Genomic DNA, 576,716 nt, shown 5'->3' with positions numbered 1-576,716 from the left:
TGAAAGAAATTGGAGATGATGCAAACAAGTGGAAAGATATTCCATACTTATGAATTGGAAGAATATTATTAACATGTCCATACTACCCAAAGCAATCAAAGATTTAATGTAATTTCTATCAAAATGCCAACATTTTGACTAGAACTAAAGCAAACAATATTAAAATTTGTATGGAGCCACAAAAGATCCACAATAGCCAACACAATCTTGAGAAAGAACAAGGCTGGAGGAAACACTATCCCAGATTTCAAGATATACCACAAAGCTGAGTAATCAAAATGGTATGATATTGGCACAAAAATAGACACATAGATCAATAGAACAGAATAGAGACCCCAGAAATAAACCCATGATTTTATGTGTAATCTGTGATGAAGGGGACAAAAATATACAATGGGGATGGGGTGCCTGGGTGGCTCAGTCAGTTAAGCATCCGACTTAGGCTCAGGTCATGATCTCCCAGATCGTGAGCTCAAGCCCCATGTCGGGCTCTGTGCTGATAGCTCAGAGCCTGAAACCTGCTTCAGATTCTATGTCTCCCTCTCTCTCTCTGCCCCTCCCTGGTTCACACTCTGACTCTCTCTCTCTCTCTCTCTCTCTCAAAAATAAATAAATATTTAAAAATTTTTTTAATTAAAAAAATATATACAATGGGGAAAAGACAGTCTATTCAACAAATGGTGCTGGGAAAACTGGACAGCTACATATAAAAAATGAAACTATGGGAATGCAAGCTGGTGCAGCCACTCTGGAAAACAGTATGGAGGTCCCTCATTCCTGACTATCCTATGACCCTCCAATTGCACTACTAGGCATTTATCCACGGGATACAGGTGTGCTGTTTCGAAGGGACACATGCACCCCAATGTTTATAGCAGCACTATCAACAATAGCCAAAGTATGGAAAGAGCCCAAATGTCCATTGATGGATGAATGGATAAAGAAGATGTGGTATATATATACAATGGAGTATTACTCGGCAATCAAAAAAAAAAATGAAATCTTGCTATTTGCGACTATGTAGATGGAACTAGAGGGTATTATGCTGAGTGAAATTAGTCAGTCAGAGAAAGACAAAAATCATATGACTTCACTCATATGAGGACTTTAAGAGACAAAACAGATGAACATAAAGGAAGGGAAACAAAAATAATATAAAACCAGGGAGGGAGACAAAACAGAAGAGACTCATAAATATGGAGAACTGAGGGTTAATGGAGGGGTTGTGGGAGGGGGGATGGGCTAAATGGGTAAGGGGCACTAAGGAATCTACTCCTGAAATCATTGTTGCACTATATGCTAACTAATTTTGATGTAAATTTTAAAAAATAAAAAAGAAAATTAAAAAAAAAAAGAAACTAGACCACTTTATAACACCACACACAAAAATAAACTAAAAATGGATTAAAGATCTAAATGTGAAACCTGAAACTATAAAAATCCAGAAAAAAAACACAGGCAATAATTTATCTGACATCAGCCTTAGCAACATTTTTCTAGATATGTCTCCTAAGGCAAAGGAAACAAAATCAAAAATAAACTATGGGAAAGAAAACCATCAACAAAACAAAAGGACAACCTACTGAATGGGGAAAGATATTTGTAAATGATTATGCAACAAGGGGTTAATATCCAAAATATATAAAGAACTTATATACGTCAAGGTGCCTGGATGGCTCAGTCAGTTGAGCATAGGACTCTTGATTTCGGCTCAGGTCGTTACCTCATGGTTTGTGAGTTTGGGCCCTGTGTTGGGCTCTGAGTTGACAGTGGGGAGCCTGCTTGGGATTTTCTCTCTCTTCCCCTCCCTGCTTACGCTTGCTCATGCTCTCTCCCTCTCTCTCTCAAAATAAATAAATAAACTTAAAAAAAAAAAGAATTTATACAGCTCAACACCAAAACTAAACCAAAAAAAACCCCACAAAACCACCCAATTAAAAAATGGGCAGAGGACCTGAATAGACATTTTTCCTTTTTTTTCCCCAAATTTTTATTTAAATTTTAGTTAGTTAACATATAGTGTAATGTTGGTTTCAGGAGTAGAATTTAGTGGTTCATCACTTATGTATAACACCCAGTGCTCAACACAACAAGTGCCCTCCTTGGCCATCACCCATTTAACTCATCCCCCACCCCTCTCCCTCCACCAACCCTCAGTTTGTTCTCTTATGGTTTGAGAGTCTCTTATGGTTTGCTTCCCTCTCTTTCTTTTTTCCCCTTCCCTTATGTTCATCTGTTTTGTTTCTTAAATTCCATGTATGAGTGAAGTCATATGGTATTTGTCTTTCTCTGACTGACTTATTTTGCTTAGCATAATATCCTCTAGCTCCATCCATGTCATTGCAAATGGCAAGATTTCATTTGTTCTTATGGCTGAGTAATATGCCATTATCTATATCTATATATCTGTATCTGTATCTATATCTATCTAGTTATCTAGATAGGGGTGCATGTACCCCTTTGAAATAGTGTTTTTGTACTAATTGGGTAAATACTTATGAATGCAATTGCTGGATGGTAGGGTACTTCTATTTTTAACTTTTTGAGGAACTATCATACTGTTTTCTAGAGTGACGGCACCAGTTTGCATTCCCACCAATACTGCAGGAGGGTTCCCTTTCCCCACATCCTTGCCAATACTTGGTGTTTCCTGTGTTGGTAATTTTAGCCATCCTGACAAAGTGTGAGGTAGTTATCTCATTATGGTTTTGATTTGTATTTCTCTGATAATGAGTGATGTTGAGCATCTTTTCATGTGTCTGTTGGCCATCTGGATACATTCTTTGGAAAAATGTCTATTCATGTCTTCAGCCCATTCCTTAACTGGATTATTTGTTTTGGGGATATTGAGTTTTATAAGTTCCTTATATATTTTGGATACTAATACTTTATCAGATATGTCATTTGTAAATATCTTCTCCCACTCTGTAGGCTGCTTTTCGTTTTGGTGATTGTTTCCTTCACTATACAGAAGTTTTTATCTTGATGAAGTCCCAATACTTGATTTTTGCTTCTGCTTCCCTTACCTCTGGAGATGTGTCTAGTAAGAAGTTGCTACAGCTGAGGGTCAAAGAGGTTGCTGCCTGTGTTCTCCTGTAGGATTTTGATGGTTTCCTGTCTCACATTTAGGTCTTTTCATTCATTAAAAAAATTTTTTTTAATGTTTATTTTTGAGAGACAGAGAGAGACAGAGACAGAGCATGAGTGGGGGAGGGGCAGAAAGAGAGGGACACAGATTCAGAAGCAGGCTTCAGGCTCTGAACTGTCAGCACAGAATCCAATGGGGGGCGGAAGGGGGGGGCTCAAACTCGAACCATGAGATCACGACCTGAACTGAAGTTGGACGCTTAACTGACTGAGCCACCCAGGTGCCCCAGGTCTTTCATCCATTTTGAATTTATTTTTGTGTATGGTGTAAGAAAGTGGTCCAGTTTCATTCTTTTGCATGTTGCCACTTGGTTTTCCCAACACCATTTGTTGAAGAAACTTTTTCCCATTGCATATTCTTTCCTGCTTTGTCAAAGATTAATTGACCATATAGTTGTGGGTTTATTTTGTTTCACTGATTTATGTGTCTATTTTTATGCCAGTACCATACAGTTTTGATCAATACAGCTTTAAAAAAAAAATTCAAAGTTTGTTTTTGAGAGAGAGAGAGAGAGAGAGAGGGAGTGGGGCAGAGAGGGAGACACAGAATCCAAAGCAAGCTCCAGGCTCCGAGCTGTCAGCATAGCACCTGACGCGAGGCTCAAACTCATGAACCATGAGATCATGACCTGAGCAGAAGTCAGATAGACACTTAACAAATTGAGCCACCCAGGCACCCTGATCACTACAGCTTTGTAACATAACTTGAAGTCTGGAATCATGATGCCTCCAGCTTTGCTTTGTTTTTCAAGGTTGCTTTGGCTATTTACGGCCTTTTGTGGTTCCATACAAATTTTAGGATTGTTTCTTTCAGCTCTGTGATAAATGCTGTTGGTATTTTGATAGGGATTGCATTAAATACGTAGATTGCTTTGGGTAGTATAGACATTTTAACAATATTTGTTCTTCTGATCCATGAGCATGGAATGCCTTTCCATTTTTCTGTGTCCTCTTGAATTTCTTTCATCGGTGTTTTATAGTTTTCAGAGTACAGATCTTTTACCTATTTGGTTAGGTGTATTCCTAGGTATCTTGTGCTTTTTGGTGCAATTGTAAATGAGGTTGATTCCTTGATTTCTCTTTCTGCTGCTTCATTATTGGTGTATAGAAATGCAACAAATTTCTGTATGTTAATTTCATATCCTGTGACTTTGTTGAATTCCTGTATCAGTTCTAGCAACTTTTTTGAGTCTTTGAGTTTTCTATATAGAGTATCATGTCATCTGCAAATAGTGAAATTTTCACTACTTCCTTGCCAATTTGGATGCCTCTTATTTCTTTTTGTTGTCTGATTGTTGAGGGTGGACATTCCTGTCTTGTTCCTGACCATAGAGGAAAAAGCACTCAGTTTTTCCCCATTGAGGATGATATTAGCTGTGGGTTTTGTATATGGCCTTTATTATTTTGAGGTATGTTCCCTCTAAACCTACTTTGTTGAGTTTTTTTTTTTATTTTTTATCATGGATGGATGTTGTACTTTGTCAAATGCTTTTTCTGCATCTATTGACATGATCATATGGTTCTCGTCCTTTCTTTTATTAATGTGGTATATCACTTTGATTGATTTGCAAATATTAAATCACCCTTGCAACTCAGGAATAAATCCAATTTTTTTTTAATTTTTTTTAACATTTATTTATTTTTAAGAGACAGAGAGAGACAGAGCATGAGCAGGGTAGGGGCAGAAAGAGAGGGAGACACAGAATCCAAAGCAGGCTCCAGGCACAAGCTATCAGCGCACAGCCTGATGTGGGGCTCGAACTCACAAACTGTGAGATCATGACCTGAGCCGAAGTCGGACGCTTTAACCGACTGAGCCACCCAGGTGCCCCATGGAATAAATTCCATTTGATTATGGTCAATGATTCTTTTAACGTATTGTTGGATTCAGTTCACTATTATTTTATTGACAATTTTTGCATCCATGTTCATCAAGGATTTGGCCTGTAGTTCTCTTTTTTAGTGGAGTTTTTATCTGATTTAGGTATCAGGGTAATGCTGGCCTGAATTTTAGAATGAATTTGGAAGTTTTCCTTCCTTTTCTATTTTTTGGAATAGTTTGAGAAGAATAGATATTAACTCTTCTTTAAATGTTTGGTAGAATTTGCCCGTGAAGCCATCTGGCCCTAGATGTTTATTTTTCATCTGTATATCTTCTTCAGTATAGTGTCTGTTCAACTTTTCTGCCTATCTTTAAATTGGATTATTTGTTTTTCTAATTGTTAAGTTTTAAGAGACCTCTATGTATTTAGGGTACAAGTCCTTTATCAGATATGTGTTTTGCAAATATTTTCTCCAAATTTATGGCCTGTCTTTTCATTCTTAAACAGTGTGTTTTGCAGAGCAGAATTTTTCAATCTGAATAAAATCCAATTTAACAATTTTTTCTTTCTTGGATCATGGTTTTGGTGTTTTATCTAAAGATACATTGCCAAACCCAAGGTCACCTAGAAAACAGGAGTGTTTTCTTCTAGGAGTTTTATATTTTTCATTTTACATCTGGTTCTATGATTCATTTTGAAATAATTTTTATGAAAAATGTAAGGTATGTGTCTATATTCATTTTTTAATTTTATTTTAGGTGTATTTATTTATTTTGAGAGAGAGAGAGAGGGAGAGAGAGCAAGTGGGGAAGAGGCAAAGAGAGAGAAAATCCCAAGCAGGCTCCACACTCAGCATGGAGCCCAATGCAGGGCTCAATCTCATGACTATGAGATCACGATCCTGAGCTGAAATCAAGAGTTAGACACTTAACTGACTTAGCCACCCAGGCAATCCACATTAATTTTTTAAGTATATGAACACGTAATTGTTGTAACACAATTTGTTGAAAAGACTTTTCTTTCTCTATCAAATTGCTTTTACTCCTTTGCCAATGATCAATTGTCTATATTTTTGTAAACCTATTTCTTTGCTCTGTATTCTGTTCTATTGATCTATGTGTCTATTCTTGCACCAATACCATACTGTCTTGACTACTATAGCTTTATAGTAGATCTTGATAATTTTTTATAGTTGATCTTAATAATAATCATTGTTAGATGATGTGAGTCGTCCAATTTTTTTTTTCTTCTTCAGCAGTATGTTGGCTATTTTAGGTCTTTTGCCTTTCTTTTCTAATTTTTATTTATTTTTCATTTTTTAGTAATTTCTACATCCAACATGGGTCTCGAACTCACAACCTCAAGATCAAGAGTCATATACTCTACCAACTGAGCCAACCAGGTGCCCCTCTTTTGCCTTTCCATATAAACTTTAGAATCACTTTGTCAATATCTACAAAATAGCTTATTGGGATTTTGATTGGGATAATTTTGAATCTATGGATCCGGTTAGGAAGAATTGAACCTTAACAATATTACATCTTCCAATCCCAAACAGAATATCTCTCCACATGTTTTAGGTCATTTTTATTTCTTTCCTTAGAGTTTTATAGTTTTTTGATATAGATATATCAAACTATTTGTAGTTTTTGATATAGATACTGCATATATTTTGTTAGATTTATACTTAAGTATTTCAATTTTCATGTTATTTTCAGTGATACTGTTGTTTTGAATTGCAAATACCCATGTGCATTGTTTGTATATAGGAAAACAATTGACTTTTTATGTTAACTTCCCATCCTTTGAACTTGATGTGGTACTTGCTTCCAGCACTTTTTGGGTTGATTCTTTGGGATAGTCTATACAGATGATACTGTCATCTGTGAACAAAGACTCTTTTATTTCTCTTTTCCCAATCTGTATCCCTTTTATTTTGTTTCCTTGTCTTAATGTACTAGCTAGTGTTTCCAATACAATGTTAACTATATCTCCATTTACTTTTTCAGTTTAGTCTCTTCAAAAGCCAGATATATTCTGGAGAACACTAGACTACCACAAATGCAAACAAATAGTGGTCTCAACTGGAATTGTGCAAGATATGGTATCTTTGCTAGAGCAAATTAAATGATTTCAGATATATGATACAGCCATTGCTCTGAAGAATAATTTGTTTTCCAAGCCTATCAAGATAAGCTTGCATATATTTTTGGACTTGCCCCAGGGTTGTGTTAACTCTTCCCATCTTCTATCACAGTGTATTCTGAAGGGGTCATTAAAGTATCACATTAGTCCATTTTACTGATGACATCATGTTAATTCAACTGGAAGAGGAAGAAGTGGCAAGGACATTGGGGGTTTTGGCAAGACACATGCCTTCCAGAGTGTGGGAAATTGACCCTACAAAGATTCAAGGTCTGGCCATATAAAGTATTCTGGGTCCAAGTAGCCTAGCTACTTGGTTATGCTGAAACCATCCCTCTAGCATAAAAGACAGGACTCCATTTGAGAATCTGATTTCAAGTTACCTGACAAATGATATGGAGCCTCCCTCTTGTTGTAGCAGGTCCGTCAACCCTAACTAATACCGTAGTAATGTCCATTGAATGCTTACTTTTTTATAATTCTTTTCCTCTAATACTGCAAAGGAGGACACTAAGGTACACAACAGTTGATAACTTTTCTGAGGTTCTCCAGCAAGTGACAGAGCTGGGTTTTAAACCCTCACATTCTGCTTCCCAGAACTCACGCTCTTTTTTTTTTTTTTTTTTTTTTTTAGTTGTTTATTTTTGAGAGAGAGAGGAAGGGGCAGAGAGGGAGACACAGAACCCAAAGCAGGCTCCAGGCTCTGAGCTGTCAGCACAGATCTCAATGCGCGACTGTGAGATCATGACCTGAGCTGAAGTCAGACGCTCAACCAACTGAGCCACCCAGATGCCCCAGAACTCACACTCTTAAATCATTATGTGATATTGCCTCTCCAAATCCAAGGTCAAGTCAGTGGCAAAAACAGCCTGAGTCTTGGGTTTCCTGAATGCCAAGTTAGTGCTCTTTTCATTCATCCTCTCTCCATTTCTCTAGTGATGGGTAAGTTTTTCCTATTCTCCAGTTAAGGTTGTGTTCTCTATCTGACGTAGTGGTTAAGAGCTTGGGCTATGGTGTCAGACAGACCTGAGTCTCTGCCACTTCTCAGCAGTGTGTCATTGAGCATATTACATTCTTTGAGTTTTGGTTTCTACACATGTAATAGGAATAATAACAGTAGTATCCATGTCAGCTGATGTAAAGATTAAATAATAAAATATGTATTATGGAAGACAAAACTCTAGGACATAAGCTTTAATAATGTTAACTGGCATCATTATTTCTGCCTGGCTTCTGGAGATCTAAGGAGTTTCCCTCTTTCTTTGCCTCACTTTATGCTCTGTTTTGGTTTCCCATTCAGAGTGGGGAAATTTGATTCCTGAGAAGTTCATTTTAACCTGATTACTCAAGCTCAAAACATTGACTAGCAAATTGAAAGAGCACTGTGATTTGCCTTGGTATTGATACCACCTAGGGATTTCCTTGAGTCTCATAGTTGTTCAATATGTATAGACAGCAGTTGTATACATGATTACATAAAATGGAGGACCATTCATTTGTGCCTCAAGTATCATTTTCACCACGCAATCAGGAAGAAAACAGTTTTTCTTTGAAGGTAGTGGGTCTAATAGGGTTATCCTTCTGTTACAGAAACAAATCCTTTATAACACCTCCTTTATTATCCTGAAATAAAATTCATTAATATAATAAATATTTACACATATAATAAACAATGAAGGTGCTAACTTTAATATAAAAGAGAAATGAAGGGAATGCATTTTATAATAAAATATGTATTTCAATATATCAGTGCTCAGGCTTGACTACATTATGGGATGTGGAGGCAGTTGGATGTTTGCACCCGTGCCCAGAATCTTGCAAGTAATTAATAGCTATAAATGCAGACTTCTAGAGTTGCGTTGAACCAGTGACTTGAATATTGAGAGAACTGTGGCTATCAGTGGTTCTTTTCTGAAATGATGAAAAATACTCTGCAAAATTCCAAACAAACCAAAATACAGCTTTCCTTCATTCTAGAAATACAACATGTATTTCTAGAAAATTCAGTATGTTGGAATTTGGGGGAAATGGTATTTATATGAAAAAAATGAAGGTAGGTTGTAGGCTCAGGTAATTATGAACAGGTTTTTCACTGATATATCTGGAGAGACATCACAGTTGTGAGGGACCCAGAATAATTCTTTGGAGTGGATAGCATCCCTGACAACTGTCCATTAAATCCCAGCAGTGCTTCTAATCAGTATGGTATCTGAAGATTCTCCCTCAGAAGCCAAAATGCTCCTGGAGAAGTTTCACCTGCTTTGAGAACCAGAGCTTTAAAGAAAATGTCATTATTATGTATGTATGTATGTATTTTAAAAATATTTATTTATTTTGAGAGAGAGAGAATGAGCACAAGTGGGGAGGGGCAGAGAGAGAGAGAATCCCAAGCAGGCTCCACACTCAGTGGAGAGCCCAATGGGGTCTCAATCTCACTGTGAGATCATGGCCTGAGCTGAAATCAAGAGTCAGAAGGTTAATTGATTGAGCCACCCAGGTGCCCCTTATGTATGGTTTTATTATATCAAGGCAGTGGCACTCAAAACTTCCCATAAATTTTTTCTTCAATATAATAATTATTTTACAAAATCTATCACTATTTTACAAATAAGGAAACAAGCTCATAGAGATTAAGCCACTTGTCCCTGGTCATGCAGCCATCAAGTGGCAGATGTAAACAGTTCCAACGCTTGGTCTTACCCCTCCCTGTTCACTACACCCCCCCCCCCCCCATTGGGAATGCATTGGAAAACTATGGCTCCTGGCTTGGGGCTCAACAATGATATGCTAGAACTTCAGCCCCTACCCTTACCTCCATCCCCTGGAAATCCCCTAAATTCTGGTTCCAGGAACTCTACTGAGCTGCCTTGCTGGTGGTATTTGCCTTTCCTCAACCTCTCTCTGAAAGTATCTTCCCCTGCCACCTTCCATGCCTCATTTCCATGGCCTCTGGCTTTCCCAGGGTAGCCTGGCTGAGGTGGCACAAGTGTGTACCCCTTCCCCACCCTCTGTTACTAGGTCATAAAGCAGGATGGACTCTAGTTCCAGTTTCCTGGAGAGTTTCAAGGGGGCAGCAACTGTTTTGTTTGATTGGGTCTTTATTCCAGGTCACTCTCCCTGGGAGTCTGATGTGGGTGGTTGAGACTGGCCTGGAAGTCTCTCTGTCAACCCTCAATAGTGTCCTTCCCTTCCATGTTCCAGTCATGCTAGTATACTCTGTTTCTCTTTCCCCTCCAGGTGAGCCTTTGTTCCAATTGTTTGTATGGGAACTTAAAAAGGGGGCCGTTATTCAGCAGCTCCTTGAGGGGACCTCATATTAGCCTCATGTGGAATAGAGTACAAAACACTCATGAATGTTTGGGATAAAGCTTGTGACTTAGGACGACTCTTAGCTCCTAGATATTCTTTATGTTCTCTACCCTTTCCCCTTCCCCTTCCCTTCTCCATCCCACCCTCAGACTATCAGAACTATATATTCACTTCCCTGTTATAGGGATAAAAGGTAGAGCAGCATATCTTCTGTTTGTTAATTAGGTGTTTATGGTAACGACTCCCTGATCTCCCCCAACACCTTCATTCCCACCCCAGACATGTATTCTCAGATGAGGCCTTGCTTTGCCATTCATTCTAGGGTGACTTGCTATGAACCCCAGGGCAGGGTCTGACCTTATTTCATATTTGTATCATGCTGGAACCAAATACAGTACTGGCATTTAGTAAGTGTTCAATAAGCACTAGTTAAACAAATGCATGAATAAATGAATAAATAAAATTCTCACTCTTTTGAGGTCTGGAATGAAAAGCTCTACCTCACCATTAATTAAACACAAATTAAAATAAGGGATGCCTATTACCACCATTTGGATTGGCAAATAATTTGGAGAGGGTAAAATACAGTGTTAGTATAGTAGAGGCAGCTCTGCCAGAAGAAGTACTCTGTAGGCACTCTACAGCACTCAGCAGCCCTGGATGGGGGAGAAGGAACAGCTGGCTGACATTCACAGTAAGACCATGCATTGGTACTGCCCTGCTGAGGAGTGATTTGGCAACATGTGCCAATAATGTTTTCATGTTCTTGACTCAACAATTTATCCTAGGGAAACGATGATCGCTTCTTGGCCTTTTGGCTAAGATCAAGTGTAGTGTCCTAGGGAAATGATGAGGTATATATTTCCAAAAAATTGTTGATGGAAACATTATTTATAATCAGAAAACTTGGAAACGAGCATACAAAATATGGTACTGATTAAATTAACTATAGCACATCCACACAAAGAATATTTAATGACATAGGAAAAGATTCCATAATGTGTGAAAAAAATATAGTAGCTATAAAACATTGTTGAAAACATTTTTTTAAAAATATTTATTTTGGGGGCGCCTGGATGGCTCAGTCGGTTGAGCGTCCGACTTCGGCTCAGGTCACAATCTCGCGGTCTGTGAGTTTGAGCCCCGCGTCAGGCTCTGGGCTGATGGCTCAGAGCCTGGAGCCTGCTTCCAATTCTGTGTCTCCCTCTCTCTCTGCCCCTCCCCCGTTCATGCTCTGTCTCTCTCTGTCTCAAAAATAAATAAATGTTAAAAAAAAATTTTTTTTTTTTTAAATATATTTATTTTGGAGAGAGTGGAAGCAGGTGAGGGGCAGAGAGAAAGAGACGGTGGGGGGCGGGGGGGGGGGCGGGAACAGAGGATCCAAAGTGGGTTCTGCACTGAGAGACTGACAGCAGTTAGCTGGAGTCCAGCGTGGGGCTCAAACTCATGAACCATGAGATCATGACCTGAGCCGAAATCCGACACTCAACCGACTGAGTCACCCAGGTGGCCCTGCTGAAAGAAATTTCAAAAGACACAAATAAACAGAAAAACATCTTGTGTTCAGGATTGGAAGATGTAATATTGTTGAAATGTCAATATTATCAAAATTGATAGAGATATGATACAATCCTTATGAAAATGTCAGGGGCATTTTTTTGCAGAAATAGAAAAATCGCCATAAAATTCAAACAAAATCTTAAGGGACACCAAATAGCTAACACAATTTGAACAAAGAACAAAGCTGGAGGTTTCACACTTCCTGATTTCAAAACTTATTACAAATCTACATTAATCAAAACAGGGTGGTACTGGCATAAAGGCAGACATGTAGACCAATGGAATAGTATAGAGAACCTATAAATAAACCCTATGATATATGGTCATATGATTTTCAACAAGGGTGCCAACACTATTAAATGAGGAAAAGACAATCTTTTCAACAAATGGTGATGGGAAAACTGAATATTCACAGGCAAAGGAATGAAGTTGGATCCATACCCTGCAACATATTAAAAAAATCAACTCGAAATAGACCAAAGACCTGAATGAAGAGCCAAAACGAATAAACTTTTATGAGAAAATGTAGAGGGAAAGCTTCATGATATTGGAACTGGCAGATAATGGAACCAAAAGCAAAGGCAACAAAAGTAAAAATGGATAAGTTGGCCTAAATCAAAATTTAAAACATCCATGCATCATAGGGCACGATCAACAGAGTATCCGGTATGTATATCTATATCTATATCTATATCTATATCTATATCTATATCTATATCTATATCTATATATCATTTATCTATATCTGTCTATATATATCTATATATCTGTATCCGTATATCTACATCCATCTATATCTATATCTGTATCACCTATATCTCCTAAAATGCAACAACTAGACAGATAACCCAATTTAAAAATGGACAAAAGACTTCAATAGACATTTCTCCAAAGAAGATATACAGACAGCCAACAAGTACATGAAAAGCACAAGTGAATGTCACTGGTCTTTAGGGAAATGCAGATCAATGCCCCAATGAGATAGTACCTCACACCTACTGGGATGGGAGAAAGAGAGAAAGAAAGAAAGAAAGAAGAAAAAAGGAAGAAATAAAGGGAAAGAAAAATCACAAGTGCTCGTAGGATGTGGAAAAATTGGAACCCTTATGCATTGTTGGTGGGAATGTAATATGGTGCAGCTGCTATAAAAAACAAAATGATGAATCCTCGAAAAATTAAAAATGGAATTACTATCTGATCCAGCAATTCCACTTCTGGATATATACACAAGAGAATTGAAAGCAGGATCTTGAAGAGATATTATGCTCCTGTCCATGGAAGCATTATTCACAATAGCCAAAAGATGGAAGCAATCCAAATGTCTATCAATGGATGATGGATAAAGTAAATGTGGTATATACATACAATGAAATATTGTTCAGTCTTAAAAGGAAGACAATTCTGACACATGCTGCAACACGGATGAATCTTGAAGACATTATAATAAGTGAGATATGCCAGTCACAAAAAGGACAAATACTGTATGATTCCACATACAAATGCACCCAGAGTACTCAAATTCATAGAGTAGAATGGTGGTTTCCAGGGCCCGAGGAGAGAAGAGTATGGGAAATTATTGTTCAATTAATCAGATTTGCAATTTGAAAAGAGTTCTGGAGGTTGGTTGCACAGCAATGTGAGTATGTTTATCATTACTGAACTATACATCTAAAAATAATTAAGATGGTAAATTCTATGAATATGTATTTTGACACAATTAAGATACATTTTTATGAAAATTTAAACATAAAAATAAAAAGATAAATTGTATATATATGGAATTATTTCATTTTTTATTAAAATTTTTTTTTAATGTTTATTTATTTTTGAGAGAGAGATAAAGCACCAGCAGGGGAGGGGCAGAGAGAGAGGGAGACACAGAATCTGAAGCAGTCTCCAGGCTCTGAGCTGTCAGCACAGAGCCCAACATGGGGCTCGAACTCAGGGACTGCGAGATCATGACCTGAACCGAAGTCGGACACTTAACTAAGCCACCCAGGCGCCCCTGTATGGAATAATTTCAATTTAAAAATAGGTTAAAATATAGGTGAACATATATATGAATATAGAGAGAGAACTTATATGTTACTGTATAGAGAGATGCAGAGGAAAAAAACTGGAAAGAAATACACCAAATGTTAGCAATGATTCTCTGTGGGTCAGTTGAATTAAGAATGATTTCTATTTTCCTCATTATACTTGCTCTGTATTTTTCAATGTCTAACAATGAATATATCCAATATATCTTTTAAATCAGAAAATTTTTTAAAAATAGAAGTAGTACTCTTAAAAATTAAACACTTGTTTGGTAAAACTCATGATAAATTTTTTAAACAGATGAGACTAGTAAAGATCAGGAAAAAATATTAGAAACATTCATAATAGGATTAATCTCCACAAAACATAAAAAGTTACTACAAATCAATAAAAAAAAATCAACTTCTCCGAACAAATACAGGCCTCTTACCTACAAATAATCACTTCACAGAGGAAAATAAATAAAAATAGCCAATAAATAGAGGTTTATTGTCATTAGCAACCGAGGAGATATAAACTGTAGCAATAAAATATCTTAAACAATCTAATCAACAGAAATTAAAATAATGGATAACATCAACTCTTAATGAATATTCAGAGATAAGGACACTGTTCTACTCTATTGGTGGGTCTTCACAATGGCCAAGCATTTTGGAAATCAAAGAGGCATTTATGTATTAAATTTTAAAATTCACATCTACTTTGACCAAATAGTTTTATTTCTAAGAATCCATTCTAAAGAAATACTCTTACATTCACAAAGAAGTGTGTGTACTTATTACTTTACCATTTTGAAATAACAAAAAAACTAGAAATAATCTAAATGTCTACCAATGGGTAAATAAATTATGATAATTTGTACTATGTAATAGTATCTTGTAGTTCAAAAGAATCTATGAGGCCTCTATGTATTAACTTGCAAAGAATTTTGAAGACATAGAAAAGAAGACAAGGAAAATTATTATGAAAGAAAAAAACGTTTTAATGTGTATGTGTGTACAAGTACATATATAGCATTCAAACCAAACTGTTGAAAGAGGTTTTCTCTGGACAGAAAATTTGAAGGTAGATGAAGAGTGATTTTTATATTTTGTTCTGTATATTTCTCTAATGTTTGCATTTATAATGAGAATGTGTTCATGTAATACTTATGAAAAGGTATTTTTATCAATAAATAAAAACAAAAATATTTTAGGTAATAAAGATTTTTTAAATTTAAATTTTAGTTAACATAGAGTGCAATATTGGTTTCAGTAATAAAAGATATTTTTAAAACCAAAGACATCAATTGATTGGTTTTAGGAGGGAAGATTGGATTTTTTAAAGCAATAATCTTTTTTTTTAACGTTTATTTATTTATTTAAGTAATCTACACACTCAATGTGGGGCTGGAACTCACAACCCCAAGATCAAGAGCTGCATGCATTTCCAACTGAGCCAGCCAGGTGCCCCTAGAGCAATAATCTTTTGAAAGTCAGAGTTGTGAGGATGATAACGTCTGATAATATGGTAATTTACTTATTATAATTTTCTAAAAAAAATTTTTTTTAATGTTTATTTATTTTTGAGAGAGGGAGAGACAGAGTGTAAGCTGGGGAGGGGCAGAGAGAGAGAGGGAGACACAGAATCCGAAGCAGGCTCCAGGCTCCAGGCTCTGAGCTGTCTGCACAGAGCCTGACACAGGGATCAAACTCACGAACCATGAGATCATGACCTGAGCCAAAGTCGGACACTCAACCGACAGAGCCACCCAGGTGCCCCACTTATTATAATTTTCATCCGTCCATACTGTTTTCTTGGTCATCTCAACATAGGAAACTTTTTAGTGATCATGGAGTTGATGACACTAAATACCAGCCACCTAATATTTAGTACTCAAAATACATGTTGTTTTATAAAAATATGCTAAAGTTTTAATGGTAGCATCCATGGGAGGATGTTTAGCATCCTTTATTTCCAGGCACCAAATGCTACTACCTCCACCCAGTCATTGAATAAATCAAAATTGCCCACGCTCCTCAGCCCCACGTTTCCAAATAGTTGTGCAGTACGGTTTCTGATTTAGGACTACGAGCTTCAGTAGTGAGGACATTTACTATTGTTGTTAAACAAGAAGCTTGAGACCTGGTAGTTCCACGGTTGATGCAGTAGCTTACAAATGTTATGAAGAACCCAGGATCTTTCCATCTGTTTGAATTCTACTATCTGTAATATGTTGTTTTCTCACCCTCAGTCTAGCTGCTGATGGTAACAAGATGGTTGCCTCAGCTCCAGGACTAATGCTCTCAAACAACTGTGTCCACAGGCAAGAAAAGGGCAATTTTTCTTCATGGGTCCCATTTAATTTAATTTGTTTAATTTAATTTAATTTTAATTTAATTTTTACTTTTTAAATGTTTATTTATTTTGAGAGAGAGAGCACATGCACCTGTGAGCAGGGGAGAGGCAGAGAGAGAGAGAGAGAGAGAGAATCCCAAGCAGGCTCCCACTTGGGGCTTGATCTCACTCGCCTTGAGATCATGATCTGAGCTGAAATCAAGAGTTGGATGCTTAACCGACTGAGCCACTCAGGCACCCCCTAGGGTACCATTTTATTTTATTTTATTATTATTTTTTCATTGTTGTTTTAATTTGTTATTTCTTTTTTTTAATATATGAAATTTATTGTCAAATTGGTTTCCATACAACACCCAGTGCTCATCCCAAAATGTGCCCTCCTCAATACCCATCACCCACCCTCCCCTCCCTCCCACCCCCCATCAACCCTCAGTTTGTTCTCAGTTTTTAACAGTCTCTTATGCTTTGGCTCTCTCCCACTCTAACCTCTTTTTTTTTTTTTTTCCTTCCCCTCCCCCATGGGTTTCTGTTAAGTTTCTCAGGATCCACGTAAGAGTGAAACCATATGGAATCTGTCTTTCTCTGTATGGCTTATTTCACTTAGCATCACACTCTCCAGTTCCATCCACGTTGCTACAAAAGGCCATATTTCATTCTTTCTCATTGCCACGTAGTATTCCATTGTGTATATAAACCACAATTTCTTTATCCATTCATCAGTTGATGGACATTTAGGCTCTTTCCATAATTTGGCTATTGTTGAGAGTGCTGCTATAAACATTGGGGTACAAGTGCCCCTATGCATCAGTACTCCTGTATCCCTTGGATAAATTCCTAGCAGTGCTATTGCTGGGTCATAGGGTAGGTCTATTTTTAATTTTCTGAGGAACCTCCACACTGCTTTCCAGAGTGGCTGCACCAATTTGCATTCCCACAAACAGTGCAAGAGGGTTCCCTAGGGTACCATTTTAAAAGGAGAATAAATTTTTTTTAGAGATCCCTCAATAGACTTTCCAGTCAGTCTCCTAACAAGGATTGGGTACTTGGCTTTGCTCTTCCTACCTAGAGAGGAGATGAAGAGAGTAATATCTGGTACCTGCAGCTTTTATAAGGGGGGGGGGGCAAGCTTGGTGGTCTTAGTGAATGGCTGTTGATATTCTAATGTCTTCAGATTTGACTGAAGTGAGAGATTGTCTTCCAGTCAAGAAAAGACTTAATGTTCCAATGAATACATAGTACCACTTTTTGTTCTGGAAAAGACAAAAGTTCCAATGACTTAGTGCTTTTTATACTCTTACTTCATCATGCTCCACTTTCATTTTTTGTGGTTTTTATAATCAACTAGATTCAAAAAGAACTTCAGAAGGAGACAGCATGGGAACTAAATCACTTGGGCTCTAGGAGGCAAGAAGTTTTAATGTCTGCAGTTCATGCTTATTGTATCTACCCTAGCTTCACTTTTTCCTCTCAGGGGGCTGAACTGGAGTAGGTGTTGTAGGATAGCACAGTAGTTCTGGATTATGCCTTCTGGTATATTCCTAGCTCTGCCAAATGGCAGCAATATGATTAAGTTTCTTCATCTATAGGCACTGAAAAAAAATCTCGGCCCTCATAGAGTTTACATTTTAACACAGGGACACAAATAACACTATATAACAGATTTAAAGTATGTAGGATGTTAGGCAATGATTGCTATAGAAAAAAATCGAGTAAGGGACACCTGGTATATTGGGATGATGAGGGCAGGCTGCAGTATTGCAGGATGGTCAGGGGTAGTCTTATTGAGAAAATGATCTGTGAGAAAAGACTTGAAGAAAGTGAAAGAATGAGCCATGTGGTTGTATGGGTGAAGAGTATGGGTGAACAGAGGAAGAGCTAGGTCCTAAGGTGAAAGTACTAGGATAAGAGAATGACCAGTATTATATGACATCAGGGATGTTAATGGTGGCTGGGTGAAGTGATTGAAAGAGGGAATAGTAGGAGATAGGGTCATGGAAGCAAGGAGAGCACAGACGACATAGAGCCTTGTTGGTTGTTGTTAGGACCTTATTCTGAGTATAATGGGGAGACATGGAGGGTTTTGAGTAGAAGTGGGACATTCTCTGACAGATTTTTAAAAGACCCCCTTGATTGTTTTTCATGTTCTGAGAATGGAGGAGGGGGAAGGGTGGAAGTAGGCAGGTCAGTTAGGTATAGCTACTGTAGGCACCTGGGCATCACAAGGGGGTTTGGACTCGTGTGCTAGCAGTGAAGGAAGTAAGAAGTGGCAAAACTCTGGACATATTTTGAAGGTAGAATTGGCAGAGTGTAATGATAGACGGGATATATGACTGGTTTGGAGTTGCCATCAACTGAGTGAGACTGTGGGTAAAGCAGGTTTGGGAAAGAATGTCAGAAGTTTTATTTTGGATATGTCAAGTTTGAAATGCTTATAAGACATTTAAGAAGAGATATCAACTAGATCTTTGCTATATTGTCTTATAGTTTTACGTTTTAATTTTTTAAAGTGTTTATGTATTTATTTTGAGGGGACAAAGAAAGAGAGTCTCCCAAGCAGGCTCTGCACTGTCAGCAGAGAGCCCATCTCAGGGCTTGATCCCATGAACCGTGAGACCATGACCTGAGCTTGGATCATGAGTTGATCAAGAGTCGGATGTTCAACCGACTAAGCCACCCAGACACCCTGATCATTGCATGTCAAAGCCTTTAATTCAATGCCTATAAAGTGATAAATGTTCAATAATGTTAACTACAAAGATGATGATAATTTTCATCACTCATCTCTGAGGGCTCTCTGACTCCCAATTTAGCCATCCTATCCCTTTAATTCAGCGAAAATAAAGTTGGGTTTTCCACTGCTCCATCTTGATTTCTATTTATAGCACAAACAATATAGTCCAACATTAGAGCAAAATTTAAAAAGAATATCTCATAATCTTACTAACTATACTGTTTTTATTTTTCTACATGTTTCTCATTTGTCTCATTTTGAAAACAATTTAAAATAGTTGAATCATAGTGTATATGTACATACATATCCTGGTTAGTTCCAGTAATATTATCCCATAAGTTATTTTTCAAGTTGCTACATAGTTTCAATATTTACAATCTTTAGTGGTTGCAAAATAATCCATATTTACTTGTGCTTTTGCTGTTGTTGTTCATTAGACTATTTGTCAATCTAGCAGTCTTATAACTAGGACTGAAATCTCATGCATTTACAATTTTTTTCCTCCTAGGATATATTGCCAAGAGCAGAATTACTGGGTCAAAGGGTATGAACATTTTTATAACTCTCAATATACAATGCCAAATTGTGAAAGGGTTGTACCAATTTACAATGGCAAAGGTTGGAGTTTTTTCATAAGAAAAAAAAAAACAAACCCTAAAATCAAACACATGAAACCAGAGACATTTATAAAACAGATTTCCTAATTCCATTTTAATGAAAATCTACCCATACATGTTTTCAGGTAAGCCACACAGCCTCGGCTCATTTTTCTAGTCTACTTGATCTCTATGTTACACTTAGATTGTAGCCTGAGTTCGGACTTGCTTGTTGCTAGATATGGGGAATGATCTGATACAGTCTTTTTGTTACTTATACTGAGAATTGACTTTAAAAATCATTTAATTAAAGACTCATACATTCCCTTTTATATCCTTACTGTCTTATTCAGATGTTCTAGTTTTATGTCTGACTCCAGCTCTTTTAATGCACCAGGGGATAATCAATGATTTAATCTGGCCCCACCCCCACTGCCCTGGCTTAGGTTAGCTATTCAAAGACATTTAAGAGGCAGAATTAACTGGCCTTGGTGATTAGCTGAATAGCTAATGCCCTTCCTCTTAAAGGGTAAAGGGAAGCAGGTGGGGGACACTGAAGTAAAAACCAGGCAAGCTGGTTCAGACTGGGTTGGTTATGCCTTCAAGGTAACACTATAAGGGCAGGAGCAGTAAAAGCTAGTATATCACTTTTTTCAGGCCACAATAATGTTGCTCAACAAACTACCCCAAAACTCAGTGGTTAAATCTCCAATCATTGTTATTCCTCTTCCTTTCTCTTATTTTCCCTTTCTTCCTTCCCTGAACAATTTGGTCCTGAAGCTATTAGGTATGGCCGAACAAGCTATCATCTACGCCTGGTTGAGTAGGGGGGAAACTATGGTGGCCAAAGCAGGCTCTGAACACAGTGAGTGCTGGAGCCTGAATAGGCTAAAGAAGGTGTCTGCTTGGGGTATGGCCTTATTGAGGAGCCAAAGCCTGCTTAGGGTAAGAGAACATCTGGATGGGGGAGGTGGGGTGGCAGAGATGGGGATTGGCTACATGTAGAGGGGTTCATAAAATAATTATATGGAGGAGAATGGGAGAATGGTTTGTTGCTATTGGAAATAAAGGACACAAAATATAAAAAGGAAAAAAAAACTAGAATTATTCCTGTGCTACTGGGTTGTAGTAGGAAGTACCAAGTGGAACTCATGGCTTCCAGTATATTGTATATATTATATATTGAAATGAATCATATTCAGTTACATATGTTATATGTATTATATTGAATAATGCTATTATATACACATATATTCTAGAATTAGATTAGATAGTAGTAATGGTTGCACGACATACGAATATACTAAAAGTCACTGAATTGTATACTTCAAAATGGTGAATTTCATGTTATATGTATTATATCTCAATAAAAAATGTATGTGTATAGATTATTAGATAAATGAGGGAGAGAAATATAGTTGTATGCCCATTTCCCAGCTCTGTCCACTGAAGGAAACTAAGCCGTGACACCCCAATACCAATGAGCATGCCCAGTGACAAGATTTTGATTTTTAAATATCATTCTCTATTAAAAAGAATCAGGACTGTTTAGGGGTGCCTGGGGGACTCAGTTGGTTAACTATCTGACTCTTGATTTCAGCTCAGGTCATGATCTCATGGTTCAGGAAATGGAGCCCCACATTGGGCTCCTGTGCTGATGGTGTGGAGCCTGCTTAAGATTCTCTCTCCCTGTCTCTCTGCCCCTCCTTCACTCATATGTGGGTGCACACACACTCTCTCTCTCAAAATAAATACATAATTTTTAAAAGAATAAATCTTAAAAAAATAAGAATCAGGACTATTTAAAAGAATGGTAGTTTCTAGGTCTGACACAGGAAAAGGACAAGATGATCTTGGGATATCTTATTGTGTCAGAAAGTAAGGAAGTAGTCAAAGAATGCTGGGGACATGTCAGAAGATGCAGACACCAGCTTGAAGGGGCCCCCATTGGCCAACTCTGAAGGAATCTGAGCATCAGTATAAATGATGAAAGTAACAATGTAAAATGTAAAAAAAGTAAATGATGAAAGATTACAATCTTTTGAATAAAATACAAAACCATAAGTCTACACTGCTATAAATCATTGGTTAAACTAAAAGTTTGATGAGGAATAGGCCATTTACATAGCATCCACAAAATATTTACTGATTATTTGGGAAAATGGAAACATTTATAGTGGAGAAGACTCGCAGACACCACTTTAATCAAGTATTAAGTGAACATCATCGGTAATTGAAATCAGGTGCCACTGGACAAGGTGAGGTAGGAAAAAAACAGCATCACTTCTGTGATTCCTTCCAGAAGGGGAGGAAGGCATACATAAGCAAGCGAGCCTAGTAGGGAGTATGAAAACCCAAGTGTGGTGAAGAATGAATCTCCACAGAGGAAGGCCTGATGCCCTAACTAGGCAAGGAGAGCATCCACTTATGGGGGTGGTCTGGTTTGGGGCACCAGAGCCCAAGAAAGGTACAGAGAAGTGGCCTGAAAGGGGATGTTGGAGCCCAAGTGGGCTAAAGTGATTGTTCATGCAGGGAAACGGGATCCAGATGGGTGAGGAGGACTTCTCTGTTTAGGAGTGGCCTTGACCAAGGTGTCAGAACCCACGCAAAGTGTCTACATGGACAGGAGGCCCCGTGTGGGGAATCAGAACTAAACAGGAGGAGCATCAATTATGCCTAAGCATTTTATATTCAAACTACAGAAACCCAAAGACAAAGAGAAAATCTGGAAGAAGCCAGAGGGCAAAAAAATCACCTTACCTATCATATTACAGAAATAAAATTCATCAGAAACCATTTAAGCAAGATTAGAGTGGAGTGAAATATTTATATGTTAAGAAAAAAACCCCACCAACCTAGTGAATAGAGTGAATAATATAGTGATAGTTTCCAGTGAGATTATCCTTGAAAAGTGATGGAGACATGAAGATTTCCACAAACAAACAAAAACTCAGGGAATTTACTGCAAGCACAACTACCCTACAAGAAATGTTAAAAGAAAAATTTCAGGCAAAAGGAAAATTATATAGATCAAAAATTTAGATTTCTATAAAGAAGAGAAGAGCATTGGAGAAGGAATAAATGACAGTAAAATAAAATGTTTTATTTTTCTTAGTCTTAATTGATTTTAAAAGATAACTACTCATTTAATACAATGATAGTAACCATGTACAGAGTGGTTAGAACACATGGACAAGTGAAATGAATGACAGAAATTTCACAAGGGACAAGAAAGGAAGATTTGGGAATATTCTGTTGTAAGACATCTGTACTATATGTGAAAACAAGTAGTGTAATTTGGAAGTGTACTTATATTAGTTAAAAATGTACATTGTAAACTTTAGGGCAACCACTAACTTTTTTTTTTTTTCTGAAGAGTAAATTGATATACCGTGACAGAAGATAAAATGAAATCATATAAAATGTTCCATTAGAACCACAGAAAGCAGAAAAAGAAAAAACAAATACAACAAATAGAAAATGATAACATAAGAGGAACAGGACATCTGACGAGGTGTCAGAGATTAAGCCAAGTGAAGAGGGCATCCATGCATGAGGGTGACTCAGAACAGGGTTTTGGAGGTAAAGCAGGGTGTGGAAGGTATCCACACAGGGAGAGGATCAGCAGCAGTGATGGAAGGTTAACTGTGTAAAGAGAAACTTCATTAAGTTTTTATTAAGTAAATATATTAAGGATATAATTATATAAATATAATTAAGGATAATATGAGCCAGGTTTCTCAGTGTCAGAAAGGAAATTACAAATATGGAAAGGGAGAAAACTAAGATGAAAGTTCTAGAATTGTCAGATATTGGGTTCTAAATACTATTCTCCACTAAAAGAACCAGAGAGTTCCTTAAAGAAATGGTTGATTGCATGGTTGGTGCAAAGGAAATAAAAGATGAGCCTGGACTGTACTATATTAGAATGTAAGGAAGTGTTCAAAGAATGGAGTCATGTCAAAAAAGATACAGAAGCCAGCATGAATGGGCTCCCATAGGCCAAATGGGAAAAGTTAAACATTCATGCAAAATAATAATAGCAGCAGGTTAGAAACCCTTGAATAAAATGGGAACCATGAGTTTGTATTATAAATAAATGAAGAAATTGAGAATTTGATAAGGAATGGGAAATGTAGATAGTTTTTAAAAACTCCTACAAAGTGATTATTACAAAGGAGGGAAAGAGAAACTTCACAGTGGAAAAATCTAGTGGACCCCTCTTTTTGTCAAGTGACCAAAGCAAATATCATCAATAATGAGAAAATTGTGTGCCACCTAATAGGTTGCAATAAGAATACAGCATTACGTCAGACATATTCCTGCCAAAGATGTATAATTTGAACCTACTCATGAGGAAACATCAGAAAAACATAGTACGAGGGACATTCTACAAAATGACTCTCTCGGGAGGGCCTGGGTGGTGCAGTCAGTTACCTGTCCAACTCTTGATTTGGGCTCAGGTAATGATCTCACAGTTCGTGGGATCCAGCCCCACGTCAGGCTCTGTGATAACAGAGACTCCCTCTCTCTGCCCCTCCTCTGTGCGCATGCTCTCTCGCTCTCTCTCTTCCTCTCAAGATAAATAAATAGACTTAAAAAAATAACTGTCCTGTGATTTTCAAAAGTGTCACAATTATGAAAATCCAAGAAAGACTAAGGAACTGTTTGGGGCTAAAGGAGACTAAAGTGACATAACAACTAAATGAAAACACTGTGGAATGGATCCTTTGACAATAAAAACCATTATTAGGACAACTGATGAACTTGAATGGTGTCTAAGGATTAGATGGTAGTAACGTATCAATGTAATTTCCTCATCTTGATAGCTGTGTTGTGATTATGTAGAATATTCTTCTCTGTAAGAAATACACACTTAAGTATTAAGGGGCCAATGATGGGACATTACGTTAGCATCTGACTCTAATGATTCAGGGGGTAATTCTTTGTACTGTACTTGCAAGTTCAAGTTTCAAACTATTTAAAAATAAAATAATCTATGGGAAGAAAAAAAGTAAGTAAACTTTTATATTTATCCATATGTATATGTAGAGAAAGAACTAAAAGATACACATTAACCTATTAACTGTTGTTAATTTGGGGAGGGAATTATGAGCTGGAATAGGAGTGAAAAGAGACTGTAAGATGTTACTCTCTAATTTTCTGTATTTGAAACTCTCAACAACAACAAAAAGTCAAGCTGTACTTCTAAAGAAAAAGGACCTCACTTGAAATGACTAAACTTTGAAGAGTTACTAGTCATAAACAATACTTCTGGTACTCCGAGGTATCCAGACTGATGGTTTTAAAAGATTTTATACTAGCTCCCACTGTAGAACTAGATACATTTGACCCTCAAACACCACGGGTTTGAACTGCATGGGTCCACTTAAAAAAAAAATTTTTTTTTTAATGTTTATTTATTATTAAGAGAGCGTGAGCAAGGGAGGGGCAGAGAGAGAGGGAGACACAGAATCGGAAGCAGGCTCCAGGCTCTGAGCTGTCAGCACAGAGCCCAACGGGGGTGGGGGGTGGGGGGGCTGGAACTCACAAACCACAAGATCATGACCTGAGCCAAAGTCAGACGCTTAACCAACTGAGCCACCCAGGCGCCCCTGCATGGGTCCACTTAAACACGGATTTTTTTTCAATAAATACAGTATGGTACTGTAAATCTATTTTCTCCTTTCTAAAAAATTAAAAAAATTGTTTTAATGTTTATTCATTGTTGAGAGAGAGAGAGAGAGAAAGACAGAGCATGAGTGGGGGAGGGGCAGAGGGAGAGGAAACACAGAATCCGAAGCAGGCTCCAGGCTCTGAGCAGTCAGCGCAGAGCCTGACACGGGGCTTGAACTCACGGACTGTGAGATCATGACCTGAGCCGAGTTGGATGCTTAGTCAACTTGAGCTACCCAGGTGCTCCTCTATTTTCTCCTTCTTATGATTTTCTTAATGACATTTTCTTTTCTCTAGTTTACTTTATTGGGAGAATACAGTATGTAATACATGTAACAGACAAAAGTATGTGTTAATCTACTGTTTATGTTATTGGTAAGGATATTGGTCAACAGTGGGCTATAAGTAGTCAAGTTTGGGGGGATTGTATTGTATGTAGATTTTTGACTGCATGGCGGGTGTAACCCCTGCATTGTTCAAAGGTCAACTATATTGCAATATTGCTTCTATCTATAGAGTCTGTTTTGAAAGAGTCAGCCAGCCTTATCGTAGCTAAATGTAGCCACCAATTTGCTTTTTGTTTACTTTCTCTAACCGGTCCTTCATAGATGTTTGGGAAATTTTAAGTACTTGATTCAACAGAACTTGCTTGTATTGTGTTCATATAACCAGAGGCGTAAAGCGATCAGTACACATTTAACAAAGAAACAAAAATGAATGAGTACAGTGTTGTGAGGGGCGTATACACTAAGTTTAAATAAAAGCCTGAACTCGTTTCTTAACTCCTGATGAGTTCACAAGAATTTAATAACTGTTTGAGGTAAGGGTTCTACACTGAACTTTACATTAACACTAGACTAGAATTTAAGTTGCCCTGTGTTTTACTATAAATGTAAAGGAAGAAAAAAAGGAAGAGAAGAGGAAGAGAGAATTTTAAAGCCATAGTGCAGTGTTTTCTATCAAACCACAAAGTTGTGCAATTACCATTTGTTCTGTTTTTGTTTTTGCTTTTTTTTAAGAAGTGTTGAGAACTCAAAGATAAGTGTGCAGGCAGGGTCAGTTAAAGTTCTTGGATAACATATGTAGAGAAATTTGTTCTCAGAAGCGTTTTATTTGTCTTATTTTTTAATTTTTAAAAATTTTTTTAAGTTTATTTATTTTTGAGAGAGAGAGACAGACAGAGCGTGAGTAGGGGAGGGGCAGAGAGACAGGGAGACACAGAATCCGAAGCAGGCTCCAGGCTCTGAGCTATCAGCACAGAGCCCCACGTGGGGCTTGAACTCACAAGCCGTGAGATCATGACCTGAGCTGAAGTCAGCCACTTAACCCACTGAGTCACCCAGGTGCCCCTCAGAAGTGTTTTAAAGTTATATGCTGCATATATGTGAATTTCTGATGACTCACCATACTAGTTAGAATATAGCACTCGAAACCATCTCAGGACCTCATTCCTAGCCCTGTTTTTTCACTAGCCTGCAGGGACTGCCATATAACATTTAACATTAATAAACACAGCAACAAATATATATGTTTAGGGAAACTCCACAACATGGGAGGTACCTGAGGACAAAGGGAATTTGGGTTTTGGGAACCATTAAGTTTCAGAGTTTTGTTTTGTTTTGTTTTGTTTTTAAACACAAAATTAGGTTTTAGGCTTCTTTTGCAATGCCCAGAGTACCTAGTACTGCGTTTGGCTCACAAAAGTACTTGTTGACTTTAGAAAAACTTACTCTGACATGTGTCCTTAGAGACTTATTTCCCTGTCTTGATTCCCTGAGGCCGGTGTAAAAATAGAACATGACCAAAATGCGTTGCAGAAACAAACTTCTGGAAATATGCAATACTGGGTCATGCTTTTTTACCCTTTCTACCAGTAACAACAGTACAACTATGCACATGGAATTGCAATTTTACCTCATTTAAGTTTTACTAACATCCTGGAAACAAAGATCAGTGTATGCACTTGGTTTTACAGCATTCGAATGTAAGAGTTACTTTTCTTTCAGTTAGTAGTGCTTTCTCATGCAAAAAAAAAAAAAAAAAAATACTCTACAGGGTCCATGATTTGATTTTAACGTCTACTAATATTAATAAATACAAGTTTTCAAAAAAACTTTAAAGCATAGTTTTCTACATTCTCTCCAATAAAATCCTATGTAATAGTCATGCACTGATTTAGAGACTGTATTTATTACTCAAAACTCTGATTCTTTAAAGGTTTGAGTTGAACATCATTTTCTTCAGAATGGAGCAAAGCACCATTTATTATTATTATTTTTTGTTTCTAAGCCACCAGTGTTTTTATTTCCATAGCAAGTTGGTTGAGACTGGGCTTTGCCTTCTGACTGCCTTGAGGGCCTCGCCTCACTACTCATTCACTTGTGAATTCAGCCTCCTCAGCTGTGCCTCAGATTCCTTATTTCTAGAAAAACGATAGTTAAATCTATCCTTATGAAGGGATTGTGCAGATCCTATTTATACAATGCTTAGCACAGCGTCTCGGACACAAATTAATCCTATGAAAATATTCTCAACATTGTAGTAAGCTTTTACTAACGATGCAAGGAAAAATGGATCCAGATTTCTAAGAGTTTGAAATCTTAAACCAACTTGCACTAGGATAAGTGCTAAGCTAAGAGCTAACATCTCTATGGCCAGAATGAATTCACAGTAGGAGGAGATTTTTGTGACTGAAGTCCTTGGAGGGGATTTTATGGGGGAGTAGAATCTGCACTGAGCTTTGAAGAATGAGAAATAATAAGAACTTAGAACCTTTTGTAAAATAGAAGCAACTTTGGCCAAACATTTTTTATTTGAAGATTTATTGGGAATCATTCATATATAACCATTTTGATTATTTTGTTGTTATGAAATATTTATATTTGTTTAAAAGGCTTAATTTCTATATAAATGATAACACTCATAATCTAATTAGAGAAAATCCAATTAAATAGTAAGTACTTAATTACGGTTCATTCAGATCTAAAGAACAAACTAATTTACTAACTACTACTAAGTTCCCAGTATGGATATGCCTTTCTTCATTCCTCCTTATGGAAAACTTGTATCTGTTATACACCCTAAGAAAGTGTAATTGATCTGCTGGTACCAGGCTTCACATTGGAATTAGAGGTGTTCACAGCCCATGAAGATATTGTTAGAGAGTTCTGTTTAGTGTTCAGTAGGTAGTAACATATTATGAACATACCATGAACCTTCATCATACACTGTAATTTAAAAAAGAGACGTAGGAACCCAAATCTGAAAAAGACCCTGTACAACCACTTAGGCTGACTTCAGCCTTCTGTGTGTGTGTGTGTGTGTGTGTGTGTGTGTGTGTGTGTGTTTTAAGGTTAAAAAAAAATTTTTTTTAAGTAATCATGGGGCTCGAACTCACAACTGTGAGATCAAGAGTCATGTGCTCCACTGACTGAGCCAACTAGGCCTCCCTTTTCTGTATTTACATTAGGAAACTAAGTCAGATTCTCCCAAGGATGTAAGTAAACAAGGAGGTGCATTAATTTTTCCAGGCACCTCTGGGATACCACTCTATGCTGTTGCCTTCTTAATCACCAAATTGCCTAAAAAGTGGGAAAATAACATATGTCCCCAAATGTGATTCTTAGGATTAGGCTTATGAAAGTTGAGAAACAGGGAAAGCATATTGCCACAACCTCTGTCAAAAAGCTCTAACTTTTAAAGAACACATTTTGCCCTGTTTAAGGTCCTCAGTGAGTTCATACAGGTTCCAGAACCATCCCGTTACTAAGCCTTTCTACCAATGTGGGTGGTACTCACTCTTCTGACTCCAGGCCTCTCCAAACAGTGCTCCATGTTTCACACTTTTAGCTGATCAAAAACCCTGGTGCCCTTCTTTTAGGGGCTTGCTATACAACAGTCACTTCAATAAAATTATTCTACTAGGGAAACTTGCCTCCCTGCCTCCCTTCAGTATTTTACTGAAAAGACTGTCTATGGCTTGGAGTATTCAGAACATTGAACACCAAGAACACTGTGTTATTCTTGAGAAATTCTCTTCCAAATGTCGACTCTGATAAAGTATTTCACCTCCAGTGAATCATGGGAGTAACAGTCTCTTACAAACCACATATAATGAGATGGAAAAAAGAACAGCCTTGGCAAAATTTAGATCTGTTCAAATGTATTTGTGGCTTAGAAATCTATTGTTAATTTGCACAACATGTTCTGATGGCAGAATGACTTCCTAAATTTGAACTTGAAGTTGACATAAAGAGAAGCAATCTGACACCCCTGTTGCAATCAGCCTATTTTCAACAGTCAGGAAAACAAACTCAAATAAAACTTATCTCTGAATTTTTGGTAGGGTAAAACGGAAGGGATGGTGTCACTTTCCCTTTCTTGGGTTTTTAAAGCTCTAGGAGGACATTTTTTGGGAGTTACGTCCTTTGGTTATAATGAACGTGACAGGCAGATAGATCTCACAGAGATGCTTCAATGTCTGAAAATCTGCAGTTTCCGAGAAGAGCTGGAAATTTCTATTCTAAATGGAGGCTTGGTAAGCAGTCCTGATACATGTTTATTAAATTGGTTTAATTGCTGCTGATTTTCACATTTTGCTTTTGAGTTGAATCTCCAATACTTGACAGTTTTAGCACATGGGTTTCACAAGCAACAAATAAAAAAAGGTAGCTTTGCAAATTTCCTCACCATTTAAAAAAACAGTAAGGAATATTTTGAACTTACAGAAAGCACTTGTTTCAACAAATTGGGCTGTTGTCTCAAATAGGAAGAAGCTTTTTGCTAATTGGATGTCTTGGCTTTGAAAAATGGTGAAACGATTTTCAAGCCCCTAAAACGATGAAAAATGGTATAGCGTTTTAGGTATCCTTTGCCAAGAAAACAACTACAGAGTAATGCTAAGATTGGAATGGGCTATTTGGGAAATGATTCTTCAAACTGCAAGTGCTTACAGGTAGCATCTGTTAAATAAATTAAGCTGCCAAAGGAGAACAAATGTGTCACCATGGCCGTATAAGTTGCATTTTTACAAGGGCCAAACAAGAAAATGAAAGAGAGATGAATGGTGATTGCGTGTCTGCTATTGGTGAATTAAAGTGTATTGTAAAGATGGTGAATATATTTTTAATATACACATGTCACTTCATGTCCTCTGGGAAACAGACATCAAGACGGAATTAGAAGTGTAAGAGATGTATTAGGGATAAGGAAGGCCTGTGAGAGATAAAGGGGGGAGAGCAGAAGTCAGTCTGTGAGGAAAGTCTGGCACCTGTGGGAGGAGCAAGGGAAGAACTGAGAATTGAACAGGAAGAGCTCTGGGTTATGTTGTGACGTTGAGAAAGTCTTGGCCCTTCCTACAGAGAGCTGCAGCACAGATTGCCAATAGAAGAGTTCTCTGTTGGCAGGAATGTCCAGACCATAGGCCCCAAACACCACTCACTCATTGGCTTAGAGCTGCCTAGGGAGACTGCCCTGGGTTTGGATGCTGAGACAAATCCTAAGTGAACTGCAGCTGAAGACTACTGACTGATCCCATTCTTCAGCAATTTCTCTCTTCAAAGGGTCTCTGAGCAGAGCAACTCCATCAGTGATGACAGTATGCATTATATCTTGTATATCTTCATCATTATGATGAAGAAAATAGAATTCCATCTGAGTCAAATTTTTTCTGCCTTGATTTGTAAGACACCAATATTATTTTGATAAATTTGCAATTTTTCTTTGCCAAGAGATGCATGGCTTATAATCCAATACACTACCCTTGGATTCAGATGTCTTGCTTCATGCTTTCTGAAGTCAATTTTGGGTTTTCGTTTGCTTTGGGTAAAAATTAATTGGTAATGCAGAGTATGATTTGTCATTTCATAATAATATCTTACTATAGATAGATTCCATGATTATTGTTGGGCAATTGTTAGGTGTTCTTAGTGATGCAATTTTTTAAGTTTATTTATTTTGAGACACACACACACACACACACACACACATACACACACACACACACACACAGAGTAGCAGGGGAGAGTCAGAGACAGAATCCCAAGCAGGCTCTGTGCTGTCATCACAAAGCCTGACACGGGGCTTGAACTCACAAACCGTGAGATCATGACCTGAGCTGAGATCAAGAGTTAGACACTTAACTGACTGAGCCGCCCAGATGCCCCTAGTGATGAATTCTGAAACAAATATCTTACTACAAATCTTTGCATTTCTGAATGAGTTTAATTCGACAGCAACTCGAAGTTCCAAGGCACAATGTTTAAAAAAATAAAAAACAACTATTACTCCTTATAACTATATATTTGTGTGATGAAGAGTGTTAATGATACTATACAACCAAAACAAAATATAAAAGTGAATTGGAGGCAGAGGTAGATACAAGACAAATGATTTTACCTAATTTCTGATTTCCATTTTTAACAGTCATCAAATGTTAACAACTTCGTTGTTCTTTTGATTGACTTGATAAAAGTAAATATAAATGAGAAGAACTTATAAAATAGATGTATGTCAAAATTAAATGTATTCTGCATACAATGTTGACTTAAAATGGATTTTACAATTTTTAAATTTGGAGAACCCCTCTTTTACACTATAGATTAAAGGAATTCATTTCTTGGGATGTGATAGAAGGTAGGAGCTTCTTTAGGAAATAAAAAATACTGAAAAATAAAATTCCACAACTGTGAAATGTAAACTGACCGGTTTCTTGAAGACTTACCTGGTTATGTTCAAGCCGTCAGCTGCTGCCACACTCCATCTTTGTAACTCAGTGGAATTGGAATGTTCATGTGAGTGAGAACTGTGGCTGGCAGTCCCACAATCCTCAAATCAATGCCACCAAACCTTTGGGAAATCAAAAACATATCCTTCTTAGCAATTGCTTCAGAAGATGGAAAAGAATATACAGTGAAAAGTAGGTTTCCCTTCTTCCCCTAGTCCCTACTTACCCAGGTTGTTTCCTAGAGACAGCACAGTTATTAGTTGCTTGTTTATTCTTTCAGAGATATTCTATGTATTTGCATATATGCATTTATCCATAAAGCTTTATGTGCCACACTAATGGGAGCATGTTTTCCACAGTGTTCTAGGCCTTGCTTTTATCACAATATAGCTTAGTGGTTGTTCCATATCAGCACATAGAAATCTGCTTCATTTTAATTTTTATTTATTTTTAAGTTTATTTATTTATTTTTGAGGGAGAGAGAGAGAGAGCACAAGCAGGGGAGAGGCAGGGAAGGAGAGGAAGAGAATCCCCAGCAGGCTCCTTGCTGTCATCGCAGAGCCAGACACAGGGCTCTATCTCAGGAATCCTGAGATCATGACCTGAGCTGAAACCAAGAGTCAAGCTTAACTGGCTGAGCGTCCCTGCTTCATTTTAATTTTAATAGCTGCACAGTATTCCATTGTATGGATATGCCATAATTTACCTAACTGGGTTCCTATTTTTTTTTTAATTTTTTTTATGTTTACTTATTTCTGAGACAGAGAGAGACAGAGCATGAGTGGGGGAAGGGCAGAGAGAGAGGGAGACACAGAATCAGAAGCAGGCTCCAGGCTCTGAGCTGTCAGCACAGAGCCTGACACGGGGCTCGAACTCACAAACCGTGAGATCGTGACCTGAGCCAAAGTCGGTTGCTCAACCGACTGAGCCACCCAGGCGCCCCATAACTGGGTTCCTATTGATGAGCATTTGGATTGTTCCTAATCTTTTGCTACTATAAACAATGGTGCAAATAATATATTTATATATACAGCATTTCACAAATGTATGACCATATCTATAGGATAAATACCATTGTCTTTTTTGTACCAAATTGGTCTTTTTCTTAATGATTTTTAGAGCTGTATATTCATATAAAGGGAAGTTAACCTTTGATATATAAGTCCCTAATTTTTAAAATTTCATGTTAAACGTGGGTTAGAATCTTTCTATATTAAGTTTTCAATTTCTTAGGAATGTACATAACACAAGGGACAGAGGGATCGTGGAGATCTCAGGTGAGGATTGTCCATCGAAGTTTCCTTATTTAATAGGATATTTTACTTCACACAAATGTAAATTATAATCTGTAAGGACATGTTACATTTTTTATGGTAATTATCCTATGAAATAATTAGTCCATCACACCAGCAAACTTATTTTCTACTTGTTACTTTGTCATTTTTTCTGAATGCCAGTCTTAACAGCCTGTTACGGTATGAACTTGAAGACCTATCAAGAAAGTGAAACCTAAGCAAAGTTGGGCTTTTTGTAACATAATTCCTAGAGACAGATGCAAAGCTGTAATACAACCTAGTATTGCAGGAGTAAATAGAACTATTCTGTAACATTTGATAAGAAGTTCAGGCTTACTGTGCTGTAGATACTTTTGTTGGCATTCAGTGGTTGTGATCTGCAAAATCTTGCAGCCAACTTTTGTTGTGCCCAACTAGTTTTGTTGTATCAAACTAAATAACATCTAAGGAGTGCATTTATTTTTAGTTTTAGTTTTTGAGTTCATTTATTTTTGATCTTGTGACTCAGGATTGAAAAAAAAATTAAACCCTTCTACACTCAGTGTTCACAAATGAATTTCTTTTTCTTTTCAGAATATTTTTCATTTTGACAAGAAAGGAATGGCATATTAAATGGTCCTATCTTCCTATGATGCCAGTTTGGGAGAATTCTTTAAAGAACCTTTAGAAAGACGTGTATCTACTTGCAAGGAACATAACCCCCAAGAGATTTTCTGGACTCTTCCCTAATTTTTGGGATGTTTGTCAAATTGCCTGCTTATGCTCATGCACTCACACTTAATTAGACATAATTCTTCTTTAGAAGAGTTTCATTTTAAAGAGAATCACAACTGTGATATCTTTGGAACTTATAAATATCTAGTCAAGGATTTCCTTGAGCTTGTCATCTGTTTCCTTACTTCAAAAGTTAAAACAGTGTTAGGCTTCATTTTTAAAATGTTGGGTTTGTTTTGCCAATACAGGAAAAGCAACACTTCCTAATTTCCTTAGATTGGCGCCCACATAATTTGAAATTATCTCAGCTCCAGATAAGTACTATTGTAATAAGAGGAATTAACAGGTTGAATGTGTGTATACACGTGGATGTCTATGTGTGTCTGTGGTGTGAATGTATATAAGTAATGTGATAGAAGATTTTAGGAACTCAGTAGGAAAATCAATAAATTTTTTAAAAGATTTTTTTATTATTTTTAAAAGTAATCTCTACATCCAACATGGGGCTCAAATATACAATATGCTTTACTGACTAAGCCAGCCAGGTGCCCCTGAATGTCAATTCATTTTTTTAAACATTTGTTACCAACAAGAAGACTGAACTGAAGTGAACACCCTTGGTTCTACTAAGACATTTCCTCTCTTTCATTAATTATTTCCCTGCATAAGTATTTTTCTAACCTTTAAATCCTTGAGTTAGAATTCATTAGTAAGTATATTTTTTATAGGAGCATAGTATTTCCTAAAATGGGTTTAAAAAAAATTTTTTTTTTTTGCTGTTTATTTATGTTTGAGAGGGAGAGACAGAGTGTGAGCAGGGGAGGGGCAAAGAGAGAGGGAGACAGAATCTGAAGCAGGCTCCTGGCTCTGAGCTGTCAGCACAGAGCCTGACGTGGGGCTTGAACTCATGGACCATGAGATCATGACCTGAGCTGAAGTCGGATACTTAACCAACTGAGACACCCAGGTGCCCCTCCTAAAGTGGTGTTTTAAGAAGAGTTAGACATTAGTACAGTCTTTTAGACACTAATAGTTGCCTATCAACATTTATATAACTGTACTAAAAATAATTGTACAGATCTAGTTCAAAATTCTATTCTGTGTGGAAATTTCCCTTATAATATCTGTGATAAATGGTTAATCAGCTTTTTTTGTTGTTGTTTTTGGTTAAAAGAATGTATGGGAAGCATCTAGAATTGTTCCTGGTACAATTCACTTTTGTGCTCACAAACATTTTTTATTAATTTTTTTATTTTTATTTTTAATTTTATTTTTCTAATGTTTTATTTATTTTTGACAGAGAGAGAGACAGAGCATGAGTGGGGGAGGAACAGAGAGAGAGGGAGACAAAGAATCAGAAGCAGGCTCCAGGCTCTGAGCTGTCAGCACAGAGCCCCACACGGGGCTCGAACTCACAGACCGCGAGATCGTGACCTGAGCCAAAGTCGGACGTTCAACCGACTGAGCCACCCAGGTGCCCCACAAACATTTTTTAAATGGAGAAATTTTGCCAGTTGGTAATCATTAACTTCATTCAAAGATTTACCATAAGGTTCTTTTTCTCCTGGTTGTTCATATATTTTACTGATTATGTGAATAAAACATGTTCCTTTTTATGTATCCAAACAAAACAAAGTTAAAGTGAACTATAATCTTACCTCTCAGAAATGGTCACTATTAACACTTAGGTGTGTGTGGGTGTATATATATTATAATTAATTATATATGTATATTTGAACATATATAAACATTAATATATTTTTATTCCACAGAAATACATCATGTAACTTAAATTTTTAAACAATGTATCTTAGATATCTTTGTAAATAAAAATAGACTTGGGGTGAAATAGGTAAAGGGGATTAAGAATATACTTATTATGATGCACACTGAATAATATACTTACGATGCACACTGAGAACTGTTGAATCACTGCATTGTGCTCCTGAAACTAAAGTAACACTGTATGTTAACTACACTCGAATTTAAAAAAAAAAAAGGTTTCAGGCTTTTTTTTTTTTTTTTTTAGATTGTATACTTTTTAATCCTGCAGTGTACTCCAATGTATGGCTGTACCCATGGTGACTTATCCAAACTCCCTGTGAGAGTTGTGATAGAGTATGTCAAGCTGTAATTTTGTTGCCAATGTGTTCAAGGAAAACACTCCTTTCATCCATTCAACAAAGTTTTATGAGAGTACTGCTTCAGTGGAGTTTACACTCTAATAGGAAGAGACAAAATAAACAAGCATGTAAACAAATGAACAAGATTTTTTTAGGGGATGATAAATGCTAGCCAAAGGCCGGTGTAATTGATGGAAGTCAGGTATGCCTGGTGGTCCAGGCGAAGAGTCATGAGCGTCATTTACATTTCAATGGTTGGCTTTGGGATGGTTCAGGCAGGGAAAGCTTCAGGGTATCCCTGGTTTCTCATCTGCCTTCTCATCCCACTCTTTCCCTGGTCCCTCCTCCCCAGTCACACTGGACTTCTGACTCTTCCTGGAATATGCCAGGCTCTTTTCTGCTTTTGGGTCTTTACATTTCTTATTTGATCAGCCTAGAAAAACAACAACAACAACAACAACAACAAACCAAACTGCTATTCCTTCACATAATGAAGGAATTCATACCACTTAGGTCTCTGCTTAAAGCTATCTCCTTGTACATCCTATCTAAGATTGCTTCACCCCCACCCTCACTCCCACCATGATGTCTCCATTCAAATCCCTGGGCACTCTCTATATCTTTCTCTTGCTTAATTTTTCTTTGGTGCATTTACTGCTACCTGACCTTAATTCTTTACTTGTTTAAATTCTGTCAGCTCTACTAAAGTGTAAAAGCCACATAAGGGCATGGATTCTGTCTGCTCTGCATATCGTTGTGTCCCCAGTGTCTGGAACATTGTCTGGCACATAGTGGGTGATATTATTAGTTATCTATTCTGTGGAACATATTACACAAAACTTAGTGGTTTAAAACAATAAGCAGTTATCTCACAGTTTCTATGGATCAGGAGCTGGGCTAAGCTGGGTGGTTGTGACTCAGGGTCTTAAGGGGTTGTGTCAGTGTTGGCCCAGGCTGTAGTCATCTAAAAGCTGACTGAGGCTGGAGGGTCTGCTTCTAAGGTCCTTCATATGGTTGTTGGCCAGAGGCCTCAGTTCCTTGGTTTTTCCACGGGGCTGCTCTCAACATAGCCAGTTAGAAAGTAACGACAGAGGGGCACCTGGGTGGCTCAGTCGGTTGAGCATCCGACTTCGGCTCAGGTCACGATCTCGCGGTCCGTGAGTTCGAGCCCCGCGTCGGGCTCTGGGCTGATGGCTCAGAGCCTGGAGCCTGCTTCCGATTCTGTGTTTCCCTCTCTCTCTGCCCCTCCCCCGTTCATGCTCTGTCTCTGTCTCAAAAATAAATAAACGTTAAAAAAAAAAAATTAAAAAAAAAAAGAAAGTAACGACAGAGAGAGAGAGAGAAAGAGCGTGCAATTGATCAAGGTGAAAGCCACAGTCCATTATTATGACCTAGTGTCTGAAGTTGTACACTATCCTTTCATTCTATTTGCTATATCCTCATCATTCTATTTGCTAAAACCAAGTCCCTAAGCAGCCCACACTCAAAGGGAGGGGAACTAAAGCCCATTTCTTAATGAAATGACTATTACGGAATTTGTGGACATATTTTAAAAACTATCACAGGGATGTGTAAGTTGGGTTATATCTTTAAACAATCACGTTGGCTGCTATGTGGAGAAAGGCTTACGGGTGAAGGGGGGTTGCGAAACAGAAACAATGAGACTGACGAGGAAGAGGATGATGGCAGCCAACACATTTATTAATTCATTTTCTGTGCCAGGAACTGGTCAATGCACCTGATGGCTATTAACTCACTTAATCCTCAGAACAACCTTACGAAGTATGCATCATTTTACTGTCTGCATTTTGTAGACAAGGAAATTGAGGCACAGAGACATTAAAAAACCAGCAGTATAGGTGAAAGATGATCTGATACAACTCCAACTGGGAATATTTCAAATGCCTTTATGTTCTTTAATTTATAATCCCAATTCATCAAACCCCTTAGCACAAAGTATTACAGGAATCTCTAAATTAATTGAAGATAATACTAAAACTATGCAAGATAATATACTCATAAATATGTACCATAGATTTTAAATTTCTGCCAGTGATTCCAGGGTAGTCCATGGTCTCTTTTTTTCAGTAATAGAAGTGCATAATTAAAGATAAGAGTAAAACTGTGGGGTTTAAAATTTTTATTTTATATGTTTCTGGGGCAATAAATAACAAATTTACAAACACAATGACGGTCATGAGTTTATTTATCCTTTTGCAGATTTTATAAAACAAATTTATTTTGTGTTTTCAAATATTTGAATAAGTATATCTTCAGCCTCAGAACTTAATCTGTAATTGTCACACAACAGAATTGTTTTTTCTGAATCTAGATGGTGTACATAAGAAATACTATTATATCAATTATATAATACCCACATTAATATACCATTATTTTAGCTCATTGTATAATTTATATTTTAAATAAAATAAGTGGAGTGCCTGGGTCGCTCCGTCAGATAAGTGTCCAACTTCGGCTCAGGTCATGATCTCACAGTTTGTGGGTTCAAGCCCTGTGTTGGGCTCTGTGCTGACAGCTCAGTGCCTGGAGCCTGCTTCAGATTCAGTGTCTCCTTCTCTCTCTCTGTCCCTCCCCCACTTCTGCTCCCTCTCTCTCAAAAATAAATAAATAAACATAAAAAAATTAAAAAATCTATATATAAACAAATTAGATTTACCTTACACAGTTTTTAAATATTCTATTGCTTGTCATGCAGAGAATGAATGGTCTTCCTCATTTAAAAAAATTTTTTTTTTTCAACGTTTTTTATTTATTTTTGGGACAGAGAGAGACAGAGCATGAACGGGGGAGGGGCAGAGAGAGAGGGAGACACAGAATCGGAAACAGGCTCCAGGCTCCGAGCCATCAGCCCAGAGCCTGACGCGGGGCTCGAACTCACGGACCGCGAGATCGTGACCTGGCTGAAGTCCGACGCTTAACCGACTGCGCCACCCAGGCGCCCCTGGTCTTCCTCATTTTAAATGAAATTCTGTAGTCTGCAGATCAGACATGACCTTTACATTGCAATCCTCAGTGTGTTGATTAAAGAAAATGTTTAGATTTTGTCACACATTTCGGGGCATCATGTATCTTAGTCAGTCAAGCGACTTCTGCTCAGGCCATGATGTATGGTTCGTGAGTTCAAGTATCACATGGGCTCTGTGCTGGTGGTGTGGAGCCTGCTTGGGACTCTCTTTCTCTCCCTCTCTCTGCCCCTTCCCCAGGTGTGCTTTCTCTCTCTCAAAATAAATAAATCAACTTAAAGAAAAAAGATTTTGTTGCACATTTCATTAAAAAAATTTTTTTTAATCTTTTTATTTATTTTTGAGAGAAAGAGAGAGAGCATGAGTGGGGGAGGGACAGAGAGAGAGGGAGACACACAGTCCAAAGCAGGCTCTGAGCACAGAACCCGATGCGGGGCTCGAACCCACGAATTGTGAGATAGGACGTAAGTTGAAGTGCGACGCTTATCTGACTAAGGCACCCAGCAGACCTTGCACATTTCATTTTATTTTACTGCAATGTGAACTAATTATACTGTACACAGGAAAATATGTCACTTTTATTTTTGCTTTCATATTTGATTACTTCTCCCATAATCTCATAGGCTCTTTAATGATACCCCTTCATTCTTTTTTTCGTTTGCATTTTTTCCTGAAAATATGCTTTCTCCCTACTAGAAAAGAAAATGTATTGCTGCATTAATCCCAATAGCAATTTGATGAATAATGTTTCCCCTGTTATTTCAAAGGTGTGAGCAGGTTTCCATGCTCTCCAAAAAATAAACTGTGAAGACTGACAATGCTTGAACAGGGTTCAGTGTTTTAAGAAACAAACAAGATACACCACAGCATTAATCTCACGCATATCTAATAACATACATAATTATCGTGCTCCATAGTAATTTAGATGTATGGGTAACAAGCAGGTGACTCAGATAGCTATACTTCTATTTATTGAAGGCAAATCAGGAATTTTGGGGGGTCAGTTGGGGATAGGGGAAATAGTCTGAGAAGAAATTTCAGTAGATAATTGGTTATTAACTGAGAGGACTCCAGACAGTTGGGACTCTAAATTTTCTGGTTGGGGCAAAGCCACAGGATAGACATTGGAATTTATGGCAAGACGATTAATTCTCTTCTCTCGAGGGAAATTGCCCCTTTCAAAGTGCAACAAAAGCTAAAAAGGTGGTCCAGACACAAAGCTGAATGTAGTAAAGGTAAGAAGAGAGGTTTAAGCTTGAGAGTGACTGATTCTTCCTTTAAGGGGAAGAGAAGAGAAGGAAGAACAGAGAGGGAAATCATGAGGAAAGTCAAATGTTTCCTTTTGTAGCTTCAACTTTCTTCTCTGACTTCTGGGGCTGATCTCAAAAGGGACACGGACCCCTCAAAGGGGTGACCCTGAATATCTTCTCCAATTAGCCTGAAATTTTACTAATTAGACTTATTAAACATTTCGATTCAGTTAACCTTTACAGTGAGCCTACATATATCAGGTTGGCATAAGTGGTCTCACTTAATCCTCAGCTTCTTTGCAAGATAGGCATTCAAGGAATTCAAAGATAAGAAAAACGACTAAGGAAGGTATGAAATGTCCTCGAAGTCACACATTGACTGAAGAGTCTCCTGATTCCTCTTTGTCCAGTCTCCTTCCACCACTTCCTGGCAGGGTCAAAGGACAAAAAAGGAAGTTTGTATCAGCAGGGCTGTTGTGATGTGCGGGGGATGGGAGGGTGAGATTCACACTGCAGACATCACAGATTTGTGTTTTTATTATGACACTTTTCGGACATATGGCAGGAAAGTGTGTTGCCTTCACAAAATTGATACATTAGGACAATTTTATGACAGATGGAAGCAAAACATCATGTAAAGCGCCTTTTCCAATCCCAACGAAGTGTTTGGGCTATTGGCTGCTTTGGCTATTTTTAAACGTAAAATTTTTAAAGTATGTTTTGAATAGCACACAATAGTCCTCCCTTATCCGCAAGGCTACATTCCAAGACTCCCGGTGGATGCCTGAAATGGCAGATAGTACTGAACCCTATATGCATTATGTTTTTTCTTTAAAAAAAAAATGTTTTTAACGTTTATTTATTTTTGAGAGACAGAGCACAAGCAAAGGAGGGGCAGAGAGAGACACAGAATTTGAAGCAGGCTCCAGGCTCTGAGCTGTCAGCACAGACCCTGATGCGGGGCTTGAACCCACGAACTGAGAGATCATGACTTGAGCGGAAGTCGGCCGCTTAACCAAATGAGCCACCCGGGTGCCCCCATTATGTTTTTTTCCTATATACACACACCCCTTGATAAAGTTTAATTTATAAGTTAAGCACAGTAAAAAGATTAATGACAATAACTATTAATAAAGTAAAAAAATTATAACAACACACTATAATAAAAGTTATATGAATATGGTCTCTCAAAATATTTTAGTGCACTGTACTCACCCTTCTTCTTCCTGTGATGATGTGAGATGGTAAAAATACTTAACCTGAAGGGATGAAGTGAGATGAGTGATGTAAGCATGATGTAAGTGTGATGTGGCACCGGGCTACCCCTGACCTTCTGAGGATACCTCAGAAGGAAGACCATCTCCTTCCAGATCACAGTTGACTGGGTAACAGAAACCATGGAAAGCAAGATGGTGGATGAGGGGGGATTACTCCACCTTTCCTAATATTAAAGTTGAATTTACTTGAGGAATCGTATTTTGATCAAAGAAAGAAGTAATTTTGGTGCTAAGGATATCTGGATGCAAGGTGGGGATAGGAGTGTCGCAGGGGGGGCACTTTGGGCTTCCAGAACATAATCTGAAGCAGTTGGAAGAGAGTGTCTTTGATCAGAGGAGGGAGAAAACCATGTATGTAGGGGGAATGTAATATAAGGAGCATCAGAAGCAAATAGGACAAAAGCACCAGGAAAGAGCAAGGAGATTACCAATCTAAATCTCACAACTTTACCTAGGCCCACTCATCGTGTGTTCTGAAAGTCTTAAAGACATACTTAGCCTCAGGTTGTTCCCCCGCCTCATCCACACTAGCAAATCTGGGAGCAGCTCCCTATGTCCTGTCCCCCAGAAGAGCAGGTGTGACACAGATGCAGAGTAGGTTGTGGTGATATGAGGACAGACCCTCATATCACAGAGAATTTCTCCTTAAATGCCTGAAGTTTCACTAACCCAAGGGGACTGTATTAGTAGGCAGAATTTTTGTTGTAGTTATAACTGGTCATAGTTCTTGCAATGCATGGCTGAACATCCCACTTTTGTTAGGCGGGCACAGTTTTTTCTGGATGATCCTTGCATACTTCCTCATATATTCCACTATTGGTACATGACCTCAGAAAATAGGGAAGGGCAATATACTGCCTGGAGTCAAGCAGTCAATATTGAACATGGAAGGGACTGGCTGTTTCCCTAGTTCAGGTATAAAGTGAGGGAGGAAGGAATCTGGGGACAAATCAGGGAGTTCCAATTTTGGGACGTTCTGATGAATCAGGTGGGATGACTGAGGCAGGAGGACTGGGTGTGTATGGTCTTGGGTAAAGAATGAGACCTGCCTGAGTCTCTGTTCTCACTTACTGGAATTTCTGTTTCCTCATCTGTAAAAGGAGAAGGTGGGACCGGATGAGCTTGGTTGACTTTTCTCCATGTACCATTTTAGACGACTGTAAACATCTACTTTCCTTTTAGAGCCTAATGTTTGTTATATCCATGATTTTATGGTAAGAACTGTCAGGAACACGATATATATATATATATACATATATATATATATATACATATATATATATATATGTATATATATATATATATATATATTTAAGTAGGCTCCCTGTACAACACGAGGCTTGAACTCAATTGAACTCAAGACCCCAAGATCAAGAGTCACATGGTCTACTGACTGAGCCAGCCAGGAGCTATAGGAACGCATTCTTTTTTTTTTTTTTTAATGTTTATTTATTTTGAGAGAGAAAAGAGAGACCACGCATGCATGTGAGTAGATGAGGGGTAGAGAGAGGGAAGGAGAGAATCCCAAGCAGGCTCTGAGCTTTCAGCATGGAGCCTGACTCAGGGCTCGATCTCACAAATCATGAGATCATGACCTGAGCGGAAACCAAGTCTGACGCTTAACCAACTGAGCTACCCGGGTGCCCCAGGAATACATTCTTTAATTTAAACTCTTCTCAAGGGGAATTATAATCTCTTTTATGACTACATGTTTTACAAAAACATTTTGAAGGATGCTTTTAGTGAATATCTTTGATTTGGGGTACATGCTTAAGGCCACACAACTTGGGCACAAATCCAGTTCCATCATTTACTGCGCAAACTTGGACAAGTTTCTTAATCTCTGTGCTTCAATTCCCTCATCTATAAAATGAAAATAGTAATAGTTACCCTTGAGTTACTCAGCAAAAACTTTCATAACGGTGCCTGGCATATGGTAGGACCTACAAAGTATCTGTGCGATGCAAGAATATCACTTAGGAGTGGTCTGCTCACTCAAAGCTTTTTAGAGGAGGGGCGCCTGGGTGGCTTGGTCAGTTAAGCATCCGACTTCGGCTCAGGTCATGATCTCACGGTCCGTGAGTTCGAGCCCTGCGTCGGGCTCTGTGCTGACAGTGCAGAGCCTGGAGCCTGTTTCAGATTCTGTGTCTCCCTCTCTCTCTGATCCTCCCCCGTTCATGCTCTGTCTCTCTCTGTCTCAAAAATAAATAAACGTTAAAAAAAAATTAAAAAAAAAAAGCTTTTTAGAGGAGTGAACATTTGACTTGACTTTGAAAGACAGGTGGATTTCAATGACAGAGGGCAATATTGATGACAGAAATGTCATGTGCATGGAGAAATAAAAAGTGTCATTGGGAAGAGAGAAAAGCAAACTTCTGTGCAGTCATAGAGCCTATAGGAAAATGGCTATAAAGGTTTTATAGAGTCCAACTGTAATGTGCCTCAATAGCCAAACTAAGAAATATGAACATTTTTAGTAGCTGAAACAGTCTGAATGTTTGTGAGCAGGGAAATGTAAAGATCAAAACAACATGGATGGACTAAGACACCAGGATACAATGTGTAGCACAGGGAATATAGTTAATAATGGAGTAACAACTTTATATGGTGACAGATGGTAGCTAGATTTATCACTTAGCAATGTCTATAAATGTTGAATCATTACATGTTACACCTGACACTAATATAATACTGTATATCAACTACACTTCAATTTAAAAAAAGTTAAGGAAAAGAGAAGAGAAAAACAAGGTGTATGATTTATTTTATTTGCCCATTTTCAATTTCCTTGGTTGTAACATTTTTTTTCTAATATAGAACCTATACTAGTCTATTATATTGCATTATAAGTACATTTAACTTCCAAGAATGAAAGTCCAGAAGCTCTGGAGAGAGAGAACAAGGTAAACAGTGTGGTGTGGGGAGACCTTTTCACTCCATGAGCTGGTGTCTGTTAGACAATGGATTCAATCAGTCCTGAAAAAAAGTCTTACATTTGGGTAAACCCTATAGAAATAATGTGCCAAGAATTAGAAGGATTCTCCAACCATGGAGACATCATTTAGGTTGCAGACGAGTGGGTGTGTTAGTGTTTTCACTCTTGGAGAAAGAAATTAAAGATTCAACTGAAGGCTTTAGAAAAACTTTACTAAAGGGAGTGATTGGTAGATTCTATTTTTTTTAATGTTTATATTTTTATTTTTGAGGGAGAGAAAGAATACAAGTGGGGAAGGGGCAGAGAGAGAGAGTGAGAAAGAGAATTCAAAGCAGGGTCTGTGCTGTCAGCAGAGAACCTGACTCAAGGCTTGAAACCACGAACTGTGAGATTATGACCTGAGCCAAAGTCAGACGCTTAACTGACAGAGCCACCCAGGCACCCCTATAGATTCTATCTTAAGACGAGGGTGAAACTGGAAAAGCCAACAAGTTACAATCTTCATAAAATTTTTGAAGTGCTCTAAGAAGTGGAACCTGTGGAAAATAGACTTTGTAACTAATTACAAGTAGCAGACCATTTAGAGGTACATAATATTTGTACAAGGTTATGTACACGAAACAATGTATACTGCACTTTATGGGCAATTTGGATACTTTACAAGGATGAATTTTACTATATGAGATTTTTACTTTCTGCTGACTGTAACACGGAACCCTCAGATTCAGATAAGATTTGTGAGCTTCCAGATTAAGATGAGATTATTCTTTCTTCCTTTCTTTCTTTCTCTCTTTCTTTCTTCCTTTCTTTCTCTCTTTCTTTCTTTCTCTCTTTCTTTCTCTCTTTTCCTTTCTCTTCTTCTTCTTCTTCTTCTTCTTCTTCTTCTTCTTGGAAGAGAAACAGGTCTTTGGGCTGCAAAGAGTTACCTGTGTGGGCCAGTCAGCTATGCAAATGTAGGTAGGAGTGAGACACTCCTGAATGTTTTTTCCATTCCAGCTGCCCCTCCCTGAGGCCCAGGTATACAAAACTGATCTCTAGCAGGAGGTAAATTATTTGCATAAGGAGGCCAGGACCTTTGGGAGAGAGGAAACCCTAGAAGCCCCCTGCTGAAACTCTCCTGCCTCAGACCTGTAGTTAGGGAGCTCTTTTTGGTTGACTAGGTCCTCCTCACAGCTTCCCAAACCCCCAGTGGCAGGAAAGGATACCTAGGGTCTGGAGAAAAACAAACAAACCAATAAACCCCTAACTTCCTGAGGAAGGAGAGTGCATGTGGATGACCCAGGCTCTGTGACAAATCCCAAGATTTTTCTTTGCAGAAGTATCCCCATCCTCTGCTTAGGCTGTGGAAGGGCCATTTCTCTATAGTGACATCTACATGTGGTACAGTGAGGAACAAGGGCAGTGATGAACACAAAGTAAGTGGAAGGAGGACTGGTCTTCTTTGGAGGGAGTAATTGTTGGGTTTGGGGGTTGGGGAAAGACCTAAAAGAGAGAGAAAGAGGTCTTAGCTTTCATGTCCAGATGATCTCAAGCGATTGTGACTGCACTATGAGTTTGCAGAGTTTCATACTGCTTACACAGAAAATTTGTTTTTTTATTTTACAAATACAAGTTGATCCTTGAAGAACATGGGTTTCAACTGCACAAGTCTATTTATATGTAGATTTTTTCCCCAGTAAATACAGTGCAGTACTGTAAATGTGTTTCTCTTGTTTGGATTTTCTATTTATTTATTTTAAAATTTTTTAAAAATTCTATTTATTTAAAGTAATCTCTACACCCAATGTGGGGTTTGAACTCATGACCCTGAGATCAAGAGCCACATGCTTTACTGATTGAGCCGGTCAAGCACCCCTGTGATTTTCTTTTGTTCTTTTTTTTTAATTAAAAAAAATTTTTTTTTAATATTTATTTTTGAGAGAGAGAAAGAGACAGAACGTGAGCAGGGGAGGGGCAGAGAGAGAGGGAGACGCAGAATCTGAAACAGGCTCCAGGCTCTGAGCTGTCAGCACAGACCCCAACGTGGTGCTCCAACCCATGGACTGGGAGGTCATGACCTGAACTGAAGTCAGACACTTAACCAACTGAGCTACCCAGGCACCCCAAGCACTTCTGTGATTTTCTTAATAGCATTTTCTTTTTTTTTTTTTTTTTAATGTTTTTATTTATTTTTGAGACAGAGCACTAGCGGGGGAGGGGCAGAGAGAGAGGGAGACACAGAATCTGAAGGCTCCAGGCTCCAGGCTCTGAGCTGTCAGCACAGAGCCCGACACGGGGCTCCAACTCATGGAGTGTGAGATCATGACCTGAGCTGAAGTCGGCCGCTCAACCTACTGAGCCACCCGGGCGCCCCATCTTAATAGCATTTTCTTTTCTCTAGCTTACTTTATTGTAGAAACATACTATGCAATACGTATAACATACAAAATATGTGTTAATTGAGGGTGTTATCAGTAAGGCTTCTGGTCAACAGTAGGCTGTTAGTAATTAAGTTTTGGGTGAGTCAAAAATTATATGCAGATTTTTGATTGCACGGATTGGGGGGTCAGCACCCCTAACCTCTGAGTTGTTCAAAGTATTTATTGAGTTCCTTTGTACACCAGGCAATGAGTGATCCACCCTCTGGGTATGGAGCAGCCAACAAAATAGACCAAAAATTCTGCTGCCAGGGAGCTTACCTTTGAGGAAGAAATGGTGAGAAGGGGACAGAAAAATCTACACCATGGATGGTGGTAAGTCCTAAGGATAAAAATAAAAACAGGGAGTTTGGGGCACTTGGCTGGTTCAGTCAGAAGAGCATGTGACTCTTGATCTCAGGGTTGTGAGTTTGAGCCTCACATTGGGTGTAGAGATTACTAAAAAAACAAATTAAAAAACTTAAAGAAACAAACCAACCCAGGGAGTTTGTATATGTATAGGTGGTTATCACCAAGGAAGTCTTCACTGACAGGGTAACATTTGAATAAGGTCCTGAGGAGGAAAAATGACTGGAGTCTTTGAAGAAGAATGTACAGTAAGGACACAAAAAGTAGAAGGCCTTTTGTGGACCAGGTCTACCTAGGGTCTTAGAGACCATTTTAGGTCTGTTGTCAGGTTTTTAGCTTTTACTCTGAATGAAACTGGAAGTTACTAGAAGGAAAAATTTAAAAATACAGAAAAGTGCAAAGAAGAAAAATAGATGGTTCCCACACCTGAAGCCAATAGCTGTTTTTTTGGTTGGTTTGTTTGTTTTTTGTATCATGTTGTGGCCCTCCTTAGAATAAGATCCTCTTATTCTTTTTATTCTTATTTTTTATTTGTACTCTTATTTATTCCTTTTATTCTTATTCTTTGCAGGTAGACTAGGTTTCTTTCTTCCTCTACCCTCATCTGCTTGGATTTATCCTCTCACTCTCACTAAAAACGGTTTCTCAAAATTTCCACTCTCTATTGCCTTTTTCTATGTGACTTTTGCATATGTCTTTTCTCTGGTCTTAAGTGTGTTCTGGGCTACTTTCACCACATCTGTCAGATCTCTACTTTCATTCACTCATTCATCTCGAGTAGTTGCACACAGCCCAGTGTTTCAGGGGTCTCTACGATGGGCTCAATGCTCTGCTCTTACCATCTTGAAATCCTTCATGATTTTAAACAAGGTGCCCCATCTTTTCCTTTTGCAGCCCTGAATCTAGCTGGTCCTGTGGACCATCTGCTATGCACCACTGTGTTGGAGCTGGGAAAAAATGGTGTACAAAAAGACGGGCTTTCTACTTTTGCAGAGCTTTCAGATTGGCGGAGGAGGTAGACATCAATCAAACAAACAGAAAATAAACATAAAATGGCAACTGAGAAAAATGCTACACATGAAGGATGTATCAGGATTTGGCTTAGAGAGGTCAGGAGATTCTTCCTCAGGAAGTGTTTAGTAGGAGAGAGAGAAACGAATGAGGTTTTTTTTTATGGCTTCCCTACCCTCTCAGGTGTCTAGAGGCACCTGGGTGGCTCAGTGGGTTACGCGTCTGACTTTGGCTCAGGTCATGATCTCACAGTTTGTGAGTTCAAGCCCCAAGTCGAGCTCTGTGCTGATGCTCAGAGCTTGGAGCCTGTTTCGGATTCTGTGTCTCCCTCTCTCTCTGCCCCTCCCCTGCCCATGCTCTGTCTCTCTCTCTTTCAAAAATAAACATTAAAAAAAAAAATTGATTAGGGTCTATCCTCTCATTGCAGGATGTATACTTTTTTTAAATACTGCTTATTAATATTAAATTAGTTATTTGTATAATAGCCAACTTTCTAGAGAGAGTATAAACTCACAGGGTGACTACCTTTTCATTGTATCCTCAGATGATAGCACAGTGCCCAGTACATAGTATTCAAGTAGTATTTCTGAATGCAAATATTATTGAATTATTTGGTACCATCTTTTTACACACAGTTAAGTTTTCACATATAATTTAGTAGTCTGCGTTTTTTAAAAAAGTATATTTATTTTGAGAGAGAGAGAGAGAGCACAAGCTAGGCAGGGGAAGAGAGAGAGAGAGTGAGAGAGACAATCTAAGAAGGCTCTCCATTGTCAGTGCAGAGCCCAACGTGAGGTGGGGCTCAAACCCACGAACTATGAGATCATGACCTGAACAAAGTCAGACCACTTACCACTGAACTACCCAGGTGCCCCAGTAGTCTTCATTTTTGAAAAGAACACTGGAAATTTTCCATTTTTTTCTTACAAACTTCATAAAGTGGCTAAGTCAGGGGCTTTGAAAAATTATCTAGATGGTGTTCAGAATGGATTGGAGAGGGAAGAGATTGCAAGTAAAGGGATTAAGTTAGGAGACAGTAGGTATAAAGTGGAGGAGTACTTGAATGAACAGTGTTCATTGACTTATTTAGCAGCATTTACTAAAGACAACTATAAATCAGGCACTGTAAGTACTGGCAATGCAATTGTTAAAAAAGAAAAAATAGAATTCTCTCCTGGAACTTGCAGTGTGGTGAATACCAATGTCAGGGATAGAAAGGGAAAAAAAGCCCAAACAAAATCCTCCTTTTTCCCCGCTTGTCCATAAAGGTAGTAATGCCACAAGTAGGGAGAATTGAAACCTCCTATTAGAAGTCATCCAGAGAAATGTTTTGCAAAAATTCTGGAAATTTGAAGTTCTAGTGGAATAGTTCCCTTCTTTCACTGAGATTTTTATTATTGTAACTTTCTCCTGCCAGCAGTGTTTTTATCCTTTTTTGGTTCTTTTAACTATTGCTTTTTTTTTAAAAGTCAAAAGTAACTAAATACTAAGTAAAAAGGAATGGCTAATATGTTGCTATCTCTCTGAGAGACAGTCATTGTTTTGTTTTTCTGTTTTGGAAGCCTCACTGGTTATCCTCCCTAACTTGAAGAAAACAACCCTCATTTGAAAATAACTTCCAACTGCCTCAGGCATACTATCCTTTTCTCTTTTTAAAAGGAATCCTCAAAAATACTCCTCTCCCAGTTTGAAAAGCAGCAGGGGATAAATGTGTAGTATTAAATATGCAGCAATTTGCCACTCCCTTTGCCCTGCCTGTCCCAGTTACTGCAATAGAAAATGTCTGAGTAAAAATACATGCATGGTAGAGTCAAACCTCCTAGTGAGGGACTTACGAAAGGAACAAAGGACGCTTTCTTGGAGAAAGGTGTTCAGTTTCCAAAAAAATCAAAAGTTAAGAACAAAAGGAAAGAAGTATTAAGCAAAATTAACTCTGAATGATAGGTACTAGAAAGTCAGTTGTTCCTTCGCGCAAAGAAGGGGAGAGACGGCGTGCAGACCGAGGCTTTGCTGTATAACCTTGGGCAGGTCTCTTCAGCTTCTTTGAAGCCCTGTCCTAGCTTAAGAGTTTGGACCAGGGATCTCTAAGTTTCTTTCATCTCTAAAATTCTTTAATTCTATGATTACGTTGCTTGAGATGGGCCATTCTGTTGATTTCCTAGTCTCCAGGAGGGAGGTAACTAGTCTCTGGGAGAGGAACTAACTTGATGGAGTTATCAACACAGAGGTGGGCATACTTGACAATGACAGCGGTTGGGGCCTTAGAGAGGCTCTTGGAACATTTGCAGGAAGGCCTTTACTTCAATCCGACTTTACAATTCTCTTGACTCTTTGGGAAGGGGGAGACGGAGGGACCTGTTTTAGATTGGGACTGTTCACTCGATCAAGCATTTCCCCTTTCCTTATTTTTGGAACCCTTAAGAACAAACAAACAAACAAACAAACAAAAAACAAGCCACCAAGAAACAGATCCTAAATTGGAGGAAGGGGAAACTGTGATTACGGCATCTCGAAAGGCCTGTAAAATCCTGCTTCCTCATTTTAATCCTTTCTTCGGGTGGGTGGGTGGGGGTTAGGATCTTTTTTTAACTGTGTATTTTTGTCAAAGCGGGCCTAGTGCGAGGTTCAGAACGGCAGAGGGGGCGCTGACGGATGCTGCGGCGGCGGCGGCGGGCGGGCTGGCGGGAGGGAGCCCCGGGTCCGGTCCACGCCGGCCGCCAGGCGGGCTCGGAGCTACAAGGGCGCGGCTGCGGGCGGGCCCCGGGGAGGGGCTTCGCGGAGGCGCCGGGGCCGGAGGCTAGCGGGGCCGCCCGGGCTCGGCGCGCAGCGCGGCCCGGCGGGCGGTGGCGCTGCGGAGGCGGCGGCCGAGGCCGGCGGGCGCGGAGGAGGGGCCCGAGACTGGGGCGGCCAGCGGCAGCTGCCTCCGTGACGACTGTCGGCAGCGCGGCGGCCTGAGGAGACCGAGCTGCGGGCCCCGGCGTCGCCGCGTCTCCTGGCTGTCTCCTTCTCCTCCTCTCGCGGCAGGGGCGTCAGGAATGGGCCCCCGCCGCCGCGGGCCCCGCACCCCGCGCCGCCCGTAGGCCCCAGCAGTCGGAGGCCGGCCGGCCGGCCTCTCGCCACCCCTCGCCCCAGCCCTGCGGTCCCCACCCCAAATCCCCGGGAAGGAAGATGAGGGAGACGGGCCCGGCGCTCAGCAGCCAGAGCAGCAGTAGCAGCAGCAGCGGTCGGGGGAGGGTGTTTCGCCGTTTCCTCTCAGCCGCCAGGACAAGATGGCAGCGGCCGCGGAGAGGGGCTGAGCCCGGGCTGGGTGGTGCCGCCTGCTGAAGCGCCTGGCTCCCTGTCCCCGGCACGGCCCCGCACCCCACCCCGGACATGCTCAGGGCTGCGGCCGCCCGAAGAGGGGAGAGCGCAGGCCTCTAGGAAGGTAAGGGAACAGGGCGAGGGGCGCCCCCACCCCAGGGTGGGGGGAGCAGCTCCTCTCGCGGGGCCTCCGGGCCCCCGGCTGGACTCCGGCCGGGCCCTACACCGCTGCAGAGGCCCGCAGCCGTCGCGCGCCCTGCATCCCCGACCGCCTCCCCTGCGCTCCGGTGCTCTGCGTTTCCGCCCCGGCCCCCGCCGAGCGGCGAGTCCGGGGGCCGCCTGGGGCTCGAGGCCGCCGGACGCGGGGGCCGCGCGTGCCTGGTGCGCGCGGTGGCGCAGCCTCCGGGAAGCCGCGCCGGGGCCGGGCTGGGCGGCCCCGGCCTTTCCTCTGCCAGGGTTGCGCAACCGCTCTTCCCAGCAACCGAAGTTTTGTTTAGTCCCACAGGGGGCCTCTTTCCCCACCGCAACCCTAGGCCGTAACTACGGAGACCTCTTGTCTTTCATTAAGGGGAACAAACACAAACACGCGCACGCACGCACGCAACTTGAGCGCCCCAGCCGATGGCTGCGTCCCTGGCTTTGTGGCCCAGTCACCAGCGTCGCCGAGCGGCCGGTTTAGAGGGTGTCAACTCAGGAGACGTGAGTGCGTGTGATTGTTGGGGAGGAGAAATGTGACCCGCCGCTCCGCGTCCCCTGCCGCGGCCGGAGGAAGGCGTGGCGGCCGCGCGACGGGGCTGTTGCCGGCTTCTCTCGTTACGGTGGCGGCCGCCCGCTTCCCTTCGCGAACTCGCGGAAAGACTTCGGATGGGAATGTCTGTTTTCCTGTCGGAAGAGAGACGGCTGTTTTAAAATGGTATGTGGCTCTCAGCTAAGCCTGTTGCCCAATCTTATCTCGGCTTGAGGAATTGCGCGAAAGGGTGTGTGCGTAAATTACCTTGGACCTGTTACAGAGTAGTCATAACACGTTCAGTCCTTGAACTGTGTTTTCACAACCTCTTGCTGCCCTGTTAGAATTGATTTTTCCACCTGTCAGGTCGCTGCTTCTAATTATAAGGAGCTTCTATTAGCAAGAGTGAAGTTTTTCAGATTATCGGTCCAGTTTACAGGGAAAGCTCGTGGTTGGTTCTATTGTCGACTTTGTTAGATTGTCTCCCTGGTACTGGGCCGGGAAAGTTAGCTGGTTCACCAGCCTGGGGTTGCTTGTGCTTCTGTGTACCTTCTAGTAGTTTGGAGATCGGTTGATTCTCCCCCGCCTCCCCCGTCCCTCCCGTTTTAGGTATTTGCTTGGAAGTACTTCTGTGGCGTGGAATTACTTAATGTTCACATCATTTCACTTTATTTCAAAGTTTTAATTTCTTGGTGCCTTAATTTTTAAGAGGTACCCCTTTTGATAAAATTTTTGATGAAAACTTTTGAGCTGGATCGGTGGGCTTTGTTACCCAGCTAAAACATTTTAATCCTACATTCTCATTTAATTTTTCAGAAGCTGGGCAGGCCTCACCATATGTTTGATAAGTCTAGATTCTGCTTATGTTTGCAAGTGCAGTGCTAATTTTATACAGTGAGCCATGATAAGGTTTTGATAGGTCATGATTAAACTTACTATTTAAGTAAACAAAATAAGGCTGACCTTTAAAAAGTAGTTTTTATAGTTTTATTGGTTACATGCCACTGAACAGTAATTGAAGTGTAACCAACCAAATAAAGTACCTTTTAAAATAAGGTTTTCTTGGTATATTTATGGGCCCATTCATAAAGTGTAGACAACTCTTATTTACAAAATATAATGCTCAACCTGTTTGAGGTTTATTTTTCTTTTATTTTTGAAACTACTTGCTTTTAATTTGTGTTAAGGTGGAGGGGTGCTGAAATATTTTAGAATTTGGACATTTCATTGCGGGTTGTTTTTTTTTTTTTGCACTTATCATAAAATTAAATAATTTAATTTGGACCTGAATTTTTTTTTTTTTTCTACTTTAGGGAATATATTTTCTAAAAAAGACTTTTTTTTTTTTTTTTTTTTTTTTTTTTTTTTTTTTTTTTTTTGTGGAGAGCCTTAGATTAAAACTATGTTTTAAAAAGGTAAAATGAGCTTGAAATCTAGAACAGAACCAGTCATTAAATGTTTCAAATTTATATTTGGACATTGCTGACTACAGTAGCTAAACACATATTAGGCAAGCAGATCATAACATGGTGAGCCAGTCTTAGTTTATTGTCATAATACCTTTTCCATTGAACTAGTCATTATCTTGCTTATAAACCAGTCATTGGCTTCTGGGCATGGAGTTTTAGAGTCACATAAAAGTGGACAGTTTTTATGAGATAATTCTTCTTGTAAACATGCTTGAAAAGAAGCTTCAGATCATACTGTTTTAATTTTTTGGATGTCCTGTCATGGAGCACCATAAAATAAGGTGCAAATTACAGAGGTTAGGCTGCTGTAGCCAGTATGGCAGGGCACTTAAGTATTTGTTTATTGCAAAATTTTGAAAGCCTTTTTTTCCCCCCCCTTGCAACTTAAAATAGCAACAGCTGTCAAATGAGCTTTTTGATTGAGCTTTTGTTTTAAATATTTGATAAATGAACACTGAAGGTATGTATAGGTAGGGGAAAAATATAAATTTCAGAATGCTGAAAAACTGTTTCCTAAACCTGTTTCACATGCATTGAATGGAATACTGGGTTGCATGTTATTTTCCATTTGAGTGTTAGAATGACTTATTTTGGTAACTTGAAGTTAGGTTTCTATGTTCTCTGCGGCATTTCGCCGAAGGTGGTCATATGGTACGTTAGAATTGTGTCATTGGTAGTTAAAAGGCATGAATAATGTAGTTTCCATTGCATTCCATTTATGTTTGAGTTTAGAGATAAAGATGTCTTTGCAATATTTGGATTTAAGTGTGTTCTAAAGAACTTTAACGTTTTCGGTATTTAAAATATCCCTCCAGAGTTATTCTTGTCTCTCAACTATTAGAGGACACAGAGTAACTTGCTATATGATTATATTGTTGCTGCCAAAAGAAATGTTCATGTAAAAATTTCTGGGTTTGCTGCTGTCCTAATTTTCTAATGTCTGAAGTTGAGACTTAAAGTGTGGTATGTTTAACTTGGAAGTTATTTGTGAGACTGCTAGAATTTCGTTAACGTGGAGGAGTCTGTCAGTAAGTTTTATTACTTTTTAAAGGTGTCCCTGACCCACACCCCGCTCAGACAACTTGCTGAAAACTTTGTTTAGGTAGTCCTTTCTATATAATACAAATGTAAGTCTAAAGGAATTATTTTAAATGTCGTTACTAGTTCTGGGTCCAGCTGCTTAAAAAACAACTTGATTAGTATCTTCAAGCACTTAACAGAAGTTGAATAGGGATACATGTTTGGAGTGGAAGTTCTGAATCCATGTCGATTTTCAGGGTAGCCAGAGGACTTATGTGGCTGACCTAAGGAAATACAGCCTATTTTTTTGGTTGAATTAAGAGTGATTTGGGGAAGGAAAAAAAAAAGTGATTTAGAGAGAAACGATATTAGTTTGCTGCTTCTGTAGCTTTGTCATAACTGTTTTTTTGGATCTTATCTTAATCACTGTTAGGACCAAGCTAGAATAGATATTTGGAAGGTATGTGTTACAAATTTTACCTAAATGTTTGTCATATTAGACCTTGACCTATTTGGCAGATCAGGCTGCTCTCCTCTGTTGATACTTGGGCCATATGTCATTACACAAAAGGCAACATATTGTCTGGATTCTGAGCACACATTGTTATGCCGGGGAGCTAGAGGCTCTTAGGACTTGGGTTTGTGTGGAAATTAAAAAAAAAAATAACTGGTCGAGTATTGGAAATACTGTATTTTTAGGGTGGTATTTGTGGTTTGATGACAGTTAAGTCAGTAAACTGATTTATTTTCTCTTTTGTATTTTGTATTGAATGCCAAGTTTGTACTTTAGAAAGCTATCTTTTTCCAACAGAAAATCTTTGAACTGAAACAAGCCAAGGACACTATGTTTTACCTTCAGTGTATTTTGTTACTTTGACCCAAACAATATCTTCAGTTTTCTAAGACAGAATCTTTCCTTGCTGGGGAAGAGTGAATGGGAGGGAAGGTAGTGGGCAGGTAAGGTAGGGGAAGCTGGGCCCTAGTTGGAGGAAGAGGCTCATTTAATTAAATTTCTGAAACCTAGAAATCTGTTTTGACTTAAATGTTCAAGTTGCTAGAGATCAGAGTTCACTTAGTTATGAAATCAGTGAAATATGGGGTAGCTTGGGGGAAAGATTAGGAATATACGGTGGCACCTGTTAAAAGATCGGATTTATGAAATAATACCTGTTTATCATCCTTGACTGGTTTTTAAAACCCACTCCCTGCCCTTAACCTTCCTTTCTTTTTGTCTTTTGTCTTTTCAATCCAAAGGACTTTGCTTAATGTAGAATTTAGGAAAGATAAACGTTCTGTACAGTTACAAAAATTTTACATTATATGCCTAATTTGAAACCAGAAGTGTGAAGAGCATAGAACATACTAATTGCTATTAAAATGAGTTTGATTTATAGGAATAACCTTTTTTTTTTTTTTTTTTTTTTTTTAGTTTTTAGAGATACTTGAAAATAAAACTAAGGTGCATATAATAAATGAATGGAGGTTTTTCAAGTTGAATTAAAACCCGACTTCTCTGCTGTCACTCAGTCCATGTTTACTTTCTGAGATTAACATCTCTTCTTTTAAAGATTAGATTTCCAGATGTACTTTTCATTTTTTTTTTTTGTTGCAGTGTCTTTTTTTTCCCTTAAAAAGATCATACCTAAAAGAAATGGAGATTTAGAGAAGAATAATAAAGAGAAATACAGTAGTTTGTACCTTTGAGCTGTACTTTAGGTAAGGATCGAAATTGTGAAAGGCTAATTCTTGGTCACATTGTAAATAAAGGATTGTCAGAGGTAGTCAGATAATTTTTTTATTTTTTTTTAATTTTACGTAATCATTCATGCTGGAGCATCTTTTCTAATTTGAAAAAAATGTTTAGATTTGATAGATTTTTGAAGTAATTAGATGAACAGAATGAGTCATTACCTCCACCTTTAGAATTGTGTAGTTTTTATAAATTACATTTGATTGCATATGGCTTACCAAGAACGTTGCCTTTAAAATTTGATAGAAACTATAAAACTTGGCTGCATATGACTAGCCAGTTACTGTTTACCATGGTTTGACTTATGATTTCTTGACTTTACTATGGTGTAAACACATGTGTATACACATTTGTGTACTTGCAATTTTGAATTTTGATCTTTTTCCAAGCTAGCAACATGGGGTCTGATACTCTTCCTGTAATGCTGGGCAGAGGCAGTCGCAGCTCCCAGACAGCTGACAATCATGAGGGTCAACAGTGATATACTTAAAACCATTCTGCACCACGACAACTATTCTGTTTTTCACTTTCACTATTCAGTACATTACTTGAGATATTCAACACTTTATTATAAAATAGGCTTTGTGTTAGATGATTTTGCCCAAGTGTAGGCTAATGTGTTTGAGTATGTTTAAGGTGGACGAGGCTAAGCTATGATGTTTGGTAGGTTAGGTGTATTAAATGCATTTTCTACTTGGTATTTTCAGTTTATGATGGGTTTATCGGGATGTGATCCCGTTTTAAGTTGGAGATCTGTATTCCATTTTAGAAATTGAAAAATAAAAGCATATGACTTACTAAAAATGTTTATGTTAATGTCAGTTCTTTAGCTTCCCTCTACTTTGTTGTGTATTATTCATAAATTAAATACAGTATCTTAGCATTTTTAAAAAATATGAAATAGTAAGCTTTGAAACATTTGCAGAAAAAACTTGGTTAGAAAATGTTTCATACCCTGTAAAGTGGTTATTTAAAGGGCTTAAAGATATCATTTGTGTATATTTTGACTGAGTGCTATCTGTTTAATAATACAACAAGAGCCTTGTAGGTTTGGTAAACTATACGACTTTAGATATATAATGTACAGTTTTAAATAGTTAATAAGTTAGATAGAGTGATAACATATTGAAAATTGAACCTGACTTTCTAGAGACATTTCTTCTAAGGTATGATTTAAATTAATACTTTGGAGGGCTTTAAATATGTAATTTGTGATAACTTATATTAAGATTAAATAGCATAAAGTGGCAAAATCATAATGAAAAGTGCTGGTTATGTGCTATATAGTTTATAGCTATGATGTTACATTTCACTACCTTCTCAAATCCATGTTTTGGATCAATTCGTAATCAGTTTCAGTGGAGGCAGTACAAGTATCTCTGCAGTATATTAACTGTAGTTTTGTGTTTTAAGTTAGATAAGAATAGTATTGGGTTCAAAAATATTAGGTTTTTAATCTGGTTACTATGCTTAGAATATTTTTTTGTAGCTGGATCACAGATACCACAAATAAATGAAATTTTGTGTCAGGTAAAACAGTGATAAAATATGTGAGTGAAAACTGTTTTATCTGGTATATATTTGCGTGTCCACTAAGTGCAGGATACTGTGCTATGAATGAAGAGAGGGAGACCTGGTTCCTGCTTTGAGCAAATAGTAGGTGAAATTAGCCTACTACTGTACATGTTCTTTTATATTTGTGCGTATGTATGTGAGCTGGAGAACACTGCCTGAGAAAAATGATACACGTATAGCATGTTCAAGTTTTTTTTTTTTTTTAAGACTGTTTATTTAATAAATAAATGATATTTAAAATGATCAGGAATGGTTTAGCTTCTGAAAGTTGCATATTAATACTTGCCATCCTTGTAGTGTTGAAAAAGTCACTTGAACATATGAAAAAGATTCTATGAATTTAATTTTTGTTACAAGCTTTTCTGTCAAGTCTAACAAGTTTAGTAGTCTCACGGTTTTATAGAAATAGGTTGTATGTTAATTTAAATCAAGTGGAAGTTCATATTTCTTAGATATGGTTAATTCAGTTCTCTTTTTCTCATGGTTTTTCCTTTTGGACATGCACAGTTCTTGCATTGCTTGAGAAAATTCTAATAGGTTTGCTTTGCTAACTGTATTACCTTCTAAATTTGGAATGCAGAGCTCTCCAAACCTCATTCCTATGCCAACTGGAAAGAAAATAGAAGGTGAAAACCAGGGTATAGATAGAATTCCATTTTAAGGTACTTTTAAGAATATTGAAGTTGCTAGTTGTAACTTATTTGAAGTCACTATGCAGAAGGGGTATTACTTGTTCTTAATTTATGTAAATCAAAAGTATATATAACTTGGGGTCCTTGAAGCCAAGTCATGCAAAAAGGACAAGTATTTTATTACATTGCCCCATTATAATTGTATATGATATAGTCTTAATGAAATTTGACAATTTTGTGCGATCTTGATATTTTATACCTGTGAATTTAAAATTGAACTCTGTGTGGAAACTCACTTAGGTTGTTAGGGACTATAACATAATTGGTTTGCCAATACTTTTGAGTAGAAAACAGTTGGAATGTTTGCCTTCTGAGTTGCCCTAAGCCCAGTGTGGCATTTCTGAAAGTATATCCAGTTGCTACTCTGTTACTTGTGAAATCTCTCTTAAGTATCTCACATCTGAGGGTATATCTAGCTTGAAATTGTTTCTCATAATCTGACTGGAAGAAAATGCCTCAATTTATAACTTAGGAGGTAACCTAATACATTACATTTTGGGAAATTTTTACATTTCAAAATATGAAATAGTATCTGAACTGTTTCTTCAGGTCAGAGACCATGTCTTAAAAGTTTTTATATCCCTTAAACTGCATAATAGACATTGGGGAATCAAACATATAATTATTATAAAAGTAATCAAATACAGGCATGTGCTGCTTTACCTATATCCTTTAATCAAGGTAGCATCTTTACTGAACAGCTTTACAGGTACCTGCCCACACACTTTGCTTCTCAAAACCCTACTCTACCCCTCACTTCTTTTTTTTTTTTCTTAATTTTAAAAAATATTTAATTTTGAGACACACACACACACACACACACACACACACACACACACACAGAGTGAGCAGGGGAGGGGCAGAGAGAGAGGGAGACACAGAATCTGAAGCAGGCTCCAGGCTCCGAGCTGTCGGCACAGAGACTGACATGGGGCTCCAACCCACAAACCTCCAAATCATGACCTGAGCTGAAGTTGGATGCTTAACTGACTGAGCCACCCAGGTGCCCCAACCCCTCACTTCTTTAATTCTAGCAGATGAGTCTATTTCCTTCATAGAGGTCAATAGGTATGAACTTCCTCCAGATTTCCAACCCTCTACCTCTGGATATAACTTCTACTAGTACACCCTATAGATTTTCACCACTCTCTGAAGGACTGAAACATCTGCTTCCCTCCAAGATTCCTGCCTGTTGTCTATTGTGGATTTCATCTGGAAATGTTTTTTTTTCAGCATCTTGAGCCTGTCCAATAACTTCAAGCTTCCCCTTCCCCCCTTTCTTGGGCCTTTTTTCTTCAGCCTTTAAAAATGTTCAGATATCTGAGATCTTTTTTTTTTTTTTTTTAATGTTTATTTATTTATTTTGGGGAGGGGGGCAGAGAAAGAGGGAGAGAGAGAATCCCAAGCAGCCTCTGAGCTGTCAATGCAGAGCCCGACGTGAGGGCTTGATTTCACGAACTGTGAGATCAAAACCTGAGCTGACATTAAGAGTTGGATGCTCAGCCGACTGGGCCACCCAGACATCTCTCAGATACCTGAGATCTAAAGCAGCCATCTTTTATTTTGCACTTTTTTTTTTTTTAAGTTTACTTATTTATTTTGAAAGAAAGAACGGGTGGGGGAGTGGCATAGAGAGAGGGAGGACAGAGGATCAGAAGCGGTTTCTGCACTGACAGCAGATAGCCCGATGAGGGGCTCAAACTCATGAACTGCAAGATCATGACTTGACCCCAAGTCAGACACTTAACCAACTGAGCCACCCAGGTGCCCCATAAAGCAGCCATCTTTCAATTGTGCCTCCTCAGATGTGGACCTGGCTTCCTTTTTATTTCTTCCAGACTTCTTAAATGTGTACTTTACCCTCTGTTTGCTTTTGTATTCACTTCTTAGCCCTGGGCAGTATAGTTCTGTCCATGCCACTCTAGTGAAATTACTTCTGCTAAGCTCTCCACTAGTTTCTTTTATTCACAATCTATGTATTCCTCCAGGTGATTGCATCCATAGTATACCCTACTTAATTCCGAGCTTTCAGCTCATCTTTTGAACTAGTGAGGTCCATATTCCCCCCCACAGCTAGCTCAGATTGAATCATCTTATTTCAAAATTTGTTTCTTTTTCTGTATTTCCTCTTTGTTATCTTCACTCATTTCTATTGCAGTTTATGTTGAAACTTTAAATCTTAAAATATTTATTTCTGGTGGATACATTAAAAAAAACCTAACAAAATCTGCACGTTGTAAAACAAAATTTAGTAGTAGTTATCAAGTTTCCTTTTTGGAAATCCATACTAAGAAAATTGGGAATGTAAAAAAACTATTTATATGAAAATATTCATCACAACTTTGTATAATATAGTGAACAAATTGGGAAAAAAAGCAGTTCAACAAATTATAGTATGCACACATGGCAGAATATTATGCTGCTATTCAAAATATCCTAGATAGAACAAATTGGCATACCAAGTTATACATGTACCATGATTGGAAACATATGATAAAACATACCCTGGAATGACTAGAAGGAAATAGGTTCGTTTTACTGAATATTTTGTAATTTGTAGTAACTGAATAATTTAAAAATGATTTTTATACAGAAATTTCACCTCTTCCTGGAGTGAACAGTGTGTATGTTTTCATGATTTTAAGGCAAAATATATTAAATTTCATGTATTAGTCTTGTCTACCCATATTCTAGCAGTCTTATTCCAGGTAATGGTAATGGTGTAGTGATCATTTTTACCCTTTCAATTTGCAGGGTCTCTATGAACCAATAACATTTTTTAGATGTTTTTTTGTTTACTTTGAGAGAGCGAGAGAGCGCTTGCACAGGTGTGTGCATACATGGGCTGGGGAGGGGCAGAGATAGGGAGAGAGAGAACCCCAAGCAAGCTCCGCGCTATCAGCACAGAAAGGCAGAGCCTGACATGGGGCTCCATTTCATGGCTGTGAGATCATGACCTGAGCCAAATCAAGAGTCGGTTGCTTAACCGACTGAGCCTCTCTTGGCACCTCTTAAGTTTTAACATTGTTATAAAATAACTGTTTTGGCAAATTCATCATGTATAGTTGATATGTGATCATTACTTTTATGTTTGAGATTCTATCTAACTTCTTATGCAAAAGCCTGAAAAATGATACAAAGTCACTTTTGGCCAGTAAGAGATTTATAGTTATTATCTAAAAATAAATTTCTCATCGTAAACTGTTAACTGTTGTGTGGCCATTTTTAGTCATGATTTAACATACTTTTTCTTTATTTTATCCCATGCTATCAATAGTTGGCCTTAATTTTGAACTTAAAATGTGTTAGCTGTCACTTACTTAGGCATCTTCAAATGGAATTAAAGTTTTGTAATCACCTTTTTTATCTTTCTAATATGTTGATGGCATTTAAAAAGTTTCTTCAGCTAGATCTGAATATATTTTTCTTATATTTGTAATTCCGATACATAAATTTTGTAATATCATGTATGGTAGTGTGGCTTTTTACACTAATGTGAAAATTTTTTTTTTCAGTGTTTATGTGGGGCTTGTAGTAGACAAATATTTTTGTCACCCTTGTTAATTCCATATAAATCTACAGTTTCAGTGCAAAGCTTATTACAAGCAACCTGATAATGTGTCATTTTATTTATTTTTAGTTTATTTTTAATTTTTTAAATGTTTTTATTTTTGAAAGAGAGAGACAGACACAGTAAGTGTGGGGGAGGGGCAGAGAGAGAGGGAGACACAGAATCTGAAGCAGGCTCCAGGCTCTGAGCTGTCAGCACAGAGCCTGACGTGGGACTCGAACCCATGAACTGCAAGATCATGACCTGAGCCGCAGTCGGATGCTTAACCAACTGAGCCACCCAGGCGCCCCTATTTTTTATATTTTTTGATTGTGCACCTGTTCGAGCAGAGAGTGGGGAGGAAGAGAGAGGGGAGAGAGGATCCTAAGCAGGCTCTGTAGTATCAGCAGAGTCTGATGTGGGGCTTGAAACCATGAACCATGAGATCATCATGACCTTAGCTGGAGTTGGATACTTACCCAACTGAGCTCCCTAGCCCGTACCCCCCAACCCCTGCCAATTTTATTTTTAGGAATCTCTGTGCTCAATATAGGGCTCGAACTCACAACCCTGAGATCAAGAGTCACATGCTTTACCAACTGAGCCAGCCACGTGCCCCAGCAGTGTGTGTGTCATTTAAAAAAGTTAATGATTAGAGTTAGAACCAAACATAAGCAGTTCTAATAGATTTCTAAGAATTCAGTGTCCTTTCTTTGAGAGTACTCTTTTGAGCAGCAGCTTGTTTTCTTTCCTCCTTAGGTCTTTATGAATTTACATTGTTCTTTAGTTTCTTTCTGAGGTTCTTGGGGAGACTTGTTATAAATCTCTGCCTTGTCCCCTTCCTCACATTTGTCATGAGAATGAAGAGGTATTTATTTTTCTTAACATATTTTCATTTCTGTTCCTTCTATTGTTTCTGATGAGATACCATAGTTTCCTGAAGCACAGGATTTCCTGAAGCCATTGTGAGACACCCCAGTTCACAAGATATATATGACAGTTAAAATTTGAAACTTAAAAAATAGTGTTTCCATATTAGAAAGGTTTTGAAGGTACTTCACAAAATTTCTACAAAAGGACATATAAAGTGGCATATCGGGCCATTAAAATATGAGTACGGAGAGAACATAATTGTAGGGAAAAAAACCTAACAACTTTGAATTTAGGAGTGTAGGTCACCTTAGGGCCATGTAGGATCTTAAAGGAATATGGAAAGAACAAGTAGTTGACTTTTTTGTCCCAGTTTATTGTTTCAAGCCCTAAAACGTTCATAAATATTTTTCAAAACTAAAAGTACTATAATCAAGCTTATGCTGCTGTAAATATTTGTCTTTTCAGCTTTTACAAATACAAAACTGTTATTTGTGTGGGTGGCGGGGGGAGCAGCTACAATTCTCTCTTCACGGGTGTTTAGATTTTAATTCTTGTGATATATGTTACTCTGGAGTGATAGTTCTCTTTCAGTTATGAGTACAAAATGAAAATGTCAAGGTTGTTTATTTAGGATAGCCTGTAATTTTGAGAAGTTTTGTAGAACAGGTCCTCTGATTCTATAAATGTTCATTTAGAACTTTGAATCATTTCTTACAAAAATTTTATCACCTGAATTTTTCCTTTATAATGCTTTGTCAGCAATGGACATTTGATCAAATTATTAATCTAGGATTCAGCTTCCTCTGTTGATTTGAGTTGTTTTAGAGATACATTAGGTTAGGAGGTATTCTGGTAAGGATCATTGGACTTTTGTTTTTTTTAGTCTTTAATATTTCATACTCCTCTTTGCCTAAAAGTTAGTTACATAGATTTTTTTTCTTTTTTATACAAAACGTAAAATTTTGTGGTAGTTATTTTGGACAGATTTCCTATAAAATATAAAGGGGGCACTTGGGTGGTTCATTCAGTTAAGCATCTGACTTCAGCTCAGGTCATGGTCTCACGGTTCGTGGGTTCAAGCCCTGTGTCGGGTGCTGTGCTGACAGCCAGGAGCCTTGAGCCTGCTTCAGATTCTGTGTCTCCCTCTTTGTCTGTCCCTCCCCTGCTCGTATTCTATCTCTCTCTTTCTCAAAATGAATAAACATTAAAAAAAAAATTAATTCATTTGGCTTTCTATTGAGGGAGTTGTTCATAACCCAAAGTTATAGAGCTGTTTACTTTTTCTAGCAATCCATCATGCAGGTATTGATACATATTGAATGACCAATTTGAATAAAAGTTTTCAGGGTGCCTGGGTGGCTCAGTTGATTGAGTGTCAGCCTTTGGCTCAGGTCAGGGTCTCCCAGTTCGTGGGTTTGAGCCCTGCATCAGGGTGTATGCTGACAGTGCAGAGCCTGCTTTGGATTCTCTCCCTCTCTTTCTGCCCCTCCTCTGCTCACACCCTCTCAGTTAAAGAAAAAAAAAAAAAAGAAAGAAATATTAAAATAAAATAAATAAAAATTTTCTTTGTACTAAAGTTTTATAAACTAGATTTGCATTGTTAGTCTTAAAGTTTTCTTCAAGGAAGGGAGTGCTTCAGGTGAACTTTTTATCTTTGGTCAATTTTTCTTTTTTTGAAAAAATTTTTAAATGTTTATTATTGACAGACAGAGACAGAGCATGAGCATGGGAGGCACAGAGAGAGGAGACACAGAATCCGAAGCAGGATCCAGGCTCTGAGCTGTCAGCACAGAGCCGGACGCGGGGCTTGAACTCACAAACCGTGGGATCATGACCTGAGCCAAAGTCTGACGCTTAACCGACTGAGCCACACAGGCGCCCCACTTTGGTCCATTTTTCTATCAGTATTTCATTTCTGTGTTTTTATGTTGTTTTATTTCTTAAAATTTAACTTAAAAAGTTTTTTTAAAGTAAGTTTTATACCTAACGTGGGGCTTGAACTCAAGACCGCGAGATCAAGAGTCCCGTGCTCTGCTGACTGAACCAGCCAAGCACCTCCAGGGTCTGATTTTAGATAGCTTAAAAAAATGTAGAGAATTATATGCTTTAGTAAGCATTGTCCTTAAGTATTCTTTTAATTAACCTTTTTCAGCTTTTCTAAAGTAAAGGTTGGGGGGCGGGGCGTGTATTGCAGGGTGATTTCTAGCAGCTTTGAAATGTCCAACAGGTCATTTTCTGTTCCAAAAGTTGGAATGTTTTGCTAAGTCAGATGAAGCTTGTTATTTAACATGCTGATTTGTGTTATAGTCAACACATTCTCTAGATGCTTTGTTCACAATACTGCTGGAAAATACCCAAGACTTTAGTGTTTTCAGATAAATGTTTTGTAGGCACCTCAGATAGCAAGTTTATTTTATGAAGCTTTACATTAGGGGAAGTTCATTTATGTGAACATATTTCTTATGTGAAATGTTTTAGCGTAAGTAATTTCCTGGGCAGAATACTGGTAAAATAACCTGTTAATGATACAGGTATTTAAAATACTGATATTTATTAAATGACCAATGAAGAGAGTTAAACTCATTTACTATTCACATTGAACACTTAATTTCTGGTGTATTTATCTATTGTTTTCCAGTTGGACATGTTATTTTGTCTTTTATAAATACACTCTTTAAACAGTAATTGAGAAATGAAACCGTGTGACTAGAAACTACTTTTTATTGTCTGAATATTGCTAGTTAATGTGGTTCTATTTTCTAATTCCTATTGTAGAGCCTTGTATAGACTAGTACTAGGATTCTCTGTCTTTTCAAGAATAAGAAGCCCTTTTTGTCAAATTAATTGGAGCACATAGTGAAATTCTACTTTTAGTCTCCATTGAAGAAATTACATAATGACCAAGAGCTCCAGAAACTACTGTGAATTAAGTAATACTTTTAAATGAAAAGATTTCTTCTCATTGCTTATGAATACTTTTTTTTTTTTTAATGTTGGCTGATGATCCCAGGGACTCATTGTGTATCTGATGATTCTAGATTTTAGGTGATCTGGGTCATGTCTAAAATACTCAAAAGTACATTCCCAAATGAGTAACCCTTGAAGAGCAGCCTTGTGCAAGAAAAACATTTATTTTATGCCTGTCATTCATATTCTTTTTTTTCTGTTTAACTTACCACTTAACAAAAATTCAGACCTACAAAAAAATTACAATAGTACAAAGAATTCTTACGTATCTTTCGCCTAGATTCTTCAGATATTAATATTTTTTTCCATTTGTATTTACTTTTTTCTCTCTATATGTATCTGTATTTTTTCCTGAACTTTGTGAGTTGTAGTCATGATATCTTGTTACCCCTAATATATGTATATTTTTCGCCCCTAATGTTTTTCCTAAAAGCAAAGACTATTCATTTTTTTTTTAATGTTTATTTATTTTTTGAGAGAGAGTAGGGGAGGGACAAAGAGAGAGGGGGACATAGAATCCAAAGCTGGCTCCAGGTTCTGAGCTGTCAGCACAGAACCGGAAGTGGGGCTCAAACTCACAAGCTGTGAGATCATGACCTAAGCCAAAGTCATATACTTAACCAACTGAGCCACCCAGGTGCCCCGACTATTCAGTTTTTATGTCTCTTTAGTTTTCTGTAATCTGAAAAGTTTCTTAGTCTTCGTGTTATTTTCTGACATCGACATTTTTGTAGAATGCTGCCAGTTATTTTGAAGAATGGCCCTGTTTGGATTTGTTTTCTTGTGCTTAGAAATATCATAGTATAATGTATTCCTCTTAGAACATTCATATCAGGAGGCACATGATAGGTACCATTACTACAGATTTTAACATTGATCACTTAATTAAGGTGGCACCTGCTGATTTCTTTCCTTTGATTAGTATGTATGCCATCGAAGCTTTCCTTTGATTATTAGTATGCCATGGAAGCTGGCAGAAGATAGACTGTTCGGTCAGAGTTAAAGGACCTTCTTACTCATAGCAGTAGCAGTAGTCACTGTGTCAGTATTTGCCCTGCTTCCTCAACTGAATTCCCTACAGGGTGATGTGAACAGGGCAGCCAGGTAACTCCTGCACAAAAGCAGTTGCATTACAGGAGAGGAACTCTAGGCTTAGGAAACTTGAATCTTTCATAAGGGGCAGGAAGCCTGCCTGACATTTGACCAAGAGGGAGTCATTATCTTTATTATACTGAACATTAAGCAACCTGCCCTTTGCCCTGGAGGAAGACACTATACTATCTCTACCTTCCAGGGATGTTCAGGGATATAGAAATATCCTTTGAAAAGATACTCAGGAACATAGGCAGTGATGTTGCTTGCAAGACCAGGAGAAACATGAGAGACCACAGTGAATTGTCTCCCAACAGTAATATTCTGTTATCTTTAAAGCCTTCTCCCACTAGTTTTTGCATCTTTGCGTCTGTTGCATCTGTTGTTTCAATCAGTAATTATGATTGTTGCCAAATGGTGAATTTTATGAATTACTTTCCTCTCTTTCCTGACTTATTCCCGGGTTCTTCACTCCTGCCTCCTGGGGTGGGAACTTCCTAAGTAAACTACCTACTTGCAGGCCTTTCTTTAAGAATATACATTTAGGGGAATTGGGCTACATCACAAGGCACCTCAAAATCATCATGTCTAAAATACAACTTTTTCTCTCAATTTTCTTGTGTTGTTTTTTTTTTTTTTTTAATATTTTCTGTTATCACTTGGCTATCTTTTTTTTTTTAAATAAGTTTGTTTTATTTATTTGAGAGAGAGACAGCGTGAGTGGGGGAGGGGCAGAGAGAGGGAGAGAGAAAATCCCAAGCAGGCTCTGTGCTGCTGGTGGAGGCTGATGTGGGTCTCAAACTCATGAAACCATGAGATCATGACCTGAGCCAAAATCAAGAGTGGGATGCTTAACCAACTGAGCCAACCAGGCACCCCGGCTATCAGTTTTTCAAGCCAGAAACATGGTTGTGTTTCTCCCCACTCTTCACTGAGCTTTGTGGTTCTTCCTCCTGGCTACCTATTGGTAATCCATACTCCGTTTCATTCCTTGGTACTGTCTTTGCTGGGACTCTGATCAGCTGTTATCTGGACTATTAAGTAGTCTTTCAACTGTTGTTTCCGTTGTTTGTTTCTGTCTACTTCATCCTTTAGAACTTTGCCTGAGTGATCTTTCTAAAATACAAATATGATTATGTCGCTTTTCTATTTAAAACCCTTTAGAGGCATCCCATCCCCTATAGCTCCTTAACAAGGAACACAAGGTTCTTCATGATCGGTGCTCTTTTTTTTTTATAGTTTTCTTTCTTCTCAAGGATCATTGTTTTCTCCAGGAACCTACTCCCCTGGCAAGTTATGTTCTAGTGTGGAGGTTAGTGAACTTTTTTAAAGGGCTAGATGGCAAATAGTTTAGTTTTTCAAGCTGTGTATGGTCTCTGCTACAAATTTTTTTTTTTTTTCAAACAGCCTTTAAAAAGTAAAAACCATTCTTACTATGTGGACCATACAAAACAGGCTGGGTTGGATTTGGCCAAGCATAATTTGTGGTCCTTTTCTCTAGCCAAGTAAAGCTAGTATGTCATATTTTCATTAGTCTTTGACTTGGTATATGCTATTGATTTCTATCTCATGGAATAGTCTTTTCTACATAGGAGACTTCTTCCCATGATACTTCAAATTTTAGCTAATGCGGGAGTGGGGGGCGCCTGGGTGGCTCAGTTGATTAAGCATCCAACTCTTGATTTCTGCTCAGGTCATGAGATCAAGGTTTGTGAGATCTGAGATTGAGCCCTGTGTCTGGCTCAGTGCTCACAGCCAGGAGCCTGCTTGGGATTTTTTCCCCCCAGCCCCCCACCTCTGTTCCTCCCCTGTTCTTGCTCTCACAATATGTTTTCTCTTTCTCTCAAAATAAATAAATAAACTTAAAAAAATTAGTTCATAGGTTAATGTAGTGAATCCTTTTGTGCTCTTTCAGGGCATTCTTCAGTCATTTCTATTTTCTTTGCTACCTGCATATCTTGTACATCTTAGGTCACTGCCCTTGTTAGTGACGTAGTTATGTGGATACATGTGTTTCCCTTTTGCTAGAAGCAGCTCTTCAATGAGAAAACATGTTTTCTTCATTGCTATGTCTTTCTGCTCCTAAATGGCTTTACTTGATTTGAATTGAAAGAAAAATTGGGGAAAAAAAAAAAAAAAAAGGACTGAAATCGGATATGGCTATTGAATATGCTAATACAATATATCTAAAATGGTTATTTATATTTTTTCTTTAAAAAATACATTCAGTTGAAGAGATTATTCTCTGGTAGATTTTTTTCCCTCTTCATTTAAACATTAATGTAGGGGCGCCTGGGTGGCTCAGTCAGTTAAGCGGCCGACTTCAGCTCAGGTCATGATCTCACGGTCCGTGAGTTCGAGCCCCGCGTCGGGCTCTGTGCTGACAGCTCAGAGCCTGGAGCCTGTTTCAGATTCTGTGTCTCCCTCTCTCTGACCCTCCCCTGTTCATGCTCTGTCTCTCTCTGTCTCAAAAATAAATAAACGTTAAAAAAAAAATTAAAAAAAAAACATTAATGTAAATTTAGGCTGTGAAAGTATAGGGAGTAACATAATCAACTCTATACAGTTGCCATCCTGGGTGCAAAATAAAAGTCACATAGTTGAAGTCTCTCCTTTTTCCTTTCTTCCTGGCATGTTTATCATTTCCGTGGGTGTTTTTATACTTTGACCACATAATTAATATATCTAAAGATTTATTTATTTTTGAGAGAGAGTGCCAGCGGGGAAGGGGCAGAGAGAGAGAGAGAGGGAGACAAAAGATCTGAAGCAGGCTCTGTGCTGACAGCAGCGAGCTTGATGCAGGGCTTGAACTCATGAGCCGTGAGATCATGACCTGAGCCGAAATCAGACACTCAACCGACTAAGCCACCCAAGTGTCCCACGAAATTAATATATCTAAATACAGTATAGATTTGTCTGTTATTAGTTTTTTCACATATGATAGTGTACTTCTGCAACTTGTTTTTTGTGGAGATTTATCCATGTTCATATATGTATTTTCAGTGAATTCATTTTGCTGCACATCATTAATTCTAACATACACGATTTCTCCCACATTTTAACATCTTCGAAATTGTGATACATCTTAAAATCAGTGATGTCACATTCTTATAATTGTTGTTTTCTCTTTATTTGTGGTATATAAATATATGATTATTGTGGTATAGGCCACCATTGTATTTTGTGCATTTTAGGAAAAAGCCACACTTTATTCTTTTCTGACAATCGGGTTTTTTCAAAATTTTGCTATAAATATACAGAACAGCAGTGAACATTAATTTACCTGTGGGTTTTTAAAAATTTTTTAAATTTTAAATTTTTAATTTTTTTGTACCTATGTGAGTTTCTGTAGGCAGGATGTATACCTGGAAGAATTGCTAGATTATGGACTATGTCCATTTTCAGCTTTGCTCCCTAAAGTGATTGTACTTCTTTACCTTCTGTTGACCTACAACTTTTTAACATTGGGTATTGTCCTCCTTTTTGTCAGTCTGATGGGTATAAAATGGCATCTTACTGTAGTTCTAATGAGTGTTTTCCTTATTACTAATGGGGCTGAAAATTTTTTAATAAGTCTTTTGGCATGCATTTCCTTACCTGTGAATTGCTTGTATATATTTTTTATCCACTTTTCTACTGAATTTTGCCAAACACAATATGATTTCTTCAGATCTTTTGTTAGTTACATGTGTTGCCAGTATCTTCTCTGTTTCTATGGCTTATCTTTGTTTGTGTTATCATTGAATAAATACATACAAATTTTAAATTTTAGTAAAGTCAGCTTTTCCCATCTTTTCCTCGTTGTGCCTTTTCTTTGTTTTAAAAAAAAATCTTTTCAGAGGTTTGTGATTTGTTAAAAACATAACATTAATTTTAAACTGAAAGGTATAAAAATACAAACCTCTAGGCTGACCATGGTGTATTTTGTGTTGTAAGACATTTATAGATGCAGAGGTTTGTTTTTTTTTTCTTCCCCCTTTAATGTTCTTTCGAATTGAAAGGTAGAAATATCTATAGTTGATGAAGGTTTGCCCCCTCTTTACATTTATCCTCTTGAAAATTCTAGCACTTCAGTTAGAGCATGTGGGTGTGAAACTGTTTAAATGTAATGAGGGACAAACACAGCAATGTAAACTTCTCATATTAAGTTCACAGGGGTCATTATATGTTAAAAACTTGGAAAATAACTAACTGGAGGTTTTTTTTTTTTTTTAAATAATAAAGCAGTGAAGACCCTCTTTGTTTTTGGATGGGGTAGGGTGAGGTGGGTAGCCGTTCCAAAATGAAGCATATGGGTTACCTATTCAGTCCATACAAAATATAAAGGAGTTTATAAACTCTTTTACCTTTGAAGTTTGTACCTATTAAAGAAAAAAAGGCCGGAGTGTGGGGCGCCTGGCTTGCTCAGTCAGTGGAGTATGTGGCTCTTGATCTTGGGTTTGTGAGTTCAAGCCCTACTTTGGGTGTAGAGACATTACTTAAAGAAAAAAATCTTTTTAAAAGGCAGGAGTGATTAAATTCAAGTAAATTAACTTAATTTTTTAAAAAATAGCACCCAAAATTTGAACTTACAAGTGCAAATAATTTATAAAAGAGTTTTCCGTTGGATTAAATTAGTAGTTTTTTTCTTTTTCTTCCACAAAATATGATGTATTTCTTTGAAGCTGTCCTAAAAAACACTGATAGATTCATCTATATTTTATTGTCACAAACTAAAGTTTAGGTACTAATGAAGGAAGCTAAACTTTTTTTCTTTTGCTTCAAGTAATTGAATCTTTAAACTTCAAACTTGTAACTGAGAATAGGCTAATTGTAGTAAGATATAAGTATGGTAAAGGTAGAATTAAAATAATATTAAAACATTATTTGATAGTATTCACAGTGGATTTAGTTGTAAGATGTTTAAAAAGTGAATTTGATACAACTTTCATAGATTACTAACTCATTTATCATTTGAAAAATAAGTTGAAATTAGGCCAGTTAGTAGAAATTTAAACTTCAGCTCAAATTGTACAGCTTTTATTTAAAGGTTTTCATTCGTGGTATCACCATAAGTATTTCATGGGCTGTTACATGATTTTTTTGAGAGGACATACAACAAATTCATGTTAATATAATAAAATATTGTGGTTATGAGAGGTTTCAAAATAAAGTGGTCAAAATGCCATTGCAGTAACAAATTGTTTAATTCATGGCTTTAATCAATCACTGTGTCATTAAAATAGTGTAATACTTGTTTTTAGTATTCTTTTCTGTATTTAATACCTTATCTTTCAGTTTTAAAGCTCTTAAGAAAAATGTCCCTTAATCCCCTCTATGAAATGTTGACAGATTTTCAGTTGAAGCATATTTTCTAGGTATACCTATTTTCTAGGTATATTCATGAAAGCAAAATCTTTATGGGTAAACCAAGTTGGAAAAATCTATTATTTACATGAAACTAGATTATAGACAATATTGCTACATGAAGACTTCATTCTATCTCCTTTGATCTCTTTGTCAGACTTTGTGAACTCAAGGCACAGACATTTGTACAAAACTTTGAGTTATAATACAACTTACGTTTGCTGTATCTTAGAAAAAAAGTAAGTTTGAAAAGATGTGTGGCGCTAACACAGCTTTAGGTTTTATTCATTTAACTCTTTTCTAGACTTTGTGAGGAATGCAAAAGTCGTTTACGAACAGCGTAATTCCTCTTTGGCCCACTAGCTGAGTGAATTAGGTTGACCCTGTTATTTTCAGTATATGTGCTGCCGAAGCGAGCACAGACCCTGTTATTTTCAAAAAGGCATTCTGCAGGGTTGAAAGTCATTATATTGATGCACAGAGCTCCTTTCTTGGAATGGCTTACTTTCTGATTTGCACATAAAAATGTTTTGGTAAAGACCGCCTTCCCTAAAGTGCTTTTACTTCTCTGAAAAAGTTTTGCTTTTGAATACTACCTCCTCTAAAGTGTTTCACTTCTTCTAACTTCATCATACCTGAAAGTGTGTGAGGAAAAGGATTGAGAGCCACTATTCAGATTTAGAATTTTGGATTCTTTTACTGCTAAGCATCTTTAAAAATGCCTTTTGTGTTACATAAGAGAAGTGTTAATTTTGAATGTATTGCACTAGAAGGAGAGGAACTAGAATTTAGCAAAGGATATTGGGAATTTGTGTGGTGGGAGATAGATAATCAGAAAGAGATGGTAGTTCAGAGGAAGAGATCGATAGTATTTTGAGGACAGAATGTGAAGTGTCGTTTTGATGTACCCAGGTCAGATCTTGAGGCTTAATTGAGATGAGGGAGAGAAAGAGGGCCAGAAGAAACGTTTGGATCCCAGTAAAGACCAGAATAGGTTGGCGATCTGGTGTAGTAGGGACTGCTTGTGTGGGGTGGGGGGATGGTGGTAGTGGTGGTGTTTTCTTTGGTTTTTAGCATGCGCAATGATTTTTACATAGCGCTTTTCAGTCTTTTTGCCTCTGGTGCTGATCATAGCTGCTGGAAGGCAGTTATAATCTGTAATGTATGTTTGGTAATTTGACTGAAAACATCATTCTCTTAGTGAACTAGGTACTACTCTAACAGTGTAGAACATACCATTACTGTTTTCATGTAGGATAATCCTCCCGACTCTGTTAGCTTTGATGCCATTAGGTTAAAGGTGCTTTGGTACATTTTACTGACAAAACAGTCTTAACTGTATTTTTCATTTCCTGTTCCATTTGTCTCCTTTTAAAGAGTTTGGTAATAAGTTCAATTTTGAAAGTGAACTTCACTTGTATCTACCTTATTTTAATACATATCCTAGAAAGAGTTGATAGGTATGTTCAGAAAAGAACTCTGAAAGCAGGGTTTTTATGTAAACAGAATCAAAGGTTTACTTTGATCTAGTGTACTATTTGCTTATTTCCAGTTCAGTGAAAATATTCCCTAAGGTAACTTGCATTGAGGTGACTTCTTTTTTGTTGGTTGTTGTATTTTTTTTTTTTTTTTTTGATTGTGGAATAGTAGCTACAAATTTAATGCTTTGGTCTCTTATCCCTGTTTATTATGAGATAATTTTTTAGTGCCCTGAGCTTCTCTTTAAGTAAAAAAAAAAAAAAGAAATTCTTCTTAAAAGACTTTCATTTTATTTGTTATTTTCATTTATTGTTGTTCATCTTTAGAAATACTGTTCTTTTGCATACTTATGTTTTAAATTGAAACTTGATGCTTTTAGTAATGTAATAATTTCTGTACTTTCCACTGATGGTCTGAAAGACCTGGGGATTATTCAGTAGTCATTTGGGAATGCCCAGCTAATAATGTAGGTTTCTATAGAGTTTTAAGTGTAATGTTTAATATTTGTCAAGAACTCAAATGAAAAAATAGAAAGCTCATTTGTTATAGCTATGGATGACATCAAGCTCTAGGTGTTAGTACAGCTAGGCCTGATGAATTAGATTTAAAAATAGAGATTTGAAAACCACAATGAAATACCACCTCACACCCATTAAGATGGCTATTATAAAAAAGAAAAAAAAAATAGGTGTTGTTGAGGATATAGAGAAGTTGGAACCTTTGTGCACTACTGGTTGGAATTTGAATGGTACAGCTGCTCTGGAAAATATAGTGATTCCTCAAATTAAAAATAGAATTATTATATAATCAGGAATTCCACTTGTGGGTATATACACAGAAGATTTGAAAGTAGAGTCTTGAAATTTGTACATCCGTGTTCATAGTAGCATTATTCACGATAGTCAAAAGGAGGAAGCAACCCAAATATCTTTTTTTTTTTAAGATTTTATTTTTAAGTAATCTCTACCCCCAATGTGGGACTTGAACTCACAACCCCAAGATCAAGTGTTGCATGCTCCACTGGCTGAGCCAGGCAGGCACCCACCCCCCAATATCTTTCGATGGCTGAATGAATAAACAAAATATGACATATACATACAATGGAATATTACTTAGTCTTAAAAAGGAGGGGAATTCTGACACTGCTACGTGGATGAACCTTGAATACATTATGCTAAGTGAAGTAAGTCAGTCGTAAGAGCAAATACTGTACAATTTCATATATATGGTACCTAGAGTAGTTAAATTCATACAGAGCATAGAATGGTGGTGGTTGCCAGGGGCTGGGGCAGGGGACATTGGACAGTTGTTTAATGGGTAGAGTTTCAGTTTTGGAAGAGGAGAAAAGTTCTGGAGATGGATGCTAATGATTGTTGCACAACAGTGTGAATATATTTAATGCCATTGAACTGCACACTTAAAAATGATAAATTTTGTGTTTTGCATATTTTATCATAATTTTTTTTAAAAAGAAGTACATTTAAAAATTGAGATTTGCACAAGTAAGAGAAAGTTGAGTGAAGAGAATGTAAAGGCATCATTGCGTTTACTCAAATCTATTTGTGCTGTCACATACATTTTGAAGAAGAACCCAGTTACCTATGGGCTTTGTATAAGTTTGGCAGAATTGTTCAGAATTTTAATATTGGCTAATAAATTGAATGTAAGATAGTAAAGTATTTCTGTTTTTGCTTCCTCCCTTTTCAGAAAGCCTGAAAAGGGAAAAAAGTAGAAAACCTGGTTAGTGGTGGTCAGACAGACTCAGGTTTGTGGGTGTCAATGTTGGTTACATTGCTGTTTTGGTAATTGTAAAAGGATGTGAAAAATTTGGATACAATTCAGATGGGTCTTAAAGTCTTTTACAGGGTTGGAAAAATAAGGCCCTATTAAAGTACCTGAGATTATTAAGCTTGAGGAATGGAAGCTTAATGGTTGCTCTCACAGGAGTCTTCACCATTCTCTGAGTGATATATTATAGGCAGCCCCAGCTCACAAAGGGGTAGTGTTACAAAACTTCATTTCTTAGTCAGTTGATAAGAACAAATGACAAAGTCATAAATAATAAAGCTACAGAGGTATAATGTAATTTGAATTGCAGTGAAAATAATAGGTAATAATAGTATTGTACTGAGTCTGTGTTTTAGACTCCATGGACTTAAGCAGCTCCTGTACTCTCCTTACTTACTGTACTGTATAAAATCCATAAACTTCAAGTATAAGATACTCTTATCAGACCATGAGTTTTATCTGATGGAGGATTGGGAGAAGAAAAGACTTAATACCTGGATATGGCAGGGAGTCACAGTGGCCAAGTTAATTAGTAATTTAGAGTTCTTTGCTTGTGGTCCTTTATGATAGCTGTCTCCAGCACCACCCTCACCCTTTCTTATGTGTTATGTATATGATGGGACATTCCTATCTGTGTTTATTTTCTAAAGTCTCCTTTGAGATTGGCCCTACATAGCACAGTGCTTGGTGAGGGGTAATTTTCTGAGTTTCCTTTAGTTAACCTTGGTTGGGGCTCTTGGCTTGTTTGCCTTCTAGCTTGGCATGTTGGGGAAGAAAAGGTAGGAACAGCAGAGTTCAGAAAAAAACTTTCTTTTAATATATTTTGTTTAACATTTATTTAGTTTTGAGAAACAGAGAGTGAATGGGGGGGGGGGGGGCAGAGAGAGAGGGAGACAGAAATCCCAAGCAGGCTCCAGGCTCTGAGTGGTCAGCACAGAGCCTGACGTGGGGCTTGAACCCACGGACTGCAAGATCAAGACCTGAGCCGAAGTCAGAAGTTCAACCGACTGGGCCACCCAGGCACCCCCAGAGTTCAGAAATTGTAGTAGATTCTTAAATATCAGTATGTCAGTTACCTGGATCTCAGCTGTTCATATAACACTTCGCTTTCAAATGGCATGGGATTGGCATAGGGTGCCTGAGTGGCTCAGTTGGTTAAGCGTCTGACTTCAGCTCAGGTCATGATATCACGCTTCGTGAGTTTGGGCCCTGCCTTGGGCCCTGTGCTGACAGCTCCCTCTCTCTGTGCCCCCCCCCCCCCCCCCCATGCTCTGTCTCTCAAAAATGAATAAATGTTAAAAAAAATTTTTTAATGGCATGGATTGGCCAAGAGTGGTATGCATTCTATTCCCTAGGATTTCATCCTTGTCTTTTGAGACTTGAGGACCTTGAATTGGTAGGGCTTAAATTTGCTACGGTTTTTGTATAAACTAGATCATTTTTTCTCAGATATTAGTGTGAATCTAAATGGCCTTGGGAGCTTGTACACATGCAGATGCCTGGACCTCACTACAGACCTACTGAATCAGAATCTTTCTGGGTGGAGTTTTAAATATTTTCACTTAACTCTTTATTAAGGAAAAGTGTAAACATTCAAAAGTAGAAACGCTTTTTACTTGATCATCAAGATCCTATGAAGTACAGTATATGGCTAATTTCATTTTATTCATATCCTCATCTATTTTCTCTATTATTTTGAAGCAAATCCCAGTATATTATTTCATCTCTAAATATGAAATCTATATATTCTATAATTTTTTTTAATGTTTATTTTTGAAGGTGAGAGAGCGTGAGCAGGAAGGGGCAGAGAGAGAGAAAGGGAGACACAGAATCCGAAGCAGGCTCCAGGCTCCGAGCTGTCAGCACAGAGCCTGACATGGGGCTCGAACTCACAAGTCATGAGATCATAACCTAAGCTGAAGTCAGACGCCCAACTGACTGAGCAATATACATACATAGTGAAAATTAAAGTGGTAAAAAGGGTATACAATGAAAAGTAAATCTTTGTCATTTGCCTCCAGAATTCTTGTTACTCTCCTCTGAGGCAAAGAAACCCACACTTTATATGTATACAGATATTCAGTGTATATGCAAATATATACATATGTAATTCTTTTTTTTTTAAAGTGTATTTATTTTGAGAGAGAGAGAGTGAGTAGGGGAGGAGCAGAGAAAGGGGGGAGCAGAGGATCCAAAGTGGCTTCCATGCTGACAGCAGAGAGCCCGATGCCGGGCTTGAACTCCTGAGCTGCGAGATCATGACCTGAGCTGAAGTTGGACATTCAACCAACTGAGCCACTCAGGCACCCTAATAATTCTATTGTAAAGTACACATTTTTCTGAATCTTGCTTTTTTCATACAACAATATGGGAATCAGTCCATAACAGGGTAGATTATTTTCATTCTTTTTTTTTTTTTTTAATTTTTTTAACTTTATTTTTTATTTTTTAAAATTTACATCCAAATTAGCCTATAGTGAAGCAATGATTTCAGGAGTAGATTCCTTAATTCCACTTACCTGTTTAGCCCATCCCCCCTCCCACAACCCCTCCAGCAACCCTCAGTTTGTTCTCCGTATTTATGAGTCTCTTCTGTTTTGTCCCACTCTCTGTTTTTATATTATTTTTGTTTCTCTTCCCTTATGAGTGAAGTTATATGATTTTTGTCCTTCTCTGACTAATTTTCATTTAGCATAATACCCTCCAGTTACATCCACGTAGTTGCAAATGGCAAGATTGTAGTTGGTCTTGTATTTACCCAGTGCTTTTTGAATGAGTGTTTAGGTTATACTGCATGAATATTCTTTTACTATATCTGAGGTGCCTGATTCTATGTCAGCTTTGTTAGGTATTGTCAAATTACTTTTCCTTTGTCTGTATGATAATACATGGTTTTCTAGGCTCACCGGTTCCCTTTTAAAGATGCTTTTCATGTCTCTCCTATTTATGTTCATGCGTTTCTTTAAATCCACAAGTATATTTATAATAGATGTTTTAGAAATTTTTTTGTGTCAGTTTCATCATCTGTTTCTCTCAGTCTATTTCTGTGGGTGTAGATCACAGAAGTGGTTTGAAATGGGAATCACGGTAATGCTAAATTGTTGAAGATAAGGTTGGCGGCCCTCACAAACATTAAGTGAATTAGATGATGGGTTCAATATGTTTAGAAGGAGTTTTCCCTGTGGCTTCGCCTCATTAAAAGGAGAAAAATTGGTGGAATTTTGAAACTTCTTCTGATGCTGGATGAAATGGTTTGGAACCCAGAATTTCAATTTACAATTTTTTCTTACACATTGAACATCAAATCTTAATTTGTCTAATAAGGTTTTATTGCTCATTTCTTACTAGAGCCAGGTCAGTTTAGGAATGTGGTAGGTAGTTATTAAGAAGTGTTTATTTATTTATTTTGAGAGAGAGCAGGAGCAGGGGAGGGGCAGAGAGAGAGGAAGAGAAAATCCCAAGCAGGCTCTGCACTGTCAGTGCAGACCCCAGCGCGGGGCTCAAACAGTGGAACCAGGAGATCATGACCTGAGCTGAAACCAAGAGTTGGATGCTTAACCAACTGAGCCACCCAGGTGCCCCAGAAATAATATCTTAAAAAAAAAAAAAAAAATTTAGGAAGTTGAAGGAGGCATAAATTTATGCCCCAAGAGGGCAATGTATTTTCCTGTTCTTTTACTACACCCTAGCTATGTGACCTTGGCCAGTTACCTAATTCCTCTTGAGTTTTAGTTTTCTTAACAGCAAATTGGGAAGATATTAATATGGTTAAATAAAATATTGCAAATAAAGCATGTATTAAACCTCTGCATGGTAATTCCTTCCATAGGTGGTAACTCTTAATATTTTAAATATTTTACATATATTACATACTGTGATGGCAATCTGTTGTTTTTGAATTAAGGAATTGATGTTTGATTTGTTAAAACAGTATGAGACTGCCCAGTTAATACAATACAGATTTTTAAATTGTGGGGAGTGGAAATATTTTAAAATTAATTTGACCAACTCATATTTATTGAGCACCAACTCTATATCCTGGGCACCTTGTTTCAGATCTAGTGTGAAAGACTGATGAATACACTCACAATTGGAGTGTAATGTAATATCATGTCATGAATGCTAATTAGAAGAACATAGAAGCTTTTATTGAGCACTGAATGCCCAACTGTGGCCTAGGGAGTGAGTGGCGAGTGTGTGTTCCAAGTAAATCTTCAACAAGAAGGTATTGCATCACTTTGATCTGAATGTAAAGAAGTCCACTTAAGTGTACAAGGGTGGATGTGGAAAAAGATATTAAGTAAGGAGAACATCATGCAAAGGACCTATATCTTATTTACAATTTTTACAATTGATTATTTTTTCTGGGGCATTTCTTGAACTTTAGCTATAAGGAATGTGACTCTATTTATGCAGTGTATGTTTTCTTTCCTTGTCATTGGTTCATAAATGATAATTTGGTGATAGAATGCTTTACCTTTGCCAAATGTATATAGTTAAGGGATCTGTATTTTTCCCTTTTGGGAGAAAAATGGTTGGCATAGTTCCTAGGGTATATCTTGGCCATTACAGCTGCTTGGTAGATATTTTTTGGTTAACTAAATGCACTCAATTTTTTATTCCCAGGCTTATATGCAATACTCAAAATAGCTGAAGGATTAATTAGCTAAGATGGAGATACTGAAATGCTTATCTTCTCTAAGGGAAAAAAAATCTTAATGGAGTTTAATTATTTTTATAAATTATGGACTTGACCCTTGAGAGTTTTCTTTGAGATTTAAAATTAAAAGCAATTTTTTTTTGTAGTTAATAATGTCTTTTTCTTTCCTCCCTCCCTCCCCCCCTCCCCCCCCCCCCTCCCCCCAGGTATGGCCTCACAAGTCTTGGTCTACCCACCGTATGTTTATCAAACTCAGTCAAGTGCCTTTTGTAGTGTGAAGAAACTCAAAGTAGAGCCAAGCAGTTGTGTATTCCAGGAAAGAAACTATCCACGGACCTATGTGAATGGTAAAAATATTGGAAATTCTCATCCTCCCACGAAGGGTAGTGTTTTTCAGACAAAGATACCATTTAACAGACCTCGAGGACACAACTTTTCGTTGCAGACAAGTGCTGTTGTTTTAAAAAACACTGCGGGTGCTACAAAGGTCATAGCAGCTCAGGCACAGCAAGCTCAAGTGGAGGCACCTCAGATTGGGGCGTGGCGACACAGGTTCAATTTCCTAGAAGGCCCCCAGCGATGTGGATTGAAGCGCAAGAGTGAGGAGTTGGATAATCATAGCAGCGCAATGCAGATTGTTGATGAATTGTCCATACTTCCTGCAATGTTGCAAACCAACATGGGAAATCCAGTGACAGTTGTGACAACTACCACAGGAACAAAACAGAATTGTACCACTGGAGAAGGTGACTATCAGTTAGTACAGCATGAAGTCTTATGCTCCATGAAAAATACTTATGAAGTCCTTGATTTTCTTGGTCGAGGCACTTTTGGCCAGGTAGTCAAATGCTGGAAAAGAGGGACAAATGAAATTGTAGCAATCAAAATTTTGAAGAATCACCCTTCTTATGCACGTCAAGGTCAAATAGAAGTGAGCATATTAGCAAGACTCAGTACTGAAAATGCTGATGAATATAACTTTGTACGAGCTTATGAATGCTTTCAGCACCGTAACCATACTTGTTTAGTTTTTGAGATGCTGGAACAAAACTTGTATGACTTTTTGAAACAAAATAAGTTCAGCCCCCTGCCACTAAAAGTAATTCGACCCATTCTTCAACAAGTGGCCACTGCACTGAAAAAATTGAAAAGTCTTGGTTTAATTCATGCTGACCTCAAACCAGAAAATATTATGCTGGTGGATCCTGTTCGGCAGCCATACAGGGTTAAGGTGATAGACTTTGGGTCGGCCAGTCATGTATCAAAGACTGTTTGTTCAACATATCTACAATCTCGGTACTACAGGTAGGTGACAACTACCTTTTGGCTCTTTAATAAATGTTGAATTTTGGCTAAATGAAATAATTTTTTGTGTGTACATGGTAAAAAAGATGGCTTGGGTAAATAAATAAATCCAGACAAGATTGGTTTAGGTTTGAGGTGTTAAGAAGATTTTTAAAATTTAGGCATAAAATCTGCCTAAACAGAGTAGAAATCTCCCCAGCAGTTCCATGCCAAAGTTCCATGACCTGAAGGAATGATAGGTTATTAATGATGATCAAACAGAAGTCTTCAAATGTTGGGAAAGGGTTCATAGTAATTTTTGTATATATCTTTGAGTATTTTGGCACTTAGAGAACTAGTTTATTAAAGGTAATTAGATGTGACTGAATACTTAGATAAGAATTCAAAAAGTTATTTTGATTAGTGATACTGAGATTCAGACACACTTCATGGCTGCCTTGAATGTTTAGGCGACTTTTCCATAACAGGTTTGATTATGCTTCCATCTATATGTTATGGATAATGTTATTTTGGTGTTGGTGCTATGGGTGGAATTTAAAAAAGAAAATAATTTCCATGTAAATATTGATAAAGTGCTATAGTGTCATGATTAATACAATGCTAGCTTGGAGTGTCAATATGTAGTCTTAAGGGCTAATGATTACCAGGATTCAAAATATCTTCTTGAGTATGTAAAATGGTTTTGGATTCATGGTTTTATAATTTTGAGATACTGTTTTCATTTCAGCTAGAATGAAATATACTCTAGAGCCCCAAAACAGTGGGCAAATACAGGAGCTTGCCAATATTGGCCATTTTATAAGTTAGTGAATAGACAGATACATGCAGTTTGTTGTTGAAGATTGTTAGAACATGAGGATTATAAATTTAGGCCCAGCAAGGGTTGTTTTTTTTCTGGTTTTGTATCTACCTTTTTACTATACCTCTCATTCTGATTAGTGTCTTACAAATACATACTTTAGTACCCAGGACACTATATAGGAGAAATTTATTAGCTACTACAAAAAATGAACTCCAGATATATGCCCTGCCATTAGTAGGTTATTAGAAGGAGTCCCATATATATCACTTAGTGACAATTTATTAAAATATATATTAGAAATTAGGAATATAGTCTAATTATTCTTTAGTATATTCCTGGTTGTAAGATTTTTGGTATTAGAGTGCTAGATACTATTCTTAAAACCTTTTACATGATTTAAAAGCTTTGTAGTTGTATTACAGTATTAAGTCTTCTTTAATATATAATTACATTTATTTGAGCCTCTATTTCTGACAGATTTTTTTTAATGGAATACAGGATTAGTTTTTAGTTCATTTTTTTTTGCTGGAATAATTATTTTAAAATCTTATTTAACAGCATGAGAAGAGTAGTGTTTTTTCCCCTTCCCTTTGTACTCTATGGGTTCTGTCTTAAGAGCTTTTAGTTGTCAGCTAGCATATTATATAAACTCTAGGCTCCAGCTGCTTGGGCTCTATATTTAGTTCACTTGTTAGTAAATGACTTCATTTTATTTGGGTCCTGCATTATACTGCGTATCAGATTTAGCTCCGTGTGATACCTATACTCCTTTTCTTTATTGAAATCTTTTGGATGAGAGTAAAAAAAAAAAAAAAAGCTTTATTTTTTACACTTGAGAACATTTATTAAACATTTATTAAATGTTTCAAGGGAGTAAAGGAAATCCTTTAAAAAGCAATCTGAAATGCTAAATATTTTATGATGTTGATTTCTAGCATTGGGCCTTTGCACAAATATTAGCTTCTGTTGGGAATGAGAAAAAAAAAAGCTATGAATAATTGCTAAGTACAATTACTAAGTTTTGAATTTGTTTTTATATATAAATTTCAAGTGGATAGTTTACCTGAATTTTAGAAGGTATACATACAGTTGCTAAATTGCAGATTCTTTGTTTAGAGTTAAAAAAAAAAAAATGAGGTTCTAATTTGTAAACAAGGACTCTGCTAGTAGCATTTTGATTTATGTTGCTTGGACAAAAACCTTTTAAAAGGACTTTATGCTAATTAGATCCAAGAGTTAGAAGAGTTAATACTAAGGTAGACTGGTGAAAGTGTCACATAGTCCTTAATCATGTGCTGTTTTATCTAGTGTAATTTTGCATGAAAATAGCAGGTAAACCATTAATCTTTTTCAATATTTGTTCACCAATTTTGGCTTAGTTTTTTTACCAAGTTTACTTATAAATTTGAGTAGACAGTAAGCAAAAGTGTCTTATACTTGATTTTTAACTTTTTGTTAAAAATATGTTGTATTTAAAAAATGAAAGCAGGAAGTGGAAACTTACCAAATTAAATATTTTTGAGCTAATCACAGTATGAACACACATACCCCAAGTTCCAAGGTAAACGATTTGTGTTTAAACATAGGTTCATGTGTTATTCTGTTTCTTTGAACTGGGCAACACAGAAATGTGTTGGGATATCTTAAAATAGCCAGGGGACAGTGGCCAGAAATTGTTGACTACTATAGATGGTGAGGCTGTCTACCTCTTGCAGTGATATAAGCCAGAAGTACATGCTAAGGGCATTGATTTGCTCAAGGTCAGCATGTTCTAAATTCAGCTGCATGAGTATGGTTTCTGTCAAGAACACACAGGGCTCTTGAACGCATAAAAGGTTTTAGCAGCAGAAGGTGCTGTGTTTCTGAGGTGTGGTGGCAGCATTCGGGTCATGAATCTTTTTCTCTTAAATATAGAATTCTAGCCTGTGGTTTGAGTCATTTCAGAACATACAGACTGGAAAGTGTGCTGTAAAGTAACCTGAAAAGCCGTTGTATACTGAGTTGTATACAACTCAGTTGTAGTTTACTGAGTAATTTAGCATTCATTCATTGTTGTTGCGGTACAGAATGCTTTCTATTTTGCCTGTAATAGTTGACAGAAAGGTATGTAATGAATGAGAAACAATTAATTTAGCCTTATCAGTTTTTGTTTAGGGTATCCCCATCCCCTTATGCCTTTTTAGACCCAGAAGTATCAAAGACAAAGTTCCTATAACAAAATTAAGTACAGAGAATGACCCATACAGTAATAACTAATACTTGATGTAGGTTGCTCCTATGATAATAGAAGACTGTGTATGTATACTACATTTTTTTCAGGTGCTTTTATTTGTATTTCCTAGTTTGTTTCTCATGACTCATCCCTATGAGTTAGGTAAGACAACTGGTAGAATTCCTATTTGAATAGGTTAAAACTGAGGCTCATAGAAGTCAAACAGGTCCAAATTCACACTCCAAGTTTAACTCAATTTTTGTTGAGTCCTTTTTATGTGCTGGCACTGTGCTAGGAATACAGATGTGATTAAACATGATTTCATAATTTGATAGAGGAGCAAAATAGTTTGTCTCAAGAAGTCCTAAGGTACAGGGGTGTACAGGGTGCTGTGGGAGTACAGAGGAGAGCACTTAACCTAATTTGAGCATTCAAAGAGGCTTCCAGGAAGAAATGACCCCTTGTGTGAGCTTTGAGAGTAGAGAAGGAGTTAGGTTGACTAGCATTAAAGTGTTCTCTTTCCCTAAACCACCCTTACCTAAAAAAACTCAGTATTGCCTAAAATTCCTGGCAATTTCTTCTCTGTATCATGAAACAGTTATTTTTATTTGGAAATCCGAATAAAAGGTTGTCAGTGGGGTTTCATTTTAACAGAAGTTTTAATTGAAATTTCCAAAAGTCTATAATGAGGTAGTTTTCAGTGCCATACATGGTGGCCATAGACATAGATTTCTCTCTCTCTTTCTCTCTCTCTCTCTCTCTCTCTCTCCCTCCCTCTCTCCAAATAAAAATTTTGGTAGGGCTCTTTTTTTTTTTTTAATGTTTATTTATTCTGAGAGAGAAAACATAAGGGGAGGGGCAGAGAGAGAAGGAGAGAGAGAATCTGAAGCAAGTTCCACACTGTTAGCGCAGAGCCCAACATGGAGCTTGATCCCGTGAGTCATGGGATCATGACCTGAACTGAAATCAAGAGTCAGGCACTTAACCGACTGAGCCATCCAGGTGCCCCAGAAATTTTGGTAGGACTCTTAAAGTTGTTTTTCTTTAAACAGCTTTATTGAGATATATTTCATGTACCATGAACTTTACCCATTTGAAATGTACAATTCAGTGGTTTTTAGTATATTTGTGGTTGTGCATCATCATGATCAATTTTAGAATATTGTCTTTACCCCCAGCAGAACTCCCTTTCCCATACCCCCTAGCCATCTTTCCCCAATCTCCCTATTCTCTAAGCCCTAGGCAACAAAAAAATCTACTTTTTAAAAAAATTTATATTGAGAGAGCGTGCATGTGCAGGGTAGGGGCAGAGAGAAGGAGAGAGAGAATCCCAAGTAGGCTCCACGCTGTCAGCACAGATCCCTATGCAGGGCTGGATCTCAACGAACTGAGAGATCATGATCTGAGTTGAAATCAAGAGTTGAATGCTTAACTGACTGAGCCATCCAGGTGCCCCAAATCTACTTTCTGTCTCTGTAGATTTGCACATTCTTAGCATTTTATATGAATGTATTCATGTGGTCCTTTTTGACTTTTTTTTTTCACTTAGTATAACATTTTCAAGGTTCATCCATGCTGTAGCATGTTATTAGTAATTCATTTCTTTTTGTTGTTACATAATATTCCATTGTATAGATACACTACATTTTTTTTTAATGTTTATTTTTGAGAGAGAGAGAGAGAGAGAGAGAGAGAGAGAGAGAGAGAGAATGAGTGGGGGAGGGGCAGAGAGAGAGGGAGACACAGAATGGGAAGCAGGCTCCAGGCTCTGAGCTGCAACATGGGGCTCGAACTCACAGACTGCGAGATCATGACCTGAGCTGAAGTCGGACGCCCAACTGACTGAGCCACCCAGGCGCCCCAAGATACCTTACATTTTATGTCCATCATTTGATTGAGACCTCTTAAAATGTTATCAGCAGAAAGATTCATGAGTAGAAAACTGTAAAATGGCACACAGTTAAGTCTTTAATCCAAGATAATTAGGGCATATAAAGTGTAAAGTATTGTGCTCGGTGCTGGTTATTCATTTAGGAGCAGAAATGTAGACCTAACCATTATGGTGCATGTAATCTAATGGGTAGAGAACCAAAAAGGTAAAGTAGTACTCTCTTAGGGAAAGGAACAGGGACAGAGAATACCAGGATGGAGTTACTTTTTTTGTTTTTGTTTTTTAACTTTTTGCTTGGAAATAATTTTAGACATATAAAAAAGTTGCAAAAATAGTACAGAGTATTCCTGTATACCTTTCACTTGGATTCTCTAAGTGTTTCAAATTTAAAAATTTTACCACTGTAGTTTTATCACTCATTCTTGGTTCTATGTACACTGTAACACATATTTTCTTCTTGCATTGTTTTTGAGAGTAAGTTTCAGACCGTGGGCCCCTTTACCTCTAAATACTTCCATGTGTGTTTCCTAAATATAAGGATATTCTCTTACATAACTCCAGTATGATGATTAAAATCATCATCAGTTAACATCAATTCAGTATTCTTGATTTGATGAACTATTTGAACCACTCAAAATACTATTTGATTTGAGGAAATTAAAATCTATTTAATACTAGTATAGCTTAGTTATAGACTTTATGCAGGTTTTACCAATTTTCTCACTTACGACCTTTTTCCTGCCCACAATTCAATACAAGATCACACAGTGCATCATTTGCCATGTATGCCCCTTTAATGTCCTCTCATCTGGAGTAGTTCCTTCGTTTTTTCTTTGCCTTTCATAACCCTGACACTTAAAAAAAATTTTTTTTAATGTTTATTTAAAAAAAATTCTTTTTAAATTTAATTTATTTTTTCCCCCTTAATATAATTTATTGTCAAATTGGTGTCCATATAACATCCAGTGCTCATCCCAACAAGTGCCCTCTTCCCTGCCTTTTATTTTATTTTTGAGAGAGACAGAGTGTGAGTTGGGGAGGGGCAGAGAGAGAGGGAGACAGAATCTAAAGCAGGCTTCAGGCTGCCAGCTGTTAGCACAGAGCCTGATGCAAGGCTCGAACTCAGAAACCGCGAGATCATGACCTGAGCCGAAGTCGGACGTTTAACCAGCTGAGCCACCCAGCCGCCCCATAACCCTGAGCACTGGATAGTTGTTTTGTAGAATGCTCCTTAATTTTGGTTTGTCTGATGTTTTCAATTTATGCATTTTTAGACTACACAGAAGTGATGTTGTGATCTCACATATTGGGAGGCATATGATGTCATTTTGTCTCAACTGGTTAACTATGATTACTTTGTTGAGGTGGTGACTGCCAGATTTTTCCACTATAAGGTGTTTTTTCTTTGTAATTAATAAGTATCTTGGGGAGAGATACTTTAAAACTATACTGTTTTCTCATCTAATTTTCACGAACCAGTTTTAGCATCCATCCATTGGTGAATTTGGCCTTAAATATTTTTAAGTATGGGGCTGTGAGATGATGATTTTCTAATTCTGTCCTTCCTTTGTAAGGAATTCTTTTATAAGGAAGAGCTTTACTTGTTTTTAAGTTTGTTTCTGCATGGATTCATGGATTCATATTCAAAGGGTTATAATCTGTTACTTATTGTTATTTTTTTAGTGAATAATTGTCCTAAACTGTCCAGCAGGGGCCACGTTAAGCTTGCTTCTGTGTCTCTTTGCCATGGCCCCATTTGAGTGCTTACTTTCCGGTACCACAAGATGATCCATACTGACTTTGTATCTTTCCTTCCCCAACCCTGGTATTGGCCATTTCTCTAAGGAGCTTTGGTTCCTTTTATTGGAGAATGGTGTTTAAAAACCAAAATCTGGATGCTAGTGTCAGATGTGTTCATTAGTGCTAAGGTGTTCTTGCTTTTAGACCCTTTGAGTGGCGAAGCTAGAAAAAATGTGTGTGTGTGTGTGTGTGTGTGTGTGTGTTAGTGTAATTCTGTGTCTGTCTATATGTTAAAACCATGAATTCATACTGATATGTCCAGTTCTAATACCTCCAGAGTTCATTCTATCCTTCTTCCTTTATTTATAATCCCTTTTATAATTCCAGGAAATTTGGATCTCATTATCCACAATATGTTACTTATTAGTTCAGTTCTAGAATACACTTAACATAGTTTTGGTATTGCTACCCCTACCATTGCTAATTTACTAACCAGAGTACAACATTTATTTACAGTTCTTTTATTCTTTAGCCACAGACTTGGAGCATGTAGTCAAAATAGTGTGTTTTAAGTTACTTAGGTTCTTCTTCAAACCTCCGCTTTTCAGTGTGTGATTATTGTTTACTTGAAATATATTTAAGTTCATTTCTTTGTATTTCATTTTGGATCCACCCATGTCCTTTTTTGTTTGACTATGTGAAACATTAATTAATGTTCTAAAACTCAGAACCATGCTAAAACCATCAGAAGTGTCACTCCGTCTTTTCTGTCCTTCCCACCTCATTCCTACCTAATCCCTTTTGGTAACCATTATCATTAGTTTTCAATTTCTTCTTTGCATGTGGGTTTGTGTGTTTGTGTTTGGCAGGGGGTTATGTGAGCAGATAAATGTCTATTTTTTTGTTTCCTTTCTTACAGGAAAGGTAACATACTATAGCTACCTGTTTGCACTTGGCTGTTTTCCCTTAACAGTATTTCCTGGAAATCACTTCATGTCAGTTCATAGAGATCTTTCTATTTTATTGTGGATTACCATAGTTTATTCAGACACTTTCCTAGTTATTGGCATAGTGTTTCCCAATTACAATTACAAAGAATAGCTTTGTGGGGTGCCTGGGTGGCTCAGTCGGATGAATGGCCGACTTCGACTCAGGTCATGATCTCACGGTCCGGTCCGTGAGTTCGAGCCCCGTGTCAGGCTCTGTGCTGATAGCTCGGAACTTGGAGCCTGCTTCTGTTTCTGTGTCTCCCTTTCTCTCTGCCCCTCCCCCATTCACGCTCTGTCTCTCTCTGCCTTTCAAAGATGAATAAATGTTAAAAAATAAAATAAAAAAAAAAAAGAATAGCTTTGTGCATATATAATTTTGTATTGTTCAGGTTGTATCTTCAAGGTAAATTTTCAGAAGTGGGATTATTTAATCAAAAGGTAAATGCATATATAGTTTTGTTAAATATTGCCAAATTTCTGTCAGTAAGAACTGTACCAGTTTGCATTCCCATCAGCAATATATGATAGTGCCTGTTTCTCTACAGCATTGCCAGCAGAATATGCTATTTAACAATTTTGCGAATCTAATGGTAGATCTATGTAGTTTTAATTTTCATTTCTCATTATGAGTGAGACATAATGAGTGTTTAAGGGTCATTTTAAAATTGTGTGAGTGTGGATTTTCTGTTCATGTCTTTTGCCTATTTTTGTATTAAGAGTTGACCATGGCCCTTTGTCTACCAGTTTTAAAGGTCTCTTACATATATGGAATATTAGTCCTTTATTTGTCATATATGTTGCATTTTTTTTTTTCATTTTGACTTTTTGATGTCTTTTTGTTTATTTGTTTGCCTTGTAAAAATTTTTTTGTGTGTGATCAATTTTATCTTCCCTTTTATTGCTTGTGGATTTTAAGTCGTGGTTAGAAAACCTTTTCCCATGCTAATTCAGGGAGGCATTTACCAGGGTGCCTGGGTGGCTCAGTTAGTTAAGCGTCTGACTTCAGCTCAGGTCATGATGTCATGGTTTGTGGGTTTGAGCCCTTAGGCTCTGTGCTGACAGCTCAGAGCCTGGAGCCTGCTTCAGGTTCCGTGTGTGTGTGTGTGTGTGTGTGTGTGTGTGTGTGTGTGTCTGTCTCTGTCTACCCTTCCCCCACTCATGCTCAGTCTGTCTGTCTCTCTCTCTCTCTCTCTGTCTCTCTCAAAATTAAATAAACATTAAAAAAAACCCAGACATTTGCCCTCTTCTAGTACTTACTGAATTACATTTTAAGTATTTAGATCTCTAATCTATTATAAGTTTATTCTTATAATTTGTTGAGGTATGGATCTAATGTTTTTTGTTTTTTGTTTCAGACAGCTAGTTAGTTGTAAGGACTTTAGGTTGGGTGGACAGGGTAAATTTCTAAGGACATGATATATTCAACTGAGGCCTGAAGGGAGACCACCAACCAGAGTGAGTGGAATTGAGAGCCTTGGGCAAAGAAAGAGCTGTGTGAAGCTCTTGAGATTGGTAAGAGTTTGATAAAGTAGAGAATCTGAAAGCTTGCCAATGAGACTTAAGTGTAGTAGAGTGGATAAAGTAGGGGTGATTTGAGGATGTAGGGTAGCCACTATGGTTTATGTTTTAATCACTTTAATTGCTATTTGGAGGAGGAGGAGGAGGACCAGAATGAGAGTAGGAGTAGGAAAACCATTAGGAAAGAGGCATTAAAGTAATCCATAGAGAGGATGTGGTGGCAGTGCAAAGAAATGGATAGATTTAAGATACCTTTTGGTGTTAGTGTGGTTATTTTGCCTTTAGTAGGATACTCCCCATACCTACCTGGGGGAAAAATGCTTTGGTATGGTTGATGATATTTGTTGGACTGAAATTGTGTGTGAATTTAGACATGCACCTGACTCCTGGGTATTTCTATATATAAATGTATATTTAACACCATGTGTTAAACCTCCTCATTAAAAACGAGTAAAAACAAATAAGGAAAACAAAGTAACCTGGAAAACTCTACATTAGCAGTATTTTAGACATGACTACCTGAATCTCAGGAAGTGAAATACAACGTTTGAAATTTTCTTAAGCTAAATCACATTTTGTTTTTAAAGTTGAATGATTTCAGGGGTGCCTCGGTGGCTCAGTCAGTTAAGTGTCCAACTCTTGATTTTGACTTAGGCCATGATCCCAGGGTTGTGGGATTGAGCCCCACGTCAGGCTCTGTGCTAAGTGTGGAGATTGTTATTCTTTCTCTCTCTCTCCCCTGCTTGTGCATGTGTGCTCTCTCTCTTTAAAAAAAAAAAAAGTGGTTTATTTCAGGCTGATTTGTTTTATAATAACCCCAAATCATGGCTAGTATGACTACTAAAATGACTACATTTTATCATGTATTAAGATAAACATTTTTATAAAAATAGACTCACAGATTACATTGTTTTGCAGTTTGCTTTTGTTTAACTGTATACTTTGCCCCCCACCCCGTGTATGTTTCCCTAGATTATTCTATGAAACTGTTAAATAGAATCTTCATGTGTGAACTCATTTAGATATTAATTGAACAGATTAACTGTGAAAGAGACAGTTATAAGGCAATAGAGAAAATTTGGATGTCAGATGATATAGGGAATTACTGATTTTTTTATGTGTGATAATAGCATTGTGGTTATTATTTTTAAGTATCCCTTAGAGTTATATGTTGAAGTTTATAAGTGAAATTATATATCTGGGGTTTGCTTACTACCACCTAGTGGATAACCATTAATTATAATTTTAGACAGTCTTTGTTGATGCATTGGTAATTTTTGAAGCTAGGTTATTGGTAGATGGTGGTTCACACATAAGCTGTATTTGATGTTTTCTGTAGTAAAAGTAAATAAATACAGTTAAGTCTTAAATACTTTAAAACTAGATGCCAAAGGGTGGGTGGGAGGGGGCTGGGTGGAATAAGTGAAAAAGATTAAGAGTGCTTACTGTGATGAGTGCTGACAAAAACAAACAAACAAAAAAACACTAAATGCCCAAAATAGTTATAGTTCTTAATATTTTACGAATCAGAAAATCCAAGGAATGTGCTGTAGTTTTCTAGAGTGCTTTTATCAAAAGCAGGAGGTTTTTGGTGTGTAACCCTCAAAGTGTAAGATTCAAAATATTTAAGTAAGTAGAATTGAAATTTGATCTTGTATGTACTAAGCTTTCATGAAGCCTTTTTTTTTTTCATTTTTTTTTTTTCATGAAGCCTTTTGATATTAATATATCTACTTGCAGCCGTGACTAACTTCCTTTAGTTTCATGGATTGAGTGGTATAAGTCACTCAAATACTTTCAGATCAAGGTGTCTAGCTTAAAGGCTTTCCAAATTTTAATTAACTCCTCTTTTGTTTTTTACTTAGTTTTAGGCAATCTTTTATTTCTGATAGGTGAAAAATGGAAATCCTGATAATGAGAATCAAGAAAAATATTTTGTTTTGAAAGTATTTCATCAAATTATAATTTTAGATATGTTACTATTTTGTTAATATTTAGAAAGGAATATTGCCTTTCTAAAAATTGGTGTATAATATTAGAATATTTTTATACTTAGGTAATCCCTTCCTTTACATATTTCACTCTGAAACATTTGTCCATATAGCTCCCTATATTAAAAAAAAACAAATTGAACTAATTTGTAAACTGTACTGTCATCTTGACCTAACAGTTTGGTGGCCAAAATTATTTTTAAAATGGAATTTTTTTTCATTTTTTTATTGTGAAAAAACACATAAAGTAATATTTGTCATCTTAAGCATTTTTTTCATCTTGAACATTTTTAAGCAGGTAGTTCATTAGTATTAAGTATGTTCACATTGTTGTAAAACAGAGCTCTAGAACTTCATCTTGTACATTTTGAAGATCTATACCCACTGAATACCTCCCTTTTTCCCCCTCTCCTCAGCCCCTGGTCACCACCATTCTACTTACTGTTTTTATGAATTTGACTACTTACTTTAATTATCTCCTAGAAGGAGAATCATTTAGTCCTTGCCTTTTTGTGACTAGTATATCTCACTTAGCATAATGTCCTCAGTGTTCATCCATGTGGTAGCATGTGTCAGGATTTCCTTTCTTTCTAAGGCTGAAAAATTCTATTGTATGTATATTCCACATTTTGTTCATCCATTCTTTTATCACCGGACATTTGGGTTGCTTCCACCTCTTGGCTATCTTGAAAAGAGCTGCTATCAACACGAGTGTACAAATAGCTCTTCAAGACCCAACTTTCAGTTATTTTCTCTATGGACCCAGGGGTGGGATGGCTGCATCATGTGGTAGTTATATTTTTGTGATTTTTTTTTTTTTATGTTGAAAAGCCTTTAATTTCAGAGGTTATCAGCTTTCTCCCCCCTTGTGCTGTATAGCTTTGTGTTAAAGGTACACATTGTCTGTCTGATGAATGTACTGTAATAGAGTGTAATGTAATGGTATCAGTCCCAACCTCACACACACCTCAGAATGTATGTGCTTGTTTGGTTCGGAGTCTTCAGCATTTTCCTGTGAATGGAATTCATCACCGTGGCTATTATTAACAGAGTACCTGCTGCCACAGAAGAGTACAAGTTTGGTGGCCAGTGAATAATTTAGGTATCAGCTGGTGTGGTGAGATTGTATTACTTAGGAGAGAGATCTAATGAGTTAAACTTTGACATTAAAAAGAACAAACGTTTCTTTTGTGAGAAAACACTGAATTATAAAAAAATTTTGAATATACTGATCTAAAAGCCAGTATACTAAATTAAAAATTATTTGATTTAATTTTTAATTACAAAGTAATGGATGCTTACTATCGGAAAAAAATTCCATAATCGAGAAGGCTGTGAAGCAAAGCAGGAGCATTCCCCCCCTTAGTGTTGTGTTTCTGTATTATAATTTTTATAATGTATTGTATCCTTCAAGCAGTTCTCTCTGATGTCATTTTGTTTTCTGATAATGCCACAGGGATCTTTCTTGTATGTCCTGGGACACTTGTTAGGTACATTTCCACAACATTTCTAGAAGATTTGTTGGGTCAAAAAGGTTATGTTACATTTTGCTGGTGGGCACTGCCATAGTTTCTTCCAGAAACATACTACTTGAGTTTATAATCTCACCCAGTAGTGTGTGAAAAATGCTCCACCCCCCTTTTTTCAAATTCTTGTCATTATAAGGATATTTCTGGTCTTTCAAATTGTTGGCTTAAATAGGCAAAACCAAAATCAAGTTTTAATTTTTTTATCACCTGCACTACATGAAAAAAAAAAAAGTTTTCTGTCTTAATATTACACTGGTAGACACTCTTTTGTATGGGCAATGAAAATGTAAAGATAAACAGGTTTCGTATAACAATCACCACATTTATTGGCTGCTTAGTACCAGCCACTGTGCTAGAAACTTTTCTTAACTATCCCTTACCCATACAACAACCATGACAAATGGTAATACTTACATTTTACAAAGAGGGAATTTGAGATTCAGATATGGTAAGCAACTTGCTTAACACAGCTAATAAGTGGCAGAGCTGTGATTTGAACTCAGTCCTGCCTCTCCACTTTTCTATGCTCTTTCTCCAGGGATTTTCCCTCATATTCCTGAAACTCCTCTCTTGAAGGACACTGGTGATTTATTTGTTAATCACCAAATTTGATTTTTTTTTTTTTTAAGTCCACATCTGGGACCTCTGTCATTCAGTGCTGTTAGTCCTTTTTTTTTACTGAAACTTTCTTTGTTGGTTCCTAAACACTATACCCTCAGATTCTTCTTTCACTTCTCTGACAAACTTTCTTGTTCTTTTTTTTTTTTTTTTAACCTCTTAAATGAATACATTCTATTGGGTTCAGTCCTGTACTCTCTTCTCATTCAATATATTCCCCTCTTGGAGATCTTAACTCTCCTCCATGACTTCAGTTTGTTTAATATGGTAAGCGTTCAGATACCTTCCTGAAGGTAGGAGGTAGATACCTACCTTTCAGGTCAGTTAGGTACCTGGCCCCCCTTTGAACACCTAATTTCTGTTTTTAGTTATTTCCTTGGACAGTCTCTGGATGTTTCTAACTCATGTTCAAAGATTCATCTTTCTCCCAGAGTCTTCTCATCTTCTCATATTACCATAACAAGATTATTAAAGAATCATTTTCCCTGCTCCTCATTGTTGGAAACTTTGGGTTTTTTGGTTTGTTTAGGTTTCCTGCTCAATGTCTAGTCACTGTGTGACCAAATCCTATTGATTTTACTTTTGAAATGTCCTCACATGTCAATTTGCCACACTTCATGTGCCTTGTTCTGGTCTAGACTTCTGTGCTAGATTAGAAAGTAATTTTTTGACCTATAGTCTCTGCCTTTTGCAGTTTATCCTGCATTGTTGGACATGTGTTACGGGTTGGTTTAAGAGATGACAGAAGTGCACACAGATGTGTACTTGGAAGATTTTTTTTTTTTTTTTTTTTACTACTTTGCTCTTTCTTACCCCCTAGTTCCTAATATGAGGGTGTACTTACCAGCAAATGTCACAAACTAACGACCTCTTGGAAACCTAATGTCAGTGGTATCGAGATTATGGTGTGCCTTTGGCCTTGAAATAGCCCTGTACAACTGGAAAAAGCTGACAGAGTAATCAAAAAAGTGACTCAAATACTTTAAAAATGTATGCTTAGGAAGCATTTGGTAACTTTTCAGTAGATTTTCTAGTACGCACCTTGATAACACAAGCCCTATATCTCTTTTCCTGTATCAGGAGTCTCTGTCCACTCTCTTCTGTGGTGTGGAGCCATTTCATATTGTAGCAGAATGCTCCCCGGCATTGTAAATGTGTATTTTTTCCCTCTTTCCTTTCTAAAGGCCAAACTAATGATCAACAGTTCTAAAAATAAAATAGTTGTATTAAAGTTACTGTGATGTGGAAGCAAATAATTTTATTAAAAAAATTTTTTTAATGTTTATTATTAAGAGACAGAGATGGAGCATGAGCATGGGAGGGGCAGAGAGAGGAAGAGACACAGAATCCAAAGCAGGCTCCAGGCTTTGAGCTGTTAGCACAGAGCCCAACATGGGGCTCGAACTCACAGACTTCGAGATCATAACTTGAGCCCAAGTCGGACGCTTAACCAACTGAGCCACCCAGGTGCCCCAGAAGCAAATAATTTTAGAGCTGGAAACATTTACATAGACATTTAGTCTAACTTATTATAGAAGAGGCAACTGAAATCCAGTATACCTAAATGAGAATTGGTATATCAGCGTTTATAAGTAACTCTTAATTTTTACATGTATTAATATGGGTATATTTGATTTTTAGTAATAGCAAAGTAATAATAAAATTATTCTTTGGAGTGCTTGGGTGGTTTAGTTAGTTGAGTGACCAACTCTTAGTTTGGGCTCAGGTCACGATCCCAGGGTCATGGGATCAAGCCACATATTGGGCTCCGCACTGAGTGTGGAGCCTGTTTGAGATTCCTTCCCCCTCTCCCCTGCTCGCTTCTTTAAATTTAAGGATATAGCTTCTTTATAAATGGTAAAATGTAATTGTAGAATTTGGCATTTGGTCGGTGAAATCAGTCAGTCAATTGGTGAAAGTCATCTGAAAACAGGAAAACCTTTTAAAAACAAAATACTTTTAGAAGTGTTTAGAACGGATAAACTCATTGAGAGAATTTACATTTGCGTAGTTTGGTGGGGAACTGTGTAACATGAAAGAAGTATGTGTGTGAATCTTTTGAAGGTTTTGTTTGCTCTGAATTGCTTCTCATTAACATGTAACTGCTAGGAGAATGTCGTTGAATGAGTAACAGGCCTTTACGCACTATATAGTATTTTTGATAATGATGGTGTTCCTTTTTAGGGATTACAGGAAAACCTGAGACTTTTCAGTAGTTCATATGAGGCATTGAATATAAAGTATTTTCTTTTAAAAAAAATTTTTTTTAATGTTTGTTTTTGAGAGAGACAGAGAGCGAGTGGAGGAGGAACAGTTAGAAAGACACAGAATCCGAAGCAGGCTCCAGGCTCCAGGCTCCGAGCCGTTAACACGGAGCCTGACGTGGGGCTCGAACTCACAGACCACGGGATCATGACCTGAGCTGAAGTTGGACACTCAACCGGCTGAGCCACCCTGGCACCCCTAAAGTATTTTCAAAGACGGGTAGAATTTAAAAAAATAAACAGTGTACTTAATGTTTGGTGCTAAATAATGCCAAATAACAAATTATGCTACCGTATTTATTCACAGGTTCATAATTCCTGTTCTGCCACTTAATATGTCAACTAGAGCAAATTGTTTAACCTTTCTGAGCCTCAGTTTACTCATCTGTAAAATAATGATGCTAATAGCTACCTCAAAGGTTCTTGTGAAGGTTCAACTCCACAATGCATGTGAAGCACTCAATATAGTCTTGGGAGATTGTATACACCCTATAAGTAGAAGCTATTAAAAATAAAAGGGTGTATGGTTTAAAGGAAAATTACGCAATGGTAACAAGATGGTAGGGAGTCTCCCAGTTGTTCCGTGATGGCTTACATTGTGTGTATGTCCTGCTGTTACCCCGCAGAGCAGAACCTTTGAAAGCTTATGTGAAGTAATTGACTTTGTGTTAATAATGGCTAATCTGTCATTTTTTGTGAACTTTTATTAAAGTAGAAGATAGTATAAAGTGTATAAATTTAAAATTTACAGTTTCATAATTGCAATGTGAACTAACCCTTATAACCACTACCCAAGTCAAGGTTATTGACTATTTGGATATTCTATTTTGTGAAGTTTCTTTTGTCTGATTTTCTATTTGCTTGACTGTCTCATTCTTCTTCTTCTTTTTTTTAATGTTTATTTATTTTGGGACAGAGAGTGGGGGAGGAGCAGAGAGAGAAGAAGAGAGAGAATCCCAAGAAGGTTCTGTGTAGAGCCCAACGCGGTGCTTGATCCTAAGAACTGTTGAGATCATGACCTGAGCTGAAGTCAAGAGTTGTAGGCTTAACCAGCTGAGCCACCCAAGCACCCCTCATATGTGGTTTTTAAAGTGTTTATTCTCAATATGAAATCTTTTGGAGAAATGTCTTCTTCCATTCTGTGGCTTTCTTTTTCACTTTCTTAGAGCTGACTTAGGTGAATACATGGACCAATTTAATACATGATCTTATTTTAATATACAGTTGGCCCTTGAACAACATGGGTTTGAACTGCACGAGTCCACTTTTGCGGATTTTTTTTGATGAACATGGTACAGTACTGTAAATGTGTTTTCTCTTCCTTATGATTTTTTAAAAATATTTTATTTTCAAGTCATCTCTACACCCAGTGTAGGGCTCGAACTTACAACCCTGAGATCAAGAGTTGCATGTTCTACCAATTGAGCCAGCCAGGCACCCCATCTTCCTTATGATTTTCTTAATAACATTTTATTTTTCTGTAGTTTACTTTATTAGGAGAATATTGTGTGTGTGTGTGTGTGTGTGTATAACACAAAATACCTATTTATGAACTATATTATCGTGAAAGCTTTATTAGTTGTTATTATTAGTTGTTAAGTTCTTGGGAAGTCAAAAGTTATTTTGACTGCATGGGTGTTGGTACCCCAAACTCCTCAGTATTGCTTTATTTTTCAAAATTCTCCTTCAGATTAGTAGAATTTTTGTCCTATTTAAGAAATTCTCAACATGAGTGGGGGAGAGGCAGAGAGAGAGAGGGAGACACAGAGTCTGAAGCAGGCTCCAGGCCCCAGATCTGTCAGCACAGAGCCCATGCAGGGCTCGAACTTGAACTTGTGAACCGAGAGATCATGACCTGAGCCGGAGTTGTATGCTTAACCGACTGAGCCACTCAGGCACCCCTCCTATATTTTCTTTTAAAAGATTTACTATTTTTTTTAATTTTAATTTTAATTTTTTATTTTTGAGAGAGAGAGAGACCAAGTGCGAGCAGGGGACAGGCAGAAAGAGAGGGAGACAGAGTTTGAAGCAGGTTCCAGGCTCTGAGCTGTCAGCACAGAGCACGACATGGGGCTTGAACTCACGGACTGTGAGATCATGACCTAAGCCGAAGTCGGGTGCCCAACCCATTGAGCCACCCAGGTGCCTCAAAAGCTTTATTGGTTTACCATCACATTTAGTTAGATCTGCCATCCATCTGGAATTGATTTTTGTGTATCGTATGAGGTAACAGTTAAGGTACATTTTCCCCCACGTGGATATCCCTTAAACGGAGCACCATTTATTATTCTACTGTGTAGCAGTGACAACCTCGTCATAAACCAGCTGTGGGTTTATATGTGTGGGTGTTTTTGGACTCTCCATGATGCCCTGTCCTTATTTTGTCTCTTCTTGCACCAGTACCACAGTGTCATTACCATAACTGATAGTCCTCCTGCTTGTTCTTCAAAGCCTTGTTTCTGCTCCTTTGCATTTCTAGATGAATTTTAGAATATGTGAGTTATGCAAAAAATATTTTAATTTCTGAAGTATATTTTCCCCAGGTATGTTTGGGTGTTATTTTCTTAAAGCACTTTAAAGATGTTATCCTGTTACATTTTGGCTTTCCATTATTTCCATAGCAGATTGGCTCTTTTGTGGATGACAAGTCCTTTTTTCCCTCTGTGGCTACATTTAAGGTTTGTTTGTTTTTGTTTTTGTTTTTTGTTTTTTTGTTTTTGGTTTAAGCAGTTGACTCTGAGGTGTGTGTGTTGAATTCTGCTTGGCCTATGTTGAAATCCTGCCCTTAATATTTTAATGTGAAACTTTTCAAACTTACAAATAGGTTAAAAGGATTATATAGTGAACATGCATATACCTGACCACCTAGATTCTACAATTAACATTTTGCTACATTGTCTTTATCATAGGTATTTTTCTACTCATTATTCCATCTTTATTTAATAAGGTAATTCAAAGTAAGTTGTAGACGTTAGCACATTGTACCACTGAACACTGAAGCATGTCAATCATAAAATAGCTTGAGGCACGCCTGGGTGGTTCAATCAGTTGAGCATCCAACTTCGGCTCAGGTCATGATCTCACAGTTTGTGAGTTTGAGCCCTGTGTTGGGCTTTGTGCTTACAGCTCAGAGTCTGGAGCCTGCTTCAGATTCTGTGTCTCCCTCTCTCTCTGCCTTTCCCCTGCTCTCTCTCTGTCTCTCTGTCAAAATAAACATTAAAAAGTTAAAAAAAATTAAAATAGCTCAATATTTATGGTTTTTTTTAAAAGTTTATTTATTTTGAGAGAGAGAGAGAGAGAGAGAGAGTGAGCATGAGTGGGGGAGGGGCAGAGAGGGAGAGAGTCCCAAGCAGGCTCCATGTGGTCAGTGCAGAGCCCGACGTGGGGCTCAATCCCATGAACTGTGAGGTCATGACCTGAGCTGAAATCAAGAGTCAGATGCTTAACCAACTGATCCACCCAGGCACCCCTATGATTCTTTTTTTTGAAGTAAGTTTTTTATATAGGAAACTGCACAAATCTTAAGTATACCATTTAGTGAGTTTTGACAAATGCATACGTACACCTGTGTAACCCAAATTCCTATCAAAATAATAGAATACTACCATCACCCCAAAAATTTCCCTCATGTCCCTTCCCATTTGGTCTTGTCTCTCACTCTTGCCCCTTCCATATGTAACTACTTATCTGAGTTTTTTCACTACAGATTACTTTTTTCTCTTCTAGAACTTAATAAAAATGAAACAATACAGCATGTACTCCTTTTTATCTAAGGTTATATTTCAATATAATGATTTTGTGATTTGTTGATATTTTATATTAGTAGATAATTTCTTTTGTTGCTGAGTGATTTTCTGGCACCAGAAGATTTCCATGCCCACCTTATACTTTCCCCACATTTAATCAGTCATTTCTCTTGGGAGACTTAGTTCTTTTTAGTGGGGGAATTGTATTTAGAAATCAAGAATTTGCTATTTTAAAAAGTAAATTCCAGTTTTATGGTGAAATTTTCTTGAACATTTCTATTGTTATTTTAAAGTCCCTGTAGGGGCGCCTGGGTGGCTTGATCGGTTAAGCGTCCGACTTCAGCTCAGGTCATGATCTCACGGTCTGTGAGTTCGAGCCCCGCGTCGGGCTCTGTGCTGACAGCTCAGAGCCTGGAGCCCGTTTCAGATTCTGTGTCTCCCTCTCTCTCTGCCCTCCCCTGTTCATGCTCTGTCTCAAAAATAAATAAACGTTAAAAAAAAAATAAAAAAAAAAAAATAAAGTCCCTGTAATAATTTCACTGGCTATAAGGGGTGCCTGGGTGGCTCAGTTGGTTAAGTGACCAACTTCGGCTCAGGTCATAATTTCACGGCTCTTGAGTTCAAGTCCCATGTCAGGCTCTATGCTGTCAGCTCAGAGCCGGGGGAGCCTGCTTCAGATTCTGTGTCTCCTTCTGTCTCTGCCCCAGCCCCGCTTGCATTGTCTCTGTCTCTCAAAAATGAAAAAACTAAAAAAAAAAAAAAATTAAAAATATAATTTCATTGGCTATATAACTATAAGGCTTCTATTGAATTTTTTCTCCTTTTCTTTCTTTACATCTGATTTTATTTCCTATTTGGCTGGTAACGTTTTTTGTTTGTTTCTTTAGTACTTGATCTTGGGTATGAAAAATTCTTGAGCTGTGCTGTTCATTATGGTAGCTCTAATCCCTCATGGCTGTTTAGGCTTAAATTTAAATTAATTAATATTAAATAAACTTAAAAATTCTTTTCCTCAGTCACGTTAGCCACACTTCAAGCGCGCAGTAACTACGTGTGACTACTACAGAGAACGGTCCTGTTTGTCCTTGTTCCTAGGATATAGCCCTTTATGGTTTCATTTGAAAAGCCTGGAGTATCCACCATGGCCCCTCTTCCTTGGCTGATTCTGAATTCCAGATTTTGTTTTCCCAGCTCAGTGGAATAGCTGTAGGCTAAATTTAGGCCACTCTTTTCTGTTCAGCCTCTATGTTTGACTGTCAGTTGGTGACTACCTTAAGGAAATGTAAGGCCAACTTTAATAATCAGTTTCTCTTTGCTCTGGGATTTTTGTTCCCTCAAGTCCTAGCTGTTTTGTTTGCTCTCTGATGACTTCACACAATTTTTTTTTAACAGTAGACTTTATTTCTTAGAACTGTTTTATGTTGACAGCAAAATTGAGCAGGAGATACAGTTTCCATAACCCTTAGTACAACCTCTCCCGCTCTGACTCCCCTGCCCCCTCAGCCACATCAGTACATTTGTTACAATTTTGTTGTAATTTCTTTTTAAAGTTTGTTTGTTTGTTTATTTATTTATTTATTTATTTAGTAAGAGAGCACACGTGCAAGCGCAAGCTGGGAGGGGCAGAGAGAGAAAGAGTGAGAATCCCCAAGCAGGCAGCCTCCACAGTGCTTGATCCCACGAACCATGAGATCATGACCTGAGCTGAAATCAGGAGTCAGAGGCTTACCCGACTGAGCCACCTCGGCACCCCAAATTTGTTACAGTTGATGATCCTGAAGTGACATATCACTGTCACCCAAAAGCCACTGACACAGTTGTTGTGTGTGTGTTTGATCCAGTTTTTGTAGTTGGTCTTGCTGAGGGTATTAATCTGATAGCAGCTAATTAGTACCCTTCCATTTTCTTTTATTAGGTGGAATATAATTCAATATATTTGAAGGCGTCTTACTGAGTTCTGGCAGTCCTTTGGGATGGTTATTTGTTGGGATATATGGTTCTGATAGGAAAGTATGTAGAGGAAAATATGTGTATGTGGGTGTTTCATATTTTCACATTCACTTAAATTCTGTTGTTCTAGGTACAGAAGTTGCTGAACGTAGTTGGACATTTTGTAGGTTATCAAATACCGGATAATTTAATTTAAAATGTATATTAAAATGGCATGTATTTGGGGGCATGGTGTCTAATGGAGTATTTTGTGTTCATTGCATACATCTTTAAGAAGTGACTTCTGTTTACAAAATACTCTGTCTGCCAGGGGCTATATAAAGTATCAAACCCAGTGAGAGGCAGCTCCTGATAATTAAGAACCTTATATTCTTCTTAATAGAGAAGATAAGACACATGCATAAATATTAACACTACTCCTTGTAGAAGGCACATTTTATTTCTTATGAGATTTATTGGTTAAACCCAAGTTCTGTTTTGGCATCACCATTCATTGACCCTGTGACCTTGGGAAAATCACTCAAGCAGTCAACTTCAGATGTTTTTTGGGGGAAGGGTTATTAATTATGTGCCAAGTACTTGATTTTATTGTTACAGTAATCTGGAAAGGCAAGTGTATCCCTCATTTGCAAATGCATGAGTTGAGGTGGCAATGACATTTATAACATGCCTAAGGCCTAGAGTTTTGTAAGTAACTACCAGATCTGGGATTTGAATTCTCTTCTGTTACTCCAAAGTTTATAGTCACTTGATTATACCAGCACATAACAATCTATCTGAGAAGTATCAATAAATATTCCTTGAAAAAACTGATGGTAGTAATATGTTTTTTAATATATGCTTCCCCCCCCCCCCCAAATATGCTTTTAAGTGTAAGATAGCATCACTCCTGTGGTATTCCTGCTGAAAATAGATAACCTTGTGAGGAAACATGAAATGAACACAAATTGAGGTCCATTCTAGAAAACAGCTGGTCCATATTCTTCAAAGATGACAGTATCAGGAAAACCACAAAGATGTTGAGGAGCTATTTCAGATAAGTGAAACTAAAGAGACATGGATTTGGGGTTTACTTAGTTTTAAAAATTTTGTTTGATATAAAGGAAGGCATTTCTTGGGAATATTGGCAAAATCTGAGTAATAGTATTGTATTCATATTTTCTGATTTTGACAAATACACTGTGGCTGTGTAAGAGATTGTCCTTGTTTTTATGAAGTACACACTAAATCAAGTATTTAGGGGTAAAGGGTTACAGTGTCTGCAACTTTCAGATGATTCAGAAAAATTATATTTGTGTATGTACATAAAAGAGGATAATACAAATGTGGCAAAATGTTAACATTTGGGGAATCTGGTTGAAGAATTCTTTGTATTATTTTGCAGCTTTTCTATGGGTCTAACAGTATGTCAACATACAAGGAAAAAAAGTATGAGAAAATAGTAATATTCAGTAGTCCACCCCTTATCCAGGATTTTGCTTTTCACAGTTTCTGTGGTCCAGAAGGGAATGATTCTCCTGACTTCTGTCAGAGGATCAATACATCACAATGCCTGCTGCCTCATTCCCCTCATCTCATATCATCACAAGAAGGGTGGGTATAGTGTAGTAAGATATTTAGAGAAAGAGAGTACACTGACATGTTTTTATTACAGTATATTGTTATAATTATCCTGTTTTATTATTTGTTATTATTGTTAATCTCTTATTGTGTCCAGTTTATAAATTAACCTTTATCATAGGTATGTATGTACAGGAAAAACTGTGTGTGTGTGTGGGGGGGGGGGGGTTGGTACTATCCGTAGTTTCAGGCATCCACTGAGGGTCTTAGAACATAACCCCCCTGGGTAAGGGAGGAACTACTCTATTTCCCTGTTAAGATCATTGACCTATAAGAAATGGTGTACTCCAGAGTGCCACCAGATTATGTAAGATTACTTGATCAATCAATGCCTAATCTTCTAGCTTATTAATGCAAAGGTATATGGTCCTATGATTAAATAATGCATTTGTAATAGTTCATAAAATAAAGGTGATTTATCTGCATGGTGTTGAGCTTGGACTGTCAACTCAGACTGCACAGGTTGTTTACAAGCTCTGCCATCCACAGAGACCTTGAAAAGTTGCTTCTGTGCTTCAGTTTCTTCATGTCTAGAATGGGATAATATAGTACCTTCCCCAGAGGATTTTGATAAGATTTAATGAGATAATATGTGTAAAACATTTGGCACAGAATTTGACTCTTAAGAGTTCATAAACATTTTTTGTTATTTTCAGTAATTATTATGAAGTTATAAAATTGAATCATTTATTGCAATTAAATATTGCATTTTTTAAATGCAATTTATAGATTATGAGCTTCTGTTGGCAGCTACTGATGATGCATTATAATTATAAATATATCTCATAGTTAAATTTAGGAAATCCTGGATTGTTTTGTTCTTTCCTCCTAATCACCTGTAGAATAGGGATAACAACATTTATCTTATTACCTCATAGAATAAAATATTTGAACAGATTGTAAAATACAAATGCAATACAATTGTAAGATACTAATAATATAGTTTGTATATATGTTAGTTACACATTGATTTTTTTTTAAACATCCAGTAGTATATGACCAAACAAAATAAAAAGCAAACACATTCAACTCAGATATGTTTTTCCTTTATTATTTATGGATACTTTCATATTCCCCTACCAATTCAACCCATTTGCCTCTCTCTCTTGATGTATTACTAACAATTTTCTCAGTCTTCTCTCTCATGTCATGAGAATTCTTGGTGATCTTCCAACTGTTCTTGGTAGCTAAAACATGAAAGAAGTAGTGTTGTCTATAAATGGGATATGTTTCTGACCCCTCTACAAAATACTAGCTGTTAATCCTAGATGTTCAAATAACTGATGTATCCATCCTTTTGGACACTGGGCTCTAAGCCATACATTTGGCATGTTGGTGATGAATATCAAATCTTTGCCAACTCCCATTTTTCTACCTCACAGGTTTAACATTTAATAGGTTTTGGAATTATTTATCATTACTGCTGTTCTTTGTACTTGGTGCTTTGATCTGTATCATTGTCCTGCATACTTAAAAGATTAAGTGGCCTTGGAATAAGGATATTTTTAATTGTGATATTTTTAGCTTGCGACTTAAGCTGCATTTGAATGAGTGTCTATTCTAAGAGTGTGTGCACTTTGATTGCATTTCAACATGTTATTGAATAGCTGCGATTACAGTCATAAAAACAGTCTATGTGAATATCCAGTATTCTGTAGGGATGTTGTTGCCTCTGGTAATGCATTTCTTACCATATTAAAAATGTTCATAATTTAGAAAAATACTTCTAGAAGTGGTTGATTGTCTCTTTTGAAATTTATTTGCTTTTCTCAGAATGTTGAGGTTGTGTTGGTTATTTTTAAAAAGCTCCATACTGGGGCGCCTGGGTGGCTCAGTTGGTTAAGCGTCTGGCTCTCAATTTCAGCTCAGGTCATGATCTCATAGTTGTGAGATCGAGCCCTGTGTCAGGCTCTGTCCTGAGGGCATGGAGACTTCTTAGGGTTCTCTCTTTTTCCCTCTTTCTGTCTTTGTCCCACTCACTTATACATATGCACATGTGCACTATCTCTCTCAAAATAAATACACTTTTTTTTTTTTTTAAAGCTCCAAACTGTAGAATATTGACAAGGGTGTGATCAAACTGGAAATTAACTCACTAGTATATTTTAACAGTCATCTTTCTGTAAAAGTTCCCGTTGTAGAAATGTTCTTTGATATTTTCATAGGTTTTAGTAGCATTTTGATTTGGAAGGATTGTTAGAGGTCTTCCAGTGTTAGTTCCCTGTTGTGCTTAGAAGAGTCTCCTTCACGGTCTTCCTGCAGTGAGAGAGGCTCTACGTCGCACATTCAATGTCCTTTCTCTCCAGAGGCAGTGTATTCTTACCTCAAAAACTCTCGCTGGAAGATTATTCCTTATAGCAAAGGAAACAAAATTCACCTAACACTGATTATGTGGTCTAATTTGATGGTAGTAATATTAGAAGAAAACATGAAATTTCTATAAAGTCCAGGTGACTGACAATTTTTTTAACATTTTTTTTTTTTTGTATCTTATTAGATACTTGTTTTAGAAACAAATATTGTGGGAATGTATACTTTCCCCTCCTTGCCAGGTTGATTCCGCAGAGTTAATTACCTATAAAACTTGAGTGTGTATCCTTTCTTAGATTGGCTGTCCTTGTACAAATGTATGTTTCCTGGTGCCTGCCTTTTATAACCACTTTAGGTCTTTGCTGTCTTTTGCTAGGTACAGGGCTTTGACATGTAAGAATTTATTGAGTGTGTGATGTTAAATTGGTACTTATGAGTATAGATGGTCAAATCCACTGCTGAGCTCATTTCCTAATTGTTTCTGTAAAAGGATATTACAGTCATCTTTGGGAACACGGTATCTGCCAAAGTAAGAGCCTTATTTTAACTAAGATGTATCTAGCAGATGACTGTGTATTTAATGTGAAAGATTATTTATGGTTAAGATGAGTAAATGCTTAAAGATCAGAGAAAGGAGTAAAATGTCAACTAAGTTCTTTTACATAAGTGTATTTATATTTCACATTTCCTTGTTAGTCCTAAAATCAAAGATGATATGTTTAAAGAGAAAAGAACACTTTTAATGATAAGTATAGCATCCAAGTGGGAGAACTTCCAGTAAGACAAAAGTGTGATAGTTTCAGTAATCCTAGGAATTATTTATTTTAAAATGTAAGAGTTAAAGGTATGGATTTTGAAGTCATAAAACCTGGCTTTCAATCCAGCTGTACCTTGTACTAACTGTGTGACCCGTAGGCAAGATACTTATCCTTGTATCTGTTTCTTCACCTATTAAAAGGATTAGCATAGCTATCAAATTGGTTAATACTTAAAAAGCACTTAGAGCATTGCCTGTTTCATAAGCCATTATGTAACTGATGTTATTGCTGTTATTATATATTTCCTAAAGGATTTATACAGAATGAAAAGTTGGTTTAAAAAAATGACAGGAAAATCTTTAAAACAAACAAAAATTATCCTAGGAACACCTGATGGCTCAGTCGGTTAAGCATCCTGACTTCAGCTCAGGTCATGATATCATGGTTTGTGGGTTCAGGCCCCACCGTCAGTGCAGAGCCTGCTTGAGATTCTCTCTCTCCCTCTCTCTCTGCCTCTTCCCCCGCTGATGCTCGTGCATACTCTGTCTCTCTCTCTCTCTCTCTCTCTCTCTCTCTCTCTCTCTCTCTCTCAAATAAACTTAAAAAAAAAAATTGTCCTAGTGGCGCCCGGCTGACCCAGCCAGTAGAGCATGTGACTCTTAATCTTGGGGTTGTGAGTTTGAACTCCACATTGGGTATAGAGCTTACTTAAAAAAGATTAAAAAAATAAAAAATTATCCTAGAAAACTAAGGACCAGTTAATCAGAAAAGGCACATAACAGATGTTTTCTCATGTTAGAGAACTGTTAGAGAACGTAGATAAGTTAGTATTTTTCTATTCTGTGGAAAATAAAACAGGAGCATAATTTTAATTGCATTGCTAAAATTACCTTGGTGTTAATTTCCAGGTCTTCTTTTTGACTTTCTTGTGTTTCTTTCAGTCATAAGATTTAATAATTTGAGATTGTGTATGGTTTAGAGAAAGTCTTTTTGAATCAGGCATTTGAAATCTTTAGTTCCATCACTTTCTGGGTAACTTGGGGTATTGTATCAGTTATCTGTTGTTGTGTAGCAACTGCTAACTTAGTTGCTTCAAAAACAATGATATATTATTTCTCATGATTCTGTGGGCTGGCTGTACTCAACTGAGGACTTCTGTTTTACGTGGAACATTTTGTTTACCAGCATTTTTTATCCTGGAGCAGAAGAACAGTGCAGAAATCTGTCTTTTTAAAACACTTCTTTAAATGAGGTAATACATTAAAAGTTATTTCCATGATGCTTGACCCATTGTTAAAGCTCAGTAAATGGTATTTTGTTGTAGTTGTTGTTTTTGTTTTTTATATAGTCAAAACATTTAGCTTTCCCAAATGCAAAGTGGCTGGCATGTAAAAGTCTTGGTTGTTACCCCGTTTGGCTTATGTATTTGATTTAACAAAACTATTCTTAGCATTTTCGATTTAGTGAATGTATGCTTATAGAGCTCCCTTTGATAGATCAGTTCATGATAAATGATGACTGAGTGCCTACTATGTGCCACACAGTTTTCTCACTGCTGGGAATATAGCATTGAGAGAATTAAAGTTCCTGCCCTTGGGACACTTGCCTAGCTGAGACGGTAGGGCATGTGACTCTTGATCTCAGGGTCGTGAGTTTGGGCCCCATGTTGGGTATAGAGATTACTTTAAAAGAAAAAAATGTTCCTGTCCTCATGGAACTTATATACTAGTGGGGGAGGGAAAAATAGGTAATAAACATATTTAGTTGGTTGGAAGTACTATAGAGAACTATAAAGCAGGATAAAGGAGGAAAGGTAAGTTTATGTGTTGGCAGGGGCTTACCCTTCTATATTTAAAGTGGTCAGGGAGGGGCTTTCTAATAAGTGATATTTGAGCAGAAACACAATGTAAGGGTAAAGAGATTATGTCCTGCTATTCCCTCTACTTGGAACAGATTTTGAAATAGGAACTCTGATTAGAAACAGTAAGGAGGCCAGTGTGGGTGGATCAGAGCAAGTAAGTGGTATAGTGATGGGAAATATTAGATGTAGTTAAGGGCTGAATCATGTGTGACCTTGTAGGCCATTGTAAGGGATTGACTTTACTCTGAGATGAGAAGCTGTTGGGGGTTTTGAAGAGAAGAATGGTGTGGTCTGACTTGTGTTTTATTTATTTATTTTTTTTTTTTTTTCCTTTTTTTTTTTTTTTTTTAATTTTTTTTTCAATGTTTTTTAATTTATTTTGGGGACAGAGAGAGAGACAGAGCATGAATGGGGGAGGGGCAGAGAGAGAGAGGGAGACACAGAATCGGAAACAGGCTCCAGGCTCCGAGCCATCAGCCCAGAGCCTGACGCGGGGCTCGAACTCACAGACCGCGAGATCGTGACCTGGCTGAAGTCGGACGCTTAACCGACTGCGCCACCCAGGCGCCCCTGACTTGTGTTTTAAATGGAGCTGCTAACTTGAGAATAGGTGGTAGAGGACAGGGGCAGAAGCAAGAAGAACAGGAAGCTTTTGCAGTAATCCAGATGAGAGATGATGGTGGCTTGGATTAGGGTTATGGTAGTAAAGGTGGAGCAAAATGGTCAAATTCTGGATCTTTTTTGAAGATGGAGTCAATGGGATCTGATGATAGATGTGGAAAGTGAGAGAAGGAGAAGGGTCAAATTTGATTCTCCCAGATTATGAATCTGAGAAACTAGGATAGCGTTGTCATTTCCTGAGATGGAGAAGGTTGGGGAAGGAGAGGTTTGGGGGAAATTGGGAGTTCTTTTTGAATGTGTTTAGTTTGAGATCTGTAATAGATACTCAAGAAGAGACGTTGAGTGGACAGTTGGATACATAGGCCTGGAGGTAAAGAGAAAGGTCTGGGTTGGAGAGAGACATTTGAGAGTGTTAAGAATAGAGGTGGTATTTAAAACTCTGTGATTGGATGAGATCACTTAAGGGGAGTGAATGTTGATAGAGAAGTTGGACATCCAAGGACTGAGCCTTCGATACTCCAGAATTTAAAGCTTGTGGACATGAGATGGAACCAGAAAGGAATCTGAGAAGGGAATGCTAGTGAGATAAGGGGGAGAACGAAGAGTGGTGTTCTAGAAGACCAAATGCAGACAGTGTTTAAAGCAGGAGAGCATAATCATCAAGTCCAGTAAGTCAAGGATATGGCAGTGCAGTGGCTGATAGTGACCTTGACAAGAGAGCTATTTTGGTGGAATGGTGGGGAAATGAAAGCCTGATGAGAGTAAGTTCAATACGGGGGCAGAATTGGAGGCAGCTTTTCTAAATAGCGCTTTTAAAAAGGACTTGTATAAAGGAAAAAAAGAAAGGAGTGGTGGCTGATGGAGAGTGTATAAAGAAGATGGTTTTGGGGGGGGCGGGGGGAGAGAGAGACGAGGAGAGGGATGGGTGAAGAAATTGGTGGAGTGATATGCTTCAGTAAGTGAGCCTGGATGCCTTAGATAGAAGCACTGACAGATGCAAGTGGGCTAGTAGATGTGATGATGAGAAGGTGGAACTTTCTTTCAAATTCTATTTTTTTTTTTCAGTAAAGTAGGATGCAAGGACAACAGTCCGGAATGAGGATGGGGAGGAGGTGGTGGCTTGAGAAGAGAGGAGGTGTGAATTTGGACAGTGGGAGTATGAATAAATTATGGGAATGTATATACTGTTTAACATTTTACACACATTCTTTTATAGGTAAAAGCATAAGATTAGTCCTTTAGATAATCTTCAGAGAATGTAGGGTCCATAGAACTGCGTCTTTAAAAATGAAAATAAGAAGGCTCTGGTAAATTACTTGCCAGTGGAGGGAGAGCTAAGTGCTTACTCTTGAGCGTTTGAAATATAGCTCTCTTTAGATGGTTTTCATTGTTTGAAGTTAGTGGCTCCTTACCAGACTCCAAAATTTGTCTTCCTAGAGCTTTTGCACATTGATTCTCAATTTTTTAGTACCACCATAGCATAAAGTTCTTATGAAACTTACTGAAGGGAATTGCACCATGATCCACATTCTTTTAAAATGGATTGCCAGTATATGGGCAAGAGGTTCTTTTAGTGCCCTAGAGGTTTGACAAAGGGGTAGCACAAGATTAACTCGATCATAAAGACTGCTGCATCAAATTAAAACAGACAAATTGGTAGTTCCTTCAACACTCTTTTCCCTTTTGGATTTCTATTCCATCAAAGGCATTTTCTTCCTGTCCTGGCTAGTTCTGTCTGAGGCATCACTTGTCTTTGGTGCATAGCCTTTATGCTCTGACCTTCTTCAGCCCTGGAGTATTCTTGCTCCACAGCATTGGGAGCTGATATATGGCCTGTTTTGGTTAACTTATTTTTCATACTAGCCAAAAAAGGTAGAAAAAATTCAAATGTCCATCACTTGATAAGTGGATAAGTAAGTCTGGTATATCCACACAATGGAATACTATTCAGCAATAAAAGTTAGTGAAGTACTGACACATGCTACGACCTTGAAAACATGCCAGTGAAAGAAGCCACAAAAGATTATGTTAGATGATTCCAGAATAGGCAGATCTAAAGAGACTGAAAGATTTACTTTCGTGGTGGCCTCGGGATGGAGGAGTTTGGGAGGAATAGGGAGTAAATGCTAATGGATGTAGGATTTCTTTTTGGGATGATGAAAATGTTCTAAAGTTGATTGTGGTGATGGTTACACAATTCTGTGAATATATAAAAACCATTGAATCATACCATACCTTAATGAAAGTGTTTTCTTGAAAATGCCTACTGCATCTTCTACCTTAGGAAAACTTCTCATTTTAGTATTTTCATCCTTACTGAGTTTACCATTTATTTACCTTTTCCAAGTTGGTCTTGCATTTCTCTAGTATCTTTTTAGCATGTAGATAAATACTTGTGTAGAGGTATCATTATGAGGAGGCTGGATGACTGTACCTTTCAGTCTCACTGAGGGATGTTACTTAGCGTCAGCTTCTGGCCCTTAGCTTGAAATTTCAGAAATTATTTGATTAGTGTTCTGGACTTGACCAGAACAGGGTGGTTCTGTCACTAGACTCACCAGAATCTGAAGTATATCAGCATTATGCTAATTTATTAATTTTAATGAGAAGTGAAGCTCTTAGGCAGACTAGATATTTACGCTTGCCTAACCATTATATTCTCTATATGTAGAAAAGAAAACTTACTCTCTGTGAGTTAGGAATATGATAAACATTTGCTGGATGGCCATGAAATCATCATGTGAGTTCATAGTTTAGTGGTGTTTGCAGTGATGACCCAAGATATCTGTCTCTGTTACAAGAATGTAATTGTTCTTTGAGCTGGGTATCCTGAGCTCCTAACTGAGATACCCTTTTTCCTAACAGGGCTGGTTTTTTTGGGCCAGTAAGTGAATTTTCAGCTTACAAAAGTAAATAAAGATGAAGTAAAGCAAATAAAATGTTCCATTAATAGTCATCTTCTTTTCTGAATGACAGGACTTCACTGTGTTCTTATTTGAAGCATCTGCTGCCAACATTCTCCTCTACTCTGGCAATAGTCCCCCAGAGTTCAGTTTACATAGTTAAAAATTTTCTCTGTTTTCAGCTTCTCCACTTTACCCTATGTTTTATATTAGTGTTTCAAGGTTTTAGAAAAGTAGAATTTATTCTTTAAAAAAAACTTTTTTTAATGTTTTTATTTATTTTTGAGAGCAAGCGAGTGAGAGAGACAGAGCATGAGTGGGGGAGGGGCAGAGAGAGAAGCACACATAGAATCCAAAGCAGGCTCCAGCAGCACAGAGCCCGACGTGGGGCTTGAACCCACGAACCTCGAGATCATGACCTGAGCCGAAGTCAGACGCTCAACGGACTGAGCCACCCAGGTGCCCCGAAAGAATTTATTCTTAATGTTGATAAATTGGATTAAAAACACATGACAAGAAAAAAATAATAGTGAAGAAACATGGCATTTTAGATATATATTGCCTTTGTTACCATATGACCTAAATTTTTTAGTTTGTGGGTTCGACATTTCTAATTGTGAGTTATTATTTATAGAGTGGTAAACAAGAGGTTTAGTTATACTTTCCATTCAGTTAGACATGTTTAATATGTGCTTTGCTTGGTCTCCAGAAGTACAAATGATGTGCATTCCCTGTTATATCCTTAGCACTGCTACATTATAGCTGCTCAGAAGGGAGTTAGGGTAGATGAAAAAAGGAGTGGGAGAATTTCCTTTAGGAGGAGAACAGAAAATTTAAGACTGGTCCACATATTAGAATCCCTGTTGTGATCATTTTTATACAAAAGTATAGTTAGCCCAGAGGAAGGATTTGAGAGCCAGTTAAGAAATAGCCAGAAAACTAGGCTTTATTCATTACTGACAGATGGATATATTGTTCTTTCGTTCATAATTAAAAATTTAAAAATACATATATTTATTATTTATTTTTGAGAGGTGGGGGAGGGGCAGAGCAAGAGGGAGACACAGAATCTGATGCAGGCTCCTCCACCAGGCTCCAAGCTGTCAGCGCAGAGCCTGACACGGGGCTCAAACTCACTAACTGAGAGATCATGACCTGAGCTGATTGACTGAGCCCTCCCCCCCCCCCCCCAGGCACCCTGCATAATTTACTTTTTAAAGTTTAATGTATTTAAAGACTGAGTGGTGGAACTCTGACATCTCTGGCCGTTTCATCTAGATTGTAAATGCTTTTAAGGTATTGCCTCCCAGCCTTTTACGTTGATCCACATAGAAAATGGTAATATTTTATGTCATGCTAGGGTAGACTGGAGAGAATTTGGGCACATTTGAATGGGACTTGGTGAGGAAATTTGTTGCATTTTCTTTATGATATATGTATTTTATGATACATATGTATGTATTTTATGATATATATGTATTTTATGATACATAACTTTATCATATATATGTATTTGAAAATAAAATAGCAAAAGTTTTGGGGAATCTTGTGGCAACCATGGAATTGTGTCTCTCAGATTCTGCTTTCAGAGAACCTCTTAGAGGGGAGCACAGTTGACTGAGAGTCTCCAGCTGTTGCACTTCAGGTTTGCATCTGGGTTGTTCCTACCTAGCCAGGGACCAAACATAGTAGGGGCATTAGAGTTGGACTATTCTTGCTTGGTGGGGAGGTCTTATCACAGGTAATTTTTTGCTTAGAGACTCTGCATTGGCCCAGCCAAAACTTTCTCTTAATAGCACTGCAGTGGTGGGTTCTCTCTGTCCGACTCTCCCTTTGCCTCTCTCCTTTCACAGGTGTCAGAACTGCTCAAGGTCTGAGGGCTGTCTTCTACTCCTGCCTCCTCTCCCTGCCTTCCCCCAAGAAATTTCTTGTACATCTAACCTGCTTTCAGAAGACCGCAAATACACAATTTGTGTAAAACTTGCAGTTAAAATTCTTTCTAATTTTTTATTTTTATTTTTTAGAGAGGGAGAGGGAGAAGGGGAGAGAGAGAGAGAGAGAGAGAGAGAGAGAGAGAGAGGGAGAGAGAGAGAGAGAGAGAGAAAGAAAATCCCAAGCAGACTCCATGGTCAGCATAGAGCCCAGCATGGGGCTCTATCCCACGACCCTGGGATTATGACCTGAGCTGAAACCAAGAGTCAGGTGCTGAACCTATTGAGCCACCCATGCACCTCTCTTTCTTATTTTAAAATGAGAAATTTAAGTTTGCTTCTGTGAGTATAACTTTTGTATCTCAAGTTTTATTCTTAAAGTGGCTTTATACAGTTCCTGGTCAAGAGTTTGAAAAGATAGCTCCACATTCTTGTCACCATCAATTACAAATTTGGCTCATTTGTTAAGTGGTAGCAAACAGCAGAAGGAATTCATTGCTCTTTGTCTGATTGACAGAAACTGCTTTCTTATTGTTAACCAGGTATCAAATAATTTCAGTCTCTTTAAGTTGTATATCCAAGGCACTATCATTCTGTTAACTTTTCTTTCATTGCCAAACGTGATGTCAGAGTTTCCAGTAGCCAATTTCAAATCCCATTACGTTTTCATAGTAAATATTTCAAAATAATCATAAAACTCCTTAAAAAAATTTTTTTAATGTTTATTTATTTTTGACAGAGAGAGAGAGAGAGACAGAGCATGAGCGGGGGAGGGGCAGAGAGAGAGGGAGACACAGAATCCAAAGCAGGCTCCAGGCTCTGAGCTGTCTGCACAGAGCCTGAAGCAGGGCTCGAACTCACGAACTGTGAGATCATGGCCTAGCCGAAGTGGATGCTTAACCGACTGAGCTACCCAGGCGTCCCTACTCTTTATTAACTCTTGTGGCCATTTCTCTTTCTTTCTGCCTAGGCTTCTATTCCTCAAGGTCAGTTCAAACTCATTTCAGTCTGATCCTTTTTGTGTGTGTGACCTAACCTTTATAGGAATGACTTATTTGAGAAATGTTTACTGAGTGCATATTCTCTGCTAGGTTCTGTGTATATCATAATGAACAAAAAAAGGGTAAGATCTTCTCTGTCTTTTGTACAATATTGTGAATATGTAAGATTGATAACTTAGTGTAACTTGTTTTTTCCTCTCTTTCTACACAATTTAGCATTTGGTTATGTCTGAATATAATTCACATGTATGCATCTACACAAACCCTTACTGACTAAGCATTTTGTCAAAAGAATGAAAGTATTTTATAACTATGTTCTAAAGATCTTTTATGGTATGGTTTTTAATAAATGCTTGTGGATTAAGAGTCTGTTGAACCTTAAGTATTAATTACAGCAGAGATGTCCAGGAGCGGAAGAGTCACTGGACAGATTCTAAATCAATGGAGAAAACAGCTTGCTTATCCCTAGAACTTACTGTGATCAGAAGAGCTGTAGAGAGAAGATGGAACGGTTTTCCCATTGGTCTAACTACTTGAGCCTGGGGCTTTGGTTCTCAACTTTGGCCATGTATTGGAATCACCTGGGAGCTTTAAAAAAATACTGATTCCTAAGTCTCTCCCACTCCCCACCCCTCCTCTCCTCAAGTTTCTGATTTAATTGGTATGGAGTGTGGCCAGTACCAAGTGATTATAATGTACAGCCAAGATGGAGAACCACTGGCTTAGGAGATAATGACAGCAGTATCAGTTAAAGAAATTAGCAGAAGCCTTATTTTGCTTAACTGTATATTTTGTCTAACTTATCTTGTCTAACTGTATATAATGTGTATACTGAGAGGACCTGGGAACAGTGCCATCCTGGCACTAATGAGGACCCATAGCTCATTGACAGAGTTCTGACTGGTTAAGTCTGGGAAATTTAGAGTATCAAAATAGATAACTGTAGTAATGGATTATAACGCACTGGATAAAATAGGGTTCCATTAATTTAGGCTCACATAGGCAAATAAATGAGTAAATTGAAAATTTGATAAGAAAAGGATTATATATACAGTCCCAAACTGAAATCCTGCAAAATATTTAATTACAAAGGGAAAAGGAGGAACAAAGTGAACATTATTAGTACTAGAACAAATCAAAATTGTATGTCACTGATGGCACATAATGAGAAAAAAAAACACATCACTTCTCTAATACTCTTCCCAAAGATGTATAACCTGGATCTAATTATGAGGAAACACCAGGCAACCCTGCACTGAGAGACATTCTACAAATAACTGACCTGTAATATCTTATGCCAAGGTCATACAAATGAAGGAAAGACCCAAATTATTCTAAAAAAGAGATACTACAACTAAATGCAGTGCATGGTTCGGAATTGGATCCTTTTACCATAAAGGACATTCATTATTAGTATAATTGACCAAACTTGGGGTATGGGGCTTAGATAGTAGAGATGTACCAGTGTGCATTTCCTGATTTTGATGATTGTATTGTGGTTATGTGGGAGAATATCCTTGTTTGTAGGAAATGCAAAGTATAGAGTTATTTAGCAAATTACTCTCAAGTGGTTCAGGAAAAAACCCCACTCATTGTAATGTTCTTATAACTTCTCTGTAAGTTTGAGACTGTTCAGGGTAGCCATGATTGTATGGCTTACTTGGGAATTACATAGCTGTATGTGAAGCCTCTCAGAATGTTAATTTTATCATGGCAGGGCATGTGAAGTAGCACATATTTATCTGGGCATGATATTTTTCATGGAATACATTTTCCAAGTTATCAGAGCTTGTCAACTGATAAAATACTTTCTACCTGTTCCGATGTCCTTTATTTTCTGCCTCTTAAAATTTTACTTGGTCTTGTCCCATTTGGATGACTAATGGTCCTGGTTTTGTGAATATTTATTATTGTGTTCTGAAGTAATATCTAGGACTAGATCCACTTTTAGCCTTTGGGGTTGTTTTGTTTTGCTCTTATCTTTCAGTGTCTGGTTTTCAATTCTGTTGATGTCACAGTGTATGTATTTCATAGTTTTCCAGTTCTCTTTCTAGTGTATTATTTCTAATTTGTTACAGTTGCGAAGTCAAGATCTGTGCTTTTTTCCCCCTTTTTAATATGTTAATAAAATTCTCTATGAGACTAAGTATAGAGATTTTTATCCTAACAATGGTTGTATTCATTGTACCTTTTTAAGCTTAATGGCTAGGCTTCAAAGAGTTCTGAAAAGTGAAGTTACTATAAATAGAAGGTGACTTCTCTGTCATTTATTAACTTTTCTTAGAATGTCAGATGAATTAAGATAATTTTAGAGGGAAATCACTCTTTTTTTTTTTCTTTCGATTTCAGAGCTCCAGAGATTATATTGGGGTTGCCATTTTGTGAAGCCATAGACATGTGGTCATTGGGATGTGTGATTGCAGAATTATTCCTTGGATGGCCACTCTACCCAGGAGCCTTGGAGTATGATCAGGTAACAAAACTTCATGATCATCGAGGTAGAATTTATAGAATGTAAAGAAAAATAGTAGACTTATATGAATGCATTTCCCAAGTATATAATACCTGTCAAAATCTTTTTAAAATAAAATAACAAAATCTGAGACCTTAGGGAATTTAAATTCAAGATCTCAAAACTGTATTTGGTTGTTTAAAAACTTTTATAACAGTTGAAGTAAGCTTTCATAAAGTTACAATCCACAGGTCCCAAAACAGTTCTGCAAAAAACACTTGGGAGAATTTTTTCTATCATTTTTATGCTACAGACCTATAAAGGGCTGGACTGTATCCATTTAAATAATAGAGCTATGCTTGGGTGACAACTTTGATGGTGGATGAAATGTCAGCCACTTCCAAGGAATAAAAGGCCTCATAACTATTGGTCTTAAATCAACAACCATTATTGGACTTAAGTACTTCAGTCACTTGAACCCTCTTTAGTATTTTAAGTTGTTTTTGAACCGTGCTGAAAATCTGTTTAACATTATTTAAATGATTCTCCATCAGGCTCTGTGCTGGCAGCTCAGAGCCTGGAGCCTGCTTCTGATTTTGTGTCTCCCTCTCTTTCTGCCCCTCCCCTGCTTGCTCTCTGTCTCTTTCTCAAATAATAAACATTAAAAAATAAATTAAAAAAAAATAAATAAATGATTCTCAGTAGAATCCAGCAAATTATTTCATGAAACACTTTTCATGATAGTTTCAGTTATGTTCATTAGCTTCTCTAAGCTATTAGATCATATTGTTTGCTGTTTTATTTTTTTGTTTTTGTTTTTAATACCGAGGTTATTTTTGGAGTAATTATAATCTTAATCAGTATTTTTTGAAAAAGTTTCATAGCTTCAACCTTGTTAATAGATACATATACTCAAATCATATTTTAGTGGAAAACATTAGTCAAAACTAACAAAGTGATTATATCAGTTTTGTCTTCAATTGGTTTGTAGTGGATAAATACAATTTTTATTTAAACAATATAGTGTTTAACTTTTAATGAAAAAATAGAACATTTCAATGCACACATAATCTAATTGTAACAATGAAATGTGCCTTATTTCTGACTTTCAGGGCTTAGCTTTCTATATCAAAAAGGGTCTGAGAGGTTGTAAATTTGGTGACTTCAGTGTTGCTGAAGTGATTCTACAAATCATTTAATAGTAATTATGAGATCAGATGTTATCATTAACTTTAATCTCTTCTTCCATAGACTTTCTACCCATAAGTCTCCTCTTTTAGGCTGGGCTTCCTATATTCTCTGCTTTTCTCCCTTTGTGTTCAGCATTCCTCTTAGAAGGTAGTTTCTGTAACCTTTTCCATACATACATCTTGGCTTCCTTCAGCTTTTTACCCAGCCACTAACTTTGATGCAGATGGCTAGACTGTGGCTAGTTTTGAACGAGTTGGTGATCTAGTTGCAGAATCCAATAATCTCTTAGCTGTTGAAGGACCAAGGGTACCAGTCACATGCTAGAAGTATACTTCTGGTTTTGTGGGTTACAAGTTATGACATGTATGGTATTATGGAGCAGAACACCATCTTGTGGCAACTTCAGATAGATTTGCTGCTGTACTTTGGATTGGGATTTTTACAGTTCTAGTCTTGGACACCTGTTGTTAGTACTGAGAAGGACCCTACAGATTTTCTAGTTATACTCTTTCCTGTTTTTTAAAGAGGATAATTGAGGTCCAGAAAAATGAAATGACTTGTTAAAAGTCACAGTGGTACTTTAAAACAAAGCCTTGATCAAACCTCAGTTTTTCTAAATTTCATAATAGATATCTTTTAAAACAGAGAACAGGTGTTAATCTGATTCAGATTAGCAGTACTTTCAGGATGTATATTACTTTAATTCCAAAAGGGTATAATAATTTAAAAAATAATTAGCATATAGCATCAGTAGTTGCATATTATCAATTTGATGTTTTAAAAGTTATTTTCCAATAACTTTTCCAATAACGCAGGTTATTTTCCAATAACGCAAGGGAATAGGATCGATGATGTGAGCATTCTTGTTTGGTTTCAGTCTTAGACTTTACACATATTTCCAAATATGATGTATGCTGTATAGGTTTTGATAAAGGTCAGATGTCAAATAGAGCTCCCTCTATTCCCAATTTTCTAAGTTTTTTCTTTTATCCTAAATTGGTTTGGACTTTCAATGCCTATTCTATTCTGTGCTGTGCTATGCTATGCTATGCTATGCTATGCTATGCTATGCTATTTTTATTCATTCATTCAGAGTGCAAGCGGGGGACAGGGGCAGAGGGAGAAAGAGAATCTTAAGCAAGCTCAGTGCTCAGCATGGAGCCCTACATGGGGCTTAATCCCATGACCCTGGGATCATGACTTGAGCCGAAATTCAGAGTTGGACGCTCAACTGACTGAGCCACCCATGTGCCCCTCAAATGCTTTTATGCATCCATTAAAATGTTCACCTAAGTATTTCTAGGGGTTGTATTTTACTTTAGTCTACTTATTAATGCGGTTTGATTTCGTAGATTTTCCCCAGCTTCCTAGATTAAGATCATCAATTAGGATGTGAAGAGGCCATCAGTAGGGTATGCCTTTGTCCATTACCTGTTCCTTGTTCCAGTCATCTGCTGCCCTTATGTACTTGGGCACATAATTGGGGTGTTATTGTTATTTTATTTTTTAACTCATTTTTTTTTTTGCCTACAGTGGCAGTGCAGTGGGTAATAGTAATATTACTAATTAATACTTACTGAGCTCTTTTATATGCCAGAAACTGTTCTTAGACTTTCATTAACTCACTTAATGCTCACAATAACCCTGTGAGGTACATTCTACTATTGCCTCTGTTTTACAGATGAAGAAACCAAGGTGTGGGGAAGTTAAATAACTTGCCCAAGAATCCAACACAGGCAATCAGAATCCAGAATCTTTCCTGCTAGCAGTGGACCACGTCTACACTACCTTGTGGATAATGATACTTTCCATAAGGATCATTACAGTAGGGGAGAGAGTTAAAAGGACCCAACCAAACCCTGCACCAGTCTGTGCTCAATCCCTGGCACCAGCCCTCTTCCAGACTTTCCACTTCCAGACGTCCACTTTCACCTTCCCAACTGTCTCTCTGCTGTCACTTGAAGAGGATTTTCATGGTCTTTATGTTAGTTTCTCAAATCCATCAACCTCCACTGGCATTCTGTCTCCAGACTGAGTTTTAGTGATGGAGCCAAGAGCTTAGTTTATCGTTTTGTTCTACGACGACATTTTGTATAAATGTTTATCTCTCAGAATGTATGAGAGTACAAGATACTCTTTTTAGTGTTTGCTTTTATTAATAGCATTGCTTTTACTACCAGAAGTGTTCTTCTATTACAAATCCATCAGTATTACTTATAAAGAAGGGATATTAGCCAATGAATTTGGAAAATTCAATTCCGCACGAACACAGAGCAGTTCTATATTTTATACATCTAGTAATAACTTTAATCTAAAATTGACAGAACCAAAAAAGAAAATAGATAAACCCACAGTCATAATTAGAAATTTTTAGCACATTTCTTTTAGTAATTGGTAGAGCAAAAGTAGAAAAAAAATAGTATACAGAAGATTTGAGCTCATGAATAAGTTGATTTAATGACATAGGCGTGTAGTACTACATCCAAAACTACACACAAATTGTAGAATACATACTTTTCAAGTGCACATGGAACATTTACAAAAATAAAGACTTTCTATGAAATATAACTTATCTCTTAGGTCTTGTCTTAATGTCTAACCTTTATTTAATCTTCTAATGCAATAACAGTTTTGTTTTTTTCCCAAAGGAAGTGAAAAAGAATTAACAGTAGACCTATAATTATTATATACTTAAAAGCCACATTTGGGTCACCAGGAAAAAATTCATAGATTATTTTAATTCTGCATTATTGGGTTTGTGTTCTAGCTCTTTAATCATCTTTATCATCTATTTCTTAAAGCTTTTCCAAGGCAATTTCCTCTTTGAATTTTGGACTCTACAGCTAGGCATTGACCATGTCGAGAATTCCTCACGTCATATTTTCTCATCTCTGCATTTCATTCCCATTTGTACACCAGCGTTTTGGTGTATGTGTTTAGAGAAGGCTGTCCTGTGAATTAGTGCTTGAATCCCTTCCTGTCTTAATTATAATACGACAGTATACTGTCTTATTACTGTTCTGTGTATTGGTTTTAACCTGTATTTACGAGGGAAATATCAAAAACATTCCAGGGAATTAAATAAATTTTATGGATGGCTAGACAATATTAACTTGGTAAATGTTGATTGTTCTTGCAAAATGTTTGTTGGAGTTTAGATAGAATCCATCCAGAACAGCTAAAAGTCTGAATTTATATTCAAATTATCTTACTTGGTAATTTCAAGTCATATCCTGAGTAAGAAAAATAAAGTTCTCTATTTCAACTCCTGAGTGTTTAGGGGGAGTAGGAATCTTTGAAGAATTCTATTTTATCTGGCTATTTGGGTTGCATAGAGACCTTCTCAAGTAGCTGGCTCTTCATGTGTAGACTATCACAAAAATCCAAGAATGGAGCTATAATATGACTGGACTTTGTGAAGTCTAGAGTTGGAGGTGCTTTTGGATTCAAAGAGACATTTAATGGAATTAATACGCTTCAGTAGAACTTCGCTCTGGGACTGGATAAGTGTGAATTAGATGCTCTTTAAGTATTTTTATCTATTCTGATTTTAATTTGCTACTCTGAGTTTCTGCTTACAGTTAACTTTGGTTATGTTAACATGGCCATTAGACTCCAGGTGCATTCAGCTCATTCCTCAACAGTGATTGATATTTCTTAGTTCACATTCCTGACATTGTAAGTCTAATTTGCTTATTAGCTTATTTCTAGTTGAGTTCACAACATGAATTTATGAATGAATCACTTCTGAGTCAGGTTTTCACCCTTCATTCACTGGGGACAGAGGAGGCAAAGGCTGAGTCTTTTCATGTATTAGGAGTTATAGATGGAACAGGGTTTTTTTTTCTCCCCCAAGAAGACAGAGCAGGCATTATGACCAAAAATAAACTCACAAGATCACTTGCCATTTTTTTTTTTTCAGTGCTATTTCAATTGCCCTATTCTGTGTTCTTTTAACACTTTATTTTCTTCTTCATAATGGCACTTCCTAGCTTAATTGCAGATTACGTGCTTAAACATTTATCTATTTTACTGAACTATATGCTTTTGAAGGTTGGCACCATGTTTTACTCATCTGCATATCTTTAGCATTTGACACATAGTAAATGCTCTGTGTATGTTTGTTGAATTGTGGAACGCCTTTCCCACCATCTGAAAGACTCTGATGTAACATCTAGGTACTGGACCCTTAGTACTTTTCACTTTTGGTTTTCATAAAACAAGGAAGTCAGCCACTCTGGGGATGTGGGGTGAGAGAAGGCACCACACTTCAAATGAAATGAAACGGATTTGTAAGGTGGATATTTTAGTTGTCATTTCAGGTAAAATTGAGGATACAAATATGGGTAACTTATCTCTGTTGTCTAGAGACTCGACAGTCTAATAGGGAAAACAGACGTGTAAAAAAATAATTGTATTACAGTATTATAAATGTATTAAAATGGCTCTGTTTTAGGTTGATGGGAACACAGAGGAAAGGAATTATCTTTGTTTGAGAAGGTTAGGTAAAGCTGTATAGAGGAGAAGTTCTTGAACTGGGTCTTGAAGAAGGAACGGTACTAAAGTTTGTTGTTGTGGGACTTGGTGAAGTTGGGTGGGGAGGGGCACAGGGACATTGTTAAGTAGGAGTTAGCAGTTTAGGAAGGAGAAACAGCCCATGCAAAATTTAGTGTGGTGCTAGATGGGCTGCTGCTTTAAAGGACCATGTAAAGAGCAGGGAAGAGATAAAGCTCAAAGCCTGAATGCTATGATTGGAGGTTTGGAATTGATCCTGTAGGCGGTAAAGTAATTTTATACAAGGGGGTAACAGTCAGATTTGTGTTTTACCAAAAATGGCTGTTAGCAGTGTGAATACTGAATTGGGGGTGAATGGATGGCATCATTAGGGAGGCAGATGAACTACTTAGGAGGCTTGTGAAATTGTGTAACTCAGAATTGAAGAAGACTTGAAATGGAGATGGAGAGAAGGGACAGTTATGTGGGACCGTGATGATGGAGAGGTATGTGTCCGGTATAAATTTCAGATTTCTGATTTGGGTGTTTGGTGTTGCTGGGAAATACACGAGGATTAACAGGAAAATGAGTTGAGGATATGTTCATTTTGAGGTGCTTAAAGTCCAACCAGATGGAGAGTTTCCATAAGCAGTTGGATCTACAGCTCCAGAGCTAGAGATAAATATTTAGATACAGATTTAGAGATAAAATTGTGGGCACTTGGGGCTTATAGAGGGAAAGGACAGATAAAGCTTCTACCCTACTGGTAAAGCCCTCAGCCTGCTAGTTCACTTTCACCCCTTGTCATTTTCTACTTAGTGAATCTCTGCACTTCAGTATCTGAGTATGTGGTATTTACTCCTGATTGTCCATATTTATTCATATTATACCCTTAGCATAAATCATAATAAGGTTTCCTAAAGAACGCTTACTTGTCCTTTCAGACTCAACTTGAGCATCACCTCTTTTGGAACTTTATGTGACTTTGGTTATTTTAGGTGTCCCTTCTCTGTCTTTCCATAAGCATGTATTTACTATGGTACTTACAACTCTGTATTATAATTGTTTACTTGTATGCTCCCTACTAGACTGCATTTCTTGAGGGCATAGACTACATCATTTAATTCTTGACCTAACATCTAGTTTAGTGTCTGATACAGAATACATGTTCAATTAATATCTATTACATGAAAGAATAAACTCTTCTGTTTTGTATATTATATTTCAGATTCGATATATTTCTCAGACTCAAGGTTTACCAGGAGAACAGCTGTTAAATGTGGGCACGAAATCCACAAGATTTTTTTGCAGAGAAACAGATATTTCTCATTCTGGTTGGAGATTAAAGGTAATTCATTAAAAAAGAAAAAAATTTGGAAAAAAATTTTTCTAAGGTGCTTCATGTAGATAATACCCTCCATGCCTATTTCTATTTTACTGCATTTCGGCCTCCTTCTGAATTTTCATTTTTGACCCCCTCCCTTTTTAATGGGGGGAGAAAAAAGCCCTCCCTGAGTAACTTAGCTCATTCTCTAACCTGACAACATAATTATTAACTCATCTTAAATGGTTTTTTAAATTTTGTGTATGTAATTACTTTTGTGTTGTGTGTTTCATCTTCTCTACTCAGTTTCCCATTATTAAGCTTTATAGGACAGGGACTGAATTTCAACATTTACTCCATAACCCAAGTACCTCATTTATTCTTAGGCTTTTTGGGGGCTTAGTAAATCCCCAGTGATTAACTTTATAACCAGTTACTTTTTCATATGTATATATTTTTTTTTAACTGAACCAAGCTCTTCTCATTTTTCTTTTGGTGCTTTTAAAAAGCACATTTTTGATAATTACTCTTTTAAAATTCCTTGCCTTAGGATATTCAGTGTTTTAGACTAAATGTGCCAGAACTAAAGAAATAAAGAATTTCCAAATGGTGGATAATAATATATTATTTCCCCCTCTTTGATATATCCAATAAGACACTAGAAGAGCATGAGGCAGAGACAGGAATGAAGTCTAAAGAAGCCAGAAAGTACATATTCAACAGTCTGGATGATATAGTGCATGTGAGTACCACAGTCATGTTTGTTCGTCTTCTGTGCTTACGATGATAGACCTGAATGCCAAGGATACCACAAGTTCATCATCTTCTAAATGACTATAGAGTGCTGTTGGTTTTAAGCTTTTCAAACAAAACTGATTCTAAGGTTTCAGCCCTTTAGGAACTAAACTGCATTTGTCTTTATCAAATATTATTAATTCCATCCTGTTCTTTAGTAGAAAGTATTTTCTTCAAAAGGGGAAATCCTAGCTCTACAAATTTCTTTTCTTTGCATTTGTTAGAAATGGATATTTGTTAAAATATTCATTAATTTTTTTTACTTTGAATACTATTTGGTACTTTGAAACATTTTCTGAATTTATGAAACTCAATTATTTGTTCTTGTTTCAAAACAGTTGTAGTTCTCTGTTCCTTCCTGTGTTGTGTTTTTTTAAAACTGAAACTTTAACATCTATTACCTTTTATGGCTTATTTGTATTTGATGACTTGAAATTTTGATATTGTAGGTGAACACAGTGATGGATTTGGAAGGAAGTGATCTTTTGGCTGAGAAAGCTGATAGAAGAGAATTTGTTAGTCTGTTGAAGAAAATGTTGCTAATTGATGCAGATTTAAGAATTACTCCAGCTGAGACTTTGAACCATTCTTTTGTTAATATGAAACATCTTCTAGATTTCCCTCATAGCAACCAGTATGTTATTTTAAAATCTTCATTATTTTTTTGAAAGAGTACATTGATTGATTGATTGATTGATTGAGCATGAGTAGGGGAGGCACAGAGAGAGAGGGGGAGAGAGAGAATCTCAAGCAGACTCCGTGCTGTTAGCATGGAGACCACATTGGGGCTTGATCCCACCGTGAGATCATGACCTGAGCCAAAATCAAGAGACGCTTAACCGACTGAGCCACCCAGGTGCCCCATTTAAAGTCTGTTAAAATGGCATGGAGAAATAATACTAAGTCTTAGAAAATTAGTGTTTTAGAGAAATGATTCAATATATCTATTAAATGTAAATAATCTGAGTCAAGAGAGGTTAAGCTAACTCGACCAAATTCACATAGACTAGTAAGTGGCAGCACAGTACTGGAATATGAATCTGAGTTGCATTCCAATGTTCTTTTTCCAAAGTACCATACTGAAAATGACTGTGATTTTTTTACATGACATTCTTAACTTAATAGCCAGGCATATGTAATAAAAGGAAGTATTAACAGTTTTCCTCCCTCTTTTGAGTCCTACAGACTCCATCTTTAATTTCCTTTCACATCGTTTGCTTTCCTTGCCCACACCTTCTCCTCTGTGTTGTGGAAGGAAAGGAGGGTTTAAAAAAAAAAATTTTTTTTTTTTAACATTTATTTCTGAGAGAGAGACAGAGCCTGAGTGGGAGAGGAGCAGAGAGAGAGAGAGAGAGGGAGACACAGAATCCAAAGCAGGCTCCAAGCTGTCAGCACAAAGCCCAATGGGGGGCTCGAACTCACAAACTGTGAGATCATGACCTGAGCCAAAGTCAGATGCTTAACCGACTGAACCACCTGGGTGCCCCAGGAAAGAAGGGTTTTTATGGGTTAATGGAAAAGAATATACCTATGCTCACATTGAGAAGGTCTTATCAGAGTTACCTTAGGTAAAGCTTATGCATTCTTTGAACCCCACACCTCTTCTTTGTAAGGCTGCAGGGGATAATGTAAATGACTACTTAAAACAACTTTTTATATTTTAAAATGACTGAGAGTGTCTGGGTGGCTTGGTTTTAGTTAAGTGCCCAAGTTAGGCTGAGGTCATGATCTCACAGCTTGTGAGTTTGAGCCCCTCATCGGGCACTCTGCTGTTAGTGAGGCGCTTGCACTCTCTCTCAAAAATAAACAAACATTAAAAAAATGACTGAATGAAGAAGTTTATAGGGTTGAACCAGTATCCGTTATTGTGGATTCCCCTTAAAATTGTTATTTTTCTCCCCAACAGTTGAAAATATCTAATGATTTCCATATATAAGCACTTTGAAAATAACATAACTATATATTTTGTATCGATAGTTTAGGGATGTAGAGATCTAGAAATTTTGGAAAAATTATTTAGAGCAAGGGTCATGAAATTATAGTTGTGCTAGTCAAAAAATGCTTACTGTTGCTTTGATGTCTTAGAAAATATTGCAGATATAAGATACATTTCCACTAGCTTTAAAATTCAATCTTTTGTGGGTTTTTCTGGTAGAAATAATATTGAAAATAAGCAGATTAAGTGCAAGTCAGATAATTTTTTCTTTTAGAAATAATTTATAAATTTTAAACTACCCTTAACATTTAAAATATTACAGTTACCTTCCCCCCCCCCCCCCCCCCCCCCGTTTTTTTTTTGCAGTGTAAAGTCCTGTTTTCATATTATGGATATTTGTAAGTCCCACCCAAATTCATGTGACACAAATAATCACAATAAAACTTCACTTTTAAGACCAGTTGCTTCAGGCAGTACTGCTAACCTGACAGCAAATTTTACTAAAATTGGCACATTAAGAAATCAGGTAAGAACTTATAATATTTAACAATTTGTACTCCTTTTTTAATGATTGCTCGTTTTGCTTTTGAAGTATATAGAAGTCTCATGTCAGCAATTAGAAGTCACAGTGCCGGGGAGGTTCTCGCGATGGTTATTCTGTAAAATCTCTACCATTTCAGGGCAATGATTAGAACATTTCTACCTAAACTCTTTTATTTCCTTTCACCTTTCACTCTCTTAATATCCCCTACCTACCTTTCTGTGCAGCAGCTCCATGAAAAGTAGAGTTGAGTAAAATCAGTTTCTGGGCCCATTTTTATCAGAGTTACGACTTTAAGAAGTGCATTCAAATTGTATTGGTAAAGCGTGCATGTAGACTACTCAGTACAATGCCGCCTGTGCTGATCCTTTCAGGCGTTAACCACGTCCGCTCACTCCGTTGGGCACCATGGAGTTCCTCTGCAGGCCGGAACTGCTCATTTCGGTTGTGGTGACGCTTTTCAGCAGACGCTGATTATCTGTCCCCCAGCTATTCAAGGTACTCCGATTTAAATTACACTTTGAATTTAGGCGTATGTTATTTTTAAACAAATTTAATTATATTTTTATAAAATATATTGCATAGTTGTTGCCACATTTGCCACATTGCTACATTTGAATTTAATTTAGGCTGGTCAGTAGCCTTTAGACCAGTGACACTTCTTTCGTGACTGGAGCTCCACTGTAATCATCACTGACAGAATGGGTCATCTGATAATTTTATTTCCTGTAGAGTTGCATGATAAAATACCTTAGTAGAAATTAATGGGCTTGGAAAGCTATGGGTTGTCCTTTACTGGTTATCACAGCTCCAGATATTTAGGTAAGTACCTTTTATCTGTCTGTTATTACTAGACATTAAAGTAACTGAGAACTCAGTTCATTAAATTTTGGTCAAAAGAATTCTATCCAAGAATGTTACAGTCTTGTTCTTTATCCATACCTTAGGTTTTAAAAAAAGAGAGAGATTGTTTTTTGCTCAGTTAGATTATGCTCCTTAGATAAAAAGCAGAATAAAACCTCAGGTGAGATGAGTGGCAGAATACCTTTGAAGAGGCCATAAATTCTCACACGGGGGAATTTGTTAGTGGTTCTTAGAGGGCAACAGCAGCAAATGTTACAGCTGGAATAACCAGAATAAAATGTGACTTTCTAGGTCCTTTCATAGCACTTCGTCCTTGCTAGGCATCTAGTTCTGTCTTAAAGCAAGAGGTTAATTACAAATGAGGCCCTAAATGATTCTTTGAAGCGTGGTGGTAGGACTGTATAGCATCTGTGAAAGCAGTTGGTACTCAGTCAGGACACCTGGGCTAGAGTCCTGTTCTGTTTGCTGTCATTGTAGATGAGTCTGTTTAACCTGTTTTCAGCCTTAGTCAAAGGAAAAGACTGAGTAGATACGGTCCTGGTCACTTCTAGCTCTAATATTTCTGGATTCTGAAGGTTATTTAAATTTTTTATTTGATTCAAGGACTTAAACGATGTGTCTGAAGTTTTAATATCTCCTACAGTGCCTAATAAAGCACCAAGATATGTTTGTTGACTGGACTGACTGGTAATAAGAGATGTGAAAACATCTCAACTCTTTAGCCATTTTTGTTCTACCAGGGGAACTTTATTTTCATCTTTTATGTATATTGGGTTTTCGTATAAGGTTTCATCGAGAGAAAGATTTGTAGCACTACAGATAAAAAACTACTTAGATGGTTGATTTTTAAGGTGAAATTGTGGACCAACATGGTCTATAAGTATCTGTGACAGTGACCCATGGCTGGGGATAGTAAAATACCCATATTATCATGTCAGTGCTCTTAAAGACACTGTTGTGTTTATTTCTTTGTTTTTCCTCGATTGTTAATTATAAAAATTTCTAACCTAAAGAAAAAGTCAAAGAATAATACAGTGCCTTCTACCCTAGATTCAACAAGTGTTAACGTTTTGCCATATTTGCCGTCAGTCTATCTCAACGTACATATACTACCATTTGATAGTAAGTGGTAGGTAGACATCTTCCTTCTAAATACTTGAGCATGGAAGATTGACGCTTTTTTGTTTTTTAATTAGTTGTCATGTAAGTGACATTTGTGTCACATTGTGTCTCCACAAATGCATTTTCACTTAGATGAGTTTTAGTCTATACTAACAAATAGATTTTTAAGTTCTAATAATTTTCCCCCATGTACCAAAATCATATTTCATCAAGATTTAGAATAGCAGCTTTTTTTTTTTTCCAGAGCCTACCTTCTGTTCATAGCAAAAATTTAAAATTTAGGAGGCTTGTGAGGCACATTTCTAAACACAGTTAAGGGTCATTTTTAAAACATTCAATGAGGTCCGATAAATCTTTTCTCTTTGTGCCTTATGATTGATGAAAGACTAGTGACCTTTCTACACATATGCTAACAGCTGTATGAGTGGTTCATAAGAAGGATAACAAAGAAAAGGAGACACTCTCAGACTCATAAACCCTTTAAATGTCAAGCACAATATTTTTGAATTAGAATTACCAGTAAGACAGAGCAAAATAACTTGTTAGCTTATGTAACAGGTGCAGTTGTAGCAGGATAGGCAGGCTCTATAAATATGTTGTTTCATTGTTTTTTGTCTTAGTGTAGTGTCTGCTTAGCAATGAAAGCTTCCTTGTCTAATCCACTTTAGTATCTCTGTAGAAAATCCCAGTATTGGTCTTTTTACCACTTTCCCTCATAATGTGCCACCAATCCATTTTGAAGAAACATTTTAAATGGTTATTGGGCAGCTGTTGGGTAGTAGTTCTGGCACCATTATAGTTTGTATTTTTAAATAGATTTTATGTCTTTTCTACTTCACTTTACATTTTTTGCTTTGAGGCTGTGGTGTCTAGTAGGTTCATCATGCATTTCATATATTCTCCATGTTATAGATATAATATGTAGGTATAGATATAGAAGTACTATATCCATAATATTATTACCTTTTTCAAGTTAACAAAGACTTAGCCAAGCTTCTGTTTAACAAATTTGAGTATGTATTCGACAAGCATTTCACATTATTTGGCAATCTGAAAAACTAGTTTTTCATCCCCTTTGGATGAAAACTGCTATTTTAGAATGAAATGCATTCCAACAAAATTCTCCTGTTGTACTAGAACAATCTTGTAAACTTTCGTGCCTTGCTCTGCAGATATGAAAGCAAATCTAATCAAGCAAAGATAAAATTTTGGCTAGCCTAAGAACTGTGTAGAAAATTGGGATCTTAATCACTGTTGAATTTGATAAAAATAAGTTAGACCTCATGAGGAGAGAAGATAATAGAATTCTTCTCATCATAAGGCATTAATTATGAGGAGAATTTAAGGGCAACATGACTTTTGTTGGGATTTGAGAATTCGCTCTGTCCTTTACCCCTTGTCAAAGTGAATTCTGCTTTTTTCTCTGATGAGACTGTCTTGCTGCCATACATCTACACTGCCTGGGTGCGCTTAGATTCCATTTCTTGGAGAATTTGCCGATCAAGACATACTTTTTGGAAGGGCTAAGAAGGTCAGTTAAAAAAAAAAAAAATCTGTAGATCTTTGTTAAACTTCATCCCTACCTAGCCTTTTCAGTGGATTTCAGGAGATAGAACACCCTGGGAGGAGGGTAAAAGCCTCTGTGAAGAAAAATAAGCACAACAAAATTAACAGGATTAACACTTACAGTGTATTTGCACAATAAAATTATGGGGTTATTTTTCAATAGTAAAAGAAAACAATTGTAGTATTTTTCTCTTACCTAAGATGGCTGCTTTTTCCACCAGCCTATACTGAAAATAACTGCTGCAAGAGGCTGGAATTAATCAAGCACTGAATTTATTCTTGTAACTGAGCTTTCTGAGCTTGGGGGATGTCCCTAAAATCTTGTTAGTCAAAGTTCTCAGTTGGGGTGATACTACTTCACTGTCTCAAAGTTTAATATAAGACAGTATCTATCTGCATGGTCCTTTTGCAATATATGACACAGAAACATTAACATTACCAGGATTAACGTGGCTGGTGATCTTGCTTTCTACTTGTCCTAGTGGGTAAGCAAAGTGGAAGATGTTTGTCCTGGAGTTCCAGCAGCTACTAGTAGATGAAGCCATATTGGTCAAAGCTTAGCACTATCATCGTATTAGGTCTGAAAGGTTATTTTTGCTTTTTCCTTTGGACCTTGGAATGAGTGTGTCTTCCGTGAATTTTCTTGAATCGTGTAAACCATCATGGCCTTTGAAGTGTGAAGTTGTGATACATTCCCCCTTTGGTGCTGAAAGTGTGAGATCCTATTACAGGTTTTAAAGAAGAGAATACTTGGCAGAGCTAAGTTTGTATGAAAAGATGAATGTTTACCTGCTAGAGGATCAGGATGTTGAGTTCGATTCACCTTTCCATGTCCTTTATCATAGTGGCAGAACTATTTGAAAAGGAAATAAAGCTATAATAAGCAAACTTTAAAAGGAATGGGAAGTTTCAAGAAAAGTAAATGATGCAACTTGGTGGTATGCATTGTATGCATTTTAAAACAGTAGAAGGAGTAGCTTTATGTCAGTTTCTGGAATGATGTACCACAACGTAGATAGAAAGTACCTCACTTTCCTAAAAGATGGTTTTGTTAGTGTTATGAATATTTTATGTAGGGGATGATTTTATAAACCTAATCAGAATTTTAGTAAGTCTTTGAATTTCAAAGAGTTTTGTAAGTTAAGAGAAATCGTTTTTGATTTGAGAACTGTTTTTTTTTTTTTTCTTCCTCTTTCACAGGTATTCCTGCAACACATGGTAAACCCACTAGTTATTCAATAAGAGTAGATAATACGGTTCCACTTGTAACTCAGGCCCCAGCTGTACAGCCACTACAGATCCGACCAGGAGTTCTTTCTCAGGTCGGTAATAATTTATTATTTTTGCATGTGCATGTGTGCTGTCCTCCTTATACTCAAGAAGGGCAGTGATCCACTTGTAACATATCAGCCCGTGCTGTTGAGAAACAGAAAAGATGATCCGGATGGGAATTTGATCTTTTTTAGTTACTGGCTTTTACATAATTATTAATAATTGTTGCCTTAATATACTTTTGATTCTAAGATGTAGTAATGACGAATTACTTGTAACTCACTAGCTTTTCTTTTGTGCGTGGCGCAGCAGACGTGGTCCGGTAGAACACAGCAGATGCTGGTACCTGCCTGGCAGCAGGTAACACCCATGGCTCCGGCTACTACTGCGTTAACTTCTGAGGGTATGGCTGGCTCACAGAGGCTTGGAGACTGGGGGTAAGTTAAAAACAAAAATACTTTTTGTGTGAAGTTTGTAAAATAGATCTGGGTATAGGAGGGATTCAATTTTTCTAAACTTTCTCCCTAGGAAAATGATTTCACACAGTAATCATTATAACTCAGTGATGCCACAACCTCTTCTAACCAATCAGATAACTTTATCGGCCCCGCAGCCAATTAGTGTGGGCATTGCACATGTTGTCTGGCCTCAGCCTGCCACTGTAAAGAAAAATAAACTGTGCCAGAACAGGTTGGTATTGATATTTTAACTTTCCTCTGCATTTTGAAAATTAATCTTTAAAGTAAATTTTGCATGTTCACTAAAGGGTCACTCTGTTTTATTCAAAATGACCTCTTTGATAGCTTTGTTACAAACACTAAGCCAGCTCCCTTCTCAATTTCTCAGAGGTATTTTGGTAAAACTAATGGAATGGGAGCCAGGAAGAGAGGAAATAAATGCTTTCAGTTGGTAAGATTGTCTTTATTGCCCTTTTGATTTATTATCTACATATAATTTTAGACAATTTTAGACACTCAGATATCACATTTACCAAAAAATGACCATTTTAATGTATGTAAATGCAATCTACACTGGTATTTCTAGAGATAATACTTTGTATTTACAAAACAGTCTATATATGTTAGTATGTTATATACGTGATCTTGAACATTGTTCATTTTAACAAGATATCCTAGAAAAATGTCATGTACATATTTTGATTATAGAAATGACACATTATTCCTTTGATTGCAGGAGTAATTCATTGCAGAATACGAATGTCCCACATTCAACATTTATTTCTCCAAAGATAGTAAATGGGAAAGACATTGAAGAAGTACGTTGTATAGAAACACAGGACAATCATAACTCAGAAGGAGAAGCAAGAGATTGTTGTGACACCTCTGTCAGGCAGGAGTCTGATTCATCGGTTTCTGACAAGCAGCGGCAAACCATCATCATTGCTGACTCCCCAAGTCCTGCAGTGAGTGTGATTACTATTAGCAGTGACACTGATGAGGAGGAGACATCGCAGAGACACTCACTCAGAGAGTAAGTGCCAAAAGCAGTTTGTGTTTATACTGCATCCTTAAGTAGCGGTGGCGCCCTCTGGTGTGGTGAAAAAGAAACTTTCTGGGACTTAACCCTTGTCTGTCAATGTCCTTGGGAGTGTACATCCTGAATAGTAACTAACATGATTATTATAGCATTTCTCCCATATTCATAGCTTTAGATTTTTGTCATTGTAAGTCACATTTAACTGCTTTATATCCTTAATTCATGTAAATTTTGGCTACTTCTCGTTTTTGACCCATGTCTTTCCCATCCCTCTTCGCTAGATGTAAAGATAGTCTAGATTGTGAAGCTTGCCAGAGCACTTTGAATATCGATCGGATGTGTTCGCTAAGCAGTCCTGATAGTACTCTGAGCACCAGCTCCTCGGGGCAGTCCAGCCCATCCCCGTGCAAGAGACCGAACAGGTAAAGGAATTCCAGGGGGCGTATACCATAGATACTGGGACTGCCAAAAAGCCTGTGATTTCTTTTGTTGTTTATGTTAATACATACCTATTGATTTACCACAGTGGCTTCTTTCTTGGACGTAATTTTTTAACCAGATCACTTGGGTTTTAAGTGATAATTTTCTTTTATTGTTGTAGAACACATCTAAATGAAAAACTGAGGTTCTAATAAGAGATTTTTTTTTAATGTTTTTTTTTTTTTTTTTTTTTGAGACAGAGAGAGACAAAGCATGAGCAGGGGAGGGGCAGAGAGAGAGGGAGACACAGAATCTGAAGCAGGCTCCAGGCTCTGAGCTGTCAGCACAGAGCCCGACACGGGGCTCGAACTCACAGACTGTGAGATCATGACCTGGGCTGAAGTCGGGCACTCAACCGACTGAGCCACCCAGGCGCCCCACTAACAAGTGATTTTTAAAGGATCATTTGTTTCTGAAAGGGCAGAAAGCCATGTCCTCAACTTCAGCTCCATAGGTGACAGTTACTACTTCAATTTGGAATAATAAGATAGCAAAATGAACATTTTAACATTTTAGCAAAGTAAACAAGGAATTTTTTGTGTAATAAAGTAATAACCCACTGTCAGTAGAGTATCCAGGAGGATTTTTTTTTTTCTCATTGGTGATCAATCTGTGTGGCTTTATCCACATTTCCTTTCCTACTCTTTTTTTGGCCAGGGACATGTACTGCCACTAAAGTAGTGAGCTTCTCCTAGCCAGCGTGATGTACTAACACGTTAAGAGAGAAGCCATAAACATCTCTGTGAAATACATTTGATTTCAACTTTTAGAAATTCTTTTTTTTTAGTGGAAACAAAAGATGAAAAATCTTTAAGTCTTAATTTTATACATTTGTTTTCTCTTTTTTCCTTTGTCAGGAAATATGATAGTGTATACTTTAGAAGACGTAAAGACGTTTTAACACACCTTATGGATTGCTTATAATATGGTTTGGCAGTTGATATATACATACGTATCTGTAAATATATACATCCGTATAAAAATTATATAAGTGTACAAATAACTATAAATATACATAAATATATATAAAAAGATGCTTCAAATTGCTAAGTGTGAAATGAATGATTAAAATAGACCATAAATGCTGTAGGAATTCCAAAGGGAGAGAGATTGTCATGGCCCGATGGGGCCAGGAAGAGAAATGTGGAGAGGTCCAGAGTCGTGTGGAGGACTCTGGCTAGGCCTTTGGAGAGGTGGGGAAGACCTCTCAGATATGTGGTTAAAAGGACCCAAATTACCACTAAAGGCATGAATCCTAACATTAGAATTTAATCTGAACTATCCAGGTCACATGAATATATGTTTTTACATTTCATTTAAATTATCCAGAACATTGCTTGTTTCGTAGTGTTTGGATGAGATTTCCTGGAGTTTATAAAGTGGAATTTTTTGAACCACTACTAAGAATCAAGTGGGAAGGGAAAGGAGAGAAAATAAAGTGCCAAAATGATGTACCTAAACAGGATAGAATTAGGGTTAACAGTCTGAGTAGAGAATTAATGTGAGAGTCTAGAAAATCTATGAAAAAAATAGTATTGGACAAGGAAGAAGTTGTAATTAGATATGAAATAACTGAATAAGATTCTCAACTTCCTGGAGCCTGGATAGTATTTAACTTAAGATTTAATGTTGAAAAACATATTATTCATAAAAAGACTTTCTTGTAGTATGTCAGATGAAGAACAGGAAAGTGGTTGTGATACTGTGGATGGCTCTCCAACATCAGACTCTTCGGGACATGACAGTCCATTTGCAGAGAGGAACTTTGTGGAGGACGCTCGTCAGAACCCGGAACTGGTAACCTCTGCCAATACGGAAACCAAACCAGCTGTTTGTACTGTTGTGGTGCCACCGATGGGACTAGAGAATGGATTAAATGCTGATGAGCATATGGCAAACACAGGTAAACTGAATCTCCCCTTCTCCCCGATTATCCCTTTAAAAAGTCTTAATTTGGGAACGTCAGAGAACAATATTGCCAAAAAATCATCTCTGAATTTCCAACTTGATCCTGCCAAACCTGTTGTACAAAGGAAATCTTTCCTTCTATCATTCAGTACTGGAAATCCTGAGACCACGTCTCTCGTTAATTTTAAGGTTGTCGGACCTTAAAATCACTACTGCGTAAAATACCTAAAGACCTTCCTCATTTTTATGTGAGCAGGAAAAAGCATCAGCTGTCTAATATTTTGTTCATTGCCAGATTCTGCCTGCCAGCCATCAGTAAAAGGACGATCAGCTCCTGGAAGATTAAACCAGCCTTCCACAGCAGGTAATCGCCAGCAGAAATTGACATCCGCATTCCAGCAACAGCATTTGAATTTCAGTCAGGTATGTTTGTGAATTTGTAAGAGTCTTTGGGATTCAAATTCAGCAGTTTTTCATTTGGAAGGAAAAAAGATTCTGAAACCATATGCAGTCTTGAAAAATGTTTCCCTTTTCATTATCCCAAGTAACTAAGGAGTAATTGGCCTACTAATAGGGTATTGAACCAGATTATCCATAAGCCTGAATTTTTCAGAAAGATTAGGCTTTTAGATTCTCTTAAATAATTTTTTAGTGTGTTTGTTGTCTTAGACCTTTCAACTGAAAATGTGCACTGATGGATTGATGGCCGCATTTGTTGTGTTAGTCGTTGGGAATAGTGATGCCTTACTGAGTACTTTACATCTCTTCGGTACTGTGCTCAGCAGTAGTGTTTCATTTTGGGAAAGAACAGAGAACAGGTATTGGAGTCAGACCTGCATTCAAATCCTGACTTTGCCAAATACTGCGTATATTACCTTGGCCAGGTCTCTTCAACAAATCTGGCCCACAGTTAATGGGCATAATAGCTATATTTGTAGGGTTGTTTTGGAATGAAATAATGTCTCATACGTAAGGTGTTAGCCTTACATAAAATAATTAGTAGCGATGTGGGGCGGGGGGGGAGATAGTGACACTAGTAGCAATATAATGTTATCATAATACATAGTAATAAATATTAAAGTGTTTAATACTAATGTGTATAACATTGATATTTTACTTTTCTCTATGCTTAGTAGAAGTGGAGATCTGAGGGATCCTCTATGGATTATCAGTTACAGACTATATTGTAATTTCCCTTTGTTCCTTTCTTTTTAACTTATAGAGTACGTACTCAGCATTTTTTGTCTGTGTTTTTGAATAGGTTCAGCACTTTGGTTCTGGGCATCAGGAGTGGAATGGAAACTTCGGACATCGAAGACAGCAAGCTTATATCCCCACTAGTGTTACCAGTAATCCATTCACTCTTTCTCATGGAAGTCCCAATCACACAGCCGTGCATGCCCATCTGGCTGGAAATGCACATCTTGGAGGACAGCCTACTCTACTTCCATACCCATCATCAGCTACCCTCAGTAGTGCTGCACCGGTGGCCCACCTCTTAGCCTCTCCATGTACCTCAAGACCTATGTTACAGCATCCAACTTACAGTATCTCTCATCCCAGTGGCATAGTTCACCAAGTCCCAGTGGGCATAAATCCCCGCCTGTTACCATCCCCAACCATTCATCAGACTCAGTACAAACCAATCTTCCCACCACATTCTTACATTGCAGCATCACCTGCATATACTGGATTTCCATTGAGTCCAACAAAACTCAGCCAGTATCCATATATGTGAAAACTCCAAAAGAGTATATTGAGGAAGCTCAATGATATAAACATTTGATTAAAAATAAAAACATGGTATTTAATAAATATTAGCCATGGCACAAGAAAATTATTTTTGAATCATGTAGACTTGGGTGCAATTTAAACAACTTTGAGCTTTAAAAAAAAAAACAAAACTCACTTTTAATGTGTTTTGCACATTTGGTATAACTTGTCTTTGGTCATGTTATCTTCTTATGTAGTAACTCTAGACAGGTGACTTATGGGAGCAGAAGTCCAGTTTTGCTCCTGCTATTTTTTATAAAATTGCCTTCTAACTAGTGCAAGACACATCCACATTTGGGAAGCCATTCTGTGTACAGACTTAGAGCAACAGATGCACATATGTCAGAATTACAGCATACAAGTGAATTGTATTATCTGTGTCTTAGTGTATAAATGTTGGGTCACTTACCTAAGAAATTGAGCTATTGTTCTTTACATTTGCATGTGTCTTTGCATGGGCAAAATGTTGCCTAGACTTTGCTCTTAAATGTTGTTCTAATAATCTCAGCTGCATTGTAAACCGTTCCCACACATAGTGCCTTAAATATTTGAGGTTGTTGATGTTATTACCTATATATAAATGTTGAGGACTGCAGCACTTAAATTCAGATCTACTCTTTAGTTTCCTTTTGATAGAGTAATGTTCATTTTTGGTTTTGTGTGGTATGATTTCAGGTCGTAGCTGTTTTTTCCTTACTAAGAGGGCAGCATGTTTGCTATAGCTGAATTCTGCTGTCTGATTTTTCAGAATGATCTAGCTTCAAGAAAAGCAAGCAGTTAGTAGTGCTTAAGAAAAATTGATTCAGTATCTAATGGATAGTTGATATCTGTCACAACACAGCATTTTATATACTGTTAAGTGAAACTGCAATACAATCTAAGTTTATTTTGGGAGTGTTTGCTGTATAATTGGATTTAATGAAATGTTTAGAGGTGAAGTAGGCATGACTTTGAGTAGATAATGAAAGAAAATGCAAAATGCTTATTGATTCATGATGTGGTTTCATCCTAGCTTGGGCAAACCATGCAGTATTTAATAAATAGTAGCAGAATATTTACTATTGAAGCTTGAAAAGATGTGAGTTCTTTGTGTGCAATCTTTCATTTATGCATGTGAGAGGGCTTTTTGTTTTTGTTTTTTTTTTAATATTTTTACATTGTAGTACTTGTTTTGCTTGTTGGTGGTGTTTGCTTATTTAATACATTCCGTCAGGGACAGAAATTACATGCTTTTTTTTTCCCCTAGGAAGTGTGTCTTGGGTTTTTCCTTTATTCTTTTCTTTTCTTTTTTCTTCTTTTTTGGTGGTGGTGGTGGTTATGTTTAAATGAAGTTGCTTTTACAGCACCAAAGACTTAATCATCCATTTCCTATATAAAAGGTAGCTACTTTTTTGCATAGACCTCAAGTATATTGTAGTATAGAGGTGGACTTTAAGGAAAGGTATTAAACAGGCTGTGTTTTAGCTTATGGGCAAGTAATAAATTGTATCATTTATCTTGAATGTATCATAGATAAGCTGCTATATAACGATTGCCACTTCAGATAGCTGTGAAATTAGGTGATTAACTAGTTGTTACTTAGCCTTCTAATTTCTGTATAAGTCTAATTACATGAAATAGAAGTTGGGGTTTTGATTTTTTACTTTGCTTTTCTGTTTGGAGTGTCATTGTAACTACTGTATTGTAAATGATGGAAAATAATTGCATATGTTATTTTGGGGTGTGTTATTTGCATCAGTATTTTATCTCTATTAATGTTTGTGCTCATCACTGCATATAAAAAACTTGGATGTATCAATGTAACTTAATTTTTTATTTTCATACTGGCATTGTAGACACTTGAGAAAGCTGTATCTTGCAGGCTTGACTTAACTTTTTTTCCTTAAAAATCTGGAATATAATCTTACAGCATTTACTGGAATAAACAGTACAAAGCATTTGAGTGTAAAAACTCTCCAAATGTTTTGGATTTACAGCATTTCTTTGATGAATGAATTGCATACCACTAGTACAGCTCTAATACAGCGTTGACAATAAGCTAATAATGGATAAACTTTTCTTTACTCCATTAACACAAGCAGTGTTTTATTTAATAATCATCAATGAAATAAATGTGCCTGAAATTGATTTTAAAAATTACAGTATTAGATCATAAAATAAAAACCAGCAGTACATTTTTAGTCACACTGAAAATGAAGGACTTAATTTTCCCCACAAGTTTCAGTGTTTTTAGTAATCAATTCTATGCATTTTATATAAATAGAAATATATATACATATATATATTACACATAAAAAAGAGGAGTAGCCTAAGATTAATTTAAAAGATTATTTACAGATGGCAAATTTATGGAGTCACTATTTAAGTAAACTTGCTGCCCTCCACAGCTTATTAATTTTATTTATACGGTCCAGCAGGTCACTGGTGTCTGCTCACTTCTTGGAACAGAATCCACACTGGCAGCGCATGTTTCAGAAACCCCGAGTGCAAAGGATCGATTTATGTTTGTACAGTAGGTACAAAACTGGCGCAGTTTTAGTTTCATTCAGGGCCACGTTTACTACCCTGAAATGTCGGATTTTCTGTATTTCAGTTCCAAGACTCTGACAGTCTTGTTAAATAAACAGTAAATGTTTTCGTAATGTAATAGTAAGGTGTGGTAATGGCGTACCCCCAGTTAAGTACTCTGCTCTTAACTGATTCTAATCACGGGTTTTTTAACGTGTTTAAGAATTAAAAATTTCAAAATCCTGCCAACGTCTAAATTCAACAAACTGACAAGAATTTGGATGTATACCCTCTTTAAAACCATTTGACGAGTTTTCTTTGGTTTTACTGCTTTCTTAAATAAAACACTGCATGATTCCAAGTTGCATATTTGCATACTGTTTTAACTTGCAGATTTATTATTATTTGTTTTTTTTACCCAATACCCTGATAATTTAGTTTTCTTTTCCTTCAGGGTGTTTAAATATGTTACTGTAGTAGCAAAGCCTTTTCACTTTTTAAAATCTCTACTACTAATTTTAATCTTGGTTTGTGTTGAGTAAAAGTTAAATCATACACTGCAAGGTGTAGGAAGATTTGTTTTAATGAACCCAATGATACAGATTTGATTACTAAGTTTGAACTGTTAACTGTTTAACAATTTTAGACTTGTGGCTTTCTTTCTTTGGTTTTGTTTTTGCTTTTACTTCTATGCTACACTAGTTTGCCATGTAGCAATTGCACTGTGCAATATTACAATAAGGACTGGGAAAATTTTTATGGATGTAATGTCTATTACGGTTTGCGCTAGTATTTCTCTCTAGTTCTCAGTGATTTAAATGTGACCAAGCCTTCTGTACTTTGTCACAAAAAGCGGGTTTTCCAGGTGACTATTTTGGTGAGTGTCAAAATAAGAATTTATGGTGTATTACTGTCGATTCACTTTGAATTAAAATATATATATTGCAGCAAACAGCATGTTGACTTTTTGTCCACCCCAGTACTGCTTTACGGGGGAGGGAAGGCAAAGGTTAGTGGTGCTCAGGATTTAACCTACATCATCGCATTTAAGTCTCAGAACCACCGTGCGATAGGTACTGTTGTCTTCACCATTATATAAATGAAGAAATAGGTTCAGAATATCTAGGGGAGTTGTCCAGGGCCCCACTGCTGAGTGGTGAAACTGATACATGAGCCAGGCTGTCTAACTGTAACTAATCTACTTTCTGCCAGTTCTTTGTAAACTGACGGCTGAGACAGTGTGCCAGAAGTACCGCACCCACAGTATAACCACGACCCACTTCCCTTTAATCTTATTTCTTTGAATATTTTCTGAGGGAAATATTTGTGTTTAATATGTGTGGGTGAGGGGTGCCTGGGTGGCTCAGTCGGTTGAGCGAATGACTTCGGCTCAGGTCACGATCTCGCGGTCCGTGACTTCGAGCCCCACGTCGGGCTCTGTGCTGACAGCTCAGAGCCTGGAGCCTGTTTCAGATTCTGTGTCTCCCTCTGTCTCTGACCCTCCCCCGTTCATGCTATGTCTCTCTCTGTCTCAAAAATAAATAAACGTTAAAAAAAAAAAATTAAAAATATGTGTGGGTGAAGAATAGGGAATTCACATGGATTTCTAAGATGTACAACATGAGACTTCAAAAGAATGTTTTGCAGCAGTTGTCGTAGGCCACTTTACATTATGTCCTCAAATACTGTCCTTATACTGTAAGGATTAAATTTCGGGGGAGCATCAGTAGGAGAGGTTTGTGGGGAGCATTCTACCAGAGCACACCCAGAATTCATATTCTCAATCTTTCAACAAATCTTTAATTGACATATAACATATATGCATTTTGGTGTCTGGTTTTTTTTGTCGTGACATTTAAAAAAATTTTTTTTCTTTTTTTGAAGTGTGTTTGAGAGAGAAAGCAAGCAGGGGAGGGGCAAAGAGAGAGGGAGAGAGAGAGAATCCCGAGCTGACCTTGTGGAGCCTGACGCAGGGCTCAAACTCACGGACTGGGAGATCATGACCTGACCCGAAACCAAGAGTCAGATACATCCATATCGTGGATAGCAGTGGCTCCTTTATTCCCATTGCTGTATAGTATTCTTTTGTGTGCTTATATAGCAATTTGATGATGTTTTTGTTCGTATCTTTTGGAAAACACATGTATGCATTTCCTTTGGGTATATATGTGGGTTTGGCGCTGAGTCATAGGGTGTACATATGTTCCACATTATCAGATACTGCAAACAATATTCCAAAGTGGTTAAGTTCAATTTACGTTCAATAGCAGTAATATGAGAGTCCCAGTTACTTCATGTCCTCACACATTATATATTTTTTTCTTTCATTTTAGTCATTCTTGGGGGTGTGAGTTGTTCAAAGTAATGTAAAGATTTCCATTTAGCCCAAGGCACTCATCCTACAAAGAGATGAGATCCAGAGTTTGCAATTTATGTGAAAGAGTTATGGGCTCCTTGAGAACACAAGTTTCCCCACTGAAAGTAGAGCATTTCATAAGCCAAAATGGTGTAAAGAAGCAGTTGCCATCAATTTTTATGGAAAAGGATCTGAGCTTTCCCAGATCCAAAAACCAACCTCTTTAGGTTTTTTTCTGATACCCTAGGACACACATATACGAAGTAAGTAGAGCTAAAGCATGAATGTTTCCAGAGCGAGTCCAAAGCTATGGCTACTTGATGCTGAGATGTGCTGAGTGTAGTTCCGCAGGAAGGAGCTTGGTGGGGCCACTCTCACTGCTGGGGACGCACTGCCTGCCCCCTATAACGCACCGTTCACCGTAACACAAACCGTGCTGAATGCTGTTTTTGCTTTTTGCCTCTTTGTGAAAATTGAAATCCTCCTCACATTTCTTTTGGTTAGCCTGAAAGGTGCAGTGGTGTAATGCAAACATTTAAACAATGGGAGATACCTGTACTAAAAGTACTCAGCCATTTAAAATGGATCAAAAGATATTAAAAAAAAAAATGTTTTCTGAAGAGATGAAGAAAGGTCTTTGAGCAACATGAGTAAAACATTGTCAGTGCTTAGCACAGTGCCTCACATGTAGTAGATAAGAGTCATTCAACAATATTTATGAAGCATCTACCATGTTTCAAGCACTATGTACTAGGCATGTATCAGTGGACAAGACAGAAGCTTCTCTCTCTCGTCCCTTTTGTGGGAGGTAAAGATTTAAAAGTTCCAATCGGGTAAGTGGGATAAAGAAAACAGAGTATACTGTGACTGGAGGGGGGGATATCGGAATGCCTCAGTGAGAAAATGACATTTGGGTTGTGACAAGGAGGATGCTAGTCAGCTATGCAGGGAAGGGGTATCTGGTGGAGGCAGCAGCAAGTGCAAAGGTCCTCAATCAGAAATGAGCTTTTAATATGGGCAAACCAAAACATGCCCGTGAGGCTAGAGAGTAAGTGTGCAGTTGTGAACAGAAGCTAGAAGATCGAACTAGAGGGTGGGCATGGAGGCCTTTGCCAAACGAAGGAATCTAGATTTAATGTCCTGCATTATGAGATGCCTTGGGGGCGGATTTTAAGCAGGCAGATTTAATGTCCTGCATTATGAGATGCCTTGGGGGCGGATTTTAAGCAGGCAGCCGTGCAGGGACAGAGCGGAAGCTGGAAGACCAGATAGGAGGTTGTTGAAATAGTTCAGATGAGAGATAATAGATACCAGTCCTTTGTCAAGACATTTGTATTACAAATGTTTTCTCCCAGGTTGTGACTTGTCCTTTCATTTTCTTCACAGGATGTTTGCAAGAGCAAAGGTTTTGAATTTTGATAAAGTCCCATTTATCAGTATATTCTTTTATGGTTTGTGCTTTTGTGTCTTAAGTTTTTACCTGTCCTAAAGTTGCAAAGACTTTTCTTCTTTGTTTCTGCCAGAAGGTTTATGGTTTTAGGTTTTATTAGGTCTGTGATTCATTTCATGTTAATTTTTGTGTCAACTTTTTATTTTAATGGCATTATTTTATCCTCTTGAGACTATGTATTTCTCTAATTAGAAGGATGGTCATTTGATTTTTTTTACCTTTATTTTTGAGAGAGAGACAGAGCGTGAGCAGAGGAGGAGCAGAGAGCAAGGGAGACACACAATCTGCAGCAGGCTCCAGGCTCTGAGCTGTGAGCACAGAGCCTGACGTGGGGCTCGAACCCACGAACTGCGAGATCATGACCTGAGCTGAAGTTGGACACTCAGCCGACTGAGCCACCCAGGTGCCCCAGAAGTATGGTCATTTGAAATAGAAAAAATAAGATGTTAATGTTTCATATTTTCCGTCACAAGAATAACTAATACATTATTATACTTGGGAAATGCAGAAGAAGCAGATTTTTAAAAATTCATTGAAATGTAAGTGTTCAGATAGTTAGAATAATGTAAGTAATTTTAGATTTTTCTATTTCAACTTGTAATAAGAGCACTTTGCATGTTTTACAGTTTCAGAAATATTTCGAATGCCAAAACATGAAATTTAGAGGTGATCAACTGTGTTCTAATCATTGCTTGTTTCCTCAGTGACTAAGGAGAATCCAAAGAATTCACTTTTTTTTTCTTAGCATATCAAATTTTCATACTATTTTCGGCAAGTTTTTTATTTTAAGAAAATATAAACAGGAAAAAAAAAAAAAAGAATAGTGCAAGGAACACACATATAACCTTAACCGGGATTCACCAGTTATTAACATTTACCGTGTTAGCTTCATCTCTATTTACATGTAATTTTATTTTTTTCTTTATTATTATTATTTTTTTAATATATGAAATTTATTGTCAAATTGGTTTCCATACAACACCCAGTGCTCATCCCAAAAAGTGCCCTCCTCAATACCCATCACCCACCCTCCCCTCCCTCCCACCCCCCATCAACCCTCAGTTTGTTCTCAGTTTTTAACAGTCTCTTATGCTTTGGCTCTCTCCCACTCTAACCTCTTTTTTTTTTTTTTTTTTTTTTCCTTCCCTTCCCCCATGGGTTCCTGTTAAGTTTCTCAGGATCCACATAAGAGTGAACACATACGGTATCTGTCTTTCTCTGTGTGGCTTATTTCACTTAGCATAACTCTCCAGTTCCATCCACGTTGCTACAAAGGGCCATATTTCATTCTTTCTCATTGCCATGTAGTACTCCATTGTGTATATAAACCACAATTTCTTTATCCATTCATCAGTTGATGGACATTTAGGCTCTTTCCATAATTTGGCTATTGTTGAGAGTGCTGCTATAAACATTGGGGTACAAGTGCCCCTATGCATCAGCACTCCTGTATCCCTTGGGTAAATTCCTAGCAGTGCTACTGCTGGGTCATAGGGTAGGTCTATTTTTAATTTTTTGAGGAACCTCCACACTGTTTTCCAGAGCGGCTGCACCAGTTTGCATTCCCACCAACAGTGCAAGAGGGTTCCTGTTTCTCCACATCCTCTCCAGCATCTGTAGTCTCCTGTTTACATGTAATTTTAAAATTGAACCTTTTGTGGACAGTCATGACCCCTAAATACTTAAGCATGCATCTGTAATGTTACTGTTTCTTATTTTTCCATCATAAGAGGAATTAATACATTATTATAGTATACTCAGGAAATGCAGAAAAACAGATTTTCAACTAACCACAAAGGTTTATGACATCCAGCAAAATTAACAATTTTATAGCATCTAATTTCTATTCCATATTCAGATTTGCACAATTGTTTCAAGAATGTCTTTTATAGCTATTCCCCTCTCCCCCCAACTCCAGAAACCAATCGAGATTCACCCATTGCATTTGGTTATGACATGTGTCTTTGACTACTTTTAATTCAGAACAGTCTGTTACCTTTTTGTAATGACATCTTTGAAGAATTTAGCCTAGAATGTCCTATATTCTGAATTTGTCTGACTGTTTCTTCATGCTAACTCGTTCCTCTCTCTCTATTTTTCATAAAGTACAAGTTGGGTCTAATGGCTTGATTAGTTTCAGTGTTTGTTCATTTGCAAGAACTATAGGAGATGTGTCCTTATTGCATCTTGTCAGGAAGCACGTAATTTCAGGTTGTCCATTATCAATAATGGCACTGGGATAAAGAGGTTGGTAGCACACGTCTCCATTGTTATCTGTGGGTTCGTACTTTGGCAGTATCAGTAACATGTGACTCAGTGGCTTTAGCGTCCATTGATGTTTGTTGTCTGAATCAGTTATTACATTGGGGGTTTCAATTCTGTCATTCCTCCTACATTCATTACCTGGCATCATTCATCACTCTGTAAAGAAAGGCTTTCTGGCTTTCTCCATTAGCTTGTTTGCATCCTCCTGTCCCCCTCCCATCATTATGGATTCATGGATTTTGCTTTATTCAGTAAATTAATTTGCTGAATCCCTTTGACATCACTGCACCAGTCTCCATGTTTCCTTGTTCTCTGGCCCAATAAGGTGACTTGGGCTCACCTTGTATTTTTCCTGCCTTGGATCTGGAATTGTCCATTTCTCCAAAGAGCCCAGGTTTCAAACAACCCAGCCTGAATAATGTTTATGTCCTACACATAGGCAATTCCTTTCTTTTTTGGAGTGCTGTTCATATATGGTGCCATGGGTGTTGCTGACCAAGATCAGTTCCTACTCGTAGTTTAGCTTTCATCCTGTATTTCCATCACTAAAGCTCAAATCTGAGTCTTCTTTCTGAGGAGAGATGCCCACCTCCTTTAGCTATCTTGTGACTATTCCTGATTGTGACTCCTTCCTGGCCTTGTGCATTGATTGCAGATGGTAATTCAAAGCCAGCATAAATGAGGAGAAGAATGAGTGACAATTTTAGAGGGCATGCGTGGAAGAAGAATTCATCTAATAAATGCTGTGTTTATAGCTGTTTCCCCAATAGTTAGCACCTGTGACAATGAATGTGGAATAAATGTGGACCCTAGGGTTTGAGGGCATTATTTAGTAAATCTTAGTAATATTTGCATTGTGTTCACCATGCTGACTTGACTTGAACCAGGAGATAAAGTGAGAGCAGGAATTGTGCTTCCTCATCACCAAAGTATCTTATGCTTGCTTTTGTCATCATATTTCTTATGATTTCTTGTCTGCTTTTCCCACTAACTAAACTCAACGCATTTTTATCTTGTATACTCTGTATCTTTGGTACTTATGATGTGTGTGCTTGGCCATAGTAAGCACTAAAACATTTGCAAAATAAATGAATGAAATCAACAAATATTTGTTGAATATAGGAGGCTCAAATTTTATCATCTGCCTTGGTGCTAATTAGGTGGTAAGAATTTGAACAAGTTTGGGCTTCAGTTTATTCACTGACAAATTGCGAGAGTTGAGGGGTGCAAACTAAAACAGCGAGGGTTGGGCAGATGACCTAAGTATATGAATTAGACAGAGAGGAGACTGTGGCACAGTGGAGAGTCAAGCCCTGTCCACAGGGAGTGGGAAATGCATGCACGATGGCAGACCCAATGAGTATCAACTTTACCGTTTTGAGAAAACAGATGAATGTTGATGAAATACTGGCAACTAATTAAAAGTTAAAATTTTTTTTCATTTTAAATACCAATGGTCTGCAGGCCAGAGTTTGTGTGTAACCAGTCTGCTGGAATATTCTTTGAGTTTCCTTTCTGTTTTGACGTTGAGTAATTCTCATTACAATGTTGCTATATTGTGGTATGGCCAGCAGGGGGAGAAAGCATTCCCTAATTTTTCTCTCAAGTTTGGTCCCATAACTATAATGAAAATAACAAAGCAGAAATAGAGGGGCAGGGTTGGCTCTGTCCTATGAACATTGATAATACAATGTGAGAAGTTTCTAACTTTTATAGATAGATTTTGAAAAAGAGAGGATTTCCAAGTCCTAGTGAATCCTTAAATTACTCAAACTAGTTGGTTTATCATGGAATCAAAGGAAGACATACGTTCATCCATACGTTCCTCTGCTGCCATTTGGACCTGCCATGTCGCCCAAAAATGTGTGGATCTTTTCATGTCCAGCGAAGGAAATCAAATTTAAGAGAATTTGACCGCTGGAAGGGGAGGGAAATGGCATCCTCCTCACAATAAGCCCTTTCTGCGCCAAAATTATTTTTAGACTTTTTTATTTTGTGGAAGAAAGAAAAGGCTTAGTGAGCCTTAATAATTTACTTCAGATAACACAGAAAGAAACAGTGCTGAAATGTAAGGTCCCATTTGACTCCAAAGATTGTGGAAATTCTACCTGACCACATTCTCTAAACCCAGTGCTGGTGAATGTTTGACAACTAGCTGAGGCAGGAGGCAGGAAATGAGTGTTGCGTGCATATGTACCCACCTAAGTTTGTAAGTTGGTTATAAACCTCATTAATATAAAGAATGTAGCACACAAATGATAATAAAATATACTTTTATGAATGAATATTCCACATAGCTAATCAATTCTCACAGGATGCATTCATTGACTTTTGCCAGATTTTTGTATCTATAGCCAACCTATGGTTCTAGTTAAATCACAACTTGAGAAGATCAGGCTATGAATAAATACTTGATTACTGTGTCATTTGGCAAAGAAGTTGCTTATATATTGATGAACAAAGGTAGTTCTGAGCTAAATGTTCATTGTTACTTTCTGTTACATTTAAGACTAAGTGAAACAGCAAAGACAGACCTTGGAACTTGCTGCCAATGACATGAGTGAATTCGTTGCTTAATTTGATGATAGTTTTCAAATATTGGAAAACGCCTCCTCTCAGTTTTTTGTGCCGTTTACAGTGGGCAGCTGCGGACATGATACACTTTTAACTTGCATTAACATTTTCTCCATCACTTAAGTCTAGAAAATCAAAGCAATAAACCAAAGTCTGGTTTGTAGTATTTCCAGTTTCCATGGTGTAAAATGGTCCCATCATAGACAATTTCAGGCTACTTACATGATGTCACTGAACATGAAGTTGGGAAGGTTTGTGTGCCATTAGGTAGTATTTCCACCGTATAGATGCAACAGACAGAAATAACTTCAAGAGCACAGATAATAATAAAATGTATTAAAATAATTAGGAAGTGGTAAGCTTTGCAAACAAGCAGTCCTCACTTTGGACAGTAGTGTGGGACCGTAAAAATGACTATGAAAGCTGAAACCATGTTAAGTGGTCTTAATAATCAATGGGAAAAACTAGAATTGTTCCATGACCTTCAATATTTTCTTCAATAATTGCTTCAATAGTATAAAAGTAAACTTTTGTACTATTGGTTATAAATGTATATGGGGAAATGAAAAAATAGTAAGGTTAATATTTCTATGGCACACTAATTTAAGACATTAGAAACATTGAGAATTAAGGCTTCATGGTGCTTGTATTCTTCTCATTGTATAACTTACGATGCATCTTTTCTACACTGTGGTGAATTGTCCTGCTCCTTTCTAACTTTGGATCAACTTTTCACATGTCATCCTTTGTGCTCTGAGTGTCGTGAAGACATATCCCTGAAAATTCTTCTAATGTGAATTTTTTTCCCCCAATATCTCTTCTCTGATCTCTTCGTCCTTTTTGTCATGAACACTTTGCTCATTTAGGTCAATGAGTTTGCCTTCACCAAGTGCCTCTGGCTTTATCTGTACAGTCTTTCAAACAACAGCCTGTCTGTATTCCCACAACCAGCCATTTCTTCTGAGTCCCTTCACCTTTGATTCAAATTTGACTTCCAGCATTATCAATTTTCATTTCTTTGCTGCACTAACATCTTTGTTGGGAAGTTCCCTTTCTTCATTATCCATGTTTGTAAAAAGCCACATGGGTTAGTCACGAGAAGACAAGTAGATAACACAACTACATGCTTTGTTGGCTGTGTGAACTGATTAACAGATGAGCAGTGATCAATCACCAACAGTCTTTGAAAGACATGATGTGACCGGTCACTGATCATGAAACACATCCATTATTTACATGTTGATTTATGGACTGGAGAGCCAACAGCCAAGTGCAAATGCTATGCAGTCACTCATAGCAAATATACTGTGGTTACTAAAATCTGAATCATGTTGGTGGCACACTGGTGTTATTTAAACTGTAGTAACTGAAATTCATGCATATTGGAATCACGTACAGTAAGGGCTGCTTGTATTTATTACCTTTGTTTTTAATACAGTTTAATTGTAGCTATATGCAATTCAATTTTTAATAATTAGTGTATTTACTTATTTTTGAGAGAGAGAGAGAGAGAGAGGAGAGATGCGAGCGGGGGAGAGGCAGAGAGAGAAGGAGACACAATCTGAAGCAGGCTCCAGGCTCTGAGCTGTCAACATAGAGCCTGATGCTGAGCTTGAACCCACGAACCGCAAGATCATGACCTTAGCCGAAGTCGGACACTTAACCAACTGAGCCACCCAGGCGCCCCTAATAATGAGTGTGTTTAAACAACTGGTTCACAAAATTCCTGCAAATTTAACAATTGATTCTTTAAAAAAAAAATTTTTTTTAATGTTTATTTATTTTAGAGAGAGGGAAAGAGTGAGCAGGGAAGGGGCAGAGAGAGAGGGAGACACAGAATTCGAAACAGGCTCGAGGCTCTGAGCTGTCAGCACAGAGCCCAACGTAGGGCTCCAGCTCACGTGGGCCTCGAGCTCATAAACCATGAGATCATGACCTGAACCGAAGTTGGACACTTAACCAACTGAGCTACCCCGGGCGCCCCCTAACAGTTGATTCTTTTTTTTTTTTTTTTTAACGTTTATTTATTTTTGAGACAGAGAGAGACAGAGCATGAACGGGGGAGGGGCAGAGAGAGAGGGAGACACAGAATCGGAAACAGGCTCCAGGCTCCGAGCCATCAGCCCAGAGCCCCACGCGGGGCTCGAACTCACGGACTCACGAACTCACGGACCGCGAGATCATGACCTCAGCTGAAGTCACGACCGCGAGGTCGTGACCGGAGCCGAAGCCGGACGCCCAACCGACTGAGCCACACAGGTGCCCCCCTAACGGTTGATTCTAATAAGCTGGTGCAAGCCAGATCCTGTGCATCGCTATTAAACTCCATAAGGCGTTCAGTACTTTCACTTCCCTTATGTACGCGAACACCAGAGGGCTGTGACTTGTTCGCTCACAGGAACAATGGCATAGCCAGAGCTATCATTGCAAGGCTGATAATCTTTAAACTCTCCCGATAACTTTATTTCTAATAATCTGAAGGGTTACTATAAACCTACAGCCGTCTTCTACATCTTCTTCATATCCAGAAAGAGGATATATATATATATTAATAATGTTAAAAGAATGCAACGTTTATGTTAGCTCTTCTAATTCCTTCCTAGCATTTTTCTTTCGTTAACAGCTGAGATAATCTATTAGTGAGTTTTTGGTAGGTTATAATCTATTAGTGAGTTTTTGGTAGGTTATAATCTATTAGTGAGTTTTTGGTAGGTTATAATCTATTAGTGAGTTTTTGGTAGGTTATACTGCAGTAACAAACGACCCCAAATCTCAGTAGCTACAAACAGCACCGCCTTATCTCTTGCTCTCACTGTATATTGGTCCCAGGTTGGTGGCAACTTTGCTCCTGGCTACGGGCCACGTGTAGTCCATGGGTTTTCTTCATTTTTGTATCTGGACTGAAGGGATTGTAAATATTGGACATGCTGTCCTAATGGAGGAGGGGAAAGATGCAGAGTTAGACCTTGCAGTGGTTCTCAAAGTTCGCGAATGGAACTGGCACACTGTCACTACGGTCACATTCCATCAGCTAAAAAGGTCACATGGCCGTGTCCAATATCAATGGGGAGGGGAAAAGAACCCAAACAGAAAGATACTGGAACGCACGTAGCAGTGGGTGGGGAAGTAGAGTCTGACAGGGGAATGAAGAAGAGACACAAACCTGGTTTCTGTCTCTCCTTGTGACAAAACACGAATAGCTTCTCAAAAAGCTACCAAAGCTCAGATATTTGATTTTTTTAAAAATTCACTTATTGAGATGAGAAAAAAGCCACCAAAGAGCCTTATATTTAATGGCCTAATGTCTTGTTACTTCAAGTGTGGCCTGTCAATCAGGATCAGCATCAGTTAGGAGCTTTTTATTTATTTGTTTATTAAAAAAAATTTTTTTTAATGTTTATTTATTTTTGAGACAGAGAGAGACAGAGCATGAACGGGGGAGGGTCAGAGAGAGGGAGACACAGAATCTGAAACAGGCCCCAGGCTCCCAGCGGTCAGCACAGAGCCCGACGCGGGGCTCAAACTCACGGACCGTGAGATCATGACCCGAGCAAAAGTCGGACGCCCAACTGACTGAGCCACCCAGGCGCCCCATTTAGGAGCTTTTTAGAAAAGCAGACTCAGGTGACCTCAGATTTCATCAGAATCTTCATTTTGACGAGGACTACAAATCCACGTACACATTACAATTTGTGAAGCTTGGGCCTCGTAGGCATCTCTACCCAGATGCCCTTTCTAGCTTTTGTTTGCCTTATCCCTCAAACTATTCTCTATTCCCAGATCTTGAAGAATGGCATCCTCATTCACCCCAAGCCCCAAACTGAAAGTTGTCCTCAATTCTTCCTCCTCCTATCACGTCACCTCTGTCAGACCCACTTCAACGTCATTCCTGTCTCCTCCTCACCAGCCCCCCTGTGCTATCTTGGTTCAGCTTAGGAACTTGTCTAAACTAATGCTCTGGCCTGACTTCCTTGCCTCCCATCCACCCCCACTCCCAACTCCAACCAACCTTCTTATTACTTGCCATATGGTCTTACCCGAATTCAATTCCAATTAAGATTGTAGCAGTGGAGGTGACAAGGGGATGCTTGGGACAAGTAAACACATAATCTAAATGAGTAGAGTTCTGCTTAGCAAATTCGGTTTCAAGACAAGTCTTTGATCAGTTTTCCGAAAGCTCCCCATGTGGAAATCCTGGAATTGCCCATGGATGCTTGCCTGCTTTAAAATCTTGGCTATCACTTTCCGGATACAGTCCAAATCTCCCAGGAGGATGTTAAATTCTCTATATGTCTGTGGCCTGACTCACCAATAGAATCTCTCATCGCTTTTCTCCTCATACTAAACAGCCATATTGGCTACCATATCGGAAGGTACCTTTGATTTGTAATTCCACACTTTTGCGTGGCTCAAATGCCCTCTCTCGCCCCATCTTATCTGCTTGTTCTGTCAAACCTCAAGTGTTACCTCCTCTGTCAGCCTCCCCAGACTCAGAAAGAGATTTAATGTCTCCTTCCTTATGTAATTTTCACCTATGGCATAGGTAATTGTTTTATAGTTTTAGCTCTGGATGGCTGTATCCTGAGGCCCTTGAGGACATGGGTTTTGTCTTACTCATCTCCATAGCCCCAGTGAGCACAGCGTTGGGCACATAGTAGATGCTTAATAAAGGTTTATGATAATTGAAACAGTAAAGATTAAAATGGCTTCAATCAGACATTGTGAAGAAATGATAAATCAGACTGGGTTAATATACAAAAAAAAAAAAAGTCTACTCTCAGGCATATAACAGGTACTTAAGAATGGAAGATGCTTTTATCATGGTGCATGTTGCCTCTAAAGGAATGATGGTTTCATCTGGCCTAAAGATGCATTTGATCGGACTTCATAATAGAATAAAGTTGTTTTTGTCAAACAAAAAGGGGCATTGATTGGTTGGGAGGGCTGGCATTTATTGCTAGTGGGCTAAATCTATGATAGAGTGCGTTGTTTATATTACGTTTCTTACAAACCTTTCAAAAATGATAGATCTTTATTTTTTAATTATTTTTTTTTTGAGGACAGCTTTTTTACTTTATTACAAAAAGAAGCTTTTATATGGTCAGAAAATACAGGATTGATCCTTTTTTTTTCTTCCTATGAAACGCTGCTGCTCCAAGAGCCAGAGTGAATTGTCTCCGCTCACTCCTCTACGTCCTGTCCTATTTACTTGGTGTGGATATCCTTGGCTCCTGAAAATCTGGCCCGTTAGTGCAAGGGCAACAAAGTCCTGTGACCAGCAGTGCCAGAAAGTCCCATTTCCATGTATTGCATCCATGCACACCTCCTAAAAGTGGGGTAGAGCGGGGAAACATTTTCCAAAATAGAGGTCATCTATATGATATATACCTACATACCTTTATTCATATCATGTCCAAATTTTTTTTTAAAAAAGAACACATTTATTATAAAATCATAACAAAGACTGGACAGTGTTTTGCCCATTCTGGAAAGATGAAACTCAGTAATAACACATCCCTGGAAACCTTCCAGAGATTGTGACAATAGCTCTCTGCTAAACAGTCAGATATTCTTTTTTTTTTTTTTTAATTTTTTTTTAACGTTTTATTTATTTTTGAGACAGAGACAGAGCATGAACGGGGGAGGGGCAGAGAGAGAGGGAGACACAGAATCGGAAGCAGGCTCCAGGCTCTGAGCCATCAGCCCAGAGCCCGACGCGGGGCTCGAAGTCATGGACCGCGAGATCGTGACCTGAGCTGAAGTCGGCTGCTTAACCGACTGAGCCACCCAGGCGCCCCAACAGTCAGATATTCTTGCGTTAAGCTTGGCGAAACTGCCTTTCAAAACCAGAAGGGGAAGAAGTGAAGCGAAGGAAGCACACTTTGCTCATCTTTCCAAATCAAATACGAGAAGGATCTTCCAATTAAGAGGCGCAAACATTTGTTCTTTTATTACCAATAGTACTACAACGAACAATGCAAATTTTGTGGTCTAATTTTGTTGAGTCTTTGTGGGTTTTCTTTTTTACAAAAAGTGATAGATATCTAAAATGAAATTTTAATGTTTTTATTTTTGAGAGAGAAAGAGAGAGAGAGAAAGAGAGAGAGAGGAAGACACAGAATCTGAAGCAGACTCCAGGCTCTGAACTGTCAGCATAGAGCCTGACGCGGGGCTGGAACTCGGGAACTGAAAGATAATGACCTGACCTGAAGTCAGATGCTTAACTGACTGACCCATGCAGGCGCCCCTAAACTGAAATTTTAAATATAAATACCCCTTACATGCTTAAGAAAAACACTTTACATAACAATAACATCAAAGATTTATTGAGCACTTGGTGCCAGATTCAGTTTTTTTTAACACCTTTATTGGGAGATGCTGTACATAACATAAAACTCACTAGTTTTGGGGCGCCTGGGTGGCTCAGTCGGTTAAGCGGCCGACTTCGGCTCAGGTCATGATCTCACGGTCTGTGAGTTCGAGCCCCGCGTCGGGCTCTGTGCTGACGGCTCAGAGCCTGGAGCCTGTTTCGGATTCTGTGTCTCCCTCTCTCTGACCCTCCCCTGTTCATGCTCTGTCTCTCCCTGTCTCAAAAATAAATAAAAATGTTAAAAAAAATTAAAACAAAAACAAAAACAAAAACAAAACTCACTAGTTTTAAGTACTCACTTAAGTGATGCTTACTATATTTACAGAGTTATATATCCATAACCACAGTCTAACTTAGAACATTTTTGTCAGCATAAAAAGAAACCTTGTGCCCCCTGTCAGTCCTCATTTTTACTCCCCCAGCCCCGGGCAACCACGATTCCACTTTCTGTCTCTTTGAGTTTGCCTTCTCTGGACATTTTGTATGAATGGAATCATATGATATGTGGCCTTTTGTGACTGGCTTCTTTCACTTAGCATAATACTCTCCAGGTTCATCTGTGTCTCAGCATGTGGCCGAACTTCGTTCCTGTTTATTGCTGAATACTATGCCAGTATCGCACATTTTTTTTATCCACCGACCAGCTGTTGGAAATTTGGGTTGTTTCCACATTTTGGCTCTTGGCGAATAATGCTGATACAAACATTTATGTTCAAGTATTTGTGTGGGCATATGGTTTTATTTATCTTGGGTAGATAGCCTTGATATCTTGGATAGACAGCTCCAGTTTTCTGAAGGAGGGAGACTGACTTTTACTTTTTTTCCCCTAAGGGTCACCGGTTATTAGGTGGTAGATAAGGACTGGAACCCAGGTTGTAAATCACTGAGATTTTCAATGGTCAGTCCTAGTTGCCACCCTACAGGGCCTGAGAAAAGGGCTTCACACAGCGAAGCTGGAGCTTGAAGGCAAAGAGATGCGGTAAAAATGAGCTAGTCCCATAGTGCCAGAGCCTGGACCATATCCCCGCTCTGCAATTAGATGAGCCCCAGGAGCACCAGAAATATTAACAAGACAAATTATCCCTTCACGGTTAAAAACTGCATTCTCCCACTGGAGGATATGGAGAATAATTAGCCAGAACCTGGGACATTGACTTGTCATCGACAGGAGACGGGTGCAAATGAAGCACTGAGTTGCGAGGCTACTCTAGGTCTGAGATCAGCCTCGCCCACCCAGCCGCTCAGAGCTGGCCCTCGTGGGTGCGGGCACTGCCCTGCTGGCTCCTGGAGTGGGATGTGAAAGCCTCTTTCAGAAAAGCAGGTTGAGAGATGAGGGAAAGGGAAACAAGATGACCTACCATTCTGCAATGGCCTTTTAGTTGGCCTCCTCACACCGCTCTCGAATCCCTCTTCTAGTCTATTCTGTGAGGTGGAGAGTGATCTTCCCAAACACACATCTGATCGCTCACTCTGCTTGAAAATTCTCACAGCTCCCTACTGCCCTCAGCATTGTTAATTCAACCACATCTCCTTGCCCTCCAGGGCAGTTCTTGTCTGCAGGGACCCCCACCATGAGCATCTAGGACCAGACAGTGAGATGCAGGCGGGTGCTGGTAAATGCTCCATTTCATGTAACCCTGTTATGTTTTCTCAAGGGTGCCGAAAGCAGGGAAAACCAGATACCATGTTTAGAATTGCATTTTAAATTTCTGTCCCCCCCCCCCACTTTAAAGTAATCTGAAATATATACCATGGCACTTTAGGCCCTCATGGTTTGTAAAGACATGTTTTAGTTCCTGAACATGGCAGGTGACCCATACTTCCCCTTGCCAGCAATGCTCCACTCAGCACTCTTCACCATGTCTGGCAGCACTTGCCATGTGTGGCATAAGTGTGTGTCTCCCTCCCTTGACTCTAAGCACAGTAACAGTGGGGCAGGGGCACTGCACCCTGTAGGAACCACAGGACCTTAGCATAGTCTTGGACACACAAAAGAAAGACTTCAGTGTAGACTTGGGCTTTGTACAAGCAAGGACTGTCAGTAATAGAGATTAGGGCTAGAGCAGGGAGATCTGCTTATTGCAAAAAGAACGAAACAGAGGCCCAGGTATCTCCCCTGTAAGGCAATGTCTGGAAATTTCAGTTGAGAGCTAGAAACCACTGCCTGGAGATTGACCTTTGCCACTGGCCTAACAATTTTCTTTGTAAAAAGACACAGACTTTTTTTTTTTTTTTAAAACATGGTTACTGTTTAATTGGCAGCATTGTTTTCCTTCTTACTGGTACACAGAATAGTGGGGCAACTTGAAACCAATTGGTGCAGTGAAATACGGTCTGTTTTCTTAAAAAGTTTTTTAAATGTTTATTTTTGAGAGAGAGAGAGAGTTCAAGTGGAGGAGTGTCAGAGAGAGAGGGAGACAGAATCTGAAGCAGGCTCCAGGCTTTGAGCTGTCAGCACAGAGCCCAATGTGGGGCTTGAACTCACAAACTGTGAGATCATGACTTGAGCTGGTCAGAGGATTAACCGACCAAGTCACCCAGGTGCCCCCAAAGAAACAGACTTCTAACGCTATGTAGCAATAATCACACATAGGGAAAATCCCAGAGCCTCAGTTTTAACAGACTAAAGTTAACAAAAGGGATTATGGTTCAGCAGGAATGCAATTATTATATAAGACTGAACGCTGTGTGTCAAGTATATTTTTAAATGCTTGATATGTATCAATTCAATCCTTAAAACAACCCAATGAGGTAGGTTCTCATCATTTCCAGTGTTATAGACAAGTGTGATTTGTCCAAAGTTATACAGCTAGTATATGGCAGAACTTGAATTTAAATATCTAAGCAGTCAAGTTTCAGAGTCTGTGCACTGACTGATCATCAGTCGAGGACTAGGATCTCATCAAGCTTCCTGCACCAGCAGAAAACTTACCCGCAGTTGTTCCTGCTGGATGAGGATAGGGTACGAACTCAACCTCTTCACATCTGTGCCAGTGTGGATCTCCTGCCTTAACGCCGGGTCTCCCCAAGTGCCCTCTGGGCGGCCCTCACCAGATACTTCACTCTTCCTCTGAAAACGTACACGTGTTCCCGCCTTTCCACCTTGCCATTTGCCGGGCCTGGCAAAACTGTAAATGTTGCCTTCTTTCACCTTCCCTCCTGATCCAGGCATAAATAGCCATCCCTCACCCACATTCCCGTGATGATGGGCAAGCTGCGCATGCCTCTGCCGCCGGATACTCTCCACATCTCCCTAAAGTGAAGGTTCCCTAGAATGAAGGCTCCCTAAAGTGACCTCTACCCCTCTCAGTAGACTACAGGCTTCCTCAGGGCAAGGATCCTTTCTGCTCTGGACACCAGCCTCATCTGGCAGAGAAATTCAACCAAACCCGTCTAACAATATCACAGAAAAAGTGATTTGTATCTTGTCTAAGGCTGGCAAATAATAATTGAAGGGAAAATCCCAGTAGAGGATATGCTTTTGAGATACACATTTGCTATCTCTCGACCCCATGGAATTTGCCCCCCAAATCCTCCTGTCTCTCTCTGAATGCTCATAGATAGCCCAGCTGTGGTTTGATCTTGTCTCTTGCCTCACAGCCTCTCCCCTTCTGGATCTTTTCTACCTCAGGCTAGCAATGCCCTGCCACCTCTCCCTGGTGTCACCACTTGCTGCTGGGACCATTATTTCCCCTGCCTTGTGATGTTGCTTGAATCATGGCCATGGACTGGCTTCTTCATTAGTGTCTCGAACTCGTTCTCTGAGTTGTTTTCTTGGGTCAACCAGACTGCAAGTTTCTTAAAAACAGCAGAACTCACTTAAATGAACAGCTATCTTAAGTAATAATGACCCGAAGAAGGTATTACTGTGTTTCAGCAAACCTTAGATGCAGTATGAAACACATCTGACTTCTGAGAAGTTAGTATGTGGGAAAATGTGTCTTAGATGAAATATGGTGTTATTTCTATCCTACTGATGCACAATAAGTGAGATATAACACTTTTCCACACCCACTAGCTGGCTTGCTGTGCTTTGAGCACACCAGGCACGCTCTGCTTCTGTGTTTTGGCTCTTGCTGTCCTTTTATCTGGAATGTTCTCCCTGTGAGGCTTATTCCCTCACCACCTTCAGCTCTTTGCTTAAATATCACTTTCTCAGTGAGGCCTTCCTTCACCCTATTTAACACTGCAATACTCCCTTCCTGTTTTTCATTCTTTTTTTTTTTAAGTTTATTTTTGAGAGAGAGGGTGAGAGCACAAGCAGGGGGAGGGGCAGAGAGAGAGAGAGAGAGAGAGAGAGAGAGAGAGAGAGACAGGGAGACACAGAATCCAGCGCAGACTCCAGGTTCTGAGCTGTCAGTGCAGAGCTGGTCCTGGGGCTTGAACCCACCAACCATGAACCGTGAGATCATCACCTGAGCTGAAGTCGGATTATCAGACTGAGCCACCCAGGTGCCCCTGTTTTTCATTCTTTTATACTGATTTTTCTCCATAGCATCTATCACTTACTTGCTTATTGCCAGTCTAGTCATTTCACTAGAATGTCATAGGAGGGCGGAGATTTTGTTTGTGGCTGTTGCCCTCAGCGTCTAGAACAGTGCCTGACACTTAACAGGCAGTCAGTAAGTATTGTCGAATGCATAGAGCTTGAGCTTCATGAGGTCAGGGACGTGTGTTTTTTGCTCACCACTTACATCCCCAGCGCCTAACACAGTAGCGGGCAGGCAGTGGCCTCTGAATAAATATTTATTGGCTGAGGGACGTATGAAGCACCGATGAACGAGGTAATTTGCTTAAGGTCATCTAGCTCGGCAAGGGGAAAAGCAAGGAGGCCAATTCAGCTGACTCGGACGCCTTTTGTTCCGCTGGATAGTGACTGCTTAATTCTCCTACCTGCAGGAAGGCTTTTATGGGAAGACGTTCCGCTATGTGCACTGCTTTGCACGTAGTATGGCTGCAGTAAATATTTATACTATGTTTTAGTCCAGCGTGTTATTGCAACTAGGCCATAGTCGCTTCAGGTCCTTGGGGGTAAACGGGGCATGCAGGTGTCTGCCGCCCCCTCAGAGAACTAGTGAACAAACAGCACAAAGCGCGCCCACCTATCTGCAAAGGGCTTTCCAAATTCAGGCTGAGGAGCTTACTGGCCTCTTCAGTACGTTTTCCATGACCATCTACCCTCTTTTTGGGGCAGACGACCCCTCCTGGCGATCTCCCCTCCTCTAGACGGGAGACTGGCAGGGAAAGGAGGGAGAAGAGAAGGAACTCCTCCGCCGCCTCCACACCCACGTCTGGACCTCGGCGCGCGGGAACGGCCGCGAGGGGTCCCTCTTCGGGCCCGGGCCAGCGGGGTGCGCGGGAGCGGGGGGCGCGCGGTGGCTCCGCGCGGGGATGCGCGCGCGCGCCTGCCTCGCCTCCCTCGCCCGCTCCGGTAGCTACGTGCTTTCTTTGTCAATGAGGCGCCGCTCTGAGCTGCAGTAACACTCTCGGCCCGGGAACCGGGGCCGGAGCTGGAACCCAAGCCGGAGCCAGCGCGGGGAGCGGGGCGGAGAGGCAGCAGCCGGCGGCGGGAGGGAGGGTCCCGAGCGCGCCCCGCGGCCGCCAGTGCCCGCTCCTCGCAGCCTCGCCCCCTCATCCCGCGGGAGCCGGCCCCGGGGGTGGGGGCCCCGGGCGGCGCCCGTCCCACCCTCGCAACCCGGGCGCGCCGGCGCGGGGCGACAGGCACCGTGGGAACCCCGGCCGGCTCCCGCCGCGGCTCCATGAGGCCCCGGGCCCTGAGCGGGTGAAGCCGCGGCTCCGCGGAGCCCGCCCCGGGCGCGGCAGGACGAGCGAGCAAGTCGCGCCTCCCGGCGCCCCCGCCCTCCGGCGCCCGGGCCATGGCCGGAGATGCCCGGTGAGGACCGGGGCGCCGAAGGCTGGGCTCCCCGGCGCGGTGCGGAGCGAGGCAGCGGCCTGGATGTGTGAAGCGTCCCCATGGCTCGGCAGGAGGCGAAGCCCCAGGGCCGCAGGGAAGCTGGGCAGGCGGCGCGGAGGCGCAGGGGCCGGGCGGGCGGGGGAGCCGCCGGCGGCCGGGGCGTGAGGGGCTCCGGGCCGGCGCCCGGGCTCCGGGCCGCCGCGTCCCAGGATGCGCCGCCGCCGCCGCCGCCGCCGCCGCCGCTGCCGCCGCTGCTGCTGGGACTCCTGCTGCTGGCGGCCCTCCCCGAGCACTGCCTGGCCGACCCGGGTAAGCACTTGCCGACTGCTTTGCCCCTATGGAGGTTTCTGGAGGAGCCGGGCCGCCCGTCGGGGCCGGCACCTGACGGGGTGGTGGTGGATGGAGAGGTCTTTGCAGCACAGGCGCTAGGATTTTCTCCGCCCTTTGCTGCTGCAACAGCGGGAGAACTGTCAGAAATCTGTCTCCGGGGAAGGCACCGTTGGGCGGGGAAGTAAAAAGAGGTGCATTCGCATCTTCTTTCTGGACAAGTTGCAGATCCTTCCTAGTGGTCCCACAGGCACGCTTCATTTAGATAAAGACATGGTGTGTTAAGACACCTTAAAAGGGATGTGTTTTAGTAGGACACATTTCAGGGTGGAGACATCCACTGTATTTTGGGCTCCCTGTTGGGTGTCCACTTTGTTTTAACTGCATGAAATGGCCAGAGAGTTTTAGGCAATTCCCGTGTCGGCTTCCCAATAGCGTTTCCCCCTACATGTTGACAGGAGACCCGTTTTCTTTTGGGATAGAGGTACCGAAAATAATTGCTTGCATCTTGCAAAGGGATCCAGGCACTGATCAAGTATATAACCCACTGTTTGCAGGAGGACAGTTACAAATAATCTCTTGTCTCTTAGACTCCCAAGAACCCCCAAGAAATAGATCTCTGTAATTCCTTGGATGATTTTGAGAAATCTTTTGTAACTCTTTGCGGGGTGGGGGGGGTGGGGGGGATTATTCTGCTAATGTGCTTCCAAACTTACTGTGCTGTCAGGAATTGTCTGTGAAATAAGAATGATTACTATGGCACTTGGAAAGGTCAAGCTTTTGTTTGCGATGAAATTCTGTGCTCTTGGTACATTTAATTTATCAAGGAATATAGCTCTCACTTCAGCTAATGTGGTCCTGTAGTTATGTCCTTTTTAGCAAGGACTAATGAAGACTGCTTTTTTCTCAGCATACTCCTTCCTCCAAATTAGATTAAATTTCCTAATTATGAAGGATTTTGAAGGATTCAGATAAGAGAGTTTCAGGTTTAAAATATTGCCTGTCTTCAGCTGCTTAATTCAAAGCCCCCTGCCCCCCTTTTGATTCACTTAAAGGGTCCCTGACATGAAGCATCTATGTTTGCAAGATACTGTCCAGGAATTTTTGTGTTATGATTATAGTGGTGACAAAGTTTGGTAATCTTTGGATGTGTGCCTGAGACCCAAGAAAAGCCTTTGAAGAATTTTAGCCCCCAGTTTTTATGCTTCTAGCAGTTTTCAGTGAAATGTATTTGGTATAATGGTTAAAAGGTAAGTCCTGAGTTAGACACATGCAAATACCCTAGTATTCCTTGGATCAGAAACACACTTTGAGTTTTTATTTAAAATAAATCAGATCTTTGGTAGTTTTGTAAACTGTTTATGAGATGTGAATTCCTGGATGTTGTTCATTTGAGTGCATATAGCAAAAAGTGTTCAACCATCTGTAATATGTGAAATTTGGATTTTAGGTATTGTTCTCGTTCAGCCTGATGTCACATGATTTCCTCTGATAGGTTTTGAATTTCTCTTCTCCCTTCCGACCTTTGTACATTGACCCTTCTGAACCTCTGTGGCTTTACTTGGCTCTTCTTTCAGACTGCCAGAGCCTGACTTAGGGAACTTTTGATCCATATCTTTTCATTTCAGCCCTGATGTCCTTTTTCTTTTCTCTTTTAGTGTGCTGATCATGGGGATAGTTAGGAAAGGTGCTTTGATTAAAATGATGGTAAAAATCATTAAAATTGATGTTCCCCTAAGCCCTCTGTCTTTCCCTCTCTCATTGGAGTGACTTGTTTCCTTTGTGCTTTTTGGGTGCCCTTTCTGCTGTCACCCTTGATGACTAATTTCCCGTGGTCCAGATCACCTGTGGATCCAGAGTCTACCACTGGGCTCCGTGGGTTCCTGTGGGTTTGCCACTGATTCAGTGCCATGACTTGTCTCTCTCTCAGTGGAAGACTTGAACACTGGCTCCCTGTCCTGCCTCTTATCTGCCTTCATTTGTTCTCTGGATTCCAGTTGAGGCAGCTTCACTGCACGGTGGGTGAGTGCTGGGACTGACTCCAGGCATCCCAAGGGGTTTGTGTCAGGAAGCAGTGTTTGGAGGGAGGCGGGAGAATGGATGGCACTTTTCTGGGACCTCTGATTTCCAACAACTTGGTTGGGGTACCTTCCAACAACAGGAGCGGTACCTGCTGCAGTTTGGTGCTGCTGCTCACTGCCAAATGTGTCTGATGCCGAGTTGCATGAGAAGCCAGACCTATGACATTAAGAGGCTATTAAAAGTGCTAGTTTGCTACAGTCAAGGCATTGCCGTTCCTTGTTTTCTAAGCAAGGCTAAGGCAGACATTTACCCAGGTTGAAAAATGGGTAAATAGATTTGTTTCAGGAAAATGCTGTGGCAGTTGTTCAGAATCTTTGTGTTCTGTGGGCCCAGCAGTGTGTTTCCAGCCTGTCTCCACCCAAGTGCTTTTGCTTTAAAATTCCTGAGGAATCAGGGCTCCTTCTCTTTGTCCTGTAAAAGGAAAGGCTGTTGCCCCCGGTGTCCTCCCTCAGACTCTCTCTCCTAACCTCCATCTCCATGGAGCCCTTGCTCCCAGGCTGTAACTTCTGTCTTGGATATGGAAGATGGATGTGGGAAAGAAGTTTCTTTAGAGCAGTGAGTGCTGACACCCTCTATCCTCTTCTGCCCTCAGGGGCTCCAGGCAGGATGGTAAAGTTCAGACTTGACTCCCCGACCTTCTTAATTACTGATCCTGTGTGCCAGTTGGGTGCAGGTGCAGTGCTCATTCCTTCATGGGACCTTGCCTCTCTGGGCCTCAGTTCTCTGATCTGTAAAATGGGGATAATAGCTCTAACCTCAGTGAGTTAATGAGGATCGAATGAGTTAATACATCTGAAGCATTTAAAACAGTGCTTGGTATACACAGTAAATGCTCAGTGAATGCTAGGTGTTCTTCTAAAATGGCAGATATAAATTTGGAAGCCATTAGCATGGGATTGGATGAGAAACCTAGAGAGTAAGTATAGAAAAGAGGAGTGACCTGAGCAATGAGGCCTGGAAAACTGCAGCATTTGGGGGTCCAGGAGAAGAGGGACCAGCAAAAGAGACTGAGAAAGGTTAGATGAGGACTAGCAATGAATGTTGGTATTTGGAGATGTGGATGTGTTTGGTGCCCTCAGAGTAGAGGGGGTGAAGGTCTTACTGCAGTGGGTTCAAGAGAGAAAGGAAGAGGATAAATCAGAGATTGTAAGAAAGACAACTCTTTTAACAGCTCCCTGCCCTCTGTGGCTTCTCTCTCCCCAAGTTCACCTTTCCACGCCACAGACCTGCTGAGATCTGTGGTTCAGGTTGTGCAGATTGTTGTGTTAATCCTCAAATCAGTTTTCTGGGTGTGCAGGATGGTTTGGTGTTGATCTGGGTGCATTTCAGGGAGGAGAGATGCAAAGAAAACAAAACAAAACCCCAAAACAAAACTTCCATGCTGTTATGCCATCTTGGCCCCCTCCCCAAAAAGACAGCTCTTTTGAAGTTTTGTCTATCAAGGAAAGCAGAGTAAGAGAGGAAGTGGGTCAAGAGAGGGTTAAGATGGGATATAATTGCATTATATTTGTGCTTTTCATTAAAACATTTTTTTAAATGTTTATTTTTGAGAGAGAGAGAGAGAGACAGAGCATGAACAGGGGAGGAGCAGAGAGAGAGGGAGACACAGAATCCAAAGCAGGCTCCAGCCTCTGAGCTGTCAGCACAGAGCCCCACGTGGGGCTTGAACTCACAAACCATGAGTCAGACGCTTAACGGACTGAGCCACCCAGGTGCCCCTGTACTTTTTCATTTTTTAACATTAAAAGGCGTATGGCAAGAGTTTGGTGTTTTTTCCCCCAGATATAGACAATCCAATAAAATATATTTGAGCTTTTTACTGTCAGTGTTATTTATTAGTGCTTCAAAGATACTTGCAAGATGTCCTAAACCTCGCCCCCTTTTCTTTCCCCATCCCACACATAAGTAAAGAAGATTTGGGGAACAGTAATGCTCTACTTTTAATATTGACATCAAACAGAAGTCAGATATCCCTGCCCTGCCTCCACACCTGCTCTAAAACTGAGCATCCTTGTGAAAACTTTGGGATTCTGGATTCTGATGACAACCAGAGAATCTCTCAGAAGCCTACTTCAGTCTTAAATTACTAGAATATGATCTGAGAATATTCAGCATGAATGTGCATGCTTTCTTTTTCACTTTCATTACCCTTCAAGCCTGTATTGTAGTTTTCTTTCTTTCTTTCCTTTCCTTTCCTTTTTTTCTTTTTTTTTAAACAAACAACAACTCTACTCTTCTGCAGACAAAAATGAATAGCTGGAATGATCCTAAGTGATTTCTTTGCTTGACAACATATTACAGAGGATTTGTAAACACACAGAGGGACACATTATTCTAGGTCACTAGATGTCTGCCTTGGATGGTGACTCTCTTTGGGGACTTCAGGACCAAAGGAACAGTTAGCATTCTGGGTATTGTAAGTATCAGTTATTGTAGCTGGAGGGAAGGTAGCAAGTGAGTCACATTGATGTGACAATGTTTATCAACCACCTGACATATACGAGGCCAAACTCTTCAGCACATACTGGAAGTATAGTGCAGAACTGGCCAGGCCTGGCCCCTGCCCTCGAACAGCCTATAGCTAAGGATAAGAAAGCCTTACTCAGTGGGTGGGGTGGCAGGTCAATTAAATACTTCTGTGAATTGGTTCAGGTGGGGGGATGTGGCAAGACATAAAGTATCAGCTTTGTCCAAATAGTCTGTCTCTGCTCAGCTGCACCCTGTGAGGGAATGAGGCCCAGGGTGTCAAAGTTCTGACTTCTCAAGAAAAGCTGGATCGTTATTCAAAATCTTGTTTTCAAATGTCACCAACTAATTCAGATTTTTGAAATGTCATGCTGTACAAAGAAAACACACCCATGAGCCGCCACTTTTTTTTTCTTTTTTAAGTCAAGTTTATTAAGGTATAATTTACATACAGTAGAATTCATCCTTTTTAGGTGTACTGCATGATTAGTTTTGACAGAAGTATATAATCATGGATCCACAGCCACAATTTAGATATAGAACATTTCTGTCACCTCCAGAAACTCCCTCCTGCTCCTTTGTAGTCAGTCCTTTCCCCCCTACACATCCAGTCCCTGACAAGCACCAATCTATTCTCTGTCCCTATAATTTTGCTTTTAACTGAGGCTCACATAAATGGAATCATACTGTATGTAACACTTTGTGTCTGGCTTCTCTGATTTAGCGTAATGCTCTTGAGAATCACATATGTTACTGCATATATGTATCTCCACTTCTGTACTTTTTTATTGTGATGTACCACAGTTGGCTTATCCATTTACCAGTTGATAGACATTTGGGGTGTTTCCAATTTGGGGCACACAAGTTTCTGTGTGGGCAGCTTTCATTCTCTTGGGTAATTACCTAGGAGTGGGATTTCTGGGTCTTAACATTAGATACGTGTTTAAACTTATAAGAAACTGCCAAATTCTTTTCCAAAGTGGCTGTACGGTTTTGTATTCCCATTAGCAATGCGTGAGTGTTCTGGTTGCTTCTCTGTATCCTCACTGGCACTTGGTTTTGTCACCTTTCTTTTTTTAATTTAAATTCCAGCTATTCCAGTAGTTTCTAGTGGTGTCTTATTATAGTGTTAGTTTGCATTCTCTAGTTACTAATGATGTTGTGTGTCTTTTCATTTTCTTACTTGCTATCTACTTTGAAGTGTCTGTTGAGTCTTTTGCCCATGAAAAAAAATTGGATTATTTATTTTATTATTATTGAGTCTTGAACTTTTTTTATGTATTCTGGATACAAGTCGTTTATCAGGTATGTTTTTTTGCAAATATCTTCTCCCAGTCTATGGCCTGTCTTTTCGTTTCATTGACAGTATTTTCCAAGAAGAGAAGTTTTAAATTTTGATTAATTCTAGTTTATCAACTTTTAAAGTTAAGATTTATGGTTGTTGGGGTGAAGTAGGTGCAAGGGATTAAGAGTTCACTTACCCTGATGAGCACTGAGTATTGTATAGAACTGCTGCATTGCTGTATCATACGCCTGAAACTAACACAACACTGTGAGTTAACTATGCTGGAATTAAAATAAAATAGACGAAATTAAAGAGCCTTCATTAAAAAAAGAAAAGATTTGTGGTTTTTGTATCTGAGGACAGACATACTTGCCTAACCAAACCGTAAAAGGCTCATAAATACAGAGAACAGACTTGAAGGTTGCTGGAGGGGTGGTGGGTGGGGAGATGGGCTAAATGGGTGATGGGCATTAAGGAGGGCACTTGCTGGGATGAGCACTGGGTGTTATATGTAAGTAATCAATCCCTGGGTTCTATTCCTGAAACCAGTACTACACTCTATGTAAACTAACTTGAATTTAAATCAATAAATTTTTTAACAAAGGAAAAAAAAATACTTGCCTAACTTAAGGTCACAAACAGCTATGATTTCTTCTAGAAGTTTTATAGTTTTGTTTTGACCTTTAGATCTGTGGTTCATTTCATGTTAATTTTTGTATATAATGCAGGGAAAGAGTTGAGGTTAATGTTTTTTTGCATTGGGTGTTTAATTGTTCCAGCACCATTTATTAAAGAGATTATCTTTGCTCCATTGAATTACCTTGGTACTTTACATGTGCGGGTTTATTTCTGGAGTCTGGTTTGTTCTATTCATGTATACTTTTTTCCTTATGCCAATAAAACACTCTCTTGATTTATCTAGCTCAGGGTTTCTTTCTAGCTCAGCACTCCTGACATTTTAGGCTGGACAATTCTTTGTTGTGGGGGACTGTCCTGTGCCTTGTAGGATGTTTAGTGCCATCTCTGGCCTCAGTAGATGCCAGTAGCTCCCTCTCCTTTCCCAGTTGTAACAACCAAAATGTCTTCGGACATTGCTAAGTGGCCCCTGGGGGTAAAATTGCCCCTAGATGAGAGTTCCAGTGCTGTATAGTAAGTCCTGAAATTAGATACTGTGAATCCTCTAAATCTTTTTTTCTTTTTCAAAATCTTTTTGGATATTCTAGTTCTTCTGTTTTTCCATATAGATCTTAGTATCTTTTTGCCAATCTGTATAAAAAAGACTTGCTGGAATTTCTACTGGGATTTCATTGGAGAAGACTGGTATCTTAACAATATTGAATTTTTTGATTCATGAACCTATCTCTCTCCATTTATTTAGGTAGTCTTCCTCTTCTTTCATCAATGTCTTGTTGTTTTCAGCATATAAATTCTGCACATATGTTTTTCATGTTTTTCATTGGTTTGGAAAGCAGTACTTTAAAAAATCTTTGTTGATACATAGATATATGATTTTTAAAATATTAGCCTTGTATCATGTGACCTTTCTTTTTAAAAAAAATTTTTTTTTTCAACGTTTATTTATTTGTGGGACAGAGAGAGACAGAGCATGAACGGGGGAGGGACAGAGAGAGAGGGAGACACAGAATCGGAAAACGGCTCCAGGCTCCGAGCCATCAGCCCAGAGCCTGACGCGGGGCTCGAACTCACGGACCGTGAGATCGTGACCACATGTGACCTTTCTAAACTCACTTTAGTTTTAGTAGCTTTCTGTAGAATCTTGGGGATTTTTCTTTATTTCAGATATTTATGCCTTTCATTTTTTTCTCTTGCCTCATTGCACTGGTTAGAACTTCAAGTACACTGTTGGATAGGAATGGGGAGAGTGGACATCCTTGCCTTGATCTCATTCAGCCTTTCACTATTAAGTATGATGTTGGCTGTAGTTTTGTTTTTGTTTTTGTTCTTTGTAGAGGCCCTTTATCAGGTTTAGGAAGTTCCCTTCTATACCCAGTTTGCTGTGAAAAAAAATTTTTTTAATCATAAATGGGTATTGAATTTTGTCAAATGCTTTTCTCTGTTGAAATCACCACAGGGTTTTTCTTTTTCAGTCTGTGAAAAGGCATTAGTTGATTTTAGAATGTTGGGCCAACCTTGTATTCCTGGGATAAACTCCAGCTTAGTCATGATGTATATTCCAGCTGGACCTGATTTTCTGATCTTTTTGTTGGGAATTTATAAAGTCTTATGTTCATGAAGGATATTGATTGGTTTGTAGCTTTGTTTTCCTGATATGTTTTGTTTGGTTTTGGAATAAGGGTAATGCTGGTCTCTAAAATGGTTTGAAAGCAATCTCTCTTCTGTTTTATGAAAGTGTTTGGATAGAATTGGTATTATTTCTCCCCTAAGGCCTATGGTCTTACAGTTGAGATTGAAGATTGTTTAAGAATTTCTTTAGTAAAATAAGAAGTATCAGATACTTCTAGTACATTTCCTCATTCTTCAAGCTAACAGTGGACACTTTCTAGACATTAGGACATTGGTTTGGTTTAAGGTCTAGGGTGAATGGCCTGGGTGAGGCGAAATCATGTTGGATGCACTCAGGAGACCGTTCGCTCCTAGCTGGCTGTTGGCTATTTATCGAGTCACTTCACTTCTCAGAGCTTTAGTTTTCTCATCAGTAAATAAGACCTCAAGATCCACCGTTTTCCCTCTGTTCCCCTGGCTGCATGTTTCTGAGCCCTCAGCAAATGTTTTGGTGGGTTAGAGTATTTGTATTTCTTACCTCTTCGTTCATTGGTGGCAAGTCCAGTCAAGGACTCTCATTCTCAAAGGGAAGAGTTTTCCCATATTTTGTAGTCATGGTTCCAACGTGAAGCCTAGATAAATATTGGCTTATCTTTAATTTTCGTCGACTTTTTAAAAATTGTAAAAGTAATACATACTTTATTAAGTTCAAATAATGTGCAAGTTTATGCAGTAAAATGAAAAAGACCCTGTCGGCCCCATTGCTTTTCCTAGAGTTGTGTGCTGTCGAGCAAACATGATCGATCCTTCCAGATCTTTTTTCAAAGGATATGTATACATATCCTAACTTAATTTTTTAAAGAGAATAAGGGTATAATATTCAGAATATTTTTCACTTACCACTGTATCATGGCCCTTTTTATTGTCTTTTTAAAAAAATGTTTGTTTATTTATTTATTTTGAGAGAGAGAGTGCATGAGCATGAGCAGGGGAGGGGCAGAGAGAGAGAGAGAGAATCGAGAGAGAGAGAGAGAGAGAGAGAGAGAGAGAGAGAGAAAGAGAGAATCGCAAGCAGGCTCTGTACTGTCAGTGCGGAGCCCATGTGGAGCTTGATTCCATAAGCTGTGAGATCCTGACCTGAACTGAAATCAAGAGTCAGATGCTCAACCAATGGAGCCACCCAGGCACCCCACATGGCCCTTTTTCCATTTTAAATTTGTCACAAGAGAATTTGAACTTCTCCCTGAAACATAGAAAAGCCCTTACTATAAAAGAGAACTTTTAAAAATCACAGATTGGATTCAAACCTACAGAGTTAAAACCTCTCCTTACACCATTTCTTCTATTTTGTCTATTCCTTGGCTTCCTTCCTTGGAAAAAACTTCCACAGATGTTAAGGAAAATCACAAACCCTCTTAAGCATCAAATAGGATAGGGACAAACACTGTGTTTACACCAACTAATGTAGATGTAAATAAGGCCAAGTAGCTGCCTCAAGTGTTTAGCCCAAGGACATCGCTGCACCTGCCATCTGTCCACTCAGGCAAGCCTCTGCCCTAATGCATCCTAACCACGAGAGGGGAATTTGATTTTGATTTTGATTTATATATGTTAAATCTACTCTTAGCTTGAAATAAAATCTTCTGACGTCAGAAACACAAAAATGACTTTGTTATTTATGCAGTATCAGTAAATAGGAAGGTCTAGAATATTTCTAACTTTACTCTTGTGACGTGAAATACGGAATTAAGTGCCAGAATGATACCAGGACTCCCGGACCTACCCCTCTACTTCTGTTTCTGGTAATGAATGCTGCCTCTCTGTCACTTGTCTTTTTATTTGCCAAATGTCAACAACAAACCAAGGAAGGCTGGAGAAAAATGTGAAGTCTGAGACGAAAATGTGTTGAAATTAACGTGCAGCTTGTAAGTCCTTGTCTAAAAGAGCTGAGCAAAAATATCTCTAAACCTACATACTTCATTATCAAATAATGAGTCTTTGTTTTGAAAAGAATAGAAGGATCTGGATTATGAGCATTATTTTGAATATAATTAAACTAGATTGAAGTGTATGAAAAAAATCAGTGCCATAGAGCCGTCTCTGGCGGTTTCCTGTTCTTATGTTACAAATACTGGAAGTGAACACACGAATCAACCTGGTAAATCCTACAGAAATGAAACCTTCTGTGTGTGTGTTGGCGGGGGGGGGGGGGGGGGAGGGTTGGAGAATAATTTCTTGTCTTTAGTCCAGCAATAAAAACAGCATTTTAAACAAGCGTTTTTCCAATGGCTAATGTGATATATTTACTTTTCCCTACAGGGATAATAGTCCCCAGAGTTTGGCATAGCACCTCATAGTTGTTGAAGTTTTTATTTTTTTATTTGAATCTCATGTCACTCCTAAGAGAGGGTTGAGGAAGTGATTTGCTAAAGGTCACCCAGTGGTCCAGGGATTTTTACATTGTTCTGTGATTCAGGAATTCTGTGTTATTCTCTGATTGTATGATTATACTATTCTATCATTACCTAGCTACTTAACTAAAACTACATCAAATATGGGGCCTTTGGCCACAGGGGAATCTCATGTGACATATTCAGAATAGGAATGAAAATATAATTGGGCCGTGTGGACTATATAATTGATGGAAATAATAGCTAACATTTTTGAGCGTTTGCTGTTTGTATCAGCTCATTTGATTTTCACAACAACCCTATGAAGTAGGTCGTTAGAATCCCCATGTTTCAGATGAGGAGCCTGAGGCATAGAGTAACTTTACAGTTACTCATCCAGTATCACATGGGTAAGTGTCAGAGGCAGGATTGGAACCCAGGCAGTTTGATCCCTTAGCTCTCACTCAGCTTCATTATATTGCCTTCCTCCACAGTAAGAAGCTGAGTTTACTGGATTTGTGTCTCAGGGACCTAGTGGCCTCTGTCTCTCTCTTTTCCTGCAGGCTGGATCTGTCCTTCTGCCTCTTCCTGTAGACTGGCTTTCTCTGCTTATCCAAAGCTTCTTGATCCCCCTGTAACTAAATCTTCTGGGTGCTTTTGCTCGCTGTGGTGCTCACTGCAGCCAGGATTGGCAAGAATTTTCAGTTTAAGTGCCCACCATCCAGTCACTGTCCCATTTCTGTATTTCCCAGGAGGGCAAATCAGGCTGCTGTCATCTGGCCAATGGAGTCAGGAGTCTACCCCTCATCTGATCAGCAGAGGCCAGAGAAGAAGGGTCAGGTGGTACAAAAATGACTTCCTAGGCTGACCCCCTCTTTCAGCCATGCCTATGGTAGAGGGCAGTTTTAAATAAGGTGGTGTGGATAGGGCAAGCTTCCCCAAATCAGTCTCTTTCATAGCGGTGAAAAAACCAGGTTCATGTGCTGGTAAGCTGGCTCTGTGAAAAACATTGAGGACAAGTGGCCTGATCTATAGTGTTGGCCGATTTCCATGGTATAAATACTCCCACCATGGCTGATTTCAAGCTATCAGTGTGACAGTGGAGTTGGGAAGAGATGCACACAGTTGGCTCAGCGCCAAAGTGATCCTGTCCATCTGCAAGCTGCATACACTACCCATGCAGTATGCACAGTAAGTGCACAGTGTCTCCAAGAAGTTTAAAGTCTGGGCTTAACAGGCTAACTAACTAGGTGGGTCTGTAGTTATGTAAAAGGAAATACTATTTCAAGGAAGAGAGGGTGGAAGTTAGATTGGGCATGCAGAGCCTAAAATAGCTTGAAGTATGTAGTCCTGAGTGTGCAATCTAGTAGGCACACAGAGATGCTTTCTAAAAAGTTACAATTCCCTTGCCTGTGATGTCTCACTTGTGACATAGAATTAACCGTTTTCATTGATTTTAAGATGTCAGGCCTCGTTTTCTTGGAGGTGCATGGGTTTTGTTGGCACCAAAAGTGTTTTTTTTCCTTTCAGATGTCAGCAGTTCCTTCTCATTTGGTGTTGTCATTAACGGGCTCCTTTCTTCCACCTTATAAACCTAGAGAGGTGAAGGCCATGTGGTGGCCTATGAGACACCTTCCAGTTGAATAAACACTGTTAGTCTTGATTGGAGGCTTTTCTTTATGATCTTAAGGCCATTTCTCAGTTCATGTAATTATGCTGAAAGTCAAGACAGTCTTGTGACAACCACCCTTGACAGCACGTCACATGCCGTCACAGATCTCAAGGCTCGTCTGGTTGGCTCTTTTCCCTTGCACATCTGCGAGGGGACTGGGAGTCCTGGCTTCTGTATGCTTCTTATGGTTCTGCCGACGTTCCTGATCCTTCCTCGTGATGGGACTATGTCACTAACTCTGGCCAGCCCTAACAAAGGGTGGTGCTGGCCACTGGGAGATGGAATGAGGAAGTGTTAGCAACGTAGATCTCCTTCAGACACGGAGTCCCAAGTGTCCTACTGATGGAAGGTCAGTGTCTTTACCTATAAAAATAGCACAGTTAATTTATTCTTTTAATTTCCCAGGGGCTGTAGCGAGAGAAAAACTTGACAAGATTCTTCTTTTATGTTTCACTGGAGATTTGTCCTAGTTTATGGTTATGTTGACTTCTGAATAGCACTAACATTTATGAAACGGCTACTGTTGTGTTAGTCCCTGGACCAGAGTTCCATCTTATTTAACCCCCATGATGACACCGTGAGGTAATTCTTGTCTACTTTGTTTGGAGGAAGCAAAGACTGAGAGAACATTTAAGAAATTGACTTGCCTGAGGGCACATTGTTTGTAAGTGGTGAAGATGGGATTTGAAACCAAATCTGACTACAATGTAAATACATTTTCTTCTACACCGTGCTGGCTTTCCCCCCTCAGCTTATTACATTTTCAAGCACACAGAAGAGTTGAAGGTACTGTATAGTGAATGGCTGTTACCTACCACCCGGATGATCCAATTAACATTTTGCTCTATGTTTTTATCATATGTCTTGTCTGTACTTCTTTTTCTTTTTAATTGATTTTTAAAAATTTATTTCATTTTTGAGAGAGAAAGAGAGAGAGAGAGAGAGCAAGCAAGCATGAGCAGAGGAGGGGTAGAGAGAGAGGGAGAGAGAGAATCCCAAGCAGGCTCCATGCTGACAGCATGGAGCTCTGCACTGGGCTGGATCTCATGAATCACAAGGTCATGAATTGGACGTCAAGAATAGGACGCTTAACTGACTGAGCCACCCAGGCACCCCTATTGTCTGTACTTCTTTCCATCCATTAATTCCTCTTTTTTTGATATATTCAAAGTTATCGAAGTTGCAGACATCAGTACATATTGTCCCTAAACACTGCAGCACACATGCCATTGATTAAACTTCAATATTTATTTTTTATTTTTTTAGGTAATTTTATGTACAGGGAAATATAGAAACCCTAAGTGTACGTTCCTACATTTTGACAAATGCATGCGTCTGTGTAACCCAAATTCTTGTTAGGACTTAGAACATGACCATCACCCTGGGAAATAAGTTCCCTCTTGCCCTCCTGTAGGCAGTCCCCTCCTTCAACACCTTTATCCACCCCAGGCATCACAGTTTGATTTTTTTCACCACGGCTTAGTTTTTTTTTTTTTTTTTTTTTTAATATATGAAATTTATTGTCAAATTAGTTTCCATACACCACGGCTTAGTTTTAATACCAGGCAGTCTTAAATAATGATGCCTGTTGTTTCTAAATGGACTCTTCCTGATATGTATTAATTGAGCCATTATTTATAGAGCAGCTGGTATGTGGCAAGTACTGTGCTGGGTGTGAGGGACATAGCTGGAAGGAAGCAGACATTGGCTCATGGGGGAGAGAGAGACATGGGTCAGCTCCTCATAGGAGTAAGTATACAATTACCTACAGAGGTGAATGCTGTGAAAGGGAAACCCTGGATGCCAGGGAGGCTTAGTGAGTAAGGAGGAGGATGATCAGGGAAGGCTTTCCTGGGGAAGTGAAACTTGAGCCAACATCAGAAGAATGAGTAGGAGATAGCCAGGCAGAGATTTAGAGCAAAGGGAAAGGTGGGCACTGTCTTCTGTGGTGGGAAGAAGTGTGGTTTATTCTGGAACCAGAGAGGAGGGTATGGCTATTGGGCAGGAATCATGAGGATAGTGACTGCTGGACTAAGCAGGAGAGGTGGCAGGGGCACATCACACAGGAGACAGGCCATGAACTCTAGCTTTTATCTTAAGAGGGACGAGAAGCCATTGTGTGATCTTGACATTCAATGGCCCAATCAGTTGGATGAAGAGGAGACATGGACTGTATGCTCTGGAATTATAGCTAAAATTTAATAGTTTTGGCATGAAACTTCCAAGTATTTTTCTAAGCTTATTTATTTATTTTGATAGGGAGAGAGAGTGTGTGTGTGAAAGTGGGGGAGGGACAGAGAGAGAGGGAGAGAGAGAGTTCCAAGCAGGCTCTGAGCTGTCAGCATAGAGCCTGGACATGGGACTTGAATTGTGAACTGTGAGATCATGACCTGAGCCAAAATCGAGAGTCAGATGCTTAACTGATTGAACCACCCAGCTGGCCCATGGAGCCTCAAAGTTTTAGGAGAACCCTCATTTACGTTATGAATCCTACACAGGTCTTCAGATTCCTCATGATTTTTTTCCCTCACCTGTTTGCCTGCCCAGGCAGTAACAGCTGCTCAATAAAGATCTTTGGTGCCTCCAGCTCTTGCCTGCCCACTCCTTCCATTCTCACTGCCTCCATTTCATGGTCTCTTTCACTCTTTAACTAAATACCCTCCTCTGCCCACTCCTCCCTGGAAAGGGAGCCTGCTAGAGTCACAGTGACCGCCTGATCACTTGAATCCTGGGACAGTTGTCTAATCCCCTTTGCTCTGTTATTCTGTAGAGCCTCCCAACGTAGCCTCTTCCCAGACTTACGGATTGAACAACCACCTTTGTGCCGATGATGTAAAAGGTTCTCTGTTCTGTCCTGAGGTTGAGACTCCTATGTCTCATTGGATACCTCTACCCGTGGCCACCGACACTTCAACATTTCTCCCTCAAAGGAAATTCATCTTCTTTGGAGTCCTGCTCCTCGCCAGTATTTGCAGTTTCAGTGAGTGTGACCAACTACCTTTTCATGGGAGCCAGAAATCTGAGAATCATTCTAGATTGTTTTCTTTTGCTCTTTCCCTTCATTTACTTGGCCACTAAATCTTGATAGTTGTATTTTTGAATGCTCTTGTAATTCTGTCCTTTTTCTCTCTCTGCTGCCTCATTTCAGACCCTCCCTCTTTGTGGCCTGTGTGTTCTTGTCAGAGCCATGCCTCCTAACTGACCACCCTCCTTCTAATCTTGGCCCCTGCTAACCAATCTCATCCTTCAGCCAGAGATTTTTATAAAACATGAATCTACCTAAACCCTTCAATGGAGTTCAGCTCCATTGCTTAGTGATCTGGGTACTTTATGAATGAGCCACCTCAACCCATACCTGTCACCATAGCTAGACTCGCAGTTCTCCTAAAGCCCATTTATGCCCCTTAGGTTTTATTCTTTCTGCCTGAGAAGCACTTCTGAGCCCTGCCTGCTTGGTTGGTGGCTGTACTTCCTTCAGGGCTCAGTCCAAGTCCTGCGTCCTTCAAGTATCCATTCCTGGCACACAGTCTGCTCTCATCCACAGGAGTTAGAAGCCATACTTCCCATTCCTACCCCCTGTACTGTCTGAATGGTTTACTGGTCTGCCTCCTTCATCAGTCTGTGAGCTCCTTAGAGTAGTTCTCTAAAGATAGTCCCAGGTTCACTGGGGTCCTAGAAACTCTTTCACAACAACTATGATCCATGTGCAAAAACTGTTTTCATGATAACTGAGGATACATACTGTTATAGCCATGTCTGTTAGAAGAAACAATGAAGGGCGCCTGGGTGGCTCAGTTGGTTGAGTGTCTGACTCTTGCCTTTGGCTCAGGTCACTATCTCATGGCCGCGTTGGGCTCTGTGCTAGATGTAGAGCCTGCTTAAGATTCATTCTCTCTCTCTCTGTCTCTCTCTCTGTCACTCTCTCCCCCACTCCCTCGCTCCCTTCCTCCCTCTATTTCTGCCCCTCCCTCCCCTTAAAAAAAAAAAAAAGAAAGGAGAAACAATGAGCTCACTGGCTAGTGAGACAACTTGCTAGAGGAAGAGGGAAGAATATACTACAAAGTCAAGGCAGTTCTAAGGGACAGCCCAGATATGGGCTCCTGAGCTTAGGAAACAGTAAGAGCTGTCAGGGCAGGAAGGAATGCCACTTGATTGCTAAAAGGTGATGTGCCTGTGGAATCAGTTTCAGCTCTAAAGATGAAAGTGTGCAGACAACCCTTGAATTTCAAAGGCTGGGATCACGTCTTATTTGTCTTAACGTAGGGTCTTACACATACATAATACGTACAGGATAATTGTGGTGTGTATAAAGGAAGGAAGAGAATTTCCTAGTACATTCTCACCATACTCATAAAATCCTGTTCTATTATTTCTGGTCTTAAAACCTTTCTTGACTTTTCTGCCAAAAAATACCTGATGGGGTGGTCCCGGTGGTGGAATGGAGTGCAGGGACCACAGCCCAGAGGGCTGACTTCTGTCTATAGATGTGTTTTCAAAAATTAAACACTTGTCAAACAAAAATAAGAATCACTTAAAACTTGGGAGCTTTTCCATAAAAATTAGGATTCCTAGGTTCTCTTGAAATGATTAGAAGGTTGATCACGCCGGTAAAATAAATTACATTCTTGCATGGCCACAATTAGCTAAAGTTGAATAGTGGCATCTCCTTTAGATGGGGCATCTGTCACAAGCCCCATCCTGTCCCACTGAAATCACATATTGACCGAGATGGGTTAACTCTGGTAACAATCCAGTATTCAAATCTGTAATGGCTCAAAGCCATAGAGTTTTATTCATTCACGTAAAGACCAAATGAGTGTACCTGATTGGCGGGAGCTCTCTACCAAGCAGTGATTTGGCGACCCAGGATCCTTCCTTTGTGATTTTGCCATCTTCAATCTGTGGCTTCCAAGGCTGCTGGGCTTGTCTGCATCCAGCCGATGGAAGGGGACGAGAAAGGGAAACAGGTCCAAAAGGGCTATGCATCATCCTGTTCACTTTTCAAGAGTGAGGGCTCCATCACTGGGCCACACCTACCTGCAGAAAGAGGCTGGGAAATGTAATATAAGAATGGGCCCAGAAGGAAAAGAAAACAGGTTTGGTGAACAGCCAGCTAGTATCTGATCCAACTCATTTATTTAACTTTCTTGGCTCCTTTAGGCATTTGAGTTTGCAATCCCTAGAGATTAAAGAAACCTGGGGTCAGGTCACTATAATGTCAGCTCCAGCAGGACAGGGGCTTAATCTGTTTTGGTCACTGCTGTATATGCAGTGCCTCGCACACAGTAGATGTTCAACAAATCTTTGTTGATTATATGAATGAATCCCCCTCTGCTCTGAGCAGAATGATATATAACTAGATGATAATAGCTACCATTTACTTAGTGCTTATTATATGCTTAATTCTGTTAGTAGGCCTGGTGCTGCCTCAGGGAAAGAGTGCTAAGATTTGGTCAGTAATGATAGCTACAGGATTAGAAAGAAGGGTGGATGTGAGAATTTCTTTTTCTCTTGTCTCCCATTTTCAATGTTTTTCCGGGATTCCCTCTATCAATATACTGATGAAAAAATTTAATATATTGGTTGATGGTTAGGGGACAAGATCAGTTATTTTCAACTCTGTAGTTTTGGTAGACAGATGGTTGCTACTTAAAGTAAGATTTTCCTTTCTATATGCAACAAATTCCAATTGTATTGTACTCAGTTGTACCTAAATGGATCGTGATCCATTTCTTAAAGGGGCTGCTGAGGGGGCAGCAGCTCACCTGCAGTGTTTGTATCTCTCAGACTCTGCTGGAGCCCCTTTCCTGGAAAACCGCCCCTAAGAAGATGGAGGAACATAGGGAAAATAGAAATGTGTAAACACATACCCCAAAGCGTAGATCATTCAGGTATTTACAGAAGTATTGTGAGAAGAAAAGGGTTAATGGGGTGGTGCTGGCAGGATTTCTGAGAAGTTGGGTTGATCTGGGGGAGGACCTTGAATCAGTCTTTAAAGGGAGGAGTTTGACTTGAGTGTTTTCCAGCCACAGTGGGAAACTCAGCTTTCGCCTGAGTGAGGGAGAGTGAAGGGGACTCAGTTAAACTCACTTAATTCTTTTTGCTCCCTTTGCCTCACAATAAGCACTCACTTTCTCTCTTTTTCTCTCTTTTAAAAGCTTTAAGGGGCGCCTGGGTGGCTCAGTCGGTTGAGTGGCCGACTTCGGCTCAGGTCATGATCTCATGGTCCGTGAGTTCGAGCCCCGCGTCGGGCTCTGTGCTGACAGCTCAGGGCCTGGAGCCTGTTTCAGATTCTGTGTCTCCCTCTCTCTGACCCTCCCCTGTTCATGCTCTGTCTCTCTCTGTCTCAAAAATAAATAAACGTTAAAAAAAAATTAAAAAAAAAAAAGCTTTAAGTAATGAATTAATGCTTAGTTTTAGGCTTTCTCTCCCCTTTCTAAATTTCATCATAATTTCTTTAAAAGTTGAAACATTTTTTTCCTATTTAAAACGTGATCATGGGGCGCCTGGGTGGCTTGGTCGGTTAAGCGTCCGACTTCAGCTCAGGTCATGATCTCACGGTCCGTGAGTTCGAGCCCCGCGTCAGGCTCTGTGCTGACAGCTGGAGCCTGTTTTGGATTCTGTGTCTCCCTCTCTCTCTGCTCCTCCCCTGTTCATGCTCTGTCTCTCTCTGTCTCAAAAAAATAAATAAACGTTAAAAAAAAATTAAAAAAAAATGTGATCACAAGGCAACCTTAAAAAATATATTTATTTTTTACAAGACAACCTTTTAACAATGAGGGGCATCTGGGTGGCTTAGTTCATTGATTGTCCAACCCTTGATTTCAGTTCAGGTTATGATCTCACAGTTTGTGCACTGACAGCATGGAGCTTGCTTGGGATTCTCTCTCTCCCTCTGTCTCTGCCCCTCCGCACGCTTGTGCTCGCTTGCTCTCTCTCTCTCAATAATAATAATAATAATAATAATAATATTAAAGGAAAGTTTTGAAAGGAGGAAAACATCACTTACAGATTCCCTGCATTAATGCCTCAATTCGTATCTGGTTGGAAACTAAAAGTTCCAATTTGATAGTCGACTATTAAATACTAATGTTAGGGCAGCATCCTCTCTACACCAGATGACTTTTTACCAGTCTACGGTGAGATAAGTATAGGGGCTAAAGGTGTAGAAACATAGCAGTTAGACACTGTGGGACATCAGGTGTGTGTGGTTGCTGGATTTGCCCCACAGATCGGGAACTAGACCAGTTTGGGTGGGATTGAACCTACATGGTGAGTTGCAGATGCGATGAGCTGTAGGCGATGGACTAGAAAGTGAAAACCAACCAACCAGTGAACCAGCTAACAAAGACACAGTGCACTAGTCCTTTGCCATGGATAGTACTCTACACTGCTTGCTCATCTGTTATCACTTGCTCTTCTATTCATAGCCAAGTTAGAAGAAGAAGAAAAATCACCCATTAATCCCAGCAATCGAACTGTTCTTAGGATTGTTGTCTTTCCTGACATCCCTTTGCTTCGAATGCCTTTTACAAATATAATTGTAACCATAATCCATCGTGGTTTCTGAATCTTTAAATGCAGACTTCCGGTTGACATTATGGGGAAATTTTTGTGATTCATCTATAGTCTGAATTAAAGATTTAGTAATCACTTAAGTCTCCTAATTGTCTCTTTTTAAAGGAATTTTCAGATCTTTCAGCTCCAATTAGTGTTTATAACACCCCGAGATTTTTGTGTTTTTTGAGCGGGAGGGAGAGGAGAAGAGAGTATTTTTCTTCTCGGTTCTAAATGTTTTTGGTTTATTGTCATGCAGGCAAGAACTGCTAAGAAATAATTCAAGCATGTTGTGTTCATCTTTTCAGTATTCTACTCTCATTAATCCCAAGGGTTACAGAAGATGCAGTTTTTGTCCTCTGTTTTCTCTGTTCAGGTGAGGTTAAATTCTTACAAGTCACCAAGCTTACCTGGTGGTTGAGACGCCAGGCGGTGAGCTGGCCATCTGGTGAAATGGACATCACCTCCCACAAATAGGCATCTCCCATGGTGGAATGCCATCCCGAGGGCCATCGTTCTGAATCCCCCTGGCTCTGTCCACTGCCCACAGGCCATCTGTTCTCCCCCACCCCAGGGTTTATTTTGGCTTTGCATGCTGATGTATGATCAGATCTCTTCTGAGTCACCTGTGCCCACCTTGGTTTTTTTTTTTTTTTTTTAATCTTTTCCATCTTTGGAAATGGTTCCAAATTGTACTCACTCAGTTTTATGAACTCAGAATAACAAAGATGAAGAAGGAAGGGGGATGTCGCCATGTTTTGTTGTAGGCTTTGGCACCCCAGCTTCTCTTTGTTGTGGCTCATCTGCCTGTGGGCTCAGCTTTTTGGCTTACAGCATCATTAAGCCTGCCCTTGCTGGAAAGCGCTAACCCCATTCATGCTCATAGGAAACCGATTTTTGATTCCTCACTAGTTCATTGCTTATCTCAAGCCATCTTTAAGAAGGATGTTTAATAATCTGTTCTGAATTTAGTAATAACTAATAGATAATTTCTATTATTCTGACACCATGTCATATTTTGACAATAATTTTGACAGTCTTGCTGGCTTCTGGCCTTTTCGGTATAGCACGTCTTTACGAGTCAATGATATTTGTAGATGTGTGGAATCAACCAATCAAATATTTACAGATGTGCATGATATCCTAAGTAAGACTAGTGCTAGGGGAAGTTTCCAAAATGGTACCAATAGTGCTTTTAAGAAATATACACAGGGGCACCTGGGTGGCTCAGTTGGTTCAGCGTCCGACTTCAGCTAAGGTCATTATCTGTTTATCTGTTAATCAGATATCTGTTAATCTGTTTATGAGTTCGAGCCCTGCGTCGGGCTGTGTGCTGACAGCTCGGAGCCTGGAGACTGCTTCTGATTCTGTGTCTCCCTATCTCTCTGTTCCTCCCCTGTTCACACTGTCTCTCTCTCTCAAAAATAAATAAACATTAAAAAAATGAAAAAAAAAAAAGAAATATACACAAGGACATGGTGCAAGAAAGTAGTTAATTGAACATGGAAGGTAAAGTTTCCAGGTGTGCAGTGTATGGTACAGAGAATGAAAGTCAAAGAGTTTAATCTCATTTTTATTCCTGGACTGTTAAGTTTCACATCTCCTTTGCTTTGGGTTCCAATAGGAATGGACTAGTGGGTCCCTAGCGCTGAGGACGTGTCTGAAAGAGCAAGGATTGCTGAGTGTCTGTGTTCTGGGACCCCACAGTCTGGGATGGGGCTAGAGGTCCTCTGGGAACTTTCAAATTGTTTGCTTTTACCAGAGCATGTCTTAGAGAATCAGGCAGGCACCAGCAACAGAATCTTTAAAAAGAGAATTTGGCATTTTACTCCTGAAATATATTCTTGCCGCAAGACACAGTAGAAATTGTGGAATAAAGTTATCTTTAAACAGTTCTTATTTGAATTACCTGAAACTATAGTATATCTTTACTAAATAACTCTGTGACATGTACGTTATAGTGAAAGCAATCGTTTCCACTTATTCTTTGAACACCTACTGTGTTCCTGCCTCTGTGCTGAGTGCCTGATATGCTTATTACAGCTTTTAACCCTTTTTAAAAAAAATTTTATTTATTTATTTTTGAGAATGAGATAGAGAGCCAGCAGGGGAGAGGCAGAGAGAGAAGAAGACAAATTCTCAAGCAGGCTTCGCGCTGTCAGCACAGAGCCTGACATGAGCCCGAACTCAAGAACCGTGAGATCACGACCTAAGCCGAAACAAGAGTCGGATGCTTAACCAACCGAGCCATTCAGGCGCCCCAGCTCTTAACCTTCACGGCAGTTTTAATGAGGTGTGGCTGTAGTGATTCTCATTTTACAGATGGGGAAGCTGAGGCTGAGAGAGACAGTGTAACTTTGCCAGGACCATAGAGCATAATGGTGGTGGACCTGTCCCTGGAACCCAGGGCCTGTGCTCTGTCCCACTGCTATGCTGAGTGCTCTCTGTGATTGTATCTGCCCCTCCTCTGTCCCAGGCCTGAGGATAAGATAAAGCAGTTTTACCTGATAGGTGCATATTGTATGCTCTACAGAGTTTTTACACCCACCATCTCTATAGTATGATCTGGCCACAAAGCGGGTATGAGGGTGGCTGTGGCCACAAAAATGTCCACACTTGTCTCCACATTTCAGATTTCAGATACACACTAAATGGTATGTATTTCCAAGCTCTTATTATTTGGGATAATGAGAACTGACTAGACGGGGTTTTGACCCCCATAGTGCTTGAAATTCAAGTACACTGGCAAGAATTCTAAAGAGTTTTATGGAATTTTTCACAGCTCACACATACAGATTGACTCATTTGTGCCTTTGGTCTTGTTTCAGCCCTTAAAAAACTCATAGGCCTGAATCACACTGTGGCCACATCTAAATAAAATGTGGATGCCGTGGGATATGGTTCTGAATTTGCCCTTTGAGCTTGGTGAATTATGATTTTTGTCTGGGGACTTGTCATTTTCCCTGCCCTCAGTGACCGCTGCATTTCTCATGCTGGTAATATTGAAAATAATGTTTTGGTTTACAGCTACCTTTTATGGAATTCACATCAATTTATACCAGAGAATTGGATCCGAGATGGGTGTTGAGAATTTCTTGCATCTGTATGCTCAGTTAAAAAATGTCCAATAGCTTTCTTATGTCACTAATCTATTCAGCAGTAATTATTGAGTGCCTACTGTGTGCCAGGTGCTGTGCTGTCCTGAAGACTCACAATTACTCTGGTCCAGCCCATTTCTCAGGGCAGCCGCTAACCACCGCTGAGTGACCCTCATCGGTGCTCACCTGTTTACCAAACATTTACTGGAAGCCCATGTTGATTGATTACCCGGTATTAGGGCATAGTCACAAGTATCTATACGTTAGGCTCAGACTCAGAGAACCTTGGTCAAAGAGACACTCCCAGGCTTCAGAGCACTGGGGACAAACAAAATAAATAAATGCTGGGTAGACAGGTAACAATCATTTAACCCAACTCCCTCATTTTACAGGTAAGACATTGAGGCTCCGAGAAGAATCATTTGGTCAAATTAAGGAACCAATAGTATTGAAGCTTTCATTTTAGGATTTGGCAACCTCTTGAGTTTTAAGTTCCACCAGTAGGATTTAAAAAAAAAAATTTTTTTTTAATGTTTATTTATTTTTGACAGAGAGAGAGAGAGAGAGAGAGAGAGAGAGTGTGAGCGGGGGAAGGTCAGAGAGAGAGGGAGACAGAATCTGAAACAGGCTCCAGACTCTGAGCTGTCAGCACAGAGCCTGACACGGGACTCGAACTCACAGATTGCGAGATCATGACCTGAGCCAAAGTCGGACGCTCAACTGACTGAGCCACCCAGGTGCCCCTCTACCAGTAGGATTAAGGAATAAAATTCCTCTTTTTTAAAAAAAATGTTTTTTTAATGTTTATTTTTGACAGAGAGAGAGAGAGAGAGAGAGAGAGGAGAGAGAGAGAGAGAGACAGGGCATGAGTGGGGGAGGGGCAGAGAGAGAGGGAGACACAGAATCTGAAATAAGCTCCAGGCTCTGAGCTGTCAGCACAGAGCCCGACGCGGGGCTCGAACTCACAGAATGCGAGATCATGACCTGAGCCGAAGTCGGACGCTCAACTGACTGAGCCACCCAGGTGCCCCTAAAATTCCTCTTTAAAACATTTTCCTGCTTTGACTCTTACAGTTTTCTAGATAGCCAACCAGTGGCAAAGAGAATTGAATATCACAAGATTCATTGTCTAGATGAGTAATTTCAGGCACACAGAGATTAAATGATTGGCTTGTGGTCACTTAGCTGGTTAATGATGGAATCAGACCCAGCGCCATAGTGTCCTGACTCTTTGTCCACCATGGCCTGGCTGGAGCAGTACCCTTGTGCATCATTGGGAAGGAAAAGGGGGAGAACAGATTGTAAGTGGAAGGCAAGGAAGATCTAGGGTGAACAAGCATGATATTTTGGAGCTTGATATGTGGTATTTTGGGTTCTGCCGTGAGGTTGCTTGTTCTCTGGCACTACCTGCAATGTGTGGGTGGGAAGCTGATTTGAATTTTTCTGAGTCTCCCTGCTACTTTTATTCCTTCACCTTCATACAAAGTATTCTCTTCTGTTGAGATTCCTGCCTCCCCTTTCCTTGTTGCTGTCACCTTCTGACGTTATAGGGGCGTGGCTTCACACTTATGGAGGCTTATGGCTTATGGAGGATTTGACACTCTCACAGTCTTTCTCCCCCTGCCAAGTCCTGCTGTCAGTGCAAGCAACCTCAGAAACCATGTGGCTACCCTACCTTCCCCTTCCCCAGCTTCAGAGTTGCTTGGCTTTTTAACTGGAGCCATCTTTATTTTCACTTCAGTTCCGCTGCATTTCCCCAGTGCCCATACCCTTGACCACCTGCAGGAGCTTGCACCCCCTCTGAAATCTTGGACTCTGGTATTCCACTCTGTCGATAGCCTCTTACCATTCTGGCATTTGCCCCCCTTTTCCCACTTGGCCTACTTTTTGGCCTCTCTGAGCTTTCAGCCCCCTCCACCTCTCACTTTTATCTTAGTCTGTCTCCCCCCATCATGCTTCTGCTTTCTTCTCCATCCAGCCAAGCCTCACGCATGTCTCAGCTTACTTGCCCTTCTGTCTCTCTCATCCTGCATACCCTCAGCTCTGTGATACTCCCGCCATTCACTGTCTCTGCCTCAACCCACAGGCTGCTGAATATATGACAATACAACTGGTAATTTGTGCCCTTATGATTCTTGTTTCCAGCATCCCTGTAGCCAGCGGGTCCAACGCTGCTCATCTCCTCAGGGCCCTTGGGGCCACTTGTGATCTGTTCATGGATTCCTCATTAGTGCCATTTCCCCAAATGGCTCTTCCAAATGACGGCGACTCTCTCTGAACCTTCTAACCTGCTTCCAGCCTTCCGTGCACCTTCCTTCTCAATAGATGTCCTTTATGGCACCTTCTTCACTTGCTTATCCCTTAAATATGGGTGTGCCCTAAGGTGTTTTAGCCTTCTTACTTCTGGCTTTACCAACATCCAGGTGCAGACAACTCAAAGTGCTACATCTCCACCATAGTTTCTGCTACACTCCAGCCCTGTTCTTCTGTGCTATGGGCACTTCCAGTTAGATGCTCTCCAAGCACCTTGCACTCAGCTGTTTGTGGACCTGATCTCCTGACCTGTTCTTCCTGCTATATTCCTGGTCTTGGTGAATGGAGCCTCTGTCTGTGAGGCAATGCAAGCGAGAAACCAGAATCATCCTAAGGGCCTTTGCTGTCTTTCAGCCGGCACATCTAATTGGCCTTTCAGTTCTGTCTCCTTAATATTTCCCGTGTTCTTCCTTCCTCCTAAGGCCTTTACTCAGGCTCCTGTGATCTCCCATCTGGTCATTTCTGTCACCTCCTCTCTGGTCTCTTTTCTCCCTCCTCTGTCAGTCCATGCTCCCTAGGTCTTCCTAGATCAGAAAACAAATTATATTTCCTTCCTTAGCCTAGGGCTGAAAACTGTATCCAGCCCACAGATATGTTTATTTGACTCATAACATTAGCCTGTACCATATTTAAAAACAATTTTCTTTTGGCTTTACTTGCCTCTATTGAAAATCAGAACATTTCACGTGACAACTCCAGATTTCTTGCTTATCTTTGAAAACCAGAAGCCCTGGCCCTCTGGCTTCTGCATTCCTCTAAGGCAGCAGCTGCCTGGATAGAAAGACAGCCGTGCCTCTTAGATGGGTGCACCCTCTCCAGTTAGTCACAGACCCAACCTTCCCAGGTGTGATTTACTCACTGTCACCCACCTGGCTTTTGGCTTGTGGAATGAAGCTGGACCTCCTCAGGCTGCTAGCCCCCCGACCCCAGCAGCCCTTGTGTCCTGGGCCCATCAAGCTTAATTTCTGAGGGCACCTCAAAGCTGGCATTCTGTGTCACACCTCTGCCTTGGCAATCTCCCTCTTCTGGTTAAAACTCACACAAGAGGGAATATTCTTTCCTGAGGATCTTGGCAACCAAGTAAGATGACAGTTTCATCCTTCATCATTTGGATCAGGAGTCCATGAACCCCTAGAATATTCTTTCCTAACTTATTTTGATGGCAATATACAATAAGAACTACATTTTATATTTTGGCTCAGCACTTACATACACACACGTGTGCACATGCACACACACACACACACACAAACACGAGCACACGTGTACCCACAACTGAAAATAAAGTACTGGGAAATAATACTTAGCATTACTTCTCTCTTCCTCCTTCCCTTCTTTTCCCCACTTTCTTTCCTCTTTCTCCATTCCTCCTTTTCTTCCTTTTGCTTCAGCTGGTCACTAAGTTGATTTCATGATCTAGTAATGGACCACAATCCATAATTTAAAAAACACTGTCCTGGGGTGTGTGTGTGTGTGTGTCTATAAATCCTTAAGATTATGTATTTAGGGGTGCCTGGATGGTTCAGTCTGTTAAATGTCTGACTTTAGTTCAGGTCATGATCTCATAGTTCGTGAGTTCAAGCCTTGTGTCGAGCTCTGTGCTGACAGCTCAGAGACTGGAGCCTGCTTCAGATTCTGTGTCTCCCTCTCTCTCTGCCTGTCCCCTACTCACACTCTGTCTCTATCTCTCTCTCTCAAAAATAAACATTAAAAATATTTTTAAAAAGATTATGTGTTTAGTATGGAAACCAATTTGACAATAAACTTCATATATTGAAAAAAAAAGATTATGTGTTTAAATATAGTATGTAGCATACCTGATTTTTCTGTGAGAAAGGAATTTCGTTAGCTTTCAGCTTTCCAAGGGACCTGATGAAAACAGATTTCATAACTACCGATTTAGATAATTTATTTTCAATGGGATTTGACATCGCCAGTTTGGTGCATCCAAGCATAGAAATTAGTGATAATTATTTTGAATGTGGGCCCTTCGTGTCAGCTCTCTGACATGTCCTGTATTGTTTGTTGTTAAATGAAGTTAATACTTGCAGACTCTCAGTGAGAGTGAAATGGATCCTTTAAATCTCTTGTACATGCGGGAGGGAAAAGCTGGGTGAGACACCATAAAAAGGATTTACTTGGTGAAGGAGGTTTAATAAAACCTTCACTTGAAGTCAAATAAAATAACAATCAAGAAAAAAAAGTTTTTGGCTTATCTCAGGTCATTTATTCAACAACTGTCGTTGGTAATAGGAATGAAGAAAATAGTGGTGAACAGAATAAATATTCTTGCCCTCATGAATCTTTCAATCCAGAAAAGAAGAATGAGAAATAGAAATAAAGTGTAAATAGAGCATTGATGTAAATATAATAAATATCATAAATGTATGATGCTGAAATCTATAATAGAAAAACTTAGGTTAAGCTTGTGGAAGGGGCTGTATAGGGAGTAACAGAAAAGACATTGTAAGATGAGCAATATTATTTTGAGCTGCAAAATGATTTAAAGTGGTTTTGAGTAACAGACAATTCAAATAAAATTGTCATAGTAAATTAACAAAAAATTTTCAGATTAAATATCCTCTGGTAATATCTTTTCTATTATCTCCCTATACATTTTGTTTTCTTAAAAAATTTTTTTAAAAATGTTTATTATATATTTATAAGAGAGAGACAGACACAGAGTGTGAGCAGAGGCAGGCAGAGAGAGAGAGGGAGACACAGAATCCGAAGCAGGCTTCAGGCTCTGAGCTGTCAGCACAGAGCCCAATGCGGGGCTCGAACTCACGAACTATGAGATCATGACCTGAGCCGAAGTTGGAAGTTTAACTGACTGAGCCACCCAGGTGCCCCTGTTTTCTTTTTTTTTAAAAAATTGTTTATTCATTTATTTTGAGAGACAGGGTGAGCACAAGCAGAGGAGGGGCGCAGAGAGAGAGAGACAGAGAGAGAGACAGAGAAAATCTCAAGCAGGCTCCACGCTGTCAGCACAGAGCCCTACGTGGGACTTGATCCCACGAACTGTGAGCTCATGACCTGATCTGAAATCAAGAGTTGGATGCTTTACCGACTGAGCCACCCAGGCACTACCTTTTTTGTTTCCAAAAGAACTGAAATCTGTTCTGAGAATTGTATCTTATCCATGTAGTAGGTAGTCTTTAGCCCTGTTTTCAGAAGAGGAAGGCTATATATCTGTAGGCTTATGGACGTGGTCTGCTACAGGGAAGTTTCGTGATTCCTCCAAGTAGGGCGATTTATTATTACCTGTGTGTACCACCCCCTTGAGGGATTCTGGCAGTTGGAGCAAAACGAACTCATTACTACAAGAGTCAAAGAATGAAAGATGGCCATTGGGATGAGTCTTTTGGGGGAGCGGGCTTAGTAAAAAAATATAATTTTATTGTATTTTTGTGTGTGTGAATATAACAAAACCATGTTGCTCCCCCCAAACTGGCATGCAGAGATGAGGGAAAAATTATAATCCAGAATCCCACAACCCCAACACCCCTGCTGTTCGCATTTCTGTTAGTTACTGAGTGTTGCTTTAATTTGCTTGGCTCTCTTTCAGGATGGCTGGGAGGGGAGGGGGCTCCTGCAGGCTCCCACTTATGCTTCACACGTGCGCAGGCCATATGGCCCCATGAATGTGCACGTGCGGGGGAGGGTTGGCTGCCGGGACCCCTAGGCTTTCCATTTGGTATCTCTGTTTTCGAATGATCTTTGGTCCAAGTCGTATGACCTCGTATGTCTCACAGACAGGTGGATGTAGATGGGGGGCTGCAGCACACACTTATCCTTGCTAACATCATGTCGTAATCCTGCAGAAATCTCGACTGCCTTAGCAGAGCTCCCCAGAGCCCTGGAATTCTGGGAGGCCTGACATTTGCTCCCTGCTCTGTACTTTTCTTTCTTAAGGCCTCCTGACCCCACGCTGCACTGAAGGGATTACCTCCCACTGCATCATCTTTGCAAATCGAATTGAAAAGGATCAGGGCAACTTCCAGGGAGCATTTAGTTTGCTGCCGCTTCTTTGGGTTCTTGTTCTTTTTTTCCCCTGGAACTCTTTGGTTAGCCTTCGCTTTCATATACCAGATGCCAGATGAGGTCTTCTTGCTCCTTAAACTCTACTTTTTAGACTGGCTTGAACGCCTCTGTTGCCCGCAGATAGAAGCATAAGGTTCTGAGAATCCTGCCAATTTTCAGCGTCTTATGTCCTTGCACTCACTTCTGCCTTTGAGCTTCCACTTGCACTGAATGAGCTCAGTTTAGGGGCTCTCTGTCCTTGTTCTTCACATGGCCGCCTAGATAATAGGCAGTTGAGTCCTTTTTCTTAATTTCTTCAAAAACCCCGTGGGAACTAAGCATTTATAGGTACACAGAAGACATTTTTTAATTAAGAAATTTTTTTTTATATTACATCTCCAGAACTTATTTATATCATAACTGGAAGTTTGTACCTTTTTAAAAATAAGTTTATTTATTTTGAGAGAGAAAGAGCAGGGGAGGGGCAGAGAGAAGGGAGAGAGAGAGAATCCCAAATAGGCTCCACACTGTCAGCTCAGAACTGGACATGGGGCTGGAACCCATGAACTGTGAGATCATGACCCGAGCCAAAATCAAGAGTCGGATGCTCAACCAATTGAGCCACTCAGGTCCCCCTGGAAGTTTGTATCTTTTGATCACCTCCACCCACTTCATCTATCCCTAACCTCCATTCTGACTCTGGTGACCACAAATCTCTTCTCTGTTCTATGAGTTCAGTTTTTTAGATTTCACATATAAGTGAGATTACATAGTATTTATCTTTGTCTGACTTATTTTACTTAGCATAATGACCTTAAGGTTTATCCATGTTGTCGCAGATGACAAGATTTCCTTCTTTTTTATGGCTACATAATATTCTCTGTCTCTGTCTCTGTCTCTGTCTCTGTCTCTCTCTCTCTCTCTCTCTCTCGCTCACACACACACACACACACACACACACACACACACACACACACTACTATATAAGTATATAGCATATGATATATACATTCACATTTTCTTTATCCATTTATCCATTGATGGACAGTTAGATTGTTTCCATGTCTTGGCTATTGTAAATAATGCTGCAATGAACATGGGGGTGTAAACATCTCTTTGACATAGTGATTTTGTTTTCTTTTGATAAATACCCAGAAGTGAAATTGCTGGATCATGTCGTTGTTTTATTTTTAATTATTTGAGACACCTCTATATTGTTTTACATAGTGGCTGCATCAGTTTACATTCCCATCAACAGTGCACAAGGAAGGGTTCCCTTTTCTCCACATCCTCACCAATGCATGTTATCTCTTGTCTTTTGATTTTAGGCATTCTAACAGGTGTTAGAAAGAGGTGATGTTTCATTGTGGTTTTCATTTATATTTCCCTGATGATTAACGATGGATGATTACCTTTGCATGTACCTGTTGGCTATTTGTATGTCCTCTTCAGAAAAATGTTCAGTTCCTCTGCCCATTTTTAAATCAGATTGTTTTTTTCAACTGAGTTGTATAAGTTCTTTATATATTTTGGATACTGACCCCTTAGCAGTATATGATTTGCAAATATTTTCTCCCATTTGGTGGGTAGCTTTTCCATTTTGTTGATGGTTTCTTCCTCCTCCTCCTTCTCCTCCTTCCCCTCCTTCCCCTCCTTCCCCTCCTTCCCCCCTTCCCTCTTTCCCCCCTTCCCCTCCTCCTCCTTCTCCTTCTTTCTTCTCTTTCTTCTCCTCCTTCTCCCCCTCCTCCTCCTCCTCCTGCTTCTCCTTTTTAAAAGTAGGCTTCACACCCAACATGGAGCCCAATGCTGGATTTGAACTCATGACCCTGAGATTAAGACCTGAGCTGAGATCAAGAGTTGGACGCTTAAATGACTCAGCCACCCAGGCATCCCAAGATAACTCCCTTCTCAAGAGCTGTTAAGATTATAGAAGTTTCACCTCTTTACTTTGTTATCTACCTTCTAGAGAAAAAAAAATGCAGTGAATTTGACTTTTCTGAAATAAGGGATAGTTGTTGTATACAAAATATAAAGATTGGAAAGTGCCTTTTGTAGCACCTTCTTTTCTAAAACACACAGTAGCTAATATGTTCTGGAGCTAAGAGGGAAGTTCTTTTAACTAATAACTGTTCTGGGGGTGGGCACGGGGGAGTAGAAAGTTAAACTCTAAGCTGGAAGTGAAATGCAGGGGACTTTGCCACTTAGCTGACCTTGGCTTTGGACCAATCTAGCCCAAAAGTGATTGGTCCAAAGCCAAGGTCATATAGCTGATTTTAGAGCTTCCTAAACCTTTAGGAAGGCTTTCTACACACAGATACCTTGTGTGTGCCATTTTTTTGGCATCTCTCCATCCCAGCTCTCCATGTCCAATGTGAAACAGATTTTCCTGTTAAAGGGTTGGTGACCTCATCTCCTGACACTGTTCTTAAGATTAGGTGTCCTGCCCTTAAACTGGACTCTAAAAAAGGCCAAAGGTCGTTTGTGTGGAAAACCATTTCTCCTGTAAAATAATACAGTGGTCAGAGGTTAGATGTTGGGGGGTTGGCGGGGGCAGATGTCATAGCATTTGTGTTTGGTTGTCCTTTATTTTTTTGGAGGGGTTTGGAAGAATCTCACAACTATGCCTCCAACACTGAAACCAAATCATGTCAATACTGACACTTGTGAAACTCCAGACTCTTTAAGATCCTGGTACTGATGTATTGGTTTAATGGCTTTGCAAAAATTCTTCATCAGGGTCAGAAAGATGGTGGTTCATAGTTTATTGTTCTCTAAAGGGCTTTTTGTAGGAAAGTAAAATAGAAGACATTTACCACCCTGAGGGTTTTCACTGAGTGCTCTTTTTTTTCCCCCCTTGCTGGTTTTCCTGGTGATTAAAGGAGGTAGCATTTCTTCTAAGACATTTCCCTCCTTTGGGCTTCCCTGACATTTTTGTTAATCCACTAATTTCATTAAGGGTAGGCTCTAATGTCACACACTTTGGATTGTGACTTTTCCCAGAATCCAGTAAGAAGGTGAAAGAAAATCAATAAAGATCAGTTGCTAAATCAAGGTCATTCTGCTGGCTTTTTCCTTTCTGTTCTCATTCCTTACTTATTCTTTCTGTGGAAAACACCCCTTTTGAATGGCTTCACTTGATCATTATCATAATGCTCTTTCTTAGTTTAAACTGAAAACCCCAAAGCTTGCTTTTCCAATATATTCTCACCCCCCCCCCTTTTTTTTTTCTTCCTGGTACTTTTATTTCCATAGTGGTTTTCTGTAAGTCCTCAGGGCATTTTGGCATGCGATTTGGCAGGAAAGCTCAATACCGTATAGAGTTACCTTTCACCCATTTCAGAGTAGGAAAAATAAACCCTTAAAACAGCCAAGAACAAACCCAGGGGAGTCTGAGCTGGTGAGGGCCACAAAGGCCATTTTGTTTTTTTCTCATTCACCTCTATTATCGCTGCCTTTCTGTCTTTTATTTCTCTTTGTTCATGGCCCTCTGCTGTGTCTGGGCTCCTGCCCTCCCCATTTCACAGAACTGTGTATATTAGATGTGGAGCATGGGCCATGGGAATCGTGAAGACCAACCCCCCTCATTTCTTTTTGGAAAAGGCAACTAAGGCTTAGAGAAGTTACCATGATAGGAGGCAGTGCTTTGCAGAGGAGAGATTTTCACAAGGTTTGGGTCTGCAAAGGGGTAGGCTCACACCCCAGCCCAGCCATTTACTAGCAGGGTGCTTTTGGGCAAGTCTCTTAACGGTATGGCTGATATGTATACACCACATTTGTAGATGGGGACAGTAATATTCTTTGTGGAGTTACGAGGGTTAAGTGAGATGATGAATTTCATGTTGCTAGGCAGTGCCTAGGAAGTGACTCCAGAAAATGGCAACTGTTATCACAAGCTGGTTGGAGATAGTATCTAGTTTTTGTTATGGGTTTCTTACTATAATGGACCATGTTAACCGCCTGGGATCTGAAATACCTGCCTTGATCCATCTTGTGTTCTGCTTTCCAAGGTTTTCAGTCTTCATGGCTTTTGACCTTGAGGTTGGCTTTTCAGTTTATGACCTCATCTCCCCCTTTGAAATTAATACTGCATTTTAAATTCTACCAGGTTCTCTGTGGACCCACTCACAGAATACAGATGGGCGTAGGGGATGGGTAGAAGCATTTGACTTGTCCTTGGAGAAGATACAGGATTTGGGTCTGTGGAGAAGGCAGAAGGGAGTTCCAGGAAAAGGAAGCAGTATCAGCAAAACCAGAAGCAAGGATTTGCAAGATGTGTTTGGGGTGTAGTGAATTGTGTTGCAGGCCAGGAGGAAGACAGTTTCAGGGAGGCGGGACTAGTACTTCTGGAAAGTGCTGCAAAGATATGGAATTAGGAGAAATGAAGAGAGGTGAATGGATTTGGCTACACAAGATTCCTTCTTGAGCTTTGCAAGGGTCAGTCACTTTGGTGGAGCGGAGAGGACATAAGCCACATTGTTAAGGGGTTACACGTGGAGTGACAGGTGGGCAAGGGCGGTCTGTTAGTGTAGACCAGATATCTTCAACTGCTGGCCCACAGGTTCTTTAGCTTAGGTTGTTAGAGGCGAAATGAGAAATGCAATGTATTTTGTACGTTTAATTTTATTTATTTTTAATAGTCATCCTGTAATTTGAGATTATACTCTTCCTTTTTTTGGTTTCAAAATGCCTTTTCTGTTATGAGATGATGACGCTTCTCAACTGTAGCTGCACATTAGAGCCACTTGGGGAGCTTTTAGAAACTATAGGGTCCTGGCTGCCCCTCGGATAACTGAATCTGAATCCTGGGACAGACCAGGCACTGGTGTGGGTTTGGTGCTCTCCAGGTGACTCTGTTGTGCAGCCAGGGTGGTGAATCTCTCTGCTAGTGCATGGTAGGAATTTTGTGGTGGTGGTTGTCATTTTGTTTCAATGTTTAGACACCTTTATTTGGCAAAGTTAAAAACTGGAAACTCCTGGTTCATTATACCTAGCCTTGTTTACTTTGTTTTATTTTCATTTTTTACTTACACTTAATTTTTGTTTTTCTGATTTGTAAAATTCTGATGGGAGGGACACAAGTGCTAGTAACATTTTAAATGACAAGGGAGTGTTTGTTATAGTTTTCTTATTATGGAGGGAGCTCTCTTAGTTTTCTTTTTAAGGAGTGAGCTCTTCTAGTGCTCTCCATGACATTCCATGTATTCATATTTTCAGGAACAGTCCATTTGTATGAGGAAAACTCATTTGCGTTCCCCAGCACAGACAGAGTCACGGAGGACTATTGAGAAATCAGGTCAGAGACTTAGAGTTGCTGGATGTCAAGCATGCAGGGCATCCTCCATTTGGGCCATCTCTTGCCTCTTTTGTGGAGAAGAGGGTTCTCGTGGTCCAGCCATGCTTTTTATTCTAGCTACACACGGGACGTCTTGTCCTTTCTGACCTTGAAGGTGAAACCTCTTTTTACTTACAACTACAGGTCTGAAATGTAACACCATGTAAGTGAAACATTATCATTTCTGCTTTGTGGCGCTTCTAGTTATTTTAATGTTTAAAGGTCAGAGTAGGAAACATCTTAAATGCAAAGCGTTTAATTTCCATTTGAGTTAAAGGTTTCTAAGCCTGTGTTATAGCCGATAAAAATGATGATGTTTAAATCAGTTAGTGTTCTATTCCTTACATGAATATTTTATATGAACTACCCAGGAAGAAAAGTCTATATGTTTACCCAACATTATGTCCAGTGGCTATTGGAAACTTGTCTTCTTGGGTTATTATATGAATAACTCCTGTTATATATCCAAATTTAAAAAGAATTACACGTATTGTTTTTGAGGCCTGCTTTGCAGACTAAGTATATTGGCTAAATCTTGCTAATATAGGCATTCCCTGAATTACCAACACCCTTACAGACTTGCTATAAATAAGACTGTGTGGGCTGCACTATGCAGGGAAAGTGGCTAGGTTCTACATTGGGGCAAGAAATGGTGTTTCTGGGAACTGCATTGCTCTAATATTAGTACTAAAGTACATAGTGTGTATAGTAATGAGTAAAGTTTGGAGGCAAAGAACCCAGTTTTACTTTATTTACCCCAGAGTTTCCCCAATTTATTTGAACATGGAATCCGTTTATAAAAAATACCTATTACCATTCTACAGAGTGAGTGGTCCATGGAACATGACTTTTGTTGGACGTGGATTTAGAATAATTAATTCTAGGAGAAGATGTTTTCTCTTAACAGTGCTGAGTTAGGATTGTGATGTTATCACTTAGCAAAATATGTAAATACACTTGACCCTTGAACAACCAGGGGGCAAGGGTTAGGGATGCTGATCCCTGTGCATTCAAAAATCTGCAGATATCTTGACTCCCCTAAAACTTAATTACTAGCAACCTACTGTTGGCTGGAAGCCTTACCAATGACATAAATAGTTGATTATCACATATTTGGTATGTTATTATATATTCTATTCTTAAAATAGAATATGCTAGAGAAAAGAGAATGTTAAGAAAGTCACAAGGAAGAGAAAATGCATTTATAGTCCTGGGTTGTAAAAATTCCATGTATAAGTGAACCTGTGCAGTTCAAACCCCTGTTGTTCAAGGGTCAATTGTATCTAAAAGTTCTGATGACTTTGGTCTTTTTTTTATTAACTTGTTTTTTTGGGGCGCCTGGGTGGCTCAATCAGTTGAGCGTCTGACTTCAGCTCAGGCCATGATCTCTCAGTTAACGAGTTCGAGCCCCGTGTTGGGCTCTGTGTTGACAGCTCAGAGCGTGGAGCCTGCTTCAGGTTCTGTGTCTCCCTCTCTCTCACTGCCTCTCCCCAGCTCATGCTATCTCTCTCTGTCTCAAAAATAAAGATAAACATTTAAAAAAAAATTAAATTGTTTTTTCAATGTTTATTTATTTTTGAGAGACAGAGAGAGACAGAGAGAGAATGGGACAGGAGCAGAGAGAGAGGGAGACACAGAATCCGAAGCAGGTTCCAGGCTCTGAGCTATCAGCACAGAGCTGGACGCGGGGCTCAAACCCACGAACTGTGAGATCATGACCTGAGCTGAAGTCAGGTGCTTAACCGACGGATCCACCCAGGCGCCCCATGCTCTTTTTATATTATAGTACAACCTGTGTCATTGTCTTCACTTACTTATTGTATAAGGTGTATTTTATCTTTATTAACACTGTTTTAGGCACTGGGGAGACAATGAAGATGACAATTATAATGAGAAATGTAATGTCTAAGAGGTCTACATGAACTGGTGTGGACTTGTGTGCCACGCAGATATCTGGACACTGCACGTAGCTTTGCAGAGCTGTCTTGTTGGAGAGGGTGAGAATATGGAAGTACGTCCAGTGCCTCTACTTGAGGTGTTCACATTTACGAAAAGTAAATCAGAGCAGGAGTCTGACAAAGGATTTGTGTGTGACACATGTAGGACTTTCAGTCTCCAGGAGCTGGATGTTTATGGTTACAGAATATTTGAAATTCCCTGAAAATCCTGAACTAGCCATTGACAAAACATTGGTGACATTATAATTTCTTAATTCAGAAAATCTGCTAACTAGCATTTTTATTAACTGCCACTCTCAATGAGTACATAAGTTTAGAAATCTGTTAATATTGCGGTCAGTAGTTTTGGAAATATCATTATAAATGAGTTTCTGCAACATTCTTAAGTGCCTTCGAAATCACACAAAAATTAAGCTAAATGCAGTATGGATTTAGCTTGAAGTATATTCCATGGTGTGGTAATTCATGAAATGAATAACCATGTATGACTAGATAGTCTCGTAAAAGAACTTAAAAAACATTTTGATAAAGGGAGCTCGGTCAGTTAAGTGGCTCGGTCAGTTAAGTGTCCGACTTTGGCTCAAGTCATGATCTCAAGGTTTGTGAGTTCAAGCCCCATGTCAGGTTCTGTGCTGACAGCTCAGAGCCTGGAGTGTGTTCAGATTCTGTGTCTCCCTCTCTCTCTCCTCCCTCCCCCACTTGTGCTCTCTCTCTCTCTCTCTCTCTCTGTCTCCCTCAAAAATAAATAAATAAACATTTAAAAAAATTGTGATAAAGAACACACAATTTACCTTCTTAACCATTTTCTAGGCGTACAGTTTAGTAGTGTTAAATATATTCACACTTTTCTCAAACAGTTCTCCAGAACTTTCCCATTTTGCAAATTTGAAATTCAATACTCATGAAGCAACACCTCCTGATTTCTCCCTCCTGCCAGCCCCTGATAAGCATTATTCTACTTTCTGTTCCTATGAATTTGACTACTTTCGATACTTCACATAAGTGGCCTGTAGTACTTGTATTTTTGTGATGGGCTAATTTCACTTAGAGTATCCTCAGGGCTCATCCATGTTGTAGCATGTGAAAGGATTTCCTTCCTTTTAAAGGCTGAGTAATATTCCATTGTATGTATATAACACATTTTCTTGACCCATTCATCAGTCAGTGGACATTTGCGTTGCTTCCAACTTTTGGCTGTTGTGATATTGTAAAGAACTTCTTAAAAATGATGGATAGTTTCTATCATAGGCTTGTAATATAGTTCACTTAACAACCTTCTCCTGATGGATTTATAGGCCATTTATGGTTTCCCCTGCCATAAACATCTGATGAATGTCTTTCACATAAATCATTGATTACATCTCTGATTATTTCCTTAGAATAAATTCCTGGAATGGAGTTCCTGGATCAAAAGGGATGCACATTTTTATGGCTTTTAGCACATGCTATCAAATTGTCTTCTATATGAATGTATGAAGTGCGGGAGGGAGCTGATTTCTCCACAACCTTGCCAGTATTGGGTGTTGTCACTAAGAAGGAAAACAACGGAAGACTTTTGCCAATTTGATAGTTGAAAATGGTATCATAGATCATATTGTTGTTTTAATGTGCGTTTTTTTGATTAGCACAGAGAGGTTGAACTTTGTGTTTTTTATGTGTCTGTCAGCTGTGTGTGTGTTGTATGTGTGTGTTAAAGATTCTATTCATATTCTTCACCCATTTTTCTTTTTTTTTTTTAACGTTTATTTATTTTTTTTTTGAGACAGAGAGAGACAGAGCATGAATGGGGGAGGGGCAGAGAGAGAGGGAGACACAGAATCGGAAGCAGGCTCCAGGCTCTGAGCCGTCAGCCCAGAGCCCGATGTGGGGCTCGAACTCACGGACTGTGAGATCGTGACCTGAGCTGAAGTCGGACGCTTAACCGACTGAGCCACCCAGGCGCACCACTTCACCCATTTCTCTATTAAGCCACTGTATATTTTTCCAATTGATTTGAAGACCCCTTTATAGAGTCATCATATTATATTTTATCATATGTTGTGCAGGTATTTTCCTCCCAGTTTATCATTTTCCTTTTAATTTTTATGGTGTTTTTTGACACCTGACATTTAATATAGCCAAATCAATGAATCTTTTCCTTTATGGTTTCTTTCCTCAGTGCATTATTGATAAGACTGGTGAAATATTAGGCAAAGCAAGTCTACTTTTCCCTGCTTCCTGCTTCAGAAAGACAGATGAAATTGTAGCCATTTTAGGTTAATGTAGGGCATTATACATTTCATATTCAATCATTTACTCATTCGAAAACATTTATCAAGTGCACATGGTGTTCTAGGCACCTGTGTGAAGATGCTGGATTGCACAATATGCATCTGGGTTGCACAAAGTGGTGTCTATTATGGATTTTCAGGCAGTTTCAATTTCAAATATGTACTCCATCCTATTATCAGTCTTAGGAGTCAGATTACCTGTTCTGAATTTGGCTTCTGAATGTATGGATGTACTATCCTTGGGTAACATGCCCATTTGGGGTCCTTCTTCGCATGCCTACATCTGGACCCAGAAGGCAGGTACACTTTCCAGGCTGCAGCTGGAAGGGGACCAAGGTCCTGCTGCAATGGAAGGTGTGAATCCAAGGTAAACATTGCTCCTTCTTGTTCTAAGAGGGAGCAGCATCTGTTTGGGGTGCCCAGTGGAACAGCCAAGTCCCTGTCGTCACTCCCTGGCCCACATTGCTCATGCTGGCTCATTCATTTCCTTTCTAAGCTACACAGAAGTCAGAGCCTGAGATGGGACCCTCACATCCATAGGCATCTTTCTTCACATTATTGCCAGGAGAGAGGGGCAAAGTGAAGGAGCTGTAAACACCGATGATTCCCAACCGTGTAAAAGACCCCCTTCAAGCAGCAGCCAGCCCCAGATACCACGGGATGAGGACCTATCCTGTGGTAGGGCGACCACCCCTGAGTTAGGTGCCTTGAAAACTCTCCATGTGAGATATCACTGCTTCTCGGGCTGCGGGACTTCTGATGAGAATCCTGGTTGATAATCATTAGGGTCACATGTGGCAGTATTATGCCTCACTGGATTTGGTTTCAGCCCTTGCTCAGGGCCAGGAAATGGATTTTTAAAAATCACACTGTTGTACCACAGTTGGTCAGCTGCCCATGTCTGAAGTGTTCTACTTTGGGACTCTATAAATTTTGTAGTTTTTTCCCCTAGGAAATCCTTATAATTCGAAACAAATAATGGGTGATTATTTATTAATAGTTACTTTATGGAGAAGGAAATCGAGGCAGACTGACTCTCACCAGCCCATGCATATGGCTGCTCGGCGTCAGGGTGATTTTCAGCATATTTTGGTTTTATCTCCAGCTGGATGCCAGCTGTATTACGAGACAATATAAATTCAGAGCCTTTTATTCAGAAAACTCATTCATCTGATCATCCTAGACACACTTGTAATTCTATCAGGTGACATTAGAGGGTCACAGACTCAGAGACAGAACAATCTGTATAACTGCTTTCCAAGAGAACTTTCAGCATTCTAATGGAAATGTTTTATATCTGCTCTGTTTAATGCAGTAGCCACCAGCCACATGTGGCTATTGAACACTTGAAATGTGGCTAGTGTGACTGAGGAACTGAATTTTAAATTTTCATTAATTTTGGTTAATTTAAATTTAAATAGCCACATGTGGCTAGTTGGACGGCACAGATTTATAAAGCCCTGTGTTCATTTTGTTTTTATTGTAATTCACTGTGAGAAGCACATTTTATATTGTACTGCAGCACAGATGCACCATATGTGACCGAGGAAGCCCCCCTCCCTCATCACCCGAATTTCACCAAATGGTATTTAGACTTACTATAGACAGTGCACAGTGGTAATTTCTATTTCATTCTGTTCTGTTTCGTTTTTTAACATTTTTATGTATGTATGTATGTATGTATGTATGTATGTATGTATGTATGTATGTATTTATTATGGGGGGTAGAGAGGCAGAGAAAGGGAGAGACAGAGAATCCCAAGGGGGCTGCACGCTGTCAGCACAGAGTCTGACGCAGGGCTCCATTTCACCAACCGTGAGATCACGACCTGAGCCGAAATCAGGAGTTGGTCACTTAACTGACTGAGCCACCGAGGCGCCCCACCTATTATTATTTTTTAAAAGGAGTGTAGTTGTAAGCTCGGGATTGACAGCTTTGAAGACCAGCAATAATGTTGTTTTTATTATTCATTTAGCAGTTGAAATATGAGATTTTTCAGCACCTCACCTCAGGAGAATTTTTGTAGCATGAAACTATTTAGTGAATATGTAAGCACAATTGTGTAAAAAAAAATCTATGTTCATATCAAAGTGTTTTTTTAAAATTTTTTTTTTTCAACATTTTTTTATTTATTTTTGGGACAGAGAGAGACAGAGCATGAACAGGGGAGGGGCAGAGAGAGAGGGAGACACAGAATCGGAAACAGGCTCCAGGCTCCGAGCCATCAGCCCAGAGCCTGACGCGGGGCTCGAACTCACGGACCGCGAGATCGTGACCTGGCTGAAGTCGGACGCTTAACCGACTGCGCCACCCAGGCGCCCCTCAAAGTGTTTTTTTAAAAGTTTATTTATTTTTGAGAGAGACCGGGGGAGGGACACAGAGGGAGAGAGGGAGAGAGAATCCCAGGCAGGCTCCACAGTGTCGGTGCAGAGCCAGTTACGGGGCTTCATACCGTGAACCGTAAGATCATGACCTGAGCTGAAATCATGAGTCGAATGCTTAACCACCTGAGCCATCCAGGCGCCCCTGTTCTATTTCATTAATTAATTAATTTATTAATTTTTTTTAATGTTTGTTTGTTTGAGACGGAGAGAGACAGAGCACGAGCAGGGGAGGCCAGAGAGAGAGGGAGACAGAATTGGAAGCAGGCTCCAGGCTCCGAGCTGTCAGCACAGAGTCTGATGTGGGGCTCGAACCCACAAACCGTGAGATCATGACCTGTGCCAAAGTCAGACGCTTGACCGACTGAGCCACCCCACGAACCCCTGTTTCATTTTTTAAAATGGTGGTTTTGACTTTTTAAAATGGTGGTTTTGACCATTTTTTAAAATGGTGGTTTTGACTTAAAATGGTGGTTGTGACTCACAAGTGGGTTATAAGTTCCAGGTTTAAGAACATTGCGGTACATTATCTTCCCCACACCTCCAGCCATTTCCTCTACCTTTTATCTCTGGTCTCTGCATCTGGCCCCCTTGCAGGGACTTTGCACTTGCTGTTCCCTCTGCCTGGTGTGCTTTTCCCTGTATCATCTCATGACTACATTTCTCACCTCCTCAGATTTCTACTTTACTGTTCACCAAAGATCTTCTCCTGTAACCACCCTACTGGGATGCTCTGGGGAGCTCTTATCCTGGCTTACTTTTTTGGTAGCATTCATTACCTGACATAGGTATCATTAGCTTGTTATCTGCTTTCCCAACTAGAGTATCAGTTCCATGAAGGCAGGGACTGTTTTGTGTGCTGGTATGTCCTAGCATCCAAAACAGGCTTTCAAGAAATATTTGTTGAATAATTGAACAGACAGAGCCCCATGATCTTACTGAGAGTTTTGTTTGGTTAAGGCTTTAATTTTTTTTTTTTTTTTTTGGTGGGGGGGGGTGGGGGAAGAGCGCAAGTGGGGGAGGGACAGAGAGAGGGGGACAGAAGATCTGAAGCAGGCTCTGTGCGGACTGGCTGACAGCAGTGAGCCCAGTGTGGGGCTCAAACTCATGAACCTCGAGATCATGACCTGAGCCGAAGTCAGATGCTCAACCAACTGAGCCACCCAGGTGTCCCTTTGTTATGGCTTTATATGCTTGTGGAAAAAGTTTGTGGGAACTTTCATTCATTCCTTTGGAGGTACTGAATTCATCCCAGTGGCCTGGCTTGTGCTCTGGTCACTGGGAATAGAGATGCTAGAGAAGAAGGTAGACACATCTTTCTCCTTTTGAAAATTTTAATTGGTGCCTGGGACTCTGCTGTGTACAGGTCCAGGAACATTGTGAATACGCACCAGACAATTAGAGGAGTCAGGTGGAGATTTTGTATTTTTCTAAAGTAAAAGCAGCCCTTACTAGAGCCGCCGGGTGGTGGGGCCAGCAGTGCAGGGAGGTCTAGGAAGGTAACCACAAACAGAATGTGATATGGAAACACTGGGTTTCTGGTGAGGTGCCCCCACTTAGCTGATATTGTAGACTCTCTGAGAGTCTCAGACTAGAAGTCAGGTCTTACCTTCCATTCCAGAAGCTCTCCATGCATCTCTTTATGGTTTTCTCCTACATTTTCCTTTCAGCCTAGAATAAAAATGGCCAGCCAAAAAAAAAAAAAAGTTATTATTGCTTCAGTGCTGAGTGGCAAGCTTTATGAGAACTGAGTAATGGAGTTGTGGATAGCTATCTAATTATAATCATACCTTGAAATTTTTATTAGCCAGTCTTTGTATTTGATGGTTTCTGCTTATACTACGGATATGTTGGTGGTTCTTGAATCCATTTTGAAGGCACAAAGTGTTTCTATTCTTGGTGTATTTTCCCTCATCTTTCCTTATAGCCAGATTTATGATTCCTCAGACTTTTTCCCTGTCCTTCATTAGAGAGTCATCGGGATGGTGCTATTTTTTTCTCCTTTGTTGAGTGTACACAGTAAATATAATTTGTTGAATGGCTTTCTTTTTTTTTTTTTTCAACAGGAAGTCTTCAAAGAGAGCCTATTATAGTATTAAGCCTCCATGTAATAAACAGTGGAGCTGGGCCAATAAGTCCAAAACATCTGAGCAATCTCTTTATATTGTACACTCGAGCTTTTAGATGCATAAATTTTACAGTACATCATCTGACACTATTTGTGATAAATATTCCCCAGTGATTAAATCATCATTTTATGATCTTATGCACAGAAAGAGCATCCACAAAGCTACTCCCCACTCATCGAGCTCAAATGTTATTGTCCTGGTTTGTATATCAGAAACCTTTTATTAATTTTGGTGGAGCTGTTCTAAAGAGGTCGTGTGGATTTTCACAAAACAGTTTTATATAAGAAGTACTTTTTTTTTTTTTTTAAGAGAGGGACCGAGAGAGTAGGGATTGAACCACCTGGTGGGTCAAACCAGAAAATGGACCTTGAAGTAAGAGAAGCTGTTGTCTTGATGGCCGTGGTTAATAAATATTTACAGTGACGTCCTGAGCTGCAACTCTGCAGTTTTGTTAGCATAAACGTTTCATAACCACAGAATACTTGATGAGCGTGTGGGACAGGCGACTGACGCAGTGTATCCAGCAGGATGAAACTGCACTTACACTTGTTAGGGATGTGTGTCTGCCTGCATCACATTTTTTTTTTAACTGAGTTAATGCGGTGGTCCCAGCTGGGATTTTGACTATTCTCCACTGATGGAGCTCATGGGAGGGTGACAAGAGACCCTCTGGCCCTGAGGAATGACAGTTGATTTACAGCCTCAGATGAAGCTAAAGCTGACAGTTAGTGTTTTAAATAATGCATACTTAGCTCTGCAAACAAATGAGCCAGATCCTTCCTCTTGCCAGAGTCTCTCTGGAGGAAGGTGGAGGTGCTTGGGGCAGCGCATTAACTCCCTCCGCTGGCATGTGGGCCCAGAAAGCCCCTCTTCTCAGGCAGGGGGCTGTACCAGTGGAAGTTTCCATGCAGTGGCTGATGAGGAGAAAAGGGAAAGAAGGCACAGGGAGTGTGTGGGGAGAGTGGGCAGAGGGGCCGCTGGAGCATATCATGGGGTGGGGGTGGGGCAGGTCAGAGAGGAAAGCCCAGCTGGTGGGGAGATGGTGTCCTGCTACAGGGGCTTTTAGACTTGTAGAATTAGGTAATTTCTTGCCACTCCAAGTATGGGCTGTGGGCTGGTAGCAACAGCATCTCCAGGGAGCTTGTTTGAAATGCAGAAGCCTAGGCCCTAAGTCAGTCTTATGGATTCATAATCTTTACCTGGACAAGATCTCCAGGTGATTCGTATGCACCTGAAAGTTTAGGAAGTGCTGACTAAGCACTCTCATTTTAATACTTTTGCAGTCCCTTGGTCAAGCATTAAATTATTAATGACTTATAAAGCAGATTAGTAAGTTGTTCAAACCATGCTGGTTTGCAGCCCCCCCCCCCCCCCCCCCGTTTTAGGGAAGAAAAGACGGAATAACAACAATAATTTGAGTTTAGCCAGGACTGCAGTTAGTGGGAATTTTAATGCAATTTTGGCCATAACACACCATTGCCAGGGTGAACTCAGAGTGGTGCTTTCCAGCTCGAGCAGGCATCAGAATCACCAGAGGGCTTGTTAAAACACTGTTGGATCCCACCCCAGAGTTGCCGATTTAGTAGATTTTGGGATAGGGTCTGAGAATTTGTATTTCTTTTTTTTTTTAATTAAAAAAATCTTTCTTTCTTTCTTTCTTTCTTTCTTTCTTTCTTTCTTTCTTTCTTTCTTTCTTTCTTTCTTTCTTTCGAGAGGCAGGGAGGGGCAGAGAGAGAGGGAGAGAGAGAATCCTAAGGGTGGAGCCCTGCTCGCAGTTAGAACTCACAAACTGTGAGATGACCTGGGCTGAAACCAAGACTCAGGAGCTTAACCAACTGAGCCACCCAGGCGCCCCAAGAATTTGTGTTTCTAACAAGTTCCCGGGTGATGCTACTGCTGGTCTGGTGACTTCACTTTGACAGGTGTAATTCTGATTGTGGCAATCACGTGGCACTTGTCTGTGTGATCCCTGCCCCATGAAGTCTGTGTTCTGTCTCTCACCCATACCTCCTTACAACTGATTCTCATAGTATTGTCCACAATCCACCCATACCTACAGATTCCCAGAGTCCACTCTCTTGATCGTCTGAGTCAGAATCCCTAGTAGTGGGACACAGGACGATTCATAAGCATCCCAGGGCAACTCTTAGACGCACATGTGTGCTCCTTCCTAAAGGATTACATTCTTAGTAGCTAGGGTGTGTTTTGCCCTTTTCTTGACCCTTTGTCACTTTGCTTGGGCCACTGCTGCACTGGGAGTGCCCTCCCACATCTACTCACAGGATTCTCCTGTTCTTCCAGGTCTTCCTCAGAAGCTACATCCTCCTTGAGACTTCCTTGATTCCCCCCAGCTGCATGTGATCCCTAGACTGTGCTTTTCTTTTAAAATAAGTTCTTTAAAATGAGATGTCAGTCCTTATATTTCAATCAATTCTAAGAAGCCCTTTCATCCCTCCCCAAGCCCTCTCCTCTTTTCTGAGTTGAATTTATAATATACGGCAACATGTGGCTTATTGTGAGGTGTAGGTCAGTGGACGTTGCCATGAGAAACAAGAAAAAGAATAAGAAAAGCTTATGACTTCTCAAAGTTTTAAGTGTTAAAAAGTCAATCGTATGTTACACAAAATAACATCGCCCCTAATGCTGTTAAGTATGTGATCATAGCCCCTGTTGATCATAGGCTCTTGAATGGCTGAGACTGTCTTATATTCATCGTATTGGTCCCTCATGTACCTGGCTGATAGTAAGTGTTCAATAAATATTAGTCGAATGATATAAATGTGATTTATTTTTCTGTGGGTGAAGTTGACACCACTCCTTTTCTGGAGTCATTTATTGCGTGTGGAAATACATACCCTGCTCTGGATACTGATGAGAAGGCAAATAGAAGAGATTCAACCAGGAAAATGATGATCTTCATTCAGGCTTTAAATGCACAAGGCTCCCCAGGAACCACCGAGAGCCCACCTGTTTCTGCAGAATCCTGGATGTATGTGGGACTCAGGATGGGGAGTGGGCAGGAGATGGGCTTTGGGAAATGGCTGCCTGCCTGGACTCTCTGTTAGAAGGGTATGGGGAAATCCTAAAGTCCTCTAGCCCAGAGACCCTAGGTCTCTAGTATCTCTATATCCCAGGCACTTAGAGTAGAAAGCAGGCTGGGTGTCAGTGCTTGTTGAATGAATGAATGAATGAATGAATGAATGAATGAAATCCTGACTTTGAGTCCCCATCCAGGTATCAAATCTTGACCTCTTTATGTCTCATTTGGTTCATTTTTAAAGGTAGGGATGTTACTTATGTACTCCAAATTATCGCAAGGAATTTTTGAGAGCCTAAGATGAATTAATTAATCTGAGAGCACTTTTTCTTTTCTTTTTTTCAAAATTAAAGTTTATTTTTTCATTAAAAATTTTTTAATGCTTTATTTTTGAGAGAGACAGAGCATGAGTGGGGGAGGGCAGAGAGAGAGGGAGACACAGACTCTGAAGCAGGTTCCAGGCTCTGAGCTCTCAGCACAGAGCCCGACGTGACATTTGAGGGGCTCAAACTGACCTGTGTCGAAGTCAGACACTTACCAACTGAGCCACTCAGGTGCCCTGTTTTTTCATTTTTGAGAGAGAGAGCATGAGCAGGGAAGGGGCAGAGAAAGAGGGAGATACAGAATCTGAAGCAGGCTCCGTACTGACAGCAGTGGGGCTTGAACCCACGAACTGCAAGATCATGACCTGCGCTGAAGTCAGACCCTCAATCGACTGAGCCACCCAGGTTCCCCTGAGAGCACTTTTTAAAGTGTTAAATATGCATTATTACTTAGATCATAAGAGAACTTTTTCTGTGTTTATTACAAACAGCTCTTCTTGGTTCTGAAAGCCTATTTTATACATTTCTCAATTAGGGGACTCTTAGTTCTCTTGGTTGGCTCATTCTCTGATTTGCTCTGTATGCACAGCAAAGGAAGTGTAGGTTTTGAAAGTTTCTGAATCACCATGGTGTATCACGGGATCTTCCCACTAATACTTGTTTCTCTGACAGCTGTATTTTATATGTTGTATTGCAGCTTTCATTGAAGAAACTCTGGGCTTCTAAGAATGATTTGTTGTGGCATTTCCTTTTGAGACAGAAGCTTTGAAATAGGATAAATGCATAGGAGAGATATCTAGGTACAGTAGGGATGAGAGGAAGTCAGTGTTTGGACTTGGATCTCCTGAGTTCAGGTCCTGACTCTGCCCTTCATTTGCAATATGTGTGATCTTGGGCATTTTTTTTTCTTTTGTAAGATTTTATTAGGGAGAATTTCAAATATACACAAAAATGTAGAAAGTAGTATAGTGAACCCCCCCCCCCCCCATTTACCCATCACTCAGCTTCAGTGGCTGTTAACTTATGGCCAATTTGTTTCAATGGTAACAGCGTCTACTCTTCCCCCCAATATAATTTTTAATAGAATGCAAGATGTCATGTTCTTTCATTCATAGATATTTCAATATGAATCTCTAAAAAGATAAGGACCCTTTGTTAATTTTTATGATTTTTTTTTCTTTTTCAAAGATTTTATGAAAAGTCCTTATAGAGCAATATCCAGACTCCAGATCCAGCTGCCAAGGAGACCCTGTTATGCTGTGGGTACTGGGTGTGGCGTGGCAGGTGCTCTGACTTCCCACCCTTCTGTTTTGATGGGGGTGGTGGGAAGTACCCTGTCTTTGGGGTCCACAGTGCTCACCTGATCAGGCAGGGGCTTCTTAGCACCATTCTTGCCACTTGGGTTCCAGGGAAGCATGATCTTCACTTTCATGCCCAGCACACTCTGTCTGAGCAGTTCACGGGTCCCCTCTGTGAATCATCAGGCCACCCACAAACTTCATGGATTTAGCCCTCTGTCCTCAGAGTTTCCCAGACTCCATGACTTTGCAGCCTTTGGCCCCACTCTCCATGATGACCCATAGCACACCCTAGCAGGCCCTCCACACAGGAAGGCCTCCTAGGAGTGTGTAACCCAGAGACTCTGCCTGGGCAATAGCACACAGACCTTCTGTGGCCACCTTTTCAGCATGAAGCCCTACACTGCCCTCAGGGGAGCCAAATCTCTTCTGAACCACAGCAGTCAATTCCCGGGTCTGCTGGCCCATCTCACCAAGGACATTCTATGTCCTGGTGGCCGGGATAATGATTTCTGTCCTGGTTGGTGTAATTCAGACCTCAACTCCAGAGTAGCCATCTTGAGTCAGTTCCCAAGTGAGAAGCTCATTCAGTTCAGCTTTGAAGATGCCATCAGTGACACACTGCCTCTTCGTTGGAGATTTGCACCACCATCTTGCCACTGTGTGCCACCAAAAGGAAAGCAGATAAGGGCCTTTTAAAAACAGAACTAAAATGTCATTATCATGTCTGAACAAATCAATAATTCTTAATATCAATAGAATCCAATGTCATAAATTTTCTTTTTCTTTTTACACTTTGTTTGAAATAGGATCCAAACAAGCTCCACATCTGATATTTATAAAAGTGTCTTTTATGTATCTTTTAATTTATGGGTTCTCTCTCACTTCTCTCTATCATATAAAAGTGCAAGGGGAAAAAACCAGGTTGTTTTCTTATGGAATTTATCAGTTTGGATTATGCTGATCGTATCTTTGTGGCATATTTCCTATAAATTAGAGGCATGGCCAGACTTAGGTTAGGGTTTTGGTTTTGGATATTGGACATTGGACATGTTATTTGCTCTTTCTGACCTCTGTGAAATGGATTACAAACATATCTTATAGCTGTTATGAAATTAAAAAAGAGAATATCCAGGGAAGGATCACACCATATAAAGAGTAGTTGTCATTATGACTGGATTATACATTTTGTTAGCATTTGTGGGGCTGAGCCTAGGAAAGATACGTTCCTCCCACACTGGTCAGGCTAAATATTTCAGCAGGTGCCATGTCAGGAGGCTGAGCATCAGGTGGTCTAGAGGTCATGCTCTACTATATTAGGTTTGATAGGAGTCAAACTAGTTAAATTCTCTGAGCTTTCCTCATTTCCTCAAATGTAGCTCATAACATATATCCTCAAAGTTCTGAGAAACAGAGATGATGTATGTAAAGAGACTTGAACATGGTACTCATCATGGGGTTGATGATTTTTGTTCTTGTTTCTTTTGATACCTGAGTTCTCATGTGGGACTTGGGGGCACTTAGGTTGAGAAGGGATTCTGGGTATGGCTGAGTCAGTGCCATGGGCTGGGGGTGTCACTAAAATTCTCTCTTTCCTCTTTTAAACATATTTGGGGTTAAAATAGCCTGCAGTATAATCAAAAGAAAGAAATAAAAGTAAACCCTTTGAGTGCTGAGCACAATTACATTTATTGGTGTGCAGCTCTTGGGATGTGAATGGAAATATCTAGTTTTTTCCATTATGACCAGGAGAAAGGCTGGGATTCTATTTTACACTGCATCAAATATGATATGGGTGCAGAAGCCCAGCAAACACCACCTTAGAGTGCACCAGGACTGAGATGTAGAGACTCTTTTGTGATGTGCCTCCCCTTTTTAAATGTTTATTTATTTTTGAGAGAGAGAGAGCATGAGTAGGAGAGGGCAGAGAGAGGAGAGGGTGACAAAGAATCGGAGGCCGGCTCCGGGCTCCAAGCTGTCAGCACAGAACCTGATACAGGGCTCGAACCCACAAACTGTGAGATCATGACCTGAGCCGAAGTTGGACCCTTAATCGACTGAACCACCCAGGCGCCCCTGTGATGTGCCCCCTTTTGATGCACCAAGAAGGGCAAAACATCCCATCAGGAGGATTCTTACTCAAAATGCACAATCTGACTCTATCATGAGAAAACATCAGACAAACCCAAATCGAGGGACATTTTGTAAAATACTTGACCAGTTCTCTTGGCAGATGTCAAGGCTGTGAAAGACAAAGACAGAGAGGAACTGTCACAGGTGGGCAGATGCTAGCAAAGACTTGAGAACTAAATCCAATGTGGGATCCAGGATTGGATCCTGCATGAGAAAAAGAACATCAGAGGCAAAGCTGGCAGCATTCAAATAAGGTCTGTCAAGTAGTTAATAGTAATTTATCAGAGTTATTTTCCTGATTTTGGCAGTTGTATTATGGTTATGTAAGATGTTAACATTGGAAGAAGCTGGCTGAAGGGTACTGAACTCTGTACTGTTTTTGTAATTTTCTGTAAGTCTAAAATTACCTCAAACATTAAACACACGATACTGGGATGCATGGCAGCTTTTGCAAAATGTACTGTTTTATAGGAAGTGGAGGGTGCTTCATTTTTGCACATTAACTTGAGAGCTAGAAACACCAACTTACTCTTGAGCTAAAGCAGGCAGGTTGCATCTTGACTGGTGAAGTTCCTCACTGTAGATTGACAGGGAGTCATGTCAACTCTTTGAGATTCCCCAGAGACCATCCTAGTGCACAGGTGGTTGGGCACCTGGGTTGACAGTGTTTTGGTTGCATCATCTTTCATATCTGGTTGATCTGGCAGATCTGACTGGTTAATAATGACAGTTCCCTCCTTAGATTGGATGCCCGTTATATGCTAGAAACTTGAGTGCTAAGTGCTTATCATCATTAATCCTCATAACATCCTTGAAAGGCAGTTGATAGTTCCCCCATTTTATGATACATCTCACAGAGATTCATTTGCCCAATATCACTAAGCTGGAGTGGAAATCTGACTCCAAAGCTCAGACTCTGACAGCTGTGCCATTTTGTTCTCCCTCTTACTCCCTCTTAATGGGTGCCCTCCTGGCCAGTCTAATGCCTGTGTTCCCCTGTGGGCCTCCAGACCTGGCCCCTCCCTTATCATTTATCTATCTATTGCTGGTTAGAAAGAGGTACTGGTATTTTTCTATCCTCCATTATCTATCTAATCGTAGAGTAGAATTGTATGTAGACTCTTTGGGGGCTGTTAATAGGTTTCTATGGTCAGATATCTTCGGGGGAACTTAGGGATAAATAAATTAAATAGCTCTCCACCTTTACCCAGGCAACTGAATACAGTTGGAAAAAACCACACAACCGGGCTTACTAGTCTCATCAGTTTGCTACCATTAACCTTGAGTGGGCTGTTCAAGCTGCCCAACACTGCTTCCCTATTGCCTTAGTCTAGTTGCCCACCCACTCTCTGGGAGAACTGCTTCACACCTTCTCCCCACTCCTAACGTCCCCACATCTCCTAAGAAAAAACTAGCCCAAGAGAATTTCTGCAAGCCTCCACTGCTTCCTCGACCAAGCTGCCCGTATCCTGCCTCCTCTCCTGTTAAGGATGAGGCATCTTTGATTCTTGTGCATGAGACTGAGGACCTCCTGCCAGCAATTCTGCCTCCGGTCCCCTCTCTCCAGTTGCAGATGGGCATGTCCTCTATCTTCCGTTTTAGAAGAGCCCCCACCTTGACCACACATCCCCCTTCAGCTGCTGCTCTGTGCCTCTGTTCCCCTTTTCTGCAAACCTCCTTGGAAGAGTTTTCTTACCGACTGTCTCCAATTCCTTTCTTCCCATTATTGCTCTTTTTAAAAATTGAGGTGAAATTCACTTAACATAAAACCATTTTAATATGTTAAGATGTACAAGTCAGTAGCATTTAGTACATTCACATTGCTGTGTAACTACTGCCTTCATCTGGTTCCAAAGCCTTTTCCTCATCCCCAAAGTACCCCCCCTTACTTGTTACACAGTCATCCTCTATTCTCCCCTCCCGCTAGCCTCTGGCAACCACCAATCTATTTTCTGTCTCTACAGATTTACTTCTTTTATATACTTTATAAAATGGAGTCATACAAAATGTTGACCTCATTTCATTTACATGATGTTTTCAGCGTTCATCCATGTTGTGGCATGCATCAGAATTCTATTACCTTTTATTGTGTAGTAGTATCCCATTGTATGTATATGGCACATTTTGTTTATCTGCTCATTAATTGATGGACATTTGGGTTGTTTTTACCTTTTGGCTATTGTGAGTAGTGCTGCTATGCACATCCATGTACAAGTATTTGTTTGAGTATCTGTTTTCTGTGCTTTTGGGCATATCCCTAGGAGTGGAATTTCTGGGTCACATGGTAATTCTACGTCTCACTTTTTGAGTAGCCACTGAAGTATTTGGTGGTTTGGGCCAAGTGGCTGGACCATCTTACATTACAATGCACAGGTGTTTCAGTTGCCTTACCTCCTCATCCATATTTGATACTTCCTGCTCCCCTCCCCCCCCCCCCCCCCGCCGCCCCCACATAGCCACCCTAGTAGATATGAAGCAGTATCTCATTATGGTTTTGATTCCCATTTCCCTAATGGCTAATGAACATCTTTTCATGTGCTTGTTGGCCATTTCTGTATCTTTGGAGAAATGTCTATTCAAGTCCTTTGCCCTTTTTTTCATTGGGTTATTTGTCGTTGTTGTGGAGTTTCCCATTCTAACTTGAATCCACTTTAATCAGCTTTGCTTTAGTCCTTATCATCCCACAGAGTGACTCTTATCAAGGTTGCCAAAGGCTTCCCTCTTTGTCAAACCCAGCGGTCCATTCTCAGGCCTCATTTTCTTGTCCTTACAGCAACATTTAAGGGGGGGTCGATCACTCCTTCCTTCCTGATGTGCTTTCTTCACTTGGCTTCCCAGATAACAACCATTCTTTCTTAGTTCTTCTCAGTGTTCTTTGCTGGTTCCTTCTCATCTTCATTACCTCCGGCCGTAAACTTCCTCTTGCCTCAGCTTTCACACCTCCTGTCTTTTTATCTCCACTTCCCTGGATGACCCCATCCTTCCAGTTGTTCAGGCCATCAATCTCGGAGCTGTCCTTGACCTCTCTTTTACCTCCTCCCCCTGGCTCTACCTCCACCTGGTTCTCCCTCCACAACATATCCAGACTCTGATCATGTCTCACAACCTCCACTGCAGTCACTCTGTTCTAAACCACCATCATTTGTTAGCTGGAATTTTGAAGTACCCTACAAATTGGCCTCCTAGTTTCTCTCCCTCCCTCTGCCATGATCTAGACTGTGTGAAACACAGCAGCCAGAGAGATCCTGTTAAATTGTGAGTCAGATCTCACATTACAGCTCTGCTCTGAAGCCTCCAGTTGCATCTCGTTTTACTTCAAGTTTGAGCCAAAATCTCTGTAGGATTTAGCCTTGGCTTCCTCTTCCATCTTGTTTCCTATCACTCTCCACCTTGCTCATACCACTTCAGCCACTGCTGGCATCTTTGCCGTGCCAGAGTCCTGCCAAACACACTCCTGCCTCAGGGCCTTTGCACATATTGCTTTATCTGCCTGGAATGCTCTTCCTCCTGAAAGCCACAGGGCTTTCTCCCTTCCTATTTCTGTCCAAATGTCTTTCGCCAGTGAAGTCTCTGCTGATCATCTTATATAAAATAGCAACATCATCTTCCCTCTTCTGATCTCCCTTCCTCTGCTTTATTTTTTCCCTTAGTACTTATATATTGCTTGGTTTCCCCTGTTGGAATATCAACCCCGCAAAAACAGGGATTTTGTTTGTTTGTTTGGTTGTTTGTTTACTGCTTTAGTCCCATTGTTTACAACTATGCCTGACATAAAAACATGGATACTTGGGGCTTTTCCTATTTTGTAATATGTAAATGTCCATTATAAATCTCTAAAGATATTTTTGCAATATTCCTTTACCTCTTTTTTTTTTTAAACCCATAGGGCCTGTTTTTCACAAAATATTTTTGGGAAGTGCTGGAATAGGCTTTCATTTGTATTTTATTTGTCAATCATATTTGGGGTGATGGGGGTGGTGAATGTTATGTAACCTGAGTCTTTTCCCCTTGACTAATAAAGCATTTCAGCATGCAGGAAAAATGTACATCCAAAAGGCCTGACCTTATCCTGAGGGTATGCTTGGATAACTCATTTAGGTAAGATCTGGCCAATGATTTTTTCTTTGGTTTTAAAAAGTGGTGTTACATTTGAGTATTTCTGCATAGTTTCATGTTTATAAGCCAAGTGTGGTGTAACTTAGAAGTGGTTTCTCCTAGAGCTGTTGAAACAGTTCAAGCCTGCCCTTTCTCTGCTTTTGTCTGAATGCCCCAGATGACCTCCACTGGGCCCTTTGGGATGTCAGCATCCTGTAGGTTTGCTTAGGCGGCCTCTGTCCTGTTCTAGGACCAGGCTTACCTTGACCCTGTCAGAAGCAGCTCTGAGAAGGCAGCGGCTCTGTTTTGTTTGCCATTGTAGACCCAAACACTTGCACCATGCTGCGCACATAAGAGGTGGCCAATTAATATTTGTTGGATGAACCTTTGAAGTAGCACCGGGGAAAGCTCCTTCACAACCTCATGGTGACTTGTAATTAGGGTTCAGCTTCAATGAATTTTCTTTGAAAACATGTTTGAATATGTCCTGAATGGAAATCAAAGCACTTTCCCTCCTATTTCCATGATCTTAGCTTACGAACAATAATATGGGTATTCTTGGAAAGAGTCTGCAGTTAGTCTGAATAGTTTGTGGTTAAATAAATTTCAAAAAAGAGATCCCATTTGGGCTTTTCATTTGAAAGCCACCATAATGTATGATAAAGTAGCTTGTGTGATCGGCATTCTCAGAAGAAAGTTGTTCTGATGAACTGTCCGTGTCATCTTTTGATTTTGAAAAGATGGAAGGAATGATGGTCAGCCTACAATGTAAATGGTGGTTTGATATTTTATTTCCTAGAAGTGGTCAAAAGAAGGGCAATGTTATTTCTGGAAATTGGGGAAAAGCCTAAGACTTGTGTATTTCAGCCTGCTTTCTTCAGCACAGAATGTTGTTCCCTTTCCTTTTGGCTTTTCCAGGGTGCTCTCTGATTTGCCCGGCAAGAAGAATTGTGTTATATCTGGCTAATTAACTCTGAGTGCTAATGTCTGAGGAGTAGCGTCTTGACTTGCTCTAATTAAGTTCAGCAGATTCAAAGGCCACCTGAATAGGGATAGGACAGACATTTGCTTTGGAAAGAGGTAGTAAAACCCCTTTAGGTGAGGAAGCAAATGGGGATGTAATTTAGATCCTGGCATCAGGGTTTTTTTTTTTTGTTTGTTTGTTTTTTTTTGTAGTTTTTTTATAGATGTCACCATAGTTACAGTGTCTCTGTAAATCACAAACATACTCCAGAAAGGAAAATGAAGAGACTCGTGGTTGCAGGTGAAGTGACCTAAATTTTTATAGTTCTGTAGTTTTTTTAAAAATTGTTTTGCTTCTACACATTTTATGGTTCTTTTAATTAGACTCATAGGACTGGGATGTTAAATGTCTAGTGGTCAATTATAATATTTATTGAGGTCGTGTGATGTGCTGGGTTTTGTCCGAAGAGTGTTGTCTAATTTAATTCTAAGTAATTCTGAGGTCTTGTAGTCTGGGCTCTCCAGAGGCAAGCAGGACCAATAGGATGCATATGTATATATATGTACCTATACCTATATTGATATCTAGAGATTATTATTATTGTTATTATTTTATTTTAGAGGAAGAGAGCATGAGCTGGGGAGAGGGGCAGAGGAAGAGAGAATCTTAAGCAGGCTCCAGGCTCAACACAGAGCCCGACACAGAACTTGATCCCACGACCCTGGGATCATGAACTGAACTGAAATCAAGAGTCAGACGCTTAACTGACTTAGCCACCCAGGCGCTTGCATATCTAGAGATTTATTATAAGGAAGTGGCTCATATGCTTATGGAGACTGAAAAGTCCAAGATCTGCAGTCGGCAAGCTGGAGACACAGGAGAGCTAATGGTTTTAGGTCCAATCCAAGTCTGAGTTTGAAGGCAAGAGACTAGTGTCCCAGATCGGATACAGTCAGGCAGAGAGAGTGAATTCCTTCTTACTGAGCCTTTTATTTTATTCAAGCCTTCAGCAGAGAGGGTGAGGCCCACCCACCTTGGGGAGGGCAATCTGCTTTATTCTGTCTAGTGAGTCAAATGGTAGTCTCATCCAGGACCACACTCACAAGAACATCCAGAATAATGTTTAGTCAGATATCTGGGCACTCTGTGGTCCAGTCAAGTTGACACATAAAATTAAATGTCACAGGTAGGTACTGTTGTTATCCTCTGTAGAGATGAGGACACGGATGTAGAGAATGGTTGGGTAATTGTCTAGCGTTACAACTGGTAATCATGGAGACAGAACAAAAATGCAGGCAATCTGGCTCCCCCCAAATCCTCACTCTTAATTGGTACAGCAAACCACCTTGCAGAGGAGGCGCCTGAGATGGGGGAGGAAGGGTGGGAGAGAAGGGAAGCAGAGGGGTCCAGTGTCATGCCTCAGCCACCCAGTTAGAGGCAGAGCTGGGATTTGAACCCCGTCTCCTGACACTTGGCCCAGCCCCCTGGAGTCCTTCAGCTCCAGCATGAGGTATCCTCTGCATAATGGACATTTCGCTTACGAAAGGAAAAAAGTTAACTTCCAGTTCTACACTTGAATTGTTGACTTAAGCACTCTGGGCAGTAATTCTAGCTGTCTCACCTTATCAGCATTATAATTTGTGACCATAGTATTTCAGTCCTAGAAGATTCTCAGATGAGTTGGGCTGTATGGATGAGTATGGTAATTTTTAAAATAACTCTACCTTCCATTTCTAAAGCACTTCAGACTTTTTAGAGCACTCTCATATATACACATTATTTAAAAAATGGATTAGCTTGACAAAGTGGATTTACTCTTGGGTGATGGTCTTCTGTGGGTATGAATGGAAAAAAGGCTTTTACCTCCTCTTAGCCAAGATTAAAAAGGAATAAATGAGTTAAGAGAAGATGATGGAAGACAAAAGGGTGTTTATTCAAGCAGCATGATCACTGGGATGCAGCTCTGAAGGAGACTGAAGAGCCCTGGACCGGGACGTGAGGGGTCATAGCAACTGCTGTCATTGAAACCAGACAGTGCTGGGTTTGAATCGTGACCCTGCTACTTCCCAAAGAGACACATCGTGTCACCTCTGAACCTTTCCTGCTTTGTAAAACAGGACTGTGTACCTCACAGGAGGGTTGTAAGGATGAGAAGTGCTTGTCGGTGCATGCCACATAATAAGCCCTTGATAGATAACTTACAGCCCCCCTCCCCCACCTCCGATAGTCAGGCCTGCATTTGCCAGCCTTGAGCCGCTTGTTGTAAAGACCTTCACCCTGCCTGGCTCTTTCCCACCTTACTCCTGTACCTGTAGTGACCAGATCTGACTGGATTACAGCACACCTGTCCCCTACCTTCGCTGTATATGCCCAAACTGGATAAAGTGGCCTCTGGCCTGGTTCCTACTTTGCCTTGTGGATTCCTTGTCTGAACCCAGCCTGCCTGGCTGGCCCATTACCACCTGCTTACCCCTTTTCAGCCCTGTGCTGTCCCTGCTTTCCCATCTTTGGCTAACTGTTGATGTCAAACTGTGTACATCTTTTTTCCTTTTTTAATGGTTTTTTTGGGGGGAGGGGGCAGAGATTTGGTTCACATGGATCATTTTCCCCCCAATTTTTTCTTTAAATTCTAGTTAGTTAACATATAGTGTAATATTGGTTTCAGGAGTAGAATTCAGTGATTTATCACTTATGTACAACACCCAGCGCCCATCACAAGTGCCCTCCTTAATGCCCATTACCCGTTTACTCATCCCCTGCCCACCTCCCTCCATCAATCTGTGGTTTGTTCTCTACAGGTAAGAATCTCTTATGGTTTGCTTCCCTCTCTTTTTTTTAGTTCCCCTATGCTCATCTGTTTTGTTTCTTAAATTCCACATATGAGTGAAATCATATGGTATTTGTCTTTCTCTGACTGACTTATTTCACTTAGTATAATACACTCTAATTCCATCCATGTCATTGCAAATGACAAGCTCTCATTCTTTTTTTGGGCTGAGTAATATTCCATTGTGTGTGTGTATGTATATACACACACAATACACACACACACAGACACACAGATACCACATCTTCTTTATCTAAAATGGATCATTTTATCGGGCACCTGGATGGCTCACTCAGTTAAGCATTCGACTTCGGCTCAGGTCATGATCTCACAGCTTGTGAGTTCAAGCCCCATGGAGGCGCTGTGCTGATAGTTCAGAGCCTGCAGCCCGCTTTGGATTCTGTCTCTGTCTCTCTCTGCCCCTCCCCCACTCGTGCACACTTTCTCTCTCTCTCTCTCTCTCTCTCTCTCAAATATAAATAAACATTAAGAAACTAAAAAAAAAATGGGTCATTTTATTAAATTTTTTTAAATTTTACATTTATTTATTTTTGAGAAACAGAGTGAGACAAAGCGTGAGTGGGGGAGGGGCAGAGAGAGAGGGAGACACAGAATCTGAAGCAGGGTCCGGGGTCTGAGCTGTCAGCACAGACCCTGATGCGGGGCTCGAACCCACGAACTGCAAGATCATGACCTGAGCCGAAGTTGGATGCTCAACCGACTGAGCCACCCAGGTGCCCCTAAAATGGGTCATTTTAGCAGGAGCTGCATTATTTCAGCAGAGATAGTATAATTTGAGTCAAATTCCTGTTCATTTCTGGGGGAAAGTCAGTGAAGCTGATGGTTTACTGATTCCATTGGCTTCACTAAACTGGCAACAGTCAAGCTGGCTGCCAGTTTAGGCACAGACTTAGGTCCCATTCCTGGTTCTTATCCCATCTTATCTTGTCTCCTTACCTTATCTGGATTCAGTTCCAGAAACACCGCTCAGAGACCCAGGTGTGTGAACTGCCACTTTTAGAAGGACAGCACTCATCACTTTGCTGTAGCTCCTGAAAGCACCATTTCCGGGGTGAGAAGTGTTCTTCTATTGCCTTTGCCCCTTTCGGCATCCGTGTGATCAAAGTGCAGGGATTTGAAGATGCCTTAAGACGTAACCTTGGGGCTCTTAGAAATGGTGTTCTTATTTTGCATAGGCCCATCAGATCTGTCATATGCTGGTAACTTTGGTCATTTCTGAACATGTTCTGGTCAGTTAGTGATTTAAAAAAATCAAAAAAAGAATCTCCACACAGTCTTTCTCTCCGAACTGGCTACATTTCTGACTCTTCCAGTTTCTTTCCCTACTATCTGAAGTGGACCCTAATCCTGAGAAGGGAAATCTTCGTGACTTAGTTTGCAAATCATCACGTGTCCTTCATTTGTGAAGGAACGAGTCCCAGAGAGAAGGTGGAAATTACTGAACAAAAAAGGGCCTAATAATAATAATAATAATCTCTCACAGTTTGGTGAAATAACCATTCCTTTCAAAATTTGAATTTTGCTCTGCCCTGAAGAGTTTGATTTCATTTGCATGGAGAATTCTCTTATATTGTGGGGTTGTAGAAATTACAGCAGTTATGGCTTGCGTGAAAATGAAAGAACGAGTTATGTCCAACATCTCTTAGTTGAGCAAATTCATGGTTAGTCTCGTCCAGTGTATCCCATCTGTGAGTAATAAGCCCCAGCTAGCCTCCCCTTTCTAGCTAGCGTGGGTGTTTGGATCAGTCTTAAACTCAATAGATGGAGTCAAAGAGGACTTGTCTAACTGTAAGTCTTTACACTTACCTGTTTGAATATTCCTTCGGACATTTCAGATCTTCCTTCTGAATCACTTTCCCTCTTTTCTGAGTCCAGTTGAGCCTTGAACAATATGGATTTGAGCTGGTCAGGCCTGCTTACACATGGGTTTTCTTCAATAAATACAGTACAGTACTGTAAGTGTATTTCCTCTTCCTTATGATCTCCCTAATAACATTTTCTTTAGCTAACTTCATTGTAAGAATCCAGTATGTAATACATATAACATTCAAACTATGGGTTAACCCGACTGTTTCTGTTATTGGTAAGGCTTCTGGCTCTCAGTAGTCAAGTGTTGGGGAAGTCAAAAGTTATACGCAGATTTTTGATGATGTGGAGGGTCAGAATCCCTAAAACTCTCATGTTGTTCAAGGGATAAACTGGACATTCTTTTAAAATTACTTTAGTGAGGATATGTTAGTAATTACCTGTATCCATTTTTGTTGGCCTGAAAATGTTTTGAAAGATAGTTTTGCTTGCTCTGGATTGATAGTTGTTTTCTTTCAACTCTTTGAAGATGTCATTTTGCTTTCATGCTTGATGCTGAGAAGTCAGCTCAGTCTTTGTCAATGATCTGTCTTGTCTCTGACAGTCGTCATTCTCTTCTCCTTGATTTTGGTTTCTTCAGTTTCACTAAGTGTTGAAATTTTTGATGTCTAGATATTGATTACTTTTCATTTATTCTGGCTTGGGATTTACTGTATGTCTTCAATCTGAGGATTCATATCTTCAATTAATTTTAAAAATTGTCAGCCCTGCGGCGCCTGGGTGGCTCAGTCGGTTAAGGGTCCGACTTTGGCTCAGGTCATAATCTCGGAGTCGGTGAGTTTGAGCCCTGCATTGGGCTCTGTGCTGACAGCTCAGAGCTTGGAGCCTGCTTTGGATTCTGTGTCTCCCTCTCTATCTTCCCCTTCCCCCCTCATGCTCTGTCTCTGTCTCTCTCAAAAATAAATAAACACTAAAAAAAAATTTTTTTTTAATTGTCAGCCCTTATTTATTTGAATATTACTTCTACCTCAATCTCCTTATTTTTCTCCTTTCTGGAACTGTACATTTTTTTTTTAATTTTAGAGAGAGATAGAGAAAGAGAGAGCAGAGGTGGGGCAGAGGCAGAGAGAGAGAATCCTAAGCAGGCTTCATGCTCAGCATGGAGCCTGACAGGGGGATTGATCCCATGGACCTAGGATTGTGACCTGAAATGAAATCAAGAGTTGGAAGCTCAACTGACTGAGCCATCCAGACGCCCCTCTCCTTTCCAGAAATCTGATTAGACGTATGTTAAACCTTCTTACTTTGTCCCTCATATAACTTAGCTTTTAAAATGCATCTTAACGGGATGGGTGGTTCAGTCAGTTGAGTGACTGGCTCTTGGTTTGGGCTCAGGTCATGATCTCATGGTTCATGGGTTTGAGCCCTGCGTGGGGCTCTGCGCTGGCAGTGTGGGGCCTTCTTGGGATTCTTTCTCCCTCTCTGCCCCTCCCCTTCTCTCTCTCTCTCAAAATAAATAAATTGAAAACAAGTGAAGAATAAAGTGTTCTAAAAAAATAAAATGCATTTTAACAAGTCTTTCTGTGCTGCATTCTGGGTAATTTCCTCAAATCTATCTTAAGTTTTATACATCCTGTTTTAGGCTGTGTCTAATACGCTACTTACCTGTTTTTTTGGTTTTAATTATTATATTTTCTATTTCAGAAATTCTGTTTGGCTCTTTTTAAAAAATTGCTTACTCAACTGACTTCATCGTGTCTTTAGTCCCCTCTATTATTTCTTTATACATGTTAAACTTAATTATTTTTTATTTTGTGTCTGATCATTGCAATGTCTCCAGTTTGATAGCTGTCACTCATAGTGACTTGCTTACTCTTATTTTTAGTGATTTTTAAATTTTTTAAAAAAATTTTTGTTTTCAACATTTATTTATTTTTGAGAGAAAGAGACAGAGTGTGAGCGGGAGAAGGACACAGAAAGAGGGAGATACGGTATCTGAAGTAGGCTCCAGGCTCTGAGCTGTCAGCACAAAGCCTGATGCGGGGCTCAAACTCACAAGTGGTGAGATCATGACCTGAGCTGAAGTCGAATGCTTAACCAACTGAGCCACCCAGGTGCCCCTAGTGATGTTTTGTCTTTTTATTGTGAGCTCACTCATGTTCTTTGAAACTTTTTCTATGGGAATTGTTAGAGCCCTGTGTTTGAAGAGTCTTTCTCCAGAGGGAAAGGATTTGCATTTGTCCCAGCCATGGGATAATGACAACCAAGGGCTACTTTAATCACATTTTCAGTACTTCTAAGCCAAGATGTCATGTGAATTCTAGCCCTACACCTGTATGAATGTGGGCTTTTGGTTAGGGACTCTCAGGAGATATTTCTTTTTTCTTTTTTTTTTGCCTCACCAAGGCCAGGATAGATAAGTCTCCTTCTAAACAACAGCCTCATTCTCTGAGATTGTTTCCATTTGAACATTGTGGCATTTTGGAAAAAAGTACTTAATCTGGTCTCTCACTATGATCAAGCCCCAGGCTTTGTCCCCAGGTACACATACCAAAACACAGTGTAAGAACCCAGGCTCCTGGGTCAGCTGATGTCCTTGGGGGCAAATGCTAGCTTTGCATTACCCAGTAAAATTACACTTTCTAGTTTATGGCTTCCAACTGTTTCCCTTTATTGCAACCTCAATCATGTTTTAAACTAGATTTTTAAAAAACATATTTTATCTCTTTCTTTAAGTGATCTTCTTAAAAGAGGCTTCTTCACCCACATAGTTGCAGAAACAAAGGTGCTAGGCAGTATTTTAGATGTTTGCAATACAGTGCACTGTGATTGAACAAGACAGTAAGATCCCATCTCTCACAGAGCTTACAGTTCAGTGGGGTAGAGAAAGGAAACAAGTAAATAAATACCTAAGATAATTTCAATGGTGGTGAATACTATCATCTTTTATATTTTTAATTTATTTTTTTAAGTTTATTTATTTTTGAGAGACAGTATAAGCAGAGGAGGGGCAGAGAGAAAGGGAGAGAGAGAATCCCAAGCAAGCTCCATGCTGTCAGCACAGAGCCCGATATGGGGCTTGAACTCATGATCATGGGCTGAGATCTCAGGTGAGATCATGACCTGAGCTGAAATCAAGAGTTGGCACTTAGCTGTCTGACTCAGGTGCCCCAATACTATCATCTTTTAAAATATTCATAGTGACCCATGCAAGGGACTTGATCCTGCAAAAGATCCTGTATCTTTTAATCATTCCACCCCTGTGTTGTAAGATGAATCTACCATTAGTTGAATGAAACCGCCTCATTATTAAGTGATCGGTTAATTCAGTGGTGAGGACGACATGGTAGAAAAGCCCTTGAATTTGGGCTCAGAGTTAGCATCTACATCCACCTAAAGCAGGTGTCCTCACGTGATTTTTTAAGGCATGTGTGAGATTGAAAATGGCTTAGTGACAAGCTGAGAGCAATCATATAAGGCATGCATACAACTCTTCTCTGCAATTAAACTCATTTTAAAGCCATGTTATTTTATTAACAGAGTATTTTGCCTCATTTTTATCAGTGATATAGAAAGGTCAAGGAGTAACAAATAATTAGTTATTTTCAAGTGTTCAAATAAATCCATACCTTTAAAAATTGGAAGCATGGAGAGAAAAGAAAAGCTAAAAATGTTTTCTTTCTTAAAGAAATGATTCATACATCTGATAATAAAATTGATGCAGGAGATTCTGATCATCTAGTGGTCTGTTTAGGAATCCTATGCTACTTGAGAGAAAGCTGTTTTTATAAGAAATGTCTGAAAATATCGAGTCAAGAACCCAGTAAATGAGAATGGTTTGTTGAGCCTCTTTCACCTGATTTAGAAACAGCTCCTGCTAATGAAATATGTCAGGAAATTTTCAGAGGTGTGAACAGTGAATGGGTAAGATGCTGCATTTCTTAAGTACTTGATTTTGCTTGCCACCCCCAATTGACTTGAATTCACTAGTAGTCAGAGAGTCTCACTCTTTTTTGGTACCTTTTGGCAGCCTGGTGAAATTTATGGATTCTTCTCAGAATGGCGGTTTCAACAAAATCCATAGAATTGAAAAGAACGCCAATTACGTTGAACTGCAGCATTATTCACAGACCCTGAAGAGTGTATAAGACCCCCTAGATTATTAACCTCTATGACCTGTTTCAATTACATCTCTATTCTTTTTTAAAAAATTGTTTAATGTTTATTTTTGAGAGAGAGAGAGAGAGAGAGAGAGAGACAGAGCGTGAGTGGGGGAGGGGCAGAGAGAGAGGGAGACACAGAATCCGAAGCAGGCTCCAGGCTCTGAGCTGTCAGCACAGAGCCTGATACGGGGCTTGAACTCACAAACTGCGAGATCATGACCTGAGCTGAAGTCAGGCGCTTAACTGACTGAACCACCCAGGTGTCCTACATCTCTATTCTTGAACAGGAAAAGTAGTTTATGATATGACTGATTTCCTGAATTTCTCAAGAGGAAATAGAATTGGTGTCAGCTATAGATAGGCGCCGTAAGTCAGTGGTCTTATCACATATGTATGCATAATGCACTTCTGCTGTGGAAAAAACATGGTACTTTGGAAAGGAGCTTTCTAAATTCTCAGTTTTGTACCTACGGGGTTTCTAGTAACATATGAACTTAGACAAGATCAGTGCTCCCTGGAGTATTGACCTTATATGTGAAACATGACCTCAGAAAATAAACAAAAAGGAGGGAATATAAACAGAATCAATTTATTTTGGAATGCTGTGATTTATTTACAACTGTCACAATAGAATGGAATACTGGTTATTTATTGTTCTTTTAAATATGAAAGAAAACGTTGAACTGCTTCAAATCATTGGAGACAGTCTAAATTGAACATCCTTAGAGGATTGATTCATTACGTCATATTCCTATAACAAAATCCTATACAGCCATTAACAGGATAGAGATGTATGTGCTCTTCTAGAATGAACTGTAAGATATGTCATTACATGGAAAAGGAAAGGTGTAGAAGAGTGTACCATGTATTCTCACTTATAAAAATGTGTCTATTAATAAAACATGATATTTCTGGAAAAAGGCACCAGTAATTGGTAACAATGATTATTCCTGGGAGGGGAACTTGAGGTCTGGAGGCTGATGAGGAGACTGACTTCTCATTGTATATCTATTTGTACTGCTTGAATGTTTTGCCATATGCACGTATTAGTGGTTCTAACTAATTCATTAAAAAATGAATTGCCCTTGCTTCTAGCAGCTATTGATATTGAAATGAAATGGAAGCATATAAAGAATATGTACTAATTATGCCTGTCAAATAACATATTTCACTAATTAATACACTACTCAGTGCATGAAGAAGAAATTCTCAACACTTAGCCCTGCTCCAAATAAGAGTTCAGGGTGTAGATGGCAAGGCTTACAGTTAGGGATGTTCCCCCACGTCTCCTGAATGTCCTCCTGGGACCTGGTGTCTTCCTTCCATGCACACACACTGCTTTGCAGCTGTCTGTGTTCTCCTCCTCCTACTCTCCTTGGTCTGTGAACTCCTGGAGGAATGTGTCTCACACAGTGCCTGGCACAGAGCAGACCCACGATAAATGATGGAAGAGTGAGTCACTCCTGATCCTGCCAGGAGTGAAGTCTGGAGATACAGAGATAAGTAGTGGGTGCTGAATCCCACAGCAGAGCAGCCTGGGGAGACAGACCCCATGTCTTGGTGGTTCCCAGTTGGGTTGGGGGCAAAGGAAAGGGTGGAGGTGATGAAAGGAAACCAAGGAGGACTATTGTCTGATGAGGGCACCATCCCTTGGTGTCCTTGGTTTTGTCCCCAAACCTCTGTGTTGGGGGTGGTTGCTGGTGGAGGAGACAAAGCCGGCAGAACAGTGGGGGCCGTGGGTGGGAGAGAATCAGAGAGAAATTGGGTAACAGCAGTTGTTCAGTGAAATTTCACAGTGCCTTTCAAGAATGAAATTCAATTTATATTTAGAATTTGATTTGAATCCAGAAGGAACACACAAGCTGGTTAATATCAAGACTCTGTAAGAAATAATTTGTGTCAGTTATTGAAAGGATTTGTAATCAAGCGTGAATGGAATGTCTGGTCACACTCATTCATTTATTCATTCATTCGTTTACTCCATATTTATTGTTGAGGTCTTGTGTGTCCTGTGAGGGATCCACAGATGAATTAGATAGGTCGTCTTCCTAAGTAGCTCATCATCAGAAATTAATTTAGCACAGTGGTTAAGAATGATATGTTGAATTCAGATTCTTGGATTCAAATCCTGGCTCTATTCCTTGTCACCTATGTGACCTTGAGCTAGTTGTTTAATTTCTTTGTGCTTCAACATCTCATTGCTAATATGAGAAAAGTGCCCATGTAAAGTGCCTAGGCAGTGCCAGGCATAATCAGGATTCAATAAATGTCAGTTTTATGGGTTTTTTTTAAAACATTCATTGATCCACTGAACACTTTTGGAGCTCCTGTTCTGTGTTAGGTACTGCTGTAGGCACTAAACAGAGACATAATTCCTATCTTCAAAGAACTCAGCTGTTTGTTGGTGTATTAGTTCTTTCTTCCTTCCTTTGTAACAAATTACCCAGTTCAGTGGCCCAAAACCCTGACAGACATGACTTACGTCTCACAGTTTCTGTGGATCAGGAATTCAGGATCAGCTTGACTGTTTCTGCTTAGGGTGTCTCATGAACTTACAGCCAAAATGTTTGCCAGAATTGCAGTCATCTGAAGGCTTGACTGGGGCTGGAGGATGTATTTATAAGGTGTCTCACTTATATGTTTGGCAAGTTGGTTCTTCTTCACATGGGCACTGCTTGAGTGTCCTCACAATATGGTATCTGGCTTTCCTCAGAGTAAGTGATCTGAGAGCCCAAACCAGAAACTTCAATGCCTTTTATGACCTAGCCTCAGAAACCAAACACCATCACCTCTGCTCTATTCTATCTGTCTCACAGCCCTGATTCAGTATGGGAGGGGACTGTACACAAGCTTGTGTATAGGAGGAGGTGGGATCCTTGGGGACTGTCTTGGAGGCTGGCAAAGACAGCTGGGGAGGAACACATATAATCATGGGGAAAGTGCTGTGATGTAGGTATGCCACAGGGAGCTTCTTGTCAGGAAAGGAGGAGGCAAAGCTTGAGTTCGGTTTTGAAGGAAAAGAACTGAGGAAAGGGAGTGTCCTGGGCAGAAGGCAGTTAAAGGAGAAAGGCACAGAGGCCAGAATAAGCATAACATACCCTGGAAGTTTGAACACATCTGTTGGCTTGCAGTGGAGTCTCTGGTAGGGCAGGGACAAGAATGTGGTGATGATGTCAGTACATGTAACTGATGTGATAGTAGTCATGACAGATTGTGACAGTTGTACTTACACAAATGAAAGAGAATGACGTCACATTCTTTAAGGATTTGCTTTCTGAAATACCTTTGTGGTATTTAAGATATTCATCCCTGCATCCATCCATCTGTCTACCCAACCATCCTCTGACTAAGCAGTATTTATTAATTACATTTGGACTGTATAACAAATAGTCTCTTAAGATGATGCACACTTTCTATTTTGTGGACACACAATTTGAGTATATTTTGCTTTACTTTTTCTTCATAGCACTACTTACTACTTGGCATTATATTGTATTTTATGCTTATCGCTTGTGTTCATCTCCAGAATATAAACCCCAAGAATATAGACTCCAGAAATTTTGCCTGAGTTGACGTCATTGTATCCCCAGTGCCTAGAATAATGCTTGGCACACGTGGGGGCTTAGTAAAGATGTGGTTGAGTAAGAGTGAAGTGAGGTGATAGAAGTGTGCAGAAGATGCTGTGGGAACTTGGGAGGAAATGTCCAGGTCTTTCTGAAGTGGGGAAAGGAGGTGGTTAGAGAGGACTTTGTAGAGTCCTTGCTGTCTGAACTGAGCTGGCCAGGTAGATGAGCTGAGCGTTCAAGACAGAGGAGATCTTGTAAGCAAAGGAATGGAGACGTATGAGAGTATGGCCACAGTTCTAGATGATGCTTGTCTCTCTACGTAGTTTGTGAAACGAAAAGTATAATTGCAAGATAAGAAAAGCATCTTCCAGCAGTTGCCATTATGTAATAATTCAGTTAAAACTCTGCATTAGAGGAAGCATCCTTTGCAGTTATTTCTGAACTTAAAACTTCACTAGTTGATAAGTGTCCTTGTGCTGTGGCTGTATATGAAACACAAAGAGCAGAGTTGTGTGTCCTTCCCATTATTGAGCTTTTTCCTCAATATTGCATGCATTCATCTTTTAAATACAATTCCTTGCTGCAGTGGCAATACATTTTAGTTTTTCCAATAGACTTGACATGAGATGTGTTTGTTGGCATCTCTGTTAACTTGAAGGTGTTTTTATGTCACACGGGTATGAGACAGAGCCATAGTTCAGGTTATTTTATAGTAAAGCAGGTTGCAGGTCTGTGATAAGGGAAGGTTGAATCCCATACTGTATATACTGTACTCTAGGACCAGCTTCAGGTCTTTGTAGATTATTATTTTCCCAGTTCTCTTTTCCAGTGCAGGAATGTTGGCACACCTGAAGGTGCTTTCTTCACCTCTTCACACCTCTGTGTGTCCCTTGTCCCTGAACTTCAGGAAAAAAGAAAAACCTTCATAGATTTGCAGGTAGTGTATTTAGGAAATTCTCCTCAGTGGTGGCCATGTTTACATAATCTGGAACTATTAACACCTTTGAAAAACAGTTTGAAAGAAACAACTTGGCTCCAAGAATTTCCCTTGGGCCCCGCTTTTTTCTTAGTAACTCATTTTGATTTTTTTTTAAATCCACATCTACTCACACTTAGCAACGTAAATGTGCAGTACCAAAGAGTAAACCTTCATATGTTGGAAAGGCAATTAATTTTGGTTCTACTAAAAAAGTGGAATTTAAATTTGATCTTAAATTGGAATAAAAAGGTAACAGTAATTGTCTGTGGACAGTGGGACTGTGGGTATTTTGTCTTCCTTCTACTTTTCATTTCCCTGTCAGTAATGGACATGTATTATTATTTTATAGTGAGTTTAAAACCAAGAAACTTTTTGGAAAATTTGCTTTTCAACTATAATATGTAATTTCTAGGCATTCTTTTTTGCAAAATAGATTTTGATTCCTCACTCTTTTTCTTCTTCAGAGCTCATTTTTCAAAGTCAGCAATGGCAGATTGAGTGATGGCTTCAAATGTCAGAAGAGGATTCTCATTTATTAACTAAAAGTTGCTGGAGAAGGTTAGCGGGGCAAGGCAGAGCCAACCAAGCGAGACCACTGGGGTTTTCCGAGGCAGGGTCAGGCTGCCAAAGAGGAAACAGTTGTTCCCACCTCACAACTCGCAGTTCCTATCAAGAAGGACCAGAAACAACATTTTTCTGTAACTCTCTGTTATTGATAATTGGGCATGTGAAGCTACTAAGACCAATTTTGCATGGGCAGTGTCTTCCAACGTGCCTTTTGGCTGGTGCTTTTGAGGTGTTATCTCCTGACCATCCCCTCTGACCACAGTTGCATACCCACAAGCAAATCTGAGGAGCCCTAGGGCCTGGCCACTAAACCCATCCCATTCTCTTTCAGCCTCCTAATTTCCATTTATTCTTCACAGCCCACACAAACCCTAGGCCGGTGCACCCACCACCCCATGCAGGCCACTCCTGATGGTAGTAATAAAACAATATAGTTGTTTGTTTGTTTGTTTTTTAATTAGAGAGAGAGAGAGTGTACACAAGTTGGGAAGAGTGGCAGAGGGAGAGAGAGAGAATCTTAAGCAGGTTCCATGCTCAGTACAGAGCCTGATGCGGGGCTCGATCCTGTGACCCTGGGATTATGACCTGTGTCAAAATCAAACACCGGACGCTCAACTGACTGAGCTACCCAGGTGCTCCTAAAACAATATAGCTTTTAAATACACACATACACATGCATGTGTGCATACGCGTGCACACACACACACACACACACACACACACGTACACTCAGCTTGTAGGTAGATGAGCTTCTAAGTTTCTTTCCAGCAGTTGTCTGTGAGGGCCTACAGTGTGCAATTCAGCAAAGATTCAAAAAGGAAGAAGGCATGGAATTGATAGCCTTACATGGGCATATGGGACCCACAAGCAAACAGATTTTACAAAGTTGAAAGTGGAAATTGCCTCAGAGAAAGTGTAAAGTGTTAAGAGCTCAGCTCTTTAACTGTTTATGAGAGGACAACATAAACAATCAACGTGGATATGTTTATAAGCATCCACAGGCACCTGAAGAAATGTGTTTATTTTCCTGAAGCTTCTCTAACATATGGCCATTTCTCCCTACATTATTTCTATTTATTGCACACAGTGGCAAGTTTATCATCCTTCATAATCATCATTAAATTCCACTTACTCTCCATTCTGAGTTAATTTGTTTGCTTTGTAGCCAAAAGGTTGTTTGAAGAACTGTTGTTCTGCTCTTGTCTGGAAGAGAACAGAAGTGCCTTACTTCTATGAGTGAGATCCCCTCATTCTCCTCCCTCTACTCACTAGCCACGTTTTAGCAAAAGTAAACTAAGTTTCTCTCCAGAACGTACCCCAGCTTAGAGGACTGAGTTGGACAATCTGAAGAAAACCTCAAAAGCAAGGATCTTCCTTTTCCTTGGACAAGTCTCCAAAGAGCCAACCCCTGCTTCCTTTCCACTCTTTCAGGCTTTTCTGGGACAAGAGGTCAAGAGCAATGAGCTATCATTTATTGAGTGCCTTCTGCATCTTAGGCATTTTATATATTCACCTCGAATTCTCTCACATTATCAGATGAAGAAACTGAGGCCAAGAAGTCAAGTAATTTGGCCAAAATCACATAGCTAGAATTTGGATACCGGTCTGCCTGACTCCAGAAACTAGTGTTTTTTGCATTGTGCTATGCTACTTCTAAAACAAGATCCCAATGAAAGAAAAAATAGTAAGTTCCAAACCATCAGACTTTAAAATAGTCTTCATTTACCAGTTTTCTCACGCTGATAATCCCTTCATTGTCCTGCCTTTCTTATCATATCTAGGAGGTTGGCAAAAGCTGGGAGAAACAGTACAAAAAGGGAGATGCCCATCATAGCCACCCCCACTGTGGAAGGAAGGTTGTTCCATTTATTTCTTGCTCTCAAACCCCGTGGTGATTGGCTGTTGATGAGCCAGCTTTGTCTCTTGACCCATACTTCAGCCTGTTGGGCACTTCTCTGAGGACCACTCACCCCTCTCTGAGTGTCTTCTCCCAACTGTGGATCTTACTGCTTTGCAGGGAACCTGGAGGCTGGGGTAAGTGTGGTAGGTTGTGGTGTCAATGCCTCTGTCTAGTCTTTTATTTTATTTTATTTTATTTATGTATTTATTTATTATTTATTTATTTATAAATTTACATCCAAGTTAGCATATAGTGCAATAATGATTTCAAGAGTAGAATCCAGTGATTCATCCCCTACATATAATACCCAGTGTTCATCCCAGCAAGTGTCTTCCTTAATGCCTCTTGCCCATTTAGCCATTCCTCCACCCACAACCCCTCCAGCAACCCTTAGTTTGTTCTCTATATTTAAGAGTCTCTTATGTTTTGCTCCCCTTCCTGTTTTTATATTCTTTTTGCTTCCCTTCACCTATGTTCATCTGTTTTGTGTCTTAAATTCCACATATGAGTGAAATCATATAACGTTTGTCTTTCTCTGACTAATTTCGCTTAACATAATATCCTCTAGTTCCATCCATGTTGTTGCAAATGGCAAGATTTCATTCTTTTTCATCACTGAGTAGCATTCCATTGTATATATATATAACACATCTTTTTTTTAAACTTTTTTCATGTTTATTTATTTTTGAGAGAGAGAGAGAGACAGACAGAGAGAGACAGAACATGAGTGGGGAAGGGGCAAAGTGAGGGAGACACAGAATCTGAAGCAGGCTCCAGGCTCTGAGCTGTCAGCACAGAACCCGATGCGGGGTTCGAATCCACAAACTGTGAGATCATGACCTGAGCTGAAGTTGGATGCTTAACCAACTGAGCCACCCAGGTGCCCCTATATACCACATCTTCTTTATCCATTCATCTGTTGATGGACATTTGGGCTCTTTCCATAATTTGGCTATTGTCGATAGCACTGCTATAAACATTGGGGTACATGTGTCCCTTTGAAACAACACACCTGTATCCTTTGGATAAATACCTAGTAGTGCAATTACTGGATTGTAGGGTAGTTCTATTTTTAATTTTTTGAGGCACCTCCACACTGTTTTCCAGAGTAGCTGCACCAGTTTGCATTTCCACAAGCAGTGCAAAAGAGTTCCCTTTTCTCTGCATCCTCACCAACATCTGTTGTTGCCGGAGTTGTTAATTTTAGCCATTCTGACAGGTATGAGGTGGTATCTCAATGTGGTTTTGATTTGTATTTCCCTGATGATGAGTGATGTTGAGCATTTTTTCATGTGTCTGTTTGCCATCTGGATGTCTTCTTTGGAAAAGTGTCCATTCATGTCTTTTGCACATTTCTTCACTTGGTTATTTGTTTTTTGGGTGTTGAGTTTGATAACTTAATAGATTTTGGATACTAACCCTTTATCTGATATGTCATTTGCAAATGTCTTCTCCGATTTCATTGGTTGCCTTTTAGTTTTGCTGATTGTTTCCTTCACTGTGCAGAAGCTTTTTATCTTAATGAGGTCCCAGTAGTTCATTTTTGCCTTTGTTTCCCTTGCTTCTGGAGACCTGTTGAGTAAGAAGTTGCTGTGGCCGAGGTCAAAGAGATTTTTGCCTGCTTTTACCTTTCGGATTTTGATGGCTTTCTGTCTTAATGTTTAGGTCTTTCATCCATTTTGAGTTTATTTTTATGTATGGTGTAAGAAAGTGGTCCAGGTTCATTCTTCTGCATGCCGCTGTCCAGTTTTCCCAACACCATTTGTTGAAGAGACTGTCTTTATTCCATTGGATATTCTTTCCTTCTTTGTCCAAGATTAGTTGGCCAAATGTTTGTGGGTCCATTTCTGAGTTCTCTATTCTGTTCCATTGATCTAAGTGTTTGTTTTGTGCCAGTACCATACTGTCTTGATAATTACAGCTTTGTAATACAGCTTGAATTCCGGAATTCTGATGCCTCCAGCTTTGGTTTTCTTTTTCAGGATTGCTTTGGCTATTCAGGGTCTTTTCTGGTTCCATACAAATTTTAGGATTGTTTGTTCTAGCTCTGTGAAAAATGCTGGTGATAATTTGATAGGGATTGCATTAAATGCATGGATTGCTTTGGGCAGTATCGACATTGTAATGGCATTTGTTCTTCTAATCTATGAGCATGGAATCTTTTTCCATTTTTTTGTGTCTTCTTCAATTTCTTAAGCTTTCTATAGTTTCCGGTGTATCGATTTTTCACCTCTTTGGTTAGGCTTATTCCTAGGTATTTTATGGTTTTGGGTATAATTGTAAATGGAATTGACTTCTTTGATTTCTCTTTCTGTTGCTTCAGTATTGGTGTATAGAAATGCAACTTATTTCTGTGCATTGATTTTATATCCTGTGACTTTGCTGAATTTATGGATCAGTTCTAGTGGTTTTTTGGTGGAATCTTTTGCATTTTCCACATAGAGTATCATGTCGTCTGCAAGGAGTGAAAGTTTGACTCCCTCTTTGCTGATTTGGATGCGTTTTATTCCTTTATGCTGTTTGATTGATGAGGCTAGGACTTCTAATACTATGTTGAATAACAGCAGTGAGAGTGGACATCCCTGTCATGTTCCTGACCTTAGAGGAAAAGCTCTCAGTTTTTCCCCATTGAGGATGATATTAGCGGTGGGTCTCTCCTATATGGCTTTTATGATCTGGAGGTATCATCTTTCTATCCATGCTTTCTTGAGAGTTTTTATTGAAAAAGGATGCTATATTTTGTCAAATGCTTTCTCTGCATCTATTGAGAGGATCATGAGGTTCTTGTCCTTTCTTTTATTAATGTGATGTATTACATTGATTGATTTGTGGATATTGGACCAACCCTGCATCCCAGGTATAAATGCCCCTTGTTCAGGGTGAATAATTCTTTTAATATATTGTTGGGTCTGGTTGTCTGGTATCTTGTTGAGAATTTTTGCATCCATGTTCATCAGGGAAATTGGTCTGTAGTTCTCCTTTTTAGTGGAGTCTTTGTCTGGTTTTGGAATCATGTCTGGTCTTTTTTATGAAGCAAGAGTTTTTCCTTCATGCTTCTTACTGCCCACTCTGGTGACTCAGACCTGGCCAGGATATACTCATGCTCAAGCTTAAACAAGGAATCTTTCCAGCTGGACTGGCACCTTTAAGATTCTTTTGATGAATCTGATTAGTTCCTGGGAAGCTACATGCGTCCTCAGAGTGGCTCACATAGTATAGCATTGCTCTTTCAGGTGGAAGCTGGATCCTTGCAAATGTCACGGGATAGATGAGCAAACGAATTAATTGCTGAGCGTGTCAGTGAGTTGCAGAGGCTGTGAAAATTTTGAGGTTTCATGGAGGAGTCATATTATTTCTGGAAAGAACATCTGCCGGGATGTTCTCTAAATTTTTTCTGGAGAAGGTTTTAGTTTCAGCTTCCTGCAAATCTTAGGATGACTGGCAAAGGTAGGGAGTGGAGGACTAGAGCTATTAAAGTAAGACTGTTTAAGGGGGAGCCTCTAGTTGATGCTACGTTCTAGTATGAGTCAGCAGTGTGATAAGGCTGGTTAAAGGCTGATTCCCTCCTGGGCCATGTTAATAGAAATATGGTATCTAGAATAGGAGGTGTAATTGTTCCCCCATTCTCAGGGATGCTGGGGAGATACTCCTAGAGCAGTGGGTTCATTTCTGGAATTTCACTGGTTCAGTTATGTTTGTTTAAGGAATTCTAGAATCTTTCTGGGTCACTTTCCTGAGCTCACAAAGCAGGAGTGGTCAGAGGTGTCTGACGTCTAATCATATCATGAATATAATTGACTAAGACCAGGTGGATGATATTAAGTTTCAACTTAAATTCCCAACAAATCAGATAAAAACAGCAAAGAAAAATTAATACTTAGTAATTGTTGAAAATCTGTAGTTTCTGCATTAATGTTTATTTTTGAAAACCATTTTTATTATGCTTAAGTTATATGAAAATAAACTCAAAAGCAGAACACATTATTTCATCATTCATCATCCAGTTGATCCTTCCTAGGTGAATAATGCTGGGGAAAATATTATAGGGAATACAAATAAGAATAACACATTTCTGTCCTTCCTTAATTCCCCCAGGTTTTGATTCCTCTGTTACAAAACTGTTTATATTCTTTTTTGGAGAAATCAGTAATACTGAATAAAAAAGTAAATAAAATTAAGGGCAAGAGTAAGATCCCTTCCGGTAGCAGAAAACTAAGCAAGCAGCTATTATAGAAACTCTCTGCCTGGAACCAAGAAGTAAGCAGAAGAGACTCTGAGCTGATGAATTAAATATCAAGAAGCCCTGGCCTCAGAACTGAAGCTTACTGAGAACTCTTCAAACCCTTGTTTATGCCCTAACTATCCTTACTTTACAACTGTTTCTAACTAACTCCAGTTCTAGCATCCTTGGAATGTCAGCAAGTCAGAGGCAATGAATGAGATGGAAAAGAGGATATCACTGACACAGGCCACTACCTTTTTAAAACATGGTAGGCAATAAATAAATACGGGCAGATACCCTGACAGTAATAGGGGTTGACATTAATAGCTAGGCAACAGATGTGACAGCAAGCTATAAAAATCTGTGCCTGGGGTAAGTTTAAATAGCCCCACTGAGCCCAGTGACCCTGAGGGCTTCATTGCATTAAGGTGCATTATAGTAATTGATGTGTTTCTTCTGAGTCTGATAGCCTGTGTTCATAAAGATGATCCTGAGGCCCCACAGGAAAAATTAAATTATGTTCAGTGGTTGCTGTTTAAGAAGGTATATGAGTATATTGCATTTTTTTCTTAAACTATTTTAGAAAGACATGCTTCCAAATGTCTAAAGCAGTGACGTCACCATAGAATTTCTTTTGAAAAGAATAGAGAAATAAGATGAAAAGGAATTGCTGATTTGAAAAGAGTTTGAAAACCATTTGGCAAAACATAAGTGTAGTGATTGCTACTTGGTTTTCCAGAAAGCATGGTTAGCCACAAGGACTCATTCTCCAAAGGAATTCTCTAGATTGCCAACAATAATATATGCTATAACTGAGCTGTCCAAAATGATAGCCATATGACTACCAGCCACATAGGACTATTTAAACTTAAGAATTAAGTGCCTTAGCTGTACTGGTGTCCACTAGTTAGTTACTTGTGGCTTATTTAGCTACTGTATTGGATAGCACACATATAAAGTATTTCCATCATCACAGAGTTGTTTTGGACATCACCACCATAGAAAGTCAGGAAGAAGCAAGGCTTCATGTCAGTATTAGTTTCTTAGTTGGTTTATGGTGTTTGAGTATTTGAATTAACTTCCTAGTGGCATTCCAGTTGGTTTAGTTCTATTACGGTCATAGTCTGAAAAATGCTGTATCTAAAATGATTTCATGAGTGTAATGTTTCTGCATAATTTAGGAGTGGCAAGAGGATTTATTTGAAAATGTGATGCTTCCGAGAGCCTTTTCCCCAAATGTACAGAGGTTTCTGGAGAAATCACAGAGGTCACCAGGCTCTTGGTTAATTCCATGTGAACTAATTGGTATACTTAACTTCATTTTTTCAGAGTTAATTCTGCAAGATATACATTGGAAGCAGTAGGGGAAAAAATATCAACCGGGTCTTCAAACAGATTTTACATATTTTTTAATATTTTTGGTAAAGAGAGAGACAGACAGACAGAGTAGGGGACAGAGAATCCAAAGTGGGCTCCATGCTGACAGCAGTGAGTCCAGTGTGAGGCTACAACTCATAAACCATGAGATCAAGACCTGAGCTGAAGTAGGCTGCTTAACCGACTGAGCCACTTTGGAGCCCCTCCGAACAGATTTTAGGGAGCAAAAATATTTCTTCTTCACAGATATGTTCAACTGGAACACCATTATGTTTTAAATTATCTGAGGAGAAAATGTTCACCATCTCACTAGTGGTCCGATTTGTGAATGATGGTCATATTAAGAAGACATCTCTTAGGAAAAGAGGAAGACCAGTGAATTACAAGGAAGATAAAGGCATTCAATTACTGACCAAGAGGACTCCCCTTTTAGCTGGCTGATAGTCTTCATGATATATGTGGATTTAAGATGAAAAGAAGAGAAACCAAAGTCAGTTTAATAGCTAACTTATAATTTGAGCAGGGAACAAAATGACTTTTTCAATCTTATAAAACTCGGATCGATGGCCTAATTAATTTTTCTCCCAAGGGCAGCCAGTGCTCTGTGGGAGGTGGGGGTCATGAGAATGTCATAATGGTCCATGTGTGTCTCTAGCAACTTAGGTATTTCATATACGTGAGTGATGAAAATACACTGGTTTATAGAGGGTGTTGAACTTGTTAGGTTGCATGTAGGAAACAACTTTGTTCTTTCTTATGTCCTTCCCTTTTAATTCCTTCACTTTTTTAGCCTCTCTCAGATAATAAGCAAATAGTCTCTTTTCCCATGTATTAAAAAAGTTGGTCCAAGACCCAATTTAAAAGATATTTTCAAAAATCCAGTATAAAATATCTAATTTAAAACTTCTCCCCATCCCCAGAGCAGGCCTCCCTTGGTCTGAGGAGGAGAGATGTGTAATGTTTATTGTTTTTGTTTTTCAAAATTTACATCCAAGTTAGTTAGCATAGTGCAACAATGATTTCAGGAGTAGATTCTTTAATGCCCCTTACCCACTTAGCCCATCCCCCCTCCCACAACCCCTCCAGCAACCCTGTTTGTTCTCTATATTTAAGAGTCTCTTATGTTTTGTCCCCCTCCCTGTTTTTATATTCTTTTTGTTTCCCTTCCCTTATGTTCATCCATTTGGTATCGTAGATTCCTCATATAAGTGAAGTTATATGATATTTGTCTTTCTCTGATTGACTACTTTCGCTTAGCATAATACCCTCTAGTTCCATCCATGTTGTTGCAAATGTCAAGATTTCATTCTTTTTTGATTTCGGAGTAACACTCCATTGTGTGTGTGTGTGTGTGTGTGTGTGTGTGTGTGTGTGTATACATTTTCTTTACCCATTCATCCATCGATGGACATTTGGGCTCTTTCCATACTTTGGCTATTGTCAATAACGCTGCTGTAAACATTGTGGTGCATGTGTCCTTTTGAAACAGCACACCTGTATCCCTTGGATAAATACCTAGTAGTGCAATTGCTGGGTTGTAGGGTAGTTCTATTTTTAATTTTTTGAGGAACCTCCATACTGTTTTCCAGAATGGCTGCACCAGTTTGCATTCCCACTGAGTTGTTAATGTTAGCCATTCTAACAGGTGTGAGGTGGTATCTCATCGTGGAATGGTTGTCATCTCTACTTCTTCCTCCCTTCATCCATCCCTTGGCTGCTGTAGTAAAGAGAATTGGGGATGGTGGAGAGGAAGGTCAAGGATCAAGGATGAGGAGCGATCTCACCTGATACTGTAGTTTGATATAGGACCTTCTGGCTTGGCAGATCACATGATGGCTCATCACGAGGTGCTTTTGAGGGTTCTCTGGAACCTCTGTTGCTGAGGCTTCTCATTTTTCCTAGCGAGGGAAGAACTTCAGTCCCCTCGAGCTGGGTGAGATATGTTGAAACATGCATCACACTGATAGCTTTCCATAGAAAATCTCTCTCCCTACCACCCCACCTGTGACTTCTCCCCTCTCTCTTTTAGAGCTTAGAGGTGGGTGGTGGGCTCAAGCTGGCAGAATTGGCAACTCAGTTTCATATATGTGTGTGTGTGTGTGTGTGTGTGTGTGTGTGTGTAATTTATTTTATATTATTTATATATAATATAAACATTATTATATATTATATTTATATTATTATATAATATAAATTTATATATTATATATAATTTATATAAATTACATATATATATACATATATATGTAATTTATTTTATATTTTATTTATATATATTTTATTTATTTAGTATAATTTATTGTCAACTTAGCTAACCTAAAGTGTATACAATATACTCTTGTACAGTGTATAGAGTGTATACAGTGTACCACATCTTTTTTTATCCATTCATTCATTGGTAGACATTTGGGCTCTTTCCATAATTTGGCTACTGTTGGTGGCACTGCTATAAACATTGGGGTACGTGTGTCCCTTTGAATCAGTACTCCTCTATCCTTTGGATAAATACCTACTAGTGCTATTGCTGGGTCATAGGGTAATCCTCTTTTTAATTTTTGAGGAACCTCCATACTGTTTTCCAGAGTGGCTGCATCTGTTTGCATTCCCACCAACAGTGCAAGAGGGTTCCCTTTTTTCCATATCCTCACCAACATTTGTTGTTTCCTGAGTTGTTAATTTTAGCCATTCCGACCAGTGTGAGGTGGTATCTCACTGTGGTTTTGATTTGTATTTCCCTGATGATGAGCAATGTTGAGCATCTTTTCATGTGTCTGTTGGCCATCTGGGTGTCTTCTTTGGAAAAGTGTCTATTCGTGCCTTCTGCCCATTTCTTCACTGGATTATTTGTTTTTCACATGTTGAGTTTGGTAAATTCTTTATAGATTTTGGATACTAACCCTTTATCTGATATGTCATTTGTAAATATCTTCTCCCATACCATTCGTTGCCTTTTAGTTTTGTTGATTATTTCCTTTGCTGAGCATAAGCCTTTTATTTTGATGAGGTCTCAATAATTCATTTTTGCTTTTATTTGCCTTGCTTTCGGAGACCTGTTGAGTAAGAGGTTGCTATGGCCGAGGTCAAAGAGATTGGGCAACTCAGTTTCTTGGTAGGTCCTGCCAAGATGGTTCTTGGCATCCATTGAGTGTTTTTGCCTTGTGGAACAACATCTCTGAGACCACGGAGGAAGTAGCCTTTAACATCCTGTTACAAAAGTATCTCGATATCTCAGCCAGGAGGAGGCCTAGTTCAATAGGCTTCTCAGCTGGGAACCCTGATTCCTACATACTTGGTAGTGAATCCAGCGCTTCATGACATTTTAGTTTAATGTGGCCTCTGCCCACAAGGATTTAAGTCTCTACTAGGAAAAAAGACAAACACAAGTTCAGTCTGCATTATCGGTAATCCATGCTCATCTTGGTGTTTCCACAGCATTCGTTTAATAAGCATTCATTGAGTCTGCTGGATTTGGGTGGTGGGGTGGTCAAGGAAGACTTTCTGAAGGTGGTGGTGTCTTCTGAACTGGGTTTTGAGAGAGGAACAGCATATGCCTACGAAGATGAGGCCCAGCCCACTCTGGCCTTCCTTGGGCTGCACTTCTTTGTGGGACTGGGGATATGCAGGGCTGAGGGCCACCCAGAGCCTATGTCCTCCCTTCTAGAGTGTAGAATCAGTGTCCTGGTGTGGGTATTCAGGACTTTGGATTCCCTGTCCACATCTGCCTCCATGGCCTTCATGGGCCTCATTTGCTCCTCCCAGGGGCAGACTGTGACATCAGTGTGTACACCTCTAGGCCCAAGGGATGACAAAGAAGTGACTGTTCCAGGTGGCTGAGACAGAAAGATTTATATACAGCCTAGGATTTCCATTTCTACAAGGTCTTCAGTGGTGTGAATTGGAGCTGGGTGTGAGAAAAGCTGGGCCAGCAGAGGACCACAGACCAAGGTCTAGAGTGAGAATTCTGTATTTGAAGCTGGCCTTCTAGGTCATTATGAAGGAATCAATATCAAGATAGGATAGAACATATTTTAGTAATTTGTCAGCTTGATTTATAACTTTGAAATATACATATTTATGGCCTCTGGGCCTCCATTTGTGCTCCTCCCCAGGTTCTACAAATGCTAGAAGTGGGACTACAGGTAAGCACATTAATTTGGGTGATTGAATAGCCGCAGGTCCTCAGGGATAGAAGCTAGCCCTCGATTAATTAGAAAAGAATCCCAATTAGGAAGAGATCCAAGAATCAGATGAATTTTAGGTGAAACCTGCAATTATAGGAAGTCTCAGTTTGGTGAGGTCAGACCAGCTGCAAGTCGGGGGGTGTGGCTGTCTAAAGGGAGCTGTGTCAGAGTAGGCCTGTTGCAGATGCTTGCAGATGGTGCCTGGCACAGAGAAGGACATGAGAATGTTGCTGGTTGGCAACTTGATGGTTGGCTCTGTTTGTAGGATCTGTCATATTCAGAATGCAGACCTCTGAAAAAGGAGAGAAAGGGCAGGTGGCCCCTACCCAGGTGTGCTTTTTACCAATGATTGTGCTGATCACGTGACAGTGTCCCTGTCCTCCTGTGGTTGGGATGAGAGCTCTAGGTGCCCCTGGGCTTGTGCTTTGTTCCCCATGGGAAGCTCAGCACAGAGTTAGGGAAAGTGTAGAATTAACAGTGTTAAACTTGAGAGCCCAAGACTTAGGATTTGGGAAGTGGTGGCGTCTGAAAGTGACAGCTGGGATGGTAGGAGTGGCACAATGAGGAGTTTCAAGCTTTTAAACAACATGTTTATTACTTACATTGCTTTTTATAATCCTGAGCCCCCCAGTTTTTATTGCAATTACCAGCTGCTATGAGATGGGCTTTTTAAATGGACTGCATTTATAAATCTGGGCATTTGGGTGCTAGTGGAGAGTTTATGTCAACTTTACAGCAGCCTGAATTGATAATAGTGTTAAAGGATGCTGGGCTTCACCCATTTAGCTCAAACACAGCTATGTTTAATCTTGTTGGGGGCAGCAGGGAGAGTCACGTCTGCATTCATTTGGACATATACTCTGACTCCACTGCTTCAGAGGTCTGTTTCCCCTGTGCGTACATGTGCACGTGTGTGTGTGTGTGTGTGTGTGTGTGTGTGTGTGTGTGTGTTGGGGAGAGGAGGTGGGCAGGCATGTCTTTCTGAAGGGTGGTTTGGCAATGATCTTAGACATTTGCAGCCATTGCCTGACAGATCTGCCATCTAATGTCACATTGGTTATGGCCACTTGGCTGTGCTGTGTCTCACATAAGTCCTGTCTCATCAGGCTCAGCCCACGAGGGTATTCTTGGTGCAGCAATGTTCTATTAGCCTCATAACATACTGCTTTTTATTTGTCACTATAGAAGGGGTGAGGAGATGAAAATCCAGTGTCCTGGAGGATATGGAAAACCGCTTCTGATTCACGGGCTCCATCAGAACCTTCCATCCGTCTCTTCCTTTGTTTGGCTCGTAGAAATAGCCTTTGTCCCACCTGCTCCTTTTCTCTTTGTTTGTTCTCTCCTTTAGCAACCCACAGCATATCTTTTATGCTCCCTCACTAAACTCCCTGCTCTTCATGAGAGCACTTCCTTTCACAGAAGGTGATTAAAATGTATGAGCACTCACTGACCACAGCTACCTTGGACAAGGCTACCTGTATTTGCTCCAACATAGCAAGGAACAATTAATCCTAAGTGCTCACCGGCCTCAGGGAGGAACCTCAGCTCAGCTCCACTGGAGTGGAATTAGAAAATTGGCTTTTTAGTTGTACCTTTTGATGGGAGGGGTGGGAGCGCAGAGATTGAGATGAGGTGGGGGGCAAAGGGAGGTGGGTAGGCACACACATACCTGACTTGGAAGTGCTCCAGAACCCATCACTACACACACAACAGCCCAAGTTAGCTGCCTGGCACTGTGAGGATGGAGATGTGTGATGGGAAAGAAATTCTATTTGTTGGACTCACACGGTTGTGTGTATGTATCTGAGGGGTGAGTTAATGGGTTCCTGGGGTATCAGAGCCATCTATTGGCTTAAAAACATGGAGTGGCATTTGAGTGCTGACACAGCCAATCACGTCTTTAGCTTGCTTTTGTACAGGAGTACTGAATATTCAGCATCTATCATGAATGTATGTGTTTTTGTGTGCCTGATATTCAGTTACATATTGTTGGTCACAGTGAGGTTTATATGTATTGGGAAAGTTGTAGGCCTGGGATAGGATGTTTAATTAAAAACAATTCCCTTACCTATGTGCTTCTGCTTAATAAACAAAAATTGCTCTTAAGGATTTGCATTTTGTTCCTTGCAGAGATGGTGCAGGCGGAGATGGTCCTGAGAGAATTGGAATTCCTGGTCTTAGCTGTGTGGGATTATTAAAAGTGGATTTGCATGTATATGTTTCTTTCTCCCTTTCTTTTTATATGTTTATATGTAGAGAAAAACAGTCTGGAAGAATAGACACCAACATACCATGTGTAGTTTATCTCTGTCCAATGGGATTATAGGAAACTGATTTTCTTCTTATTCCATCTCTATTTTCTCATTTTCCTCAGTGAAATTGCTTTGCTGGGGTATTTAAAAACAGGTTAAAAAAAGAAGGTAATTAAAATTCAGTTGGGGAATTGATTTTTTTCCTATATATACATACATAATTCCCTATCACTAAAGAGTAATCAGTTTTATTTCACATCTTCATAAGAAATGGATTTATTTTGGTTAGTAGAAAAGAAAACAGAGCATTCTTCTATAGACCACTCTTTCAATAAAGAGAAAATTTGCTACTTAAAAATAAAATTTGATAGGCTGCTCTAATCATCCTATCTACTGTGTACTGGGCATCTACGGTGTGCCAGACACATCACACATGTTACTTCCAATTGTTCTAACAACACTCTGTGGTAGTTGTGTCCTCGGTGTTCTATTAGTAGGGTACAAAGAGGTTAACCAGCCTGCCTGAGGCTGCAGGTGAGTGCTGAGCTGGGGTTTGAGCAAATGTCTGACTCTAAACTTTGGTTCTTCCCATATGCCCTGCTGTCTCCCCCATAGGAGTTTGCTGTACCTCATGATTGCTATTCGTCCCGAGGCATTTCGTTCTACCTCATGCCCGAATAACAAAATAGTTCACACCTGTGGCCCCTTTTCTCCCAAAGGGCATGCTACTAATGCTAAATTAATTATCTGTTTTTTAAAAAAAACCTATCCAAGTAATAAAAGCACCCAACATAAGCCAACATTTATAGAGTGCTCACCATGTGCCAGACATACTGTCTTTTATATGATTTGTCTCATGTTTTTACAACAACCCTGGGAGGTAGATGTAGCATTTTGATCTTCATTTTGCAAATGTAGAAATTGAGGCATCAAGATATCTCAACTTCTTCAGGATCACCCAGCTACTGAGTATTTGAGCTGGTTTTAGGATCTAGGCAGTCAACTCCAGAGCCACCTGCTTCATTAGGACAAGATGCTGAAGAAAATCTTGACTTCCTTCTTGCTGGTTTACAATTGCTAAGCCTCTTCTGTGCCGAGGCCATGGCTATGGGAGCTTTCTGGAAGAGATGATGGTGGATGCTGAATCCCAAAGAGTGTCTGAGTCATTGAGTGGCTAGCCAATTCCTAATTCATAAGTGGATCACTACCTGGACAGACTTTATCAATCAGCAGAGTTCTTCCCACAGACCTTTGCTGGAGAATATCTTGAACTGTCTAATGAACAGGTTTTCAGTAAAAACTGGATGGAGAGCAATGATATTTGAGAAGATAACTTAAGGAGCATATTCTCTATTTCTTTGGAAACATTTAATTCTGAACTGTGGCTGGTAGTAGACTGTGAGAAGGTCACATTCTTGGACATGACCTTACCCATGAAAAACAGTTTTCATTTAGCTGTGTTTTATATTAGCCTTCTAATTGTTTTTGATGGTTTCAATAAAATAATCTGTGATATATTCCTTATGTAATATCTCTAAGAGAGTTTTCTTTGAGTTTTGTACTGAGAAAAGCTTTGGCTTCCCTGAGAAGCTGGTGTGTTTCTTCCCAAATAATAAGAATTATATAATTCACTGTATGGCTGCCAGCCATGGAAGTAGAGAGACATGTATTCAGTTAATAGGGACCTGAGGTCCTGGGTTCAAAACCTAATCCTTCCATTTATGGACCAGGGACCTTGAACAAGTTTCTTAACTTCCCTCTTTTTTTTATGTTTCCTTTCCAACAAAATGGAAATGGTAATGCCATGTTTCCTTGATTCTCAGCCATAATTTTTTTTTTATATTTTAACATCTTTGAAATCAAAGTGTTTTGTCAGAATTTAATTAGCAGACTTTTCTTTCTTAATGATGCCTTGTATTCATTGAAATATGGTAGCTCTCTCAATGGGTTATTATAAGAACTACAGAAAATAACACATGCATATCACTTAGCACATGAATATCATGAATGTTATGACCTTTTTTTCATACTTAGTCCCAGGAGCTACAATTGACCTTCTTGTTGCCTTATCTGCTTGCCTCCTCTTAACTGTTCTCTTCCTTTCATTTCAGTTTTACTTGTTTCATTTGTTAGTCCCTTTTGAAAGCCTGTATAAATGAATTGCCAAAAAAAATAGTGTTATAAGATGCATTAATTTTAAGTACCACCAGTTGAAACCACTCAGAATAAAGAGCAACCTCTTGGGCAAGAGAACAGTCAAGTCTATACCCACATGTTCTTGTACCAGAGGAAAGGAAACAATGACTATTTGTGATCAGGCTCATCTCAGGGACACCACTGAAAAAGTAGCTCAGATGACATCAGTGATTATTTTTCTGGCTGATAATTATTGGTCACAGGTAGTCTGAACCTCTTTCTCCTCAGCAGGACGTTTGGGAAAGACTGTTTAATGTTCTTTTGTATTACTTTCTAAGATACCTTTCCTAATGCTTTAACTTCTTTGCTCTCTAAATAATTGAACTCCTGCTATTTAGTGGCTCAGTTCTGCCCATTATTATTAAGAAGGAAGTTTTTGAATGTTGTCTTCCACGTTGCTTCAGATGCTGGTCTAGAATCTCTGTTTCTTAGAAGTTCTCTCCGTATGCTATGTTTCCAGAACACTGTGCTGGTGCCAGGTGGGAGGGGGCAAATAAAACTGGAAGGGGCAGAGAGATAAGTTTGTTCAGTGCCTACACCATGCCAGACCTTTGCTTGGCAGTTTACACACACCATCTCATTTGTAAAAGGCGAAAGATTTTTGTGATCTGAAGAGAAACCAGAGTATCCCACACCATCTCATTTGATCCTCATGATAATATTGTGAGCAGATATTATTATTGCTTCTTACAAATGAAGAAACAATCTCAGAGTGGATAAATTTGTTCAAGCTCACACAGCCAATAAATGGTAGATCTGTGATTTAAACGAAGTCTTGCCTGGTTCAAAGCCCATAATCTTTCCATGAATACTTCCTGAGGTCCTTGTCCTCTGTCATTTGTTGGTTCATTCATACTTTCATTCAGGCATGTAGGCATTCATTCAACTAACCAACATTTATTAATTGCCTGCTCTGTGTCAGGCACTGAGCAGGGACCTGAAGATACAAAGATTAATAAGATGCCATCTCCCCTGTTATATCACAGTGGAGGACACAGACAAACCAACAATGACACATTATAGCCGTGCATGACTGCAAGGCCCGGTGTGCGTGTGTGTGTGTGTGTGTGTGTGTGTGTGTGTGTGTACAAGCTAGTTGGGGCCCCTGCACTTTTCCCCCTGAATAACATTAACATTTACCTGCTCAAAGAAGTTAGCATTACCATTCCCTATTCCTACCATGTCTCTTTAAATTCATTCTCTATGCTGCAGTCAGAGTGATGTTTCCAGATGCATATCTCCTTATATCACTTTCCTGCTTGAAACTCCTTGATGGCTCTAAATGGCCCCAGGATAAAGTCCAGGCTTCTTAGCAAGGCTTACCAGCACCTTGTTGATCAGCCCTGCATCTCCCTCCACTGCAGTGTGCTTGATTCAGCTATCTGGGATTTCTGTGATGCTATCATGTTACAATCCAGGCTCCTGAGCCCCACATCTTCCTCCCCCCCCAAGTCTTTGATTCGGCTATACTGAACCTCTTGCAGATCTAAGAAACCTAAAAACATGCCATGTGTCTCTGAGCTCTGGCCCTTTGCTCTGGGTGTTCTCCCTGCCTGAAATATCCCCCATCCTTCATCCCCCAACTTCTGCTAGACCTTATCTTCTTTCACTGTCACTTCCTGTGGGAACATTCCCTGACCCCAGCATCTTGGTCAGGGGCCCCTGACCTCTGCCCAGGTAGGGCATTTACATATAGTTTTACAACCTTCTGTAGACTTGTCTGTCTCCTTTATTGGCCTGTAAGTGCCAGGACTTGATCTTGTCCTCTGCTGAGTCTTCAGCAGCTGGCACCCTGACTGGCACATAGTAGGAGCTTAATACACATTGTTGAGTGAGTGGATCATAAATTTATATGCCGATAGGAAGAAAATAAAAACTGTTTATGACTTTTTACAAATAAGCATTAAAAAATGGTTAGCAGTTTTGGAGGTGCCTGGGTGGCTCAGTTGGTTAAGCATCTGACTTTGGCTCAGGTCATGATCTCACGGTTTGTGAGTTCAAGCCCTGCATGGGACTCTGTGCCTGACAGTTCAGAGCCTGGAGCCTGCTTCAGATTTTGTGTCTCCCTCCCTCTCTGCCCCTCCCCCACTCACACTCTGTGTGTGTGTGCGTGTGTGTGTGTGCGTGTGTGTAAAATAAATAAACATTTAAAAATTTTTTAAAAAATGGTTAGCTTTTTTCTTGTATGTTTTCTTAGTCTGACAGTTAATTTATTGTGTTAACTTGCCTGGATCATGGGATGCCCAGATGGCTGGTTAAATATTATTCCTGGGTGTGTATGTGAGGGTGCTTCTGGAAGAGATTAACATTTGATTTGGTAGACTGGGTGAAATCTCCCCAGTGTGGGTGGGCATCATCCCACCTGTTGAGGGCCTGGATTGAACAAAAAGATGGAGGAACAGAGGGTTGGCCATATGCCTGACTGTTGGGCTGGGACATTGATCTTTTCCAGCTCTTTGTGCTCCTGGTTCTCAAGCCTCAGACTTGGGCTAGAATCTACACCATCAATTCTCTGGCTCTTGGGCCTTGAAACTGCACCACCAGCTTTCCTGAATCTGCAACTTGCAGGCAGCAAATTGTGGGACTTTTCAACCTTCATATTCACCTGAGCCAGTTCCTTATAATAAATCTAATATCTAATATATATTATGTTATAATATTATATATTATGATATATAATAAGTGTTATACATATATAAATGTATATTTCCTATTGGTTCTGTTTCTCTAGAGAACCCTAGTACACATGGCTAAGTTGATTGACCTACATCTGGGAAGCACAAATAAGAAAGAGTACAAGTTGAAAATTTTGAGAAGCAGCAGCAGTCAGAGGAAGAGAGGAGTAAGAAAGGCAGTCTACAATTTATTGAGATGAGAATCCTAGAATATTTTGTTCTCTAACAGAGCATGTGATTAACAAATAGGAAACAACACACAAGCACATCCATGCTAATGAATCAACGGAAACATTTCTATATAAAAAGCATGTCCAGCAGAGAGAGTGACTGTGGAGCAAAAGGAAGGTTTCATCCCAGACTTTGAAGGAGGAATAAACATAGCAGTGTTGCACGTGACATTAAATCAGTGGTAGGGACAAAGTGGGAGGGCTCCAGGGAACATGGGACAGCTATTTATAGGCTTAATAAGACATGGGACATGGGAGCTTAGTAAGTTTGCCTGGTTGGGATTGAAGTTCCCTGTGGGAGAAGGAGAGGCTGGTAGAGACCTTAGCAAAGGATCTTGCTTGGCATGCTGGTTGAGTAGTTTGCCATAAATAGCCTGGTTATCTGATTCCATAGCAGAATCCTGAACATCAGGTCCTGAGAGCAGTACTGCTGTGTGTTTATTTTCTTCGTTGCTTTCTCTGTGCGGTGTAGCTAGATCCAATTTTTTGTCTCTAGATCAGCTTTAATGAATATCTACTATGGGGTGAGAGATGCTGGCTTTATTTTGAGAGTGAAGAGAAAAAAAATGGTGACACTCTGTAGTGAGAAACATGTAACACTCTGGAGTCTGACTTGTTTATCTCATACTATCCCAGGGTTCAGGTGAATGAGAAGGTGAGAAACCCTGTACTTAAAAAAAAAAAAAAAGAAAGAAAGAAAGAAAAAGAAAACAAACAAACTCCCTTGAGTTCCCTTGGAGTAGAGCAGTGGATGTCTACAGCCACCCTGTCATTAATTTCTCTTCATGTATCTACAGCCTTTTTCCAGATAGCCACATTTTTCCACTGACAAAACGTTTAATTCTCAGTGACATTTCTCCATCATTATAAATAGCAGGGAGTTTTTAATCATTTTTTAAGTGCCAAAGCTTTTTTCGCCCAGTGGGGCCATAGCGGTTTGAGCAAAGCCATTTGGATCCTAAAACAGATCGATTGGCAAGTATTACACTTGGCTCTTCAAAGGGAACTGCTGATTTTAGCATGTTAGGAAGTTTTACAAGGGTACACATTTTCATATTTTTCTCCTGTCAGTAGTTTCCATGGCACCAAAATTTTTGTGTAGCAGTCGACACTCCAGGGCAGCTCCAATTATCTCTAAGGGTGTGATAAATTTTGAAAAAATTATCAAAAAGAAATCAGTTCCAATTCACTGCAGTTATGGGGAATCCCAAACCCTGGCAAAGAACATTCCAGAGTCACCCAGCGAGCACCAAGTAACACCTGTCGGAGATTGTCATCAGTCCCAGACCTGGGACACACCCGTGGCTTCAGGTCTATCGCTGTCACATGATCTGTTGTTCTGCCCCTCTATTCCCCCCTGTCCATCATTCCTCTTTTATGTACTGGTGAGTGATGTGTGTTATTAATAAAACTTGGGAGAAAACACCATGTATGCAGTGAGAAGATTAAATTTTGTGAGTGTTGATTATCATTCTCAGCACTGCTTTAAAAATATATATTGTAATGAACTCTTCTCAGCTAAAATATGGCATTACGGAATCATAATTCTGGCTTCTGTGCCATTGTAATTTTGTGAGTATACTTTATTGCTCCCTAGTCCTGGGTGGAATGAAGAGATCGAGCTTATTATTCTTTTTAAATGTTGTGGGGATATCAACAAATAGTTTGTAAAATGTCCTCAAGAAGGTAGAAGTGTTGGAAGAGGGAGCAAGAAAGTGCAGCAGGCTGTGTTGGGTCTGGGCAGCAGTGGGCCTCTAATGGGGGTTTTGTGTTTGTTTCTGTTTCTTAAACAGCTTTGTTGAGATACAAATTGTATGTTGTAAAATTCATTTAGAGTGGACAACTCGATGGTTTTTATCTGTTCAGAATTGTCCAAACCATCAACACCATTTCATGTTTAAATATTTTCATCACCCCCAAAATATGCCCATTAGTGGTCCCTGCATCACCTCTTCCTCCTGTCCCTAGGCAACACTAACCTACCTTCTGTTTCTGTGAATTTGTCTATTCTGAACATTTCATGTGAATGGAATGGTACAATACGTGGCCTTTTGTGTGTAACTTATTTTTTTTTTTTTTTACTTAGCATGGCTTTGTCAGGGTTCACCCATGTTTTAGCAAATATCAGTACTTTGTTCCTTTTTGATTGCCGAATAATATTGTGTGTTGTGTATATAACACATTTTGTTCATCAGTTTATGGATACATGGGTTGTTTCCACTTTTTGGGTATTGTGAACAATGCTACCATTAACATTCACATACAAGTTTTTGTGTGGACATGTCTTCGGTTCTCTCTAGGAGCAGAATGGCCGGGTAATATGGTAACTCTGTGTTTACCCATTGAAGGAACTGCCAGTGTTTTCCCAGAGTTTCTAAAAGCACCGTTTTACAATCCTACCAGCAGTATGTGAGGGTTCTAGTGTCTCCACATCCTCATCGATACTTGCTGTTGTTTGTCTTTTTGAGTTTAACCATCCCAGTGGATGTGAAGTGGTATCTCATTGTGGTTTTGGTTTGCCTTTCCCTGGTAGCTAATGATGTAGAACATCTTTTCATGTACTTATTGGCTATTTGTATGTCATCTTTGGAGCACTGTCTGTTCAAATCTTTTGGCCACTAATACTATGTTTTGAAAAACAATTTTTATTTTTTAGAGCATTTTTAGGTTCACAGCAAAATTGAACTGAACCCCCCTGCTCTCTCACATGCATAGCCCCACTTCCATCAATATCCCGCACCAGAATGGTGCATTCGTTACAATTGATGAACACTGAACATCACTATCACCCAAAGTCCATGGTTTATATTAGGGTTTACTCTTGGTGTTGTACATTCTATGGGTGTTGACAAATGTATAATGACATGTATCCACCATTATAATATCTATCATATAGTATGATATGCCCTAAAAGGCCTTCACGCTCCATCTGTTCATCCTTTTTGTCCTTCTAACTCCTGGCAGCCACTGATCTTATTGTTTCCTTAGTTTTGCCTTTTTGAGAATGTCATATAGTTGGAATAATATAGTATGTAGACTTTTCAGATTGGCTTATTTGACTTAGTAATTAATATACATTCAAGTGTCCCCATGTATTTTTGTGACTTGAGAGCTCATTTCTTTTTAGTGCTACATGATATTCCATTGGATGTGCCCCAGTTTTCCATTCACCTACTGAAGGATGTTACTGGTTGCTTCCAAGTTTTGGTAAATACAAACAACACTGCAATAAACATCTGTATGTAAGTTTTTGTAGGCAGCCATAAGCCTCATTTGGGTAAATATAACATAGTACAATTGATGAATCATAGGGTAAGAGTAAGTTTACCTTTGTCAGAAACTTCCAAACTGTCTTCCTCAGTGGCTGCACCATTTTGCAGTCCAGCCAGCAGTGAATGAGAGCTCCAAGGATCCTCCACATCCTTGCCAGCATTTGGTGTTGTTGGTGTTTAGATTTTTGCCATTCTAATAGGTGTATCATGGTATCTTGTTTCCTTTTGTTCGTTTGAAAATTGGTTTGTCTTTTTATTATTGAACTCTAAGTTCTTTATACATTCTGGATACAAGTCCCTTATCAGATGGTTTGCACATATTTTCTCCTATTCTATGTGCTGTCTTTTCATTTTCTTGATGGTGTCCTTTGAAGCACACGTGGTTTACATTTTGATCAAGTCTGATTTATCTTTTTTTTTTCTGTCACTTGTGTTTCTGCCGTCATATCTAATAAGCCATTGCCTAACCCAAGGTCATAAAGACTTACTCCTATGTTTTCTTCTAAGAGTGTCATGGTTTTAGATCTTACATTTAGATTGATAATACATTTTGAGTTGATTTTTGTATATGGAATGAGATAGGGGTCCAACTTCATTCTTTTAAATGTGCATATCCAGTTATTCCAGCATCATTTATTGAAATGACGATTATTTCCCAATTGGTGGTCTTGGCACCCTTGCCAAAAATCAGTTGATCATAAATATAAAAGTTTATTTCTGGATTCTCAGTTCTATTCCATTGATTTGTATGTCTGTTCTTAATACCAGTGCCACACTCTTGATGGATTACTGTAGCTTTGTAGTAAGTTTTGAAATCAAGAAGTGTGAGTGCTCTGACACTTTTTCAAAGACTGTTTTGGCTATTCTGGGTTCCTGGTGGAGTTTTTAATGCCAGAACACCACTTCCATTGAAGATGCTGGCTGCGGGAAGAAGGAGGTATGGTGGTGGCTGACAGAAGAGATAGTGAATGAGTACAGTACTGCTTCACTGTGGTGCAGTGGTTTGTTCAGGTGTCCGTGGTAACCCCAGGTGTTTCGGAAGGTTTCTTGCATTCTAAGTGAAGTATCTCACCTGACTGGTGACAGAATGAGAGATGGCAAGTTTGAATGCCATTCAGGAAATCTATTACTGTGCTGAACTTGGCAAGCTGCCAAGCTGGTGGCTTTAAAGGGAATGAGAATTTGCAGTTTTGTTGAAGGAGAAGTTTACTCTGCAATCAGGGGACTGAGCTAATCAACACACAGACCATGCTGACTAGGGAATAAGGTGTTTAGGTGAATGAAAGGGGGTGATGTGCTCATTGAGATGACTCACCTTCCTCTCTCACTACGGACAGTAGAGAGGCTGGGACCAGATATTGGACTAGAGGGAAATTCAAGTGTAGTAAACCAAAGAGAGGCTATCTAAGGAAAGGAGGAACAGGTAGATGCTATGGGGCCAGAATCCAGAGCCCTTTGGATGCACTGAATCAGATCATGTCACCCTTCTGCTTGAAACTCTCCAGTGGGTTCCCCTTGTACTTGGAATGAAATCCACACTCTGTACAGGGGCTGTTGGCACCTACCTGTCCTCTCCCCCCGAACCTCCCCCCACCCCTTTTCATGGCTCAAGTCTAAGCTCAGATGTCACCTTAGTGAAGCCTTTCTTGTATACCCTATTAAAAATAACTTCCTCCAGTGTTACTTTGAAATACATTACCATGTTTTATTTGTGTTTTCTTGTAGAACTTATCACTATGTAAAAATTTCTCATTTATTTACTTATCTGCTTACCTATTAGCTGTCTCTTCCATTAGAATTCAAGTTTCATGAGAGCAGACCTGTGTGCCTCACTCAATTATGTATCCCTGACATCTGGAACGGTACTAGCCACAGAGTGGGAGCTCAATAAATAAGTGCTTGAGTGAATGAATGAATGAATGAATGAATACAGATTCTAGATCTCAAGCCAGGAAACTGGAGCCCAGGGGCCTGGGGACCCAGAATAAAACTCTGGCAGCTCAAGGTCAGCAACCAGGTCGAGGGCTGTAATGCATCAGAACTCCATCAGCTAAGAAGAGAGCAAAGTCAGCTCCTCTGGAGAAGTCTCCCTACAGCCTCCTGGCTGGGACCTGAGCCCAAAAGGAAGGAGTGTGTCCACAGGGTAGAATGGCCACTGTCACATTAGATGCACAGGAAAGGGGAGCTGAGCAGTCTGTTTTTGACATCTTTGAGAACATGAATGTGCCTTTAACAAATGTAGAAATCCAGTGAAGTATGACTCAGAAATGTTCCCTCTGACCTTCTGCCCAATGGGATGGAACATAATAAATTTCAAGATGTAAGATGTGTAATGTGGGATTTTTAGAAAGACACCATGATAAACAGTTTGTGGTGGAGTGAGCCTGTGTGGAGTACCCAGAAAGACACACGCACTCATGCACATCTGTTTGCACACAATTCTCTTTAGCTAACACTTCCCTTTTTGAGCCGCATTGAGGTGCCGCTTGCTTTGGGAACCATTGGACACCAGGGTGAGGGTCTCTCATTTAGATTGCTCTGGGCATGAGCTTGTCAGTTAATTACCCCTTCAACCCCCGCCCCTGAATTATGAGTTTCTCAAAGGACTGTGTTATTGTCTTTATATCCCTTTCCCCCAGCACACTGCCCGACCCACAGTCGGTACATAATATATGTTTGCTGAATGCACAAATGAATGCACACATATTTGTGTGCAGGAACATATTTTGGCTTTGTCTAAGTTCACGGAATCAGGAAACAGCCCCAGGGGCACAGGGCACCTGCTCTACTGAAGCAGCGTGTTGTGTGGAAACCTGTGAACGAATTATAGGTAAGATGAATGGGCCACATCTGGACAGCAGGCCAAGGTTCAGCCAGAGGAGGTGTTGGCTTGTCACACAGAAGGACAAGGCTTGAAGTTTTCTCTGGGATTTACTTCCCTAAATTAAAAGGGAACAGAGGGTAAAATAACTCCAACAACATTAAAGTCATTGTCTTCAAAGGCATGCAAGTTCCCCTGACCTTGAACTCACTGATGACATGGTATCATTGTACCACCACCTGCAGTCCTATGGCAGCAGCTGCCAACAGAAACCAAGCTAACAGGGTTCTGAGAGAGGCGAGCTTTGCTCCAGCCCAACAGGCTTGGATGGCTTTGCAGCCCCCAGAATGGGCAAGGATTTCTGCAAAGCTGTGTCTTGCAGAGACTGCAGTTTTGTCTTGGGAAAAACACAGATTGGCCTGAACTGGTTGAGGGGAGGAACAGAGAGAAAGAGGTTTCTCGGGCTTTGCAGAGCTGTTACAACCACATGGAGCAGATTTTCCGAGCTCACAGGCTCTGCCTGCAGAAGGCTGCATAGCAACAAGGGAGGGTGGATGGGGAGTTCTCCATTTCTGTCCTTGTAAAGAGCTGGTCACAGACAGTAATGGCATTTTCTCATCTGATTTTTATATTGTCCTTCATGTAAAGAGTAATCTATGATTTTGCTTTATATGAACTGATAGAATGACCACAGTCCCAAGCCCTTTACTTTAACTATTTCATTCAATCCTTACAATTGATTATCCCATTTTCACAAATGAGGAGGCTTAGACTTGGAGAGGTGAAGCATGTTGCCAACAGTCACTCACTTAGTAAATACAGAGTCAGTATTTGAACCCAAGGCAGTTAAAGATGTGAATGGGATACATACAAATTTGCAAAACTTAAGATATTTCTTTTTCAACAGAGATCACTATGATGTCTTTGTCCTCTTTGCCTTTGTTTGAATGGAGAAATAGCATAGCCAAGGGCATGGAACTTCTGTGGATTTGTCAACTGGAGTTTGGAAGTGTTGGGAGGGCTTGGGGCAGGAATGAGGAGGCTCTGAGGCAAGGCCAGAGGGCATTCAAGCCACACACAGACCACCTGGGAGCCACCACCTGGTCTTTCCTTGAGGGTCTGTGATTGGCTAGTGTTAGGAAGAAAAGCCAGAACACGGAATTTACAGATGGCTTGTTGAGGGATGAGATTGGGGGACATCCAGGTTGAGAGAGGTTGGCAAAGAATGAGAATAAATATTTGACCAAAATGTAAGGGAGCAGTGGGCAGGAGGTCTGGGCTGCACAGAAGACAAGCTGGTCTTTGAAGTGGCTGAGACAAAGAGAAAGGGGAGGAAGTGCCAGGAATAGAATGGGAAATCAGTGGGAAATATAAAAGTTGAATTAGAAAATCTGAAATGAAAGCAGCGTTGGGGGGATAAGAGAAAACTTTTAGTTGTACTGGCATAGAAGAGAGATCTTGTGATTCTCAAGCCTTATCTCCTGTTGTTAAGAGCTAGGTGTGGAAATTGAATCGAGGTGTGTGTTTTTGTTGGGAGGGAAAACAGGAGCTAACACTGGTTCCATTTTGATAGAGAATTTAAACTGATTTTAAACGACAAAAAAAAAAAAAAAAGAAGGAAAGATAGGACTGTTAGGACCAAGAGAAGCTGAGAATTCTACTGAGGTCCCCATTGAAAAGTTGTAATGTGCTGTGTAGTAAGCAGGAACTTGTTCTGAAAGACTGAGCTACCAGAAACATCCTTTTAGCTTATTTTCCTAAATCAAGTTAAATTTGGCTGCAAACCTCCATTAATGGTGTGTTATATGGGTTTTTTAAAAACAGCTTTATTGAGATGTAATTCACATACCATGCAATTCGCCCTTGAAAGTGTATAATTCAGTGCCTCTTTAGCATACGCACAGTTATACAACTATCCCAATTTATGAACACTTCATTAATCTAAAAAGAAACCCTGTACTCATTACCAGTACCCCAATCCTCCCAGTGCTAGGCAACCACCAGTTTTTTTTCTGTCTCTGTGGATTTGCTGATTCTGGACATCTTATTTATTTATTTATTTATTTATTTATTTATTTTAATATAATTTATTGTCAATTTGGTTTCCATACAACACCCAGTGCTCATCCCAACAAGTGCCCTCCTCAATGCCCATCACCCACTTTCCTCTCTCTCCCACACCCCATCAACCCTCAGTTTGTTCACCGTAAATTTAAGAGTCTCTTATGGTTTGCCTCCCTCCCTCTCTGTAACTTTTTTTTCCTCCTTCCCCTCCCCCATGGTCTTCTGTTAAGTTTCTCAAGATCCACATGTGAGTGAAAACATATGGTATCTGTCTTCTCTGACTGACTTATTTCACTCAGCACAATACCCTCCAGTTCATCCACATTGCTGCAAATGGCCAGATTTTATTCTTTCTCACTGCCAAGTAGTATTCCATTGTATATATAAACCACATCTTCTTTATCCATTCAGCAGTTGATGGACATTTAGGCTCTAAATGGAACTGTATAATCTGTAGACCTTTGGGACTAGCTTCTTTTACTTAGCATAATGTTTGCAGGCTTCATCCATGTTGTAGAATGTACCAGAACTTCATTCCTTTTTATGGCTGAACACTATTCACTTGTGTGGCTATGCCACACTGTATTTACCCATTCACCAGTTGATGGATATTTGGGTTGTTTCCACCTTTTGGCTATTATTCATAATACTGCTAGGAACATTTGTGTACAAGTTATTGTGTGGATCGATGTTTTAATTTCTCTTTGGTATTCCTAGAAGTGTAATTCTTGGGTCATATGGGAACTCTATGTTTGGGGTGTTGTTTTTAGCCATAAGGTTGTAACAGAGTTACAAGGGGCTATGTGTACATGTTGGGGAAGGATCTCTGTACTTCAGTCCACATGAACACTACAAGATGCTCATTGTCCAAGTCATGTGGTGCATTTGAAAATGAAGGGTTCTGCTGTTTTCTGGAAACTCTTAGTCCCTCTGTGCCAAACTCTGCAATGGGATGGCTACTATTTGCCAAGGCTGACATACTTCCAGTTTTCTTCCTGGGCAGTCGTGTGCTACCGCCATCAGAAGCCCAGCCACCTCCTAGTATATCACATGGAAAGAGGAATCTGTCTTAGCTGCTACTGAAGGACATGGCACCATTACCATCCTCCACTAAATCTACTATCAGCAACTTACTTTTTTCCCCATATAACTGTACCAGCATTGAGTTTTCCCATTTGTAGCTATTTATTCAGGATATCTTTTTTTTTTTTTAATTTTTTTTTTTTAACATTTATTTATTTTTGAGACAGAGAGAGACCATGAACAGGGGAGGGTCAGAGAAAGAGGGAGACACAGAATCTGAAACAGGCTCCAGGCTCTGAGCTGTCAGCACAGAGCCCGATGTGGGGCTCGAACCCATAGGCTGTGAGATCATGACCTGAGCCAAAGTCGGACGCTCAACCGACTGAGCCACCCAGGCGCCCCTATTCAGGGATATCTTAAAGTTGTTTTAGTTTATTTTGCTTTAATGGCTAAAGCTGTTACATTTCTCTCTCTCTCCCTCTTTTTTTCCTCTTTAGATTTCCTTTAAGTGGACCATCTTCGCTGGCTCCCTTAATGAATAGAATCTGGATTTTTTTTTTTTTTTGTATATATTTACATCAGTTCTTTATATATACTGTTTTTGGTTTGTTTTTTTTTTTAATTTTTTTTTTAACGTTTATTTATTTTTGAGACAGAGAGAGACAGAGCATGAACGGGGGAGGGGCAGAGAGAGAGGGAGACACAGAGTTGGAAGCAGGCTCCAGGCTCCGAGCCATCAGCCCAGAGCCCGACGCGGGGCTCGAACTCACGGACCGCGAGATCGTGACCTGAGCTGAAGTCGGATGCTTAACCGACTGAGCCACCCAGGTGCCCCAATATATATACTGTTTTGAATAGTGAAAGTTTTATTACTTGTGTCTGTCATATTTCCACCTTACTTTTATTTAACTAATTAATTAATTTCCCAAGCCCATTGATCTTTTCTATTTTATTTTTTTAGTAGTAAGACTGTTCTCTCATCTTTCTCAGACAGGGGTTAGGGGCACCAACCCCAGCACAGCTAAAACTCCACATATAACTTTTGACTTCCCAAAAGCTTAACTACTAATAGTCTGTTGTTGGCTAGAAGCCTTACTGATAACGTAAATAGTCAATTTACACATATTTTGTTATGTCCTATGTATTATATATTCTCATAATACAGTAAGCTAGAGAAAAAATGTTATTAAGAAAATCACAAGGAAGAGAAAATACATTTACAGTCCTGTACGGTATTAATGGAAAAGATCCATGCGGAAATGGACTCGTGGAGTTCAAATTCATGCTGTTCAAGGGTCAACCTTAGTTTAAATCAGTTTGAGTACACAATTTGCTGCCCTGTTTGAGATTTGTTATTTTGTCTCACCAGTATGCAAGGCACAATAAATCATTTTTAAGTTGGCATTTAACAATAGTTCCTTTTCCCACTTTTTTTATTGAAGGATAGTTGACACACAGTGTTATATTCATTTCAGGTATGCAACTTAGTGATTTGACAAGTCTGTGTGTTATGCTGTGCTCACAAGAGAAGATTCCATCTGTCATCACCATACAATGCTATTACAAAACCATTCATTGTATTCCCTGTACTGTACTTTTCATCCTCATGATTCACTCCATAACTGGGAGCCTGGACCTCCCACTCCCCTTTCCCCATTTTGCCCACCCCCCCTCATTCCCTCTACTCTGCAAAGCATCAGTTTGTTCTCTGTATTTATGGGTCTGCTTTTTTTGCTTATTTGTTCATTTTGTTTGTCACATGGTATGTGTCTTACTGTTTCTGACTTACTTCACTTAGTATAATACCCTCTAGGTCCATCCGTTTGTCACAAATGGAAAAATCTCATTCTCGTTATGGTTGAGTAATATTCCATTGGGTATACATACACCACATCGTCCTTATCCATTGATCTATTGATGGACACTTAGGTTGCTTCCATATCTCAGCTACAGTAAATATTGCTGCAATAAACAGGACTGCATGTATTTTTTCAAATTAGTGTTTTTGTTTTCTTTGGGTAAATACCCAATAGTGGAATTACTGGATCGTAAGGTATTTCTGTTTTTAATTCTTTAGGAACTCCATACTGTTTTCCACAGTGGCCACACCAATTTACATTCCCACCGACAGTACACAAGAGTTCCCTTTTCTCCACATCGTTGCCAATACTTGTTATTGCTTGTCTCTTTGATACCAGCCATTCTGACAGGTGTGAGGTGGTATCTCGTGATTTTGATTTGCATTTCCCTGATGATCAGATGTTGAGCATCTTTTCATGTGTCTCTTGTCTTTTTTTCTACTTTTGTGTTGCTTCTAATATGTCATTTATTACATTCCTTTACTAGTTTGAATTCTGTTTCTGAAGTGTATGTCATTTATTACATTCCTTTACTAGTTTGAATTCTGTTTCTGAAGCGATATTTGTTTTAATACAGCTCCATGTAGTTTCAGTAACTGAAGCTTTATGGTTTATAATCCAGTGGGATGATCCAACTTCACTTTTTTTTTTTTTTTTAAGGAAAAAAAGTCTTTGTTATTCCTTATTCCTCCAGATGAGTTTTACTATGTACTTGTCTGGTTCTAGAAAGTGTTCCAGTAGATCTTAATAGATATTGGATTAATGTATAAGTCAATGTAGGACATAGTTTCATCGCCTGAACCAGCTCTATGCCCTTAACTGTTCCTTTCAAGCCCAGGGGCTCATCCTATGTCCTCTATAATGCCCGGTTTCCCTGCTTCCTCCTCCTCTTCTCAGAGGAAGTTGGAAATTTCCTCCCTTCGGGAGCAGGGAGCATTACTCCATTTATTCAGGTTTTCTTTATTTCTCTTAATAGACTTTTACAGTTTTCTTCAAGTCCTGTGTGTCTCAAATTAAATGAATATTCAATGTTTTGTATTGCTGTTGCAAATATCATTTATTTCACCCGACTTTTCACTTTTGAGCTGTCTGATACTGGTATACGCAAAAGTCATTGATTTTTGTGGATTTATTTTATATACTCAATTTTGAGCAAGTCATTTTCTTGTTATCTTTCTAGAACTACACAAATGTTTTCTGGAAATGGTGATACTTGTATTTTTTTCCCCTTCACCATCTTTGTGCTTCATTTTTTTCTTCAATAGTTTACTGTTAATATTTCTAGATTTAGGTCAGATAGGGATGGTGGCAAGGGACCTTTGCTGTTTTGCTTCCAATAGGTCTAAAACTAGTGCTTCACGATGAGTATGCTTATCCTTTCCACTGGGCTAAGACAAATTCTGTACCGTATTTAAAAAGAAAATAATAGGGGCGCCCGGGTGGCTCAGTCAGTTGAGCGTCCAACTTTGGCCCAGGTCATGACCTCACAGTTTGTGAGTTTGAGCCTCGCGTCAGGCTCTGGGCTGACAGCTCAGAGCCTGGAGCCTGCTTCGGATTCTGTGTCTCCCTCTCTCTCTGCCCCATCCCCACTCATGCTCTGTGTCTCTCTGTCTTAAATATAAATAAAACATTAAAAAAAAATTAAAAAAAAAAAAGAATTAATTAAAAATTAATGCTCCATTTTGCTGAGTTCCTTGTTGGCACATAGTTAATAATAATATGTTATCTAAGAACTTTTTTTCTTTGAATATGCTACATTGTAAATATATATATTTTTAAAATTTGTACTAGATGTACATTACTGAGACAAACTGTACTTGATTACTAATGACATTAAATGTTCAGTATTTTCCTGATATTTTCATTAGGGAAATAAACCACTATCCAGCCACCTTTTCCTCATCTCCTGCCTTTGTTCCTTCTTCCCTCATCCTCCTTTATTTTTTGTCTCTTCCCCTCCCCTCTTTCCCCTTCCCCTCCTTCCCTTTTATTCCCCCTCCTCTTCCTTCCTCTTCTTTTCTCTCTCTTCTCTCCCCTCTCCATCCCTTGCTCCTGGTGGTATCTTCGTCGGGTTTGGGAGTCAAGGCCATTACTTTATAAACTAACCTAGTTAATAATGTCATTATTCTAGAACAGAGGATTCATTCTCTAATAAGTGGCTTGGAGAAATTCTCCTGTGAGTTCAGTAGTAACAATGATCTTATCTGAGGAGTGGACAAGGGGATTGGAAGTTGTTGTGCAGGAGAATCCTACACTTTGGGAAGACGAATATGTCCGCCTTGAGTAGATGACTTTGGGGGTGATATGGGTGGGCCAGCTATTCAGGAGTTGGATACATTTAAACAACTTATCTAGAATGGTGGGGATGACAGAGAGCAGGAAAGGGACCAGTGAGTGGCATGGGTCCCACCTGGCATTGAACTGGGCAGGACAAGCAAGGAAGCAGGATAGGTAGGCTCTTTTTTGCTCTTGGGGATCCTTTGTCTGTGGTAGGTATCTTTCTAACCAAGGAATTAGCTTGGCAATTTGCTCTTGGTCTTTTGGGTCTAGAAAATATTCTTCTTAATGAGGTACTGTCCATACCGTGAGGGTTGCAAATGGCTTCATTTTGGGTAGGTCCTTACCAGACACTCTTCCTAAGTGCGAAAGGTGGAATCTTAAGGTTATTCTTATTATTTCAACCTTAACTCTAATTTTGGGGGTGTGGGGAGCTTGTGGAGCTTCTCTTTGAATTTCAAGTTTAGAACACTGTTAAGTGCAAGTCTCCAGACTTCTCTTTGACTTCACTCCTGAACCTAACTCTGTAGCATGTTGACTGATAACGTGGAGACTGTCTTTCAGCAAGGACCAGTGGTCTTTAGCTACCAGCCTCTTATGATCTCCGTATTGCTGCCTTTGTTTTCCTTTTTTATCCTGGTGCCAATGTCACATGGTGTGGATCTTAACTGTTTCCAGTTATGGCTATTTCTTCTGTAGCGGAGGCAGTATGGTATGTTATTATGAGCAGGGCTGCCAGCTCCACCACTTAAAGTCGGAATGACCTTGGCCAGTTATTTAAGTCCTGTATAACTTGGCTTCTCCAACTCTATGATGAGAATCATGACCACTCTGTCCACACAGTTGTAAGAATGAGACTATCCCTATATGAGGCTTTATACAGTGCCTGAGAGAGGTGAGTACTCTATAAATACTAGCTGTAGCTACATTGTTATAGTCTCTTGGTATGATAAAGCTGTAAATTAGGTTTCCTGTGATTCTGTGTGTTCTCCATTTAAACATTCTGGCTCCAATTATAATGTGTGTGTTTTTTCCCCACACCACCAAGCAATTCTGACACCAGCTGGGTGTCCTATAGTTCAACTCAATTCTGATACAGTACCTGCAGAGAGCACCCAATTCCCCCAGTTAAAGGCTCAGTCTCACCAGACTGCCCCCAGTTGAGACACCAGTCACAAGTCCAGATTGTCACCTGTGCTTCCAACCAACTGGCTATAAATCAAAGGTTCCCATGACCCCCTCCTTGGGTTCAGTTAATTTGCTAGAGCAGCTCACAGAACTCAGGAAACCCATTGACTCACTAGATTACCAGTTTATTACAAAGGATATCAAAAATAGAAATCAACAGCCAGATGAAAGGATACATAGGGCAAAGTCCTGAACAAAGAAGTTTCTGTCCTTGTGGAGCTTAGGGCTGGCATGGTGACATGTTGAAAATGTTCTGTTTCACCAACCTGGAAGCTCTTTGAACCCCATCCTTTTGGGCTTTTATGGAGGCTTTATTAGATAGGCATGAATGATTAAATCATTGGCCATTGGCAATTGTTTCAACCTCCAGTCTCTCTCCCTCCCAGAGGTCAGGAGGTGGGACTGAAAGTCCTAATCTTTAAATCACATGGTTGGTTTTCCTGGCAATGGCCCCATCCTTAGGAGATGTTCAGAGTCACCTCGTTAACATAACAAGGCACCTTTATAGCTCTCATGACTTAGGAAATTCCAAGAGTTTCGGGAACTCTGTGCCAGGAAGAGTGGATGAAGATCAAGCATAGAGTTCGTATTATAAATCACAATATCACACTGCTGTAACTGTTGGGGTTACTTACCCCAACCCTATTATTCAGTCCCACTCTGCAGTTTAAAATTTTTTTTTAAGTTTATTTATTTTTGACACAGAGAGAGAGCAAGCGTGAGCTAGGGAGGGGCAGAGAGAGAGGGAGACACAGAATCCGAAGCAGGCTCCAGGCTCCGAGCTGTCAGCACAGAGCCTGATGCGGGGCTTGAACTCATGAACCTTGAGATCATAACCTGGGCTGAAGTCGGACGCTTAACCGACTGAGCCACCCAGGTTTCCCCCCACTCTGCAGTTTATAAGTTTACTGCAGTATCCTAACTTCACTGCCCAATAATGCTTTTGATAATTTATTTCTTCCTGCATCTTTAAAATGTGTACTAGTCATGTGCCATGCTCCTGCTGGCCTTCAGAAAATCAGAGCCATTGTTTAGGATCAGCTTCCCTTTTCTACTTAATCCCAATATGCTTGAGTTTCTTTTTCATCTCCCTGAGTCAGAAGACTTCCCTTACCCCCTGACTTTGATGCTAATGGCCCAGCACAGATATGGCTTCTTTCTTGGCCATTCATAGCCCAGCATTCTTGAACCTTATGACCCAAGTTGGGGCCTAATTTTTTACTGAAGCCATGGTGCTTCCCATCCTCAGGGAAAAGTCTCTTGTCCTGATGCACCCTGTCCACTGGAAAACTTGGACAAAAGGAGGAGCATGTGGTCATCTTGCCAGTTTGCCCTTTGCAGTTAACAAAGCTTTTGAGGATCTATGTTTTTAAGGATGGGTTTGGGGTCATCCTTACTTGGTTTTATTATTGTTTCTGTTGGTGTAAGACATTTGATGTATTTTTATTTTGGCAAATTTTGTCTAAAGGGAATCCTTTGGAGATGCTGCTACTCACCTTGTTGAAAAAAAGTACTTAAACATTTAATTTATGAAATGATAGTTTGTATAATTGATTTAATTAAGTCTCTGTAATAAGTGATATTGTACTCAGAACAATGTTTTATTAAAGGCTAATGATCTTTGATAGGAGAGACACCATAACAGCTTTCTACTTTATCATCTCACGAAGGACAAATTATCCTTTGAATTGTTGCCTATGTGTAGAAATTCTTTTAACATCTTTCAAATGTCAAGGTCTTTCCAGATTAAAAAAAAAAAAAAAGAATCTGTGAATAACTCAACCACAGAGCTGCCTGTAAAACTCAATTTCTGATGGTGATTAAGTATGTCACATAAACCTGATTACTGATGATAGGGCAGGTATTCTCAGCCTTGTTCTAGCTAAGACTTACTGTAACCCATCAATTCCTAACAGTTTCATTTATTGGAACCACTACATTGCCATCGAACACTTTGTGGACCTACGAAAGCAAGTGGCTTTAAGCGTTTTCAACAGAGTCTGCACATGATGAATATCAAGAAGTATTACATGGATCTCCATAGTAATTGATTATTCACCCAGTCATAAATAAATTGTATGTCTTCTCTCTGCCTTGACCTCTAGGAGGCCCATTAATTGGGAAAAGATAACATCCAATAATGAAAAGGCTGGTTGTTTTTTTAGATGTCAAAGTTTTGAGGTCAGGTTCCAGCAAGGACAGAGTCATTTGAGAAGGTTATTAACCATCTCTTTTTCTCAGCTGTGACTATAGATCATCATTTAGGACCACAGAGACTAGTTTGGAGGGGGCAGGGCTGCACTGTGGGGAGGAGCTATGTATTGACCAAGATGTCCAGTCCACTTGATTGAGGCAGTTTGCTAGATGGTGAGCACTAGAGACAAGGAACTGTGGTCTATTGCTTTTATATCCTTAGCAGCTAGCACAAAGAGGTTCTTGAATATTTATTGAGTGAATGCCATGGAGTTTTGGGGAGATAGGATGTTCTAGAAAAACCCTGGCATTTCAGTTTCGGGAGCATTTCTCCCCCCTGCTAGCCCTCAAAATCCTTGAGTTGAAGCATTGGTTTGTAAGTGTGAATGCATTTTTAAATCACTTGGGAACTTAAAAAAAAGTGACACTTGAGCCCTATCCTGAGGTTCTGATTTAATTAATCTGTGGTGGGACTCAGGCATAAGTGTTTTTCCAAAGTTTTCTCATGTACCACTAATGTACAGCCAAAGTCGAGGACCTCTGGACTAATAGGAAGACTTCTGTAGTAGTCTGAAGTTGAAAACCCAAGATTAGGTGTATTAGAATCCACACTTGATCAGGGCTGGGTGGGAGCCTGCTGATGAGTAAGAACTCTATGTCTTATGAGTAGTTGAAATCTTAGAAATTAAATCTAGAATGATCTTTCAGAGCCTTTCTTCCTTTTCATTTCCACTGCTTCTTGTTTTTTCTTTACTACCCCTTGGGGAGCAGGATGGTATAATAGTCCAGGAACAGGGGCATTGAGAGACTTAGATTCTGATCCATCATCTTCTAACTAGCTGTGTTCTTGGCCAAAGTACCTGACATCTCAGAATCTCGGTTTTCTCATTGGTCGAACAAAGACTTGGAATTTTAGAATCTTTTCAGTTTCAAATATGGTTTGGAAAATGTGCATTTCTGTGCTGTCCCACTCCTGCAGTCATGAGTCTATGATGTTTGTAGTGTTGAAACCCAGAGAGAGCATTAGGAAAATGAGTTACACTAATGTCATAATTATTTACAGACCTCTGCTCCAGTCTCTGGGTAATTCCTAAATGTGAGACTGTTCATCTACAAATGTTTCCCTCAGTTTTCTTGAACAAATACCAAAAGATGACAAAAGGACTAAGTTTACTTATTTTAGTTGTCAAAAATATTTGTATTTATCAAATATTGTGTATTTTAATAGGAAGGGAGGCCAAATGGGCAAAGCAGGAAGTTTTGGGTATTGATTTAATATGATGTCTTGTTTAATAGTAATACACCATCAACATTTATTAATTGTGTCATGTATTAGATGCTATTTTAGGGGCTCTATGCATATTCACTTAGTACTCCCAACAGCCATATGAGGTAGATTCTATTATTTTTCCAATGTTATGGTTAAGGAAATTGAAGCATATAAATGTTAACTTGCCTAAGGTTACTAACCAGGAAGTAGAAGATCAGAGGTTTGAATTTAGGAAGACTACTTCCTAACCATTAAGGCAAATTGCCTCTAGAATAACAGCCTTTATTTCTATGATGCATTTACTTAGAAGAGCCCATCTTACCTGCCTAAGAGCTTCTGTGAGGTGTTGTTTTTTACCTTCATTTTCTAGATTGGCTCAGAGAGTGTATATAATTTATGCAAGGTCATCCAGTCTGTGTGCAACAGCGCTTTTTGAACTTGGTCCAGTTGGCAGTGAAGGTGATTATAGTGGTGGTGGTGCAAGCTTTGCTCCATATAAGCCATTCAGGGGCCCAGGCTGACTGATAGACTGCTGTTTTCAGCCCATGGTTTCCAAAGCCACTCCATCCAGCAGCACATGGAAGAAAGAGAGTGGAGGGTCACACAAGCGGTTGTGATGAGCCAGGGCTGGAAGTAGCACCTGTCTCTTCCAACCACACCCCACCAGCCACTCCAAACAGAATGGAGGTCTGGAAAATGTAGTCTAGATGTGTGCTCAGGAGTGAAGGAAAGTGGGTTAGGTGAACAGCTAGCCAGATTCTGCTGCAACAGCTAAAAATAATGAAAATATCAAACACTGCTGATTCTTGCTGTATGCCAGGCACTTAGTGATCTAGACAGTTTATAGACATTATCTCAGTAAATTCTGCTGACAGTCTTTGAGATAAGTACTACTTCTTACAAATGCCAATTTGAGAGATATTAAGAGAAATCAAGTGACTTTCCCAAGGTCATACAGATAGATGATTGATAGCAACACTTGAATTCAAACCAATGTCTGTCTGATTTTGGAGTCATAACTGTTCCATATGTTTTACATCTTCTTGGAGCAGGTAAGTCAGGAGAGCGGGGTTCCAGTCCCATTTTTGCCATGAATAGTACAATACAGGACTTGAGTAATGAGGCACCTAGGAGTGTGGGGAGCACTAGTTATCGTCCCTCTCTCCTACCCAAGACCTAGGCATGAAGGGTCTGAGTCTGGTCTCTCAGTTGGTAGAACCGCTTAATTTACTTCTAATTATCTAGCCTTTTCTAAATCCTGCATCCACATATGTTCAAACAGATCTAAAAGGTTTTCTCCTGATTATTCCCAGCACATCTACTTGCAGCTGCAGTCAGGTACATTAGCAGGGATCCAGGTGCCTGCCTTTTCGTTGACATTTAACACAGAGCCTTTTAAACTCTAGCATGCCCATAAATCACTTGGGATCCTATTAATATGAAGATTCTGCTTCCACAAGTCTAGGGCAAGGCCTGAGATGCTATATTTCTAACAAGCCCTCAGGTAATGCCCACCCTGCTGATCTCTCAACTACACTTAGAAGAGTAAGAATCTGGTGCTTGTATAACAGATGGAATCAGCCTGCTCCCTTCTCAGTTTGTTTTAGCACTTTGTTCCTATCTGTCATCTCACTCACTATCATGCAATGTAGCTAATGGGATAGATGTCTGCCTTCTCAACTAGATTCTGAATTTCTTGAGGCCTGAGACCATTGATACTTGAAACTTTTATGTCTGGCTTAATGCTTGATTCATAATCATTGCTAAATCCCTGTGTTCTGAATGGATGACTGATGACTGCAACTACAAGTATGAAGAAAGGCTTTGGGAGTCCTGCTCTTGAGGAACTGTCCAGGGTATTACTTCTCACCCTGTAGGGTGCTGTGTGAAAACTGCTAGCTGGCCATCAGCAAGTCCCGTGGAGCTTTTGATCCTTTGGTTCCTTCACTGTTCATATGGCATTGCAGTGTGATGCAAGACCAAAGATTAAAGGGATACATAGGAAATTGCCAGGCTTATGTTAATTTGGGGATGTGGGAAGAAAGATCTGGAATACACAATCCATACGGTTTCATCCAGCCAGCATTGAGGAATTGCAGTTCCTTTTTGGCTGTTTTCTCATATGCACTAGGTTTTGAATCTGGGAATACTTTTGCAGCCCAGACTAACGAAACAAAACAAAACAAAACAAAACAAAACAAAACAAAACAAAACAACACATGACCCTAACCTATACATCCTTCCCCAACAAAACCCTTTCACATTTTGTTTTTCTTCTTCTTCTTCTTTTTATTTTCCTTATTGTTAAGGAATTGGAATCTCTGAGGACCACAGTTGTCTGAAATGGGATAGTGTCAAGCTATTTTATAAAGACACTTCTCCCCCCGGTGGTGGGTGCCCTTGAGGTCCTCTGAGGCCACAGGTCCACTGATTCTGACAAGTGACAGACCACCAACCAGGAAAAGAGAACACAGCCATCAAGTGCTTCAGGAGAGATCTAGTTTCTGTCAGGAGTTCCAGTGGCTTGGAGACAAGACCTATTTGTAGAGGGTGAGGTCTAGAAAAGGCACGGGAAAGAAGCAGGTCAAGTTTCCATACAGATGTGAGGCTAAGCCTTTTTATGGATCATGAAACCTCTCAAAAATCTGAAGAGATTTATGGTGCCTCTGACCAGGGGGACACATACATGCAAAATTTTGCATTTGATTTCAGTGATTTCAGGCTGTCTTTGGACCCCAGATTAAGAAGCCCTGGAGTGAAGAAGCATGAAGATTAGGGTATGTGTAAAATGGGAAGGATTTAAAGAGGTTCTCTTTCTCTCTCTCATCTGTTCTCAAGTGGAATTGCACACAGGTACTTGTCATGGGCAGAGTTCTACCTTTTGTTATTTATGCTTCTTGGAGAAAGCTTGGCTTCTTTTCAAACACGGAAACAATCTTAGAGGTGACCAGAGATGTCAACAGCCATGATAACTGTGCCGCATAGGTCACTGTGTTAGTTCTGCTTCTTTAGCAAGATTAGGTTTTATTGTCCCAGGCACGGGTACAGTGTTTCCTATCAAAAGCAGTCCCACATACTCTATCCATTTTTCTCTTTGCCTGCAGTACTGTCATCAGATGAATACCAATCATTCTGGTGGATAGTTCTCAGTGCTGTTTGGAGTAACTATTTTTCAGGTTAGTTAACATTAGTATTTGCAGTAATAATGCAAAGGGTGGGGGAAAGGAGATGCAGCTTATGTTCATCATCACGAGAACATAGTGTTTTCTTTTAGTGGGAGTCCGTGTAGTTGTCACGATTTCTAATGTAAAGAGAGAAAGAACAGGATTCTTCATTGTCTGACCTGTACCTTCAGTTCGTGAAAGTGATGACAGAAGGTCTTGGTCCCTCCCCTGGGGCTTGGCTCATTGCAGCAACGGTGAGTTTTTGATTTGAGCTGCATCTGGGATGGTGAACTTGACTATGCATATTAATGCGATGCTAGGGGGCATCTTATATCTATTTCTCTGAGTTCCTGCTCTGTTGGAAAGGATGGTACTAGTAAAACACAAAATTCCAGCATCACGGGTACTGTTTCCCATGGGTTTGTGTAACAATTAAATTGTGCCTTTATGTCTGGGGAAAAGGATGGAAAATTGTCATTTTGACGTTTTGGCTCCCTAACCTCCATTTGCTCTCCAAATAGTACCGTGGTCTCCTTTTGGGGAATCACCTCTTCTCCAGTCTGGCGGGTCTGGTAACCAGGTTCCCTGTCTTCCCCTGGCCAAGGGGCAGGCTTGTGAATCAAACTGAGCCAGTAGCTCCTCCCTCCCCTGGGATTGCAGTTTCAAACAATGTGATTAGGGGACTAAAGACGGCTGAAGAACAGTCATTTCTAACAGCACGTCTTCAATAAGACTAGTCTCATCCCAGGCCAATTAAATCAGAAACTCAAAGGATGGGGTCAAGACATCAATATTCTTTAAAAGCTTTGAAATATTCCCAGATGATTCCAGTGTCCAGCGGGATAAGAGCCACTGCCAAAGAGGCTGCTTCTGGAGCCTCCAGACCTGCCTGCTTCCTTGATACCCTTCTCATTCAGTCTGTGACCTAAAAGCCTATCTTGAAATCCTCAGAATATTTAAATTAATAGGAATTGATTTTGTTTCTTGTAGTAGATGAGCCCTGATATTAAAATAAAAAATAATTGTATAGGTATGTTTTACTCTGAACCCAATGCAAGTAAACCACCTTGCCAAGAAACCCCAAACTAATGGATCTGACAGCTTAGAGCCAACAAATACCCTCCCTTTCTTAATGGAAAAGCCAAATCTGCTCATGGAAAATCAACCCATTTTTCCACCAACATAAAGACTGGGAATTTCCATGGTATTAGGGAAAAACTTTTTAAGAATCCTTAGAAGGCTTAAGTAAAAGGACACTCTTAAGAACCAACATGCTCTCTTTTCCTTCTCTAGGCCCACTGGAGATAAATTAACAGGTAGTCAAATAGCTACTTACTGGCAGCAAACATGTGTAAATCAGGGACTTTGCAGACACTCTTCAAAGGTAGTTGGCAACAGCAGGGCTTTCTGGACCTTCAGAGAGTTTCTAAGTGCCTTAGATTTTCCAGTTGGCATTACAGAAGAGGAAATTGTATTTTAGTGAATGAGGGTGACAAGTGGCCAGTGAAAATGGAAATTTTTCCAAAAGCCAGATTTCATTTTGATTGTGTTGCATATCCGGACAAGAGCCACTTCGGTTTGATGCTTCTCCCCAGGTGCACTGCTGAGTTTCAGTTTTCTGAAGGAAGGTACAGAGGCATCTTCTGCAGCTCTCCTGTGAGAAGAAAGAATTTGTAATTTGGTGGGCCGTACTGTGAATAATTTATCTGCATTTATAGTCACATCGCTTTTAATCATAGCCAAATATTGAAGCAGAATGATCTTGATAGGAAATAAATGCATTCTTTACTAAGTGCAAAGAAAGAAGAACTCTGCATTGTTGTAAAGAGAGTCACACACAGCTTAGTCATTGGGGATTATTGTCAAGTGTATTAATAATCTTCTTAGGCCACTTTCAGAGATAAGAAGTTAGAAGGCAGTTGTCACTTTAAAATTGTCAGGGCTTCTTTCATTCATGGACAAATAACCCTGAAGTCACTGTACTTCCTTATAACATCTGTGAAGGAGGGGCTTAGGATCCCGGGAACTTTGGGTTGGACAGCACCATAAGGGTCATTGGTGGCAGCTGATGTGTGGTGCCAACATCTCTTCTGCAACATTGCTTTCTAGGCTAATACATATCTTGGTTTAACATGCCCAAGGCCCACCTTTTTTTTTTTTAAGTTTATTTATGTATTTTGAGAGAGACTGAGAGAGCATGAGCAGGAGAGGGGCAGAGAGAGAGAGGGAGAGAGGGAGAGGGAGAGAGAGAATCCCAAGTAGGCTCCACACTGTCAGTGCAGAGCTCCATGCGGGGCTCAAACCCACAAACTGTAAGATCATGATCTGAGCCCAAACCAAGAGTTGGCCGCTTAACCTGCTGAGCCACCCAGGCACCCCAAGGCACAGCTTTTGAATTCTACTCCCAGACATGTTCTTTGCATCTTAGTTTGGGTGGCTTGCAAACCCACCCCCTTCTCAGCATCTCCACTGCCACTCCTCATGGTTCAATGGTTCAATTGATGGTAATTCATGGTTCAATTACCATAAACTTTACCAAGCCATTGTAATAACTTCCTAAAAGGTTGTCTTGCTTCCACTCTTGCCTTTCCTTGCCCCCAACACTGCAATTCTTTCTTTACAAGACAGACAAAGTGATCTTTTAAATACACAACTCAGATTATATCACTCTCATTTAAAAGCCTCTAATAACCCATCTCAGTAAAACAAAACCTAAACTCTTTGTGGTAAACATAAGGGCCTGTGATTTAACAACCTGCCTCCTTTTCAGTCCTACTTTATATATTTCTTCCCTTTGCATATCATGTTCTGGACACAGTGGCTTCCCTCCCCTCACCCCCCCTGGTCCTTTAAACAGAGACCTAATTCCTACCCCAGAACCCCTGTAATTACTTTTCTCATTGCCTAGAATCTCTTCCTAAAATCTTTCCATGACTACTCCTCCTTATCACTCAGATCTTAGTTCTGGTGTTACCTCTTCTGAGAAGCTTTCCTTGACTACCCACCCATTCTAAGGTAGCCTGGAGCTCTCCAGCACATCATCCTACTTTTTCTTCTTCATAGAAGTTTACCACCTTTGTGTCCTGATGAACTGCTTTTTTCCCCACTAGAGCCTAAATGCCACAAGAGCAGGAATTTTTGAAAAAACTCATAATTGTATCTTTAGTACTTGGAGTATTGCCCAGCAAAAAGTGGGTAACAGGAAACCGTAAAGTAAAGCCTAATTTGCAGACCCAACATTAAACAAGTAAATTGCCACACCTAAATATGTACCTTTATTAATAAGCCAGTGACATTCTTTCTGAGAAAACTAAAAAGTCATTACTACAGCCTATCTAAAGCCCAGTGGGGCCACATTTAGGTATGTTGTCACTTTAAAAAACCTATCACTTCTTCCTCCAAAGTCATCAAAAGGAATTAGAATCTTAACTGCAGTCTAAAGTAAAAACTTCAAAGTATTCTAAAACTTTTTAAACATCCTTTTTCCTCACTTTGTTCTTTCTTAGTGTCTGTAAGGAGTGGAGGGTTACAACTTTATGTATGTATGTATGTATGTATGTATGTATTTATTTATTTATTTATTTAAAGTTTATTCACTTATTTTGAGAGAGAGAGAGAGAGTATGTGCAAGTGGGGAAGAGGCAGAGAGAGAGAGAGAGGGAGAGAGAGAGGGAGAGAGAGAGAATCCCACGCAGGCTCTGCACTGTCAGTACAGAGCCTGATATGGGGCTCAAACTCACAAACTGTGAGATCATGACCTGAGGTGAAGTCAGACACTTAACTGACTGAGCCACCCAGGTGCCCCTGCAACCTATTTATTAATACTTTCCCGTCTTTCCATTTATATTACAACAACAAACTTTGAAAATGAAAATATAAAAAAGAACACAACATAATAAGATGGTATTCTTTCTGTACAGACACATTTTATATTTACTTAACCTTTCTTCAAAATTACCAGTGAAGTTTGTGTTGAATAAATATGTGCACACAAAATAAAAGTCCATTAGAACTTAAATATGTAATTAAAGTAACAGCTGTTGCACTGTACTTGCCAGATTTGGTGTTTACTTGAACTGCAGTGCCAGATGGACGTGGATTCAAATCCCAGTTTGGGCATTTGCTGTCAGTGTGATCTTGGACAGGTCATGTAAATTCTCTGAGCCTTGGTCTCCTCACCTATGAAACAGAGATACTACTAGTGGTGATGTTATTTCATCCTTTGTGAGGATTAAATGAGATCATGTGAAAAGCATGGAAAGCATTTAGCACAGTTCTGGACTTTTGGCAAATTCTCAGTAAGAGTTAATTTCAACACCATAAATTGTTGATTTATGGGACTTGTTAATGGGACTGGGTATGATATCAGAGCATGTTAACATTATCTAAGGACTCCCTAGGAATCTTTCCCAAACCTTCTGTCTCTACCACCATCCCACAGAGCCTACCCAGGGCTCACTCTGCTCACCTTCCTCTTTATAATCTTTCTGTCAGTCTGCACTTGATGGCTACATTGAGAGGAGGATCTGCAGCAGTGCCTTGTGCCCTAATTGGAACATGAAGTGTAGTTTTTTTTTTACTCAGGATCCAGCTGGCTAGGTCTTTTATACCCTTCTGATGTATCCTATTCCTCAGGGCTCAGTGGAGATGGCTTGTATATGCTTCATCATGTCTGGGATGGCTTAAATAGCTAAGGGCAAGGTTGAATAGCTCAACTGGGACAATATACATGGGTTTTTCCTCTACATAGTCTTTCCATGTTGCTAGCTTAAGCTTCCTCATAGCATGGAGGTCTCAGGGTTGCTGTACTTTTTATATGGCAGTTGGCTTCCTCTAGAGAAGAAGACACTGCCAGGATTTTAGAGTCTAGGCTCAGAAGTCCTATTCTGTTAGTCAAAGTGATTCTAAGTCCAGCCCAGATTCAAAGGTAGGGGAAAGAGACCCCACAACTTGATGGAGAATGTGCATAGGAGAAGAAAGGAATCGCTGGCAGTGTCTTTGGAGGTGATATGTCAGGAAGGAAAGTGCCCATTTCGTTCCTGCAAAGGAATGATGGGAGGGGATAGACGCTTCATGCACAGTGCACTCCCTACAAGACCACCACTCAGAGGCCCTAAACCTTTTCTTACATTAACCTGAGAGGGTAGGGAGGTAAGAGGGCTGATTCTTCACTGTGGTGACTCTCAAAGAACCCTGTGAAGATATGTGGTTGGTTGACCTGAAAGCTAGTAGCTCTTTAAACTTAAATATGAACACTTACAGCCTTTTTTGCTTGATTTCCCTCCTCTGAACCACTGCACTGAGCAATTAAAAGACAAACTTGACATTCTGCTGCTTAGAAAAGATCTTGCTCTTTCCTCCCATGTTAGCCTCTTGATTGTCTTCTCTATCCAGCTTACTTCAGCAAATAGACGTCTCTATCCAAACTCAGGAACTGAGTAGATACATTTGCTTATTAAATAAATCCATACGATCTGAACTTTGATTACTCAAGAGAACTTTGGTTGCTTTTTGGATGAAGCTCGGAGAGTAGCTAATGCATTGGGTAGCAGCCCTTATTATCCAGACTTGTATCCAAACTCTCATGGGTTTAAGTAATGTGGTATGCTTATAGTGTATATATTTGGGTGTTTTGGCGGGGTTGGGGGGGTCTATATTTTCATTCTAGAATGTGAGCTTTATTGAAAGCAAGGTCTGTGTCCTAGCCCCGTGGTTTATTTAGCATAGGCCTGGCACATAATAGGTGCTCAGTGAGTAGTTGTTGATGGAATGAGTGAAGAGAATGTTATGTGCAGAGGCTTACTGTTCCCTGAAACCAGAGTGAACATCCCTATCTCTCCGTTTTGGTTTTGTGCCGTTTTTGGACAAACTCCTAAGGCCTCAGAGTTATCTTATTTCCACTTATTAGATCTAACCCATAACTGCAGGTGGTTGTAATCTTTTTGAATGCCACCTAGGTTATTAGCTACTTTCTAAGCTTCTTCAAAACCCTTCACTTGATGAATATGCATATGTTAAGCACTTACTATGTGCCAGGCTGTGTGTGGAGAGGGGGCGGGTGGCAAGAAAGAAATGGAAAACACAGTCCTGGTCATTAGAGAAGTTCTTCAAGGCTATTAACATGTCTGAATTTTTTGGTTTGGGTTTCAAGTCCTCTGAAATTTGGCTCTTGTCCTTATCTACCCACATATTAAACCACTTGTGTCCTGTCTCTTCTCCCTTCACTGGTATCAGGGTTGTTCTCTCACTATTTCAGATTTGGCACATTCACTTTTACCTTAGTGCTGTGTTACCTCCTATCTCCCACTCAACCTACAGCATGCAGTTATCGACCCAGTTTTACAGATAGGAATACTGAGATTTATTATAAAGAGGAGTTTTAGACTGGAGTTTCCAGGCTGATGGGATACTGTCTCTATTTTGTAGATTAGAAAAGAAACTTAGAGGGGTTAAATAACTTAACAAGGTGGAATCAGGATTTAAATCTAGAGTTTTATGGTTCTAAATCCAGTGCTATCATAGTGTTGACAGGAGAATTAAATGAGATAAAGTATATATAAAGCCCCCTAACACAGTGACTGGCTCATCAGGTCACTTAAAACTTAGTTTCTTTGTAGAGAAGTCAAATTCATTCCCCATTAATAAAGCAACCAAACCAGAAACACACATGGATTATTCTGCTTTAAAACTCAGTGCAACTTATAGCAAAATAAAGGATTTATATGGGGTCTTTCTTAACTTGGAATATCTGCAATATTCATATTCTGAACTATAAAATGGGGTGCTCATGGATAGCTCCACCCTACATGTTGCTGTCATGTTGCTGACACATTGCTGTTTGATCTCTGCCAGGAATTTTTGCTCTAAATGTCAGGATCAGAGGTGCCTGGGTGGCTCAGTCATTTAAGCATCTGACTCTAGATTGTGGCTCAGGTCTGACTCTAGATACTGGCTCAGGTCATGATCTCATCATTGTGAGATCAAGCCCTGCGTTGGGCTCCATTCTGGGCATGGAGACTGCTTGGGATTCTCTTTCTCCCTCTCCCTCTGCCCCACCCTGGCTCATTTTCTCTCTCTCTCTCTCTCTCTCTCTCTCTCTCTCTCTCTCTCTCTCTCTCTCGAAAATAAATAAATAAATAAATAAATAAATAAATAAATAAATAAATAAGTAAGTAAGTCAGGATCAGGAGAAGTAACAGAGGGAGTAGAAACACAGCAACAAAGTAGATGGAACTGTTGGAAGGACCTATTTGCTTACAGAAATTTCCAGAGAGAAAAAAGAGAGGCTTTTATTTGCTTTTCTTTTCAAATACAGGCATCCTTTTTCATTCAAACTCAGGAAATCGAATAGCTGCAAATATATTTTCAGATAAATCCCCTGCTCTCCAAACCCTTGCAACCCATGTTATCAGAAAATCAGAAATCAAACAAATTTGTACAACACAGTATCTCTCACTGTACAAACTTTTCTATACAATCTCAGAAATTGAAGTCATTTAAATAATCTAGGACAGTTATAATTGCAGTTCATTTATTTTGGGTATATTTGTTGAGCCTTCTATGTTCCAAGAACTATATTTAGCAACCAGACATAGAGTAGTGAACAAAAAGGATAAGGTCACCATTGTCCTGGAGATAGCATTTTTGTGGGAGACTGAAGATAAATAAATACAAATAATTTGAGATACTAGTAAATACTATGAAGAAAATAATAATAATTTTCAAGAAAGAAAATTATCTTTTTTTCCTTGGGAATTATATATGTGGAGAACATTGTATATAAGTGATAATACTAACAGCTTCTTAGTGCTATATGCGAGGCATTCTGAATATCTTACCTGTATTAACTCATTTAGTAATTCCAACAATTCTGTGAGGTGGCTACTATTATTATTCCCATTTTATGGGTGATGTGGCTGAGGCACAGGAAAGTTAAGTACTTGCCCAAGGTCATGTGATAAGTCTGTGTTAGAGCTGAGATTTGAATCCAGATAGTATGATTTCAGGACCCACCCCAGTGTTGGAGATCTTCAGAAGCTGGTGGTGAGGGAGAGAGGAAGATTATATGGGAAGGAAGGATAAGAGAAGCAACCTCCTCAAGCGCACGGGCAGACAAGGTGTTCAGAACCTCAGGAGAGGGAGCGCTTTCAGAGAAGCTCATGCAGAACTTTGTAGCCTGCTTTTGCAGAGCTTACTTTGGTCTTCATGAATCAATCTTCATTTTCCCCTCTTGTTACACCAGTAATTCTGTTGCTGAGACCTGATTCCTAATGAGATTCTGCTCCACTAGCTTCTGGATAGAGCTACATCCCATCACTCATGAGAAGTCAGTTTTAATCAAGGGTTTTATGTAACTACCTTCCATCTCTGAGAGGAGCTTCAGAGACAGGGGAAGAGACTAAGTGTCAGTTTGCTGTATGGAAAGTTTTGCATTGAACACTTTGAACACCTCTCTAGATCATCCGTTTTCTGTTTGTTTGAAGGAAATTTGGTGATATATGGACCTGATTCTTCTAATCTGTCCACAGGCACACTTGCTTTGTAGGCCTTTTCAGTTTCTCAAGTTGACCATGGAGTTTATTTCATTGGGTGCCATTTGTCATGCCGTTTTAGTATTTTATTTACAATACCAAACAAAAATTATATCTAATGGGAAAATTGGTATCTCCCAGTTTAAATGTTGAAGAAACCTAACAAACAAATGCCAAATACAGGAATATCAAAGAAATAATTATCTATTACCAAAACATGGTTCTTGGAGTATAATGTGGTTTCATTGAAAGAACATAAGCTTCCTGAGACCTGGGTTCAAGCCTCAGATCTACCACTTGTGAGCTCCGTGACCTTGAGAAAATAATAATCTTATAACCTTGGTCGTCTTATGTCTTAAAATGGGGATAACACTGAATCTCATACAATTGTCTGTCAAGGTCAAATGAGATTATGCAGAGGACGTTCCTGGCACGGTGCCTAGCAATGGTAAATGCTAGTCAGTCTCTCCTCTTTCAATGCAAACTTTGCATGAAGTATAACATACACAATAGAAAAATGCACAAACTATAGGTATACAGCTTGCAGAATTTTTGCAAGTGAACACATATATATAAGCAGCACCTAGGTCAAGAAACCAGCCCACCTGAATACCCCCTTATGTCTCTTTCCTATCACTATCTCACCTTACCATAGTTAAGTTTTAAATGTTTTTGAAATTTATATAAATAGAATTATAGAGTACATCTTTTGTGTCTGGCTTTGATTGCTTAACATTATGTTTATGAGATTCATCCATGTTGGTATGTGTAATTGTGATTTGTTCATCTTCATTCTGTATAATATTCCACTGTATGAATAGATCACAGTTACTAATCCATCCTGCTGTTAGTGGCCATTTGGGTGGTTTCCTTTTTATCTATTATGAATTTTCCTGCATATTATCATTCTAGTACCTGTCTTTTGGTGAGCATAGGTAGGCATTTCTATTGTATATGTATGGACTTTCCTCAGAGATACCGGAGGTCCTATTCCAGACCACCAGACTAAAACCAGTATCACAGTAAAGTGAGTTAAGTGAATTTTTTGGTTTCCCAGGGAATAGAAGAGGTAAAAGTTATGTGTACACTATAGTGTAGTCTATTAAGTGTGAAATAGCATTATTGTCTAAAAAAAACACGATGTACATACCTCAGTTAAGAAATACTCTATTGCTAAAAATCGCTAATCATCATCTGAACTTTCAGTGAGTTGCAATCTTTTTGCTAGTGAAGGGTCTTGCTTCAATATTATGACCGCTGACTGATCAGTGTGCTGGTTGCGAAAGTTGGAATGGCTGTGGCAATTTCTTAAAATAAGACAGCAATCAAGTTTGCTGCATTGACTGACTCTTCCTTTTATGAATGATTTCTCTGTCGTATGCAATGGTGTTTGATAGCAGTTTACCCATGGTGAAACTTCTTTCAGAATTGGGATCAGTCCTCTCAAACCCTGCCACTATTTTACTGATTAGGTTTATGTAATAGTCTAAATCCTCTGTTGTCATTTCAACAATCTTCACAGCATCTTCCCCAGGAGTAGATTTCCATCTCAAGATACCACTTTCTTTGCTCATTCATAAGAAGCAACTCATATCCATTAAAGTTTTAACAGAATGTGAGTGGGGGAGGGGCAGAGAGATACGCAACACAGAATCTGAAACAGGCTCCAGGCTCTGAGCTGTCAGCACAGAGCCCCATGCGGGGCTCGAACTCACAGACCACAAGATCATGACCTGAGCGGAAGTTGGTCACTTAACTGACTGAGCCACCCAGGTGCCCCTGTATGTATTTTTATTGGGCATATTTCTAGGAGTGGAATTTCTGGGTCATTGGATATGTCTGTATGCTCAGCTTTTATAGACACTGTCAAATAGTTTCACAAAGTGGTTTCACTTCTTTCATTTCTTTCCTTTTTTTCCTACTTTTTTCCCCCAATTCCTTTTTACAAAGGAATATATTCTTTTCTTTTTTTCTTTTTTTTTTTTTTTAAAGATTTATTTATTTTTGAGAGAGAGAGAGAGCACAAGCAGGGAAGGGGGAGAGAGAGAAGGGGACAGAAGATCCAAAGCAGGCTCTATGCTGACAACAGTGAGCCCGATGTGGGGCTTGAACTCATGAACCGTGAGATCATGGCCTAAGCCAAAGTCAGACACTCAACTGACTGAGCCACCCAGGCACCCCATGGTTCTTTTAAATAAGTGAGTTAGTACATTTATCACATGAATCTATTTGTCAAAATTATATTGGTAACCTACACCTTCAGTAATATTCCCATATGTAAAATGAAGTATGTCTCGATATGTTTGTAACTTTATTCCTAAGAGCTCCTTTTCCTGGAACGACTTCTCTCAGTCATCAAAAAGTGTTTTGACAGTTTCAAATATAGCAGAGCTTAAACTGGTTGATTTTCAATAGTGGTTTCAGTGTTTAGTCCAAGCTTTTCTCACCTCTCAATTACATGAATATAACTGTCCAAGTATTCACTTATCCTTGGTGAATCTTGGCTTGCAGCAGGGATGGTCAAAAGTATAGAGTGGATACTTTCATTATTGCACTCAAACAATATTCATAAAAGTTCTACCTTCAAAACTGCCTAAAGACAGGTAATTTGATCACACTGGTCAGAGTGGCTAAAATGAACAAATCAAGAAACTATAGATGCTGGCGAGGGTGTGGAGAAACGGGAACCCTCTTGCACTGTTGGTGGGAATGCAAACTGGTGCAGCCACTCTGGAAAACAGTGTGGAGGTTCCTCAAAAAATTTAAAAGAAGCAGTACCCTACAACCCAGCAATAGCACTACTAGGAATTTACCCAATGGGATACAGGAGTGCTGATGCATAGGGGCACTTGTACCCCAGTGTCTATAGCAGCACTTTCAACAATGGCCAAATTATGGAAAGAGCCTAAATGTCCATCAACTGATGAATGGATAAAGAAGATGTGGTATATATATACAGTGGAATACTACTTGGCAATAAGAAAGAATGAAATCATGCCGTTTGCAGCAATGTGGATGGAACTGGAAGGTATTATGCTGAGTGAAATAAGTCAGTCAGAGGAGGACAGATATCATATATTTTCACTTATATGTGGATCCTGAAAAACTTAACAGAAGCCTGTGGGGGAAGGGAAGGGGGAAAAATGTTTACAAACAAAGAGGGAGGGAGACAAACCTTTTTTTTAATGTTTCTTTTCTTTTTTTTTTTTTAATGTTTATTTATTTTTGAGAGTGAGAGAAACAGAGCATGAGTGGGGGAGGGGCAGAGAGAGAGAGGGAGACACAGAATCTGAAGCAGGCTCTAGGCTCTGAGCTGTCAGCACAGGGCCTGACGTGGTGCTCAAACTCACAGACCATAAGATCATGACCTGAGCCAAAGTTGGTGGCTTAACTGACCGAGCCACCCAGGCGCCCCAAACCATAAGAGACTCTTAAATACAGAGAACAAACGGAGGGGGGGGAGGGGAAAGTGGGTGATGGGCATGGAGGAGGGCACTTGTTGGGATGAGCACTGGGTTGTATGGAAGCCAGTTTGACAATAAATTATATTAAAAAAAAATGTAATTTGAAGTCTCCTTAATCATGTAAGTTTTTCCTTTCTGATTTAAGGAGTTCTACGCTATCCTGCATATTCACCATCGTCATTTTGCCTGTAGAGTGAATCACTTTATACGTATTATTTCATTTAATTTTCATTGCAAGCCCACCGAGTAGGAATGATTACATATTATCGAAGCCAAGGCACAGAGATGTTAAGTAAGTTGCTCCAGTACAGCTCACAAGTGGTGGAATCAAGGTTCTAACCTCAGGGCACAGGACTCTGAAGTCAGAGCTCCTTCTCTCTGTCACACATCCTCACAGGTCTCTGTCCTTTCCTCATAAGTACTTCAGTTACAAGTACAAAACACCCCGTGCACAAAACTCCTAGAAGTGAATCTTATGAATGTTCTCTTCACTCAAGTTCATTAGTCAGATGTCAGGAGAATCTGCAGCAAACTCCTGTTATCTGTGCTTTTAGTCAGTGAAGGTTGAAAACTACAACTGTGAACTCTGTCTCTTGTCTCTCCTTGCCAACCAGCTCAATATTCTACTGCCAATACAACCTTTCTCTTCTATCCGTGCCATTTGATACTCCCACGCTTGATTTGCATTGGGTTCCAAATCAATGGTAAACTTCTAGAGAAGTATAAATCCAGGCTACTTTCCACCCCGGCTAAACCCCCTCCCCATTTCCTCCAATTATCTGTAGTTCTCACTGTCGTCAAATTGAGCCTTCATCTATAATGTCTGCTGGTCCTCCTGTTATTTCAGGTTTGAGCAAAGCAATGGGGACAGTTCCTTTCACCATCTGTGCTCTCTAGGAGGTTAATGTAGCAATGTTTGTAACAATTAGTGAAAAGGAGTCTTCTCTTGGATCCTTCCAACAAGTAGCCACCGTTGTTGTTTTTTATGGACAGAATTTTGGTGCCCGAGAACATGATTCCAAGACTACCAAATGTTTCAGAGGCAAAGTGAGAGATTCTAATCTTTGACCTCCATTATAATAATTGCTTATATCTACTGAGCACCTACCATGTGTAAGGCATTATTCAGGGTAAATTTTGTACAGCATATGACATATTAATTTGTCAACACAACAACCCTGACAGGTCAGTTATTGTCCCCATTTTATAGATGAGGAAATTGAGGCAGAGAAGGTTAAGAAATTTACCCATGGCTGTCAGTTTAAAAGTGGCAGCACCAGAATTTGAACCCAGGCAGTCTGATTCTAATAGTGTTTACTCATTCTACTCCCCTGCCCAGTGATGGATGTGTTCTGGAAAGAGCTCTATCTCTGAAGTTAGGAAACTGGGATGGGTCCTGTCTCTGCCATTTATTAGCAGGCCATTTAAAGTGGGGGGTGGGGGGGGCACTCAGTTTCCCTTTCTGTAGAATGAAGAACAGTTTGGGGTGATGTGATGTCCAATGAAAGTGCTGCATGTAAAAATGCTTCGTGAGCTAGAAAATAAATGCTAGATGCAACATTATGAGTGTTATCTCCTGGTATTACTCTCCTTGCGATGCAGCCTCAGTTCATTGAGATTTGATTCAAAACACATGATGAGGCTACAACGCACTGGTGTTAGAAAACCATCTGATACTTTGTTGAGCTGATGGATTGTTTCATCAACATTTCAAACTATGAAAATCCCTTGATTTCGGCCCACTGGAAGAACATAAAAATATTTGGATGGTTTCTGAAAATGGACTTCACTTAATATTGGAGTTCTGCTTTCTTAGATCTACTGATCCCAAAGTTCAGTTTGTTGCAGGAGCCCCACCTCCCCCTTAAACCAGGACCCCAGTGTAGGGCAGATGGAGCACCAAGGGCATGAGGCCTGGGACGAGGCTCCCAAAGGTTGGGGGCTCTTGGACCGAATGAGGTCCAGCCCTGCTCAGTTTTCTTTTTTTTTTTTTTTTAATTAAAATTTTTTTTAATGTTTATTTATTATTAGAGAGAGAGAGACAGAGCATGAACATGGGAGGGGCAGAGAGAGGGGGAGACACAGAATCTGAAGCAGGCTCCAGACTCTGAGCTGTCAGCACAGAGCCTGAACTCAAGAGCTGTGAGATCATGACCTGAGCCAAAGTCAGACGCTTAACTGACTGAGCTATCCAGGTGCCCACGCCCTGCTCAGTTTTCTGTGGCAAACTCCTGAGCAGCTAGATTCCCAGGGAAAACACCTAATTGCTGGTATGGCAGTACCTTAAGCGGAAACAGCAAGGCATAGGGGAAAGAACACAAGGAAATTTGGGTCTTGTTGAATGCTGGCTCCCCAAAATACCACCAAATTACCTGTAACTAAGACAAGGTTGAGTTTATTGCTTGCTTTAGTCAGGCAAACATTGCCTTGACAGAGTCTTAGCATCTCAGAGTGAGGAAAGTACAGTTGGGATCTTTATGAGGTTTTGAGGGTTCTGGATTAGGGTTGGGTGAGGATTAAGATATAATAGTTTCGGATTAGTGGACACAGCAAAGCAAGAGTTTCAAACAGTCTTGGAATATCAGGTCATTTGATGCTATACACTGAAAAATCAGACAGTTTTAAGTAGGTTTTGGGGAGTAATTTGCAACTTTTGTCTTTCTGGCCATGAGTTTCCTGGAAGAGCAAAGTCATGTTGATGAAGGCAGTGGAGTAGTAAAGTCCCACCCAGTGAAGTCAACTAACTAGTCACATTGGTGTAGACTGTGAGATGTGTGGGTGTAGACAGTTTTCAGGTCTCATTCCAACTCCCGGCAGTTGTTTCCCAGCTGTGTGACCTGTCATCACCTGTGAAATGGAGATATTCATACCTACTTAATAAGGCATTTTGATGATTGAATCATATGATATGTATGAAATAACTTGAACGGAGTAAGTGTATTCAACTATTAGTGAGTTTCTGGGCTTTCAGAAATAGCTCCCAAAATTATCTTAAAGAACTAGGCTTCTGCATAGTCATGAAGCTGCTGCCATAGCTGATAGTTGGAGAATGATGCTGCTGTAGCCAAGGCCCATGGTCCCAAAACACGTGTGCTGCACCCTCCCTTTCTCTGCACATGACTTAGCTCCAGATCAAAATCTTGTGCAGTGCATCTACTTAATGGAACCTAATTCACACTCAAAACCCCAGCTGCAAGGGCATCTGGGAAGTATAATTTTTGGTTTTCCAGACTCTATATGCTAGAAACAGGTTGGACTGGGTGTTGAGCATGGCACGTTATACAACACAGTATGCTACTAAAACTTCACTGTCAAGTCATGGTGGCTTCCTGAGTGAGTGGCCTCAGGCACTGGCCTCTGCCTTTTCCCCATCCTTATCATCCACTGGCCATTAGAGTCTTAATCTCCAAAGGGAGCAGAGGCAAGGAAAAGTAAATTGCTATACTTTGCTTCTTGCAGATGAAAGAGGAAAAGTTAAAAACCAGTGGCTACCGGTATAATGTACAGAGTACCAAAGTTGAAGAATTATACCCGAGTGTCTATCCAGGTTCACTGTCTCCATTCTGCCTACTCCAGGTTTTGGGCAAGGTGCTTTTCCCTGTAACCCAGATGTAACTCATAACCTTTCCCTCCCACCTATCCCTCCACTCCTACTACACCTTGTACGTAGCTTGCTAAGTATTTAGTCATCTGTTAATTATGACACATCACACAGTTGCATGAGAAACAGGTATCTCTATTGTGCACCCAGACGTTTCCCACTACCATCTCGCAAATCCTTTTGAGATACGTCCTCTGAATGAGGAAGGGCAAGACTGGTGTTTGAAGAAAGTGAAAGCCAGGATTTTTGCTTTAGGATTGCTGGTTTCCCTGCCTGTGTGTTAGTCTGTTAGGGCTGCCATAATAAAATACCACAGGCTGGGTGGCTTTACCAACAGAAATTGATTTTCTCAGTACTGGAAGGTGGAAATCCAAAATCAACGTGTTAGCAGGTTTGATTTCTCCTGAGGCCCCTCTCTTTGACTTGCTGACTTGCTGACTTGCTGATGACTGCTTTCTTGTGTATGTGTCCCTGCTATCTTCCTCTTCTTATAAGGATAACAGTTCAATTGGATTAGGGCCCCACCCCTTACGATCTCATTTATTATCTCTATAACACAGTCTCCAAATACAGTCACATTGGGGATTAGAGCTTCACCATGAATTTGAGGGAGCACAATATGGTCTATAACACAGTGTGATCTTGGACAAGTCATTTTACCTCTGGCTTTAGTTCCCTTATGTATAAAATGACAGGATTGTGGCATATGGCTGCCTTTCCACTGTTTGCTTCTGTCATCTCTTTGGGAGAGTTCGGCTCTTAAATGATAATTGAGAGGGTGACTTGTTTTCTGAAGTGCGACCAGTGGGCTATGTCACCCTCTCTGTGACCTTGACTGTCCACTGAGGAGTTCCTAACTACTCTTCTAACATTTTCCATACTGCATTGTATTTGTAATGATTTTCTGGCACATCTGTCTTCCCCGCAGTCTTTACAGACAAGGACTCCTTCCTTACCCTGCCTAGCTTGAGGAGAAAGGCCAAACCTACCCTGCAAGATTTGCAAATAGAAAATACCAAAGCCATGGTCACCTGTGTGGCTCAGTCGGTTGAGCGTCTGACTTTGGCTCAGGTCACGATCTTGTGGTTCACAGGTTGGAGCCCTGCATCCGGCTATGGGCTGACAGCTCAGATCCTGGAGCCTGCTTTGGATTCTGTGTCTCCCTCTCTCTCTGCCCCTCCCCTGCTTGTGCTTCTCCCTCTCCTTCTCCTTATCTCTCTCAAAAATAAATAAACATTTAAAAAATTAAAGAACAAAGAAAAGAACAAAGCCATATTCTAGGCTCCACTTTAATTTTTGTGCATTTTATCTCCCGTGGGCCTTGCACCTGCTCCCCCTTTATTTTCATCCCTCACTCCATTGCCAAAAATAACAGTTTTTATTTTATTTCCGGTGGTAATGGGACCACATCAGATAACATTTGTGACATTCGAGAAGTACAAATAGGTGAAGGGGATTAAAAGGTACACATTTCCAGTTATAAAATAAGTCGCAGGAATGTAAAGTACAACATAAGGAATAGACTCGATTAAAAAAAGAAAAGAAATACAAAGTCAAGCAAGCTCACATGTCATCACAAAAGAGAACCACTGCCTTTGTTAGGCAGCAGAAAGGGCACTCTCTGGAAGTGAAGGTTAATGTTCATTTTCACAGTGAACTATAAAAAGGTCATAAGGACTGATAAAATGTTCGTAGTGTTTATATGCTGTCTGCTCTTGGTTGGCCTGTGTTCCTGATCCCGTCTAAGGCAGGAGGTATATGATTTAGAGCCTTCGTTGAGCTGCATAATCCATTAAAATGTCACTTTTTTAATTGCAGAAGCTATTCCTCTGCAGCACACACCTGCTGCTGCTGCTGCTGGAATTTATAGCCAGGACACAGTGTGATTTGTGTTTGGAATGAACGTAGCCATCTCTGCCATCCCTGGCTGCCCTCAGTAATGTTGCTCTGACCCTTTACAGAAACTGGAAGTGAGTAGAAATGACTCCCCCCTCCAGGAAGTTCTGTTTCTTCACCTAGCACCTCTGAGGACTCACTTCTCTGCTTCAGAAATTGCTCTGCTGGTGCCATGTTTATACAGGGGAGAAATCTATGCGCAGCGTCAAATAAGAAGTAGCTTTGGAAATTGACTGTGCTTAGCAGTCACAGTTGGACCACGAAACTGCAGAAGGAGCTTTCGTGAGTGTGTGTCATAGGGACTGGCTAGGATGGCATAGAGTGGCTTACTTCTAGAATCTGAGGACTGTGTGTCTCTAAAGTAACCAGATTTTAGGGACACTGATATTGGACTCAGGCTTCTGAGATGTTCACCAGAAAGATAAGAGCTCTGAGAACTGGGGCAGGCAGCCGTGAAAGCAAAAGTGTGCTGATGCTGGAGAGGATGTGGACACAGCCAGAGAGGAGAATGAGTCTCAGATGCTTATGAAAATCATCCAAAGCGTGGGGGTGTGATGGCTGTGAGCTCCTGGTGGGCAAGAAATAAGCTGAAGTAAATGCTGTTCTTCTGAGTCAACTGTGGAGTGTGGATAAGCCTAGACCCCGGAGTGTCTGGCTCAATAAGTGTGAGATGGCTGTCCCCAGACGCTAAGCCAGATTCTGGGAACCACCAAGACAGGAAACAGACAGGAAAGTAAGTAGGAGTAGTATGATGCTGTGGAAAGAGCATGGGCTCCGGATTCACATGGACCAAGTTCAAGTCCCACTTAGGCAAATTACCACAGGAAACTCCATTTCTCTTACCCTCTTTCCAAGTGTGCTTTCCTAGGCCTCAGAAACTGGAAAGCTAAAAATTACTTTTCCATGGCTCTCATGCAGGTAGGGTTCCAGATATGAATTAGGGCCAGCCAATCAGAGGTCTCCACCAGCATCGGAGGCCACACCTGTGCTACTGCACTTTCTCCAGGAGAGCGAAGGCATTGCTCTGTTGGCTTCTTTTCTGTGGTATCCTGATTCTTTGGACATGTTCCTGGGAGCATAAGCCATTCCTTAAGCCATTTATTATCCTTGGTAAACCCCTTCCTGCTTATATTGTTTCCTCTGCAATGGAAGTCTAACTCATACATGAGGATGATGACATCTTAGTCAAAGTGTTGTTGGGAGAAGTAATGAGATAACATATGTCAAATATCTGTAAGTAGCTGGCCCTCAGTAAAATTAAATTCTCTTCAGAAGGGAACAAAATCTCCCGACTTAAAGACATTTTAGGAGACTTTTGGAGGATTCGATCCTAATCAGGGGATCAGTCACGCAGTATTACTGAACATCTGTATATGCTTCCATCTCAACATTGAAATTCATGGTGAATCCACGCTATAGGGTCATTCGTGTCACAGAACCCAAAGCCTTGGCACCCAAGATGGATGACTGTAAAATCTAAGTCCCAAATATACACTGGTGTTGGGGTGTTCTGTAGAGACTGTAGGTGGAATCTCCTTGCACAGATAGCACATGTCAAGGACACAGGCTCTGGAGTCAACTGAACAAGTTCAAATGTCTTTCCCCCCTCTAGCTTAGATTAGTAACTCTTAGCTGCTCTGCTTTCAGCTCTCTGAACTCAGATTTCCCACCTGTAAGATGGGGGTTTTAAGAGTATCTGCCTTAGTATCTTACCTGTGAGGATTGAGTGAATTAATGCATCTGAAAGACTTAGCCTAGGCAGGCACGGTGCCAGTATGCATATAATAAATGTTAGCTATTAGTAGGTTGAGAATGATCATTTATCTAGAGAGCTTCTTCTGAGTATGAAATTTGCCTCAGGTCTTTTTCACAAGGTAGTTAGCCATTTCTCCTGGATAATCTTGATAATTTACTGCTGTAGGTATAGGCCTATCTCAGAATATTCTGATTTTAACGCTGTAAATGATTAGGTAAGATTCAAGTGGCTAGATTGCTTAGTTGATTATATTATTGTGAGAAATCTTTATTAAAAGATGATCAGATTTAGGTTTAAAAATAGACAAGAAGTGTAGATATCATGGCATTTTTATCAGAGTGATTGAATGTTTAACAATTTAATGGAGCGGGATAATAATCATGCTATAGTGGAATCATTATTTTTTTTAATAAATGCAATTAGACACTTGAATTTGGCCAGCATTTTGTTAAAATATTTACCTTGCCATGCTGCAGTGGTATAATGATTAATAAATATTATAGCCATTTTTTTCAGACAATCTAGTTTATTTCTGTCTCATAACTATTCCGAAGAAAGGAGGTGCAAGGTGAGGAGGTGGTTTTGCTTTATGAAGCCATCCAGAGACCCAGGTTCTTTTCTCTCACTGTTTAGCAATTTCCTAAGACGTGTTCCTTGTTTATAGAGTAGAGACTTGCTTACCAGTTACATATCTTATGTTCCAACCCAGAGGAGGGGTATGCAAGAGTACAGGGACAGCATTTTCTTTGTAGGGAAAGAGCATTACTTTTGTTCACATTCCATTGGTGAGAACTTAGTCACATGGTCACACCTATCTGCAAAAGATAGCTAATCTTTTAAAAAATGTATTTATTCCAGTATAATTAATATACAGTGTTATATTAGTTTCAGGTGTTCAATATAGTGATTCATCGATTCTATACATTACTCCATGCTCATCATGGTGAATGCACTCTTAATCCCCTTCACCCTTTTCACCCATTCCCCCACCATCTCCCCTCTGGTAGCCACCAGCTTGTTCTCTATATTTAAGAGTCTGGTTTTTTTGTTTGTGTCTTTTTTCCTTTGCTTGTTTGCTTTGTTTCTTAAATTCCACATATGAATAAAATCATATGGCATTTGTCTTTCTCTGACTAACTTATTGCACTTAGCATCATATCCTCTAGATCCATCCATGCTGTTGCAAATGGCAAGATTTCATTCTTTTTTATGGCTGAGTAATATTCCACTGTGTGTGTGTGTGTGTGTGTGTGTGTGTGTGTGTGTGTCTGTGTGTGTGTATCTATCTCATATCTTCTTTATCTACTCTGTAATAGGCTCTATTCTAAACCCTTTTAATGCCTTGTCTCCTTACATCAACTATGCAAGGAAGGTGGTTCATAGGTAAGAAAACTGAGGCACAGAGAGAGGTAAAGTGACTTGCCCAAGGTCACACAGCAAGTAAGTGTAGAACTGGGGTTTTCATCTGGGTCTGTCAGATTCCGGGGCTCATGTTCATACCCACTGAGACTGAAGACAGAAAAGAAAGCTAAAAGAACATTGCACAGAGTAGAGACACCTGAGCATGTGTCCTTCATCTGTGTCACACATTGGCTCTGGCCCCCTTCCTGCAGTGTTCCATTGATGATGTGGTGCAGTTGACCTCAGGACATGAGGGACAGAGGACATCAGCAGTGCCTTCTCCCAGGCACTCCCCACACAGTGGTCAGAATTGTCAGCCAAGAAGCTTTCCTTTTAGTTTCTAGATTTATAATAAAATCTTATCAAGCATCTTCAAGAAAAAGTGAGTTTCAGGTGTTATGAGGTATTTGGGACTATACTGAACTGTTCACAAATAGGCTACAAAAATGAGTAAAATGCAAATAAATCAAGTATCTTCCAACTCAATAGAAGATCCTTTGGTGGAGAAGTGGAATCTTATACTGTTTTTCCTCACAGAGGTGGGGATGGGAGTGGTGTACAATTATGTATAAAGTTTGGATGGATGGCCAAGTCTCTGGTTGCTAGATACAGGCTGAATCAGAGATGGGAATTTTATTGAAAGTTACATTTTATTTGCAGAGGGCACATCCCAGAAGAGAGAACAGCTGGGCTTGATGAGACAGGAATCATCAGATCAAGGGCTGCCCAATTTCCTAATCTGTCTCTGCCCTTCTGTCCCCCTTTATTTGCCCCACACATTCTCTCATTTCTGCTTCTTTCTGTCCTCTCCTTTATGTTTCTCTGGGTTCCTGGTATTTGCTCTGGTACAAATAGCCAACTTGAAAGGGAAGCATGGAGCCCGGTGTCCCCCACACAACTAACTGAAATCTTCTGTGGTCCAGAGACAGCTGACCGCAGTGAGGCCAGAAGTGATTGACTTTCCCCGGGGCAGGTGTTCATGCTTGGGCCAGTTGGCAATAGGGGATGGTAATGAACCAACTTAATGTTTTCAGGAGTGGGTATTTTGTAGAGAAGGGACTGTGTGCTGGATAGACGTTCTAACGGTGTCTTCCACCGCTGCACAAAATGACCATTTGTTGGTCATTTACCTTGTACAAGACCCTCTACTGTCTGAAAATGGAAATAAAGACTGTCCCAACTATTCCATTTAATTTATTCATATCCTAGTCTGAGACATCTGGACAGACAGATGTCCAAGGAGGTAAATAACAAAGGAAGCTACAGCTCTCTTTGCGCCAGTGACAAGGGCATCTTTCTTAGATAGTGGAGTTGTGTTGCAGTGTGAGCTACCCAACTGTTCCTCACTGTTCCAGATATCTCTTTGGAGGCATCTGGTTTACTGGAAGGTTGACAACCTGGAAAATACCAGAGGTTTATCTCCATAGAGGTTAAACATTAAACATGGTTTTGGAGTAAGCTGGAGAAAGAATAAACTCAGCAAAACTAGAGTGATATTTTATGCGAAATCATTGAAAAAATCTGAAACTATGAAAAATTGAGTCTTGAGAATTCATTTCCCAGAATGTGTGGTGGAAGCCACTGATGATCACCCTTTGCAAACCACGTTATTTTTACAGGTCACCCTTGACAATGCTGGCCTTGGTGACATCTCCAGAGGGTTTTCCCTCAGTGTTCTCATTTTCTGTGCCAAATATGGAGGATTTCACCGAAAACCCAATCCCTACAAAAGTGAGCTGTCTTCTAGGGAAATTGATTTCTCTTGATTTCCTATCAGTTTGCTTCGATACAAGGAGCCTATGGAGTAATCTTTCAATAAGCTTTGCCTGAGCACTTGCTGGTGCTTTATTTAATCACAGTTTTATGAACTCTTTGTACACCACCAGCCAATTTTGCAATCCCAGAATCTTGCTCAGGAGACAGACACTGATTTTGCCTGCAGTTGATTTTAAAGGCTTTACCATCTGGGATTTTTAGTAACATGTGAATAGCAAATGGATGCCGTGTTTTCAGGATTTTGTAGCCCAAACTCTAGGGTGGTCGTGCAGGAAATGCCTAGTAATAAATAAATAACATAAATTTGTTTCACATTTGTTTATGGAGCTAATGATCAACATAGATTTTAATAGCTGATACCTTGTTTAATTTGATTTGTTGCCTGAATGCCTAAGTTAGTAGATAGGAGGCAGTATGTTATTGCAAAGGTTAGTGTATTAATTTGGATTTCCTGAGAACATTTGACCCCTAATAAGAAACCCTTTCTTATCTTTCCCTCTCCCACAGCAGTGTTACTATGTTCAGAAAATGGAAACCAAACAAGGTTTAATTGACTTAATCAGGGGTTATATTTGCTTGCAAGGAGCAGAATGCACCTGAACCAGCTGAAGCCAAAAAGGCTTATATTTTGAAAAGCATGTAAGGGTATCTTATGGAACCCAGTGGTTTGGAGTATATGGCTGAGTTCGCCTAAAATGTGGAACTGGGGGTGCATGGGTGGCTCGGTCGGATGAGCATCGACTCTTGATTTCGGCTCAGATCATGATTTCATGGTTTGTGAGATCAAGCCCTGCATTGGGCTCTGCACTAGCAGCACAGAGCCTGCTTGGGATTCTCTCTCTCCCTCTCTCTCTGTCACAAAATAAATAAACATTTAATAAATAAATAAAATGTGGAACTGGAGCAACTAATCTAACTTCTCTTTTTAAGGTCACACTTTCAGGTCATTGCATTTTTCCATTCTTCTCTCTTTCCAAATCAGCATTCTTTGTTTTGGCATATATGTGCACCAAACATGGCTTCCTGTTTTCTATCACTTCCTTAGTCAAAGGCCCAATATGGAGTGACACAGTCTCCAGGTCCCAGTTTTAAATTCTTGGGGAAAAGTTCAAGGAGAACAGCTCAGACCAGTTATCCATTCCTGTCAAGCATCTGTGGCCAGGAAACCATGGTCATGTGATTACCAGTCTGCTCAGCTGGGGCTATGAGAGCTGATGCTCAGGGATAGAGGGGAGTAGATGATACAAAATGGGACTGTCAGGTGGGTGGTAAGAAGAAAATCATCAGTATCTTTGATTTGCCAGGTGTGAAAACAGCTTATTTGCATACCACTTGCAGCCTGGAGATGACATCTGTTTCCTGGCCCATCTCTATTAATCCTGCTGACTTTTTTTTCTGTTTTTCACTTTGTCTCTGAATCATTCTTTCACCTCCTCCCTTTCCTTCTCCTCATTTCATTTTCTCTCCTCTCTCAGCTGATGCTTTAAAAAGTAACATGATACATCTGATGGTGGAAGAAGCAGTGTCGGAATCCAAGACCAGTCTCTCATTCAGACTTGCCCAGTGCTAGACCTTGGGCAAGTCACCTAGTCGCCTTTGGCCCTGGTCTCATTTTCTAAAAATGAATGGAGCTAGGCTAGATGCTGAGAGAAACCTTAGGGATCACCTTTTCCTGGATGCTAAAGATCTTTCTACTCCTAATGTCGTTCCACAAGCATGGCACCCATGGCAGACGTTATTAATTGATTCCACCATGCTTCCCTGCTGATCCAGGACTGTGTTTAGAATCCTCCACAACAGTCCAGGCAGCCACTGCAATCACTTGGAGGCAACCCACCTGTGAGATGTAACTAATTAGCCATCTCTAAGCAAGAACTGGAGGCCAGATAGCTACCATTTTTTCTTCCTCTAACTTTCCTTAGAGAGATGGGATATGTGAAGCCATTGTTCCTGATTCCCTGGAATTTTGAAGGGAAAAATAAATAAATGCCCTCTTCTGCCCTTTTCTTCCCAATTATTCATTCTTTTACAGAAACTGTTTGCTTTCTAACCTCTATCCCATCCAGCCTTTAATTTCTCCCGTGGCTGAAGAATCGACAGTTCTTTCAGCAAAGATGAATCAGCCATGTTTGTCTGGGAGCCTCAGAATTAGACTGGCTCACTTTGCAACTGTGTGGTGGCAGGCAACAGTGAGAGTTATTTTACTTTTTGAAAGTATGTTTTCTGCAGTTATATTTGGACTGGAAAAAAGATCCTTGCAGTCTCAGCTCAAATGATATTCAATGTTCCTAATTGCTATTACCCTCAAATATGATAGTGAGTGAGGTCACATCTTCAGTTTACATTTCTCATCTATATTTACAAATGACACAGCTTTGGAACATCTGCTCTGCCTACAGAGCACTCATTTTTGCAGATGATGCAGCTGTAATGGCTGGTGGCACAATTGTTTCCTCGACGACAATGCTAGGAAACATCTCTTCCTTTCTGCCTTTCCTGCTGGATGCTGTTTTTTAAGTTGCCTTCTGGAGTTCATTTCTCCAGGAGACATGGGCCTAAACTTCTAATGCAGAATTTTTTTTTTTTCTGCCGAAAGGCTTCTTCCTGATAGTTACTGAAGGCAGTCTCCCTGTGGCAGGGCCACCTTATGTAACAGCTCTGTAGGTAGAAAAGCTACAGGTCTAGAACTAAAGGAGACAAATGTAAAACCTTTGCAAAGATCACACCTGGGATAAAATCTGTATCTCTAATGCATAGGCACCCAGTGCTGGCTTTCTAGTCAAAATAATCCTTGGTGTTGGTAGAGAACATGGCCATCCCATTTTATTCCTCCTTGGAAAAGGGTAGTGCTCTAGATGAGTGAGGAAGAGTGGGGGTATGGTTCATACAGACTGCATTTAAATGCTTTCCTCTTGTTGTTATTTATTTCCATATTAAAATATGATAATAAAGGGACGCCTGGGTGACTCAGTCGGTTAAACATTTGACTTTTGGTTTCAGCTCAGGTCATGATCTCATGGTTCATGAGTTCGAGCCCTGCATTGGGCTCTGTACTGACAGTGTGGAGCCTGCTTGGCATTCTCTCTCTCCCTCTCTCTCTCTGCCCCTCCCCCATTTGCACTGTCTCTCTCTAAATAAATAAATAAATAAACTTTAAAAATTAAAAAAAAATACAATATAATAAAAGTGAGGACTTATATACTTTCATTTCTGGAGCTAACTGTCCATTTGCAGGAAATGTAGAGGACAGAGGAACATGTTGAATTGCATCATGAGCATGCATTGGCCCAGTCCAGACTATGGAAACTCCATAGCTTATTCATCAGATATGTTTTAAGGAAACAAAAGGAATGGAGGGGACAATTTGGAGATTAAAAGACACTTAAAAGACATGGTGGCTAAAGGATTAATCTATGACAAGAGGGATAAAACTATTTAAAAATGATTTCTTGGCTTAAGCCAAACCATAATTAATGGGATCTTATAGATGACTTGATTTTGCCCTCATGTGTTACAGAGAAGGAACATGGAGCCCATGCAGGCAAAGCAATTTATTTCATGTCTAAAAGGGAGCAGGTGAGAGAACCGTGGTCAGAATCCAGATCTCCTGGCTCATGTGTGAGGCTTCAACTACCTCCCCTGAGTATGATCTTTATCATACATTAATTTTATCTTGAGTTCACTGACATAGATAAAATCACAGTAGAGTTGACTACATATTGGAGATTCTTTGTGTTAATCTGCTCTGTTAATTGCTTTTCAAGCAGATTGGCTCTGGCTTTGTCCTGTGTATAATGGCTGTAAGCCCAGGAGCTGTTACATTCTCTGACTTATGGATTCACAGAATAAAGTTAGTCTTTTGCTTTTTAGTTGCTTTGACATTATGAAGTTAGTTTTATTGTTCAGCACTATTAAAATGCTCTAGAGTTGCAATTAAAGCTATAAAATAATCTTTACCTTTGTTATTAAATTTCATTTTTCCCCAATAGTTCTGGCACTGATTTAAGTTACTTATTTTCACATGTGTAGCACTTTTTCTTGGAGAATTCATTCTTAAATAGACTAGATGTTTTGAAAAGGGGAACTGTTTGGTGTAGGTTGGCATGAAAAATAACCAGTTAAATTCTCAAATTTCTGAATAAAGACATGTATATCACTACCATACAAGCAATTTGGCCAACAAATTCACTTTACTAAAATACATTTTGGGTTAAATTATTCAATATTTCAATCCAGTTTGAGAGAAAATAGATTTTAATGAAGGCTATATAATATGCTATATTTTACAGTGACATGTTTGTCATAGATTATTTGTACTTTTGAAAAGAACCAGGATTTGAGGCTCAATTACAAGTAATTAACAATCCAACCAGTGTGCCACAAGAAACACTTAATTTCTCTTGATATTTGTTAAGAAGTTAACAATACATGCCACAAGTTCACTGGTAATGGTTCTAACAATTATTTACTGTGAAAATAATAGCATTAACAATTCAGGGTGGAAGACAGAATTGAATGTTATTTATCTTGAGGGTAATAATGCATGTTTTTAACTTCAAGAAGCTGTGCATTTATAATTATACTGGAGCAAGAGGTGTGGAAAATTACAAGCTAGATAAACTCTTGACTTCAAGAAAGCTGTTCTTTCTTTAGGGACCATCAGAGAAGGAGAGAGGTTTCCACCGCTTAAAATATCATTACGTTCTCAGTTTTCCCTTGGTCATCCAGACGAGCCCCTCCCAACTCTTAGTGTCACAGTGTTTTGTGGAGACTGCTGCTCTAAGTCAGGCCCTCCTCTCATTTCCTTCCTCCCTCCCCAACTCCATCAGTGATAAGTGGAAAATGCCTTCCTTGTACTCACCTGTGAAAGGAAACTTCGGGTCTCCTTCAAAAAAGGTTGATCATTGATATTCAGATTTGGACAGCTCATGGACTAGTAAAATGAAGAATTTTGGAAGCCCAATTTAGATTCTCAAACTTTTAATCTTGTCAACTGAGGGCATCACTACACCATGCTGCCATTAGCATTTAGAAAAGTAAGGAAATGTTGACACCAAAAATGGAGGATTGTCCATTAGACCCAGAAAAGCAATTGATGAAAATACACATACATGCACACAATTATAGTTATATTTCTTGCTTTGTCTTGGTTAGGTGAAAACTGCATTAGATTGGAGTGTGGACGAGCATTGGAAACCTTGTGTTGAGTGATTTAAAAAACATGACATCTTTAAAAGGTGGACCTTTTCAAGTTTGTTAAACAATGTTAAACATCTTGGGTAGGGGCCTCACCTTATGTCCTCCCCTATGTTGAGGCAGGATACATTTGTGATTAAGGACATCAACCCTGAATCCAGAATGCCTAAATGTGTATGATATTATATATCGTGTAAGAGATTTGTTATGAGGATTTGGCTCATGTGATTATGGGGGCTGAGAAGTTCCACCATCTGCAGGGGCCAAGCTGGAGACCCAGCAAAGCCCATGCTGTAATTCCAGCCAAAACTGAAGATTTAAGAACCAGGGAAATCGGTGGAGTAAATCCCAGTCCAAGGGCAGAAAAATTACCCTTACACAAATTAGCAGGAGGGGAGCAAATCCTCCCTTAAAACAGAACTCTGATTTTTGTTCTGTTCGGGCCCACCCACACTGGGAAGGGCCACTGACTTTACTGAGTGCATCAGTGCAAATGCCAATTTCATCTAGAAACAGCCTCACAGACCCACACAGAAATGATGTTTAATCTGGCTACCCCATGGCCCAACAAATTGGCACATACAATTAACTATCACCTGTATCTTCCTGATAGTAGCGTTGTGAGGATGAAATGGGTTTATATTTGTAAGCAGATAGGAAAGTAGTGGACTACGGGGAACATTCAGTAAGCGTTAGTGTCTGGCACACGGTAGGTACTCAAATTAATTGAATGAGTGTGGGAAGGATAAGTTTCATGTCTATGGTAGGATGCTTTTACTGTGGTCTCTTGTCTTTCAAGTACAGGCAGTTAGGCAGACACACATGGCATCTCCCTCTGACTCCCACCAAATGGTGTACAGTCTGTCCTAGGCTCCTCTATCCAGATTCCTGTGGAGACTGTGCTGAGTAGGCTCTCCCAGGTGGAGAGAGCACCAGCATTCTGGGCCCCTCTTTTGGGCACTCCTACTTCTGGCCAGACATCTCAAGACTCTGTTGCTAGTTACAGATTGTCCTCGTGACTAGAAGGATAAAGGAAAATCCATTGCCAGTGCTGAAAATTGTGTCTAATGATTTTTATTATTATTAGATAAACCAAGGCATTGGGAGATAGAAATGGAAATTTTGTCAGTGGAATAGATTTAAGCTTAACATAAATAGATCTTACTGCTTTATACCAAATGAGAGAAAACGTGGTCTTATCTAAATTATAGAATTTTTAAAAATAAATGCTATCTTGATATGAGCATCTATGTAAACACTAAAGCAAATAAACTGCTAATGAAAATTATTTGCTATGAACATACTGGCTATCTTTTTGAGTTTCGGTGCTTCTAAAAAGTTTGCAAATCATTTACTCAGAATAAGTATTTCTCTTTCTTTCTTTCTTTCTTTCTTTCTTTCTTTCTTTCTTTCTCTCTTTCTCTCTTTCTCTCTTTCTCTCTTTCTCTTTCTTTCACCTTAAAGGCAATTAGTTTGTTATTCAGTCCTAAAAGAGTTGGCTGATAATTTCTTTTTCTAAGCATCTGAATTAACAAATCCTGAAGTAGTGATATTCATTATTAATGAGGTTAGACTTCTATAGTAAAACTAATGCCTGACCCAGTCATCAATGAACATGAATTAAGGATTAATAATAATATTTTTTATTAATATGGGGAGCATATTCTGCTTCTTGGCCCCCACACAGATTTTGCAGATGTTTGGTGTTTAGTTGTAAGAAGGACATCAGTATCCATGAAGCATCACACAGCCTTCCCATTTTTCTTATGTCTCCATTTAGTGGGGGAAACAACCAAGTTATTGATATTATCATTTTACCTAAATTAACTTAATGCCCCAAGAAGGCACTAGAGCCAGTGAGTATAATGATGGTCCTTTCCGTTTGTTATACAGAACTTTACAGATTTCCTAGCGCTCACCCTTATGCTATCCCAAGCGATGAATGTCAGTAGAGGAGGTCATGAATAAGTCTGCTAAAATACACCGTGAAAGGAGCCTACCAGAGCAGAATCTGCCAGCTATTTAATTTTCAAAGAACATGTTTTCAGATTCCATGATGGATTTAGTCCACTTACCAGTTCTTTGGTTTTTCTGTATCTGAAATTGCTCAAGGGCAATGACTTTAAACTCTGAAATGATCTTCCGTTAAAATCCCCTCAAGGTGTTCAGAGCAGTGGCTCCTTGGGATATTAGCTAGTATCATGCAAAAAAGAAACAGAACAAAGAGTTCCACAGTCAATTAGTTTGGGGATTTTCTAGATTAAACATAACTTTTGTTTACCCTAAGACTTTTGGAGATTTTATGTACTTGTTTGCATGGTGACTCCCTGGTAAGAGGTTTCCTAAGCTATTTTGAATATAAAACCATTTTCCTCCCAGATTGTCTTATGGAACCAATACTGATGGGAACAGTTGTTGGGACATGGTACCTTTGCTTATTCTTGGTTTTAGAGACTGTCAGTTTGTGTAGATGTCTCTAATACAGGATTATTTTCTTTTCAATCTAACAAAATACTCTGTGAGATGCAAAATGAATGGGAAGGTCTCTGCCTGTCATGAACAACATTGTAGATGATACAAGAATGGGACTGCAATTTAAAAACATTTAAGAGTACAGAGTTTGGCCTATGATCATACCATTTGGACTTTAAATGTGGTGCAAAGTCTTAACCTTCTCTTTTTGTGTCCGTGTATGTTTTGTGCAGGCACTTATGTGTTTTGTTGACTATCACAGACTTTATAAATTTTTAATTTATTGGGGCACCTGGGTGGCTCAGTCGCTTAAGCGTCCAACTGCAGCTCAGGTCATGATCTCACAGCTCGTGAGTTTGAGCTCCGCGTCAGGCCCTGTGCTGACAGCTCAGAGCCTGGAGCCTGTTTCAGATTGTGTCTCCCTCTCTCTCTCTGACCCTCCCCCGTTCATGCTCTGTCTCTCTCTGTCTCAAAAGTAAAATAAATGTTAAAAAAAATTAAAAAAAAATTTTTTTAATTTATTAATTGATAGTTTATGCATTAAATGATTTATTATTATATATACACGTACATAATTTTTATAGAATTGCACAAATATGATCCTGGAATATACATGGGTTTCTCCTTTTTATCGCAGCCTTTCCCTCCCCTAGCACACATTTTTAGTGTGCTGCCTGCATTCACTTACATATTTTGATGATTAGTTATTTAGTTAATATATCTTTATTTGATTTTGATATTAAAACAGTACTGGTTTCATAAAATATATTGGAAACATTTTCATATATTTAAAAGGCCCAAATTAGTTTGCTGAAGTTAGCATTGCCTTGTTTTTTTTTAAGTAGAACTCAGCTGAATATATCTGGTCCTGGTGCCGTTTTCAATAGTCCTCCTTTTTCCTATGTTAACTTGTTTAGGTTTCTCATTTCTGGATTGATTTTTATTACAAAGGTTATTCATTTATGTATGTGTATTTATTATGAGAAGATATGTGTACATGAGAAGAGAAGCTCTGTCTCTGCCTTCTCTCAGCAGTTCAGCCATAGCTGTAAGATTTGTGTGTCTGATTTGTAAGGAATCCTAATGGGAAAGTGTTCTCTTTGCCACTATGCCAAGTAAGTCATTTCCAAAACCACATGATTGCTTGTGGAAGTAAGCAGACTTCGGGGGAGAAATCTAATGCAGAAACTCGGTAAGTCTTACGAATGCTAAGAAAGCCAGGTGGATTAACCAGGTGGGGAATTATAGTTGGAGACGAAGGACTCACTGTAAGAAATGTGAACTAGTACTGAGAAGTTAGAATAAGTTTACCACAAATTGGGGGTATAATATATACTGTTATCATAGTTTAGAAAAAAGACATGACTCTGAAATCTCTTAGTCAGATTTTGTGTTCCTTGCTGACAATCATGATAAGTAACATATATTGTACCAGGATGTGTTCCAAATATTTTCCATGGGTTAATGCCATTAGGGCTCAAGACAACCTGTGAGACAGAGATTAATACTGTCCACATTGTGAAATGGAGAAACTGGCACAGAGAGGTCTGTAACTTGCCTAAGTTAACACAGCTGGAGCAAGGCAGGGGGGCTGTGAACCCAGATCTCACAGCCTTCACTGGAACACTTGACCTCCTTCCCAATAAGGATTACAGCTTGTTAGTCTTTATAAGGGAGTGACTGTCCAAGAAAGGATTTGGAGGCATAAATGGCTAAGTGATTGAGCAAATAAGGGCGATAATTGGCTAGAATTTTAAGCAGAAAGGGAAAAGTACTCCAAAAGAGTTAAAAATGGAGAGTTGTAAGAACAATGACATCTTAACTATGGGACTGTCACTTAGAAGTGGTTTACGTTTACACTTTTCAACATGGCATGAAGCCCAGTAATATGCCTTTTGCCCAAATTTCTAAGCCCCTGTTACTGCTTTTCATTTAGTTCATACTTTCCTACATCTTTATTTTTTCTTGCCTGATGGATTAAAATGGTCTCAACTCTCCTTAGGGCTAGAATGAAATAGTAAAAAAATAGGAAGGTTTGGCAAAGTTGACTGATAGGATTGTCCTGTTTTGGAGGATCAGTTATTGGTGGTTAATTGCGTTTTCTATAGTTGAGCTTAGGCCATCTAGGGGGTGAGACTTTTAAACTTATAAGTGACCCCATCAGAAGGATTGAAGGAGCAGAAGGAGAGGAGAGAGACTCCAAGTCCCGTTGATTTATTTCTGATTCAGATGGTTTTAGATGTGTGTGGTGATCTTATCCATAAGAGGAGGTCATTGTGTCTGTCCCACCTGCCACACAGGGTTGGTGATGACAGAATTGGAAGGGGATGAGGCTATTATTTATAAAACTGAAAAGGTATGAATAACCTGTATCTTAATAGTTGGAGGGCAGTTAAACAAATTATAATACCATGTCTTAGTGGGAACAATTTTCAGCCTTATCCAGTATGAAAAAATGCTTTAAAACAATGTTAAAAGACCAGAGGTGCAAAAAAAAAAAAAAAAGTTGGATGTGAAGTGCAACCACAGGTCTGAAAAGCACATAAACCAAAGCTCTTCCAAGAATGAAACCTGAAAGAACTATTCACCACAGTGTGAATTGTGGTTTCCTTGATGTGGCGGGACATGCATGGGGAGGTGGCTGAGGGACACATGGGATTCTTTTCCTTCAACTTTTCCATCTTTTCCAAATTTTCTGTACTGATTACACAAAGTGAGGTTTTAGAAAATGAAAGAGCAAATGTATTGTGATGGGGGGAATCAGTTTTATTTTTAAATCTGTTTCACAAAAGATTCGAAAGCAATAAAATTTTTTTTTTAAGAAAATAGCTGTGAAACAGCTTTGAAAGTTAAAAAGCTTCTGTTGAGGCAGTAAACAGAACCTTCTATTTGCTGGCATCACTTCAAGGAGTGGCAATTTGATTCTGTTTAACTGGCATATTGAAAAAGCCCCAGGAGAAATCACATTAGGAAGAATGTCCTAGGCACCAAACTTCAGAAGTGTGGATTTGAGGTGGATGCTTCAACATGGAAATGATGCTTGGTTCATCTCTTTTGACCTTCTGGGAATCGAGGTCTCAGTGATTTAGAGCTGTGTTCAATAATGTCTGCTGAAGCAGCACCAAAGAGAGACTCATCGTCAAACTCACAGGGGCAATGACCATGTGGGCTCTCGTCTGCTGGGGTCCCTCTAGGAGGATGTAGCCCACCCTGGACCTGGAGATGGAGGAGCAGAGAGCCTTGGATCTGAAATCAGAGGAGTTGAGTCACACTCAGCCATGGGGTAACTCTCCGTGTGACCTTGGCCAAGCGGGCATTTAACCTCTCTGGGCAATGGTTTGCTCACCTGTAAAATGGGGATGATGACCTTTATCCTCTACCTCACAGCTACTGTGAGGAACAAGGTGGGATGAGGGAATGAAAAGATGCTGTAAACTGTAAGGGGTTCCACAGATGTGTGGGATTGTGGCAGTATGTGATCAGCAAGACATTTCTGAGTTTTGACTAGCATTTGGGGCCTCTGAGGAAGCCTCTGAGTGCATCCAAAGTATTGACAATGACAGCAATACCAATATTGACGACGACAGCAATACCAATAATAGTACTGTGTGCCAGGCACTGTTCTAAAGACTTTACACGTATCACCTCATTTTAACACCTAAAACAATTTCATGGTAATGTAGGTACCTTGACATAGGTACCGTAATAGTCCCCGTTTTACAAATGAGGGAGAGGCACAATAAGGTTAAGTAGCTTGTCCAGGGTCACACAGCTAGCAAATGGAGCAGTAGGATTTGAATCCAAGCCATCTGACTCTGAGGCCTAATAGAAAGCTGCAGGTATTTCTCTCTGAAATATAAAGAGGAAGGGTTTGGGATACTTACTGATGTTTATTAGCTGGTTGTCTTAGTTTCTTCTATTCAAGAGCTGCTGTTGATCAGGTTTGTTTTTCGTTGAGTGTTACAATTAAGAAAATGGGCTGGCAGGCAGTGAGCAGGACAAAGTGGATGGCTTCATGACCCTGGTTGGAAATGGGTCATGCCTATAGCTAGGCCACCTGTGGGAAGGCTTCCTTCTCAGTGTCTCCAGCAGTCAAAGGAAGGAAGCGCTGAATGGAAAAAGACTGATTATGACTGTGTTACAGGAGTAGTTTGAGGAAACTAGGAAGCGATTCAGGGCCACATTGGGAGGCCCTTTGAATTTGACTGGAGAATATTTCTTTATATAAATATAAATATAGAGAACGTGAAGGAAGGTCAGAGAGAGGGAGAGAGAGAATCCCAAGTAGGCTCTTCATAGTCAGTGCAGAGCCTGAAGTGGGGCTTGATCCCATGAAGTTGAGATCATGACCTGAGCCAAAACTAAGAGTCAGACGCTTAACCAGCTGAGCCACCCAGGTGCCCCTGTGCCAATTATTATTCAATCTGATATTCTTACAGGAATGACTGTTTGCTTTCCTGAAGCTTTGAAAACCATGCTTTTATCTAAGCATGGCACAAACGAACCTAGTTTAAAATGTGTGTGTCAATTGTCTATGGAATGGGGTTCATGTCTCCTTGGGAAGGGAAGAAATGACTCATTTTAACTTTTCATTATTTTGAGGGTCTTTAGCTTGCTTTCACTTATTTCCAACTTAAATCCATCTCTGTTCCCCATCTATCTTCAGCCAGAGCCTCCTTAAATCTCTTGTCATTTAAGCTACTTCCCTTTAAATTTCTTTAGGCTACTAGTCCCTTGGTGGGATACACTATCCAAAGAGAAGGTAATTGTTGGCTTGTCCCTAGAACGAGTGATATTTGGGGGCACCTGGATGGCTCAGTCGGTTGAGTGTCTGACTTTGGCTCAGGTCATGATCTCACGGTTCATGGGTTCAAGCCCTATGTCAGACTCTTTGCTAACAGCTCAGAGCCTGGAGCCTGCTTTGAATTCTGTGTCTCCCTCTCTCTCTGCCCCTCCCCCACTCATGCTTTCTCTCTCTCAAAAATAAAAATAAGCATTAAAAAATGAAAAAAGAAGAATGAGTGATGCTTATGATATTCACAAAGGATAGCTATTCAGGAACTTGTGCAGGGAAACACCACTATCTTTCATCTCCCCCTCTTGTATGTGGGATATATGATTGCTTTTTGTGCATTGTTTTGAAGATCACTACTGTATTTGTCAGCAAAGAATAGTTCATATCATTCTAAGTAGAAAAAGTTAACAGTTTTGGAATACAGAGAGGGGTGGATTGGAGAGTTAGTAGGATTTCATTGAGAAAAAAAAGAATTCAGTAATTTGATTGAAACGTGCCTTCTTTTTTTTTTTTCCTTGAAAAATGGGATTTAAACAGAAGAGTCCAACCTGTTTCATAGCAACATTCCACTGTGTCTGCTGCTATTTGCTGATGTGGCTTTGTTTCTACTCTTGCAAAGCCCAGTATTCTCTTCAAATAACTTCCTCTGAGTCCCAGGTACTATGTTTGAATTTTTATTTCACAGCTTCTCTGTGAAATTCCAAACAAACATACCGACTTGGGCTTCTTTTTTACTGTCTTGATGGTACCCTCTCACCATCCTTTCTGCTACTCTTTAGTCATGGTACCTCATGCTGCATCTCTTCTTATATGCCCATTCCACAGCCCCCTACTCTCTACCTCTGTTAGTTTTTTATTTCTGTGTAACAGATTACCACAAACTTCCTGGCCCAAAACAACATGAATTTATTATTTCCCATTTCCCATGGGCACAGCTTCTTTGGATCCTCTACACAAGGTCTTATAAGGCCGCTATTGTGGTATCAGCAGGGCTGTGTTCTCATCTGGAGGCTTGACTGGAGAACGATCTACTTCCAAGTTCACTCAGGTTGCTGGCAGAATTAGTTTCCTTGTGGCTTCCATCTGGAAGGCCCTGGCTTCTTGCTGGTCATCAGTGGGAGGCCATCCTCAGTTCCAAAAGGCTGCTCAGAGTTCCTGGAGACTGCCTGCAGTTCTAGAAGCTACCCACAATCCTTTGCCACATGGGTTTTCCCAGTATGAGCTCTTAATTCATCAGGCCATCAAGGACAGCAAGTCTGCCAGCAAGACCGAGTCTTAGATTATATAAACACAAGTGGGTATCCCATCACCTTTGCCATATTATATTGGTTAGAAGTAACTCACAGGCTCTGCTCTGCTCATACTCAAGATGAGTTACACAAAGGCATGACCACCAAGAGACAGGGATCATGGGAATACTGTAGAGTGTGTCCAACACACTCTTATATCTAACCTATATCAAACTTCTACTTCACTGCCTTTTTTAAAATTTGGTTTTGCCCTACTTCTCCTAATTTACTTTTCCCTTCTTATAAATCTACCTCTCATTTGCCCCTCAAAATTTTCTCTTCCCTTTCCATTCCTTCCTGATACAACATTAATTAATACAGACATATTTTATTTATTAGCATAGACATAATTTTAAAATCTTGTGTATAAAGCAAAAGCAACTTTCATTGAAATAAAGAGTGCTTAACTGTGTTTTGGCTTCTGAATCCTTAGCTAATTAAAGCTGTAGAGATTCACTTCCCAGGAATGAGGGACACAATCCTGTATTGTTTCAGTTATTATTGCTGCACAGCAAACCACCCCTAGCTTCATGTTGTAAAATAACAACCATTTTGTAATGCTCGTGGTTTCAGGAATCCAGACAGAGCAAACTGAGGATGTCTTGTCTCTGTTCATGATTCCTGGGGACTCAGTAGGGAAGACTGAAACAGGGTGACTCAAGTGTTTAGGGACTAGAATTATCTGGAGGCTTCTTCATTCACATGTCTTGTGCCTGGGCAGGGATGACTGGGAAGCTTAGCTCACCTAAGACTATTGACTGGAGTACTTACACATGGCCTTTCCATGTGGTTTTGGGCTGTTCACAGAGTGGTGACTGGTTCTAGGAGGGAGAGTGAGGGAGCATATGGAGAGCAAGCCTTCCAAGAGGCCAAGTGAAAGCTGCCTGGCCTTTTGTAATGGTAGCCTTGGAAGTCATATGGCAATGCTTCTGCCTTGGTTGAACAGTCTCAAGCCCACTCAGCTTCAGGTGGGGACATAGACCTCACCTCTCAATGGGACGCATATAGGAGAATTTGCAGCCATTAAAAAAACACATATACAGGGGCACCTGGGTGGCTCAGTCGGTTAAGCGTCTGACTTTGGCTCAGGTCATGATCTGACAGTTCATGGGTTCAAGCCCTGTGTCAGACTCTGTGCTGGCAGCTCAGAACCTGGAACCTGCTTTGGTTTCTGTGTCTCCCTCCCTTTCTGCCCCTCCCCAACTTATCCTCTATCTCCCTGTCAAGAATAAATATTAAAAAATAAAAAGAGTAAATGCTTTAAAAAACACATATGCAAACACAAACATATTTAAAAGACTACATTATCCTGAACTATGAGAATTGAAAGGGATCATAGAGGATGATCTATTTCAGTCTTCCACTATGGCTCAACTCCTTTTTACAACTGTCCAGTCACCCCATGCCTACACTACTTCGGGGAGTTTTCTTCTGGTCTCTGTTGTCATCTGTTCCCACTCCTTTCCAGTCTGTTCTATTCTTTATTCTGTAGCCAGAATGCTTGTTCTGAAACACAGATTTGCTCCTGTACATCATCCACCCTCACCTCCCCACCTCACCCCGCTCTACTACAAACCAGATTTTCTAACTTCAGCTCCCCTGGGCTCGTTTGTTTCTGTCAAATGTTTTGGCTAGCTCTGGAAAGCAGTGTGGAGGTTCCTCAGAAAATTAAAAATAGACCTACCCTATGACCCAGCAATAGCACTGCTAGGAATTTATCCAAGGGATACAGGAGTACTGATGCATAGGGGCACCTGTACCCCAATGTTTATAGCGGCACTCTCAACAATAGCCAAATTATGGAAAGAGCCTAAATGTCCATCAACTGATGAATGGATAAAGAAATTGTGGTTTATATACACAATGGAATACTACGTGGCAATGAGAAAAAATGAAATATGGCCTTTTGTAGCAACATGGATGGAACTGGAGAGTGTGATGCTAAGTGAAATAAGCCATACAGAGAAAGACAGATACCATATGGTTTCACTCTTATGTGGATCCTGAGAAACATAACAGAAACCCATGGGGGAGGGGAAGGAAAAAAAAAAAAAAAAAAAAGAAAGAGGTTAGAGTGGGAGAGAGCCAAAGCATTAGAGACTGTTAAAAACTGAGAACAAACTGAGGGTTGATGGGGGGTGGGAGGGAGGGCAGGGTGGGTGATGGGTATTGAGGAGGGCACCTTTTGGGATGAGCACTGGGTGTTGTATGGAAACCAATTTGACAGTAAATTTCATATATTAAAAAAAAAAATAAATAAATAAATAAATAAATAAATAAATAAATAAAACGTTAAAAAAAATGTTTTGGCTAACGTTTTTTAGTCAATAATGGAGAAAACTCTAGAAGTACCTGTTCTTTCTTTTTTTATTTTTAACTTAAAATACGACTTCAGGGTGCTTAGCCATCTCTGGGGTCATCAGCACCATCAGTACTGCAGAACCATGGAAAAGGGGATCAGAGCATCATCAAGCAGGATGTTGTTTCTCTTCCCTAGCATGATATTTCCAGCTTTCTGATCAGTTGTGTCCTTGCCTCCTTTCCCGTGAAGCTCACTATCTTGTGCCCTCTCTCCTTGCCTTTCTGCCTGCAGGTTAACACAGGAAATGTGGGTGCTAATAGTCTGCTTTCTCTGTAGGTGCTTGTAGTGACACTGGGTCTTGTGAGGTGTCTCTAGTTCTAGGGTGAATGTGAGTAGTTTTACTTTCAGAAAGAAAGATGCCACTGCTGCCATCCTTCCCAAACACAAGCAACCTCGTTATTCTGCTGGAGATGACTTAGGGTCCTGAACACACATTTGCATCAAGATTCACGGTCCTTTCATTTTGCCTTTTGGGTTCTCTGATGAGGTTTATTTTGGTGTCATTGGCCTTGGCAGGTAGTTACATTCATCTTTGATTTTCTAGATTGTGAGTTTCCCAGTCCAGCCCTCATTGGTGGTACAGAAAAAAAGATTTAAGATACACAGGTGTCTTTGGCATCTTTGCTTAGGTATCATTTCATCAGAGACTGTGGCTCTCAGCCCAGCCCTGTAGGTTAGCTGTAGTATTTGCATATGTGTCATTACTTAACCTTATTGTCTAAATATGTTTAATGAGTCTTCTGTGCTGGGGTGGAAGCTCTGTGAGATCCCAGTGGTGCCTGTCTTGCTCACCCCTTCTCTCCAGGACCTACCACAGCAGGCACTTAGATGATCATCTGATGCCTGACTGTGTGGTATTTTGTTTGACAGGAACAGACAATCTGCAGATAACAGTCAGCCCAACCTCGGAGTCATTTCCTCATGGGAAATTGTTACCGATTTCACCAACATGGCCTTTCTCAGAAGTCCCGTCTTCCTCGGCAGTGGCCAGAATCAAGAATGTGCTGGCACCCTCCCCTGACAACACTAGCGTGCTGCAGTTTGCCCGAACGCCTCCGCCCAAGACACACCGCAGAGCCAGGGCTCACGGGGACTTCTCTTCTTCCCTTTACCAAGGAAGTGGACATAGCGCCTCCCTTGAGCCTTCCAAGGATTCCACCGAGTCTCTCGTCCCACCAAGACCTCAAGGGGGAAAAGATGCAGCCTCCGTGTCAGGTTTGCCTCACACCAGCATGCTCCCCTCATTGTCCACTATCCCATCTCAGCCAGTTGGGGTAGGGACTCCTTCCATTTCACCACAACATTCCCCAAGACCAGACATTCTTTCATTTCTCCCTTCACATCCATCCTCTTCATTGGCTCCTGACTCACCTCATTCCATCATCTTTTCCAAGCCAGCCGAACGACCCACCAAAGTGCCTTTGTTTCCCCAAACAGCTCCAACTGGCTCCTTTTCAAGTGAGAGCATAGCTAATTCCCCACACCCATTTGCTGGGGAAATGAACCACACTCTGTCCAAAAATGCCCAGGATTTGATAGGCATCCCTCATCTAGGTCTTTTTGGATACTCAACAATGCAGCATCCTGAGCTGCCCCCCACAGAGGGTCCTCACACAGCAGGCTCCCCCACACCTGAGTTTTTGAGCTCTGTGGCAGAACTGTCCCATCTGTCTCCTCCACCCCTAGTGCCTGGAAGTCTTCTTCAGCTTCCAGATGGAACTCCCTCATGGTCAGTGTTGGAAGTGGCTTCAAGTCGTACATCCACACAGCTGGTTGAAGCTGAGGTGGCTGAAGGAGTGCATGGTGGGGTGTCTTTGCCAATTTCTAAGAGTGTGGTGGCCGCAGCAATGACCCAGGAGGCTGTGTCTTCACTCTTACAGACTGCAGAATCAGTGGCAGTGGAAACAACCAGCAGAAAGATAGCCCTTGCTACCACAAATGACACCGCTAACCCACTGCATTTGTCAGGGGCTCCAGAGAATTCTGAAGGGCTCCTCCTTGTAGCAGAACACACATCGTCCTCTTTGGTGCCTTCTCCTCTGCCTCTCACCACAGCCCGCAGAGGGCAAGCCATCCTTTCTGGGACATCCAACAGCACAGCAGCAGACTTTCCTTCTGCACCCACCTTTCTCCAGTTGGCACAGAACCATGCCTCTCCTTCCACCATGCCCAAAATGCCAACTCCTCAAAAAGAGGGCAGCGGTGGATCCCCTCCGACAGTGGCTACAGACTTCCCCTTCTCCAGCAAATTTCCCAATCTTCTTTCCACAACCTGGGCATTTCCCCTGCAGAAAGAAGATAGTGTGACAGCTGTTTTAAAGAAAAACGAAAAGGCAAATTTGACAGTTGATCTCCAGATCCTTCCAAGTAAAGAGATTCCAGGTCATCACACTGTAAATGGGTTCACCTCTGATTCTAGCCTGGATCATATTTCATCTTTTTTGATCACAACTCTAAGAACAAACCTCCTTCCTTCAGAATTACCTCTACCTTCCATCCCCTCTGCACAAAGCACCCAGACTATGTCCCCATCCCCTAGCTTGTCTGACATCAAGCCAGAGACTTATGCAGCTGTGATGGACCATTCTCAGTTGCCAGTTTCAACTTCCCAACAGGTGACAGCATTTCCCTCATCCACTGAGGTCTATGATTTCTCAACAACGAGACATGTGAAAAAGCCAGCAACCACAGATGTTTTCTGGAGTTCTCTTTCAGCAGAAACTGGATCTCTCTCCACAGAGCCGATGATATCTGGCTTGCTGCAGCAAACAAATTATTATTTAAATGGGCACACAATTAACTCCACCAGTTGGGAAACTCATTCAGCTTCAGCTACTCCTCCCAGTGGTTCAACTTCAGCTGCCAGTACAATAAGATCTTCAGATTTCAGAGAAACTGCTGGGCATTTAGTGACTGCAGAAGGCTCTAACATTCAGCGTCCAGTCCTTGGTATAAGCACCAACCAACCTATTCAACAGTCAGAGGTCACCATGGTTGGAAACCATACAGACTTCTTGTCAATAACCAATAACAACTATTCCAGAGATTTTCAAACAGCTGAGATTGAAGATTACCCATCCACAAGCCAACATGCTGTGTCTCATCCCCATCTACAGCTGCCTGCGCATTTAACACATGCTCTTTCACCAGCTTCTCCAAGTCTGACTTCCACAGCTAGCTTGCAGGAAATACTTTCAGATAAAACGGATTCAGTTCTCCCAATTTCCGGTGGCATCTACCCATCTCCTGTGATAAGTGTTTCCACACCATTCCAGAGTATCTTGAGATACCATTCTACTGCTGAATCTCCTCCTCTATCGACCAGGGCCCCATCCACAGTGCTGCTGGCTTCTCAGCACCCTGAGAAATGGACAGGTGCAGCCACTCATGCAGGTAGTTTGTTTCCCCGTACTCCCAAAATTGGTATGACTGTTTCTGTGGACAAGCATCTTCAAGTTCAACACAGATACCCAGTTTTGCTTAGAAGGAGCAGACACACACTATTGGGATGATGAATGAGTTAGCAGTCCCAGATAGTTGTGCCCTTGATCCTCTGCTGACTTGATTCTTTTGAAAGTACAGTCTCCAACTTACAATGGTTTGACTTACCATTTTGCAACTTTATAATGGTGCAAAAGCATTCAGTAAAAATCATACTTTGAATTTTGAATTTGGATCTTTTCCCAGGCTAACAATAAGTGGTACAATCCTCTCTGGTGTTGATGGGCAGGGCAGTGAGTCAGACCTCCCAGTGAGCCACGAGATCATGGTCAACAATGATACAATTACAACCATCCTACACCCATACAACTATTCTGTCTTTTAGCACAGTATTCAATAAATTACCCAAGTGAGTCAACACTTTATTATAAAATAGGCTTGTGTTAGATGATTTTCCCCAACTGTAGGCTAAAGTAAGTGTTGTGAGCATGGTTAAGGTGGGCTGGGCTAAGCTAGGATGTTTGGGAGGTTATGTATATTATGTGCATTTTTGATTTATGATATTTTCAACTTATGATGGGTTTATTGAGACATAATCCCATTGTAAGGTGAGGAAAATCTGTATTAAGAACTTAAATGTCCTTATTACCAACCACAAATTTCTTTCCACACCACCCTTCCCCCCACCAATCACAGGTTTCTGTCAGTGGCATTCTCATTATGGGTAATTGACTTAATGAACCTAGAGCTGTTTTGCCTAAATCCCAGAGCAGAGACTTTTCACCTCAGCAAACTCATATGTTACATCCATTCATCACCACACCAAGTGACATGTGTACTGTGGGCCAATGACAGACTTTGTTTTTTCTCTTTGCAGTAGACCCCTCGGTGTCGTCCAAGGCGGAACCAACAGCAGCATCAGCAGCTACGTTGTTACTGGGGAAATCAAGCCCACCGGCGCTGTCTGCAGCCCTGGTTGCCAAGGGCACTGGCAGCAGGGCTTCGGCCATGGCCTCGGGATTAGTCAAGAGCAGTTGGACCACTGCCCTAGCTAAAAATGTCACAAACAACGCAGCACCTGGCCCAAGGACGACACCGGGGGCAGTGCCTCCGGCCTTCTCATTCACACCAACCTACATGTTTTCAAGAACGGCACACACCGGGAGTGCTCACACAGCCATGCAAGGGACCACGGGCACCGCCTCTGGCCTGTTGTCCACAACACACCTCCCCAGGAAACCACAAGCCATGCACACAGGCCTCCCAAGCCCCACCAACCCAGACATGCCGAAGGCATCCACCACACGCCCACTGACAATCACAGCAGCCTTGACATCCGTTACTGCCCCAGTAAGGGCCACCCGGTTGCCACCTTTGCCGGCAGAAAATATAGATGCTGCGTCGACTGCTGTGGTCACAACCGGCAAAATGGCATCCAACCTGGAGTGTCAAATGTCCAGTAAGCTCCTGGTGAAGACAGGTAAGAGTCCAGTGTCCTGATTTTATTTGAAAGCGGCAAGCACGTGCTGGTCTCAGAGATGTAGCAGAATTCTTTGATTTCTTTGAGATCGGTGGTTCTCAACCAGGGACAGTTGGCTCCTTCTCCCCCCAGAAGACATTTGGCCATGTCTGGAGACATTTTTGGGTGTTTACAGCCTGGAGGGTAGGGAGGGTGCTACAGGCACGTAATGAGGCAGAGACCAGGATGCTGCTAAAAACCCTACAGCACACTGGATGGTCCTACAGCAAAGAATAATCCAGCCCCAAATGTCACAGTGATGAGGCCCAGAACCCTGATCCTTATCAAGTGGCAGAGGAGAGGGGGAGCTTTAGGAGATACAGATTCTAGGCCTGGGATCAGTCCTGATATCAGAGGCCCCAGGGAAACTGGTTCTGCCAGCGAGTTTGAGAAAACAAACCTGTAGCAATTTTTGCCTGTGGAGCAAATCAGTAATGTCTCACATGAATGAATGAAATGATTAGTAAAATATCAAATCTTGGAAGCACTACAGAATTCAGAGAGGCTTTTGTGATGTATTCTCTCAGTCGGCAGATAGTAAAAGTACAGCCACACGATGTGGGTGCCCAGGATTTCTTTTGATGTTGAAAAAGAGGCCTTGAAAAAATTGGGTGGTATATGCTTTCTCTTTAGCCCCCACCGCCCAGTTGCAGCAAAGCAGGCCAGGAAGGCACAGGGTGCTTTTAATAGTGTGGTAGTGTTTGCTATAAAAAGCATTAGACACAGCATTTGAAAGAGCATGCCAGTGCTGAATGCTCGCATCCCGCCTTCCTCTTCACCCTACAAAGGATTAAATGAAATTATATCTGGAGACATACCCTATTCGAAAGTGGGAAATTGTGAAACTAGGCAAAGCACAAAGTACAGTATCTCTTTCTATTTATCCAGAAATTATACCATCTGGTTTTCCACTTCCCCTTCACTGAGAGGCAGGCAACCCCAACTACCTAGATGCAGAAGTCTGGAACGTTCTCCCCCCTCCTTCATCACCATCCCTTTCACCCCACACCTGGTCAACCACTGGTGCCCTCGGTCTTACCTCCTTGAATCCCCCTTCCTCCTCCCCAACTGCCTCTTCCCTAGTTGACACTGTCGTCATCACTCAATTTCTGCAACAACAACCAAATTTATCTCTCTGCCTTAGACTATCCCCCCCTCCAATCTGTTCTTCAGTTTGCAGCCAATGGAACTTTCTAAAATATATGCCTTGGCTGAAAACCCTTCACTTCCCATCACCCTCAGGACCAAGCCTAAACAGGTATCCTGAGGCTTCACTTCTCATCCCTGTGTCTTTGCACTTGGTCTTTTCTTTGCTGGGAGTGTGTGTGTGTGTTTTTGGGCGGGGGTGGGGGGGGGAGGGTGGTCCCTCTCTCCCGGGCCTAGCATACTTCCCTTATCCTTCAGGACTCAGTGGGAGCATCAGGAAACCTTACCTGATCCCCACCCCCTTGCCCAAGTCTGAGCTGGATCCTCCTCCTGGGGCTTCCAATGGCATTGTAGGCTTCCCTTCAAATAGCACCTGTCGCATTCAGTCACAGGTGCCTACCTTCCACCCCAGCTCTCCATCCCTGTCTCTGTCCCACTTATGAGGTGGGGACTGTATCTTCCTGATTCAGGGGTGTTTTAGGCTGTAGGACCCAGCTCAGGGCCTGCCCTTAAGCAGGCTATCAGGGAACACTGTTACAAGAGTTTTCTTGCATGCAGACGCATCAAGGACCAGGTACTGCTGAACCTAATTTTCAAAGTCAGAGTCAGCGTTAGTCAGACATGAAGTGCAGCCAGCCTGTTAGCTCTCCCCACTAGGGTCAGACAATTACTAGGTCCTTCCTTCTTTGGACTTGAATGGGACCAACACAGCTATTACCCCGGCCCACCGCTCTCATTGGTTGGACCTGTGCTCACCAGCTTTACTCAGAACTTGCAGGAGGTAGAGGGTGGAGAGGAGAGGAGGATCATTACTTACCCTGATTACTGTGCTTCTGTTTGATCCCACAGTTCTCTTTCTGACCCAGAGGAGAGTGCAGATCAGTGAAACCTTGAGGTTCAATGTAGCCAAAGGGCTCACGCAGGCATTGCGGAAGGCTTTCCACCAGAATGACGTCTCGGCTCACGTAAGCCTCTTGCTTTTGTGATTAGACTAAGCCGTCCACATCTTCCTCTTGGGCCCAGAGGATGCTAGACTGTTTTCCTCCTCCCTGGGTATCGTAACCATACTTGTCAGAAGTAGAATCTTTCTTCATTTTGGCAAATAGCTAATGTGTGGTGACTAGAGAAAAAGGTCAGATTTTGAGATGGAAAATTGAGGTTAATTGCCTTATGTCTAATCTTTTTTTTTTTCCAAGCCTGGATATACTGTTTTGAATTGTCCCATTATCCAGTTGTTTAGGGAAATCTAATATTGTTAGTGTAATTTTCAAGAAACCATCCATTGCTTTTCCCTTTGTCTCCCTCAGCATTGTAAGTAGTTGGTGATTTATTTCTGGACATTTAAAAATTATTGTAAATTGAGTCCAACTTTGCTTAAATGGCCAGCAGCAGACAGGGAAATGAACAGTTTTTTTTTCCTCCAAGAACTTTAATGCCAAGTACTATTTAACAACTGCAAGCTGATTTTGATGGTATATCCAAGTGATGGAAGCCTTGCTTTACACTCTTTTGGACTGATTCCAAGTTTTAAAGTCCTAAATGTGATTGGCAGTCGGGAGACAACCCTTTTCACCACTAAAAAATATTGCTCTGGCTTTTTCCTTTGATGTTTTGTTCTACAGCTGCATTCAGCTTCGTGGTCTCCATGACCACACCAAGGACTAGGAATGAGGTTTGGTATGTAGTTTATCGGTCATTGTCAATCTCTTTTATATAATTCTGAGAGGGGTAAAAAAGGAAAAAGAAAGAAAGAAAGAAAGAAAGAAAGAAAGAAAGAAAGCAAGCATTTCATGAGAGGCATCTGTGGTTTCTGCACCAGAAACTTTATTTGAAAGTTGAAAATGTGAGTATTTCTATTTGGTCACCTGACATGTAATTTTCACTAAACTTCAGTCATTTGTAAACTATTCACAGTTTTTGCCTTTTCTGTATACCATCCCAGACCACTGTGATAATTAGTTATGAATTCAGGGTTTGTTTGTTTTTTTTAAGTTTATTTACTTTGAGAGAGAGACAGTGTGCAAGCATGAGCACGAGTAGGGGAGGGGCGGGGGGGGGGCTCCTCCTGCTAACAGCAGTCTCCATGCTGTTAGCACAGAGCCCGACACGGGGCTTGATCTCACGAACTGTGAGATCATGACCTGAGCCAAAGTTGGATGCCTAACCAACTGAGCCACCCAGGCACCCTGTGAATTTGGTTTTTAAAAATAGGCTCATTTTTAAAAACTTAAATACCTTTCTTTTGAAAGGATGTTTGATATTAGTGCCATAAGTGGAAATGAAGATCATCTGCCACAAACATAAGGTAATCATAAAAATGAGTATAATGGTAACAGCTTATTACATTCAAGCAAGACATTGTTACTTGCTGAAGGCTCTAAGGCTGATGATGTCCCTTGTGTCCCTTTGTTTAAAAATATGATTAGCAAGCATTAGAGAGGTGTTAAAAATAAATAATCCCCAAACTGAGACTTCCTCCGTGGGGTAATTGGGATTTGAGTCACTTTCTCACTGGGCGATCTGGTATTGTTTAATGCTGTGTCTGTGTTACATGCAGAAGTATCTCTTGTTCCACCTACAGTCATCTTGAACACCACCTTTAGGTCACAAAGTGGCAGAGAGCACACAGTGTGGAGGAGGCAAAAGCATAGCCATCTGTTGCAAAATCAGTTTTCTTGGTTTCTCTGACAAATACACGTGACATTACTAATGGAAATGCAAGAGTCGGAGTGTGTGTGTGGGAGGGAAGCGTGTGTTTAAAACACCCTGGGGGGTGCCTGGGGGGCTCAGTCAGTTGAGTGCCCAACTCTCGGTTTCAGCTCAGGTCATGATCTCATGGTTCGTGAGTTTGATCCCGGCATCCAGCTCTGTGCTGACACAAATTTTCTCAAAAATAAATACTTTTTAAAACCCAAAATACGAAACAAACCAAAAAACAAAAAAAAAAAAAAACCCACAAAAAAAAAACCCTCCACCCTGAACTGTTATAAAACACTAAGAAGGCAAAAGAAAACAAAAATAAAATGTAAAGCCTCAAAAATCTTCCAGTTGGGTCATAAAGAGTTCAGCACATCAGTATCCCTTAGAACTCAATTTTAAGAGAGACTCTGTATAGCCCATCCCCATCCTAACCTTGGCCTTGAACCAACCTACAAGCCAGCTTTTAAAGAGAGGAATTCACCTCATTTATTATCTGACTCCCTGTCCTGAAGGAGCCTCCACCTTATCTATCATTTCTGCCTTTTAATTTTCATAAACGATAAGAACTATAATAAAGCTATTCTTCCCAGCATTTCATCTCTGGAAATCTCTTTTACTGACTGTCTCCTGTCTGCCTTCTTGATTGACCATTGGTGCTCACAAGATTATACTCAGGTATTTAAGGAATCAAGAAAACCTGGGGCACCTGAGTGGCTCAGTCAGTTGAGCATCCGACTTTGGCTCAGGTCATGATCTCATGGTCTGTGAGTTTGAGCCCCACATTAGGCTCGCTGCTGTCAGCTCAGAGCCCACTTCAGATCTTCTGTCCCGCCCCCCTCTCTTTCTGCCCCTTCCCTGCTCGCTGTCTCAAAAATAAACAAACATTAAAAAAAAAAAAAAAAGAAAGAAAAGAAAACCCCCACAGATTTAATTCTATTCCATGTAGGTGTGATATAAATTGTATTTTCCTATTGTTTTGTACTCTGATATTTTGAGACTTGCCAATCCATGTGTGCTGTATAGAACTGTTAGAATATTTGTTGAATGAGAACATCGTATTCCACAGCCTTGCTAAATAACAGTTGTGGTTCTAAGAAATACCAACAAGAACTTAAAGCACCATGGAAATAAACACTGAGTTCTGGGTCCGTTTGTTTTGTAGGTGGACATTCTGGAACATTCTCATAACGTCACAGTTGGTTATTATGCTACCAAAGGGAGACTGGTATACTTGCCTGCCGTAGTGATTGAAATGCTGGGTGTTTATGGGGTCAGCAACGTCACTGCAGATCTGAAGCAACATACCCCAAACTTACAGTCAGTGGCAGTACTTGCCTCCCCGTGGAATCCCCAGCCTGCAGGCTACTTCCAGCTGAGAACAGGCAAGTACCTATCCGTTCTGGGATTGGGGGCAGTACCAAGATGACACCCTGTTTAAAAAGGTCAGTGCCAGCTGCTCCATCATCTCTTAAAGCCCTTGTGCACTTTCCTCAAAGGGCCCTGCTAATCAACTGTCCAGTTCCCTGCACATGAGCCTAAAGTTCCCAACCCTGGATTTATTAGAAATGGTCCTTCGCTGGAGCCTTCCTTCCCAATTTATATAATTAGTACTTTATGAGCAACAAATACTGTATTTTTACTTTTTTTCCCCCGTATTTCCAGTGGATACTGATAAGAGTTAAGCATCCATAAAACCTGTGCTTTGGAGCAATACGTTCTAGGTGCCACTGAATCTGAATCTCCGAGTTTAGGCCTTAGAGTCTTTCTCTCAAGCTCCCTCGTGATTCTGATCATGTGGTTGGTGAACCACAAGAGTGAAGAAACCATCAAAATTGAAAGACTCCATCAACTTAGTGATGCAGGCCAACTGACTCTTTTTCCCCTTCCAAAGAAAGAGAAGACATGATCTTTCTTTGATCGTTTTGTTTTTTTTTTTAATCATTCTTGGAGCAGATGTCTGCATAATCCAACCAAATGATCACTAAGCCCTTTGCATTACAAGGAACCTCAGGTTCGATCATGCTTTTAACTCTTCTCTATTATAAATCATTTTAAGAGTCACTTCCAGCACTACAACTAACCCCTGTCAGTCCTTACTTGCCTGATTTCTCTGATGTCAAATCATGCTGTTTTATATGGTGATTGTTAAGTCCAAGGAACTAAGACACACAACTTTGGTGAGAGCGGATTGATTACTCCCATTCCAGTGCTGCAGTTTGTGAGCCAGTCCGACAACATCCAGTCCTGCAAGTTTGCTCAGACGATGGAACAGAGACTGCAGAAGGCCTTTCAGGATGCAGAGAGGAAAGTCCTGAATACCAAGAGCAATCTGACAATTCAGGTAAGGAGGAGGGCACTTCCACCATGTAGTTGACAGAGGCCAGCCATGATGCAAATGCTGGCAAGGGGACTTGCTCCCCTATTTCAAAACTGTCTGGTGTAAATGTAACTTTGTACTTTGGGCATGTGATGTAGACAGGAGGAGATGCCACTCTGGGTCACGGAGTCGAGTTGGTCCTGGCATTGATGAGAATGTCTGGAGTATGGCCATGACAGCAGGGATGCTGTTTTGCTATCTACCTGGTATGGTTTGGGATTTTGTATTTATTTTCCCATGTGAAGCTTCCTCGGGCCTTCCCAATACATTTACTATTTTAAAAATGAAACTAGCTATGCTGTATAAGATATAGTCTCATAAAATGAATCAAATATCTTGTAAAATGAATCCATTCTAAATAGCTAACTCATCAAGATTTGCCTATCTTGTGATTTGCATTGCATTATTTTCTTCTTTTAGAGTTTATTTATTTGTTCATTGTGTGTGTGTGTGTGTGTGTGTGTGTGTGTGTGAGAGAGAGAGAGAGAGAGAGACAGACAGACAGAGAGAGAGAGAGAGCACGCAAGCAGGAGCAGAGAGAGAGGGGGAGAGAGAGAATCCCAAGCAGTCTCCACACTCAGCGCTCGAACTCACAAACCTTGAGATCATGACCTGAGCCGAAGTCAAGAGTTGGATGCTTAACCAGTTGAGCCACCGAGGCACCCCTGCATTGAGTTATTTTCTAGACATCCACATGCACAGTCACCCTAGTTTACACACACACACACACACACACACACACACACACACACACACACACATTTTATATTTGGGGCTTACCATATGCCAGGACTGTGCTAGGTGTTTTAAAAATATCTTGCTAAATAATACTCAAGATATCCCCCTGAAGTATTATTATCACCATTTCACAAAAGAGGGAACTGAGAGAGAGGCTAAGAAACTTCCAGAAGGTCACATGGTTGGTAAAGAATGGAACAAAGATTTGAGTCAAAGCCCATAATCTTATTCACTATGCTATACTATGAAACTTTTGGCAAACACATGAATTCTTTCCCAGGAAAATCCTACTCCTAGTCTACTATATTTCAGTTTACTGGATTTACAGTAGACACGCCACTAAAGCTTTTCTCAGACCCACTTTTTGCAATTATATAGTTAACATCCCTCTAAAGTCAGATGCTTCTTAATGATATTCATGCAGCCCCCAAATTTCTCTGATTAACTGTACAACCCAATGTCTCTATTTTTACTGAACTAAATCCTTTGCAATTAAACCCAGTGGTTTTGAAATTGACATTTAGCATAAGTGAATTATCAGCAAAGCCAATACGTTGTAGAAAGCATACAATTTAATTTGAACAAGCAGCTTTCCTTTTCTAGATTTATCCAAAGTGTATATGGAAGTATCTCATTATGATTTGGTTCATATTAGATTAAGATCTAAAAACGTGTCACAAACACAAGATTTATGTAAGAAGTATGACTCAGCTCCCTTGTGGGAGATCTTTTTCTTTCTGATTGGATTGTGATCCTCACAGGTGCATGATTCTAGTTAGGGCTCAGCAGCAAACATATACTCTGATTGTATTCAGGAAGCACAGACCCAATGAGTGCCTGGTATTTATCAGGCACTGGGAGAGACATCAAGATAAATAAGCTGACTTTGTCCTTAAGAAGCCTCACTTGTGTTGTTGTATGATAGTAATGGGCCATGAACTTTGTAAAGCAAGTAGCAAACTTCCCTTAGAAAAGACTATAACAGACAATTTGAAAACTGCATCTACATACATTTTATTTTATTTTATTTTATTTTATTTTATTTTATTTTATTTTACTTATTGTATTGTATTTTTATTTAATTTTTTTAGAGAAAGAGAGAACATGTGAGTGGGGGCATGGGGAAGGGCAGAAGGAAAGAGAGAGAGAATCTTAAGTAGGCTCCATGCCCAACGTGGGGCTCAGTCTCATGACCCTGCAATCATGACCTGAGCCGAAATCAAGAGTCAGATGTTTAACCAACTGAGCCACCCAGGTGCCCCTGCATCTACATGCATTTTAGATGCTCTTGAACATTTCAGCAACTCTTGAAATGAATGGATAATTGGGTGAGTTGTTTTGTTAACCCTATTTCGCTTTTTGCCATGGCTGACAGGAATTCCAGAACCAATTTGTTGCCTGGATTTTGGAACCCTATATGCAAAAGGCCCCTATATCATGCATATATTAGCTACATGCTAACCATCCCCCTGGGGTTGTCTTTAATCCCCCTGGGCTTGTACCCTGACATGGTTTTTGTAATTAATAACTTTCTGTTTTATGGTATTAAATGTAATTTAGAGGGCAGCTTAGATTCTTTCTGGAATAAGACCACATAAATATTTAATTAATTTGTTCACAGAGTCATTGAAAAGTGACTTTTTTTTTTTACTTGTATAGCATTGGTATTAGGGGCTAGATTACAGTATACTCAATTAGGACCTTTTTGGTTGTGAATTGAAGCATATAAGGCTTAAACAAAAAGAGGTGATTGGCTCATATAACTGAAAGGTTCACAGCATATTTCCTTCAGGCCCAATTTGATTCAGGTGCTTATATGATTTCTTCATTAAGTTCTCTCTTTATACCTTGGTCTTGCCCTGGGCTCGCATCATCTTCAGGACCAGTAGGGTGGTCCCTGGCACCTCCAGGTTTGCCTCATCCTTACTGCTCACGGTCTTATGGAACCAAGGTGCCTTTTTTTGTGGCATTCCAGGGAAAATCCTGGGATTAGCTCTCATTGGACCCAGATGGACTATGTGCCCATTTCTGGAGCAGTAACTGTGACCAAGGAGATAAAATGTCCCAATCAAGTAGGCCTGGCTATGCCCACTCCTAGAGCTTGAGCACACGAATCCAACTGGAGAGAAGAGGTGTTTGCCTGAGGAAATTATGGTGCTGCCATAGAAGAAGGGAGAATGGATGCTGGGTGGGCAAAACAACAGCATTCCATTCCACTAGCATTTTTTTAGGTCTGATTAGCTAAATGGATTGTGGCAGGAGTGAGTGGGAAGTAAGAGATAAGGCCAGAAGTCACAGGAGTCTAAAAGTAAAGGGGTAATGGGAAAGTGCCCCCTGTAGGGGCTGCTTGTACTAGGGACAAGGCATGACTTTCAGGGAACATTGACATGACCTTAGCTCAGGCCTGTGAACCTCTTCTTATTTATGAAGCTAGTTTTAAGCAGCCACCAAGAATGGTTACACTTTTCTTAACTATAAAAATGAGGTTATTAAAGAAGACAAAAAAAGAAGGACAATTTGTGCTTATGAATTGGAAAACTTGATATTGTTAAGATATCAGTACTGCTAAGAGCGATCTATAGATTCTGTGCATTCCCTATTAAAATCCCAGTGACTTTTTTTTTTCAGAAATAGAAAAACCCATCCTAGAATTCATATGATTCATTTGGTATCTCAAAGGACCATGAATAGCCAAAACAATCTTGAAAAAGAAAAACATAGTTGGAATTCTCATGCTTTCTGATTTCAAAACTTACTACAGAGCTACAATAATCAGAACAGTGTGGTACTGGCATAAAGACAGACATATAGACAAATGGAACACAAACAAGATTGCAAAAAAAAATCTTTGCATATATGGTCAAATGATTTTTGACAAGGGCCTCAAATCCATTCAATGGGGAGAAGACAATCTTTTCAACCAATGGCATCGGGAGAACTGGACATCCACAAACAAAAGAATGAAGTTGGACCCTTATCTAACACCATATACAAAAATTAACTTAAGTGGATCAAAGACCTAAACATGAGAGCCAAAACTATAGGACTCTTAGAAGAAAACAGAGGAGAAAACTTCATGGTATTGAATTTGGCAATGATTTCCTGGATATGACACCAAAAGTATGGGCAACAAAAGAAAAAGTAGTTAAATTGTACTTCAGAATTAAACACTTTTGGGGCATCTCGGTGGCTCAGTCAGTTAAGCTTCTGACATCGGCTCAGGTCATGATCTCACAGTTTGTGGGTTTGAGGCCCGTGTTGGGCTCTGTGCTGACAGCTCAAAGCCTGGAGCCTGCTTCAGACTCTGTGTCTCCTCTCTTTGCCCCTCCCCCACTCATGCTCTGTCTCTCTCTGTCTTTCAAAAATAAAAAAATGTTTAAAATTTAAAAAAAACACTTTTGTAGATCAAAGGGCACAGTTGATCAAAAGGCAACCCACAGAATGGAAGACAATAATTGCAAATCATATATTGGATAAGGAGTAAATATCTAGAATATATAAAGAACTTCTCCAACTCAAAAACATAAAAACAATCTGATAAAGAAATGGGCAAACAGCTTGAATACACATTTCTCCAAATAAGATACATAGATCAATAAGCACACGAAAAAATGTTCTACATGACTAATCATTAGGGAAATGAAAATCGAAACCACAATATACCACTTCACACCTATACGCTTCATACCTATTAGGGTGGCTATTTAGAAAAAAGAAAAGGGTTCCTGGGTGTCTCAGTAGGTTGAGAGTCCACTTTCAGCTCAGGTCATGATCTTGCGGTTCGTGAGTTGGAGCTCCGTGTTGGGCTCTGTGCTGATAGCTCGGAACCTGGAACCTGCTTTGGATTTTATGTCTCCTTCTCTCTGCCTCTTTCTCTCTCTCTCTTAAAAATAAATAAACATTAAAAAATTTTTTAAAAGATAAAAAATAGCAAGTGTTGGTAAGAATATGGAGGAATTGGAATCCTCATGCATTGCTGGTGAGCTTCTCAAACAGCATAGCTCTGTGGAAAATGGTATGGTGGTTCCTTAAAAAATTAAACATAGAATTACCATATGATCCAGCAATTCTACTTCTGGGTATATACCCAAAAGAAAGTGGGGACTTGAAGAGATATATGTATACCCATGTTCATAACATTATTCACAGCAGGCAAAATGTGGTAGCATCCCAAGTGTCAATCCACAGAAGAATGGACAAGAAATGTAGTATATACATCCGATGGACTGTTGTTCATCTTTTAAAAGGAAGGAAATGCTGACATATGCTACAACATGGACGAAGCTTGAGGACATTATGCTAAGTGAAATAAGCTAGTCACAACAGGACAAATACTATGTGATTCCTCTTATAAAAGGTGTTCAGTTTTGTCAAATGAATAGAGTAGAACGTTGGTTTTCAGGGGCTGAGGAGAGGAAGAAATGGAGAGTTGTTTAATAGGTACAGAGTTTCAGTTTGGGAAGATGAAAAAGTTGTGGAGATGGATGGTGGTGATGGCCACACAACAGTGTGAATGTACGTAAGGCCGCTGAACTGTACCCTTAAAATGGTTAACAAGATAACTTTATGTGTATTTTGCCACATTTTTTTTTAAAGTTAACTTACCAGATCCAGTGTAGTTTCTGTAGAAGAAACTGTAAGTTCTATAGGCATCTTTGGGATCCAGTGAGATTTAGTTTAGTTGAAAAGCAAAAAATAGAATGTTCACACTGGAGATAATGGTCAAAAAGTTATTTTCGTTATTATTCTTTTAGGTGCCAGTACAGTTGAGTCTTTTGAGTTGTTCAGAAAGAAGCACCTTTATTTTTGGTACCCTGGGAAGGTGGCATGAATACCTGTGCCTCAACCACAGTCCAAAAATACTTTCAGAAAAGAGAGAAAGAGTTGACTAGAAACGTTGATTGAGTGTATCATTAATCATGGGACTACAGGCTCTGTGTTAGAAAATTATATAGCAACTTCCAGGGGTGCCTGGGTGGCTCAATCAGGTTGAGCATCTGACTTCAGCTTGGGTCATGATCTTGTGGTCCATGAGTTTGAGCCCCACGTCGGACTCTGTGCTGATGGCTCGGAGCCTGGAGCCTGCTTTGGATTCTGTGTCTCCCTCTCTCTCTCTGCCCTCCCCTACTCTCAGTCTCTCTCTCTCTCTCTCTCTGTCTGTCTCTCAAAAATAAATAAACATTAAAAAAAATTTAAAAAGAAAATTATATAGCAACTTCCACTTATGGGAAAAGTGAGAAATAACAAGAAGGTATTCTTGACAATCTTTTTAAAAATAATGTCTAAAAGGAAAGTTGCAGGGATATTTATGTCTGAACACACAAATGTCTGGGAAAGACAGGATTATCAGTTGGCTCCCTGCAGGAAGAGAGGTCACACTCAGATAAAGGTAATTTGAAGAAAGTCTAATAAAAGGGACTCTTTGCAGAAGCATGGGCAGGCTCTAGGAAAACCACTTATAGCCAAGGCTATAAGTATTGGGGCCTGATGGGGCAAGAGGAAAGAGCAGTTACAGGAGGCAGAGGCCAAAGCTGCCCCATAAGAGCCCCACTGTGGGAAAAGAGTCCCCGACATACCAGTTCTCTGACCCCACTCTCCTTCCAGTCTCTCACATCCTCCCGAGCTCCTTTTAGCTGAAGCCAGAGGGAAAGGAGCCCACTGAGGTGGTCCACAGTGTCTGCCTTTCGGGGCACTGAGCAAAATGTGGGTGGGTGGGTGGCAAGTGAATCCGGAAGGGGAGAGGGCACAGAACAGAACCCAGCACAGAACCCCAACTATCTCACCAAATTAAATAACTTCCTACTGCATCTGTTTTTCAAATCTCATCTGTGGGATATTTTCGTCCACACATTGACCCAGAAAACCGCATTTTCCAGTAATGAGAAAACGGACTTAGACAAAATTCAAGAAGAAAACCACACGATCTCATAGTAATATTTACATATTCCATATTGAATTAATAGGTCACAAGGAAATGTAATCACTCTCAAAAGAGGCTGTTTTATATTTCTGAATTCCTTTTGTAATCAGGTTCAATCACTCTGCCCGTTCGCTAGGGTGATGATCAGTTGTGTAGAAACTTCAAGGTTCCCCCCACATTTAACACAGGCTTTCTCTGAGCAGTTGAGGCCTCTTAGATTTAACATTTCCACGCTCTATCTTGTATTTTCAGAACCATAAATGTAACCTGAGACAATTTAGCCCCTGGAAGAGATACACATACCGGTTAAAACCCGAAGTCAGACTATCTGGGTTAGAATCCTGGCTACATAACTTATTATCTATTACCTATGTGATCATGGGCAAGTCTCTTGATCATTCCAGGCCTCAGTTTGCTCCTCTGTAAAATGGAGCCATAGCTGGATACACTTCATGGGGTTGTGGTGAGAACCGAATGAGATCACGTGTCCTCAGCACAGTGCCTGGCACTCAGCCAGCAATCCATAAATGACGGGTATTTGTTATTCTTGTCTCTTCCTTGCTTTTCTTCACGTCCCTCTCATCTCTACCCTCAACTTCTGCTTAAACTTCTCCTCCCAGGGCTTCCATCTTATTTGGCATGTCTCCCTCCCCTTTCCTCCTGTGTCGATTCAGATTGTGAGCACATCCAATGCCTCCCAGACAGTCACCTTGGTGTACGTGGTGGGCAATCGGAGCTCCTTCCTCAATGGCACAGTCGCCAGCAGCCTCCTCCGCCAGCTCTCAGCTGAGCTGGTTGGGTTCTACCTCACCTACCCGCCGCTCACCATTGCTGAACGTGAGTATGTTCACCCCTCACAGGGACACTGCCTTTTCCCTTCCTCTCAGGTCCCTTCCCCATTTAACAAATGTCTATTGTGCCAGGCGCATACTAACTCTTTTATCGTGAAACAACTGAAATCGGTGATAAACGGGGATTGAATTGATAACAAGTATATTGCACACTGAACAAAAGCGTTGGTTGGGTGCCTTTACAGTTCATATATCTTATGTCATCGAATCCTCACAAAGCACCCTATAGTAGTACAGAATGCGCCCCACTTTGCAAAGGAGAAAACTGAAGTTCCAGGAGGTGTAACAAGATGCTCACTGTCACAGCTAATGAGACATGGAACCTAGGGCTTGAACCCAAACGGTCTGCCTTTGAGCTTACAGTAACTGCCCTGTGGGGCATCTGTCCTTGTGGCATTCTGGGTTGCTATGGTTTCCACCCATTTGTGCCATCAGCAAATGTTCCCGGGCCTTCAGCCCTTGCCCTGGCTATAGATAACATAATGCAACTCATTTGCAATCAGCATCGTGACTTTACTGGATGAAGTCCCCATAGTCAGTCTTGTAGCCTCCTCTTCCTCTAATGTTTCAGTTATATAATCCTCATTACCATGCAGAAGGCATAGACTCCAAAGACAGTGCAGCCTACATTTTGTACCCAAACACTTACTTGGTAGCCAAAGGAAGTCAAGATTTGTGCTCTTAAAGGTAATTGTTAATACATTTCTCAAGGTCATTGGTCAAGTTTTGTTTTTTTTTTTAACTTTCTGTTTCCTTCTGTGGTTGCATTTGATACTGTAAATAAATGAAATTGTGTGTGTGGATGTACTTAGCACACAGTAGCCACTCAGAATTGTTTTGAGTGTTTAAATGGCAAGCTTTTGCGAATTTCCACATAGTAAGGAAAGATGACTCTGAATTTTGTGGAAAGGACAATGTCATGAAAGATGGCATTATGTCACATGGCAGCATGTGAAGAATTTATTTTCTTTCCTCTTGATATTCTGATAATAACAACAACTAAGATTTATTGAGCACTTACCATGTGCCAGGCTCTGCGCTAAACCCTTTACATGAATTAGCGCTTATGGCCACCATACCTTCAAAAGAACCAGGACTATGTCACAAACATTTGGCTAATAATAAACTTAGTCCTTGACACTGGAAAAATCCATTCAAGAGAGGATCATTCCTAAAAATATTAGTGATGGTTGGATAGTTTTTACAAAGAATGTTATAGTTAAGACAGGTTCCAGCTGTGAGTTTTGATAGTGAAGATGTTCCACTTAGGAAGGTTCTGATGAAAAAATCAGAAGAGCAGAAATTTACAAACCCTAAAAACCGCTTCATCTGAAAGTTAGCCCTTTACTAAGCATTTTACTTTTCAGAACAGCGAAATAGTTTTGGCCTGTATATCCTGGAGTTCCTAAGAATGATAAAGCTGAATTTAGCTGTTTGATATTTTATTATGTATGTCCATTTTCCTAAGTAATATTTACATATAAAAACTGTGAAAGTAACTTGGTGTGTTTCTTATTTGTTTTAGCACTGGAATATCCCAACCTTGATATATCGGAAACAACCAGAGACTATTGGGTAATAACAGGTAATCTCTTATTTTACTCCCCCTTTCCTCTTATCAGGTTGCTATGTGTTTTCTTTAACTACACGTCAAAAGAAGTCCCCAAAACGAAATAATATAATAATAATAATAATAATAATAATAATAATAATAAAAACTGCATGCCATTCAGGGATAGAATCAGCATCTTTTCTTTGGTCCTGTCTTTTTTTTTTTAATAGTTTTTAAAGTTTATTTTTATTTATTTTGAGAGACAGCAAGAGGGGGGAGGGGCAGAGACAGGGAGAGAGAGAGAATCCCAAGCAGGCTGTGCACTGCCAGCATAGAGCCTGACACGGTGCTCGATCTCACCAGCCATGAGATCATGACATGAGCTGAAGTCTAGAGTTGGGTGCTTAACCGACTGAGCCACCCAGGGGTCCCTCTTTGGTCCTGTCTTATAAGTCAAGGAGTTACTTCCATAGGGCCAGAAATGGGTAAAGTAAGCTAAGAAAAGATATCATATGAAGGTGAATATTAGGTAACCATTCAAAACAGCAAATTGTAAAATCCCATCCACTGCTTCCTCTTTGCAAAAAGTAGACAATCAGAAGGTATGACAGTAACCTGTGGATGTTTAGGGATTGTCCCTGGGAATGGTTGTTTATTTAAAGATGGTAGGCCTTTCTGCAGTGCCCTACAAAACCCCAGTGAAAGGCTGAGGAATGCTAGGCATGCATTTTTCTCTTTCCTCGGCACACGCCCCACACCTACACTGATCCTGGTGGAACCCAGTCGTGTCCTGACAGTGAGGGCGAATGGAAGTAGAAGGGAGTTTGGGTGACATTTTCTTTTTTTCCTTGACATTTCCCAGCTGAGCTTTATGAAACAGCAAAAAACTTGTTTGTGTTTTTCCAAAGCCGGACAGTCACTCTGAAAATGTTACAGAAAGCAAGGATTGGGAGCAAAGAGAGAAGACAGATATTTGTGGGAGAAAGTGACCAGCCCAGCTGTACATGGAGTGGGGAGGGGAAGGGGAAAGTATTAGCTTGGTAGGGACACCATAGCAAAGTACCACAGACTTTTGGGGCTTCAGCGGCAGGAATTTATTTTCTCATAATTCCAGAGGCTGGAAGCCTGACATCAGAGTGTCACCAGGCTTGGTTTCTTCTGAGGCCTCTCTCCTTGGCTTGTAGATGGCCATCTTTACTTGGCATCTTCCCTCTGTGTGTGTCTGTGTCCTAAACTCCTCCTCCTCTTCTTTTTTTTTTTTTAAGTTTATTTATTTATTTATTTTGAGAGAGAGAGAGAGAGAGAGAGCACAAGAGTACAGGTTGGGGAAGGGCAGGGAGAGGGAGAGAGAGAGAATACCAAGCAGACTCCCTACCACCAGTACAGAGCCCAATGTGGGGCTCCAACCTGTGAACCATGAGATCGTGACCTGAGCCAAAACCAAGAGTCAGATGCTCAACTGACTGAGCCACCCAGGCGCCCCCTAAACTCCTCTTCTTATAAGGACACCCATCATACTGGATGAGGGCGCACCCATATGACCTTATTTTACCTTACTCACCTCTTTAAGGGCCTCATCTCCAAATACAATCCCATTCTGAGGTACTGGGGGTTAAGACTTCAACATATGAACTTTGGGAGGACATAATTCAGCCCCTAACACAGAGAGAGGAAGATCCTACAAGTTGTGGAAGTTGTGCCTGGGCAAGCCGGTCTGAAACCTCCCTCCCTTCTCCCCTGCCCTATTCCCTCCCTCACCTGCTGTCCCAAACCAGCAGTAGACAGGTTGCTGCCTAGAATCCTGACAAAGGAGCACACTGCCCTGCTCAATGAGGCCCGCTCCAGACCTCTCTGAAATGGCAGAAAATCACATTGCTTTCTCCCTGGTAGAGCCATGGATATGCAGACATTATTTTACCTGCTAAGAAGACAAACTGAAGAAATCTGTTATTTAAAAATTTTTATTTATTTTGAGAAAGACAGAGACAGCATGGAGGGGGGGTAGTTAGAGAAGGAGAGAGAGAATCCCAAGCAGGCTCCACGCTGCCAGCACAGAACCAGACGTGGGGCCCGAACACACAAAGCTGTGAGATCATGACCTGAGCTGAAACCAAGAGTCAGGTGCTTGGGGCGCCTAGGTGGCTCAGTCGGTGGAGCATCCTACTTCGGCTCAGGTCATGATCTCGCGGTTTGTGAGTTCGAGCCCTGCGTCGGGCTCTGTGCTGACAGCTCAGAGCCTGGAGCCTGCTTCCAATTCTGTGTCTCCTCCTCTCTCTGCCCCTCCCCTGCTCATGCTCTGTCTCTCTGTCTCTCAATAATAAATAAAAAAAAACATTTTAAAAAATTTAAAAAAAAAAGTCAGGTGCTTAACCGACTGAACCACCCAGGTGTCCCAAGAAATCTGTTTTAAAAGAATAAAAATGGAGTTTGTACACGAGAGGGAGATGATATTAACCCAGCAGTGCCATTTTGAACCAGCAGGTTATGAAACACTTCCAGAAGCATGTTTACTCCAGCAGGAATGCTGCTCTTTACCTTGCAGACATCTCTCCTAGTAACTGTAAGCTTTATGCTAAATGGTAACATATCTGCCCTTAAACACCAGCTGCCCTGGACAGCTTCCTGTCTCGCCCTTTCCTTATGTACCCAGATCCTGCCCTGACTCTGTCTGAGTGGCATAACCTTCACAAAATCATCCTGGGACTTCACCTCTTGCCCGCTCAGCTGTGTAACCTTCATTTATTTATGTTGTTGCTGTTGCTGCTGCTAATCGGAATACACAGTGGCCTCTGTCACTGTGTTTGGGGCTGGTTGGCCCAGTTAGTGCCCATGGGAGGGGAGAGAACCAGCTTCAGGATGGCCTTCCTTCCTTACCACCAGCTCCCACCAGCCTTTGACCATCATTTATGGGAACTAGGATGAAGATAGCTTTGTTCATCGTGCTCCGAGGCACATCCCCTTGAATAACCACTCTGCCCTTTGCTCCCAGATGTCCGTCAAGGGTACTGCATCTTCTTTCCTCATTTGCAGCAGCTCAGAGGATGGGGAACAACTTTCCTTTCCATAGTTGGTATTATAAAACCCTGACATGTTTCCATCTGCTTCCCCACTAAATTTATATTAAATATATTTTTACACGCTGTTCACTTCTCCTTTCCCTGAGCACAGGTCCCTCGTGGCTCCGTTAGGGTGATTCCTGCAGCACCTCTGTCGTCCGTGGATCTTGTGGCCAGGATTGTGTATATGAGGCAGGACAGAGATGCACAGACTTCATATTGCTGCCTCACAGGGGTCAGAGCCCATCTTAGGTTTATCCACTTGTCTCTGTGGAACCCACTAGTCAAAATATCCCAGACCCAGAAGGCTTATGATTTCTTCTGGTCTTAGCCCAGCTGCTGCTAACCATAGCATGTCCTTGAGCACGTCACTCAGGCCCTGTGGGCGTCTCACTTTCACCTGTGGAATGAGGGGAAGATAGGAGCTGAGCTGTCTGGTTCTTTTGGCTCTGAATGTATGGGATTCAGTTACACATAAAACAATTCAATATAGGAAGCTGAATCAGGCCGACCTGATTGCTGGAATTTTAGAGCCCGGTGCAGTTGTAAATAAAGAAGGATTAAGAGACCAGTGATGTAACAGCCCCCGAATCTTCTGGACCAGCTCCTTTGAACACAGCTGGGGACTTGCTCGCCTCCTCTGAGCTGAGTCAGTGGTGGCTAAGGGTGGGTGGCCGGGGCCCTGGCTGGTGTGATGGGCTGCTGTCCTCGTGGGCACGTGTGCCGGGGTCCAAGACCCCCTACTGCTTCTGGGTCACTGTGAGAGATGTGGTCTCACGCCCCTTTCCAGGCCCTTTGGGCAGGTGAAGAAGACTGAGAGCCTGGGGCCTGCCATAGTTCTCAGGGGGAAGGAAAGGAGCCGCAGTCCTGGAACATAGTTATTTCTTCCTCTGGGAAGGATGTGTCTAGCAAGAAAGGAGCACATTTGAGCAACAACAACAGCCAGCATTTATGGGCCTCCTCTCTCGTACCTTTTAGCACGCCCCTCGAAGCATGTCTCTTAGAAAGTGTTGTTCCCCATAATGACACAATCAGGAGTAGATTATGATCCCTGTGTATTCAGATGAGGGACAAGGGTCCAGAGGAACTAAGGGACTTGCCCAAGAGCACTCAGTAAGGGGGCACCAGGATGCAAACCCGGACCCCCCCTTTCAACCCCCAATTCTTCAACAGCTGCCAGGGAGGGACACATTCTCTTTGCAAACAGAGCAGTGAGGCACATGGGAACTGTCCAGTTGTGGGTTCCATGTAACTCTTTGGGAGGTTCCCACAGCCACCTGCAGTGCCCTGAAGATTGTGGTTTGTTTTTATTCTCCCTCAATTAACAAAATTGGGGTAAAATAAACATAACATGCAATGTACTATTTTCACCATTTTTAAGTGCACAATTCAGTGGTATTAAGTACGTTCACAGTGTTGATGTAGCCATCACCACTATCTATTTCTGGAGCTTTTTCATCACGGGGAGGCTTTGACCATCCCTTTCTTTGATGTCTGTCCTTGCATCATCACTGGGCTTCCCTTAAAGTAATCCGTGATGATGCCCTTTGACTGTCCTGTGTGCCCACTCTTACCCTTGTCTGGTAGTCAGGAGAGGCCAACTTAGAAGTAGTTTTTCAACAGTGGTTTTATAATTTTACTAGAGGAGCATCTTTGAAGCAGTAAGAACGAGGGTTCTGCTATCTGGGGCCAGGAGGTAGGCGGCCCTTCCTCAGCCTGACAGCTCGTCAGGAGGGATTCCAAGGGGCCTCTTGGGGACCTGCCGCAGAAGGAGCAGTGCAGGCGTGTTTTATCTTTGCAGGAATTCTGCTGACAGATGAGCTGAGAGTCCCTCACAAGGGCCCTGGAAAGAGAGCTGCTCTATACCCTCCGTAGGGATTATTTAGCATTTGTGGGTTCAAAGAAGTAATTTCTGAGACTCAGCTGTGGGTTTTATGTTTCTCTTGATCGGTTTCAACATCATTCTCTGTATCGTGTTGTCATCAGTCACTTGTTCTGGCCCCATACCGAATGTGCTCATAACAACAGCTCATTCTTTATATTCAGACTATTTCCATATCCCTGTAGATGGGTGGTCTTAATGGCCCTTGGCTGGACTATGGTAGTACAAACTCTGTTACATGAAAAGTCTTGTATTACATTCCCAGCCCATGATAAGTTTTCATCTCTTTGAAAAGATGAGAAGTTTTTTAAACATTTTTGATTTCAGAGGTGACTGTGTTTGGAGGCAGTATTTGTGTGTTTGGGGTTAAGTGTGTTTCCCAAGGGACTTGGAAGAAGGACTGGGCTTTCTTCGGGGGGAGAGGGTCAAAGGAAGTTGTTCCCGTGGTAGGTGACTGTTTCAGGCCCAGGATGGCCCTGGTGTTCCTTGTGGTCCTCCTCCTTGCAGTAGCCTGGAATTCTATCATTAACGCCTCAGCTACCCAAATAGCCCTGGGTATAGATGAAAGAGCAGTGGAGGAAGGATGGAAAGAGGGGCTTCATTTCCCTTCTATGCACCAGGCACTGTAATAAGCTGTTTTATACATCTTGTCTCATTTCAACCTTACAGCCCATAAGGATAGATGTGCTGTGATACCGACTTTCTTACTCCCTTTTTGCAGAGAAGGACTTGGACTCAGAAAGGGCCAGAGGCTTGCCGGAAGTCCAACTGGCAAGCACCAGCACAGAAACAGAACCCACTCTTTTTATTACACAGTTCCGCTCTCGAATGGGATGGTACCTGAGAGGCCCTGGGCCACTTTAGAGGTGGGTCCCAAAAGGACCCCATAGAGGAGAGAGAGACAAGGACACTGAACAGGGTGGCTTTTCTATGTATAAGGGGCTGGGTTGCAGGATGGAGCTCAGCTTCCCTATCAAAGCTGCTGAGAAGGGAAAATATAATAAAGATAGCCCTGAGCCAGGGCTTCTGAGTGGGAACCAGTAAAAAAAAAAAAAAAAAAAAATCCAATTAGTCATACCTGCAGCTATGCTGTATTCCCATATGGTCTCTAACAACACATAACATCTTAAATGAGGTTTGGATTAAATGCAGCAGCATTAAACATGTCACAGCTTGTGGAGGAGAGAGCCCAGGCATTGGAGTTACATAAGCATGGGTCTGAACCCTGACTTTGCTTGTTACTAGCTGTGTGCCGTTAGGCAAGTCATATAACCTTTCAGCATCTATAACGTGTGGACAGTGATCCCTAACTCCTGGGGATCTTGTGAAGGTAGACTGAGGTAAGGAAGGCCAAGTCTTAACATGATATAGGGCCCATGGCCCTTAGTGGCTGGTGCAGGGGCGGTGGTGGTTGTGGTTTCTTGATCCACGGGAGCCTGTCCCCTGAGCAGCCCCTCTGCCTTCTGCATCCACAGTGCTACAGGGCGTGGACAATTCGCTGGTGGGCCTGCACAACCAGAGCTTCGCCCGGGTCATGGAGCAGCGCCTGGCCCAGCTATTCATGATGTCCCAGCAGCAAGGCCGACGGTTTAAACGGGCCACTACCTTGGGAAGCTACACCGTGCAGGTGGGTGTGTATGTGTACTAAACCACTGGGGTCTTGTAATAAATGTACGGGAGTGTGCTGAGACTCAGTAAACCATGCTGTGTGCAGACGAGCGCCTGCCTTGCACACTGACTAAGCCACGTAATCAACACTACTCTTAGGTTTGGGGGGTTCATGGTCCTAAGCATCAAAGTCGTGGAGGAGGGTGAGAGTTAGCTACTCTCCTGTATTACTGCTAGACTGTAAGGTTTCAGAACAAATTCTGCACACGTGCACGTATTTATTAGACAAAAGTGATTAGTAAGCAAGCATAGACTTTCTACTCCCCAACCTGTTCTGGAGACTAGATGGAGTCCCAGAGCTCGGGACCTTCAGATCTCTTGCCACAACTCCTATGGATGGCAGATGCACCAATCAATATTCCAGCTGCAGGAGTCTGTTATCCTTATTTAGTCAGTCTCAACAAACAGAGCCCTCCATGTTTATAATGGTCAGGTGACCACACAGGGATTCAGGCGAGAGAGCTGTAGCAGACACTATTGATGCATTGCCCAAATCCCCTTCCCATTTCTACTGAATGCTACTGGGCTTCCAACAGCCACTGCTGAACCTTTATTGAAGGGCCATTCTTGAGATGCCAGAACCCACTTTGTCGATGCCATGGCTGGCTGGAAGTGCCTGGGAATTAACTAGCGGTGGGGGTGTGAATACAGCAACTCTCTTGCTTTGTGGCTATGAGAATTCTGAAACGTATGTTTTCAGTAATTGCCAGATATTTCCCATAGAATTAAGCTTTTTTAGCTGCCCACAGTGGTAACCAGATTAATAATGTACCTCTCGCTAGTTCCCTTCCACCCCCTGAATCACCTCTTCACCCTCCCGTCAGTTCCATGCACCTCCCAAATAATCCATCTACAAGGATTCAGCTCTTCTCAGTCTGCTTCAGAGGGAACTCTACAGACACAATGACCATCCCCAAGGTTAGAGGCTCCAAGCTTCTTTCTTGATTCTTTATTCAATTCGAGCAAGAGTGGGAACCATCTCTAACATTCTAGCCAATCCATGTATCTTGAATACCACTAATTTCACCAAAACTGGGAACCCATTGCTAACATTTGTTATGCTAATTAACAAAGCTCTGTTGAGCAAGATGTCAAAGTATAGAAGCACTCCTGGCGGCTGCCTCCGGAGTGTGGGCTTCCTAATTGGAATTGAGCAAACTGCCCCTAGAGTGTGAACTCGTGATTGGCAATTGCCACATCTAGGGTGTAACTTAATGCAAACACACATGCTTGATATTACCATGTCTAAGAGAGGAAGCGTTTTATAGAAAATTATAGGCATTACTCCAATCTGTCTGCAGATTGTGTCCTCGGGAGTTTGAAAGTACAAACAACTCATTTTCTGGACCACACTTCCTTGCCTGAGACAAGCATCATCCCTTGAGGGAGATTCTAGGTCCTCCATTCACAGTTGGTGAATTTGGCCCCTTGTCCTCTTAGATGCTGCTTTCATTCTAAGTCTTAGTGGTCTGTGACAGCCTGTGACCAGGTGAAGTGATGGTTTATTTCTTGTGCCAGGTTTATGGTTTACCCTCTCTAGGGTCCATGTGAGCCCTATAATTCACACTTCTCCAAATAAGAGAAAGGAAGTCGTTGGGACTCAGACAGTGAAATGGGATTTGCCTCAGCTGAAGGGAGAGAAAGAACGACCATATAATCCTGGTGTTTTTTGTAAACCTAAGAAACCTAATCCATTCTACATGTATAAAACAGCCCACCAAGGTATTCTTTCCTCGTTTCTTCTGTGTAGTCAATGTGATTGGCTCCATAGCTGCCTGGGAAGTCTGAGTGAAGTGAGTAGGGATTTATTTCTGCAAATCCTAATTTATAAAGGTGGTAACATAACCCTTGGAGGAATCTTCGTAAGACGAATTGAAATTGAAATTGAGTGAAGGTATTAAATATTTGAATGCGCATTCACCTTCTACCTGGTTGTACTAACACTGTCCTTACCTCCTCTCCTTTGAGGGACAGGAATGCCGTGGCCAATTTTCCCAAATAAAATTTGCTCTTACATAGCTTACATCATCCTTCCACCCGGAGGCCTTTCTTCTGGGCTCAAATAATTTTAAAAGATGAGCCACCTTCATGAAGATGGAAACTGGTATGTCTGGAATTTAAAGATGTTCCTCTAGTGAATGTATCTGAAAAATTGAGTCTGAAGAAGAAATACATATGACCAATAAACAATTTTTAATATTTAACTCCACTTGTCATCAAAATAATACAAGTTTTAACTACCACAAGATATCGTTTTCACCTACCAAAGATTTATGATGGTACTATCCAGGGTTGGTGAGCATGAAGTGAAATGGGTACTTTCAAACACCGTAAGTGGGTATGACCTTTGTGGAGAACCAGTGAGCAATTTAGACAAGTACCTCTGGGATGGTCACAAACTTACTCCTGGAAATACGTTTTGAGGAGAATAGAGGTGAACACAAAGACCAGAAAGTGAGAGCAGTGTCTTTCAGAGAGTGTCCAGAAAAATGGTCCTATGAGGTGCCTTGGGGCAAAGAGGCTCTGTGGCCATATCAGTTTGGCAAGGATTCATCCTGTAGCCCCTTCTTGAAGATTCCCAAGGCCTGTTGGCATACCAAAGGCTCTAAAAAGACCTGTAGTAAAGAAATTCCTTAATTTTGGCCAACATACTAGTTTGGAAATTTAAATGCCGATAAGACCCTTGTTTTTAGTAATATATTTCTCCGACATTTTATTATGAACATTTTTAAGCCCACAGAAAGAAGTTTTATAGTGAACACCAACAAATTCACCATCTAGGTTCTAAAATTAACAGTGTGCTATGTTACTATTTTATATTTGGTAACATATTCATTTCCATAGCACAGATCAGTTTGGTCTGTTCTAGAGCTTCATATAAATGGAAGTATATTCTCTTTTGTATAAAGCTTTTTTGACCCCATGTAGTGTTTTTTGGGTTCATCACATTGTGTTATGCAGGAGCTTATTCCTTTTTATTGCTGAATAATATTCCCTTGTATGAATAGACTACAGTTTACTTAACCACTCTTCTGTTGATGGACACCCAGACTTTTTCCAGTTTTCAGCTACTTTAAACAAAGCTGCTATGCCCATTCTTCTACAAATCTTTCTGTAGCCATATATTTTCATTTCTCTTGAGTATGTGGGAGTGGAGTTGCTGGTTCATAGCGTTGGTGTATGTTAGCTCTGTGACAAACTGCTAGACCTTTTCCCAAAGTTTACCATTTTACACTCCCACCATCCAGATGTAGAGTTCCAGTCACTCCACACCCTCATCAGCACTTGGTATTGTCAGCCCTTATTTCAGTCATTCTGCTGGGTGATAGCAGTGCCTTTCTTCTCCATTGAGCATTTTGTATATGCTTATTGGCCTTTCAGATAGTATCTGGTCAGATTTTTTTTAAACCCGTTTTTTATTGGGCTGTAGTAATACCTATTTTTAATTGTTATGTATAGCATACGTACAAAGGAGTATAAAGACATGTGGACTTCAAAGAACACCAATAAAAAGAAATCACAACCCAAAGTAAATTACCCTTACCTTACCCCAGAAGCCTTTTATGTGTCTTCTCTGATTATACCTACTCCCTTCCTTTCTATCAGAGTTGAGTGTGCTTCTGAATTTTGTTTTAAGTCATGCCTAAATTTTCTGTATAGATTTTACCATCCATGTGTGTATGTATCCCTAAAGAGTACATCATTTGGTTTTGCCTGTTTTTGAATTTTATATTCAGTGATTTGTTTCTTATCAGGCTTTTTTATTCACCCATATTGATACAAATAGACATAGTTTATTTATACTACTCTATAATATTTCATTGTGTGACTATACCATTAACTCATTAATCCATCCTACTGTTAGTGACTTGAATTTTCAGAGTTTTTGCTCTTGTGACCAATATTGCTGTAAACATTTCTGCCATACCTTTTAATATCCTATGAAGCTCGTAATCTGTAATATACACTTTGGAAAATACTATACTATAATGTTTATCAGTTGTTAATTATAGTAGTGAAAACTTGATAACAAAGTAACCATTCAAAAATGAAGTGTTTGTTGAGTTTATGAGGCATGCATAGGACAGAACATTATGTATAAAAATTTATGTTTTGTGTATTTATAATAACAATCAATTAGCTACAGTACTGAAAAATGAGTAACAATTTGTTTAACAATAAGTGATTTGCTAAATAAGTTTATGAGGTGTGCATCAGAATGCTGTGTAGAAATTACCATTTATGCTTTTGTTATATTTAAGGTCATTTAAGGATGTAAGTAAAAATAGCAGTGTATGATTCTAGATAGAGAGTGTGATAAATAGCTTTGTAAAATACTAAATAAAAGGTTTGTGTGGAAAACCAGCAATGAACAGAAGCAAATGCTCCAAGATAATAGTAATTAGCTTGTGGTAGAGGGATTGGAAATTGTTTTTATTTTATTACATTTCTTGATGGCTTTCTGTATTCTCACACTTTCTGTAGTGAATATGTATAACTTGTCCAGGGAGAAAAAGCAACAAAGGTTATTTTAGAAAAAAGAACTTTGAGTCTCCAAGTACTGCTTTTATCAGAGATCCTTTGAATTGCAGACATATAAGTTCATTTTTTTTTTTTCCCTCTCTGGCAATTGCAGGAGTTTGAAATTAGAAATCTTGTTTGAGAATAACCTAACATGCCCTGAATTAATGTGCAGGCCTATTTTCAAATGAGGCCAGAGTTCTCTGGAGGCTGGAAGACATCACCATTTCAGCGTTTCTTCTCCAGTCTCAAGCTGTTCTTTCCAGATGTTCATATTTTCAGAACCTTTTTCTCCTCCCTGTCTCCCTTTCCAGCAATAGCAGCGCTTCTTGGGATGCTGGTGATGGGGAGGTACACAAAGGTTGAGCTCTAAAAAATACGTTGTGGGTCCAATTAGGCACCGAAGGCTTCAGCAATCAGGAGAGAGCCTGCTGATCGCCCAGGTGATTGCAGGGTCGGTACAAGATGCCCTGTAAACATGGCCTCTCTTTTTCTGAAAGATGGTAAAGATGCAACGGGTGCCGGGACCCAAGGACCCGGCGGAGCTGACTTACTACACCCTGTACAACGGGAAGCCATTGCTGGGGACCGCAGCTGCCAAGATCCTGAGCACCATTGACTCCCAAAGGATGGCCTTGACCCTGCATCATGTTGTCCTTCTGCAAGCTGACCGTAAGGGGATAGTCTTTCCATTCATTATTTTTTAATGCCATTAAATGTTTCCTGCAAATTAAAGTGATTCCCCAAACTCACGTTAATGGACCCAGACCTAAACATATTTTGTGTTCTAGAAGGTTCTTAAATCAGTCAGCTATTTCCTGTGTTGTTTGAAGCAGTAGGTTTTGGGTAAGGGATATGTTTTGGATACTAGGATGATGATAATGATATTGCTTTGTCCCTAATCCTACCCACTCTTCCTCCTCACCATAGTCCTGTGCACAGCTAGAAAAATCGCCACGGCTGAGATTATATTGTCTTCTGGGGAATTAAAGATAATTTGATTCAATAAGCATTTATAGAGTCCTGCATGAACTGTTCTCGGTGCTGGCGGACATACAGAAGTGGTTAGACCTGGTCACTGCCTTTAAGGAGCAGAGAAGGAATTAATGAGGATATAAAGGAGCAGAAAGCGGGTAAGTGCAGTGAGGAGGCAGAATGATCCAGTGCTCAGCAGAGGGACAGTTTGCTCTGAAGGGCCATCAAGAAAGAAAGAACAGAGAAAAGGTATTAAAAACAATAGTTGCCTCCTCTGTGGCAGGTACTATGCTTGTTGCCTTACATGGATTTTCTCACTTTCTCCTCTCTTTGGAGCATCTTCATTCAGCTCCAAATTCCAGATAAGGAAACCTAGGCTCAGGAAAGTTAACTAACTTGCTCAATATCACAGAACTGGTACTTGGATCACCAGGATTTGAATCTGGATCTATGTGCCTTCAAGTGTGTGTTCTCAACTGTATCACATGCTAAGATTTCAGCAGGAGGAGAGGAAAGGTATATATTCCAGAAAGAGGGAGAAACACGAGAAAAGGAAGGGAGGCAAAAAGTGCCACACATACTTGAAAAACAAGGGGTTTGAGTTGCCTGGAGAGCAGACACGTGAGGAAGAGTTGATGAGCTCAGAAAGGGTTTTGCTTGGGAGACTGGGGCCTTGGATGGTGGGAGAAGGAGATCATACGTAATACAGTGGGCTGTGGGGAGCTACTGAAGACTTCTGTATGCAGGAGTAGTGTCATTAGAACTACCCAGTATTCAGGGAGGATAACCTTTCAGCGGTGTCCAGGATAAGAGCAGCAGGACTAGTGAGGAGGCTCTGCAGTGGCCCCGGCATTGGGGACCCAAACAAGGTCTGTAAAGAAAACGAGGATGGGGGCGGTGATGAAGATAAGAGATCATGTGGTAGACATTTTAGGTTTGGTAGCCCGCTGAGCATCAGGGGATGGAAGGTCATCTCCCATTGATTTCCTAGTTGGCATCCATGCTCCTTAAGAACCCGATGCCTGGTTCATGGTTTTCCTCTTCTGCTCATCTCTTGCCTTCCATCTGCGGTGAGTGTGGCTTCCATGTTGATGCAGATTCACTCCTCCTTGGCCAACAGATTCTCACAGACACACCTTTGCCTAGAAACCATGGTCATCCTGTGCAATCTTGTCTTTGAAATGATATTTTAAAGCCAGATTCTCGTCTTTTGTTCCTCTCTCCTTCCCTCCCTGTGGGCTCTGTCCCCATCTCTGGTCAGGTCAGCTACTTGCTCCATTGGTTTTGCTGCATCCTCTTTATGTGAGTCCCCCAGGTTTCCATTCTCAGCTCTTTCCCCCTCTCCAGGTAGAGAATAAATTATAGAGGAAGGAGTGAAAAGCATGGCAGGTGCCCAGGTGAGAGGTGAAGGTGGTAGGGGTAGAGGTAGAGACCAGACAAGTGTATGGATTTGGCATATTTTGAGGGACAGAGTTGATGGGGCAAGATAATGGATTCTGTGTGTGGCAGGAGGAGGTGAGGGTCAGAGGAATCAAGGGTGACTCCTACGTGTTTGCTTGAGTGCTGGTTGTAGTGTCATTTGTTGAGATGCAGAAGATGCAGGAAAGAAAGAGGTTTACTGGGGCTAGAGCAAGAGTGGGGAGGTGGAACTGAGAGTTTGGTTGGGACATGTTAGGTTTGAGATGTCTAAAAGACATCTATGCAGAGCTCAGGAGCTAGGACCCCAGATTCATCAACACAGGTGACGGAACTAAGGGAGCAGGTGAAATTAACCAGATTAGCCATGAGTATAGCTGGGTAATCCACATGAGGAAAGAGCTGGGGCCAGCAAAGGACACTGAGAAGGAGTGTCCAGGAAGATGGGAGGAAGCCCAGGAGAGTGGGGTCCAGAAATAAGCAAAAAAAGGAATGTACTGGAAGGAAGTGAGCTGCTGTGTCAACTTCTGCTGTGCTATAAGGGCAGAGATTAACTGGATTTGGCAAGGTAGAGATTGTTGGTGACTTTGGTAGGAGTGGTTTCCAGGCAGAGTTGGTGGCGATGCTTAGCTAGCGTGGATTGAGGGGAGGATGGGGCTGGGGAAGTAGTGACAGCAAAGGGGAGAAATTAATGGTGCAGTTACTGGAGAGGCACATGGGAGATACTGGGGCACAGCTGAATATCGATGTGTTACTGTAATAGGGAGAAATAGACGATGCAGAAGAGAGAGACACGAACTGTCTTGGAGTGAAGTCCTTAAGTGGACAAGGTGGGTGGCAGAAGCGGAGGGTTCAGACCCAGTGAGGAGCAGGGGCAGCTCATCCTTTTGCACTGGGAGGTTAAGCAGAGTCCAGGGGTGTGGGTGCTGGTCAGGTAGCCATTCAGTTATGGAAGCCTGAGGACATTTTCTGTGATTGTTTCTGCTCTCTTGGGACAGAATGAGGTGAGGTTGGCAGGTGAGGCTGAGGTTGTGTGTGGGGGGTGTTTGAGCAAGGGTGCAACAGTATCCACTGAGAATCTGCCAACTGATTACAGAAATACCTTAAGATTGGCATGTCTTGGGGCGCCTGGGTGGCTCAGTCGGTTGGGCGTCCGACTTCAGCTCAGGTCACGATCTCGCGGTCCATGAGTTCGAGCCCCGCATCGGGCTCTGGGCTGATGGCTCGGAGCCTGGAGCCTGCTTCTGATTCTGTGTCTCCCTCTCTCTCTGCCCCTCCCCCGTTCATGCTCTGTCTCTCTCTGTCTCAAAAATAAATAAACGTTAAAAAAAAAATTAAAAAAAAAAAAGATTGGCACGTCTTCCCTCCTCAGGCTTCACTGCTGTGTGCAAACCATTTCTTCTAGTCTCTCAATATCCCGATCCTTCGAAGCTGCCTCCCCCTCACTGCAGTCTCCTCCAAACACCCTGCTGTTCCCCATAATTCACTGGAGACTTAAACCCGATTCATTGTCTTTTCCTCTCCATCGCCTTTCCTGTCCCCAATCCATCCTCAGTGCTAACCATTTGGTTCTTTGACCTCCTCACTTCTAATACAGGCCTTGTGGTACTTGGGAAGGGGCAGGAAAGGGGAGCTGGCTTATTTACAGCAAAAAAGTGAATGGAGCATCAGGAGGAAGGGTTGAGGCTCTGGGGGCTTTGCCAATGGTGGTTGATGGGAAACAGTGGAAAGTTTGAGAGCGTGGGCAGGAGAGACAGATTGTATCAGACTAGAAGGTGCATAGAGCTTTCTGGAAATGAGAGTTGGGAGGCGACTATGCCTGCCTGCAAAGTGGCTGTCCCTCAATGGCACTTCTCTGTTGCCTTCATGGCCACTTGGTCCTCTCCATTCCTGTCTAATAACTCACAAATAAATGTGTTTCCTTTTCTCCATTTCGCTGTTATCTCTTCTTGGGCTTTGCTGGTTCTTTCCAAATGACTCAACCTCAGACACTCTGCTGTTAATGTCCTGTCCTTACTGTAATTAGGGTTATCCTAATACACAGATTCTGATCTCACATCTACTCCATTAAACAAAAAATTGGTGGCTCTCCATTGTTCACAGAATAAAATCTGAACTTCTCAAAGTGGATCTTCCGAGCCCTTCACAACAGGTACTTAACAAATGTTCAGGTCTCTTCACAACCTGCTCTCCGGGCTACTGTTCCAATCATACTGCCCATTTTGCTCTCCTTCCTACTTCATGCTTCAGCCATACAGGAGGATTCATTCTTCACGTTCCCTGGTCCTCTGAAGCCATCCCTGACCCCATCTCCCTTAGTGCCAGACGCTTCCACTGCCTTTATCACGTGGGGCCAACGAGTTGTTTTTGCTCTCTGTCCCTCATAAACTCCCTGAAAGCAGGTACCACATCTCATTCATCTTTGAATATCCAGCTCCAGCTACTGCCTGGCTCTGTTCTTGTGAGAGCGAAGGACTGACCTTTGCTAAATGTCTCTGCCAGGCCCTGGGCGAGGCATGTGGTGGAAGACACCACAGGTGAGCACTTGAGAGCAGAGTCTTTGCAACATGGCAGACCTGGATTCATACCCCAGCTCTTCCACTGTCTGACTTTGGAGCTCCAGGAAAAAAAAAAAAAAAAAAGACCCTCTCTAACCTTCATTTTCCTCATCTGTAAAATGAGAATATAAAAAAGCCCTGACCTCACAGAGCTACTTGGAGGGTGAAGCAAGATAAGTATTGCATGTAAGGGGCTTTGTACACTCCTGGGGCACCTACTGAGTGCTTCATAAATGATCCACTGAATGTCTTATAAGTCATCTATAAGGTAGAAGGACTGAAGGGGAGAGAGACTGAAGGAGGAAAGGTGACTTGAAGATTAGGAACCCCTATAATTCAGAGAAAAGTGTGCTAGTGATGAAAATAGGAAGGGGATTGGAGGGGAAAGCATTTCTGGAAGGGAGAAGGTAATTGATTCACTTTGGGCCATGTTGAGGTTAAAGTGATGAGATATTAAGGGCCGCTATTCAGATACTGAGGGGGTGTTACGGGTTATGGAGGGGGTGTTGTTGGGACTCGGGGTGGAGTTCAGGAACGTTTTGGGAGGTCAAGGCTAGATCTCAGGAGAGAGGTTAAAGTTACATGATAGGTTTTGAGAATGTTGTATATACAGGTTAGAAATAAATTCCCAGAGAACATTCAAGGAGAGTGCAGAGCTGGAGGACAGACCCTGGGAAATGCCTCCATGCTCAGGATCAAATGAGGAGGAAGCGAAGACCAATGAAGAAGAAGAGAAGCAAAGATGTCTTAAATCTCACTTTCCCTTAATAGTTTTGAAATCAGCCTGCAATGTGAATCTGAGGTCAGCACCTTAAATGGAGAGTCACGGTGTTGAACGAACAGCTTGTCCCTCTGAAGGGCGAGTGTTAACGTTCTGTGGGTTCCAGTATTTTCTAAATCACTGGGGCCACCTTGCAGTGCCCTGCATGCACTGCCCCCTTGACTCACATCCCCTCTGAGTAACGGGACAGTAATGACTGCTACAGAAGTGGCCGCATGTCCGACAGAGGTTTTCATCTGCTCCGTTTGCAGGATCTGGAGTGAGGGGCCCTTCAGAACAGTGACCCAGCTGGTGGAGTAGGGAAAATTCTCCCCACACTGAAGCTGACCGGAGTAGTATACCTTACATGGCCATCAGACATTATTTCAAAAAATGTCACTTTAAGAAAGTGAGAGACTGATCCTTTGGCAAAGGAAATTTGTGTTCATTCATTCTTCCGACAAATATTTTTGAGCACCTGTTATGTGCCTGGTGCTCTCCTGGCACTGGAGACAAACCCCCTGCCCTCACAGAGCTTACATTCCTGAGTAGCAGACCAAATAAGCAAAATAAGTAAACAATATGTTAGATGCTAATAAGTGCCATGGAGAAAAATTAAGCAGGGAAGGCCAGGGAGTATCAAGGAAATAATGGTCATGATTTTATTTTATTTTATTAAAGTTTATTTATCTATTTTGAGAGAGAGAGAGAGAGAGAGAGAGAGAGCACATGCGCACAAGTGGGGGAGGGGCAAGAAGAGAGGGAGAGCAAGAATCCCAAGCAGGCTCCGTGCTGCCAGCACAGAGCCCAACACAGGGCTCAGTCTCATGAATTTTATGATCATGACCTGAGCTGAAACCAAGAGTTGGACACTCAGCCAACTGAGCCACCCAGTGTCCTTAATGGCCATGATTTTAAATGTCTGGGGGTTAAGAAGATCAGTGAGTGACTGCCTGAGGCCACCTAGGGACAAGGTTCCAGGCAGAGGGGGAGGGTTTGAGACCCAGCAAGGGTGTCACTGATAGAAGAGAGTAGCAGCCAGGAGGTCAGGGTGCAGGTGAGGGGTCACAGTTACTAGAGCCCCAAGGGCTGCACCCTGAGTGGAATGAGAGCTACAGGAATGTTGGGCAGGAGATTGACATGGACTGAGTGCTCCCCAGGGCCCTGGGCCCTGAGCCAGCCCCTCCTCTGCATACACACACACACACACACACACACACACACACACACACACACAACACCTCCAGGCATGTGTGTTAACTTAGAACTGACAAACTGTATTTCAGAGTGGTGACTTTTCATAAAAATGTCTAACCTCCCCGTGGCTCAGTTTCCTCGCCTGCAAATTGAGGGTAAGAATAGCACCTGGGCAAAGAACCTATCCCAGTGCCTAAGGCACAGCAGAAGGTCAGAACATGTTGTCCCCCCCTTTCTTATCCTTTCTGTATTGAAGTTCTTGCAAATTAAATAACCATTCATGCCTCTTCTGTACATGACTTGCAGTTTTAGATCACTATGCCAATGAATACATTAGATTTGAGTGATTTCAGTTGACCTAACTTTAGTATCTCTTTGACCATTAAAGGAATTTATTAATATACCTAAGATAAATATATTCTTTCCATTTAAATAGAGGTGAAAGGATTTTATATCCTGCACCAGGAAGGAACATACATATACACCAAAACAAAAAAACAAAGTAAAAGCAGAACACATGTAAATATTAAGTCTTGCTAATGAGATATTTATTTAGGGTATCATGTTCTGATACACTATACATTTTTCTTCATCAGGATATAATAGCATAGGCAAAAGAGGCATATTATTTTTTTTCATAGAAACCCTTAAGTTTTAAAGAATGTTAGTGGCATAAAACTCACATATAAATACTAAATCGCTAAAAGCAGTAGCAATTAAATGTTTGATGTCACCAGAGGCACATTATCTAATGAGCTGTTTTCAGAAGTTAATAATGTGATTAATCACCGATTGATAAAAACTACGGAAAAGAAGCCTTTTTTGTCCTAATAGAACTCCAAATCCAAGTGCTGCTTGATGAGAGGCAGATCTTGGCTAATAAGTTACCAACTGAAGTCAGAAAGGGTGGTTAAAGTCAGAGAGAAAAGACCAGCTGACTCACCGTGTGGCACTTACCAGTGGGGTCTCTAAATTATTCCAGAGCCTTGTCCTCAGCTTTGTGAGTCTAGTAGCCCTCAGAGTTCAGCAGCATCAGGAAGACCAACTTATGTTAACCGGACTTATAAGGGATTGATATGTAAACCAGACTGGTAGTATATTAATTTCAAATATAGGCTAGAACTACCAAAGAGATGGGACTTCTTTAACTGGCCATTCCTTTTTGCCATATGAAAACCTATATGGGGAGCTGAGTTGCAACAGGGAAAATGGTAGTTCATTTGTACCTTCATTTGACTTTTAATTGAGCACCTACTGTGTACAAAGCCCTGTTCTAGGCCCTGGGAGCATAGCAGTGAACAAGAGACAAAAAACCTCCCTGCCCTCTTGGAGTGTACCTTTTCGTGGAGGAGCCAGGACAGATGATGAAACAAATACATATGTATCATGTCAGATGGTAATGCCTGCTTTGGAGCCTTACCATTCCATGTGTGGCCAGGGGCCTGCTGCATGAGCACCACCCAGAGCTTGTTAGAAAGGCAGAATCTCAGGCCTCACCCCAATTCACAGAATCAGAATCGTACATTTGAACAAGATTCCCAGGCAATTAGCACGCACATTCAAGTTTGAGAGGCACTGCTTTAGAGAAAAATTAAGTAGGACAAGGGGGATGGAGAATGCCAGGGTCAGGGATTGCTATCTGATAGAGGGTAGACATAGTGACACTTGTTTAGAGCCCTGAAAGAAGTAAGGGAGGGAGCCATGTATATCTAGGTGAAGAGCATTCTAACTGTAAGAATAAGCTGGTGCAAAGGCCCTGAGAGAGGAGCATGTCCAGCGTGTTTGAGGAACAATAGGAGGCTGGTAGGCTGGAAGAGTGAGTTAAGGGAAGAGCAGTGGGCGGTAAGGCCAGAGAAGTAACCAGGGTGGTCGGAAAAGCAGATTACTTATGGTCTTCTAGAAATTATAAGGACTCTGGCCCTTACTCTGAGGGGAGTGGGGGCCTCTGGAAGGTTTTGAGCAGAGGAGTGTTGTGATCTGAGTTTCTAAAGGATCACTCCAGCTGTTGTGTTGCAAATGGTCTATAGAGGACAAGGGACAAGGTAGGAAGCCATTGCGGTAATTCAAATGAGAGATGTTGGTAGGTTGGACCACAGTGGGTGTAGCAATAGAAAGAAGTGAACAGATTGTGGATTTATTTGGAAGATGGAGATGACAGGGTTTGCCAATGAATAGGAAGTTGGATAAGAATAAAAGAGAAGGGTCAACATCAGTGGCAAAGTTACTGCCTTGAGCAACTGGAAGGAAGGAGTTGCAATTTATTGGACTATCACAAGAGCAGGTTTGGGGGAAAATTGAGAGTTGGATTCTGAACATGATAAATTTGAGATATCTCTTAAGTACCCAGTTGGAAATTTGAGTTGGCGAATCTCAAATGGCATCCATGGTAGTTGGATATAGGAATCTAGAGTTCAAGGTAGTGGTCCTGGTTGGAGATCTATACATGAACACAGATGGTATTTAAAGCCATGAGTCTATGGGATCATCTAGGGTATAGGAGAACAGAGAACTTGGGTAGGATTGATGGACAGTATCACTAAACCGAAACAGCCAGTTGCAGCCATCTTGTTCACCACGATAGACCTGTCCCGGCTAGATTACCTGCGTCTGCCAGTTGGGGCACATTCCTCTGACATGGACAAGTTCTTGCCTGCCCTTTGGCTCTCTTTTCCAGATTTCCTATAAACCCACTCCCTTCCAGTAATTATTTTCCTAGACAATTGTTTTGGTTACTGTTTTCTTTACTCTAGTTCTAAGAACATATTAATCTTTTTGATTGGACAGAAGTATCTTCCAGGCTTCCCCGCCAGTGAGCATAGGGGAGACTCATCCATTTCATGTCAAGGGCTTTTTCTTTTTTCTTACATCTTCCTAACCCAACATAACAAAAAGCTGAAAGAACTGTATGGTGAACACCTGTGTCCCCACCACCTAGAGTCCACAATTAGCATTTTACTATGCTTTTATTATCACATATTTATCTCCCTGTCCTTCCATCCAGCCATTAATCCAACTTGTTTTTTCTTGATGCATATCAGAGTAAGTTACAAACATCAGCAGACTTCAACTGTAAACACTTCAACATGCGTATTGTTGCCTAGAATTCAATATTTGTTTATGATGTTTTAGGTAAAATTTACACAGAATAAAATGTACATATCTTAAGTATACTGTTTGATGAGTTTTGACAAATGTATACACCTATGTGACCCTAACCCCTATCCTGATATAGAGCATGACCACTACCCTGTTGCCCTTTGCAGGTTAATTAATTCCAACCCCACTCCCACAGAGGCACCTACTCTTCTAATAACACATTCTTCCTGCTGACAATAGCTTTGGTTACTTTTTACTCTGGCTTTGAGAGCAGCCTGATCCTTATGATTAGACCAAGGCATTTCCAAGCTTCCCCAGCCAGCCCATGGGGGGTTAGATCCACCCACTCAGCTATGTTTATTCATTGCTCACTTGGAGGGTGGCTTCACTACAGTATTTAGAGTCATTTCTCTGTAGCCTTGCCTCCTGCCTCTAATCCAACTCTGACCCTTAGACTTTCTCTCTTCTCTTTGGATTCATAGACATTACTTTTGGGGAAAATTGATACCAATCCATCTTCCTCTTTCTCTTAAGAATAGTGAAGGCTAGCATTTATTGAGCACCTAGTAGGGACCACACCAAAGCCCCACATACACCCCCGTCTCTCTGGTGCCTTACAAAGTGATAATCCCATTTTACATACGAGGAAAATTGAGACTCAGAGACCTTGAATAACTTCCCCAAGGCAAGGGCCTTTCTGATCCCAAACCCTCTTCACCATCTCATGACTTGGGGACCAAGGGTGTGGGGGCTGCTTTCCCCCTTCTGGTGCCCCTTGTCACGTGCCTCCTTCTGCTTTTCCCACAGCCGTGGTGAAGAATCCACCCAACAACCTGTGGATCATCGCGGCAGTGCTGGCACCCATTGCTGTGGTCACGGTCATCATCATCATCATCACTGCTGTGCTCTGCCGGAAGAACAAGAACGACTTCAAGCCGGACACCATGATGAACCTGCCTCAGAGAGCAAAGGTGCGGGAAGTGGTAGCTTTTGAGGTCATTGCAAGTACCTTCAGAAACATTCTGACAAGCCCTATCTTGAAGGAGACCCTTTATTTATTCAGATTTTTTAAAAAATTATAGCAAATAATACATAACATAAAATCTACCACCTTAACCATTTTTAAGTGTACAATTCAGTGTTTTTCAGTATACTCCCATCATTGTGCACCATTTATGTTTATCGTCAGGCCACGATAGCTAATGCTTACCTAATAATGCTCTCTCTCTGAGCCGTAAGTACTTCTGACGGCTTTACATACAGCACCTCCACCCTCACAGCAATGCTTTAAGGAAGAGCCATTGTTTTGCAGGTGAGGAAACTGAGACACAGAAAATTAGGAGCTGGATAGACCTGAAAGGGGCTGTGGAGGCCATCTAATCTGACATCGTCCTTTTCCAGAGAAGTAGCTCTAAGATCACACAGTTTGTAAGTAGCAGAACTGATGGTAGAACCAGGGCTTTTGGCTCCTAATGCAGGGCTCTTCTGGGCACATGAGACTCTCAAAATTTTCCTTCTTCCATTGACCGGAGTGACTTATCTTCGAAGGCTGCCATGATGGGCAAGCTGCAGAGTCTTGGCCGGGCAGTCATCACACGCTGGTTCGGTGGCTCAACTGGAGGCTGGCCGGGAGCCCGTGCACCCTGCACAGCCTCCACACCTCTGGTGACGGGGAGGGGAGTGGACTGAGGAAACTCCCAGCGCTAATTTTCCAGTCACATAGCTCCCTTCATGATATCCCCTCGAGGGAAATACAGTAATCTGTAATACCTGATCTTTAAATAATGCCTTACAATTTGCTGGGTTCTTCTGGGTCTGTGACCTCGTCTGCTCATCACAGCAGCCCTATAAGGTAGATCATAGTCAGGGCAGGTTTTATTATTTTCACATTACTGTTGAGAAGGCTAAGGAAAGAGAGGCTGTGGAGATTTGTCCAAAGTCACATAACTAGCAGCAAAAGGAGCGACTCGGGCCCATAGCTGTGTCTTTGGGCTCTTTCCACATTATACCCGTTCCTGAGCCCTGAGATTTGGCAGGTAGACTCTTCCTCCATCACTGAACTTCTGAGCTTTGTCCACCTGTGCAGGAATGAAACAGCAAAAGGAATTTTCATTCCATTGGAATGCAGGTCAGGGAGATAGTCCTTGCCAGCAGTCATGCATGCCTGGTTCTTTCTGGACGATCACACCTTGCTTCAGTAAAAGAAATCAATTGAATTTTATCGTTTGTTAAACTAATTCACCTGTTGCAAAGCTGCAGTTTGATTAGACGCTCTGTCTACCAAAGAGCCAAACTCCAAAGAATGTTGTTCTGTTTCTGTTGACACAAAGGGCACCCGCTTTCCAGATGCAGCACAGTGTTGGCCATCGCCCAAGCAGTGACAAATAAAACTGTTCCAAGAAGGGGGTCTTTCATTTCCATCTTAGCTTAGTTACAACCTGAGCCTTCCAGACATAACAGTAATTACCAGAATCTAACTGCAGCCGAGTCCAGGAATGCAAAACATGCCATACTGAGGTTGTAAATGGCAACTCTGTGTTACAGATTAAGACAAAATTTTATTAATTTGCTAAGGTGAGTTGGGCAGCACACGATTTCAGTGTACCTTCTGGCTTGAAAGCTGTTTGGAGCTGAAAGAGATTCATGTTTGTGGGTTGTCATAGCCCCTTTTATGTTCCTACCTGGTGAATTGTGCTTGAAGAGATACGTGGCCGATGTTGAAAATCAAGCCAATTTATGTTCCAGGAGAAGACTGAATTCACTTGTGTGTGGTAGCTCTGGTTGTTTTCTCCCTCAATGAGGCTGAGCTCCGCACTTTGATTTGCAAAGCTCCTTTATCACAGGAAGCCAGCGGGGTGGAACTGCCTCTTTGTTACCGCAGTCCTTCTGCCCTCGCAACCCAGGGACACTGCAGTGTTGGAGAGGAGAGAGCTGCCCGCGTCGCATCTCACACCGTGTGTGTGTGACCAGAATTCATTTAATGCCAAGGAAAGAGGCGGAATGAAAAAGTTAGCCTTCGTGACCACTCCATAGCGTGGGAGGATGGTCTCCTAGTCTCCAGGGACATCACCGCGTCTTTAGAATGCAGACGGCAGTGCCACAGGACATTCCCGGGGATCCCTGCTGAGTCTCAGTAATAGACTTGACAGGCTAAGAGGAGCTGAGTGCAGCTGTCCTGGGAGCTGAGGCCAGGGCGTGCACGCCCGTACCCTTCTTCGGAGACAAGGTACCATAGACGTGACCCTGTTACCATGGTTGTCAGCTGGGCTTCTGTAGGTAGTGTTGAGAAAATGATAAACGCAGGAGGGCCAGGTGTCAGGGCTCTCGTGAGCTTCTTTCTTCCTGGTTCATTTCTCTTTACTCTTTGTCATTGGATTCACAGCCTTTGCCCAGTGTTTCCCTTCATATAATTGATGAGAACACAGCTTCCTGGAGCAGGCAGCCTTACAGGACAGTAGGTAGGGCCACATCCAGATGCAGGATGGAGCATGGAGGGCCCACAATGGTTGGCATGACCATCTGCCCGGGACAGGTCAGTCACCCCCTGAAGGTGCCCAGCTGTTTCCTCTTTTTCACAGACCGTGTGGCCTGTATTTAACCTCTTTGTGCCTCAGTTTTCCCATCTGTGAAATGGGGATGATAACAGTGTTTACTTATAGGTTGTTGTGAGGATTGATTTTCGTAAGTTACTTTGAGCTGTGCCTGGCACATAAATATTACATACAAGTTGGCCTTCATTAGTATAAAGGTCCTTTTTTTCTTAAAAGGTCTGGATAGCATGTCTACCTTTGAAATTGTTGAGGATTATTTTGATTTTCTAATTTTACAAAACTCGTTGAAGCAGCTATAGATACTTCATTATGTCTTAATAGTATCAGGGGTCACGAGGGTGTGTCCAATGGCAATTAATTTCAGGTGATTTTCAAACTGAAGACTGAAAGACCACTACCCATCAGTCAGAAGAGTGAGGGACTGGTCTTGAGTCTTTCACCACTTAGCTGTGCCATCTTGGGCAAGTCACTGGACTTCTCTGAGCTTTTGTGTTCTTGCCTGTTAAACGAAGACTATGATGTTTGCCCTGCTTCCTCAGAGGGTGTTTGTGAGCACAAAATGAGGTGTCAGTGTTTTGAAGGCTGTCAGGACTGAGCATATGTGAGAACTGTTACTATTAACCTAATAACAGTGGCCACCCTTGAAGCCTGTCCTTCCTTAATATCTCTGTTTCTGCTCACTCACCATCAACCCAGTCCCCTGAAGTATCTAGCAGGTAACTTCAACACAGTGTGAAGGGTGAGGTGCCAAATCCAGGCCAAGTGGGGGCAAGAGGGAGAGGACCAGAGCCAGCTTGCTGTCCTTACTAGGTTCTTGGGAAGCCTTAGCTGCCATCGGAGACTCTCAGTTCCTCACAGACAGGCCAGTAGTCTCAGAATGGGAGCCAGGCCAAGTACGGTAGCAGATGCCCAACCAAGATGGTAGGCTGCAGGATGAGGGGAAAGGCCATGGGAGGAATCATCAGGCAGTGCTCAGATGTCCTGGCTCTGCATCACGCAGACCTGGGTGCAAATCCTGACCCCACCCCCGACCAGCTGGGTGAGCCTGAGGAAGTTGCTTAAGCTCTCCAACCCTCAGTTTATTTATCTTTAAAATGGAGAATCATAATAATGCCACCCCCTTGAACTGCAGTGTGGATGAAATGTCACAATTGACATCATGCATTCAGCACTGTACCAGTCATACCAAATAAGGCTGAAACTGTGAATGCCTTGAGGGCATGGACTGGCTATTATTCATCCTCATATATCCAGCACCAGGCACAGTCCGAGGCAAAAGCCAGTGCTCAGTAACTATAGTTGGCACTATGCTGAATAGGCTAATGGGGGCATGGGAGGATTATGGAAAAGGTACCAACAGGAAGCGTGGCTGAGCAGGTGGGTCCAGCCAGACTGCAAAGGGCCTTAAATGCCTTGCTGAAGACTTTGAGTGCCGTGAAACACTTTTTAAAATTTTTTTATTAATGTTTATTTGTTTTTGAAAGACAGAGTGTGAGCAGGGGAGGGGCAGAGAGAGAGAGACAGAATCTGAAGCAATCTCCAGGCTCTGAGCCATCAGCACAGATCCCGATGTGGGACTAGAACCCACGAACTGCGAGATCGTGATCTGAGCCGAAGTCAGATGCTTGACCAACTGAGCCACCCAGGTGCCCCAAAACATTTTTTTAAGTAGGCTTTGCACCCAGCGCAGAGCCGAATGCAGGGCTTAAACCCAACACCCTGAGATCAAGACCTGGGCTGAGATCAAGAGTCAGATGCTTAACTAACTGGGCCACTCAGGCGCTCCCGATGAGAGACTTTTAATGGCGGAGTACATGACTTGATGTGGTTTTCAGGAAGATAACTTTGGAAGCTGGTCAAAGGAACTGAATGGAAGCCACAAGACCAAGCAGGAGACAATGAAACAGTGGACCTGGGGAGAAAAGCTCAGCTTCTAGAAACATTTCAGGTGAATCCAATTGGTGACCATTGGTTGGAGGAGCTGGCAATTCTGTAGTCTAGGAACATGACCAGGTTGTTCGCAGGCTCCATTCTGTTTCATGTGGCACCACAGGAGGGAGGAATTGAACAGACAAACACTGTTTCAGAAGCACGTTCCCGGATCCTGGCACGGAATGTCCATGGTCACCATTTGGGTCAGAGTGTGTGTCTCAGTGAAGAGGAAGGGCTGAGCACACTTTCCAGAGTGAGTTTTCCTGGGAATTGGGGGAACTGTCCATGGCAGAACTACAGACAGCTTGAAATAAGGAAGCTTTGCTGGATTTAGCAATAAAACTCCGTCTTGTCCTGAGATGTGGTAGTAAGATTTGATAGGCTGGACCACAGTCCTAGACCATTCCATTTGGCTGGAGCCTCTCTGTTACATTTCTTAGCTAAATTCACTGCTGAAGGAGGGGCTTCTCTCCATGTCAAGTTCCAATGAAACACACATGGTGGAGGTGGAGTTTCTTCCCCAAATTTTCTTTTCTTTTCTCTTCTTTTTTAAGTAAGCTCCATGCCCAACATGGAGCCCAATGCAGGGCTTAAACGCATGACTCTGAGATTAAGACCTGAGGTGAGACTGTGGGATGTTTAACGGACCGAGCCACCCAGGCACCCCTCATCTCCAAATTTTCCTGAAAAGAATCACTGATTTCTATTTCACCTGGTCTATGATTTAATGGGAGGCTAACAATATTAACTATTATCGATTGAGCACTTACAACGTACCAAGCACTTCACTAAATGCTGAACATTTACCTACTTAATCCACGCAGCATCTCTTTGAGGGTGGTTAAATCACTTCCACATACTTACACATTTGATCCTGTTTACCCTGCTATGATCTCCATTTTATAGGTGAGGAAACTGATGTGCCAAGAATTTCAGTGTCTTGCCCAAGGTCACCTAGCTAATACGTGGGAGAACCAGGATTGGAACCCAGGCAGTCTGCTTTTGGAGCTGGTGCTCTCCACCACCCCACTGTCCTGCCTTAAATCTGTGTTGTGCTGCTCTGGTGTGTAAAGAGAATAGAGACACTCCCAGGAGTTGTTAAAATACACCTCTTGGTTTTTTATTGCCCCACTAATAGATGTCTACTGGGCTTTGTTCACAGCTGCCCTATTCACTTGGGATTTCAGACATTGTGCAATAAAAGCCTTGCTAATTACCCACTAATGAATCATAGGAGAGCCATAGGTCTGGATTTGAGTGATTCCATAAATTCCATTTTATTATTAATGATTGTACTGCTTCACATGTGGAAGCATGTTTCTTTCCCTCTGTTTTCAGAGCTGTGATTCCCCTTTAATACTCAGGTGTGGCCTAGGTACCGCAGATCTGATTATCTTCATTTCTCAGTTGAGAAAATTGAGGTTCAGAATTCCAGCGACTTGGCAAAGTCACACACCCCTTACTATGCATAAGGCCATGTGAAAGTAGGGTTCAGGGATGACGAGATGTTCCTAGGCAGGAGATGATACAGGACCTATTTCATATAATAATTAAGAGTCTCTAGCAGTATCTAGTAACTTAAAATTGGTCATTTAAAATTCTTTGGGGTGCCTGGGTGGCTCAGTCGGTTAAGCCTCTGACTTTGGCTCAGGTCATGATCTCACGGTTTGTGGGTTCGAGCCCTGCGTCGGGCTCTGTGCTGACAGCTCGGAGCCTGGAGCCTGCTTCGGATCCTGTGTCTCCTCTCTCTGCCCTTCCCCCACTTGTGCTCTGACTCTGTCTCTCAAAAATAAATAAATGTATAAAAAAATTTTTTTTAATTCCTGGAAGAAGTTTGTTCTCACACACATATTTGCATCTTGTTTACACTATTCATTTTTCCAAGTAAGTCTTCCCCTTAGAGATTCTATAGCTAAGTGGAATTAGCACAGATTCTGATTTCACAGATAGAAATTATGAGGGAGATTTGGGTTAACTCTCGTTCATCAGAAAGCTAAGTATGGCCCTGTCACATGCACTCTCCTGCCCATCTTCTCTTAAAGCCGTCATTAGAGTCACACTTTGCCAAAAACGTGACCACAAATCTGTTTCCTCTTTGCAGCCTGTGCAAGGCTTTGACTATGCCAAGCAGCACCTGGGCCAGCAAGGCGCGGATGAGGAGGTTGTCCCTGTGACTCAGGAAACGGTGGTCCTACCGCTCCCTGTTAGAGATGCTCCTGCCTCTCAGGAAAGAGACATCGCCCAGGACGGAAGCACCATCAAGACGGCCAAGTCCACCGAAACCAGAAAGAGGTAGGCATGGGATCAACTTCTGCCTCTCCAAATCAAAAAGGGAAATCATTGATGGTGAGAGCAGTGGAAGCCTCAAGTTAATACCACTTTTCTCTTTAAAAATTCCCGCCTTCCGGGGCACCTTGGGTGGCTCAGTTGGTTGAGCATCCAACTTCGGCTCAGGTCATGATCTCACAGTTCGTGAGTTCAAGCCCCACATAGGACTTGCTGCTGTGAGGGCAGAGCCTGCTTTGGATCCTCTGCCCTCCTCTTTCTCTGCCCCTCCCCTGCTTCCACTCTCTGAAAAAATAAAATAAACATTTAAAAATAAATAAATAAATAAATAAATAAATAAATAAATGAATGAATGAATGAATAAATAAATAAAAATAAAAATTCTCCCCTTCAGGGGTGCCTGGGTGGGTCAGTCGGTCGAGGATCCAACTCTCAATCTCGGCTCAGATCATGATCTCATAGTTTGTGGCTCTGAGCCCCACCTCAGGCTCTCTGGTAACAGTGTGGAGCCTGCTTAGGATTCTCTCTCTCTCTCTCTCTCTCTCTCTCTCTCTGCCCCTCCCCAGCTCATGCCCACTCTCTCTCCAAATAAATAAATAAACTTAAAAAAAAAACTCCCCTTGGGGTGCCTGGGTGGCTCAGTCAGTCAAGCATCTGACTTCAGCTCAGGTCATGATCTCACGGTTCATGAGTTTGAGCCCTACATCAGGCTCTGTACTGACAGCTCAGAGCCTGGAGCCTGCTTTGGATTCTGTGTCTCCCTCTCTCTGCCCCACCCCTGCTCACCTCTGTCTGTCTCTCTCTCTCAAAAATAAATGAACATTAAAAACAAAATCCCCTTCATGCTTGTTTTGAGTTTTTGAGGAGACTAAAGTAGGTGACAAGAATCACAATACTTGCTTCTCATGAGCTGTAATTCGTAAGGTTTTACATCACTGATCAGCCACAACAGTAGAAATTTTGCTTTCATATTTATTACAACAAATTTGGCACTGGCATCACACTTAGATTTTTTACCTTATTTTAAAAGCAGTGCCTTTGATTCAGTAGAGTTGTATTTTATCTGGCAGTTTTTCAGTAATGTATGGTTTTAGTTCAAAAACCATTTTTAGGAGATTTTACCGTGAACAGAGCACTTTGACAGGCATTGGGAGGCCTACAGAAAGGTTTATGATTGGTTCCTGACCCCCAAGAATCTCATGATGGAGACACCGAGAGATAAATACCTGGAAACCAAGCATGATGTGCAGGTGCTCATAGAGGAGTCTGAATGAAGTACTATGGAAAAGAAAGGAAGAACTTAAATCTGATGAGGGAAAGGATTGGGGAGGAGCTTATGTTTTAGCTGGGCCTCGGAGGGTGAGTAGAGTGTCAGTAGTTGTGGAGAGATAATTCACATAATGGCAAATGTCCCTAGGGTTTAGAGTTCACAGTGGTTGGGATACAGTAAGGATGAAACCAGAAGATAAGTGAAAATTGTGGAGGGTCTTAACCACCAGGCTATGGAGTTTGACCTTTGTTCTCTGGGTAGTGGGAAGCCACTAAAAGTTCTTTGGGAAGACAGTGATGTCCAGTCTGAATTTTAGAAAGACTGTTCCAGTGGCAGTGTGGATGATAGATGGAAGAGGTTAGGCTGGAGGCCAGGAGACTTGTTGTAAGGACTTTACAATAGTCTTATAAAGAGGTAATGAATTCTATGGCAAGGCTTGTTGGCTGGCCAAACCAACTGCCATTGCCAAATCCCTTCTCCATTGCCTGAGACCACAATGGATGCTAGAAAAGCTACATCATCTCTGCCTCCTTTTTTCTCTCCCTCCCTTCACCTAATAGATACTAACTGATTGCTGTTTACCAGGCACTGGGGATACTGCAGGGAACAAGACAAAGTTCCTATTCTCACTGTGCTCACAATCTGGTGGGGAGAGATAGGCAATAAACTGAGAAATAGATACATAGTAAGTCAGGTGGTGATGCATTATGAAGAAGAAAACCAAAGCATGATAAGATAGAGCAATGGAAAGGGAGACATGCTGCTATTTTAGCTAGGAAGTCAGGGACGGCCTTTCTGATAAAGTGACACTTGAGAAAGACGTGTAAGCCTCAAAGCTATCTTGGAGAAGAATGTTCCAAGCAGATGGAACAGTGTGTGCAAAGCCCAGAGGAGGGAATCTCTTAAAATATTTAAAGAAGAGCAAGAAGGCCAAAGAGACCGATGTGAACTAGGGAGGAAGTAGTGGCGGATGAATCAGAGAAGTTGCCTGAATTTGATCATATTAGGCTTTTATCAATCAAAGTCGGGACTTGGAATTTCTTTTTTTTTTTTTTTAATTTTTTTAACGTTTATTTACTTTTGAGACAGAGAGAGACAGAGCATGAATGGGGGAGTGTCAGAGAGAGAGAGGGAGACACAGAATCTGAAACAGGCTCCAGGCTCCGAGCTGTCAGCACAGAGCCCGACACGGGGCTTAAACTCACGAACCGCGAGATCATGACCCGAGCCGAAGTCAGCCGCTCAACCGACTGAGCCACCCAGGCGCCCCAAGGGACTTGGAATTTCATCATGAGTAAAGATTGGAAGTCATTGGAGGGTTTTGAGAAGAACAGTGACATGATGTGACTTGCCATTTTAAAGGATCACTCTGGCTGCTGTATGGAAAACAGATGGTGTAGAAGTGGAATGGAAGCAGAGAGACAGGAGATTATAACAGTAGTCCAGGTGACGTAGATGGTGGTGTGGGCCAAGGCATAGTGGTGTGAGAAGTGATAGGGTTCTAGACATGTTTTGAAGGAAAAGCTGTAGTTAGCCTTGATTTGCTGATAGATTGTTGGGAGGAGTAGAAATAGAGAGGGATGAATTTGCCATTGGTTGTATGGGAGAGGACTAGAAGAGAAGAAATTTGTAGGGGATGATCATGAGTTTGGATGTGGGCATGTTAAGTTTGAGATGTCACTTAGACATTCAAGTGGAAGTGTTCAGAACTCAGCTAACTGTAGAAGTCTGGGGTTCAGAGGAGAGGTCCAGAGTAGAAATATAAATGAGGAGTTGTCAGTATTTAGTTAAGCTGTGACACTGGATGGGGTCACCTGGGAGAGTATAGATAGAAAAGAGACCCACGACCTGACCCCTGGAACACTACAATTATTAGAGGTCCAGGTGATGAAGGGGAATCAGCACAGGAGACCAAAAAGCATCAGGAAAAAAGCCCTGGGGAGGACAAAGCAAGAACAGAATCCAGGAAGCCAAGAGAAGGGAGTAGTTTGAAGGGGAAAGAAGGATTGTCTGTGTCAAATACACAAAGTTTGTGCTGGAGTCATGCAACAAGTCTCTGTTTTCCCTCCAGGAGCTCTTTGTACCTCAGAGGTACAGAGAAACAGAGGGTTGGATTTCAGCCTGGGTAGGAAAGAAGGTTGAGGGGATGTGGATGAGTTATCTATTGCTCCACAATAAGCTACTCCACAGCTTAGCAGCTTAAAATAGCAGCCTTTTATTTAGCTCCTGATTTTTGGTGGGTCAGAAGTTTGGGCTCAGCTCAGGAAGGTGGTGGTTCTGGGCTGAGATGGGCTTGGCTAATCTCAGCTGGGCTCACTCATGTGTCTGTAGTCAGGTGGTAGGTTGGCTAGGCTGGCTTGTTGGTGATAACCTTGTCTGGGGTGGCCAGGTAACTGGGGCTACATGGTCTCTCATCCTCCAGCAGGCCAGCTCTGGCTTTCTCGCAGGTTGTTTCACAGGGTGTTCCACGTACCGCAAGAAAACAAGCCCCCAGGGGCAACACTTCTCAAATCTTTGCTTGTGTCAAGTTCACTACTGTCCTGTTGGCCAAAATAAGACACATGGTCTAGTCCAGAGTCAGTGTGGGAGGAGGCTACCAAAGCTTGGTTACAGGGAGGTAAGAATAAATTGGGATCAGAACTGCAAGAGTCTGCCTCAGCATGAAGAGTTGAAACATATGAAGCAATAGATTATTTATCTGAGTTGACTGGCAAGTAGGATTACCTGCAGTAATTATTCTCATTATGATCTTTGCCAAATACAATACAGGCATGTTAAAAACATATTTATCACCTATTAGAGGACACTGAAAAGAGGTAAATAGAATTACTAAAATGAGAATATTAACATAACACTGCTGGGAAGAATAAAAATTATTTTCTACCCATTCTAGTTGAATGATTTAAATTATGTAAGGATTTCTTTAAAAATGATCTTTTCTTTTTTTAGAACAAGCATTTCTTCTTGAATTAGCAAGGAATCTACTTTTGGTAAACAAACTCAATTACTTACCCCCAGAATTTTATTAGGAAATGTGGACTTATGAAACAAATATAGATAAAGAAAACAGTGTCTATGCAGCTGAATGATTTCTACATTTGCTTCATAATGTTACCATAATAACAGAAATTTACTAAGGGCTGTATCATTGCCAAAGCTATGCGAGAAACCTCACCTCTGTTCCAGTTCAGCTGACCATGGGAGTCCAATTCATTTGGGAAGATATTAAGATGCTGAAACCAAAACCAAACCCATGTTGCATTTATTTTTCTGGCTTTTCCGTCTTGCCACATCAGTCTCCTCATTCCTGCTGATTGTGGCCTGCATAACCTCTCAGAATGGGTCTGTTAGGTGATCCGAAAAGTTTTGCAAGTGAAAAATAGGAGAAACCAGTGATTTGATGGTCATTAAGGTATCTCAGTTTTTAAAAATGGTTTTCAAACTGAAATCTGAGGATTCAGCCACTCGCAGATAATCAGATAGGTGTTACAGGTCCTTTTCCTCTCACTAAGGCTCCTGGGGATGCTCTTTCATTGGCCTGTGACTGGGACTAATGGGCAAAGATAGAGAATCAACCTCATAGGGACAGCCATGGGCAATGGGTACTTTAATTCAGTGATTGGCCATAATTGTTCAGCAATTGATTAATCCCCACCTCCATGACTCTTCATCCGGACTCCATGTACACCCATATCCCCAGAAGGGGGGGAGGGGGACTGTGGAGTTCAGTAGCCTAAAACTATGGCCTCACAAGGGGCACTTTCTTGCTCTCAGAAACAGTTTTGTTACTGTCATGTGAGTGGACACATACACAAATCTCACCTTATGTTTTTGACCAGAAGTTTGGGTTGATGGCTCCATGTAAACATAAGTTCATAAGTGGATGAAAGAGTAAAGCAGAGTTGGAGTTTCTCCCCAGAAATGTGTTCATTCATACCTTTCCCTGGAGTTGAGAGGAACAACCAGAAAATTGCTTCAGGATCAAATGAAGGAAAGGCCCTGCAAATGATACAAACACTGTTAAGTATATCATGAACGTGAAAATGGGTTACAAGAAGCCTTTCTCCTTTCTTCCTTTCTGGACCTCAATGAAAGCCTGTTGTCCTAACAAAGCCAGTTGGAAAAGTAGGTGCCATTAACTGTGAGGTTCTGAAAACCATCCAAGGGCTTATGTCTTCTCTTTGTATGTATATTTGTATAGCCAGCACTCAGTGCTCAAATAGATGTTGGGTAAATTATATACACTTGATAAATTATCTGGGACACCTGGCTGGCTCAGTCAGTGGAGCATGTGACTCTTGATCTCAGGGTTGTGGGTCTGAACCCCATGTTGGGGGTTAGAAATTACTTTAAAAAGTAAAATCTTTAAAAAAAATTAATGCCTTATCTATATTTTCTCAAGCTGCATTCTTTGTATTTCTATCTTATGGTGAAGGAGATTTGGGGCCAAATAAACTGGGAAATGGTGGATTAAACAAAAGGAGATGATAGGACTGTTTATGATAGGACTGATGGAGCCTTTGATATGTTAATGTTCATTAGGAGCACCCAAAGAAGGAATATAATAGACAACATTTCCTAAACTTACACTTGTCTGTGGAACTTTGGCAAGGAATGTCTCATTTGGTTCTGTTGTTCTGTGGAACCCTCTGGGCAGATTTTGCATTATCCCATGGATGTGAGTGGGCACTGTCATTGGTCACGGTTTTAGGGTGCTGAAGTGTACTAAAGAGTACAGGACCGAGAATTCTCCATTCCCATAGGATGAAAAGGGAAAAGGGAGGGGAAGGAAAAAGAACATCTACAAAGATACATAGCTTCCACTTAAAAAGCTGCTTACTTACTGGTCAAGTACTACGTGTTATTCCAGCCAATTTTCCATTGTAGGGGCCTTTAGGTTCCGAATTTGGACAATTGACAGAGAAGAATAAGAAGTTTGATGAGGCCTCTGGATATCTGCCTCCTGATTGTCTCCACAGAAGGGAAGGCAGTTGGACTTTATGATGATCTGAGACCTGAGGGAGCACGAACCTCAGCAGGGTCTCTAAGAGTCCGTTTCCCTCAGAGTTTCAGAAGATCAGAATCACCCCCCACCTAAGGGAAGGGGAGAAGGCCCTGTGGCTTGCCCTATGTAATGCCTGCCTCATCTGAGGACATTGTAGGACTCTGTAGACGCTCTGGTGTGGAGGAGAGCCCCTACCTGCAGGGGGAGCGCTGGTTTCCAGGACTGATTTGCCACTTGCCTTCACATTCCTCACTTGCTAAACAAGGGTGACAGTCACCAAACCAGTGTAATGATTCACTAACAGTTTTGAAAGCATTCTGCATAGTCTTTGGCACCTACTTGGTGCTTGTGATGGGGAGCCCTTGGACAGCATGGGTGGTGTCCTAGTATCTCTGTATACCAGTGTACCTGGCATAATGCCCAGCACAAAGCTGGTGCACATGACATATTTCCTGAAGAAATGAATAGCTGAAATTGGTAGTTTCAAGTGTAAGTGGTTACCAGTTAGCACAGTGAAAGAATGTGCGTGTGTGCACACGTGCGGATATGTGTAAGACAGAATAACTCAGTGGTGGAGTGACTTAAGCTTTAGTGGTCAAAGTATATTCTGTAAAGGGAATAGGCAAAGAGAACCGTGTCTAATGCACGTCCCTGTAGATGTCACGTGAATCAAATGCTCTGCAACACTATCCAAAGTGCCGTGTTTTAAAAAGAGGGCATGCTTACAAACACCATCACCGCCGTTTCCATAGTCACTGGGGGTTAATGGAACAGAGATGGGACCTGAGGGCCGCGCTCACTGAACTTCTCTTTGGAGCTAAGCACTCCACGTAAACAATGCACTCCACAGCGACCAGCTGCTTAACCCACGCGGTAGTGTGGGGCTTGCTGTGTTTTCTTTTCCTGTATCATTTCTTCTTTGTGGATAAAACCAGAACGAAAGGCGACAGACATAAACTGTGCAAATAAAATAACCTTGAGAGGAGGCTGCTGGAGTCGAAACTTACCATCTCCCTGTTGCTATGGTTACTTCCAGCAGGTCGCCCAGTGAGAATGGCTCTGTCATCAGCAAGGAATCAGGGAAGCCCAGCTCAGGGAGGCGCTCGCCCCAGAATGTAATGGCACAGCAGAAAGTGACAAAGGAGGAGGCACGGAAGAGAAATGGTGAGAAGCCCTCCTTGCCATCACCACCCCGGGGCCCGTCCCACACACACTTGCACACATGTGTGCGCCCACGTTCACACAGACCCATGCGCTGTAACCCTACCTTCTTCTCTCTGGTGTGCCCCAGAAAGGTCAGGAGTCTGCTAACTACCTCCTGGGGTATCGCCTCTCCCCTTTTCTGAATTATTGTGTCTCATGCCCTCTGCTCCCTGTTCTTATGGAATTGAGCAGTGCCTTAGAAAAGCCCTGTGCAGAGTGAGCTGGTGTTTGCCTTGAATGTTTCTAATTCTTGGCTGAATTGACAGGATTCCTAGCCACAGGTCCACTTGGGCAGCAGATCTCTGACTCACTGCTGGTCGTGGAGATTCCCCTCATTTTCTTGCCCTGACTCCCTTGATAAGTCTTAGGGGTTCAGTCTCTGCCAGTGAATGCAGATGCCACCAATCCACCTCTCCTAGGAAAAACAGCACAGTAATAAATCCGTCATCATAAAACTCAGCCTGTGCTTCTGCCTTTATTCTCCAGGGAAACGTATCTGTTTGGTTTCTCTCTCACACAGATCTTTTCCCTCCCTATAAAGGATGGGCATCAGAGTTTATTTCAAAGTCATCAGAACACAGCCTTACAGTGTTGCTGCACTATCTATACGTTGTGTCTGTTGGACATCCTTGTGTGTCCCCTCCTCCTGGCCCCACCTTTGTCCTGGCCATCATCTCCATGCACCCCTTCCATGTTTGATGCTGGCTGACAGGAGCCCAGGTTCAACTACCTGGTGCTGCCACTCATATTAGAAGAAATTCCTTTCAGGTTTCAGTGGGTTGTTAGGTGGCATCCTACAGAAATGCCACATGAAAAGCCAAACAATCTGGCACTGGGGTTAGGTGTGCTTCCCTTTTAAAGGAATTTGATGGGGTGTGGTTCAGGGACTCTCTCTTGGAGGTAGTTCCAGAATATTCCTTTGTTTCTTTTTTCTGGCCTAAAAAAGAAAAACAAGGAATAATGTTGCACAATAGATTTGTCTTCTGCAGGGAAAATGTGGTCTCCATTCCCATTTCCAGCCATGATATAAAGCACTGGTTTAACTTGTCATACTGATTTGATTCTTGAATTTCTTCTTCTCCTGAATTCCCCATGGCCTGTAACACAGAGGCTGTGCTTTCTACACCAGAATCAGGGTCTGGCACGTGGGGTTTTCCTGGAATAGCTACCCTACGTGAGACCACCAGAAATCCTACCTATCACCTCTCTGCCAAGCCAGCTCACAGAAGGCTTCCCAGAAATATATAAAGTCAAGTCAAAGTCTGTCCTCCCACACATGTCCCATCACCCACCCGGGTCCTCAGATGACCTTGAGTAACTCAGCATGTGTCTTTCTCAGACCTTCTTACTATGCATATGACAACACACACAATCTTTTTTGTTGTATTGCTTTGTTAATAAAGTGAATCAATGTACATACTGTTCTGTGCCCTTTTGCTTGCTTAAAAATGTACAACGTACAGACTCCTCTGTCAGTAAATCACATTTATAAGATGACGCCCTTCCCTCTCCCTTGCATTTAATCCACAGGGGAGGAGGGAGCAGAGCCTGTTTCAGACCCTATCACTCCCCACCCTGGCTGGGGAGATACTGACCTGCCCCAAATGTTCCTGCTGACCTTCCGTTCTTGTTTTTCCACCACTCTACCTGCCTCCTTATTGTTTAGGTCACTTTGATTATTTAAATATCAGTCTCAGAAATAACAAGAGCAGCCTGCATGAATGAAATCCAATTACTGTGCTATGTTGAGGTTTTAATACATTTGTTCTATCAAAAAGCCATCCTTTCTCCAGGTTTATGGTACTTCATTGCATTTTATTTTTGTCAGAAAGAAACAGAAAGTGAGTTTTCAGGGTTGGCCGCTTCTCTTGTGCCTCAGGTTCCCATTCAGTGAGGTTCAGCTTGAAATTTTCACACAGAAATGATGGGACCGATTTGTTTAAGGTAAAATCCAGCAAATGCTGAAGCCCATCAGAATTCTGGGGTGGACCTTCCATAGAACCTGTCCTTTTCTTCATCACAGGGCTCCACATTCTCATATATCCGTGAGGTTAGAGCTCACCAAAATATCAGTAGTGTGTTTTATTGGAATGGAAGACAAGCCGAAGGGAGGGAGGGAGGGAGGGAGGGAGGAAGGAAGGAAGGAAGGAAGGAAGGAAGGAAGGAAGGAAGGAAGGAAGGAAGGAAGGAAGGAAGGAATTCCTGATTTATGGAAGTTAAAACCAACAGTGAAAATAAGATACAACTAGATTGGGGACAGTGACATTTATGATGATGCTGATGTGATGGTGTCTAGGACACTTCTACAGTTTAGCTGTGGCCTTTCCTTCAGCATTCTCCCACATTTTTTCTTTTAGGGACTAATTATGCATCAAATATTCCCACGAACCTGCTGTACTCCCACACTTTAATAAATGAATATTTAACATATTCTCTTTTTACATCAGTCTTTTGGCAGGGAGCAGGATAACTAATTATTTTTCTCATAAACCTGGAGGGGTTATTGTACACATCTGAATCTTATTTGAGAATAAGGATGGGCAAGAACTGTAGTTTGTCCAACTTCCAGGGTATCCTTTTCCCATCCCATTATAGTTATGCTCTTTCCTTACCCTGTCCACACGGGGTGGGAAGTGAGGGTGTCACAACCCAGAATCAGTAAAACTGCTGTGTGCCATCTCTTCACCCTCTGCATGGTTTAGTGATCACAGAACTTGAACTTCTACATGTTCACCTGTTTTGCAAGTACTAACAACTAACAACAATCTCCTTTCCAAAGTCAGGAAATTGTAGTCATTCATTCCTTCCTTCCTTCATTGATGCAGAAAATCCTTATTAAAAGCCAGCTATACCTGAGACACCACTAAAGGCAATAGACATCTGCCTTTTAAAGGGTAGGCAAGAATGGAGCTTATATTCTAGGGGCAGGGATGGGCACAGGTTAAATCAGTACAAGGCAGCAGAGAGAAGTACTATGCAGAAAGTATAACATAACAAGCTAATGGGCAAGTTATTTTAGATTCATGAATAAGGGAGTTTTTTTTCAAGCTGCAGTTGAAAAATAAGAAGGAACTAGACATGTAAAGACCTAGGGAAAAAGCATTCTGAACGAACACCTAATACAGAATCCCAGAGGTGCGAACAAGCCTGATGTAGGCTGTTCAAGCAGGCCATTGTAGCTGGAACAAAGTGGATAAAGGGAGAGGTAGGACATGTGCTCGGCCAGGTGGTCAGAGCCAACTCACAAAGACTCAGGGTTTTATTCTGAGAGAGATGAGGCTTTGGAGGGTTATGATCATAGGAGTCCTGTGATCTGGTTACCTTTTGAAGAGATAATCATCCTGGCTGCTGTGACTATGTATCTTAAGTAGGACAACAAGGGTGGAAGCTCACAGGAGAGAGGTTGTTTAGGTGGATTATGTATGTATCACTGCATAACAAACTATCCCAACACCTGGCAACCAAAAATGACAATCTATGTTTATTATCTCATGTAATGTCTGCAGATCAGGAATTAAGGAGTGGCTTAGTTGGGTGGTTCTGGCTCAGAGTACCTCAGGAGGTCATAGTCCAGATGTTGACCTGGGTTGTAGTCATCTAAAGGCTTGACTGGGACTTCAGTCCACTTACAAGATGGCTTGCTCACATAGTTATTGGAAGGAGTCTCAGTTTCGTGCTGCGTGGGTTGCTTCATAGGGCTGTTTGAGTGTCCTCATAACATGGTAGTTGACTTTCCCCAGAGTAAGTGATCCACGAGAGAGCAAGGTGGAAGCCACAAGGGTTTTTTTGTTTTGTTTTGTTTTGTTTTTTTATGACCTAGCCTTGGAAGTAACACACTGTCATTTCTGCTATTTCCTATTGGTTACATGGATCGGTCCTATTCATCGTGACTGTGAATATCAGGAGGCTAGTGCCATCTTGGGTGCCATCTTGGAGGCTGGCTGCCATAGGTGGCTTTCATAGTAGTTGTCCAGGTCTGACATAATGGTGGCCAGGCAAGAATTGACCAGCAAAACTCTACTTTAGAAGATGTATGAGTAGAGATTTTCTTCTGTCATTGGCTGTTTGGTGGCCTATTTGCAAATAAGTCCACAGAAGCAGGAAATACTCCAATTATAGCCTATTGTTAGACCATGAGGTGTTTTGGCCCCATCGTAAAATAACAATTTACTCAGCTTAATTTGACAAATCTATGATTATGATAGAGTGACAATATGATACAAACTATGTGTTTCTGGGTAATTTAAATGACGTCCTGATCTCTTGGAAAGATGAATACACTTCTATTACGTTCATATTTTATAGAACACCGATTTTGCTCCTAAATTGCCTACTGGTTTAGTTGTTTGAACAGGCTTAATTTATCTCTTGCCCAGCCGTGCTCCATAAACTGTCATTCTTAGAGTTACCTAATGGGAGTGTGCTTTAAGCACAAGTCAATCAGCAAGGTACTACTGGCCCTGGAACTTCTTCTGCCAGCTTAGTTGTGGAAGCACGAGGCAGACTGGTGTCTTTCAGCAATCAGGGCAGAATTATCTGTCAGCAGGGAGAATTACTTTAACAGAGTGTAGGCAGAATTCACTCTATTTAATTAGGGAAGTTGTCTACAGTTTTAAATTAGTTTCTCTGGCAGTTATTTCTTAGCTTTCTTTTGTTTCGACAAATGAAAAAACCCTAACCCAAATCATTGGAGAAGCAGCCTTGAGAAAGAAAAAAATAAACCAAATGTTAGCAGCAGTTCCCATGGCTGGTTGACCAGGGAAGACTTACTACCCTTACATCTTGCAAAACGGGATGGCTTTGGTGGCACAGACTGAACTGAATGCTGTTACTCTTTTGACTGTCATATTTAAGAATAGTTGCCAGGTTTGGCCAAATTGTACTTTTTTCATCTCCAACTCAAACATAGAGAAAAAAAATTTACTTTTTTTCCCCAAAAACATTTTGTCACAATTTTGAAAGAATGATTGTTACTGTTTATATTCAAACCTTTACAGTTCTTTCCTACCCATTGATCATGCAGTGGAAGAGTGACTAGTATAGATCTTAAGAGAAACCCTTGAACAATAGTGAGCCCTTGGCAAAGAACCAGGTGCTATTGTTGCTGAGGTCACTTTGAATAAAGTAATGTCCTTAGGCGTTGAGCCTTACACAGATTCCCCCAGGATCATGCAGCTCCCCTACACCATAAAAATCAGAGTGTTTATGTTGTGCTTCAGTGCCTGCGAGTGACGAAGAGGAAGGAGCGGTGCTTTTTGACAACTCTGGCAAGGCGGCTGCTGATCCCTTTGACACATCTTCTGGATCTGTGCAGCTCATCGCGATAAAACCCACAGCCCTCCCCGTGGTGCATCCCACATCGGACCGGAGCCAGGAGTCAGCAGTCCTCAACGGTGAGGTGAGCACTTGGCGACCCAGAGCGGGGGACAGCCAGTGCAGCCAGGCCTCTGGGAATTCAGACTAAGAGACACCACCTGGAAATGCTGGGTGCAGGTTGCGTCCAGGTGTACGGGACTCTGTCGGTCATGTTTACCTCCGTGTGCACCGGCCTTGACGGGATGAATCAGGACACGAGTCACCCAAAAAAATTGCTGGGTGATGTTTTTGAGGAGTTTTTGCCTTTCTTAAGAAGCCCGAGGGGACTTTTTAAAAACTGTAGTTATGGGGGCACCTGGGTGACTCAGTCAATAGAGCATGTGACACTTGATCTTGGGGTTGTGAGTTCAAGCCCCACTTTGAGGGTGGAGTTTATTTAAAAATTGTGGGTTTTTAAAAACAGTAGTTATGAAGAGAATCATCAGAAATTCTTCCCCACTGTAAGCACACACACACAACCATCTGCCTTCTTTGGTAACACTCCTAAACTGTTCATTACGGGGTGCCAGTTGTAGTAGCATAAAAGGGGCTTGAGATTATAAAGAACCAGTTGGAGATAATGAGGAATGTGCCACATAGGCTTTGAAATGACTTTTACTCCTTTTAGCAAGCTGGAAACAAGCCCCTGCCTGCTCCCAGGAGGATATCAATGCATATCATGATGTTAATCAATTTTCCTAAGAGTCTGGAAAAACTTTGTAACATACTCCAGAGAATGATGATTTGACCAAAAAAAACCCAGATGGATGGATGGATAGTAGGTGTGGGCAGGTTAGAGAAGAGCAAAAGGGAAAGTCAGGGAAAGAGTATCTCCTGCCCCAGAATGGTCAGTGCGCTGAAAATGTTTATGAATTTTTAAGAACATGCAATGTGGAACCTGCGTGTGACCATTAACCTTACAGGTGCATACACACATACTTCGTTTTTTCTCTCTTGTCCAGCTGTTGTGTTGATTGTTCATTCCATTTGTTTATACTCTGCTGTTGTTACCTACAACAGGTGGGAGATTTCCAAGGTTTTAAAGTCTTTTCCCCATCGCACCTTAAGGAACATGCCAGGCCCCTGTATACCTGGGTGTTGAAACCATATCAGGGGCTCATCCTCATTCCCCGATCCGGGCCACATGATTCAGGAAGTGCCTCTTGCTTTCTGGACAGGAAGACTGAGCTGGCATAAAGGTGTGATAGGTTGAGGTTCATCAATTTTGGGGTTTTTTGTTTGTTTGTTTACTCCTTTACTGTTATCTTTTCCCCAAAAAGGTGCTTCCTCATCCCCAAGCAGATGAGGGAGGACAAGACTTTATGCTGGAGCCACCATTTGGTTCTCCTTCCCCTAGCCCAGAGCCAGGGAACGGAAGTGACACATAGGGATGATGGATGGAAGAAAGGAATGGATGGATAGAGAGGACCAGAGAAAGTAGGATCAGGAAGGCGCTACTCCAAGCAAAGCCCCATTCCTTCCAGTCTTGCCTCTGGGAGTAGGAGAGGCATGACTGACCATTGAGGCCAGGGTGGTGCCCAGCTGGGTCACAACCCTTTGTGGGATAGTCCAATAAACATCGTGGATTCTCAGCACCACTGGTGCCTAGTGTTTCCAGGCCTCTGTGGCCACAGCACCTCTTGGTCCTCTTGGCCTTGGTTTCCCAACAAACCGATGGTGGCAGGAAGGGGTAGGGGAGAAAAGCATCCCTGTCCCGGGAGCCTCACAGGCTGTATCAGGAGAGCAACCCCCTGGATTGGAGGCAGGTGGATCCCAGACATGGATAACCCACATATCATAGATGCTCTTGTTGAGTGGCATCCCCTGGAAAAGGGCATCTAGATCCCAGAACAACCCTGAGGGGCCATGGGTTTCAGGGGCCAACCCCTAGTAGGCTGCGCCAATTGAAGGTGGGCATGGGGACAGGATATGGGTAGTACTGGAACCAAGAGCATTATCACATTGGGAGTGTAGATGGGCAAGTAGGAGGTGGGCAGCTGCCCCCAGAGTGAAGGCCTGTGACTCCCACTGAACAGCCCCCCAGGGTCTGGGGTACTCTGCAGTAAGTGGAGGGAGCAGACTCTGTGCTCAGGAGAGAGGGTGCAGGCCTCCTGGTTCCCCTCTGGGAAGTCTCTCCTTCTGCTCTACTGAGCCCAGGGAGGGGATGAAGGGGCCACAGAGGCCTCTCAGAGGGCAGCACTGGAGTGGGCACCACCTCCTTCCCACTGTGCCCAGAGCCAGCTGGACCTGGGGTGCTCCATGGTGCCCCCTCTCTGGTGTCCCCTAGCAAAGACTTTATGCTAACACCCTCACTGGGCAGTGGCTGGGAAGTGGGGAGCCAGTATCACCGGCTGTGCAGCATGTAGGGGCCCAGGTCCTTGGCAAAGGCTCCCCACAAGCCCCTGCTCTGCCAGCCCCAACACAGGGCCATGTTGTGCAGCCCCAGCCCCTCAGCTAGGATCAGGCTCATGACGACTGCCCAGAAGTTGCCCTTGACCTGGAGCTTCCCAGGATCTTTAGGCACCTTGCAGGAGCATCAGTTTGAGGAGAGGTTGTGGCAGATGGAATCCTTCTAGCCCTACGGTCGTCCCTGAAGAAGGGGAATGTGGCCCGGACCTGATGGATGATCTGGGCCAGCTTCAACCTGTGGGAGGGTGCAGCCTGGACCACCCAGGCAACCATGGCCAAGTAGGTGTAGGGGGGCTTGTTATGCCACAGGTATCTCTGTTTCCTCCCCATGGGGGCTGGGAAGACAACTCCAACCTGGGAAGCCCCAGGCCTGGGTCGCTGTAGGTCCCCATACAGGGGAGGCAAGCGGTGTGGGCCTGGCCCTGTGGAGGGTGCAAGGCAGTGTGGCAGTGTGGTGAGGCAGGGCTGGGGGCCTGAGGCCCAAGGTTCCTCCATTTTTAGAAGGAACTTCATTGGTTATAGGCTTACAGAGCACTTCTGTGCTAACTTCCTCATTTTTTAGACAAAGAAACTGAGGCCAGAGGGGCAAGCGGCTTGCTCAGAGTCACACGGTAGTTATTATGATAGCCATGATACGATGTTCAGGCGCCCTGAATCCCTGTCCAGTGCTCCTTCCCTCTCTTTAACTCACTGCGGCCCATTAGTGAAAACTAGCATTGTGCTTAAAAGAGCACAGACTCTCAAGCTATGCTTCACGGATTTGAATTCATCTCTTATACTTACTCTTCTTGTGACCTTAGGCAGGTTAGTTCGTTTCTTTGTGCCTCGGTATTTCCATTTGTAAAATGGGGCTATTGGGAAAATCAAATGAGTTAATATAAGTAAAATCCTTAGAACAGTGCTTAGCACACAATGAGTACATTATCATTGGTATTATTAATTAGTCAGCCAATGAGCAAGGATTTGTTGATCATTTATCATTTTATATTGCCCACTTCTATACCTTGAGGACCTGTGTGTCTTCTCAAAGCCGATCATGCCCTCCAAATCTTCTGTTAGGCACACTTCTGCCACCAGACACACAAGCCCAGTGATAAAGGCCTCTGAGGTTGTCACTAATGCACTGCTAACTGCTCTTGATCAGCATGTTCTGCCCAGTAAGGACCCAGAGAGTGGCCGCCATGCCTGGATCTTTAAACCCCAGCTTGGTGATGTGAATGTCATGGGGACACATTCTGGATCTCAGCTAAATTCAACATTTCACTCCCTTTTGCTGCCAGGCTCATCACCCCATCCCAGTAGGAGAACAGATGAGCATTTTGCCTATCCAGAAATGGATACTTGTTACATTGTGGTAGCTAAAGGAATGGACCTTGCTGGCATTTGGACTGGAAAAGAGGCCTGAACTGATCCCTGTAATTTGCTGCCTTGTGGCATTTAAGGCAGATGGTCTTATAATTTTCTTCTTTTTTCTCTTATGGTTGGCATGTTTCAGTGAAGAAACCACAACCCCAAAGCCATAAATTTTCCTTTTATGAATTATAGGTAATTCTTTTAAACATTATTTTAAAGAAAACATAACAACCATATAGAATGTTCAGAAGAAAAAGGAAAAATCACTGTAATCTCACTACCCTACCATATCCTGTTTTCATTTTCTCTACCTCCTCTTCAAACTTTTGATCAAACTCGTGTATATTTTAGAATCTCATACAGACAACTTTATATCTTGTATCTTAAACATTTGCGGTGTTGCTATGGTCTTTGGGATGGTTGCTGTTAATGACTTAGTTAAGTAGGTATACCATTGATTGGAAAAGTGATCTCCCATTGTTCAAAGCTTCCAGGTATTTTTTTTTTTTTGGTTTTAGTTTTAGTTCCGGTTATTATATGTGAGCAATTTCATGCTTGACTTTGAAAATCTCTTTATTCTGACATAATTTTAGATTTACCTAAGAGTTGCAGTGGTAGTACAGAGAGCCCCACCGGCTCTTTACCTACCCCGAGTGTGAACATCTTACATAACCACAGAATAATTATCAAACCCAGAAAATTAACATTTGTACTCTGTGATTGACTAATCTAAGACCTAATTTGAATTTCACTGGTTTTCCAGCTAATGTCTCTTTCCTGTTCCCAGGATCCAGTCCAAGATCCCACATAGCATTTAGTTGTGTCCTTAGTCTCCTCCAGTCTGAACGGTTCCTCAGTCATTCCTTGTGACCATTCTTTGTCTCATGACCATTACTCTTTTGAAGAGTGCTGGGCAGTTATCAGGTACAATATCTCTCGGTCTGGGTTTGTCCAGTGTTTTCTAATGATTGGATTGAAGTTATGCATTTTTGGCATAACCACGGGGGTGATAGTCCCTTTTGTCAGCATCATATCGGGAAATATTTGATACTGACATGACTGATTACTGGTGATGTTAACTTTCATCCCTGACTTTGAAGCTCTCTTGGAATGTTGCCTAAGGAGAGATTCCAGAAATGGGATTCCTGCCTCAGAGGATGTCATACTAGCTTCTTGTCCCTTTTAGTTTTCTTGGTGGCAGGCAGAATAAGGGAACAATTAAGACCTGTGAAATGCTACCAGCCTAAAAATATCATTAGGGCTCAGGTTGGGGAGATCTTTGCAAGTTAGGAAAAGTATGCTGTAAAAACAAAACATCTAAATGGAGCTGTGTGTTGATGAACCTTCGGCCTCATCCTGTAGGTTGATACGTATCTTACCACTAGATGAATTATCTCTTTATGCATTACAGAAAACTCTTTTAAAGATTATTTTAAAGCAAACATAATAACACCACTATACATGGTTATATTAATATAGTCAAGTCCGGTTACAAACAGCACTGATGGTCCTCCATGTAATCCAGTAGGTGTCAGGCTGACTTCATCATTCAGCTTCATTCGTGGGTGTAACTTCCTCATCATTTGTTATTTATTTAACATAGCCATCTGTTGGTATCTTTGACAAGTCAGAAGGTGTGTTGGCCATGTTCCTCTTGATGTGACCAGACTGACTTTGCCCCATAGAGCAGAAATTGGCTGGCATTAGTGGCCATACAAGGCTTCAGAACTACCTATCTCTCAAGAAAGATACAGATTGACAAAAATAAGCCCTCACATGCAGGTTGGTAGAGTGGAAGGACCTTGGGAACAGCATGTCTGCTCTCCCTTCACCCTAAGTTCATCCTAACTCAGCCTCTTCCAGGAACTGGCTATTGTATCCATCTGGGCACCAGCTAAATGACTAGGGGAGGTCATTGGGTTCCTCAGGGCTGGAGCTAGAAGTAGAGAACCAACTCAGAAGCTCCCGCACAGGAGAACCAAAGGAGTTTAGGTGGGATCAGCCTTACACCACAAAGACCTGAGGAGGTTTGGGTAGACTAGGGAGAAGAAGCCCCCGAAGGAAGGTCCAAGTGACTTAGGTGACTGTTGGGCTCCACACTGTTTGTGGCCCACTGTTGGGGGCTGGTCTTGGAATGGGACACAGGTGGGTCTAGCTGGCTCAAGGACCTGAGGTGAAGCCTAGGACAGCTTTTGCAGGAGTTGTGACCTGGTGAAAACCTCCCACCTGTTGGCCATGCCTGGTCAGCTGTGGGCCTGAGACGTACTCTCTCTCCCCAGGTAAACAAAGCCCTGAAGCAGAAGTCAGACATCGAGCACTATCGGAACAAGCTACGCCTCAAAGCCAAGAGGAAGGGATATTACGACTTTCCACCGGTGGAGACAAACAAGGCTCAGACAGAAAGAAAAAAGATGTATGAGAAAACCCCAAAGGAAATCGAGCACGTTTTGGATCCAGACCCAGAACTGTGTGCTCCATTCTCTGAGTCTAAAAACAGGTGCAGTGTCTAAGGGCTTCTCTGATGGTCTCAGGACCGTTAGTGGGATGAGGGCAGAGGGTGCCTTGGGTAATACAGCTCTGGTCTCTTGATCTGTCCTTAGGACTGTGATCATTGCTGGCTGCTGATCTGGACCATGCTAGTCTGTGCAAGCCAGTACTCCATAATGAGTTTAGAAAAGAATAAAATTGAAGCCATTAAAAAAAAAAAAAATACTTGGGCGAACAACCGTAATTGTCCTTTAGCTTAATAATATTTCCAAACCAGTAGCTGTTTCAGAGATGGGTAAAGATATAATTATCACACTCCTGGTTATGCAACTTCCAGATCAAAGGACATTGTATTTTTCAATTAATTATTGGCTCTTGTGTAAGAAAAGCAAATTTTGTGCCCCACCTTTTCATTCAGCATCAGTAAATACTTACCACATACCTACTCAGAGCTCTGTGCTGAGTTCCTCTCTTTAATTCATAGATTTGTTCATTTATTTGACATTTATCATTACCTACTCTGTACTGGGCACCCTGCAAGCTGCTGAATACTCTCGTGGCCATGTAGGCTTTTTCTCATTCATTCGTTCGTTCATTCCACTCATTTAGCATTTTATGGTAGACAAGACAGCCCAGTCATTGCTTTTGTAGAACTTAAGGTCTGATGGGACAAAAAGATAGCTACCTCCAGAAGTTTGTTACTCATAAGTGCAGAGGGTGTTTGCAACATGAGGTGACATAACAGCCTAAAAGGGGGACCTGGCCTCAGAGGGAGGGTGAGGCCCAGCGGTTTGGATTGACATCATCCCAAGCTTTTTTGCTCACTAAGCAGAGAGTGAGCGACCTCACCTACTGGTTTAGCAAAGCTAAACATCTTTCTTCTTTCCTCCCCATCCTAAAGCACCTCCTCGGAAGCATTTTCATGGTTTGAGACCATCCCTTTCAAATATACATTCTCCTTGGCAACAGCCCCTTGGCTTTGGGCATGCCAGCTCTCCGATCCACGCCATACACAGCCTTGGCAGATCCACCCTCCACGAACCGGGTGAGACACGACAGCTCCCGCCCTGAGTGGGTATTTGTTAAAAGCACACATGACTATGTGACAGGCTCAGATGGGATCACAAGATCAAGGTGGGAGGAGGGGCCCAATTTTATTAGCAGAATTGGTATCATTTATTTATAGTAGAGGAAAGAAAGAATTCATTTACCATGTTTCTAATTAGACTTGGTGCGTCTGATCAGCTGTTGATGTAAAAATCACACTTTGACGGGGCTCACGTGTATTGTGATACAACATGTATGTGTCACCGTGTTGATAACCGTAGAAAGGAGGGAAGAAGGATATGGATTTTATAGGAAGGCTGGTGGCTTCTTCAGCTTGTAAGCTGCACTTGAGGACTTTTTAGTCAGGGGTCTTCTACAGACCAGGGCAGAGAGTTGCTTTTCCCGGGTTTTCTGCTGCCACTTGGGAAAAGAATCAAGAGTCATGTGCAAATACAAGGAACTTAGCTTGGAAGTTATTTGGGAAATACATAAAGTATTTCAGTTGAAGCTTTTTATAAGGAGAGTGGACACAACTTCATTGCCATAGACCTGCATCCCCACTGCTCAGCAAAAGCTCAGGCCAGATTCTCAAGGCCCTTCGATGGCCTGCTGATGCTGTCAGTGTGTATTCCATTCTCCATAAATGTCTGTTGAAGAAGGGATTGAACGACTCTCAAAATAATGTTTAAAAAATTTTTTTAACATTATGAAGGGGAAATGTGGAAGATCCCAAATTGGGTGAGGTGGGTTAGGAATGGAGAGGAGACGAATAAGGAATGGGAATGGGAAGGGAAGGATTAACAGAGACAAAGAGAGTGGCAGTGACCTGGTAAGCTCTGAGGTGTTACTCTTTTCTTCTTCTTCTTTTTTTTTTTTTTAAGTTTATTTATTTTGAGAGAGAGAGGGAGAGAGAGAGAATCCCAAACAGGCTCCGCGCTGTCAGGGCAGAGCCCCACACAGGGGCTTGATCTTGGGAACCGTGAGATCACGACCTGAGCTGAAATCAAGAGTCGGACACTTAACCAGCGGAGCCACGCAGGCACCCCCCTGAGGTGGTATTCTTGTCACACTCTGTCGTTGACTCGAGAGGCTGCTCCTCGTGTGTGGTGTCTGTTGTCACAGGTTGGAGTTACCTGTTCATTGGTGCTCTCAGTTCAGCTCCGCAGAGGTTCTGCCCTCAGTGACGTCACCACTGCAAGGCACACGTGAGGGAATCATTGTCCGGTCCAGGGGTAACCAGGATTTTACCCTGAGACCTAAATTACATCAAATCAGAGACAGCGTTTAGATTCCAAACGTTGACTCATCCCCACCTCTTTTAAAAGAGTCCTCACAGCTTTTTCTTTAAAGTCAGAAGAACACCCCCATTTTTATGTCATAAACTCTTACCCGGAGGCACAAAGAATGAAATGTAACTGAGGCAGATGCTGGCAGAGTCCCCCCCGCTACAGATTCCCATGGCCCCCACTGCTCTGGTACATCCTACATCCAGCAGCATCCTCCTTCCTGTGAGCATCTATGACTCTGATTTGAGGGCTTTTTCTCAGCAGCCCCCGCCAGAAGTGCCACGTAGCTGATGCGCTCTGGAGCAGTTTCAGTCAATGACAGATGGGAGCCGATGGGTAAACACCCCAGCAGGAGAACTCTGAGGTGTAAGCCACACTGTTGTAATAACCACATTTTCTAGCTTTTGTGTTTGACCGTTTGACTTCTGGGATCTTGCCAACTCTTAGAGAAACTGCCCCTCCCAGGGCTGTCTAGCCAATTCCTAGAGACTGTCAAGGGCTGGCCTGCAGGTGCCCCTTTTATATGTGAACCAAACAAACCAGTGTCCATGCCCCAACCTCCTCCTCACCAAGGGCTGTCACACTCTGGGCTCCAATCCCCCTGCCCTGACCACCTGAGGACAGGATACCTCACAACCAGGAACAGCCCCTATGTCCCAGGGGGCTGCTGAAATTATTCCAGAAATCCAATCTGCGGCCCATTTACCCTGCCTTGCCTTCCCAAAGAAACCACAATAAAGTCTCTTGCCTTTACCTCCTACTGCCTTGTGACTGATCCTGGTGCTTCCCCATGTGGTGCCCCATGGCATGCCCCATCCCCTTGGAATTGTAAGTATAACAAACTATCTTTTCAACGGCCGTCACCTCCTGATCTGTTGGTCTTGCCATATCTAAATAAAATAAAGCCTACATTTTAATGCAACTATGCCCCATGCTTCTCCAGGAAGATTGAGCCCTAGCTGCCCAAAATACTAATCTGCTGTATATCATACCCTTTATTAACCTCCTTCCTGAGAATTCTCTAGATTGAGCCCCGGCTGCCCAAAATACTAATCTGCTGTATATCATACCCTTTATCAACCTCCTTCCCGAGAATTCTCTGTCTCATTTCCCCACTTCCCAAATTGTGCTTCCTGGAATCTCTTCCCAAGTAAACCATTTGCACTCAAATCCTCACAGAGCCTGCTTCCAGGAATACCCAACCTAAGGCAATAACTTACAAAGACAGAGCTGCTCTGATGGAAGCAGGGCCTCGGCCTCCTCCTCCTCCTCGCTGGTTTACGTTCCATCCTTATGGAACCCTAGGTTTCCACAGAACACAGTTTGGGAACTACTTTCTTAAACTTTATTGTGGGATCAAAAAACCCCTAAAAATGCAAATAAAATTTATCACTATCTGTGCAGCAGTATTTTCAGAGGTAAAAAACTTTGCAAGTTTCAAAATGCATTAACTTTTAAAGAATATAGCAAAATACAAACAAGAAATGAATGTACCTAATGGAACTCCATTAGAGAGGTAATTCCTCTACCAAGAGCCTAATTTATTTCTAAGTAGTTGCTTACACACCAGGCACACATTAGTGATCTCCTCAATTGAGATCCATGTTAAATAGCAGCCTTTAGGCTGGGTATCATAATGGAACACTGTCTTTGATGGAAAAGGAGACTGGAGTGCACCCCAGTGTCTAAGTACTCACCCACATTCATGGTTCTTGAAAGGGCTCACAGTCTCGCTATTGTATTTCTAATACTTCCAAAACAGCCTACTTAAATGTCAATTGCTAATCCTAGTATTTACTGCCCGCCCCCCCCCCCCCCCCCCCCCCGCCCACACCCTTATTAGTAAATCTTTTCTAAATGGGCTAATTGGCAATCTCAGTACAGTTGTGAAGTCTGCTTTTTTAAAAAGTGATTTGTAATTAGGTCAAGGATGAGAATTCTTTGGGATCTGCCTTAAAGTGTGAATCACTCTGTATCACAAGGTCATGTTCCATTCCTAAAGGAAGCTTCTAATTGCAGATAACGACAGGGCAGTTTATAATATTAGGTTTAAGCTCCTATATTAGTCAGGATTCTTTTGGTTGCAAATGATGGCAACCCAGCACCAACTGGTTAAATACAAAGAGAATTCATCAGTGAATGTGAAAGGTCAAGACTTCAGGCATGACCGGATCCAAGGGGTCATACAACATCCCCCTTTTGGGCTTGCCCTGTCATCACACTAGAGGCTCTTGCCTCATAGTGGCAAACTGGCTGCCAGCAATTTTTGGCTTATATCCTGTCCTCTTAGAAACTTCAATGCCAAGAGAATGCCTCTTTCCTGGTTGCTCTGGTGAAAGCCCTGAGACTCAGTCTCATTAGACCAACTCACATGACCACCCTCTAACCGATCATTGTGGCCATGGGGATGTGATGCTTGATTGTCCAGCCTGAATCACAGGCTAACCACAACAGGAAGGATAGCCTCCAGAGAACATCATAGTGCTGTCACCAAAAGAAGGTTAACATGGGTATCAGGCAAGCAGAGATCACAGAGACTCTCTCAACACATGTAAGCTCCTCATAGTGAGGGAGCAGGCCTAATAATGTCTATTTTATCCCCTAGGCCAATTGCAAGGGTAGTGTTTCACCTTGGGAATTCTAAGGGCTATTCTAGACTAATAATAGCATGCGACTCTCATGCCACCACTAACTGGGTGTGTGATCATGAAGAGGTACATATATGTATACCCGCCAGGTTTCTGGCTCCCCGCGTAGTCACTGGGAATAAAGAATGTGACCTCTTCACCTTTAACTCATGAATGGATAGAATCTTGGAACGGAGACATAAAATAGGTGATGTTTGGGGAAGTCCCTGAAAATAGATGCTCTGAAGTGCCAGTTATTATTCACGGGGAGAAACCGATTGTTGGATGACAGGCAGTAGCCACCTTTGTCACTCAGCAGTGTCATGTGAAACCGCCTACCCCCATCGGGCCTCACTCCCCACTTGTAAGAGTTGCCTCTTCAGGAAGAAAAGCGCAGCCACAACCCTCACAGTGTTCCTGTTCCTTCCTCTTCAAAAAGATGCCTCAAATGGCAAGTGTAAGCAGACAATGGTGACAAATGTATGCATTTCCTGAGGGAGCTGAGGGGAGCCTCTCAACATGCTATGCCCTGGGCCTGGAATGTTCTGTGTAGGATTGGCATGTGCCTGGCTCTATTTAGGTCTCAGGTGAACTGTCCCCCTCTCTATCCTATCTAAAGTTGCCCCCGTTTTAGCCATCCTCTGTCACATCTTCTTTTTCTTTTTTTATTTTCTTAAGTTTATTTATTTTGAGAGAAAGAAAGAGAGAGAGCACGAATGGGGGGAGGGGCAGAGAGAGAGAGGGAGAGAGAGAATCCCAAGCAGGCTATGTAATTAGTGCAGAGCCCAATGCAGGGCTCGAACTCACAAACCACAAGATCATGACTTGAGCTGAAACCAAAAGTTGGACACTTAAATGATTGAGCCACCCAGGCACCTGCATATTATTTTTCTTAATAGCACTTACCACCTTCTGAAATATTGTGAATTGTCTGTCTCCCTCATTAGAATGTAAGCTCCAGGAGAGCAGGGCCATGTCTGTCTTGCTCACTGTGGATCCTTATCATCTTCCACAGTGCCTGGCACATGGTAGGCATTTGGTAAATATTGGATGGATGGATGGATGGATGGATGGATGGATGGATAAGCTCCAAACTGCCTCTTGGTTTACGGCTCCTCAGGCCAGAAAGGAATCCACTGGGGGGAAGGTAGAAAAGAAAATCTATCAGTATTTACAGTATTAAGTGGCCCATTAGCCACAGGATTTACTAACACATCGTGAAATCCTGCCTGTGAAATCAGAAAGATTAAAAAGAACAGCAGGCTAGCTGAGTCAACAGTCAACAAAAGCAAGTTTGTTCTCCAGAATTTGCTGTCCTGGAGGGTCAGGTCAAGGGAGAGTCCCCGGCCTTGCCATCAGCAGCATTTTAGATGAGGTTGTAGTGTTGCAATTGATTATAGTTACCGAGTTTCCATTAGAAGAGTATTTACAATTCAGCCAAATGCTTATAGCATCTGTGAAAACAGAAACAAAAACAGAAACAATCTTTTATTCCACTATTCCTATGGCCTCTGATGGTCGGAGAGCAAATAGCATGAATTCTGAGATCTGCAAGGCAAATCCAAACCCTTCATTGGTTGCCTGTAGTTTGGATCAGTGGAGAATTCCATCTGTCAGGGCATTTGCTGCATCATAACAGTTGTTGGATTTTCTTCAGGCAACAGATGAAGAACTCTGTCTACCGAAGCCGGCAGTCTCTGAATAGCCCAAGTCCTGGGGAAACGGAGATGGACCTTCTGGTGACTCGGGAGCGACCCCGGCGTGGAATCCGTAACAGCGGATACGATGTAAGTGTCTGCTGGGCCAAGGTGATTATAGGCTTTGCTTTCCCATAAGAGCAGCGGAGATAGAACACCCCAAAATGTTTCACTTCACTATATATTTGTGGAATTTAAAAGTGCACTAAAATGTTTTCTCTTTCATTATTCGTTACTACCTCTTTTGCAAGTAAGACTACTTGGAATGTGTCAGAGTAACAAATTATGGCTAAAAGGATTCTGATTTCTGAATCCAACCATTTTATGAATAGTACAGTATTGATCTTAAGTCAATAGTGTTTCTAAATGTTCTTAATTTTTTCCCCTCTGTCCTTAAAACTCAGTAGGAACCACGGCTGTGAGTTAGAATACATTTGAACACAGGCTTCTTTTAATCCATAGCAGTGTTGAGAAGTTGGATTGGTTCCTGATTTCATAACTCCTCAATATGCCATGGAAACCATGAGATGTCCAACGGAGTGATTTGGTGATTTCATATGATGAAGCCCATGCTTATGTTCGGTGATGTCTCCAAACCGAAAAAATTGTTCCAACCCCATCGAACTTCCCAGATGAGAGTTACAGTGTGGTGCCTCACATCCAGTCGCTCACATCCTGTTAACGTAGTTGTACCCCTGAGCATACATGAATGCGACTCTGGTGGAGGCATTCAGGAATGCTTCGCCCTACCCCAGGATTTCAGATGGCCTGAAATCTACTCTTAGGTTTTATGAAAAAGGTTTCTTTCCCATTCTCCTAAAATATTTCTCTAATTACAGATAAGGGTTTTTTTTTGTATCAAGAGTTATGATTCAAAAATGTCTGGATACAGTTTTGTAATCGTCTGTGAGATTGTGATTTGCAAATGACACTCGATTTCTTAAATATACCATGCTGATTTGAATACCAAAAGATTTTTCCCCGCTCAGGTTTGGCCATTGTTTGCCACAAAATCTTTAAGTGGGATTTTAGTGATTCCATTAAAAACAAATATTCTGCCTAATTTGAATTTCTGGTTACCTTACATTCAAACTTGACATTTGTGTTAGTGGTTAATAATCTTTTATTTCTGTTTTTCTTTTTTGTATAAAACAAATTGATAGTTAATTTTATAAAATTCCAGATGCTTTGGGCAAATCTTTTCTTTTCCTCCAGGTGAAATTTTTCAACATTGATTTTTCTCCTCATAAAAATATTTTTTATTCCAAACTCGGCCAACAATTTGATAATCAGTCAGTGGTTAAAAATCAGGTATTTGAGTTTTCCAGCTAATCTCTCCCTACGAACAGTGAATATCTTTCCTACATGCTTATAGTTTCAGGGACTCCTTTTGCTCAGGCATTCCTGAGGTATGATAGGATTCTTAAACATATTTCAAGATTGGAAATAAATAGGCATCTTGTGAGAGTCTAGGCACAGACATTTTTACAGTTTGGGGAAATAGGGCAGAGATTTGCCTATTAGTCTTGAAAAGACGACCGTGCAGTTGTTGTTGTTGTTTAACTGCTATATGCCATGACTTGCCGTGCTGACTTCATACTTTTAGACCGCCACGTGAGTACATGACTTAGAACAACAGAAGGAGGGAGATGATATTTAAAAAGACGTTGCTCACCCCTCACACTTGTATAAATATTCCAATTATAGATTGCTTTCAGGGAAGCCCTCTTCATTCTCATCGATTTTTCTTAAATATACATGTCTTGAGAATTGCATATCATCTCAAAAGCATAAGCAAAGATAAGTTTCCTTAAGACAAAACGATCACCAAGGGACCAATTTTAAGAATTTAGACTGTTGTCTGTAAGAATGCAGTTTGCTTCCTGTTTCTCCTCCTGTGCCTTTTGGTCTGATCACATGAAAAGCACCTCTCATTTATTGACTGCACACAATAGACCAGCCTCTATTCTAGTCTTTTTATGTGAATTATCTAATTGAATTTGCACAGACGCCAGTGAGGTAGGAACCCTCCCTGCACCCATTGTACAGATGAGGAAACCCCGGCACAGAACAGTTGCATCATTTGTCTCCCCAACTCCCAGAGCCCATCCTCTTAACCACTGTGCAGTAGGACTTCCATATAAACCCACCACACTATCTATCTGCCTTCACATGACATAATACATATCCTGTGTTTCTGATCTCACCAAGAGGCTGGATGTCAGGTTTCATAAGAATCCTTGCATGGATAACTCATACCAGCAAACAATAGACCGGCAGATAAAGTAGGAAAAGAAGACAGTCATAGCTTTTCTCAACTTAATTTTCCAAAAATGCCAGGGCACTCCTGACAAAAGAACCCATTAGCCCAGCAGTGAACAGGTCATTCGGTTGGAAGCATGTCCTTCTTCCTACTGGGTCTGGGGATCTTGAAGCCAGGCCAAGATTTCCAGTCATTTCTGCCAGATTAGGGAACACCAGGGGGACTGGCTCCTTGACATGATAGAAACAGAAGCAGTGGGAGATTGATTTAATTTCTCCAAAGCTGACTACGTTAGAATCCCAACAAGAAAGCCTGGGTGTAAAAATAAATTAGTAAATAAATAAATAAGCAAACACACACACTCGCAACACAGGCAAATCTGAGCCCTGGGACTGATGGCAGCCTGGATTGTTTCAAAATGTTTCCATAGAGCAGGATGTGTTGGGGCCTGCACAAGAGACAATCAGCTCCAAGGGCTTTGGGAATCTCTATGTTTTGCAGCAACAATTCTTAACCTCTTTGTCCCCCCTAACAGCTAAGGGATGCAACACACTCCTGGCAGTCACTGTGGCTCACTTGGGTAGTAATTTTCTAAACCCCATTAGACAAAATGCATAATTTTAGAAAGATGTCCCAAACTGATCACTGCTAAAAGGCCAGACCATATCTTTAAACTAACTTTGGCATTGAAATGAATTCCTCCCAGTGCATAAAGCAGGTAGAAAAAAAATGTCACCTTAATATTTAAAAGCAAAAATGCATCTGTTTCAAAGTATTTTTCTAAATGTTATTTTCTGAATGCAAGTCATGGAGAAAATAACAAGGTGATGAGGAGGGAAAAGAAAATGCCCCAAATGTGAATGATCAGGTAGAATAAAGACCCAAGTGATTTTCCCTATGTCAGCCAAATTAGCAATCCCTTTATGTGGTTGAGGAATCAACCTTTGCTTCCAAAGGACAAGGAATAATCATATTGTTCCCCCTGGCATAAAAATACACATCCTCAACCTTGATTTGTGTTTGGAGTTTTAAAAAATGTGACAGAAATGGGGTCAGGTATACATGTGCCTTGGCAATGAGGGAGACTCTGGAACAGAACGTTTGAACTATAACTTTGAAAATGAATGCCCACCTCTCAGAAGCAGAGACCTTTACAGGCTCCTTCTCCTCAGGTTTCTCTCCAGCACCTTGCCCAAGCTCCACACCCTGGTGGTCCTCAGGGAGCCTTCATGGTAAACCCTAAAATGTGGCTGAAGGGTTTGAAAATGTTGAGGATGACTGGTCCACTGATGCCTCTCAGAAGAGATGGTGTTGAAGGTTCTGCTGTCGGGGCACAGCCACCAGTCATTCCAGGGGTGTTCTTCAAGGAAATGTGTGGAAATGTTAGTGACAGCCAGATGGCTTTGCAATTGAGAAGTAGATGTAAATCTATAATAAGAGGTACAATATCAGGCAAGATTCTGCTGCAGAAAACAGAAAACATCAAGCCATTGGAATAGGCCAAAAATGACTGTGCGGAGTTAGGCGCTCACAAAACCTTTGGAGGGCTGGCAGTGTGTTCTGGGAGAGACTGAGAACAGAACCCCAGGGCTGGCCCTGACCAGGGCCGGCTGCCTCTGCCCCCAGCAGGACGGTGGGGAGGTGGTCTGCCCTGGGACAACCAGGGAGCAGAAAGACGGGCTCTGGCTCATTTCCTGGGCCCAGCCTGCACATCAGTGCACCTCACTGACAGAACCCCGTGTCCTGCATAGCCACCGCCGCGGAGAGGGCCCCAAGCGAGCATGGGCCTGTCAGCCTTGGCACTGGAGGAGCACCCGCGGCAAGGAGGTTGTGGAATGCTGGCCGCCATCCCCACAAGTGAGAGATGCGATGAGAATTACCAACCAGAGCAATATTTGGGGAGCGGTGGGGAGACTAGTGGAGGCACGTTTGGCCAAGGGGAAGATGAAAGCATCACTCAGAGCTTAGTCCCCAGCCTCTGGCTGAAGGCGTGGGTGTGCTGTGTCGGGTGTAATAGGGCTTTTATTTGCTGGCGTCTCTCAGCTCACAGGGCAACCAGCTCCCTTTGTGTCAGGTGAACGGTGGTTACTAGAAAGAGAGGAGGCCAAAGGATCAGAGCAGTTGTTTTGATGGGTTCCATCTGCAGAGGAATGAAATATGATCTGGAAAGCCCCGACTGCCTGTAACAGCTCGTAGCAAGTCTGAGGCCTTCTAGGGAAATTTGTCAATCCTATATTATTAATGGAAGCCTCTCCTCCTCACTCCCCAGCACATCGCCAGCATCTTATGGCTTTGGGATCATGGTCAGAAACCAAGGAGACTAGTGCTGTTTCGTGTTCCCAGTTAAGGGGTGGCCAACTCTTGGTTTCATCGGGAGGCAAATGGGTGGATTTGAGCATTTTGTTTGTTATGCTCTGAACTGGGTGCTCTCGTGTCGACCCCACCCTCACCGCCATCACCCTCTCCGCATCCAAGCTGGGACTGTCTTATCTGTGTCCTCCCAAATCAGCCTTTAATCTCTTTCTCCTACCTCTGCCAGCTAGCTTAAGCTGTTAATAAGCCTGGCTTGATACATTGTCTCAAGTTAATTTATGCCATATTATATTTTATCGGGGGGCTTTTGATCCTAAGGATAATAAGAAACCAGTCCCCCAGAGGGTGCTTAGGCAGCTCAATTGGTTGCGCATCTGACTCTTGATTTTGGCTCAGGTCACCATCCCAGGGTTGTGGGATCGAGGCCTGCATTGGGCTCCATGCTGAGTGTGGAACGTGCTTAAGATTTTCTCTCTCTCTCTCTCTCTCAATCTCTCCCTCTGCCCCTCTTCCCTGCCCACGCTGTCTCGTGCTCACTCTCTCTCTCTCAAATTAAAAAAATAGAAAAAGAAAATCAGTCTCCCTGATTGAGCCCAAGGCAAAGTAGTGGAGGTGTTTGGTGGTGAAGGGGGCGTTTTGCTGTAGTCCAGATCTCACCGGGCTGGTGGCTGTCCAGATACTTGCTAACCCCGCAAAAATGGAGGCCACTTTGCAAGTGGGGAGCAGGAAGTAGATTCTCGTTGGCAGCTTTGGAAAGGACCGGGCCAGGTTTCAGGATGGCCCTGTGACCTCACTTGGAGCCAGGCCCCCCTCCAGGCCCAGGACTTCCCTACCATGCAGGCAGTTTCCCGCTGGGCAGGAGACAGGCAACTTCCTCTCTGTTGTAAGCATGCAGGTGCCATCTGCTTGCTCATTGTCTCTGATTCCCTGAGCTCCGAGCACTACTGCTGCTGCTCCTGATGCCCACCTGCCCATCCCGCTGCTCCTGGACTCTGAGACCGCATAGTCTCTTATGGCAGGCCAGGGTCCCCAGTGTGCTCTAGGTATGGACACCCGTAAGGAAAAGGAATGAAGCAGGATTAGGCAGAGTTAAAAGTCGGGCTGTGGTACAGATGCTACAAGGCCTCAGCTAACCTCACACGGCCCCGCAGAGTTGTTCCAAGTGCGGATGAAGCATCTGGGCTCTTGTACTCTGGCACTGACCAGCCATTGGGTGTCCGTGGGTGAGGCAGCTCTCTTTAGCCAAAGATAATTCCTAATGAGAGAATTGGCCTTGCTGATTCCCGCCGATGCCCAGGGAGGCAAAGGCAGTTCCCAGTTGACAGCTGAGCGCTGGCCCAGCAGCTGGAGGAAAAGTCCTACTGTCCTAGCAGCATAGGACACCAACCACTCCACCCCAGGTCCTCCCAGCGCTGTGTGCTCCTCAGCTCACCTGTGCTCCCAAATCCTTCCAGGAGCTGGAGACCAGCAGACTAATGAGAATCCTGTTCAGTTCTTCTAGCAAACGTTTACCAAGTGCTGTGGCAACCATGGCATCGTACGTGCATTGAACATCAGGGAGACTGATTTTCTTTTTCTTTTTTTTTAATTTGAGAGAGAGAGAGCACGAGAGAACATGGGCAGGGAAGAGGGGCAGAGGGAGAGATTGAGAGAGAGAGAGAGAGAGAGAAAATCTTAAGCAGGCTCCACACTCAGCATGGAGCCCAATGCAGACTCCATGTTGTGAATGCAGCATGTTGTGAATTCAACAATGTAGACCCTGAAAGACAAAGGGGAAAATTTAAATATTGCCCCCGAATTAGCTTTTGCATATATTCTGTTTGTACATTAGAGATTATATATTTCTTTTCACACATAACTCTATACTGTTGTATACACAGGCCATGTGTGCTGTACCACGTGGACAATTAAAGGGCCTTTCAAAGGTTTTACTTTCTTTGATTTTTTTTTTAACATTTATTTATTTTTGAGACAGAGAGAGACAGAGCATGAACGGGGGAGGGGCAGAGAGAGAGGGAGACACAGAATCGGAAGCAGGCTCCAGGCTCTGTGTCATCAGCCCAGAGCCCGACGCGGGGCTCGAACTCACGGGCCGGGAGATCGTGACCTGAGCTGAAGTCGGACGCTCAACTGACTGAGCCACCCAGGCGCCCCTGATTTTTTTTTTTAACGTTCTCTGATTTCTACTTTCTCTGCTGGCATTAGCATGTAAGCCCCACAGGTGATTCCACCATACTCCCCGTGTGGGGGTCTCTGGAGAAGAGAAAGATGGATTAACTCGAGGCTTTGCCCCAGGTGCTTTTACACACTAGCAGAGCAGACAGGTGGAAGCACGTGCAATAGGGCTGTGGCTGTGACTTTGGACGGGAAGAGGTCCGTTTCTGTCTGTGCCACGGCTTCTGCAGATCCAGACCCAGACAGCAGTACCCAACCACTGCAGAAGCCACCAAATAGCTGGCGGAAGAGTCCTTCTAAAACACATGCTCTTACTTGTATTTAAGTTTTTCTTAGTGTTTATTTTTTGAGAGAGAGACAGAGACAGAAGATAAGCGTGGGAGGGGCAGAGAGAGAGGGAGACACAGAATCTGAAACAGACTCCAGGCTCCGAGCTGTCAGCACAGAGCCCGACGTGGGGCTTGAACCCACAAACCTCGAGATCATGGCCTGAGCCAAAGTCGGACGCTTAACTGACTGAGCCACCTGGGTGCCCCAAACACACACCCTTATTTCAAGTTCTTTAGTAGTTTCCCACAGCTCTAGGGGTAAGTTTAGACCCTCAGCTTCTGGCTCAGGACTCATCTGCTCTGAGCATGCCCTTCTATCTGATGCTCTCCACTCCCTAATCCATCCTTAGCTCCGGGCCCTCTACACCCTTCCCACATTTGTCATGTGGACTCACTTCTCTGTGTCTTTGCCTGTGATTATCTCTCTGCTCAAAACATCTCTTCCCACCTACTTCATGCAGCCAAAGTTTCACAGTCTCAGCCCTACTGAATTTGGGGACTGGGTAACTCTTTGTCTGGAGGGCTGTCCTGTGCATTGTGGGATGTTTAACGGCATCGCTGGTCTCTACCCACTAGTTACCATAGCACCTCCCAGTTGTGACAACCAAAAATGTTTCCAAAAAATTGTACCCTCGGGGCAGACCCACTAAGGATTGAGAACCAGTGATTCGGGCAATGCTTGCAGAACTTAGAACATTTTCTCCCCCAAAATCTTTTCCTTGACCCCATACCTATGGGTCTGACTTAGGTGTCTGTCCTCTGTGTTCCAGAAGCACCTGGGACTCACCTTCATCAAAGCCCTTATTCCTTGTTTCCGTCTGTCGATTCACTTGTGTTGTTTCCTCCATTTGACTCCTCAAGGACAGGAATCATGTTTTATTCATCCTGGAAACCTCAGCACTCAGAATAGGAACGAGCACATAGTAAATGCAGTGCCTCTATTTGTTGAGCAGATGAACAAACAATTGTGTCAACCCGAGGTGGTGACTCCCGAGCTGAGACTTGAAAATATGGGGCAGATTTATAACTCTGAGTCATATAAACATTTGATTCGACTGGCTTATCAAAAGTGTAGATGAATGTATGTTACTGTTTGAAGTTCAGTGTAAATAGTGGTTATCAGTTAGGATGCTTTGGCTAAAATGACAGAAAACCCGACTTGAATCAAATGGTCTTAAATCATGAAGGGAATGTACTGAGTACAATAAATCCAGGCTTGGTCTGATTGGGGCTCCAGTTGTATTTCTTCACATTATGCTGCGCTGTCCTCCTTACGTGTTGGATTCATCCATAGGTTGGCTCTACTAGAAAGTGGCTACAGCAGCCTTGGCCCTATAGCTACATACTCTGTTGACCATTGAAAGAGAGAATTTCTTTTTTCCAGCCATGAAACAAAGTGGGTTTTACTATAACTGAGCCTCTGAAGGTCAAGTGCCCACCCCCGTATCCATGGGAGACTTAACGCTGATTGATTTAACTCAGTCAGACCTTACATAAGACCTGGGGTAGGCTAGTCCTCCCCTCCCCCAGACCACTTGGCTGAGACATGGGGAGAGGAGTGGATGGGTGCTGAGGCCATTGCAGTATCTGCTACTTGAGGAACATTGGTAATTGGGCCTCTTAAGGAGCAACACCAGTGTCACCCTCCACATCACCGGTCCCTCTAGTCTCAATCTTCTCTTCTTCGGTAGGCCCTCCATAAAGAGAAAGATGAGAGCGGTGAAAAGCCAATGGCCACTGTTCCTCATGGGCTCAGGAAGTCTTAGCTACAGCAAGAAGTTATGTTTTAGGGGCAGAGAAGGAGAAAAGGGGATTTTTTTGGATCCTGTCTGGCTTTTTCAAGACAGACCCGAAAGGAGAAAGAGAGATCTGTGTGGGCGGTGGGAGCGCCTGTTTTGTCATGGGATGGTGTGGACTTTCAAAACTGATCTACTGTCTCCTCGCTGCCTGCAGCACCAGCTCCGCTAGGAAGATGAGGAAAAACAGGTGATGGCTCCCCTCAAAAGTGCACAGTGAAATAGCTCCCATGAGAGAAGCCATTCTTAAGTGTTCTCATCTATAAAACGGGGATACGAATGGCACCTGCCTTACAGAGCTGTTGTAAGAATTAAATGAGTTAATGCAGATAAAGCACATAGAAAACATATAGTGAACATTGGCTGTTCTAACTATGGCTAACACAGTCCAGGAGAGAGAGACGGAGACTATGTTTTGGTTCTTTTCCATTCTAGCACTTTGGACATCTCAGGACTGCTATGAATTTTATCACACATTGTGATGTTGTGATTTATGATAAGAAATATATGTTTGGTTTTCATCCACTATTCCTGGCACAGAGCTCCAAAAACCCTTGGGATTTCCCAAGTGATGAGAAGATTAAGGTGTCTTTTGTTATGTTAATGAGGCGACTTGGAAAGCACCTAAGGATGGGGGCTGGTTGTCTGTAGAGCCAACCTTGTGATTAAGGGGGTTGGAACTTTCAGTGAAATTTGCAGTTTTGCTGAGACTTTTAAAAATTCCATTTGTAGGCACCTGGGTGGCTCAGTGGGTTGAGCATCCAACTCTTTTTTTTTTTTTTTTAATGTTTATTTTTTTTATTATTTATTTAGAGAGAGAGTGAGAAGCAGGGGAGGGGCAGAGAGAGAGGGACAGAGAATCTCAAGCAGGCTTCACTCTGTCAGCACAGAGCTCAGTGTGGGGCTTGATTCCACAAACATTGAGATCATGACCTGAGTCAAAATCAAGAGTCGAACATTTAACCGACTGAGCTACCCATCTGCCTCTTGATTTCAGCTTGGGTCATGATTCCAGAGTCATGGGATCAAGCCCCACGTGAGGCTCAGCACTGAGCATGGAGCCTGCTTAAGATTCTCTCTCTCCCCCTCTACCCTTTCCCCACTCATACACGCTTGTACACATGCGCTCTCTCTCTCTCTCTCTGTCACTCTCTTTCAAAAAAAAAATTCCACTTGCATGCCTATTGTGCAAAAGAAGTCACCAAACCCTTAATCTGAGCCCTCCTACCTGTTCTGAAAGGTACTAATGTCCCTTTATTGTCAGAGAAGTTTTTGATTTTCAGCTCAGCGCTAATCACAGCTCCACCCAGTAAAGAGAACAGACTGAACAAATTCTGCACCTTCAGCAGAAGGCAGGCTCAGGAGGCAGCTGCTGCCTCCACCTGTGCCCTGCTAGCTTTTGTCCCCACAAGGTGAAGTGAAAACCCCTGGACTCTGGTTTCTAGAAGCAATATTGTGAATATGTGTCTGCTTCCTCAGTGGCAGGCAGCACTTGCAGTGGGGCCGTTCTGGCCAGGGCAGGCAATAGATGGAGAGAAGCAGTACTATTTTGTGTTGCCCAAGGGACCCTGTTTGGTGGAGAGAAAAACGGACATGGAGCCAGATCAAGTCATCATGGCCACCTAGCCCAGAAATGGATCCTGCTGAACCCTCCACTTGGTCTCTGGGACCTTGCTGTGAAGGTGCAGAATTTGTTCAGTCTGTTTTCCTTACTGGGTGGAGCTGTGATTAGCGCTGAGCTGAAAATCAGAGCCTTGGGGCAAATTCTTGCCTGGGTGAGGCAAAGCGATGTTGCACATACTTGTGTGTCCTAGGAAATATGGCCTTCTAAGACGTCTATCCACTTTGGGGCTCAAAACTCAAGGAATTCTGGAATAAATGGCCACAAGAGCCCTTCGTCCCTCCTCTTCAACTCTATTCTGGTTAAGGATGTCTCATGTGGTGTCTAAATGACGTGTCTCTTGATCCGATGGGGGCCCCCAAATGTGTGGGGATGATCAATAATCCGGTAGAAGCTGATGGCGTGGGTGGTGAAAGAATCCACCTGAGGCAGAGCAAAAGAAACAGAAGTCTACTGAATACACTGCAAGGGAGTGGTGGGCAGGGCAGCAAAGGAGAGCCTGTCTGCCATGAGGCAGCCCATGGGAGCTGTTTTTAAAGGGGGAAGATGAGCAAGTATGGCAACTTATGGAATTTTCCCTTTTTTGGTAACTGGGCCTCGTTGTAAGTAGCCCATTGGTTAGTTAGCATCTATGGATATTTTGAGGTCACCTGATGGGCCTGTCTGTAGTCAGCCAGGTGGTCGCTGTGGGCCCTTTCTACATTCCATTGCTCAAGCCCATTTGCCTAAAAGTGGCCTCTATATCTAATTCATTTTAGACACTTGGAAATGTCTTTTACTGGTAAAGGCTTTTGAGCAGAGAACCTCCAGGCTCTTTTTAAGATGAATTTCCACTTATTCATTCAACAAGTATGTATTAAAGTCCTACTATTTGCCATTCTGGGATGTAACAGGACACACCACAAAGTCCCTGCCCTCATGGAGCTTCTGTTCCAGTAGGAAGGACAGGTAATAAACATCTGATCACACAGATGTTCAGCACAACGTCAGAAATACTGTGGAGGAACATAAAGCCGGGCAACACAATGGAGGAAAACAGGAGGCACTCTTTATAGGTTGGCTGGGGTGAGGCTGTCTGGGGAAGTGACTTCTGAGCAGAGACCTGAAATGAGGGAGCTAGCCAGGTTGGCACCTTGGAGAAGAGCATTTGGGCAGAAGGAATAGCAACTGGGAGGGCACAGAGGAAGATGCATGCTTGGGGAGCTCAGAGAACATCAAGGACACTCATATAACAGGGTACTCCTTCTTGATAAAAGGTCTCAATTTCGACTCCTTCCTTCATTTCATCCTCAGATCTCATCCCCAGCAAGTCCTGTCAGCTCTCTTTCAAAACATTTCTCGAGCTCATCCACGTCTTCTTTGTACATGACCACCCTAATTCAAGCCCTTGCCATTTCTCCTTACCTGGATTCTGCAAGAGCCTTCTAACTTGCCTTCCATAAATTCCAATCACACTTCTCTCTTGCTTAAAATTCCTCAAGAGTTTCCCATTGCCCTTTGAAAACACTCCAGCCTTCTTACCACGGCCTTCAAGACTCTACGTGATCTGGCTCCTACCTGCCTTTCTAGCCCCATCTCCTCTGACAGTTGGGGCTCCAGCCACATGGTCCATGTATTGGTCAGCTCAGGCAGTCCTAAGTACCACAGACCTGGTGACTTAAAACAACTGCAATGTATTTTCTCACAGTTCTGGGGGCTAGACATCTAAGATCCAGGTGTTGGCAAGGTCGGTTCCTTCTGGGGGTTGTGTGGGGAAGGATCTTCAGGCCTCTCTTCTTGGATTCTAGATGGTTGTCTTTTCCCTGTCTTCATACTGTCTTCCCTCTTTACATGCCTGCGTCTAAATATCCTCTTTTATAAGAACACCAGGCATGTTGAACAATGGCCTCATTTTAACTTAATTACCTCTGCAAAGACCCTATCTCCAAATACAGTTTCATTCCCAGGTCCTGAGATTAGGACTTCAACATATGAATTTGGGGGGTTCACAATTTAGCCCATAACAGTCCACCTTACTTTTTCTCAAATACTACAAGCTCTTTCCCATCTCAGGACTTTTTCATAAGCTTCCCCTATGATCTTCCCATGGCTAACCCCTTCTTCAGGTCTTCAAAAATGTCACCTCTTCAGAGAGGCCTTCCCTGACCATCCCCATAGAATTAATGATGTTGGCCAAGCCTTTTTGTTTTGTTGTAACTAAGGCAAATTTTATGATAAAATGTATAGGTCTTTAGTACAAGTGGATGAGCATTGACACATGTGTGTACCCTTATAACCACCAGTCCACTCAAAATATAGGACATTTTTATCACCTCCTGAAAGTTACCCCATTCCTCATGGCATTCAGTCTGCACCATACCCCACTCTGGCAACCACATTCCTGATATCTACCTTCATTGTTTTACCTGTTCTTGGACTTCATATAAATGACATCCATCATTCAGCATGTACTTGTTTGTGTCTGACTTCTTTTGCTTAGAATTCACCTATGTTATGGTATGCATCTGTCATTTATTTACTTTTTTTATTACTGAGAACTATTGTGTCGTATAAATAGACCACTAATTGTTTGTCTGTCATTCTGTTGTTGGACATTTGGGTCGTTTCAAGTTTGGAGCTACCAGAAAGCACTGCCATAAATATTTTCACGTACATATTTTGCAAACATATGTGCTATGGTCTGAATGTTTGCATCCCCCCAAAATTTGTATGTTCCAATCCTAATCTCCAATGTGTTGGTATTAGGAGGCAGGGTCTTTGGGAAGTGACGAGGTCATGAGTGTGGAGTCCTCATGAATGGGATTCGTGCCCTTGTAAAAAAGACCCCAGACAGCTCCCTCACCCCTTGCTCCATGTGAGGAGTGAGTCCTTGTGAGGGGGAGTCTTCCATGTAAGGATATAGTGAGTCCTTCTGGGTCACAGACCCAGAAGAGGACCTTCACCCAGCCAAGCTAGCATCCTCCGACTTCCAGCCTCCAGAACGGTGAGAAATACATTTCTATTGTTTATAAGCTACTTGGGCTGTGGTATTTTGTTCTGGGAACCTGAATGGACCAAGACAACCTTTTCCTTTATCTTGGATAAATATATGTAGGAGTGGAATTTCTGAGTCATAAGGTATATGTTCAACTTTTAAGAAACTACAAACATGTTTACAAAGCACGTGTACTATTTTATCTGCCAGCAATGTGACAGTTCTAATTTTACTCCTCAACCTCACCAACATTTGTCGTTATTAATCTCCTTCATTTTAGCCATTCCAGTGAAAGTGAAATGATAGAATTTCCTAATTGCTAATGATGTCGAGCATGTCCTCATGTGTTTATTGGACATGTTATGTATCTTCTTTAACTGACATGTCTATTCCAGCCTTTTGCCAAATCTCTGAATTGAGTTGTCCTTTTGTTCTTCATTTGTAGGAATTCCATGTATATTCTGGATACAAATCCTAATATTTTCTCCTGGTCCATGGCTAGTCCTTTAATTAGGTGTCTGATAGAAAACCAGTTTTTAATTTTGATGAAGTCTTCGAGCTATAGAATATGCTCTGGGACCAGGCAGTAGGACTGAGCTGTGTCCTAAGCTGTGTCCCATGAAATACTTTCTAGAAAGAAGGTACTCGGGGTCCCAGCAGGGCTGCCATTTCCTTCAGGTTTGTTCTACGGTATTTCAAAGAGAAGCTGAAGTAACATGGATACTTAGCCCCTGTGTGGGCTGTCCTAGGACAACACTGAAAGGAGCACAGATTCTCACTCTCTCCAGTAGGCACCAGGAGTCAAGCCTAGGGGGTTCATGTATTCAGGTGTGGAGAAGAAATGGCCTTAATTTCTTCTAAATATCTATGGCCTTTGCTGCCGAGTGATGATATGCCATAAGAATCCAAGATCTTCAATATGTATATATGCTCTGACCCCATAATTCTACTTCTAGGGGTTTAACCCAGGGCTGAATCCATGGTTTATGCACAGTGTTAATCACAAGTATACGTATTTCAGCTTTGTTTCTATAGTAAGATGTTAGGACACCATCTAAAATAGTGGACTATTGCATATAGCCTGAAAACTCCATATAGCAGAATGCTATGACATCATTTAAAGGTATTCCCTATAATACATATATTTACTGGCAGAGACATTTCACAATGTTGTTGTATAAAAAAGGTTTTAAAATATTATATATAATCCCATTTTATAAAAAACCTTATATATGTATATATACGTGTGTGTGTGTGTGTGTTCTGTTTATAAAACCATGACCCAGATGGCTCAGTCTGAGAGAGTGTCTGTGTTAACAAAAGTAATTTTTAAATACTTCTACTCCTTCACTCATATTTTTCATATACATGAAAGCTATTATATCATGCCCAGCAATACTTTTTAAATTTCCTCAGTTCCTCTCCCAGTCACATGTCATAGCTGCTTCTGCACCTCTCTCCAAAATCCCACTTAAAAATCCTGCAGCCCACACCCCTTCTGCCTGTTCTTTCTTTTCCACCTCATATTTTCCATTATGAAAGCTGGAGAATATGTGTGTCCAATGCTGCGCCCTCCTTGGAAGGGGGGAGGGGAGAAACTGAGCATTCTTCCTACTTGCCCAGGATGGGGTAGTGAGAATTGGGAAGAGAGGGTTGTTGGCAATGCTCCCGCATTGGTAATCTTTCTCCCATTTCATATGCATAGGAAGCATCTAGAAGGACATGCACAAAGGCCAAAATGTTAACAGTACTTATTTCTGGTGGTAGGATTAGAGTGGATTTTAATTTTCTTCTTCTTGCTTATCTGTGTTTTCTAATTTCCTGTCATGAACAGACATTCCCTGATTAATTTCTTAGAATTTTTATTGAAGTACATCTTGATTCATTTATAAAATAGTTTTTTTTTAAGAAAAATAGTTCTTCAGTGCTTCACAAGAGTATGAGGTTGGAGAAGCAAGTACTGTGAACTTCAAGTTAAAGAGCTTTAAAAATATATTATCTGTCCCAGATGCAGCTCCCAACATTGTACCCAAGCCAAGCATCTGTCAACACTGGGAGGCTTGTCTTTGCTCCTGTATCCCCCTTTTTGTCAAATAAAAGCAAAAGATATTTTCAGAAATGTGCAAGTCAGGGAGAATGGCTTGGGACAAGTTAAGCCAGTAGACATGATTATGCCTTATCTGGAAAATAGGTACAACCATATGGTCCTCAGGGATGGGTGAGATAACATGCTTGGAAAACCCAGTACAAGACTGGCCCATTACTGGTCCTCAAGTACATTTGAGCACGTGCTATGTTAAGTTCTTTCACTCAGAAGGCAATTCCTGGTTCCGGCTTTGGGGTAGGCCCTGGGATGGAGGCTGTGGACATAAGGATGAGATGTGGGCTCAACCCTGTAGGCACTCCCAATCTATGGGATGAAGAAATAACAATAATGATAGAAGCTAATAATTATCAAATGCTGATGTGCCAGATACTCTTAGAGGAGCTTTATATCTATATAATGGTGTTTTCCATCTTTCTAGTAATCTATGAGATAATTATTGTATAGTCTCGATAATTATTGTATAGTCTGTCTTCCTGGTCACAGAAGTCTGTTTGTCCCTCTCTCAGAGCCCATTTCTGTCGTAAGGTAATGGATCTATTTAGATATGTACAAAGGGTAATCTGCCAGTTATAGGCAACATATTGAATGATCTATTTCTTCATCTGTAAAATAAGGAGAATCACAGTTGCTACCTCATAGATTACTGAAAGAAAAAATGAATATATATAAAGCACTTAAAACAGTGTCTGGCACATAAGCTGTGAATAACTGTTAGCTGCTATTTTTGTTGTCGTTGTCCTTGTTATTTGTCTCCTCCTATATACTGGGAACTCCTTGAGGGCTAGGTCACTATCTTATTAATTGCTGTATCCACAACTCTCAACCCAGGACCTAGGTGAAATAATAATTGTCTGTTACGTAAAAGAGCAAATTTATCACTGCTCACATATTTCAAGGTGGGGAAGGAGGTTGGCAGGGTATTCCCTTCATGAGTAGACATCGGATTCCCCCCAGAATGATGACAGTAGGAGGAACCCAGGCCCTCCACAAGGCCTGTGAGAACCACAAGGTCCTTCACAGATTAAAGATCAACTCCCCCATTTTATAGATGAGGAGACTGAGGCTTAGGGATTTCATGTGACTTGCCTGTGGTCATACAGCTCATCAGCACTCGAATGAATGTGTTAGGAATGTGGGCTCTTTAACGTAACCTCAAGTTATACCCCATGGGCAGTTAGACAGGATTTCATATTGGTTTAATTTCACAAAGCTTTTTTGGGTATTCCAAGTATCTGATGCTAAGCTCCTACGAGACAGAGGTGAGTGGGCTCGGGGAGTGTCCAGACTTGGACAAGACAGACATTAAATAAGCAAATACAAGTGTGATGAGGGGGCATCCCAGGGTATAATGAGAGTTTGTCTTGTTTCCATTGGTAGATGTCAAGAGACTGAAAAACCAAGTGAGAAGAGTGGGAAAATAGGAGGCTGGAACAAACGTATCGAAGTTACTTGGGTTATAACTGTGGGCCCTCCCGTTAAAGGGAAGCCCTGTCCCATATGAAATGCAAACCCTGGGGTGGGAAGCAGAGGCTGACTTCTGTTGCAGTACTGTGGGGTGGATGCAGTGGGAGCGTGGAGAAAGTGTCTCCACTTCCTCAGCCAAGGTTATCTCTCCCCAGCAGTATTACTCAGAGAACCAACCTGCCAAGCCAGCACAGCTCCCCCACCCCCACCCCCCCGGGGCTCCTGGGAGAGCCTCAGAGTGGAGAGTTGTTGCTAAGAAGTGTATTTTTGTCCTACTTAAGGCACAACTATAAATTCACATAATAGATCTACCAATATGACTGAAAATGCATAGCACAACTCAGGGGTGGGAAAAATCATAGCTCACCCCAGTGCCATTAATCTTCCACCTGGGAGTAGTTTAGCATTAAGCATCCATTATTTATTAGGGAGACGGGGATGCAGGGAGGAAGGGCAATGTGTGGGTAGCAACCAGTATTGACAGGGAAATGTGAGAGACAATGCGGTACAGCAGGATGTGCAAGGGCCAGGAGCTGAGAGGACAAGGCTCTGCCATTGCCCACCTGGGTGACTTTGGATAAGTCACTTAAACACTCTGGCCTTGATTACCTCATCTGTAAAATAGGGTTTGATTTAAATGGTCTCCTCAAGTCCTTCCAGGGTCTGAAATTCTATCCAGAATGTTCTATGCATTGTGAAGAAAATTTTTGTCAGAAGTTGCATTCACTACCCTGGAAGGAATCCCCAAGCCTTCGGGGAGCACATTTCCGGGAAAGCGATCTCAAACCTCTTCCTAAAGATCCCCAATTTATAAGAGCCCCACGGGGGCATGCACCCAGGTATGAAGTGTCTAGGAGTTTGTTTATTATGGCAAAAGTAATTTTGCCTTCTACTCCAGAACCTATTTTGACCTGTGTTCATATCAAAATAGTATTCTCAATTCATACTATAGATGGTTGTTGATAAATCTAGAATTGAAGGTTGACAGAGAACCTCATCTTTTGATCTTGAACTAGGGCTAAGCCTTAACTCCGGGTGATACAATTAGAGGAAATGTCTCCTTTTTTGTGTTTTCTGTAATTTCTATTTTTTCTCTAATGCACTTATATTAATTTAAGACTAAAGGAAAGTAAATAACATTTTTAAAATAGGAAAAATAGGGACGCCTGGGTGGCTCAGTCAGTTAAGCATCCGACTTCAGCTCAGGTCATGATCTCATGGTTCATGGGTTCAAGCCCTGAGTTGGGCTGTGTGCTGACAGCTTGGAACCTGGAGCCTGCTTCAGATTCTGTGTCTCCCTCTCTCTCTGCCCCTCCCCCACTCGTGCTGTGTGTGTGTGTGTGTGTGTGTGTGTGTGTGTGTCTCTCTCTCTCTCAAAAACAAATAAACATTAAAATATATATAAATAGGAAAAATAACAAATTGCTGACCTTCCATATGTAGATTTTAAGGAGGGAAAGACTTCCCTTTATGAACAAGTTCCCTGGTGACCTTTTCTTATGCTCTATCTCATGTATCCAGTTTATGCATAGTAATTACATGAGAAGCAGGTGCAGGTGAATATATAAAAGTAATAATAATGACAATTATGGTGATGACGGTGGCTACTATTCCTGTGTTTCACCATACGCTACTGTTCTAAACTTTGTGTGTATCATTGTGTTTAATCCTTGTAAGACCCCTGGAGGTAGACGCTATTATCCTCATTTTACAGATGAGGAAATTGAAGCAACAGGAAGTTAAGTAACTTTGCAGGTTGGAAAATCTTTCATGCCCTGTCTTTTATCTTCTCAGCACACCTTTTATATCTGGCCTGGCTGCAGCCTCTACCCTACCCAGCAATAACTTGACCATGTCACCTTAGCGATCCCTTGGCTTTTGCTTCTGCCCTGAGGCTTCTCCATCTCTGTTCCGTGGGACACCCATGGGAGCCCATTGCACCGATCTGGCACCTGCACAGATCTGAGAGTACAAGGACACTTTCTAGAGGAACTCTTGACTGATGGGGGCTGAGGACTGGTAGACAAAATTTTGTTCTACAATCTTAAAGCATATTCTGCTTGGTTCTTGGGAGCATCCTGGTGGGATTAAGCTTCAATTGCCCACAGCAATCATGAATTTAGTGCCCACCCTTAATTGGCTTTTTTTCCTTCCCTCAATTTACTCATCTCAGGCCCCAACTCCTATTTCCTGGAATTGTTTTCCAAAATAAATAATCTGCATATAAAATAAGTCTCAGGTCCTTCCTTTTGGAGGAACCTAAGCTAAGACATTGCCAATGGTCACACAGCTGTTAAATTGTGGCACGCAGGTAGGAGAATGTTCATTCCACGTAAAATAATAATAAATACCCAGAACTAGGGTATAAATACATACATCTTTTTAAATGGGTATGTGTGTATGGAGAAGTTTACATGCACACCCGGATAGATTTAGGAGTAGAACAAGTACACCAAAGGTTAATGGATTTTTAGATTTTTTCCCCCTCTTACTTATCTGTATTGTCTAATTTTGCTAAAGTGACAATGTGTCACTTATGTCGCGGATGGACAGCAGAATGGCAAACTGATCTGTGCTGATTTATTCTCCCAGAACGCTCGAGTCTTTTAGAAGACAATAGTAGCCACGGACACGCTTGAAGTGAATGTGGATTACTCTCCTACAGCCTTACTTTCAGGGTGTCACAAAAATAAGTCTCAGACCAAGAGACCAAAGACACAGGCAGATTCATTGAATAAGCATTCATCTGCAGGTGAGCATAAGACAGTCCATGCAGCCTGCTCTGGAAGCTCATGACGCCCCAGCCTCTGCCCACTTAGGTACTGCGGCTACTCCCTAAATGGAAGGTTCACAGGAAGAAGGTGGGGGAACATTCCAGATCAGTCGGTCTCAAACTTGAGCAGGCGTGAGAATCTCCTAGAGGGCTTGCTAAAGCACAGGTTGCTGGACCCTGCCCCAGAGTGTGCACCACACTTTGAGGTCAGTGATCTAGAGGCAGGATTTTGTTGCTTTCTCTGATAATTGGTATCAGGCAACCAGCAGTCCCCTACATGGCTGGACACGCGACCCTTTAGAGTTTAGTCTAGAGCACCAACACTTAGACTGCCAGACGCTCTAGATTCTTTTACCTAAAATGCATGAGGGTGGAGAATCTCTCTACAAGGTTTTAGAGATTATCACTAATGTTGTCAATGAAAAGCCATTTCTCATCATCCTTATGACAGTTAGCAAAGCCTGCTGCATCGCTCGAGCTATGGGAAAGTGAGGTACGCATGGATAGCTGGAGTGTGACCTTACTAACATAATGCTAGCTGACCCACCCTGTGTGTGAGTTCCAAATGGGCAGCTAGGAGATAACATAAATGAACATTTCACCTAATATCACATGTCCAAGCTGAACATTTTAGAGTAAGTACAGACAACATTAATGGGAAGGACAGTTCATTAACAAATCCACGGGCGTGTGTTTGATCCCACAGACTGAGCCTGAGATCATAGAGGAAACCAACATCGACAGAGTGAATGAGCCCCGGGGCTATGCCCGATCAAGGCAGATGAAAGGTCACTCGGAGACCTCCACACTGAGCTCCCAGCCCTCCATCGATGAGGTCAGGCAGCAGATGCACATGCTACTGGAGGAGGCCTTCAGCCTGGCATCTGCAGGCCACGCGGGCCAGAGCCGGCACCAGGAGGCTTACGGCTCAGCACAGCACCTGCCCTACTCGGAGGTTGTGACCAGTGCTCCAGGGACCATGACGCGGCCCAGGGCAGGGGTGCAGTGGGTACCCACCTATCGCCCAGAAATGTACCAGTACAGTCTGCCTCGACCGGTAAGTCCGACGTCCCATCCACCTGCCACCATCGGGTCAGCTATGCCCAGGGTGTTATGACAGGGGTCTCAGAGTGGGAGCTTCTAGTGGTAAATCACCTTGGGATTTTGAGACATACTTTTCTGGACCCTCATCCCGTCCTCCACCCATGATCCAAGCCTAAGCCTGTGGGCACAAGCACACAGACAGCCCTTACATCAAACCACAGTACATTTTAGAATGAATTTCCTTTTCTACTGTCCCTCCTGTAATGGGTTGACCTCATTCTTCATGCACTGGTGGTTTCCTGCATTTCCAAGTGTGAGGAAATGTCAGAACACATTGCAAAGCTGCATGTTAGGGGCCATGCGCCTGGTGGTTCAGAGCAGAGGCTCAGGGGGCAGGTGGTTTGACTTCGAATCCCTGCCCGACCACTCACTAGCCTTGGAGACATCATTTAAATTCTCTACCGCTGAAATGAACAAGATAACCAACTTCCTAGGGTTGTAAAGATTAAGCGAGATGATATATCTGAGGCACTTATAAGAATGCCAGGCACAGATGCTGCAACGGTGTCACTCGTGATTATTTCATTTAGTGGTAACTGCACCTCCGTATCTGAGAAAGCACCCAGTGACTAAAAGCTTCCATAATTTAAACAACAATTTTAATTAGGATGCGTCTCATTCATTACCATAGCATCTACAGATATCTTTTTTAAAAGATGGATAAGCCACAGACCATAATAAACAATGCAATGTGCATGTACAGATTCCATCCTTGTAATAGTTCATGACCCATCCCCAAGGGTTACTCATTAATAGAGCTTTATAAATTGTCATTGTGATATGTAATTACATAACAAAAGCCAACATTTTTTGAGTGTTTTAGTCATTAGGTATTGATCATATGTATGTTAGCTCATTTATTTAGTCCTTACTACAACAAGCCACTGAGGCGAGTACTTGTTTTGTCCCTATTTTACAGATGAGGAAACTGAGGTTACACACTTGCTCAAGTCACACAGACAGGAAGGGGCACAGCTGGGACCCAAAGCCAGCTGTGTCCGGCTCCAGAGCCCATGTGCTTAACTGGCATGCTGTTCTCCCTTGTGCTATGTTGCATTGCCTCTTTCATTTGCAGTAGACTATTTGGGACATCTGTGGGCCTGTGGAGCCTTGTGATGATTTCACACCCCTACCCTCCACGGTCCACACCACACAGGCACTTAATAAATTGCTGTTACGCTACATAACTACATAGCCTGCACACTAGTGTGAATTTCTTTATTGTTCTCCTTTGCTCCAAATTTCTCCTCTCCTCCAAGTCACTGAGATGTCTCCCCTTGACACTGCTCCTCATACCCTCTGTCCTTGAATGTCTGTGTCTAGCCTTACCTTTCCTGTTGGCTGAGTTGAACAGGACAGACTGAAGATCTGGGGTGGGGCGGCTGTGTTTGCTTGGGGCTATCATCACTGCAAGGCTTTGTCCTTAGGTTGGGAAGTGCAGAATTTCTGTTTCTATTCACTTCACAGTGACCAGCCCCTGGGAATTTGACTCAAACGCCGATTACACTCACAATAACTGATTTGTTATTAAGGATTCGAACTTACAAACCTGCAGTGAGAAGCTGGGTGACCACAGAGGCCAGAATACTTCCATTTGCTGGTCAGTGTGGTCTTTCGATAAGTAAAAGTCAGTCTAAGGAAAGTAAGACATTGTCAGGAGAGCTGGTTATTATTGGAGCCGTCTTCTCAGTCTCTGATACACAAATCTGGAGAGTACAGGCAATAAAGGACATAGGTAAACACCAGCCATCTTTTTTATATCCCATTTTCTGAGATATGGGTAGAATACGATGCAAAATTCTTCAAGTAATTTTTAAGCTAAAATAGAAGACTTTGGGGCAATGTCCAGATCTTAAGAATATGAGTTAGCCTCCGCCATCAGGGAGGTTTGCTGGGTATGTTTGAATAGCTCTGCCTTCCGGAAGTGTGTCAACAACTCTGGAGCCACATGCTCTCCTCAGTTGAAGTCCAAACATCCTTTTTTCCAGAAAGAGTCAGAATAATTCTCACTGAGCCTTACAAATCCATCAACTTTAAAACACTTCCCTTTGGGGGTGCCTGGATGGCTCAGTTGGTCAAGCGTCCAACTTTGGCTCAGGTCATGATCTCGCAGTCCGTGGATACGAGCCTTGTGTTGGGCTCTGTGCTGAGAGCTTAGAGCCTGAAGCCTGCTTTGGATTCCATGTCTCCCTCTCTTTCTCTCTCTGCCTTCCCACACTCATGTTCTGTCTCTCTCTCTTTCTCAAAAATAAATAAACATTAAAAAAATAAATAAATAAAATACTTCCCTTTGGCCATCATGTTACTGTTTGCACAATTAGAACTTTCTGATTGTCCACTAAATTGGTACCCACCCTTATGGGGGAAAGAAGAGATTTTTCTCACTGAGATTGAGAAAACACCCTGATCTCACCACATTTATAAGCAGCTCTTCAGTGTCTGTCCCCTGGGAAAATCACCTGTCTCTGTTCTGTATTGATTCACACTGACCTCAGTTTTGTTGGTTCATCCTTCTTGATCTCCATACACGGACCCCGTGCCTGGATTTTCCCTCAGTCCAGAGTAGAATGGCACACACCAGCTAAATGACCTTAGCCTGGGGCTACAGCTCTGAGCCTCAGATGCCTCAGCCATGAAATAGTGGTGATGAGAGGGCCACGGTAAGGATGAAGTGATCATTCATGTAAAATGCTTGGCACGGTCCTGCACCTGGTGAGCACCCACTGCTTGTTTGCTGATGTTTGTCAGAGGGCTTTCAGATGATGCCTAGCACCTCAAATTGCCTGAGAGATGGTAGTCATTATAATAAAAATATCCTGTCCTTTTCACAGAATTCCACTAGTTATATCCCTTTTCCTGACTGTGCTGACACTACTTCTATTCCTCCTCCTGCTCTATTAAATTCCTTTAAGAGCATGCTCTGGATGCCCCACCCGAGGGTCCCAGAGAAGCCCCACTTCTGGTTAAAGACGATTCTCAAGAACAGCTGGAGAATCTGGCTCTGGGTTGGAGGCTAGCTTCTGGGGATCCATAAAGAGGTCTGGTTTCAGAGAGAAAAAACATCCAGGATGAGTCTTCAACTGCTGACGGAATCCACATCCATGATGCCTCAATTTAACAAAACCATCAAAAAATTTCTTATTTTTAGCACATATGAAGACCTAGATCGTTCTGTTTGTTATAATTTGGGGTTGGCAGTTGTGCCAAGAAGGGCAAAAACATCAGCATTATACTCTTGAAAAATCAGGCCACTGAAAACTGGAAAAGAACTGAGAACACAGCAGAGAGATGGGCCATCAAACTGGAACAATATGAAAGGCAGTTCTTTTGTTATTAAGGCTTCCGCCTTTTTTTTTCTTTCTTTCTTTTTTTTTTTTTTTTTTTTTGCCAACACACATGGTCCCTATTTTCATGAGAGGAGAAAATCACTAACAATACACAGTAGAAATAATGAGTCTCAACCCAAGTTCTTGCCGAGCCCCCTTGTGCTATGATAATGTGGAAATCAATAGAAAAGGTGGCAATTTAGGATGATAACTATGATTACTTTTCAGCTTCCCCAAAAGGAAGCACTGGGAGCTTGGCCGGAGGATAATTGGAAGCTGGTGGTTTTCAATGTGCTGGGCCAGCCTGATGTCATTTATGTCATGGAAAAGGTTACTGCTGGCAGCTTGGGACTCCTGCACCGCAGTCCTGAACATATTTCACCCCTTGAATCTGTGAAGAGATTGGACTTGACACCTAATGTCCCATCCAGTTTTGCCAGCAGCCCTAATGGGTCTGCACCAAGTGGAATGAAAACATCCTAAAGCCTTCCTGTGGGTGTCAGAGTAAGGGATCTGGAGAAAGGCAGCAGGGTTAAAACATCCTCCCCACTAGAGGCTTTCCAGAGCAATGAACGGTAATAATTATGACAACGTCAACAGCTGCCATCTGTTGAGCTCTCATTGCATATACCGGACACAAAGCTAAGTGCTGTGTAGACATCACCTCTTCTCATCTAACAAGCATCCTGTGAAGTCAATGTTATTATTATCCACGTGTACCCGGTGAGGAAACTGAGGCTCGGAGAAGTAAAGAAACATGCCCAAGGTCACACAGCTATCAAGGGCAGACAAAAAGTAAGAACCTAGAGCTGACTTCAAAGACCACATGTTTTCCTCCCTTTGGCCCAGTGAGCCCAGGGATGTCCTGCAGACCCTGAGGAGACTCAAATCTCCAGAACTTCAGAGTGTGATCGTCTCATAAGGAAGCTGGCCCAGTTTGAGAGGGTTTTGTCCAACACTATCATTGCCGCTTATGAAGGAGACAACTCTATTAAAATGAAAATGAGAATCTTACAGCTTTTTTTCCTCCTCTCCCCTCAAAAACAAAACAAAAACCTTTGTTGATGAGATAGGCAGACATGTCAGGTATAAGTTTACATCCACCACAACATTTGGGTTCAAGAGATGATTATGTTTCTTCTATTTCTGTAAACCTGATTTGAATCTGTTCTGAGCTCCCATCTGGCCAGGTGGGTCAGAAATTCAATGTTTTTATTGGGTTCCCTCCACCTCTCATTGCTCAAAAGTCACTGGCGGTTTGAGGCAGTTGGACCACAGGGAGAGGGTCCATCCCGGCTCTGTTGATGGGGCATTGTCCAACTCTTGGGAGTCCTTGAAGGCAGGTCATGCTGTTATACCTAGGCTAGCCTTGGCATTGGGGATCTTTGCCTCTGGACTACCCTGAGAAAGCCTCCTTGAAAACCATCTGAGTACCCAACATCCAGCAAAGGCTCCAGGGGAAGGGAGAAAGGGAGGTAGGAGATGAAGTCTAGAGAATACTTAGCCCACAAAACTCAGAGGTGCAAGACATGTACTTTGATTTTTCACTTATCTTCTCCATGTGCCAAAAGCTCAATTTCAGTTCAGGGTCTCCTTCTCTCCTCCTGGGTTAAGCTATTGAGGGGGCCTACATGATGCAAAGCATGGCGAGGGGGTGGGAAGAATCTGGTTCCAGTTTGTCCTCATCTAACTCCTCTGGCTGGCATCCCTGATAAGTCCTTGATTCCATCTAGTCTCCAGGTGTTGGTCCAGGTAGAGCACAGCTGTATCCTGGTCCTCTTGCTTGTAAGCAACTTCCAGACTCTCCCCCCCTTCCTTCCATGCTTCAGTATACTCATTCCCCCTCTTTGTCTCTCCCCTGGTGTCTCTGTCTCTCTCCCCCTCTGACACACACACACACACACACACACACACACACACACACACATCTATCCTTTCACCCTTTCTAACATCTTCCTCATATTATCCTTTTCCCCCCTGTCTCCCCCCAGAGTGAGGCAGAACATAGAGCCCCCTTTCCAGACCCATCAGCATCTAAGCTCTCTGGCTTGCCTCCCACTCCCTCCCTTTCTTAACCCAAGGGTGTTTACCTCACCTAGGGGCAATAATCTAAACATACCTCACTTCTTCCAAATCTCTTCTTTTGGCATCAACTTTAGGTCTTGAGTGCTTTAGAGCTTAAGTTTTTGATATTTAAAATCCTAAACTCTTAGGGGGGCACCTGACTGGTTCAATTGGTTGAGCATATGACTGTTGATCTTGGGGTCATGAGTTAGACCCCCATGTTGGGTGTAGAGATTACTTTTAAAATAATAAAATAAAATTTAAATTAAAAAAATAAAATAAAATCCTAAACTTTTGCAATTCAATAGTTTTGACCATCAAAACTCCAATGAGGACTGGCTCTCACGCCTTCTTCATGGCCATCACCTTCCTTCCCTGGGGCAGGAAGGTAGGATGCCCTTGTTGCTTGGGGCAGGGGAAGGGCCCTGGACTTCAGGAATTGTGAGTTGAAAAAAGTCTTGATTACTACAGTTATTGTATCAAAATATTATCCTGTCTCAAAGGAAGAGAGTATTACTATAGAGGACCCAATGTGTGACAGATGTTACATTAACATATAAAATGAGTTTTTCAAACAGCCTTTAAAATGGGGGTATAATACTGTTAACCTCCATCACTAGTGAGAAAGCAGGCACAGGCAAGGTAAGTTGCTTGAGATCAAGCAGCTGGTAAGGATCAAGCCAGGATTCAACCCCGGTTTTGTCTGATTTCAAACCCATCCCCTCTGTACCACGATACCCCTAGCTCAGAATTGCAAGACAGTGCCCTTAACTGGCTGTGTGTTTTTAGACAAGTCAGTTTACCTCTCTGGCCTTTAATATCCTCCTTGGTTAAGGTAAAGTATATGGTCTCAATGTCTCCCGCTCTCTTTCCAGTTCAAACCTTTTATGATTCCAGAGGCCTTGGAAGCCTTAGATATTGCTCTATCAGTAGCTCCTGGTAAACTAACAGATCAAGATAGGCACTGGATTTTTACTACAGGGTTAGTCTTCAATTACCAAGTCCTCTGTTTTCAACTAAATAGGAACTATCCTTCTGGAAGATTTTACTTCCTCCACCAGGATAAGAAGTTACAGCCACATGTAGACTTAGGTAGATACCTATTTAGCCTGGAAGTGGTATTGTCAGCATCAGCAGAATATACTCGAAGGGACACCATTCAGTGCAACCCAGCATGGTTAGCAGGTATGGAAAGACTCATGCATCCATTCTGACCTGGGGCTGGCCTCCAATGAGGGTGGGTTGACTTTGACCTGTCAGTCCTCCTTCCACCACCCATGCAAAGCCTGAGACCCCTGACCTGTTCCTGTAGGCACAAGCTGCCCTCTTGGACCTATCATGCCTATAGTGCTACCCTTCAGGTTGATCCTGATCACCTTCCTCCTTCTGGATGGGTGCACCTGCACAAGAAGGGACCAGCACCCAGTGGTTTTCACCTGGGTTCACTCTCTACTGGGGTTACTAGAGAGGATGGCCTTGACCCAACCCCATCACTTCCCACCCAAGAACATTACAACTGAACCTTTGAGTAGACTATGTAGTCCCCTTTTCCCCTCCTACTTTTACAACCAAACTTCTGAGCCCAAAGACTGGCCAGCCTACTCTAGTTACTCCCAGGCTCCTTCCACCTCAGAGACCTCAGACCTGTTTACAAAAACTACCTTCAATTCTGAGTCTTGGATCTCCTTTCTAGCCAGAGGCAGGGATCCCAAAAGATGGTGCCAGGCTGGGCACATTATGGCCACTGTCATGGAACTGGAAACTTGAAATCAGGCAACAGTTTTGAGGAATAGCTTCCAGTGAAATCCTAATCACAAAGCAGTCATCAGGAAGTCAAGGTTCCAGATACGTATCAAGAGAAATCAGAATGTGAAGCCAGGAGGGCTTAGAACTATGGGAAACCTGCACAGGGGGGAGGGGGGAGGTAGGAAGACACTGTGGGTGGGGATTCTCTCAGCCCCCAAGCACAGGGCACAAGTTCTGCTTTTTTATGTGGCCCCTGTGGCTACCCCAGGGCCCTGTAGATACAGCCCAAAGGAGGCTGTGTGATCTCCTGCTCAGTCTTGCTTGTAACTGGCAAAATCTTCCAAAGAAGACAATTCCCTTGGTACTTATCAAAAGTTCAGAATTTTTAATCAATTCTTTGGTAAATCAATTTACCATTGATTAAATCAAGAATTTAATCAGTTCTTTGGCTACAGGACAGACACAGGCATAGAAGGGCTTTTTCTTGGCTGGAAAACTATGTTGAGCAAAGAATAAGCCTTCCAGGAACCAGGGATAAAAATAAGTTGTCTGTCTCTCTACTGAGTATTGTGAGAGGCCAGAAGAGAGAAGAGGGGCTCTAAACCCCTTTCTCTATTTTGGGAAAGACATGTTCTTACTTGATGGTTTCTTGATAATAATGGAGTATAAGCTGGAAGGATGTCCCAAGACAATGATTTTCAAACTCTCTGCAAAACCTGAGAGTTCAGGGAGGTCCCAGGTTATCATCATGCAGGTAAGTGAAGGGCCAAATTCACCAGGGCACCGCCCCTCTCCCCAACTTCAACCAGAGAAGCCCTGCTTTGATCTAGTTATGTATTCAAGTTGTGTCAAAGCTATTTCATGGCTATAGAAGAGTTTGTTTGGAAGCCTGTGAGTTACTCCAATGCCTTATTTCACAAGGAAAATTAAAAACATCAACAAAAATGAGGTGCAGAGAGACTGTCTACAGAAAGTGAATGGCTGAATCAAGATGAGAATTTGGTCTTCTGGGTTTGGTTCACTCAACATTCATTGAGCAAATACTTATTTAGCACTATTCTGTGCAAAGCGTTTTGCTTTGTAAGGTAGGGGTAGCATGGTTGCTGAACCCCATCCTAGCTTAGGATCTAGTAGAGCTTCAGATTTTGGTTCCCAGAATCCTACCTTAGCGTACATAGTTTATTGATGCTTTAAAAAAAAAAAAAAAAAAAAAAGGAAATGCAACACGGTAATGTAGCTTTCCATATTGACTCAGCCAGTACCTCTAAACCTGGGCAAACGTTTTCTTTCATTCTTGTCCTAGAAAATTAGTATTGCTATTACACTCCTAGGCTAACAGTTTCTTTGAGCACTTTGCATTCATTCCATGGTCTTTTGGGTGACATTGAGAAGTCCCCATATTGTAGATAATATGCCTTTTCTCTCTGGCTGCTTTAAAGATGTTCTCTATGTCTCTGGTACTCTACAATTTCATTACAATGTATCTACATGTGTTTTATTTGTCCTGCTTGGGATCATCGTACTTCCTGAACTTATTAATCTACTGATTTTATCCATTCTGGAAAATTCTTAGTCATTGCTTCTTTGAATATTGCCTCTCTTCCTCTCTGGGACTTTGGGACTTTTAGACCTTCTTACTCTGTCCTCCATATATTTTTTTTTTACTTCTCTTTTATATATCCTATCTCCTTATGTCTTTGTGCTTCATTCTTAGTAATTTCCTCAATTCCGTTTTCTAGTTTATTAATATTCTCTTCATCTGTGGCACATCGATTACTTAATTCCCCTATGTTGAGTGTTTTCTTTCAGTAATTACACTTCACTCCTAAAAGTTCTAATTGTTCTTTCTCAAATCTGCCAGATCATTCCTGATAGTTACTCTGTCTGGTCTTTTTTTTTTTTTTTTTACATTTTTTACCTTTCTGTTTTCTGTTTTGTATCTGGAAATTTTTAACTCTTAAGTCCTTAAAGATCTAAATATGTCGTTTGTTTGTTTGTTTGTTTGTTTGTTTGTTTTTCTCCTGACTCTCACCTATGTTTTCTGGTCTTTGATGATGAGCTATTATTTGCTCATCTTAATCTATGCCGATCCTGAGAGCCTGGTTTAGGGAAATCTCCTCCAAACAGGACTTAGAATTGCTCCTGCCTGAGTGCTACCAGCCTCCCTCTGTGGAAGGGACCAATGTCAGCTCCTTCCAGGTTGATTGTGAGTGTCTCAGTTCCACCTGTCCCATCCCCTTGCCCTGTCCTGAAGCTTGCTCTCTTAATCATTTGCCAACATGCACTTGTCTTCCAGGCAACACCCCTCACCTTTCATATTTGCTTACTACTCACTATTTCTACCTCTGGTTTCAGCACATGGTTTTGTTTTAGTTGGCTGAGGTGTGTGCTGGGGCAGGGGTACGGGTAGTGGGTAGGGTCCTTGAGCTTTCCCTTACATCTTGCAATTCCCACAGTGCATCAAGAAGCATGTTTCATCTAGGATCTAAGCCCTTAAAAGTATGTAGTCTGCCATAACGCTGGGAAGAAGACCTCATTCAGTTCAAAGAACCCTATTTATGGATTCCCTCTGCTGCTGCTTTTTGTCCTGAAGGCTTCGGGCTTAAAGTCTTGTCAGCTTGTTCCTCAAGAGATCTAGCAGGCATGATACCTAAAGAAAAAGATGAATGAGAAGCACAAGTTAAGCTTTGTCTTGCCAGAGAGCATTTCTAGATTTTCTCTCGCTAAAGGAGGCTGTGGCCTGGCTCCCTGATCCTGTCTATCCTCTGACTGTTTTCATTTTATCCCCTCACGTGTTGATTAAAGTCTTCGCTTTCATGACAGTTCCAATCCTTTATCTTTGAATAGTGCTTTATAGATTGTGAAATACTTAAACATACACCGACTTGCCTGATCTTCTTAGCAGCCCTCTGAGCAAGGCATCCTTGTCCCCACTTTGGAAGAGGACAGCAAGGCCCAGAGAGGTCACCCAACTTGCTTAGGGACATACAGTCTATTTGTCAGCAAACTAGGACCTCCACCCATACTTCCTGATTCTAAAGCCATCCCTTCCCCCCCAACTAAATCTGCTTTCCACGAGTGACAAAGTAAAACGCAATCAGTGATTCATTCATTCCTTCATTCATTCATTTATTCATTTATTTATTGATCATACATGATCTACCAGGCACTGTTGCAGGCATGAGGATATAGCTGACAGCAAAGCCCTTCCCACATTACAGTCCACCTGGTGGCAGGAAATACCTAAACAAGCAATGATATAATACCATAGGGTGACAATTGCTATGGCAAAAAATAAAGCAGAATATGGAGAGAGAGTAAATGGGGCTCTAGGGGAACATGGGGCTGGCTGAATGAGATGAAGGAAGGAACCATGGGAAGGATTAGGAGAAAAGCGTCCCAGGGGGAAGAAGCAGCACATACAAAAGCTGGAGGCAGGAAAGAACTTGGCTTATTCTAAGATCAATCGAAGGACTCCGTGACTACAATGGCCCAAGCAAAGGGGAGCCTGGCTGGAGATGAGATGGAAGAGGGGACTGGGGAACATAAGGAAGATTAGGGGAGATTTTGAGGAAGGCAGGAAAACCTGACCTGGGAGTCTGCTTTCCTTTTCAGTAAGAACCTGTGTGTTGATGGACACTGCATTTTAACAGATCTTCCTCTACTGCTCGTCTATTTCACAGGCATACAGGTTTTCCCAGCTTCCTGAAATGGTCATGGGCTCTCCCCCTCCACCTGTACCTCCCCGGACTGGCCCTGTGGCTGTTGCTTCTCTCAGGCGGTAACACATTCCTTTCTTTGCTTTGCTTGGAATGTTTGGAGATTTGTTCCTGTGTACCCTGACCTGACACATCTCCTTCATGGCCGTCCCACTGAGGGTGCAATCACCTGTACAGACAACCTCGTGCCTGGGGTGCTCCAAGTACCATGAAGGAAGTGGGAGCACAGAGAGGGTTCACCAACTTTCTTATCATTTGACATGGGAAGTCCTTTAGAACCCACAACTGAAGAAACTCAAGGTCAACCAACCCATACCATAGAAGCCCCATACCCTTACCTTCAACATCTAAAAATTATTCCAGCTCAGGCCACTCCAACGGCTGCCTCCAGTCTGGGCCCCTCCTGGCACGTGTGTGTACCCAGAAGTCCCTTTGTTGTTTAGGGGTGGTGGCTAAGAGGCCAGGGAGCAGCATGTCTGGGCACCCAGCCTAACTCATGACTTCCAAGATGGGAGGCTGAGACCACATGAACTCAGATATGTATAAACATATTAACTCAGATATAAAGATATAACTCAGATATGATAAAGATATTGTCTTTGTGATCTTATAAAAAGCACATGTTTTAGATAAAGATAGGCAAGAAACACAAAATCCATGAGTGCTGGGAGATGCTGGAATAGGCATCAGGTCCAGGGTTAAAGAAACAACTGTGCCCTGGGATAGGTATGATCCCCTGCCCTGGCCCTCCTACCCTAGCCTCCCCCAACATGCTAGCCACACCTTATCTGTGGACCACAGGTCTGAACTTTGTGAAAATGGTGAAGAAAAATGAGTTTTTCCTCCAAAATGTCCCTGCCCTCATTTCCCGCAGTTTAGAATGCCAGGCTGTGTTTAGACACCAGCCCTTGACTCCAGTCGAGCTCAGAGTGGGTTGGGAAGCAGCACACCAGGGTTCTATCCTAACCCTGTATAAAACCCTGGGCAAGTTGCCTCAACTCTCTGGCCCCTGTTTCCTTACTGTAAAATGAGGGAGACGACCTAACTGATCGCAGAGATTCTAGGATTCCTCCAAGGGGGCTAAGTGTATGGGGCAGAACACGGGAGTTTTCCTTGGAAGGGTTTTCTAAACTAGTAGCAGATGCCTGGAATAGTATCTGGGAAGCCAGGGCTGTGGGAGAGATCAACCAAGAGAAAGATGGAGGGATCAAGAAAGGAAGGGAGACCCCACATTACTGAGCCTCCAGCAGCCACCCTGATGTAGGGTCAAATCATCACAGCCTCTGTGTTTAACCCTCCCTGGGCAATACTGGGAAGCCTCAATTACTCCTGATGGTTCTGAATGCCAGGAACTTCACATCAGTCATTTGTGGCCCATTTGCTGAAGGCCAGTATCTGTTTCTTATTTCTTACCCACCAGTCTCTTTCCCTGCCCTTCCACCCTGTCTACCGTCTTGCCAAATATCAGCAGGTCACTGCTTTCCATATAGACCCAGACGATTAGACCACAGAGGAGCCTCGGAGAGGGGGTCATCCACCCCTTTTGTTTCACAGACCAGGAAACTGAGGCTGAGCGAGGGGAGGTAGCTAGAACCCACACTCCCGCCTCCTGGTCTGGCTGCGGTGCTGTGGCTCTGTTCTGCTATTACAGTGACAGACACTTGGCTGCTCAGAGCTGGCAGCCTGCCACCTGCTGTGGCTGTCTTTGCCTCCTTCCATTTTAATTTTAGGAGCCTGAAATCCCTCTGTGAAGGGGAGGTTAGAGACTGGCTACAGCACCCTTTATTAGAGGGGAGAAGCTGGCACCCGTGGAGCCCAGGCAGCCCTCTTCTCACTGGCATTCTGAGCACTAAGTGGAAATATGATGTGTTTAATGGGCCGGATTCTCTGCTCGCCTGTGGGATCGGGGGACAAAAAGTGTTCTGTCATTCATAACGCCTAGAAAGTGCTAGGCTCCTGCTTCCGGGAGCAGTCCAAGCTTCTCAGAGCCTTGGGCTTCTTGCTACCACCAGCAGCAGGAAACTGTGGTCCTCTGGCCCTCGCAGGTCACCAGCCCTGGTGTCTGGAGGGGGAGCGACCAGGCACTCCAGACGGAGCCTTCTCATTGGCTGCTGATGATGTCATCCCCCCAGGTCGACCATCCCCAGCTAATACCCAGCGCTAATTGCCTGGCTTATTTTATGTGGAAATTAAGTGTGCTACTCCCCAGAGACACAAGAGCCACCCTCGGGGGAGCACTGACCTTGAATATCTAAAAATGACTTAAGTTCGGGCCACCACAACCGCTGCTCCAACTCCAGACGCGCTTGGCCTTCTTTGTTATTCGGGGGGGGGGGGGGGGGGGCGGCACATCCAGGCCTGAGGACCCCCACCCTCGTGGGGCTTGGAGACCGCCAAGGTCCCCTGAGGCGACCCCCAGAGGTGCAAGCGGTGGGAACCTCGCCTTGGGTGGGAGCGGCTAACGCAGCCCCTCTGCACCCGCCAGGTCCACCTCGGACGTGGGCAGCAAGACCAGGATGGCCGAGTCCGCAGGGCCCGAACCGGCCCAGCTGCACGACAGCCCCTCCTTCGCGCAGGTGTCCAGAGGCCCCGTGTCCGTGGCGCAGTTGGACCAGTCGGCTTTAAATTACTCAGGTGGGCAAGAGGAGAAACGCTGAAAAAGGCCAGTGCTGTACCCCAGCCCCACCCCGGTGCCGTGCTCTTTGCACTCCCGCACCCCCCAAATCCACACAAGCCATCTGCTCCCTGTCATCCTTAGCAATCCAGGCAACTGTGTGTCTGACTTCAGTAGCTCTGGTTGGAAGAGCTACTGTTCTATTTCTTTAAAAAATCTGAAATATGACAAAATATTAAGGTATGCTACAGTAAGGGTATATGCTAACATTTGCCAGACTTCAGGGTTTCTTTTTAAATTATTATGTATCTTTAAAGCATTGCAGACAGAACCCTCCAGCTCTATCTCATTCCCCGTCTTCCCAGACGTAATCCCAGTTCTTAAATTGAGGGTGCTTTTTGCTACATATGTGTGCATATCCAATAGTGCATATTAAATGCTTTTGTTATTTTACATGTATATGAGTGATATCAAACCATACATTTCCTTCTGCATTTGTTTTCTTGACTCAGCATTGTTTTCAGGATGGGTACATGTTGGTCTAGTTGATTTGTTTAAACTGCCACATGGTATTGAATGATATGACATGCCAGTTTAACCTTTCCCCTAATGAGGGACATATTGGTTGTTTCCAGTCTTTTGCTATTAGAAACAATGCTGAAATTAACCCCAAGGTTTTTTCATGCCCTGATCGCTTTTTTAGTCTATTCAAAGCATGCCTTTTAGACTAAAACTGCGAACACTTAATCGTCAACACTTAACTAAAGAATTCACCGTGTCCGGAAATTCCATCAGTGGAATCCATTCCTTTTGGTTCCTTTTCTGGGATTTTTTAAAAACACCCATTCTCCCTGGAGAAACGTATCTGGACACTAAGGTGTCCCTTCTTCTTGCCAGTAGGTCAGGGGTGTTGGGATGGGGATGGGGGAGTTGGTGAGGGTTCAGCGAGGGGAGTTGGGCCATCATTTCTCTAGAAAACCAGGTCTGAGTCATAGCAGATGACTGGGCAGGTGGGCAAGGCTAGGGCTGCAGGTAGAGGTCTGCTCCACACCTCATTTTCCCCTCCCCCCATGCCAGAGTTCGCCGTTTGCCAGCTTCCCCCAGCTTTGTGCGAATGTCAGCCCGGTAGGTGGGATGCTGGCCTAATCCTCCCCATCCATCTCCTCCATGCCAGGTAATACGGTGCCGGCAGTGTTCGCCATCCCAGCTGCCAACAGACCTGGCTTCACCGGCTATTTCATCCCAACGCCTCCCTCGTCCTACAGAAACCAGGCCTGGATGTCCTATGCAGGAGAGAATGAGCTCCCAAGCCAGTGGGCCGATTCGGTGAGAGCCTCGCTGATTCCCTCACAGCCTTACCTGCTGGACACACTTTAGGGAGAAAACAGATGAGAGGTTGAGACAGCGTTTTGTTATCTATGCCCCCTTCCCACCAACCAGGTGGCTGACATCAAGCATTTTAGTGGAGACAGTGTAGTCAAGTGGGATGTCTTTTGAGAGAAAACTTGAGACCCACCTTCCGGTCTGGATTCTACCTCATTCTAGCAGGGCGTCCTTAGTCAAATAAATTTTCATTGTAACCATCATTTTTTGAGTATTTTCTATGTGCCAGACATCATGTTAGATGTTTTATTTATATTATCTTATTCTTCACAACAATCCTATCCGGTAGGTATTATTATTCCCATGATGTGTCCCATTTTGCAAATGAAGAAACTGAGGCCTAGTCAGGTGACATGACTGTCTAAAGCCACACAGCTTTAAACCAATAATAATAATAATAATAAAAATAAAGCCACACAGCTTTCATAAGGTGCTAAGGCCAAAATTCAAACTTTCATTGGTCTGGCTCCAAAGCCTTTATTAAATTTGTTCCTTTTAGTTTTAAAATTCTGTAAAAATTTTAGATGGAGTATCAGAAGATATGGTTTTAGAAACTCAAGATTGAATTACTTTGCACATAGATCCTAAGGCATTCTGCCTGACTTCCAGCAAAAGGTTGTGTTGTTGTGACCCCCTGGTTCCATGCTCTATCATAAGTAGGAGCATATGGCACAATGGACCTGGCCTGGCCTAGACCAAAGAGGGCAGCAGCCAGATGAACCTGGATAGTCACACCCAGACCTGTCTCGGAGTCACCTGTCAAGGGCTGCTAAGTGAGAAAACCAAGCAAATGAAAACAGCACAATGCTGGCCTCTGGTGTGGGTTGCCCCAACCCCTCTGTGTTGTCATCCATCATGGATAAGAAAGGCAGGCTGTCTCCCAGACTTAATTGAGGGCCACCTGGGGATGAGTGTCATTTTAGGGTTTGGTCTCAACATTTGAAATATATCCTAGATTTATCAAACATCTAGCCCAAGGCCTGGGTCATCTTTTCTCTCTGTCTAAAACCCTGAGGTTCATACCTTCTACCCCTACAGGTTCAACTCAGCCTCAGCATTGGTGTCTATTCTTAGGGTAGTGATGCCATGTCTAAACAACATCATTGGGGTAAAACTATCCTACATATATTAATTTTCCTGATGATCAAAGCTTATCCCTTTAATTTTCAAAATATTCAAAAATGCATACTATCTTGCATTAAAAAATTCTGGAATGAATTATATCTCCCCTCCCCTCCTTTAAAAGAGGAATGTAATTTGAATTGTCTTTAAAAAATGATTCAGCATCATTAGGATGCCTTACTATACTAAAATGACATTTGCAAGATGAGCTCTGATGGTAGGATTATCGCCCCTACATCAGACATCTCCAAAATACTATAATTTTTGGAGTTATTACAACATTCAATATGATTTTTCTTTCTTTGGCCTTGCTCCCAACCAGAGCTTATATTGCTGTCAGTGTCCCCACTTCCACAGATATACTCACCTTAAATATGCTTTCCCTAATGGGCTATTTTCTGCAAATGGGGCATGTCTGAGCTCATTAGAATTATTTGTCAAATTGGAGTAAATAAGCTTTAAGAGTAACTTGTAAGGATTCCCTATTGTTAAGTCTACAAATCTTTTTTTATTTTTTTTAATGTTTATTTGAGAGAGAGAGTGAGAGAGTTGGGGAGGGGCAGAGAGAGAAGGAGACACAGAATCCAAAGCAGGCTCCAGGCTCTGAGCTGTCAGCACAGAGCCAAAAACAGGGCTTGAACTCATGAACCGTGAGATCATGAGCTGAGCTGAAGTCGGATGCTTAACCACCTGAACCACCCAGGTGCCCCAAGTCTACAAATCTTAATGTGAGACTTTATGGCATCTGTTTTGGTTGTTTGTGGGCTTTTTCTTCCTTTGTCATGCTCAGCTGTTTTAAATAGCTAAAATCACTGGGTATGAGTTGATCAATTCAGAGCTTACTTGACTCCATAATTCCACTTACAGTCTAAACATAATGTGTGCTTTTCAGAAAGTAGATGATACTTAACTTGTGCTAATTAAACAGTAAATCTACAGCTTTGTCGGTTCACCCTCTGTATGGAAAGTTCCAGTGGGTACTCTGGAGGAGTCAACAGAAGTGTTTTCCAAAACCTCTTGCTCTCAAGACACAGATGATAGCTTAGCTGGGCTAATGGTGACTTCCAGATGCCTTTGGGTTCATATTGCCTTAAAGATGAAGGAACAGGAACCCAGCAAATCCAAACCTAACCTTCCTAATGGGATGATCTGATCATTCTGGGCCCATCCTCTCAGTGTTAGGGAGAGTTAGTTTTCTATTAGTTGTTTGTAAGAGGAACGTGATCACCACAACCTAAATGGGTCTTTGCTGGGGCCCAGTTACCACCTGCAGTTAAGCAGAGAGGTTGTGCCCATGCAGGAACCACACCGGGGAGGAGAACAGGTGATTTCTCACATGTGAAAGAAAGTGCAGGAAGCTCAGAGAGACTGAGCTTGTCAGCTTGAGAAATTGGGACAGGGATGGTGTCCGCTTCCACATCCATCTGAGAAGGAGAAAGGTCCCACCATCATTTGGGTTTCTGACCTTCCCGATCCCAGGTCTCCAGACTTCAGGAGTAAGCTCAGATAAAATCACCTCAACCTGGCTTGACAAATAGGTTTCATCCTTGGAGCTGGATGGAGAAGGATTGGGAGGGGTGTGCTGTGATCAACAGGTGATGCCTGCCATGGGCACTGCCTAGGAAAGGGGCGGTTTTTACCAGTCCTGAATTTTGGCCAGCAAGATGTGATGGTTCCAGCCTGAATCTACTGTAAGAGAGGAAGAGCTTCTCGTCTCTTTGTCTTCTCTGCTTCTGGATATTACCCTGAGGGCACTCCAGTGGAGTCAGGTATCCCTTGCCTGTCCCAGCCATTGGAACCAAGATGCTTGATGCTGTAGAACTGAGGGATCTCAAGAGTTGGACGCTCACTCTAAGCTCCAGCTAAATTTGGAATGCAGAGAAAGGAGATATGACAGCTTCCCTCACAAACATATGGCACCAGTGGGTCATCCTCCAGTGATTTTCCAACTGTGTTCCTCAGAACCCCGAGTTCTGTGAGACTCCCTGCTGTGTACCATGCATAATTCTGGGCACTGGTACACAGTGATAAGCAAGCAAGACACAGTTTTGCCTTGACGAAGTTGGTGGCCTGAGACAGGTGTTGGCATCTTGGGTGATGGCTGTTACTCTAGAGAAACTGCACGGAAGCACCTTACAGGGAGCCCTTGGCTAACGTAGGGCAGGGGAAGGTGTCCTGGAAGAACGAACGTTTGCGCTGAGACGTGATGGGCAAGTCCCCTATCCTGGCTGTGGATCTGCTTCCCTCCAGTCACCTCCTGCACATTCCTAGTGCTTGTGGCCCAAGGACATGGACAGCTCAACTCTGGTTTTCCTCTAAGGTGTAAGGGAAATATGCACAGCCCTCACCCACCATTAGTACCCATTTGCCACTTTGTCTTTCTTATCAGGTCTTGGGAAATTAAAGCCCCAAACTTTGCGACATCCATCCTATTACTTCTTCCCTCACTCCGGTCCCCATAGGCCCTCACCTAGGCCATTGACGTAGCCTCACATCTCTCCTCTTGACCTCCAGTGGGTCTACCTCAAGAGTGTCCTTTCTAGAATACAGGCCCCTCCTCTGCCTGATGCGCACCGGTGGCTCCCTGGCCAGGTGTCAGGCATCCATCTCAGAAAGCTGCCTTCCCAGGAGGGCTTGTCAGAACATCCCAGGCGGGGAGTAGAAGGAGGCCACTTTCCTGCTAAATATTCACCCGTCCAAAATTTCTGACTCTTCACCCAACCCATCCTGCTCCATCCTCACCAGAGCCCAGACAAGTATCTCTGTAAAGAATGGAAACATGCTGTATTCCTCAGAAGGGTGCCATAGAAAACTAGGCTCTGTAACCTGGCACTTGGTGGCTTTCTGATCTGGCCCTGCCCATCTGTCTTTCCTGAGCTCCTTCCATACGCTGTACATCCTCTCTGGTCAGACGAAACTCCCAAAGCATCCCTGCATCCCCGTGCACACCCAACCTTTGCCTTTGCTTTTCCTCTGCTCGGAAGCCCCTCCCAACTTGTTTTCCTGGCAAGGGCCTATTCATCTTCCAGACACAGCTAAGCTGCTGCTCCCCGAAAGCCGCCTGACTCCCCACACGTGTCCATTCCTCACAGCACCCTGTGCCTACGTTGTCCACAGGCATTCACCCCACAGGCTTCCAACTAGCATTATGGGATATAAAGGCCTTTTGTGGGTTGCCCTTGAACAGCATCCCCATGTGTGGCACTGTTTCTGTGGGAAAGTTGATCCTGAATTGCAGATCACTGACTTGTCCTTATTAGTAGATATGTCCATATATTTAAGCACAGAAGTATGTGTCTTCCACTTTTTTTTTAATTTTTCTTTTTAACTTTTATTTTATTTTTGAGACAGAGAGAGACAGAGCATGAACGGGGGAGGGGCAGAGAGAGAGGGAGACACAGAATCTGAAACAGGCTCCAGGCTCTGAGCAGTCAGCACAGAGCCCGACGCGGGGCTCGAACTCACAGACCGCGAGATCATGACCTGAGCCGAAGTCGGACGCTTAACCGACTGAGCCGCCCAGGTGCCCCTGTGTCTTCCACTTTTAATGAAAAGAAGAAATTTTTCAAGAAACCAAGATCATATCCCAGATCCGAGACAGTACAGTGATTAACTCCCAGCCCTTGGCATCAGACAGACCTGCTCAAAGCATATCTGAGTGGCTTGTTAACCATGTCACCTGAGACTGTGACACACTTTCCTTCAGTGTCCTCTTCTGTAAAACAAGGATAACAACATCTACCTCCTAGGTTGTTGCTTTGAGAATTAAGTGAGATAATGTGTGGAAAGCCCTAAGCATAGGACTCCTTCAGTGTTAGCAGTTATCGTTGGGAATAAATCCCTGAGTCCTTTGAGGTCCATAAAGAACAGTACTTCTGTTTGCTGGATTGTGCTTATGTTAAAAAGGTAGGCAGATAGATTCAGGTGGAGACTCGGGCATGTTCCAGCTGTTTATAGCAACCTTCAAAACACCTACTTAATTCATCCAACCAGCATATCCAGCGAGTCCAAATTACCTATTTTCTAAACAGACTCCAGGTTTTTTATGTGCACGGTGGTCTCCCATTTTCTTCTGGATCTCTTTCGTTGCCTTCAGTCCCCTCCTGCGTCCAGTATCAAGCGTGTCCTGTGACTTGAACCCCTTCCTAATCCCGGGCCCTTCTCTTCTCTCCCGACACCCTCTGCAGGTCCCCCTCCCAGGGTACATCGAGGCTTACCCCCGGTCACGTTATCAGCAAAACTCTCCCTCCAGGCTCCCTCGCCAGTACAGCCAGCCAGCAGGCATGCACCCCAGCCTGGAGCAGGCCCCGGTGCCATCCGCGGCGGCCTCGCAGCAGAGCCTCACCGAGAACGACCCGTCTGACACGCCCCTGACCAACATCTCCACGGCAGCCCTCGTGAAGGCCATCCGGGAAGAGGTGGCCAAGCTGGCCAAGAAACAGACAGACATGTTTGAGTTCCAGGTCTAATGCCTTAGCCCCGTGGGACTTCCAGACTCTGAGGAAGCCGTCTTCTGCTTTCTCAGCCTAACGTGTTGGGACTTGAGGCATAGACCATGTGTGAGTCTTTCTCACCCTCAGTCTCTGAACAGGTGAACAGTGGGGCTTCTGGGCAACAGAGGAGACTCTTGAACAACTTGATTCTTGGCTTATTCAACTGATTGTATGTCAAGAAGTCCCTGTGTGGGACCATATGTTTGATAATCTGTGAAGTTAAATGTTTGAACTGTGGGTGTATTTCCCTTTGGAGCCTTAGTCACAAGAGACACTAACTAATCTGCAGATCCCTATCCAATGCCACATTTTAATAAATCACCAGAAGGGGGAGAACATTGCTCTGTCTTCGGTGAGTTCTGCATGTTAACTCTGTTTCTGTGTTAAAGGCAATGCAGGCATCTGATTAAGCACCAGACTGTACTCTCTCTCATTCAGCCATGACTGTAATTGTTAAAATCTCCTCCGGTCTGTAAAGGAGGCACGGACTCCAGCCAAGAAACTTCAGTCCTTTTCTTTCAAAGGTTCATATTCAGATGAAGTGGATCAAAATCAGGACTGTCGATGACTGTACCTATAAATAGTCCTGACTCTTTTGTCCTTCCATTAACTAAACAAAGGCTGAGAAAGAGAGCAGATGAGAGGGAATGGCGGATTCATGTTGACAAGTTTCTGAAGAGGTGTTGTTGTTTTGGAACTTGAGCACCCCGCACATTGGGATCTCACTGAAAGAGAATTGGTGCTAAGAGCTTTTAAGATCCTACAAAAGAAAAACAGTCATTTGTGGAGGTTTTTCTTTGCCTTGCAATGAAGGTGGCCTGAGAACAAGCTTCTCTCTTTTTTGAGATAATGGATACATGGACTTTGACAGGAAAACCTCTGTCTCTTCAACAGCGATGTCCAGCATGTGCTGCTGAGGGATACAGAAGGAAGTAGCAATTGATGCCTGTTTGAAGCAGAAAGAGTGGACTCCTCGGTCTCCCCAGGCTGCAGCCTCTGTTTATAGGAGCTTCTGAATGTAGAAAATCTGTTGACTTACATTTAAATGTAAATAACATTTTTTTTAAGTGTATGGAGTTTGCCAGTTCCCTCCCTCCACGCCCCTGTAGTTAATGGATGCAGGAGGACATTTGCTGAAAGGACAGGGCTGCTGACCTTGTGACCGTGATGTGGTAAATGACGTTCCCTGGCATGGTGAGTCAGCTTCTAGAGCTCTGGGTGGACACTGCCTCACAGCCCTGAGGCACCAGCTGCTGACTGTCAGTGCAAAAGTAAAACTTCAGGTAGCCCAGGAGAGGGAACACTCTGGTTCCCTCACCAACTCTGCTGGGGCTTACCTGGTGTCTGTTGGAGAACAAGGTCCTGTCCTGCCTTCACCCATGACCCATCTAGCTTCAGCTGTGTCCATGCCTTCTTGAGCCCATCTTTCCATTTCCCTCATGAGTTTCTTTGGTCTTTACTGAGAGAAGGTAGAAATTTAAAAGTTGAGAGAAGAGTAGGAGTGGAACTGATTAGAATGGGAGATTCAAACTGTCAAAGCACAGACTTTTCAAAGAAGCTGTTTTTATTTCCCAATGGCAAATTGCCCTTTCTGGAAAGTTCCGGAGATGATGTGTCATGGTATCCCCAGACAAGTCTCTTGTTCAGATGATATTAGGTAGTGTCCTTTTGGTATGCTGGTTGATCTTTCATAGTGTTAGTTTTTTGTTACTTAAAAAAAAAATCAGCTATAAATAAAATGTATTTTTGTAATTTCCATGTGTATATATGGTATATTTCTACCAATGGCCAGTTGTTGTAGTCCAAAACCTAAATCAGCTTGCAAAACACTGTGGATGGTGCAAGATTTTATTGACAGATTAACACAATGCCTAAGTCTATCCAAATAGGTATTCAATGCACTTGAATGAACAAAGAGCCAAAGAAACTCAGCCTTTTCATGCAAATGGTATGAGTCTGATAAAGTCAGCCACATTGTCCCGCCTTATCAATAATATTAATATTTCATCAGTGCAATGATATCAACCCAGTACTTTGTCTACTTGGTAAATGCCTGGAAATCCTGTATGTGACAATGAAGTTTCAAGACCTTAGTGTAATTAAAATATATGCTTCAAAGACAATGTCTGAGCTTTGGATGTTCCAGTGACTTACAGAGAATGAGCCTACAGTCTGCAGTGGTGTGGCCCCAGCTTGCTAAGAGGATGGAGAAACAAATCATTGCAGTCTTTGCAGAACCCCATGAAATATTGAGTTCATCAACTGAGACGGCTAAAAATATAGCGTGCTAAATCAGACACTCTGATAAACTAGACACCACAGGTTTAAGAAAAGTATATGGAAGGAAAACCTTAAGTTGAAAAGAAATCAATCTGTTCATGTTTTTTTCCACCAATGGGGAGACAGCTGCCATTGCCAGATTTTCTGTGATTAATATGTGGTCCCTGAAGAGTCTCCTGGTGTCATGGAGGGGACAGACGCCTGGACAGCTGCCTCTGAGGAAAGGCAGAAGTGCCTCATGGAGGCAAAAATAGAGTCCCGTGAGAGCCCAGGGGCTCTATGTTCCTCATGACCCTCCAGACAGTTGAAGAAGCCACAGAGGACCTTGGCAATCTCGGAGAAGGAATCAGAAGTCCAGAAAAGTGGAGTGACCTCCTGGAGGATTCCACCCCAAGCCTGCTGATTCATGATTCGGCTTGCTTTCCATTTCACCATGCTGCCTGCACGCTTGTCTGTGATGCGTTTCTTGAACTGTGCTAGGAAGTTTAAAAAGTAGACAAGGGTCATGTGAGGGACGCCCTATGTTCTTGTGAAGAAAAAAAAGATGATTGGATATGTAAAGGACTTCAGATAAAGTGTATAGAGGACGATGCATTTGTGGCATAATAAACACTTTTTGGAACTTGTTTTGATGTGAGTTTTCTGCCTTCATGAAAAGAAATGCATTTGGGCTTTTTCCAGAGAGTGCCATTGAGGAAACGGTGTTCCCAGCTGCTGTTCAAGACTGCAGGGGAGCAGTCCTCTCTCAGTGCCATGTATCCAAACAAGCAGGCGGTGAGGCCATGACAGCTTGTCATTATGAGGTAGCAGATTCTATGCTATGCATTAGGAGAGGCAGTCCCATGGTGCAAGAACATGAAAGTCTATTGTGTGCCCTGGTACCTATGATCTGAGAGGGCAGTGGTTACCTATGCAACAGCAAGTTTCCTCTTTCAGGGTGTGCTATTGTGCTATGGACTTAATGTTGTGTCTCAACCCCCACCCCACACCCCACCCCCGCCTTCATATGTTGAAATCCTAATCCCGATGTGATGCTATTAGGAGGTGGGGGCCTTGGGGTTGAATAGGTCATAAAGGTGGAGTCCTCATGAATGGGATTAGTGCCCTTGTAAAAGGGATCTCAGAGAGCCCTCTTGCCTTCTTTTTTTGCAATGTGAGGATACGCTAAGAAGTCAACGGTCTTGCAACTCTGAAGAGGGTTCTCACCAGACCCTGATCCTGCTGGCACCCTGATCTTGGACTTCCAGCCTCCAAAAGTGTGAGAAATAAATTTCTGTTGTTTAAAAGCCACTCAGTCTGTCATACTTTGTTATGGCAGCCTGGGCTGACTGAGACAGAGTGGATTATATAAGCACCAGTTCTCTGGTCCTGGAAGTTATGTTGTGCACTTAATTTAAGAATTCAGCAGTAGAACATATAATTTCTGAATAATCTTGATGGAAGAACGGATAGGAAAAATATATATCAGAGTACAGATGGAGAAAGACAGGAATTTAAATACCTGACCAAAAGAAGAAAGAAAGAAAGAAAAGAAAATTCTTCTAACAGAAATTAGAAGAGACGGAAATTAGAGAAAATGGATCAAAAGACTTAAATATTGATTATAGATAAATAAGCTTCTTTTTTGTACCTAGGCCACCTTTTTCTATGCATTCAATGTTTAATGAGTAAAATAACAGATATTATTTCTAAAGTTTGAGAAAATAATTTAAACTTGATCTGTTCCTTCTACCACACACCAGAAAATAGTTTGGACTTTGCTTACAAAATACAGCTAAACACTCTTAGGGAAATATAGTGATCCAGCTTAGAGCAGTAACTGACTCAGATCCATGCTTTAGAAATTAAATTCTCCCCTATAGTCAGTCCCACCTTGAAGGTATTCTAGTCAAAGACCTTTGCAGGGACAGTTCACACTTGCTCAAAAGTGTGGGGGTTGACGGAGAGAACACAGGGCCATTTCATAGAAACAAAACACAGCTCCCACATGGGACACTCTTGCATTCTCTCACATCTTCTCTCTGTATGTGCTTTCATCTCTGTTTCTCTCTGTATATTCTGTGTATTTGCTCAGTTCTCTTGCTTCCCTTGGCCTTCTAGCATTCTCTGTTTTCTCTTTACTGTGTACACAGCCGAGAATCCATCCCAGGACCCACTCTGCACCACCTTTTCTTTCCTGTACCCACCCCTTTCTGGTACCATCTCTTCCCAAATATTGAGACTCTGAGCGGTCCAGTCCATCGGCCTGTGGAGGAGCCACCCTTGGGTCCTGTGCCTATCCAATCAGCTATAACCAAGGAGGTAGAATCCTGTAAGGCAAGCGTGGCCTCCTGGACTGACTCTTTCAGTAAGAGCCTTTGTTGGGGGCTAGTTCCCAGACCAGAGGAGGAGCGTGGGTGGGCAGAACCTTCAAAAGGAAACTCCTCGGCACTGGAATTGATCAGCACTCCAGACAGCAAGTGAGCGATCCCTGTGGAAACTGCCGCAAAGAGGACTGTCCCCCTTGACTTGCGCGTCAGGTGGAAATGCATGCATTTGAAACCCTGGTGGACTGGCCGGCCTTGCCCCAACCACGTGCCATCCCAGCAGCAGTGCTACTGATACGACTTCTGGGTCTAAGAATGATTTGTGGTCAAGCCCCAGGTAGCACCACATCTTGCTCAGCAGATAATAAATACTTGTAAATTGAATCGCATGATCTTAGCTCAGGTGCCATTAAATGTAGCTCACCACCACACACCTGCATGGATGAGGAAATTGATGAGTCTCTTTATAGAGTCTTTTGAAGCAAAGTTAGTGTCAAGTGGAATTGATATTATTGTGGCTCTGCCCTTCCAAAGATAATAAGTTAGTGTCCTGAGAATTGAAAGGTCTCTTGATTTCGCAAGGTGAATGGTTACAGATTAGAGTCCTAGCCTGTGGTAAGTACTAAAATGTAGGGGGCTTCTGGAAGGAAAATTTAGGAAATAGAATAGTGCCAGAAACAAATCCTTTTAGACAATGTTAAGTTGCTTTGACTACGCAGGTTTCAAAAACAGGGACATTTGTGAGGTGGCAGAATTTGTCTCCATATGTCAAACCCATACTTTAGTGAAAGCCATTACATAATGAAATCTAGAAATTGATTATTTTCATTCTCTGACCTTGGCCAGACTTTTATAAATTATGGAGGGAGGCTGTCAATGTATATTACATAAATTAACTGTGACTTCACCTTATTTCCCCCATCTCTTGCTTATATTTAAATTCACCCCACCCACATACTAACTGAGAGAAGGTTTGTACCAAACAGAATCAGAATATATCATTCATTGGTCTGGAAATCTTGAAGAAGCCATGAATAGTCAAGGCCTTAGACAACTCACTCTAAACCATTTTCTGACTCCTTATCTATAAATTGAGTATAATGGGGCACCTGGGTGGCTCAGTCGGTTAAGTGTCCGACTTCGGCTCAGGTCATGATCTCGCGGTTCGTGGGTTTGAGCCCCGCATCGGGCTCTGTGCTGACAGCTCAGAGCCTAGGGCCTGCTTCTGATTCTGTGTCTCCCCTTCTCTGCCCCTGCCCGACCCATACTGTGTCTCCCTCTTTTTCAAAAATAAACATAAAAAAATTTTTTTGAAACAGTAAGTATAACACATCCTACCTCCCATGATGTTTGTGAGGAGCATATGGCATATTGTATCTGAAAATGATTTGAGAAGTATATTTGAAGGCATTCTTACTAAAGTATTAGCTTCATAATTCTGTCTTGTGTGGTGAAATATTTTAGCTCCTTCTATCTACTGAACTAATTGGTCACAAATTCTATAAAATAAAATAATATATATTCTATAAAATAAAAAAATGAAAATGTTCCCAACTCTGGAACTGCCCACAAAAGCCAGCCTCATGTGGAGCTGTATTTTGCTGTTGCTGTTGTCACTGTTTACATTTCAGAGGCAATACAAGCACTTGTACTTGTGCTTTCACTCAGGGTGGAAAACCTAGGCTGGCGATTCCCACCAACCACATTAGATACACATGAGGCAAAGATAAGTACTGAACAGGAACTTGGACTCTAGCTGTTGTCACTTCATGCTTTGCTTTCTGATTAACTTCGTACATCTTTGGCCTGTGCAGGAACAGAGTGTTCATATGCTGGTAGAATTTTTTATTTTAAAATAAAAGGCATAAGCTTTCATTCCCCCAAACCTGCCTACTTTCTCATTCTATTTCCTCTATATGGTGAGATGGAATCCCCTTCACAATCCAACTGCACAGTGAGTTATCGGACAAGAGCACCTATTGTGGTCTCAGAAGCCATCCCAGCCTGAGGCATGAGCTCCTTGGCCAAAAAGAACTCACCCCTGGCCATCCAGTCAACACACCCATGACTGTGATCTTGGAGCCAATGACTTCCCAGGGCACCCAGGGCAGAATAAGCCAATGTCTTGTCATATGCCCTTCTCAGAGCATAAAGAAGTCCCATCCAGGTCAGTGGCTCCCAAGGAGTCCAGGATGACATTGGTATGGGACACAAACTTCCAAGACCACCTACCTTTCCCTGCCTTTGCTAGTCCCAGCAATCATGATGTCTGCCTTACGTTCAGCCCTATTTGTGTGTTGTATCAATGCCCTGCCCTCTGATGTACGCTGATTGAACAGGAGACCCTTCTGACCCAGGAGCCACAAATTCATAGGCTGACCAGCCACAAGAAATGTAGCTCAGCACATGGGGCCAAGCCAACTGGATTCTCTCTGTAGGAAATACCAAGACACGGAGTCTATTAGCAACAGATGCTGAAACTCAATGGTCAAGCCTCAGAGGCCATGATGGGCTATATTCAGAGCAAAGGTCTAAGAAAACAGAATATTGAGTAAGAAGTAGCCTTGAGGCCAAGGAGACTTAGAATATAGGTAAGTAAAACTATCTCCTGTAACAAAAATAGACAAATGAAAACCAACTCTGAGTGTTTTGGAGGAGTCCCTGTGTCCTAATGGAGAGCCACAACCCGGGGGCTTTTGTGGCTCCATTCAGACTCAGCTTGGACAGTAACTGCATGTTGTTTCTCACTGGAGCCTAGTCTGAAGCTCTCTGCAAGTACTCAGAAGTACTTAGAGACTGAAGAAGCAACTTTTACCCCTCTCTCTGCCCCTCTGTAAAGAGGGCTCACATGTGCACAAAAAACACTCCCAAAGCCACTGTCTTGCTGCGGTGATGGGGACTAAACCTGGAGCCTCCACAAAATTTTATGGTGCTCACTCACCATTGCAGAGAATAGGGCCAGTGTGCCCAGGAACGGAGGGGTTCCCTCTGCCTCCATTTTCTTTTTCTTCCCTCCTGGACCCTGGCTGCTCTGAACCTTCAGGACAAATGAAATGATCAAATATAGGGAAGTGCCATTCATCCCAGGAATGGCAGACAGACACAGACGCAGGGAGCTGGAAAAGACACATGGCAATCCCAGCCTTTCCCTACTGCGGTCCCATCAGAAAAAGGAGAGCAAACTTATTCCAAAGGATGATCTCTAGACTTCTGTGAGTCACTGTCATGCATCCAATTCATGAGCTCTGCTGGCCACTGAAAGCTGGAAAGAATGCACCTAAGGAAGGGTGTGGAACCACATAATGGAAACATTAGTGAGGGAGTGGTCAACGGTCAATTACCTGTAAAATGTACACAGACGGTTAGCAAGAAACATAATTGCTTGGAGTCTCTCTATGATGTCTTGGAGGTGTGGTTGTGGCAAAATACTGGTTTGCACAGTTGGGCGCTTCATTTTAACCTTTCAGTGTTCCTGTTTTCACATAAACATATAACTCATATTTAAAGAGAGTCCATCTGACTCCTTAGAACTGAAATAAAGTTTTATTAGCCTAACAGTTTCACCACCAACCCCTCCTCCAAACCAAAGAATTCTAGCAAACTCTTGAAGGTAAAGGCCCTCCAGGTTACCTGGTCTCTAAATGGGCTATATGAGCTTGCTCTGGACTCTGATGGACTTTCACTGAACATATAAAAGAGTTTGCATTTGCCCCTGGTGCCAACTCCATCACAGTTGGTAGCTACAGCCTTTGGGAGACCCAAAGGGCCTGTGGAGGCCACACCTCTTGAGGCCATATCTCTAGTGACACCAACACAACCTAATGAAAAATCAGGCTACCACCAGATAGATGTCTTGCCCACAGGATATTTGGAAACAGTTGGATTTGGGGCACAGAGTCTACAAGTAAGCCAGATGTTGGATTAGATTATTCCTGCTTCACCTTATGCTGCTAGGATTTGTGATGGCAAAGTCAAAAGCTATTTGCATCCTCCTGGAGAAGACCCATTTTCTAGATTAAAATTGGTAATGTTAAAAGAAAGGGCCTGGAAAGTCTTAAGACTGTGAAAACACAGAGCTGCCAAATTGTATGAATTGCTTCATATATTCATATCCAGGTGCTTTGGAAACTAAGAGTTTACTTCTCCTTAAGATTTTGTCACCAAAACTGGTAGGTCCTATACTAGCCTTCGGTGTTTGGGGGACCAATTCCTTAGAATGGGCCCAGGTAAGAGAACCAAAGACTAGGACCAGAAATCAGATGCCACACCTGAGCAGAAATGAGGGCTGAAGAAAGGCTCCAGGGCTGCCTTTCTGCCAGGACCATGCATTATGGGCACGGTTTTATCCTATGGATCATTAATCTTTCATCTCATTGGAACTATACAGGAAGCACTGATAGAACCTTCCACATAGCCATCCAGCCAGCTCTTCATTGGCTGAGCAAACATTTCCTAAGTACCTACTCTGCAGCAGACTCCATGCTAAGTGATGAGGATTCAACAGTGAACAGGACACAGCGCTGCCCCTCGCAGAACTTACGATCAGGAAAGATTGATCCTTGAGACACAGAGCCCAACGTGTGAAGGACCACCTTTCATTCAGTGCATTTTCCAGCTTGTAAGAGGTAGATGAAATAAAAAACAAATGCATCCAAATGAAAACCAAAGTCCCCTTCCTTCTGGAAACATTTAGGTTTAGAAAGGACAGAGTCTACAGTTGCATCTTCTAATGATGTTACACAGTTTTCCTTATCAGTGATCTTTAACTAGGGAGGAGGATGCCCACAATATCTCCTTGGGGACAGAGAGCAAATTGCCATCTTCCAAGAATCAACAAATGTTATAAACCCAAATTTCAGAGCTGTCAAATGAAATCAGGCACCCAAATTGTAAGAAAAGGAATAACCGATTTGGGGACAATCCAATCCAATTGGGAACAACTGGACCGATTGGGGACAATTGCAATCCAAATGAAAATTTCAGGAACCGCATATTTTACAAATGAAACCACAGTACGCCGAATACTTTCATTTTACATTGTTCATATCAATAAAGTGCCATTCAGAATGCACTGGGTTATTAATGAATGGGTTTTGGTTTTTATTCAGCCTCTGAAATATAGTGCTCGATGGAGCAAATCTAGGTGAATCAGGTAGAGCTTTGCAAGGATGCCATTTCTTTGCTGCATTTGTCTGTTGAGCTTAGTTGAAATTGAGTTTGTTTTTTTCTTGGCAAAATTTGCATTTGAAATAAAGCACGTTGTCTTAGTGATAATTTTCTTTCCAAGGTGTTAGAGGCGATTCTGCTCACATCTTGTCTTTTCTGTCACTTAAAATTAATTTCTCCATTCCCCATAAGAAAAAGATTTTAACAAGCATTTACAAATTCTCAGAATATTAGAAATCGCCATGTGATGAAAGGATGTATCTTGTTTTTTTTCTGAAATTATACAATCCCAGACTTACTGAGTTGGAAGAGAATTTAGTGGGGAAATTATCTGGCTCTGTACCCTGCAATCAATACAGGATAAACCTCATACCTTGTATACATGATGTTGGCTTACCTGGCCAAAGATTAAGCGGAATTAGGGCTTCAGCAAGGCAGGTACTCAAAATGAGGGGGAGGGAAATGAATGGGAGGTTGGGGGGAAGATGGAGAATGTTAAAATATCATTTGATATTTAGGGCAAAAAAAGTAATGTAGTCGCCATGGGGTGGAAGTGGGGGAATTGTCTTCATTTTTTTTTTTTTTTAATTTTTTTTTCAACGTTTTTTATTTATTTTTGGGACAGAGAGAGACAGAGCATGAACGGGGGAGGGGCAGAGAGAGAGGGAGACACAGAATCGGAAACAGGCTCCAGGCTCCGAGCCATCAGCCCAGAGCCCGACGCGGGGCTCGAACTCACGGACCGCGAGATCGTGACCTGGCTGAAGTCGGACGCTTAACCGACTGCGCCACCCAGGCGCCCCTTCATTTTAAGCTACATATGGAGTAAGAGGACACTAAAATCTTTTTTAAAGGTTTTACTGTAGCTCTGAATCTATGCCATGACCATTGTTACCACATGGGTATAGGGATCCCCATTTTAGGATTTGCAATCATTCAGACCTGGATTTGAACCTCACTTTTACCTCATTCTAGTTACTTTGGACAAGTCATGTCCCCTCTTTGAGCCTTATCTGTGAAATGAAGAGAAGATCTAGTTTATGATGTGACTATAGAGCTGAAAGGAGAAAGTGCCTGGCTTATACCTGCATGACACCCTACGAGCATGATGGATTATTATCTATTTATATACCTCTGTCTAGATCTGAGCTGTCCAACACAGCAGCCAGTAACCCATGTGGCTATTTAAACTGAAATATAATGGGGCACCTGGGTGGCTCGGTTGAATGTCCGACTCTTGATTTCAGGTCAGGTCATGATCCCAGGGTCATCGGATCGAGCCCCTCATTGGACTCAGCACTGAGCATGGAGCCTGCTTAAGATTCTCTCTCTCCTTCTACCCCTCTCCCCGGCTCATTCTCTCTCTGAAATAAAATAATAAAAAATAAAATATACAGAAATATGATAATTAGAATGAAATAAAATTTAAAATCCAGTTCCTCGATTGCATTAGCCACATGTCAAGTCTCAACAGCCACATGTGGCTAATGGCTTCTATATTAAACAGCACAGACTCAGAACATTTCTATCATTGCAGAAAGTTCTATTAGACAGCATAGGTCTAGACCATCCATCCATTCATGGATAACACTAATAACAGATAATAGACAGATAGACAACAGCCAAGAGATAAATATCTGTATTTATATATATTTATGTTTGTTTATTTATATGTAAGTAGAGAGAGAGATATGTACTTACTTAGGGACTGTTGTCTATCTGCCTATTTATTTATTATTGTCATCCATTAATGGTTGGATGGTGTATATATATATATATATATATATATATATGTATATATATGACTAATAGGAACTAGGTAGATAAATGACAGGAGGGAGGAATAACTAGGAATACACTGTAGATGATGCTACAGACTGACTTGTGCCACCCCCCCCGCCCCCCCCATCGCCCCAAACCTGTATGTTAATCCCCGATGTGCTGGTATATGGAGAGGGAGACTTTGGGAGGTAATTATATTTGGATGAGATCATGAGGGTGGGGTCCCCAAGATAGGATCAGTGTGCTTATAAGAAGGGGACGAGACACCAGAACTCTCTCTGCCATGTAAGGACACAGCAAGAAGGCAGCCAACTGCAAGCCAGGACGAGAGCTCTCACCAGGAACAAGAACTGGCCTGCACCTTGGGCTTGGGCTTACCAGCCTACAGAACTGTGAGAAGTAAACATCTCTTGCTTAAGCCCCACAGTCTGCAGAATTTGGGTATAGCAGCCCCGGCAGACCAACACAGACAATAAGTGTTAATGAGTTTTCAGTCTAGCTTCTTCTATTCATGTGAACCGGACTTTTCACCTTGCAACTGGTTCTGAAAAGAGATCCCCCCACCCCCACCCCACATGAGTAAAATGTGCCTCTCAGCAGGCAGCCGCCTGCAGCGTCTCAGAAAGGCCCCGGCCTGCACCTGTGTTTATTTTTGCAGTGAATGGCCGAATGTCTCCTCCTCCTCACAGGTTTCGAAACTAGATTTTTTCCTGTATACTAATGAACAAGCTGATACATGTCAGCTCTGGATGCGAGAGGACTAGAAAGCAAAGGGGGGTGGGGGGCGGGGGGGGGTCTTTTCCCTCCCACTTCTAAGTTCGGGCTGCCACCTAGTGGGTCCCACCATGAGAGAAACAGGAGGGTTTTGTGTTAAGGACCAGAAACCCGGGTGCAAAATGTGCCCAGCAAACCCTACCAAGCAAAATGGTGGTGTCAGGTCGTGAGCTGAGCGCTTTACACACGTTATCTCACGTCATTTGAAACAACCCCAAGCAGGGGGTATTATGCACGTTTTCCAGATGAGAAAAGAGGCTCAGAGAAAGTGAAGAACCTGCTTCATTGGAAGAATGCTTGGATGAATAAATGAACAAAGGAGTAAAATGAATGCAGGCTTAATTTATATGCAGTGTTCAGAGTTACAGAACCAGCTGCATTCAGATCAACTCTGAGATGAGATTAATAATCCTCGGTGAGTCTGTGAATGGACAGATGGAATCGCTGATACTGATTGATTCCTCCCTCCAGAGGAATCCTCCTTCCGGACCCTGCTGACTGTGTGACCTTCGCCGCTCTGGCTCCCCTCTCCCCCAGCTTGTGACATAACTCCTAGGAACTGGGACTAGGAAACCGTTTGCTGTGGGTTGCAAATAGGAAGCCCAGTGTGGCTGTGTGAGTCACTGAGGAGTTACTTTACGAGGAGGGCGAGGCAGGAATGTGGAGGAAGAGATAAGAGGCCACGCACCAATCAGCATGAGGCCCATGAGGGACATGTGGTGTCTTTGAAAGCAGCTTGTCCCCCCACTCTGAGTGCTTGAGGGGGCTGCCGTCACAGGAGCCTGGCCACCCCTCCCTCCCCAACATGGACAGAGATGGACTTGGAGCCGGGGTGGAGCCCCAACCACATTTCCTCTCTGAGGATGGAAAGTTTCAGTGCAGCCCTCCACTGGCAGCACCGCGGCGTTCCTTTCCTTCTAGAGACCTGGATGCCTCCTTTCTTAACATTTCTCTCATGTTAGTTTCTATTGCTTGCAACCAGAGAACCTCCCTGTCAGCCCCTCTTGTTACTTAAGCTAGTTAGAGCCACTCTGTTCCCCCCACACCCCCTACCCCACAACCAAAAGAAACCCTGAGATAGGTGGATTCTCAGCTCAGGGATTCATTTTTCGGGTTCCCCTCTAGTTCTGTTTCCTCCAGGCGCTGCGCACGCACCTTCTGTGTGAGCTGACTCCCTGGTGTGGAAGGTGAAGGCGCCGGGTGGTGGGTGGCCACAGCCCTCCCTCAGAGGACCCACCTGCAGAGAGGCTGAGCCCTTGGCTTGTCCACTGTGGGCGATGGGGTGCTGCCTGGAAGAAATGTGGTCGGCCCTCTCAAGAAAAAAGACTCACCTTCCTCCCAACTGGGGGCAGCTTCACATCTGTCACCTTATTTCTTGACCCCCACCAACCATCCTGTGAGAGCAACGTCTCCATTTTACAGATGAGGAAACAGGTTCAGAGGGGTTGGGTGACTTTCTCAAGGCCACAGATCTGGTTGGCGACAAAATCAAGACACTGTTGAAAAGGCGGGTGTGCCAGGAGGCACCCATGTTCGCTTCCCGCGAAAACGTTAAAGCGGTGATAGGCTCTCTCTTCCTTCTCTTCCTAGAAGTCAGGCTCCTGCGGGCCCAGATCCTGCCTGACTCCTTTGGCTGTAGAGTGGGGAACAAATCACTTGCATAAAGAAGTGGGAGGTTTTCCCATTACACTTAAATTTTGTATTTCCCTCAGGACTAACAGATCTGTGATGAAGGGGGTGCGGTATATACAGCTGGTTTCATGTTCAATAAAGTTCCATGTTCTATCTTGCTCAAAACAGTTACCACTGGAGAGGAGGGACTTCAGTCCCCCACCTGCAGGGTATTTTACCTCTAGATTCCCTGTGCCCTAATTACCAGAAAGTAGAAGTCACTAATCTGATTGACCAGAGTCCAGAACATTCCTTGGGCCCCATGTTACCAGAGGGTAGGCTTACTAGATCTTAGGTCAGCACATACGTGCTCCATGAAAGCCTATTTATTTCAGGGTACAGCCTTTGTGGCCAGGCCTGACCAGGAGCTTCTTTCCTGCCTCTGTCATGTTTACAACGGAGTGGGCCAATCAGGCCAGAGGAAGAAGGAAGCCTCGTTTATACCTTCAGCCCAACTTCAAATGCTTCAGAGCAGCTTTCTCTTTATTTAGCTCAGTTATGAACAAAGTGGTACTTCTGTTTCGTATCTGGTGGTGTGCTAGTAAATGTTCAACAACCAACACTTTGGGGGAGTGGAGATGGGTAGGAACAAACCTGATTTCTACATTCACCAGTTTCCACGGTGTAAAAACTCTCATGATGGCCAATATCAAAATACCAACATGACATTATCAGGAAGTAATGCACATTATTACACCGTTATATAGTATTTCCACCAACTATAGTGGTGCAAATAGACATAGCCTGAAGAACATAGCTAGTTGTAAAATGTAGCAAAATAATTAGGAAGTGATGGATTTTGAATCTCTATTAAACTTAGTTGTAAATATAGTTTGTGAGTTGAAACAGTTTAATTTTTTTAATGTTCATTTCTTTATTTTGCGAGAGACAGAATCCCAAGCAGGCTCTGCACTGTCAGCATAGTACCCGACACGGGGCTCGATCTCAAGAACCATGAGATCATGACCTGACTGGAAATCAAGAGCTGGACGCTTAACCGCCTGAGCCACCCAGGTGCCCTGATGCAGTTTACTTTTTAATAACGGATGTCTTTAACAACCAGCTTACAAAATTCCTGAATTTTAACAATTGGCTCTCACAAGCTTTTCAAGCTGGCTCCGGCACGCCACCGCCTTCATCTATTATTCCTTGCATATGCTGTCCTCTCAATCAGGACTCCTGTCCGTTTCATCTGCCAATATCCTCTTCTTTGGCGAGCGGTCTCTTCCATTCCATTTTATTCTGGAGGAGCCTCTCTTCCCTCACTTATAAAACACGCCAAGTGTCGTGCCTACTCCACAAGGCGATGGTGAGGATTGAATTGTTCATGTCAATTGTCTCTCTCTGCTAGGCACATGGTATGCAATTAATAAATAGGTGGCCAATCTTATGAGCGTGATGGGGAAGGAGGTGAGTGGTTAGGGGTCCTCAGGGGGTGAGAGCTACTGGGATGGGGGAGGGGATGGGAAACAGGCCCCCACTAGATACATTGCCCTTGGTTTTCCCCACCCTCTCATTAAAATTCTCCAGCCCTTCTCACTGGCTTTGCCAGCCTGAATTTTTCCAGGGTGAACAAGGGAGCTTCTCCAGCAACAACCGGCTTGGGGCAATAGAAATCTGCCTTCTTCCCGGGGAGGGGAGTAGGGCCTGGAATCCCTGCCCAGGGTTAAGAGGACTCCTACCGGTGGATCAGAGCTTACAAACTGCGGGACCCACCAGCCTTTGTTCGGCTGCAACTGCGTTTTCGAAACATTTGAATTCGCTGTTAAGATTTAGAAGCCAGGAACTTTCACCTGACATGGTGCTCAGCTCTTGCCTGGGCAACACGCCGCTGGAACTCGGGATCGGCTGCCCGGCACGCACCGCGGCTGGCTTGTCTCCACGGGGCTCCCTGCACGCTCTTCCACGGTTCCCAGCTGGGCCTTGCAGGCATGCGCATTTGCGTCCTCAGACACTTGGTCACTGCTGGAACATTTGGGCCTGTGTATGCAACTTCCTGGCTCCTACCAGCCATTTCCCCATCTCCCCGCATCTGCATCCTCACACCACAGACGGGACCTGGTGTGATTCCCGATGAACCATCTCTGCTCCACGTACAGAAATAGGTCCCACCTATCTGTCCACTCCAGGCACAATTCCAGCAATTCCTCGTCTCCTCCATCATCACTTTTTCTCCCTCCCAACCACAGGCAGTCACTTCTCCCGTCTTTATAAAGAAAGCCTTCTCCACTCCGCTTGCCCTGCCAGTTTCTGCTCTAGTTCTCTGCTCTCCATGGCAGCTAACGACCTCGGAAGAGTCTCCTCTACCTATGGTCTCCAATTCATCTCCCCCGCTTCTCTCTTAAACCAACTCGAGTCGGGCGTTAAACCCCTATCACTCAACGGAAACTGCTCTTGACAAGATCACCAACACTAAATCCTTGTTGCCAAGTCCAAGAGTGAATCTCAGGCTCAGGGCTATTGGTCAAGAGCTGGCCACGCCCCCTCCTCGACACTTCCTTCACTTGATTCTAAGATGCCTTTCTTTGCGCAAAGCCCAAACGTCACAAATATTTGGCTATGTTCCACAGTGGCTGCAGGCATAGTGGGGGCACAAGGAAATCCAGATGCCAAGCATCAAAATGTTACACTCGATGAAGACTTGTTTCCTAAAATATTCTTTATTTGTGGGCTTGTGTCGCTGAGCTCTCGCTCCTCCTTGCCTTAAGACAGCACCTGGCCTCACGGGTGGTGCCACAAGCCATAGACACCTCTGCCCTAGCAGGGGGGAAAGGACAGGTGGGGCGGGGCCACACTGTGCTGCACCATCACTTCTTGCTTAGTTGGATTATTATGACAGCCTTCTTCCTGCTTTCCCTGCTTCTTTCCTTAGTCTACTCTTACAAGCACAAGTCAGACACTATCACTTGGCTGAAAAACCTCTAACTACTGCATCCTCCACTGGGAGTAAAACCAGAGTCATTGCCATGGCTGCAAAGTCCCATGTGGAAGGACCCTCTGCACTCAACCCTACCATGCTCCCTTCAGTCCTCCTGCTCCAGCCATCTGGGCTCTTTGCTGACCCTAAAACATCCCAGTATGCCCCCAGCCTCAGCCTTTGCACTGGCCCTTGTGCCTGGAACATTCCCCCACGTGCCACATGGCTATCACCCTCAACTTCCTTCACACCTTATTTAAATGTTACCTCTTCTAGAAACCTTATTTGAAATGCCACCCTGTTTTCTTCTGACCCTCCTGACCAACCTTGCCCTACTATTTTTGTTTCCCCCTTAGCAGGTTATCTGTGATACCATATTATGATATTTATTGTCTGTGTCTCCCCAACTCCCAATCCCAAGAGTCTAGGAGGGTACCTGGTACATAATAAGCACGTGAATTTCTAGGAAGGATCATGGCTTTGATCAGATCATCAAAGAGTGTTGTGGTCCAAAAGCTATCCAACAAAACACTTCCCAGGACTAAAGCTGTTTGAAAACCAACTATCTGTTCCAGTCCTCAAAGAGCCTTTCTGAGTAGGGGCACCACAACCAAATATATATTGCCCTTGGCTTTCCCAATTCCCTCCACTGGGAGGTGTTGGGGGGGGGGTCCCCTGAATGCCAGCTGGGCAGCAGCTTCCAGACCCTGTGAGAGAGCTCCCCCAGCAGCAGCACAGAGAGCAGACAAACCAAGAGATTTACCACACAAGTGGGCACTGTATATGGAGTACATGCTGGGAGCAATGGGAACAGCAGTAAATACAGAACAGAAAATAATGATCTTTGACACGACAACAAATGGGACACATTATCTAAGCACTAACACCTAAGGAGGCAGCTGCCCTAGCTCTGGGATGCAGATCCTCAGGAGAGAGAGGCTGACTTCTTTCCAGGCTGCCTTGTCTTCAGTCCTTGTAACTTTTCATCTTTCAGTGCCTTCAAGAATTTATCTGCAGGAGAGCAAAACAAACATGGCTGTAGTAAAGATAAGGGCTCTTCTAACACTTCCAAAGTAAGCTTCTAGGACGCAATTGTGTGCTCCCTGCATGAACCCAGAACCCAACATGGGTAGGAAAAAACCCCTAACAGCCAAAACATGTTTAAGTGGAGCAAATGTAGTAAAGAGGTCCAAGACTCAGCCTGTTTTCTAGGGATTTTTTCCGTGCCTTTGGGGAAGAGGACCTTACAGGGTGCCTGACGAGTTGGGGACCATTCTCATGGCCACATTAACCTAAACATTTAGGTTATTTCATACTCCCCTTCCGTGTGTGGCAGGGGAGCCAACTTAACCTGTGTGGTTGTTTATAATAGCGGGGATAGTCCTTCTAGAACAATCTTCCCTTCTCCAGTGTTGAACTGCAAGCCTTAGCCGGAACACGTGATAGAAAGACAGTCTGCAGAACAGCCTATGGCTAATGAATATTCTACAGTGTGAGAGGTCCTTGTGCCGAGTAGAATCAAATTTAACTTTACCCTTCAAGGAGAACAATCAGTCAGCTTGCATGCTAGAGGAATCCTGCCCACATCAGAGCACACCTGGTCTGCCCTCGTCCAGAGCCCTAAGACTTTAGATGTAACATCTAGAGTCCAAAACCCTGGTGAGAGGACTACCAGAGCCAGGGCTAGGGTTCACAGGGAGGTTACCTTCCAGCATTAAGAAGTGGAGGGCCCCAGAGGCCCTCAGTGAACTGTCCTTGGGCTTTCTGGGTCTTGCACAATTCCCACCTCTACTTACGGACACTCCAACTGCTATTCGCTTCCCCCTCCTCACATGGAGGACCACAGTTGGAGGTAAACACTAAAGCTCAGGTCTCTGAAGGAAGGGGTTTGTGTGTGGCGGGTGATGGTAATATTACTACCACAGGGGACGGGACAGTCATGGTGCAGGGGGTGTCAAGTGCAGGATGGGGTGGTGGTGGATGGAGGTTTGGAGGCTGAGAGTCCAGATTACCAAAAGGGCTCAGGATGGAGGGAGGGTGAAGTTTGGGACAAGAGTGTTCACGAAATCCTGACAGTGATGAGGGAGGGCGTCGGTTGAAATCCAGGAGGAGTGAATCTGGGTGCTGGGGGCGGGGATTGTCGATCTGGGATCTGGACTGAAGTCTTAGCCGGTGGCCACATTGCCGGGGAGGGGATTTGGGAGGCATGGAGCCAAGGGGGTGCGAGTCAAGGCCGGCCAAGGAGGTCACGCACAGCGCTGGGAGTCGAAGCCGTCCCCAGTGATGGTGAGTAGCTCCAGCTCCTTAATCCGGATCTCCAGCTCGCATAACTCCTCGGGGTGGGAGGCGGAGGCGAGCCGGGGAGTCGAGGGGCAGGGAGCAAGGGGCGAGGCAGCCACCTCGGGCCCTGGCGGTGGCGAGTAGAAGAAGCGCAGAGGCTCGTAGGGTATGGAGGCCAGGCCGGAAGGCCAGGGCGGGGGCCAGGGGCGCTCGCCCGGGGGCCCCAGGCCGGGTGGCGGCGGCAGGGGCGCCTGAGGGAGGGACCGTCCCCCCGGCGCCGCCCCGCCAGGTTTCAGCGGCACGAAAAGCTTCTTCCAGATGTTGAAGTCGCTGAGCGGAGACGAGGAGACGCCGCGATCGTAGAGGGACGGGAAGTAGAGGGGCGGAGCAGGACGCTGGCTCATGGTGGGGCTCTGGCCGCCTCGCCGCCCCTTCGGCATCTTTTGAATGGGAGGCTGCGTAGGAGGAACCCCGCGCCTGGAGACGCGCGCCCCAACCCCGAGTCGTCAGGTTCTGAGGTTCCACAGGCCACGCCCCGGCGGAGCGCGGCCCCACCCCTTCGACCAGCCCCGCCCCCGAATAGGCGGGGTTCTGCGGGCCGGCTGGCCACGCCCCAGAACGTGCCCCTCCCACTGAGGACTGGCCTCGTCCCTGGAGCAGGAGTGGGTTGACTAGCAGCGGTGACCGGCAGGCGCGCCTTAATCCGCCGCCCTACCGCCCCCGGGTTTCCGCTGCGCCCCGCGGCCACCACACGCCAGCCAATTTTTTCGCCCCCTCCGGTCCCGCCCCTCGACTCTTCCCACTGCCCCTACGTTCCGCAAACCTGGCTTTGCCGCTATTGCGGCCCTGGCTCCAGCTCCCATCTCACATGTCATCAGAAACTCAGACAAAAACAGGAAGCAGGGAGCTGGCCAGAACTGCAAGAGAATACATTTTTCAGTCTTCTCCTTTCATAGGGAGAAAAATAATATTTCCTAGAAACCTGCCCGCCGCGACAGCAGACTTCCCTTACCACCCTCTCTGCAAAGTATCTGGGGAAATGAGTTGACATCTATCCTACGGGAGGCAAAGGAGAAGATGGTTGACTGGGAATGGCTGTTAAAACCAACCGATGTTTCTGCCAAACTTCCCAGGGTTGTGGAAGATTCTGGAAAAGGGGACTCTGGTATGGACTTGTAATAGAGTGGCAGTAGGTCTTCAATGAAATGCAGTTTACTTTAGTTCTTTTCCAGACACATTACCAGGCGCTAACAGGAAGCAAACTGCCCATAGGAAATCCCACCTCAAATAGCTCACTCTCTTTAAGAGTGACCTGTAGGGGCGCCTGGGTGGCTCAGTCGCTTGAGCGTTCGACTTCGGGTCAGGTCACGATTTTGCGGTCCGTGAATTCGAGCCCCGCGTCGGGCTCTGGGCCGATGGCTCAGAGCCTGGAGCCTGTTTCCGATCTGTGTCTCCCTCTCTCTCTGCCCCTCCCCCGTTCATGCTCTGTCTCTCTCTGTCTCAAAAATAAAATAAAATGTTAAAAAAAAAAATTAAAAAGAGTGACCTGTAGGGGTGGCTGAGTGGGTTAAGTGCCTGACTTCAGCTCAGGTCATTATCTCACGGTTCTTGAGTTCGAGTCCGTGTCAGGGTCTGTGCTGACAGTTCAGAGCCTGGAGCCTGCGTGGGATTCTGTGTCTCCCTCTTTCTCTGCTCCTCCCCCATTCACCCTCTGTCTTCCTCTCTCAAAAATAAATAAACATTTAAAAAAGATAATAATTAAAAAAAAAAGTGACCTGTACTGTCCAAGGGACTTGTCCAGCTCATTTACATACATGAGTAACTTGTATTAGCCACAGACTGGGGGGGGGGGGGATAAATTTCCTTCAAAGCCTCCACCTAATGATTATTGGTATGTAGGGGCCAGTTTAGATTGGCTAGTCAGTACCAGCTCCATTAGCAAAAATGACTATATACAGATGCTGTATATAGGTGTGTGTGTGTGTGGTGTGTGTGTGTGTGTAGCAGAACAGTGGAGACAGATGTCCAGGCTGGAGATCTTTGGGTAAGTCGCTTGACTTCTAAGACAGTTTTCTGTAAAACAGAAATACGAGAACCAGGCTGCCTCACTTGCTTGTGGCAATCCGACAGAAGACAGAATGGTGTGTGTGAAGCACTTGTAAGCTTAGAAACTGTCCAAGTGTAAGGAGCAGCTGTCCCCACTGAGGGACCTATCTGAAGCTGAAAGCTTTGTCTTCCTATACTTAGTGTAAACTCCTTGAGGGCAAGAATCCAGCCTTATAATACTGAACATATAATAGACTTAATAAATACTCGAGAACTTTTGAAACAGTGTTATGTGCTTGGGGAACTGAAGGGGACCAGAATATAGCACTCTAAAACATGCCACTTTGGCATAAGGATTATTGTGAACTGAAGGCAATTGAGGAACAGCAGACACAGGGGAAACTCTGTACTCTCCCTTTCTGCCTAAAAGCAGGGTATAAATTTCCCTTTGTGAAGGTATCCTCCTCCCCTTTCCCATATCAGCAAGAAGAGATGATTCTTATCACTGGAGATGGCACGGACAAGAGCCTGCATAAACAAATCTTACTACACAACCCTTACCTTTGATAAACTTCCCCCATATATCTACCTTCCTACAATTTATGACTTCTAGAAGCCCAATCCCCTTTTCCTTTGTCTTGTCTCTTGTCCACAATTTGTCACCCTTTGTTAAAATGGCTTATAAGCTCTCAAGCCTAAATGCTTCTTTGGGTTTTCACATCTTTTCTGTGAGGCCCCATGTGCATGCATAATAAATCTTTTCTGTTAATCTGTTTTTTCCCAGTTTAATTCACACGATCCAACTACTGAACCTAAGAGAATAGAGGAAACTTCCTCCCCGCCCGCCCGCCCCCCCCCCCCCCCCACCTCTACAGAACCATAGTAGTGGTGAGAACCAGAGTTTTGGACTCAGACCTGGGACCAAGCCCTGGACCTACTGTGTACTCAGCTGTGTGGATGAACTTTTCTGAACCTCAGTTTTTTATCTATGTAATGGGAATAATAATGGTACCAGATGAAGGAGCATAAGGCAAGCTGACAGCCACAAACACCGCCACACCCCCTCCCCTGACCCCCACCCCAGGTGGAATATGTGTGATATTTCTCGGGCACTCCTGGCTGCCCAAAAACAAAGGAAAGGGGGAAAACAAATTGTTAACTGATAGAGAACATAATCCTGCAGGACCTAAATCTCCATCACCCCTCCTATTGATGTGGGGGACAAAGGCAGAAGGAAATGGCAGATAGAACTAAATTACCTTATAACCTGCAGCCCATTGACAAATACTTGAAGCTGGCAGAGTAAAATGTTTCTCCAGGAACTCCCTATGGTCTTAATGCTAATGCTTTGCTAGAGGGAAAACCACCTTAGTTTGACAATAGCTAGGCCTCCACTATCTTGGGAGTCTTCTTTAACCTATGAAAATCTCACTGGAAACTTCCCCTGGATTTTACCTCCCCCAGCCCCATAGTATATAACCAGTCTCTCCTCATGTCCCTGGGCAACTCTTTCTGCCCATGGTTCCTGTCCTCGTGGTTTAATAAAGTCACGGTTTTTGCACCAAAGATGTCCTTGGCTCTGGACCCCATGAGCCCCGCTATCACCCCTAAAACCTCATCAATACCTACTCCTTGAATTGGTAAGATTAAATGAGACAATCTAAGTACTCTGCCATAGAACATGTTCAGTAATGTTAACTCTTTTATTCTATGTTGAAGATCCTTAGATTTTGCATTATGTTCTTTAAATGATGCAGTCACATTTTTACTCCTATGTATCCATTCAAAGAGAAAAAGCTTACAGATTTTAACTCCATGGTAATCTAAACAGATTTTATACTGGGTGGCTTAATTATAAGACAATCATAACATTACAAATGGTAGGTTAAAAGAAAGGTGGTTTCCTCTAACAACCACACAAGAAAACTCAGGTGCCACAGTGAACAAACACTGAGATAAATCCCAGCGAAGTCTATATGGGGTAATAACCTCAGTAGTTACGGCAAAACCCCACAAATTATTCCTGCAAACATCTGGGAAAGTCAAGTTGGTGATGAAAAAACAGAACAGGTTTATGTTTATTTTAAAAACATTTTTTTATGTTTATTTTTGAGAGAGAGCGAGCGGGGGAGGGGCAGAGAGAGAGGGAGACACAATCTGAAGCAGGCTCCTGGCTTTGAGCTGTCAGCACAGAACCCAGCATGGGGCTCAAATCCAGGAACTGTGAGATCCTGACCCGAGCTGAAGTCAGATGCTTAACTGAGTCACCCAGGTGCCCCTAGATACCCCTAGTTACCTCATCTATTTTAAACAGAACATTCCCCTCCCTGGGCTCTGAAGCTCTAGTGTCACCTGTCTTGCCTTTCAAATTCCCCATTAAGTACCATCCTGTTGGGGCTTGAGGGATTCCATCTCTTTCTTTTTTTTTTTTTTTTTTTTTTTTGGATTTGTTTATTTTTTGAGAGAGAGAAAGAGATTGAGAGAGTGAGAGGGGAAGGGGCATAGAAAGAGGGAGAAAGAGTCCTAAGGAGGCTCTGTGCTGGCAGTGTGGAGCCTGATGTGGGGCTCGAATTCATGAAATGTAAGATCATGACCTGAGCCGAAATCAAAAACCAGATGCTTAACTGACTGAGCAACCCAGGTACCCCTGAGGGATTCAATTGCTAAGACCCAAGCTCCCTGTCTGCACTTGGAACCAGTGAGAGAGATGCTCACACGGGTTCCTCTTTGCTACTAAAGGTCTTTTGGAGGACACGGCTTGAGGTCTGGAAGCCAGGTGGGATTACTAGAACTACATCCCTCAGCTGAGCTCACCTACCCGGCGCAAGGGCCTGTGGGAAAGGGCCTTGTCCGCAGAGAAAGAGCCTTTACTGGCACAGCGAAGAGCAGGCCAAAGACAGACCTGGTCCGTTCTCCAAACTCACCCAAAAGGGCAGTTCTTCTTCCACTCTCAGGAGAAGGAGGCACACGAGTGTCACCCTTAAGACACGTGACACAGGATGCCTGGGTGGCTCAGTCCGTTAAGGCTCTTGGTTTTGGCTCAGGTCATGACCTCACGGTTTGTGAGTTCAAGCCCCACATCAGGCTCTGTGCTGACAGCTCAGAACCTGGAACCTGCTTTGGATTCTGTGTCTCTCTCTCTCTCTGTCCCTCCCCTTCTCCCTCCATCTCTCTCTCTCTCTTAGACTTAAAAAAAAAAAAAAAACCACACATGGCACAGTGGGATGAGGGTTCCTCCCAAAACTCTGATTTAAACTCTCTAACCCAGGCTGCCGCCCCTTAGTCGGGGGTTATGATTTCCCATCGCCAAAGCCCTCTTCAGCCAGGAGCTGCCGGGACTACGCGGGTTACTGTTTGCCTCATTTCCTCAGCCATGGCCTGCCTGAGGAGTAAGACAGCTCAGCACCTCAGCTCTGCATCTAGACACGCTGCTGGTGATCACAGCCTCCCCAGGTTCCCAGGCTCGTGAAGGGCACATCGTGATTTGCCATGTCTGCCTTGGCTCCAGATGGCTTTTAGGGCCATGTAGTGCTTGTGGTTTGGAATACAACAGAGAGGTTGTGGAGTGGATGTTTGTGGTCATCCCCCCACCACCAAATTTATATGTTAAAATCCTAACCCTCAATATGAGGCCATTAGGAGGTGGGGCCTTTGGGAGGTGATTAGGTCAGGAGGTGGAGCCCTCGTGAATGGGATTAGTGCCCTTAGAAAAGAGAGCTCAGGGGGCCTGGGTGGCTCAGTTAAGCATCCGACTTCCGCTCAGGTCATAGTTAGGGTCAGGCGTAAGGCAGGGTAAAGATAGGAGTCAGAGGCTAAAAAATTTTAGCAGTCAAAGGCTTTATTTGGGAACTAAGGTCTCTGGTGAGGTTCTGTGACTTAGGGAGAGAGAGAGAGAGAAAGAGAGAGAGAGAGAGAGAAGTCAGGGAAGTCGCACCCAGGTGTGGTGGGGTGGGGTTTTTAAGCTGCAGCGGTTCCAGGTTTAGGTCCAGGTGGGCCTTTTTCGCATCAGGTCGTGCTGTGGCTCGGTGATTGGTTGACTCCAACTGGTTCTGGCACCCTACTAGGGGCTTTTCGTTGGGTTGCACTGGCAAGATGGCTGTCTCCTCTACTGTGGTTCCAAGGACATCCTAACATTCCAACCTCTTATTGGTGATAATGGGCGACGGATCTGATCTGGCTGCTTCCTGAGGGTGTAAGGGCGACGTCATGGTATGTGGGGCCTGAGGTTGGAATGCGGGAATATGGCCGGACCATCATCTGGCGAAATGCAACCTGGGAAACTTCATGAATTCGCTTTTGTACGAAACGGAGAAAACAAGGTAAGAGCAGAAGTATTATACAGATAGCAACTAGTGGGGTGACTATGGTGAGGAGCCAAGTTAGGAGGGGTGATTGCCACCAGGAGGTTAGGGGGTGTGAGGATCCTGGGCGGGCGGATAGAGTTTTTTTGGATTTCCTTTAGGTGTTCTATATTGGTTTCAACTAAGCCTGATTCATTGAGGTAGTAGCAACATTCTTCCCTCAGGAACAGGCATGTTCCCCCTTTTTTGCTGTCAGGAGATGTAGGGCTCGTCGGTTTTGTAGAGTGACCTGTGCTAGGGAGTTGATCTGCCTCTGTAAGGCGGATAGGGAGGTTGCTGAGGCTTCTAGTTTATTGAGGATGTCTCGGCCCAACAGGGGGATGGGGTAGGAGGGGATGACTAGGAAGGAGTGGGAGAAGTGGAAGCCATCCAGGCAGCAGGTGAGTACCGGTGTGCATGGGGGAATGGAGGGGGTGCCATTTATGCCCATGACCGAAACGGAGGACGGCGTGGTAGGGCCGGAATAGCTCGGCAGGACAGAATAGGTAGCCCCCGTGTCCAACAGAAAGGAGATGGACTTATCTGCTACCTGGAGTTTTACCCTGGGCTCAGTGTGGGTCACCAGCCCACCGGTGTGGGTCACCGGCCCGAGTCTGGGCCTCGTCAGTCGTCATCCTCCATCTCCAGCAGTTGGAAGGCAGAGTCCAATCGGGGTGAAACCTCGCCATGTGGGGGCGTTGCGAGTCTGTCCTCCCCTGGGTTAGGACAATCGGATTCCCAATGGCCCATTTGCTGGCACAATGGGCATGGACTGGTACGCTTTTTGGGATGGGGACACTGACGAGACCAATGGCCTTCTTGGCCACATTTAAAGCATGGCCCCGGAGGGGGCCATGGCCCGGAGGGCTTTATTGTGGCTGGCCTCAGGGCAGCTACCAAGGCTGGGGTCTGTAATTGTACCGTTTGTTGGAGACGGGCCTATCGCCGTTGTTCTTGAGCTTCCTCTCGGCCATTAAAAACTTTAAAAGCCATCTTTCCCAGGTTGGCCATAGGGGTTTGAGGACCATCTTCGGCCTTTTTTAGTTTTTTTTTTGAATATCAGGGGCTGATTGGGAAATAAAGTAGGTGGCCAATACTGTGGCCCCAGTGGGGTTGGTAGAGTCTAGTCTGGTATACTGGGTAAGTGCCTCTGTGAGCTGGCTAAGGAAGGCTGCGGGGTTTTCATTGGGGTCCTGTATTATTTCTTGAAGTTTGTTAAAATTTACTGATTTGAGGTTGCCCTCATGCCTGCTAGTAGGCACTGGATCATCTGGTCCCAGCACCGGTGACCATTGCCTGCATGTTGGTAGTTCCAATTGGGGTCGGCCGCCGGGACAGCATCGGCCCCTACAGACTGGCATAGTGGCGTCGGTCATGTGGGTTTGGTCTGCATATTCCCTGGCTGTGGCCTGGATGCGCTCCCTCTCCTCAGGGGTGAGGGTAGAGGTGAGGATTACATGGATGTCATGCCATGTGAGACTGTAGGCTTGGGCAAGGTATTGGAATTCCTTAATGTATTGGGTGGGGGTCAGCGGAGAATGACCCTAACCGCTTTTCAATGGCGGATAAGTCTTGGAGGGAGAAGGGGACGTGAACACGAACCAGGCCTTCAGGTCCTGCCACCTCATGGAGAGGTAAGATGGCCGCTGGGGTCTGTTCGCTGGGAGGGGCCTGAGCACGAGTTGGGGATGATATAGGAGGCAAGGGCAGGACGGCTGGGGGTTGGGAGTATGGAGTGGGGGCGAGAGCCGGTGGGCGGCGTGGCTAGATCCTCTAACGGGTCGGAGATGGGGGAAGTTGGTGAGGTGGGGTCGTCGGGGGATTGTGGGCGGGCAAGGAGCATACATGCAGAGGGGCAGGAGGAACATAGGTTGGGGCGAGACCTGAGGTCCCAAAAGGCCATGACGTAGGGTATTTCTCCCTGTTTTCCCACCCAATGGCAGAAATTGCCCAGATCGGTTAAGATTTGGTATTGTAAAGACCCCTCGGGTGGCCATTGAGGATCATTATCTAATTTGTACTGTATCTAATTTGTAGTCTGGCAGATGAGTCGCTTACAACGAAGTTCGCCTTGTAAGCCCAGGAGCCAGAAGTTTTAACAGACATTGGAGGGGGGTAAGAGATCGAGGCGGTTTAGACTCAGTACTCCCCATTGGCATGGCAGGGCGAGGCGTCCCTCGCGCTGCAATAAGGGGCCTATTGGCGTGCGGGCCTTGCGGCTTGTGGAGGAAAGGAGGCTGACTTGCGAGACGTCTCTCGTGGGTGTCAGCCGTAGTTGGAGGAGGGAAGGAGGGGTCTGTCCTACTTACCGGCTCCTGTAGGCGCTTTTGAGTAGGTGGTTGGCCTCTGGCTTGGCAAGGAGGGAGCTCAGCCAAGGGAGGCCAGCTACTACCTCCCCCCGGGTTTCGGCACCAAATGTTAGGGTCAGGCGTAAGGCAGGGTAAAGATAGGAGTCCGAGGCTAAAAAATTTTAGCACTCAAAGGCTTTATTTGGGAACTAAGGTCTCCGGCGAGGTTCTGTGACTCAGGGAGGGAGAGGGAGAGTCGCACCCAGGTGTGGTGGGGGTGGGGTGGGGGTTTTTAAGCTGCAGTGGTTCAGGGTTTAGGTCCAGGTGGGCCTTTTTCGCATCAGGTCGTGCTGTCGCTCGGTGATTGGTTGACTTCCAATTGGTTCTGCAACGCTACTAGGGGCTTTTCGTTGGGTTGCACTGGCAAGATGGCCGTCCCCTCTACTGTGGTTCCAAGGACATCCTAACAGTCATGATCTCAGGGTTCCTGAGTTCCAGCCCCGCATTGGGCTCTATGCTGACAACTCGGAGCCTGGAGCCTGCTTTGGATTCTATGTCTCCCTCTCTCTCTGCCCCTCCCCTGCTCATGCTCTGTCTCTCTCTCACACACAAATAAACATTAATAGAAGAAGAAGAAGAAAAGAGAGGTCAGAGAGCTCCTTTGCCCTTTCCACCATGTGAGGAAACAGCCAGATGATGGATGCCTGTGAGCCAGGAAGGGGTTTTCACCAGACACAAGATATGCCAGAGTCTTGCTCTTGTACTTTCCAGCTTCCACGTCTGTGAGAAATAAATGTTTGTTGCTTAAGCCACCTAGTCTGTGGCATTTTGTTATAGTAGCCTGAATGCACGTTTGAACCCAGGAGTCTGCGACTTGGGGAAAATCACATCACCTCTCTGAACTTCAATCTTCTATAAAATGAAGACAATATCTACTTCACAGCGTTGATGTAGTTGATGAAAATATGTACAAGCAGTACCTGGGACACACAGTGGGTGCTCAATAAAGTGTGACTGTGATGATTATACAGTCTTAGGTGGATTCTTTAGTCCACCATGAAGCCCTAGTGAGTTGACTAGGAAAATGGAGTGGGGAAGGGGGGGGCGTGTCACTTCTAGAAGACCAAACCCACTCCAGATAATTTAGCAAGCCCTATACCCTGGAAACTGCTTCCTTGCTGTAGTGCTGAGGACAGTGATAGTAAACACGTGAAGAGAGGCTACCTACCGTGTGCCACACACTTGTCTTAACTCCGCTAATCTTCCTAACAACCCTGGTCTCGGGTGGTGTTATCCGAATTTTCCAGATGAGAAAACTGAGGCACGTGAAGTGAAGCAATTGCCCGAGGTCCTGTGACTGGTTAGCGTCAGAGCTGGCATTCCTAACAGGTGGATGAGCTCCACCGCCCCTCCTCTGGGGCCCCCCACAGGCCCCCCAGCCCTCAGGTCAGGCCCACAGCTGGGCACTTGGCCTCCTGTCCTCTTCCCGGCAGGGGGCTGGCTCTACTTGGAAGTTGTTTGTGCCCAGCTATTCTGGGAACAGCCTTTTTCTTGATCACTCATCTGAATTAACCATTGTGTTGGTCTGGATCTAGGGGACCAGATCCAGGGGACGTTCACACTTCACAACACCCTCCATTTATAAAAGTTTCTGAGAAGTACAGTTCGGTCCTTATTCTCATTTCCCTCAGTGGGTGTTCCTCTGTACTGGCAGGGTCAGCAAATCCTTTAATAAATGGAAGCCTGAGAGGCAGTTGAGCGCAATGGAGCGAACAGGCCTTGGAAGATCCACCGGCATCAGCCAGCTGTACGGCCTTTGGGTAAAAATAATTGCAGCGAGCACCTCCTGACGGCTTACGATTGTGCATTCTCATGTTATCTGGATAGCAACGCTCACAGTGTATACATCTGTCAGAATTTTCTGGGCACAAGCAACAGAAATTGATACTGAGAATTTACACAGAGGGCTAGGAGACAGCTCATGGGTGTGAAAGCTTAAGAGTTAGGTGGAGGAGGTACAAAAACCGGAGTAGCTTCAGGATCGAGGTAGCAGGAAGGAGTCAATAACCTGTTCAGTTCCGTCCCGGGGGTGGTAGCCAGCTGTTGGTTGGCCGGCTATTCTTTCTTTCTTTCTTTCTTTCTTTCTTTTTTTTAATGTTTATTTATTCTTGAGACAGAGACAGAGCATGAGGGGGGAGGGACAGAGAGAGAGGGAGACACAGAATCTGGAACAGGCTCCAGGCTCCGAGCTGTCAGCACAGAGCCCGACGTGGGGCTGGAACCCACAAACTGTGAGATCATGACCTGAGCCGAAGCCGGCCGCTCAACCGACTGAGCCACCCAGGGCGCCTCATTGGCTGGCTATTCTTAATGACTATTCCCTTATCCTTTTACCCTTGCCACCTTCCCCTTACAGAGGTTGGAAAAATTAAATACTAGCTTTGCCAGTCCCCCTTTAAGGTAGGGGTGGCCATGGGACACAGTTGCGGTCAGAAGATATGACCAGAGGATAGCTGGGAATTTCTGGGAAAGATTATACTTTCCTGATAAGACTGATGAAAACTGAAGCTTTCCCTTCATCTCTTTCTGCCTTAAAACTTGCAATGCTGGAACTTCTGCAGTCCCTTTGTGATCAGGAGGGAAAGACCAAGACTATCACCAACAGACACACCAGCCCAGACATTGTGGAGCAGTTGAACCAATGCCAGCGGCTGCTTACCTGCAGAGTGTTTATGCGAGAAAATCAGACTTTGTCTGATTAAGCTACTCTGAGTTGGGTTGTCTGTTACTTGCAGGCTTCCTGAGAGGCTCACACCTTCAACCAAAACCGTTTTTCTCCCCCCCCCAGTCCTTGCAGAACTCCACCGAAGACTTAAATTCTGGGGAAGAACATGCCCAACTTTCTCGGCTGGAGGAGGGTAGGCCACCTTCGTTAACGGTTCCGCCGATACCGCACTTAAAGGGTGGGGTGGGGGGGTTCCTCAAAAGATGAGTATGCTCTCGTTGCCAGAGGTGGGGGGAACAGAGGCCAAGAGGCTGAAAGTCAAATGTCCGTTAAGATGGGTGTCACGGTTACAGCCGTGAGGCTGACGCAGAGTCTCAGGGTGGCGACATAGTATGCCCGAAGCCTCTGCGGCATGGGCACGTACGGGGCCTGGCACTTTACCTTGCTGCAAGTGTATTGCATTTAAGTAAAGGATTGCTGGCGTGGGATTTCATTGTAAACCCAAATCTTAAAAAAAAATTCTCAAAGCTACATTATTCATATCATATACACGTTATTTCCATCCCAATCTTGAGTGTTCTTTTAACTGCTTCCCATAGCTCGGGAAGGAGGGTGGTTTAGTTAGTAACTGTCAGTTAACCCTTTTCACTAGATGTCTTGGTTAGAGATATTTGGTTGCAAAGAACACAACCTTTCCTACTCATTCAAGCACCAGGAAAGGGCAGGAGGAGTTACAGTATGATTAGACCTGACTGAATCCAAGGGCAGAAATGGACAGGAAACTAATTTGTAAGCACTCTGATGGATTTGGGTATAGATGATAAATACTAGTCATGATTACTGAGAAAAATTAAGTGGACCCCTACATTTATAGTGTTTGGAATAGTGCCTGGCACATGGTAAGCCCTCAAGTTGGGACCAGTATACTCCAGGGTTTAACATTCAGGGTCAGGCCCCATTTTGTCTACATCAGGAGAGTTTATGAACTGAAACACTAAGTTCCAGTTCTGGCCATAACACCATGTCACGAAAACACATGAGAAGGTAAACAACGCTGTTTACATTCCCGTAAGGCCTCCATCTTATCCGCATCAAAGTTTTGCCTGATTTTTATAAAACTGACAGCCAGACGGGGTGGTGTTAACTGAGCCAGCGTGGGCACGGATTGTATATAGGAGTGACACGGTGTGGTTGGCTGGTTTGCATGGAGCCAACAATAGTGAGGCTGGAGAGAGAAGCACCCTTAGGGAAGCCCATCACGGAAATGAAGGTCCTCACTCCACAGTGTAGGACTTGTTTCCCAGTTCAGTGCCCTTGCCCCCTGCAGGGTGTGTGGTGTCTCACCACTTCGCCTCCCAGAGGCTGTGGACCTACACGACTGCTGGGGAAAAGGAGGACAGACAGACATCCTTACTTACGACAGAGCCTTGCAGGCACCCATCTACTCCAAAATAATGCATATATAAACAGGAAGTTTTAGCCCAAGTAGAAATCTTGTGGTGAACAATCCCATAATAGGCAATATGAATAGGAGATCTCTGGTCAATTTCTACAAAGCCAGTGGAGTGAATACAATGTGTTTCACTGTCGATTCTCCGATCCCTTTAGTTTTAACAACCCTGGACTCCATGTAACCTGCGTCTTTATTATAGCCCACTTCCTATCTGCCAGACACTTTACAAATGTGAGACCACAAGCCTCACACAATTTTTTTTGAGGTAGGTGCAGGAAGCCGGAGTTCAGACAGGGCCAGAAAGCTTGTCTAGAGACATAGCCAATTAGTGGAAGAGACAGGATCTGAACCCAGGCCCCCAACTACCAAATCCATGCACTCAACTGCTGTTATCCTGAAATGAAATAATTATGAGAGGCAGTGGGCCTTGGAAACAGACTGTGGCAAACACAGTGTTTTGAAATTATATCATGTTTCCTAAAAGTCCTAAGTGGGTTCTACAAAGCTCACCCGGTTGGATAACGTAAACTTTCAGTGAAAAAACAACTGTACTTAATGTTTTTCTTTTTTTTTTTTTAATTTTTTTTTTAATGTTTATTTTTGAGACAGAGAGAGACAGAGCATGAACGGGAGAGGGTCAGAGAGAGAGGGAGACACAGAATCTGAAGCAGGCTCCAGGCTCTGAGCTGTCAGCACAGAGCCCGACGCGGGGCTCGAACTCACAGACCGTGAGATCATGACCTGAGCCAAAGTCAGACGCTCAACCGACTGAGCCACCCAGGCGCCCCTTAATGTTTTTATTTCTAAAAAGAGGCAGGCATCAATTTCTTCAAAGCAAAAAAGCACCCGGATCTCCTCCAGGCTTTGTCCCAAAGTCAAATTGGCATGCATTAAAGGCAGGTGCAAAGGACATAAGGTAGCACAGTGGCCGACTGGGCAGCTGAGTGTGAACCCTAGACTTGACGATATATTAACCTTGGTGACAGTCAGCAATTCAAATTTCTTCAAACGTAGTTTTCTTCCTAATCAGTGAGATGATGATAGTACAGAAAAAAATACATGTAAAACAGAGCACAGAACCCCGCACCATCAAGTTCCCCTCATTAGAGGGGATATCAGGTAAGTACTGCTTCCAGCCAGTGCTGTGCCTTCTCAGCACAAGAATCTCTTAGAAATGTTAGCATTAGTTCAGACTGTTTGCAAGGAAAAGAAACCCAATGTAAGCTAGCAGATGTTGAACACTGATGAGGAACTTACAATGTGCAAGATGAATCATCTGGCCCCAGAGGACTCAAACATATAAAGCATGGTTCATGCTCAGGGAGTTCCAAGTCCAAAAATGTGGGTGAGGCAGGCTCTTATCTTATCAGGACACACCCTACATGTTAAGTCATGGGGCCCAAGGGGAATATACTCATAGGACCCAAGGGGAATATACTCATATCTTGAGGCTCAGGACTTTCAGGACTAAGTTGGACAATGGGTCAGCGTCCTTTGGGATATACTAGGAGTTCCACTATCTACGCAATGGGTATATCTTGCATCCATAGCTCACTCCCCAAGAGAGAGGATCCAATGGGGTTATCACCCCCCAATATTAAACCCAGTATGGAAATTCCTATAAAAACCATGCAAAGGCTATTGACTCTCCACTCACCTGGCCTATTGCCTTTGGGTCAAGACGCCCCATGCTCCAGTCCATGGTGTGAGTCAGAACTTTTTGCAAAAAAAAACCCCAAAGCTTAAGGCCGTTTATTATGGCCCTTGGTCATTTCAACTCCCAGGAGCCCTCTCCCCATCTCCCTATTTAGCAGCACTCAGAGTCTGCCTTAGACAATTATCCCTTTCTCGACGCACTCTGGCCCCAAAGTGGGCACGTGACCCAAGACAGCAGTCAGACAGTCACACGCTAGAATCTGAATCTTTAGAGAGAACATTTTGGAACTGCCCAAATCCTGGCTTTTTGTAGTCTGGTTGAATTCTCCCTCCAAAGTTCCCCTAGATTAATTTTCTACGTAAGTGAGTCAAAATTGGTTCTGTTTCCTAAAGGCCTGTGTGAAAGGAACTGCTTTTTGCTCAGCCAGCAGCTGTGCGCACTTCAGTACTTCTTTGGGTGGGAAAGATCCTAGTGAGGAAAGAGGTACACGTAGTATTTTGTCTTGGACAAGGGAATTAAAGACGCTGTAAGGAAAAACACTGAGCCAGTAAGTAACCCAGACCACCAAGGCAATGCTAGGTTTTGTTGAGGAAGGTCCTAGTCGTCTCTGTTCAAGTAAGGGCATCAACACGAGACAGCTGACACTGGTCACGCTCTTCTCTTTCAGTTGCTACCACTGGGTGTCCCGCATGTTGTTTTCCTTCCGGGCCAATAACCACGCTCGTGCATTTGGTTAAATTTTATTTTTGGAAAGGCATTCCTCCCAGTTTGTTGCGATTACATAATCAAGGGGTCTTAAAAAAATGTTAATCATGAAAGCCTAGCATCATCTGCAAAAATCAGGCTATGCTGCTAAGTACAATCAAGATTATAAGAACACAAATGTCCTTAAGTCTACCGGATCTTAAGAATTATTCACCATCACCCACTAGAAAAAGGCAAAACGTTGCCCTCCTGAAAAGGTGGATCACTTTTCAGAAAACCAGAAGAGCTTCCCAAAGCCTTAACAATCGTGATTATGTTAATAACCCTTACACATGCATTTTACGCAATCTGTGCTAAGTCAGCTAGGAGTCAACAGGCCGGAAGTAGGCAGACAAATCACACCCTTGCTGTTGCTGCTGTTCGTGAGGACACTTGGAGGTCCCCACCTGCAACTCAGAGGCTCTTCCCATCGTGTTCATACAGTATAAGTACACGTATGAAGAGACTTGCTACCAGTACTATGCAAAACAAGCACACTTAATACCGCAAGTCATTTTTAACACAGGATGTCCAAATGTTCAGACTTTTAACTATGTGTGACAAAGCCAAGATATCCCACCATTCCAATAAAAAAGTGGGAGGGGTAGTTTTAACATATCATTAATATGTCCTATTAAGTTTTTCTAGGGAAGACAGAGTAGCCCATACACAATCTAGGGACAGAGGAAAACTCAGATCTCGGAAGACCTGGGGTTTCCGTGCCCCGCCATGTGGAGGGCTTACCTTCTTCCTTGCCAGACACCTGCTAGTTGCGAAGACCAAGGTCATTCCCATTGCTCTGCATTAGGAATTTCACTGCCCCTGACAGCCCACACGTGGAAGGTTCTTTGTGCCTGCGTGGCAGCACAGGGCACGTAAAGGGAGAGGATGAAAGCATTCCCCGAGAGACTGCTGAAAAGAACCCCCTGCCCCGGTCTGCCCCCAAAAGCACTCATGATACTCTTTAACTACATTCAAGGAATGAGAGGGGAAAGAACGGAGACATGCAGAGCCTAATGTACTCCAGCGGCCACCGCAAAGCTGGTCTTGCAACAAGCAGAGGGACAAGCACGTGACCTAGCTCAAATCGCCCGCATCTCCCTCTTCAGTTTCTTCCCTCCGACGGGTCTTTGCTGCCAACACGACCGGTCTTCAAAGGCGCTGAGTCTCTCTTTTTACCAAGTGGCTCAAGCTACTTTTAATCCTTCCCAATAGGATCCAGGTGAAAATAGCCTTGGGAATGCAGCAGCAGAGGAAACAAGGAATATACAGAAACAAAGTTTAGGAGAAGGGCCTCCCAGTGTTGAGTTAGAGACAAAGGTTCCAGGCTGCTGCCAGCAGCGGGGTCACCAGCAGAGCCATCTTCCCAGAGACAGTGGTGCCAAAGCTCCTGTTACACAGGTCCTGCTGGCAGCAGCGGTACTGGAGCTTCTGAAGCCCGAAGGAAGCTGAGATGTGCTCGAAACTGCAGTCCGCCAACTTCCAGCACTGGTAGTAATAGGATTTGGGCTCTGTGGGGGAGACACACACACAAGGGTGAGGAAGTGGGCAATGTTCTGTGCCTGCCTTCGAACTCCTGATCCTACTTCTTAGAACCTAGCTCCGAAGGGAAGTAGAGACATCTGGGCAAGAATACGTATCCTAGTCGGGCTATAAAGGGGAACGATTGAGCGACTGATGATGCGGCTCGAAAAGGAACTTTGCGCTAAAACCAAAGTCTCATGAGAACCTGCACAGCTGTGTGTGGTGGGAGCCCACAGGGGATCGTACTGAGGTTTTAGGGGTTTACTAAGATTTTTAAACACATACTCACATTGATCCAACAACCTTACTTCTAGAATTTGCTCTATGAAGTTCCTTGTGAAAAAGATTAGGAGAGATCCTCAAGAATGGTTACTGCAGGGGGCGCCTGGGTGGCTCAGTGGGTTAAGCATCCGACTTCAGCTCAGGTCATGATCTCACGGTTCGTGGGTTCGAGCCCCGCGTCGGGCTCTGTGCTGACAGCTCAGAGCCTGGAGCCTGTTTCAGATTCTGTGTCTCCCTCTCTCTCTGCCCCTTCCCTGCTCGTACTTTGTCTCTCTCAAAAATAAACATTTAAAAAAATACCTAAGAAGTGGAAACCCACATGTCCATTAATTGGTGAATAGATAAACAAAATGTGGTCTATCCATACACTGGAATATTATTCAGCCATAAAAATGAATGGAAGTATTGATAACGTGCGATAACACGGGTGAACCTTAAACACATTATGCTTGGTGAAAGAAGCCAGTCACAAAGGCCACAAATACTGTAGGATTCCGTTTATATGAAATGTCCAGAACAGGAAAATCCAGGGGGACAGCAGGTAGATTAGTAACTTCTGGGTTATGTGGCAGGGAGGAATGGGAAGTGACTACTTAATGGGTAAGGATTTTCTTTTCGGGATAAAAATATTCTGCAATTAGTGATGACAGACGTGCAACCTTGTGAATACACTAAAAGTCACTGCATTGTATTATTTTAAATTGTATGTGAATTGTATCTCAATAGAATGGATGCAGGACAGTATGTAGAATGAGAGCCATCTGTGTAAATAAAGTGTATGTGTGGAGGTAAATGCATTAATTTTTTTCTGGAAAAATCCCCAAGGAATTTAACAGTGTTACCTTCATGGAAGACTATCCTTCATTTATATGTCGCTTATGGACTGAGATTTTTTTTTTTTTAAGTCACTGGATACTTTTTAAAATATTTTAAACTTCATTTAAAAATCATTAGACTATTCAGTAATATAGGAAGAGTTTCCAAGAAAACATGCCACTATGGTCCCAATCTTTGCACACATAGAAAAAGAAAAGCCAAAAGCATATATGCCAACTATCCCATGGTTTTTTTAATATTCAGAAAAATTAAGGGAAAAGCAATGTGTTAGTTGAGAGGAATTAATGGTAGATTTTCCTCTCCAAAATAACTGTCTATGTGCTAAGACTGCGTGCTACAAACTGGGGATATACAGACATAGAAGGTATGGTCCTTGCCCTGGAATCACTTTCTTATCTTCTGTGCTGGGAAAAAAGAAAAAAAAAAAAAATGCAGATACCTATTTCCTTATTAAAGGCTTGTAACTAAATTTCATTCATAGCTGGGAACAAAACTACATTTTTTAAAAAGTTTTATTTATTTTGAGAGAGAAAGAGAACAGGCGCACAGAAGCAGGGGAGGGTCAGGGAGAAAGGGAGAGAGAGAATCCCATGCAGGCTCCGCACCAACAGCGCAGAGCCCAACTTGGGGCTTGATCTCACGACCTTGAGATCATGACCTGAGCCAAAATCAAGAGTCGGACATTTAACTGACTCAGCCACCCAGGCGCCCTCAAAACTACATTCATAATTGCAAATGTAACTGTCCCACCTCCCCCTCAGAGGGCATGTGTGTTTGGACTGAATTTTAATGAAGTTTGGTCAAGTGGCAGAGGCCAGACAGAGTGTTCTAGTGACTTTACTTTCTTGGTCATTGGTATTTAAGAAGATGCCTCCAATAGAGGATGCTGTAGAATAGGGCAAGTTACTGCTTTCCATAATACTAACCAGGCAGTGGAACTGGAAAAACATTAAAGCTACCAGAATTTTAATTAGGGGAACCTAACAGCCTGGAGAGAGCAGATAGCAATTTATTAATAATTGCTACCAATTAATCATTTACTATGTGTCCTGCAGTGAGCCAAGCATCTGCTTCAATGATCTTTTTAATTTTTTTTAATGTTTATCTTTGAAGGAAAGAGAGACAGAGCATGAGCGGGGGAGGGGCAGGGAGAGAGAGGGAGACAGAATCTGAAGCAGGTTCCAGGCTCTGAGCCGTCAGCACGGAGCCTGACACCAGGCTCAAACTCATGAACTGTGAGATCACGACCTGAGCTGAGGTCGGATGCTTAACCAACTGAACCACCCAGGCGCCCCTCTACTTCAATGATCTTATCTGCATAACAACCTCTGATGTGGTGAGCTCACCAAAGCCTCCGTCAGAACCACCCAAATAAAGCGGATTATATCAGAGTCACTGGAATGTTAGAGGTTCTCTCTCTGCTTGACGCATCATCCCGGCTCTCTTTGAAGATTTAGTTTGCGTCTAACGTCACCAAGCAACAGTCCCTAATTGTCCTCGGCACCTCTAAGTGTGCCCCTTATTCAGAAGGTCATAACGGCAATGATGGCTTGGCACAGTCACGAGGCTTCTGCCAGAGTCTAAGCACGTGGTTTGTAATGCTGGGACGTGGCCAGGATGCCAGGAAGTATCAGCTGAATTCACACTCAACGCCTACTTCTCTTCTAGACTCACTCTGTGCAGCACCATCATGTGTGTTTTCTCTTCAAACTGCCCCCCTGACCCCAGAAGAGAAGTATGCCCACTTTCTAGTTGGGGAAATGTGGCTAGAGTAGTTGAATGATCTCTCCAATGAGTACCTGACCTTTGACTCATGTTTTTGACAGTGTGCCCTGCCTCTCCCAGGAGACGTCAATCCGAGCTGCAGGGGGATTTAGGTGCTCTGTTAGTATCTGTCTTACCGCAAGGTCAAAACAGCTCTAATTCAAGAACTGCTATTACATGTCTGGCCGAATTTGGGGACTTCTGTACATAAGAAGAAACATATTTAAGATTCATGTTATCCCTTTTTAAAAAACAGATTTTATTCTTTAGAGGACCTTTAGATTCACGGCAAAATTGAGCAGATGTAGAGTTCTCATCAGCCCCCTGACACCTCTGTGCCCGCCCTAAAGAACCTCCCCTTTATCAGCATCTCCCCCACCGCCCCCCCCCCCCCAGTGGTACACTTGTTACAACTGAGGAACCCACATGGATTTATCATTACCGTCCAAAATCCATCATTTACGTTTCGGTTCGCTCTGGGTGTTGCATGCAGTTTGACATACACGTGGCACATGTCCACCAATATAGTATCACACAGAGTAGTTTTGTTGCCCTAAAATCCTGTGCTCCACCTTTTCATCCCTCCCTCCTTCCTGCTAACCCCTGGCAACCAATGACCTCTTTATGGTCTCCTTTTGCCTTTTCCAAAATGTCCTACCATGGAATGATACATTACATAGCCTTTTCGTATTGGCTTGTTTCCCTCAGTAATAGGCATTTAATTTTCCTTCATGTCTTTTCATGGCTTGATAGCTCATTTCTTTTTAGTCCATTGTCTGGATGTACTACAATGCACAGTTCATTTACCCATTCACTTACTGAAGGGCATCTGGTTGCTTCCAAATCTTGGCAACCATGAATAAAGCTGCTAGAAACATCTGTGTGCAGGTTTTTGTGTGGACAGAAGTTTTCAACCCCTTTGGGTATATATTCAGTGAGTGCTGAATCACCCAGTGAGAGCATATTTAGTTTATTTAAGAAACTGCCAAGCCACACCATTTTGCATTCCCACGAGCAGCGAACGACAGTTCCTTTTGCTCTGAACCCTTGTCAGCATTTGGTGTTGTCAGCATTTTGGATTTTGGCCACTATTAATAGGTGGGTCTTGTTATTTATATGAACCACTTTTTCTTCCCCAAAGTTTATTTTTATTTATTTCGAGAGAGAGACAGACAGAGAGAGAGAGCAAGAGGGGGAGGGGCAGAGAGAGGAGGAGACAGAATCCCAAGCAGGCTTCATGCTGTCAGAGCAGAGCTGGATGTGGGGCTCGAACTCACAAACAGTGAGATCATGACCTAAGCTGAAGTCAAGAGTCGGATGTTTAACTCACTGAACCACCCAGGCGCCCCTACACAAACCACTTTTAAAAGTGGAACAATTCATTATAAGATAAGTTTTGGATGTCTCACGTATAGCATGGTGAGAATAGTTACTAATACTGTATTGTATGCTTGAAATTTGCTAAGAGGATAGATCTTAGTGTTCTCATCACACACAAAAAAGGCAACTGTGTGAGGTGCTGGATGTGTTAATTAGATCACTGTGGTAATCATTTCACAATGCATACAAATATCAAATCATTACACTGTGTACCTCAAGCATACACGATTTTTCTCTATCAATTATTGTTCAGTAAAGTGTTAAACAATGGGATTTGAGAGCTGGAAAAAAGATATGGCTCTACTTCCCTCCTTCCCTCTCCTCTTCACCTCTACCATCCAATACACATATTACATTTCATAAATGAAAAAACACAGGCAGAAGGAGCTTACTGGGTGGAGGCAGGACAGAGATGGGAGATGGGAGCTCCTAACTGCTAATCTAATTCTTACTCTACACATAATATTGCCTTTATTCTGTTAGTATCCAAAATCTATAAAGAACTTCTCAAACTCAACACCCAAAAAACAAATAATCCACTGAAGAAATGGGCAAGAGACATGAATAGACACTTCTCCAAAGAAGACATCCAGATGGCCACCCAACACATGAAAAAATGCTCAACATCACTCATCATCAGGGAAATACAAATCAAAACCATAAGGAGATATCACCTTACACCTGTCAGAATGGCTTACATTAACAACTCAGGCAACAACAGATGTTGGCAAGGATGTGGAGAAAGAGGAACCCTTTTGCATTGTTGGTGGCAATGCAAGCTGGTGCAGCCACTCTGGAAAACAGTATGGAGGTTCCTCAAAAAACTAAAAATAGAACTACTCTATGACCCAGCAATTGCACTACTAGGCATTTATCCACCATTTATCCAAAACAGGTGTGCTGTTTTGAAGGGACACATGCACCCCCAAGTTTATAGCAGCACTATCAACAATAGCCAAAGTATGGAAAGAGCCCAAATGTCCATCGATGGATGAATGGATAAAGAAAATGTGGTGTGTTTGTATGTATATATATACATATATATATATATGTATGTATATAATGGAGTATTACTCGGCAATCAAAAAGAATGAAATCTTGCCATTTACAACTATGTGGATGGAACTGGAGGGTATTCTGCTAAGTGAAATTAGTCAGAGAAAGACAAAAATCATGACTTCACTCACATGAAGACTTTAAGAGACAAAACAGATTAACATAAGGAAAGGGAAACAAAAATAATATAAAAACAGAGAGGGGGACAAAACAGAAGAGACTCATAAATATGGAGAACAAACTGAGGGTTACTGGAGGGGTTGTGGGAGGGGGGATGGGCTAAATGGGTAAAGGGAATTAAGGAATCTACTCCTGAAATCATTGTTTCACTATATGCTAACTAATTTGGATACAAATTTTAAAAAATAAAAAATTAAATTAAATATTAAAAAAATATTGCCTCTATTCTCTTATTTGGAAATGACACTTTTTGTGGAGGGAGGTGGGAGAGATGTGGTTGAAGAGACACAGATGATCAAGGTTAACTTGATGCATGTGCTCATACATAACTGTGTTCAAATATTCGTGGAGTGAGTGGCTATGTTCTCTCCAGGGGCCTTATTGTGCTTTCTACATTAACAATGAATTATTATGGGCCTCTCTATCGAGGTAGAGGACCTGTCCTACACAATCAAGGACCTTGCATTGTAGGGCTTGGAATTTTAGCCACATTCCAGGAATTTATATCAAAATTATCAGACACTCCAGTCAGACAGGATAATTCTGATTTGTGCTTACTTATTGAAGGATTTCTTATTTCTAGGCAAATTAATCTTCTTCTCCTTTCTATTGGGTTTTTCTGAACCTGTGGGTCTCCCGAGCCTTTTAGGAGTTCACCTGATATGTTCAGTATTCTTTGTTGCTGACTCTGGAAAGGCTTTGTGGTAGAGTATAGAAGAAGAGAATAACCTTGAAGGGTGTTTTTATTTTTCTCTCTTAGATGACAGTTACTGCTTGTTGAATACAAGCCTGATGAGAATGAATGTGGCGCTCATTTTCTCCCAGGCCCTCCTCATCCCCTTACAGTTAGGAGGCAGGGAAGGGGCAGGCTCTTACCGGCTTCAATGTAGAGACACGAGTCAAGATTCGATGAACAAACGGAGGTCTTAGTGCAGTTACCACTCACTGGTGCCACACAGCTGTAGCATGTCAGGCTATGACCTAGAATCAGAAAGAAACCCGTCAGGACTTGTTAGAGCAGCACTAACTTGCCATCCTGGCAGAAGGAGGCCCACCATCTGCACTCGATGGGACGGGGGCTCGCAGCTCACAGCGCGCTTCCATTCCCACACAGATCCGTAGCAGATCTATTTTTCCAACCTCAAACTGCAGTCCCAGCAGCAATTTTTGGACCCTGATACAAGTACAAAAAGAATTTCCATGTGTCAAAATCCCTAGAACTGTGCAAATGAGAAGCTTCCTCTTACCCTCAACTAGAAGTGATTTTTAAAAAGTGATTAATTTGCAGCGATGTATTAAAAGGTAACTATCAAGAGAATAAACTAACAGAATTCTATAAATGCCTTCCAGGCAACGAATACTCTCTGATCACATTCTCATAGATCGATAATCAGTTATGTGGCAGTTATCTGTCTGTGTGAAAGGACATTTTTGAAAATGAAATATGTAAAATCTCATAGAAGAATGTCATGGTGAAACCCAGACCAAGTGTGGGTTTTAGAACCCAAGAGCTAACTTGCAGTTCTAAGGCCAAAGCAAATATCCATCCCCGGGGGGGGGGGGGAGGGAATTTTCCAGAAGGCCAGAAGAAAGTGGCTCCTCACTATCTGAGCATATAGGAGCCAAGCTCTCTAGAGCATCTTAAATGGCCATGTTCGCCTTCCCTGGTGTGAAATCCCACCTAGCAGACGACTCTCCATCTGTGAAGGTTCCAGATTAACCTTTGAAAGGTCAGTCCAAATAACTCCCTCTTACCACTTTGTTTGCAGATGATGAGACAGATGCCTGGAGCCAGGCGCCCCCCCATAGGGTGAAGGTGGTGGGGGGGGGGTGGTTAGCCCACTCTGCCTCTTCCTTCCTGAGGGCGTTGGTTGCCCCTGTGTGGGAGGGGAGCCTCAATCGGAAGGGACAGAGACGCAATATTTCTGCAGTCCCCTCCCTGTTCCAGATGCGTGTACACACGCATGAGAGGGGAGAATGTAAGAGGGAGGGTGTGTTCTAGCTCAGATTCTGGAGACGGCTGTTTGAAAGGTTGTTCCTAGGACTGAATCTTCTCCTGGCTAGAGCCAGAGTTCGCTTGGTTTCTTCTTCTTCTTTTTAATGTTTATTTATTTATTTTTGAGAGAGGAAGAGATAAAGCAGTGAGAAGGGGAGGGGCAGAGAGGCGGGGGAGACAGAGCATCCCAAGTAGACTCCCCGCTCCCAGCGCGGAGCCCGACACAGGGCTCAAACCCGTGAACCATGAGGTCCTGACCTGAGAGGCAATCAGAGTCAGATGCCCAACCACGTCACCCACGTGCCCCTTCATGTGGCTTCTTGACAAACCTTTAAACAGTGGAACCAAAGTTCACCTTTGGAAATTCTGTTGGGCAGAAATATTCATAGCTACCATGTTCATTCAGTGTGCAAATATCCACGTACCCACATGCTAAGCATTGGGTCAGTCTTGCTGAGGTCGAAGAAAAAGTGAGCGCATGACCTCACAGTTCAGATCCATGTCCCCGGGGACCGCTCACCTGAATGGCAGAGGACAGCCAGGATGAGCAGGAGCACCAGCAGGATGAACCCTTGGCTTCCCATCGTGATCATCCACAGACTCTGTAAGGAAGGGACACAAAGGGTGGTCACAAACCAACAAATGGGTGCTGGTTATCTCAGAGACCGACAGCTGGAGGGCCCGGAGCCTTCAGGAAGCATGGGGAAGGAGTTAGCAGATCGAGAAATGGTCTAGAAATGGTCTGGGGTGCCGTGAACCAAGGTGCTCTCCTGGTCCCTCCTCTTGCCCCCAAACCTCAGGTTACTAAAAAAACGCTGCCGGTCCTGGGAGAAGGGTGGCTGTGGGAGTCAAAGTGCACCTGGCCGAGAGTCAGCAGTGCCCGGGCCCCAACCCCAGCTCTCACCTACAGTGGCCGTGAATAAACGTCCACTCCAAGCCACAGTCGTCATGATCATGCAGTGGGGATAGCACTCTCTTCCCCATAAGTGGTGTTTAGTCAAACAGGAATATGAGAAAAATACTTAATTCAGCAACTACAATTCCCACTCTGCTGGCCCCACCCGAAACTGCTGGCTGAGCCGGGGCCTAGCAAGGGTCACCTTTCCAGGCCATGCCACTAAGTGTGTCAGACCAGACAGGTGACACTGGTGCCCTCCAGATGCCGGTGCCTCCTGCGGCAGAACAGGAGGCAAAGGTTTAGCATGCACAGAAGCTCCCCACCTTAGCAAGTGTGATGGAGACACCGCCTTGTTCACCTCCTCCCCTCTGGGGAGGTAAAGAGGGGTCTGGGTGACTTTGACGACCAGTCCCACTACAGTAATGCCTACGTGGGTACAGTGAGCATCAGGGGAGGAGAGGGAAGGGTTGAGATAGCTCAAACCCTTTTCACCCAATAAGGAAGGCAAAGCACAGAGAGATTTCTAACTGAGTAAGTATAAGTCATCTCTAAGAAGTCTCCCAATCCCACCCCTACCTTCCCGACCCCCTCCTGAAACAAGGAGGCAACAGTGCCTCTAAACCAAGATGCCCCACAATCTAGGCCCCTCAGCCCCACAGGTCAGGACTTCTGCCTGACAGGCCCAGGGTCTCTTGGTAGGTGAGCCCCCACCCCTCTTTAAGTTAGGAACAGCATCTCCACACCTCTGAAGGTCATCCTCTGCTCAGGAATGGGCTGAAGATGGTCAGGGGAGGGTTGAGAACCAGAAAGAACAGATTCTGGCATTGCTCAAAGAAAACACTGAGTAAGTCATGCCTGGATCAAAGAGACACGTTGCTTTCCTGATGTGTGGGGAACTAGGAAGAAAACCAAACAGGGCCTGGCCTTTCTTTACAAGTTGAATAACCTCTACTTCCTTCTGGCCTCTTCAAAATCTGCAACAACCTACTAATGGCCACCCCCCCCCCCCATGCTGAGCCTCCTGGGGGTTAGCTACCCACAGCAACCCCATACAGTGAGGATTGGAGGTGCCCAAGGGCAGAGGTTAGAGCTCAGATGTCGGAGTGGCAGAGATCTGGATGTAGGGCAGGTTATGCGGCTGCAACCAGGCCTCACTCACTTCTTCTACAACAAGCAGCGGGTACAGAGGTGCGATCCAACACCGTGAGGATTTATGGAGGTAAAACAAGTTAAATGAGTATGTGCTTGACACAGCCAGGCACACACAAGTGGTGGGTGTGTGGATGCACACAGACCTCTTGCCCTAACTCAGACAGGCTTGTCTACTACACCTCCTGTTCTGAGTACCTGAGTCCTCGCATCTTTCTTCCTGGCCCCTCCCCTGAGAGGTGGGGGCCCTGAGGGCTCCGTACTCTAAGCGATGAGGAAGAGGCCTCAGCCCCTCCTGCTGGCATCCTGACTGCCCTGCAATGCCCTCTGCCTGGAGCCAGAGGAGTGAGAACCCCTTCTACTCTCCCCTTGCTAGTGAGTGACCTGGGCCTGGGCACACTGCCAGCTCCCCGCCTGGCTTCTCACGTTCACCAGTTTCTGGGCAGAAAGGATAACTGACACGTTCAAGTTAGACAGGGCTCAGGTCTGTGAAGAACAAGGAGAGGAAGGTATTAATCTGAGGTCCCTCACAGCAGGGCAGGGGCTACAAAATAAGAACGGCTGCCCCATCAGGTGTCCCCCCTGGAGGAGGAGGAGGGAGGGAGCTCCAGGCCAGGGTCAGGAACTGGGAAGATGTCAGGCTGGCAGGAACTTCCAGGCTTCCCCTGGAATGGTAACAGCATCCTGACAAACGGGGCCATACACAGAGGTGTCCCCTGATGAAGTGCATTGGAAAGAACCTGCCTACTAAGAAACGCTCATCTCTTAACAAAAGCAGGGAAGAAACAATGAGCTGCTTAAGGGACAGGCTTTCCTGTCTGGTCTGGGGAGTCTGAACAAGGCCTTGAACAGTTCTGGCTCTGCCACCTACGTGCTGTGAACTCAACCTCTGAACTCCACTCTCCATTCACTAGCATGGGGATAAATACACATACTGCATGGTACAACACCCGGCACTCAAGAAGGCACTCCAAAAGCAGTCGCCACTATAGTATTACTGAAGAGTTGTGAGGTTACCAGGAGGAAGAAACGGGGGAGAGAGGGGGTGGTGGGAGGGAGGGGTGTGGAGGGTAGACAGAAGGTAGCGTTAGGTGAGGAAGCCAGACAAATGCCCTGGAATGGATGAGCCGGGGGCACCGAGGGCACCAAACGTTAAGGCAGCCCCCAGATTTTGGGGTTGGAGAGTGTCAAGTCTTGGTTTCGACACATCACTTTGCTGGCTGGTAGTCACTGTGGCTGCTTCCGTGACATGGCTGTGGGAGGGGAGGGCAAAGACGGCAGAGGAAGAAGTGGCCAGTGTGCTGATACCAAGGTTAAGCTGTTCAAATCGAAATGAGACCAAGTCTTCATTAACCACTACTAAAGTATCAATTTCCAAGGGCAAAATGTTGTCATGGCAGGAGAGGGAGGAAAGAAAATACTTGATTGCTTTAAAGCTATTTTATAAATGCCCCCAACATGTTGACAGTAGTTAATGCTAAGACGGATTATTTATGATTTCTTATTTCTCTTCCTGACCCTTTACTTTTTGCCATACTTTCCCCAGCTATTCTATAATGGACCAGGTGTTACTTTTATAATCAGAGATATTGGGAAAATCCACACATAACAAATGTTTCCCTTTTGGTGGTCACCTATCACCCATCTTTTGGCAAATCTTTCTTCAGACTTAAAACAAAAACAAACAAACTGAACCTCATAATTTCAAACTCTTACCCCCTAGTCTAAAACACCCTCTGCTTTAAACTTTAAAATGATGCCCATAAGTTAAGTGTACATCAGATGCTCTGCCATGACTTTCCCACTCCACCCAAGCCAAACACTTCCATGCAAAATGCACCCAGAGGGCCCCAACACTCTTCTTTGCTAAACACATTAACTCATTTAAACAGTGGATTTAAGGGGCACCTGGGTGGCTCAGTCGGTTAAGCGTCCAACTTCAGCTCAGGTCACAATCTCACGGTTCCAGAGTTTGAGCCCCGCGTCAGGCTCTGTGCTGACAACTCAGAGCCTAGAGCCTGCTTCAGATTCTGCGTCTCCCTCTCTCCCTGCCTCTCCCCCACTCACGCTCTGTGTGTGTGTGTGTGTGTGTGTGTGTGTGTGTGTATGTCTTTCTCTCTCTCAAAAATAAAAAAACAAATTAAAAAATTAAAAAAAAAATTTAAACCATGGATTTAATTATTGGAAACAGACTAAAGTCATTCTGAATAAAGTCCAAAGACTAAAGATGGGTGAGCCTCCTGGAAAATACCATTTTGGAGCTGTAATACACACTTGAAGCCAGTCTTAGGAAGTATGGACAGGTTTTTCTGGATGACTCTGAACCTGATTCCTTCAGGGGTGCTCCAAATAGGCTTTTCATCTGCAGGAATAAGTAAACACTAGAAGATAGATAAGCACTGTCTAAAACAGTAAACATTTGGCAACATACATGGCTATGAGTAAATTAGGATACAATTCTATGGTGGGGAACTGCACAGCCATGAAGAGGGACAAACAGGGAAGGCTGTTCACAATGTATTAAGGAAAAAGCCAGTTTAAAAATGGCTATAATCTTATTACTTTTTGTTGAAAGTGACGCTTGGAATACTATATCAACTTTCCTGAACATTTTTGGAACATGTGGTTGATAGAACAGTAGAATTATGAGCAGCTTGTTCATGCTTAAATATATTTTCTTAACAATAAACATTTTTATAGAAAGAGTTCTGAACGTGATAGCAGGATATGTTAATGTACTTACAAATCATTTTACTTGCAGCTTAAGTTTTTTTTCTACAACTCAACCTGATTAGGTATAAAAATATATACCACTTTTCAAAATTGGCTTGAGGTAAAAAAATGTTTTGTGTACATATCCTCTCCTATGTCTATCTGGTGACAATTATTTTAGTCACACTCTGTATTGGTAAAATATGAGGCTTGGGTGATTCTCTTGCAGTCCTGCAAGAGAGAGCTATATTCTAATCCCACTTTGCTGCCGATTCATAGAACCTTAAAGCAGTCAAATGAGAACTGATGTGTTCCTCCATTTGTGAAGGGGTAATGATTATTCTATATAATGAAAAAAATATAAGATTAATATGTGAGGGTTTTAAAGCTTAATATGGACTAAAAAGTAGCAGTTTAAGGAACAAACAAGCAGACAAATGTACATGCAATCCTGGAGTTACTCTGTCTTGGGCTCAGTCAGACCTGACCTAGAAATAGTATTTTTACTTCTTAGCGGCCAATTTCTGAATTCTTTCCCATTTGTCAGGATAGTAAAATAAACAGGTGTAGAACCCAGGAGAAATAGTTGAAGGAAGAAACCAGGACTCTTCTATTTGAAAAAATATAGTCAGAGACAATTACTGTCTTCAGATATGCTGAGGGTCACTGAGAAAGGGAGGGAGAGGTTATCCTGTGTAATTTCCAAAGGCAGCATCAGGACTTCCTAAGGAACAACTATTTGCCTCCACCCCATCCCTCCTACCTTCCTGCTGTGTGTGAGGCAATGTGCAGAGTATCAGCACATCTGGAAAGCAATTCCCTTGGTAAAATGTAAAAAAACCTCTCATCACTTGACAATGTTCAAGCAGAGAGCAGAGATCAAGGATCACAGACATTGCAGAAAAGGTTCCTGCAGAAGGCAGCAAGGGGTTAAAACCAAAGTTCTCAGAAGTACAAAAGATTCATTTTACAATAAAACCAACCTGATAATTATTTATTCATTTGCATCCACCTGAGATGGAAGAGGAAGCTGAAACGTTGCAAGGTGATTTACAAATATAGACATCCCTGATCAAGTTCCTGAAAATGCTTTAGGTAGCAAATTTATGGATAGTGTGAGCCCACATTCCACCACCCCCCCCCATATTCCATTATTTTAAAAGGAAAACAAAGGGATGTTACTGTCCATCCAGAAACTCCAACCAGTCCTTCCAAATAACTATCTAAACAATCCACAGAACTTGAACATGAAGCATTTAACACATCGCTATTTAATGACACAGCTTAAGCAAATGAAAGGAATTCACTGGTGAATGGGCATATTTACTGCCATTAAGTAGGTTCACTCTCAACACCTACACCCCATTCATCCCACAACAATTATTTATGAGCCCCCTGTGGGCAGGTACTGTGCTAGGCGCTGTGTTAGTGACCAGTGAACCAGGCAAGGCCCCGCCTAGAACTTTATAATCTAGTGGAGGTAGACATCACCTAGTGCTAAAGACTAGAAAGAAAAGAAAATAAGGAAACAGCACCAGTTCTGAAACACAAGTGGCATAAGAGTCACCTGGAAGGCCATTAAGCACAGATGCAGAGCCCATCTCTAGAGGTTCTGGGTCTTGGGTCTGGGGTGTGGGGGACAAGAATTTGCACTTCTAACCAGGAACACACTGAAAACCACTGGGTTAGAGGGTGACCAGGGACAAGGGTGAGGCTAGTTTAGATAGGGCTGGAAGCGTCTCTCCCAACAATGTTGTGAGAGAAGCTGTTGGTTCTAATTAAATAATTAAAGGCTTCTTCTCCTTTTAAGGGCCTGTGTGATTACACTGGGTCCAATGTCACTGAATGCATTAACTGTATTTAATCCTCACACAATGTTGTAAAGTAAATTTAATCTGCCTCCATTTATCAAAAGAGGAAACTGGATCAAGGAGGGGAATGAATTTAGGCAACTGTGGTAGGCAGAATAAATAACACCTCTCTTCCCCAAAGATGTCCACGTCCTAATTCCCAGTACCTGTGAATACTGGCAACCTTAGATGGCAAGTGACTTTGTAGATGAGATTAAGGTTACAACCTGTTCTGGATTATCCATAATCGTGTGGGCGATTACACTGAAGAGGACAGGAAGGCAGTAGGATCTGTCAGAGATGTGAAAACAGAAGCGGGACGCCTGGGTGGCTCAGTTGGTTAAGTGTCCAACTTCAGCTCAGGTCCTGATATCAGGGTTGGGAGTTCGAGCCCCACATCGGGCTCTCTTCGGATCTTCTGTCTCTCTTTCTTTCTGCCCTTCCCCCACTCATTCCTTCTCTCTCTCCCCCCACCTCAAAAATAAATAAACATAAAAAAAAAAAGAAAAGAAAATGAAGCAAGTGGGGGAGCCTCATTGACAGCTGGTAGAGCATGTGACTCTTGATATCAGGGTTGTAAGTCTGAGCCCCACGTTACAGACCTACTTAAAAATAAAATCTTAAAAAAAAAAAACAGGAAGAAGAAGAGGCAAGAGATTCAAGGAGGATGATGGAGCTCTCTTACTACTGCTGATTTTGTGAACTGATGAAGCGGGGTGGGGGGCCACAGATGAGGCATACAGGTGGCCTCCAGAATAGTCCTCAACTGACACTTGACCAGGAAACGGGACCTCAGTCCTCTAACCAAATGGACTCTATTGTGCCAATAACCTGAATGAGCAAGGAATGGCTTTTCCCACAGAGCCTCCAGAAAGGAACACAGTACTACCAACACATTGACATGAACCTGGTGATGCCCACAGCAAGACTTCTGACATACGGAACCACAGATTTAATTAATCTGTGTTGTGTTAAGCCCCTAAACTTGTGATGATCTGTTTCAGCAGCAATAGAAAACAGATGCACCAACCCCAGAACTGGTAAATAGTTAAAGCAGCATTTAAACTCAGCTCTGAGCTTCTACCCACAGTTAAACTCTCTGGAGAGGAGACTTCTCGTGAATTCAGCTTCTGAAGTAAATTATTAAGCTGAGGCCACCAGAGAAGAGACTTTTATATCAATGCTGGTTCCAAGAGATTCACAGATACCCATCAGTTTAGTTTCTGCTCTTGGGAGTGTGGCACCTCAGAGGCTGATGAACTTTAAGGCCAGAAGTGTCCTCAAAAATGAAATCTAGGGTTCTCATGTTCTAGAAAATTACTGGAACCCCAGGGAATGAAGTTACCTGTCCCGAGGCAACACGTTAGTTGCAGAGCCACACTGGGTGGGTCCTGCTTCCATTCACCAGGGGCTGGTAACTCACAAGTGGCTTAGTGTCAGAGGCTTGGAGCTTTGCCTCCTTATCACCTTGGGACATATACAGTGCCTGCTGCAGCCACGTATACAGAGACACCTAGACAAAAATCAGTTACTATGTTCACAGAAGTAATTACATCAGAAGGTAGAGACAACCAGAAAGCCACCATCATAATGAACAGCCCCTCCCAGCCACCTGGGAGGTCCCACTGCCAGGGACAACCACCCCAAAACTCTCTAAACCACATAAATCTGCAGCTTTCCCTACAAGGGCCTTCTCTGCCATTTGTTCCAGGACTGCAAGAGCTAGAGGTCTCCGAAGAGGGCCTCTTATTAGAGAGCCAACTCATGGCCCTGCCCTTTGAGGTTATACATGCACAGCCAATGGTTTAGTGAAGATATTTCACAAAGATACAGCGCTTAGATAAAAAGTACATATTCCCCTTGAGGAAAACCTCAAGCACCTCTGGGCTTGGTTTTGTTTTTTGGCATTCTGGCCGAAGTTTGAGAGCTGACCCAGAATTTTTAATGTGCTTCTCTTCAGGAGCTTGTACCTGCAGCTGTCAAGGTGAATTCCATTACACAGCTGCTCTCCTCATTGTAAAACCCACTTTATTTGGGCTTTGGTTTTCCAAATCACTCAGTAATAATGGGCTGTTTTCCTTATATCAAGGTTCAGCAAAAGGTTTCCTGTTTCTGCTTTAAAAATACAGAAGTGACAAGTTGTAGGCATTTTTGGTTCTCTGTGAGGCAAGTCTTTATCTTCCTTGGGGTTACAAATCTACCACCAGAGTAAATAACCACATTAAAAAAATGTTTTTTAATGTTTATTTTTGAGGGAGAAAGAGAGAGAATATGAGCAGGGGAGGGGCAGAGAGAATGGGAGAGAGAGAATCCAAAGCGGGCTCCAAGCTATCAGCAGAGAGCCTGCTCGGGGCTCCAACTCAGGAACTGTGAGATCATGACCTGAGCTGATGTCAGATCCTTAGCTGACTGAGCCACCCAGGCGCCCCATAAATAACCACATTTTGAGAAATGTTAACACCCCTAACAATGAACATTCTGAGCTGTATGTATCTTCCTTGGAGAAGTGGGCGTAAAATGCCCTTATGGGGAACAGGAACAATTGCTGTGGGGACACCCAAAATACTAATAGCCACCATTTGTGCCTCACAAACAGGTGCCAAACTGATTTCCACGAATTACCTCAGTCCTTTTAACACCCTATGAAGTAAGGCCTATTATTTTACTGATAATAATGTGAGGTTAAACAGCTCGCTCAAGATTACCCAGCCAGTAAACAGCAGAGCCAAGATTCAAACCCGGGTGTGCTGCCCAGGCCCTTGACCGCTACACCGTGACACACGAACTTGGTGGTTGTGAATTCACCATTCTATTCATGCACACCAAGCTTCAAACTCTACCTGATTCCAGGTGGATTCCAGAGCCATGGTCACCGAGAGACAGATTAAGCTAGGTAAGGTAGGGCAAAAGTGGTAGAAAAGAGGTGTTTTCCTGAGAATTGAACACAGAGTCATCTCTGGGTTAAGTCTCCTACGTTTGAAGTCTTTACCTCCATTTCACAAATTGTTTATTATCACAAGCTAACCTTGACAGGGGCCCTATGTAGGCTATGTCTCTAAATCTGTAAAATGTACGGGCTGATTTATTTAGAATTAAGTAGAAGTATTGCAGTTGAGAGAGGTGGGCAGCCAGGTCTCCACTGGGGCCCCTTAACCTCTTGAAGAAAGTCACCACCAAGTAAGAACATGATTTTTAAAAGCACCAGCTGGTGGGTGCTTGGGTGACTCAGTGGGTAAGCATTTGATTTTGGCTCAGGTCATGATCTCATGTGGACTGAGTCCCAGACCGGCTCCTGGCCAAGCCTGCTAGGGGTCCTCTCTCTCCCTTTCTCTCTGCCCTGTCTCCGTTCATGCGCGTGCTCTCTCGCTCTCAAAATAAATAACATTAAAAAAAAAAAGGCATCAGCTGGTCACAACAGGAGGTACCATGGCCACAGGCGGTTATAGAGAGTAGGAAAAGCACCGTCAACAGGAAAGCATGAGAAAGTCTCTGGGCTAGCGCCTTCACAAGGTGCAAGATGAACGCACTATTTCACAACCCGGGCCTGCCCAGGACAGAAGCAGGAAACCTGATCTCAGAAGTCTCTGCCAAGGTGAGTCACTAACTCCAGCTCCTCTCATTGTGGGTGCGTTCCAGGCTAGCTTCCAGAAGCCATTTCCATTGCCCGGCCGCCGCCGACGTGTGTTAGTTAGCTAGCCGAGAGATGGCATATGTGACGCGGAGCATTTCCAGGATCCATGGAGAGCCTGCTTCTCGTTAAATAACAACACAAACCTCGATTTAACATTGCTTTGCAAGTCCGCTGCCAGACTCCAGGAAGGGGGTAGCCCCCTCAAAACAAAATGTCTACGTTTCGGCCCCGCCCTTTTTCCAATTCCAAATTTGTACAGCTAGAGAAGGTCTGTTACCACCTGGCACGGAGCGGGTTTAACCTCCTTTCGAGGCATGATTTCTCTTCCCTAAGGTGCAAGAGCTTCCCTTCAGAGCGAGGCGCGGGCAGGTGGTCGGGGTTCCAGGAAGATATTCCCTAGGCAACGGAGGGCACAGCGCGCAGGATTTGGGCTGTTTCAGAAAGGGCGCCCACTCCTCCCCCCCTTCTCTTCTTTTTGTTAACAAAAAGAAGAGAAGGGAGGGAGGAGTTGTGCAGGGCTCTCCTGGGCAGCCCCAGGCAGGCCACCAGGGGCCTCCGGTGCCGGGAAGCCTCGGGCCGCGGGCAGAAGGGCCTGGGGAGGATGCCGAGAGTCGCCACTCCTCCTGGGGTCTCCGCCCGCCCCGATCCCGCCGCAGGTGAGGGCACGCGCCAAATCTAGCTCACTGCGACCTCAGGTTCCGGGTGCGGCTCGGACCCAGCCCAGCCCAGCCCAGCCCAGCCCGGCCTCGGGCCTTACCTGCCAGCAACCAGGGTGTCTGTTCCAGCGCCGCGCGGCCCGTGTGCTCTGGCCCCGCAGGTCTTTTCAGCCTGGGTAGCTGAAAGCCCGGAAGCTCCGCCCCCTCCCGCTGGCCCTACCCCCGCGGCCGCTAGGTCTGGCCCTCGCGCGCCGCAGTCTGGGAGCCCAAGGTCACCCAGGTCCTAGAGCGATCTGTAGACCCTTGGAGCTCACCGCGCGCGCCCAGACCACCTGAGCGATGGCCGCGCAACCAAGCCCTGGCCAGGCAACGGGCAGCCACTGCGCGCAGGGTGACTCAGGCTACCCGCCCAGATTCAGAAAAAAGACCGTGGCCACGAATAGCTTAAGATCTTTAAAACCCCAGAAACGGAAAGTTTATGTCCTCCTCTGATTTGTTTTAGGAAACAAATATATGAAAAGTCCATGACTTCAGATTTTCCGTTCGTTAAAAAAAAATAAAATGTTTCAAAAAACTTTATTGTGCCCATGCCAAGCCCCCACTTGGCCTGGCTGTCAGGTTCTCCAACCCTGCTGCAGTCTGAGTCTCCTTCTTTTTCGTAAATGCATGAGATACCATTTAAGTAGGGAAATCATATAACTGATTATGACATGTGCTTTCTACCACGATCCTGATGGCTTTTGGATGTCAGGGAATGAGTTTCAGTTGGTGGTGCCCAAATCTTGGTTTTCCTCTCTAGAAATGGGAGTCTCAAACCAAGACTTACTTTGATATTTAAAATGTGTCTGCTGAAAACAGCAAATACAGGGGCGCCTGAGTGGCTCAGTCAGTTAAACGGCTGACATCAGCTAGGGTTTGATCTCGCGGTTCGTGAGTTTGGGCCCTGGTCCAGCTCTGTGCTGACAGCTCAGAACCTGGAGCCTGCTTCGGATTCTGAGTCTCTCTCTGTGTCTCTCTCTTTCTCTGCCCTTCCCCCCTCCTTGCACTCTCTTTCAAAATAAATAAATAACTTAAAAAAAAAAAACAGCAAATACATGTATTTCCTTGTTTACTAAACTCTTTCACATGCATTATCTCATAGGCATCCTATTAGCTATTGCCTCCTTGTAACTCTTGGATTCTGAGATCCCACCCTCTCCTGGTTTTGCTTCCAGTTTCTCGATCTTTCAGGCTTTTTTTTTTTTTCAAACATTTATTTATTTTGAGGGAGAGAGAGAAAGAATGAGTGGGGGAGAGGCAGGGAGAGAGAATCCCAAGCAGGCTCTTCGCTGTCACACAGGGCCCAATGCGGGGCTCAGTCTCACAAACTGTGACATCATGACCTGAGCAGAAATCAAGAGTCAGAAACTTTACTCATTGAGCCATCCAGGCGCCCCATCCTTTCAGTCTTGAGCCTTTTCCACTACCTCTCATAAATCTGGTGTTGCCAGGTTGGACTGAGAACCACTGCTCTGTGCTCCTTGGGCGAGAACACTGCATCTGCTTGGTTTTACCTTGGGGATGTGTGTTTGCAGGTAATTTGCAAATCTATATTCTCCATTCCTGACCACTCTCCCTCAGTTTTCATATTCATACCTGACTGCTGAAACTAGTGTGTCCTACAGGCTTCTTGAATTCAAAATGTGTCCAAATTTCATCTCCAGTGTCCAACTGCATTTCCTGCAAACTTTGTTTTTCATAAATGAAGCCAGAAACCTGGGAATCAACTTTGATTTCTTCCACTCTTTCACATCTAATCACCAACTCCTACATAATCATGTAGATATCGGTTTTGTCTTTTCAGTCCACTCCCACCGCCAATGCTCTAATTTAAGCCGGTAGCATGTCTTACTTGGAGTATTACAAGTCCTTCACCCTAGGTCTCCATGCTGCCCATGTTAATTTCTGCATCACTGTCCTTACGTGTACCCCCCCCCCCCCTTTTCTACCTGTTCTCCACAGGACTGTTAGAAACCTGGTTGGCTTACCTCTCCAGCCTTATGTTTGACTTTACTTTCCATTTAATTGGTCCCTTTTCTCATCATCCTTCCTGGGTTATAATAGGACTGCAGCTGCCATCTTGCAACCACGAGGTGACCTTTATGATTAAAGCCTTGTGCAAAGGATGGCAGAACAGAAACCTGGAAGGAATCTGCAAATGATGACACCACTGGGCCACTGTATCAGTCCTCAACTAGTCACCCTTGACTTTTCACAAAAGAAAAATAACCCCTAAACTATTTGCTGCTGTTCATTTAGGTATCTGTCTCATCCTAATTGATACATCAAGCTTTAGACAAATGAGTGAAAGAAAGATAGTGGTCTCAAGGGACCTCCACCTTCACTATACCTGGGCTTCGCTCTACAAAAGCTTAGGCTGGCCAACCATTAGATCCCTTTTATGTGTGAATACACATTCTTGCCGATGAAATACAACACTTGAGCATGTTGTCAACCAATCAATCATACCTTGGTATGAGTGAGAGGTCATTCATTCAACATGCTAAGAGAAAGTGAACTTAAATGAGAGGATAAATAAGCCTGAAGTATTCTGAGAAGCAAGAATTGAATGGGGTCGCAGGGGAGATGTGGGGCATCCTGAGTATTCTGTGAATAGAGAGGAGAGGTCAGCCAGAAAAGACAAAGAAGCAAAAATGGCAAGGGATGCTGGGACCAACTTTAACTTTCCACATTAACTAGTTTTAAATTACTGCTTTACTGGGAAACTTTCTCTTTTTAAAGCTCAGTAGGTTGGCTTTTTTTTTTTTTTTTTTTAAAGGGAGAGATAGGCATAATAGAAGGATTTGGTAGACTGATGATAAAATTAAAAAATAGGCAGGAAAAACTACTTACTCCATTTCAGAACATTTTGACACGAGACAATATGAAAGGGTCTTCATAGTCCCTGGGGGCAGCTGCTTAACCCGGCATATACTTCCCTCTTCCTACAGTTTTCCCTACAAAAGAACTATTCTTGCAGAAAACAGAAAGTAGAGCATATGACAGGGTATAGTCAAAGCCAGGAAATGACTTTGAATGGGCCTCTGGCAACAGGACAATGAATTTCAATTTCATTTCCCATCTTAAGATGGAAAGGTGCAAAGGCTGATTAATATTAGTTTATGCAAAATAGGCAATTACACAAAATACGGGATCAGAACCAAAATTCGTTTTTAAAATGTGAGTTTTTGCCACTTGGAGGATGTCATTCCAAACTCTTAATTGTATAATTACAAAAAAATTCATGTTTATACTTAACATAAAATTCATGTCACTTATCACAAAGTTAGACAGTCAAGTGTATAAAGGAGAAACAAAACAGAAGCAGTATTTACAGATTTAGACTACATGAGACATCGTGAAGATTCTTCTGTTAATAAACAGCACAACACATAGTTTTACACACATTTCGAAAACGATGCATCTGTGAACAATATGAAAAAAGGTCATTGCACTAAAGACTTTAAATTAAATTCAAGGTTGTCATGTTGAAGGTTTTAAATTAAATTCAAGGTTGGTAGAGTTGAAGACTGAATGCAAGGCCAAGGTCATAGTGATAAAGACTTTAAGTTCGAGGTTGTAGTGATGAAAACTTTAAATTCAAGGACAGATTGTCTAAGAAAGGACAAACAACTAGCATTCAAACTATTAGGTCAATTAGTTCCCCGGGAGTACAAAATATATAGGAATCACTAAATGGATTAGCCTAATTACAAATTCTGTTCATTTCTAAATAATTCACAACTGCAAGAAGTCTTTTCACAGAATCATTCAGTCACATAGTTTCTCTCTATCCCTGTGTAGGTATTTCTGCTACATTTAAAAATCCTCATTCAAAACAGTTCCCTCTCATTTCCCTATCTGTAGAAGTATAAAATCTTTTAAAGCAAAGCAATGTCGGTTCTTTAGCTAGAGAACTATTCACCCATGGACTTCTAGAAGAGGGGGAAAAAAAGAAGAAAAAAAAAAGATTCCCATTTCCTCCTCTACCTCAGAAACACAAAGCAAACCAAAACAATCCAATTCCTAATGCAGTGTCGCAGAGAACCCAGGGCCTGGAACAACATTTCATGCTAGTTTTCCTGCAATGTGCTGAGAACAATTTAGTTATTTACATTATTGAGAAATCTACTTAACAAACTGGATTCATGCCAGTGCTTCCCGCCTGCAGAGCCTTGCTAGAAAAGGCGAGAGCAGCGGCGCCTGCGAATGGGAACATCAAAGACTCTCCTTCGTCTCTCTTCCTCGTCATCTTCATCAGATTCGTCCATATCTGCCGAATCGTCATCGTCTTCCTCCTCCTCCTCTTCTTCTTCCTCTTCCATCTCTTCATATTCGTCAGGACCCATTTCCTTGAAAGAGAAGACAATCTTTTGATAAGAACTTCCATCAGTTTTTTATACTTATTTTATGTAAGTTCTCACTTATCTATAAACAACTGGACACGCCATATATGAATTTCTATAGACTTGAACAATGTATTTTCATAATGCATATGCTGATGCAAGAATCTATATATGTATAGATACATATATGTATGCTGATGCAAGAATATATATATGTATCTATCTATCTATCTATCTATCTATATATATATATATATACACACACACGTTTTAGAATGCTCAATGTGGTTTTAATGGTAGATATATTTCATTAATACAGTATTTATTTTTTACCTGGTAGTTGATAATTTGTACAAGGTAGCCAACAGACCACTCCTAACAACCCAAGATAAAATTTTACTGAATTTATTTCAGTGGATTAAGTAACAATTCTTTATTAATCTATATGCTTGTAGAAGAGGATGCAAAAATATTAATAAGGTACGACCTCTACTGGTAACTTTTATGTACTGTCACGAGGTTTACTAGATTTCTATGGAGCTCCTACTATAAAGACACATCGATTCAATTCAACCACCATGGGTAGCCTCTACTTTGAAATTAACTCATTGAAGGCTCTCTGAATAGGGCAATAGTGAGGTTGAACACGCAATATCTGATCATCTCATGGAAACTTCGTGTCTCTAATCAGGTCTTGATTTACTCTGCTGTCAGTTTTTCTCTTTCATACATTTGAAGACTCAATGAGAGGAGTTGCTATATGGGACAGAGTTCTGAATAGCAGGGAGCACCTAGGTGGTGATGTAGGAAGTACTGGGAAACGTGGGATGTGATGTCAGCAAAAGCCCTTCCTTCCCCCGAGGCCTTTATGGCATTTCATATCCAGCACTCACTACCCCTCTGATCTCATCTCTGACCACTCTCCCCCAGTCACTGCACTCCAGCTACATCGGCCTTCTTGCAATTCTTCAAACATACCAAGCATTAGTATTATGTTTATGTAACATGAGTGCTTCAGGGCCTTTGCACTTGCTGCTCTTTTGTGTGGAACACCATTCTCCCACATAAATCCACCTGGCTCCCTCTACTTCTTTCAAGTCTCAAATCAAATGTCACCGAGGCATTCCCCAACATATCTTTATATGAGAACAACCCAACAGACACTCCTTATATCTTTTACTCTGATTTTTCTCCAGAGCACTTTTTACTACTTGGTATAACTAGATAGTGTTTATTTGCTACCCTTGTCTCTTCCAGCTAGAATGTAAATTCCAAGGCAGAGGTTTTTTTTGTTTTGTTTTGTTTTTAATTTCCTCAACTTTCTTTTTTTTTTATTGAGGTATAATTGACATACAACATTACATTAGTTCCAGGTGTACAACATAATGAGTTGATATTTGTATATATTACAAAATGATCACCACAGTAAGTCTAGTTAACATCCGTCACCATACATAGTTACAGAATGTTTTCTTGTGATGAGAACTTTTAAGATTTATTCTCTTAGCAACTTTCAAATAGGCAATACAGTATTAACTATGGTCACCGTGCTGTACATTACATCCCCGAAGGCAGATTTTGGCTGTGTTGTTCACTGCATTTCCCCCAGCATCTAGCAGGTACTCAATAATATTTGTTGAGCAAGCAAATTAATTAATGTGGGAGAAAGAAACTGTTCTTTAGGAGCTGTCAAAGGATTGTCACTTAGGATTTATTATAACACTAATAACAACAACATTAACAACAATCAGAGAAAATATACATAAATATGACATGATATTCCATTATTTTTATTTTTTTTTATTTTCTCAATCTAGGGAATGAAGACTTTAAAATTCAGTAGAAGGTTCCAAAGGGGCGACGGGGAAGGCTTAGGAAATTCTAAAACATTAAATTCAGGTAGCATGATCATCAGTCATCTTAATGAAGAAGAGAACAGAAAAAACTGTTAAAGAAATCAACGCGGCTAAAGAGGGAGGTTGCTGATGGTCTCTGATAAAAGTGTACACACAGAAGCAGCAGACGGAAAGAGGCGCACAGGGGTAAGATGGAAATAAATAAGCAGCGGGAACCTCTCAAGTGTCCAAAAGCAAACAACAAACCCACCTAGAGCAAGAAAAGGCTTAAGATCAACCAAAAGTATATTTTATAGTGACATTCAAAGTATAAAGCAAAAGCCAAGTATTAAGTACAATAATTATCATATGGTCAGGGCACAAAAAAGGAGAACAATTCCATTTCCATATCAAGAAAACGAGTATTTCCACAGGGAAGGTACAATACAAGTACAACACAATACAAATACAATCCCCACTGCCTCTTTCATGTTGATTAGAAGTAAGTCCAGAATTCTCATTTCTTTTATTGATTTCTCATCCTTGAGAGAGAGAAACATTTTCCACAAGGCATGTCAAAATTGTATATGCTTATTTGTGGTTGGGAGGAAATTAAAACTCTAAATAAGTAAGAACATGGTTAAGAGGGTTGAACATGTAATGAGTTTATTATTATAATTTAAAATTAGAAATTTAAAAATTGTAAACTTTAAAAAAAGAGTATGTAAATATTATAAAACTTCTCAGTTTTCATTTCTAACATGATAAATATTGATATAACCCATATAAACAAGAGTTCTTTGAAGTCCTCAATAATTTTTAAAAGTTTAAGGGAGCCATGAGACCGAAAAGTTTGAGAACTACTGTCCTAAATTAAAGACTACTTTATACCCCACCCTAACAAACATTAAAAACAAGTCTCAACAGGAGCAAGCTGACCCCACAGTAACTTAACTGCCTGCCCAAACAAACCTCAACATTCTTTACACTTTACGTCTGGAATATTAGCAACTTTAGGACAAGAAATATTATCAGAGACAGAGAGAGAGATTTCATAATAATAAAAGAAAGCACTTCATTAAAAAAACATAAGAATCCCAAGCATATTTGCATATAATTATAGAGCTTCAAAATACATGAAGCATATCTGATAGAATTAAAAAGAGAAATGGACGAAACTAATTGTGGTTGGAGATTTCAACAATCATCTTTCAGAGAACAAGGACAAAAAAAAAATCAGTTAATATATAGAAGATTTGAAAAACAGTCAACCAATCTAAACTATCATTTATAGCATAATATTCCCACGAACAGCAGAATATACATTCTTTTCAAATACACAGGGATTAGTTACCAAAATAGACCATAATGCTGGGACATAAAACATTTAAAAGGGTTGAAACTACACACAGTGAGTTCTCTAACCATAACAAAATTAGAAATTATTAAACAAGAGTTAACTGGAAAACCTCCAAATGTTTGAAAATTAACACATTTTTAGAAAAGTTACAGACCAAAATTAAATTACAAGGGAAATTTGAGAATATTTTGAGTTAAATGTTATTGAAAACAAAATATCGAAATTTATGAAACACAGCCAAAACAGTGCTTTAGCGAAAAGAAAGGCCTAAAGTCAATAATCTAAACTTCTACCTTAAGAAGCTGGTAAAAAAACAAACGATCCACAAAGTGGTAGGAGGAGATAAATAAATATAATTGCAGAAATCAATGAAATAGAAAATGAGCAAACAATAGAGAAAACCAGTGAAACCCAAAGTTGTTCTTTCAAATGACCAGTAAAAGGGATAACCCCTTAGGTGAACTGATCAACAAAAGATATAAATTACCAATATTAAGAGCAAAAATAGGGCATATGACTACAGTTCTTGCGGCCATTAAAAGGGTATCAAGGGAATATTGTAAATAATTTTATGCCAGTAAGTTCAACATTTAGACAAAATGGACAAATTCCTTGAAAGACACAAATTACCAAGAGTGAAACAAGAAGCAATAGAAAATACATTATAGAAATTAAATTCCTATTTCAAACTTTCCCACCAAGAGAACTCTAGTGCCAGATGGCTTCACTAATGAGCTATATCAAACATTCATAGGCGATACCAATCTCATACAGAAACTGGACTGGTCAAAAACAGGAGAATGTTATAGGAAGTAACAAATTCCTGGTGCTGGAAATATACAGTAGAAAGCATTCTTCCACTGGGAGGGAAGCTAAACTTCACTTCCAAACCCAGACTGTAGATCCTTTTCACCAGACATGCAAGCGTAATGGCCTACAGTCTCAACGTTATCCTTCTCTTTCCAAACGGGGAATGTGTCAGCTCTAGGCCTGATTAATATCATGTCCATCTTCCCACACTTATCTTGGACTCGCCCATCAGGGTCATCCCAGGAGCCGGAGGGCCCTCTCTGAACATTCAACACCTATGACTCAGTTACATTCTGGGTATACAAGTCATATTTTATTTTATTCCTATTATATAGCTGGAGCCTCATAATTCTCTTTAATCCATAATCTTTTATAATCCGTAAGATTGGGGTACTGCCACGATCATAAGGTAATCCTAAAGATGAGATTTCAAAATTATACCTAGTTGATTTAGGAAACGATCCCAAAGAGAGACGACTACAAAGAGGGTTTAATGGGTAGACTTGTACTTTTAGTCGTCTCTCTATAGGATATTTGTATTACTTTACAAAATTGGGATTTTTAGCAAAAACACTGCAAGAAATTGTTTTCCTAATCTTCATGAAATAAAATAAAGCCTGTTCTAACTGGTCTAGTGTGGTGTTTCTCATTAAGCCACAGAATTGTTTTTGGAAACAGTGGAAAAGAGACTGAACCTTTAAAACCAGTAACTATTTTACATGATACTATGATGGTGGATACGTGTCATTATACATTTGTCCAAACCCACAGAATATCTAACACCAAGAGTGAACCCGAATGTAGACTATGGATTTTGGGTGATTTTGATATGCTAATGTAGGTTCATCAACTGTTAACAAAAATACCACTCTGGTGGGAGCTACTGATAATGGGGAAGTCTGTGCATGCATGGGGGCAGGGGGTATTTGGGAAATTTCTGTACCTTCTGCTCAATTTTCTATGAATCTAAAACTGCTCAAAAAAAGTGACGTCTATAAAAAACAAAAAACAAAACAAAAAAACAGCTAACAGTAGAGTTACTCTGATTGAAGTGTATGCAGTCTAGCTTACTTATTATCCACCACCCCTACATATTCACATGGCCCCCCCATGATATTTCCTCAGAATCTCTAGGGTTCTCTGGGAACACCATTTGTAAACCATTTGTCTGGCTAATCAACAAAATCCCTCTGTGGAGTTAATTCTACAAAGTCACATAAATCAGTCCCAGAGGAAAATTTAACTCACCAATCGGGCTATAGACACCCTGAATGTTGGACAAGCCATATGGAATCGGGGAATAGCAACATTAAAGATCTTGTCTTTAAAGTAAAGAAAATGGAAGGTGTAATATCCTTCCATATATCCTGATGTTGTAGAAAATGTGGTACAACTTGTGTATTCATATACCCGACCTGGGCTGATGATTGGAAATTCACCTGCAGAGAAGACAGTAATAAGAAACCAAGGTATAAAATTCAGTTCTTCATCACAGCAAATAAGATAATGCCCTCTGTGGGATTATGCAAACTATGTTAAAGTAAATGCACGATTAGGGAAAAAAAACAACTAAAAGAAAACATAGCAAAATGTTAACAGTGATGGTATTAGGGTTCAGAAACTTAAGATAATCATAATCTTTTAAAAAGCTGAATGTCAATGACAATCAGAGCTAAAGATGATTGAAATCCACAAATAAAAATCTGAGTTACTAATTTTAACATTTCCCCCAAATTTCAAAGAGATGACCAATATGAAATTTATTTTCTCCTTCTGCTCTATGCCCAGTAACCACAGACTATGATAACAAATAATTACCCCACCGAAAAAATAAATAAATAAAGAACTTAAGAAGCAAATAAAGAACTCGGGTGATCTACAGAACGGAAAATCAATCCCTGAATAATTGTTTGCTATAATTTTAGAAAAGTTCATGTTTAAGGTACTAATCTAATAGAATAATGATCTTTACACATTACATTTATGAAGCAAATATTGGAGTCAAAGAAAGCCCAAAATCTATGATATCTTTCACATTGTAAACACAGCTATTAAAAGATCAGTCTTATCCACTGACTACATCATGCATTTTCCAAGCTGTATGCAACATAGATGCTCTCCAAAATGTCTTAGAGGCAACTGATATGTAAACCCAAATCTTGAGTTACATACCAACTACTCCAGGTCCTTGAACTTCTTCTACATCACCTTTAGCATTCGTTATTCTCCAATAGCGACTGTCCAACTGACAAGCCTTCTCAGGAAGTGCATCCTTTGACATTTCAATCCTGGAGAAGGGAATGGGGTGGTAGAGACACAAATCTGGCCTGATTTTGTTTCTTTTGTTTAAGAGCTATGATATTTGGACTAAGACTATGAAAAAGTTCCCAAAGGAAATTAAGAAACCCAACCCAACGTCTGTGTTAACCATCTATTTCTATAAGCTCTCAAAGATAACGGCTTGATTAGCTTGACTCTCCCACAGAAATGCTTTCACTCAATTTGCTCACTTGACTTTCCGTAAGAATCAGCAATAGAAAGGGCAACATAAAAATTTATAAACACACTGGGTGATAATAATCTTTTGCTGTTCAAGTAAAGATGAATGTATGAAATGCTTACTAGAATTTAGTGCAATGAAAACTTACTGTTTCTTTTTCACAGGACATTTCCCTTTTGCTTCTAGAAAGCTCAAAGCAAAATGTCACTAGTCAGTTACTAGGATTACACCTTGACTGTTTCCCAATACTATTATTTCCCCCTTTTCTCTAGGAATCTGCTGTCCCTTATTTTGAGTACCCTATAAGCAAGTGTCGGTATTATTATTTTAAGCATGTTTCAAGCCTAGGCAGGATTTGAATTAAACAATTAAAATAACAAACATCAGGGCGCCTGGGTGGCTCAGTCAGTTAAGCATCCAACTTTTGATTTCAGCTCAGGTCATGATCCCATAGTCCTTGAGATTGAGCCCCACATTGGACTCTATGCTGACAGTGCGGAGCCTGCTTGGGATGCTCTCTCCTCTCTCTCTGCCCCTCTCTTGCTCACACTTGCAGGCTCTCTCTCAAAGATAAATAAACTTAAAAAAAAATCCAAAACACAAACATCTGCACCTATGTAACTGGATATATCAAAGGCTGCATATAATACCAAAATCCTATGATGCTCCCTGGTTAGTATATGGCAGCAAAAATATTTCCAGTGTGTATATATGCACGTACATGTACTTTTAAAATATATATAACACATCATAAAAAATAAATATAAAAATAAATATAAAAACAAAGTATCCTTAATCCCTTAGAGCAATAAGCTATCTTTATGTCACAGCACAGAGTACTTCTAATTAAAGCGAATTTAATATTTGTTTTTTATTTAACCAAATCCAGTGCTTAATACCGTGTCTGATACTAGGCAGCACCTAATAAATATTTGATTTTTAACTGAATATAGGCAAGCTAACTTAAATTTAAAATGCACGGTTTCATCCTGGGCAATTTGATAGCTTCTGGAATGCATTACAACTCTCCCAGAGAGCTTTCATGATGATTACAACTTAGTGTCCACCTCAAGGAACCTGGCACAATTCTTTAAACACAGTACATCTGCAAGAAATAACTTAAGTAACTTGGAGGTTACTGTAAACTCAAGTCCCTTACGGACACTAGCTTATAAAAAATTTTGTTATCCACGTTCCTCCACACCTCAGCAAGAAGCTGTCTTTCAAAATGCGTTTCATGTATCGTGTCAAAGGGGAGAGAACAACACAACCACAGGATATAGCCCACCATTAACTGAAAGGCGACCCCATTTACAGTTCTCACCTGATTCGGTATGTGAAGAAGTAGTGGGGTGGATGTACAGAGCTAAGTTCTGGCAGAAACGACGTGGAAACTGACACTGTAATGTCCCCAGTTGTTGCTACACACTCTGGATCGTGAACATATCTAGATAATTTTAAAACATTAAACATTTTTTAATCAACTAACTTCAAGTCTCTAAGATGAAAGATCTCAAGATCTTTCATGTGTGAAATGGCTTTTACTTCATTTTAGGATCAAAAATTTAAACCATATTTGGGAACGTAAAGGTATAGTCCCTTTAAGCTGAGAAGAAAACTAGAAATTATGAACTAGAAAACCTTGAAGACTTTAGATCTGTAAGGACAGCAGCCAAGGCTCAATGAGCAGTGGTTCCAGTAATGATTCACTGATTAAACTGGAAACTGAAAAGAGCTTATCTCAGTTTTCAGAGCCAGGAAACTTTTGGGACACCTGAAAGTCCTATCAACAGTGGCTCTGACAATAAAATGTGTTAGCAAGTTATTCTAGAGACCTCTAATTTCTAACTAATTTGTCATTTCTGCCAACCAGGCTACTGTGAACCAATATTACCTCTACCACTATCTGTCACACCTGGAGGGTTCATTTAGAGACAATAAATAGTATTTGCCAGGAGTTAGTAGTTACTGACTTCCTATTCAGAATAAATCCATTAACTGGCAAACAGCTTCCCCCACCCCAAAGGAAACTATGTATAAAAAGAAACTATACTATAAAGCCCTAACTTCTAAATCAAAATCAGTTTTTTCTCTTGATCCTTCAAGAGAAGAAAAATATTGCCTCTCCAAGTGTCTGAATGTGGCTTTAAAGTGAGAATAAAGTAGTGGCGTTTAAGAAAACGAGAGGTTCTATTATTAACCTTCTTCCAAACTTCATCTCAAGATCTGTAACTAATGTTTTCTTCTGATTTACAAATATTTTTATTCGAAAAGTCTTGAGTGAAATACCTGAAAATCTGGTCTCTGATGATAGGGAAGCCACCCGATACAACATTGTTGACATAAGAAGTAAACCAGTCAGTAAAAGTAGCACCTATAAACCAGGAAGGGGTGGGGAGGAAGAGAAGGACAAATAAGTTTTGCAAAATCTGTACAGGAAACAAGTAAACAATGATAATTTCTCTCTGCTTAAGATATGAGGTCAAAACTAGAAACACAGATACACTTGTACTTACCGTTCATAGATCAATTTCCATTCTCAATTCTCATCTCATTCTCAACTACCCTGCTAGGGAATCTTCCATCTACCTTCAAGCTATTTTTATGCTTATAATTCAATAATAAATTTTTAAACTTTATTTTGTGCTGGTACAAGAATAAAAAGCCTTCTTCTGTCTATCATTTCTAGAACATATGGAACAAAAGAGATACAGCTATGTTTAGAAGAAACTACAGGAAAAATATCAGCACCTATCCTCAGATGATCAGGGTATACCCTTGGCCCAGGTACGTCCTGACTCATGCACGTCCCTAGACCCTAGGGACTAGGGACTGCATTACAGTCCTCCATATTCAACGACCTCCATTTTCTTGTCCAGACCGGACTACACATCCGTGATCTACTGAGCGGATCAATGACAAGTATTTACATGAATTATGTTTGCCCCTTCTAGGTAATATAACATAACTTTCTCAGACCCCCATTATCTATTATTAATACAACTCAGTGCCTGGCAATATTAGTCCCTTAATCAATGTTTTTCTGTATTTCTCTGTAATCTTGTTTCTAGTAACCCAGTTCTTACATTCTGCCATGCTGAACACTGGAGCTAAATTTATAGCATTTACTTACTATTCTACTATTCCGAGAATAATAGAAGATACAATTTAAGCTTGGGTCTTGTGTCTAGCTTTAAAATTTTAAGGGCATCAACCGAGAGAAGGGAAACCACAATAGTAGGCTCTTTTCTCAGTGTCTACTAATGAATGACCTATTCTGACCCTTTATTTATTGAATGTTACTGTATTCAAATGATCACCTACCATCTATCCACTCTGAACAAGATATTAAGGAGCCACATGAATAATGTCATTAAAATTCAAGGAAGTTACAATTTTGTTTTTAGAACTAGTAATTTCCCTGTGAAGTTTAAAACATCATTTTGTATAATTCATGGAATAAAGTGTTACGGTGAGAAAACCTCAAATTGTTCATGGTTTACCTAAAAAAGAAATTGGTGTTGTATTTTAATATATCTTAATTTATTACAATACACACCCAAGTGTGTTCTTTAAAATAAGGACAAAATTTCCTAGGTAGTCTTCATTACTCAACTTACTGAACAGCTTCTCGTTTTCTTAAATATCAGTTAATAATTTACCAAACACCAAGAGATTCCATCTTGTGTTTTCCCAAAAATTCCAAGAAAGTCAAACTTAGTTGAATCAAGATGTAATTTATATATTCCAAGGTAGTTTACTTTTTAAAGTAAGCCTATATCTTGGCGTCTCTTTGATAGCACTGGGGTTTTATCAAGGCAGCTTAAAGGAAGCCACTTTCTTATCTCTCCTCCCAGCACTAACTTCTCACCCCATCTGTCCTCCCTCATCTCAAATCTTTTGCTTTGCTGCTCTCTTATTCCGGGAGACATCCCAGCTACCAGAATACTATTCATCAGACCTTAGTACTCTGCTGTAGCGGTGGGGCCTTCCACACCATGTCAGACCAGCACCAAACTAAGAATAAGAAACTCACAGAGCTCAGCCGGTAGCTTACCTTAGAGTTCAGGAAGCCTTTAGTTTATAAATTAGTAGCACCACTGTTCTAGAGCCATGGTGATCACCTCTGAAGGTATGTGCTATGCAAAGATGCCAAAGAGGGCAGTGAGAAGGGGCATACTCCCCAGAGGGCACTTAACTTGGAAACAACCGACTACAGGAATCAGGGGGAGCTAAAAGCTAGAGGCTAAGTTAAATAGTTTTTTTGTAACTTACCACGTAGGGGTGAGAGTTTCTTGATATTGTGAAGCATATACCACAAATCCGTAATGTGTCACAGTGTGGAACAAATGGAGACTAATACTCTGTCTGAGGTTCCAATTAGGAGATATAATTAAATGCAGACACCTTAGCCTCCAAGGCCCCTTTACTATTAATATATGGGGATGTGTAATATGTGCCTTTAAAAAGCAGAGTGGATAGTCAGGAAGCATCTCTTAAGGGAGGAAAATCTAAGCAAAACAAGATTGGATGAATAGCAAAGAGGTGAGCCGCAACTGCATACAAACTGTATTGTTCTCAAAATCCTGTGAGAAATACCTTTGAAGGCCAAGAAAAACTAGTTGCGGCAAGGAGTTCATCGAGCAGAGTTTACATTGGTTTCTGAAGACTGCTGTTGGGAGATCTCTAGTGTGACTCACCAGTATTTTACTGTAATTGGCCCCACAGACTTTATAGGTATAAAGTTGTTTTATCTATCGATATCTCTAATTATGTATTAACATGATTGATGGAAAGTGCATGCGTGTATACATACACACATACTCATAGTAATTCTATTCATTTCACTGTTCTACAGCAGAGTCCCAGGAGTACAAGATTATACAGGGCATGGCTTTTTCCCAAATAGAAAAGAAATTCAAAGTACAAGGGCTACTCGAATGAGAGCCTAGATGCAGTACTTTCTAAACCAGCAAGCTGTAAGAAGGACAAGTGTAAACTGTCAGCTGATCAAGTAATTGGAAAAGTTTTTACCAACTTCATTTTTTTGACAAGGAAGGAGAAAGGAAAAGGAAGGAAGACTGTTTTTTGTCCTACCTATGATAAACATGTCAATAGCAGCTGGATTCCGAGCCATTTGGTCCTAGGCAAGAAGAAGAATATTAGAATCGAGAAAAATATATTTTACTTAATTTCTCATTGTTTGTTACCTGCATCTTTCCCTGGAGACAAGGCAAAATTGATAAAAATAACAAGTGCTCTAACCAACACTCGGACATTCCTTACACTTTTCAGTCCTGCTCTTATTAGGATTTCTATATTTAGGCCCTTTCTAGAAAGTCCTTAAAAGAGTGCCAGGCACTTCTCAATAACAGTTAAACCACTTATGTACTGCTATTACTGTTACAGTGAACTAAAAAAATTATCCTTTAAGTTAAGAAGTTAAGGTAAGAAGATATACAGCCTATTAAGACGGGGCTCTGGATTCAGAGTCAAGAGACCTGAACAATTCTAGACTGGTCACTTCTCTCAGTAAATGGAGAGACCAAGCCATCATCCTACAACCTTACAGAGGTAGCAAGTCAAAAACGAGATAAAAGACATGAAAATGCTTAGGAAGAAATAAAAGCTATGAAAGCTCTTTAAATATTTTAAATGTTATATGGAGTCACGTCTCTGAGATACCTATGATTTTCTACTTTAAATTCTTCTTTTAAGTTAAAAGTTCACATCTTGGCAAAAATGAAGCCAGAAGATCTACAACTACAAAATTACAAAGAACTGAAGAAGTAAGAATGAAACCAAATACCACACTGTCTGTGTTTACACTAAAATCATAACAAAAGCCTCCCCAAAAAAGTCATTATTTTTCAACAACTCAGCTATCTAATGAAGTGTTTAAAAAGTTTCTATTGCACTCAGAACTTGAATCCATTGATGTTCAAAAGCTAAATTTTTTAAGTTGGAAATGTATATTACAATTACTTCAACAAAATCTCATTTGTTTTCCTCAAATTTGAATTACCTTAACACATATCACAGCCCTCCCTCTGTGTGCACAGTGGTTTGCATTGTTTATCCAATGTCTTCTGACATTTCATTATGTCAGAATATTACGGCCAGATATTAGCCCTCTAATTAGATGGGTCTATTAATTAAGTTGTATAATGCTCTATACCATTCTACGGTCCTGAAAATTCCTAAGGCACACATTTATACACTTATCAGAACACATCTTACAGCCATATTTAAAAACACTCTCTACTTACTGGACATTGGTAGAAAACTTCATTTTTGTTTCGGCCCTCGGCAGCTTCCACTGCTATGTACTGACTCAAACCAGTATGTATGCAAAAAGTTAAAGGGAGACAGTATTTCAGTCCCTGTCTCTGCTGGAAGCCTCCAGCAGCCGTATCGACGTCTAACAAATCCTCAGAACGATAGTGATTGGACAGCGCCATACTTCCCAACAACCTAAGAACAGAGACTCAAAAATGTCATCAATTGCAGTGCCAAACAAACAGCTGTGCTTCATCCTTTTGATGAACGATGTTTACATCAACAGCTTTATTAGAACTGATGAATATGTCCATTCTAAAGCGGGAACACCAAAAACACCGTAATTTCTTTACATTCAAACACTTGAGTGGAAAGATTCTGATCTAAATTAAAAGCTTAAGCGTCTAAAATGTCTTAAAGACCTTTTTAAAAGAAAAATCATTTTATTGCTTTCAAGACTATCTTGCCATAATATACTGATTTGCTAGTGTTTTGCTATATATGCGTGTATGACTATTTTAATGTTTGAAGGTGTAAATTCTGATAGTTTTATCTTACTACAACCTTTAGCTTACCCTAACCTACCAGGCAATATCAATGTAAACCAACCTAAGCCTTGACCAAATTTTCATAAACTTTGGATGCATGGGGTCTAAACTGATCTCACTGCATATACATGAGAACATAGGTATTGGTCCTTGATGGAACCTTGATGGAAGGAATCCTTGATGATAGGATTCCTATCCTAAGTTTCACTATTTGTACTGAGGATAGATATAAATCCCTGTGTAGAAATTAGGACCTGTTTGGGGCGCCTGGGTGGCGCAGTCGGTTAAGCGTCCGACTTCAGCCAGGTCACGATCTCGCGGTCCGTGAGTTCGAGCCCCGCGTCAGGCTCTGGGCTGATGGCTCGGAGCCTGGAGCCTGTTTCTGATTCTGTGTCTCCCTCTCTCTCTGCCCCTCCCCCGTTCATGCTCTGTCTCTCTCTGTCCCAAAAATAAATAAAAAACGTTGAAAAAAATTAAAAAAAAAAAAAGAAATTAGGACCTGTTTGTCGTGTCAATTCTGGGAAACTCTTTTATTAAAGCTCTCTCCTATTTGCTCTTAAATTATGACAATTTTTAAATTTTTGTCAAGTTTCGGTTCAGTAGGGAAAAAAGACTAGGAAAAAGCCAGCCAGTAAATTAACACTTAATTTAGTCCTAATTGCCCAATATTTGATTTCTGAATACTACCTTGTAATCTCAGTATGATCACCCTGTACTCACTCAACCCTGATCAAAATGGTAACAGAGTCTCATGATTCTTCACACACAAAGACACATCACCTTCCACTAAGAACAATGTAAAGTTCTCCCTAAACTCTTAGGAGCATTTCATTAAATGCAACGTCTCTCAAATAGTTTAATTTTCACAAAAGAACAAAAAGATTAGACCCAAAGTATATACTTTTTAATACTGTGAATGAATTCGACAGCTACTACTACATGGCCTGCTTTTGCCAAAGGTTCCATAATGAATACTTCCTCTTAAAAATAGGCCGTTTAATTATAGGCTATGCCTGAAATAGGACAAAACTATACTTTCTTTGGTGTATGTAGCTCTGAACTAATTATTGCATTTTATATATATGGTACTCAGAATTTATATCAAGCTCTTCAAAACAATTTACCTGGGACAAAGACTTTAAGGGTTCTGAACAGTTTTAGTTAAAATATACTCACACACACACACATCCACCCTATGTACTACAGTACCCACCCCAACCCCAATCAGACTTTGTTTTAGAAGCATAAAGATGCATTGATAGAAATATTGCTTGCATGAGACATATTTACTTTAGTAAAATCAAATTCAAGCTATAGGGTTTTTTTTTTAAGATTTTTTTTAAGATTTATTTATTTTTGAGAGAGAGAGCATGTGTCTGTGAGCGAGACACAGAATCTAAAGCAAGCTCTGGGCTCTGAGCTGTCAGCACAGACCTGGACTTGGGGCTTGAACCCACGAATTGTGAGATCATGACCTGAACCGAAGTCGGATGCTTAACCGACCGAGCCACCAGGGGCCCTGAGATTTTGTCTTTTGGATTCTTACAAAGAAGAGGGAATTCCTGTACACCTTTAATCTGTTAAGAGTAAGTACAAATTGTTTTTATTTTCATTCTGGGAAATCATTTGTGTCATTAAAAATAATCCAAATGGAAAACATCTTACCCAGGAACCACTAACTTTTGACCATTGTGGATACGATATGAACATCGATAATCATCAGGAAGCTTGCAACCAATCTGAGCTTCCACTGCATCCAGGTCTTCCTCTCGAGCGCCCTCTGCAAATACACAAAAAAGCAAATTATGAAGAAACAATAATCCTTATATCTAAGGGCAAATACAACCTTCCGCTAGCCAGTGGGACAATCGTAGAGCAAGTGAATTCTGTCCAAATTGTACTGCTGAAATATAGGGAAATTAGATGGAAAATTCAGAGCAACAATATATCACTTTGGATTGACTCTGACATTTGAAGCACTGAGAAAGAAACAACTCAGTTTCCTCTCAACAGGGAAAACACTGGTGCTCAGTAAAATATGGAAAGGTAGGCAGCAGGGGGATCCACAGTAATTTTTTTGCATTATGCTGCAAACTTTAGGATATATCTCACTTTTCTTAATCTAACACACTCACACTTCTCTACTAAAAAAAGCCTCTCCAGTTCTCCAAACTGATGCTGTTCAAGAGTCTTAACATAGTCTCTCAATGAGAAATACAGGGCATAGGTGGGTATAAGTTCATGCTGTGGGGAAGCCATTAACTTAAACCCAATATTGCATGTTTGTAAGCTTGCCATATATTCCAGCTTCAAAAAGCCGGAAGTGATGACAAATACCAAGAGAAGGGATTCACTTCCAGCAATGGCTCACCAGGTTGTTGGAGCAAACTTCTTGCTGAGAACCAGGAAAATGCAACCGAAAATTGGTTTCAAGGCTTTTGCAGAACCTCAAAGACAGTGAGGACAGGGGGAGAGGAGATCAGAAGAACAGGGAAACTGAGAGCTCAGCAGGGCCGTTGGAGCAACCTTGTCTTAGAGGCAAGTGCCAAGTCTAAAAGCAAACATGTGGCTGAGAAGCTGAGCAAGGCTTTTGGCAGCAACACTGAGAGAATTTTCCAAAATTGATGAAAACACCAAACCACAGATTCAAAAAGCACTTTAGCCAGTGGAGAACAGTTATAAAGAAAATCATATCTAGACTCATTATTGGGAAACTGCTGAAAATCAGAGACAAAGAGAAATCTTAAAAAGCAGCCAAAGGGGGAAAGTCAGGCAGTCCCCTTCAAAGGTATAACAATCAGACTGACAGCTACATTCTCAACAGAAACAATAGAAGCCAGAAGAATGGTATCTTCAAAGTGCTGAAAAAAATAACTGTTGACTAAATTCTATACCCACTGTATATATATATTTCAAAAGTGTAGGTGAGAGAAATACATTTTTAGATGAAAAACAATCTGAAAAATTCAGGAGTAGGGGTCTCTCCTTTAAAAAATTACTAAAAATGGGGTGCCTGAATGGCTCAGTCAGTTGGGCATCTGACTTTGGCTCAGGTCATGATCTTACAATTGGTTAGTTCATGAGTTTGAGCCCTGGAGCTGATAGCTCAGCATAGAGCTGTGCCTCCCTCTCTCTCTGCCCCTCCCCCATTCATGCTCCGTGGCTCTCTCTCTCTCAAAAATAAAAAAATATTAAAATAAATAAACAGAAATTTTTAAAAATTAAAACAAAACACTTAAAGGAATTCTTCCAGTAGAAGAAAAATGATCCCAAATGAAAGCATGAAGATGCAGGAAGAAATGAAGAGCAATGAGAAAAGGTAGATATGGAGGTAAGTCTAAAATGAAATTGAACTGAATATATAAAATAATAATAATAATCTTTTCAGGGATAGAAAATATGTCCAATATTAAAATCACAAAAACTGTAACACAAGAGGCAGGAGGGAGATAATTGGAGTTAAAGTAGTCTAAGGTTCTTGTATTGTCCAGGAAGAGGTAAAAATACTAATTTACAATAGATTTTAATTAAATCAGAGGTGCATACTTAAATCTCTAGGGTAATTGCTAAAAAAGTTATATAAGAAAAGGAGGTACAGAATAAAACATAATTAAGAAGAATAGAAAAAAAGGAACATCTGTTCAGGAGCACAAATAAAAAACAATTAGGAACATGGCATATATATAAATCCAAATACAGTAATAATTACATTAAATATAAATAAACTAAATAACCTAATAAATAAAAGAATGACAGAAACAAAACAAAACACAATCATATACAAGAGAAACATCTTAGAGATGTAGATACAGAAAAGAAAGTTAAAATAGCTCTACCAAAATCACACAAAATAGACTTTCAGGCACACAGCATTATCAGAAGTAACAGAAGGCTTTTTGTAATGGCAAAAAGGTTAAATTGACTACACAAATATTATAATGCTAATTTTGTGTAACTAATAACACAGCTTCAAAATGTATTTTTTTAAATTTTTTTTTTTTAACGTTTATTTATTTTTGAGACAGAGAGAGACAGAGCATGAATGGGGGAGGGTCAGAGAGAGGGAGACACAGAATCCGAAACAGGCTCCAGGCTCTGAGCTGTCAGCACAGAGCCCGACGCGGGGCTCGAACCCACAGGCCGCGAGATCATGACCTGAGCCGAAGTTGGCTGCTTAACCGACCGAGCCACCCAGGCGCCCCTCAAAATGTATTTTTTAAAATAACAGAACTAAAATTGAAAAAAGATACATCCACAACCACAGTTATTAGTTTTCTATTGCTGTGCTATTAGCAGCTGAAACCGCATTCATTTACTGTCCCACAATTTCTGTAGGTAAGAAGTCTGGGCATGACTGAATTGGATCCTCCGCACAGGTCCCACTGGCTGAAATCACTGTGTCAACTCCGGCTGCTATGCATCTTAGGTTATGCATCTTATGCTTGAAGTCCTCTTCCAACTTCACTGGTTATGGTCAGAATTCATTTCCTTGCAGTTGCAGGACTGTGGTCCTCAGCTCCCAGAAGCCACCTGCCATTCCCTATTACATGGCCCTCATCACAACATGCTGGTTTACTTATTCAAAGCCAATACGAAATACCCATGCTTCAAATATCTCTGCCTTCTGGAAGGGCCCGGTTCCTTTCAAGGGCTCACCTGACTAGGTAAGGCCTGCTCCGGATAATTTTAATTTTGATTAACAATTAACTCAAATTCGACTAATTTGGGACCTTAATTAAATCTGCAAAGCCCATTCACCTTTGTCACATATTACCTAAAAACAGGACTGAAATCAATTATCTCCAGCACCACTCACACTCAAAGGGAGGCTATTATCATACCAGGCATGTACAGCAGGGGTGAATCTTTGGAGCTCTCTCAGAATTCTGCCTACCACACTGAGAAATTTTAACATACCCCTCTCAATAACTAATAGAACAAGTAGACAAAAAGAAAAAAGAAAATAAAATCAGTAAGAGTGCAAAAGATTTAAACAAAATTAACAATTTTTGCCTAATTATATATACAGTACTGAATCCAACAATCGCAAAATATACATTCTTTTCAAGAGTACATGGAACATTTACCAAGACAGAGTATATGCTGGACCAGAGAACAAAGCACAACAAATTTCAAATGACTGAAATCAGAGTATATTCTCTGATCCAGTGGAATTAAAATATAAATTATATTAAGAAGATTACTTTAAAAAAAAACTCAAACATCTGGAAACCAAGCAATACATTTCTATATAATCTGTGGCTCAAAGAAGAAATCAAAAGAAATCAGAAAATATTTTGAATCTCACGTAAATTAAAATACAACATATTAAAACTTATGAGATGAAGCTAAAGCCATGCTTAAAGGGAAATCTGTAGCAAATGCATCTGAAGAAAACAAGAAAGCCTAAAAATTTATGATCTAATCACCTCAGGTAAAGGAAAAAGCCACAGTAAAGTCAGAAAGAAATCAGAGAAATTAATGAAATAATAGAAAATGAATATAGAGAGGATTGACAAAGGCTAAAGTCAGTTCTTTGAAAAAACTATTAAGGTTAACTCTGATCAAGAATAACAGAAAAAGCACAAATAATATCAGAAACGGAAAGGTGAAATCACTACAGATACAACAGCAAGCATCATACAGATAAAAGGATATTATAAAAACCTTTACAGCAGTAAATTAGAACATGTAAATGAAGTGGACAATTTCCTAGAAATATACTCAAAACTGACATAAGAATAAGTAGAAAATCTGAATAGTACTCTATCTAATAAAGAAATTGCATCTGTAACTTAAAACCTTCCCACAGTGAAAACTCCAGGACTGAATGGCTTCGCTGGTACATTCCACTAACAATTTAAGCAAGACAGACTACCAAGCTTATATAAACTTTTCCAGAGAACAGAAAAAGAAGCAACACTTTCCAACTTGGCTGGCCTTTTATAAGGCCAGCATCATCTTGATACCAAAACCTGACAAGAACATTGCAAGAAGGAAAAATTACAGGCCAAAGTCTCTCTTGAACATGGATGTAAAAACCCCAATCAAATACTAGCAAATCAAATCCAACATATGAAAAGGATATTACAGCCAAAGTATGTTTATTCCAGAAATACAAAGTTGGTTTAATATTCAGAAAATCAATGAATGCAATTCAGCATATTAACAGAATGAAGTAGGAAAATCGTGATAATCAGAAGGCTGGAAAGTCATTTGACAAAAACTCAAGTATCCACACAAAGACAGGGGGGCCTGGGTTGGTTAAGCAGCTGCCTTTGGCTCAGGTCATGATCTCACAGTTCGTGGGTTTGAGCCCCACATGGGGCTCTGTGCTGAGAGCTCAGAGCCTGCAGCCAGCTTGGTATTCTGTGTGTGTCTCTCTCTCTGCCTCTCCCCCGCTCATCCTCTGTCTGTCTGTCTCTCTCTCAAAAATGAATAAACATTAAAAAAAATTTTTAAGCAGGAAGACAAAAATAGGGGTGCCTAGGTGGCTCATTTGGTTAAGCATCTGACCCTTCATTTTGGTTCAAGTCATGATCTCAAGATTTGTGAGTTCAAGCCCCATGTCAGGATCTACACTGACAGTGTGGAGTCTGCTTGGGATTCTCTGTCTCCCTCTCTCTTTCTCTCAAAAATTTTTTTTAATGTTTATTTATTTTTGTATATTTTGTATATTTTGTAAATATATTTGTATATTTTGTATTGTATATTTTTTTAATGTTTATTTATTTTTGAGAGGGAGAGAGAGACAGAGTGAGAGTGGGGGAGGGACAGAGAGAGAGGGAGACACAGAATCCCAAGCAGGCTCCAGGCTCTGAGCTGTCAGCACAGAGCCCGTTGTGGGGCTTGAACTCACAAACCGTGAGATCATGACCTGAGCTGAAGTCAGACACTTAACCAACTGAGCCACCCAGGCACCCCTCAAAAACAAATAAACTTTAAAATAAAAAATAAAACACAAAGACAAAAGTAAAAAAAAAAAAAAATCTCTCCACAAACTAGGATCAGAAGAGACTTTCTTCCATGTGATAAAGAATAGCTACAAAAAACCTACAGCAAACATCATCTTTAAAGGAGAAATGTTGAAAGCTTTCCCTCTGTGATCAGAAAGATAAGGATGCTCACTCTCAGCATTTCTATCCAACATCACACCGAAGGCCTTAGCCAGTGCAGTAAAACAGGAAAAAGAAATGAATGACGTGAAGACTGGAAAGCTAGAAATAAAAGTGTCATTATTCAATATCTTTAGGGAAATGTAAATTAAAATCACCACTACATACCCACTAGAAAGGCAAAAAAAAAAAAAAAAAAAAAAAAGAATGACAATGTTAAAGTGCTGGTAGGACTGTAAAGTTTTAGAACCACTTTGGAAAATTAATAGTATCTTCTGAAGTTTAACATAAGCATACTCCACAAGCCAGGAAACCCAATCCTCGATATTTACTTGATAGAAATATGCTCATATGTACACCAAAAATTATCTGTAACATTATTTATAATAGCCCCAAACTAGAAATAACCCAATATCCATCGACAGTAGAATGAATCTATAAATTAGAGCCTACCCATGTAATGGCAGACTATAGTGCAACAAAAATGAACAAGCTACTGTTACACACAATACAGTTGAATCTCACAGACAAAATAGAAATAATTCACATAAAATATAGACTTAATCATGCAATTTATATAAAGTTCAAAAAGAGAAAACTATTCAGTGGTGCTAGCAATCAGGATAGCAATTACCTCTGAGAAAGATGGGGTGGGGGCGGGGCTCTAGGTACAGAAAATCATTCTACTTCTTGACCTGGAGGGTGTTACAATGGTCATGTTTATGTTGTGATAATTTATCAAGTTGTACACTTATGATCCACACGCATTTCTGTATGTTAGTTAACATTACCAGTGATGGCGTGTGGATGATAATCTTTCTAAACACCCATTACCCCAATCTAATCATAAGTAATTCTTCAGACAAAGCTGTTTTGAGAAACATTCTACAAAATACCTGACCAATACTCCTTCAGACTATCAAGATCATGAAAGACAAGGAAAGACAGAGAAATTGCCACAGACCAGAAGACACTAAGGAGACATGACAATTAGAGGCAATGTGGTATTCTGGATTGAATTCCAGAATCAAATTCCATATTAATGGAAACTGTGGTGAAATCCGAATGAAACCTGGAGTTTAGTTAATAGTTACATACCAATGAAGACTTTAGTTTTGACAAATGTCCCGTAGGGAGATACACTAGGGGAAACTGAAACTGGGTGAAGTGTGTACAAGAACTCTCTGTACTAGCTTTGCAACTTACTGCAATCTACAATTATTCCAAAATAAAAAGTTTATTTAAAAAAAAAAAAAAAAAGTTTAGTACAAAAGAAAACATGAATAGTTGCCTGAACCAGAAATTGAGAGGAAGGAAACTAATATTGGTATAGTTAGTGCTACATGTTGGACATTTAACATATAACCTTACGAAAATAAGAATTTCTTGAAGAAGAGATAGCTGGACGGAAAAAAGTAAAACAATGACAACAAGAGAGAAAAATAAGGAAATACATGTTTACAATATAGTAAAATCAAGGTTGAGAGGGACATCTTCCTATGGTAGAATTTGGGCCACAATCAGACCAGGCTCAAATCTCAGCTCTGCCACCCACGAGCTGTGTGATCTCTGGCAAGTAATTTCACCTCTTTAATCCATTTCATCTGGCAAATGGGGAATAATACTACCTGCCTGAGAGAATTATAGTGAGGATTAAATAAGCTTCCTGTGTTTAATATAGTGCTTTCCTGGCACTCAATAAATGTTCATGTACTTCCGTTGCTCCTTAGACTACTTGTGTGAAAAAGCAGGGAAAAGGTTACTGGAAGCCAAGAAACCTCCACTGAAATTCTACCTCTGTCACTTACTAGTTATGGGACCTTGTGTAAATCACCTAAACTCTCTGAGCCTGTCCCTGCACCTGTAAAACAAGGGAACTGGTATAAATCGGGGACTGACAAATTACAACCTGCAGCCCAAATCCCAGCCTGCAGCCTGTTTCTGTAAATGAAGTTTTCTTGGAACACTGCCTCGCCCCTTTGTCTATGTATTATCTATGGCTGCTTCCCCACAATAACAGTAGAGTTGAATAGTTGTGACAGAGACCATCTAGCTCTCAAAGACTAAAATATTTACTATCTGGTCATTTAAAGAAAAAGTTTGCCAACCTCTGGTCTAAATGGTCTCAAAGGCCCCTTTCAAATCTGAAGTTCTAAGCCCACATGTAAGGTAAATATGGAATCTGAAGACACATGTTATATACCATTAGATAGATTGGTACAAGATATATTAATATACCATAATTTCAAGGTACTCTGTAAAACTTTCCCCAAGCCCGATGCCTATTTGCTTTCCAAGTTTCCTTTCTATCTGCCATCTCCATAACCTTGAGATTGAGTCAGGGACTGTCGCTGCTGAGGTGAGTAGCTAGTTCCCGATTCAGCCCTACAACTCATAGGCCTGGCACCCCTAGAATCCCCAGCATTCCAGATATCAAACAGCTTTTACCCCATTCCTCAGGGCAAAACCCCCAGACAACTGTCACCTGGGAATGAAACAGGGGCCATCAAGGAAGTCTCTGACAACCTCACCTCTAACCATTAGGTACAGAACAGTGAGCAGCGAACCTGGGAATGCCAAATGGGAGTCCTCCCAACCCCCCAAAAAAAGGAGGAAAAAAAAGAAAAACAAAAAAAGAAGCTGCTCTGTATCTTTAGTTTCTTCATTTCTTGGTAGCTCTGTGACTAAAAGGAGAACCATGCTTATATTCTCATGGTCCGAACATGCTAGTATTGGACTTGCTCTCTAAGAGTCCTAAGACACTCTGGACAAAATAGGATAGGTCCTCTCTCCCATCAGTTATTGAGACCATAGCTCTGGGGTCAGCTCTATATATTCAAATCCTGGCTCTGCGGCCTTTTGTTTTGTGACAGCAAACAACTTACTTGGCTTTTTATATCTTAGGTAGTTCACCTATATAATAATTATCTATCTCATAAGATTTGGATAATATGGAATAATATAAAACAATTAGCTTAGTTCCTTGATTTGTGTTTAATACAAAATAATAGCTATTACAAACCCTTACCTATTTTACTTATATTCTGAAATACCTATTTTCGGAATGACCTTCCTCTTGAAATTATTTAACCCCACATACCAAGTAGATATTGCTCATATTGTTTTTTTCTTCCAAGACAAAAAAGCCACTGAAGATATTAATCAAGGATACTTTCCTTCAAAGCTCTACTCTCCCTGCCAAATCAATCTTTCCTCTAGCTCCTAGCAACTCAGTTTGAAGTACCTGGTCATACAACCATGGTTTGTACGAAATTCATGTTTGCATGGGAAGTTACAGTGAAAATACGGAATGTAAAAGGAAGGCTGTTTCTAAAGAGACCTTAGTTCAAAAGGAATACATGTGAGAAGAACTGATACCAATTACAGCTCAGCTCAGCAAAGCCAAAACATGTTTTATATTCCTTTTAGTGGAGAAATCTGAAAAAACTTGGGGACTAAGTAGCAATATATCTGCAACCTATTTATATACTTTCCTGGGCATAAATTAGCAAATCAAATGAATGGGAAAGAGCTTGTTAATATCTCTTCCCAGAGTTGGACAATAATAGAAAGAGCACAAATTCTGGGGTCAAATAGACCTCAGTTCAAATCTTAGTTTTAACTGTTCTGTAAATGTCAAAATAGGGATGAAAGGTTTCCTTATTTTAGTATGCTCCTCTCACACTCTTAAAGACCCAGGTCTTTAATACTTGATCTTTCTAGATCATTAGACTATCAAACAACAATTTACTTGCACTAAAAATAAGAAAGAGGGTTGATACAGCAGGCAGTTTTTCAATTAAAAAACAAATCCTTTGAAAGAAATCACAATAGTTATCCTCAAGCACTCTTCCTATTAGTGAGTTTATTATAAAATATAAGGATACAAGGAGTTCAGCTTTCCCTTCTAATAAATAATCACATGGGTCCCAAGGCACTCAAAAATGGGACAAGCAGTAAAGCAAGAGTCCTTTTAGTAATATAGGCTTCCTATTTTCTTGGCCAAATATGAATGGTGAATTACAGATAATGTTGGTGAATTACAGAGTAGCATAGATGATAAGAAAACCAAAGTTATTTAACCTATTTATACTACAGTTACTAGAAGAAGGGAGACCCTGCATTCCCAGTACCTTTCAGAGACAAAACCATCCGAGGACATCTGGGCTCCAAATATTTCTTGAGATCATCCCAGGCCTTTTTAATAGCAGCATAATGGTCAATGTATCTTCCTACATCAGAGTAAGTATCTATGAAGAGAGATTTCCAACACTGATTCTTCTGTGTTTTCTCTTCCCTAAACAGATTTTAAAAAATGAGATTAAAAATCTTTTGAAATGAAATTAAACACTTACCAACATACTTTATTGGGAATTTGTGCTTACCTCTCCCTTCCTTTTCATTTATTTTAGCTACAAATGAAGACTAGATAGCAAAAGTGATACATACATCAAAAATTCTACAGGAGTTATTGCTGGCAGGGTGGGATTATGAGTCACTTATTGTCTTATTTCTACTTATTCTTTCCCCTAAGTTTTCCCCTATGTCCTTAATGAAACACAATGTGAATAGTATATAAGGTATGAATTTCAACTTACTCCTTAAAACATCACAATTATAAAGTTTTAAAGCATATATGTAGTTGTTTTACTTTAGAAAACATTTAGAATTTAATGATATAACGATACTAATACAATTTATCTACACTGGGTTACCCAGTAGCATTCAAAGTAATCACATGATTCAATCTCTCATTTGGTACAATTCCACATACATTTATTGAGTGTCTACTCAGCCATGGAGGACATTAAAAAATGAGGCTTGGGGCGCCTGGGTGGCGCAGTCGGTTAAGCGTCCGACTTCAGCCAGGTCACGTCTCGCGGTGAGTTCGAGCCCCGCGTCAGGCTCTGGGCTGATGGCTCAGAGCCTGGAGCCTGTTTCCGATTCTGTGTCTCCCTCTCTCTCTGCCCCTCCCCCGTTCATGCTCTGTCTCTCTCTGTCCCAAAAATAAATAAAAAACGTTGAAAAAAAAATTAAAAAAAAAAAACGAGGCTTATTTTCTGCCCTCAAATAATGTATATTCTAATCAGGGGGAAAGAATGAAGCGTAAACTTAAGAGTCAGAAGTGGCACAGGATAAGGCAGCCACAAAGGGCCTTCTGGTATCATGCTAACGAGGTTGGACCTTATCCTGTAGGGAACAGAGAGCTACTGAAGGGTTTTAACAGGGGAGCTGAAAGAGAGAATTGTGGTTGTGGTTTGGGAGGTGTGTAAACTAGAGGCCCAAGAGATGAGTCAGGAGGGTTGTGAGGAGTTCTGGTAAGAGATGATGAACTGACCTAAAACGGGTAGCTAGATGAAATGAGAAAAAAGATTCAAGAAATATAGGCTAAAATCAGAAAGGGCTTGGTAATTGAATGAATGTAGAGACAGAAAGAGAGGAGATCTAGGATGATGCCTGTTTCTGGCTTGGAAGGCCCAGGTGGATGGTACCACCATGAAGATGAGGAATGCAGGAGAATCGGGTTTAGGGATGGTGAAAACAACAATTCAGGTGTTGTTTGGGGGGTGGGGAGAGACAGGAGTTGGAAGGAAAATAATGTACATACATATTATCAAAACCATACAGTACCAACAAACTTATGAAAAACTAGTCTCCTATTCTAAGTCCAACCCTTCAAAGGAAACTTTAGTTATTTCTGGAAGTTATAAGTCTAAACATTTATGCCTCTAGTCTTGATCTATCGATTTTATATCTATCTACTGATACCCCAAAGAAAAAGATCAGTTCAGACAATACTTAAAATTTCCTCTTCCCCATTCTTCCTCCTCCCAGGGTTTGATAGCCTATTATTTTTAGTTCTACTGAGTAACTTGCAGCTTTAAATAATATACTTAGACCTTTACTTCTTGCTTTGCCAACTTGCCAGGACTTGATTCCCTCGATCTAAGAAAAAGATATTGACAACCCTACCTTTTCTTTTGTCTTTCCCAACGCCACCTACTGTCAACTACACTTTCATTCTGTCAAGTTTATTAACATTTACTGAACTCAGAAAACCCTGGTGGGTCATCCAATGGAAAAGGTCCAGCAGGCGGTTGTGATCTCTGTGGGGATGTCAGGGATGGACATTCAGGTTTGGGAGTTAGGAGCACACAGGCAGCCACTACAAACGGCAACATGCGTGCAGAATTCGTAGAGGGAGAAGAACAGTGGCCCAAGGATAGAAGCTTAGAGAACACCAGCATTTACTGGGAGGCACAAGGAGAACAATCAAAGGAGATAAAGAGAGAAGGGTTAGAGAGGAGGATGCAGACAGACTAGTGTTACAGAAGCCAAGGGACGGATTTCAGAAATACATATTTCCTGAATACTCACTCAGATATCAGCCAGTATTTTTTGCAATGTCTTCTCCACAGCGGATCATGACTTGATAGCTGGCTAAGCCTTCGACTGACATAGCAACAACTGGCAGTAACCAGATTCAAGGTTAGTATGAAAGAAAATAAGAAAACAGTTTAGAAATAAAGATAAAAATACTCAATGTTGTTTGATTTTATTCCCTTTACGTTTCTTATTTCCCACTTTCCACCCTTATAATTGCAAAACAGTATTTTCTAAAACCTGTTCAGCATGTTAGCTACTATAATTACCTTGTGAGTGGTGAAATCTTAACTATTTGAGTTCACGAATAAAGCCCCCAAACCTCTACAACTATAGTTTTCGTATGAAAGTCTATAAAACACACAAACTTTTGGAGTTGTTAATTTCAAATCAAAGAGTTTTCATGCACTTATTATTGGGACAGTACTTCTACATACAGGAAGAAATGTTACTCAGATGTAAACAAAAAAGAAATGTTAAGATCTGCAAGACATTTGATATTAAATACATAAGCCTTTTGTCTTTTTTTGTTCCAATTTTTTCTTAAAGGAAAGAAATACTGCAGCCAAAACCAATTTTAATTATAGCAACTATTGGAAAGCCCATCTCTAAAATATGTCAGAATCATTATAGTTCTGATTCAGTATCCATAGTGATCCAAGTTAGTATCGGCTGCTCAAAAACATGGAATATTAGAGATAAATAATTTTCTTATTATATAGAGACTTCTAATACAATAGTGCTCCAGTCCTATAAAGCCTACCCTACTTAATTAATTTGCAAAAAGAATGAACCTAGGATTAGGAAAATGGATTTCGGTCCTTTCAGAAGATGAATCACAGGTTGTAGAAAAGCCGATATTCAAAGATCTCAGCTGCGCAATAGGTAATCAATTAAGGGAATCTTAAATTACATGGGGCTTGTCAAAGCCATGACTGGGGCATGTGAGAAACCAACTGATGGTAAATAATATAATAGCCTTTGTTCAATTTTCAGATTTTACACAAACATCATCCTGATCCTTTTCTTCCAAGCTCAGGAGGTGCCCAAACTAATATTTGCAAACATAGGAATCCCTCCAGTTTTGTGAATTTGGAGTTCATTCCTTCTTTTCTTGATCCTTCTCTCTCTACTGTCCCAAGAGGTAAACAACATAAAAGAATCTCTGGAATAAGCACCAAAGGTGATTTTGATGTACGTGAAGGATGAGAAATACTGTTCTAGACATTCTGACTCTGTTGGCTTGGGGTAAGATCTGTATCTCAAGCATGTGTATGTTTAAAAAGTGTCACATGTTGGGGCCCCTGGGTGGCTTAGTCCATTGAACATCAGACTCTTGATCTAGGCTGAGCTCATCATCTCACAGTACGTGAGACCAAGCCCGCATAGGAGCCTGCTTGGGATTCTCGCTCTCCCTATCTCTCTGCCCCTCCCCTGCTTGTTCTCTCTCTCTCTCTCAAAATAAATAAACTTAAAAAAAAGTGTCACATATAATTCTGAGACACAGTGAGGGTTAAGAATGAATAGTACACAATAAATCATTGGGAAGAGATCCACATTGTGCAGTTAATATTACACAATGATTCCAACAGACTACCCCAATCCAACACCATCCAGTTCAGTAAATATGTATCTAAAACTTTGGAGCTCAGCAATAGGCAAGACACTTGGCAAAGTGGGCTGTATAGTGCAGGAAAGAAGTTGTAGTACACTGGAAACTTTTTTGTAAATAAAATGTGATGTTTGTGACAGTTAACTTTATGTGTCAACTTGCCTGCACCAAGGGATAGATAACCAGATAGCTGGTTAAACATTTCTGTGTGTGTGTGTATGTGTGTGTATAGATGTTTCTGGAAAGGATTAGCATTTGAAATGGTGGACAATGTGGGTGGGCATCATCTAATCCATTGAGGGCCTGAATAGAACAAAAAGGTTCTTCTCTAAAGCATTTAAAATAAAATCTGATCCCCTCATCTTGGCTCACAGGGTCCTGCATGATCTCACCAGTCTCTTCTCAAGCCATTCTGCCTGTGAGTCACTCCCTAACTCCCACAACACCATTCTAGCACCTCCAACAGGCTATGTTATTGTCCAATCAGTTTCTGAACACACTGTTCCCTCTGCCAGGACTGCTCTATGCCATCCTTCATATACGACAACTCCTTGCAATGTGAACTGATCATCCCTCCCTCCCATTCCTTTACAGAGGAACTGGTTTATTTCCTTCATAACAAACAGCATCTCTTGTAATTATGCACTTTGTTTTCCCATCTTGCCCACACAACTGTAAAACTTCGTAAGAGAGGCCTCTCTGTCTTGTTCACTGTTATATCCCCAACATTTAACTGGCTGGCACACAGCAGGCACTGAAAAAGAATCTACTGAATAAATGAAGAATACTAAGATAAACAAACAGTCTTTACCTTTTGAGAATTTTTAAAAATGTTTATTTATTTATTTTGAGGAGAGACAGTGAGAGAGAGAGAGAGAGAGAGAACATGAGGGAGGGGCAGAGAGGATCCCAAGCGGGCTTGGAGCTGTCAGCATAGAGCCTGACCCTGGGCTCAAACTCCACTGGAACTCACGGCTGTGAGATCATGACCTGCGTGGAAATCAAGAATCAGATGCTTAACTGACTGAGCTCCCCAGGCACCCCAAGACAGTCTTTACTTTTAAGAAGTGCACAGATCTAGGGGTACCTGGGGGGCTCAGTGGGTTGAGGGTCCAACTCTTGATTTCGGCTCGGGTCATGCTCATGATCCCAGGGTTGTGGGATCGAGCCCCACGACAGGCTAGATCTATGCTGAGCATGGAGCCTGCTTGAGATTCTTTCTTTCTTCCCCTCTGTCCCTCCCCCCACTCGTTCCCTCTTTCTAAAAAAAATAAAATTTAAATTAAAAAAAAAAAGCACACAATCTATCTGGTATGACAAATAAACTCTGCAAAAGAAAGAAGAAGGTAGAGGAATCAGGAGAGAGGGTCTTAAAGAAATTCCATCTTGCCAGGTTGAGAAAAGGCAAGCAAGGCTTCCAGGCAGGGTCAAGAGCTTAAGCCACTGAACAAAAAAACACAAGTGTGCAGTATGCTGGCAGAGGTCTGATTTGGCTAGAGTGGTCTGTGCCAAATTGATAAGGACCACAAATGCTCCCAGAAGTTTAGGTTATAGTCTGTAAATAAACAAGAAGTATCATAGGTTAAGGAGAATGACAGCCAGATCTGTCTTAGAAAAATCACTCTGGCAGCAATGTGTGTGTGTGTGTGTCTTAGATTTCTAAGAGGGTATATAGCAACAAAATATTGCAGATGAAAACAGTTTGCTCCTGGAACAGCCTTTCCCAAAGAAAAGACAAATGTTATTTCTTTGCTTTAAGTACCAGCCTGGGTAGAGAAAATTTATTTTCTTGAAAAACAAAGTTACAGGCACTAATATAGATAGCAGCCAGAAACTGGAGTTATCCCTCTCTCGCCACATAGCTAGGCAAGCCAACAATTATTAATAAATCCAAGAATGCTGTATTTCTAAAAGAATTTCTGTTAACACAGGGCACAATAATCAAATGGTTATAATCCAGTTGGTAATACAAAAAACAAATCAAAACAAAACAAAACGAATCTTGCCTACCCATCCTTAAGAGGGCGATTTTGCCTCCTCTGCAAATACATATGGTGGCACAAGAAAGCCAGAGCCATGCCACCAGCTGTCAAGGGTGTAAACAACGCCATTTCTTCCACCATCCCAGACAGTCCCGAGCGCAGAAGGAACTGGGCACTTAACCACCCTTACCAGCAACCGGTGTTTATTTTTGGAACGGATGCTGGTAATGTGGGAAACCCAAAGCGTACAGGGGAGAAGACGGTCACCTGTATCGCACCACCGGAAGTCACTACCAAAACACAAAATCCAACATGCAACCGTGAGGAGGAAAGCTGGCAGCAAAACAATTATCAAGCATAGATGTCCAAAAGTGAGCCCTGCTAGATATTATGGTACCACGGAAGTCGCACCTGGGGGCGGGTCAGAGGGTCGCCTGGCTCCTTCTTTCCGGCGCCCCACCTGCCCACTACTGCGTCCCAGTCCGCAGGCCCTGGTCCAAGCAGAAAAGAGCACTTGGCCTAGACAGGGGCTTTTCCAAAGCATCCAGGGCTGGGCCAGATCGGGCCGAAACCAGCGGGGCGGGAGGCGGGTACTGGGCACTGGGGTTGGCGGGGCAGCAGCCGGGAGAAATACCTCCCCGATCTTACAACTGGGCCTCGCCGAGGCCTGGGAGAGAGGACTCTCGTCGCTCCTCAGGCCTGGGCCCTGGACGGGAGGAAGATCTAAAGGCGGGGCCCTTTCCGCCCCCGTCTCGCCCAGGCCCTGGGGTGGCTCTGCAGGATCAGGGCTGCCCTGGCGTCACCTTCTGGCTGACGCGGGAGTCCAGGTCCGGTCGGCTGGCCGGGCCTCCGTCCCTCCTGCCTCACTGCCTTCCCCCGTCCCGTGACCCCACCCCTGCCATGCGCGTCGTCCCATTACTTGATTAGGTCCCGGTAGTCCAAGAAGGATAAGATGAGGAGCAGGGGATCGGTCGGCAGCGATTCTAGGGTCAGCGGTGCCGACTGGGTCTCCATCGCCGCCATCTTGCCTGGCCCGGTGCAGGCCTGGCCCCGCCCCGGTCCCGCCCAGACCCCGCCCCCCGCCGCCACCGCCCGAGCCGCTCCCCAGCCGCTGGTACAGGTTTGTTATGTAACCGCCAGGACGGCCCCGCCCACAGGGCGGATCGAAGGGGCGGCTCCCGGCAAGGCTCCACCCCCGCCCCGTGGGCCCCAGGCCAGTGCAGTAGGACCCGCTGCTTCGCGGATCCCGGCTCCGCTACCGTGCGCGAGCTCTGCAGGCTGTCTCCTATTCCCCGTGACATCTCCCGCACTCTCTCCTCCCACTCCAGTCCCTAAACTTGCCCACCCCGGACCCCTTTCAGCCTTTGTTCCCAAAGACTTTTGTCTGCCTGGCTCTCTCTAGCCCTCCCGCCCCCGTATGTGAAATTTTACACCCGGTATCCTCGGAGACAGGCCCCAAATCTCACCCTAAGTCCTCTCCGCCCTTGACCCCCAAATCCTTCGCTCCTCTTAGTCTTCCAACCTAGAAACCTTGTTTTTCCGGTCAGCCTCCCTCGCCCCGCGTGTCCCTAGCACACAACAGGGCGGCTCTGAGCCTTGTCCATTCAGTAGGCGCAGAGTTGAGAAATTAGCCAGAGGTGCCAGGCTCCTCCCGAATTGGGGAAATGATTTTTGAAGGAATTATTTTAACCACCTCCCCAAGTTAAAGGTGCACAGGTACTGGATCTAAAGGTCAGACGCTTTCACTTAATTTGGTCGTCAAGGTTATTCAGCCTATTAGGGCAATGCAAAGTGTGTGCTAAATGGATTCCCCCCCCCCCCCCCCCAAGGTTTAATCTCAGCAATGTTAAGTATCCTGGGTGTGAAGGGATGAGCCAAAACCGCTAGTGGGCGTAACTGAGGCATGGCGGTTGCCCATTGTTAGCTTCGCCAAGGTGGTACAAAAGTGCTGGTGGGAGAAGTGAATATACACTTACCTGAATCCTCCTTTTCCCTTGCTTTTCCAAAGGCAGTATGGTGTAAGGGACTTCGAGGAGTCCAGTGAGACCTGGGGATCACGAATCTGTCGTTTACTTTACTAGAATTGAGCTGGTGGACTAGCTAACCATGCCTAAATTCTGTGAGCTTCTGGACTCATCTCTAAAATCTATCCCTCCCCTAAAGTGGTTTATGGATGGAAATGAAGTTTTGTTTGTGTTAAGTGCCTGACTAGATAGTCAGTAAATGTTAATTTCCGAAGCCTATGCATACATCCATTACTAAGTTTTCCAAACTCTTCCATATCCTGGAGAAGGTTTCCTCCTAGCTATATGGAAAAGTAGAAATAAGTCCACCATCCAACCCAAACCACTCCATTTCCTCAATTCACCATACCATTAATGTTTTATATTTGTGATTTTTCTAATATTTATAACTCCTCTCCCCCATCCGCAGTGTATTAATCATGTTTTTGAATTTTCTGTATGTTATGATGTTTTGATCCTAAAAATCTTGCTGTCAGAGGACAGACTGTCCTCCTAGGGCTAGCTAGTTCTTACAGGGAGCAAATAACTTGGTTGGGAGCACACCTCTCATATGCAAACCAACCCCTCTTTTACCTAACTCTCACACACCAAGCCAATATTTCCCCTGCCCTAAATCATCCGAGGGCCAGGTACCAGGCAACTAGAGCCCAGGCCCACCATGTATTGTTCAGACTAGCCGGTCCTAAGCTGCTTACTCTTCCTTGCCCTGCCTTTCCTGGAAACCCCAATAAAGTCCCTGGCCTAACCTTTCCCCTTGCTCCTGCTTCTGCATCCCGAGTAAACCAGATGCTTCCACTGTGGCCCTACATGATGTGGTATGCCCCCTTCTCCAGTGAGATGTAGTAAAAATCTCTCAATGGCATTGGCCTTGCCATGTTGGCACTCACCTCCATACGTTAAAATCCCACTGATACAAATGAGACCCTCACTTAGGAAGAAAACACAAAAACTAAAACAAAGGAAACTGCTCACCTCTCTGTACTTTCAAACTATTTATGCACACATTTAGGGCATTTCGAGAGTTGGATTCAGGCCGGCTATTCCCTATTTGTCTCTCTTACCAGACTGTAAGCTCTCAGTCTTTTTCATCCTTGTGACTCCAGGGCCTAGCATGACATTCAACAAGCAGAAAGTTTAAATTTAGGTTGAGCAGATGAAGACAGCAATCATTGCTATTTGCCATGGAACCATACCTACGTGTAGATACAGGTACATGCTTATTTTGATTGGATTCTAATTCATGCTTGTCTCTATTTCTCCCTCGGATAAGCAATTTAACTTGTTTTAAGTCCAAAAGCTGGGGCGGGGAGTTTTCAGTGCAATGCATTTGCTTCTGCTACCCTATTGTATTTTCCTTTCCTTTCCTTTGGACTTGCTCCAGTTATGACCAAATGAGAAGACCAGAAGTATGATGTTACCTTACTACCATGGTCGGGATGAAGGTGAGATGAGACAGGTACTCACCTGGGAGACAAAATTTAAGGGAGTGCCAAAAAAACCCCCAAAACCTCAATAATCAAAATAAGTCATATTTTAATGCAGTATTTAAAAAAAAAAAACCCCAAAATGAATGCAAAACTCTATAATGAACAAAACAGCAAAATTTTAAGTAAAAACTGGATTCCCACAGTGCTGTTGGAGCGAAAGGCAAGGAAAAAATGTACAGCTAAATACATGTTTTCATGTCTTTTTTAAATGATTATTTTTCTCCCAGAAGGTCAGAAGGGGCGCTCAGGTGGAGGACCAGCTTCTCCCAGGTGGTGGGGTTCAGAACTCCTGCTATCTCCCCTAGACCCTCTATCTCAGGCTGCAGAGCTGTGCCACTGTCGCATCTTGGAGACCGCCATCAGGTTGCCGGCCCTCTTGTCCAACAGCCTATGCCTTCTGGGGAGGTGGTTTCAACCCGGGCCCCACTTTCCTCCCCGGCATGGTATGAAGTCAGTAGAGGAGGTTGGGGGAGCAGTGGAGGTGCGCGAGGCCAGGAGAGCCTGTTCCTGGGCTGTGGCTTTCTGTTACCACCTCCCTCCCAAATACCTACAATAATGGCTGGAGAAGGGGTAGGGATAGGGAGGCAGGACTTGACTATTTGGGTCCCGTGGACTAAGACTGAAGGCAAGGGCTCCAGAGCCTGTGTGCCTGGGTGGGAGAAACAGTTCTTCCAAGTCTGCTAATTGTTTTGGATGCTATTCTTTAAAGGGCACAGAAGGATTTCACTAAAATAGTATTTGCTTGCCATTAATATTCCTGTGGTAAATCACAGAAAGCACAAGGTTCTGAAAAAAGAGTTCATATGTGGAAGTTTTTAAAAAAGGTTTCTCTGCTCTCTCAGGGAGTGATAATGCTTGAGAAATAAATACACTTACGTGTTCTCTTGAGAACCCCAGTGTCACTTTGGCCTATGGTGTATGGTTTTTAGAGCACAACGCCTTACCTGCAGATAATTACGTTGTAGTATCATCAGCTTCCAGGTTCCCATCCGCTATTCCAGTAAGTCCCTCAGACGTTCATTCATATCTTATCACGGGCAAGGGTCTGGGCTCTGGCCTGTAAGGAATTAAGATGAGCACAGTGCTGTTCCAGCTTTGATGCCAGTACTCTTCAGAAGGTGAGAGATACACCCCCTCCTGTTTGGGGGACAATCCACATAGTCCCTTATTATCACGGTTTAGCAACTAGCTGCCTCAGCAGATGTGAGTTTGCTGAGAGGCAGGACCGCAGTCACCAGATACTGAGTTCTAGAGGCTCCTGGTAAACGGAGCCTTACCCGTACTCTGCCCCCCATATATAAAACACCATAGTTTAGGGTCTCTATTAGCTCTCTATCGAACACTTTCTGGGATGTGTCTAGTCTTCCTTTGCCCAGCCTCATGTACCTCTCAGTGGGATAATGAAAGCTGAGAGCTGAGACAGGGAGAGGGATCCTGTGCTCTCTCCTCCCTCTCTGCTTGTACCCCTCCCCCCAACATTTTGCATTTATGCTGCCTGGCATTGGGGGTGTGTGTGTCCTGAGCCCTTGAAAGACGGCTGCATGAAGGTCACACTCCACTTTGTCCCTTGCTAAGTGTTTTTGGGAATGGCCTCCTGGGGCAGGAAACATTCTCAGGTGATTCTCAGGGGGTCTTGTCAGGTAGCAGGGAAGGCCTGGGAGTGGACCCCGCCACCTCTGGGGTCAGCGCTCTTAGTTGTGGTGAGGCAGCCTGGGCATCTGGGAGTATAGGGGATGACGAGGCGGGAGGATCGGGTTGGAACTGCCAGACCCCTACTGCCCCAAACAAGTGCGTCACCTGAAAGAAAAACCTTGGGCCAAAAGACAGCTGGTGATTGGTCAAAAGGAGGCCTGCCTCTGCAGAGCCCAGAAAAAATTCAGGAATATGCTTATGCTTTACGGCTGAAAGCAGGGAGAAGGATAAAATTACAGATATGTGTGGAAATGAGAGGCCGCCACTGCAGCTCGGAAAGGCAACCTGCCTGATGCGTTGATGCAAAAATCTGGAATGGATTTTTCTGCTCCTCTGGAGCAAAAACACAAACCGATGGCTAATGAGAAGTCCGGAATGGTTGTAAGAGATTTAAAGGCACAATTCCAGAAGTCATATAAATTTGTTCTGGGACTGGTCACCCTTCCTCCTCCCTTAGGTGAGACTTTAAATGTTCCTGAATTTGCTCAATAAATGTCTTTTGTTTTGTCTGGTACATGCTTCTTGTTTTCCTGCAGCCTGTGTACTTGATAGGAACCTTCTGGATGCATGGTGACTGAACCCTGCAGACTGGATACATTTGAAGTGCCCCCAACACTGGACTCTAAACTAGTGAACACTGAAGGTGCGACCAAGAATGGTTTGTAATCCCAAAGCTTGCCCAGAGTGCATCATTGAAACAATGTCTCCTATCAGGGGCGAAGAAAATGCAGTATTCTCACACAGTATGGGCCAGGGTGCCAAATAATACCATCCACCAATTTAATAGGTTGTGGGGCTGGGGAAGCCACTAGTAGCCACTAGAATTTGAGTCTTACTGTGACCTTTTGAGGCTTAACCAGGTCAGTTTATCCACTGTTGTTCCTGTAGTGCCTGACAGACATTATAAGAGAGGCTGAAACAGTATGCACTTGGTGGGCAGGCTTAGATGGGCTAGTGCTTTTTTTTTTATTATTTTATTTTTTTAAATTTTTTAAATTTTTAATTTTTTTTGGTGGCGGGAGGATATTCCCCAGGAAGAAGGGAAAAATCAGCCTCTGACCTAAGCTCTGTTCTATGTTCCTGGAGGCTGATCTCTATGAACTTCTTCACCTGGGCTCCCTTGTCATCTGGCTTCTGGTTGGGTTCAGCCATTGGGAGGCATTGGTAGGAGACTGGGGAAGAGGGGAGAAAAGAGAAGGTAGGGCTATTTAATGTCCACCAGCTGGGGTTTTAGCAGTAGCTGTGTTTCTCTGTGAAGAACACTCCTTGTGGTGCCCTCTCTCAACTCTTCATACTGTCCAGTACCCCTGGTCCCTCCCATCGCTCTTTCAGGGTTGGAAACAGCTCTCCTCCATTTACTAATCTCTGGGCACCTCACCACCCTATATTTATTCCTCCATCCTGCTCATATCTCCGCAAGTAATCTCATTGAGTTCTGTTCAGTTATTTCATTTTGAAAAGTCTGTTTCCTTATAGGACCCTGCCTAACGTCATTTGACTTACCCCAGCAAGAGTACTGTAATAAGCTCCCCAGGAGAACCTTATCAGTGAGCCGAACGGTGCCAGAACAATGAGATCTGCTGCTTGGGGCCGAACATGCCAATATACTGATGGCACAGCACTGCACATACTGCGTGCATTCTGTTGTGTCCCATCTTGGAGAAGCTGACCAAAGATGGATGGGCTTGGAAACTTTTGAAGGCTGTATAGATATGTTTGCTACCTTGATTGTGGGGACGGTATCACAAGAGTGTGTGTATATATCCAAATTCATCAAAACATATACATTAAATACATGCAATTTTTGTGTACCAGTTATGCCTCAATAAAGCTGTAAAAGAGAAAAATAAGAGAAGAAATGCTTCCGTTATTCATGGGACCCCTTGGGGGCTTCCTGTGCAGCTACCAGCTACTGATAGTAATGGAGGTCCAACCTCTGGTTGGCCTATTTTGGAAATAAGACTCTTCATTCCTAGGAATTTTACTACAGCCTTTATATACAAGCTAAGCATCCACATTTGAAAAGGGACCACCTTCCAAGGCAAGAAGCCTTGACAGCAATCCAGTCATACAGGAAAGCGAACCTCGTCCTGGAAATTCCTATCCCCTTCAGACTCACGGAATTACAGGTATCATCAGTGTTCAGTCTCACAGCAGATTGGAGAATTTGGAAACGAGATTTTCTTGTCAGCTAAGCCTACAAGGACTTCCTTCTGTGGCCAAGCCTGAACCTAGCCTGTTCTGGGAAAAGAGAATGTCACTGAAAGGAAGTGACTTTTCTTTTTGAATGACTGCCACCTGTCTGTCCCATCTTGCACTGAGTCCTCAACTGTCTGATAGCCCCAAGCTTCTGAAATTGAGCCAGTGACAGGCAGTACAAATCAGGATACTAGCTCACAATGTAATTGTTGAGCATGTTTTCTTTTTAATAAATGTTCATTGGACAAAAGAACAAAACAAGTTGGGTGTGACCACTATAGAAACTGTTGCAATGTAAATGAAACAGATTGCAAATGCAAGGCCTTTTTCTTTCTTTCTTTCTTTCTTTCTTTCTTTCTTTCTTTCTTTCTTTCTTTCATGCAAGGACTTTTGTAAGCAAATTCTGCAAAACAAGAAAACATTAGGCAGGGCCAAATCACCAAGGAAATATAATTAAAGAAACAGGTAGGTAATTTATGTAGTTATAATTTATTTCAGATAAAGAATGAATAATTTTTTAGTATAAATATGTACGAGACATGGATCAGCCTTGAGGGAATTGTGCTAAATGAAATAATCCAGACAGAGAAAAACAAGTGCTGCATGGTATCACTCGCATGTGGAATCTTTAAAAAAAAAAAAAAAAAAAAGCTGAATTCATAGAACCAGAGTAGAATAGTGGCTGCCTGGGGATGGGGGGGATGGGAAGAGCCTGGCAAAAGAGTACAAACTTTCAATTATAAAATGAATGGGTCTGAGGATCCAATGTATAACATGATAACTATAACTGATAATTCTGCATTATATACTTGGAATTTACTAAGACGGCCCCCACTTAAGTGGTCTCAGCCCCCACAAAAAGACAAATACGTGAGGTGACAGATGTGTTAATGAACTTGATTGTGAGAATCTTTGCACAATGTATATGTACATCAAATTGTCATGTTGGACACTTTAAATATATTACAATTCTATTTGTCAATTATAGCTCAATAAAGCTGAAAAAAATTGGGGCACATGGGTGGCTCAATCGATTAAGAGCCCAGTTCTTGATCTTAGCCCAGGTCTTGATCTCAGGATCGTGAGTTCAAGCCCCACATTGGGCTGTGCGCTGGGTGTGAAGCTTACTTTAAAAATAAAATAATTAAATAAACTAAAATCAGAGAGAGAATAAAAATAAATAAAATGCTAATACAACTTAAAAAGAAATGTATAAATATTTTTAAAAGGTGATGCTTATATTGTTGTATAACTGGTACTTTTTAAAGAATTTGTAAACTCTTTTCCTTCTTAGCAAATACTCAACTACATCATCATTATTGATGACTGCATGTGTGTTCCTTAATAGGAATACATCCATATTTTAGGTAATCAGTCTCCTATTGTGTGATATTTAGAAAATTTCCAATTTTATCACAATAGACAGCAGTGTGATAAATACCCATGTACATTCATTTTTGTGAATTGTTTCAGTCACATTCATAGAACAAATTTTAGGTGTGGAACTGCTGGGTCAAATTTGCAAACTTTTTTTTAGCTTGTCCCCTATTTCTAAATGGCTCTCAAAATAGGCTACAGATAAAACATTGAGTTCTAGGTATAGAAGTAGTACAGACCACATTCTCTGACCCAAATACGGTAAAATCACAAATGAATAATCATCTCAAAAGCCTGACCTCAAAAAGCAAATAAATAAAAGTGTTGTCTAAAAACCTGTTTGGTCAAAGAAGAAATGAACAATGATATTATGGAATTGTTTGACAGTAATACCAGTCAGAATGGCTTACAAAAAAAGTGTTTTATTTTTCTGCGAAAACTTTACCAAGAAGCAAATTTAAAACCTTAAACATTTTCTGTATTAAACAAGGAAGCCAAAAGACATATCAAACATTCTGCTCAAGTTCTAAAGAACAAATACACTTAGGGGATGCCAGATATATATAAATTAAGGGAAAGACAATGGAAAGAATAGGGGATAGAAAATAGAAAATAGAATTGACAAATAAGTTCCCTGTCTTGCTTTCTGTGTGTGTAAGTCTGCATTTGTGTATGTGTGTGTATTCATGTGTGCTCAAAGGAGCAGGGACCACATGGAACCTTCCCACATTTTGCTGACGGTTGGGAGAAAAGACAAACTCAAACCCAACCAACACTCACAGTAGGATTAACTGGGATAATGTCAGAGTCAGTAGAGTGCCATGAAAGCACAAATGTGGAAATGACTAATTTAGCGGTGGGCGGGTCAGTGAAGGAAAGCATCCCACAGAATGTGACAGCTGAATTGAGCATCTTGCAATGGGTAGGATTTTGCCAAGTAAAATGCTCGTAGAGAGAAAGTGAAATTTAGGTATAGGGGATTGTTTTCAAGGCACTAGTATTTTTTTTTTTTTTTCTATGCCTAATTAGTTCTAGACATCTACGGGACTATTAACTATACAGTCTTATCATTTTTAATTGTGTGTTTTCTTTTAGAGCAGGATTCTTTTGATTCAGGTAGATTATTTTTAGATCCCGCCTTATATTATTAATAATTATGGCAGAAAATGAACTTCATAGAAATTAAATGTCTTATTTCTTTTCTGTAATTAGCTAATGATGTTAGTATGCAAAGATAAATTCCAAATCTACTTTATCCTATTGAAAGGATATGTGGCATGGATCTATGTGTGTTTAAGGAAAGGAGAGTCTGTAAAACCATATGAAAATCTTTTCATTAATTTTAAATTTTTAGAAGTGTATCTGTTGGATGTCCCGTGACTCAGTTATAGAATCTTATTTACTAAGTATGTAATAGGAAGAATGAGGTATGCAGAACTTCTTTTTCCAGAAAGGTATTTCCAGAAACTTTTTATTGTCCTTGTTATTATGAGTATTTTCAAAATGCAAACTTCTGAATTTAGTATTATTCCTTTTGGGAGGGAAAGAATGTTAACGTGTGTGTGTGTGTGTGTGATGAGTGTTTGTTAAAGCATAGAGAAAGGTGTGGAAAGATAGATATAGATATAGATTAGATATAGATATAGATATAGATATAGATATAGATATGTAGATATAAAGTTTCTTTGGGGATGGAGAGGGGAATATTGTGGAAAAGGTGAGTGAGGGGAAAGAATGAAAGGAGATGATTAGTTTATTCCTTTTTATTTATACATTTGTATTGTTTTGTTACAGCGACAGCTGGTGTGCTGGTTAATTGTATGTATCAACTTGACTAGACCATGAAGTGCCCGGACATTTGGTTATTATTCTGAATGTGTCTGTTCAGTGTGTTTCCGGATAAGATTAACATTTGAACCACTAGACTGGGGTATCAATGAAAATCCCACAGCTAAAATCACACTTAACAGTGAATGACTGGAAGTTTTCATCTCTAGGATCAGGAACAAGACAAAGATAACTACTCTTATCACTGCTATTCAATATTATAGTGCGGATTCCAGTCAGGGAAATTAAACAAGAAAAGGAGTAAAAGACATCTGGATCGGAGAAGAAGAAGCAAGACTATATTTGCACGTGACATGCTCTTATATAGAGAAAATCCTAAGGAATCCAAACACCCCAAAATTAGAGCTAATAAACAAGTTCAGTGAAGTGGTGGGATACGGCAATATACAAAAATCTACTGTATTCCTATGCATTAGCGATGGACAACCCAAAAAGTGAAAAATAACAAAATAGTTCCATTTAAAGAGCATCAAAAATAATAAAAACACTTAAGAATAAATTTAACAGAAGTAGGGCATGATAGGTACCCTGAAAACTATAAAACATCATTGATAGATATTTTTAAAGATGTTATAAATGGAAAGGCATGCCATATTCATGAATTGGAAGATTTGTTGTTAAGATGACAACATTTCCCAAGCTGATCTACAGATTCAATTCAATTTCTGTCAAAAGCCTGGATAGTGCTTTTTGGAGCAATTGGCAGGATGATCCTAAAATTCATATGAAATGAAAGGGATCCAGAATACCAACACAATCTTGAAAAAGGAGAATAAAGTTGGAGGACTCCCATACCCTGATTTCAAAATTTACTAGAAAGTTACAGCAAAAAAGAAAGTGCAGTATTAGCAAGAGAATTATATAGATCAGTGGAATAAAATTGGGAGTCTGGAAATAAACTCATACATTTAATTCAATTGAGTTTTGACAAGGATGTTAAGACAGTTCAATGAAGAAAGAATAATGTTTTCAACAAACAGTGCTGGGACGGATGCAAAAAAATGCAAAAAAAAAAAAAAAAAAAAAAAGAAGAAGTTGGATCCTCACTTCACACCCTATATAAAAATTAATTCCGAATGGGTCAATGACTTAAATATTAGAGCTAAAACCATAAAACTTTTAGAAGAAAATGTACAGGTAAATCATCATGACTTTGGCAATGGATTCTCAGAGATGAAATCAAACCCATGGGCAACAAAAGAAAACATAGATAAATTGGAGTTCATCAAAATTTAAAGCTTTTGTGTTTTAATGGATTCTATCCAGAAAGTGAAAAGACAACCCATATAATGGGAGAAAGTATTTGCAAAATATATTATCTTATCTATCTATCTGTCTATCATCTATGTATCTATCACTTAGCCAATAATAAAAAGACAGCCCAAGTAAAAACTGAGTAAAATACGTAAATAGACATTTTTCCAAAGAAGATATATAAGTGGCCAATTAGCACATTAAAAGGTGTTTAACATCATTAGGCATTAGGAAAATGCAAATCAAAAACAATGTCACGGGTTATCTGGCTCATTTGGAAGATCATGCAATTCTTGATTTCAGGATTGTGAGTTCAAATTCCACATTGGATGTAGAGATGACTTAAAAAAACCCAAAACATAATATCACTTTCCGTCCACTAGGATGCCTATGATCAAAAAGATAGATAATCACAAGTGTTGATGAATATGTGAAGAAATTGAAAACCCCATATATTGCTAGTGGGAATGTAAAATTGTTAGTCACTTTTTTGTGATGAAAGAAATTATTTAACCAAAACACGTGTTGACACTTAAGGCTTAACTAGAATAAATCTGTCCAAATTAAAATAGTGTTAAGGACCAAGCAGATAATCACTGGTTTATATGACATAGTAGCAAGAGTTCACTGCAGGAAAAAAAACAAAAACAAAAAAAGTGGATCCAACTTCCATTGTAAGACCTCTCAAACAGTTTGGCAATTCCTCCAAAAGTTAAATATGGAGTTATCATCTTGGTGTGACCCAGCGATTCCACTCCTAAGTATATATCCAAGAGAATTGAAAATCTATGTTCACACGAAAACGTACACCTGGATGTTCATAGTGGCATTATGCATAATAGCCAAAAGGTAGAAACAACCTAAATATCCATCAACTGTTGGATAATAAAATGTGGCACATCCATACAATGGAATATTACTTAGCAAGAAAAAAAAGAGAGAGAGAAAGAAAAGAGAAAAAGAAAAAAAAAAAGAAATGAAGGACTGTTCTGTAAGGTGGATGAACCTTGAAAACAATATGCTAAGTGAAAGATGCCAATCACAAAAGACCACATACTACAATGTCCACTATAGGCCACTGCTTCCACGGAGGCAGAAAGCAGATTAGTGATTGCCAGACAATGTGGGGAGGGAGGGAGTGGAGACCAATTGCTAACAAGTAGGTTTCTTTGGGGGTGATGAAAGTATTTTGGACTTACACTTTCTTACGCTTGCAAAAGAATTATAATTATACAATTCTGTAACTATACAAAAACCACTGAACTGTGCACTTTAAAAACAAAGTCATCATTTTCTCACATAATTGTCTTGAGAAAACAGTTGGATAATGCTTGAGAGATAATATGCTGCCATTCAGTATAATGAAAACTGCCTACCTCTGGATAATTACACAATATCTTCGTCTGTTTTACAGTCCACAGCGACTGCTCAGTGGTTCTTCAGAAGTGTCTCCCATTGTCCGTAAGTTTCTGTACTTGCTACTGTCACGGCCCGGTCAGGCTAGGACCACCAGGGATAAACCTGTAGTCTGACAAAGTCAGGTTTATTGGTTCATTGCAATGAGAAAAACCACACAGTAGAGTTACTCTGGACCTTCTCCAAATAGGGAAAAGTAGAGTTATTGTAGAGTTTGGGGGAAGAATGGAATCTGGGTGAAATTCAAATGAACTAGTGTTTCAATGCACTTTAGGCAATGCAGGGTGAGTGTAAAAGGCTCATCACCAGGTCTGGACTGTGAAATGGGCACAAGGTCCTATTTCCTCAGAAACCACTAAGTTAAGGTAAATGTAGATTCTTGTGTCCAGACACCTTTATCTGAACCTCTGCACCTGGGTTCTATGTCAAGTTTGCTTCTCTGCTTCGGAGTGTCTTAGTTCCTTCAGGCAAGACTGGGATATTTCGTTCTTACGGAAATAATGTCAAACAGCGACGTTACTGATACTCTGATTTTAGAAGACAAGTCTTCTGAGAGCAAGAAAGCGGTAGTCATTCTTAGAAGGCGGTCCTGTGGTACTTTTCAGCTGCAGTGTGTCCCTGGGAGAAGTAATGTTTGCTGTGAACTTTGTAGCTGTCTTTGCCTGTGTCTGTTACCCCAGTCCGATGAATGGCAGGTCTGGTGTTTTACTTCCTCAGCACTTAGGGGGTTACAAGGATTGACACAATGCTGCTTGTGCTCTTAAGTCCCTAGAGGTAAGAAAGGCAACACTTTAATTAAGGAGGAACCAACCGGGTTGACCTGAAGGTTCATGTCCTCTGCCTTTATTGCTTACTGGGGCCCTGGTTCAGCAGGTCTGAGTTAGCTCAGAGGAAGGACAGGCTGGAGTCTAGGGGCCATTTCTCCAGGCAAGAAACTGTGCTGTCATTGGCCTCCTGCACGTCCCTTAGGGAGAGCACAGCACCGCCAATCTCCCACTGCAGTGGCCAGGCCAGCCGTGCCCAGCTTAGACACATGTGCTGTTATGAGCTGAGGGGCGGGGAGGAGGTCCTGCCTCCACTGCTCCTAGGTGTCCTGGGAACCATATTTGTACTTGTGACTGGCCCCAGTGACATGTGGATCCTTGTCCTCTTGCATGACTATTCTGACCACAAAGGCACACTTTGTCTCTAATTTTTAGAAGTGGTCATTTCAAGCAGGGCCACCTTAGGGGTGGGAAATATTGCTTCTTAGGGGTTGTGCCGGGTCTTAGGAAGGGCTGAAGACTAGGCACCGGGGCCTCAGGTGTCTGCAAACCCAGGAGTGGGTGAGGTGGCCTCAGTTTAAAAATCTAGACTGCATGGGGTGTGCTCTGAGGTTTGGGAGGGAAGTGGAGGGTAGCAGGGACTCTGCCAGTCCCAGAAGCTCAAAAGCAAGCGTGCCATTTAAAAGAGAGATAGATTGACTACAGAGGCAAAACCCCAGTAGTGAGGCTGCTTATTGCTAGGAAAAAAAGGAGGTGGTTATTGAAGCAGAGGATAGAAACACAGTGAGGTTGGAGGGGACAGACTGAGGGGGCGGTCAGACCTGCAGCCAGGCAGATGGACTGATAGAAAAACCTGGTGTGGATTTCACTCCTCCTCTGCAAACCACCCCTCCTTCCCAGACTTCCGGGTCAATGGGAAAACCTGGAATGGCTATAGGAAAATTACAGAGACGGCACTAGCAGGAACCAGGGCTAGGTCTGAGATTGACTCCCTGACCTCTCTCTCTCTTTCTCTCAAGAGAGGCCTCCAAATTTCCTGAATTTTGTAGAGACCAGAACTTATGAGGCTAATAATAGTGGTAATAATAGTGATCTATTCTTTGTATAATTGTTATGTGTGATCTTGCGACCTTGAATGTCCCTGATAGTGACTCCTGTAGGTGACTTCTTTTTTTTTATATTTCCAAGTTCTTAAAATCTTTTTATTTTATTTTATTTTTTTAATTTACATCCAAATTAGTTAGCATATAGTGCAACACTGATTTCAGGAGTAGATTCCTTAATGCCCCTTACCCATTTAGCCCATCCCCCCCCCCCCCCCCCCACAGCCCCTCCAGTAACCCTCTGTTTGGTCTCTATATTTAAGAGTCTCCTATGTTTTGTCCCCTTCCCTGTTTTTTTTTTTATTATTATTTTTGCTTCCCTTCCCTTATGTTCACCTGTTCTGTGTCTTTAAGTCCTCATATGAGTGAAGTCATATGATATTTGTCTTTCTCTGACTAATTTTGCTTAACATAATACCCTCTAGTTCCATCCACATAGTTGCAAATGGCAAGATTTCATTCTTTTTGATTGCCGAGTAATACTCCATTGTATATATACACCACATTTTCTTTATCCATTCATCCGTTGATGGACATTTGGGCTCTTTCCATACTTTGGCTATTGTTGATAGTGCTGCTATAAACATGGGGGTGCAAGTGTCCCTTCGGAACAGCACACCTGTATCCCATGGATAAATGCCTAGTAGTGCAGTTGTTGGGTCGTAGGGTAGTTCTATTTTAAATTTTTTGAGGAACCTCCATACTGTTTTCCAGAGTGGCTGCACCAGCTTGCATTGCCACCAACAATGCAAAAGAGATCCTCTTTCTTTGCATCCTGGCAATATCTGTTTTTGCCTGAGTTGTTAATGTTAGCCATTCTGACAGATGTGAGGTGGTATCTCATTGTGGTTTTGGTTTGTATTTCCCTGATGATGAGTGATGTTGAGCATTTTTTCATGTGTCGGTTGGCCATCTGGATGTCTTCTTTGGAGAAGTGTCTATTCATGTCTTTTACCTACTTCTTCACTGGATTATTTGTTTTTTGGGTGTTGAGTTTGATAAGTTCTTTATAGATTTTGGATACCAACCCTTTATCTGATATGTCGTTTGCAAATATCTTCTCCCATTCTGTTGCTTGCCTTTTAGTTTTGCTGCTTGTTTCCATCGCTGTGCAGAAGGTTTTTATTTTGATGAGATCCCAGTAGTTCATTTTTGTTTTTGTTTCCCTTGCCTCTGGAGACGTGTTGAGTAAGAAGTTGCTGCAGCCAAGATCAAAGAGGTTTTTGCCTGCTTTCTCCTTGAGGGTTTTGATGGGTTCCTGTCTTACGTTTAGGTCTTTCATCCATTTTGAGTTTATTTTTGTATACGGTGTAAGAAAGTGGTCCAGGCTCATTCTTCTGCATGTTGCTGTCCAGTTTTCCCAGCACCACTTGCTGAAGAGACTGTCTTTTTTTTCCATTGGATATTTTTTCCTACTTTGTCAAAGATTAGTTGGCCATATGTTTGTGGGTCCATTTCTTTTGTATATGGCTTTTATGATCTCGAGGTATGATTCTACTATCCCTACTTTCTTGAGGGTTTTTATCAAGAAAAGATGCTGTATTTTGTCAAATGCTGTCTCAGCATCTATTGAGAGGATCATATGGTTCTTGCCCTTTCTTTTATTGATGTGATGAATCACGTTGATTGTTTTGCGGATATTGAACCAGCCCTGCGTCCCAGGTATAAGTCCCACTTGGTTATGGTGAATAATTTTTTTAATGTATTGTTGGATCCAGTTGGCTAATATCTTGTTGAGGATTTTTGCATCCATGTTCATCAGGGAAATTGGTCTATAGTTCTCCTTTTTAGTGGGGTCTTTGTCTGGTTTTGGAATCAAGGTAATGCTGGCTTCATAGAAAGAGTTTGGAAGTTTTCCTTCCATTTCTATTTTTTGGAACAGCTTCAAGAGAATAGGTGTTAACTCTTCCTTAAATGTTTGGTAGAATTCCCCTGGAAAGCCACCTGGCCCTGGACTCTTGTTTTTTGGGAGATTTTTGATTACTAATTCGATTTCTTTACTGATTATGGGTCTGTTCAAATTTTCTATTTCTTCCTGTTTTAGTTTTGGTAGTGTATATATTTCTAGGAATTTGTCCATTTCTTCCAGATTGCCCATTTTATTGGCATATAATTGCTCATAATATTCTCTTATTATTGTTTTTATTTCTTCTGTATTGGTTGTGATCTCTCCTCTTTCATTCTTGATTTTATTTATTTGGGTCCTTTCCTTTTTCTTTTTGATCAAACTGGCTAGTGGTTTATCAATTTGGTTAATTCTTTCAAAGAACCGGCTTCTGGTTTTATTGATCTGTTCTACTGGTTTCTTTTTTTTTTTTCTTTCTTTTTTTTGGTTTCCATAGCATTAATTTCTCCTCTAGTCTTTATTATTTCCTGTCTTCTGCTGTTTTGGGGTTTTATTTGCTGTTCTCTTTCCAGCTCTTTAAGGTGTAAGGTCAGGTTGTGTATCTGAGATCTTTCTTCCTTCTTTAGGAAGGCCTGGATTGCTATATACTTTCCTCTTATGACTGCCTTTCCTGTGTCCCAGAGGTTTTGGGTTGTGGTGTTATCATTTTCATTGGCTTCCAAGAAATTTTTAATTTCCTCTTTAACTTCTTGGTTAGCCCATTCATTCTTTAGTAGGATTTTATTTAGTCTCCAAGTATTTGTTACCTTTCCAAATTTTTTCTTGTGGTTGCTTTCGAGTTTCATAGCTCTGTGATCTGAAAATATGCACGGTATGATCTCGATCTTTTTGTACTTGTTGAGGGCTGTTTTGTGTCCTAGTGTGTGGTCTATTCTGGAGAACGTTCCATGTGCACTGGAGAAAAATGTATATTCCCTGCTTTAGGATAAAATGTTCTGAATATATGTGTTAAGTCCATCTGGTCCAGAGTGTCATTCAAAGCTATTATTGCCTTGTTGATTTTTTGATTAGATGGTCTGTCCATTGCTGTGAGTGGGGTGTTGAAGTCTCTTATTATGGTATTACTATTAATGAGTTTCTTTATGTTTGTGATTAATTGATTTATATATTTGGGTGCTTTCAACATTTGGTGCGTAAATGTTTACAATTGTCATGTCTTCTTGGTGGATAGACCCCTTGATTATGATATAATGCCCTTCTGCATCTCTTGATACAGTCCTCATTTTAAAGTCTAGATTGTCTGATATAAGTATGGCTACTCTGGCTTTCTTTTGTTGACCACTGTAGGTGACTTCTAAAAGAAGTGAGCCAAGGGTACCACCAAGAATGATCTGTATTCCTAAAACTTGGCTAGGATGAATCATTAATTTTTTCCCATCTTATTAAAGGAAAAAAAACCCCTCAATTTGTAGGAATCCTGTATTAGGAAAATTCTGCAGTGCATGGCAACATCATCTTCTCTTAGGGGCATTATAATTTCTTCCTTTCCCCGGGAAGATCTGGCCCCTTAATTTTTGTATTACAACTGTCCGTACCTCAGTGCAGGGTTTGCTCTTATCTCTTGATAGCGCAGGGATCCTCTTGTTTTCCTCTTCCATCCCAGGAGACTGAATGCCCACTTTTGTCTTCTTATTTTCAAAGGTAGGGGCTAATCTTAGACTAGGCCTTCTTAAAATGAGGCTCAGGGAATCAAAGAAGGTCCAGTTATCACCCTTATGCGTCAAGCACTAGTATTCATTCAAAATGTAGTGTCTCTGTGAATGTTTCTCTGTGGAGAGGGTCAATAACTTTCAAAGATTACCTCAAAATGGTCCACAAGCTTAGACTCAGTAACTGAGTCTCTCTCTCTCTCTCCAAATAAGTAAATAAACTTTTTTAAAAAAGGGTGGAGGGGAGTGCCTGGGTGGCTCAATCGGTTAAGCGTCTGACTCTTCACTTCTGCTCAGGTCATGATCTTGGGTTGGTCCGGTCTGTGCAGATAGCTCAGAGCCTTCTTGGGATTCTCTCTCCCTCCTTCTCTCTCTGCCCCACCCCTGCTCGTGCTCTCCCTTTCTCTCTCAAAATAAGTAAATACACTAAAAAAAAAAAAAAAAAAAAAAGACTCAGTGAGGAATGTTCCTCTGAAAAGGTTGGTTTTGCTGGTTAAAAAACATTTTTTTAACGTTTTATTTTATTATTTTAAGCGACAAAGAGGGACAGAATGCGAGCAGGGGAGGAGCAGAGAGAGAGGGAGACACAGAATCCAAAGCAGGCTCCAGACTCCCAGCTGTCAGCACAGAGGCCGGTGCGGGGATCGAACCCACAAACTGCGAGAGCATGACCTGAGCCAAAGTTGGACGCTCAACTGACTGAGCCACTCAGGCGCCAGTTTGGCTCGCTTTTAGGTCGCTACTGGAGTCAATATCAGTGCAGCCCTATTCGGTATCCCACACTTGGGAACACTCATTGTCTCCCTCCGTGTCTGTCTCTTGCCCTTACCTCCAACATCCATGTTGATTTATTAATATTGTATTATTGTATTGTTAGTTGTAGTATTTATTAGCGTTGTATTTGTATTGATTTTTTTTTCAGGAGAAAAATTTGAAAATCATTCTTGGTAATCTGCCTAGAAGCGAGAAGACCAAGCAGCTACTTTATCATCTAGATAAAGTTCAGTGCTGGAGGGCAGAAGCTCAGAAGTGACTTTTTCCGCACCTCAGGAGAAGCAGTTGGTATGGTAGATCCATGAGGACCCACGTGGATACTGGGAAAATCCTCAGAAATGGAGCAGGAGGCTTGGAACACCAACCACAATGGTAACGTGGAGATAATAGCAGTGGTGATGATAATTGCTGGCCTTTAGGTACCATTGGCCACCTGCCAGGGGCCACTGAACCAGCAGTAGGGGGCGGGGCCACAATTGCCCTGGAGTTCTGTCTCACTCTGTATTACACACTCTTTCACTTAGGGTTTTGGCAGGTAGAAGGCTTCGATGGTAAAAATGAAATATCACGAGAAATCAAGCAATTTACATGGTAGGAGTTTTTTCTAGATTTCTTCCCTAGGACAGGCCTGAGCTACAATGAAAGACCATCCTCTCCCAAAGAGGCTATTTTTGAAGGATGTTGATCAGGTAGCTTTAGCACAGATCCTTAGACATAATTGCTATTCTTTTTTTATGTCTTCTAAATCATTGATTCCTATGTTTACATATTTCTACATTGTCCAATGCAAAGAGGGAGGGGGGAGAAAAGGAACTACAAAGCACGAGCTCCTGGCGAAGACTGAAAAGCTAGCCATCAAAGTATTCATGGACTGTGTCCCTTTGCTTTTTGCCTGTGATAGTGACATTTCTCTGGGAATTGCATAAACTGGGGCAAAATTCAAGGATAGCATTCCCTCTGAAAATATGTTTGGTGAAAAAAGACAATTATGTATAAATTCTAGACGTTGCCAATTTTCAAGTTATGTCTAAGGTAACCCTTCTTTCTACAGGTTCCAAGAAATACTATTCACCCATTTCTGCCACCTTTCTTTTTTTTTTTTTTTTTTTTAAGTTTTTAAATGTTTATTTATTTTTGAGAGAGAGAGAGAGAGAGAGAGTGCAAACGGGGGAGGGGCAAAGAGAGAAGGAGCCAAGAATCTGAGGCAGGCTCCAGACTCTGAGCTGTCAGCATAGAGCTCAGGACTCAAACTCACAACCCCGGAGATCATGACCCCCGAGCTGAAGTCAGTCGCTTAATCAACTAAGCCACCCAGGCGTCCATGACACCCTTCTTTTCTTCTCTTCCAAGTGAGAGAAAATGGTGATCCTCCATATTTTTATGTCTTTACCTTATGTATTAACTGTATACAACTCTAATAATAACACTAATGGTGGCGGTAAGAGTAGTGCAAGATGAAGGGAATGATGTAAATTTGCCTCTATGCTGCCTAGTTAATTGTAGGTCACTCAGAAATATTTATTACATTATAATCTGTTGCAAATCGTTCAACAAATACTTACTGAGTACTAGTGAATACGTGATGTTATGAGATACTGGGTAAAGCGATAAACAGACAGTCCCTGCCCTTAGGTGGTTTTAGTTTTCTGTTTTGTTGTCATTGCTCTTCTTGTGCCATAAAGAGAGGCATTATGTTTCACAAGCAGGCTGGTATAGATGGTAATAGCACTCGATTCCAAATCGGAAGACCCAGATGCTAATTGTTGCTTTGCTAGGAACAAGATGTTCCCGTGATCTCAGAGAAGTCCTTCAAATGTCTTAGTATCATCTGAACGAATATGATAGTCAAACTCGATTTTTATACTTTAAAGAGTTCTGCCAACCGTAGAGCCTTGTTTGGTGTTCAGAGGACAATTAGCTTGACTGGGTATGAAAGGGTAGCCTTCATGTTCTGCCTATAAGTCTACGTTCCAGGATCCGTCTACAAAGTCTTTTTCACCTTCTTTAGTAGTGGTCAGATCTTCAGAAACCTGGCTTTTGACACCTAAGCTCATCTGAAAATGTTTTGTGGTGGTGGTTGTTTGTTTTTAAAATACTTTGTTTTTTTTAAGAAATCTCTACACCCAGCATGGGGCTCGAACCTACAACCCTGAGATCAAGAGTTGCATGCTCTACCAGCTGAGCCAGCGAGGTGCTCCTGAAACTGTCAATTAAAAGAAACCCAGTTTAGTTATTTATCTTTTTCTCTAGAAGAGGAAACCATTAACAACAACCGTAAAAAATTCACATGGCCGGGGCAGGGGGCGGGGGGTGGGGAGAGGGGGGCAGGTGTGGTGCCTTGGTGTCTCAGTCGGTCAAGTGTCCAACTTCTGCTCCGGTTATGATCTCATGGTTCATGAGTTCGAGCCCTGCATCGGGCTCTCTGCTGTCTGAGCAGAGCCCACTTTGGATCCTCTGTCTCCCTCCTTCTCTCTCTCTCAAAAATAAATAAACATTAAAAAAATAATAAAAATGTTTTAAAAAAATTCACATGGCTTCTTGTGGAGGAAGGAATCAGAACGTCAAAAGTGGGCTGATTTCAGCCAGCAGCTCTCATCACATGAGAATCTCTTGTGAGCTGACTGGCCATGTAAGGAATGAAGACTCATTTTCGTGGATCTGGAGAGTACGTTTGTGCTTACCCATCCTTATCCTCTATCTAGTTTCCCACGGCTTCATGTCATGTGTTAGCCAGACACATCAAGGCTTAAAGGTATTTTTTGCTGTGAAAGTTAAATTTCAATAGATAGTTAATTGATTTTTCTAGGAATGAGCCTCTAAACATGGCCACAGCTCAGGGACACTGACCGACCCAGTGTCTCTTTGCCGAGGCGATGTAAACACGAAGCAGATAAAGCGAAGTGAGTATCATCAGAAGAATAAGGCCAATGCAAGATTTGTAAGCAGTACGCTTTTGTTGGTCAAAATAGCTTGGAAAATTATTGACAAATTTTTTTAGCCTCTTCAGATTTAGTTAAGATTTAATTTCTTGAAGAATTGTGGGAGAAAGGGTTTCGACACCCAGATCTGCGAGTAATCAGTGTTATTCAGAGGATCCATGAACTTGGAAGTTTGGTAATCCTGCAGCCAACAAGAGCAGTTCTCAAACTTTTATGTGAGTGTATTATCAGGGTAGCTTATTAAAACACATATTCTATTCTTTGGTTTGGGGAGAAAACAGATTCTGCATTTCTTTAAAAAAAAATTTTTTTTTAATGTTTATTTTTGAGAGAGAGAGAGAGAGAGAGAGAGAGAGAGACAGAGTATATGAGCAGAGGAGGGGCAGTGAAAGGGAGACACAGAATCCGAAGCAGGCTCCAGGCTCTGAGCTATCAGCACAGAGCCCCACGCGGGCTTGAACTGGTGAACCGCGAGATCATGACCTGAGCCGAAGTCAGATGCTTAACCAACTGAGAACTGAGCCACCCAGGCGCCCCTGAGACTCTGCATTTCTGACAAGCTCTGAGGTGATGCCAGTATTGCTGGTCTTGGGACCATATTTTGAGCAGCATGGTCCTGATAGTTACCCCACCTGTGGAAAGCAGATGAGCACAATTCTTACCTGCGATCCTGACCAGGAATGCCTATTGCCAGGCATTGGATGGTATGAGGTTAATTGCTGCCCTTGGCCTCTACATTGACTAGAGATCATTTTGTAGTGCTACTTTGGCACTGTAATTGAAGTGGTGGGGTATATGCATATATTTTCTCTTTTTTGTTGTTTATTTTATTTTTTATTTTGAGAGAGAGAGAGAGCATGCGTGTGTGAGTCAGGGAGGAGCAGAGAGAGAAGGAGACAGAGAATCCGAAACAGGCTTCTGAGCTGTCAGCACAGAGCCCACTGCAGGGCTCGATCCCATGAACCGTGGGATCGTGACTTGAGCTGAAATCAAGTCTGACCCTTGACCGACTGAGCCACCCAAGTGCCTCTATTTTCTCTTAGAAACAAAGCTGAACAGCAAATGGGCACATGGGCAGCAAGAAGGATGTTAGACTCAAGTGTTTCTAGAAAAAGGTGGAGATCAACGGCATGCTGAGGCATTGTGTTACTATATCTAATGTATGAATAATCTGTTATTAATTTAGCCTAATAAATCAATGATTTCTTTTTTTAAATTTTTTTAACATTTATTTATTTTTGAGACAGAGAGAGACAGAGCATGAATGGGGGTGGGTCAGAGAGAGGGAGACACAGAATCTGAAACAGGCTCCAGGCTCTGAGCTGTCAGCACAGAGCCCGACGCGGGGCTCGAACTCACGGACAGCGAGATCATGACCTGAGCCGAAGTCGGGCGCTTAACCGACTGAACCACCCAGGTGCCCCAATGATTTCTTTTTAAAATAAGTAAAAAGTGGCTATGCTGACCACGTTGAAATGAATTCCCTTGACCTGAATTAATGAGAGGAAAATTGGGGATGACAATGAGAAAAGAGTGTTGGTTTTCAGGATGGGATTCGTTCGTTCATTCAATAACGTACTGAGCTCCTTGTGATGGGCCAGGTGCTGTGCTGGGTTCTCAGTCCCTCTGTGAAAATTTCACTCTCATTGGGGACATACTGACCCCAAACAGCTCATCTTAAAATGAACTAAAATCATGATCCTTGAAGGACAAATAAAGCATGCTTTGAGAACACTGAAAACTGGGGCATTTGACTTGGGGGTGTGAAGGAAGTCTGCCCTAAGAAGATGAGGTTTGAGGTGAGAGCTGAAGCATGGATTGGAATGTACTAGGTGCAGGGGTTGGTGCTGGAAGGCACCAGAGGAGAGAAGGAGCTTGGCCCACATGTGAGGTCATCCACGTGTTGACGTGTAGCCTCCCACCCATCTGGGGCCTGCTGCTGATGAGAAGACCCCCAGGGCTCTCATATACATGCCCAGCCTAGTCTCATCCATAGCAACATATCCACCCCTGTGTGGTCCCGTGGGCTGCCACAAAATGGGGAGTTGTTCAGCCCACCCCTTTGCTTCCACTTCCCCTGAGCCTTATTAACCTGTAGGCTTCAAGACTACCAGATTTTAAAACTTCTTGGTCTTGTAAATAAAATGTAGATTGCATTGTGATGATAAAGTAATACTTGCAAATGCTTTTATTTTATGGTAAAAAAAAAAAAAAGAAAGAAAAAAGAAAAGAAAAGAAAAGAAAAGAAAAGAAAAGAAAAGAAAACTTGGGTGCCTGGGTGGCTCAGTCGGTTAAGGGTCAAACTCTTGGTTTCAGCTCAGGTCATGATCTCGTAGTTTGTGAGTTTGAACTCCACGTTGGGCTCTGTGCTGACAGCTTGGAGCCTGCTTGGGATTCTCTTTCTCTTCCTATCTCTCTGCCCCTCCCTGGCTTGTTTTCTCTCTCTCTCTCTCAAAATAGGTAGAAAGAAAGAAAGAAAGAACAAAAGAAAGAACACTTACCCAGTTTTTTCAGACTCACAAACCAGGTTTGGGAAGCCCTACCTCACATCAAATGGGCCTGGACTTTGGACAGTCTGGAGTCTATTAAAATTCCAGGGATCTTGACAGAATACTTTGTCCGTGAGCACGTTGGTGTTCAGAATAGTGCTGTGAGGTGGGTAGTCATCACCAAGGCTTGCCTGAAGTTACAGTTACCAGTAAATAACGATAGAGCTAACATCGAGCCTGCCTCCTACATATAATCTCTTATCATCTCAAGTCTCCTGCTTGGCATTGCTGTCTCAGGAACTCCTTGAACCTTTCTCCTTCTGAATCCCCTTACACCCAGCCCCTGGACCTAGAGGGACAGGTTTCACACTAATGCAGATATGACTGTCTCCAGGACTCAGTCTCTGGGGGCACTTTGTTGTAGGGAAAAGCGGGGAGGGAAATGCCTGTGAATCTGTGTACCTCTGGGTCATGGAGACCTCTAGGTCTTTTTCTCCTCTCCTCTTACTGTTCTCCTCCTGAGTCACATTTTTCCTGCCCCAGGTTCAAAAACTTAGATGCTGTGGAAATCTGTCTGTAGTGAGAAATCTGGACACCAGGGGGCAGCACAAGACCATAGCTTTGTCCGAGGATTAACCATGTCCTTCTAATCAGCTGGCTCCCCAGCCAAACTCAGGATCTCGGGTTCCCAATCATGTCTGCACATGAGAATCATCTGATGAACTTTTATAAAATCCTGGGGGCCTGGGCTCCATCTCAAGCCAGTTGCGTCTTATATCCCTGGGAGAGGGGCACAGGTGTTGATAGACTTTGAGTTTCTCCAGTGATTCTGATATGCAAAGAGAGTTGACACCCAGGAATGGAGAACACTGAATCCTGAAAACTGCAAAGGCTTTTAGGAATCACTTAGCCCAGCCCCACAGTTCCATTTCACAGCTGTAGAAACTGAAGCCCAAAGATAGAAACGATAGCCTTAAGGCTCATTGGAGGACAGAACCCAGTGTTCTGACATTCTGCCTGTTGTTTCCTCTGCAGCACATAGTCCTCCATGTTTTGGTGAGGCATGGGCATGGCAGGGGGGCGGGGGGCACCAAGGAACGCTCTTTCCCTCCTTTGTGATCTCAGGGCTGTGTGGTCCCTGGTTCAAGGAGCTCCTGTTGATGGAAGCATTCAGGACAGAGCTATAGAAATCAACTGGAGAGTAACCCCAACTCTGTGTGGGCTGAGGTTCAAAGCTTACGTGCTCCCAGAAACCAGGGGATTGAGAGAGAGGGAGTGAGGGCAGCCACCATCAAGGAGGACTTTCTGCACGTGAGGCACGAGTAGAGGACTGGCTGGATGTCAGTGACCCATGGATGGTAGGGGCCACACTTCAAACCAGAGGTCCAGGACAAATGATGGGCATTGCTGGGGCCAAATGAGCCCAGTATGAGTGAGGCAAAGGTGAGGCCTGCAGACCAGTGGGAGTTGACGCTATAAAACAGGATGGAGGCACAGCTCACGGAGACAGCAACGTCCAGATAGAGGAACCAAGGAACCAAGGCTTTTCATGAAATGTTCTAGATTTCAATCTAGAAACATGGATGAAACTGTTTGAGCCCAAGAGGGTCACAGGTGAGCTGAGCCTCAGAAAGATGCCACTGGGGGCTGGATGGATAGAGGCTTTAAGATGGACGCAGGGGTTCCCTTAGTATCATCCTTTTCCAGGCCCTCAGAACTTAGACAAGATGGGACTTCTGGAAGATGTTCTGGCAGTATTTGCTGAATAGAATATAAATAGAAGAATGCCCTCAGCGATGGGTTGTGGCCGAGAACAGGGATGGCAGAGAAGATACAGAGTAAACAGAGAGTCATTTGGAGAGTAGCAGGGGTTCATGTCTAGGGGCTTTTCAGACAGTTATGGCAGTGTCAGAACTTCCATCACCCCAGGGGAGTAGGACGGTGGTGTTCAGTGTGAGGGGTGTCTCCCCTACTCTTTCTCTTCTAGTCAGGATATTCTTGGGGATCCCCAAAAACTCCACCTTGAGAAATCTGTAGAAGTCCAGCATTAACCTTCCACCCCATCCTCATACATCTTTAGAGCTTTATGATAGGAGGGCCCCTCTTTACCATAGTATTCCATGATGTATCCAGCCCAGTTCTGCCCAGCCTGGCCTACCTCTCTTGGGGATTCTGGGTTGTTCAGGAATCATGTACATTGCACTTCTCTGCTTGTCAGATTTCTCGCCAGTAAACCCTATTTTGTATTTATACCCTATGGCACTGGTGATATGCCCCCTTGTCCTTCTTCCATGACATCTGGTCACCACATAGGTACACACTCCATCTTTCCTGATGCTGGGTGTTTTGGGAAGAGACCTTGTTCAATTTGGCCTCCTTAGGGATAGGTGGGTACTATTTTGCTTCTCAGCCATCCATGTTTTTATATGGGGTTGGAGGTGGTGGGGAGGGGGAAGAAGAGGAATCAAATAATACTATCTTCTATTTGCAAAGCAATACAAACCTTTCAGGGCATCATCCCTTTCACTGTTCACTGGAGCCTTCCAAAGTAAAGCATTTCCTAAGGAAACTGCTACCCAGGATGACCCCATCTGCACTGTTCAGCCAATCCAGTGCAGGGTGTCCCTTTTTCTAAAGAAGTGCCCAGAGGGTAAGCTGTTTCCTCATGTTGTGACCTGGACAGCAGTATGAGACAGGAACACCAAAACTATGAAATATTAAATATTTATTTAATACTATTAAATAATATTAATAGCATTAAATATTAATAATATTAAATAATTAATATATAATATTATAATATAATATTAAATAATTAATTAAATATTAATTAATAATTTAAACTATTAAATATTCCTTATTCCAATAAGGGTTTTAATAATTATATAGGTTTAAGGCTTTACTGATGCCGACATCTTTGGAAACTCTGGAATGCTGTAAACAATCAGTTGTGCATTCATAGATTCCAGATTATTTCCCTTTGGTGTCTACTGTTCTATTAATTAGGGAGATTTGGCAGCTGTTGAAAAAATCACCTTCTCAAGATGGGATCATTGCTTACTCCTTCCTTAAGGAAGATTTGGTCCCCTGGTCTTCCAAATTACACGTGTCTTCCACTTGGCTTGGGGCCCATTGCTGCCATCTTCATAGAAATGGGTACGGGCATCTGCCTGCGCTAGCCGGCAGTCGAGGGGTTTGGCGAGAAGTCTCAGTGGTTGACCTTGCCAAAGAAGACATCCAGATGGCTAACAGACACATGAAAAAATGCTCAACATCACTCATCATCAGGAAAATGCAAATCAAAACCACAGTGAGATACTACCTCACACCTGTCAGAATGGATAAAATTAACAACTCAGGCAACAACAGATGTTGGCGAGGATGTGGAGAAAGAGGATCTCTTTTGCATTGTTGGTGGGAATGCAAGCTGGTGCAGCCACTCTGGTAAACAGTATGGAGGTTCCCCAAAGAATTAAAGATAGAACTACCCTACAACCCCCAAATTGCACTAATAGGTATTTATCCAAAGGATACAGGTATGCTGTTTCGAAGGGGCACATGCACCCCAATGTTTATAGTAATATTATCGACAATAGCCAAAGTTTGGAAAGAGCCCAAAGGTCTATTGACTGATGAATGGATAAAGAAGATGTGGTATAGGGGCACCTGGGTGGCTCAGTCGGTTAAGCATCCAACTTCGGTTCAGGTCATGATCTCACCATCCGTGAGTTCGAACCCCGTGTCAGGCTCTGTGCCAACAGTTCAGAGCCTGGAGCCTCTTTCAGATTCTTTGTCTCCCTCTCTCTCTGCCCCTTCCCTGCTCGCACTGTCTCTCTCTCTCCCAAAAAAGAAAATAAAATAAAAACACTAAAAAAATGTTTAAAAGAGGTGATATATGTATGTATATATATATGTATGATATATATATGTATATACACACACACATATATATACACACACATATATATATACACACACACACACACACACACCCCATTACTTACATACAAGGGAACATTACTCAGTGATCAAAAAGAACGAAATCTTGCCATTTGCAATGATGTGGATGGAACTAGAGTGTATCATGCTAAATGAAATCAGTCAGAGAAAGGCAAATATATGATTTCACTCATATGTGGAATGTAAGAAACAAAACAGATGAACAGATGACAAGGGAAGCAAAAATAATATAAAATCAGAGAGGGAGTTGGGGCACCTGGGTGGCTCAGTCGGTTAAGCGCCAGACTTCAGTTGGGGTCATGATCTCATGGTTTGTGGGCTTGAGCCCCTCATTGGGCTCTGTGCTGACAGCTCAGAGCCTGGACCCTACTTCAGTTTCTGTGTCTCCCTCCCCTGCTCATGCTCTCTCTCTCTCAAAAATAAATAAACATTAAAAAAGAAAAAAACAGAGAGGGAGACAAACCATAAGAGACTCTTAAATACAGAGAACAAACTGAGAGTTGCTGGAGGGGTATCGGGGTGGGGGATGGGTTAAATAGGCGATGGCATTAAGAAGGGTACTTGTTGGGATGAGCACAGGGTGTTGTAAGTGATGAGTCACTAAATTCTATTCCTGAAATCATTACTACACCATATGTTAACGAACTTGGATTTAAATGAAATTAAAAAAAAGAGTTTCAGTTGTTGAGGGATCTCCTTCCTTTTCCATTTCTCTTGCAAACAGCTAAAAATCTTTTATCTTCCTCTTATTATAAGATTTATTAAATGGGTCTGTGGAATCAAATAAATACACATATGGCCTCCAAGGGTGGGGGGCCAACCCAATTAAACTTATACAAAATTTTATATGCATGTGCATGCCTCACTGAGGGGAAATGATTAAGAACTTATGGCTGAGACTTGGCAACAGTTGAATAATCCTCAGGAAAGGCTGGCTCTCTTCCATAGTAATGGAAACAAGGTGAAGACGTCTGGCGTCTCCAACTTTATCTAACATTGTGCTAGAGAGCTCAGCTAGTGCAAAGAGGCATACAGACTGGAGAGGAAGGACCAAAACTTTTTTTGCAGATGATCATGTATATAGAGAATCCTAAGGAAACATAAAAAATCAGCTACATTATTAAGTGAATTTAGCTAAGTCAAAACATACAGGGTCAATATACAAAAATCAATTCAACTTCTATACACTAGCAATGAACATGTAAAAATACCATTTATAATAGCACCTACAATATGATATATACTCAGGGAAATCTTTAATTGATTATATGGAAAACATGTACATGGAAAACTCTAAAAATGCAGAAAGAATATAAATGGAGATAAATACCAGGTTTATGGATGGGAGGCTCAATATTGTTAGATGGCATTTCTCCCCAAGTTGAGTCACACATTTGATACAATCCCTATCAAAATCCTAGCAGGCTTAGTTTTATTTTGTTTTGTTTTGTTTTTTAGAAGTTGACAAGCTGAAACTTACAAATTCAAAGGTCACAGAATAGCCAAAAAAATTGTGGAAAAGAACAAAGCTGAGGGACATAATCTGCCCAATTTTAGGACTTACTGTAAATACATGGTAATCAAAGAGATTACTGTACATTTAAGTATAGAAAGAGAAACTAATAGAATCATCTAGAATTATATTGTATATATAATACATACATATCATACATGTAATACACACACAAAATTGATTTTCAGTTAAAATACCATTAAAATAAAATTAATTTAATGGGGGCAATGGTGTTTTCAGCAGATACTGCTGGCAAAATGGTGTATCTTCTTGGAAAAGTAAGTGAATCTCAACTCTTAACTCACATCATACACAAAAGTTGACTCATGAGGAGTCACAGAACTAAATGTAAGGGTTAAAGCCATCAAGGTTCTAAAACATAGGAGAAAATACTGCAACTTTTGAGAAAGCAAAGATTCCTTGTGGAGGGATAAAAAGCATGAACTGTAAAAGTTGACAGTTGGACTTCATCAAAATTAAAAATTCCTGTTCTACCAAAAACACTAAGAAAATGAGAAGGCAAACTTAGGGGCTAGGAGAAAATATTTACAATATACATATCTACATAAGACTCATACCCCAAATTTATAAAGTACTCACATAACTCAAAAAGGAGACAAACCAATTAAAAATGGGTGTGGTAAGGATTCTATGATGACCCCGATGACCAACCCATGCCCTTGTATAATTATCTCTCCTTGAGTATGAGTGGGATCTGTGAATATTATGGATGTCACTCCCATGATTAAGTTATATTATATGAAGGCATTTTGACAGATGTAATTAAAGCTAATCAAAGGAGAGATTCTCTCTGCCCCTCCCCCATTCATTCCTCTCTCTCTTCTCTGTCTTTCAAAAATAAAAATTTAAAATTTAAAAAGGGAGATAGATTATCCTGGGTGGGTCTGAGCTAATCAGGTGAATCTTTAAGTGAGGTTCGAGAGGCAGCAGCAAATTTTTCCTGCTGGCCTTGAAGCAAAGCACCATGAGTTCTATAGCTGCAGGGAAATGAATTCTGCCAACAAACATGTGTGCTTGGAAGGAGACCTGGGCCCCAGGTGGGACCCCAGCACTGCCCAACACCTTCCCTGCAGCCCGTAGGACCAGAACAGAAGACTCAGCTCAGCTGTACCTGACCCACGGAAACTGTGAGACAATAAATGTGCTTTATTTTTCTAGTCTTATCTGACATATTTGTGGTGATATGTAGAAGGCTAATACAGTAGGCAAGTGAGCATACCCTTCACAAAAGATGTGTGAATAGCCAGCAGTTACATGAAAAGGTGGTCCACATCAGTAATTGTCAGAGAAAAGCACATTGCAAACAAAATGGACATACCTCTACACACACACACACACACACACACACACACACACACACACAAACACACGGGTGGCTAAATTTTGGGGAACCCCCGCCCTCCTCCCCGGCAGTACTAAGTGTAGCATCTGGAACTTTCATGGACTGCTTTGGGAATGTCAAATGGTACAACCATTGCAGAAAACAGTTTGGAAGTTTCTAATGAAACTAAATATACATTATCATATGGCCAGGCTATTTCACTTGATATTTACTCAAGAGAAGTGACAACACGTTTCCATGCAAAGACTTACACGTGAATGTTCACTGCACTTTTTATTCATAATAGCCAAAAAGTGGAAACAGCCCAATTGCACATCAACAGGCGAACACATGAACAAATTGTACTGTGTCCATACAAGGGAATAGTGCTCAGCAAGGGGATACTTTTTGGGGCGTGCTGATAGCAATCTTCTAGAACTTGACGGTGGTGGCAGTGGTTACACGGGTATATATATTTGTCAAAATTCACCTAACTTCACACTTAACAGTGGGTGAATTTTATCTCCAAATTATAATACCTCAATAGAGTAGATTTTTAAACGTTGACTCTCCCAGCATGATTTTATGTGCTTGAAAATGATCCCCCACAGAGGTGTAGGTGGATGGAGGTCAATTGCAGGAGGGATGTCCTTGACTAGGAAGTAGGGTAGGGTCCAGTGTTTAAGTGGAATTGCTGGCTACTGATAAAATCGGGGTAGTTCTCTGTTTTCTGGCTTAAATGGGAAGCAGTGTAGCAGCTGAGAGGGAGGGAAGGTGGGGCATTGGAGGTATGGGGAGCAACGAAAGGGTATAGAAGAAATTTCAGAGAGAGAATGGACCTCAGGCCTGCCTGCCACCCCCATGCCCACCCCATTCACCTTGAGACTCCGTTCCCACATTCCTCTTCCCCATCATTGTCGTATTTGAACCACTTGAAAGAGTGGAATTTCTGCTTGGAATCTTAAATTCGTTACCATCATTATGGAAACTCCAGGCCAGGCGGCCAGAGTGACGCATTGTGGGAGGGGGCCGGGAGTCTGCAGGGGGTGCTCCCCACCCCCCCTGCTCCTGCACAGTGCTCACAGCATCCAGAGAGCTCTGGGGCTCTGGGAAAGCAGCCTAGGGGTGGTGCTGGGGAAGCCCAAGAGAGAGACTTCCGGGAACAGAGTGATGAGGAGTGGCCACGGGCAAGTGCAAGGATCCCCCCAAGACTAGAACTAAGAGACCGAAACTAAGAGGCAGGAAATCAGGCTCACAGGAACAGGACAGGAGGTCAAGCTGCCAGGGCCTGGGACCTAACAGGGAAGTCTTGGTGCCGAGGCGTGGCTCTCCCCCTGCTCCTTCTAGGGCTTTCTTCCTGGCACCTTCAACAATGACTCTGCAGAGGGGGCCCACTCTAACCTGGGTACTATTTCCTAGCTCTCAGAAACACAATTCAGGGCATAGTCCTTCTGCACATTTCTGCTTCTCTACCCACACCCACCCAGGCCTACCAGCTCCTGCACTAGAACCTTCCTGTTGACCCACCTGTGTGGCCTAGGGCCACCGAGCCTATGGGGAGCCAGGAAATCTGACAGGTCCACTTCCAGCAAAACCCCCAGCCTAGTCTCCCTGTTAGAAGAATGCCAACTCCAGCCATTTGAACTGACTCCTCCACTGAGGGGACTTTATGGACTTCTGCCACTTCTTCAGTTGTGATTGCTGTTGTGTCTTACCCATAAGGGACTCCTCTTTGGGAGTCATATCATCTGCATGGCCAGGTGTCTGTAGACACGCAACCTGCCAGAGTCAACTCTGAGATTTGTGGTTTTAAAAGACAGTATTGGCCACTAAAGAAGGTCACCTCAACTTCCAGCCCAAGAAGGAAATGCCTGTTTCCAGCAGCCATTTAGACAGTTACAAAGCTAGAATTAGGATTAGAAACGGAATGCTTTTAAATAATTTTTTTGCAATATGTTTCTTAAAGCTCCCTAAGTAATTACTGGCTCAAAGAGGCTTGTGAACCAAAGACACTGTGGCCCTGGGGCAGGGGCAGACTAGAGCCTAGTCAGACTCTTTCTGCTCTGTGACACGTGACAGAGTTGGGCCACAGCCCTGAGGCTCTGAGAGGTTATCTTGCCCCAAAGACACATTTCTCCTTGGTTCCTGGTGCTCTTCAGGCAGAGGTGGTACGTGAGGCCCAGTGTGTTCTGGGAGATGCTGGAGTTTCAGTGAATCTCCCCACGTGTCAGCTCAGCCCTCCCAGGTGAGACGCAGCCAGGCAAGAGCCTGCCTATACAGTTCCAGATTTTCTCCCCTGTGAGGACACAGACAGACTGGTTCCATCATGGTTCCCACATCCCTGAACATTCGGAGAAAAATGCAGTATTAACGGAACCTCTATTCAAAAACACCTTCTCTCCCTAGAGCATATTAAATATGTTAATTGGGGTCAATAGTAGCTATTGTCAAACCGTGGGGAATCTGCTTGTTTTGTGGATCTCTGGACAGGGCAGAGGAGGGGGCAATGCAGGTAAAGGCCCAGCCCTTCGCTTACTCAGGGTGGGAGGGAGCCACAGTTCTGGAGCACAGCCCCTGCCTCCGTCTCCCACTGTCAACCAGGGAGCATGCCAAGGCCTTGGCTGCTCCCAGAAGGTGTGAGGTCAGAGAAGAAGGTATGAAATAGTCATTCAGAAGAGTGGGCTAGACAGCACCCCCAGCCATGCCTACTTGAGGTTAAAGATCATAAGCTCCGTCATCAGGGTGGGGAGGCTTTCCTCAGCTGCCCCCAGCTATGTTCCAGTAGGCAGGAGTCAGCTAGGAGGTGACCTTGACCAGGGGGCGGGTTGCCACTTGCCAGATAGGCCCAGGGAAGGGAACAACCATGGAACATCAGCTGGATGTCAAAAGACAAAAGGATGTGTTGTGATCGGATTCCATCACACACAAGCTGGGCGATCTTAGGGGAAAAAAAAAATCACTCAACTTCTCCGATCTGCTCTTTTCTCGTTCACAAAACCGGTATCAAAGCACCCCTTCCACGAGGTTGTGTGCATGAAGTGATGTGCTCTGTGGGCAAGTGTTCCCCGTCTGGAAGGAGCCCTGGATGGGGTGGGTATTGCTCAGGGGTATGACTGGTGTGTGAAGGGCGGTTTGTGGTCACAGGTATTGACTGAGCAGCCCCAGGCAGCACCGGCTGGGGTGCGAAAGCTGAGCCAAGCACCTGGACATGAGCATCTCAGATGTCCTCACAAACAACCCCTCTCTTGCTGAGCTTGGCTGCTGCCCTGTGGGGATCCTCTAGGTAGCTTCCCACTCTTCTAGTTGAAGGACCAGTGGTCAGGACCTGGCTTTGTTGCCCCTCAGGGGGAAGAAGTCTCTCCCAGGAGACTCCTTACACCCCCACGCAAGGGCTGCCCAAACCTCTCAGCCCCAGGTGCAGACGTCTGCTGGCTGCACTATCATTTCTGCAGCATATACCTCTCTGTCCATGCCTTTGGAATTCAGGGTGGAGGCTGTGGCCTGTCCTTTGTGTGGGGCCAGCCAAACCTCAGTTTCCTGTCCATTTCTTCCTCTGCGCCTAAGCCGCAGGGTCCTGTGGACAAAATCGGTCAAAGATCATCCTCTCCTGCCCAGGTGGAGTGTTGGTCTCCAACCCCAGCGCAGCCCTCGGTGCCGACTGGGGCTTCCTCCCAAGTGTCTCTGCTCAATTCTCGCTCCTGGCCTTTAGAACAGCCGTATCAACCTGTCTCCCTTTCCCTCAGACCTTCGGCCCCTGCCCCTTGCCTTCTCCTGCCCAGGGTGGATCCTGGCACTCGACACTCTACTCTGAACTTCTCAGCAACACCTGTCCATTCCTGTTCCCTCCCTTCTTTGGGGATCCACCACCCCTGCTCAACTGGCTCCTTCCCACCTGGGTCTAAATTAGCTCACATCTTGTCCATCTTCAAAAACAAAGCCAAACCTTGGCCTCATTTCTCCCAGGCTGAGCCGTCTTCCTATTCCCACACACTGTACCCAGACTTGGGGTTTCATTTTAGTGCTGACAGCTCCCCAGCCATCACCTCCTTTCCAGAGCCCTTGTAAAGCACCGCTCCCCAACTGTGGCTCCTGCTGGACATGACCACACAGATGTCCCACATGTGCATCAAAACCCAGCTTCAAAACTGAACTCTCCCCCGCACCCCTGCCCCTCGCACAAACCCCATCCCTCCCCGCAACACGACACTCACACTGAGGTGTAAGACATGGTCCTCACAATTGCCGAGACTCCTGGGTCCTTCCCTGGATGACTGCTTCAGCGTGCCGCTCTGCTTCCTGACACGGCCGGGTCATCTGTCCCCTGCAAGACCACCACAGTCTCCTGGTTTCCTGCCTTCAGTCATGCGTGCGCTCAATTCACATCCCACAGAGGAAGTAGAGGCAGCTTTCAAGATAAATTCCATCATGGCTGTCCCTGCTCAAGACATTAACGGCCCCATTAACCTCATTAAAAGAAAGTGCAAGGTGCTGCCGGGCCCTTAAGCTTCTCCCCACACCCACATACTCCAGCGGCTGTGAACTTCGGTTTCTGCGATGTGTTGTCTTCTCCTCCAACATTTGCTGAAGCTGATGCCCCAGTCTACAGCCTCTCACCTACGTCACCCCTCCCCACGCCTTTCCTTAGGCTCTTAACTGAGAACTCATGTCAGCACTGCCGCCTCTGCCGAGGTGCCCACAGTACCCTGCACTTCACCAATTACAGCATCATCCCCCCGTCGGCCCCCCTGACAGATGAGCTGCCTGGGTGAAGACAGAATGTGTTGTTTTGTTAAATCTTGACCTTCCAGTAAATTCTAACAATCTGTAAAAAGCCTATGCAGATGGGGATGTAGATGGACAGACTGCAGGCTGGTCTGACACCCAGCTGGCTTTCTCTCCCCACAGGCCTCCCCGCTCCCCGCCCTGCTGAGCCCTTGCCTAAACGCTGAGGGTTCCAGTTGGGTGTGTCCTACCAGCTCACCAATGTCTCAGGGCTGATCTGCCTGTCCCCCCCACAGAGCAAGCACAGCACCACCTTTGACTCTTCTGGTCAATCAACTCCCTCTCTTCCTTTTTCCAAAACTAAGCTCCGTCAGCTGTGACCCTGATTTCAGCCCTTCCCACACCCTGAGGGGCCTTTCTCCATCAGTGACACCCCATAGCCTCTTCTGTACCTCCTAACCTGAAGACAAGTCCTATGTCCCTGCTCAGTGCTACATGACCCTCTCATGCCACCAGGCTGCAGCCCCACACACCTTGCTCCCTCCCCTCATGCTCAGCAGCTCCTCCAACATCTTCAATCTCCTTGCTCTCCTGGGGGCTCCTGAAGGGCATTGTGGGCACGTGGACTGTAGGGCTGCATAGACATGCTTTCACATCTCATCGCCACATCTGTCTTGCTCTGTGACCCTGTGCCACTCACTTCCTATCTATGAGCCTACTTCCTCATCTGTAAACTTGAGCTGATTAATGGTTCCTCATATGTTGCTGCATGAAAATTAATGCAATAACACACGCAGGTGCTCAATAGATGTTCCTTGTTGGGGTCCTGACCCAATTCTCCTTAAAGCCTTCTACCCCCAGAACTTCAGTGATTTTGCACCACCTTAGGGCTGCCTACCATCGACTGAACCCTTACTATGTAACTTCACCAGTACACGTAGCTTTCACCGTAGGTACCCATTTAACAGATGGAGGTGTTAAAGCAAAGAGAAGACAACAGAGACCCAAGAAGACACAACCAACCAGGGGCAGAATCAGTATTCAAATCCAAGCTGTCTGGCTCCAGACCCCTTGCTTAAACCCCTCTGCCGTTCTGTGTCCAGTTCTCCGGGTGGTCTCGGCTGGGTCCTGGATGTCTCATTCCTCCTTGATCAATGCCCCCTTTCCCTGATTCATTTACTCACAAAGCTTTGCATCTCAGTCCCATCCTACCCCCCACCTCTGAGCTTGCGGGACACCTCCTCTGGATGGCCCGCCTTCATCTCAGGATCAGAGAGTCCCAGACTTACTTTCAACCCCCTCCTCTGGCATCCAGTGACCTGATTTTGCAGCTTTATTGGCAAATTCCTTTCACTCAGCCTTGCAGCCTAGTTTCTTGTGAGTGTGCCTGCCTCCTTCATGGGGCCGTGAGCTCCCAGAAGGCAGAACCCTGTCCTCATGGTGCCTCTCTCTGCCTCAAGTACAGTGAAGGCAGATGAAACTCTCTCTCAGATCATATCCTACCCTGATTTCCCTCTCTCTCTGCAGGGAACCATTCTTTATTCTTTCTTCCCACCTCTGAAATTTTTCCCTTGCCTCTGTCTCCCACATCCCTCTGCCCTGGTCAGGACTGCCTTCCAACTGTCTCAGATTCTCCATGGCCTTCTCATTCCAACCGCCCAACTGTCATCCAGCAACAGGCCTTCACCACCCTGCCTTTACCATGGTGCCCCTGCCCTTCCCTTTTTTTTAATGTTGCCTCTAATAACCTAAAACATGGTAATGGTTTTAAAAACAAACAAACAAAAAAACACACGTGCCCTGGATATAGCTGTGGGTCACCAGTTTACTACCAGCGGGCTACAGGTGATTGGCTGGAGGTGGGAGGAGAAAGGTCTTGATAAAAAGGAGTGTTAGGTTAGCCTCCAAGATGGCCCCCACAATCACCGCCTTCTGGTATCTATGCCTCTGTGTAGTTTCCTTCCACACTGTCTCAAGGTTGGTCTGTGTGACTGGAGAATATGGCAGAAGTGATGGTATGTCACTTTCGAAGTCGGGTTACAAAAGCCGTTGGGGCTCCCTTCTCTCTCTTCTTGCTCGCTCCCTCATCTCATCTCATAACTTGCTCTGGACGAAGTAAGGACACTCAGACAACCCATGAGGCTAGGAAATGAGGCCTTCTGCCAAAAGCCACATTCTGTGAGTGATCCATTCTGTGAGCGATCCATCTTGGAAGCAAATCCTCCAGCCCCAGTCAAGCCTCCAGATGACTGCAGCACTGCTTGACTGCAGCCTCATGAGGCGCTCTGAGCCAGAATGACTCCCTAGGCTGCTCTCAGCTTTTGGCTCTCAGAAACTGTGTGAGATAATCAATGTTATTGTAAGCTCCTGGGTCTGGGGGCCATTTGTTACACAGCAGTAGATAACTAATACAGGAAATGAGATCCATTCATTCACTTCATCATTTAACATATTACTTTTGAGCTGCTACTACAGGTCAGGTACTATTCTGAGTACTGGGAATACAACAGTGAACAAAGTAGACAAAGTCTTTACTATCACAGAGCTTTTACTCTGGTCAGGGGAGGGAGATAGCAAGGGGGAAGAGAGATATGCCCAATGTGATAAACACTATGGAGAAAAACCAGTGTAAGGATGGAATGAAGGGTATATATAGGCAGGATATTGATATCTTATACAGGTTGGTCAAAGGAGTCTTCTCTAAACAAGTGCTCTCTGAGCAGAGACCTTAGGAAGATGAGAAAACAGATATACAGGGAAGAGCACACAAGTCAAAGGGAACAGTAGATATGATGGCTCAGTACCCACTCACTTCTTACCATTCCTTTACTCATCCTCAGGACAGGCTACCTCATGTCTGGCCTAAATTGCTACATCAGCCTCTCAAGTACCTCCAACTTGTGCTTTACCCTACTGTGGTCTCTTCTCAACAAACCTGCCATAAAGCCTAAGTGAGAACAAGTCACTGCTCTATTTAAACTCTATAAGGATTCTTCATTTCATTCAGAATAAAAACTGAAATCTACAAGGTACCTGGGTGGCTTTGTTGATTAAGCGTCCAACTCTTGATCTTAGCTCAGGTCTTGATCTCAGGGTAATGGGTTCAAGCCCCACATTGGGCTCCAATGCTGGGTATGGAGCCTAAAAGACAAGACAAAATAAAAAAACCTGAAGTGTTCATCATGGCCTACAAGGGTCTACACACTCTGGCCCCTCATTGACATTTTGCTCCCTTCTCCTCCTAGTCCCTCAGTCCCTCAGGTATTCCATTCCAGCCACAATGGTCTCTTTGCTGTCCCTACAACTTGACAGCAAACTCCTGTCTTAGGGCCTTTGCTCTGGAGCCCCTTCTGCCTGGAATATTCTACTCTCTCCCTCACTTCTTTTAGTCTTTGTTCAGATCTCATCATCTCAGCAAGGCCTACCTTGAGCACATTATTGAATTCTGCAACCTGTCCCCTCCACGTCCAGGCCTGCTTTTTCTTTTTTCCTTCACACTTACCCCTTCTAATATTAAGTGATTTATACTTTTAGTCTATTATATGTTTCTGTCCACTAGAATAGAAGTGCGAAAAGATAGGAATGTCCTTCTTTTGATTCCCTGGGGTTTTCCAGGTAGCTGTGTTCCTGGCACACAGTTGACACTCTAAATATTTGTCAAATTAATTAATAAGTGATTGGATGAGGGTTCCTCTTTTTCCATTGACTTGTCTGTGACTTTGAGCAAGAAAATTCTCTTCTTGGGGCATGCTCCTTCTTGATAAAAGAATGAGATTGTTCCTTCTAGGCTGTTCTCAGTTGCACAGCATAGCCCACAAAATCCACCTGGACTGTGGACAAAAGACACGGACAATGAGAGTTTGATCCTAGGTGTCTGCCATTCAAAATGCAGTTGGGGAGGCAAACCATAAGAGACTCTTAAATACAGAGCACAAACTGAGGGCTGCTGGAGAGGTGTTGAGTGGGGGATGGGCTAAATGGGTGATGGGCACTAAGGAGGCTCTTGTTGGGATGAGCACTGGGTGTTACACACAAGTGATGAATCACTAAATTCTACTCCCGAAACCACTATTATACTATATGTTAACTCACTTGGATTTAAATAAAATTTATTTAAAAAAGAACAATTTCATACACACCAAAAAAATGCACTTGGGGGCAAAAATCATGGAAAAAAGATTTTTTTTTTTTTGCTGCATTAAGTCACCAACTCTGTCATTTAGCGTACCCTTTCCTCATGCCCATCTTTGCAAAACTTTGGGAATAGGTATCCAGACAAGTAAAGGACTCTAGGGCTCATTAAGAAGAAATCTGAAGGGGCATCTTGGAGGTTCAGTTGGTTACGTGTCCAACTCTTGATTTTGGCTCAGATCATGATTTTGTGGTTCATGAGTTCAAGACCCTCCTTTGGGCTCTGCACTAATAGTGCGGAGCCTTCCTGGGAATCTCTCTCCCTCCCTCTCTCTCTCTGTGCCCCTCCCCTGCTCATTTTCTCTCTTTCAATAAATAAATAAACTTAAAAGAACAACCTCTGAAGGGGATATGTACAGTATGATGTCCTTTGTGAAAATTAAAACACAGAAAGCCATGTGATATATTTCTCTTGGCTTCACATGTGTATAGAAAAGTACATGGGAGTCAGTCACCAACTCCATTAAAGTGGTTTCCTCTTAAGAGCAGATATAGTTCTTAAGAATAGACATAGCTGTAGCTGTCTCTGCAATGCTTTATTTATGAGAGAAAGAATTCTGACACCAGTATTTCAAAATGTCAACATTCGTTAAATCCAACTTTTTATTTGTTTGTTCTCTATTTGATATAAGTCATCATTTAAAGAAAACTATTTTTAAACAACTACAATAGAGAAGTTATCTACCAGAGTGCCTGGGTAGCTCAGTCCGTTAAGCCTCCGACTTCAGCTCAGGTCTGACTTTGATCTCATGGTTCCTGAGTTCGAGCCCCACACGGGCTCTCTGCTGTCAGCGTGGAGCTGGCTTCAGATCCTCAGTCTCCCGCTCTCTCTGCCCCTCCCCTGCTCACGTGCATCTGCTGGTGTGCGCCCTCTCTCTCTCAAAAATAAATAAGCATTAAAAAAAAGGGCGGGGGGAGAGAAATGATAATTTGTTGCAGTCTCTGCCATGGCCAGCTAATGTTTCCCCTCGTCACTGTCCTTGTCAGGGCAGGGGAAGTGAGGCAGCATGTGCCCTGTGCAGGAGAAGGGGTGCAGCTGGGCTGGGCGCAGCTGGAACTCAGAGCCAGCGGGTCCCCGTGCACAGCCAGAGTGGGAGCCCGAGGCCAGGATCACTTGCCAGCTGTACCTCAGAAGGCTGGGCGACCTTGGGCAAGGTACTTTCAACTAATGCTTTGGTTCCCCCGCTGTATAACACTGCGTCCCTCCTAGGTTTATTCTGATGCTTGCAGGAGAAAAAAAAATCATGAAAATAGCTTGCAATAGCCCCTCATTTGGGGATGGTCACCTGAGGCTGCTGCTCACACACTTAGAGGTTTGCAGGCACAGGTAAGAAAAGATAAGATAAATATAAGCATCTTCTTCCTCCCAGCTTCCAATCTTCCTGAACACTTCAAACACCACCGGTCCCTGGGTATGTCTCATCCGGGACTAAGCCAAGAGACCAGTCGGTAACTAAGAGGCCAGTAGGCAGCTCCGGGGCTTCCGCTCCCAAAAGGGAGGCAGCTTCTGCTGCAGCATCCTGTTTCCCAGTCACTTTTCTCCTGAGACGACTTCCGCTTCCCCAGCCGACTCCAAATATTCCAGCTCTATTAGCCTGCCATAGAATATATATATATTCTTCTGGTGCCTGGCTCCTGGGGTGTGCATGGTTTCTCCAGCAGGAGCCTCCTACGCTGGCACTCGGAGGATCTCTAATTCCAAGCTCCTGAAGTGCAGAATGGCCTGCAGCTTCCCTTGGCACCCGCTTAACGCAGTTCAATAGAAGAGTGCCTCCAGCGAGACACCTTCCCATGAACAGCTTCTCCTGGCGCCCCAGCAATTTCTCTGCCATCTAGTGAGCCTCTGCCATGCCTGGGCAGTGGCAGAGTGGGGGAGAGGGGATGCCCTTGGGCATTCTATCTCAACCCCAGAGGTGGTGGCTCCTCCCTCTATCTGCTCTGCATTTTTTCATTTCAGAGTTCCCTTTACTTCTTTTTTAAATTTTTTTTTTAACGTTTATTTATTTTTGAGACAGAGAGAGACAGAGCATGAACAGGGGAGGGGCAGAGAGAGAGGGAGACACAGAATCTGAAACAGGCTCCAGGCTCTGAGCTGTCAGCACAGAGCCCGACACGGGGCTCGAACTCACAGACCACAAGATCATGACCTGAGCCGAAGTCGGACGCTTAACCGACTGAGCCACCCAGGCGCCCCAGAGTTCCCTTTACTTCTTACTAGCCAATCTTCTGTTACTCTAATCCCCTGTAATAGTCAGTGATTCTTTACATTAAACATCCTCTGTTCAGATTACCGTGTGGCTTCTTTCTCCTGATTGGTCCCAAACTGATATAATTTCATTTGGGGGAAAGGCCAAAGGAAGAAGGGGATGTAGGTTAGCCCTATGTTTAGTAAGTAGGACATGCAAGATGACAGAGGCTGTACCCATGTCTGGCCCAGAGGATGAAGGACAGGAAACACTAACCAGAGCGCTCTTGGCATCAGGACCCAAACTCTTAAGGAAATTTAAAAAAAAAAAAAAAAAAAAAAAGCTCCCCGGGGAGCCTGGGTGGCTCAGTCAGTTCAGCAATGGACTCTTGATTTCAGTTCATGATCTCACAGTTCTTGAGTTCCAGCACCGCATCAGGCTCTGCGTTGACAGTGAGGAGCCTGGTTGAGATTCTCTCTCTCTCCCCCTCTCTCTTTGCCCCTCCCCTGCTTGTGCGTGCTCTCTCTCTCTCTCCCTCAAAATAAAGAAATAAACTTAAAAAAAAAAATAGCTCCCCAATTCAGATTGGAGCCACACTCACCACATTTGATAGGTGTTGAAACTCGGTCTCACAGGGACTAACTAGGTCTCTTTGCTCCAAAGTTCTCTTGGCTCTACCCTGCTGCCTGCTGCCTGCCGGAGTGGAACAATGGGAAGCTGAGCTCTAAGCAGGGGGTTTCCACACACATTATGAAATACAAATGAAATATACATATATATGGTATATATATAGTATATATACACATATATAATATATATTATATATACATATAATAAGTAATATTATATATAAATATTATATATATAATAAAAAACACTCAACGTCCCAGAATAAATCTTACAGGGATATTTCAAGGGTTCAGTGAGAAAATTAGTGTCCGTGTTTGGTAAGGGCTTAACACTGAGCTTTGCTAACAGTAAGTGCTCAGTAAAGTGGAGCTGCTGTATAACAGTATTAATAACTATTGCTCAGAGACCAGCTACAAGCTCAACACTGAGGCCCCTCTCTGGCAGAAAGAGGGAGTGAGGCCCCCCCGCCCCCCCTCAGTGGATACCTTCTCCTGGGCACCCTGCAGCACCTAGAGCTCCGAAAGCCTCTTTCTAGGTTCTCCGGCTCAGGTTGGAGCAGGGGGTGGGGTTTAGCGGGTCCCCAAACGCTGCCTGTTGCAGAGAACTACTCCCTCTCCGAGTTGGATCTGGAAGCGCAATTACCCTGCAGCGCAGTGGGGCTCGCTGGATCTGGCGCGCTCCCCTGTGGTTGGAGGATCCCCAAACAACCGCCAGGCCAACCCCGCCCCTGGGATCCCGCCAGGTCCCGGAGAGGTGCCTAAAAAGCAGTACGAGAGCCGCCCGCCCGCCAACCTCCGGGCGGCAAAGAGAGGGAAATTGGATGAGCTTCTCCCCGGGCTTGAGTCCCCGCTCCCAGGCACTGTTTGATACCATCACCCCTCTGCCGGGGCCCTTTCAGATGTCAAGCTAGGCTCCCGCGTCGCTGAAAGCCCTGCGCCCTCCGGTCCCGGTCTGTTTCCCCACTTCTCCCGGACCAAGGGATTGGCGCCGGCCAGCAGGTGGCGCTGGCGGCGCTCGGAGACCCAGCGCCGTCTCGGCTCGTCCCGGCGCTGCGGTCCGCCCAGTGCCGCCCGGGGAACCGCGGTCCTGGACGCCGGGCGCCGGTGCCTCCCGGACCCCTGCGGCGCCACGCTGGCGGGAGCCTGCAGCGCCAGGGCCGCGGCCAGGAGCTCCCCTCACCCCGACCCCCCAAGAGCCGGGCGCTTAAAGTCGCCCATCGGTGTAACAGCCGGGCTGCGTTACCTCCGCGGCGTCCTCGCAGAAAGGCTCGGCTCACCGCCTGAAAGGCCGAAGCCGGGAGTTTTATGAGGTGGGAGGGAGCAGCCTGGCCTTGTGCGCCGGGGGTGGGGTGGGTGCCGCAGCGGGGGCCCGGCGCCTCCACCCGGGGCGGCCTTGACGCCCCGGCCCGCGGACACCTGCGCGCAAACCCGAGCCCCAGCGGGAAACTGCGCCCTGGAAAGCAGGTTACCTGGATTCTGGTTTCCCCGCTGTCGTTTCCCTTAGCTTCCCGAGTCTACCACAGACCCCGGCCCTGTTTTGGGGCGCCACTGGGTTAACTGGGGAGATTCAGGACGGGTCTGACTTGAACACTGACGGGGAAGGAGCATCATCTCTTCGTCAGCACGAAGGTTATCAGACCTCAAAGGAAGGGGAAGGGACATTCTCTCGGTAATGGGAGACCCCTCCCTTCCTCAGGGATGCCCCGCCCCCAGTCCCATCGGGCACCGTGAGGCCCCCCCCCCCCCCCCCAAGCATACCTACGGTCACCTCAGCCCCAGCGTTAGAGCTCTCTGTCCACACCCTCTTGTAAATAGCTGCCCCTTAGCCACCTGTGAGCCTAGGGGTGTGCTTACCTGGGGGCAGTCTGTATGGAGGGCCGGGGTCGCTGTGGCTAGAAGAGCCCAGAGCCTGGCAGTGGGGTTCCTGCAGTTTGGACAGGGAATTCCAGGGTCTTAAGCGGCCAAAGTGGGGTGGGGTGGGGAGACACAGGGTGGGGGAGCACATCCCTTAGTCCCAGGATTTCTTACCCAGTGGGAAGGATGGGGAGTCTAGTGGACAGCCAGGCTCTGGAAAGTGTGGGTCTCTTGCTGGGTTTCCCATCTCAAGTCTTTCTTACCTGAATGTTTCCTCTGCCCCACCCCCATCCCACCCTATATTTCGTTTTTCTCTCATTCCTCCATCCTTCCTGGTAGCTGCCGTCTCCTGTGTCTCATTTCTGCCTCCCCATCTCATGCCTGCCTCCTTGCCTATCTCCCTGGTGGGCTCCATTTCTTCTCTTCCCTTAGTCACATTGAGCATGTCCAAAATCACCCTAACAAAATTCCAAGCTTACTTAACACCTGCTGTGAGACAAAGACTGTCATAAATGCTTTACGTAGATTAATTAATCCCCATACAAACTCTATGCTGTAAGCACTGGTATCACCTTTGTTTTTAAGACGGGGAAACTGAGGCTGCCAGGGATTAGACCTTTGCCAAAGGTCACACACAACTGTTAGAGCTGGAGCATGAACCCAGGCCATCTGGCTCCTTGGTCTGGTCCCTTAACCACGGCATCCTGCTGTTTCTCTGCTGGGTTTCTTTTTTCACTTTTGGATCTAAGGCATCAGAAACTTCATGTGGATTCTAGTGATCTTGAAGTGAGTTTCACTTCCCCTCTGGATTCTGTGGTCTCTGTAACTTCGCGGTCTTATTTCTAACCCATGTTGCTTCGAGTTTTTATTTTACTCTAGCATTTGTGAAGCCCCTATTTGAACTTTCCAGTCTTGTCTCAGATGCTTTCCAAGGAATTAAGAGAATAGGAAGGCTGGGCAGTGCCCTTGTGCAGTCAGAATGTCAGTGGCAGGAAAACCAGTGAGTGGTTGGGACCCAAAGAAAAGGCGAATCTGTGGCCACCAGGGTCCGCTCCCAATCTGGCTTCCCTCTCCAGGTTTGTCCTGCAGTTCCCACTGTCGACAGCCTGGCTTTGATTTTGTTGCAGATGGCTCCTTATATTCACTTTCTATCCAGTGTTTTCTCTCTCTTTGTGGATTGGAGCCCCAGGTGTGCCCAACCTTATCTATGAGTCGGTCCTAGCCATAGAACACCCAGGAGAGAGGTTCTCAGGCCAGATGAGGGCCAACAGGAGGTCAGAGTTCAGGGACTATTTAATGAAGTCAAATATATCCTTACTGAATCCTATCTCTGTGGGGAAACATGGATCCCTGGAAGAAGAAGTCAGTGTGGGTCTTGGAAAGGAGGTTTGGCAACATATGTCGGCTGGCCATGTTCTGCTCTTGTTATCTCAATGTGGATGGTAGGTTCTATCTTTGGACCAACTGAGTTCTGCAGTCTTCGCCCTCCAGTGGCACCCACTAGTGAGTGCAAAACTGCAGGGAAGCCCTGGAGGCCGAGGTCCCCCTAAATGCTGGGGGGATTATATATATTATATGTATATGTATGTATATATATACACACACACACACAAAATAAATATATATATATATATAGTATATATATTTATTGTATATATATATTTATTGTACATATATATATATATATTTGTACAGTAAAAAGTTAACAAAAGAGAGAGGGTAGCCTAATTAACTTCCTCCTCTATTCCCTCCCCTCCCTCCTCTCCTACTCACTCATTATCCTCCCTTGCAATCTGGCTTTCATGCCCACCCCCAAAGGTCACCAGGTCCAGTGGTCCCTGCCAGACCCTGCTTCTTCACTAGACACTGTCACCGTGCTCTCCTGACATTCCCTCCTGGATGTTCCTGCTTCTCCTCTGCTTGGTGGGTCTTGCCGTGACTCTTATCTCTACCTGGAATGTCCTTTCTTTCCTTCTCTGCCCACTAAGCTAACGTTCTGCCTCCTTGTTAAGACCTAACTCAGTTAACACCTCCTCCTGAAATCCTTCCCCACTTTCCCCAATTCTGCATGCTCTGCACTTACTTGACTTGTTTGGGAGTAACTTTGGAGTAGAACTTTTCTCATTCAACAAATAAATGCTCATTATGAGCCAAGTACTGGGGCTACTTTCTGCCCTATATTTGTTATTGGTAATATTTAGTTTTTCTGTTTGAGCAGCAAAGAACATAGACTCACTCAGTATTTTACTTTAGGAACATAGGATTGTGTAATGGGAGTTTCTTTCCACCTTGTCATTTAACAATTTGTCTTCTTCTGTGAATAGAAAATATTAATGGATTTATGACCATTGTTTCTAAGCAAAGCACACGAGAGGTCCTGTTACCCTTTTCTAGCAAGATGCTTTTAACTGCACTGAAGACTTGTAAAGCTCCCTCACCATCCTCAACCCCCACTTAAAGTTCTTTTGTTCACGGAATCTGCTGGCCCATCCCTAATTTTAGGGAGAGGCTTTCCCCTTTGATGTTTTGCCTGGGCCCAGCCCCTCCCTCATTCCCACCCCCGCCCTTTACCCCCCTGTAGCGCCAGTGGTCTTAGTCGTGAGGAGACCAAGTACAACTCTGCCCTGTGTCCTGGGATTAGTGATGAAAATCCTGACCTCCTTGTCTGACTTGCTGGAGTGAGGGGCCTTTCTGTAGAAGTTGAATTGTAGGTTGTATCCCCCTCCCGTGTTTTTCCACCAGCAATATGAATGAGCAACACCAGATTGGGCCCCAAGAATGTTTTTACAATTGGAATTTTCCTCCTTTGGCAGAAGTTTGAAAGCAAAGAGAACAAAATCTAGGTAGAGTTGGGTTCGGAGTAGCCACCTAGGATTATTACGGTTGGGCACCACACTCCTCGTCCACAGGGCTCCATTCACATCAGATGTCTTTATTATTCTGCAAAATTTAGTGCGTTTATTAATATTGCTTATCGCAAAGATGGGTGACTTGTATGTTTATTACAATTTGCCGGCAGATGGCAGTCAAGTGTCTTGTTTGAAGAGGGTTAATGTATTTTGTTCAGCTTCCACGCACAAAGGAAAAATGAGTCAGTAATCAAAACCAACAACAGATCTAATGTCATCTAAAAATATTTCTGCTTCTAAACAAGAAACTGCTTTTCTAATTGATAGGCTGATAGGTGAGTATTTAAAGACAAATCCCATTGATATTAGTGCACCAGCGAATTTAATGTTTCACCTTGTATCACATCATCTGCTGTTTTATTTGCTGTACTCAAAAGGCATTGCTGAGTTCCCAACGTAAATCTACGAGGACTTTCACAACTATATGAATCACCATCAAGCTACACATGCTCAAATAATCTACAAAATAAATGATATACACATAAGATAGAGATTACTATTTAACGATCTGGTAATTACATAATAGCAATTGCTTATTGTTATGGATATCCTGTTAGTAAGAATATTCACTTGATAGTATTTAGCAGCTTGATAGCTGTGTATTTTGTATGTTATACACATGTAAGTTCTAAAATAAAACTCACTATTGATTTTTTGCTCAGATACTATGAAAGAGTTTTAAAAATTAATTTCAGAATCAGAAAACAGAAGAAAATCACAAAGAATAGTTTAGATCATTAAATACATTTTTGGAAAAGATGGACTGGGGGAGGGGGGACAAAGACTGGTGGGTTAGGATGTGAATTTACTATCAGTATTTATGCCAAGCTTAACTGGTTAGTTTTGAAGAAAAATGGAAGCGAAAAAGAAAACATTAAACTGGATATTGCCTATCCAGGTACATGGCTATGTAATTTGAGTATTTTAAAACTTTGAATATTAACAATAATGTAGTTACAATTTGTCTATCTTACATAAGGAATTTAATTTTTCATTAAATTTATTTTCATTAAATTTCATCAAGTTTTCATCAGATTTTGTCAAATTTAACAAATTAGCACTGGTAGGAAGTTTTCGGAAATTATGTACTTATAAATTCTAACTAATGATCAAAAACTCCATATTATTCTATCTCAGTGATTTCTGTGTTTTATTTATATTACAAATTCTTCAGAGATGGAAAAAAATATCAACTGAGTAATGAAAGTGTGCACAAGGATTGGCAGGTACATATCACATATAACTAATAAACGGAAGATAAAATGCATTTCAACAATAGTGTTAAGAATTCAAAGTTGAAATATGGTTTGAGGGATAGTATATTGAGAGAGATGCAGGCAAAGATACTATTCAAATGAGAAGCCATACTGGGAGCACATACTTTTGGTAAGGCAACATCTAGAGAGATCATCCAGGAAACTACAAGTACTTTGATGAGAATTGTCTTTCTTTGGCAGAAATGATACAAAATTTTATAACACAATGGCACATTGATTAACAAATAATGTGGGGCGCCTGTGTGGCTCAGTTGGTTAAGTGTCTGATTCTTGATTTCAGCTCAGGTCATGATCACATGGTTCATGTGTGCGAGCCCCAGGTCAGGCTCTGCACTGTCGGCGCGGAGCCTGCTTGGGATTCTCTGCCTCCCCCTCTCTCTCTGCCCTTCCCCTGCTTGCACTCTCTCTCAAAAATAAATAAACATTTTTTAAAAAGCAAATAATGGGGGCGCCTGGGTGGCTCAGTCGGTTAAGCGGCCGACTTTGGCTCAGGTCATGATCTCGCGGTCCGTGAGTTCGAGCCCCGCGTCGGGCTCTGTGCTGACCTCTCAGAGCCTGGAGCCTGTTTCAGATTCTGTGTCTCCCTCTCTCTGACCCTCCCCCGTTCATGCTCTGTCTCTCTCTGTCTCAAAAATAAATAAACGTTAAAAAAAAAAAAAAAACAAATAATGTTACACGTTTTTTAGGGCAGGAAACATAAAACCAAACTATTAAAATTATTGTAGATGCAATGAATATGTTACTTTTGAAAAAGGTATGAAATGCAAATATTACTTGATTATTTTAGGTACAACTGGTAAAAGCCATGTAGAACAGATAATATTGCTAGATTTGTGGATTTCCAAAAAGTAAATATATGAATATTTGGACAAAGGGGTTATCCAGTAGATGACAAAACAAAAGAAAGCATATATGTATTTTCCAAAGACTATTTATAAAGCCTGATTCCAAAGAGAAATTGGATATAGCAATGCTGCAAGTATGCAGAGAGAACATAATGGCTCCTACAGAAGATCCTCAGTATTTTCTAGGGCATTGTATATTGTTTGTTCTGCATCTTCTTTACATTTAGTATTGAATGATGCAGGAAAAATTTATTTTGACAGCACTGGATTTTTTTATATCATCCAAGATATCATATAATTACTCTTTCTGCTTCAACCAAATGTTGGCGTATATTGAAAATGCATTTATGGAACATAAAACTTAAAATCATTGTTGAAAAGGAGATGGGGAAATTGAGTAGATGCCATCTTGCTACTAAAACTTAATTAGGGGGAGTATGCAGTGCGTATTGATGATATGCATAAAAGCGTAGATTCTAAAAATACAAATCAGAAATGTACTTTTGAAAATATCCTCTTTAAGATGCATTACTCAGGACTAATTTAGAGTGAAGATCAAATTAATGTTACAGTAATCCCTCCTTATCCTTGGTTTTACTTTCTGTGTTTCAGTTCCCTACAGTCAGCTGTGACCTGGAAGCATATGACCCTCCTTCCAACTCATCATGAAGTCAACAGTAGCTTCATGCTACATCACAACGCCTACGTCATTCACCTCACTTCATCTCATCACTAGGCATTTATCACCTCATATTATCACAAAAGGAAGGGTAAGAACAGTTAATTCAGTAAGATATTGAGAGAGAGAGAGACCAGTCACATAACTTTTAGTATAGAATATCGTTACAATCGTTCTATTTTATTGTTAGTTATTAATCTCTTAATTGTGCCTAATTAATAAATTAAACTTTATTTTAAGTATGTATGTAAGGAAAAAACATAGTGTATACAGGGTTCAGTATTGTGGCTTCAGGCATCCACTGGAAGGTCTTGGAACACATCCCCTTGGGGATAATGGAAACTACTTATTACATAAGCAAAATTAGCCAGGAACCCAAAGTCAATGAATATCAATCCCTTGAAAGCAGATAATAAGCTAAGAGGACATTCAAGAAAAGTTAATTTATGATAATTACAGAAAGATATTGATGTTAAATAGATGGCAGTTTCTTCACAATGACCCCAGCTTCTCCAATGTAAAAATATCAGAGAAGGGAGGAAGATTCATTTCAAATGTTATTTCTATAATCAATCCACCTATAGTCCAAAATCTGTTTCTTTTTTTTCTTTTTAATTTTTTTATGTTTACTTATTTTTTTTTTTTAATTTTTTTTTCAACGTTTTTTATTTATTTTTGGGACAGAGAGAGACAGAGCATGAACGGGGGAGGGGCAGAGAGAGAGGGAGACACAGAATCGGAAACAGGCTCCAGGCTCCGAGCCATCAGCCCAGAGCCTGACGCGGGGCTCGAACTCACGGACCGCGAGATCGTGACCTGGCTGAAGTCGGACGCTTAACCGACTGCGCCACCCAGGCGCCCCTATGTTTACTTATTTTTGAGAGAGAGGGAGAGACAGAACGTGAGCGGGGGAGGGGCAGAGAGAGAAGGAGACACCGAATCCGAAGCAGGCTCCAGGCTCTGAGTTGTCAGCACAGAGCCTGACGTGGGGCTCGAACCCACAAACCGTGAGATAATGACCTGACCCAAAGTTGGACGCTTAACTGACTGAGCCACCCAGGTGCCCCTCTTTTGTTTCCTATATTGGTAACAATAACATTAAAAAGAAAGGCGTATACTGCTGAAGAATGTCATTTTTTTTCAGGATGCTAGATAAGTACTTCTCAAATTTTTATGTGCATACAGAGCACCCGGGGATCTTATGAACATACAAATTCTGATTCAGTAATTTTGGGGTAAGACCTGAGATTCTGCATTTCCGACAAGCTCCTGATGCCCTGATCTTGGGTGTTTAGAGCAGCAAGGTTCTATATATCGTATATGATTTGAAGAATTACTACAATATGAAGTACCAAAGCTGGGTGAACATGTACAACTGAAATTGACTGATGAACATATTAAGGAATTTTAGACATTCCTCATCAACGTATAAAGAACTAACAACCTAAAACTGTCCTTCTAGAATGCAAACTGGTGCAGTCACTCTAGAAAACAGTGTGGAGGTTCCTCAAAAAATTAAAAATAGAACTGCCCTATGACTCAGCAATTGTACTACTAGGTATTTATCCAAAGGATACAAAAATGCTGATTCAAAGGGGCACATGCACTCCAACGTTTATAGAAGCACTACTGACAATAGCCAAAGTATGGAAAGAGCCCAAATGTCCATTGACTGATGAATGGATAAAGAAGATGTGGTATATATACACAATGGAGTATTACTCGGCGATCAAAAAGAATGACATCTTGCCATTTTCAACAACGTGGATGAAACTAGAGTGTATTATGCTAAACGAAATAAGTCAGTTAGAGAAAGACAAATATCATATGATTTTACTCATAAGAAACAAAACAGATCAACACAGGGGAAGGGAAGCAAAAATAAGATAAAAACAGAGAGAGAGACAAACCATAAGAGACTCTTAAATACAGAAAACAAACTGAGGGTTGCTGGCAGGGGGTTCGGTGGGGGGATGGGCTAAATGGGTGATGGGCAGTAAGGAGGACACTTGTTGGGATGAGCACTGGGTGTTATATGTAAGAGATGAATCACTAGATTCTATTCCTGAAAACATTATTACACTGTATGTTAACTAAACTTGGATTTAAATTAAAATTTTTTAATAAAAAAAAGAAAAAAGAAATAAAATAAAATTGTGCTTTTAACACAATCTCTTTGGGGCTTCTGGGTGGCTCAGTCAGTTGAGTGTCCGACTCTTTATTTTGGCTCAGGTCATGATCTCAGGGTCATGAGATCAAGCCCTGCTATAGGCTCTGTACTGAGCGTGGAATCTGCCTAGGATTCTCTCTCTCTTCTCTCTCTGCCCCTGCCCGCTCGTGCTCTCTCTCTCAAAATAAATAAATACACATTAAAAAAAAAACTACTATCTCCCAGTAAAATATTGCAGTGTTTTTGTGGCAATAACTTACTTGATCCATTTCCAAATAAGTGAAATTTTCAAGGTACAATTAATTTTGCCAAATATCAATATCGGTGAATAATGTGGCATCTCAAAATTAAGTATGTTAGAACCAACGTAAAGTTCACAATGCAGTACGAAAAACTACCAATCTGACGATCATTTCTATAAAATATGAGCTATACAAAAAGTAATCATTGAAACTGTCAAGAACAATTATTTCTACCAAGGAGAGATGTCTATTTTATGACAAATTATTGGACCCAAATGACTTTACGCTTCTAATATTATAAACATTTGAATTTTCTATTATTTTAAGGTGAATCATTTACTTGTATAATTTATATAGAATAACTTTTTCTTTAGTAATTGTTATTGTTGAGAAGCAATTAATATATAACTTTTTTAGAAAAAGTAAACTCTAGGGGCGCCTGGGTGGCTCAGTCGGTTGTGTCCGACATTGGCTCAGGTCATGATCTTGCGGTCTGTGAGTTCGAGCCCCACGTGGGGCTCTGTGCTGACAGCTCAGAGCCTGGAGCCTGCTTCAGATTCTGTGTCCCCCTCTCTCTCTGCCCCTCCCCTGCTCATGCTCTGTCTCTCTCTGTCAAAAATAAAATAAACATTAAAAAAAAAATTTTTTTTAAAAGAAAAAGTAAACTCTACCCCCAACATGGGACTCGAACTCACAACCCTGAGATCAAGAGTTACTTGCTTGGGGTGCCCAGGTGGCTCAGTTGGTTAAACGGCCAACTCTTCGTTTTGGCTCAGGTCATGATCTCACTGTTCTTGAGATAGAGCCTTGCATCAGGCTCCTCAATGACAGTGTGGAACCTGCTCGGATTCTCTCTCTCACTCTCTCTCTCTCTCTCTCTCACACAAAAATAAATAAATAAACTTAAAAAAAAAAAGAGTTGCAAGAGTCACATGCTCTACTGACTAAGCCAATCAGGCGCCCTTTAATATAACTTTTCTTTACTTGAAGAAGGGGTAGCTTTTTCAAATTTGTGTAAAATGCTGTATGAGCTGGTGGTGGCCCTGCTTTGGAGAGTGTACTTGATAAGGAATAAAATGACCTGTGAGACACATTTGCCTGGTGTCACGGTTTTGGTAGCCTGAGATTCCTGTTTTGTGAGATTAAAAGAATCAAAATATAATCTGGCTCCCACATAGATTGTTATAAGGATAACCCAAGGTACTTAGGAAAACAGGATTCTTGACCATGAGCCTGTCTCCCAGATACCCAGGAAGACTGACGACCAAGATCTCATGGGAAAACAGAAATTGTGAGCCTCCAAGGCAGAAGGCGGGAATGGAAAACTAGCCCAGGGCCTAAGGCAGCTCCACCTACCAAGTTCTTGATTGCCTTTTCAGCAGACCACACTTCCGCTAGGCAAGTAACTCATCCTTTCCCTCTCTCCTTCCTCTTTCTCTTCTGCTTTTGCTATTTTTTCCTGTGTGGGTCAATTCGGGGAGAGAATCTGACTGGACTAATATGGCCACTGTTGGTCCTGCGGCACAGCTTAACCAGAACCCCAGATTTGTGCTTAGAGAGCCCCCTTGTGGCCGCTCTCCTATGTAGGAGGCTTACGGGCGGACTGGGTAGTGAACCTTTTGGAAATAGTCCTTTTGTTTAAGAAAACATCCTTGATCAAAATTTCCTCTATAAACACCATTTGTTTTCCTGAACATAAAAGCAATACCTGTTTGTTTTAGAAAATTTAGGAAAATATGGAGAAGAAAAAAATTAAAATGATCACTTAATTTTGGTGTATTTTCTTCGAGTTAAATATGCATGTATATATGCATACCTACATGCATATATGAAACATGTACAAGATTTAGAATGATACACATTAAATTCCTTTAAATTTGTGGTGTAAGATTTTTCCTAAGTCACACACACAAGAAGATCTTCAAAAACACCCTTGCTAATGGCTTCCTCATCTTCCAACAAGAGATGAGCCGTCATCGGCTGCTTCACCATTGTAGGACAGTTGTTAATTTTAGCCAGACTTTCTCTGTATGAAAATGTAGGCAAGGTGGCTGTGGGGGACGGTTCAGTGTGCTGTGATTTGGGGCTCTCACCCCCAGGCCTGACTGAGGTGACAGAGCTGGCTTCTGTGTCCAGGCCAGCCCTGGCAGCCCGGACTCCCATCTGCAGGAACAGAAGCTCAAAGAGGGAGAAGACCTGGCCTGGGGATTTTTTCGCACACGTTTATGGGAGGGAGTTGGTGGTAAAGGGTTACAGGATTAGAGAGCTAAGCTGAAGGGCCGCACCTGGAGGCAGTCCTGCGCACGGAATTTACAACAGGAGCCTGGGAGTCGTATAAATGAGTAATGCTTCATGATGCTCTTTTCCAAGCGAGCTGCAAAAATTGGCAGGGGCCCTTCAGTGTGCTGTCGATGTGTCTGGAATTCAAATAATTTGATTCTGAGATACAATGACAATGGGAAGCAAGGCATTACCTTGAGAGAATGATGGCCGAGACAGCCGCTGCGACCAATATTCATGGAAGATGCTGTACTAACAACTGTTCTCCATTTGCCGTCCTCCCTGAAATCTCTATCATGCCTCGTTGCTGTTGCTATTGCCCTGACTCAAGGGCATTAAATTAAAAAGTAATGTAGCTGGTAATCCTTTTTTTTTTTTTTCCTTTCCCTAGTCCAGGCAGTGAAGAATGGGGAACGTGAAATAAAAACCTTCACTGAAATTGATATGTCTCTTTAAAAAAATGATGCTGACATTAGACACAGCTCAGAAGAGCGCATTTGAATATCAGGTGGCAGTACAACGTATAGCAGAACTTGCTGCCGCTTCTTCTGAATTTGTCTTTGTTGGCTGAGCACGTTAATATTTTTCCAAGGTGTAATAGCTGGGAGGATTCCGTCAGAAATAACAGGAGATCTAGTGAGCCGGGTCCCATTACCTTTCAGATCACAAGGCATCTGGCTTTTGCCAGTTGTCATTTCCATCAGGGGAAATGATAAGCAGTTTTGGACTTTATTTGCCCAAATATAGTGCTCACACTACCTCTTGTGTGTAAAGTGTTTGGCTTTTCTGAAGCACTTAAAAAAAAAAAAAAAAAAAAAGCCTTTTTATCCATGGCATAGCATTCTGGAAAAGAACCCCGGACAGGGACTGTGAGCTATGGGTCATGATTTCTGGTTTGCCATTGTGGCTTTCTTTCTCTGGATTTCCTTTCATCCATCTAGAAAAGTCTTTCCTTCCATGTCCCCAGTTCCCTGATTCTGCTATTCATTTGACTACTTATTACTAATAGTAGGATTGACAGTTCCCAGATATCTTGACTCCACATTTGCTACAAAAATCAAACTCCTTTAAGGGGTGCCTGGGTGGCTCTGTCGGTTGAGCCTCTGACTTCCGCTCGGCTCATGATCTCATGGCTTGTGAGTTAGAGCCCTGCATTGGACTCTGTGCTAACAGCCTGCTTTGGATTCTGTGTCTCCCTCTCTCTCTGCCCCTCCTTTGCTTGTGCTCTCTCTCTCTCTCTCAAAAATAAACATTAAAAAAAATTTTTTTAAAAAAACAAACAAAAATCACACTCCTTTAAGATAAATTTGGCAAATTGAACATTTTGACTTTTTGTTAATCCAATAATTAGTTCTTAGAATATGAACATGTAAATAATAATTGTGACCATTTACATAGCATTTACTATGTGACAGGTACTGTTCTGTTTTATTTTTACAACAAATCCTGTGATGTAGGTACGTGGGAATTATTCCAATTTTATAATTGTAAGAAATAATTTTAAATATATCTTGTTTCTGCTATAGAAGTACATCAGACAGTCAGAAAGGAATAATGAATGGATAAAAATTTATCAATATGTTGTGTTTGGCTTCTCTCACTTAAAGCAATGCTTTTGAAAAAATAAATAAAGCAATGCTTTTGAGATCCATTTACACTGCATATATCAGTAACTACTTATTGCTGAGTTGTCTCCCATTATATATCTTCTTTAGCTAGTGTCTATTCAAATCTTTTTCCCATTTTAGTTGAGTTGTCCTGTATTTTTGAGTGGTAAGAATTCTTCATATATTCAGGATACAAGTCCTTTATCAGATACATGTTTTGTAAGTATTTTCTCCCAGTTTGTACCTTGCCTTTTCATTTTATTTATTTATTAAAAAAATTTTTTTTAGTGTTTATTTATTATTGACAGAGAGAGTGAGAGAGACAGAGCACGAATGGGAGAGGGGCAGAAAGAGAAGGAGACACAGAATCTGAAACAGGCTCCAGGCTCTGAGCTGTCAGCACGGAGCCCGACACGGGGCTCGAACCCACGAACTGTGAGATCATGACCTGAGCCGAAGTTGGACGCTCAACTGACTGAGGCACTCAGGTGCCCCTTCATTTTATTTTTTAATGTTTATTTATTTTTGAGAGAGAGAGAGAGAGAGCGAGCACGAACCAGGAAGGGGCAGAGAGAGAGAGGGAGACACAGAATATGAAGCTAGTTCCAGGCTCTGAGCTGTCAGCATAGAGCCTGATGTGGGGCTTGAACCATCTGGGAGATCATGACCTCAGCCGAAGTTGGATGCTTAACCGACTGAGCTACCCTGGCGCCCCACCTTTTCATTCTTTTAATGGTATTTTTGAAGAACAAAATGCTAAAATGTTTACAAAGTTCATTTTATCAATTAAAAAAATATTTTTGAGGGGCGCCTGGGTGGCTCAGTCGGTTGAGCGTCGGACTCCTGCTCAGGTCATGATCTCACGGTCTGTGAGTTCAAGCCCCGCGTCAGGCTCTGTGCTGACAGCTCAGAGCCTGGATCCTGCTTTGGATTCTGTGTCTCCCTCTCTCTCTGCCCCTCCCCCTCTCATGCTCTGTCTCTCTCTCTCTCTCTGTCAAAAATAAATTTAAAAAAAATCTAAAAAAAAATTTATTTTTGAGAGACAGAGAGAGAGAGCTCGTGGGGGAGGAGCAGAGAGAGAGGGAGACAGAGGATCCCAAGGGCTCTGACAGCACAGAGCCCTACACTGCAGGTCTTGAACCCACAAACTGTGAGATCATGACCTGGACTGAAATGAAGAGTCAGACACTTAATCGACTGAACCATCCAGGTGCCCCTTATCAATTTTTTATTTTACAATTTATGCTGTTCATTTTATACCTAAGAAATTGTTGCCTACCCCAAGATTGCAACATTTTCTCTTATATTGTCTTTAGAAGTTGTATGTTTTTATGGGTTACATTTGGTCTATGATTGATTTTGAGTTTGTATAGCATGAAGGATCAAGACATCTCTCTCTCTCTCTGTGTATAGATTTCCAATTATTACAACACCATTAAAATTACCCTATTGAATCACCTTAGCATTTTGTCAAAAATCAATTGACCATATATATGTGTCTATTTCTGGACTATCTACTTTGTTCCATTGTCTATCCTTACACCAATATCACACTGTCTTGATTAGGTAGTAGGTGAGTCCCCAAGTTTTTTTTTTGTTTTTTTTTTTTTCAGAATTGTTTTTCCATTTAGATTCTTTGCATTTTATGCAAATTTTAGAATTACTTTGGAATTTCTATCCTCTAAAAAGCTTCCTGTAGATTGTGTTGAATGCATAGATCAATTTGGGGAGAATTGACATCTTAACAATATTAAATCTTCAGATCCATGAACATGGTTTTGCTCTTCATTTTCTTTTAATGTTTATTTATTTTTAAGAGAGAGAGAGAGACAGACAGACAGAGTGCGAGCAGGGAGGGACAGAGAGGGAAGGAGACACCAAATCCGAAGCAGGCTCTAGGTTCTGAGTTGTCAGCACAGAGCCTGACGCAGGGCTCAAACTCACAAACTGTGAGATCATGACCTGAACTAAAGTCAGCCACTTAACTGACTGAGCCACCCAGGCGCCCCTGCTCTACATTTTTCTAATGTCTCCTTTACTTATTCTCAGTAGTGTTTTGCAGTTTTCAGAGTATAGGTTTTCGTCATTTTGTTAAATCAATCCCTAAGTATTTAATATTATTACACTATTTTAAATGGCATTTAAATTTTTTTTCAATTTCTCATTGCTCTTTGCTAGTATATGTAAATACAACTAAATTATATATTATGTACCTTGCTAAACTTACTAGTTCTAGTTGGTTTTTTCTTCCTCTTCTCCTTCTCCTTCTTCCTTTTCTTCTTTTTCTTTTTTTCTGGAGACTCCTTCAGATTTCCTACATAACCATTTTGTGTATGAAAGACAGTTTTACTTCTTTTCTGATGCATATGCCTTCTATTTCTTTTCTCTTACCTTATATCATTGGTTAAAAGCTCCAGTACAATGTTGAATAGAAGTTTGATAGTAGGATATCCTTGACTTGTTCCCAAATGTAAATTGAAAATATTCAGTCTTTTACCACATGGACCTTCCTGTGCAGCTGTTGGAACATCTTCATGTCACGGCAGCTGGTTTTCTCCACAGCAAGTGATCCAAGAGACTGCATGGTGGAAGCCACAAAGTGTTTTGTGACCTAACCTCAGAAGTCACACTGTCACTTCTGCAATATCCTATTGGCTAGGCAGTTTAGCCCTACTTGATATGGAAAGAGATTACAAATGCAAGAATCATTTGGGGGCATTTTGGAGACTGGCTATTACAAATCCTTAATCCCGATGTCCATCCTTAACAGTCTGTAAATCACATTTAGAGGAGCAACTTCCTGGAGATCGTCTACAATAAGTTCCTCTGTGTGCAGATGAGGAAACTGAGGTCTACTTAAAGATGTACCCTTACTTTGAGGCAAAATCAGACTCTTAATTTCCATTCCAGTGTGCTTTCTATCACATTACGTTGCCTCGGTATCTATTTTACCTACCGTATATCTAAGGAGGTGGGCATTTGCCTTAAGTTGCCATTAAGTAATGAGAATAAATGGGGT

General features: G+C 41.6%; 5 protein-coding genes, 3 long non-coding RNA genes and 2 pseudogenes across 16 annotated transcripts; 5 read left to right on the top strand and 5 right to left on the bottom strand.

The window, feature by feature from the left end:
- The first annotated feature begins 11,222 nt into the window (after positions 1-11,222).
- Positions 11,223-11,315, top strand: LOC128776366 (U2 spliceosomal RNA; annotated as a pseudogene).
- A 40,436-nt stretch (positions 11,316-51,751) lies between these two features.
- Positions 51,752-142,962, top strand: HIPK3 (homeodomain interacting protein kinase 3). Of its 7 annotated transcripts, none has more exons than XM_019456646.2 (17): positions 51,752-51,863; positions 80,934-82,032; positions 118,637-118,760; positions 125,653-125,772; positions 126,404-126,490; positions 126,993-127,177; positions 128,846-129,005; positions 129,395-129,518; positions 133,773-133,894; positions 134,157-134,281; positions 134,373-134,534; positions 134,691-134,753; positions 135,039-135,335; positions 135,623-135,763; positions 137,489-137,724; positions 138,025-138,152; positions 138,991-142,962. In XM_019456646.2, exons 2-17 carry the CDS (start codon positions 80,936-80,938, stop codon positions 139,465-139,467), a joined length of 3,648 nt encoding a protein of 1,215 aa, XP_019312191.1. In that variant the 5' UTR covers positions 51,752-51,863; positions 80,934-80,935; the 3' UTR covers positions 139,468-142,962. The 7 variants fall into 7 exon arrangements, with proteins under 7 accessions (XP_019312191.1, XP_053755824.1, XP_019312188.1 ...); XM_053899849.1 differs by having other exon boundaries at positions 137,477-137,724; XM_019456643.2 differs by having other exon boundaries at positions 134,154-134,281.
- A 19,581-nt stretch (positions 142,963-162,543) lies between these two features.
- KIAA1549L (KIAA1549 like) lies at positions 162,544-430,122 on the top strand. Of its 2 annotated transcripts, none has more exons than XM_053899846.1 (21): positions 162,544-163,248; positions 311,820-312,164; positions 315,271-315,870; positions 317,905-318,020; positions 320,918-321,137; positions 321,963-322,096; positions 329,465-329,627; positions 331,167-331,226; positions 337,607-337,758; positions 342,821-342,992; positions 353,130-353,293; positions 359,907-360,097; positions 367,403-367,530; positions 372,789-372,967; positions 378,966-379,183; positions 385,791-385,920; positions 406,352-406,702; positions 417,569-417,666; positions 420,090-420,238; positions 421,393-421,544; positions 426,911-430,122. In XM_053899846.1, exons 1-21 carry the CDS (start codon positions 162,999-163,001, stop codon positions 427,190-427,192), a joined length of 4,254 nt encoding a protein of 1,417 aa, XP_053755821.1. In that variant the 5' UTR covers positions 162,544-162,998; the 3' UTR covers positions 427,193-430,122. The 2 variants fall into 2 exon arrangements, with proteins under 2 accessions (XP_053755821.1, XP_053755820.1); XM_053899845.1 differs by having other exon boundaries at positions 315,268-315,870.
- On the bottom strand, positions 211,080-211,573 carry LOC128776159 (40S ribosomal protein S3-like; annotated as a pseudogene).
- LOC128776160 (uncharacterized) lies at positions 364,542-367,478 on the bottom strand. The gene is made up of 3 exons (XR_008421165.1): positions 367,374-367,478; positions 365,184-365,304; positions 364,542-364,705 (listed from the first exon to the last, which is right to left on the bottom strand). It is a non-coding gene; the product is annotated as an uncharacterized LOC128776160 (long non-coding RNA).
- A 14,744-nt stretch (positions 430,123-444,866) lies between the features above and the next one.
- Positions 444,867-447,136, bottom strand: CUNH11orf91 (chromosome unknown C11orf91 homolog). The gene is made up of 2 exons (XM_019470058.2): positions 446,367-447,136; positions 444,867-445,123 (listed from the first exon to the last, which is right to left on the bottom strand). The coding sequence occupies exons 1-2, from the start codon at positions 446,830-446,832 to the stop codon at positions 445,038-445,040; spliced, it is 552 nt and encodes a 183-aa protein (XP_019325603.1). The 5' UTR covers positions 446,833-447,136; the 3' UTR covers positions 444,867-445,037.
- LOC109279154 (uncharacterized) lies at positions 446,331-449,207 on the top strand. The gene is made up of 2 exons (XR_002086037.2): positions 446,331-446,398; positions 448,922-449,207. It is a non-coding gene; the product is annotated as an uncharacterized LOC109279154 (long non-coding RNA).
- A 12,418-nt stretch (positions 449,208-461,625) lies between these two features.
- Positions 461,626-481,795, bottom strand: CD59 (CD59 molecule (CD59 blood group)). 2 transcript variants are annotated; one of them, XM_019470059.2, is made up of 4 exons: positions 481,662-481,795; positions 471,185-471,266; positions 469,545-469,649; positions 461,626-463,156 (listed from the first exon to the last, which is right to left on the bottom strand). In XM_019470059.2, the coding sequence occupies exons 2-4, from the start codon at positions 471,255-471,257 to the stop codon at positions 462,954-462,956; spliced, it is 381 nt and encodes a 126-aa protein (XP_019325604.1). In that variant the 5' UTR covers positions 471,258-471,266; positions 481,662-481,795; the 3' UTR covers positions 461,626-462,953. The 2 variants fall into 2 exon arrangements, with proteins under 2 accessions (XP_019325604.1, XP_019325605.1); XM_019470060.2 differs by lacking the exon at positions 481,662-481,795 and adding an exon at positions 478,619-478,779.
- A 2,958-nt stretch (positions 481,796-484,753) lies between these two features.
- FBXO3 (F-box protein 3) lies at positions 484,754-517,428 on the bottom strand. The gene is made up of 11 exons (XM_019470061.2): positions 517,290-517,428; positions 512,771-512,860; positions 510,526-510,689; positions 500,943-501,057; positions 498,720-498,924; positions 497,548-497,593; positions 494,740-494,824; positions 493,775-493,897; positions 492,123-492,238; positions 491,199-491,389; positions 484,754-485,951 (listed from the first exon to the last, which is right to left on the bottom strand). The coding sequence occupies exons 1-11, from the start codon at positions 517,391-517,393 to the stop codon at positions 485,778-485,780; spliced, it is 1,413 nt and encodes a 470-aa protein (XP_019325606.1). The 5' UTR covers positions 517,394-517,428; the 3' UTR covers positions 484,754-485,777.
- Positions 517,429-560,752: 43,324 nt separating this feature from the next.
- Positions 560,753-572,453, top strand: LOC109279157 (uncharacterized). The gene is made up of 3 exons (XR_002086040.2): positions 560,753-561,144; positions 567,332-567,489; positions 571,055-572,453. It is a non-coding gene; the product is annotated as an uncharacterized LOC109279157 (long non-coding RNA).
- Positions 572,454-576,716: the final 4,263 nt, after the last annotated feature.

Source organism: Panthera pardus, unplaced genomic scaffold (assembly GCF_024362965.1).
Source record: "Panthera pardus isolate Hobbes unplaced genomic scaffold, ASM2436296v1 HiC_scaffold_12, whole genome shotgun sequence".
Taxonomy (NCBI): Eukaryota; Metazoa; Chordata; class Mammalia; order Carnivora; family Felidae; genus Panthera; species Panthera pardus.
Note: the sequence above shows the minus strand (reverse complement) of the source record. Positions and strands in the feature narration are given on the sequence as shown.

Bases quoted from the DNA above. Each gene is read 5' to 3' on its own strand.
- HIPK3 (XM_053899847.1), top strand. From the start codon at position 80,936: ATGGCCTCACAAGTCTTGGTCTACCCACCGTATGTTTATCAAACTCAG. The intron at 126,491-126,992 runs GTGAGTACCACA...TTGATATTGTAG, and splicing joins GTCTGGATGATATAGTGCAT to GTGAACACAGTGATGGATTT. The intron at 135,764-137,476 runs GTAAAGGAATTC...ATTCATAAAAAG, and splicing joins CCGTGCAAGAGACCGAACAG to ACTTTCTTGTAGTATGTCAG.
- KIAA1549L (XM_053899845.1), top strand. From the start codon at position 162,999: ATGGCTCGGCAGGAGGCGAAGCCCCAGGGCCGCAGGGAAGCTGGGCAG. The intron at 379,184-385,790 runs GTGCAGTGTCTA...GATTTTCTTCAG, and splicing joins TTCTCTGAGTCTAAAAACAG to GCAACAGATGAAGAACTCTG. The intron at 417,667-420,089 runs GTAACACATTCC...TGCACCCGCCAG, and splicing joins GCTGTTGCTTCTCTCAGGCG to GTCCACCTCGGACGTGGGCA.
- CUNH11orf91 (XM_019470058.2), bottom strand. From the start codon at position 446,832: ATGCCGAAGGGGCGGCGAGGCGGCCAGAGCCCCACCATGAGCCAGCGT. The intron at 445,124-446,366 runs GTGCGTGACCTC...GCTCTCCTGCAG, and splicing joins CGGCTTCGACTCCCAGCGCT to ATAAATTCTTGAAGGCACTG.
- CD59 (XM_019470059.2), bottom strand. From the start codon at position 471,257: ATGATCACGATGGGAAGCCAAGGGTTCATCCTGCTGGTGCTCCTGCTC. The intron at 469,650-471,184 runs GTGAGCGGTCCC...TTCTGATTCTAG, and splicing joins GGCTGTCCTCTGCCATTCAG to GTCATAGCCTGACATGCTAC. The intron at 463,157-469,544 runs GTAAGAGCCTGC...TCTCCCCCACAG, and splicing joins GTGTCTCTACATTGAAGCCG to AGCCCAAATCCTATTACTAC.
- FBXO3 (XM_019470061.2), bottom strand. From the start codon at position 517,393: ATGGCGGCGATGGAGACCCAGTCGGCACCGCTGACCCTAGAATCGCTG. The intron at 510,690-512,770 runs GTGAGTATTCAG...AAATCTGTTTAG, and splicing joins AAATACTGGCTGATATCTGA to GGAAGAGAAAACACAGAAGA. The intron at 494,825-497,547 runs GTAGGACAAAAA...CCTGGTTTATAG, and splicing joins TATTGACATGTTTATCATAG to GTGCTACTTTTACTGACTGG.